Source organism: Gigantopelta aegis, chromosome 10 (genome assembly GCF_016097555.1).
Source record: "Gigantopelta aegis isolate Gae_Host chromosome 10, Gae_host_genome, whole genome shotgun sequence".
NCBI classification, from domain to species: Eukaryota; Metazoa; Mollusca; class Gastropoda; order Neomphalida; family Peltospiridae; genus Gigantopelta; species Gigantopelta aegis.
Window position 1 is genome coordinate 87309424 of NC_054708.1, and position 502094 is coordinate 87811517.

The following is a 502094-nucleotide window of genomic DNA, read 5'->3' on the forward strand; positions in this document are numbered from 1 at the left end:
AACTCACTGAGGCACGTCGGTAAGACCGGATGGGACAGGATCGAGGACGATGCTTCCTGGCGCTTCTTGATGATCTGCACAACCGGGAATTATCATGAGATCAGGTATGACGTCGGCGCGGCTACTCTGAGAAACGAAACAATAGATCTAGTTGGGGTGCAGTGGTTCATTAAGGAGTCTCCGTGTCCCGATCCGGTTTATTCACACGCCGATAACGGAACTGCATTTGGCGGTAATAAAGGGCAACTAATAAATGCCGCGCTAAGCGGACAAACCATTTTCGCAGCGTCAATTGTACAAAAAGCTTTTGAAATACAACACAACTTAATGCTGATGAACAATTTGGACATTTCAGACAGCGGTGAAGTCGGTGGGCAAAATATCTGGACACTTTTTCCAAGGTTTATTCAAGACCATTACGAATTCGTACTTCCTGCCATCTGGTGGTTTACAGCAGTGACTACAACCGGCGTTCAGGACTGGTCACTTTGGACTGTAGGTGAACATGCTGAAGTTGCCCGTGAGCCCGTTCCTCTACCGACCGACTAGTACACTTACCCATGCTGGCGTCACGTGTTCACCAGTGAAATCTGGACACAGAGTGAAGATCGTCATAGGAAACTTCTCCATGGAAACGGACAACGTCAGGGTGGACCGTGGTCAAGTGTCAGCCCAGCTCTTGAATCAATTGTCTAGACAAGACGCGCTCTCTTTCACGTCTGACATTTACTGGGTCTGGCAGATGGTGCACACCACGGAAACCGTCCGAACTCGAACCTACTTTGTTGGAAATGTCACAAACAACGGCGACACACTGGAAAAGAAAACCGTAAACTGGTTTGTCGATACTCGTCGGTGGAAGAAGGTATTGTCAACTAAACACAATGGCCTTGTCAAATCTGGATCGAAAACTGAACTGAGGAACGTAATTCAAAATGGCGCCTCTGTACGCGTTGCGCTACAGTCATTTGGATGCAGTAGGTTCCGTCGTGGACAGGATGAAAGTGACGGCTCTTCGGAAGAACACGGTGGACAAAAACATCGCAACTGTAAGGGATGGTTTGTCATCAGGGCTGACGAACTGGAGTTGGGTTCTTCAGGGGAAGTTGCTGCTCAGTCAGTTATGAGTGTCAGCACTGAAGCTGCTGAGTGGAAGGAATTCCAGATCAAAGATGATCCTTTCTGGCGCTTCATGGTCGTCACTATACAGAGTCGAGTTGACGTCTCTCAGTGGAGAGTTGGTGCCCACATCGACGACGGCCACTTCTCGGAGAAGGCGAAAGTCAACTGGTTCGTCAATTATTAAAACATGAACATCTAAATAAATGGAAACAAAAACAACAATTACAATTACTACTACTACTACTACTACTACTACTACTAGAAATACAACAACAACTACTACTACTACTACTACTACTACTGCAACTGCTTCTACTACTACTACTACTACTACTACTACTACTACTACCACTACAATTACTACTACAACTACTGCTGCTGCTTCTGCTACTACTACTACTACTACTACTACTACTATTATTATTATTACTACTACTACAACAACTACTGCTGCTACTACTACTACTACTACTACTACTACTACTACTACTACTACTACTACTGCTGCTGCTGCTGCTAAAACTGCTGCTACTACTACCACCACTATCACTACTACTGCTGCTACTACTAAGCTACTAAGTAGTACTACTAATACTAATACTATTAGTAGTACTGCTGATGCTACTAGTACTACAACTACTCCTGGCACTGGTACAACCACCACTACTTGTACTGCTGCTTCTTCTGCTCCTCCTGCTGCTACTGCTACAACGTCTGGTATTAATAGTCTTTTGTATACACCAACAAATAGTGATAAAACAAATTCTGTTGTTAAATGTTTCACACGTCCAGTCGACTCTTCAAATGTCACAGATCAGCACATTCATATTTATTTAGTGTAACTTTGAATGTCAGTCGGAGATGGCGATTCAGCATTTCACCACACTGTCGTGATTATCTGGAGCTCAGTTCACAACGCATCTTAACCTTAGAGATTACGGTTATCGGCAGTACATTTACAACTGTGGTATCTACTAGTATTCCACACACAACACACTAAACCTTACGATTACGGTTATCGGCAGTACGTTTACAGCAATATGGTATCTACTAGTATTCCACACATAACACAACTTAACTTTACCATTACGATTATCGGCAGTACGTTTACAACAATGTGGTATTTACTAGTATTCCACACATAACACATCTTAACTTTATGATTACGATTATCGGCAGTACGTTTACAACAATGTGGTATCTACTAGTATTTCACACAAAACACATCTTAACCCTACGAATACGGTTATCGATAGTACGTTTACGACTCTGTGGTATCTACTAGTATTCCACACACGACACATCTTAACCTTACGATTACGATTCTCGGCAGTACGTTTACAACAATGTGGTATTTAGTAGAATTCCACACACAACACATCCTGACCATACGAATACGGTTATCGGCAGTACGTTTACAACAATGTGGTATCTACACTGATATTCTAAACAAGAAAATATATTTAATATAAAATTTAATCGTAGAAATATTTTATTAGTCGGCAACATCTTACAATGCAGCAAACTCAGGAATGTCCCTTTAAAGTGAATCAGAAAAAAATGGGGGTCACCCTGCTCATTTCCGAGATAACGGGTAGCGTCTATGACTATCTTAGTTCCGCACAAAATTCGAGTACTTTTTTTTACAGGCACCCCATAGATGTTTCAAGCACAAGGCTACTTGACAGAGTGGTACTAGGTGAAATAAAATTGCATGCATATTTTGCCCAGATGAAACTTTGATCCAGCCGGAAGTTATTTGGTTTAGTACTACCTTTACTGATAACATTCATTTTTCAAAACGTGTCCAGCTATGTGTTTTTATGACAAACTGGATTTGGTGTATTCTGACATAAACTGACAGCCTCGCTGAAACTGTTGTTTCTACAGTGCAACCTAATATAATGTACATCTCATAAGGTATATATATTGCATACAGTTTTGTACAAATGCAATATGCCATATTAAACAACAAAATGTTTTTGAAATAAAACTCCTGAAGACATTTACTGTTAGTTGGGTGTGTGTACTCAGGTATATATGTAGAGACATGTAGATATGTAGAGTACCAGTACCTCTACCCCTTTAAAGAATTCCATTAAAACACATGCACTTGACTGACCCCTAGATGAAGACCTTAACAAGCACATCAAAGAAATATCAGTATTTCAGTAGTGTGGGTGTCTTCAAGTTACCAGGTGTGGGAATTTCAAATCCATCGGCCATGCTGATTTTCATAATGGACCATCAAAACCATTGGCAGCCACCAATATTCCTGACTATATTTTATTTATAGCCTACTGTAGTTGGAGGTTTTAATATTTGTGATATCTGGAATTATCATCCTGCTTTGACATATTTATTTTCGAAAAAAACCCCACTAGTTTTAAATGACATAATTACCCGAACATATATTTTCTTGCATTATTTTCTAATTCAGATCAATACAATATGTATATTGGATGTATTCCTACAATCTGTAATCCAGCATTTTATTTAGCTAGTAGCATTTGGTAATACAGCTTTAAAGCTGCATTCCCTGGAATATTTTAATTATTTAAGCATTTAGAATAGATGATTCAGTTCTGTTTGATACATGAAAGGTCGACCACATCGCTATAGTTTCGCAATGCTCGCTTATCTACATTATCTAGGTCAACTACAAAAGCAATGGTCAGCTTTGTTTTTCTTCATTTAGCGGGACGCCAGTAGAACTGGGACTTTACTTAATTTGCGCAAGCGCTGAGCTTCTCACGTGATTTTGAACACATTTAACCGTCTTGGTTGAGGGGTCGTCTCATATCTCTAAAACATATTTATATCCATAGAGGTATGGTACAACACCTTTCCAGGGGTCGGTGGGGGATTTGCCTTGAAATTTTGACAGTGACCAGCGGTTGCCATACGCGTTACATGTAATGGGGTGTTAATAATTACGTAACGCTCTAGGGGTAGAGGAAGAGGGTGTTGTCTTCGAATTACGTAACATTGATCAAGACTATATGTTACTTCTATTCATTGCTTAGACCTAAAAAGGTGTTTTTTGAATCAATCCCCATCGGCGGTCTCGTTCCAGCCAGTGCGCCATGACTGGTATATAAAAGCCTATGGTATGTGCTATCATGTCCACTATATATCAGAGATGGGGGGATTACTTGACAAAAGTAATCGATTACGATTACTTTATAATGTCACGATTACGATTCCGATTACGATTACAAGGAAATTGAAAGTAATCGATTACGATTACCTTATAATGTCACGATTCCGATTCCGATTCCGATTACAAGGAAATTGAAAGTAATCGATTACGATTGCGAATACATTGTCCAGTAATCATGATTACATTTCCACAAATATGCACAAATAGTGAAATAAAATTACCACCATGAAATTATTCACTTTATTTCACAGCCATACTCATTTCATTCATTGAAAGTATTTATTAAATGATTTCAAAAATTTATGAACGTATGAATACTGCAGGGAGGGAATCAGTTTCCAAAACCAGATTTATTATTCTTGAATTTGGATTATTGACGAAAAGGTACCCATAACTATAGGTATAATTATTGTATCAATGCACAAAATATATATTGTTTTTGTATGATTGAACTATGCCATAATTAGTCATTGCAAACTGTCTGATCACTATTACTTGTTGCTTTGTATTGTTCGTAGAACGTATACCATTTAATACCATCTACAAATTAAAATAAACGATTTTGTTTTTAATCTATAAATGAAGAAATAATGAAAGAACGAAAGAAAAGAACAAGTAAATAAATAATTAAGCTGACATCTGCATACATGTGCATGTATATGTGCACAAGTTGCTCATAAAATGTAATTGTTGACACTTTAAAATTGACTATTATTAATCAATCGATTTTTAAAACAAGTTTATGCACATTTATATATACATACATATATCATGTAAACAGTGTTGCTAGTTTGCCTTATTATAAGAATCCATTTCTATCGATGAAAATTACAAGTATGTTGGTCTGGGTGTGTTTATTTTGGTATCATTAGAAGCGCCGCGTTTCTTTTGTATAGTCTCCAGCAGATATGCTACTTTACTCATACATTTACCCATTGACTTCTTAATAATGCTTAATACTTAATGATGTCATATCACAAATAAAAGGCAGGATGATAACATATTGACAGGCTCAGATAAATTGTATTGGAGGAAAGCAAATGTCTAAAATAATGCCACTAATTTAAAATATGTCCCAATGTGACATCTAGTATAATATCAGAGAATTTATGTTGAATTTATTCAATAGAACAATTCAATTCTTAATCAAACCACAACTATAGTCAATCCCATCCTCCTACAAGAATGTTTATTGTAAATAATTTTATTTTGGTTTGACGTAAGAAGAAAACTAAAAGTGGTTTGGAAATAACAAAAAACCCACACTATTTTTGTGTGCAGTTTAGAAAACAAGTGGCTCAGAAGTAAATAACTTGTAGTAAATTCTATAGTATGAAAAAGACGTTCTCGGTGGGAATATAGCCTCTATTAGAAATTCGCGAGAAAACATAGGCAGAGTTACGTCCCCTAACCACTAACCACTTCCGGCGCGTTCCGGTTACTGTTGTTTGTGAATCTTCAGCTGAGATTTATGCATGCCAGCCCCTGGCATCATAAATGTTCCCACTTATGCTTTAAAAATAAAGAACGATACAGGTAAAAATTACGTTGACGAAATTGCGGTTTGTTATAATTAACCATGTGTTAAATATAGGAGATGAATCTAGCGAGCTGTCACCCACCCTGATTGTTTTGTTTTTCTTGCATGGAATTTTGTTTTTAAAGCTGCAATCTCGCCTCACATTAATTATCATAATTTCATTTAAACATACAAACACACCTGCAGTTTTAATGAATTGTGTGCGACAGTAACACAGTTGTAATAGATAATTGAAACATATGTTTATAGTGTGTCCTACGGGGAACGCATTTGTCCTATTATGGAATTTACTACAAGTTATTTATTTCTGAGCCGCTTGTTTTCTAAATTACACGCATAAATAGTATATTCTTGTTATTTCTAAAACACTTACATTTTTATTTTTACGTCAAACTAAACTCTTTTTTTTCTTTTTTTTTTTCTTTTTTTTTAATTGTCCCCAGACCATTAGACAGTGCCAGGGTTGGGGAGCCCTGATACACCGTCTTACAATTTATCTTAAAATTAATATTCATACATGTGTAAACATACATACATATATACAAACATACACACATACATATATACAAACATACATACATATATACAAACATACACACATACATACGAGGAAGAAAAACCTAAGGTTGATAGTGAGTAACGAAGCAGAATTAAACTGATGATAATAACAGGAACAGCAGTCGGGCCTGTGTTGGAATGTTATATGAACATGCAATTACAAAAAAGTTTTTCCTTTGAGTAGATCGTTATTTAAGTGTAATGGGTTTTTTTCACTATATAAAAAGGTTGAGCCATTGTGCCCATTCTTTATTAAACTTTTCATAGAACTTTGCAGAGAAATATATTTCTCAATTTCAAATTTGTTTTACAACACCTTAAACTTAAATTATTTACAAAAACAACAACACATATTTGTAGGAAAATGGGACGGACTATATGTATAGCCTATACATTGCATTATAAAGTATAAATTTTGCTGTAATAACAGCTAAATATATAATTTAACCTAAAAACATCTACTTATACTAACAGTACAAGTTTTATTTACATCAAAATATTTGTGGAAATATATTTATGTTAGTCTTTCATGCCGATTATTTAAGTTAGGTAGATGCCCAACATGTTAAAATAAAGAAAGAAAGAAGTGTTTTATTTAACGACGCACTCAACACATTTTATTTACGGTTATATGGCGTCAGACATATGGTTAAGGACCACACATATATATTTTTTTTTTAGAGGAAACCCGCTGTCGCCACATAGGCTACTCTTTTACGACAGGCAGTAAGGGATCTTTTATTTGCGCTTCCCACAGGCACGATAGCACAAACCATGGCCTTTGTTGAACCAGTTATGGATCACTGGTCGGTGCAAGTGGTTTACACCTACCCATTGAGCCTTGCGGAACACTCACTCAGGGTTTGGAGTCGGTATCTGGATTAAAAATTCCATGCCTCGACTGGGATCCGAACCCAGTACCTACCAGCCTGTAGACCGATGGCCTGCCACGACGCCACCGAGGCCGGTGTGTTAAAATAAAGACATTGTTGTATAGGGCCTACATAATTATAAGTGAAAGTGGTAGGCAAAACAAAAAACCTAATATTTTAAAAATAAAACCCCCTCAACAATATTACCCCCCCCCCCAAAAAAACAAAAACAAAAACAACAACACAAAAAACACAAAACAAACCCACAAAAACAACAAACAAAAAACACAACCCTCAGTAACAACAAATATGCCCCCAAATAAACAATAGCCTACAAACCAAGCCCACACACCAGTACACACGCACAACCAAACATAACCCAGACGAATACGCACATTTAAAAACAAGTTTTATCTATGTACATATACCAGTGGCAGGGGGGTGGGGGGAGGGGGCGCACGCACACGCACACGCACATACATATATACATGCATGTGTGTGTGTGTGTGTGTGTGTAAACCATCGTTGCTGCTACACTGATCAAGAAAAGTGATATACAGTGCCGTAACAGTGGCAAACATTAACCACATTTGTATTATTGGGGGGGGGGGGGGGGGGGGAGAGGCTTTCTTTTGACTACGGCGTGCCAAAACCTATTTACGAAACACCATGTGAAAAGACAGACTGGCCGGACGAGCCTTGATGCATATTCCTTGTTCTATAAAAATTGACATTTCTCAAATCAATAGCATGTTCCTACGTCGCAAACTATTTCAAGGATCCATCCTGGCAACTATGTGAGCAAAACGTTGGTTATCATGGTGCTTGTCCACTAGATAGTTATTATTTGCTGGTGATTAGCGCATCGTATATATACGTGTAAAATTGTGTCCATTACACATTACCTGACAATGACACTGGACTGCGTGATGTGTATTTATGTTGATTGCTCTCTATAATACTGATAGTTGGTATATATATATACATGTATGTATATATATATATATATATATATATCTCCTACTATGGAATGTTTAATGGTTGTGGAATATAATAATTGCAGGTAGATAGTCGATCACAGCTATTAAATTACTTATGAAATTGTGTCCGTTACACTATGTCCGTTATACCTTGTCTGACAATGACCCTGGACTCGCGTTTCCGATTTGTTTACGTATTTTCACCAATAATGCATTTATTTGCATCGTCTACTGCATAGGTCGTAGTTAATAATGCAGTTAGCGGTACAGAAAATCGCAGCTAGTCATTTAGTCAAATTAATGTACACTTCCGTTCGTACACAGTGACATATAAACAAACACGTGCACATTGATTGCATTTATCAAAACTTTATTAAGATGCCATTTTAACGAGTCCGTCATCAATGAGCCCCTTTTTCTTGGTCTCCCCAAGAAGTCTTCGTAAGTATTTCTGTTGAGCACAAAACATATTGTACATGTTCGTTTCTGTAACAGAAGGACATTACACAAATAATAATAATAATATATAACTTTATTAACGTCAAAAAATAAAAGAACAAGTCGATGACTACTCCATAATTCATTAGTAACAAAGGGCCTTTCTTGCAAGCGACTGGAGCGTGAACGCGCCAGAAGTCATTTGGTGGCTGATTGGGGCCGCTTAGCGCTATGCAAATCAAGAGCAGATAAGTATGTTTCTAATAGAGGCTATAGGTCATTGTCATCTAGTTATGTGATATTTACAAACATATTTTGGCCGCTGATAAATTTTGCTTTGCAATCACCACATGCATTGGAGTTGAATTAAGTCACAATCCTTTTTCTACAATGACACCATATACACTTCAGATTGGAGCTTATGAGGAGATACTTTGGAGTAGGTTCAGATGTTCCACAATTGAACAGCCATGCTAAGATTTATGGCTTCAAGTCAACCTCCTTTCCCATTCAAATTTGAACCTGACAATACTAATATACATGATACGTGTCTATCTGATGTTAGCGGAAGGTTTGTACTTCCACAAAGTACCTATCAACATTAAGTGGCGCACCTTTCCCAATTACATATCTTGAGATGGTACCACAACCACAGATATATACGGATGAGATGGGAAATGTTTCCCCAAACCAAATACACAGCTGTCAAATATATAAAGGTCAAAATATTCCATTTTCTTTATTTTATTGGCAAATTGGTACAGCAGTAAGTATGGAATTTGGACCTGGCATCCACCCCCCTTGGAACGTATGTGGTGTCTTGCACCTTTCGTTGACGGCCTAGTATATCTACCAAAAACCTTAGTGAGCTACATTTTTTGGCGCTATGCCATCATCTCAAGTAAACTAAAATGATATATTTGATAGAAGAAATGTGGAATCTTTTTTTATTCCATCTTGAATTGTAAAGAGACTGAATTTTATTCTAAATTTTAAATTTACATATGATATTTATATTTTTGCATGGCTACTTATTTTGTTTTAATTTATCTTTCGAATTTGTATATTGATATGTATATTGATATGAATATTGTTCATGTACTTTCCTGTGTTTAACAATCAGTAGCCACCAGTTATTCATTCATCAAAACTTTGGATAACTTGGACAATGCAGAGATTCAAAACGACAATAGCCCCCATACTAAGATAATTGACAAAATGAGAATGTCATGTAATCGCAATCGTAATCGATTACATTGCTAAAGTAATCGTAATTAGCGACTACTTTCATGATTACTCATAATTATTCACTAAACGTAGCATCAACTCCAGTAACAGTGCCTATAGTTAGAAGCAGTACTGGTCAGTCAGTAGAACTGATCTCCCATTGTCTTCTACTCTTATAGTAGAACTATTATTTGCCTGAGAAACAGGGGATCATAATGCCTGAATTATCAAATGAATGTTACCCAGGGGATGAAGACATACATTCACATAATGGTATCTATCGTGTTTACGTTTACTATAAAACCACTTGAATGAATACAGTGTTCTAGCTAGCAATATATAAATGGCGCTGCACCATGCCCCAGTTTTGTGTCCTAATTCATTGCCGTCACAAAAAGGAATAATATATATATATATATATATATATATATATATATATATATATATATATATATATATATATATATATGTTTATAATAAAACACTTGCGTTCCTCTGAATGCATATACAGCGTTATCACGGGTCTGAATTCAACTAAGAAACGCTTGACAATATCTCGTTTTGTTACAGGTGTGAAAGTCCACCAATGGTACCGTGGCAAACTTTCTTTTCCTTTGTTAGTGGTTACGACTGCAGATGGGCAGCCAGCCAGTCGTATCAAGCTTGATTCCATGGGCAGTCATCCTCACCCTGTCGCAGACACAACCACAAATAACGTAACTAATTAAGCAAACACCCAGTTGAAAGTAGTCTATCACGATAAACCTTGGTTTATTTTCCTTTAAAATAGCTTAAAATATTAATACGTCTGATAAAAATTCCCGAAAGCTGATTTTAATAGATGTTCTACGAAACGCGGCGCTTCTAATGATACCAAAATAAACACACCCAGACCAAGATACTTGTAATTTTCACCGATACAATTGGATCCTTATAATATGGCACAAAGCAAGCATGACTGCAAATCGATTCATTAATAATAGTCATTTTTAGAATGTCAACAATTAAATGCAATGAGCAACTTGTGCACATGTATATGTATGCAGATATCAATTTAATTATTTATTTACTTGTTTGTTCTTTTCTTTCGTTCTTTATTTCTTCATTTATAGATTTTTAAAAAAGAATAATTTATTTTAATTTATGGATGGTATTAAATGGTGTACGTTCTACAAACAATAAAACAACAACAAGTAATAGTGATCAGAAAGTTTGCAATTACTAATTATGGCTTATTTGGTATATGTTATGCATTGATACAATAATTATACCTATGGTTACGGATTACTTTTTCGTCAATAATCCAAATTTAAGAATAATAAATCTGGTTTTGGAAACTGATTCCCTCCCTGCAGTATACATACGTTTATAAATGTTTGAAATAATTTAATAAATAATCCAAAATTATCCATTATGTCTTTCAATGAATGAAATCGGTATGGTTGTAAAATAAAGTGCATAACTTCATGGTGGTAACATCATTTCATTATTTGTGTAGATTTGTGGAAATGTAATCATGATTGTAATCATGATTGCTAGACAATGTATTCGCAATCGTAATCGATTACTTTCAATTATCTTGTAATCGTAATCGTAATTGTGACATTCTAAAGTAATCGTAATCGTAATCGATTACTTTTGTGCTCCTGGTTATACAGACTTGATACATCCTGAAATTTAACCTAAGCAGCTTGGGAAAACACTAGTGTCAGTGTTGGGAGGTGGGTGGGTGAGAGTGCTTAAGACAGACCCATTTCATGACGTCAGCCCATATCGAATAAATCTTTCTCTCATCCTTAGATATATCACCAAACTCGGTGGTGTCGTGGAATAAGCCATCGGACATAATGCTGGTAGGTACAGGGTTCGCAGCCCGGTACCGGCTCCCACCCAGAGCGAGTTTTAACGACTCAATGTGTATGTGTAAGATCACAAGACCCTCTTCTCTCTCACTAACCACTAACAACTAAAAACCAACTCACTGTCCTGGACAGTCCAGATAGCCTGAGGTGTGTGTGTGCCAAGGACAGCGTGCTTGATCATTAATTCCATATAAGCACAACAATACGTATGAATGAATGAATGAATGAATAATAATGTAGTTCATGTATATCACATTGCAGTGACTAATAAGTATGAATATGTATGTTTCTAATTATAACCAGTATGTGTCTTTTAAAGGATATTAAACGAGCCTCCATTTCGTATCATGTTTATGTCCGGAGTGAAATAATGTTCACTTGTCAGGAGCTTTAGTGAGTTACAATGAACATTATTTCACGAGGGAAATAGGACAATTGCTCACCTTTAGGCTTTTTTATTAATAAAATTTTATTTATTATTTTATTAATAAAAAATAAAAGAATTTTTAAAAGGCACTGGAGTTAGGTAATCGTGGTCACCTTTGATATTTTTTCTTCTGTTAATAAATGTTAATATAATGTGCTGTTCAAGAACTCTTGTACTGACATTTCTATGCTGAACTGATGTGCTGAACTTGTTTAAAATATAGCTGATTTAAAATTAATTTTGTTATTATATTTATTTATTTATCAGAGATTCCCACTCCCACCCAACCATTTACACACACATACCATAACCTAAAATGATATTGATTAAAAAAAACAGCAATTGTGGTGAGCAATTGTCCTATTTCTCGCTTTATTGGTGAGCAATTGTCCAGTGAGCAATTGTCCGGTGAGCAATTGTCCGTACACCTTCAAGTCCGTACTGCCTGGATACTAAGAGTTTCCCAATATGAATCAGGATCATGTGATGATCTCGCCCCTTTAACGTTAACCAATATTAAGTCAAACACAAGAGTCTGACCACTAAGATGAATGTTAGGCGCTAGGCTTTTCCTAACTATAAGTCCATTGCAACCAATATTCTCTAAAATAAGGATATGTACAGGATGTCAGTACTTCAACATGATACTGATGTTTATAAGCTGAATCCGGCCTTGGTTCTGTATGTCTCATTATATCAGCCATATTTAGAGCTGTGTTGCGTTGGTAACAATACCCGTACCACTAGTATGACAATTCTGATCCTGGCCACCTTCCTCTAGGCACACTTCGTCGGCTGCCACTAAAATAGTTCGTTTCCTGATGCTTCTAACCATCAACTTTCCTTACCATCTTATTGTGTTGCTATCCTTCTACAAGGCCGTACCTATTCTACAGTACGTGGGGTGACAGTACAAAAAGAATCGAGCGACAGGTAGACAAAAAGTGCTTTTTTAATACTACTAATTGTACTTGTTTTCGTACTTTCAGGGTTTGCCCCCTTTACTTATGCTAGATACTGCCAATACAAAGAAATGAATGATGTGAAACGTGTGTGTACTAAGGCGTACATTGTAAGAATTACTGCGACGGCTTCCTTTCCATTCCAGAAAATATAAGGAAATGTTTTATTTAACGACGTACTCAACACATTTTATTTACGGTTATATGTCGACGGTCCAGAAAATATATACTTCCATTAAAAATTATGTGGCCAGATGTATGAAAAATATCCATAGCACATGGTAATATGTATGACAGTTCATGCTACTGTCAACTTTTTAGTCGACAAAACAAAATGTTTGATTTATGAAATAAACTGTAATATTTAATCAAAGGTAGCCTATTTTATCATTCGAACCGACGCTAAAGAATGTTTGCTCATTTAGGTCAGTAAAAATATTGTTAAATGATTTATCGCAATAATTAAATACACATATTTATTTAAATAAAATTTATAAATGTATTAGCAATTTAATCTATCGTCGTAATTCAACATAAGAAACTACAAAAACGGACATCCTTTCAATAACACTTTTGTTCTTAATGTTATTTTTCTGAATTTTAAACGAATCAAAACTTTTATTCTAATTGTGTTTTAAATATTCCATCCCAAATGTATAATTGTATATTATGGGCCCCCAACGGCTGACGACGAAAATAGGTTACTGATGTAATCAGGTTACAGGACGATAATTATACATGTACGTCTGTTACCTGAGAAACCTGATGACTTTTGGGATGCTACTGTAATGATATTCTGCAACTACATGTATACTCAAACATTGAGCTTTGTACTAGTTATTTGCGGATTAACCACTAGTTTTGACCTAATTTGCCTGGACTGTATCCCACATGGATGTCTCACAGAGGCAGGGTCTCTATTGTATAGACAGTGACGAGGACTGTTACTTCTTATATTAGTTTAGGTTCGTAGTAACTGTGTGGTAAGTGGGCGGGGAGGGCAGGAGGTGGGGTGACTCAAATACATTTTGTGGTTTCATATAATCTATTGAACCTCGTTAATCCGGATAGTTTAATTTTCCTAAAAGTGTTCGGATTAATTAATGTCCTTAATACTTAATTGTACCTAAGTGTTATATCCCTTGGACGGCAAGCCAATTAAAAAAGAAACAAACAAATACCGAGGATTTATAAATGTTTATTCTAAATGAGATGTGGATAACCCATTCTAAATTTAGGTAACCCATTCTAAATGTGGATAACCCATTCTAAATGTGGATAACCCATTCTAATGTGGAATTGATAATCCATTATAAAGTGGATAACCCATTCTAATGTGGAATTAATAATCCTTTCTAAATGTGGATAACCTATTGTAACTGTGGATAATCCATTCTAAATTGTTAAATAATAATAAAATACACAAGGTGTATTTATGTATTTTCCATATGATTCATACATGAAAATAAATGGTTGATTGATTTATTGATTGATTGAATGAATGGAATCGATACTGCAGCTTTAAATAATACATCGACCACGGCAATAAATAGGTCACTTGCGCAGCAACGTTTTGATGCTACTTAGCACACCTTGAATGGGTCAGTGATGTGGTTCACAACCGGTGGATGTGTCCATGACATGTGTTGTCATCTTATAAGACGTAAACAGACGTGGAACGAGTGTCTCTTAGAAACTCGCACACTAATTTTATGTTGCGAAAGCAAGTTGTGTACAGGCATATACGGTCAATTTACAATATTTCAATATTATAACGGCAAAGTGCAATTAAATTTCTATAGTATGTTGGTAATAAAGATATGTATTACCCATATGGTTAAAAATATCTTGGTACATATCAAAGTTATACACTGTCTAATAATTGTTTCACATGTGTAGCCCATATTATGTGACTCACAATATTTAAACATTTATAAATAAATTTATTTTTAAAATATAGTAGTAAGGCATTTTATTTTTAGGATTTGGTCCAACATAGATTTGTAACCTAATTTTGGTATGCTGAATCCCAAAAAAATATTTTGGCCATCTGCGAAATTACGTTTTATTGTTCAACATGGCCGAAAACAAAATGGCAAAAATTGCCCAATAAAAAGTATGTAACTGGTATCCCAACGTCCCTTATAGGATTAGTTTTGACATTAACATATATGTGGATACATTTAATTTATAAAAATCTATGTTGAAAATTTGAAAATTTAGTTTTGTGTCATAAAGTTAAAAAACAAGATGGTGGAAAACAAAATGGTGGTAATTTGTCATAACATCGACATCCATGTCTTATGAAGGGGATTATTTGCTGCCATAAATGCAAGAATGTATCGCTGCATACAACACAAATGAGTTCAACATATGTGTGGTATGATTCAAGATGGCCGCCATATCATAAATATTTGCAATGGGTGGAAATATATCGTCCAAAACGTAGTCTATTTAATACATTACTGTATTTTTTATTTATTACATCAACTATTATGCTAAGAGTGTTTTAACATGTATGGGTATTTAGTGAAAGGGTTATTTAGCAACAGCAGCAACCTTTCTAATACTGTATATCTCTAATTTGTGCATTTAGTTTGGTTAACAGAGACTTGTAGCGATCAAACACAACATGTCAGCATATTTCTCAAACATTTTGTTCCCTTTGTGTTTTGGACTTTAGATCAATGCCTGTCCGTCAACAATCAAGACTAACTTCCCGAGTAATTTCTCAGGTACATTTGAATCTTGAGTTTGTTTCAACAATGGGTATTGGTATGGGTAGCAAGTCATTCTTTATGATCAGCAAAGTATTCATTTCCAGACTGGCTTTGTATGCTGTAAATAGTCTGTGTAAAATGTCATATTCAACTCGAGGATTGTACCTGATTGTACTGTATTGCAGTTTGTCGCTTTGGACCTTTTGACCATAAAATTCGAGATGGATTTCATGTAGCAACTGATGAGCATCTGCATGATAGACAGTGCACCATCGATTGTAGTTAATGTGATCATACAAATGTATCTATAAAACCATGGCAACATGTACCAATACGAGTACAGATACTGATCCCAGTGATCGTCCAGCACTGCCCTTGTTAACAATGTGCTAACCTGAGACCTTTTCATCTTGTATTGTAAAAATGCGTAGTGATTAATTTGCAACCCTATATAGCTGTTTGGCAGTAATGGTAATATAAAAAACGTTGTTATCCAGATTCGTGCATGTTTGGCAAAAACCAACCTTCCTCCGTACAGAAATGGGAGCCCGTACGCCTATGCCAATACGCATTCTCTGGGATTCATTGCAAGACTTCAGTCAATTAATTTACAATTGATTTTAAATGGTAAAAGTGTTCTAAGTGAAGAAGACAGCAACGAAACATTTTGTCATGTACATAAATATATAGGTGAAACAAAACATTTTCCTTAATTAGTAAATAATGTATGGACGCAACACAATGGAACTCCTACCGCACCCACCGCATGGCAATGGAACTCCTACCCCCATCCACCGCAACACAATGGAACTCCTACCCCACCCACCGCAACACAATGGAACTCCTACCCCCATCCACCGCAAGACAATGGAACTCCTACCCCTACCCACCGCAAGACAATGGAACTCATACCCCATCCACCGCAAGACAATGGAACTCCTACACCACTCACCACAAGACAATGGAACTCCTACCCCATCCACCGCAAGACAATGGAACTCATACCCCATCCACCGCAAGACAATGGAACTCCTACCCCCACCCGCCACAAGACAATGGAACTCCTACCCCACCACCGCAAGACAATGGAAGTCCTACCCCCACTTACCGCAAGACAATGGAACTCCTACCCCATCCGCCACAAGACAATGGAAGTCCTACCCCACCCACCGCAAGATAATGGAACTCCTATCCCCACCCACCACAAGACAATGGAACTCCTACCCCATCCGCCACAAGACAATGGAAGTCCTACCCCACCCACCGCAAGATAATGGAACTCCTATCCCCAGCCACCACAAGACAATTGAAGTCCTACCCCACCAACCGCAAGACAATGGAAGTCCTACCCCACCCACCGCAAGATAATGGAACTCCTATCCCCACCCACCACAAGACAATGGAACTCCTACCCCACCCGCCACAAGACAATGGAAATCCTACCCCACCAACCGCAAGACAATGGAACTCCTACCCCACCCACCGCAAGACAATGGAACTTATACCCCCAAACACAGCAAGACAATGGAACTCATACCACCACCCACCGCATGACAATGGAACTCATACCCCATCCACCGGAAGACAATGGAACTCATACCCTCACCCGCCACAAGACAATGGAATTCCTACCCCACCCACCGCAAGACAATGGAACTCATACCCCCACCCACCGCAAGACAATGGAACTCATACCCCCACCCACTGCATGACAATGGAACTTATACCCCCACCCACGCAATAATTTCACACCATTACAAAGTTGTTGACATCTTGTCCACGAACAATTTACTGTTTTCTCTGTGAAAGTTCAGTTCCAATGTGAGAGAGAGAGAGAGAGAGAGAGAGAGAGAGAGAGAGAGAGAGAGAGAGAGAGAGAGAGAGAGAGAGAGAGAGAGAGAGAGAGAGGGAGGGAGAGGTACATTTTAAAGATTTAAACAGAAACATATTATATATTACTCGCATAACAATACAGCGTACTGAGAATGAGACACACGACAAAGCTTACTGAGAATGAGACACATGACAAAACGACAAAGCTTACTGAGAATGAGACGCATGACAACACGACAAAACTTACTGAGAATGAAGGAAGGAAATGTTTTATTTAACGACTCACTCAACACATTTTAATTACGGTTATATGGCGTCGGACATATGGTTAAGGACCACACAGATATAGAGCGAGGAAACCCGCTGTCGCCACTTCATGGGCTACTCTTTTCGATTAGCAGCAAGGGATCTTTTATATGCACCATCCCACAGACACGATAACAGATACCACGGCCTTTGATATACCAGTCGTGGTGCACTGGCTGGAGCGAGAAATAGCCCAATGGGCCCACTGACGGGGATCGATCCCAAACCGATCACGCATCAAGCGAACGCTTTACCACTGGGCTACGTCCCGCCCCTACTGAGAACGAGACACATGACAACACGATGAAGCCTAGTAAGGAAAAATGCCAGCACCGCAGGCAAGGAAGAGTAGGTTGGTTCTGTTTTGGTCACAAGTTTGGGTTTGTTTTTGGTTTTACTTGTTTAATGCTCAGAGACTATAAAAACTTGATTTACATTTACTTGAGTGAAATTTGTTTGATATTAAAATCAGTGAGAAAAGACATCCCCAACCCCCGAGTCTCCGAGTCTCCTAATAACCTTCTACAATGATAGTCTATACGCCTTTGATATCTGAACGATAAAGCCTGTATTCGCCATCAAGACCGTATCACTTGTGGGCATTTAGTAAAATACTGGTTGCTTCAATGAATCTCTATCTAAAGTCTGTTTTGTTGGACGACACCACTAGAACACATTCATTTATTTATCATCGGCTATTGCATTTCAAACATGTGGTAATTTTGACATAAAATCTTAAAGAGGAAACCCGCTACATTTTTCAATTGGTAGCAAAGGATTTTTTATATGCACCATCCCACAGTCAGTATAGCACAAACCTCGGTATTGGATATACGAGTCGTGGTGCACTGACTGGAACGAGAAATAGCCTAATTGGCCCACTGACGGGGAACGATCCCAAACCGATGAGCGCTTTACCACTGATCCCGCCCCAGCACACGATCAAATCTAAATACGAAGCAAATACAATATTTTAAAACACAAAGGGACTACGTGAATCAGGCAAGCGCTTGCACGCTGGTCTACGTCCCGCCCCTGAATATCTGTCTAAAGCCTCGTCTGTAGGAGGACAGCCACTCCCGAGATAATCACAAACTAGCACGAACAGAGCCCATTGTCATAAATATAACTGTGATGACAATCACTCATGTTAAAAAAGTACTCATAGCAGATGTTCGCGAAATACTTGTTCACTTTAAATAGTGTTTTCCCTTTTTCAGGGTATTTGTTTTCATTAAAGACAAAACATCAATTGAAATAAAAATAAATGTAATTAATGTTCTTGTCTTAATAAATGAATGGCAAAACACATTATAGACAATATTATTAATAAATAATACATTTTCTGAGTGTTTTGTAAAGGCAATTTTAAAAATAATTATTGAAAAGGGCTTGTTTAATCTCAGGGCAGCATGACGCTGATTAAGGCAAGATGGCGCTAAACAGTTTCGGCATGGTGCCGCACCACGCTAAAACAAGCTTGGGAAAACAGTAACCTTTTGTTTGTTTCTTCAAGACCCTGGTTCATGCTAATGACTTCACAAGTCATTCCCTTGTTTACGTCATATACGACAACAACAGAGCGCTAAGAGATGTAGTATGTTGGAACGTTTCCTGGGAGATATGACAACTCTCTCTGTTTGCACCTGCTCCTGGCGAATTACATCTGTAAGACAAGCCCTTTGCTGTGGTAGTGGCCTACTTTTGTGACGGCCGATATACTCTTTATATATGTGAATCATATGAAAAGTACCTAAATACCATACAATACAATACAATACAGTACAATACAATACAATACAATATATTATAATATATTGTTATACAAGTAATATATAATATGGGTTTTTTTTTTAATCTTAAAAGAGTACCGATACCAAATAACTCTCTCTCTCTCTCTCTCTCTCTCTCTCTCTCTCTCTCTCTCTCTCTCTCTCTCTCTCTCTCTCTCTCTAACGAAGAACAGAATCAAAAGAAGTAGTTGGTAGTTGGAATGGGAATTCAGTGTTCACTTAGCAGTTGGAATGGGAATTGAGTTTTCATTTGTCGCTGGAATTGGAACTGAACTTTCACAGAGTAAGCAGAAAATTTTGCTTACAAGATGTCAACAACTTTGTAATGGTGTGAAATTATTATTATGTACCAACTTTTCCAACACGGTAATGTGATCTTTTTACAATTCACGAATAAAGTTTTAGCATGTTGCATTAATATTTTAATTTTCCAATTAATTTATTTATTCACAGAATACATTTGTGATGTATCGCATTTTGTGCTTAAATAGAGTTTGAAACACAGTGTTGTGGATACACACCGATTATCTGTTGCTTGTTAGTAACCGTAAGCTCCGTGCCATAGTTCACACCTGTTCGCCAAACTGTCAAGTCACAGGCAGTGCACGGGTGGGAACCCCACTTACCAGCTTTTGGATCGACGACAATCATTAATGGTTACATTTTGAAAACTAGCTTTTGTTTTTGTACACTTCTAGTTTATTTGCTTGATGACAAAGTATTGACTTCTAGTTTAATTGCTTGATGACAAAGTATTGGCTTCTAGTTTAATTGCTTGATGACAAAGTATTGGCTTCTAGTTTAATTGCTTGATGACAAAGTATTGACTTCTAGTTTAATTGCTTTATGGCAAAGTATTGACTTCTAGTTTAATTGCTTGATGACAAAGTATTGACTTCTAGTTTAATTGCTTGCTGACAAAATATTGACTTCTAGTTTCATTACACGATGACAAAGTATCGGCTTCTAGTTTAATTGCTTGATGACAAACCAAAAAAAGAAAAAAGAAATGTTTTATTTAACGACGCTCTCAACACATTTTATTTATGGGTATATGTCGTCAAACATATGGCTGAGGACCACTCAGATATTGAGAGAGGAAACCCGCTGTCGCCATTTCATGGGCTACTCTTTTCGATTAGCAGCAAGGGATCTTTTATATGCACCATCCCACAGACAGGGTAGTACATACCACGGCCTTTGATATCCCAGTCGTGGTGCACTGGCAGGAACGAGAAATAGCCCAATGGGCCCACCGACGGGTATCGATCCCACACCGACCGCGCATCGATCGAGCGCCTTACCACTGAGCTATGTCCCGCCCCCTGCATGATGACAAAGCATTGTCACACTTATATTCAGCTTATCGTTATGGACTATCTGCCAAATACAGAGGTTTATGGGCTGTGAGCGGTTGGGACATCAGATTTGTCAAAACCATCCACTGTGTAGAAAAACGGCTTTGTGCTTGAGATTTATCAATCTAATTAAAATTAGCTCCACTATTACATGTGGATCTAACAGCAGCCCGTTGTCTGGCCGGACTTAGTCTCCTAGGAATGCAGGTCCTAGGTCGAATATACCTAGGAATGCAAGTCCTAGGACTTACGTTCTTTAGGAGTACTGGTCTGACTGCCAGGATATTAAGTCCTAGTCGGACTTGCATTCCTGGACAATCAAAATTTAAGTCTGGTGGTACATATAAAAAATAAATTATAAATGTAAACCAAGGTCTTTATTCATTGCGTGTTGTTCCAACTAATAAATGTTTAAACATTTAAAAGTAACTCGAAAAGATTTTCCATAATTCGAACCATGTATTAGTACTCACAGATAAGTATAACTTGCCCATCTGATATACCAACACAATTACATGTTAGACATTATATACTGGTATTTGATACTACTACTACTACTACTACTACTACTACTACTACTACTACTACTACTAATAATAATAATAATAATAATAACAATAATAATAATATAATTAATATAATTGCCCGAATGAAACGAAAATGTCCGAATCTAGAACACAACGTATATTTATATTCGCATTACTACCAAGACGCTATATAAGATTCCAAACAAATCAGTCTGCATTTTTACACGGATTACAACTAATATTGTGAGTAGAATGATGGAAATACATGGTGAAGATTTCAGGCCAGCTCATTTTGCCCGAAAGTGTCCATTGACACACACCCCCCCCCCCCCCCCCCCCCCCCCCGACCCCACCTCCAACAGTCTCGAACGCTCATGATCCCCCCCCCAGTCTCGAACGCTCATGATGTTCCTAACGGCCAGGTATAACAATACAGAGACCCTTTCCCCAACTCGTCTCTTATGCTTATGATGTCAAAACTGCCATAAGACAGTCAGTGATAATTAATTTCAAGTGTTTTGATGCTATTTTTAATTGTTCATCAGTAAAAGGTAATTTTTCATGCTTATTATTCCTGTTATTTTTATATTGTAGTAGGGCCTAACTGGTCATTATAGTACTAGTTATTAGTACTAACTACTAGAACTAAGTACAGTTTTCAAAGTTTTATTTCATGGATTTTCAGGAATCATGTAATAAGCAAAATATCGGAAATAAATTCCAGAAGGACTAGGAGTACTAGGATTGAAAGTCCTGTGGACCAGGAGTACCAGGAATAAAAGTCCCACGGACTTACATTCCTCGGAATCCACGTCCCACAGACTTAAATTCCTAGGAATACAAGTCCCACAGACTTAAATTCCTAGGAATACAAGTCCCACAGATTAGGATTCCGAGGAATGGAAGTCCGATCGGGCAAAGATTAAGAAAATAACAAATAATCAGATTGTGATTTACCGTCAAAATATAAACTTATAAAACATATTATTAAAAATTATGTTGGTATATACAGAAATTGTCTTTTGCTGTTCGCCAAATGTTAAGCTTTTTGGAGTTACCAGTTTTCATATATATATATTTAAAACAATTTCGGGCTACATATTGTTTTTTAGATATATATTTCTACGTATTGAACACATGAGCACATAGCCTACTTTATATCTGTAGTTGCATTATATACTTTTGAAAAAAGCCAGATATTCGTCCTACTTCAATATGCTGACAAAATGTAAGACGATTACAAAAATTCACTCACGTATCTGATCCACAAGTCTATGACGCAAAAAAATAATTAAATTGATACTCAAACTTAAATATAATATTTTGACCTTGAGATTTGAATACACAATTATCTTAAGAGACTTGTACACTTATCCATCACACTACGAGGGAAGGCTGCCAAAACCTCACTTTTTTTCTCGTGTCTTTCTGGCAGCTCGTGCTAATTGCAGAGCATAACAAACGGACATCTAATTTGCCGGATTAGTATTTCTGTCACTGCTGTAAAAGGAATTTAAGTCCGGTAGGAATACAAGTCCTAGGATAAAAACAACTTAAAAATAAATCAGGTATGAAAGTCCGGGTAGGACTATGGTTCCTAAGCTATGGAGGTCCGATAGGACTACTGTTCCCAGGAACCGAGGTCCTACGGACCTGCGTTCCTTTTACACCGGAAACTAATTTCAATATAAAATTTTATATAAAATTCGTTTCAAGACGGAAAAAAAATCCCGTTATGGTATAGCCATAAAATCTGTTTATACTAGAATAACGTTATAAAAGGCGAAGTATAACTGGTCGATATTTAAATTGTTATTTATAGATGAAATGTCACCTGGACATGGGAGTCCACGCAATGCTGTTAGATCTACTGGTAGACCAGTAGAGCTAATTTTAATCAGATTGGAGATTTATCAAACGGCAAACAGTTAAGAACTGGGGAGGATAGTATTCATCCTCCACTGGAAGCCCAAAACTACTACTACTACTATTACTACTACTACTACTACTACTACTACTACTTCTGCTACTACTTCTACTACTACTTCTACTACTATTACTTCTACTACTTTTACTATTACTACTACTACTACTACTACTACTATTACTACTACTACTACTACTACTATTACTACTACTACTACTACTACTACTACTTCTACTTCTACTACTACTACTACTACTACTACTACTACTACTACTCTACTACTACTACTACTACTACTACTACTACTACTTCTACTTCTACTACTACTACTACTACTACTATTACTACTACTTCTTCTACTACTACTACTTCTACTACTACTACTACTACTTCTTCTACTACTACTACTACTACTTCTACTACTTCTACTACTACTACTACTTCTACATCTACTAGTTCTACTACTTCTACTTCTACTACTACTACTACTACTACTACTACTACTTCTACTTCTACTTCTACTTCTACTACTCCTACTACTACTACTACTACTACTACTACTTCTACTACTACTACTACTACTACTACTTCTACTTCTACTACTACTACTACTTCTACTACTACTACTACTACTACTACTTCTACTACTACTACTACTTCTACTACTACTACTACTACTACTACTACTGCTACTACTACTTCTACTACTACTACTACTAAAAATCAAATGAGTTTCAAACATTATCTGGAGAGGGGGGAACATAGCCCGGTGATAAAGCGCTCGCTTGATGCTCGGTCGGTCTGGAATCGATCCCCGTCGGTGGGTTCATTGGGCTATTTTTCGTCACAGCCAGTGCACAACGACTGGTATATCAAAGGCCGTGGTATGTGCTATCATGTCTGTGGGATGGTACATATAAAAGATCCCTTGCTACTAATGGAGAAATGTAGCGGGTCTCCTCTCTAAGACTGTTTGAAAATGACCATATGTTTGACATCCAATAGCCGATGATTAATAAATCAATATGCTCTAGTGGTGTCGTTAAACAAAACAAACTTTATTTTATTTCATCTGAAGAGGTAAGGTTACAACGTTAGTACGCGAGACCGAGGCACGTTGAGTAATACTAAAGGTGAATATGTATCATTGTCTTGCGGTGGTTTGGGTAGGATTTCCATTGTCCTGTGGTGGGTGGGGTAGGAGTTCCATTGCCTTGCGGTGGGTGAGGTAGGAGTTCCATTGTCTTGCGGTGGGTGGGGTAGAAACAAAATTAGATTTGGCATCACTGTCGAGACTCTCGGACGCACGAGATGAAAGAACAAAACTTACAGAGAATGAGACACGTGGTAACACGACGAAACCTTCTACGAATGAGACACATAACAATACAACAAGGGCTGCTAAGAAAACCCCCACAATACAACAAACACACACACACACACACACACACACACACACACACACACTTGACAAATAGACAAAGTCCACTAAAGACATATTGAAACATAAAAAGTATTGCGAATGTCACACGTAATAAACTGCCTGGATGTAAAAGTCGTGTTTATTACTGAATTTCGACATTTGAAAGTAAACTGTCTAGCCTTTTGTTATTGAAACGTATTAGGCCTTCTCCTTAACAAATACACGTCACAACAGTAATATATGTATGCAATTTAAATATGAACAGAAATAAATATCACTAAAAGAGACAGAGGCAAAGAAGGAAGGAAGGAGAGAAAAGAAGCAATACAGTTCTATATCTGTTCGATAATCACACAGCAGGTTTGCTACAAAACCACAAACAAGGCATCTGATTACGTCCATACATTATTTACTAATTAAGGAAAATGTTTTGTTTCACCTATATATTTATGTACATGACAAAATGTTTCGTTGCTGTCTTCTTCACTTAGAACACTTTTACCATTTAAAATCAATTGTAAATTAATTGACTGAAGTCTTGCAATGAATCCCAGAGAATGCGTATTGGCATAGGCGTACGGGCTCCCATTTCTGTACGGAGGAAGGTTGGTTTTTGCCAAACATGCACGAATCTGGATAACAACGTTTTTTATATTACCATTACTGCCAAACAGCTATATAGGGTTGCAAATTAATCATTACGCATTTTTACATGGATTACAACTAATTTTCTAGGTGGAATGATGGAAATACAAGATGAAAAGGTCTCAGGTTAGCGCATTTTGCTCGAATATCTCTATCGTTTTTGCCCAAATTTGAGGATTTGATCCAGTATTAGATGGACTTGTTGAGCAATTATTTGTATTGAAATGGACGTTTCTGATTTGAACAATGCATTCCGTGAAATTGACGTTCTGAAGAAATAGAATGTGCTATTAACACTTGAAGCAGGAGAACGCCCAGACCCCGTTATTTCATTAACTGGTGATTTCATTAAGTTTAAAACTGATCTTGTTGCAATCTTAAACATTTTATTTAACTGATTCATTTGATTTGTCTGATGGCGTTTTGCAAGGAAAGGCTTTATCGCCTCTTTTATTTTCAGTGTATATCAATGACTTTGAAAGGTTTTTCTTTTAGCAAATAATGATTGTAATAGGGTAAAAATTGGTATGTTGAGCCTCTCTCTTTCGTTATATGCATGTCACGGTTATATTTTCTGAAACCGTCCAGGGCCTTCAAAATATGCTTGATAACCTAGCTGATGCTATTCCATATTTTGAACGTTTGCATATTTTTTTATCTTTCTGGTCAAACTTGCACATTTATTATTTTTTCATTGTTTTGGATGACGTGATAGCTGTGGTGACAGTACTCATGACGGGTGCTACCGGTGGGCAGGGTATGTTCACCTTTTGCCAACATCTGGTATCATTACTTCTATGACAGTGATTCATGAGTGCATTTCATCACAACTGTACTTATTTCAATGAGCTCTGTGCGGTGCTAGTTTCGAACTAGTCAGAGAGTAGCAGTCCTCTTTATGGTGGTGACATAAGGATGACACCTCCTCTGGTGTGGCTGTCCTATAGACGAGACACTAGATACATACAGGTTTAATGTAATCAACTATTATTTCGCCAAACGCCCATTCGCCTCTGCATTGTGCTGAGATACGGCTCTGATCACGTATTACGGCTTTGTTGTTCAGATTTTTATTGTAAAGATTGGAGACTCGTAGTGATTACTGGCAAAACTACAATTGTTGTATTTAGGAAACGTGGTGGTATAAAGAAAAACGAACACTGGGCTTATGATGGTGGGGTCATAGAAAATATTGATCCCATTAAGGACATAGAAATGAATGAATGAATGTTTAATGACACCACAGCACAACAAATGCATCGGCTATTGGGTGTCAAACTAAGGTAAATGCAAAAATTAAGTACATAGGACTTATTTGTTATTACAATGGAAAGTTTACTAAAACACACAGACATATAGCATGGCAAGTAAAGCTTTATTTAGTTTAAAGAGGTCGTCCAAAAAATTAAAAGTAAATGTTGAACAGAAATTTACTTGTTTGAAACATATCTTTTATCTTTGCTTAATTACGGCTGTGAGACGTGGGGCTTTGCTAGGTCACACACACACACACACAAACACACACACACACACACACACACACACATGCCTCTGCAACTGACCATGTACAATTACATCTCATACATACAGCTTGTGAGGTGTTCATTGATTTATGTTCCAAATTCTGTTTTATTTTGTAACAGTCTTCTCCAGTTTCTGGCTACAAACCATTATTTTTTCTCACCCCAACTAGCATCTGGTTGCTTCGCACAAAAAAACACACCCTTGTATCTTCTTAAGTATTGCACTTTTCATATTAAAAATAATATTGAGGTTGTACGGCAACTTCCAATTTCCTGTATATAAAATGCAGATGTAAAATGTGCTGACCAAATTAACCCTCAACAAAAGATTTTGTCCCAAACCAGATACGTAGCTGTCATGGTCTTCAATATAAAATTGATAAGCCTGGCCCTGGCTTTGCATGGTAGCAATGAATGTCACCGATGACATGTATAATGTTAGTGATATCAACTCCAGTTTTTATTAGCAGAAAGTTAGTGCCTTGATCTGCATAAACCTTTGTATACCGTTTCCCTGCAACTTTGCATCTAATCAGAATAACAAAACTGTTACCATAATGAAAATGTGTATCTGTGCACAAAGCATAATCAAAGGTATATTTTGACAATGTAATGACTGCTACCACGAAGCACTATAATGTGCTTTGTTTATAGGTTCAGTCAGTGATGCATCGTATCTGGAATTAGTCTCTAAATGACTATCATAAGAATTTTGGAATGCATTAATGAGTCATAACCTTATTTGAAATTGGAAAACAATAAGCATGCCCTAAGGTATTTTAGAAGCAGACACCAAAATCTTAAGAATAATTAATATTGCAAAGATAAAACTGACTATTGGAATGGTGAAGACATCCCTTTTGTCAGTTATCAGATTTGATGAATGAGTGACTGATGGCTACTGAGTGTTAAAGAAAGTACACGAACAATGTTCATATCAAGATACAAATTCCAAGTTAAATTAAAACAAAGTAAGTAGCCATGAAAAAATATAAATATCACAGGTAAATTTGAAATTTAGAATAAAATTCAGTATTATTTTAAAATTCAAGATGAAATCAAAAAGATTACACATTTCTTCTATCAAACATATAATTTTAATTTACTTCAGATGATGGCATTGCGCCAAAACAATGTGGCTCACTAAGGTTTTTGGTAGATATACTAGGCAGTACACCACATACATTCCAAGAGGGATGCCAGGTCCAAATTCCGTACTTACTGCTGTACCAGTTTGCCAATACAATAAAGAAAATGGAATATTGTTACCTTTATATGTTTGACAGCTGGGTATTTGGTTTGGGGAAACATTTCCCGTCTCATCCTTATAGATATGTGGTTGTCGTACTACCTCAAGATTTGTACTTGGGAAAGGTGCGCCACTTAATGTTGATAGGTACTTTGTGGAAGTACAAACCTTCCGCTAACATCAGTTGCAGCCATGTAACACACTTATGTATATCAGGTTCAAATTTGAATGGGAAAGGAGGTTGACTTGAAGCCATAAATCTTGGCATAGATGTTCAATTGGAGAACATCTGAACCTAATCAAAAATATCTCCTCACAAGCTCCATTCTGAAGTGGTGTCATTGTAAAAAAAGGATTGTGACTTTACACAATTCAACTCCAATGCATGTCGTGATTACAAAGCAAAAATGTGTCAGTTGCCAAAATATGTTTGTAGAGACCACATAATTAGATGACATGGACCTATAGTCCTTCCCACAGAGAACGTCTTTTTCATACTGTGGAATTTACTTCCGAGCCGATTGTTTTCTAAATTGAACACAAGAATAGTACGGGGGTTTTGTTATTTCCAAAACATGTTTACTTTTCTTCTTACATCAAACCAAAATAAAATTATTTACAAAACCTTGTAGGAGGATGGGATTGACTATAGTTGTGGTTTGAGTAAGATATGAATTGTTCTATTGAATAAATTCAGCATCAAGTATCTGATATTATACTAGATGTCACATTGGTACATATTTTAAATTAGTGGCATTATATAAACATTCGCTTTCCTCCAATACAATTTGTCTGAACCTGTCAATATGTTATCATCCTGCCTTTCATTTGTGATATAACATCATTAAGTATCAAGCATTATTAGGAAGTTAGTGGGTAAATCTATGAGTATAATAACACATCTGCCGGAGACTATACATTCTTACCTTAAATATGAGCCATGTTGTGTCTTAATGATGCCATATTTGCATCATGACGTCATAAGTGCGTCACATTATATTTTAACAATATATTGTTATTCTTTGGTATCATATTTCATATTTCTGTCTACTCATAACAGATTTATGGGGTCTAAAATCAACCGTTTAGGAGATATAGGGCCTCAAAGAAGATTATATACAACAATAAAAATGTTTAATGCAATTCTTTATAGATGTTATTTTACAGAATATATAGAACTTTGGTTTTTGAAAATTGAGTGAGGATTCAACTGCTACATGTCCATGCATGTTATAAGTGGGGTGTAGTGAGGATTCAACAGCTACATGTCCATGCATGTTATAAGTGGGGTGGAGTGAGGATTCAACAGCTACATGTCCATGCATGTTATTTTATAAGTGGGGTGGAGTGAGGATTCAACAGCTACATGTCCATGCATGTTATTTTATAAGTGGGGTGGAGTGAGGATTCAACAGCTACATGTCCATGCATGTTATAAGTGGGGTGGAGTGAGGATTCAACAGCTACATGTCCATGCATGTTATTTTATAAGTGGGGTGGAGTGAGGATTCAACAGCTACATGTCCATGCATGTTATTTTATAAGTGGGGTGGAGTGAGGATTCAACAGCTACATGTCCATGCATGTTATTTTATAAGTGGGGTGGAGTGAGGATTCAACAGCTACATGTCCATGCATGTTATAAGTGGGGTGGAGTGAGGATTCAGCAGTTACATGTCCATGCATGTTATAAGTGGGGTGGAGTGAGGATTCAACAGCTACATGTCCATGCATGTTATTTTATAAGTGGGGTGGAGTGAGGATTCAGCAGCTACATGTCCATGCATGTTATTTTATAAGTGGGTGGAGTGAGGATTCAGCAGCTACATGTCCATGCATGTTATAAGTGGGGTGGAGTGAGGATTCAACAGCTACATGTCCATGCATGTTATTTTATAAGTGGGGTGGAGTGAGGATTCAGCAGCTACATGTCCATGCATGTTATTTTATAAGTGGGTGGAGTGAGGATTCAACAGCTACATGTCCATGCATGTTATAAGTGGGGTGGAGTGAGGATTCAACAGCTACATGTCCATGCATGTTATTTTATAAGTGGGGTGGAGTGAGGATTCAACAGCTACATGTCCATGCATGTTATTTTATAAGTGGGGTGGAGTGAGGATTCAACAGCTACATGTCCATGCATGTTATAAGTGGGGTGGAGTGAGGATTCAACAGCTACATGTCCATGCATGTTATTTTATAAGTGGGGTGGAGGGAGGATTCAACAGCTACATGTCCATGCATGTTATAAGTGGGGTGGAGTGAGGATTCAACAGCTACATGTCCATGCATGTTATTTTATAAGTGGGGTGGAGTGAGGATTCAACAGCTACATGTCCATGCATGTTATTTTATAAGTGGGGTGGAGTGAGGATTCAACAGCTACATGTCCATGCATGTTATAAGTGGGGTGGAGTGAGGATTCAGCAGCTACATGTCCATGCATGTTATAAGTGGGTGGAGTGAGGATTCAACAGCTACATGTCCATGCATGTTATAAGTGGGGTGGAGTGAGGATTCAACAGCTACATGTCCATGCATGTTATAAGTGGGGTGGAGTGATGATTCAACAGCTACATGTCCATGCATGTTATAAGTGGGGTGGAGTGAGGATTCAACAGCTACATGTCCATGCATGTTATTTTATAAGTGGGGTGGAGTGAGGATTCAACAGCTACATGTCCATGCATGTTATAAGTGGGGTGGAGTGAGGATTCAGCAGCTACATGTCCATGCATGTTATAAGTGGGGTGGAGTGAAGATTCAACAGCTACATGTCCATGCATGTTATTTTATAAGTGGGTGGAGTGAGGATTCAACAGCTACATGTCCATGCATGTTATTTTATAAGTGGGGTGGAGTGAGGATTCAGCAGCTACATGTCCATGCATGTTATAAGTGGGGTGGAGTGAGGATTCAACAGCTACATGTCCATGCATGTTATTTTATAAGTGGGGTGGAGTGAGGATTCAGCAGCTACATGTCCATGCATGTTATAAGTGGGGTGTAGTGAGGATTCAGCAGTTACATGTCCATGCATGTTATTTCTAAACAACATCACAATTATTACCTGCTCACTCCTTCAATGGTGGGACGGGCGACTTTCACAACGTTTGACCACATTTCCATGGATATGTGCCATCCTTTGTCCGTTTTCAATCGTCACTTGTGAAAGACGTCATGTGTGTGACAGGTCGTGATATGTAGTGTTGTGACGGAATATGCTCTTAAATTCTTTTCGCCTGTGGCGATATTAATTGTTTTAGAGGGCCGTGTGCAGTCCCAATATGCACTTAGACTAGGTGGGCACTTAGTTACGTAATACCTCCGCGCGACGGTGGTCGAGCTGTTCCCAATACACACCCAGACCAGATGCGGAGGCCATGTGGCCAGTAGTTACGTAATAACTCCGGTAGAACGGTTTATGACCGGGGGATTTCTGGCAAACTGGCGACAGTACGTCTGGTCATCTAAGAAAATATATCGACTCTGGGAGTGGTAGAAATTCACATGATAAGATTCGGTCGCGCGTACTGTCTCCGGACCAGTCTGGGATTTTATAATAAATAGCTAGGATTTTAGAGATATCGGGGAGAAACATATTGGACGGCACCGGCGAACGTTAGTCCGACTGGACTTGGTAATTATATATTTTCTGCTCTGTTGTATAACCTTGATGTGACTGATGTGACTTTAAATATTTTAATACTGTATTATACCAATATTATTTAGACAGTGTTTCCGGTAAACTGACGAAGTAAATTGTAGGCTTTACTGTTCTAAAATTATTAAAGCTTAGCCAGTCATCCTAGAGGACCTAGGTAAACTGTAGGTTATTGTCTTTATTGTGATAGGTACCAGTATTAAGTCTGCATTACAAGGTTACTGAATGAGTAGTTAAGGGTTAATTAAAAATTAAAAACCAGGAATAGAGTTGTAATTCCTTTATTAATTAAGTTCCCCTGGAAGCGTTTCTCAATTATCACACGTGTGTGTGTTGTATCACGGTGAAGTGATTAGAATATTGTGTAAATAAGACACCTAGTGATTAACTAATTAAGTGATTAGTTCCGGGTTGTTATTATTATTGTTGTTGTAAGTAATTAACTGCGGCAAATATATTTGTCAGCGTAAGGTTAATACAGATTCCAAAGTGTATTGTGTTTTGTTGTGTTTTCTAGTGAACTAAACGTGCTATATTATATATACTTATATAAGATCTTATCTCTGTTCATACCTAGAACCGAGCCACGCGGGTATTGGACTGCCCGTTACAGAGAGATCTAATAGATATACAGTTAAGAGAGATATTTGGATAATCGTGTTTTATTCAGTTACGGGTATTATAGGATCCCCGTGACAAGTGTGTTGCCCGATGTTGACCGGGAGCGGGGATATCTCTGCTGCTCGACATAGTTTCACCTGACCCAGTACCAGTACTGAGGTCGACTCAGTCTATTAATTAGAAGATAGATGAAGATATATTTATTGTATGTAATCATACTACATCAGGAGGGGTTTAGAATAGTGTCTTTTAAAGTTTTAATTTACAAGTTCTTACAAGTGCCCCTTTGTATCGTTCTCATATATATCTGCCCTGCCTAGACAGAGCCGTCACTAGAATAGTGTCCTTTTAAAAAGAAAAGTGATCGAAGTAAAATTACAATGAAATAGATGATAGTCATACTTACATACGAAGCAAAGTTGATTCTATTGCTTTTTCTCGGATTCCCTCACCCATTCTCCCGCGACTGGTCATTTTGACAGTGGTCAACGCTAAAATTAACGATTTAGTTATTGAGATCTAAGAGTAACAGGTTTGAATTCTAAATAGTAATTTTGTGTTATAAAACTCCAAAAGAGGAACTGATCACTGTCTGAAAATGGGTAATTTTGCTATCAATATGCCAAAAAGAAAAAAACATTCTTGGGTTAAAATACTATGCAAAATAATGCTTAAAATAGTTTTTTAATTATTGTTTAAAAATGGCTAATTTTGCGATTCAGATGCCAAGAAAAGGCGTTTAAAGCCATCCTATTTTAAACTTTCCCCGGAGGAAGCATGCCTCCGGACCCCTCTACACATCATGTCATGCTTAACAATGACCTTCATCCCCACCCCACTAAAAAAGCAAATGCTCCGACGGGCCTCCAAAATCATATAATAATCTCTATTAATGCAGCTAGCAGTCCAGAAAACCGCAGCTAGGCATTCAGTGTACACTTCCGTTCGTACAACGTGATATACACAAACGCATTCGCATTAACTGCAAATATTAAAGCTTTTATTAAGATGCCTTTTTAACGAGTCAATGTGCCCCTTTTTTCTTCCCCCCCCCCCCCTAAATATATGTCCTGGATCCGCCCATGTTGAGAATGGTAATTAGTATTTTGTTTAGTAAACAGGAGTCGATTGAGGACCTACAGCCGATTGAAACACGTCGATTGGGAACGGCTTGACGTGGCCTTGCGTTGACGTCGATTCTCAAACAAAACGCGTTGTCAGCTAGCTAACAATAATAAAAACAAGTCCGTGGGTTCACGTTTCGTGATGTGTGTGATGCGGATTATTCAAACCATGGCGTCAGTCTTGTATAGGCACGGCACCAACAAGAGATTAATGTGCGTGTGTGTGTGTGTGGGGGGGGGGAGTGGGGGGGGGGGGGTGAATCGATTTCTAATGGAGAATGCAGAGGAATAGTCCCGGCGACATTTTCAAAAATAGATGTCCTAAAATGCAAGTTCCTGTATTCTACAAGTAAAACTCACCATGGCAGATGTGGGTAAATGCAACAGTTTTTAACTAGTTTTCACGATGCGTAATTCATCCTGACAAATGCGGTTAAATATAACAGTTTTTAAAGGGACAGATCCTAGTTTTTAAACACTAAGGCATATTTTTCACTATTAGAGCCGTTTCTGATCGTTGAAATCAAACATTACTTATATTTCAATGTTTAGATTATCCATTTCAGTACAACTGAAATGATTCTAGCCATCCTGGTGTTTCTAATACCACAAAATGCATTTTTCACATTTTAAAAACCGCACGTGCGTCTGAGAAGTAACGGTTATGAAGTCGCGTTTTAGTCTATTTTTAAGGGTATTTCAACGTCACAGACTCTTGTTTCACTGTTGTATCCGAATTTGTTACAGGTTTGTAAATTAACAAAACTTTGTGTCCATTTTTACAGGTTAAAACATGGGTCTAGATGAAAAATATTCCTTAGTGTTTACAAACTAGGGTATGTCCCTTTAACTATTCTTCACGATGCGGAATTCATCATGACAAATGCGGGTAAATGTAACAGTTTTAACTATATTTCACGATGCGGAATTCATCCTGACAAATGCGGGTAAATGTAACAGTTTTTAACTATATTTCACGATGCGGAATTCATCCTGACAAATGCGGGTAAATGTAACAGTTTTTAACTATATTTCACGATGCGGAATTCATCCTGACAAATGCGGGTAAATGTAACAGTTTTAACTATATTTCACGATGCGGAATTCATCCTGACAAATGCGGGTAAATGTAACAGTTTTTAACTATATTTCACGATGCGGAATTCATCCTGACAAATGCGGGTATATGCAACAGTTTTAACTATATTTCACTATGCGGAATTCATCCTGACAAATGCGGGTAAATGTAACAGTTTTTAACTATATTTCACGATGCGGAATTCATCCTGACAAATGCGGGTAAATGCAACAGTTTTAACTATATTTCACGATGCGGAATTCATTCTGACAAATGCGGGTAAATGCAACAGTTTTAACTATATTTCACGATGCGGAATTCATCCTGACAAATGCGGGTATACGTAACAGTTTTTAACTATATTTCACGATGCGGAATTCATCCTGACAAATGCGGGTAAATGTAACAGTTTTTAACTATATTTCACGATGCGGAATTCATCCTGACAAATGCGGGTATATGCAACAGTTTTAACTATATTTCACGATGCGGAATTCATCATGACAAAATTGCCAAAAATGGCCAAAAATCATGTATTTGTTATATAACTGGTCTGGCGTTACCATTTGATATCTAATAAGCCTCTGAATTTTTTATAGTTATATTTTGTTGTCTAGAGCTCGCCAAAGAATAACAATCTCATCAATGTCACCAATGTTTGGCCACATTTAGCCTATGTGTGGCCCAAAATGGTTATTTACGATAGGAATACTAATTGTATTGTACTCGATATGAATAGTATGTAAATCTGAAGAAAAATCTCATTTAAAAAGTGTTGCTGATTTTTTTTTTTTTAAAGAGCAGTTTTATTTGGGACCAGATTTGGTCAAAATCAGTCTAGTGCTGTATCTAATCAGTCTAGTGCTGTATCTAATCAGTCTAGTGCTGCATCTAATCAGTCTAGTGCTGTATCTAATAAGCTTCTGAATATTTTACAGTACAATTGTGTGGTCAAGGTCTGGCCAAAGAATAACAATCTCATTGCGGCCAGAGAATATAAAATAGCATTTTATGGTTTTCAAAATTACACAGCAAAACGATATGAAATGCATACTCATCACCATGCTTATCATCACTATTCTGTCCCATGATATGAGACAACACAGTTAGCATCTAATATCTGACTGCTGGTAAACCAGTGGTCAAAAAAAAAAAAACAACCTGCATTAGCTAAAACAAATTCTAGCCATGATATGCGTTTGTTTGTCGAATGATATCTACTGGATGAAAAGAAAGATGATTGTTTGTTAAAAGTATGAGGAACATTGCATCACGACGGCCTATATGTTGGCTATCGTCAAGCCAGCTTCTCAGCTGCAGGACACTATACAAGCAAAGTATAAACATGTCTCTGATATATGTTCCACCATCTGTTAGCTGCTGGGTACATCTTAGACAGGGCAGGAACAGCCCCCGTAATGCTTTTCTGTCAGCCAAACACTAAAACCAGGCAAACTGTTGCCGCTATGTGTATGGTGTGCATGGCTTTATGTCGCAATAATTTGTGCACAACAGACGTTTTGTCTGTTCTGAGCACACTATGGACTTTTAGTGAAGTGATGTTTATATTAGCTGGTAAAGAGTTGTACACATTCAGAAATGCATTTCAAGTTATTTTAGTTTAATTACAGCTCAACATTCCATTGATTTTGAGGTGAAATGTTTTCAGGTGAAATGTTTTGAGGTTGGCGTGTTTGTACATGATTTGGGCTTGTTTATTTTGGCATACTTATTTTGGACCCACCCTTCATCGCCTCAGTCACGTGTCGGTGCAATCTAAAGCCCTATATGAGTGTCGGGCATATGGAATCGCTCTTGCTACTAGAAGAGACAAATGATAGCTATGCATATGTGGTTTAACCCCTGGATACTGTCCAAACACGACACTAGAGTGGATGGAATATTTGGAGTATTTAACATCCATGATGACCTATGAAGGTTTCTATAATAAAAGCAGTAATGGAAGGCACAGCTCTGAGGGAAGTAAATTAATATGGGTAGTATCTACGTCTTTTCATTATTAGGCATGTATGAACGAATATGTAGATTTTTTCAGCTTTATATTTGGTGAAATTAATGACATGTTTTTACTTCATATGACAACACCCATGTACGCAATGTGTGCTTGTACTATCTCAGACATTTTAATCTGGATGTCACCCATGTTGATATTGGCCAAAACCAATGTACAGGGAACTTAAATATATCTTGTCTGTTACAGTTATGAGTGACAAAAAGTTTGAGTAATCATTATATGTGAAAGGCTCAGCAACAAATATTACATTTACAAGGATAGACGCATTATGTTCTAAAAACAATTCAAATATGCCCTAAAATAGTTTATTATTATTATTACTTGTTAATATACTCCAAGGCAAAAGTTATTGTGACATGGATTGTTTGGAGTAATAAATTTGTGAATGGATTTATGGATGTAAACCAGAGAAAATGTGCATGAAACAGCTCGAAGAAATGCAATCAAGCCGTTGCTGCATCGATTGCATGCTTTGTGCAAGAAACATGGAATATTCGGGAGAAATGCTGTCCAGTGTTCACCATAAAAGGCCAGACATTTAGTCACAAATCATTGCCACTCTGTGCAGCCTTCAGAAGTCCAGACGTCAGAAAAACACCATTAGTGAACTGTTGTAACACAAAAAAAGTTATATTTTCTTCAAGATCTGCATCTTCTCTATAAAGCAGCTATATTGTGATATGTAGAACTCAATGGGGAACCTGAGTATGTAGTGTCAAATATAGAGGCTGATGCTCACCAGATATTATAATCATCCTTCTGTATTAATACTAATAGCTAAACTTCGGTATGTGGGTGGACTTCTGATATTTGCGATATTACTACAATAGAAAAATATAGGTATTTTGGTCCAATTATTTGCAATGTATTGCCAGATTTTGATGATCTGACAGGATGTGACTACATGACACTTTCTCTTCATTCCTCAGAAAGAAAAAGGTGAAGGACTCGGCAGTCTTGTGTTGGTAGCAGGCTTAAGAGTGCCGTGGAAAAAGATAGTGTTCACGTCTTGTGTTGGTAGCAGGCTTAAGAGTGCCGTGGAAAAAGATAGTGTTCACGTCTTGTGTTGGTAGCAGGCTTAAGAGTGCCGTGGACAAAGATAGTGTTCACGTCTTGTGTTGGTAGCAGGCTTAAGAGTGCCGTGGAGTGCCGTGGAAAGATAGTGTTCACGTCTTGTGTTGGTAGCAGGCTTAAGAGTGCCGTGGACAAAGATAGTGTTCACGTCTTGTGTTGGTAGCAGGCTTAAGAGTGCCGTGGACAAAGATAGTGTTCACGTCTTGCTTTTGTGAATGAGACCAGGTTTAAAAATATTCCTACACAAATATAAACCCATTTATCCAGTCATACAAATTTCCAACATGCAGCATCGTGCAGATGTTAACAAGTGCAATATGTGGCACTTCTAAGTGGTGTACAAGAGGATATTCAACCCACATATCATTTTTGGATAGAGGCTAATGGAGTTTTTCTACAACTCGAATTTACTATTTTTTGATAACATGGAACCTGAAGATGCTGCAGTTAGAAATGATGCTGTCGGTGATGATGATGATGATGATGATGATGATGATAGCAGTACTGGTGTCAATTGAAACACTGAAGATAATACTAATGATGACAGTTCTGATAATACACAACTAAAACCAGTTGTTTCAACACGTTTTACTTTGAAATATAAGATTTGGTTACTGTATATGTACATAATTTTTAATAATCTATGCACAGTATGTTGGTTAAAATGTAACACTGATAGTCGTAAAATATCAGTAATTTTCATTTGTGTTTGGCTTTTACATACTATTCATATCTAGTACAATATAATTAATATTCCTATGGCAAATAACCATTTTGGGTCACATATAGGCTAAATGTAGCCAACAAGTGGCCACATTGATGAGATTGTTATTCTTTGGCGAGCTCTAGACAACAAAATATTACTATAATATATTCAGGGACTTATTAGATATCAAATGGTAACGTCAGACCAGTTATATAACAAATATATGATTTTGGCCATTTTTGTCTTATGTAGGGTAAAGAAGCCTGCTATTTTGGAATCAGCACCCCTTTTTATATAAAGTAGGCTTGCAAGCCGTCCTTACCTAAAAGTCTGATTAAAGCCATTTACCTCTTAGACTAATATATTCTGAAGTGAATTCCTTTGCGCGCGCTATCACAACGTCAACGGGTGTAACGTTATCTTTATCACGACCAGTCAGACAGTGTACCTAGTTCCGTTATTAATGTGTCTGCGTCGGTGTAATTATTGTCAGCAAGGTGCCCCGCATGGTTCTATCTCCGGCACTCCCATGTTTGAACACTCTTATTGGCACGGACTCAATACCTGAGCTCCAACTCGTAGTCAGGTGTGGTTTGAATCGTTAGTATAATAACACCTAAACACTATGTAACTGTAATCTTTAAGAAATGAATCTTCTTGAAGATAAGTTTCGTTTTATTTTGGTTTGTCTTCAATACAATATTCTGACATGCAAATGAATGTTTAACGACACTTCAGCATCAATAAAACATTCTATTTTGGTGTTCAATAAACAACATGGTGCATACATAGATACAAATTAATGGCATATCAATCGATGCAAAAATATATTTAAATTATTAAAACACTGAGTTTATACTATATAAATCTGTGGTAGGCCTAAATACCAGTATAAAATATCAATAAAACGTTCTATTTGGTGTTCAATAAAGATCAACTAATTAATGGTGCATAAATACAAATTAATGACATATCAATAAATGCAAACGGTAGAATTAAATCATTAAAACATTGCGTACATACTATACAGATCTGTGGTAAATACCAATGTAAAATAATCGGATATAAAAATTGGAATTGACGAAAAACAACAGTTTACCCCATGATTTTAAATCAGTACGGAATGGATCTGAGATTCCGGAACCTTGAATATTAAAGGGACATTCCTAAGTTTGTTACACTTTTCAAGATGTTATCAACTAACAGAGACTTTTTAACGATTGCAATTACATATCAAATATATTTTTCTGCATAAAATATTAGTGGCTGTATATTAAACGTGTTTCTGATTGTTCTAATATTTGTAATAGGTTAAATTTCATTTTATTTCATAAAACAACACATTTGTTTTCGTACGTACACAATTATTTGAAGACAAAATCCAGTTTGGGCTTTACAAATATTAAGACGACCAGAAACACACTGAATATACAGACACTGATATTCTAAAAAAGTTAATTTATTTAATACGTAAGTTTAATCGTAGAAATATTGTATTAGTCGGAAACATCTTACAATGCAGCAAACTCAGGAATGTCCCTTTAACCTCCATATCATTTCAGTCGTCCCATAAGTAAATAAGACGGGGATTAGGGGGTCAGCTGCCCTCCCCACCCCACCCCCGTGCTGGAGCAAATCTTCACATTCGGGCCAATACGACGGAGGCGTTTGATGACAATGAGCCGTCCTGAAGCCTGTTCACCGTGTATTCCCATCATTGTACTCTCAATATTGGTTGGAATCCATGTCAAATGGAAATTAATCTTTAATTCACATTCGGACATTTTCGTTTAATTCGGGGGGGGGGGGGGGGAATCAGTCTCCACGAGAGCCCTTATGCCTAGGGTGTCTCTTTCTCGTCCTTCTCAAGGACGTGCCTGGCAGGGGCAGGGGTAGTTGAAAATTATCTCCTTTTTTTCTAGCTGAAGAAGACCATTATGTTATTTTTTTAATTTGGGGTAGGGGGTAGTGGGGCTAAGGGCATGTCGCGGTATTCCTGATACATTTAATTTAATATAATAATTACCCAGGATTGGCGGTTTGGATTGCACAACATCGTTTCATTTGATGTGAGGGTCGAATCTCTATCGATTCCAATATTACTGATATGGAATAGTATTTGTTTAAATCTCAGTTAACATAAAATATGTATTGATATTCAGGTGGGTTTTTTTTTATAATTCCTATAAAGTGTAATAAAGCACTTTCTAAACATACATGTAGCCAATCAAATCGGGCGTTATGAAGTAACCTCCTTAAGATATTGAGTTGATAATAATAATAAAAGGTTTGCTTTGTTTTACGAAACCACTAGAACACGTTGCTTTATTGATGACCGGCTGTTGGGTGTCAAACATTTGCTTATGTTGTATTAGCAAGATCAAAGGAAGGAAATGTTTTATTTAACGACGCACTCAACACATTTTATTTACGGTGATATGTCGTCGGATATATGGTTAAAGATCACTCAGATACTGAGAGAGGAAACCCGCTGTCGCCACTTCATGGGCTACTCTTTTCGATTAGCAGCAAGAGTTCTTGTATATGCACCATCTCACAGACAGGACAGCACATATCACGGCTTTTGTTGTACCAGTCGTGATGCACTGGCTGGAACGAGAAATAGCTCAATGGGCCCACCGACAGGGATCGATCCCAGACCGACCGAACATCAAGCGAGCGCTTTACCACTGGGCTAAGTCCCGCCCTCATAATGATGAGCAAGATGAGGTGAGGAAACTGACGCTGATTGACTTGATTTAAATGAGTGTGCTCAACGCAACAGTGTGTGTGTTATAAGAAGATGAGGTGAGGAAACTGACGCTGATTGACTTGATTTAAATGAGTGTGCTCAACGCAACAGTGTGTGTGTTATAAGAAGATGAGGTGAGGAAACTGACGCTGATTGACTTGATTTAAATGAGTGTGCTCAACGCAACAGTGTGTGTGTTATAAGAAGATGAGGTGAGGAAACTGACGCTGATTGACTTGATTTAAATGAGTGTGCTCAACGCAACAGTGTGTGTGTTATAAGAAGATGAGGTGAGGAAACTGACGCTGATTGACTTGATTTAAATGAGTGTGCTCAACGCAACAGTGTGTGTGTTATAAGAAGATGAGGTGAGGAAACTGACGCTGATTGACTTGATTTAAATGAGTGTGCTCAACGCAACAGTGTGTGTGTTATAAGAAGATGAGGTGAGGAAACTGACGCTGATTGACTTGATTTAAATGAGTGTGCTCAACGCAACAGTGTGTGTGTTATAACAACATGGCTGGATGGTCATTTCAATCAAGTTATGTTTATGTTTATATAGTTACTGCTTTAAAGGTACCTGTTATTAACCAGTATAACAGGTACGTGTGTAAATTTTCTTCTTTGTTTTTTCAATATATTTATGGGGGAGCATGACTCGACACACACACACACACACACACACACACACACACACACACACACACACACACACCCGCACCCGCGCCTAGTAACGTCGCTGGCCACAATATAGATCCTATATGGTAGACTAATTGCTGCATATGCGCATGTGTACAAATGTGTTCACCTATTATATACACGTGGAAGTTAATGATAGATGCATGTAGAAGTCGCCTTGCTACTAATGAAAAGATGTACTGGGTTTCCTTTCTCTAAAACTGTATGTCAAAATTAACAAATGGTTCACATCCAATAACCGATGATTAAAACAACAATGTACTCTAGTGGTGTCGTTAAACAAAATAAACTTTAAAAAAACCCACTAACTTATTACCTACTGCTTTTTGCTTGTTCGGTACAGTTTAGGCAAGTGAGTATAAAAAGTTTAGAGGAACGAAAAAGAGGCTGGTGTTACTGATATGATTCTTTGTATGACGGTCGGAAAGACATGATATGGAGAACAAATGTTTAAATGATAGCCGTAAACGATCCTCAGTGTATATAAGTGTTCGCGTTACCTAGTGCTGGGTTGTCACTGTAATGGTGTACTGTGTGGGTGGGTAGAAACCGAAGCGCGGTGTCTCTTTCTGTATGGAATTCTAGTGGCTCTGTACAAAAGATAGTGCTTTGTGAAAATGAGGTAGGTTTTATTTATATTATTATAGTTGTATATTTTTATTTACACCGAGATCCCAATATAATGGAAATATTCATAAGTATACATATTCAATTTTAGAATTTGGATTATATCTGTTTGTTGTATTTTTTAGTATTCAAATCTTGAAAACCGGCCTCGGTGGCGTCGTGGTTAGGCCATCGGTCAACAGGCTGGTAGGTACTGGGTTCGGATCCCAGTCGAGGCATGGGATTTATAATCCAGATACCGACTCCAAACCCTGAGTGAGTACTCCGCAAGGACCACTTGCACCGACCAGTGATCCATAACTGGTTCAACAAAGGTCATGGTTTGTGCTATCCTGCCTGTGGGAAGCGCAGATAAAAGATCCCTTGCTGCTAATCGGAAAGAGTAGCTCATGAAGTGGCGACAGCAGGTTTCCTCTAAAAATCTGTGTGGTCCTTAACCATATGTCTCACGCCATATAACCGTAAATAAAATGTTTTGAGTGCGTCATTAAATAAAACATTTCTTTCTTTTCTTTCTTTCAAGTCTTGAAGAAATACGCTATTAAAGTAAAACGATGCAAAACACATATATTGATATGACTATATCCAGGTGACATTTAATCTATAAATAACAATTTAAATATCGAGCAATTATACTTCGCCTTTTATAGCGTTATTCGGGAGCATACAAATTCTAAAAATACCGGGCGAGACAATTTATGCAATAGGCGAACTTGTTGGTCTATTTCAACATTAAAAACAGGGGGAAAAGTGCAGTAATAAACTCTGGATTGTATAACAGTATAAACAGATTTTATGGCTATACCATCACGGTTTTTTTTCCGTCTTGAAACGAATTTTATATAAAATTTTATATGGAAATTAGTTTCCAGCATACTTCGTAATTCACCCGAATCATTTCGTATACCCTCGGCATAATCCCGAATGTTTTCAAATTCTTTTCAAATCACTGGCATGATTTTGCAAGTAAGGTTTTGATTGGTCGAATGAACGGTCAACTGGACATGAGCTCCAACTGGGTTCTGTTAGATCCACAGGTAATAGTAATTAACCAGTGGAGCTAATTTTAATTAGATTGTAGATACATGTATATAGAGAGGATTCGTCACGAATATTCTTTTAATATGTAAAATATCAACCGAGTCTACGTTAATCGATATTGGTCCAGGCTCTGCTGAGAAAAATACCGAATAACTAGACAAGGTTAATATTTTACATATTAAAAAACACGAGTAGCGAATTCTGTTTGTCCTATATCACTTCTGAAATAAAATTTTCATTCGATATTTAGTAAATCACAGTACGAAAGTCACCGCCATCGGTAATATGACGTCATTACGATTAGCACAAATTAGTTTGACATATTTTAACTATATCTTACGCTCAGGTATACAGGTCTTGTTGGCTTGTAAACAAATGACCCATTGACAGCAACAAATTATTACCTAGAGACCTTACAAATTTGAATAAACCTTTAAAATTGCATACCATTATTAACTGGGTTAATACACTAAATTATCATATAGGTTTATGACAGGCATATCATGGGTAAGTTATAGGATAAATATAAATATTCACACACACACACGCACGCACGCACGCACGCATGCATACACACACATACACACACACACACACACATTTTCTTGTTTTTATTTTTTTAGATTAAATTTAAGAAGAGAAAAAAAAACCACATCTTTAAATGTAATACTTTTTGAGAGACAATAATATTTTCATAAAATCATTTAAAATCTTCTGCATGTTTTGTTTTTACAGAGGTTTACAGATTGCGTGTATTTTATGCTTGGTCTGGAGGGTCAACGGGGCGAATAAAGGACGTACGTATTAAACCTGGTACCCATAAAATGTGTCACACGCTGCAGACCGTGGCCAACCAATGACATGTTTTATGAGAATACATGTACTCGAGACTGTGCGAGATGGGAAGTACGATTGTATGGCAACATCTTCGTCTTGTTTGTGGCGACTGTGCGGCATGTCACACATTTTGTAGGAACCAATCTTTCTAATTGAAATAACTAGCATATGGGTACTTTGTATACAAATTTTATGTATTTTCTGTAAAAAAAAAACACCAACAGAATATGTAAATGTCCTTATTATTTATTACTAGGGTGGTATGTGTGCGTTTTTGTATTTGTGCGTGACTCCGAGAGCATACGCGTGTGTTTGTGTTTCACTGTGTGTACATATGCGTGCGTGTATTTGAGTGAGTGTGTGTGTGTGTGTGTGTGTGCGCGCGTGTGTGTTTATGTATATGTATGTCGTTTTCTGTGTTTGTGAGAGGGGGAGGTAGAGAGAGAGGATGTGTATGTATGTGAGTGTATGTCTGTATGTATGTGAGTGTATGTCTGTGTGTATATCTGTATGTATGTGAGTGTATGTGTGACGGAACATGCTCTTAATTTTCTTTTCGCCTGTGGCGATATTAATTGTTTTAGAGGGCCGCGTGCAGTCTCAATATGCACTTAAGCCCAGGTGGGCACTTTGTTACGTAATACCTCCGCGCGACCGTGGTCGAGATGTGCCTAATACACACCCAGCCCAGGTGCGGAGGCCATGTGGCCAGTAGTTACGTAATACTTCCGCTAGTTCGGTACGTTCGGGGTATTGCTGGCGAACTAGGCGTCAGCAAGTCTGGCCATCTAAGGAAAATTCCCGTCTTGGTCGCTGTGGAAATATCACTTGTAGGTATTCGGTGCCGCGATGTATCCCCAGGCGATATTCGGTTTTATGATAAATAGCTAGGAATAGAGTTAGGAATAGAGTTGTAATTCCTTTACTAATTAAGTTCCCCTGGAAGCGTTTCTCAATTATCACACGTGTGGGTGTTGTGTCACGGTACAATATTGTGTAAACTAGACACCTAGAGATTAACTAATTAAGTGATCAGTTCTGGGTTGTTATTATTTGTTGTTGTTAATTAACTACTGCGGCAGTACATTTGTCAGCGTAGGTTAATACAGATTCCAAAGTGTATTGTGTTTTTGTTGTGTTTTCTAGTGAACTAAACGTGCTATAATAATATATACTTTATATAAGATCTTATCTCTGATCATACCTAGACGAGCCACGCGGGTTGAACTGCCCGTTACAGAGAGATCTAATAGATATACAGTTAGGAGAGATATTTTGATAATCGTGTTTCATTCAGTTACGGGTATTATAGGATCCCCGTGACAGTATGTCTGTGTGTATATCTGTATGTATGTGAGTGTATGTCTGTGTGTATATCTGTATGTATGTGAGTGTATGTCTGTGTGTATATCTGTATGTATGTGCGTGCTTAATATTAGTTTTGAGAAGTAGATAGACTCTTCAAATTGTACAATTTTGTCATTCTTTTGTAAAGTGTCTATAAAATATGATTGATTTTTGGTGTGAGTAGACAGTGTGGCGTCAGAGCGCTGTAGAGTGTCGTTTTGCAATAAAGTGCCGAATTGCGAGCGCATCCTGTCATTACCTAGACCGTGTCGCAATCTTAAATACGAAATAGCCAAAGTGTAAAATGTGCCGAGATATCGTTAAACTAATAGTCATTTTTATTATCCACATGGTTCAACATAACCGGGTTAATAATAAACATACGTAGCACACGTGTAATTACGTAATTTTGTAAAGCGACGTCATAGCATGACTTTGGTTCCACAGTCCTAGCCCAGGGCCCGTGCTTATAAAACTTAATGCTATTTGAATGACGTTGCCATGACGTTAAAGTCTTGACTTTATTAAAGTCCAGACTTTTAAGTTTATAAGCACGGGGCCAGATTGCATGTAAAATATGACGTCATTTCGTTGTCTCCAAGATGTGGTTGAAACATTTTGAGCTGGCCCTCGTTATTCATAAAAAATTATTACAATAATAATATCGATAATAAAGAAATTATTACACTCGCATGTGAGTTGTTCTGATTTGACGAAACTCGTGTCAGGATTTATGTATTACCCTCGCTCTAGCTCAGGCATTACAAGAATCCTCACACTCATTTCGTAAAATCAGTACAGCACATAAGATCGTACAATAATCTCTATTTATACACCCGTGCAAATATCAGGTACTTAAAAGAGATGATGTAGTTTCCGTAAGGTTTCGTTTTATGGTAATATGTTGTCATACAATTCACATATCAGGCCATACGCAGTCTGCCGAGGTCCATCCGTGGATGTGTAAAAAAAAAAAAATAGTCCGACGATGTGACAAATTTACTTCCCAGAATGCAGGAAAATGTATCTCCTACATTCTAGATTTAAAAACACTTCGATTACGCACCCCCATATACATTTTTGTGTACGGGCCTGCATATAATCATTGTTATTACCCATATTGTTAAAAATATCTTGGTACATATTAAAGTGATACGTCCCACTAAGGTCGACGACAATTACTTTTTGCACCCTTGCTTGAAATCAAGGGTTCGACCTTAGGACGCCAAGTGGGACATAACAATTCGACGTCACACGATGACGTCATCGATTGGCACACTACAACCTTACAAGAATGTCAACCAAACGAGTTGAGTGATATAAATTAAGAACGATTATGGGTAATAAATAGGATATTAAACTCGGTACCATTTCGTATCATGTTTATGTCCCTCGTGAAATAATTTCTATTGTTACTCGCTAAAGATCGTGAGAACTGAAAATTACTCTTCACAAAGGACATAATCATGATACGAAATGAAAGCTCGTTTAATATGCTTTAATTATTAGCTGATTGTGCTTGATAGACAGACGTATACGAGAAACAAACATCAAGATATATATATTAATCCCGTTATGAAATGTAGCAGAACTAACTGATACACATTTTATCACTTGTTGCAGCCACGCCAAAATCAATAGCAATGACACCAGACGTAAAGACTCCGTTTCCAATGACGCCCCCAATAAACCATCAAACTAAAGAAACCACAATGGGGCCACCTATGAGGAAAACAACTGAAGATTTTAATAAAACACCGCCTGCAATGACACAAAATGGTACCACAATGGCACCTTCACAGAATAACACAACTGAAGATTTTAACAAAACATCATCAACAATGAAACACCAAAATGAAAGTATGACAATGGCTCCTCCTCAGAGTAACACTACTAAAGATTTTAATAAAACATCATCAACAATGAAACACCAAAATGGAAGTATGACAATGGCTCCTCCTCAAAGTAACACAACTAAAGATTTTAACAAAACGCCACCAACAGTGAAACACCAAACTGGAAATACTACAATGGCACCTCCACAGAGTAACACTACTGAAGATTTTAATAAAACTCCGCCTACAGTGTCTGTTTTTAATTCAACAATTCCATCCACACATCACCCATCCTCGTCGAATTTCACAACATCGCCGACCGGGCAGCAAGGAGCAAACTCCACAAATATAAACTTTACAAACGAGTCATCATCCACTGCCAAGCCTATGACACCGGAAGTTGCGAACGTCACCTCGACGCTGGGAATTGGGAATGTTACCACTCCGTCGAAGACAGACGTAACAACCAATACACCATCACCTCCGAGTAAGCATATGTCACTTTCGTTTGACGTCTAGACAGTATGGGCCAGATTTACGAACCACATGTTCTCTTAAACCCGTTATTGAGTATTGAACATATGTGGTTACACACGTGTACGACAAAAACCGCACCATTTGTTGGTTTTTGTTTACGTTTTAAATAACAAACGTATGCCACTTTGTTTTGACGTCTATACCACTTTAGACGTCTAAACAGTTTATATCAATTTGTTTTAACGTTGTTTTAACAAACGCACACGCACACGCACACGCACACGCACACACACACACACACACACACATACATATATATATATATATATATATACATATATACATACATACATACATACATACATACACATACACATACACACACACACACACACACACACACACACACACACACACCACACACACACATATATATATATATATATATATATATATATATATATATATATATATATATATATATATATATATAGGTTATTACCAGTGTTTTTCGGTATCGTCAATATCGTCAAAATAATGTACAATTTGTATTCTTAATATATGATATTGACGATACCGAAATACACGAGGGTAATAATCTCTTTATCATATAAGCTCAAGCTTAATACAACGTGTTTTTGTAAACTGTACACGCAACGTTAATTCCAGTCCGCCATTACTAGATGTAAGAATATGTGGCGCGGTGTATTTTTGAATGGAAATGACGTCAAACACGAATGACGTCATTTTGGATGTCCTTACATCAAATAAAGTTATGCCTAACGTTTTTGGGTTTTTTTTCTGAACGCTGGACAGCTTTCAGCGTCAAATTGTCATTGAAATGTTTTTATCTGAAGACTATGAGTATGAACGCATATGTCAATCATCGAGTGCCACCCGAGTACGTTTGCTTAAATGTCAATAAACCTAGTGCCGAGACCTCAACTAATTTACATCTAATTTGCAAAGTTATCAAATTCTCAAAGTATGTGATCTGAAAAATATCACATACTCTGATTGCACTGAAAATGTAAGATATTATATGATATATATATATATATATATATATATATATATATATATATATATATATATATATATATATAACACACACTTTGTGTTTACGTTTAAATATGTCACTCACTGAGACAGAGTTGCTATTTAGATAGTAGGCATAAGTTCCTTTGTTCCGACATTTAAATAGTAAGTATATGTCACTTGGATTTAGCGGGGTTTTTTCTATATATTATTATTATTTTTTAATTTTTATTTTGTTTTATTTATTTATTATTATTTATTTATTATAATTTCAGCGACGTGTGATGACCCTCTCGGACTGTCTGATGGTCTAATAACGGACGATAAGATAATGGCGTCCTCCGCAGCGCCAGGTCAAGACAAGGGAAACGTCAGACTGGACTGTTGTAAAGGTAATTCTCTCTCTCTCTCTCTCTCTCTCTCTCTCTCTCTCTCTCTCTCTCTCTCTCTCTCTCTCTCTCTCTCTCTCTCGCCATTAAACAAATAATATTCCCCTTGTTTCCTTTTCGCTATAGACGACTTTGGTGCCAGCTGGTGTCCGGATGACAGCGACCCCTACCCTTGGATAGAAATTACTTTACCGCAACCCAAGTTTGTGTCGGCCATCTTGTTCCAGCACCCTGCACGTGGCATGATGCCCCACCTTCCAGAGAACTACGTTACAAGTGTTACTGTTAACTACGTGCCCGGAGGCGCCCTCGACAAAAACCACTTCATTAACTTTCACAAGGCCAGTAGATATAAATCATATATCACTCATATATTAGTATCTTATTTTCATACAATCTGCATACAACGCGAAATTCAATTGGCTAGTCAAGTCCATTTGCGTCGTCTGTAAAGGCTGGTTGAGGTCGACCTTGTGATTATACCAATTATGATTAACGCAACAAAAGAACTTGAACTTGAACCAAATGAGATCCAAAAACGATTTACACACAGGTCACAACGGTTGTGCGACGTGTAAAAAATATTTTCACGGAAAATCGCAAGCACGTCGATTGCGATCTGTGCCCGATGGTCGGGAACTCGTTTAATCGCGTCATAGAAGTTCAACATTTTAATTTTTGTGACGTCTGGGTTGTTTTTAAGCCGTTCTCGGTGTGTATGTTCTGTGATACGACACGATACTGTAAGATACAATCAGATATACGATAAGGAATCGCACCATGTGCTGATGCCCATCATGTCCGTGATACGATTATAGACCGTACGATGTCACCATGTCTTGCCTGGTCATAGAGTTTAAAACAAAAAGTCGTATATAAATTGTAGCAGTGTGTGGATTTTCTCTGCGATCCTGTGCGATAAAATCGCATGAGATTTTTCTAGATACGCTAAGATATGACACCGACTTTATACGCGATCGTGCCACAATCGCAGTGTGATGTAGAAAAGTCAGTCGGTGACTGATCTGTGTAATCGCAAGGTCGACCGGAGCTAGCCTTAAAACCTAAAATTATTTGAGACAGTAAAACCAGCATTAACGTTAGCAAATGATCTTCTTCAAATTGCCGAGCAGGACGAAACTCGGTCGTAGGATGCTGTTATGATGTAGACCTGTCAGGGTTGAATTTTACCACGTCTCAACCAGTACCCAACGTCTGGAACATCACAAACCATGTTTGTGGCAAACTGTATGTAAAAGATCAATCGCTTCTCTTCTCTGTGCAAGCATATGGTAGACACCAAACCAGCCGTAATTTAGGATGCGCCGAGGTGTCATTAAACATGAATCAATTCCTTTTGCTCGTGGATATGTGCAGCTCGAGTGTCCTCTTGTCCTCCCCAGTTTATATGTTGTCAGGGGAGGACTAGAGGACACTCGAGCTAGGACGTATCTAACTGGTTGACCGCCCTCTCTACTGCAGGGCATGGTGGCTCTCAACGCTACGGCGGCGTTCAGGATCAAGCTGGACATCTACGCCGAGAAGATCCGGATCCACCCCGACACGTGGCACAGACGGGCCTGCTTCAGGGCGGAGCTGTTCGGCTGTGACCCGCCAGGTGAGGTCAGCTGTCGTACTGGTACTGTCTGATCAGCCAATCGTAGATCCCTCTACATTAGTGCAATAGCTGTGCTGGTTGCATGTAGATTGTTCGACTGATTTCACTGTTAGGCTATGCAGTGTTGAAGCGTATGGGGCAAAAGGCAACTGCTATAATGTTTGTGTAAGCAGCACAGGTTTGACTCCTCTACTGAACGCCATATCATTTAGTGTAGTATCTGTATTCTGACGTTTAATGAGAGTCGCTTCTCTTTTCCAACCCCTAGAAGTAAAGACGTAATATTTCAAACTCCAGGTGGCGAACAGAGGGGTACAAACTCTTCACTTCAAGATAAAAATTTAGTGGGTGTTTTTTTTTTTTGTGTTTTTTTTTTTTGGGGGGGGGGGGTTGTTATTTTTTTTAAATCCTGGACAGAGGAGCCGGCTGAGGCCGGCACCTGTACTCATGACAGGCGTGAGCTAAAACAGCTTGCTCTGAATGTGCATGTTAAAACCTATGACCTGACCTGACATAGTTTTTCTGGGGTCGGGATCTCGTTCAGTGGGTAGAGCGCTCGTTTGAGGTGCTTTAGTCACAGTGTCGATCCTCCTCGATGGACTCATTCTCTGATTATTTTTCCCGTTCCAGTCAGTGCACCACGACTGGTATATGAAAGTTGTTTTATGGACTGTCATGTTTGTCGGAAAATGCTTATAAAATATCCCTTTCTGCTAATGACAAAATGTAGCGGATTTCCTCTGAAGACTATACGAGACTAAATTATATAACATGTGTGACATCCAATAGCCGATGATTAATAATTTTTATTATTATGATTTAACTGCTAAATCGACTAATGATTGTACGTTCGGCTATATAAACAAATAGTGCTAAGATACCCGAACGTATTAAAATGATGTGTTATATAAATGTCAACAGCTAAAATGCCAACGGTTTAAATATCAATGGTGAAAATGTTAATGGTAAAAATATCGTAATAAAAAAAAATGTTAACAGTAAAAATGTCAACTATAAAAGCCGTTCGCAGGTTTAAATGTCAACTCTCAGATTATACACAATATACATCAATGTGTTTGTCACGGGGATTCTATAATACCCGTAACTGAATAAAACACGATTGTCCAAATATCTCTCCTAACTGTATATCTATTAGATCTCTCTGTATCGGGCAGTTATACCCGCTGTGGCTCGTCTCTAGGTATGATCAGAGATAAGATCTTATACAAGTATATATTATTATAGCACGTTTAGTTCACTAGAAAACACAACAAAAACACAATACACTTTGGAATCTGTATTAACCTACGCTGACAAATGTACTGCCGCAGTAGTTAATTAATAACAACAATAATAACAACCCAGAACTGATCACTTAATTAGTTAATCTCTAGGTGTCTAGTTTACACAATATGCTAATCACTTCACCGTGACACAACACCCACACGTGTGATAATTGAAAAACGCTAACACACACACGTGCGATAATGGAGAAACGCTTCCAGGGGAACTTAATTAATAAAGGAATTACAACACTATTCCTAACTGGTTAATTTTTAATTAACCCTAACTACTCATTCAATAACCTTGTAATACAGAATTACTACTGGTACCTATCACAATAAAGACAATAACCTACAGTTTACCTAGGTCCTCTAGGATGACTGGCTAAGCTTTATATATATATATATATATATATATATATATATCAGAACGGTGAGCCTACAGAATACTGCGTCAGATGACCGGCAGCACCGTCTAAATAATATTGGTATAATACAGTATTAACATGTTTAAAGTCACATCAATCACATCAAGGTTATACGCAGAGCAGAAATATATATTTACCAAACTCCCGTCTGAACTAATATAGATCGTTCAGTGGACGACGACCGTTCCCCTCGGATACCTCCAAATGTTTCTCCTCGATATCTCTAAAATCCTAGCTATTTATTCAAAACTCTCAGAGACAGCGAATATCGCCTGGGGGTACAAGGCTGTACCTCACGTATCATGTGGATTTTCCACAACCACCATGCCGGCATATTTTTCTCTGATCGTCAGACTGGCTGTCGCCATACCGCGAGCAATCCCCTGGCCATAAACAGCACTACCGGAGATATTACGTAACTATTAGTCACATGGCCTCCACACCTGCGCTGGGTGTGAATTAGACGACCGTCGCGCAAAGGTATCACGTAACAAGTTGCCCATCTGGGCTTAAGCGCAATTTGGAACTGCACACGGCCCTCTAAAACAATTAATATCGCCACAGGCGAAAAGAAATTAAGAGCATGTACCGTCACACACCCCCACCTCAAAAGGGATATTTCCTCTACTCTAGGAATAGGGAAATATACTACATTAAAACAAAAGGGTGCGTTAACCGACGCATCCGGGCATTTATAACACATGTAATAATAAGGTGACTACCAGTAATCACACTGAGTCTCTGAGTCCCTGGTATACAAATAAAATATATATAAACAAAACAGAAATCAAGAATGTCAACACATTATCATAACGTTCAACTTCGGGACAGGGCATCAGCGATTACATTAGAAGTGCCCTTGATATGTTCAATGGTAATTGGGTATTCTTACAGAAGAAGACTCCATCTCAAAACTCTGTGGTTGGAGGCTTTCATTAGGATGGTCCAGTCCGTCTTCGTCTCCTTGGAACAGCACAGCTCCAGCACCCACGTCACTGGCATCCACAGCTAGCTTGAACGGCATTCGGTAGTCTGGTGCTGCCGTCACGGGAGACGAGTAGCGCATCTGCTTGAGACGGTTGAATGACTTCTCGCATTCACCTGGCCACTGGAACTTCGTTTCTTTCTTTTTCAGTGTCGCACTTTTTCCAGGTTTTCTCCGATAGGCATGCTGTCGAATCGGTGTAGCGTTGGGTTCCAAGCGCACATCCTGGCTTAAGGTATTGGTAACCGTTGGAAGGTCCTGACAAATGGAAACATTGTCTTGTATCAGCGTAGTCAACTTTTCTCGCTGGGGGTTCAAGTCTGCTCAAATCTGGCTGTTGGTTAGTTTTCTCTTTGCAGTCTTGACGTCATCACAGGAAATTGAGTGACTCTCAATTTGGACGAGTAGCACTGGAACTATCGGCAGTCTGTCAAAATAACCTTTTAGCAAATTGATGTGACAATACCTACTTTTCTTAACTCTATCAGGAGTGTTTATCACATACCCTGTCTCATTAACGCGTTTGTGCACAACATAGGGCCCGAAATACCTGTTCCGCAATGAACCCCGTTTAATGGGAAGGTACAGCAGCACCCTGGTTTAAATTCCCGACTCCTAGCCTTCCTATCAAACACTGATTTTATTTTGCTCTGAGCCATGCCTTCCTATCTCTAACTCTCTTATTCATTAATACTCCCTTGTCCATATCATAACCTGACATCTGATCCTCCATCTCACTCTCTGTTAACAATGTAGTGCGAGCTGCCAACAAACTTGGATCAGCCCCCTGCTCTAGAACTAACTCTTGTCTATTACAAGGTAAGGCCCCTCTATCAAACACAACTGGTTCATTTCCCCTCTGCGGGAGATCAACCGGTTCCACCACATTTAATTCCTCACTTGACGTATCTACCATTTTACTGATAACCTCATCCACTCCAATTTCATGGCTCACACACGTATCAGACAAATCACAAATATCCTCTGGGTCTCGTGCTAACCTACTGGCCATAGCCCTAGTCTTTACACACGCAGGATATTTAATCTCATCAACCTCACACTCTTCTATTGGTAAAGTGCTGTCTTTAATTAACAATTGGTCACATTTCGGCTGACAACACTGACTAGTCAAATCATTTCCCAACAAAACTCCTATGTTTTCAACAGGCAAGTCCTTCACAACACCCATAACGACTGGTCCCGTCACAAACTTCGAACACAAGAAAACCTTATGTAACCGGACAACCATTTTTTCTCCAGTAACTGAGGTTAAGGCCAAACTACGTCCTGTATCTGAATTTTCTATACCAGCTAAACACTCTGACGTGATCAGCGACTGCCTACAGCCTGTGTCTCGATAGATTGATATTGCCTTAGGACTCAATTCTTGTTTCACATCACAAACCATACCAGTGGACACATACAGGTTTACTTTCTCTGCCAAGGGATTAACCATTAACTCTCTCGCTAACGGAGCTGACCTCACTAAACCGATCACTTGCGCATTATCGCGTTTCCTTTTAAAACAGTCCCCAACAAGATGGTTATCCTTTTTACAGTAACTGCAATGTAGACGAAAAGTTCGTGCATTGGCTGATAATGCAGGCCTATCCTTACTTTGCCCACCAGGTGCATTCCTTGTCTGACTAGCTGACCAACTAGATGACTCTCCCCGATAGTTACTTTCCCGGGAAAAACCTGGCTGAAATTTCTTCTTATCACCCTGTTGTATAGAGCTACCCTGTACTGCCTGAGCCTTGTGTATTAACACGTAGTCATCTGCCACTATGCCTGCCTCCTCTATTCTTTTGACATCACGATCCTCTAAATGAATATGTAAGCTAACTGGTAATCCATTTTTAATGTCCTGTAAGATCAACAACTCCCGTAACTCGGTATATGACTCTACCTGATGAGACACCACCCATTTATCAAACATCCCTGCCTTCTTAGCCACAAACTCACTATAAGACTGACCCTGCGTTTTTCTCAACTCGCTATACCGTAAACGATAATCCTCAGGTCGTAATTCATACGACCTCAACACTGCCGCCTTAATTAGGTCGTACTGACTTGCTCGCTCATCACTCATTGAATTATAAGCTACACTAGCCTTCCCCTTAAACTTAGACACGGCTAACAATGTCCACTTAGACTGTGGCCAATTTAGCTGCTTAGCGGCCCGTTCAAAAAGTTGAAAGAACATATCTACCTCCTGGTCATCAAATACAGGCACTGATCTATAAGCCTCCGACATGTTAAAACCATTTCCTGCCTCTCGTCTAACTTCTTCAGTATTCAACTTTAACTCATGTTCCACTTTTAATTTTGCTAACTGGAATTCTCTATCTCTATCTCTATCTTCTCTATCCCTCTCTTCTTTCTCTCTCTCTCTCTCTCTCTCTCTCTCTCTCTCTCTCTCTCTCTCTCTCTCTCTCTCTCTCTCTCTCTCTCTCTCTCTCTCTCTCTCTCTCTCTCTCTCTATCTCTATCTCTATCTCTCTCTCTATCTCTATTTTCTTTCTCTCTCTCTCTCTCTCTCTCTCTCTCTCTCTCTCTCTCTCTCTCTCTCTCTCTCTCTCTCTCTCTCTCTCTCTCTCTCTCTCTCTCTCTCTCTCTCTCTCTCTCTCTCTCTCTCTCTCTCTCTCTCTCTCTCTCTCTCTCTCTCTCTCTCTCTCTCTCTCTCTCTCTCTCTCTCTCTCTCTCTCTATCTAATGCACGTTCTTCTCTTTCGTACTCAAGCTTTTTAAAAGCTAACTGTTGTTCCATACTCAAGTCACTTATCTCTATCGATGGAACAATCTCACTTTCTTCCATAACAGGCCTATCACCAAAAACTTCATGGATAATAATTGTCTTTATATCACCTAAGGTTTTAGCTGATGTTAAATCAATTTCCCGCTCACTTGCGATTTCAACTAACTCGGCCTTACGTGCTCGCTTAATCTCCACTACACTGAGCGTAGGCCTATCCAGCAAATTCTTATCCATGTTTAGATATGACGCACTTATTATTAATTAATTTTCTAGTGAACAACGTTGCTACTTCTGGTTATTTGTAAAAATAATTTATAAAGCCCCCATTTACAAACAATACTTTTTTTAAATATGCGTGTCCCGTTTCAGATCCCGGACGAGCCCCCAATTTTCTACTCCTGTCACGGGGATTCTATAATACCCCGTAACTGAATAAAACACGATTGTCCAAATATCTCTCCTAACTGTATATCTATTAGATCTCTCTGTAACAGGCAGTTATACCCGCTGTGGCTCGTCTCTAGGTATGATCAGAGATAAGATCTTATACAAGTATATATTATTATAGCACGTTTAGTTTACTCGAAAACACAATAAAAACACAATACACTTTGGAATCTGTATTAACCTACGCTGACAAATGTACTGCCGCAGTAGATAATTAATAACAACAATAATAACAACCCAGAACTGATCACTTAATTAGTTAATCTCTAGGTGTTTAGTTTACACAATATGCTAATCACTTCACCGTGAAACAACACCCACACGTGTGATAATTGAAAAACGCTAACACACACACGTGCGATAATGGAGAAACGCTTCCAGGGGAACTTAATTAATAAAGGAATTACAACACTATTCCTAACTGGTTAATTTTTAATTAACCCTAACTACTCATTCAATAACCTTGTAATACAGAATTACTACTGGTACCTATCACAATAAAGACAATAACCTACAGTTTACCTAGGTCCTCTAGGATGACTGGCTAAGCTTTATATATATATATATCAGAACGGTGAGCCTACAGAATACTGCATCAGATGACCGGCAGCACCGTCTAAATAATATTGGTATAATACAGTATTAACATGTTTAAAGTCACATCAATCACATCAAGGTTATACACAGAGCAGAAATATATATTTACCAAAGTCCCGTCTGAACTAATATAGATCGTTCAGTGGACGACGACCGTTCCCCTCGGATACCTCCAAATGTTTCTCCTCGATATCTCTAAAATCCTAGCTATTTATTCAAAACTCTCAGAGACAGCGAATATTGCCTGGGGGTACAAGGCGGTACCTCACGTATCATGTGGATTTTCCACAACCACCATGCCGGCATATTTTTCTCTGATCGTCAGACTGGCTGTCGCCATACCGCGAGCAATCCCCTGGCCATAAACAGCACTACCGGAGATATTACGTAACTATTAGCCACATGGCCTCCATACCTGCGCTGGGTGTGAATTAGACGACCGTCGCGCAAAGGTATCACGTAACAAGTTGCCCATCTGGGCTTAAGTGCAATTTGGAACTGCACACGGCCCTCTAAAACAATTAATATCGCCACAGGCGAAAAGAAATTAAGAGGATGTACCGTCACAGTGTTGATTAACCACGAGTCTGGATGCAAAACATTGTTTGTATACATTTGACGCCACTATAGACGTGTGTGCGGTTATCTCAATGAGCGAATAATTTGGAAAACAAATCCAGTAACTCTCGTTTTTTCACCAAAGACAAGCTGACTACAGAGGAGTAAATCTAACAATTGACCATTATTTAATTATTCACAATTTTGGAATAGGCAAGGAACTTAATTTTAGGACTATTGAGATTCGTTAAATCCCAGTAACATTTCCCATCTTAGGAAGCACTTCCCATAATAATCCATTCACTATGACATTTAAATTCAATAAAAAAAAAACTATAGACTTGTATGGTTCATTCAAACTTGTCGAAATCCCCCCCCCCCCCCCCCCTCAACAAAGAAGAAAAAAGAGAGAGAAAAAAAAGGAAAAAATAAGGAATTAAAGATTTTAACTGACATTTTAATAATTAATTTAAATTGATAGGCTGGCTTTAATTGATGTCTCAATGCATACAGTGAGTTCGAATGGGATACTGCTCACTCTTTTCTGTACTGTCGTTGCCTTACATATTTGTTAAACATTGAATACATACCGGTTGATAGAGGTACCACATTAACAGTAGACATTTTGTCCGCTGACATTTTGTCCATTGACATTTTGTCTGATGACATTTTGTCCATTGACATTTTATTTTGTCTACTGACATTTTGTCTGCTGTCATTTTGTCCATTGATATTTTGTTTTCTGATATTTTGTCATGTGATTTTTGTCTGTAATATTTTGTCCAATGATTTTTGTCTGCTGATATTTTGTTCATTGACATTTGTATGTTGATATTTTGTCCATTGGTATTTATTCTGCTGACATTTCGCCCATTGGCATTTTGTCTACTGATTGTTTGTACATTCACATTTTGCCTGCTGACATTTTCCACTGACCTTTTGTCTACATCCCGCAGAAATCACAATCAGATAAGTGGTATCACACGGTGGAATCTAACACCGTCTGAAACTTGAATGGAAAACATGCTTGGAATATGAATATATAACATGTTGCATGTCAATTTAAAGACATCTGAGTGGCTGCTCCATGGTGATGACTTAGATGTCAAAGCTTAACCGTCCACTGTAAAATATGTTGAAATAGAATACTGCACTGCACTTATATTAATGCTAACCTATTTATCTTACACTTTGTTGTTTGAAAACTCGTAATACAGACGGTAGATGCAAGTTTTGTATTCGTTGCAACCATTATCCCACGTCTGATACATCAAATGCCATGGTATGTACAGTCCTTCCTATGAGAAATGGTGTATAAAAGATCATTTGCTGCTTCATCAGCAGGAGTAGCCCATGTGGCGGCTGCGACATTCCTGGGGGGGGGGGGGGGGGTTCTTTCGACAAAATGACAAAATAAGCATATGTTAGACATCAAATAGCTCTTAAAATGTACTGAGGTGTCCTTAAACAAGTATTCAATTGCTTTCCTGCCATCTGTTTCTGAACTAGACTTTGGATTCTCTCTGGTGAACGTCGTGGGCTGCAGTACCACCGGAAGTGAATACTTAGTGGAGTGCCTTCCGGGACACAATGACGTGTTGGTGACGTCAGGCACCGTAACTCACCTTGAGAACCAGTGTCACGAACACCTCCTCTACATCCACGAGAACAGCTGTGCCAAGCTTCCGCTGACCTTGACCTGTTTCAAGGATCCCGACTCGTGTCCCAACGGTTTCACCATCAGCGTCAACGTTAAACTGGACACGGAATCCCCGAGGTAATGACACATTGTCTCTTACACTGAACCACCACCTACATAAGTATAAAACTGCAAATACCGTAACAAGTTCTTCTTCAGGTACATACTATCGACGAGTCGAGAACACCACGACCACACGGGGCTGACAAATACACTAGCAAGTTCTTCTTCAGGTACATCCTATCGACGAGTCGAGAACACCACGACCACACGGGGCTGACAAATACACAAGCAAGTTCTTCTTCAGGTACATCCTATCGACGAGTCGAGAACACCACGACCACACGGGGCTGACAAATACACTAAAAAGTTCTTCTTCAGGTACATCCTATCGACGAGTCGAGAACACCACAACCACACGGGGCTGACAAATACACTAACAAGTTCTACTTCAGGTACATCCTATCGACGAGTCGAGAACACCGCAACCACACGTGGCTGACAAATACACTTAACAAGTTCTTCTTCAGGTACATCCTATCGACGAGTCGACAAAACCACGACCACACGGGGCTGACAAACACACTAACAAGTTCTACTTCAGGTACATCCTATCGACAAGTCGAAAACACCACGACCACACATGGCTGACAAACACATTAACAAGTTCTACAAGTTCTACTTCAGGTACATCCTATCGACGAGTCGAGAACACCACGGCCACACGAGGCTGACAAACACACTAACAAGTTCTACTTCAGGTACATGCTGTCGACGAGTCGAGAACACCACGACCACACGGGGCTGACAAATACACTAGCAAGTTCTTCTTCAGGTACATCCTATCGACGAGTCGAGAACACCACGACCACACGGGGCTGACAAATACACTAGCAAGTTCTTCTTCAGGTACATCCTATCGACGAGTCGAGAACACCACGACCACACGGGGCTGACAAATACACTAAAAAGTTCTTCTTCAGGTACATCCTATCGACGAGTCGAGAACACCAGAACCACACGTGGCTGACAAATACACTTAACAAGTTCTTCTTCAGGTACATCCTATCGACGAGTCGACAAAACCACGACCACACGGGGCTGACAAACACACTAACAAGTTCTACTTCAGGTACATCCTATCGACAAGTCGAAAACACCACGACCACACATGGCTGACAAACACATTAACAAGTTCTACAAGTTCTACTTCAGGTACATCCTATCGACGAGTCGAGAACACCACGGCCACACGAGGCTGACAAACACACTAACAAGTTCTACTTCAGGTACATGCTGTCGACGAGTCGAGAACACCACGACCACACGGGGCTGACAAATACACTAACAAGTTTTTCTTCAGGTACATGCTATCGACGAGTCGAGAACACCACGACCACACGGGGCTGACAAATACACTGACAAGTTCTACTTCAGTGACATCCTATCGACGGGTCGAGAACACCACGGCCACACGGGGCTGACAAATACACTAACAAGTTCTACTTCAGGGACATCCTATCGACGAGTCGAGAACAACGCAACCACACGGGGCTGACAAACAGACTAACAAGTTCTATGTCAGGTACATCCTATCGACGAGTCGAGAACACCACGACCACATGGGGCTGACAAATACACTAACAAGTTCTTCTTCAGGTACATCCTACTGACGAGTCGAGAACACCACGACCACACGGGGCTGACAAATACACTAACAAGTTCTTCTTCAGGTACATACTATCGACGAGCCGAGAACACCACAACCACACGGGGCTGACAAATACACTAACAAGTTCTTCTTCAGGTACATACTATCGACGAGTCGAGAACACCGCAACCACACGGGGCTGACAAATACACTAACAAGTTCTTCTTCAGGTACATGCTATCGACGAGTCGAGAACACCACAACCACACGGGGCTGACAAATACACTAACAAGTTCTTCTTCAGGTACATCCTACTGACGAGTCGAGAACACCACGACCACACGGGGCTGACAAATACACTAACAAGTTCTTCTTCAGGTACATACTATCGACGAGCCGAGAACACCACAACCACACGGGGCTGACAAATACACTAACAAGTTCTTCTTCAGGTACATGCTATCGACGAGTCGAGAACACCACAACCACACGGGGCTGACAAATACACTAACAAGTTCTTCTTCAGGTACATCATACTGACGAGTCGAGAACACCACGACCACACGGGGCTGACAAATACACTAACAAGTTCTTCTTCAGGTACATGCTATCGACGAGCCGAGAACACCACGACCACACGGGGCTGACAAATACACTAACAAGTTCTTCTTCAGGTACATACTATCGACGAGCCGAGAACACCACGACCACACGGGGCTGACAAATACACTAACAAGTTCTTCTTCAGGTACATGCTATCGACGAGTCGAGAACACCACAACCACACGGGGCTGACAAATACACTAACAAGTTCTTCTTCAGGTACATCCTACTGACGAGTCGAGAACACCACGACCACACGGGGCTGACAAATACACTAACAAGTTGTTCTTCAGGTACATGCTATCGACGAGCCGAGAACACCACGACCACACGGGGCTGACAAATACACTAACAAGTTCTTCTTCAGGTACATACTATCGACGAGCCGAGAACACCACGACCACACGGGGCTGACAAATACACTAACAAGTTCTTCTTCAGGTACATCCTACTGACGAGTCGAGAACACCACGACCACACGGGGCTGACAAATACACTAACAAGTTCTTCTTCAGGTACATGCTATCGACGAGTCGAGAACACCACAACCACACGGGGCTGACAAATACACTAACAAGTTCTTCTTCAGGTACATCCTACTGACGAGTCGAGAACACCACGACCACACGGGGCTGACAAATACACTAACAAGTTCTTCTTCAGGTACATACTATCGACGAGCCGAGAACACGACCACACGGGGCTGACAAATACACTAACACGTTCTTCTTCAGGTACATACTATCGACGAGCCGAGAACACCACGACCACACGGGGCTGACAAATACACTAACAAGTTCTTCTTCAGGTACATCCTACTGACGAGTCGAGAACACCACGACCACACATGGCTGACAAACACATTAACAAGTTCTACAAGTTCTACTTCAGGTACATCCTATCGACGAGTCGAGAACACCACCGCCACACGAGGCTGACAAACACACTAACAAGTTCTACTTCAGGTACATGCTGTCGACGAGTCGAGAACACCACGACCACACGGGGCTGACAAATACACTAACAAGTTTTTCTTCAGGTACATGCTATCGACGAGTCGAGAACACCACGACCACACGGGGCTGACAAATACACTGACAAGTTCTACTTCAGTGACATCCTATCGATGGGTCGAGAACACCACGGCCACACGGGGCTGACAAATACACTAACAAGTTCTACTTCAGGGACATCCTATCGACGAGTCGAGAACACCGCAACCACACGGGGCTGACAAACACACTAACAAGTTCTATGTCAGGTACATCCTATCGACGAGTCGAGAACACCACGACCACATGGGGCTGACAAATACACTAACAAGTTCTTCTTCAGGTACATCCTACTGACGAGTCGAGAACACCACGACCACACGGGGCTGACAAATACACTAACAAGTTCTTCTTCAGGTACATACTATCGACGAGCCGAGAACACCACAACCACACGGGGCTGACAAATACACTAACAAGTTCTTCTTCAGGTACATCCTATCGACGAGTCGAGAACACCGCAACCACACGGGGCTGACAAATACACTAACAAGTTCTTCTTCAGGTACATGCTATCGACGAGTCGAGAACACCACAACCACACGGGGCTGACAAATACACTAACAAGTTCTTCTTCAGGTACATGCTATCGACGAGTCGAGAACACCACGACCACACGGGGCTGACAAATACACTAACAAGTTCTTCTTCAGGTACATCCTACTGACGAGTCGAGAACACCACGACCACACGGGGCTGACAAATACACTAACAAGTTCTTCTTCAGGTACATACTATCGACGAGCCGAGAACACCACGACCACACGGGGCTGACAAATACACTAACAAGTTCTTCTTCAGGTACATGCTATCGACGAGCCGAGAACACCACGACCATACGGGGCTGACAAATACACTAACAAGTTCTTCTTCAGGTACATGCTATCGACGAGCCGAGAACACCACGACCACACGGGGCTGACAAATACACTAACAAGTTCTTCTTCAGGTACATGCTATCGACGAGTCGAGAACACCACAACCACACGGGGCTGACAAATACATTAACAAGTTCTTCTTCAGGTACATCCTACTGACGAGTCGAGAACACCACGACCACACGGGGCTGACAAATACACTAACAAGTTGTTCTTCAGGTACATGCTATCGACGAGCCGAGAACACCACGACCACACGGGGCTGACAAATACACTAACAAGTTCTTCTTCAGGTACATACTATCGACGAGCCGAGAACACCACGACCACACGGGGCTGACAAATACACTAACAAGTTCTTCTTCAGGTACATCCTACTGACGAGTCGAGAACACCACGACCACACGGGGCTGACAAATACACTAACAAGTTCTTCTTCAGGTACATGCTATCGACGAGTCGAGAACACCACAACCACACGGGGCTGACAAATACACTAACAAGTTCTTCTTCAGGTACATCCTACTGACGAGTCGAGAACACCACGACCACACGGGGCTGACAAATACACTAACAAGTTCTTCTTCAGGTACATACTATCGACGAGCCGAGAACACGACCACACGGGGCTGACAAATACACTAACACGTTCTTCTTCAGGTACATCCTATCGACGAGTCGAGAACACCACGACCACACGGGGCTGACGCTGTTCTACCAGAACGACATGCTGACGGGCACCGTGCAGCTAGCGAGGACAACGTGGCTGGTGTCCACCCTGCACACGCTCAACACTGGCACCTGGCACTGGCTCGAGATCACGTGGTCGAGCACTCACGGATTGAAGCTGTTTGCAGAGGGACAACTCATCGCCTCGTCCCCGTCCCCGTCTCTTACAGAAACATCACGTAATGTCACATGTCCACGTCACATTCAAACGTCACATAATGCCACTTGTCCACGTCACACGGAGAAACATCACGTAATGTCATATATCCACGTCACACACACACAAACAACACGTGATGTCACATATTCACGTCAAACAAACAAACATCACATAATGTCATGTCAACCCATCACATACAGAAACATCACGTAATGACATATTTCCCCATCACACAAAGAAACATCACGTAATGTCATATCTCGCCATTACACACACAAACATTACGTAATGTCGTATGTCCATGTCGCACATAGAAACATTACATAATGTCACATTCCCACGTCACATACAGAAACATCACGTAATGTCATTTCTCCCAATAACACAAAGAAACATCATGTAATGTCACAGCTCCCCATCACATACAGAACCATCACGTAATGTCACAGCTCCCCATCACATGCACAAACATGTAATATCACATCTCCCTATCACACATACAGACATCACGTAATGTCACATATCCACAACACACACACACATCACGTAATGTCACATCGCCCTGTCACAAACACACACACACACACACACACACACACACACACACACACACATCATGTAATGTCACATATCTCCATCACAAACACAAGTATCACACAGAAACATCACGTAATGCCATATCTTCCTATCACAAACACAAACATCACGTAATGTCCTGTATATATCATCACATTTTTCATGCTTATGTTAAATTCCCCTTCACCACAGGCAAACAGAACACGAAATGTTACTCAAATCATTAATGCACAAATATTTTTGTGTATTTCTATTTATTGTTGGGTTTTGTTTGTGTCTTTTTTGTTTTGTTTCCTTGCGGGTTTTTGTTTGTTTGTTTGTTTGTTTGTTGTTGTTGGGGAGGGGGTTGGAGGGTCCTGTTGTGTTTGTTGTTATTGTTTTTGAGGGTTCCTACTTTTTTCTTTGGAATAGCGCTTACATTGTTTCATTAGCAAAGAAACTAACGTTATTTTATTCGATCAGGAATTCACTCGGATCACATGACAATTGGTTGTTCGGATAACGTCCACACCACCTATGGCGGAATTTGGATAAAGAAGTTAGTGCTGAGTCCTCTGTCCAGAGAACATCTTGTTCAGTCTTCACCATACATTCACGGTAAGGCTTTCTAGTGAAATACTCTAATTAAGGTAAACGTCAGTTCGGTAGTGAACGCTCGTATAATAGCTGCCTACAAGACAAGTAGAGGTGGGATTTACCTCAGTAGGTTGAGCGCTTCCATGAGGTGCTTGCGTCACACGATCGAGCAACCTCGGTTCATCTGATTGGGGGTTTTCTCATTCCAACTATTGAACAACAGCTGGTCAAAGGCCAGGGTATGTGCTTTCCTGTTTGTGAGAAAGTGCATATAAAAGATCCCTTGCTGCTAATGGAAAAATGTAGCGCATTATCTATGATGACTACGAGTCAGAATTACCAAATGTTTGACATCTAATAGCCAATGATTGCTTAATCAATGTGCTTTAGTAGTATCGTTAAACAAACCAAACTTTAACTTTACCAGACAACTACACACGCCCTGCTGACAATAAAGTATTCAGTAGTATAATAAACATAGCCATGAAATAATAAAATTTACAAAAAACATAAAAGTAATATTCGTTAAAAAGTCCTATGTTCACCCTAAAAGTAATATTCGGTAAAAAAGTCCCATGTTCACCCTAAAAGTAATATTCGGTAAAAAGTCCTATGTTCACCCTAAAAGTAATATTCGATAAAAAGTCCTATGTTCACCCTAAAAGTAATATTGTCGTTGTATTTTAGTTACTGTGATATTAGAGAAATCATATTTACATTTTTGCGAACAAGTTCATTGTTCAACTATATCCTTGTAAATTATTACGTCCGATTTAATTATTGCGGTTAGTGTCGCTTCATAGTGTTTTAATGTGATGATTACCAATATACCAATGCATGTGATTGTATTTGAAAAACAAGATGTAATTTAAACAATTGTACCTATAAAAATGGATATGAATTGCAATGACGGCAAACTATCTAAATGTGATTGTGTATATAGCCAAATAATGGTGCCACAATGCCATGTCGTTACCTTTTAGTTAAACTTTGATGTCAACACAATGCCCTGTCGTTACCTTTTAGTTAAACTTTGATGTCAACACAATGCCCTGTCGTTACCTTTTAGTTACACTGTGACGTCAACACAATGCCCTGTCGTTACCTTTTAGTTAAACTGTGACGTCAAGCTCAAGCCATTTCATTTCTCATCCGATTTTTATGAAACGTGACATACAGAAATATGATCATTCACTCACGAGAGAATTTACAGCGTTTCTGATGCCTTGTTTTATTAGCTTAGATTACAGAAAATAATTATTAAAATATTTGGAACCCTTCTGTTCTACTCTAAAAGATGGATGTGTTTGTTGGTGTGTTTGTTTGTTTTTCATTTCATTTGACTATCAATATTTGTTGTTTGTGTCTATGTTATCTTTAGACGTCCAGGGTTTACCAGACAGTTTATGTGGTGAGATGACGGCTACGCCTGGACATGGCAGCACATTATCAACAGCACCGACAACGCCATCAACACTTTCAACAACTGGATCAACAACACCATCGACAACACCAAAACCAATCCCTACTCTGGAGCCCATTCCAGGTAATCTCTCTAGTAACATTAATGGCTACTCAGTCAGTAAATGGTGGACTGTCAGACGGAATTTTGTTTTACGAGATTGGGGTGTAAGTAGAGGGGAGGGGGACACATATATAAGTGATGGTTGGTGTTACTGGATACTAGCCAGGGACATCGTTTGGTTTGTTTGGCTTGGTTTCTTTTGTTGTTGTTTTTTGTTTGTTTGTTTGTTTTAAGTACCTTTCAGAAACACATTCGAATGAATTGTTAGTTTTAAACCAATTGTATTATTTTGTTTGCCATGTATAATGTGTAATTGTCAGTTTTAGCTTAGCTTAGTAACTGGTTTAACGTGTCCATATACCACTAGGGTTTCGAACACGCCTATCCCGAGTCCGGTCTCCGATAGGATCGGGGGTCTGACTCGGGACAGGGATTACCTAACAAATAGGGGAAATTTTGAATATTAACGCCAATTGTATTATTTTGTCTGCCATGTAATTTGTATTATTTTATCTGCCATGTAAAATGTGTAATTGTCAGTTTTAAACCAATTGTATTCTTTCGTCTGCCATGTAAAATGTGTAATTGTCAGTTTTAAACCAATTGTATTATTTCGTCTGCCATGTAAAATGTGTAATTGTCAGTTTTAAACCAATTTTAATATTTCGTCTGCCATGTAAAATGTGTAATTGTCAGTTTTAAACCAATTTTAATATTTCGTCTGCCATGTAAAATGTGTAATTGTCAGTTTTAAACCAATTTTAATATTTCGTCTGCCATGTAAAATGTGTAATTGTCAGTTTTAAACCAATTGTATTATTTTGTCTGCCATGTAAAATGTGTAATTGAAAAATGTAGGGGGAGACCTTAATATAGGCATCACCTGCTGGTCAATCCCCAAGTAAAAGTAAAGTTTGTTTTGTTTAACGACACCATTAGAGCAGATTGATATATTAATCATCGGCTATTTGATATCAAACATTTGGTAATTCTGACTCATAGTCAATAGAGGAAACCCGCTACATTTTCTTAATGGAACAAGGAATCTTTTATATGCATTTTCCCACAGACAGAAATACAAACGTCAATAAATATTGTTTTAAAAAACATTGTCAGTAAGCGACAATTCAAAACACTTCCGTTAGTCATTCATTAGTCATCAGATAAGAGGTTTGTTTTGTTTAACGACACCACTAGAGTATATTGATTTATTAATCATCGGCTATTGGATGTCAAACATTTGGTAATTTTTACATATAGTCTTAGAGAGGAAACATGCTACATTTTTTTTCAATTAGTAGTGTCACAGTGCTAAACTTCAACTTTATAACAATACGGATTATATCTTTATTTTTACATGCGCATTAATTAGAATGAGTTAATTGGTAATCTGACGTCTGCCATGGTATCCACTTAGAGACATGCCAATCAAACCAATTAGTGTCAAGCACTAATTAAATATGTAACGAGCAATATAAGACAATACAATTTAATTGTATTGCAGACGTCTGAACGGGTACACCTTGACAACTGTATATTACATAGATACGTGTTTAGTATGCGTCTTATAAATAAGGATAATTTACCCATGAAAGACAGACTCGGGGAGAACAGATACTGTTCACACGCCTTGAAGTTCTCTCACAAAGCACAAACTCTACTGGAAGATCCGAGAGACAGTTTTGTAACATAAGCAATGTCAACTCTATCGGGAGACCTGTGTGTCATTCACCCAAACGCTCTGACTTGCATATTATCTGTATCACCATGTTGTTAACTTATTAATTACGTTTCATGTACAATACAAGAAACCACATCACCAGCTTGAGATTTATGTTGTTACTTCATTAACATTCGTAAATTACGCTGTGTTAGTAGCAAGGGATCTTTTATATACACCATTCCACAGACAGGATAGCACATACCATGGCCTTTGCTATACCAGTCATGATTTACTGGCTGGAACGAGTCATCAGATAACATTGAACATTTTGGGTTGTGGAAAGCCAGAAGACTGATTCGTTGGCTCGAGGCTAAAGTAACGTATTAAGGAAGTGAGGGCTGCGTACGTTATCGTGTTTACTTTAGTAGACAGGCATTCGTCAGTCTGTACAGTATTAGACGTGTGTCTTTGATATTTCAATTCTTTTTTCAATTATTCATTTACCTAGAACTTTACAACTCATCAGTACAAAAACCACATACCTTACATACAATGCCTGCACAATTTACATGGGGAAAGTGGGGTAGACGCGGTGATTTTTAAAAATATATACAATTCATTACATGGGGAAAGTGGGGTAGACGCGGTGATTTTTAAAAATATATAGAATGTAGTCTAGTGCAGGAGAATACAATATAACAATGCACATATAAATGCGCATACACATATACATATACATATACTTATACTTATACATATACATATACTTATGTATATATACATATACATATACATATACTTATACATATACATATACATATACATATACATATACTTACACATACACATACACATACACATACATACACATACATACACATACTTATACACATACTTATACTTATACTTATACATACATATACATATACTTTTAAATTTATCAACCTGACTAACCATATTATACATACAGTGGCTCGCATTATGTAATATTCAAATATATATTTACTAAGTTGATTTAATTCTTTAATATTTTCAACACTTAATAGCATGATAACCTCATAGGCTGACGGGCTTTTCCAGTAAAAGGTTTTTTGATATACTTACTTTTTACATTGTCCTATCTAAGACATTCTAATAAAAAAAATGGCTTTATTCAGATTATAATAAATACAAGTTCTTTCCGTTCTTTCGATATTTCTATACCTTCTCGTTTCCACAGTTAAAACGTGTGCTGATAATCTTAATTTAGTTAAAGGGACATTCCCGAGTTTGCTGCATTGTAAGATATTTCCGACTAATAAAATATTTCTGCGATTAAACTTACATATTAAATATATTTTCTTGTTTATGATATCAGTTTCTGTATATTTAATGTTTCTAGTTGTCTTAATATTTGTAAGAAGCCCGAACTGGATTTTGTCTTCAAATAATTTCGTACGTACGAAAAAATCATTTTTAGGAAATAAAATAAAATTTAACCTAGTACAAATATTAGAACGATCAGAAATACGTTTAATATACAGCCACTAATATTTTATGCAGAAAAAAATATATTTGATATGTAATTACAGTCGTCAAAATGTCTCTGTTAGTCGATAACTTCTTAAAAATTGCAGCAAACTCAAGAATGTCCCTTTAACAATATGCGCTTTTGTTTATCAATACATCCTTTACTTTTGTTTACAGGCGTCATTGCCAAATTTTGTGGGGGTTTACTGATTGATTGATTGGTTGATTTATTCCAGAGTGTAATATACCGCTGTGGAACAGGAACTTTACGGCTAATGACGTCACGACTTCGTCTGACGGCTACAACACTTCAGCGGCAACCTCCATGATAGACTGTTGCTTGGGTTCGTTACGCTTTACGTTTCTATGTGTGATTTGTTTATACATATCTTTACACGTGCTCATATTTTAGCACACCTCAGCTATGTGGACTGCTGAGTCATTAAACTCTCTCTGGATGGGAGTCGGTACTGAGAATGCATTACATGGGGAAAGTGGGGTAGACGCGGTGATTTTTAAAAATATATACAATTCATTACATGGGGAAAGTGGGGTAGACGCGGTGATTTTTAAAAATATATACAATTCATTACATGGGGAAAGTGGGGTAGACGCGGTGAATTTTAAAAATATATAGAATTTATTACATGGGACTAACCCCCCCCCTCCCCCCTCCCCCCCCCCACACACACACACTAAGAATGAATTTTGAGAAGTGATATTTCACACTGTTGGGTTTTTACAGCCATATATCTCCTCGTTGTAGGCAAACTAAGGGGCGGATGGTGCCCTGACCCTAACACACTCAGCTCCCCCACACGGCCGTTCATTGAAGTGAGGTTCAAACAGCCAATCGCCATCCAGTCTATTGAAATCCAGCCACCGGAAGTGAACAGCCCAACGAGCCGCGTGACGAAGTATCTGACGACGTATTCCGTGCAGTACGAGCCGCTGCACTCACACTATCTCAAAACGCTGTCCAGTCAGAGTGGACCCGTGGTAGGTTTAACACACCATCTCGATACGCTGTCCAGTCAGAGTGGACCTGTGGTAGGTTTAACACACCACCTCGACACGATGTCCAGTCAGATTGGACCTGTGGTAGGTTTAACACACCACCTCGACACGATGTCCAGTCAGATTGGACCCGGTGTAGGTTTAACACACCATCTCGACACGCTGTCCAGTCAGAGTGGACCCGGTGTAGGTTTAACACACCACCTCGACACGCTGTCCAGTCAGATTGGACCTGTGGTAGGTTTAACACACCACCTCGACACGATGTCCAGTCAGAGTGGACCTGGTGTAGGTTTAACACACCATCTCGACACGATGTCCAGTCAGAGTGGACCCGGTGTAGGTTTAACACACCACCTCGACACGCTGTCCAGTCAGATTGGACCTGTGGTAGGTTTAACACACCACCTCGACACGATGTCCAGTCAGAGTGGACCTGGTGTAGGTTTAACACACCATCTCGACACGATGTCCAGTCAGAGTGGACCCGGTGTAGGTTTAACACACCACCTCGACACGATGTCCAGTCAGAGTGGACCTGGTGTAGGTTTAACACACCATCTCGATACGCTGTCCAGTCAGATTGGACCTGTGGTAGGTTTAACACACGACCTCGACACGATGTCCAGTCAGATTGGACCTGTGGTAGGTTTAACACACCACCTCGACACGATGTCCAGTCAGATTGGACCTGTGGTAGGTTTAACACACCACCTCGACACGATGTCCAGTCAGATTGGACCTGTGGTAGGTTTAACACACCACCTCGACACGATGTCCAGTCAGATTGGACCTGTGGTAGGTTTAACACACCACCTCGACACGATGTCCAGTCAGAGTGGATCCGGTGTAGGTTTAACACACCATCTCGACACGCTGTCCAGTCAGAGTGGACCTGTGGTAGGTTTATCACACCACCTCGACACGATGTCCAGTCAGAGTGGACCTGTGGTAGGTTTAACACACCACCTCGACACGATGTCCAGTCAGAGTGGACCTGTGGTAGGTTTAACACACCATCTCGACACGATGTCCAGTCAGATTGGACCTGTGGTAGGTTTATCACACCACCTCGACACGATGTCCAGTCAGATTGGACCTGTGGTAGGTTTAACACACCACCTCGACACGATGTCCAGTCAGATTGGACCTGTGGTAGGTTTAACACACCACCTCGACACGATGTCCAGTCAGATTGGACCTGTGGTAGGTTTAACACACCACCTCGACACGATGTCCAGTCAGAGTGGATCCGGTGTAGGTTTAACACACCATCTCGACACGCTGTCCAGTCAGAGTGGACCTGTGGTAGGTTTATCACACCACCTCGACACGATGTCCAGTCAGATTGGACCTGTGGTAGGTTTAACACACCACCTCGACACGATGTCCAGTCAGATTGGACCTGTGGTAGGTTTATCACACCACCTCGACACGATGTCCAGTCAGATTGGACCTGTGGTAGGTTTAACACACCACCTCGACACGATGTCCAGTCAGATTGGACCTGTGGTAGGTTTATCACACCACCTCGACACGATGTCCAGTCAGATTGGACCTGTGGTAGGTTTATCACACCACCTCGACACGATGTCCAGTCAGATTGGACCTGTGGTAGGTTTATCACACCACCTCGACACGATGTCCAGTCAGATTGGACCTGTGGTAGGTTTATCACACCACCTCGACACGATGTCCAGTCAGATTGGACCTGTGGTAGGTTTATCACACCACCTCGACACGATGTCCAGTCAGAGTGGATCCGGTGTAGGTTTAACACACCATCTCGACACGCTGTCCAGTCAGAGTGGACCTGTGGTAGGTTTAACACACCATCTCGACACGATGTCCAGTCAGAGTGGACCCGGTGTAGGTTTAACACACCACCTCGACACGATGTCCAGTCAGATTGGACCTGTGGTAGGTTTATCACACCACCTCGACACGATGTCCAGTCAGATTGGACCTGTGGTAGGTTTAACACACCATCTCGACACGATGTCCAGTCAGATTGGACCTGTGGTAGGTTTAACACACCACCTCGACACGCTGTCCAGTCAGATTGGACCTGTGGTAGGTTTAACACACCACCTCGACACGATGTCCAGTCAGATTGGACCTGTGGTAGGTTTAACACACCACCTCGACACGATGTCCAGTCAGATTGGACCTGTGGTAGGTTTAACACACCACCTCGACACGATGTCCAGTCAGATTGGACCTGTGGTAGGTTTATCACACCACCTCGACACGATGTCCAGTCAGAGTGGACCTGTGGTAGGTTTAACACACCATCTCGACACGATGTCCAGTCAGAGTGGACCCGGTGTAGGTTTAACACACCATCTCGACACGCTGTCCAGTCAGAGTGGACCTGTGGTAGGTTTAACACACCATCTCGACACGATGTCCAGTCAGATTGGACCCGGTGTAGGTTTAACACACCATCTCGACACGATGTCCAGTCAGAGTGGACCCGGTGTAGGTTTAACACACCACCTCGACACGCTGTCCAGTCAGATTGGACCTGTGGTAGGTTTAACACACCACCTCGACACGATGTCCAGTCAGAGTGGACCTGGTGTAGGTTTAACACACCATCTCGACACGATGTCCAGTCAGAGTGGACCCGGTGTAGGTTTAACACACCACCTCGACACGCTGTCCAGTCAGATTGGACCTGTGGTAGGTTTAACACACCACCTCGACACGATGTCCAGTCAGAGTGGACCTGGTGTAGGTTTAACACACCATCTCGACACGATGTCCAGTCAGAGTGGACCCGGTGTAGGTTTAACACACCACCTCGACACGATGTCCAGTCAGAGTGGACCTGGTGTAGGTTTAACACACCATCTCGACACGATGTCCAGTCAGAGTGGATCCGGTGTAGGTTTAACACACCATCTCGACACGCTGTCCAGTCAGAGTGGACCCGTGGTAGGTTTAACACACCATCTCGATACGCTGTCCAGTCAGATTGGACCTGTGGTAGGTTTAACACACCACCTCGACACGATGTCCAGTCAGATTGGACCTGTGGTAGGTTTAACACACCACCTCGACACGATGTCCAGTCAGATTGGACCTGTGGTAGGTTTAACACACCATCTCGACACGATGTCCAGTCAGATTGGACCTGTGGTAGGTTTAACACACCACCTCGACACGATGTCCAGTCAGATTGGACCTGTGGTAGGTTTAACACACCACCTCGACACGATGTCCAGTCAGAGTGGACCCGGTGTAGGTTTAACACACCATCTCGATACGCTGTCCAGTCAGATTGGACCTGTGGTAGGTTTAACACACCACCTCGACACGATGTCCAGTCAGATTGGACCTGTGGTAGGTTTATCACACCACCTCGACACGATGTCCAGTCAGAGTGGATCCGGTGTAGGTTTAACACACCATCTCGACACGCTGTCCAGTCAGAGTGGACCCGTGGTAGGTTTAACACACCATCTCGATACGCTGTCCAGTCAGATTGGACCTGTGGTAGGTTTAACACACCACCTCGACACGATGTCCAGTCAGATTGGACCTGTGGTAGGTTTAACACACGACCTCGACACGATGTCCAGTCAGATTGGACCTGTAGTAGGTTTAACACACCACCTCGACACGATGTCCAGTCAGATTGGACCTGTGGTAGGTTTAACACACCATCTCGACACGATGTCCAGTCAGATTGGACCTGTGGTAGGTTTAACACACCACCTCGACACGATGTCCAGTCAGATTGGACCTGTGGTAGGTTTAACACACCACCTCGACACGATGTCCAGTCAGATTGGACCTGTGGTAGGTTTAACACACCACCTCGACACGATGTCCAGTCAGAGTGGATCCGGTGTAGGTTTAACACACCATCTCGACACGCTGTCCAGTCAGAGTGGACCTGTGGTAGGTTTATCACACCACCTCGACACGATTTCCAGTCAGAGTGGACCTGTGGTAGGTTTAACACACCACCTCGACACGATGTCCAGTCAGAGTGGACCTGTGGTAGGTTTAACACACCATCTCGACACGATGTCCAGTCAGATTGGACCTGTGGTAGGTTTATCACACCACCTCGACACGATGTCCAGTCAGATTGGACCTGTGGTAGGTTTAACACACCACCTCGACACGATGTCCAGTCAGATTGGACCTGTGGTAGGTTTAACACACCACCTCGACACGATGTCCAGTCAGATTGGACCTGTGGTAGGTTTAACACACCACCTCGACACGATGTCCAGTCAGAGTGGATCCGGTGTAGGTTTAACACACCATCTCGACACGCTGTCCAGTCAGAGTGGACCTGTGGTAGGTTTATCACACCACCTCGACACGATGTCCAGTCAGATTGGACCTGTGGTAGGTTTAATACACCACCTCGACACGATGTCCAGTCAGATTGGACCTGTGGTAGGTTTATCACACCACCTCGACACGATGTCCAGTCAGATTGGACCTGTGGTAGGTTTAACACACCACCTCGACACGATGTCCAGTCAGATTGGACCTGTGGTAGGTTTATCACACCACCTCGACACGATGTCCAGTCAGATTGGACCTGTGGTAGGTTTATCACACCACCTCGACACGATGTCCAGTCAGATTGGACCTGTGGTAGGTTTATCACACCACCTCGACACGATGTCCAGTCAGATTGGACCTGTGGTAGGTTTATCACACCACCTCGACACGATGTCCAGTCAGATTGGACCTGTGGTAGGTTTATCACACCACCTCGACACGATGTCCAGTCAGAGTGGATCCGGTGTAGGTTTAACACACCATCTCGACACGCTGTCCAGTCAGAGTGGACCTGTGGTAGGTTTAACACACCATCTCGACACGATGTCCAGTCAGAGTGGACCCGGTGTAGGTTTAACACACCACCTCGACACGATGTCCAGTCAGATTGGACCTGTGGTAGGTTTATCACACCACCTCGACACGATGTCCAGTCAGATTGGACCTGTGGTAGGTTTAACACACCATCTCGACACGATGTCCAGTCAGATTGGACCTGTGGTAGGTTTAACACACCACCTCGACACGCTGTCCAGTCAGATTGGACCTGTGGTAGGTTTAACACACCACCTCGACACGATGTCCAGTCAGATTGGACCTGTGGTAGGTTTAACACACCACCTCGACACGATGTCCAGTCAGATTGGACCTGTGGTAGGTTTACACACACTTCGACACGATGTCCAGTCAGATTGGACCTGTGGTAGGTTTATCACACCACCTCGACACGATGTCCAGTCAGAGTGGACCTGGTGTAGGTTTAACACACCATCTCGACACGATGTCCAGTCAGAGTGGACCTGTGGTAGGTTTAACACACCATCTCGACACGATGTCCAGTCAGAGTGGACCCGGTGTAGGTTTAACACACCATCTCGACACGCTGTCCAGTCAGAGTGGACCTGTGGTAGGTTTAACACACCATCTCGACACGATGTCCAGTCAGATTGGACCCGGTGTAGGTTTAACACACCATCTCGACACGATGTCCAGTCAGAGTGGACCCGGTGTAGGTTTAACACACCATCTCGACACGATGTCCAGTCAGATTGGACCTGTGGTAGGTTTAACACACCATCTCCACTGTAACTATAATATAATTATACCCACTGTAACTATGACATGTGACTATTTTTTCAGTTGTTTCGAGGAGTCGATGTTAATGGAATAGCTATTGTATCTGCTATAACCAGCATACCTGCAGTTGTCACTAAACGAATCCGCCTTGTCACTGTTGGTTACCATGGAGATCCATGCTTCAGATTCCAGTTGTTTGGTTGTCACAGAGAGGGTAAGATCGCTTATAAATATTTCACGGTTACAACAGGATTATAAACACAGCGGGTAAATACGTGCCTTGTTTTGTTATAAATTACGTGTAGTCTTGTAGAGTTGCAGTCCTCTTACAGTAAAGAGATAATGGCGTGTCGTCTTCTAGAGTGGCAGTCCTCTTACAGTAAAGAATGGTGTGTCATCTTGTAGAGTAGCAGTCCTCTTACAGTAAAGAAAGAATGACGTGTAGTCTTCTAGAGTGGCAGTCCTCTTACAGTAAAGAAAGAAATATTTTATTTAACAACGCACTCAACACATTTTATTTACGGTTATATGGCATCAGACATATGGTTAAGGACCACACAGATTCTAAGAGGAAACCCGCTGTCGCCACTACATGGGCTACTCTTCCGATTAGCAGCAAGGGATCTTTTATTTGCGCTTCCCACAGGCAGGATAGCACAAACCATGGCCTTTGTTGAACCAGTTATGGATCACTAGTCGGTGCAAGTGGTTTACACCTACCCATTGAGCCTTGCGGAGCACTCACTCAGGGTTTGGAGTCGGTATCTGGATTAAAAATCCCATGCCTCGACTGGGATCCGAACCCAGTACCTACCAGCCTGTAGACCGATGGCCTGCCACGACGCCACCGAGGCCGGTCTTACAGTAAAGAGACGTGTCGTCTTGTAGAGTGGCAGTGGTCTTACAGTAAAGAGAGAATGGCGTGTCGTCTTGTAGAGTGGCAGTGGTCTTACAGTAAAGAGAGAATGGCGTGTCGTCTTGTAGAGTGACAGTCCTCTCAGAAAAGAGAGAATGGCGTGTCGTCCTTTGAGAGTGGCAACCCTCTTATAGCCGAAGTTGGAACGGCGTGTCGTCCCTGGAGAGTGACAGTTCTCTGGTAGAAAACAGGGAATAGCGTGTCGTCTCTGGAGAGTGACAGTTCTCTGGTAGAAAACAGGGAATGGCGTGTCGTTCCTGGAAGAGTGACAGTTCTATGGTAGAAAACAGGGAATAGCGTGTCGTCTTGGAGAGTGACAGTTCTCTGGTAGAAAACAGGGCATAGCGTGTCGTCTTGGAGAGTGACAGTTCTCTGGTAGAAAACGGGGAATGGCGTGTCGTCTCTGGAGAGTGACAGTTCTCTGGTAGAAAACGGGAAATGGCGTGTCGTCCCTGGAGAGTGACAGTTCTATGGTAGAAAACAGGGAATGGCGTGTCGTCTCTGGAGAGTGACAGTTCTCTGGTAGAAAACGGGAAATGGCGTGTCGTCCCTGGAGAGTGACAGTTCTCTGGTAGAAAACGGGGAATGACGTGTCGTCTTGGAGAGTAACAGTTCTCTGGTAGAAAACAGGGAATGGCGTGTCTTCCCTGGAGAGTGACAGTTCTCTGGTAGAAAACAGGAAATGGCGTGTCGTCTTGGAGAGTGACAGTTCTCTGGTAGAAAACAGGGAATGGCGTGTCTTCCCTGGAGAGTGACAGTTCTCTGGTAGAAAACAGGAAATGGCGTGTCGTCTTGGAGAGTCCTCTTATAGATGAAGGACTTAACTTGTCCGAACTTACTTTTGACCCTTCCATTGTTCAATATCATAAAGTTCTATTATTGTCGTGTCTAGTTAGTTGTGTTAAAGTTATATATATACATATATATATATAGAATTAATTATTGTAATTACTTTCTTCAGTGTTGTGTCCAGGTGGGTGTGAACATGGTGGAGAGTGCTTCACTAAAGACACTTGTAAATGTCCAGTTCCTTACTTTGGTAACCGCTGTGAAAAAAGCCGTGAGTATTTATTTGTACGTGTGAGTGTGTGTGTATGCGCGCGCGCGCGCGCGCGCGCGTGCGTGCGTGCGTGCGTGTGTGTGTGTGTGTGTGTGTGTGTGTGTGTGTGTGTGTGTGTGTGTGTGAAGTCACATATTGCATGCTCTTACATCTCTATAATAGATTATTAGAACGAGGAACATTGCTTAATTATATTTGTTTTGTGTTTGTAAATTGTTCCCAGGTACAGTGGTAGATCACCCGTCTGAGATGCGATTAGTTATATGATCATATACGTCTATGGATTCACAAGGAGTATTTTACCCTTCTTCAGTCGGATCAGAGTTTGTAACATTAAACAATCTTCGTCCTAATTAAATATTCGGTCAGATTAGTCTGTGTGGATAGTCGCTGGAGACAAAGGATTTGTTCTTTCACCAAGTGACATAATTAGTATGTGATAGACAAGTAAAATACGCAGTTTAAATTATGCTGGCATGTCAGCAAACCGACATTCATTTCCTTTAGTAAAATATGCTAAATATTCTGGGGTGGAGATGAAGGATGTGCCACTTTTGTACGTTGTTGTTTTTTGTTCTCAGAAACACATTATTAAGGATAATCACCCAATTTGATTTACACGGCAACATAGGTGACATGTATTTCCAGATATTACACACTTTTTGTTGGTAAATTACTCCTGACTTACAGGTTGCTGCTTCACGTGTCGAATATCGTATGGTAAATCCAATGTGTTTCTCGTCTCCCGGGAGTGCTAGTAGCTCAGTAATACATTTTATGTGCAACAGTTGCTATAAAGTGATCAAATGATACCTCTGTGTGGATAATGTAGTAAATCAATGATAGCTCTGTGTGGAATATGTAGTAAATCAATGATAGCTCTGTGAGGATAATGTAGTAAATCAATGATAGCTCTGTGTGGATAATGTAGTAAATCAATGATAGCTGCGTGTGGATAATGTAGTAAATCAATGATAGCTCTGTGTGGAATATGTAGTAAATCAATGATACCTCTGTGTGGATAATGTAGTAAATCAATGATAGCTCTGTGTGGATAATGTAGTAAATCAATGATACCTCTGTGTGGATAATGTAGTAAATCAATGATAGCTCTGTGTGGAATATGTAGTAAATCAATGATACCTCTGTGTGGATAATGTAGTAAATCAATGATAGCTGTGTGTGGATAATGTAGTAAAACAATGATACCTCTGTGTGGATAATGTAGTAAATCAATGATACCTCTGTGTGGATAATGTAGTAAATCAATGATAGCTCTGTGTGGAATATGTAGTAAATCAATGATAGCTCTGTGAGGATAATGTAGTAAATCAATGATACCTCTGTGTGGATAATGTAGTAAATCAATGATACCTCTGTGTGGATAATGTAGTAAATCAATGATACCTCTGTGTGGATAATGTAGTAAATCAATGATACCTCTGTGTGGAATATGTAGTAAATCAATGATAGCTCTGTGAGGATAATGTAGTAAATCAATGATAGCTCTGTGTGGATAATGTAGTAAATCAATGATAGCTGCGTGTGGATAATGTAGTAAATCAATGATAGCTCTGTGTGGATAATGTAGTAAATCAATGATAGCTGTGTGTGGATAATGTAGTAAATCAATGATAGCTGTGTGTGGATAATGTAGTAAATCAATGATACCTCTGTGTGGATAATGTAGTAAATCAATGATACCTCTGTGTGGATAATGTAGTAAATCAATGATAGCTGTGTGTGGATAATGTAGTAAAACAATGATACCTCTGTGTGGATAATGTAGTAAATCAATGATACCTCTGTGTGGATAATGTAGTAAATCAATGATACCTCTGTGTGGAATATGTAGTAAATCAATGATAGCTCTGTGAGGATAATGTAGTAAATCAATGATAGCTCTGTGTGGATAATGTAGTAAATCAATGATAGCTGCGTGTGGATAATGTAGTAAATCAATGATAGCTCTGTGTGGAATATGTAGGAAATCAATGATACCTCTGTGTGGATAATGTAGTAAATCAATGATAGCTCTGTGTGGATAATGTAGTAAATCAATGATACCTCTGTGTGGATAATGTAGTAAATCAATGATAGCTCTGTGTGGAATATGTAGTAAATCAATGATACCTCTGTGTGGATAATGTAGTAAATCAATGATAGCTGTGTGTGGATAATGTAGTAAAACAATGATACCTCTGTGTGGATAATGTAGTAAATCAATGATACCTCTGTGTGGATAATGTAGTAAATCAATGATACCTCTGTGTGGAATATGTAGTAAATCAATGATAGCTCTGTGAGGATAATGTACTAAATCAATGATAGCTCTGTGTGGATAATGTAGTAAATCAATGATAGCTGCGTGTGGATAATGTAGTAAATCAATGATAGCTCTGTGTGGATAATGTAGTAAATCAATGATAGCTGTGTGTGGATAATGTAGTAAATCAATGATAGCTGTGTGTGGATAATGTAGTAAATCAATGATACCTCTGTGTGGATAATGTAGTAAATCAATGATACCTCTGTGTGGATAATGTAGTAAATCAATGATAGCTGTGTGTGGATAATGTAGTAAAACAATGATACCTCTGTGTGGATAATGTAGTAAATCAATGATACCTCTGTGTTGATAATGTAGTAAATCAATGATACCTCTGTGTGGATAATGTAGTAAATCAATGATAGCTCTGTGTGGATAATGTAGTAAATCAATGATAGCTCTGTGTGGATAATGTAGTAAATCAATGATAGCTGCGTGTGGATAATGTAGTAAATCAATGATAGCTGTGTGTGGATAATGTAGTAAATCAATGATACCTCTGTGTGGATAAGCTCTGTGTGGTAGTAAATCAATGATACCTCTGTGTGGATAATGTAGTAAATCAATGATAGCTCTGTGTGGAATATGTAGTAAATCAATGATGGCTCTGTGTGGATAATGTAGTAAATCAATGATAGCTCTGTGTGTGTATAATGTAGTAAATCAATGATACCTCTGTGTGGATAATGCAGTAAATCAATGATAGCTGTGTGTGGATAATGAAGTAAATCAATGATACCTCTATGTGGATAATGTAATAAATCAATGAAAGCTGTGTGTGGATAATGTAGTAAATCAATGATAGCTCTGTGTGGAATATGTAGTAAATCAATGGTACCTCTATGTGGATAAAGTAGTAAAGCAATGACACCTCTGTGTGGATAATGTAGTAAATCTCTGTGTGGATAATGTAGTAAATCAATGATACCTCTGTGTGGATAATGTAGTAAATCAATGATAGCTCTGTGTGGATAAATGTAGTAAATCAATGATATCAATGATAGCTGTGTGGATAATGTAGTAAATCAATGATAGCTCTGTGTGTGTGGATAATGTAGTAAATCAATGATACCTCTATGTGGATAATGTAGTAAATCAATGATAGCTGTGTGTGGATAATGTAGTAAATCAATGATAGCTGTGTGTGGATAATGTAGTAAATCAATGATAGCTGTGTGTGGATAATGTTGTAAATCAATGATAGCTGTGTGTGGATAATGTAGTAAATCAATGATACCTCTGTGTGGATAATGTAGTAAAGCAATGATAGCTGTGTGTAGATAATGTAGTAAATCAATGATAGCTGTGTGTGAATAATGCAGTAAATCAATGATAGCTGTGTGTTGATAATGTAGTAAATCAATGATAGCTGTGTGTGGATAATGCAGTAAGTCAATGATAGCTGTGTGTGAATAATGTAGTAAATCAATGATAGCTGTGTGTGAATAATGCAGTAAAGCAATGATACCTCTGTGTGGGTAATGTAGTAAATCAATGATACCTCTGTGTGGATAATGTAGTAAAGCAATGATAGCTCTGTGTGGATAATGTAGTAAAGCAATGATAGCTGTGTGTAGATAATGTAGTAAATCAATGATAGCTGTGTGTGAATAATGCAGTAAATCAATGATAGCTGTGTGTTGATAATGTAGTAAATCAATGATAGCTGTGTGTGAATAATGCAGTAAATCAATGATAGCTGTGTGTGGATAAAGTAGTAAATCAATGATAGCTGTGTGTGAATAATGCAGTAAATCAATGATAGCTGTGTGTGGATAATGCAGTAAATCAATGATAGCTGTGTGTGAATAATGCAGTAAATCAATGATAGCTGTGTGTGAATAATGCAGTAAATCAATGATAGCTGTGTGTGAATAAAGTAGTAAATCAATGATAGCTGTGTGTGGATAATGTTGTAAATCAATGATAGCTGTGTGTGGATAATGTAGTAAATCAATGATACCTCTGTGTGGATAATGTAGTAAAGCAATGATAGCTGTGTGTAGATAATGTAGTAAATCAATGATAGCTGTGTGTGAATAATGCAGTAAATCAATGATAGCTGTGTGTTGATAATGTAGTAAATCAATGATAGCTGTGTGTGAATAATGCAGTAAATCAATGATAGCTGTGTGTGGATAAAGTAGTAAATCAATGATAGCTGTGCGTGGATAATGCAGTAGATCAATGATCGCTGCGTGTGGATAATGTAGTAAATCAATGATAGCTGCGTGTGGATAATGTAGTAGATCAATGATAGCTGCGTGTGGATAATGTAGTAAATCAATGATAGCTGCGTGTGGATAATGCAGTAAATCAATGATAGCTGTGTTTGGATAATGCAGTAAATCAATGATAGCTGTGTGTGGATAATGTAGTAAATCAATGATAGCTGTGTGTGGATAATGTAGTAAATCAATGATAGCTGTGTGTGGATAATGTAGTAAATCAATGATAGCTGTGTGTGGATAATGCAGTAAATCAATGATAGCTGTGTGTGGATAATGTAGTAAATCAATGATAGCTGTGTGTGGATAATGTAGTAAATCAATGCACGTTGACATTGTTATTTTATTTTTCAGACCTTCTACCCGGCAGTAAGTATATTTAGAAAATATAATTATCTTAATGATTTTACGTGTAGGGATAATTCACAATTATAAAATTTTTACGAGAGTACAAAATCAAGGTTGAAGATGGGGTGGGGGTATGGCTAGTGTACTATTTTAAATAAAACAATCAAGAAAACTCTGTAATAAATAACGCTAAACTGATAAAAACAGCCCTCTGAAATTACTAATGCTAAAACTCATGTAAAACTTCTATCGAATAATGCTAAAACTCATGTATAAACATTATGTCTCGAATGTATCACCATTTACACACTCTGTTGTATATTTTGTCTCGAATGTATCACCATTTACACACTCTGTTGTATATTTTGTCTGGAATATATCACCATTTACACATTCTGTTGTATATTATGTCTCGAATGTATCACCAGTTCCACACTCTGTTGTATATTTTGTCTGGAATATATCACCATTTACACACTCTGTTGTATATTTTGTCTGGAGTATATCACCATTTACACACTCTGTTGTATATTTTGTCTCGAATGTATCACCATTTACACACTCTGTTGTATATTTTGTCTGGAATATATCACCAGTTCCACACTCTGTTGTATATTTTGTCTCGAATATATCACCATTTACACACTCTGTTGTATATTTTGTCTGGAGTATATCACCATTTACACACTCTGTTGTATATTTTGTCTCGAATGTATCACCATTTACACACTCTGTTGTATATTTTGTCTGGAGTATATCACCATTTACACACTCTGTTGTATATTTTGTCTGGAGTATATCACCATTTACACACTCTGTTGTATATTTTGTCTGGAGTATATCACCATTTACACACTCTGTTGTACATTTTGTCTGGAATATATCACCATTTACACACTCTGTTGTATATTTTGTCTCGAATGTATCACCATTTACACACTGTTGTATATTTTGTCTGGAGTATATCACCAGTTCCACACTCTGTTGTATATTTTGTCTGGAATATATCACCATTTACACACTCTGTTGTATATTTTGTCTGGAGTATATCACCATTTACACACTCTGTTGTATATTTTGTCTCGAATGTATCACCATTTACACACTCTGTTGTATATTTTGTCTGGAGTATATCACCATTTACACACACTGTTGTTATTTAGCCTGTCGAAGACCTCTTGGAATGGCAGATGGAAGAATCCATAATAACCAGCTGCGGGTTTCTTCTCAAGACGGAGACAAGTCTAAGGAGAAGGCCCGCTATGGTTGCTGTTCTGGTAGGTAATCATTACGTCAGTTTCATTTTAATTTACGGCTTCTGCGTATTACTTTAGCTCGTACTGGCTTCATGTCACGCCCAGATATAGAAGGTGTGTGTATTGGACTGAATAAAACAATCAATCTTAAATGGTTATAGGCACGAATATAAATTTAAATCCAAACTAACTCACTGTATATCCAATTAAAGTTTTCGCATGCTATTCGGGTAGTCCGTCAGTCCACCACAGTTGTTTAAGGTCATGTACGAGAAAGGTATCCAAAACCATTTTTATGGTTAGCAAGAGAATGACGATGAGGTGATGATGAACAATAATGTAAGGTGATATTGATGGTTATGATGGTGGTGGTGATGGTGACGATGGTCGTGGTGTTGATGGTGGTGGTGATGATGATGTTGATGGTTAAGATGTTGGTGATGATGCACGTGGTGATGATGGTGGTGATGGTGGTGATGGTGGTGAAGCGTAGTGGTGGTAATGATGATGTTGTTGATGATGATGATGATGATGATGATGATGATGATGATGGAAATACTGCTAGATTCCCATATATCTCATCATCATATATATATTTGTGATGTTTTAACAATTTGTTTTTGTCTGTATTGTATCGTTGTGATAAATAAAAAGATTATAATAATTAAGCCTAATGCAAATTTTCAGGCGAGCACAATGGTGCGTGGTGCCCTGCTCCAAGCGACACGAATCCGTATTACGAGGTAAAGTTCCACCAGAAAATGGCGATATCAGAGATAATGTTCGACTTCCCAGCCCGGAAACACGACTTTGATGTGCACGACACTTTCATGACGAAATACAGCATCTATTACAGGACACATCGGATTCTTCACCTGTATGCCTCGGTACGTACGTCAGACATGGATTCTGAATATTTATATAATTTTATGTACCCTTGTGTCTTGGTAAGACCAGTATGCCTCGGTACGTACGTCAGACATGGATTCTGAATATTTATATAGTTTTATTTACTCTTGTGTCTTGGTAAGACCAGTATGCCTCGATACGTACGTCAGACGTGGATTCTGAATATTTATATTGTTTTATGTACCCTTGTGTCTTGGTAAGACCAGTATGCCTCGGTACGTACGTCAGACATGGATTCTGAATATTTATATAGTTTTATGTACCCTTGTGTCTTGGTAAGACCAGTATGCCTCGGTACGTACGTCAGACATGGATTCTGAATATTTATATAGTTTTATGTACCCTTGTGTCTTGGTAAGACCAGTATGCCTCGGTACGTACGTCAGACATGGATTCTGAATATTTATTAGTTGTATGTACCCTTGTGTCTTGGTAAGACCAGTATGTTCAAGTGTTATTATCTTAAAAGCAATTGATGAAACGTTATCCAGACGTTAACGGAGATATTTTCATGGTGCTGGGGTGCGCTTATCACTTTGTGTGAACACTTGTACTTAATACAAAAGTTGTCCATTACAGAATCGAAGAGATAAAGGTAATTGGACAAATAAAACATTTACAAAGCATTAACCAGACTTTCATAAAGTAAGTTTAAATAGATGTTTCAAAAACAAGAGAAACAATTATTTGAAAATGAATTACAAAATGTATCAGACTGACGTGTTTATACAAAAAAAGCACAGAATAAGTGAAAATGTTATCAAGTATTAATATAGGCGTACATGCTTCCATTGTTGTAGGGGAAAGCTCATTGTTAACCAAATTAAAGGAAAATGCCCGAATCTGGATAACAGCGTTTATTCATATTTGCATTATTACTAAACATCTGTATAGGATTCAAAACGAATCAGTACGCATTTTTACATGGATCACAACTAATATTGTAAGTAAAATGATGGAAATAATTTTGTTCCCATTTTTATTAACATGATATCCACATACATAATACAAGAGAGACATGAGTATAATACATAGTTACATGAAGATTTAATGTATCCATTTCTTTTCTTCAAAAAGCAATAGTCTTTGTCATATAATAGTAATCAGTCAACTCTTTCTGAATCCAGTTCAAATTGGGAACATATGCATTGTAATGACTTTTGAATAATAAGTGTTTAGTAACCAAAACAATTGCATTAACTGCATCATAATTTCTAGTTAAAAAACCAAGAGTATATTACTACCAGTTTTTATATGAATCCAGTTTTCAATATCAGTCCAGATAGAGTTGACTAATGTGCATTCCCAAACAAATGAGTCATTGTACCAAGTTCTAAATTACAAAAGCTACACATTGGCGAAGAAATTTAACCAATTTTATATAGATATGTATTTACTGGAAGTATATTATGAATTATTTTAAACTAAAACAAAGTAACTCACTGCATTCAGTGCATCGTAGTGGAATTATCTTTATCATTTTCCATTCACCATCAGAAAAAGTACTATTTAATATTTTCCCCATTTTAATGATGGAAATAATGGTTAAACGTTTTCCCATTTTAATGATGGAAATAATGGTTAAACATTTTCTCGTTTTAATGATGGAAATAATGGTTAAACGTTTTCAGGCGAGCACATTTTGCCCGAACGTCTATGTCGCTTTTGCCAGAATGCGAAGATTTGCGGTTGCCCTCCTGTATAAACTAACAAACAATCAAAAGTAACCCAGCGGTCGAACACACATCAGTCGGTCTATTGGACGAAAAACACCTTTCTGTTGACTCATCTTTGCGATTTATGCGAGCAAAAAAAAGAAAGAAATTCCTTACACAGCCGTTAGAAATAATTGTGCATCACACAGCAAGATATCAGTAGTAGGCGATCAGTTTAAAGGCATCTGAAGTCGAACCGCCCAATGAAATGAACAAACCTGAAACTGGGCTGAGTTCAGCCAGACCGAGCAGAAAAACGTCTGTTAGACTGGTTTATGCACTTCACTCTAAATCAAATAATCATGCTGGGAACCAATCAAATAGTTTGTGGACGTTAGCTGTCGTTCATGTAAATTAACTGCATCACCGTAAATATGTCCATTAGATACCAATTATATATCATCAAACTCTTTCGCTCGTAATTATATATTACATTTTGCAAAACTATCTGTTATATGCGTTGTATCTAACGGCTATCCATGTAGTATTATCTATACGCCCCATTCAAGTCATGTTAATATAGTCACTGTTAGCCAGTTGTGTCCTACCTATCAATTGATCTCCATGTCTCTTTTGAACGAAATTGAAGTCCACATAAACAGTGTCAAATAACTAGGTTGAGATGGGGCAGCAACAAACAAGGAACAGGAAGCGAATTGTATTTATATGGTTTTCTCCTGTGGTCAAAAATGAGACTTTTAAATTTCCTCTTTTCCTGGGTGTCATCCCCAACAAATATCAGCAGATTTGAATGTAGTAGTGTTGGTATAAAGTGATTTTTCTGTTACATGAACATTGTTGTTATCTTTATATCTAGAATCTTCAAGCCATCTACAACTCGACTGTCACCTTCACCGATGACTTCTACCCCTATATAAAGGCATTAGCACTGCGCATAGTCCCCACGGCCTGGGAGAAAGCACCTTGTTTCCGGTTTGAAGTCATTGGATGCAACGCTGATGGTTTGTATATATTGTTTGTTTTGAAATCAGTGCTTGCATAGTAATCTTATTGACTCCACGGCATGAGAACTGATGAGAGTATCTGAAACATTGCAGTATGCGTATAGGATGTCACTTTCAGCTGTGTGATTGCAGACGTGGACCACAAATGGGTGGGGGGGGGGGGGCTAAATCCGTGCCTGGGTTGTAATGAATTTGATTCGTCATATTACTGTCGTCTTCAGTATTAAATTAAAGATTTATTGAAGAAATACGTTAACCGGTGGCATTAAACTGGACTGTAAAAGATGGTTTCTTATTTAGTGTAGGAGCCAAGTGAGATTTAATTGTTGCGAGAGTTCCAAAAGGTTTGAGGTGGTTGAGGTGTAGAGGGACCCCAGCTGACCACAGAAACCCAATTCTTAATAGATTCTGCAAAGAAGATTGATGACTGTTGGAGTGAGAGCATGTGTAAAAAGGTCAATATCATTTGTCTGAATGGCTCGCTCTAGGTTGTGATAATCATGTATGTACTCTGTATACATCATCCAGAATTGGGCCGTTGCCCCATGTGCTCCTGCGCGTGATTCCTCTATATAGCCCTGTATTTTTTAATGAATCTGACAAACACATCAGATGACTTGACTTCGGTCCAAATTTCCATCTGTCTTCTTCTGCAGTCTGTTCAGGTCAGGAACAAATTCATTGATCGGAAAGTCTTTCTTAAGTAGCCTTTCCTGCAAAATATTTTTTTCCTAAGTAGTGGATTTGAGCTCAGTGAGATGTCCTCTACCAAATAGCAAAGGAATTTCGGATGGAACTTTCACAACAATTAAATCCGATTTTGTGGATAATTTCAGTAGCGCCCCCTATTTACTCCCTCACTAAATTTACTTAAGAATTGGATTTCCGCGGTCAGTTGGGGTACCTCTACAGCTCAACCACCTCAAACATTTTCGAACTCACGCAACAATTAATCTCACTTGGCTCCCACACTAATTGTTCCTGTTACATGATACATCACTATGACTTTTCATATTTATATTTTTCACATCATTAAAATGTTTTATATCATTTCAGAGGTGGAACATATCATCGTTGGTAAAAGGAAACGAAGAGAACTGAGTCCCAGAGTAAATCTGAAAGGCCACAACTGATTCCGAATACACCTCAAAAACATTTCATTAATAAAATACTTGACTGGTTGACGAGTTAGACGTATTTATGTTCTTCTGGGTGTACTTAGAGCAATGGTCGCCCACATTAGTGGCGTCACACATGAATGGCACACAGGTTATTTAAAGGGGCATATCCCCTATTCAGCACTGTGAACATAGGCGTTGGAAGCAGGGGGAAGACACTGTCCCCGCAACTTTGAAGCTGAAGGGGCCATGTGTTGCCTCTCCTCCCCTAAATATGGATTTGAACGAGTTTTGTTTTTACCTTGACAGTTGACAAGAATGTAGCTCACAATTGTCCATATTACTAGAAACTGTTTTAATGTGACCAGAGTGGATTATAAACAATCGAAATTTTTATATAAAAATATTATCACCTAACGTTTAATAATTGGCCCCTCTAGTTTGCAACCGACCCCCCCCCCCACCCCCACCCCCACCCCCACCCCCAGTTATCGGCATCTTCCGACGCCTATGACACTAGAGTATTGCTTACTAATAGTAACTAATGATGAATTTTTAAATTAGCACTTACGGTTTATTGCCATTTTTATCAAATATTTTGTGTTCAGGAGGGAGAGCTCTCGCGATCGATTCAGTTTAATAATTTATTTAAATTGATTGTGAGCATCTAACTGCTCGGCCTCCTGAACACTTATATTACATAAGGTCGTTATGCACTATGGTGCACTATTTGCATCCCTTGAAGCTTTCAAATAAATATGATCATATCTGAAGGATAATTTTGTTAAATAATATATACGTTTCTAACGTATATTACATGTGAATAATTTTGTCAATATTTACGATTGTAAGTGAAATGTCTAGGGACCATGTTTCTTTAAAAGATACTTGACCATTTCCTGTCTTACTCCAAACGTATATCATTTGTAGAAACACATTTTCTTGTAGAAATCGCCAGTGTCTTCCAACTAGGTCTGCTTATTTGTATTTTGTGAAATACTTGTCGAATATTTCCAATCAAACTCATATCTCTGATGTGTACAAATCTGGGAGGTGCTAGCTGCTTCTGGTATTTAATATATTGTTGTCTTATATTGCCGTATGTTGGTGTTTGATTTTCGCAGTCAATGACTAATGATTATCATTATTTTTTACTAATTCGCATACGCCAATAAAGGTAGTGTAGAGTCTGAGAGTCTGTTGTTATATGATTTCTAAAAGCATGCATGTACCCTACCGAGCTGTAAGTTGAAGGGTCATAACATGGATATATTTCACCTACCGAGCTCCCAGACATGTAAGTTGAAGGGTCATAACATGGATATATTTCACCTACCGAGCTCCCAGACATGTAAGTTGAAGGCTCATAACATGGATATATTTCACCTACCGAGCTCCCAGACATGTAAGTTGAAGGGTCATAACGTGGATATATTTCACCTACCGAGCTCCCAGACATGTAAGTTGAAGGGTCATAACTTGGATATATTTCACCTACCGAGCTCCCAGACATGTAAGTTGAAGGGTCATAACATGGATATATTTCACCTACCGAGCTCCCAGACATGTAAGTTGAAGGGTCATAACATGGATATATTTCACCTACCGAGCTCCCAGACATGTAAGTTGAAGGGTCATAACGTGGATATATTTCACCTACCGAGCTCCCAGACATGTAAGTTGAAGGGTCATAACATGGATATATTTCACCTACCGAGCTCCCAGACATGTAAGTTGAAGGGTCATAACATGGATATATTTCACCTACCGAGCTCCCAGACATGTAAGTTGAAGGGTCATAACATGGATATATTTCACCTACCGAGCTCCCAGACATGTAAGTTGAAGGCTCATAACATGGATATATTTCACCTACCGAGCTCCCAGACATGTAAGTTGAAGGCTCATAACATGGATATATTTCATTCGACAGAGTTATGACCCTCGACGAAATCCACATGAAAGTCTAACTTGTCTGACCATAACTTTCAAAACTGGGTAAATCCCCATGAAAGTCCAACTTGTCTGGCCATAACTTTCAAAACTGGGTAAATCCCCATGAAAGTCCAACTTGTATGGCCATAACTTTCAAAACTGGGTAAATCCACATGAAAGTCCAATTTGTCTGGCCATAACTTTCAAAACTGGGTAAATCCACATGAAAGTCAAATTTGATCTGTAACTCCACATCGTGTAAACATACACCCAATGTCAGCTCAATATGTTGAGGTATTGTGAAAAAAGTTAGGAAAGGTATATGTGGGACAGACGGATAGACCGACGAACAGGACAAAACCGGTTGTATGGGAATTGGGGGGGGGGGGGGGCAAATTATTTGTAAACTCACCACTCACAAAATAAAACTGTAATTAAATCAAGTACATACATGGAAATTTGCAACAGACCAGTGAGGTAATAAATAATAATTACAATGCTGTAGCCCAACCCTCGCCCCTCTCAATTTGATGAAATCTAGAACACTCGTATGGTGAGTTTTCGCCTTAAGTTGACTTTGCTTATGACATTGTGAACACAATAATATGATCCAAACATTTTTAATATTTCTAAGAGAGTATTATTATATTAACCGTAGACGTGTCCCGGTCCTCATACAACGTATGTGCATATGAAACGTCATAGTTTATACATATTAAATAAAAATAAGCTTAGCGACACGAGTAGAGCACATAGATTAATAATAATTTATTCGATGTTAGACATTTGGTAATTCTGACACGTAGTTTTCAAAGGTATCCCACTACGTTATTCCATTGGCAGCAAGAAGGGTTTTTTATAAGTACTTTTGCATAGTCAGGAAACCCATACCTCAGCCTTTGAGGTACAAGGCGTGTTTGGTTTATAACAATGTTGCTTTAAAATGTGGTCGAGAGTATAAGACCAAACAAAATAAGTTTTAAAAAATTAAATAAAATAAAACCAACAACAACACTGTAAGGTTGGAGCCGGTACTACTATATGAACGCATCACCTACCAGTCTTAAAGTGGTTTCTTGTAATAGATGTCGGAAGATATCAGTAACCTTTATTAATAGCCCAATATTTCACTGTAAATAAATTGTTTTATCCTCAGCTGAGGGATTCGTTCGAAGCCCCCGCACTCACCCCTAGCTTACGCCCCTGTGTGTGTTTAGGAACAGAAAACAAGAAGTGATAAAATCCATGAAAACATTTATTTAAAACTAGAAGACCCCGCCACATCCGTCAAATCTCTACACATTTAACCTGATGGACTCACTACATTCTTGTCGACTGGAAGACCCGTCACATCCATCAAATCTACAAGTCCAGTCATCGAACAAAAGAACTGTGTGAAAGATAAAAATCATCAGTTGGATGGATCGATAAATGAATTCATGAATGAATAAATGAATGAAGCTATAGATCGAAAGATTGGTAAATGAATTAATGATGGATGGATAGGTGAATCAATGTATGGATCGATGGAAGGGGGACGGATGGACGGACGGACATGTGAATGGATAAACATAATTTATGAACTAAATAAACAAATCGACGGATGGGCGGACCGACGAATGGTTGATTGATTGACTGACTGATTGGTCGATTGATTTAGCGATTGATTGGTTGCTTGACTGATCTGTGCGTCAATGAATTAGTGACAGCCCTGCCAAAACAAAAATAACCGCGAATACTTGTCCACTAGGCCCCCTACCTGTAGAATAATAAATTAGGTCCTTGATATGAACAGGCACGGCGGAGCAGGGGGGCTGGGTTCAGCTCTAGACCCTCCCTCCCAATAATTATGCACAGAATAATACTATTGGTAGTAAATCGTAATGCAGATAGGGATGTTATTTGTAGAATGTAGGAAATTGCATCTCAGGACATCTAGTTTTAAATTTTTTATGGGGGAGCATACCCACGAATACTCTAGAAATTGCTTTGAGCCATCGATCTGTCACCACCACCCCCCCCCCCCCCCCCATGACTACTTGCTTCCGCCGTGCCTGATGAAATATGTGTACATATAGTTAGCGTGCTATGAATTAAAGTTCTACCGTTAAACGTCTGAAACACGCAGTTTCAAATAAAGGTAGGCCTAATCACAGATACGCCTAATTAGGCCTACGTGTCATTGATATCAGTTTGGCTTCACGAAAACATAATAATAATAAATTTAAAAAATATATTGAACTAACAAACAAAAGGTTCTATGTTTATGTCACAATGTGTACTTTGTAAAACCATTGGTCGGTAGGCTCTATATAAATAAATAATACTCCCCCACAGTAAAAAAAATACTGTCTGTTCATGGAGTTTGAATTTATAGTTTTTGAATAGTTTTCCTAGTCAGAGATCCGTTTTGTGCTGTGTCTAAGGATTCTAAAAAAAAAAGTAAAATAAATAAATTACAAAATATATATATTTAAAACGAAAACATTTAGAAATAAGATTGCAAACTCCATAAGCAGACGACACTAGGGATGGGTAGCGGATTGCTATCCTGACCAGTGTTTTCACAATTTGAACATAAAAAGTAAAACATTTTTAATTATTGATCGACTAAAATATTTTAAAATACTTTTATAATGGTGAACAAAGCCAAATATGTATATTTAAAATGAATTCGGCTTAACCAACTTCTTGAGAAAATGTTAAAAATAAGAAAGTAGGCCTAATAAATTAATTATATTGTGGCAGTTATCTCCCCTTGATCGGAACTCTGCATAAAAAGTAAGAAAAGCAGGAAAGCGAAAAGCTGAACAGAAATATTTTAGAAGTAAATATCAACATTCTTTTGCTAGTGATTGAGAAATATATCTATCTGAACACATATTTAGTCATCGCTGTAGGTTTGTAAAGGACATACCTTCCATTAATTAATTACAGTGAAATCTTTGTGAAAGTCTTGACGGTGTGAGTCACGACAACGTCAACAGGTTACAGGTTTGGCCCACCAGGAGAGGTCATCAGGTGCTTGCCACCTGTCAGAATAATAGGGTTTGAGGATACTCATTGCGTTCTGTCTTTTATTGGGATACTAACGTATGAAAATATTTGATGAAATGCGATGTTATGTACTTTATGATATATTTAGAATTACATTAAACTTTAAAGGCCAAAATCAGATGGCTTTTAACATTAAACAAATTATACTCTCGCCCTGTTGAGTCATTGTGACTGTCTCTATTAAGTCGTGCAATTCAGGAGTTTAGCCTGCCCCTTTTTAAAGTAATGCACCACCTACCGTTTGTTTACGTTCCAAGTCTCACAGTAAGATGTGTAGACAGTCAAATAGCTAAGAAATTTTAAGTACATCCATTTATTTGGTACAGTTTACCTTAAAAATTCCTCTTTGTATGTACACATGAACCAAAATAGGTCAAAATCACATGACCCGTATGACAATTAAAACATAAGTAGTTTTCATAATTTATGACGATCATGCCCAAAATATATATTGAAGTGTCATCTGCATGTGAATGTTTATTTTTACGTATTAGTGAGTGACCTCAGTAAAAATGTGAGGTCACACGTCAATCGTTTTTCCATGCAAGCAAATAAGGGCGCTAAAATGTGAAAACGTAAACTAAGATGTAGATCAATATAGTTTTGCATTAAAAATATGGCTATTACTACAATATGTATAGTGAGTATTATATTTGAATAAATATTTTAAAAATATTTAGATAAAAAAGAATCCATGACGTTTCGCCCCCCAGCCAGTTTGCCCCCAGTCAATTCGCCCCAGGTCTGTTCGCCCCCAAATAGGATGTCAGTTCACCCCCAAATAGGATGTCAGTTCGCCCCCAAATAGGATGTCAGTTCGCCCCCAAGTGCAAAACCAGTTCGCCCCCACAAAGGTACCAGTTCGCCCCCAGTCATTTCGGGTCATGGAAAGTCATGGAATATGTATGTACCTCTTATGCCTGAGTGTAATAAAGTTCTGTTCTGATATATGTGTTTGTTCTGTGTTACACTAAACACTGTTAGAACAAAAGACCAATCAGAAAGCACTTGTTCAAGTCGGTGAGACATTTCCGGTAGAACAATATCAAGAGTTTACTGTTAAAACATTTAATCAGTACTAGCGAAAGTTTTCAAAGTGACGGTAATAAAACATATTTTGTTACAATGCCAGGAAAGTGTAAAGATGGTTGGATTCAACATGAAAATTATGTAAAAAAAAATTACTCCCAAGTACTTCGTTTCGGCCTGAGCCATGTTTTCTATCAACAGACGACATGTGTTGTTTTAGCGGCAATTAATGTTTCTGTCTAAATCCGTTCGTGTAGTATTGTTTTGACATGATAGATTCAAAACAATAAAAGGGTTACTACAAAACACGCCTTCATAAAATATTAATCAACTAGTTTATTACGCTGTAACGTGAGCGTGAGACTGTTATTTTATGTCGCGCATACGCTGATGTGACATGGAGTACCGGTATTTAATTTTTTCGTGTAACAAAAAGTGTTTTTCTTTCTTTTTTCTCACTTCCACCCTGTGTTGAATAGTTAGAAATCATTACCATGGGATGATAATACAAATCAAGTAATTACGTTTTGCTTTTGGAAGGCAGTTTATTCTTTTTTAGTTCGTAACAATTTCCTGCTGGCATAAACCTAAAATAAACACACACACACACACTTTAATATCCCTCTAAAGAAACAGTACATTAATTGTTTAAAAGTAACAAATCATTGGGAACTGACTAAAAGTTGGGGGCGAACTGACAAATATTTGGGGGTGAACAGGCAAACAGTTGGGGGCAAATCGTCTTGGGGGCGAACAGGTCAAACTGGGGGCGAACTGGCTGGGATGGGGGGGGGGGGGGCGCGAAACATCTGGTACCCGATATAAAAAATACAATTAGAAATAAACAAAGCTATTTAAAAAAAACAAAAAAGAAGTTTGTCCCACCTTATCTTACAAGCAATATTTTAAACACCATGCAGCAACCTGCTGACTGCTAAATCATTAATTATTTTCATAAAAACAGTTCCTTTTTTATTGATTTCTTCAAGGCATAAATTCAACCAAAAAACTTGCAATTATATACTTTGTTCTTATGATGTTTTTCACGTCTATACTTGAAATAGTAAATAACACGACTCAATAGAGTTATGTCTTTTTGTTTAGTGCGCAGGGGTAGACCGATTGTAAGCATGAGTGTACTTTTGATTGCATCAGATATGTAGATTTTTCTGCATTGCCATTGTTGGTTCAAGTAACAATTAAAAAAATTCTTCGACTACTAACTATAATAAAATTACAAAGCAGTTTTAAAATATACTAATACAATTATTAAGTACCTCGACTCACCAGGGTCCTATGCTACAGGGTTATCCCTGGGTGAGCAAAAACATTATTTATTAATTATTTTTTTCAATTACAGAAATCCATTTATTTTCTTTAGTGACAGACCCTAGTTTAGAAATACTTAAATTACATTTTATCTTCTTCTTTTCGTTCCTTAGAACTTTACATTTTATTATTTAGAATATTAATTTCCATAGACCTGAAGAAAATGAAGTGGTTCTGATCATCCATGTTTTAGTAATGACCCAAAATGCACTTTTCATCATTCTAAAAACACATGTTTGTCTAACAAATAACAGGCCTTCAGATTTCACAGTAACGATCGTTTCCAGTACTGTGTCGGTAAAATCACAGAACCAAAAGTTTGTTTTCTATGACAGTGTTTCTGCCTGAAAGAAATTTTAAGGTATGGCGCTATGGAAATTAATATTTACAGTGTGTGTGATGAATGCAACTGCAGTCAAAAGGGGGTTTGGAGTCTTAGCCAGAAAGAAAATGGGTTAGGGTTAAGAAAATCATACATTAATGATAAAGAGTCATTAATTTTGTCAAAAAGTTAACTTTAAAAAAAAGTCAGCAAAAAAATTGGGTATGGCTCCATACCCATTTTACCCTCTGGCAGAAACCCTGTATGATTTTATATATATATATATATATATATATATATATATATATATATATATATATATATATATATATATATATATATATATATATATATATATATATATATATATATAAATATATATAACTCTTCAAAAAAAGAAACGCAAAAGGGTACAAATGGGTTATAACTCCGATTTTATGTTTCCTACCGGTTTATGCTTTGTGAATATAAGGTCATTGCATGTCCCAAACACATTCCCACGGTTACATTCGATAAAACGCAGCTACTGTACAATAAAGTTCCAAAATGTGAATATTTGCAAAAACGCAGCCATGTGCAAACCATGTCACCACTGCACGTGCGTTGTCTGCACGTGCAACATGAACACCGACAGTATAAAAGTGCAGGGTGTTCGCTTGCCTGGCCTCTGTATCTGGCCGACAGTTGACAATCCAGGACATGCTACGTCTCAGTGAACTGCAGAGAAACAATGCCATCGGCCGACTAGACGCAGGCGAATCCAGAACGGCCGTTGCCAGGGCATTCCATGTGTCCCCAAGCACCATCTCCAGACTGTGGGACCATTACCAGCAACATGGATCAACACGTGACCTCCCTAGATCCGGTCGACCACGGGTCACCACCCCCGGGCAGGACCGCTACATCCGGGTACGCCACCTTCGGGAACGATTGACTACTGCCACCTCCACAGCCGCAGCAATACCAGGTTTGCGCAGGATATCCGACCAGACCGTACGGAACCGCCTACGTGAGGTAGGAATTCGTGCCAGACGTCCAGTTCGAGGTGTCATCTTAACACCACAACACCGTCGACTCCGACTGCAGTGGTGCCAGATTCATCGACAATGGCCTCAACTGCGATGGAGACAGGTGTGGTTCAGTGACGAGTCCCGATTTCTGCTCCGACGTCATGATGGAAGATGTCGCGTGTATAGGCGTCGTGGTGAACGTTATGCGGCAAACTGCGTGCAGGAAGTGGACAGATTCGGCGGGGGTAGTGTCATGGTGTGGGCAGCCATCTCACACACTGGCAGAACTGACCTGGTCCACGTGCAGGGCAACCTGAATGCACAGGGCTACATTGACCAGATCCTCCGGCCACACATCGTTCCAGTTATGGCCAACGCCAACGCAGTGTTCCAACATGACAACGCCAGGCCTCACACAGCACGTCTCACAACGGCTTTCCTACAGAACAACAACATTAATGTCCTTCCTTGGCCATCGATATCACCGGATTTGAACCCAATTGAGCATCTATGGGACGAGTTGGACCGACGCCTCCGACAGCGACAACCACAGCCCCAGACCCTGCCCGAGCTGGCAGCAGCCTTGCAGGCCGAGTGGGCCACCATCCCCCGGGACGTCATCCGTACTCTGGTTGCTTCAATGGGCAGGCGGTGCCAGGCAGTTGTCAACACACGCGGAGGCCACACCCGGTATTGACTCCAGATGACCTTGACCTTGGTGGTGTGTCCTATCACTTACTCACAATGGACTAGAGTGAATTGTGAACAATCCTGCAACATTTGGTAATTATCGGACTCACCATTCAATAATTAAATCAATTCTCCAAATGTTACGACAATGTGGTTTTGCGTTTCTTCTTTTGAAGAGTATATATATATATATATTATTGTTATTATTCTATATATTATTATTATTATATATATTATTAATATTATTATATTTCTGATATCACACTACTGGAACGTGTTTTGACACAATCACAAGACCCGATTCGGATTGTTGTTACACATTTGAACCAAAATCATTGGAACTAATTATTTGTAGTGTATCTCTTAAAAATAGGGATCAAGAAATAGTATTTTAAAATTCAAATATAATTTTGCAGAAACTATAGCCTCTATTAGAAACATACTTATCTGCCCTTGGTTTTCATCGCGCTAAGCGGCCCCAATTAATCACTAAATTATTTCCGGCACATTACACTCCAGTCGCTTGCAACATAGGCCCTTTGTTACTACTGAATTGTGGAGTAGTTGTCGACTTGTTCTTTTATTTTCTGACATTAATAAAATTTTCTATTACTATTATTGTTTGTCAGATTGTGTGCAATCTCCTTCTTTTACAGAAAAGAAAATGTACAATACGTTTTGTGCTCAACAAAAATACTTACGAACATGTCTTGTGGGGGAGGGGACCAAGAAAAATGGCTCATTGATGATTGACTCGTAAAACGGCACCTTAATAAAGTTTTGATATTTGCAAGTAATATGTATGTGTTTGTGTATATATCACTGTGTATGAATGGAAGTGTACATTAATTTGACTAAATGACTAGCTGCAATTTCCTGTACCGCTAGCTGCATTATTAACTACGACTTATGCAGTAGAACGGACACAATTTCATGTGTAATTTAATAGTTACGATCGACTATCTACCTGCAATTATTAATATTATGCACAACCATTAAGCATATAGGTGTGTATATATGTATTTATCCCATAACTTACCCATGTTATCCATGTCATAAACTCATGTGATAATTTACTTTATTAACCCGGTTAATAATGGTATGCAAATTTGCAAGGTCTCGAGGTAATGTGTTGCTGTGGATGAGTTATTTGCTTACTAGCCATCAAGACGTGTACTTCAGCGTAACATTTTTATCACATCATCAGTGGTAGCGACTTTAGTACTGTGATTTACTAAAAAATTAATTAAATTGTTATTTTAGAAGTGTTACAGGATAAATAGAATTCGCTACTCGTGTTTTTTAATATGTAAAATATCAACCTCGTCTAGTTAATCGGTATTTGTCTCAGCAGAGCCTCGACAAATACCGATTAACATAGACTCGGTTGATATTTTCCATATTAAAAAATACTCTATCCTCTATATATATGTGTATATATGTATATGTTATATATACATACATACATTTAGCACCTTCCTGCGCCACTAATCTCTCTCTCTTTCTCTCTCTGTGTGTGTATGTGTGTGTGCACGCGTACATCCCCCCCCACCTTGCCACCTTCATATGCCACTGGTATATGTACATAGATAAAACTTTTTTCTTCAAATGTGCCTGTTAGTCTGGGTTATGTTTTTGGTTGTGTATTGGTGTGTGTGCTTGTTTTGTAGGCTATTGTTTATTTGAGGGCAGATTTGTTGTTGTTACTGGGGTTTTCTGGGGGGGGGGGGTAAAATGGGGGGGGGGGGTAAAATTGGGGGGGGGTGTATTTTTTAAATATTAGGTTGTTTTTTTAGCCTGCCACTTACGCTTATAATCATGTATAGAACAATGTCTTCATTTTAACATTTAACCTTAAATAATCGGCATGCAAGACTAACAAATATGTTTACACTGATATTTTGATGTAAACAAAACATAGATCTCCTATAGGTAGATGTTTCTAGGTTAAACTATATATTTAGCTGTTATTACAGCAAATTTACACTTTATAATGCAATGTATATAGGCCTAATCAATTTACAGCAAATGAAATATTTAGTCAAACAGGCGCATGTGCAGAAAATTGTGTAGACTGGCTGGTGGTGTTTTTAGGGGAGGGGTCGGGTCATGCGTCCCCAGAAATACACTGAAAACCCCCCCCCAAACAAATATAATATAGCACGTGGGAAAGGGGACTGTTCTGATCGGAATATTACATATAGTCCGTCCCATCCTACAAAAATGTTGTTTGGTTGTTTTTGTAAATAATTTTAAGTTTGGTTTGACGTAAAAATAAAAATAAAAGTTTTTTGGAAATAACTAAAATATACTATTTTTGTGTGTAATTTAGAAAACAAGTGGCTCAGAAATAAATAACTTGTAAATTCCACAGTATGAAAAAATGCGTTCCCTGTGGGATGCACTATGAACATAATGTTTCTATTATCTATTACAACGGTGTTACTGTCACACACACAATTCATTAAAACTGCAGGTGTGTTTGTATGTTTAAATGAAATTATGATAATTAATGTGAGGCGAGATTGCAGCTTTAAAACAAAAACAAAAAAAATTTCAATGCAAGAAAACAAAAACAATCAGGGTGTGTGACAGCTCGCTAGATTCATCTCCTATATTTAACACATGGTCAGTTATAACAAAACGCAATTTCATCAACTTAATTTTTACCTGTATCATTCTACAAGCATAGGTGAGATTATTTTTACTCTTGGAACACTGGATGTATGCACACGCTGGTCTACTTGACAACTTGTTTTGCATTTATGACGGTGTCTAAACTTATGGGGTTTTTTTATATTATTTTTATTATGGCATCCTATGTTTGAAATAAAATCTTTTGTAATGATTGATAGATTTTGTCGGAGTTTGTATATATTTTTTTATCAACAACATTGGGACCGTTCTAGATCAATAACGTTATGCTGACTTGACATAGATGTCAGAGTGATTCGTAACTGGTAGTGGTAGGTCAAATGATGTGTTACACAATTTTGAGGTAGGGAGACTTGTATAATTGTTGAATTACAAATGTCACTTGAATGCCAATGCCCCAACCAACACTACCAATTAAACTAATTGTAGGCCTACATTTAATAAGCTATTTAAAAAAAATTATTAATAATATGAGGGATCTAATTCAGTCAGTAGTACACACCCGAGATGCTTGGGTCGTAGTTCTAATTTATACAACCTCTGCGGAACCAGTAGTTTTTTTCCCATCCCAACTATCCTAATCATGTTCGTTGTACATACTAATGAACTTCAAGACAAGCTAATTCCTCATTTCATATACATGTTTAGCTGCATGTTCATCAAACCATCTTAACACTGAAAAGGTATCTATAATTGTGTGCATCAGATTATTTGAATAGTACATATTGTAATTAAGAAATCAAATTGTATGCATCAGTGTATGTCATAATGAACCAAGCATAAAATTAGAAGAAAACTTTATTGGTTTGTTTTTGCGACATTCTCTACATTTACATGTACTAATTACTTCATAAATTAATAATGCTTGGTTTTTCACTTGCTTTAGCATTTTGGTGAGCTAAATTTTTCACTCGCCTAATCATTTTGAGGTGTTCAGTTTTTCACTCGCAATGGTTTTGCAAAAGCCAAGGACTGATAAAACTTTGTGTCCCATTTTCACGGGCTGAAACTAGGGTCTGCACCTTTAAAAAATAAATCAATGTGCTCTAGTGGCGTCGTTAAATAAAACAAACTTTTTACTTTAAAAAATTATCAGTTTTAACATAAAATTATTTCACCAAATTAAAATAAAAAATGCCAATTGATTTTAGAAGTATAATTCACATTTGGCAAATCTGGCAAGTGCTAGAGCCAGCCATGCAGAAACCAAGTGTTGTAATTGTGGAATCAAATCGGTGACTGTACGTCTGAAATACGGTTTCCTAAATCTAGCTTTGAATTTCATATAGAAGTGTCACTACAGGCTTCTTGGTGTTTGTACTAGTAGCCAACATTTGAGTTTATCTTGTAATTGATAACATGTGGGACTAACAAATGTACGTGTGGGACTAGTATAGCAGTTTTAAAGGAATGCAGTGAAACATGTCACATCTTGTACCTGTTTGTCAGGTTGATGCAGAATGACAATTGATAATGTCCGATCCTGATGTCACTTCTTGTACCTGTTTGTCATGTTGATGCTAAGATGACCATTGATAATGTCCGATCCCGATGTCACATCTTGTATCTTTTGTTTTCAGCTTGATGCTGAGATGACCATTGATAATGTCAGATCCCGAGATTGAGAATACGTCTCCACCTCTCCCTAGTCGCGGCGCCTACTCCTTCAACTTCGACGATGTTGATGAGTTCAGTAACCCGTTCCAGTCAAGTCGTGCTCTGAGTAATTCTCCTCCCAAAGCCAGCACTGGCAACAACCCATTCAAGGGTAAATCCAAGCTGTCAAGGTCACCGCCAGGGTCTTCACTTTCTGTAAATGAGAAAACTGAACATGACATAGTCGTTAATAATAATGAGTCTTCTACACCAACACCACTTGATGCCCCAGACTCTAATTCTAACCAAGACACAACTATCAACAATGAGGAGTCCTCTGTTAATCAAGACACAACTATCAACAATAAGGAGGCCTCTATTAACCAAGACACAACTATCAACAATAAGGAGGCCTCTATTAACCAAGACACAACTATCAACAATAAGGAGGCCTCTATTCCAAAGCCAAGTGTAACCCAAGATTCCAAGTCTTGCCAAGACACAACTATTAACAATAATGAATCGTCTATGCCAACACCGAATGTGACCCCAGACTCCAAGTCTTCAATCTCCGAGTTTGAGTCTTCACCACAGGCATACTTCTCTGCTGTAGATGTCATTGAAGAAGAAACCTCTGGGCTGGGACAATCAGTTGTGTCTGTCGAGTCTGAAGATGTGTGGTGTGATGCCGAGGAGACTGTAGGCTCGTCTGGTGTCGGTGAAGCCAGTCTGGCAGGTGATAACTCAAAAAGCAGCCAGCCTCAGACAGCACATTCTAATCCTATACCCAGTCAGAAAGGAGCTGACAGTAGCAAGACAGGATGTGAAAATCCACCACTTTCAGATGTTGCTAATAAGGATGATGTAAAGAAGAGTCCTAAAAAATCACAAGAAGAAGCCAGGCACAGCAAAAAGAGTCCAGGAAAGAAACCAGCCAAAGATAAGAACAGTGGACAGGCTGTTGAAGCAGGTGCAGAGATAGGTGAAAGAGAAGAAAAGGAGGTAGGTTCTTCAAAATCAGAAGATGTGAAAGAAATTGAGGTGGAAGTTAAGAAGAGCGTCGGCAAAGGTAAGAAGACTCCTTTGAAAGTAAAGGACAAGGCTGTGGTTAAGAGGGATGGGGCTGAAGGGAAGCGGAGTCCCGGGAAAGGTTCTAACATTGGTAAGGAGGACCAGACTGTGGAGGAAAAGGACACGGACACAAAACTACAGGACATGACTGTTGCTGAGAACCAGGAAGCTGTGACACAAGATAAAGTTGTATCGGAGACCGAGACCACTAAGTGAGTTGATGTGTCATAACTTGTCATATCCATAATAAGAGCTTGTTATATCCACCATTTGCAATAATGAGAGTAGTTTACTAAATATATTTAGTATATTTCTCTCTAATTATTTAATATAGTTATATGTAAGAGGGGTAGGATGAGGACATGCATATAATAGGAAAGATAGTTATATTTAAGGTTTTTTTCAGATTTAAAAAGAAAACAAATGTTATTACTTGTTGGGTTTTTTTTTGTTGTATGAAAACAAAATTTTTGGACACGTCACCAGCTCTGGTTGTGAACTCTTGAAATTAACTTTGTTATTACAACATACTTGTTGAATACTGCGCATGCATGCAATACTGAACTGTTGTATATGGAGATGTTGTTTAATATGAATCATGATATATTATTGATGTACCTGTGGGTATAAAGTGTCCATAGACAAATTTTAGATACCTCATCTCAAGACCTTTGATTGCATTTGTTTTGTATAAATTTGTAAACATTGACTACATCACATAAGATCTCGAAATGGTGGACTGCGAAAAGACCTCACCTCAAGACCTTTGACTATTTGTTTTTAATAAATTTGTGAACATTACCTTCATCACATACAGATCTCGAAATGGTGGCCTGCGAAAAGCAATCCATTTATTTTGACCTTAAAATTCACCTGTTAAAACCAAAAAAATCACAGGTCATTTTTCAGTAGAGAGGTGTACATGTATATAACTAAGTATGATTATCTCGTCTGTTATTTATCCTGGGGATCTGTAATGATATACATCTCTGAGGTCCTAATGTTTCACACACTCCCAAATCCTCCTCTCACCCCGTCCCACTTCTTAGCACTAGCAGGACATAGACTTATTTTGGGAGCCTGCTATTTAATTTTAAACAAAGATTGTAGCAGATCATATTTTATTTCCTATATTGAGCGTTGACAAAGTGACAATTGTAGGATAATTTCAGCAGGAATGGGTTTTTGAATTATTATTATTACAGATTTATGTACATGTAGGCATGTCAAAATAGGCTGGCAACTAGATAATATTTTAGGCTCTTGTAACATGTGGTGGCTATATTTACAGTCAAATATTCTTCATTACAGACTAATTAGTTTGCTTACTGTCTACTGAAGCCTGCAGTGAAGGGAATAATCAAATTATAATTTTGTGATTTTCCAGTGAATGTATTTCCCTTTGTGGTGTAGTAATTTACAATAGGCGGTTGAAATATGATGAATATAGTCACTATTTGTATAGTTCTTTTTAATATGCAAGTACATGTTTAATTATTACTCTCTTTTTTTATTAGAAAAAAGACAACACCTGTGGCAGTGAAAAAAAAGCCTAAATCTAAATTAAAGAAACCAGCAAGTTCTAATGAACAGGTAAGAACTAAGGCATAGAGTCGTGCTAGAAAGCTAAAATATATTCTTACTAACAATTGCACACATACACAACACACAAACAACACACTGGAACAAATTTTGGTTTAGCCAATTTTAAAGTATTATATGTAGAGTATTTCCTTAAAAATTATTAAACTATGGTTAATTTACAAACAATTTTATTAGCCAAATACCAAATGTTGTAGCCACTTCGTTTAAAAATTAGCAGGTGGCTAATTTGACAATGGACAGGGTGAACCCTGTGTCGTACTCCCCACCCCCCACCCTCAAAAAAAAGAAGTCTGATTTTAGGATTAAATGTAAATATTTGTAGATCTATGTTATATTTGACCATTTCCCAATACATTTCAAATCATTTGTAAACACTAGAAATTAATGAAATACATTAGAACCTGTGATTTGTGAATGTGCATGGGTGAGTTTGTTATGTTTCAGATATCTCTGCACATGTATGCATCTTCTAAAGATTTCCTTTACATGTTCTTAAATATTGTTTAATCATTTAGAGTTCCTTTACATTTTCATTAAAATTATAAAAATTTCAGGTCGATGGGGATATTCAGATTTTTGCTCCACCGAAACCGATATCAGCTGTTGACACTGTCCAGCAATTGGACCCAGCCCCCGCTCATGCCAATCAAATGACTGCGAGTCTGGGAATGGTGCACGAGTTTGGAACGGGTGATGATGCCGAGATGCCAGAGGAGGCCAATGAGGGATTCGTGCCAGCGTCGGAAGGTGCGTAAATCATCTGTCTCTTTACACTTACTCAACTCTTAAAGCCACTGACCCTAAATTCTGAGGTACATAACTTTTCTGTTTTGCGTAAAATTAATTTTGAGTTATTACAAATACCAGAATGACCGGAAATACGTTGGATTTTCAGCTACTACAAATACCAGAACAATGGAAACACATTCAATAAAAAGTTTAATAATTTTTAAGTAGTAAGTAATAGAAGAAAATATTGTACACCAGTGCCTAATAACATGATCTACACTGTCTTGTAACTTTCAGTAAACATCCACCCATATTATGTGCTTACTTTGTTATATTACACACCTCAATGGGTTCAGTAGATAGAGCCGCCTCCTATCAAAGGTAACTGACGAGCCCGATGTAATGACATTTCAGTGTTCACCGACTCCACTGCGTGGGACGTACTGGAGGGGGGTGACGGCGACCTCAAGACTTTGGGACCAGGCAGAGAGTCGCTCTTTGTTACACACGATCCTCTGGTCCAGGGACTTACTGGAGACACGGGTAATGATCTCTTCTAAACTAGTTAACAGGCCTCAGGATTTCTAACTTTATGGCAAACACTTTTTTAGTTTTGTGCCCTGTAATGTTTGATAACTATTTTTAGTAATGGTGGATTATGTCACCTGATACTGGGCAACAGAATTTCAGTCCCTCAGGCCTAAAAGTACAATATGTGTGTTTCAGGTTGCATCCTTGCAAAAAACTAGGGTAGGTAGGAACATTTTTCTTCTTGTTTAAATCGAATCAAACAGAGAAACCGTGGTCGGCCGAGGATTTCCGAATCTACTTTACTGATTGTCAAAAATCCGGGATCATGATTTTTTTTTTTTTTTTTTTTTGCTCCAAAACATTTCAGGGTCGCGACATAAAATTAGAGTAGGTCGGGAAACTGGAAACACATATTTTTTTTAGGCCTTAATTTTGTTAACACACTATCGACACACTACTGGAAACATTTGTGTGCATGAAACCCGCAGGCCAGCATGAAGTAGAATAACTTCAATAAGTAATAGGAAGGTTGCAATTCCCAACGTGTGTGCTTAGCAATACATAACATCTGCATGTATACAAATTGTACTTACTTGCTCTAAATGGGTGGTTGCTGTTAATGTTGTACACCACTTACCTGAATATATATTTTTTCAGAACTCTTTACACTGTGTTTTACTTTAGTTTTTGAATGCCATTCAGTACTAATTTTTGTCATATAATTACCTTGACACCCAATAGGTGATGTTTTTTTGTCCTGTTGTGTGGTTAAAGCATTAATTCATTCACTCATTCATTTATTCTAAGACACATTTAAAAAAGGCTAATTCCATTGCAAAAAAGATCATTTGTGATCATTTAAACTACATGTGCGGTATGTACAGAGAAAAAAAATGAAGCAGGCTTGTCAGGTATAAATAATATTTGAAGCCCCCCCCCCCCCCCCCCCCCCCTCCTAATGTGATAAATTCTGGAACAATTTCACCAATAACTGCTTAAACCCTGACACTGTACACCAGCTAAAGTACACAGCCTGTATGTGACATTGTATGCATAATATGAATTTCTGGATTCTATACATATACCGGATGTTTCTTATTTTTATAAATAGGAGGCTTTATTTACTGATTATAGAGAGATTTATAACTGTAAGCATGACAAATAGGTTCTGGTAGTGGGAGCAATAGTCTCCTCCCGCAGCCCATTAATGAACACACTGTGTACGTGTAGCGGGACCAATAGTCTCCACCTGCAGCCCATTAATGAACACACTGTGTACGTGTAGCGGGAGCAACAGCCTCCGCTTGTAGCCCGTGTAGCGGGAGCAATAGTCTCCACCTGCAGCCCATTAATGAACACACTGTGTACGTGTAGCAGGAGCAAAGCCTCCGCCTGCAGCCCGTGTAGCGGGAGCAATAGTCTCCACCTGCAGCCCATTAATGAACACACTGTGTACGTGTAGTGGGAGCAATAGCCTCTGCCTGCAGCCCGTGTAGTGGGAGCAATAGTCTCCACCTGCAGCCCATTAATGAACACACTGTGTACGTGTAGCGGGAGCAATAGCCTCTGCCTGCAGCCCATTAATGAACACACTGTGTACGTGTAGCGGGAACAATAGCCTCTGCCTGCAGCCCATGTAGGGGGAGCAATAGTCTCCACCTGCAGCCCATTAATGAACACACTGTATGTGTAGCGGGAGCAATAGTCTACACCTGCAGCCCATTAATGAACACACTGTGTACGTGTAGCGGGAGCAATAGTCTCCACCTGCAGCCCATTAATGAACACACTGTGTACGTGTAGCGGGAGCAATACTCTCCACCTGCAGCCCATTAATGAACACACTGTGTATGTGTAGCGGGAGCAATAGTCTCCGCCTGCAGCCCATTAATGAACACACTGTGTATGTGTAGCGGGAGCAATAGCCTCTGCCTGCAGCCCATTAATGAACACACTGTGTATGTGTAGCGGGAGCAATAGCCTCTGCCTGCAGCCCATTAATGAACACACTGTGTATGTGTAGCGGGAGCAATAGCCTCTGCCTGCAGCCCATTAATGAACACACTGTGTATGTGTAGCGGGAGCAATAGCCTCTGCCTGCAGCCCATTAATGAACACACTGTGTATGTGTAGCGGGAGCAATAGTCTCTGCCTGCAGCCCATTAATGAACACACTGTGTACGTGTAGCGGGAGCAATAGCCTCTGCCTGCAGCCCGTGTAGCAGGAGAAATAGTCTCTACCTGCAGCCCATTAATTGCCTGCAGCCCGTGTAGCAGGAGCAATAGTCTCCACCTGCAGCCCATTAATGAACACACTGTACGTGTAGCGGGAGCAATAGCCTCTGCCTGCAGCCCGTGTAGCAGGAGCAATAGTCTCCACCTGCAACCCATTAATGAACACACTGTGTACATGTAGCGGGAGCAATAGCCTCTGCCTGCAGCCCATTAATGAACCCACTGTGTATGTGTAGCGGGAGCAATAGTCTCCACCTGCAGCCCATTATGAACCCACTGTGTACGTGTAGCAGGAGCAATAGTCTCCACCTGCAGCCCATTAATGAACACACTGTGTACGTGTAGCGGGAGCAATAGTCTCCACCTGCAGCCCATTAATGAACACACTGTGTACATGTAGCGGGAGCAATAGCCTCCACCTGCAGCCCATTAATGAATACACTGTGTACGTGTAGTGGGAGCAATAGCCTCCGCCTGCAGCCCGTTGATGAACACACTGTGTATGTGTAGCGGGAGTAATAGTCTCCACCTGCAGCCCATTAATGAACACACTGTGTACATGTAGCGGGAGCAATAGTCTCCACCTGCAGCCCATTAATGAACACACTGTGTATGTGTAGCGAGAGCAGTAGCGGGAGCAATAGTCTCCGCCTGCAGCCCATTAATGAACACACTGTGTACGTGTAGCGAGAGCAATAGCCTCTGCCTGCAGCCCATTAATGAACACACTTTGTTATTGTAGCGGGAGCAACAGTCTCTGCCTGCAGCCCATTAATGAACACACTGTGTACGTGTAGCGGGAGCAACAGCCTCCGCCTGCAGCCCATTAATGAACACACTGGGTACGTGTAGCGGGAGCAACAGCCTCCGCCTGCAGCCCATTAATGAACACACTGTACATGTAGCGGGAGTAACAGCCTCCACCTGCAGCCCATTAATGAACACACTGTGTACGTGTAGTGGGAGCAATAGTCTCCGCCTGCAGCCCATTAATGAACACACTGTGTACGTGTAGTGGGAGCAACAGCCTCCGCCTGCAGCCCATTAATGAACACACTGTGTACGTGTAGCGGGAGCAATAGTCTCCACCTGCAGCCCATTAATGAACACACTGTGTACGTGTAGTGGGAGCAATAGTCTCCACCTGCAGCCCATTAATGAACACACTGTGTACGTGTAGCGGGAGTAACAGCCTCCGCCTGCAGCCCATTAATGAACACACTGTGTACGTGTAGCGGGAGCAATAGTCTCCGCCTGCAGCCAATTAATGAACACACTGTGTACATGTAGCGGGAGCAATAGTCTCCACCTGCAGCCCATTAATGAACACACTGTGTATGTGTAGCGAGAGCAGTAGCGGGAGCAACAGTCTCCGCCTGCAGCCCATTAATGAACACACTGTGTACGTGTAGTGGGAGCAACAGCCTCCGCCTGCAGCCCATTAATGAACACACTGTGTACGTGTAGCGGGAGCAACAGCCTCCGCCTGCAGCCCATTAATGAACACACTGTGTACGTGTAGCGGGAGCAATAGTCTCCGCCTGCAGCCCATTAATGAACACACTGTGTACGTGTAACGGGAGCAATAGCCTCCACCTGGAGCAATAGTCTCCACCTGCAGTTCATTAATGAACACACTGTGTACATGTAGCGGGAGCAATAGTCTCCACCTGCAGCCCATTAATGAACACACTGTGTACATGTAGCGAGAGCAACAGTCTCCGCCTGCAGCCCATTAATGAACACACTGTGTACGTGTAGCGGGAGCAACAGCCTCCGCCTGCAGCCCATTAATGAACACACTGTGTACGAACACACTGTGTACGTGTAGTGGGTGCAATAGTCTCCGCCTGCAGCCCATTAATGAACACACTGTGTACGTGTAGTGGGAGCAACAGCCTCCGCTGCAGCCCATTAATGAACACACTGTGTACGTGTAGCGGGAGCAACAGCCTCCGTCTGCAGCCCATTAATGAACACACTGTGTACGTGTAGCGGGAGCAACAGTCTCCGCCTGCAGCCCATTAATGAACACACTGTGTACGTGTAGTGGGAGCAATAGCCTCCACCTGCAGCCCATTAATGAACACACTGTGTACGTGTAGCGGGAGCAATAGCCTCCACCTGCAGCCCATTAATGAACACACAGTGTACGTGTAGCGGGAGCAATAGCCTCCACCTGCAGCCCATTAATGAATACACAGTGTACGTGTAGCGGGAGCAATAGCCTCCACCTGCAGCCCATTAATGAACACACTGTGTACGTGTAGCGGGAGCAATAGCCTCCACCTGCAGCCCATTAATGAACACACTGTGTTGCGGGAGCAATAGTCTCCACCTGCAGCCCATTAATGAACACACTGTGTACGTGTAGCGGGAGCAATAGTCTCCACCTGCAGCCCATTAATGAACACACTGTGTACATGTAGTGGGAGCAATAGTCTCCACCTGCAGCCCATTAATGAACACACTGTGTATGTGTAGCGGGAGCAATAGTCTCCACCTGCAGCCCATTAATGAACACACTGTGTATGTGTAGCGAGAGCAGTAGCGGGAGCAATAGTCTCCGCCTGCAGCCCATTAATGAACACACTGTGTACGTGTAGCGAGAGCAATAGCCTCTGCCTGCAGCCCATTAATGAACACACTGTGTACGTGTAGTGAGAGCAATAGCCTCCACCTGCAGCCCATTAATGATCACACTGTGTACGTGTAGTGGGAGCAATAGTCTCCGCCTGCAGCCCGTGTAGTGGGAGCAATAGTCTCCACCTGCAGCCCATTAATGAACACACTGTGTACGTGTAGCGGGAGCAATAGTCTCCGCCTGCAGCCCATCAATGAACACACTGTGTACGTGTAGCGGGAGCAATAGCCTCTGCCTGCAGCCCATTAATGAACACACTGTGTACGTGTTTCCATATTCTCTGGGAATCCCACCCTCCATATTCAGAGACAATTAAATCCACTGACCAGAATCCACCCTTAGAACATGTTTCGTGTGCTTGTGTTGTATGAAAATTTGATTTCTGTATGTTTGCCATAATTTTCCCTTTATAACTGAGAATCGCATGAATGCAGTTGGATTTCTGTAACATCAGTCTTCTAAAGAAAAAATGTGCATCCAGTGTTTAGGTAATAGAGCTATTAAAAATATACTTTCCATGTCAAAGTAAGTTTATGCAGTGACTGACTTGTATCAAGCCCCAAGGTGATGTTGAGTGGCGTGGTTATGAAGTGGGAAGTGGTACTCAATAGCCGATGTGTATTTTTGTTGTGGGTGTTGTTAAACATTCATTCATTCATTAGTGAAAAGTGAGGTTTAAAAAGTGTGCAGTTATACAGGTTTATGGCACACTTTTGTCAATGGGAAAACAACCTGAGCATGGTACAATGATTATTTGTTAGTATTAACTTCTGAGTAACGTTTTACTAAGCACATGATAAAATAAAACATGCAAAGAATGGATGCCTTAGTATTAACTTCTGAGTTCATGTTTTACTAAGCACATGGTAACATAAAACATGCAAAGAATGGATGCCTTAGTATTAAAGTGCTGTGCCAGACCATACACTAAAATTTCAAATTCCACAATTAAATGCTTTCTTAATTCATTGCAATCATATTTTACACCGTAAAATCAATAATTACGAAAATGCCCCATAAAAGTATCAAAACATCACTCCCGTAGAACACTGCCAGAAACGACCAAGTAAAATTCTCGGTAAAAACATTTGCCTGTAAATAGCCGTGACATCACGAAGGGAACGCGCTTCACAGAAACCTACCACGAGATGACTTCCAGCACAAGCGAAAGTGGGACCGACAGCGACTGCCAAGCTTGATCATGCGATTCTTCTTTCGATGATGAATAGTGTAGTAATGACGACTGGACTAATATGTGTGCAACACAATAAATAATGCCTTATCAGTTTGAACCTGGAACATCTTCCGACGAACCACCGGCCTGACAGATGACGATGAAAATGGTCGTGGAGACACCTTACCACTAATTTACAACTTTTATTCTTGTTTTGTTCTTTAGCTTTTCATGCGAATTATTTTGCTACACTGTATGTTCTAATACTTGTGATGTAGTAGAAAAGACGATAAATAACTCTTGAATTCTACGAGTCAAGTGGACCCGATATCGGTAATTTTAAGAAATAAACAAAAACGACTTTTAGTCCGTCCCATCCCTCTATAAAGATGGGGTTTTTTTGTGAATAATTTCAGTTTAGTTTGACGTATAAAAAAAAAAAAAGTAAAAGTGTTTTGGAAATAACAAAACAATACTATTTTTTGTGTGCAGTTGTGAAAACAGTCTGCTCAGAAATAAATAACTTATAGCACATTCCATAGTATAAAAAAAGGTTTTCTCTGTGGGAGGTATAGTAAAATTAATTTAATGTATTCATAGTCTGTTTTACAGGGAACACCTTTTTTCATACTATGGAATTTACAAGTCATTTATTTCTGAGCCGATTGTTTTTTAAGATGCATACAAAATTAACTTTTTTTTTTTTTTCTTTTCTTTTTTTTGACCAAAAAAACCCTACATTTTTGTAGGATGGGACGGACTAGGCTATAGTTACTTGTCTGTACTTTATTGTTTTAATGTTCTCGAACTGTAAGAAAAATCTCACAAATGAACGAGATGCAAACGACAACAAATCGGATCTTGATGATTGCACGAACCGTGCATGAGAAAACAAACTGACCGGAGTTGAAAGCATAACGCAATTTGGGACATTGACGATATGCACCCCAAGGTCGTTTAGGTGTGGATGGCGTCGGCTTGTTGTCATTTGTTTTGTGTCACAGAAAAATTGTTGGTACGGCATCTTTTTTTAAAAGCCATAACACATGGTATTCCCATATCTCGCTTAAGCCGACAAGCCAGTTTGGAAGAATCGAAACTAAAGTGTCTGCTGTCGCAACGGTCTCCAGCATTTTCTTCCTGTCCAGTATTTCCACGTTTTTTAATCAAATTCACACACAGCTTTCTCACAGCAACATTACTAGGAAATGCATGAAGACTAAATTTATCGGGTTTTGTATTGCTACAGCCACCAACAACACGCCGTTTAACCATAATAAACACAAAAGAAGCAATGAACAATGGCGCTGACTATCGAAAGGAGTTCCCTTCGTGACGTCACGGATCAAATCTTACGGAAATTCCCTAAACAAATTCAGCTGGTTCTGTTTTTGAGGGGAATATTTTTAAATGGAAAATATACCGGTATATAATTTGTTTACATTTTTTTATTTTTTTTAATAATCATATTAAATAATATCTTGATTGATATAGCTCAATACATCATACATCTGGCACAGCACTTTAACTTCTGAATTAATGTTTTACTGAGCAGATGATCAAATAAAACATGCAAAGAATGGATGCCTGTGCTTGTCAAGATAACATGTAGATGTTTTTTTCTTATTGGGACTCTTGCTTTTAAAAGTTACAAAAGTCCAGACCCAAAACTTTGTAGCAGTGTAGAGACTTTCTGGACATGCTGTTTGTATGGTTGAGGCTTTGAAAGACTAGAGTGAAGACTTTAAAAGTTGTATTAGCACTGAGACAGACCATTGCTTACAATGGCAGTATACTGACTTCTCTTTTAAGAGCTACCGGGGAGCTGAACAATAAGACAGCATGACATGATGTGTAACAAGAATTAATTGAAAATAATAACTTTAAAATGAAAACAAGGATGTCTCTGTATGGATCTTTCCCACGGCAGGATATCACTTATTAATGCCCTTTATACACCAGGGGCCTAATTCACTATACTCTCGCAACTTTGCGATCTCACAGTGCAATGCTAAAAGAATTGCAAAGAGGATGTTTTGTTGTCTAGCAGAGCCAAAGAGACCTTTGTGAATTAGGCCCCAGATCATATAATAAATGTTTAATCAAACAAACATAACAACAAGCTACACCATCCAAAATCCCCAAAACTTCTAAATAAACAATCAATAAACAGTGGCTATTTGGAGTGAAATAAACTTCTAAATAAACAATCAATAAACAGTGGCTATTTGGAGTGAAATAAACATCTAAATAAACAGTCAATAAACAGTGGCTATTTGGAGTGAAATAAACTTCTAAATAAACAATCAATAAACAGTGGCTATTTGGAGTGAAATAAACTTCTAAATAAACAATCAATAAACAGTGGCTATTTGGAGTGAAATAAACATCTAAATAAACAATCAATAAACAGTGGCTATTTGGAGTGAAATAAACTTCTAAATAAACAATCAATAAACTGGCTATTTGGAGTGAAATAAACATCTAAATACACAATCAATAAACAGTGGCTATTTGGAGTGAAATAAACTTCTAAATAAACAATCAATAAACAGTGGCTATTTGGAGTGAAATAAACATCTAAATAAACAATCAATAAACAGTGGCTATTTGGAGTGAAATAAACATCTAAATAAACAATCAATAAACAGTGGCTATTTGGAGTGAAATAAACTTCTAAATACTAACACACATCAATGTGGGATGGGGTGGGGGGGTGGGGGCGTGACTACCGATGGGCTGGATTCTTTAATGTCATGCCCACACTAATTAATTAATACATTTGAATTGAAATAAACTTCTAAATACTAGCACACATCAATGGGGGGTGGGGGCGTGACTACCGATGGGCTGGATTCTTTAATGTCATGCCCACACTAATTAATTAATACATTTGAATTGAAATAAACTTCTAAATACTAGCACACATCAATGTGGGATGGGGGGTGGGGGCGTGACTACCGATGGGCTGGATTCTTTAATGTCATGCCCACACTAATTAATTAATACATTTGAATTGCTTGAAGGCGTTGACACTAGGTAGTTATGTGTAATAGGCAATAAACAGTATTAGTATTTGGACTAATATGTTCAACAAGATGTAAGTAATGTGAATGGTTTAAAATCCACCTAAATTTTATGTTATGTACACCTTGCCTAAATCATCAAGGTTGGTAAATTCATCCTGTTTGTGATCATTCTGTTATTGGTAGTAGCTCCAGATGTGTTTGATTTGCAACACAAAAGCTGAATACCTTGTAACATAGGCTCAGTATCGGTCTTTATCAGTGGCTTGTTCAGGAGGGTGAACACTCACAAACTGTTTGATTGGTCTCCATCCTATTCTATCCTATCACATTCAGTTAATGCTAGACACAAAAACCAGTTTAGCAAGCAACCACATGAAGTGAGCCTCCTGAACACACTCAGTATTTGAGATGACGGTGCGGTATAGTACAGTTGTTCATTGAGTTGTGGTGTCATACTGATATCATTAAAGTACATCCTCTCTGTCATAGGGGTTTCCTCTGAAACTAGTTTTACTCCGTTCACTTGTAGGTTGTGTCATTTATTTAGTTAAGCAGTGTTTCTGCCAGAAAGAAATTTTGGGGTATGGCACTATGGAATTGAATGCAACCACAGTCAACTGGGGATAGAGACCTTCCCCCAGAAAGAAGATGGGATAGGGTTAAGAAAATCATACAGTAATGATGAGAGTAATAAATTTTGTCAAAAAGTCAACCTAAAAAAATAATATATGCCTCTGGCAGAAAGCCTGTTAAAGAGATCATATCCAGCTTTTCTATACATGTATATTGGTTTAGTCTGTCAGTGATGTTTACAACAAGTGCAGGGTTCTGTTATGTTTTTATTATTAGTGACTTGGGCAGATTTCTGATGGTGGAAAAACCTCTCATATCCCAGGTTAGATGAGGGCCTATCTTAGTGGCACCTGTGTGTTCATGTTCATCGCGATGCATGTAACACAAATTAAAACTGATTTTCATATGGGTGTTATTTTCTCATCATCATTAGTATTTGTTGGCTCTAGGTTTGTTTTTTGCATTTAGCTCACTATAGATTATACACGTTGTACAGATTAGAGAAACCTGAGTCTAGCTGCACATGTGTATGGATATCACAAATGAAGTTTAAAAACCCCCAACTAAAATGTAACTCATTTGTCATCCTGTATTACAGTACTTTGTAACAAACCAGTAGCACAATTGTTAGTGCTAAAGTGAAGAATACTACATTTGATGTTTGTCCCATTTAGACATGTTACCTTAATATGCATCTTGAACTAAGTTTTGTTGGGACATAAATACTACATTTGATGTTTGTCCCATTTAGACATGTTACCTTAAATTGGCTTAATATGCATCTTGAACTAAGTTTTGTCCCATTTAGACATGTTACCTTAATATGCATCTTGAACTAAGTTTTGTCCCATTTAGACATGTTACCTTAATATGCATCTTGAACTAAGTTTTGTCCCATTTAGACATGTTACCTTAATATGCATCTTGAACTAAGTTTTGTCCCACTTAGACATGTTACCTTAATATGCATCTTGAACTAAGTTTTGTCCCATTTAGACATGTTACCTTAATATGCATCTTGAACTAAGTTTTGTCCCATTTAGACATGTTACCTTAATATGCATCTTGAACTAAGTTTTGTTGGGACATAAATACTACATTTGATGTTTGTCCCATTTAGACATGTTACCTTAAATTGGCTTAATATGCATCTTGAACTAAGTTTTGTCCCATTTAGACATGTTACCTTAATATGCATCTTGAACTAAGTTTTGTTGGGACATAAATACTACATTTGATGTTTGTCCCATTTAGACATGTTACCTTAAATTGGCTTAATATGCATCTTGAACTAAGTTTTGTCCCATTTAGACATGTTACCTTAATATGCATCTTGAACTAAGTTTTGTTGGGACATAAATACTGCATTTGATGTTTGTCCCATTTAGACATGTTACCTTAAATGGCTTAATATGGGCATCTTGAACTAAGTTTTGTCCCATTTAGACATGTTACCTTAAACCTTAATATGCATCTTGAACTAAGTTTTGTCCCATTTAGACATGTTACCTTAATATGCATCTTGAACTAAGTTTTTTGTCCCATTTTAGACATGTTACCTTAATATGCATCTTGAACTAAGTTTTGTCCCATTTAGACATGTTACCTTAATATGCATCTTGAACTAAGTTTTGTCCCACTTAGACATGTTACCTTAATATGCATCTTGAACTAAGTTTTGTCCCATTTAGACATGTTACCTTAATATGCATCTTGAACTAAGTTTTGTCCCATTTAGACATGTTACCTTAATATGCATCTTGAACTAAGTTTTGTTGGGACATAAATACTACATTTGATGTTTGTCCCATTTAGACATGTTACCTTAAATTGGCTTAATATGCATCTTGAACTAAGTTTTGTCCCATTTAGACATGTTACCTTAATATGCATCTTGAACTAAGTTTTGTCCCATTTAGACATGTTACCTTAATATGCATCTTGAACTAAGTTTTGTCCCATTTAGACATGTTACCTTAATATGCATCTTGAACTAAGTTTTGTCCCACTTAGACATGTTACCTTAATATGCATCTTGAACTAAGTTTTGTCCCATTTAGACATGTTACCTTAATATGCATCTTGAACTAAGTTTTGTCCCATTTAGACATGTTACCTTAATATGCATCTTGAACTAAGTTTTGTTGGGACATAAATACTACATTTGATGTTTGTCCCATTTAGACATGTTACCTTAAATTGGCTTAATATGCATCTTGAACTAAGTTTTGTCCCATTTAGACATGTTACCTTAATATGCATCTTGAACTAAGTTTTGTTGGGACATAAATACTACATTTGATGTTTGTCCCATTTAGACATGTTACCTTAAATTGGCTTAATATGCATCTTGAACTAAGTTTTGTCCCATTTAGACATGTTACCTTAATATGCATCTTGAACTAAGTTTTGTTGGGACATAAATACTACATTTGATGTTTGTCCCATTTAGACATGTTACCTTAAATTGGCTTAATATGCATCTTGAACTAAGTTTTGTCCCATTTAGACATGTTACCTTAATATGCATCTTGAACTAAGTTTTGTCCCATTTAGACATGTTACCTTAATATGCATCTTGAACTAAGTTTTGTCCCACTTAGACATGTTACCTTAATATGCATCTTGAACTAAGTTTTGTCCCATTTAGACATGTTACCTTAATATGCATCTTGAACTAAGTTTTGTCCCATTTAGACATGTTACCTTAATATGCATCTTGAACTAAGTTTTGTCCCATTTAGACATGTTACCTTAATATGCATCTTGAACTAAGTTTTGTCCCATTTAGACATGTTACCTTAATATGCATCTTGAACTAAGTTTTGTCCCATTTAGACATGTTACCTTAATATGCATCTTGAACTAAGTTTTGTCCCATTTAGACATGTTACCTTAATATGCATCTTGAACTAAGTTTTGTCCCATTTAGACATGTTACCTTAATATGCATCTTGAACTAAGTTTTGTCCCACTTAGACATGTTACCTTAATATGCATCTTGAACTAAGTTTTGTCCCACTTAGACATGTTACCTTAATATGCATCTTGAACTAAGTTTTGTCCCATTTAGACATGTTACCTTAATATGCATCTTGAACTAAGTTTTGTTGGGACATAAATACTACATTTGATGTTTGTCCCATTTAGACATGTTACCTTAAATTGGCTTAATATGCATCTTGAACTAAGTTTTGTCCCATTTAGACATGTTACCTTAATATGCATCTTGAACTAAGTTTTGTCCCATTTAGACATGTTACCTTAATATGCATCTTGAACTAAGTTTTGTCCCACTTAGACATGTTACCTTAATATGCATCTTGAACTAAGTTTTGTCCCATTTAGACATGTTACCTTAATATGCATCTTGAACTAAGTTTTGTCCCATTTAGACATGTTACCTTAATATGCATCTTGAACTAAGTTTTGTCCCATTTAGACATGTTACCTTAATATGCATCTTGAACTAAGTTTTGTCCCATTTAGACATGTTACCTTAATATGCATCTTGAACTAAGTTTTGTCCCATTTAGACATGTTACCTTAATATGCATCTTGAACTAAGTTTTGTTGGGACATAAATACTACATTTGATGTTTGTCCCATTTAGACATGTTACCTTAATATGCATCTTGAACTAAGTTTTGTTGGGACATAAATACTACATTTGATGTTTGTCCCATTTAGACATGTTACCTTAATATGCATCTTGAACTAAGTTTTGTTGGGACATAAATAGTGATTATAAGGCAGGACGTAGCCTGGTGGTAATACACCTGCATTTTGTGTCCTTGGTCTAGGATTGATTCCCGTTGGTGGGCCCATCGGTCTAATTGGGCTATTTCTTAATCAAGCCAGTGCACCACTACTGCTACATCAAAGGCCATGGTATGTGCTATCCTGTGGAATGGTGCATATAAAAGATCTCTTTCTACTAATGGAAAAATGTAGCAGGTTTCCTCTCTTAAGACTAAAATTACCAAATGTTTGACATCCAATAACTGATGATTAATAAACCAGTATGCTCTAGTGGTGTTATTAAAAAAAACACCTTTAACTTTAAATAGTAAGTATAGTCAAAGAATAAAGAAAAATGGCATACTTAATACAAATATACCCGAAACTGCAAATATGTAATTTCTTTAAATATAATTATTTGAAAATTATATTTGTTGTTGTTTTAATATATTAATTATGAATTTTACATGAGAATAAAGAAACATTTTAGAAATGCAACATTTTACAGCAAACCAGTTGATGGTAGGCGAGATATTTAATTGTGTAACATTCTTTTAAAAGCAATTTATCTTGTACTTACAAGAATGCACCTTTTTCATATCAGTAGTGAACAGCCTTGTTTTAGTGTGCTCCTTTTTCAGTTCCAAAACCTTTCTGAACAGAGCCGTTTGCTTTGTTGACAGAGTTTACAGGAGTTTCACTGTACACATAGATCTGTAAACTGTAGGTCATGTGCGATATGTTTACCTCATAATGTAAAACAGCCAGTGCACATTGCCCTGAGGCAAATAAACAAGTACATAATTAAATTATTTCATTATAAATTAATTTAAAGACAGTACATACCATTTTGTTGATCTATCCACATCTTCATATGTTTTATCCGATGTTATCCAGGTCGAGAAAAGCTTGATGAAATATTATCCTCATGTCTGAAAACATTGTAAACAAACCATTCAGAGTAGTGTTACATAAAAACATTAATAAGCAAAAATCTATAAAACTGAGCTATTCTCCACATCTATCTGCAACAGATGTTTCCTGTCCACACACTATAGAAAATAATATAAATCTATAATAAGTTTCTATTGACAACAAGTGTCAGCTTGCAGCACTGTTCTCTGTGTCGTCTTCTGTATGAATAGCATCTGTTATATGGGTATTGGTGGCTGTAGAATGGCGTCTGCTTTAGAGTATTATTTGCTATAGAACAGTGTCTGCTATAGAATGTCGTCTGCTATAGAATGTTATCTGCTTTTGAGAATCATTTGCTTTAGACTGTCATCTGCTATAGAATGTTGTCTGCTTTTGACCATCATTTGCTTTAGACTGTCATCTGCTATAAACTGTTGTCTGCTATAGACTGTTACCTGCTATATAATGTCATCTTGTACAGTGTCAACTTCTATAGAATGTGGTCTATTATAGTGCTGTCTGCTATTCAGTGTCATCTACTACACAGTGTTGTCTGTTAAACATTGTTGTCTTCTATATAAAAATGTCATCTGGTGAAGAGCACATGTCCTATGACTAACATAGAGTTATTGTGACATAACACTGGACAGGATAAACCAAACAGGAAGTACTCATTAGAGAACATCCTTGCGGAGATTTCAAGTTGAGTTTTCAAGTCTTCAAGGCTGAGTGATCACAACAAATTGATTCTCGTGGCACACTAACACGGAGTATGTCTGCATAGAAAGGTTATACGTATGTGTGCAGGTTTTTGGCATCTGGCTCAGCATTTGGCATTTGTGATAGGTTTCTTCAGTGTATTAGTGCTGCTGCTACTCTATGATGTAATCCTAGCACCCATGGGTAACCAGTCCTCTAACGACGGTGATGGTGAGTACGGCACTTGGGGTGGAGTTCAGGGCGGGGCAGCACTTAGCTCGGTGTACAGGGCAGTAATTAGTAATTAAATTTTAAATAACAGGTGGTGGGGGGTGAAGGGAATGGGCAGTAAAAAAAATTAATGGAGAAACAGTATGAGTTTTCTTAAGTTAACAAAAATGTTGCTATTAACATAAAGAAACAATCACAACTTTCTTGTACTTGTGCTACCTCCATCCAGTCTTCATGGTTACGGTCACAGTGTACCAAAACACAGGTACACATGAACTGCTATCTATTTTTGTATGGAATATGGTGTATCTATGTTCATGTATGTGTTGTAAAGTCAAGTCATTTTGGGGGTAAACAAAGAACGGTAAATACTAATTCATATACATGCACATTAGAAACAGCCATTTAATGTGAACTTGTTTGCATTTAAATATAAAAAATAATAAAGAGGTCAGAATTTTATTTAATTATTTAATATATTTATTTGTCGTTTATTTATTTATTTATTTATTTATTACTCTTTTCCTTCTGTATTTTCAATGAGGTAATGCATTGAGGAACAATTCTTGTTATCTTACCTTTCATATTTAGAATTTTAATTTTGTAGCAACAATTAGTTCATTAGAAATATGTTTGTAATCATGATAACTAATGAAGCTTAATTATGTCATAGATCTTGCTTTCATTTTGTTAATAGGTTTACAAAAAGCAGAATTAAATCACAGATCCCTGTGATGTGGGTTTGTACTCACACTATTTAGACCAAGTTTTCAATCATCCTCAATATTATGTTAGCCCATAAAATGTGATGAGGAGTGGTTATAGAATTTATTTTTATTCTGTTATGAATGGTAAAAATGTTACACTGCTCATAGAAGAAAGAAGGAAAAAATACTTTTGAAAAATACATTCTACACATTTTTATGGATCACATAGATAATGAGAAAGGAAACCAGTTGTCACCATGTCATGGGGCCATGGGCTACACTTTTGGATGGATGGATGGATGGAATTGTTTAACGTGCACATTCAGAGCAAGCTGTTGTAGCGCACACCTATCCTGGGCCGGCTCGTCCGTTCAGGACAGAAAGGTGTGGGGTAGGTAGGAGGGGAGACAACCTGCACTAGCAGGTGCAAGGGATCACCAGCAGTCCAACTGTAGCCGGTAACAGGTGGATGGTGTTATGGAATTTGGAATGTCCCGTAGGATTAAGCCAAAGAGAATGGGTGTGCATTTTGATGAAGGAATTTAGTCGCAATTTTGAATGGTCGATCTATATGGAAAGGTAGGGAGCTACGTATGGGTTTAGAATTTAGTAGGCTGAGAGCTCGTTAGATTAGCAGCAAAGTGTTTTATATGCATCATATATAGGGTAGTATATACCATGACCTTTGCTACACGAGTTGTGGAGCACTGACTGGAAAGAGATACATCCCAATGGGGATCGATCCTAGACGACCTCACATCAAATGAGTACTATACCACTAGGTTTTATCTACCACCTCACCCCACTGATAGAAAGTAAACTAGTATTTAAATATGATTCAATAATAACAATAATAAAGTGACCTACATACATGTGCCTGTACCTCTAGTCGTCTGTAAAGCTGGTCTGCCTGTAGTTGGTTGGGCATAGTAGTGATTTCTTTACTAAATATTCTTTATGGAGTTATTAAATTAGTGTCCAAAATACAGACCTTAGGATTTCATGGAAATGATCGTTTGTGTCAGTGTCAGTAAAATCACGAAATCAAAATTTTGTTTCCCATGATTATTATATCGAGTACGACTATTCAACAGAACCTAAAAACAGTTTCCCATGATTATTATATCGAGTACGACTATTCAACAGAACCTAAAAACAGTTTCCCATGATTATTATATGGAGTACGACTATTCAACAGAACCTAAAAACAGTTTCCCATGATTATTATATGGAGTACGACTATTCAACAGAACCTAAAAACAGTTTCCCATGATTATTATATCGAGTACGACTATTCAACAGAACCTAAAAACAGTTTCCCATGATTATTATATCGAGTACGACTATTCAACAGAAACAGTTTCCGATGGGTTCCCATGATCACAAGGCACAGAACCGAAAAAGTGTTGAAATCCTTCAGCACAGTTACATCAAATAGTCTATAGTTGAACAGCTGAACAGAGCAAAAACTCTACACAGTGGTAAAGCTCTCACTCGATGAGCTAGCGGGACGTAGCCCAGTGGTAAAGCTCTCGCTCGATGAGCTAGCGGGACGTAGCCCAGTGGTAAAGCTCTCGCTCGATGAGCTAGCGGGACGTAGCCCAGTGGTAAAGCTCTCGCTCGATGAGCTAGCGGGACGTAGCCCCGTGGTAAAGCTCTCGCTCGATGAGCTAGCGGGACGTAGCCCCGTGGTAAAGCTCTCGCTCGATGAGCTAGCGGGACGTAGCCCCGTGGTAAAGCTCTCGCTCGATGAGCTAGCGGGACGTAGCTCCGTGGTAAAGCTCTCGCTCGATGAGCTAGCGGGACGTAGCCCAGTGGTAAAGCTCTCGCTCGATGAGCTAGCGGGACGTAGCCCAGTGGTAAAGCTCTCGCTCGATGAGCTAGCGGGACGTAGCCCAGTGGTAAAGCTCTCGCTCGATGAGCTAGCGGGACGTAGCCCAGTGGTAAAGCTCTCGCTCGATGAGCTAGCGGGACGTAGCCCAGTGGTAAAGCTCTCGCTCGATGAGCTAGCGGGACGTAGCCCAGTGGTAAAGCTCTCGCTCGATGAGCTAGCGGGACGTAGCCCAGTGGTAAAGCTCTCGCTCGATGAGCTAGCGGGACGTAGCTCCGTGGTAAAGCTCTCACTCGATGAGCTAGCGGGACGTAGCCCCGTGGTAAAGCTCTCACTCGATGAGCTAGCGGGACGTAGCTCCGTGGTAAAGCTCTCACTCGATGAGCTAGCGGGGACGTAGCTCTGTGGTAAAGCTCTCACTCGATGAGCTAGCAGGACGTAGCTCCGTGGTAAAGCTCTCACTTGCGAATAAACTTGGTTTATAGTGCCATCTATGACTGCATTTTCAATCAAATGAAATTTACTAAATTAAATTTTAATTGTTTGAGGTTGTTTTAGGTTTTTTTTGTTGGTTTTCTTTTTTTTTTTTTTTTTTTAAATTTGTTTGAACATGCATTGAGAGAATCACCTATGGATGCTACACAGCTACACAGAATAACGTTCTGGTAGTGAGACATTTCATTCTGTGGAATTCTTATTCATTTATAAAATATGCTCTTTTTTATTGAAGCTGGAAAATACCATCTTTTACTGTGCCCTGATTATTTTTGTAATGCTCCACCCCCACTTATTTACTGTATTAATCCTGTCCACATCTGGTATATCAAAGGCTGTGGTATGTCCCATCCCAGTGTTTCTACCAGAAAGAAAATTTTGGGTATGGTGCTATGGAATTGAATGCAACCACAGTCCCCAAAAAGAAAATGTGTTAAGTTTAGGGTTAGTTTTAATAAAATCATAAAATAATGATAAGAGTAATTAATTTTGTCAAAGATTAACTTTAAAAAAAAAAAAAAATCTGCAAAGGTTTTTGGGTATGGTGCCATACCTATTTTACCCTCTAGCAGAAAGCCTGCCTCCTGTCTGTGGAAAGGTTCATGTAAAAGATCCCTTACTGATAAGGGAAAAATATAGCAGGTTTCCTCTAAGACTTTGTGTCTGAATTATCAAATGTTTGACATCCAATAGCAGATGGTTAATTAATCAATGTACAGCTGTATCATTAAACAAAAAGGCTCTTTTACTGTTAACTAGATCAAAAGAGAATTTTAATGTTTTAAAGCAAACACTGAATTGTGTACATGTAATAGTTTTGATCATAATCCCATAAGCTAGTAATCGTTTTGAAGTGGTATAGTATGTTAGTGATGTTTTACAAGTATTAGATGTCTTAGTAAGTAATGGGTGATTCTGCACACACCTACCTGGTGCCTGGGTGTGACCCCTCTGCCCACATTGTGGGAAAGTGCTGTGAGTTACATTTCATCTCACTGGAACCATGGCACAGGAAGAGCACTGAACTATTCCACAAAATATCTAATAGTGGGCTAACATTTCACAGACCTATCAAGTTAAAAATACCCAGCAAAACAGCTGCTGCTGCATTTGCTCAGTGGGCCAGATGGCAGAGTATATATATGGCTTCTTAAGCCCTGACTTAAAACACCAGTGTAGTGACAATGTACATGTATGTATACATAGACTGATATAGCTGCGGTAAGCTCATTTCGCTATTTTGGCACTAACTCATGTTTTGAGGTTATCTAATGTTTTTAAAAAAAATTGATTGAAGTCTTTAGCTAAATTCTAGCTGTACCTGCTAGCCTGGTTTTTGCTTTTATCTATAGAATATAGTAGATAGGTGTCTTTGTGCTGGGAATGAGTGTGCACATGCTGTAGTGAGTAGCAAAATTTCCTGTTTGGTGTCTAATATATGGTTATTTTGAACACTTGGTTGAGGAAGCTAGTGCATTACTGCCTACCATACACAGGGTTTTTGTCAGAGTGTGCTACGGGTAAAATAATATATGCTAAAATCCTGGCAATTAATGGTGAGACATTGTAATTTGTGGTAGATCAATAGTAAGGTAAAAATAATATACATGTATACTAAAATCCTGGCAATTAATGGTGAGACATTGTAATTTGGGGTAGATCAATAGTAAGGTAAAAATAATATACATGTATACTAAAATCCTGGCAATTAATGGTGTGACATTGTAATTTGGGGTAGATCAATAGTAAGGTAAAAATAATATACATGTATACTAAAATCCTGGCAATTAATGGTGTGACATTGTAATTTGGGGTAGATCAATAGTAAGGTAACTGGAGTTCATTTTGTGTCAAAGTGTATGAAATAGAGGGACAGATCCCAAAACACTTTAAACCCAGATCACATAGTGTGGCCCGCTTTAATTGTATTCAGTTCCATCAAATTATTTTATGGCAGAAAGTCTGACACAGGTTGCTACCAAAACACAACATAGGATCTTTTATATCACATTCTCATAGCCAATGTCTCAAAGAATGTAGTCTTTGGTGTACCAGTAATGAAGGAAATATTACTTTTACATCACATTATTAATGATAGAACGTTAAGATTCCAACTGGTCAGTGTTTACCATGTCACTACAAAAACCTAGTCCTCTTTAATAATAAGTTTGAAGAAATCCAGATAGTCAACATAAAAGCACTATGGATTATACTATTAATGATCAGAAGGTACTAACTTACCTATATTTACTGTTACTGTAATTGAAGTCAATGATGTGGAACGTACAGGTAATACCAGTGGAGAAACAGTGTGTAACCAGGTAGATTATCATTAGGCTATATCAACACCACCCAACTATGCTGATTACATTGAGGTGAATTATAGTGTATTACCTGATATTACCAAAGTTTTGTAACACCTGCAAATCATTTAGATATTTCACAGCTTGCTTCAACATTGAGTACATACCTGTTTGAAAATACCTGTTACCTGTCTGACCTGTAGACGAGCCAATTAAAGAAATTAACCTGAACCTGTAAAGCAATCTGTAAAGAAATTAACCTCGTGCTTTGTTTGAGTTAGGTACATGCCTGAGCCTGTATAATATCCACACACAATCTTCGGTTGCTAGATAGCCTGGCTACATGCAACACAGCCAGCTAATGGATTAGTGTGGTTTGTTGTAACAGTTCGATATGTATTGACTGGCTCTGGAGAGTTGGGTGAGCCACGGTTTCATGCCTAGTGCCTTCTCATAGTGGACTGGTACTCATTTACAATGCACTGGTTCGCTCCTCTTCCATGAGGAAGTGCACAGCATATTTGTTATGACCATGGAAACAGGTATAGTTTTGTGGGTTTCATTCAGGATTTGGTACACATTTATGAATAACATGCACGTATGTATGACTGAATGAGAGAATGTGTGATGACACCATAGCATGGGTAGATACAGAAGTGAGTGTGGGTTAAACATATGTATGACTGAATGAGAGAATGTGTGATGACACCATAGCATGGGTAGATACAGAAGTGAGTGTGGGTTAAACATATGTATGACTGAATGAGAGAATGTGTGATGACACCATAGCATGGGTAGATACAGAAGTGAGTGTGGGTTAAATGTATGTATGACTGAATGAGAGAATGTGTGATGACACCATAGCATGGGTAGATACAGAAGTGAGTGTGGGTTAAACGAAGGTATGGAGATGAAAAATGAATGATCAGTATGGTTGTAATAATACAGTAGTTGTAGTATTATGTGTCAGTATATGCTGTGTGTGTATTGTGTATATATATATAACAGTTTAAAGTTAAGTGGGATGTGGTGTAGTCCAGTGGTAGAATGCACATCTTAGTTATAACGGGTCACATGACTGACTTCTGTCAGTGGTTAGATATAAAAGTTAAACAGGGAGTGGAATAGGCCAGTGGTACAGTGTATACTCGATTGATTTCTCTCAGTAGACCTTCCCAATGAGGTTATTTTCCATTCCAGCTAGTGATCCTTGACTGGTATGTAAAACATTGTGGAATGTGCTGTTTTGTGGGAAGTAGTTTATGTGTTAGAAATGTTCACATCAATTGTTCGACAGCTTTTCCCGTTCCAGTCAACAGGGATTGAAACTCTCCCAAAAATATGGTAGCCCCCCCCCCCCCCCCCCCCAAAAATAAATAAATTGGATGTCGGCAAATTATGGTAAGAGAACCACGAGCATGATTTTAATGTGGAATACAAATATTGATAGTGGTTCATATGTTACAGCTGTAAAGAAGATAGCCCACATAATATTATTTGGGCGACTAACACCATTATTTTTTTAATATTTAAACAGGACAGTGGTCGCATTTGGCTACCTGGCCACAGGCCGTTTCGAGCCCTGATCAATGCTACACAACTGCTATATGAAAGATTGTGGCCTGTGGGCAAGAACATGTAAAAGACATTTTGAAGGGTGGGACGTAGCCCGGTGGTAAAGCACTATCTTGATATACAGTCGATCTAGGATCGATCCCCGTCGGTGTGCCCATTGAAATATTTCTCTTTCTAACCAGTTCACCACAACAGGTTTATCAAAGACTGTGGTATGTTCTAGCTAGGTTGGTGCATATAAAGTATCCCTTGCTACTGATGAAAAAATGTAGTAGGTTTCCTCTCCAAGACTATATATAAAAATTACCAAATCGTTCACACCCAGTAGCTGATGATTAAGAAATCAGTGTGTTCTAGTGGTGTTGTTAGACATTTTGCTACTAACTGAAAGAAGTGACAATAGTGTGCACAATGGCCAGTGTTAGACATAGCTAATTATTACATGTAGGTTACTAAGTAAATAAACAACATGCTATGATGTTGGTACACATTCCTTTCATTTGCAGCACATCAATACATGTATAATGTGCACCCGCATCACATGACAGGATGTAGCCCAATAGTAAAGCACTCATTTGATGCACTATCGGTGTGGGATCAGTCTTTGTCAGTGGGCTATTTCTCGTTTCCAATTAATACCTCAGAACTGGTATGACAAAGGTCATGTTATATATGTCCCTTTGTGCATGTAAAAGATCCTTTGCTGCTAAATAAAAAAAGATTAGCCCATGGAGTAACAGCAGTATGTTTTCTGTGTCATCTGTGTGGTCCATAACCATATGTCCAACCCATATGACCATATATTAAAGTGTGTTCAGTGCATTGTTTAATAAAAAATAAAAAGAAGAATTCTTTCATGTGCATCACATACATACATACATGTGAAAAAAGCGGAATTGATTAAGGCCTTACCAGTACTTGAACAGTATCATTGCATGGGCTCTGTTTACAAGGTATCATTGCATGGGCTCTGTTTACAAGGTATCATTGCATGGGCTCTGTTTACAAGGTGGCAAGGAAAACATAAAGCACTTTACAGATCACTTGACCATCATGTATGTGTGGGACACAAGTCAAACAAGACATGTCTTCCATATGGCCCTGTGTTTATGTTGCTTATTGGGCATTGTTTTCTCAACTGGAATGTCAGAGATATGACCACAGTATATTGAACACATGCTGTATAAACACACACACACACACAGACAGGTTAAATCAAAGTACACCACAAGTTTGTAGTAACACTAACCTTACACTGCAGGGACTCCTACCTTTCTTATCACATGGCATGCAGGGCTGTAACTCTCAACTTGTCTGTCCTTTTGGACTTGGGATTCTTCAATTTTACTTGTCTCACACAAATGTTTTGCATCAGATTTAATGATTTTAGCTTCTTTTTGCATAAAATATGAACACAAAGTAGACTGAATGTTTTCCGAAATGATGAAAAATTACCATTTACCGAAATTGAAGTGTTTTAATATAGTGAAATATTATTATAAATACATATAAATATTTTAATTTTTAATGTTACACATCATCAGATGTTTTGCATAGGAATGTCTACTAAATTTTTAAAAATAGTGCAATCTATTTTTTTTTTAAAGAGCAAATAAAATGTGTGTTGAAATGCAGTAAAACAAAAAGTTAAATAATACCTACATGTATACATGTACAGGAATTAAAAAGTTTCAAAGTCCATCGGTAAGAATTTTGGTTCATCCTTGTATCGAGTAGAAACTGAATGAAACCATGTCAACACGTTGTTACAGATCATTCAACAATGTCTCTCTGTTGTGTTTCCCGCCGACGTCCGTAAACACGACATTGTCAATAATCGACATTCGCTGACTCCAGTGTGATCTCGCTTACCTGTATCTTGGCGCTCGTTCAGGTAGAAAATTAGTCTTCAATGGGATGAAGTTATCATTTCACTGACCTCTCGAGCTGTTTTGTTGTCGTGGAATGTTGAATGCTTCTGATTCCGTCATCTAATGAGCAGACCACAGTGGCTGATTGTGACATTTGCACAAAGTGGAGCAATTCAGTGAGCTGGTGAGTTCTCCATGTGTGTTGTTCGTCCATCAATACCCGGCACTGTGAACAGCTGCAGCTCACTGCTGAATGAATTGACACAAACTGGTGACAAGACGCACAATGCTGGACTTTACCTTGGTGGTTGTGTAGCAGCACATTTGCTGAATGGAAGGTCATATCCCAGCACTATGGTGTCATTCACTTGGTTGTTGACTAGAACTCAACCATACATGTAGCGTAGATGTTAAAAAACTGCAGCACGGTAAGGCTTGTCACTAAATTAGCATATTTAATGACTATTTATAATTCTGTGGTCTTGCTAAGAAATTGGGTGTATAGTTTTTAAAGAAAGAATACTTATATCATTATGGTCTTACTAGAAACCAACCTGACTTTTATATTCAGTAAAGTTACGTTTAAAATTACTGTATGGTTCTACCAGAAAACTGCTTTACATTTACATGTAGACCTACTTATTTTTTATGGTTATTTTTAAAATTATGTTTTGATCTTGTACTAACAAAGTGGTATGTGCTGTCCTGTGGCTGTCTGTTAGAAAGATCATATAAAAATGTTCTTGCTAATGGAAAAATGTTGTAGGTTTCCTCTAAAGACTACTTGTCATAGAAACTAAGTGTTTGACATCCAGTAGCCAATAATTAATGAATCCGTGTGCTCTAGTGGTGTCATTAAAAAAAAAAAACACCCCAAAAAAACCTTTTAAATTTATACAAAGAAAACAGCTTTTGCAGTAAGATTACCTTTAGAATTACTGTATATATGGTCTAGTGAATTACTTAGAGACTGGCTTACTTAGTGGTGAAGGTATTAGAAGGGTCATATTAAAAAGTTTCTTTTGTTTAACAACACCACTAGAGCACATTGATTCATCAGCTATTAGATGTCAAACATAAGTCTTAGCAAACCCACTATATGTTTCCATTAGTAGAAAGGGATCTTTTATATGCACCATGCCACAGACAGGATAGCACATACCACAGAATTTCATATACCAGTCATGGTGCACTGGCTGGAATGAGAAATAAATAGGCTCACCCACGGGGATTGGTCCTAAATTGACTGCGCATCAGGCAAGCACTTTACCACTGGGGTATATCCTGCCCCTTAGACAAACAGTCCAGATAGCTGAGGTATGAGCTTACAATAGTGTGCTTCAGTCTTAGGTGGATATAAGTTTGAAAACAAATCCCAGATACTTCTTACTGTCTCAAAGGTTAGTAAGTGTACTGGTGATCTTGCATTTCTTCTTCAATTATAAATATTGATGTTTTATTTATTTTATTTTTTATTTGTAAACATTTTTTATTTTTTTTAGAAAAGGATTTAATATATTATTGTCAATTTCATCTCAATTTTTTTTTTTTAAACTTTCAAAATAAAAAAATAACCTCAATTCGCAGATAAAATGTCAAATCTGCTTGTTCATTTTGATTATGCAATTACATTATACCTTTAACATTTGACAGTGAGTGCTTTGTCCTAACCAGTGTTCATCAATGTTTTAGTGCTCACCTAGCTTACAACAAGGAAAATAGTGCTGCAACGATAAACCGGTATACCAGTATACTGCGATAATTGATCAGCTCGATACGAACTGCAGTACAGTTTTGCATATCGCGATTTTTATACGCTTTTTTTTTTCTTTCCTTGTATCTTATTTAACTTGAAATAGGCAAACAAACAAACAAACAAAAACCACATCATTTTATTAATTGGTGATGACAGGAAATGTAACAATCATGTCCAGCATAGTCGGCTTACTTGTTGGCATACGAAGTGATAGGTCGGTTATACTTGGTTCTAACTTCTAAACAAAACGTGTTAAAAGTCCAATGAAAATAACCACTTAACGATAAAGAAAGAAAGAAAGAAAGAAGTGTTTTATTTAACGACGCACTCAACACATTTTATTTACGGTTATATGATGTCAGACATATGGTTAAGGACCACATAGATTTTGAGAGGAAACCCGCTGTCGCCACTACATGGGCTACTCTTGGCAGCAAGGGATCTTTTATTTGCACTTCCCACAGGCAGGATAGCACAAACCATGGCCTTTGTTGAACCAGTTATGGATCACTGGTCGGTGCAAGTGGTTTACACCTACCCATTGAGCCTTGCGGAGCACTCACTCAGTTTTTGGAGTCGGTATCTGAATTAAAAATCCCATGCCTCGACTGGGATCCGAACCCAGTACCTACCAGCCTGTAGACCGATGGCCTTCCACGACGCCACCGAGGCCAGTAGTTAACGATAATTACAAATAAATGTTTTGTTACTTACACATTATCATTCATTGTTCATTTACGTTGGAATACGGCTACGGCTATCATCTTCAAAGAAATAAACTAACAAATGAGAATCACACTTCACTGTTTTTCACTAAACTCGGATTACTTCGGATCGTTCAAAATACCTCGGCTAATAACCTCGGAAAAGCCCGATAGTAAGGATTTCTGAATGTGACAATTTATAAATAGTTTGACACCATCACACCGGTGTTCTAGTAGACTAGTATTGTGTTAAGAAATAAAAATATGGCCTAAAACATTTAGCCTGACAGCTGAAACTAATAAAGATCATTAAAAAGTTATGCCTTCTGTTTTCAGTAAAAAAAAACCCCATAAATATTAAATTTAAATAATATCAACTATATTGCAATACAGTTTGTTATATCACAATATATCACAATACGGTTTTGACCGTATTGTTGCACCCCTAGAGGAAAACAAACAATAAACTATGGTTATCACTCAGATTACACTTGTTCTAATCACAACAGCAAAATGTTTTCTGTTTGACCCATTGTGAGAATACTAAAACAGAACAATTTCCACAATAGTATTTAATTATTCTTTCTACCATAGTATTTAATTATTCTTTCTACGATAGTATTTAATTATTCTTTCTACAATAGTATTTAATTATTCTTTCTACAATAGTATTTAAATATTCTTTCCACAATAGTATTTAATTATTCTTTCTACGATAGTATTTAAATATTCTTTCCACAATAGTATTTAATTATTCTTTCTACGATAGTATTTAATTATTCTTTCCACAATAGTATTTAATTATTCTTTCCACGATAGTATTTAATTATTCTTTCCACAATAGTATTTAATTATTCTTTCCACGATAGTATTTAATTATTCTTTCTACAATAGTATTTAATTATTCTTTCCACAATAGTATTTAAATATTCTTTCCACAATAGTATTTAATTATTCTTTCTACAATAGTATTTAATTCTTTCAGGGTTTATTTTAGGCTATTTGATATTGTTCATACATTTGGATGCATGTGCTTTTTTCTTCTTTTTTCTACAGATAAAACAAGTTTAAATTTGTTTACAAAATTATTTTTATTAATTACAAGTTGAAATTATTGCACATTGTTTAGATATATAATTCAATATCTTCCATAGATTTCTTTTTTTCTTCAATAAAAATGACTCACTAGTAATATATTTTGATGTAGATCTCATTTACACAGTCTGATGCTGTATTTCAATAAACAATTTTTTAGAAACAAACCTTCACTCACCTAACTTGACTGATCCCGTGTTTCATCTTAACTGGAACTGGAACACTGACAAAAACATAACTGCGACTTTTACCTATGTACATGTATACCGTGTGTTAGTGGACTCAAGATATTGTCACTGTGGCTGTGTTTGTTTGCACACATCGACAGAAGTATGGGCCAGCTTGGTTTAATACGTCTGTAAGGTAGAACTGTCAATAAGACGTGGCACACATATTTTGTCAATACACTTGAAAAGCTGGTGTCAATAACGAGAGACACACACATACACAGCACACACACAGCACACACACAGTCTTCACATGATAGGCTTCTGCCAGTAGTCCACACCCTAGTGCTTGACAACAGTTTTACAGACTTTACACAGCACTTGGTTTGTATGAATTCATGGAAAGTAGCGAGAACGGAAAACATTATTTTCCTAAAATAATTGTATTCAAGGAATGTTAGTAGCTGTTGGTGTAATTGTGGTGATTTAATGTTTGGCTGTAGCTGAGTTTCTGGTTTTGAGTAGAGAGCTGGCTGAAGTTATTGTTGTATGGAACTTGTTTTTGTTGTTATTTGCTATTCCTGTTTCAAACTTATTTGTCTCTTCCATCCTGAGCTTTACGACTGCATGGCATTTATCACACCTATGTAATGATGCTTTTTTGTGGGTGGGGGGGTTCTGTCTTCACAAACATAACAGTGATTTTCTTTCCATTAACATTAGTAGTAGAGGTAGTTTGATATATACTGATCGAAAGAAATAGGGAACACATCGAATTGTAGACCAAATTTAATTCACTACTAGCGTAATAATGTCTGTATTTCATACCAAGTTGTAATGTGGGATTGAATGTCTGTAGTGTTGAATGTGTTGCCCATATGTTCCCAGTCAACTTCTGACAATATGAATTGATTTTTGATGCAGTCGTTATGTGTGATCCTTTATTTCTTTCCATCAGTATAGATAGCAAACCATGGAGGCCACTTCGCCATTTCTCTTGTCAATTAACTACAGCCCCTCCCTTTTCCCTTTTTTTTTTTTTTTTTTTTTTTTTTTTTACATTTACTGTGTAAGTGGAAGTTTTTCTTGTCTTTAAAAAAAATGGTGTTAATAGTTTTCTGTCCATTAACATTAATAATGAATACAGCCATTTTAAATGAAGTGATTGACTTACGTATGTGCCACTCTTCTCCCCGCGGTTTCTCCATTGACTTGATAGGCCAGGCAGTGGCATTACTAGAAGCTTGTGGAATACATGTTTTAATATGGTGTAATTATCCCAAAGTGTGTGATTGTGTGTTTGTTGGAAGAGGGATGGTCAGCAAGTGGGTAACCAGCTGATAACTACATCAGTTTGTAGCAGATTTCAGCAACAGTGTGGTCAGTCTTAAATGTTCAGTTTCATTTATATATTTCCAAATTTTCTGGTTGTTTTGTAGAATCATCAAAAAGAAAAGGACAGCGATCAGGTTCGGAGCTACCAGATGAAGCATCTACCACCAGGTGAGTTGAGTGGTGTTAAATTAAACATGTTAATGACAGGACAATTATGACAATCATAGAGCCTGGTCACGAACAGTCTGTGACAATAGCCATGAAGACGTTGTGGTTGAGTGAATGGGTTAAATGGAAAAACACTAGCCACACACACACATCACTACATACGTTTTCCTGTCTTCACCGTTACACAGCTGGTGGTGAAGTGTTATACATAATACATGTAGTGTATATCAGTTACAGGGCTGAGTCATTACTAGCATCAGTCTGATCAATGGAGTACAGCCCAGAAGCCGTGCAACATGCTCATGTAGAACGAAATAACTTTATCCTCAGTTTTAAATAGCCTCAGTTTGAGGGGCACGATGTAGCTCAGTGGTAGAGTGATAACAGGAGGCGCTGTGGGTTGCTGGATCAATGGCTCTTGATGGAATCAGGTTATTTCCCAACCTGTTGTATCAAACAGTGTGGAATGTACTGTCCTGTCTAAGGGATAGTGCATTTAAAAGATCCTTTGCTGCTTTTTGGAAGGATAAACCTGTATGGCACCTACATGTTTTGATTTAATCATTCTCTTTTGACCAAGTGTCGAAATATCCATACCTTAGAAACCAAATGGCCATACTTGTTGTTTAAAATGTGCTGAAATGTTGTTAAACATAAATTCAGGTTAATGGTTATATTTGGTTACTTGGCAGTTAGTGACAATAGCGAACAACAGCTGGAACTCTGCTGTATTATTCTGTTACAAATAATTTCACTCCAATGTACAAATATAGTGCATTGATATTATGTCAGTTCAAATATGTGATGATCCAGTACTGATCACCAGGTGGGAAACAATTTCTTTAATAAACTCTCAAAATCATTTCTATGTAAGCTAAGTATGCACAAGACAAAAAGTAATTTGACTAATGAGTCATAAAATAATAATATTAACAGCTGTAAAGCTTGACAATGTGAAATATTACGACTGTCATGAAGAATCTAAATGTCCGTAATGTGAAACAACAACACCACTACAAAAATGTGCAAGTGAGATCTAAAGCTACCTACATTTGTAGTTTGTTTATCGAGAGTTATTGGTTTTCCTGTGACTCTTGGCTTTAGCTGAGTACTGGCACTATACCACAGAGTGTCAACAAATGGAACCCAGTGCTACAGTGGAATGAGAAATCTGTGCTGACCACCAACTATTTAGCACGTGTGAGTGATGCGGAATCAATACACCAATTTCAGCCTTGACTCACGTTTCTTAACACATTCAGTTGATGTGGTTCAATTCATGTGCAAATCTATAAGTGCAGTTTGAGTGGAGAGGAATGTTTATGTAATGATACCCCAGAGCATTGTCAATCACGGGGCCTGTTGAATGTCATTCATGTTGTTCTTTTAATAAGCAGGCCATACACAGACAGGGCAGCTGGAAAGTGCCAAGTTTTTAACAGTATTGTATTTAGCAGCATGTGCCATTTGTAAAACAAAAATTAGTCATACCTCATGATCATAACTAACCTCTGGCATAAGATCAGTTTTGACCAGTCTGTTTCCAATATCATTTGACATAGTGGTACATGTACTTATAATGTGAAATGGTCATGCAAATAATGTGTACTTGTTTTTTACCCGAATGTTGACTGAGACCAACTTTTTAACATGTATGTTTGTCAGTTGGTTTTCTGTGTTCTGATTATTGTCTATTCTAATTCAACATATTTGTAAGAACGAATCTGATTGGATCTCTACTAAAAATTTCAGATGGTAAAATCACCGATATACTGGTCACAAATTTTCTGGCAGAAATACATCATAGGCTAAGCAAAGAACAGGGTTGTTTTGTAATGACGTCATAAAGACAATTTTTCTAGCGTTCATATTACCTACAGAAGTCGTTAAATACTGAGACGTTTTTATGTCAGAAATGAACATATTATTCTTTATTAGTCGTTACCTAATCATGAGAGCAGATTAAATATGTCAAATTACACATCTGTGTTCGAGCCGCTAACTGTCCAACCACCCATCGTCTGTTAGTGAGCTGCCTAATGACGTCACCAGCTGACGACGTTTATATGCTTATTCTTACTGAAAATGTGACAGCAAACAGTTTAATTAGAATAGGGATAACCCTACTGTGTTTTCCGATTTGCGGACGTATATCGGTTATCCCCTAAATGTATGTCATGTCCTCTCCCACTCCCTGATGATGTGTTGAATGCCTTGTTGACCTATCTCTAATAGACAGATGACATGTTGGATGCTTTGTTGACCTATCTCTAAGAGACTGTTTCCCTGTTTCAGTCCTGATGATGTGTTGACTGCCTCCAGTAAGTCATCAGGTGGCGGTCGACAGGCGAAGGTGAGACACCCGGCGGCCCGTGTTCTTGATGAGAAGATAGACGCTGCTGCCGCTGCGGCTGGGGAACCCCACGAGCTGAATGGTGAACAGCTCACACAGGGAAAGGTAAGCATCAACTCGGATGACCATAGTTTAAATAGTTCCATCATGTCAGTGTTCTCCAACCCCAGTAAGCGGCTTGTACACCCGCCAAGCTGAGAATTTGCGCCGCCAAGCTGAAGATTTTCGCAGACGGGTCCGCCAAGCTGGTAAAAAATGCCGCCAAGTCGAAAATCAGTCCGCTATGACGAAAAAAACTTCCGTCAGTTCTATTCACCTATCGCTATATTTAGCCTGTACTTGGACTTGGAACATATAATAATAATATTCTAATTCAACACATTTGTAAGAACGAATCTGATTGGATCCCTGCTAAAAATTCCAGGTGGTAAAATCACCGATATACCAGTTGCAAAATGTCCACGCGTCGAACAAATTTAAAGCCGGGCCTCCCCAATATCCAGCAGTGTTAAAGCGGGAGTCGTTAATACAAGCGGCACAATCTCAGTGGTGCAACGTAGATTGCCTCTCAACAGCTTGGCTACTCTGATCCAATCAGCAAGCGGTAATTTTTGACAGACAGCCGCCCGTCACTTCATCATTGGCAATTTGCATATTATGATTTTTAGTAAATCTTAGTCCTTGCGAGTAATTGACAAGGGTCCGGGCAAATTTCATGCAGGGGAATTGTCTATTGCTGGCTGTTGGCATGTTGAAAACCATAAATCGAGAATAATATTTTATGCAATGAAAGACGGCAAAATACTATCCCCAGATGCCAGGAAATCGCATCTATTCCGGGTGAGATTAGCTCACTGGCCGCACACATTTAGGCCTATGATCATCTAGGCCCTACTACTTCAGCGTGACCGGTACCGGTTCGGCAGATCATGAGATAGATTATGGTTAACTTTATTTAAATCAACTATTAAATGCCAGAAAAAAAGCACCTTTTGTGACTTAAGATTTAAAGAAAATTCCGGTGTGAGAGGGGGCGAAGTCCTCACCCCCCCCCCCCCCCCCCCCCTCTCGTGGACTTCGTTCACTCGTTTGTGAGGCCCATGGCCTCACATGTCCGCCAACCTGGTCGCATAAAAGTTGGAGAACACTGACATCATGTTATCTCAAACAATTACAGGTATGCTTTTCAGCTTTTGAATACAGTTCTTTACATCAAAATTTAAATGTATCAATAATTTTTATCATTTGAACCAATATGTTCTTAACTTAAAATGATTGTTAACATTTGACCCCAGATATTGCCATCTCCATCTTCATTTGAACCCAGATGTTTTTAACATAAGAAATAACATGTATGTTCCTTGGTGTGGTGGAATAACATATTAATATAATAATAATTTTAAAAATGTACTTTTGCATCTGCATCCAGATTTTAATTTACAATGTTTAACACTTGGAGTTAGTGAGTGATAGACAGAGGTCTGTCAGTGAGAGAGGTTGGGGGGGTGGGGGCAGGCAGACAGAGAGATAGAGAGCAGAAAGAGACATACTAGTATTATAGACAGACAAAATGAGAGAAACGGTAAGGGGTAGCTTTAATAAAATTGTGTACATGACTTAAGCTGGTTCAATGTGGTTAGAGGCTTTAAACAGTACCGTAAATATGAGATCTTGGGTCAGTGAGTCCATTGTGAATGCTGTGAAGTGTCATATGGCACCAGATCTTGGGTCAGTGAGTCCATTGTGAATGCTGTGAAGTGTCATATGGCACCAGATCTTGGGTCAGTGAGTCCATTGTGAATGCTGTGAAGTGTCATATGGCACCAGATCTTGGGTCAGTGAGTCCATTGTGAATGCTGTGAAGTGTCATATGGCACCAGATCTTGGGTCATTGAGTCCATTGTGAATGCTGTGAAGTGTCATACGGCACCAGATCTTGGGTTAGTGAGTCCACTGTGACTGCTGTGAAGTGTCATATGGCACCAGATCTTGGCTTAGTGAGTCCACTCTGAATGCTGTGAAGTGTCATACGGCACCTGATCTTTGGTCAGTGAGTCCACTGTGAATGCTGTGAAGTGTCATACGGCACCAGATCTTGGGTCAGTGAGTACATTGTGAATGCTGTGAAGTGTCATACGGCACCAGATCTTGGGTCAGTTAGTCCATTGTCAATGCTGTGAAGTGTCATGGCACCAGATCTTGGGTCATTGAGTCCACTGTGAATGCTGTGAAGTGTCATATGGCACCAGATCTTGGGTCAGTGAGTCCATTGTGAATGCTGTGAAGTGTCATACGGGACCAGATCTTGGGTCAGTTAGTCTATTGTGAATGCTGTGAAGTGTCATACGGCACCAGATCTTGGGTCAGTGAGTACATTGTGAATGCTGTGAAGTGTCATACGGCACCAGATCTTGGGTCAGTTAGTCCATTGTGAATGCTGTGAAGTGTCATATGGCACCATATCTTGGGCCAATGTGAATGCTGTGAAATGTTATATGGCACCAGGATCTCTAACGATACTTCATCAAGACTATTTATTACACAATCAATTTGGGGTGAGGGTGTCCTTTCATTTTTCATTATTTGAAACCCAAATAAAATAATTTTGTCTTGATATTTGAGTGCAAACACCTTAAAGGAAATTAATGCAACAGAATGAAAATGTTTTATGAATATATTTGGAAATAAAAGATTAGCAAGTAATTGAAAGATGAATGTACTGAATATTCAATTACATGCAAGGGAAGTTAACGTATGCATTTTTAATCTGTATTGTACCTAGCCTAAACTAAGTGTAAGTCAATAAAAACAGAACTAGGTCATAGTAATATAGGGTTTTCTCCAGTTGGACAAAAAGGACACTTTAAAAAAAAAAATGGCATTGTTCTCATTTTGGGGGTTTGGTATTGTTCTCTCCTGTGCACACCTTGCTAGGGTCGGCCCTGTTAAAACGTGAAGTTGTTTCTTTTTTAGTTCTTAATTTCTGTGAATGTATTTTAAATTTAGTTTTTCATTTGAGCCGTTTTAATACTCCAGTTTTTTATATTGAGTTTTCTCCTGAAGATGTTAACATATGGTTGATGAAACATTAAAAACTTTACCTTAAGTTTTAGACAGACTTTATTTTTATTGTCTCACCTCAATGAAATAAAAATATGAGATATTGATATTACTTTTTTAATGGCAGTGGTGATGGCGTCAACTTTGGGGTTAACGTTAAAGTTTACATCAGTTTCTCACAAACTATAAGTTCTAGGTCAATAAAACTTGGGTGTTCATCACAGTGCACCAAAAACATTTACGGTAGGCGATACATTTTTTATTCCAAGGAATTCTTGTCATAAAACTGTATTTTGAATGAATTACGGGTGAATGTACTTACTTCTGTATAGGTTTATATCTGCCTTGTTTAAAGCTTGTTTTGAATGAATTACGGGTGAATGTACTTACTTCTGTATAGGTTTATATCTGCCTTGTTTAAAGCTTGTTTTGAATGAATTACGGGTGAATGTACTTACTTCTGTATAGGTTTATATCTGCCTTGTTTAAAGCTTGTTTTGAATGAATTACGGGTGAATGTACTTACTTCTGTATAGGTTTATATCTGCCTTGTTTAAAGCTTGTTTTAAGCTTGTTTTGAATGAATTACGGGTGAATGTACTTACTTCTGTATAGGTTTATATCTGCCTTGTTTAAAGCTTGTTTTGAATGAATTACGGGTGAATGTACTTACTTCTGTATAGGTTTATATCTGCCTTGTTTTAAGCTTGTTTTGAATGAATTACGGGTGAATGTACTTACTTCTATATAGGTTTATATCTGCCTTGTTTAAAGCTTGTTTTAAGCTTGTTTTGAATGAATTACGGGTGAATGTACTTACTTCTGTATAGGTTTATATCTGCCATGTTTAAAGCTTGTTTTGAATGAATTACGGGTGAATGTACTTACTTCTGTATAGGTTTATATCTGCCTTGTTTAAAGCTTGTTTTGAATGAATTACGGGTGAATGTACTTACTTCTGTATAGGTTTATATCTGCCTTGTTTAAAGCTGTATTTTGAATGAATTACGGGTGAATGTACTTACTTCTGTATAGGTTTATATCTGCCTTGTTTAAAGCTTGTTTTAAGCTTGTTTTGAATGAATTACGGGTGAATGTACTTACTTCTGTATAGGTTTATATCTGCCTTGTTTAAAGCTGTATTTTGAATGAATTACGGGTGAATGTACTTACTTCTGTATAGGTTTATATCTGCCTTGTTTAAAGCTGTATTTTGAATGAATTACGGGTGAATGTACTTACTTCTGTATAGGTTTATATCTGCCTTGTTTAAAGCTGTATTTTGAATGAATTACGGGTGAATGTACTTACTTCTGTATAGGTTTATATCTGCCTTGTTTAAAGCTTGTTTTAAGCTTGTTTTGAATGAATTACGGGTGAATGTACTTACTTCTGTATAGGTTTATATCTGCCTTGTTTAAAGCTGTATTTTGAATGAATTACGGGTGAATGTACTTACTTCTGTATAGGTTTATATCTGCCTTGTTTAAAGCTTGTTTTGCTTTGTTCATACCTTCCCAGTGCAGCCCAGGTGTGGGTGAGGCTCTGTATTTTGATGATGGCATGTCTCTGCCCACCTCTGATCAGGCCGAGTCCTGGGTTGAACAGGTTTCCCATTACACGGAGGTCGACAATAATCCAGGCCTGTCACAGGACTCATTTGACGGTTTTCCATGGGCGCATTCCGTCTTAGACAGCGGAGAAGTTGAAATATTTGGTGAAGAGGGAGATATTTCTCATCATCCCGTGCGTGGGACGTTTTCCTCGCATGTCTTCACTTCGTCCGGCATGGGGCATTGTGGGTAGTGACTCCCCAACTGCAGCGTAGTGTTTGATCAGTGGCTCTGGCATGGAGCATTGTGGGTAGTGACTTCCCAGCATAGTGTTTGATCAGTGGCTCTGGCATTGTGGGTAGTGACTCCCCAGCATAGTGTTTGATCAGTGGTTCCAGCATGGAGCATTGTAGGTACTGAGTCCCCAGCATAGTATTTGATCAGTGGCTCCAGCATGGGGCATTGTGGGTAGTGATGCCCCAGCATAGTGTTTGATCAGCGGCTCCGGCATGGAGCATTGTGGGTAGTGAGTCCCCAGCATAGTATTTGATCAGTGGCTCCAGCATGGGGCATTGTGGGTAGTGATGCCCCAGCATAGTGTTTGATCAGTGGCTCCAGCATGGAGCATTGTGGGTAGTGAGTCTCCAGCATAGTATTTGATCAGTGGCTCCAGCATGGAGCATTGTGGGTAGTGAGTCCCCAGCATAGTGTTTGATCAGTGGCTCTGGCATGGGGCATTGTGGGTAGTGACTCCCCAGCATAGTGTTTGATCAGTGGCTCCGGCATGGAGCATTGTGGGTAGTGAGTCCCCAGCATAGTGTTTGATCAGTGGCTCCGGCATGGGGCATTGTGGGTAGTGACTCCCCAGCATAGTATTTGATCAGTGGCTCCGGCATGGAGCATTGTGGGTAGTGAGTCCCCAGCATAGTATTTGATCAGTGGATCTGGCATAGAGCATTGTGAGTAGTGACGTCCCAGCATAGTATTTGATCAGTGGCTCCGGCATGGAGCATTGTGGGTAGTGAGTCCCCAGCATAGTATTTGATCAGTGGCTCCATCATGGAGCATTGTGGGTAGTGAGTCCCCAGCATAGTGTTTGATCAGTGGCTCCGGCATGGGGCATTGTGGGTAGTGACTCCCCAGCATAGTGTTTGATCAGTGGCTCCGGCATGGAGCATTGTGGGTAGTGACTCCCCAGCATAGTGTTTGATCAGTGGCTCCGGCATGGAGCATTGTGGGTAGTGACTCCCCAGCATAGTGTTTGATCAGTGGCTCCGGCATGGGGCATTGTGGGTAGTGAGTCCCCAGCATAGTGTTTGATCAGTGGCTCCGGCATGGGGCATTGTGGGTAGTGACTCCCCAGCATAGTGTTTGATCAGTGGCTGTGTATAATATGGTCCGTGTTCATACAAGGAGTTAGGTTTGCAGAGATGGCAAGAACTCAAAACATGCAAATGGAGAACTCTAAGGGTGTGAGAATGTTAGAGACCTTCACTATACTGAAGCAAATTGTTCAGGACTACTGTTTATTTATTTATTTATTTATTTTATTATTTTAACTTGATCTTGTGCTAATATTTCATTAAAGTTCAAGCATGCTATTCTAGGAACAGTCTTTCAAATTTCATTGAATAAATTATTTTTTTATTAGCAGCAAGAGATCTTTAAAAAATAATAATACCCCAATCTTTGATATATTGGTTGTGAATCACTGGTTGGAATGGGAAATAACTCAATAATACTGATCACACATATCAAAGTTGAGCATACACTGTACCATTGAGCTTAGTCTTGTTCCTGTTTGCATTGATATCACATCCAGTGTGTGTATGTGACCTCACTTCCTGTGTTCAGTACTCTTGCTACTAGTAATTGCAGTGATTTGGATGTGTCATGCTGTGTTAATTTACAACATATTACGACCACCACTTGTAGTTTCATACTCTCTCCTGGATGTCTCGGGCACAGTTTTCAGATACGCTCGTCAAATATTTATGGCAAACGCAGCAACTACATTGATTGGTATAATGGTAATAATTAATATGTGACATTAATTATTTGTGAAAGTATGTTTATCTATTCACGTTAAATTATTTAATTTCATTTTGTGAACACTACTAGTTCAAAATACTATAGGGTACAATTAGAACTGAACAGTACTGCAATTTTCTGCCGAAATGAAGGCTAATAAAAACAATTAGTGTTCTTAAAATCTCTTAAATGTTATTTGACACCTCATTTTCTTTCAGGTAGATTAAATGTGAGGGGTCATACTTTTTATACATGTACTGTTTGGGGAGGTTCATATACTGTGTAAAGGTGTTTCATTACAAAACATTAACACAGTCGGCAGTGAGAATTGATTTGATAGTAGAGAACCTGAAACTGACAAAGTGCTTACCGGGGTACTTTTGTCAACCTGTTGGACGATAGAGCATGACTGTGGGTGCTACTAGAATACCCGATACTACATGATGATGTGTTGGCCCCCTGTAGCTAAAGAACTGAGTTTGGTAGTTTTAGTGAGTCTTTAGTTGTTCAGCTCCAGTGCTTGACCTGTGAGTTTAGTTGGTTTTACGATGGATGTACAACGTATATCATTTATAGTAGGCCACATCTTTGGCACTGGCCAGCATCTGCATGGGTATTCAATAAACGAAAACGATTTGCAAGTACAAGTAGTAGTGTTTTCAGAAAGTGCATTTTGAACTGGACACATGCAGTTATTACACATATATGTGTATCTTTAAAACACATTTTTTGTGGTCGTAGTACAAAGCACAAAATAATTTTATCTAATTCAGTAGTAATTAAGAAAAAAAAGCAAGAATAAAAACTAATGACTCTAAAGATGTATCCTGTTCAGCTCATTAATGATATTAATAATTGCATGTTGTACATTTTGATTTATTTCAAATAGAATCAGAGATGTGTATTCCTTGTAAGTCATTATTACTGTTACGGTCTGTGAAATGTTCAATGTACATCTGTTTTGTTTTTTGCACATGCTTGTCTCACCACATATGAAACTGACTATGTGTAGATATTTTGTTTTTCTTCAATAAACTCTTGTTGTGTGTTTTTTTCAGAGCGCAATGACGGGTGATAGTAAAGATGCTGTGGTTCATTTAGTACAGGTAGGTCGGGTTTTTGGGGTTTGTTTTTTCAAAACTCTTACAAATGTCAGTCAGTAATAGTATCCTTCAGGAAGGTGTTAATTCCCAGAGTAATGTCAGTGTGATTAAGTGGCTTTAAAACATTTCCTATCCCGTCTTGGTGAAGCGATTACAATGGCTACGAGAAATGGCTTTATCCAGGTGTAGAGCTAATCAGAGTGGCCATGGGGTCAAAGCACCTTGGTAGACTGGCTGTCTAGTGGGTATATAGTTTAAATCCATTTTATTAATTAAAATATTATTTTTAGTCTTTGCCATATGCAAATACACGTTGTAAAGCGTAAGCCTCTTATCGCCAATGCTTGACTCAGTCTTCCTATTACAATTGACCAATCTGATGCCCATTACCATTTGATTTTCAAATACAAGCAGGATACACTATCAATAAAGAATATATTAAAAACTATTGTAAGTAACAGTATGCAATGAGAAGAAGTATTTAAAAAATATAAATCGTGTTGCATGTTGGTAAACCTTTGTCATCACTTGTGTAAAAGTCTTTATTTTTAAATTGTTGTTTTTCTGGAAAAAAACTTTAATAAATGTTTATAACTTAAAAAAGCAAAAAACTCATTTTACTTTTGCTATTTGATTTATTTCTGTTATTGAATACTTTTATAAAGTTTAATACATGTATTAAAGACTTCTACAAAGTTAGTTGTTTATTTGTCATGATTATTGTTTATTTCATTACAACAGTCTATGTTTAATATTGTTTCATATTGTTTTTCTTAGTTTGATAGTCTTGTGGCTTGCAGTTGTAAAATCATGCAACATCAGTTATAACAATTACTTATTGAAGAAACAATTTAAACAAAATATATTGATGGCACATAATTGAAGTGTTGAATAAGTCGGGATTTGCAGATTTAAATTCTTTTTTTTAAATAAAATATTAAAACAATGTTGGTGACTATTTTGCAAACATTAATTAATGTTTAAACCTGGTGATAGTTTCTCATCTGACCCATGCAAAGCCTGAAGACTAATATGTTTGAATGTTATGTTGCATTTGCTGTACTTTATTTATATATTGTTTTCTTATGTTATAACATATAATTGCCTTTTATGCATATTTGGTATTGTTTTAGTTTTATAATTTGAGTTGCTCTTATGGTACCGGTAGTTATTTTGTCATATTTTGCAGTATTTATTTTATTTTTTGTAAGCTAGCTGACAAAACGTGAATTAATTTTTAACCCATGCTTATCAAAACTGACCAAAATATTTGAATGTTTTCAATGTTTCTTAAACATTGTATTGATTGAAATTTTTATTTAAAAAAAAACCCCAAACATATCTCTATCAACATACTTTATCTAGAAGTGTATTTTATGTGTCAGTACACATTTTTTACAGTCACTGACTTAACAATGCAGAATACATGTTTTGTTTCTAGTCCATAGTTTGATACCTACATGTATAGTAGACGTCAGCTTAAATTCTCCCATGTGTATTTCTCTGAATAACTCTAAGGTATAAATAACAATAATAATACAGCTTAACAATATGTACATTTGTAGACATGTAAGTGTATTTCAATTTGTCATTAAATATGTTGGTTAAAAAGAGAAATGAACCTAACAGAAAACCAAATACTAATAAGTACTGTATGTGGGTGATACAACATTGAACATGCAATTGTAGGCTATTAAACAAGGTTTCGTTTAGTGTAAGTTCATGTCCTGTGTAAAAATTGTTTTACCATGCACATAAACTGGACATGAGATGGTAGTACATTTATATCGTATTTATTACCCAGTAGCCCTGTTTTAAACAATGTGGTCAAGTTGAAGTATTGTAAGAGATGGACACTGATACATACATGTTCAAATCAGAGGATGGTGTTTGGTGCCATCAACAGAGCTGTGCTGTCACATAGCACTTCGATAGAAACCATGATATTTTAAACAGATGGGTAATGAAATTATATTATAGTTCTTGCATTTAGTTTAACCATAAAACAAACATACAATAGTGACATAGTTAAAAATTTATTATCATAGTCAGAGGATATTCATGAGAATAACTTCATTTGGAGTTTTATGGTTTAATACCATACTTGGCAATCAAGTTGTTTCTTTTTATTAAAAACTTTCTTTTTCAATAATATAAAATGTTAACTTTATTGCTGAAGAAAAATGTTTTAAAAAAATTAATTTGTAAAGTCAATAGTGAAAAAAAGATGCAGAATGGCACATATTTGTTTCTAAATTGAATATTTTGGTCAGTTTTTCCCTCCCAGTTTTTATTTTATTTTAAACATCTTTTCACTGCTTTTTAAGGACAAAAAAGGAGGTGAACAGGTAATTGTTGTTGTTTTGATTTCCTTTCACTGTGTGTGGTTATTGGGCCACCCTTAAAACACCCACTTTGCTGTAAACTAGGTTACCATTTTATCGCCAAATGCAGGTCTGTTAACAGGCATTTTATTTATTTTTAATCATGTCTTTTTTTGTATTTCTATATTTAAAAACAAAATGAGGTGGAAAAAATTAGTAATTAAAAAGGAAAAATATTTGGTGAAAGAAAATTTTGGCTGTTCAAAACAAAACAAAATCTGAAGCCTGAATGATTTGACATCGTGTTACAGCAAATGTTTTTTAAGGCTGGCCTTGGTTTTACTGTTAGCTGTTCATGTATGTCTGTTACACATGTTCGTATTGTCTGTGGTGTTGGCTGAATTCTACCAATCACACTTTGTCATTATCAATACATGTACCTATATATGTATCTCTATGTTAACTAAATGGAAACTACTCAAAATGGAACACAGAATATAGTATTTGTCAGTTAAATTATTATTTTTAAAGAGTATTATATACATTACTACATGAATACCTAACTTGTGGCTGTTAATCACAGTAAAGAGTTCATAAACAATAATGAACAGGTTTCTTTATGTTTAACTTGGCTAAGTACTATACAATACAAGCAGCTACACTCACTATGCCAGTAGAGAAATTAGACAACTGATCATTGTTTTCTTTCAATTTGGTTACGTTAACACTTTGTTTAAAAAGTGCATTCTCAAATTTTCAAGCATTATATTTTGTTATTTTTGCATGTATTATGATAAATAACTATCAATTAATTTAACCCCTGTTTAATGTTACATAATTAAGTCAAGAATATCCAAAATTGTAATGTGCAGTCACTCGGTTAAACAGTCAATTCGCCAAGAATCCTTGATGAAAATATTAAGTACATAGAAAATCTTCATCACATGTCTGTTAATAGCAGCCATGCAGTTCTCTGTCAGTATGGAGATCCAATTCAAATTCAGACTGTGACATCACACATTCACCTGTCGGTCACCATTGTTGAATTTTACAGTACTATAAATTGATAATGAGTAATAAATGAAATTATTTGGATGATATTGTTTTGTTGGTATGGAGTTTTAGATGTAATCTAGGCATTCCACAAGAAACGTTTTTAAAAATACTTTTGGTCAGTGGATAACTTTGAATGTGTTTCACGTTAATCATTGTGTATTTCTGAAAACTGGCTAAAACAGAAAGCTGTGGATTAAGTGCTGTGATATGTACAACTTAATTGTCTTCAGTGACATGCCTGTAGGTATTACATTTCCAGATGTAAACAATCATTGACAATTTGTCTACAGACCAGGACTAATATGATCTGGCTGTTACGCTGACTGTGTTCTAAGCAAAATGAAAGCAAAATACAATTTAGTCAAGGATTATCATTATACAACCTACATGTAGTTAAATTTTAAATGTTTTATAAAAAAGATCTTTTTGTTAAGTCAGTCCTATTTTGGTGTATTTAGTCAGAAAAAAACATTGTTTCTGCTTGTAAAAGTGTAACAGAAGAATACACCTTCAATTTAAGAGTTTTGATTGTCACACCTTTTTAATATTGTCTAGCTGAAGCAACCTCTCATAGAGGGATTCTTAGTATTCATTGTTGTGACATTTTATAAACCTAACTGTACAGAAGGGTATTCATTGTGTTTTTTTATCCTTTAAACATTTCAGTTTTTTAGGACTTTGCATGATGTTTTGTTCAATCAGCATCAGAACATATCTGTTTGGTCATTTTCCACATTGCACTTGCAGGGTGTATGTTTAATAATTTTATATAGTAATAGTGTAGCGATAAATAATAATATTTAATATCTGTTACTAAGAAGGAAAGAGTTGTTTAATTAATTCTTCCTGGGCTGTGATGGATCACTTGGGGTGTGATGGGGAAAGCTCAGTTATGAAGGTTAACCAACAAGAGCCTTATGTGTTGGAAAGATGCATACCTGGACCACCAACACATACTGACACTTTAACAAATGAAAAACGCGTAATTTTAGAATTAATAAAAAACCGTGATTATTCCTGCTAACTGGGGGCAGCCATTTTGTTTCGTTTTTGTGACGACCAGTGGTATAGCTTAGGGCGAAGTGACGTCAGCTCAGGTCCAACTTCTCTATTATGCACAGTGTAAACAAATGCTCTAATTTACGACAAAACGCTTCGCTTTCATCAACCTGACTTGTAAAACAACATAAATGATTTGATAGTATAATAAACTATTTAACTAAGTATATTTCAGTTTGCATCAATATAATGAAATGGAGTTATAGTACTTTTTTCTTTTAAAAAATCCAATCAAAAATGCATATTATTAGGCCTATTGGTAGGATACGTTCGAGCAAAAATGACCACTCACGATACCAAAGTGATAATTTTCTTTTCTCTGGGACTACGTAATTGGTCAGTTTTGTGATTTTAGATGGGAAAGTCTACTTAATCAAGGGTTTTACAGAATTACTTACAGTAATAAAGCTGGTAAAGTCCATTACAATTTGAGGTTATCACACAATACCCTGTGATCTTAATAAAAGAGGCACGTCCTTTTAGTGTGTCTAGTCACAGTGTCTAGGGACCGTCTAAATATACACCTGCCAATCAAGAGCCACAGGTACAGGCCACGGAAAGAAAAGACCAATTAAACAAGAAAACACTCCGACTATTATTTCAGTACGTGGGTTAATTTATATACAAAGTATAATACAGTTATTTCAACACTTTGACAATGCTGGTTTATTTTGTACTGAAATATAAACCACATATACACGTTGCTGTGTTACTGGGATAGATATTATTACAGAACATTGCGATGCATCCGCAAAAATCAGGTATGTTTTGTTTCTTCAGTTCGAAGACTAATTCCTGACATGACACGTTAGGTATTACGTAACCACCAGCTCGCCAGAGGGCGTATTCACTGGGATGGTACAAAATGGCTGCGCCCGTTATATATAATGGCCGTCACATTTGACCGTTTTATTAATTAACTATGTGATTATACTTGTTGATATTAAGCAATAATGTGCATTATGTATCTTTGAATATGCACACCAGTCCAAAAGCCTTGCTTTAGCATTCCTTTAACTAGTTGGGCTAGACTGTATTGGATCACATGGGGTGTGATGGATCACTTGGGCTGTGATGGGGTAAGCTCAGTTATGAAGGTTAACCAGTTGTTTTTTATCTAGCTGGGCTAGACTGTAATAGATCACTTGGGCTGTGATGGGGGAAAGCTCAGTTATGAAGGTTAAATAGGTTTTGTTTATCTAGCTGGGGTGGACTGTAATGAGTCAATTGGGCTGTGATGGGGACAGCTGAGTTAGGTGATCCTAATTGGGTTGTGATGGTTCAAATGGGATGGGATGGCTAACCTGGGAAGTGTTGTGACTGTAAGAATGTTTTAATATCTCATGATGTTGTTTGTTTGTTTATAGATGTGAGACTCTGTTGTTTACATATCACCTCTTTTTGTTTTAAATGTGTTTGCAGACTGCACTTTTTAAAGACATTTTATTTCTAAATACACACAATACATTGTTGTTACACCAGTCAATACCCAAATGGTGTATGTCTGTCAAGCCAGTAATAACACAAACATGTACATGTCTCATCATCCAAATCCTCAGAAATGTTTTGAGTCATATCTTAGTGTTTATTTTATATTGTTATTTACTGTTATCTTCTTTTTACTTGGTAAGATGAGTTGTGTAAATCACTCTTTTTTTCTTCTTCTTTTTTTTTTTGGGGGGGGGGGGGGGGGAGGTGAGGAGGGTAGGTGTTATGTTTTTTGTTGGGTTTGTTTGTTTTTTTAGAGGGTCACATTCCCCCTCCCCCCACCCCCCACCCCCTCATCCCCAAATGGTGCAGTAAACTGGTATTTGTCTTCCCATCACTACATCTGGCTATCTGTATATAGATTTCTTAGTCCAACCGTATCAGCAAATGTTTACTCCAGTTTTATTTTTTATAGAATAATAAATCTGAATTATGTAATACCATGTTAAAATACATTTTATTATGGCTATTTTTGAATGGTGATATCGGTATAACTTATACCTTTGTGGTATTAATTCCATAAATCTAGTTTGTACGTGTGTTACAGTGTATAGGTAAACCTGAACTTTTCATTGAATTGTTTTGACAAATATCATTTAAGCTGTGCAATCAAGTCAGTAAATTACGTTACTTTAACTAGGTTGGGGTGAGGTTGTTTTGTTTTGTTTTTTTAATTATGTTATATATTTTTTAGCTTTTGGGTGAAATATACTTTGTCTTACTGTAATTATTTGACTGTCCATCCCATTCACTTCCATCAATATAATATACAAGAGGACATACATATGTGACCCATGAACTGAACACATTTCTATTACTGTGAATGTGTATGAAAGTCTTATAGTAAGTGCTTTATTACACAGTTAGTGCATGTATGTGACATTGTATGTTCTATTGAAAACAACATATTGGAATTACTGTGTTATAACAGAATATTGCCAAAAACAGCTTAGTAGAATACTGTAATAGGATATTTATTAGTCACGTATAGTGTCAAAATAGGATATTACTAAACCCCAGTTTATTGGAATACTGTCATGTGTTTAGTGGTTACTAAAAGTCAGTTTATTGGAATATTGTCATATGTTTAGTGGTATGTTGTCATATAACAGGAGGTTACTAAAAGTCAGTTTGTTGGAATAGTGTCATATGTTTAGTGGTATGTTGTGTCCTATAACAGGAGGTTAGTAAAAGTCAGTCTGTTGGAATACTGTCATATGTTTAGTGGTATCTTGTGTCCTATAACAGGAGGTTACTAAAAAAGTCAGTCCGTTGGAATACTGTCATATGTTTAGTGGTATCTTGTGTCCTATAACAGGAGGTTACTAAACTCAGTCTGTTGGAATACTGTCATATGTTTAGTGGTATCTTGTGTCCTATAACAGGAGGTTACTAAAAGTCAGTCTGTTGGAATACTGTCATATGTTTAGTGGTATCTTGTGTCCTATAACAGGAGGTTACTAAACACAGTTTGTTGGAATACTGTCATATGTTTAGTGGTATGTTGTGCCCTATAACAGGAGGTTACTAAACTCAGTCTGTTGGAATACTGTCATATGTTTAGTGGTATATTGTGTCCTATAACAGGAGGTTACTAAAAGTAAGTTTGTTGGAATACTGTCTTAATAGCCGGGGCCCATATTTTCAAAGCAATCTTTGCACTATAAAATTGTAAAACCATCGTAAGCTATGATGTCACTATTTTATGTGTTGTAGTAACCTCATAGCCTACGATGGTTTTATGATTTTGTAGCGCCAAGATAGCTTTGAAAATCCCCAGCCAGAATATTACCAAGACTTAAAAGAGGATATAAAACAAACTTCAGTTTGTTTGGTTACTATGTCATGATGGAATGTTATTGAGAATTAGTTTTGAGTATTGTGTATGGTAGTAAATGACCACTGGCCCATCCAGCATGTGAGGTGAGCACGTTAGTCTGTTACCCGTCTGCATGTTGCAGTACGAGGGCATGAACGGGCGTCTGTCACTTGTCTTGTGTTCCATACGTAGTTAGAAATAAATGTCTTGTCTGTCCACTGGTTCTTTAAGGGTGTTATCTTTTTATCCACTGACTTACTGGGTACAGCCATTTTGTTTTCAAAATCTTGATTAGCGATATTTGTAGTCAATTAGAAAATGATTAGCAACTGCTGTTTAATGTTTTAAAATTGTGTAGTGATATCTGAAACTTGCGTAGCGAATCACAACATGATACTGAACAAATATTCCTGCCAGCATACATACATTTACATGTAGATCACAGCTGCTTTCATTCATGCATTCAAAACTAAATTATATTCATACAAATATTCCTGCCAGCATACATACATATACATGTAGATCACAGCTGCTTTCATCCATGCATTCAGAACTAAATTATATTTGTACAAATATTCCTGCCAGCATACATACGTTTACATGTAGATCACAGCTGCTTTCATTCATGCATTCAGAACTAAATTATATTCATACAAATATTCCTGCCAGCATACATACATTTAAATGTAGATCACAGCTGCTTTCATTCATACATTCAGAACTAAATTATATTCATACAAATATTCCTGCCAGCATACATACATATATATGTAGATCACAGCTGCTTTCATTCATGCATTCAAAACTAAATTACATTCATACAAATATTTGTCATATTTGAAGTCAATTGAAGTATATAATAATTTTAAATAGGGTAAGACTAATATAGAGTTGTAATTTAGCAGGACTTTGCTTTTGTAAAGCCCAGATTTTGGGTCAGGAGTGTAAATATGGGATTCCAAAAGATTATATTAATTGTGATTTGGGCATAATCAATTATTTGTTTAAACTTCAGTGCTCTATCATAGCAGTATATAATTTTATACTTTAATAGACATGCTGTTATTGGATGCATCATCTAACCTGATTAATGCATATATTATACAAGTATGATAGTAAAGTCATTCTGTTATATATATTGAATAAAGCATGCATCATTTTGTTGGGAAACCAGTTAACAAATAATGCAGTCATTAATTTGGCTACGAGATTGTAACAGCATTGCAACAATGATGAATTGCATTTTGCATGTTAAGTATATTCTCAGTAATACAGCGATGTTAACCCAAACAGCATGCACATGTTCATTACTCAAAACACAGTCATTTATCAGTAACAATTTCTACATGGTACATGTATATTAAAAAAAATAATAATAAAAATTGTTTTGTATAACATTTAAAAATATTAATGAATTATAATATCCAGTAACAATAATAAAATAAAATACCATGAATTTTCAAACATACTTTTGATTAAATTTTAGTAATAATGTTATATAACATATTTAATATTAACTTTTAATTATAAACACAACTGTGGATTGTAGTTCACCACTGTTTGCTTCATTGGTAAAATGTAATTTGTAGTAAATGTTAATTCAGGACTGGTGGTTATCAACATTTGTAATTTGGGTTGTTAGTTTTCTTTGTGAGCTGCTTACAAATAAACAGCTGTTTTAAACTAAATATTACAACAGATTTAACATCATTTCTCTGGTGCTTATTGAACTTTGTTTGAAGTGATATCAAATGAACTTTAAATTGTTTACAAAACTTAAAACATTTTGCAATTTTGGGGGGGGTTTTCAACCTAGAAAATTTAATGCAGGAAGAGTTGCTTTGCTTTGTTTTCTCCAACCCTGTCAAATCTGGCTTTATGTATAAAATTTTGTTATCAGAAGCAACATATCTGTCACACAGTAGTTCGTCTTCTGATTACATTTTTAGATAATATGTACAAAAGAGAGGCTATGGTTTGTTTTATTTTGTTCAATTCATAATAATATACAGAATTTCTGATGTCATTATATGCATAAAATTTGTATGGCTTAGCCATGATGTTAAAGTCACAGACTGTACTAAATGTAGAGTTTTCAGTTTTGACTCTAAAAGTGTTATGTGTCCTTTTAACCACTAATTGACACCATGTTCTTGAATTTGGCAAATCTGTATTTCTGGTCATCGTGGAACTTTGTGGTGCCTCGAAATGCATTTTGTGTTAAATGAAAAAGATATGTATACCTCAGGACCTGTGACTGGTGACTTTAAAATAATGTCTGTCTGTTGTGATGGTGACAGGTGTTGAAGTACTCGCAGTCAGACTGGAACAAGAAGCAGCAGGACCTGGAGCTCGAGTTCCACGCTCAGCTGCTGAGCAAGGAGAAGGAGTGGAGCAAGAAGCTGGCCGACCGCGACAAGCGGATCTCCAACCTCGATGAGCAGACGCGCCACGCCAGGCAGACCAACGAGGACATGAGGTTAGTTATACAATAGTATTACACTATGAGATCTCCAACCTCGATGAGCAGACGCGCCACGCCAGGCAGACCAACGAGGACATGAGGTTAGTTATACAATAGTATTACACTATGAGATCTCCAACCTCGATGAGCAGACGCGCCACGCCAGGCAGACCAACGAGGACATGAGGTTAGTTATACAATAGTATTACACTATGAGATCTCCAACCTCGATGAGCAGACGCGCCACGCCAGGCAGACCAACGAGGACATGAGGTTAGTTATACAATAGTATTACACTATGAGATCTCCAACCTCGATGAGCAGACATGCCACACCAGGCAGACCAACGAGGACATGAGGTTAGTTATACAATAGTATTACACTATGACGATATGAGGTTAGATATACAATATTATTGTACCTTCTTCCATGAAACACATCAATGAGGACATGATTCTTTCAATTAGGAGATAACCATCTGGAGTATTTAGATTTGCGGGTGTTATTGTTTATTTAATCCAACAAATGTCATTTTTGACTGAAGGTGTTAACCTGAGGTTAACTAAATTGTTTTTTCTTTGGAACTAACTGTATATTTGGTATTTCTTAAAAACAATACCTGGCTACAATCTGACTGTAGACCCTTGAACCGTCAACTTGGCCTGTTCCAATTGCTAATGATGTTGCTTTCTGATGACATCATTAGCTATCCAGGTGTTATTTTCATTTGATCCTGGAAAGAGAATGTAATTAACCAATCATAATACAGAATACACTCGCCATCAGTTTACAATATGGTTTTATGGTCAAAAGTACTCGAACACTTCCCACTAGCATTGGAAAGAATTGGAAAAATTGGGGCACTTGTAATTAGTTGTAAAATCGGTTGGTGTTTTTTCCATTTTTCTCAAACCCTGAAAATGAGTTGGGTAATTATGTTAAGAGGCTGACGATTTCCAACGTATTTATTTCAGAATGGTTATAACAGAGTTTGAAAAGACAATCTCATTGCTTCAAGGTAAGTCTCAAACTTTTGAGTTTCTTATTAATACCAAATAAAAAATACAAACTGACAACTAAATAATTATTTTGTTAAAATTTACAGCACCATTAAGTTCAATTTTAAGAATGTACAGAACTTTATAGATTGATGGCTTCTTACATATGTATTATGCCGAACTAATGTGGCTGTTTGTATTGCTGCTGCATGTACACAAATATAACACAGATTGCACAGGTTAAAACACGTCCCATGGGTTGAAATAAGTCCATTTTATGTTGTGCTTAATTTTAATACTGAGAGCAGGCCTCAGGTTTGGCAAATTAGAGGGCAGTGATATATGGTTTAAATCATTGGTGATTTTTTTATATGGCATTACGGCCAGAAGGCAGGGCAACAAGGAAAACGTCAACAATTGCCATAACATAACAGCACCCATTCAAAATAAAGAAGAGTGAGGGGTTTCATGTTTTCCTAATTAAACAACTTTGAGGAGTTTCGTACAAATATGATGACCCGTTAGTAGAATACAAAATAAGAACCACTTTGACCGTGAGATTGTTTCATTTGTTTAGGACATTGGGCATATGACTAAGTTACTGCTGCAATTTGCCACATGACCCTGCAAGAGTGTAAAATCGTTGATCTGTTTTTGATAATGACTGTGTGTATTTCAGCTGACAAAGAGAAGAATAGCACAGCCTCGCAGCAGTCCTTGCAGGAAGTAATCCGAGAAAGAGATCAGGTTCGTTTGTGTCTTAGTGTATAAATGCCAGTCATCCTTAATTAAATATAGTCATATCAATGCCCAGTCAAAGTTTGATGATTTTAGACTTTATAACATTTTTAACAGTAACTGAATAGACACTGCCTTGATATAACAGGCAAAGAGTGATTTGTTTTCTTATTTTTTCAAGGATAAAATTGTATCATGTGTCTTCCCTGGTTTTGGGGTCAAATAGAGTTGTAAATTGCTTGCCTGAAGGGTGATGTTGTATCATGTGTCTTCCCTGGTTTTGGGGTCAAATAGAGTAGTAAATTGCTTGCCTGAAGGGTGATGTTGTATCATGTGTCTTCCCTGGTTTTGGGGTCAAATAGAGTTGTAAATTGCTTGCCTGAAGGGTGATGTTGCATCATGTGTCTTTCCTGGTTTTGGGGTCAAATAGAGTAGTAAATTGCTTGCCTGAGGTGTGATGTTGTATCATGTGTCTTTCCTGGTTTTGGGGTCAAATAGAGTAGTAAATTGCTTGCCTGAGGTGTGATGTATCATGTGTCTTTCCTGGTTTTGGGGTCAAATAGAGTTGTAAATTGCTTGCCTGAAGGGTGATGTTGTATCATGTGTCTTTCCTGGTTTTGGGGTCAAATAGAGTAGTAAATTGCTTGCCTGAGGTGTGATGTTGTATCATGTGTCTTTCCTGGTTTTGGGGTCAAATAGAGTTGTAAATTGCTTGCCTGAAGTGTGATGTTGTATCATGTGTCTTTCCTGGTTTTGGGGTCAAATAGAGTAGTAAATTGCTTGCCTGAAGGGTGATGTTGTATCATGTGTCTTTCCTGGTTTTGGGGTCAAATACAGTAGTAAATTGCTTGCCTGAGGTGTGATGTTGTATCATGTGTCTTTCCTGGTTTTGGGGTCAAATAGAGTAGTAAATTGCTTGCCTGAGGTGTGATGTTGTATCATGTGTCTTCCCTGGTTTTGGGGTCAAATAGAGTTGTAAATTGCTTGCCTGAGGTGTGATGTTGTATCATGTTTCTTCCCTGGTATTGGGGTCAAATAGAGTTGTAAATTGCTTGCCTGAGGTGTGATGTTGTATCGTGTCTTTCCTGGTTTTGGGGTCAAATATAGTAGTACATTGCTTGCCTGAGGTGTGATGTTGTATCATGTGTCTTTCCTGGTTTTGGACCGGCCTCGGTGGCGTCGTGGCAGGCCATCGGTCTACAGGCTGGTAGGTACTGGGTTCGGATCCCAGTCGAGGCATGGAATTTTTAATTCAGATACCGACTCCAAACCCTGAGTGAGTGCTCCGCAAGGCTCAATGGGTAGGTGTAAACCACTTGCACCGACCAGTGATCCATAACTGGTTCAACAAAGGCCATGGTTTGTGCTATCCTGCCTGTGGGAAGCGCAAATAAAAGATCCCTTGCTGCCTGTCGTAAAAGAGTAGCCTATGTGGCGACAGCGGGTTTCCTCTAAAAAAATCTGTGTGGTCCTTAACCATATGTCTGACGCCATATAACCGTAAATAAAATGTGTTGAGTGCGTCGTTAAATAAAACACTTCTTTCTTTCTTTCCTGGTTTTGGGGTCAAATAGAGTAGTACATTGCTTGCCTGAGGTGTGATGTTGTATCATGTGTCTTTCCTCGTTTTGGGGTCAAATAGAGTAGTAAATTGCTTGCCTGAGGTGTGATGTTGTATCATGTGTCTTCCCTGGTTTTGGGGTCAAATAGAGCAGTAAATTGCTTGCCTGAGGTGTGATGTTGTATCATGTGTCTTTCCTGGTTTTGGGGTCAAATAGAGTAGTAAATTGCTTGCCTGAAGGGTGATGTTGTATCATGTGTCTTTTCTGGTTTTGGGGTCAAATAGAGTAGTAAATTGCTTGCCTGAGGTGTGATGTTGTATCATGTGTCTTCCCTGGTTTTGGGGTCAAATAGAGCAGTAAATTGCTTGCCTGAGGTGTGATGTTGTATCATGTGTCTTCCCTGGTTTTGGGGTCAAATAGAGTAGTAAATTGGTTGCCTGAGGTGTGATGTTGTATCATGTGTCTTTCCTGGTTTTGGGGTCAAATAGAGTAGTAAATTGCTTGCCTGAAGGATGATGTTGTATCATGTGTCTTTCCTGGTTTTGGGGTCAAATAGAGTAGTAAATTGCTTGCCTGAGGTGTGATGTTGTATCATGTGTCTTCCCTGGTTTTGGGGTCAAATAGAGTAGTAAATTGCCTGCCTGAGGTGTGATGGTTGCTAGGATCAGTCACACTCAGTAGACTCACTGTTTCATATCTCAAACAATGCTTCAGAGCTGGTGCACCAAAGACTACAGTATGTGCCATCCTGTCTGGTAAAATGCATTTAACAGATCCCTTTATAGAAGTACAGGTAGCTTATATACAACAGAAGGTTTCTTCTAATCACTGTGTAGACAAATTTTCAAATAATCATGTTTTACACAACATATACAGGGCTAGCTCTGGGTCAGCAGAATTGTTTTCCAAATTATCTATTAAAGTTAAAAAATTGCAAAAAAACTATAATATTGTAACAAAATATCAATTATTACATGAAATTATTTTGCCAAATTAACATAAAGTTTGCCAATTGTTTTTTTAAATTTGCAATTGGCGAATTTGGCTAGTGCCAGGGCTAGCCCTGATATATATTAACTATATTCTACAGTGTCAGTATTCATATATTTCTTCCTTTCTCCCAGTGTTGGAAGATACTAATTATAATACTTCTTTGTACTTCAGGCTTCAGAAGATCTGCATTCCGTGGAAGCTGCTTTTGCTGGTTTACATCAACGATACGAGAAGACAAAAGCAATCATTGATGGGTTCAAACAGGCATGGAATCTCCACAATATTCTCACTGTTATTAGTGAATTTAATCACTTAGAGCACATACTGTATACTAATTTTTTTATGATCTCTGCACAGGCCTCATTTTGTCAGAAACTTGACCATGAAGGTTGGAACAATAACTGACCTGTCCATGTTCTTACTATAAAGTTCACAGTAAACCTACCCACCCACTACTTTTCAAAACGTCCTCAAAATGTTCTAAACAGTTTGTATTTAGTGTTGTTTTTGTTCCTGTAGGGGGTCTGAACTGTGATGAGTGAACACACACACACAGAGACACACACACACACACACACACAAAGACACACACACACAGAGAGACACACACACACAGACACACACACAGAGACACAGACACACACACACACAGAGAGACTCACAGAGACACACACACAGAGACACACACAGACACACACACAGAGACAGACACACACACACAGAGACACACACACAGACACACACTCACATACAGACACACACACACAGACACACACAAACACATACAGACAGACACAGACACACACACATATACATACACACACAGACACACACATACACACAGACACACACACATACACACAGAGACGCACACACAGACACACACACAGAGACGCACACACACACACACACACACACAGAGACACACACAAAGACACACACAAAGACACAGACACACACACACAGACAAACACAGACACACACACAGAGACACACACACAGAGACACACACACACAGACACACACACACACACACACAGACACACACACACACACTGCACATGTGCCTGGATATATGCATATATGAACAGACAGTCATAAATGATTACAAATGCACAAGATGAATTTCAAAAGAAGGAAGACTGGATTGTTAAATAGATTGTTATTTTGTCATCCCTTTTCAGAATGAAAGTGTTCTTAAAAAGTGTCTTGAGGAAGCCCAGGCCAAGTTAAAAAAGTCGGAAGACAAGTTGTTACAGTTGAAAAAACAAGCTGAAGACAAGTTTGAGAAGTGAGTAATACTGTTAGACTTCTATATCATATGATTACAGTGTTTGATTTTGAAAATACATTGTAACAAGTTTCTCTAACAGTTAGCAGATAATAATGGTAGTACTAAACCAAGTAACATCCGGCTGGATGCACATAACTTTTGATAGAGCAGTTAATATCATAAATCTTGCTATTAGTGATAAATGTGACAGTTTGTTGTGATACAATGTTGGTTCATGTGGCCAGTAAATTCCTGTAATTTAATTTGAACTAGTGTCAGTGTAGCTGTTACCATTGTGTTTGAAACATGTATGAGATCCTACTAAAAATAGCATAACAATTTTTGTGTAGTCATAGACTCTGAAATGAGCAGCCTAACCCCCAATTTTTTCTGATTTACTTTAAGGATGAGGGGTGGAAGTATTTATATCCGTCGTGTATATGTCAATTGATACGCTGCAGGTAGGAGTTTTAGCCACATACGTTGCTATTTGTCGTATATGGGATTTGACTGTGTGATTACAGAGTGTTTTGCTGGTCTGTTGGTAATTAACTCTTGCTATTCGTGTGTTTACAGAGTGAGTATGGAGCTGGACAAGGAGAGACGGACACATTCATCGGAGATCGCCAGATTGCAGGCCGCCGTAAAAAAATCAGAAATACAGATACAGGGTCTGGAGATGTCACTACAACAAAAAGTACGTGCACCACACACACGTCAGTTTGATTTTGATTTTTAATAGGTTTTAAGCTTAGTTTTTGAAGACATGTAAGATCTAAGAAGTAGAATACCATACCCATGTCTGATTGATAACGTTTACATCACAAGTCATTTAAAAAGTATGCAACACATCTTTTTGCATGATATGTTATAATATGTAAGACAGTTGAGCTGTTTTTCAACATATTCAACTATATCAGTGACAGTATTTTGTTACAGAATATTTCATATTATATGTTACAGTTTACAAAGTATCAACGTCACTGAGACCATCATGTCGTATTGTTTGTCGTGGGACATTCCATCACAGGTAACTTATTGGCATTTCACATTGCAGATTCAAGAAAACCAGGAGCTAACATCTATATGTGACGAGTTGATAGCAAAAGTCGGGGTAGAATGAATCTGCTTTCTCTGTACAAGATGTTTATTTATTTATCAGGTAAAACATATTTCTCATGGTGTTAACTAATCATAGAATATACAAGTTTGTTCATTGAATTAGATTTTCTTTTTTAAACTACTGGCCCTAGGCACTTCAAAATCAAACCACACACCCAAATATAATAATAAAATGAAATGGCCTCCTGTTGTTGGTTTCATAAAATCTAAAATTACCCCTAGTAGGCCTATATAATTAATTACCCAGAACCTGCTAAGATTGTTTATTCTCAGTTCATCCAATGACTTTAATGTACTTACACTTCACTGTGCTGAATCTGTCCACACAGGCAAACTGTAGAGCAGGCAGGAAAACTAGCCATGCTGCCTGTGTGTATCTGTTTGACTCCAGTCTTGTGCCTGGTAGCTGCAATATTTATTGATGATTATCTTCAAGGTAGTGTACAGTATTACTGCCAAACCGTGACAGGATTTGTAGCGTTTCCTAAGCTTTGTCCGATTTGGTAATAAAATAAATTTATAAAGAGTAAATAAAGTTCTTTTGATGTACGTTTTTGTAGGTATGTAATTCAAGATACAATCATTATATCATAGAAGAAGAATGAAGAATATTTTTAGTCATTAATATACAACATTGAGACCACCCCTTTATCTTTACTTATATTTGCTCTCCAATTGGCTAGTAAATGAAACCAATCACTAGCCAGCTTTGGATTGTTATTTGTCAGAAACGTATCAAGTATTACTATGGATAATCATAGACTTCAATCATTGTGCTTAATAAAGCATGCAGAAGTTCAAAACACCTTGGTTGTCGATTTGGCCAAAACTCAAGCAACTTCAGTTAGCTTGTGCCTTTTCACTAAACGTGTATTTTTGGAAATACATTGTAACAAGTTTCACTAACCGTTAGCAGATAATAAAGATGTTAACAGCTTGGTACATGCTGTCCTAGCGTTACTGTTCACATTGATTTACTGTCACACAACAAAAATACAATAAATAAGAAAATTGTGCCATTACATTACATAAATTGTTGACAGTGGTGTTCTTGGTCTTCTTGTTGCAGGTGATATTTATTCCAGTAAGAGACGAACATTATGCATGATAGCGTTCGTGTTGGGTCTTGAGAAAACAACCTACCTGTGTAACCACTGCTGCTTGGGTGTCAGATCTGTTGCCATGTAGTACTTAATTCATCTATCAGCTTGCAAGGTGTGTATCAGTGATGTTGTCACCTGTACAACCAACCAGCATCCATGTTTGAAAAACCATGTCAATGATTCAGCATCAGTGTTTCCATGACAACATCTTCTCTGATTGCTGACAGGCACTGTCGTCAGTGTCTGGTGGATTGACGTCGTGCCAGGATTCTTGGGCATCTAAGCACGTGTGTTGCCTAGTACATGGATAAAAGTTTCTTAAGATTTATAACAGCGTGGATATTATTATAATTCTCATGTAAAGATTTATGCGGAAAACTGTGTTTATAAGAGTGCGAATATCACTGTAATTGACTTGTGGTGATGTCAACTTAATTATCACATACATTCTCAGATTGATAGTTAACACTACTTTGAATTGATACCTTGTGGATATTACAATATCATTAGGTTGAATACTATCTTGAGTGGTTTAATTCTCAGACATGACAGTGTTAAGACTACCTTATGTTGTGGATACCAGAAATATCAGATGTTTGTCGAAGTTGTGGATATCACAAACATTCTTAGATGTTTTGTCTAAGTTGTGGGTATCACAAACATTCTTAAATTACAAATTATCTTATGTGTAAATATTACAAAGATTTCCTCATGGAGATAAAGTCATTGGAACTAAGAGGAATTATGAATTATATGCAGTTTTCTAAAACAAAAATCCCCCTGATGTATACCGGTAAATTAAGAGCAGTTCAATCAACCATTACATCAGATATCTCTGAATGTATAGTTGCTGCTGTACACCTGTCCACAGATTACAGTTATCTTCCCATTTGGTTGAAATATAGCCACACAAGTCGTCTGCTGTTTGACTGTCATTATTTCATGGCAGACAGCTTTGAAGTGGCAACTATTAGACTGAAGTTCATAGGCGAGAGCACGTACTTTGCAAACATGTGTAACTTATTAACATCAAAGGTTTTTATGTGGTAATTCTGGCCGATGCAAATGTAGGACTTTTTTTGTAAAAATGTGTGTACTGCAGCCAGATTTAATGGGTATGTTTGTTGAAACCAATATCCTGGACGAAAGAGCTGGACAACAAAGGTTGTTCTTTTCAGGGTATGTTGCTCTAAAGCCGGCATAAAAAACATCCATGGGCCTACTGATATGAATAAAAGTGCTATAGCCACTAACGGTATATAGAAACACATAGTGTAAATAATTGTGGTCTGTGGCCAGCTTACATAACATGAGAGTTGCATCTAGGGTGCGGGATTGCAACATTTGCACCTAACTTTGTAAAATCCCGCAAAAATACAAAGAGCGTGTGGGAAGAATCCCGCAAAAACTTGCTGTAGGCCGCACTTTCAGGAGCGATCACTATTTTATTTTTAAATAGGCTTCTCCCACGCAGGGCCCCCTTCCAAATCTTGGCAATTCCAAGTATTAATTGTGTCTGTACCTTCATTGGCCAGACTATTTATATCGGCCAATGAGCAATTTTTTTACATTCTACCGGAAATGGAGTCGTCTGCACGTTTTTGCGATGTTCATGAATGATAGAATCGAAGATGTCGAAGCGGACTGCCAGTGCTACTCTCTTTGAGTTTTCATTCACAAAGTCTAAAAAAGAGAAAACAGTGAAGACTTGCGAACCCAACACCTTTTTTTTGGACAATGACTGTGAGTGAGAGCCACAAGAAAACTCTGAAAAGGAGACTAGTTCTCTTACTAGTTCTAAAAAGCCTTATTTAGTTACTGTGTCTATAATGAGCAAATTTCTGTATGTGGGTTTTTTTTTAATGTAGCCCTCCATTGAGTCTTGGGCCACCCTTTTTTCTGACAAGGTGGGGGAGGGACAGTGCCCCCTTTTTTCTGACAAGGTGGGGGGACAGTGCCCCCTTTTTTCTGACAAGGTGGGGGAGGGACAGTGCCCCCTTTTTTCTGACAAGGTGGGGGAGGGACAGTGCCCCCTTTTTTGAGATCCTAGATGTAACTCTGTAACATATGATGGTGGTGAGACTGGTTCTTGTCATTAAAACAAAGGACCCGTAAATTTTAAGCCCTATAATACAGAATATTGAACCAAATTATTATTAAGCTTCATTCGTGAAAGCTCTGTGGACAGTTTGAACCGTTAGGACCTGTGTTTATGAACTTTAGTCTAGACTCCAGTCTCCAATGATATCGCATGCATGCAGTTTGGCATGAATTAAGTCCCAGACTCTTGTTGAGAGTCAAAAGTATCATCTCTAAATGTTTTCCAAGCATAGGATCTGGTGGCTTTAAAGTGACCTCTATCAGACATTAAATTATAAGAATGATGTAATCTGGATATTTTTTATTTCATCTTATAATCTGCTAAATATAAATATGCTTTCTACCCATAATTTAGGATTTACAGAATCACTAAATTCGCAGCCTGTGTATGTCTTGTGGTTGATAGCTAAACCAAAATGTCTTTTACAGCACATTAAATTCTTCTGGATTCTTCAGCAATTCCAGAATTTAGTTTTCGAAACCCATACACAGTTCCTGTTCTTTGATGAAAAGCTCACAGGAGCCTCCAGTTTTTAAAACCATGCAAATATTTCCCTGATTTTTTCCCCAGTGTCATGATGCCCAATACTGAAACGTTTGTTTACTGTAAGTATTGTGATATAACATTTCTAACCACACGCGACAATCTTAGTGTTAATCCACATACGTGTTCCAGTGTTTGGTTGTGATAGATTGGTTTTAACCATGTGCTGTGGTGTGTCTAATGTCTGTGAACGTGGTAGAAGTAGAGTACCTGTACACGCCCAGATTACATTACTTATGTTATCTTTTTAATCAGTGTCAAACCATAGGCATCAAGCTGTTACAAGCCGTTAGATGGCAGAAAGAGAAACTCATTGGCGGGCACATAAGTGTGGCAGTGGTGGGGATTGATGGTGTCCACAAATTCTTATTCAGCTTTCTTCTTTTTTTAATTGTGCAGCCATAAATCCTGTGAATGTTTTTTTAATTTCAGCCATAAAACTTGTAAGTTTATTAAATAAATGAATCCTTTCAGAAATTTCTGGTAATGGTCATAACTAAATCTCTATGACAAAATATATTATCAGTACCTAATTCATCAAAGATGCACCCTGCCATTGAATAAATATATAGTCAGTTTAATACTTCAGGAAATGTAAATTTCATCATGTGTAAAGAAACTGTTTTCCAGGATCCTAATATATTACAACTTGGCCTTGCTTACTTGGGCAGGCTTTGAGAATGTCTACAAAATGGCACTTGGTTTACATTCATATACAAATTACAATATTTGTTGAACTATTAACAATATCATGATTTTATGGCTTGTATTTAAAATGTTTATGGTAATACATGTAATGATTATATGCATTTCTGTATTTACTTATATTAAAATTATTATATTTCAAAATATAAATATTAAATATAATAATTTTAAAATAATGGGCCTCTTTAAAATTTCCACTTGTTGGAGTCTTAAAAACAGAAAGTCAGCTCTGTATATATTATCCTCCTCTGTTTCCACTGTAGAAGCGTTGTAGTGTTGCAGTGTATAACCTGTGTTGTATATTCATTATGAACTGTTTGAAAGAGATCTTAAAGCCGCTAACCCTGTTACAGCTTCTTTACCTTTAACATACACATTACTTGTGTCATTTTGGTTCAATTACCAGTTTGATAAGCCCAATGAGTTTGTGGTGCAAGTTCAGTCCATCAGTCATTGCTAATGCTTGCTACAATTGCTTTTCATGCTATATATTAAACTGAATGAATGGCTTGGAAACCAGTCAATATAGTTTCAAATGTTTACCCCTAAATACAGTTGGCTAAATGTACAGGTAGGCCAGGTGGTTCAGGTATTTCTAGCATCCGAGTCGTGTAATTAGTTTGATGTGAAACGAACATTCATACCTGTACCTCGGAAATTAGGGTCGGCGGCATTAACATTTGTGTGACTGTGTATTTTGACAAGGCGCAGTGTGATACTTGGTGTAAATAGAAGCATTTATTTATTTATTTGTTATTGCCTACATGTATCTCTGTAGCATATGGAACTGTTTGCATACAATACCTCATGTGTGTCGGATATATACCAATATAAGACAAATCAGTTATTAAAATTATGTATGTTATGGTTAAAATTTATCATCTGTAATTAGAATGTGCAACCATCTCATTGGGAAAGTGTCAGTAAAACGTTTTTATTCAGTTCTAACATTTTCAAAACGATTGAAAAAGTTGTAGGTTGATTTTTCTGTGTAAATTATGATGATATCCAGAGTATGGAATTACTCTTTTTCCTTTTCACCTGTCTGGGCTTTTTGTGTTGGATAATGGCTTACTGGTTAGTTGTAATGTTAGTTGTTAGTAGTCGCTAGGCGAGAAGCGGGTGTAGTTAGAACTGATGGTGAATGGGAGCTAATAGTTGGATCAGCATGTGCCACTCTCCAATTTCACTACATGACCAATCGAGTTCCAGCAGATCAATATTTTATAGCAGATTGACCAGTTTTATTTTTGCACCTTGTTTGGTGAATCCATCACATGGTACTTTGAAGCTACTTTAATTCGATAGCTGTAGCTAAAATAGCACAAATGATTAGAAAGCATGATTTTGTTGGCGTTGTTTGTTGAAGAAACTGTTCATAGCTATTGTAAGTTTTACAGTAGTTGTCTACAGCATTATATTAATACATTCTGTTGAAACATTTCAAATTTTATCCAGTTTTCAGAATTGTTTTATATGCATAGTAAATAAGAATAAATGTGTGTTTCAGTTTTAAGTATGTTAAAATTGTCTCTCCATTTCCTTTTTTATAAGATACATATTTTATCATGGCTTTGTATCCAAGGCTTTTTTGTTTTGTTTTATGTCTGTGTAATGTTTGCATTTTTCAATAGATCTGGGATTTTGGGAACATCTGTTGTACCAGAGAAATCTTTACTATATTTTATACTAATGTTTTTTTGGTTTTATATGAACAATTAACTTCTGTTGTAATCTGAAACTTGATTTACCTCTTAGTTCCTGTATACAAATTTTATCCTATTGAAACTCCTGAAGAAGTTTATTTAGTGGAAGGTTTTAAAGTAAAACATTTTAAAATATTAGAGACCCTAAGTTGTTTTTTGACTCAGTTAAGCATCAAAGATAGGTTGGTAGATGCAACTGCTACATTTCACATTTTAACAATATTAGAGACCCTAAGTTGTTGTTTTTTGACTCTCAGTTAAGCATCAAAGATAGGTTGGTAGATGCAACTGCTACATTTCACATTTTAACAATATTAGAGACCCTAAGTTGTTGTTTTTTGACTCTCAGTTAAGCATCAAAGATAGGTTGGTAGATGCAACTGCTACATTTCACATTTTAACAAATGTAACTTATCCTGCAACCACCATTTCTAGTGACAGAATATGTTGACTTTTGATGCCACATGTATAGCCTACATTACCTCTAGATCATCTACAATGTGGCTGAAATAACAGAAATAATAGCTTTTCCCCTTAATTGTTTTGGTCTGCAGGATAAAGATATTAACTAGTTACTGATGTTGGATATCTGCTTTATCCTGTCCAGGCCGAATGAGAAATTCCCATTCTTACCTTCACAGGATAAAGCAGATGTCCAACGTCATTAACTAGTTAATCTCTAGTTATATTGTTCACACTCGGTAGATGTAACTGTTACATTTTGCACATTATCTAATGATTAATAGGTGTAACTGTTACATTTTGCACATTATCTAATGATTAATAGGTATAACTGTTACATTTTGCACATTATCTAATGATTAATAGGTGTAACAGTTACATTTTGCACATTATCTAATGATTAATAGGTATAACTGTTACATTTTGCACACTTTTGATAGATCATTAAAATTAAACATTTATTTTATGCACACCAAGTTAGGTCAAGAGGTGTAAGTGTTACATTTTGCACATTTGTCTAGATAGAACATCCATCCAGAAGTCCAGATATATTAAGCAATTGAGGCATGCCTTCCATTTGAGGTACAGCAGTCTGTTCTTACAAACTGTGTGACACTGGAATATAATTTAATAGAATTGGCTCTCATTTTTTCACAAACTGCATTACATAGTGTGGTCACATTTGACAAGACATTTACACCAAACATAGTGTATTTGTATATGCAAGTACTGTTAAAGTAATTGGGGCATGTGGTTGGTATATTTATCTGTTTAGCTAGCACTAGAGAGTACAATTATCAGATGTTAATGGTTCATAAGTTTATATCACAAAACAAACATGCTTAATTTTATGTAATATATAAATTATTTTTCATGTATTGTATTAAACATACAAGACTTGAATAAACTATCCAATACAATAAATATTGTGTTGTTTTAACAGCGTTATGTTGAACGCTACCATCAATTACTCCATGCAATCCAATTGTTTCTACGTCAACGGACTTGAGTACCTGTACAAGTGAGACAATGCAGGATATTGACTTCAGCAGTAACTAATCAGCAATATACGTTACACAATAATTATATGATCTGACCATCCATCCGTCACAATACTGAACATAACCGGTTTCTAAATGCAATACAATGGCATGATTTGGCATCCATGTTCAGTGCTGGAATTAAGATGCATAATGCTATTTTACTTTATTCCTTAGTCTTGTTATCACCGGGTACTCGGGTCCAGTCGAGTTTGACTCTCAAGTACCCGAGTCCAATATTTTGAACTTATGGAGGCCCCAGTGAAAAATATATCACTTGGATATAAGCATAAAAATAAATTACATTGAAGAAAGGCCACCAGAGCATGGGGCAGGTACACCATGTGGTTACCCCAGTCTAACTAGACCCAGAGCTGTTCTCGATTCCTGCACATGGGGCAGGTACACCATGTGGTTACCCCAGTCTAACTAGACCCAGAGCTGTTCTCGATTCCTGCACATGGGGCAGGTACACCATGTGGTTACCCCAGTCTAACTAGACCCAGAGCTGTTCTCGATTCCTGCACATGGGGCAGGTACACCATGTGGTTACCCCAGTCTAACTAGACCCAGAGCTGTTCTCGATTCCTGCACATGGGGCAGGTACACCATGTGGTTACCCCAGTCTAACTAGACCCAGAGCTGTTCTCGATTCCTGCACATGGGGCAGGTACACCATGTGGTTACCCCAGTCTAACTAGACCCAGAGCTGTTCTCGATTCCTGCACATGGGGCAGGTACACCATGTGGTTACCCCAGTCTAACTAGACCCAGAGCTGTTCTCGATTCCTGCACATGGGGCAGGTACACCATGTGGTTACCCCAGTCTAACTAGACCCAGAGCTGTTCTCGATTCCTGCACATGGGGCAGGTACACCATGTGGTTACCCCAGTCTAACTAGACCCAGAGCTGTTCTCGATTCCTGCACATGGGGCAGGTACACCATGTGGTTACCCCAGTCTAACTAGACCCAGAGCTGTTCTCGATTCCTGCACATGGGGCAGGTACACCATGTGGTTACCCCAGTCTAACTAGACCCAGAGCTGTTCTCGATTCCTGCACATGGGGCAGGTACACCATGTGGTTACCCCAGTCTAACTAGACCCAGAGCTGTTCTCGATTCCTGCACATGGGGCAGGTACACCATGTGGTTACCCCAGTCTAACTAGACCCAGAGCTGTTCTCGATTCCTGCACATGGGGCAGGTACACCATGTGGTTACCCCAGTCTAACTAGACCCAGAGCTGTTCTCGATTCCTGCACATGGGGCAGGTACACCATGTGGTTACCCCAGTCTAACTAGACCCAGAGCTGTTCTCGATTCCTGCACATGGGGCAGGTACACCATGTGGTTACCCCAGTCTAACTAGACCCAGAGCTGTTCTCGATTCCTGCACATGGGGCAGGTACACCATGTGGTTACCCCAGTCTAACTAGACCCAGAGCTGTTCTCGATTCCTGCACATGGGGCAGGTACACCATGTGGTTACCCCAGTCTAACTAGACCCAGAGCTGTTCTCGATTCCTGCACATGGGGCAGGTACACCATGTGGTTACCCCAGTCTAACTAGACCCAGAGCTGTTCTCGATTCCTGCACATGGGGCAGGTACACCATGTGGTTACCCCAGTCTAACTAGACCCAGAGCTGTTCTCGATTCCTGCACATGGGGCAGGTACACCATGTGGTTACCCCAGTCTAACTAGACCCAGAGCTGTTCTCGATTCCTGCACATGGGGCAGGTACACCATGTGGTTACCCCAGTCTAACTAGACCCAGAGCTGTTCTCGATTCCTGCACATGGGGCAGGTACACCATGTGGTTACCCCAGTCTAACTAGACCCAGAGCTGTTCTCGATTCCTGCACATGGGGCAGGTACACCATGTGGTTACCCCAGTCTAACTAGACCCAGAGCTGTTCTCGATTCCTGCACATGGGGCAGGTACACCATGTGGTTACCCCAGTCTAACTAGACCCAGAGCTGTTCTCGATTCCTGCACATGGGGCAGGTACACCATGTGGTTACCCCAGTCTAACTAGACCCAGAGCTGTTCTCGATTCCTGCACATGGGGCAGGTACACCATGTGGTTTCCCCAGTCTAACTAGACCCAGAGCTGTCTCGATTCCTGCACATGGGGCAGGTACACCATGTGGTTACCCCAGTCTAACTAGACCCAGAGCTGTTCGATTCCTGCACATGGGGCAGGTACACCATGTGGTTACCCCAGTCTAACTAGACCCAGAGCTGTTCTCGATTCCTGCACATGGGGCAGGTACACCATGTGGTTACCCCAGTCTAACTAGACCCAGAGCTGTTCTCGATTCCTGCACATGGGGCAGGTACACCATGTGGTTACCCCAGTCTAACTAGACCCAGAGCTGTTCTCGATTCCTGCACATGGGGCAGGTACACCATGTGGTTTCCCCAGTCTAACTAGACCCAGAGCTGTTCTCGATTCCTGCACATGGGGCAGGTACACCATGTGGTTTCCCCAGTCTAACTAGACCCAGAGCTGTTCTCGATTCCTGCACATGGGGCAGGTACACCATGTGGTTTCCCCAGTCTAACTAGACCCAGAGCTGTTCTCGATTCCTGCACATGGGGCAGGTACACCATGTGGTTTCCCCAGTCTAACTAGACCCAGAGCTGTTCTCGATTCCTGCACATGGGGCAGGTACACCATGTGGTTTCCCCAGTCTAACTAGACCCAGAGCTGTTCTCGATTCCTGCACATGGGGCAGGTACACCATGTGGTTTCCCCAGTCTAACTAGACCCAGAGCTGTTCTCGATTCCTGCACATGGGGCAGGTACACCATGTGGTTTCCCCAGTCTAACTAGACCCAGAGCTGTTCTCGATTCCTGCACATGGGGCAGGTACACCATGTGGTTTCCCCAGTCTAACTAGACCCAGAGCTGTTCTCGATTCCTGCACATGGGGCAGGTACACCATGTGGTTTCCCCAGTCTAACTAGACCCAGAGCTGTTCTCGATTCCTGCACATGGGGCAGGTACACCATGTGGTTTCCCCAGTCTAACTAGACCCAGAGCTGTTCTCGATTCCTGCACATGGGGCAGGTACACCATGTGGTTTCCCCAGTCTAACTAGACCCAGAGCTGTTCTCGATTCCTGCACATGGGGCAGGTACACCATGTGGTTTCCCCAGTCTAACTAGACCCAGAGCTGTTCTCGATTCCTGCACATGGGGCAGGTACACCATGTGGTTTCCCCAGTCTAACTAGACCCAGAGCTGTTCTCGATTCCTGCACATGGGGCAGGTACACCATGTGGTTTCCCCAGTCTAACTAGACCCAGAGCTGTTCTCGATTCCTGCACATGGGGCAGGTACACCATGTGGTTTCCCCAGTCTAACTAGACCCAGAGCTGTTCTCGATTCCTGCACATGGGGCAGGTACACCATGTGGTTTCCCCAGTCTAACTAGACCCAGAGCTGTTCTCGATTCCTGCACATGGGGCAGGTACACCATGTGGTTTCCCCAGTCTAACTAGACCCAGAGCTGTTCTCGATTCCTGCACATGGGGCAGGTACACCATGTGGTTTCCCCAGTCTAACTAGACCCAGAGCTGTTCTCGATTCCTGCACATGGGGCAGGTACACCATGTGGTTTCCCCAGTCTAACTAGACCCAGAGCTGTTCTCGATTCCTGCACATGGGGCAGGTACACCATGTGGTTTCCCCAGTCTAACTAGACCCAGAGCTGTTCTCGATTCCTGCACATGGGGCAGGTACACCATGTGGTTTCCCCAGTCTAACTAGACCCAGAGCTGTTCTCGATTCCTGCACATGGGGCAGGTACACCATGTGGTTTCCCCAGTCTAACTAGACCCAGAGCTGTTCTCGATTCCTGCACATGGGGCAGGTACACCATGTGGTTTCCCCAGTCTAACTAGACCCAGAGCTGTTCTCGATTCCTGCACATGGGGCAGGTACACCATGTGGTTTCCCCAGTCTAACTAGACCCAGAGCTGTTCTCGATTCCTGCACATGGGGCAGGTACACCATGTGGTTTCCCCAGTCTAACTAGACCCAGAGCTGTTCTCGATTCCTGCACATGGGGCAGGTACACCATGTGGTTTCCCCAGTCTAACTAGACCCAGAGCTGTTCTCGATTCCTGCACATGGGGCAGGTACACCATGTGGTTTCCCCAGTCTAACTAGACCCAGAGCTGTTCTCGATTCCTGCACATGGGGCAGGTACACCATGTGGTTTCCCCAGTCTAACTAGACCCAGAGCTGTTCTCGATTCCTGCACATGGGGCAGGTACACCATGTGGTTTCCCCAGTCTAACTAGACCCAGAGCTGTTCTCGATTCCTGCACATGGGGCAGGTACACCATGTGGTTTCCCCAGTCTAACTAGACCCAGAGCTGTTCTCGATTCCTGCACATGGGGCAGGTACACCATGTGGTTTCCCCAGTCTAACTAGACCCAGAGCTGTTCTCGATTCCTGCACATGGGGCAGGTACACCATGTGGTTTCCCCAGTCTAACTAGACCCAGAGCTGTTCTCGATTCCTGCACATGGGGCAGGTACACCATGTGGTTTCCCCAGTCTAACTAGACCCAGAGCTGTTCTCGATTCCTGCACATGGGGCAGGTACACCATGTGGTTTCCCCAGTCTAACTAGACCCAGAGCTGTTCTCGATTCCTGCACATGGGGCAGGTACACCATGTGGTTTCCCCAGTCTAACTAGACCCAGAGCTGTTCTCGATTCCTGCACATGGGGCAGGTACACCATGTGGTTTCCCCAGTCTAACTAGACCCAGAGCTGTTCTCGATTCCTGCACATGGGGCAGGTACACCATGTGGTTTCCCCAGTCTAACTAGACCCAGAGCTGTTCTCGATTCCTGCACATGGGGCAGGTACACCATGTGGTTTCCCCAGTCTAACTAGACCCAGAGCTGTTCTCGATTCCTGCACATGGGGCAGGTACACCATGTGGTTTCCCCAGTCTAACTAGACCCAGAGCTGTTCTCGATTCCTGCACATGGGGCAGGTACACCATGTGGTTTCCCCAGTCTAACTAGACCCAGAGCTGTTCTCGATTCCTGCACATGGGGCAGGTACACCATGTGGTTTCCCCAGTCTAACTAGACCCAGAGCTGTTCTCGATTCCTGCACATGGGGCAGGTACACCATGTGGTTTCCCCAGTCTAACTAGACCCAGAGCTGTTCTCGATTCCTGCACATGGGGCAGGTACACCATGTGGTTTCCCCAGTCTAACTAGACCCAGAGCTGTTCTCGATTCCTGCACATGGGGCAGGTACACCATGTGGTTTCCCCAGTCTAACTAGACCCAGAGCTGTTCTCGATTCCTGCACATGGGGCAGGTACACCATGTGGTTTCCCCAGTCTAACTAGACCCAGAGCTGTTCTCGATTCCTGCACATGGGGCAGGTACACCATGTGGTTTCCCCAGTCTAACTAGACCCAGAGCTGTTCTCGATTCCTGCACATGGGGCAGGTACACCATGTGGTTTCCCCAGTCTAACTAGACCCAGAGCTGTTCTCGATTCCTGCACATGGGGCAGGTACACCATGTGGTTTCCCCAGTCTAACTAGACCCAGAGCTGTTCTCGATTCCTGCACATGGGGCAGGTACACCATGTGGTTTCCCCAGTCTAACTAGACCCAGAGCTGTTCTCGATTCCTGCACATGGGGCAGGTACACCATGTGGTTTCCCCAGTCTAACTAGACCCAGAGCTGTTCTCGATTCCTGCACATGGGGCAGGTACACCATGTGGTTTCCCCAGTCTAACTAGACCCAGAGCTGTTCTCGATTCCTGCACATGGGGCAGGTACACCATGTGGTTTCCCCAGTCTAACTAGACCCAGAGCTGTTCTCGATTCCTGCACATGGGGCAGGTACACCATGTGGTTTCCCCAGTCTAACTAGACCCAGAGCTGTTCTCGATTCCTGCACATGGGGCAGGTACACCATGTGGTTTCCCCAGTCTAACTAGACCCAGAGCTGTTCTCGATTCCTGCACATGGGGCAGGTACACCATGTGGTTTCCCCAGTCTAACTAGACCCAGAGCTGTTCTCGATTCCTGCACATGGGGCAGGTACACCATGTGGTTTCCCCAGTCTAACTAGACCCAGAGCTGTTCTCGATTCCTGCACATGGGGCAGGTACACCATGTGGTTTCCCCAGTCTAACTAGACCCAGAGCTGTTCTCGATTCCTGCACATGGGGCAGGTACACCATGTGGTTCCCCAGTCTAACTAGACCCAGAGCTGTTCTCGATTCCTGCACATGGGGCAGGTACACCATGTGGTTTCCCCAGTCTAACTAGACCCAGAGCTGTTCTCGATTCCTGCACATGGGGCAGGTACACCATGTGGTTTCCCCAGTCTAACTAGACCCAGAGCTGTTCTCGATTCCTGCACATGGGGCAGGTACACCATGTGGTTCCCCAGTCTAACTAGACCCAGAGCTGTTCTCGATTCCTGCACATGGGGCAGGTACACCATGTGGTTTCCCCAGTCTAACTAGACCCAGAGCTGTTCTCGATTCCTGCACATGGGGCAGGTACACCATGTGGTTCCCCAGTCTAACTAGACCCAGAGCTGTTCTCGATTCCTGCACATGGGGCAGGTACACCATGTGGTTACCCCAGTCTAACTAGACCCAGAGCTGTTCTCGATTCCTGCACATGGGGCAGGTACACCATGTGGTTTCCCCAGTCTAACTAGACCCAGAGCTGTTCTCGATTCCTGCACATGGGGCAGGTACACCATGTGGTTACCCCAGTCTAACTAGACCCAGAGCTGTTCTCGATTCCTGCACATGGGGCAGGTACACCATGTGGTTACCCCAGTCTAACTAGACCCAGAGCTGTTCTCGATTCCTGCACATGGGGCAGGTACACCATGTGGTTACCCCAGTCTAACTAGACCCAGAGCTGTTCTCGATTCCTGCACATGGGGCAGGTACACCATGTGGGTTACCCCAGTCTAACTAGACCCAGAGCTGTTCTCGATTCCTGCACATGGGGCAGGTACACCATGTGGTTTCCCCAGTCTAACTAGACCCAGAGCTGTTCTCGATTCCTGCACATGGGGCAGGTACACCATGTGGTTACCCCAGTCTAACTAGACCCAGAGCTGTTCTCGATTCCTGCACATGGGGCAGGTACACCATGTGGTTTCCCCAGTCTAACTAGACCCAGAGCTGTTCTCGATTCCTGCACATGGGGCAGGTACACCATGTGGTTTCCCCAGTCTAACTAGACCCAGAGCTGTTCTCGATTCCTGCACATGGGGCAGGTACACCATGTGGTTTCCCCAGTCTAACTAGACCCAGAGCTGTTCTCGATTCCTGCACATGGGGCAGGTACACCATGTGGTTACCCCAGTCTAACTAGACCCAGAGCTGTTCTCGATTCCTGCACATGGGGCAGGTACACCATGTGGTTTCCCCAGTCTAACTAGACCCAGAGCTGTTCTCGATTCCTGCACATGGGGCAGGTACACCATGTGGTTTCCCCAGTCTAACTAGACCCAGAGCTGTTCTCGATTCCTGCACATGGGGCAGGTACACCATGTGGTTTCCCCAGTCTAACTAGACCCAGAGCTGTTCTCGATTCCTGCACATGGGGCAGGTACACCATGTGGTTTCCCCAGTCTAACTAGACCCAGAGCTGTTCTCGATTCCTGCACATGGGGCAGGTACACCATGTGGTTTCCCCAGTCTAACTAGACCCAGAGCTGTTCTCGATTCCTGCACATGGGGCAGGTACACCATGTGGTTTCCCCAGTCTAACTAGACCCAGAGCTGTTCTCGATTCCTGCACATGGGGCAGGTACACCATGTGGTTTCCCCAGTCTAACTAGACCCAGAGCTGTTCTCGATTCCTGCACATGGGGCAGGTACACCATGTGGTTACCCCAGTCTAACTAGACCCAGAGCTGTTCTCGATTCCTGCACATGGGGCAGGTACACCATGTGGTTTCCCCAGTCTAACTAGACCCAGAGCTGTTCTCGATTCCTGCACATGGGGCAGGTACACCATGTGGTTTCCCCAGTCTAACTAGACCCAGAGCTGTTCTCGATTCCTGCACATGGGGCAGGTACACCATGTGGTTTCCCCAGTCTAACTAGACCCAGAGCTGTTCTCGATTCCTGCACATGGGGCAGGTACACCATGTGGTTTCCCCAGTCTAACTAGACCCAGAGCTGTTCTCGATTCCTGCACATGGGGCAGGTACACCATGTGGTTTCCCCAGTCTAACTAGACCCAGAGCTGTTCTCGATTCCTGCACATGGGGCAGGTACACCATGTGGTTTCCCCAGTCTAACTAGACCCAGAGCTGTTCTCGATTCCTGCACATGGGGCAGGTACACCATGTGGTTTCCCCAGTCTAACTAGACCCAGAGCTGTTCTCGATTCCTGCACATGGGGCAGGTACACCATGTGGTTTCCCCAGTCTAACTAGACCCAGAGCTGTTCTCGATTCCTGCACATGGGGCAGGTACACCATGTGGTTTCCCCAGTCTAACTAGACCCAGAGCTGTTCTCGATTCCTGCACATGGGGCAGGTACACCATGTGGTTTCCCCAGTCTAACTAGACCCAGAGCTGTTCTCGATTCCTGCACATGGGGCAGGTACACCATGTGGTTTCCCCAGTCTAACTAGACCCAGAGCTGTTCTCGATTCCTGCACATGGGGCAGGTACACCATGTGGTTTCCCCAGTCTAACTAGACCCAGAGCTGTTCTCGATTCCTGCACATGGGGCAGGTACACCATGTGGTTTCCCCAGTCTAACTAGACCCAGAGCTGTTCTCGATTCCTGCACATGGGGCAGGTACACCATGTGGTTTCCCCAGTCTAACTAGACCCAGAGCTGTTCTCGATTCCTGCACATGGGGCAGGTACACCATGTGGTTTCCCCAGTCTAACTAGACCCAGAGCTGTTCTCGATTCCTGCACATGGGGCAGGTACACCATGTGGTTTCCCCAGTCTAACTAGACCCAGAGCTGTTCTCGATTCCTGCACATGGGGCAGGTACACCATGTGGTTTCCCCAGTCTAACTAGACCCAGAGCTGTTCTCGATTCCTGCACATGGGGCAGGTACACCATGTGGTTTCCCCAGTCTAACTAGACCCAGAGCTGTTCTCGATTCCTGCACATGGGGCAGGTACACCATGTGGTTTCCCCAGTCTAACTAGACCCAGAGCTGTTCTCGATTCCTGCACATGGGGCAGGTACACCATGTGGTTTCCCCAGTCTAACTAGACCCAGAGCTGTTCTCGATTCCTGCACATGGGGCAGGTACACCATGTGGTTTCCCCAGTCTAACTAGACCCAGAGCTGTTCTCGATTCCTGCACATGGGGCAGGTACACCATGTGGTTTCCCCAGTCTAACTAGACCCAGAGCTGTTCTCGATTCCTGCACATGGGGCAGGTACACCATGTGGTTTCCCCAGTCTAACTAGACCCAGAGCTGTTCTCGATTCCTGCACATGGGGCAGGTACACCATGTGGTTTCCCCAGTCTAACTAGACCCAGAGCTGTTCTCGATTCCTGCACATGGGGCAGGTACACCATGTGGTTTCCCCAGTCTAACTAGACCCAGAGCTGTTCTCGATTCCTGCACATGGGGCAGGTACACCATGTGGTTTCCCCAGTCTAACTAGACCCAGAGCTGTTCTCGATTCCTGCACATGGGGCAGGTACACCATGTGGTTTCCCCAGTCTAACTAGACCCAGAGCTGTTCTCGATTCCTGCACATGGGGCAGGTACACCATGTGGTTTCCCCAGTCTAACTAGACCCAGAGCTGTTCTCGATTCCTGCACATGGGGCAGGTACACCATGTGGTTTCCCCAGTCTAACTAGACCCAGAGCTGTTCTCGATTCCTGCACATGGGGCAGGTACACCATGTGGTTTCCCCAGTCTAACTAGACCCAGAGCTGTTCTCGATTCCTGCACATGGGGCAGGTACACCATGTGGTTTCCCCAGTCTAACTAGACCCAGAGCTGTTCTCGATTCCTGCACATGGGGCAGGTACACCATGTGGTTTCCCCAGTCTAACTAGACCCAGAGCTGTTCTCGATTCCTGCACATGGGGCAGGTACACCATGTGGTTTCCCCAGTCTAACTAGACCCAGAGCTGTTCTCGATTCCTGCACATGGGGCAGGTACACCATGTGGTTTCCCCAGTCTAACTAGACCCAGAGCTGTTCTCGATTCCTGCACATGGGGCAGGTACACCATGTGGTTTCCCCAGTCTAACTAGACCCAGAGCTGTTCTCGATTCCTGCACATGGGGCAGGTACACCATGTGGTTTCCCCAGTCTAACTAGACCCAGAGCTGTTCTCGATTCCTGCACATGGGGCAGGTACACCATGTGGTTTCCCCAGTCTAACTAGACCCAGAGCTGTTCTCGATTCCTGCACATGGGGCAGGTACACCATGTGGTTTCCCCAGTCTAACTAGACCCAGAGCTGTTCTCGATTCCTGCACATGGGGCAGGTACACCATGTGGTTTCCCCAGTCTAACTAGACCCAGAGCTGTTCTCGATTCCTGCACATGGGGCAGGTACACCATGTGGTTTCCCCAGTCTAACTAGACCCAGAGCTGTTCTCGATTCCTGCACATGGGGCAGGTACACCATGTGGTTTCCCCAGTCTAACTAGACCCAGAGCTGTTCTCGATTCCTGCACATGGGGCAGGTACACCATGTGGTTTCCCCAGTCTAACTAGACCCAGAGCTGTTCTCGATTCCTGCACATGGGGCAGGTACACCATGTGGTTTCCCCAGTCTAACTAGACCCAGAGCTGTTCTCGATTCCTGCACATGGGGCAGGTACACCATGTGGTTTCCCCAGTCTAACTAGACCCAGAGCTGTTCTCGATTCCTGCACATGGGGCAGGTACACCATGTGGTTTCCCCAGTCTAACTAGACCCAGAGCTGTTCTCGATTCCTGCACATGGGGCAGGTACACCATGTGGTTTCCCCAGTCTAACTAGACCCAGAGCTGTTCTCGATTCCTGCACATGGGGCAGGTACACCATGTGGTTTCCCCAGTCTAACTAGACCCAGAGCTGTTCTCGATTCCTGCACATGGGGCAGGTACACCATGTGGTTTCCCCAGTCTAACTAGACCCAGAGCTGTTCTCGATTCCTGCACATGGGGCAGGTACACCATGTGGTTTCCCCAGTCTAACTAGACCCAGAGCTGTTCTCGATTCCTGCACATGGGGCAGGTACACCATGTGGTTTCCCCAGTCTAACTAGACCCAGAGCTGTTCTCGATTCCTGCACATGGGGCAGGTACACCATGTGGTTTCCCCAGTCTAACTAGACCCAGAGCTGTTCTCGATTCCTGCACATGGGGCAGGTACACCATGTGGTTTCCCCAGTCTAACTAGACCCAGAGCTGTTCTCGATTCCTGCACATGGGGCAGGTACACCATGTGGTTTCCCCAGTCTAACTAGACCCAGAGCTGTTCTCGATTCCTGCACATGGGGCAGGTACACCATGTGGTTTCCCCAGTCTAACTAGACCCAGAGCTGTTCTCGATTCCTGCACATGGGGCAGGTACACCATGTGGTTTCCCCAGTCTAACTGGACCCAGAGCTGTTCTCGATTCCTGCACATGGGGCAGGTACACCATGTGGTTTCCCCAGTCTAATTAGACCCAGAGCTGTTCTCGATTCCTGCACATGGGGCAGGTACACCATGTGGTTTCCCCAGTCTAATTAGACCCAGAGCTGTTCTCGATTCCTGCACATGGGGCAGGTACACCATGTGGTTTCCCCAGTCTAATTAGACCCAGAGCTGTTCTCGATTCCTGCACATGGGGCAGGTACACCATGTGGTTTCCCCAGTCTAATTAGACCCAGAGCTGTTCTCGATTCCTGCACATGGGGCAGGTACACCATGTGGTTTCCCCAGTCTAATTAGACCCAGAGCTGTTCTCGATTCCTGCACATGGGGCAGGTACACCATGTGGTTTCCCCAGTCTAATTAGACCCAGAGCTGTTCTCGATTCCTGCACATGGGGCAGGTACACCATGTGGTTTCCCCAGTCTAATTAGACCCAGAGCTGTTCTCGATTCCTGCACATGGGGCAGGTACACCATGTGGTTTCCCCAGTCTAATTAGACCCAGAGCTGTTCTCGATTCCTGCACATGGGGCAGGTACACCATGTGGTTTCCCCAGTCTAACTAGACCCAGAGCTGTTCTCGATTCTGCACATGGGGCAGGTACACCATGTGGTTTCCCCATATCTAACTAGACCCAGAGCTGTATCTCGATTCCTGAAACACATGGGGCAGGTACAACATTTGCAAATAACGACAACTATTAATGAATTGATGGATAATGTAATATGACATTAATGACTGGTATTCATGAGATACATTCACATGGAAACATGGCCAGTTATCATCAGTAATCGAGTTGCATTCGTAATCGAAAAGTTCAACCCCCCCCCCACCCCCATATCAAGGTCAGTATCTGGTGTGTCCACCATTAGCCCATGAGCATGCGTGAAGACGACGGGGGAAAGGATTGGCACAAACATTTCAAATAAGCCACAGGAATGTTCCTCCACTCCTGCAACGCCTGTGCAAGCTCAGCGACGTTACGCGATGGTGGCTGGCGGTGACGTACCCGACATCCTAACTGATCCCACGTGTTCAATTGGGTTCAGATCCGGTGAAATGGTGGGCCAGTTCATAATGGTGTCGTCGAATCTGCCGATCTTGGCGTGGGGTCGTAACATTGACGTTGACCAGGTCGAGGTCGATCAGGGGACCTCCTGGTCTTCGGTGATAGCGCAAAAGTGGTTGGTGTCATCGCCACAGTTCTGAACCGGTCGTGGAGGTGGTGTCGTCGAATCTGCCGATCTTGGCGTGGGGTCGTAACGGGACGTTGACCAGGTCGAGGTCGATCACGGACACTCCAGTCTGTTGATGATGTTCAACAAGTCGTCCAATAGTTGATGGATGGACTCTGAAGGTCCTAACAACTTGTCTTTGCGAAGTCTCCCCTTAAACCATGCCCAACACTCGCTCCCTTTGTTCTTCTCCGAGTCGTGGCGTTCTTAATGTGACGAGGAATATGACACCGTTACGTGTCTTTTATGTATCCACATACTGGCATTTCACATGCATTGCATGCAGCATGATTGAGCATGTAGTGAACGCATTTCACACCATTTTGTGTGTTTCTGCTACTGTATGTGTAACGAGAACAAAACCAGGATTAAAACCCAGACAAAAGTACCAATCAATGGCTTCCTCTCATAAATTGTTATTTTAAGTCCAATAAATATATTTTTCATTAATCACAACAAAATATTGAAAAATATCTGTTTTGCGTTTTCATTGTGTGTCAGTATAGTTTAAATAAAATTTTATTGCATGGGTGGTTGCAATATACTGTAACTTCTTTTTTATTGCCATCCACCACTCCCATCTTACTGGTTCTGAAACAAAGCTTACATTTTCATATCAATCACAGTTTTCAGAAAAACGGGTTCTTCTCCCATTTAGTACTTAGAAATGAAGTTATCGGTACCTGATGCTGAATCTCCTCCACCAATGAGATAAGTTCTTCATTTGCACCTTGGCTAATGCCAAATTTTATATCCCAAATATCTATAGTTTAAACAGTTGTTTTTTGTTTAACAACACCACTAGAGCACTGATATATTAATCATCGGCAAATGGATGTTAAACATTTGTTAATTTTGATATATAGTCTTAGAGACAAAACCCACTACATTTTTCCATTAGTAACGAGGGATCTTTTATATGCACCATTCAACAGGCAGTATACCACGGGCTTTGTTATATCAGTCATGGTGCACTGTCTGGAACGAGAAACAGCCCAATAGGCCTACCAGTGGGAATCGATCTCAAATCAACCACACATCAAGTGAGTGCTTTACCACTGGGCTTATGACCCGCTCCTAAATGTCTATAAAGGTTACTTTTGCTTTAATTAAAATGTAAACAAAGATCATTTGGAAATAAATTTTAATTTTTTAAAAATGTAAAACAATCAAAGAATTCATTACAAAAAATGATTTACATTTAAATAAAATGGACATGAAATATATTTGATATACAATACAAAAATGTTGAAAAGCACATGCACAGTAAAAATACATTAAAAAAAAAAATTTGCACTTGATGTAGTCCATGATGAATTGGTGATCATAAAATAAAATAAAAAACATTGGGTATGGAGTCTGTGACTGCAATTCATATTTTATTCTGAGATTGAAAATCACAAGATATTTCTAAAATCTTCTCAAGGAATATTGCTGTTGCAGAAGACTGAATGCTGTTGAATTGTGTTGGTGTTTTCAATATTAGTCGTATAAATGCCCAGATCCCGTGTGATTTATACTGATGTCCTGAGACAATTCTTTGTTAAAAAAAAATTAAAATAATAATTTGTTAATAAATAAAATAAAATTACTTATTACATTTTCTATCAGCAACATCGTCCATGTTTTTCAAAGTAGTTGAAATCGATGAGAAACGTTGCTCCTAAAATAATCATCTTGTTCACTACATCCAGCTGTTCTGTGTCTGAAAAATAACACGTACTGTATATTAATAACACATTTATTATTGTTTTATTGTATTACTATTCAATCATTCAGTGTGAAATATCAACTTTAAAAGAAGGTAACTAAAGTTGTAAACAAGGAATTCCACAAGCATCAGATATATCATCACAAATGTTCTACAGGTGGATCTCTAACCCTTGGTGTCTATTGTTCAACTTTTTAATTTTTTGTTTTAATCAGTTAACGTTTCAATACTCAAACTTTTGTTTTTAAGTTTAAAAAATAGAAAAAGTCATAATGTTACACTAAAAATACATGACTACATTTTTTTTTTTTATTGCTTCATTTAATTGTTTTCATGTTGACAATTGCAACACCGAGTAAAGCTGAGTAATATATTAAGGAAGAAAATCGTGTCTTACACTCTACTGTGTAGTTATTCACAGCCCCAATCAGCTCCTTGCAGCCTCCCCAATGTTTTGTTATTGTTGCAACTTCACTGTCACCAACTTTACTACCGAGTACCTAAACATACATGTAGGAAATAGAATATTATTAAATACAATATCACTATAGCTCCTCAAACCAATCCAATAAAGAAACATTTGTTATTTAGGAACCTATTTTATATTTTCACAACAATTTCAAAACTCACTTATATCTTCTCAATTACATAATACAGTAACTTGTAGGCAGAGCATTTAACTTATTTAAATTTACTGATTAAAATTTTTGTTGCAAAATTACCAAAACAAATTCTATTCATAAACTTACATTAAAGGCTTTTGTAGGAGATATCGCTGGCATTATAATCGTGATTGGTCAAATTTTAATCACAAGACAATGTTTTGTTACGTCACTGTTTGTTTCAGCGCTAAACCTACTATTAGTGACGTCACGCCACAGCCGTTCTGCTAGTTAACAAGTCTACCGCTGACATTCAACCCACATTACTGACATTGTTTACAACTGTCGCAAATGAAAAGAATGATAATGGATGATAAAAAGAATACCCCCTCATGTCTTGTGATATCATAATTTATCAGCCTTGGATTTCATACTTTTATCAACTCGTGCTGATAAATTATGATATCACAGGACACTCAGGGAGTATCTTCTTTAGATATATCCAGATGGGCATTAAGTGAAATATGGTTAGAGTTCACTTTACAATAAAGAATGAATGTTTAACAACATCCAGGCATACAAATACACATCGGCTACTGGGCTATTTGAAAATATTATTTATACAATTACCGGTCTGTAAAACCACAGTGTAAAGAGCTGTGGGGAAAAGTACAATACAATACAAATATCAAGGTAAGTATATTTTAAAATTTTGTATAGAAATCAAAGTGTTTTAAAAACTTTAAAATTAATTTTGAATGGAATTTAAAAGATTCCAAAACATTTCTATGGCCAAATATATCATTTCTCATTGGTTTCAGATGATAACTTTACAATAATAATGTTGGTTGATGTTATTACATTATAATTAAAAACCTTGCGAGATGTACATTTTGTGTCTTACAAAGTCTGGTGTTTTTTAATGTAGGTATTTAAACATTGTAAATATATATGCATTTATATGTGTGTAGATATATATGTATTTATATGTGTGTAGATATATATGTATTTATATGTGTGTAGATATATATGTATTTATATGTGTGTAGATATATATGTATTTATATGTGTGTAGATATATATGTATTTATATCTGCGTAAATAAAAAAATTCCAGGCTTTATAAATTTGGCCCTTTTTATTCCGAGAGCCCTAAAAAAACTGGTCTTCAATTAAACTGACATGCTAAAAGAAAATTAAAATGAGAAATAAATACAAATTAGCATTCATCATTTGAAGACTAATTCCCTGCATAACTCACATGAAAGACAACATTGCAACAGCACCTGCAGTGACAACAGCCACCATGCAGAGAATACATCACAGACCCATCAACACCTAGCACCTCATACAATGGAAGATAACAACTCCAGCTGAAACAAACCGGCCAGAATTAAATAATTACATGTATATGTTCACAAGGCATATTAATCATGTATGGAAAGACAAGATGTTGAATAAAAGGTATATATACTAAAAGGCAAAAGTTATTGTGACATGGATTGTTTGGAGTAATAAATTTGTGAATGGATTTATAGATGTAAACCAGAGAAAATGTGCATGAAACAGCTCGAAGAAATGCAACCAAGCAGTTGTTGCAGCGATTGCATGCTTTGTGCAAGAAACATGGAATATTCGGGAGAAATCCTGTCCAGTGTTCACCAAGGCCAGACATTTAGTCACAAATCATTGCCACTCTGTGCAACCTTCAGAAGTCCAGAAGTCAGAAAAACACCATTAGTGAACTGTTTGATGAAATTTCGTCATGCCATGCCTCAGTGAAAATGACAGATGGCGAGTCATAGTGATGCTTGAATCTGGGACCTCGCAGCGTGACGTCGCACGTCAATTCAATGTCCACAGAAACACCATATGGCACGTATGGCAATGATATCAACAAAACAACCAGGTCAGGGACTGTTCCCATAGCGGCCCACCACCCGTGACAACCCTTGCCAAAACACATGGATCCGAACCACGCATCTGCGAAATGGCATTCCCAGGAACCTTCTCCAGCATTTAGTGGCCTCAATGAGACAATAATGATGCCAGGCCTGTATCAATGCTCAAGGTGGACACACTCGCTACTGACTGTGAACTTCGCTCTGGACCCCCTCTAGTGATGTGGCTCATTTGCATATGGCAGGTGCGCCCTTTTCATGGACTATTGCTCGTTTCCATACCTTCAGACATTTCTCTTTCCATGATATAATGTTTCATGCACGGCAGAAAAAACTTATCATCAATTATCTTTGTCTTTTGTGTGTAACAATAACTTTTGCTTTTTAGTATATATATATATATATATATATATATATATATATATATATATATATGGTCGAAGTAGATTTGCATTCATCATTGGGCAAAAAAACAAACATTAGTCCTGATCATATAAGTTTCAACTAGAAAATCATCACGACCGATACATACATATTCATGTGTCCTGCTATTTCTTTTATCAAGGAAATGTTTTCTTAATCATCCGCTACATTATTTATTAAACATTAAAATTTGAATATAAGAATGAGAGAAGCCTCTCAGTACCTGCTCCCGCCCAGAGAGAGAATCAACAGTAAGAAGGTGTAAGGCAATTGTATCAACTGGTCTTTCACTAGCAACTAACAATTAACTGTTCTGGACAGACAGCTCAGATAGCCGATGTGTGTATCCAGCTATAGGGTACATACTTACACAGGCCATGGTGGAGTGGTTCTTATTAAGGGTACACACAGGCCATGGTGGAGTGGTTCTTAATAAGGGTACACACAGGTCATGGTGGGGTGGTTCTTAATAAGGGTACACACAGGCCATAGTGGAGTGGTTCTTATTAAGGGTACATACTTACACAGGCCATGGTGGAGTGGTTCTTAATAAGGGTACATACTTACACATGCCATGGTGGAATGGTTCTTAATAAGGGTACATACTTACACAGGCCATGGTGGAGTGGTTCTTATTAAGGGTACATACTTACACAGGCCATGGTGGAGTGGTTCTTATTAAGGGTACATACTTACACAGGCCATGGTGGAGTGGTTCTTAATAAGGGTACATACTTACACAGGCCATGGTGGAATGGTTCTTAATAAGGGTACATACTTACACAGGCCATGGTGGAGTGGTTCTTAATAAGGGAACATACTTACACAAGCCATGGTGGAGTGGTTCTTAATAAGGGTACACACAGGCCATGGTGGAGTGGTTCTTATTAAGGGTACATACTTACACAGGCCATGGTGGTGTGGTTCTTAATAAGGGTACACACAGGCCATACACACAGGCCATGGTGGAGTGGTTCTTAATAAGGGTACACACAGGCCATGGTGGAGTGGTTCTTATTAAGGGTACATACTTACACATGGCCAGTGGTGGAGGTGGTTCTTATTAAGGGTACATACTTACACAGGCCATGGTGGAGTGGTTCTTAATAAGGGTACACACAGGCCATGGTGGAGTGGTTCTTATTAAGGGTACATACTTACACAGGCCATGGTGGAGTGGTTCTTATTAAGGGTACATACTTACACAGGCCATGGTGGAGTGGTTCTTATTAAGGGTACATACTTACACAGGCCATGGTGGAGTGGTTCTTAATAAGGGTACATACTTACACAGGCCATGGTGGAGTGGTTCTTATTAAGGGTACATACTTACACAGGCCATGGTGGAGTGGTTCTTAATAAGGGTACATACTTACACAAGCCATGGTGGAGTGGTTCTTATTAAGGGTACATACTTACACAGGCCATGGTGGAGTGGTTCTTATTAAGGGTACATACTTACACAAGCCATGGTGGAGTGGTTCTTAATAAGGGTACATACTTACACAAGCCATGGTGGAGTGGTTCTTAATAAGGGTACATACTTACACAGGCCATGGTGGAGTGGTTCTTATAAGGGTAAGGGTACATACTTACACAGGCCATGGTGGAGTGGTTCTTATTAAGGGTACACACAGGCCATGGTGGAGTGGTTCTTATTAAGGGTACATACTTACACAAGCCATGGTGGAGTGGTTCTTATTAAGGGTACATACTTACACAGGCCATGGTGGAGTGGTTCTTATTAAGGGTACACACAGGCCATGGTGGAGTGGTTCTTATTAAGGGTACATACTTACACAGGCCATGGTGGAGTGGTTCTTATTAAGGGTACATACTTACAAGGGCCATGGTGGAGTGGTTCTTAATACAGGGTACATACTTACACAAGGCCATGGTGGAGTGGTTCTTATTAAGGGTACATACTTACACAGGCCATGGTGGAGTGGTTCTTATTAAGGGTACATACTTACACAAGCCATGGTGGAGTGGTTCTTATTAAGGGTACATACTTACACAGGCCATGGTGGAGTGGTTCTTAATAAGGGTACATACTTACACAGGCCATGGTGGAGTGGTTCTTATTAAGGGTACATACTTACACAGGCCATGGTGGAGTGGTTCTTATTAAGGGTACATACTTACACAGGCCATGGTGGAGTGGTTCTTAAGGGTACATACTTGGCCATGGTGGAGTGGTTCTTATTAAGGGTACATACTTACACAGGCCATGGTGGAGTGGTTCTTATTAAGGGTACATACTTACACAGGCCATGGTGGAGTGGTTCTTAATAAGGGTACATACTTACACAGGCCATGGTGGAGTGGTTCTTATTAAGGGTACATACTTACACAGGCCATGGTGGAGTGGTTCTTATTACTTACACAGGCCATGGTGGAGTGGTTCTTATTAAGGGTACATACTTACACAGGCCATGGTGGAGTGGTTCTTATTAAGGGTACATACTTACACAGGCCATGGTGGAGTGGTTCTTATTAAGGGTACATACTTACACAGGCCATGGTGGAGTGGTTCTTATTAAGGGTACATACTTACACAGGCCATGGTGGAGTGGTTCTTATTAAGGGTACATACTTACACAGGCCATGGTGGAGTGGTTCTTATTAAGGGTACATACTTACACAGGCCATGGTGGAGTGGTTCTTATTAAGGGTACATACTTACACAGGCCATGGTGGAGTGGTTCTTATTAAGGGTACATACTTACACAGGCCATGGTGGAGTGGTTCTTATTAAGGGTACATACTTACACAGGCCATGGTGGAGTGGTTCTTATTAAGGGTACATACTTACACAGGCCATGGTGGAGTGGTTCTTATTAAGGGTACATACTTACACAGGCCATGGTGGAGTGGTTCTTATTAAGGGTACATACTTACACAGGCCATGGTGGAGTGGTTCTTATTAAGGGTACATACTTACACAGGCCATGGTGGAGTGGTTCTTATTAAGGGTACATACAGGCTACGGTGGAGTGGTTCTTATTACGGGTACATACTTACACAGGCCATGGTGGAGTGGTTCTTATTAAGGTACATACAGGCTACGGTGGAGTGGTTCTTAATAAGGGTACATACTTACACAGGCCATGGTGGAGTGGTTCTTATTAAGGTACATACAGGCTACGGTGGAGTGGTTCTTAATAAGGGTGCATACAGGCTACGGTAGAGTGGTTCTTATTACGGGTACATACTTACACAGGCCATGGTGGAGTGGTTCTTATTAAGGGTACATACTTACACAGGCCATGGTAGAGTGGTTCTTAATAAGGGTACATACTTACACAGGCCATGGTGGAGTGGTTCTTAATAAGGGTACATACTTACACAGGCTACGGTGGAGTGGTTCTTATTACGGGTACATACTTACATCTCCCTCACAGAGGCCACCGGTGTGCCGGGAGGTGAATGTATCTCCATTATTTGAAGATTGCAGCACCACCAGAAACAGCGACTGGAGCAACGTAGTGGCCGATGTAGCGTCATGATCTCCTGCTGACTGTTGTCACAAACTTTAATAGTGAAGGCACGCAACGACCCTAGGCACTGTCTCGCTCCACAGTCAGATGCTGCAAGTAGTATCAATACTTAGATAAATATACCCAGGATGTAATTACATAGGCAATTTACCACTTGTGGCTGTTCAAGAAATTAATGCATGAGGGAGGCATCGTAATGAAATTTTTTATGTCTGATGGATATGCTGTAATTCTTTCTCAATACAATTATAATATTTAAATAAATATAAAAAAAATAATAATATCATCAGTGTACATATAATACAAGCCGGGACTGTTCACGAAATGAACACACATTGGAGGCACCATAATGAACACACACTGGAGGCGCCATAATGAACACACACTGGAGGCACCATAATGGGGCACCATAATGAACTCACACTGGAGGCACCATAATGAACACACACTGGAGGCGACATAATGAACACACATTGGAGGCGCCATATTGAACACACACTGGAGGCACAATAATGAACACACACTGGAGGCACCATAATGAACACACATTGGAGGCGCCATATTGAACACACACTGGAGGCACAATAATGAACACACACTGGAGGCACCATAATGAACACACACTGGAGGCACCATCATGAACACACACTGGAGGCACCATCATGAACTCACATTGGAGGCGACATGATGAACTCACACTGGAGGCACCATAATGAACTCATACTGGAGTCACCACAATGAACACACACTGGAGGCACCATAATGAACACACATTGGATGCACCATAATGTACACACACTGGAGGCACCATAATGAACACACATTGGAGGCGCCATAATGAACACACACTGGAGGCGCCATAATGAACTCACATTGGAGGTGCCATAATGAACACACACTGGAGGCGCCATAATGAACTCACATTGGAGGCGACATAATGAACACACATTGGAGGCGCCATAATGAACACACATTGGAGGCGCCATAATGAACACACACTGGAGGCGCCATAATGAACTCACATTGGAGGCACCATAATGAACACACATTGGAGGCGCCATAATGAACACACACTGGAGGCACCATAATGAACTCACATTGGAGGCACCATAATGAACACACACTGGAGGTGCCATAATGAACTCACATTGGAGGCGACATAATGAACACTCACTGGAGGCGCCATAATGAACTCACACTGGAGGCACCATAATGAACACACACTGGAGGCGCCATAATGAACTCACATGGAGGCACCATAATGAACACACACTGGAGGCACCATAATGAACTCACATTGGAGGCACCATAATGAACACACACTGGAGGTGCCATAATGAACTCACATTGGAGGCACCATAATGAACACACACTGGAGGCGCCATAATGAACACACACTGGAGGTACCATAATGAACACACACTGGAGGTACCATAATGAACACACACTGGAGGTACCATAATGAACACACACTGGAGGCGCCATAATGAACACACACTGGAGGCACCATAATGAACACACACTGGAGGCGCCATAATGAACTCACATTGGAGGCGACATAATGAACACACATTGGAGGTGCCATAATGAACACACACTGGGGGCACCATAATGAACTCACACTGGCGGCAACATAATGAACACACACTGGAGGCACCATAATGAACACACACTGGAGGTACCATAATGAACACACACTGGAGGCGCCATAATGAACACACACTGGAGGCGCCATAATGAACTCACATTGGAGGCGACATAATGAACACACATTGGAGGTGCCATAATGAACTCACACTGGGGGCACCATAATGAACTCACACTGGCGGCAACATAATGAACACACACTGGAGGCACCATAATGAACACACACTGGAGGTACCATAATGAACACACACTGGAGGCACCATAATGAACACACACTGGAGGCACCATAATGAACACACACTGGAGGTACCATAATGAACACACACTGGGGGCACCATAATGAACACACACTGGAGGTACCATAATGAACACACACTGGGGGCACCATAATGAACACACACTGGGGGCACCATAATGAACTCACACTGGCGGCAACATAATGAACACACACTGGAGGCACCATAATGAACACACACTGGAGGTACCATAATGAACACACACTGGAGGCACCATAATGAACACACACTGGAGGCACCATAATGAACACACACTGGAGGCACCATAATGAACACACACTGGAGGCACCATAATGAACACACACTGGAGGTACCATAATGAACACACACTGGAGGCACCATAATGAACACACACTGGAGGCACCATAATGAACACACACTGGAGGCACCATAATGAACACACACTGGAGGTACCATAATGAACACACACTGGAGGCGACATGATGAACTCACACTGGAGGTACCATAATGAACACACACTGGAGGCACCATAATGAACACACACTGGAGGTACCATAATGAACACACACTGGAGGCACCATAATGAACACACACTGGAGGCGCCATAATGAACACACACTGGAGGCGACATGATGAACTCACACTGGAGGTACCATAATGAACACACACTGGAGGCACCATGATGAACACACACTGGAGGCACCATAATGAACACACACTGGAGGTACCATCATGAACACACACTGGAGGCACCATAATGAACACACACTGGAGGCGACATGATGAACTCACACTGGAGGTACCATAATGAACACACACTGGAGGCACCATAATGAACTCACACTGGAGGTACCATAATGAACACACACTGGAGGCACCATAATGAACACACACTGGAGGTACCATAATGAACACACACTGGAGGCACCATAATGAACACACACTGGAGGTACCATAATGAACACACACTGGAGGCACCATAATGAACACACATTGGAGGCACCATAATGAACACACACTGGAGGTACCATAATGAACACACACTGGAGGCACCATAATGAACACACACTGGAGGTACCATAATGAACTCACACTGGAGGCACCATAATGAACACACACTGGAGGTACCATAATGAACACACACTGGAGGCACCATCATGAACACACACTGGAGGCACCATCATGAACACACACTGGAGGCACCATAATGAACACACACTGGAGGTACCATAATGAACACACACTGGAGGCGCCATAATGAACACACACTGGAGGCACCATAATGAACACACACTGGAGGCGCCATAATGAACACACACTGGAGGCGCCATAATGAACACACACTGGAGGCACCATAATGAACACACACTGGAGGCGCCATAATGAACACACACTGGAGGTGCCATAATGAACACACACTGGAGGTACCATAATGAACACACACTGGAGGCGCCATAATGAACACACACTGGAGGTACCATAATGAACACACACTGGAGGCGCCATAATGAACACACACTGGAGGTACCATAATGAACACACACTGGAGGTACCATAATGAACACACACTGGAGGCGCCATAATGAACACACACTGGAGGCACCATAATGAACACACACTGGAGGTACCATAATGAACACACACTGGAGGTGCCATAATGAACACACACTGGAGGCGCCATAATGAACACACACTGGAGGTACCATAATGAACACACACTGGAGGCGCCATAATGAACACACACTGGAGGCACCATAATGAACAGTTTAAGCCTGGTCAGTCTCCTGTAATTTTTTATGCATACAAGGTTTAAATAATAGTTTATTTTGTCAGTGATGGCTGTACACAAAGACTGCTTCTCGCTGTTTCCATGTGATCACTTTTGAAGAAGCCTTTACTGTGACATTAAATGTTAATCACAAACATACAGTCCATGTAATAAATAAACAAATAACTTTAAATAACAAAACAAACAAATACATGAAAACATAAAATAGCATGGCTGGCATTTAGTTGTGATTTTAAATCTACAAGCATGCAAGCACTGTAATACATATTTTGTTTCTTCATTTGCAAATGTGTTTTTAAATTACCACCCAAAATATAATATTCGTTTCTAACTTTTATGTAAATTATATATGTTTTAAATATTTAAAATAAAAAGAACAGTTTGGAGTTACCTTCAAATGCATATAAGACCTGCTCATCTTCACTCTTAGTGATTCGGTATCGGTTGTTCCGCTCCCATCCCAGAATTACTGCAAAATAAAACAAAAAATGGTAACCTGTAAATAGTTGAACATTTAGGCTGGAGCCAAGTGGGCCAGGTCCCCTATTTGTGGTCCAATTGGGAATCCCACCAAATGGGAGACATTTCCAATATGATACATTAACTACATGTAGTACATATCATAGAGCTTATGCTTCCAAGTTTTACGGGAAATACTCGTTTGGTTTGGGATACAGCAAAAACGGCACCGTGCCAAAATGGCCCCAAATGAAAAAGGAACCAAATTGGACAAAACGGAACCTAGCATTGGCGAAAATGGCACTAAAATCTATGGACAAAATGGAACCTAGCGTTGACTGACACGGCACCGAATATTTTAAAATGTATGGCTAAAATGGAACAAAAATCATTACAATTTGTGAACGATGATATGCTCAATAAAACAGCAACTATATTAATCATTTATTACTTTGTAATAGTAATAGCAGCTATTTTTATGTCCATGTAAGTGAGAGAGAAGTAATAGCAGCTAGATGTCAGCAATATGCAGACAATCGTCCACATGTGTTTGCAAAAAACAGCAAGGCATATTTTATATGCAAAAACTATATATTATTTCACTTATATCGTCCCTGATGTTTGACATTCAATAACCGATGATTAATAAATCAACATGCTTTACTGGTGTCATTAAACAAAACAAACTTTGTATTGTCACTAGGGTGAGTTTGTAACGTATAAGTTGCTTTTGGGGGCGAGTTTCAAATGATGACAGGAAACACCTTTTTTCATACTTACTATTTACTAGAAGTTATTTATTTTTATAAATTGCACACAAAAATAGTATTATTTTGTTATATAGCCAAATTGGTTCCATTTTAGCCAAAGAAAATGGTGCCGTTTTGGTAGTGGTGCCATTTTACCCTGATCCCTTCAGTTCTATGGTCTGTAATCATCAGAACTCATAAAAAATACAACAGTGTCGGTGGAATAAACAGAAATAAAAAGTAACAACAACAAAAAGAAACCCCATGCACTGAATGATAATAAGCGTATAAGCTGATATGTGCACTGTGTTCAGGCTAAGGTTTAGGGTGAGGGTTAGTAACAGTATTAGCCTTAAAGGCACTCAGTCACAGATTTAGTTGGCCTTATTTCTCTAAATATGGATAATAAATGGAAATTACATTCATTTGGAATACCAAACCTCATTATTGTATCATCCAAAAGATTTTAATTAAACCATGATTGAGGGAATTCCATGACACGCTTCATTTTTAAAATTTAGAACTCTTGTTGTGAAAAGTCATAAAACGTACGGCAAAACAAACTCGTAGTGATATACGACAGCCATGTAATGTATCCCTGAATTTTATATAAATGACCGCTGTGTATAGAGAATTCGCAAATTAGGGCCGGCTATATACAAATAATAAAAAATATATTATTTCATGACAAAATAACGGTGAATACGATGAAATAAAATAATAAAAAGTCGGAACATGAACTAAAAAATTTTTAAATTATTATTATAATTTAAAAAAGAAAAGAATTTGTTCTTTTGGGGTTTTTTTTTTTATGGAGCTACCATACATAGTACCACTTCAGCCACGTGTGCATGAAATTTAGCAGGGGCGGAAGTCTAGACGGTTATAACTCTATAGTGCTTAGTTTGAAAATGGGTAACATGTTTTCCATCGTCACCAATGTGGCCTACAACCAGCCAGTCGTTTTTCACTAAACAATTATTTTGACTGATTCGCAAAGTGGTCATTCAGTTTAATGTATAGCATAAAAAACAGTGTACTGTCGCATGTCTTGCCGTTCACAAGTTGGCTTAATTATAACTTAACCCAGTTGAATCCAGTTCTATGTGCAGGGGCAAATTCAGCCTGCCGTTTGTGTGTGTGCACGCACATTATTCTTGCATTTTTATAGCAAAAAAAACCCCGATAAAACACCACCCCCTCCACCCCCAAAAGATAGTAGTAGGCTAATAATAATAATAATAATAATATAATTTTGTATTATTATTATTATTATAATGTCGATAAAATCACGACACGGCAGGGTGAGGTTGGTTGTTACAGAAGCAGTACATAAATTTTGAGGGGGACCCGGGAGTAATCTCAGGATTACTGGTATAAAATTTTTTTTAAAAAAATTGAGTTTTATTGCCCCTTGAAATTTTGCGCATTTGAAATATGACTACATAGTACATACAGCAAAATAACAAAATAACGTTTTAGTCATATTTATTTGCGGTAAATTTCACTTTTTACCAAATTTATGTAATCACCCTCAAAATTGCAATCGGTGAAAAATTACAATCTAATTAAAATTAGCTCCACTATTACAAGTGGATCTAACAGCAACCCGTTGGAGCGCATGTCCAGTTGACCTTTCATTCGACCAATCAAACCCTTACCGTACTTGCAAAATCATGCCAGTGATTTGAAAAGAATTTGAAAACATTCGGGATTATGCTGAGGGTATACGAAATGATTCGGGTGAATTACGAAGTATGCCGGAAACTAATTTCAATATAAAATTTGATATAAAATTAGTTTCAAGACGAAAAAAAACCTGTGATGGTATAGCCATGAAATCTGTTTATACCAGTGTACAATCCACAGTTTATTGCTGCACTTTTCCTCCAGTTTTTTCAATGTTGAAATAGACCAACAAGTTCGCCTATTGCATAAATAGTCTCGCCCAATATTTTTAGAATTTGTATGCTTCCGAATGATGCTATAAAAGGCAAAGTGTAATTGGTCAATATTTAAATTGTTATTTATAGACGAATATCACATGGACGTGGGAGTCCATGCAATGCTGTTAGATCTACTGGCATATACCAGTAGAGCTAATTTTAATCAGATTGTGAAAAATTATTAAGTTCAAGCCCTGTTGTTAGTTTGTGTACTGACCGTAGTTATTTTCTCTTTCAAATAATTTACCTCAGCAGCTGATAATTTGTAATTTTTATTTATTTACTTATTTATTTATTTATAATTTTTGTCTGTGAAAAACGTACACAAAAGGGTCCGCTAGATTCATACTAGTATACAATGCCTCCCCTGTTCAGACCACACACTGTTCGTACAGTACTTTGTATCATCTTGGAATGGTTTGGTAATATTGGATCATTCAAATACTTATTTACCGCCTATACATTTTTGCTGTGAATATAGCCAACCCTTGTTAGCAGAGGCTATATGCACGGTCATCATATATATAGCCACATCGTATATAAACACCATCTAGTTTACTGTATTCTTTAAAAATGTAACAATTCCTATTCTTAGCCAGCTGTTATGGTATATTTTGCATAATAATGAATTCGACAAGGTGGAAAGTAAAGGTGTTTGTGATCCAAATGTTTAAATTTTTCGTGTACGACTAACGATAAATTTATCTATAGATACAAATGCCTAAATAGTCGGGATTGTCGATGTTTGAAATGCTTCTGTTACTAAAATAAATTAATGTATATGCTTATTATCATTCAGTATATGTTTTTATTAATTTTAATAACTTATTTTCATTGTTCTTGTTTTTTCTATTTACCCTACATCACAGAGAACGGTCAAGCATTCTAGTTACATGTGCTTGGTAAATCGTTTTGACGCTGCGGTTATTCGGGGGATGCTCATCACATGACTCAAAAATAAAACATCACACCTCTGCTCTCCAAATAGCCATTATTTTCTCTGAATTATGGACCCTCGACATAATTCAATTATTTCTATAAATGGTGGTTATGTAGATGGTTCAATAAAGTATACTCCTTGCTCACGATATCGCGGCATTTACATTTTTGCGGTTTAGCACGCGCAACTCCCCCTGGTGGCACGTTTATTGTTAGAAATGTGATGACAGACAACACATTGTTTTGCCCATTAACAAATTTGAAGAAATGTCAAAATTTTGGGTAAGTATTCATAGTTTTACTATTTGGGCATAAAATAACAGTGTGTGATTTTACTGACACCCCCATACTTATAAATAGCCCTAGTACCTAACATACACACATACAATTCTGCTCCGACATCTATCAGATTGTCGTCTGGTTGTTGACAATCAAAACGAGGCTATACACGGTCACAGTGTTACTATATTTAGAATGTGCAACCTCTAGAAAAGTATGGAAACATTTAAGGGCCATGCCTATATTTATTGGCAATTTAAACAAAACACATAACTTTTAATATGTTCTATTCTTGGTTACACTCGATAAATATTGATTATATAACTGTTGAATCTTAATAATATGATGAACAATTTTAAAAAATGCCCACACTTTCTTGCAGAAAAATAATTATTATTATTACTGAATTTTCCATTGAAAAATGTAAATATGTTACTACAATTGAAAAACAAAGCGTTTTAAGTTGACTTTTCTTCGTTCTTGTGTTGAAGTTTGTTTCCTAGACATTACTTCAAATGTGTTTACAAAAAGAGCCATTTTTGACCCGTGCGGTCCACCGTTTGTAATGTTTGCGATTTACCACGATATCGTGGTAACCTCCCTTGAACGGAAGCCAGTGCTATGGTGTACTTCCATCAACTGTTTTAATGTTAGAACTGCATTTATTTGTCAACACAATGATATGGACATGATGCAGATACAGCAAAAATTGCAACCCAAGTATATTTGTTAGTGCATTTCTTATTTCTTCCAAATACTTGAAATAGTTACTAAGTTAAGTACCGCGATATCCTGGTACCCCAGTATACTTTTAGGTACAAATCAAAGGTATATATTTTCAGATAATTAGTTAGATCATTAATTAGATCAACCATCCGTGACTGAGCGTCTTTAAATAATTATTAGCATGCTGGAACGTTCGGTAGTCTTTCCTTCATACCTTCAACAACATCAAGGCGCTGCTGCACATGCAAAGTGTTCAGGTTGGCTAACTCTGTCAGACCTTCTGGTAAATTATCGGCACCAAGCTGAACACTTACTGGCTGCTTACTGATGACATTCTCTCTGTGTTCGTCCATCGTTAATTTGTTTTAATGTCACATCTCAGTATTGATCACCTGTTGCATTTAAACATTAAATTTTGAACAAATATTAAAAAAACGGAAGTAAACATATCAACAAGGGATGACAACTCTAGCTAACTTAAACAAGAGGATCTCATTCAACGGTTTACGTTACATGGATGCTAATATTAACTTTATTGCATACAGTGCAATGAATGTAGCAGTGGGGGTGGGGTGGGGGGGGGGCGTCAAACCTAAGACTGTGGTGGACAAATGTAGGAGTGGTAATCCAGTTCCCTAGCTACTACCCTCCCCCGCATCCGCCTCTGGTTCTGTTCATAATAATAAATAATGGATGGCCAGAGTTTCATGTAATAATAATAATAATAATAATAATCCGTCTGTATGTATATCTGCCAGAAAAGAGGTCACCATTTAGATTATCATCTGTTTTGGGACAAAAATCTGGTTCCAGTTGTGGAGGAGGCCGAATTTCGGGGGGGGGGGGGTATTTTCTACAGGAAGCTATCTTTGTTCCTCATTTACAGTATGTCAAAAAGAAGGGCTTAAAGGCCCTCAATATCTTAAAGGTTATTGGCAAGACTGAATGAGGAGCAGATCGAAATGTTATGCTCCGACTTTATAGATCTTTAGTCCGGTCTAAACTTAATACTGTTTGCATTAATTGTGTAGCCTATGGGTCAGCACGTAAATGCTAGATCCTTTACACAACCAGCGACTTAAGTTTTGTCTTGGGGAGAGTTTGTACATCTATGCATTCCAGCCTAGTTTGGGTGCTAAACGTGTAACGCTTTTCTCTGCAGCATGCTACAAAGATTATTTCAATGCCAAAACATCCTGCACATGAAATAATGCGGTGTTTGATAACAAATATATGAAATTGTTTGATGTGAAGCCGAATGCCATTTGAACATTAGCTCTTCATATTAAGTAGTTTTTATCAATTTCCAACATTGATTTAACTGACATTTTGGAAACGCCTTCATATTTTGTTTTGCCACCTTGGTGTATCAAGCCACCGAACACTGTATTCGATCTTGTACATTTAAAAAAAGATCGCATAGATGCAGTTATTTATAAACAACATTTCATGGAAATCCAAGAGAGGTACTGTGATTACATTCTTGTTTACAGACGGATCACGGGATGGGAATTATGTGGCTTCTGCTCATAAGCATACGAGAAAAATAATCAAATTCGGGCAAAAACAACAGGAAAATTCAACCCCCCCCCCCCTAAAAAAAAAAAAAAAAAAAAAAAAACAGTGAGCCCGTACGCCTATACTTCTGCTACAGTTGGTTTTTTCTCCATCAGACACAATAATTTCCACGAGATTACTCGATTCAGCATCAATCTATACTGTTAAAACCTGGGCAATCATTAAAGCCCTGAAACAGATTAAGGATTCATGTGTATCCAAATACATTATTTTTTTACAAACTCACTTTCGTGTCTCCAAGCTTTACAGCACATGGAATTGATGCATCCCTTATAGTTGGGATGGTGATACGAAAGTGCGTCTTTTTATCAATAATAATATAATTACCAATAAAGATGTTATACGTTGTTGGGTACCCAGCCATGTTGGCATTAAGGACAATGAAAGGGCAGATTTTGCTGCAAGTCTGCTTTGAGTTTTCCCAATGTCGGTGTTGGTGTCCCCTGCAGTGATTTTAAATATCATATTGACAAATATATATTTTCGACTTGGCAAGATGATTGGGACGGTGCGGTTCTCCTACAGGCGGTGCAGGAAGAATGAAGAAGTCTTGTGCCGTGCCCGTATCGGCCATACGTATTTGACGCATTCATTTATTTTAAAGGACCCTCCTCTTCAGTGTGAACATTGTCAATGTACACTGACTGTGCGCCACATTTTGGTGGAGTGTCATCATCTGAAGCCGACGAGAAATTATATATTTTGCAACAGAAATGTTTTGGAATCTTTTAATAAATTCCACTCAGAATTAATTTAAAAGTTTTTAAAACACTGATTTCTACACAAAATTTTACAATATAATTTACCTTGAGTTAGGCCTATGTATTGTATTATACTTTTCCCCACAGCTCCTTACCCTGTGGTTTTATATAATTATATAAATAACATTTGCATCGGTTATTGGGTGTCTCCTTTTGTGACACCCAATATCCGATGTGTATTTTTGTGCTGGTGTGTCTTTAAACATTAATTAATTAATTAACTCTCTCTCTCTCTCTCTCTCTCTCTCTCTCTCTCTCTCTCTCTCTCTCTCTCTCTCTCTCTCTCTCTCTCTCTCTCTGTGTATGTCTCTTACTTTCTCTGTATGTGTGTCTGTGTGTGTGTGTGTGTGTCTGTCTCACTCTCTCTCTCTCCCTCCCTCACTCACTCCCCCTATCTCCCTGTCTCTCTCTCTCTCTCTCTCTCTCTCTCTCTCTCTCTCTCTCTCAGTAGAGGTCAGATATGAAAAGTGTGTGGGGTCACCAGAGGTCACCAAAGGTCAAAGGCTACAAATTCGAAGTAAAAGCACTTGTTTATTTTCTTCATAAATATTATCTCCATAGTCCTACCTTTTATGTAGGATTACTTATAAACACAAATAACACATTGAATTAGTCAAACTGTTGCTTTAAAATTTAGATTTGCATAGTATTCAATTAAAAATCTAACTTTTCTCAGTTTTACTGATTGTTTTTTTAATTTAAAAAAGGGATTTCATCTAGGATATCGTTACCAGAGAGGGAGTCAAAGCGACCACCATGGTTAGGCTATTCTATGTAGGATGATGTAGGCCTACGAGCTGCATCATATTCCAGAGGAGGGACCTCAGCTTTGAAAAGTTGGGGGTCACCAGAGGTCATGAAAGGTCAAGGGGTACAAATTTGAAGAAAACAGTAAATTTTAATTTATAAACTTAAACCAGGACCTGAACACCCGTGGTGGGAACTAGCATTTAAATAAAGATAAAAAAAAAAAAAAAAATTAATACGGCTTGTACCCTCCCCCACTAGAGGCTGCATGTGACACCCCCTGTTAGATATTGTAACTCCCACATAAGATGTCGTTCCTACGGGCCTGCATATTTTATTTGCAGAACGTTACATATATAACATTATCTTGCACCGCCAGCAGGAACACTGCCAGTCGAAAGACTGCTTTAGTAAATCAAAACTTGCACAGGACAGAACATGCATATATGGAATAAATCTCGCCCCCTCCTGGAAAATACACGTGCCATTAGGCTATCATTTATGCTCCTATCTTCCACTCCTAACTTTAACTATATATTTTATTTTATTTTATTTTATTTTATTCATTCATTCATTCATTCATTCATTCATTCATTCATTCATTCATTCATTCATTTATTCATTTACTTATTTATTTATAAATTTATTTATTTATAAATTTATGGTGAGAGAGTTTGTTGTTATTTTTGGAGTTTATTTTAACATTATGTCAGTTTATATCAATATTACAAACAAATTCTGTTGCTCCAGACATTTTTTGGCAAAAAAGAATACTAGTATTATGTAGTTTATTATGATTTGTTATATATTTTGTTGTCTTGTCGTCTGGAAGGCTTATTCTAGTTATAAACGTGTACTCATCTAATTTCACCAAAATGTTAAATGACGACCTTGATTACATATTCTGTTCACAAGTAGGGTCTCCACATGATTTGGTATCCATGTCCAGCGCTGGAATTAAGATACAGAATACTATTTTACTTTATTCCTTAGTCTCATTATCATCTAATGCACGTGTCGGGTACTCGGGTCCGGGTCGAGTTTGACCATTAAGTACTCAAGTCCAATATTTTGCACTCGTGGGGGGCCTATTTAGAAGTCATGGAAGTGTTCTGGTTTGCCTTTGGACAGAACCAGAATGTTGTTGGTGCTCCATTTGGAAAGATGTGTTTTACACCCAAAAAACTGAAAACGTGGAACAGCGGGAAAACTTCAACTACGTCATTTCCTTCATATGTTCAAGATGTGTCTGCATAAAAGTTCAAAAGTTCAAAGACAGACAACAAAAACAAATGTACATGTTTAATAAGGTAGTTTAATTACTGACCGTGAACTTGATCTAATTATGCTAACAAATATTTGTATCCTGTGACAAACTTCACAAAGTAGCATTCTTGAAGTAAATAATAAATTTGAAAAACCGAAGTCCCATCAATGCATCATGTCCATCAGTCCGTGACATTGTCAACAACCGGGCCGTAGCTGTAGCTGTGTAGGCACTAAGAGTCAGCAAGACTTCCCAACGTTACAGCATTCAGTTCATTCAGGCTTTGGTTTATTGTTAGGATTAATGATTTATAGTATTAGCATGCATGCTGAGTGTCTTTGTGGCTTGACTCAAATATTCTAGTATTCAGTTCATTCAGGCTTTGTTTTATTGTTAGGATTAATGATAGTATTAGCATGCATGCTGAGTGTCTTGTGACTTGACCCAAATATATAGCTAGATTTGAGGTAGAACTTTCCTTTGGCACAAACGATTTTGTTTGTTGGTTATGCGAAATCAATATCAACATAAACGACCGATCATTTGTGCAATAGCTGTAATCGTTCGTCAGAAAATGTAAAAAGACGTGTTGGCTATATTTTTTTTTAACTGTTTTTGGAAGAAAATAATAAGATAATGGGCCTACATTGCCGATTGCTGGTTATTTGGCCGATATAGGATTCGCATAATTTCGGTACTTTCCGTTCAGATCAGGAAGCATTAAACTCCATGCTTCCGGGAAATCTTAAACGCGGATTGCCAAAATTGCTTTGCAATTGCACAAGTGTGTACAAACATCGGTGCAATTTTGTACGAGAAAACAAAACGCGGACATAAATTCATCTAGTGGACGCTGCTTAAACGTGGAGTGACTTGCGTGCGAACATCGATGCAATTCCTGACGAGATAATGAAACGCAGAAATCGTGAATGCATTGCCTGGTTTACGTTCGGAAATGAAACTACCGTTAAAACGTTGAAATTTGTGTCGAGAACGAAACACTGTTCTCGACTTTTCTAACATGTGGTAACCTCCCGGTAACCTGAACGACCGTTCTCGACTTATTTCGATGCCTGTTCTAGCATACATTTAAAAAAAAAAAATGTATTTATGATAGGACATTTGATGGAGAAAAGCTACGAAATTCGTTCATATTGCATTCACGTTTAATTACCGTGATCCATTAAAATTTGCATTTGTATCAGAATTACTGAAGAAAATCGTTCGTGTAAACACTAAAACCACACGAACGACATATCGGTTGTCTCAAAAATTCAAATTGTGTGCCCTGGATAAATATTGCAAATTTTTGTAATGAATTCTGAATTAAAAGCTAAATAATCTTTCTTATCTTTTCATTAGAATATAATCCGCAAAACAGACATAATTATAGATGTTAAACACAATACTGGTTACAGAAGAAACATTTTTCTGACATCTGTGAGGAAGTTACGTCATATGTTTTTGAACACGTGATAGTTTCAATAAATAAATAAATAAACCTTGTTCCGTAGCAGCACAAGAATGTGTATGTATGGTATGCAGATTTTAACACAGTCAACAGGCAAACGATAACTTTCCAAAATCTCCAAACTTGAAAAAATTAGATAAAAAGGTTTGAGGTCCAGATTTGCTACATGACATGTCAATCCTCCCTCTACAGCGGTCATACAGTGTTGTATCTGGGACTGAAAACCATTTGACAGTCGTATGGATGTCTATGTGATCATTTATTACAGAAGAATATGCCTTAGAAAGATTTTCTTGGGTGTATTGACGGTATCTGGATCTCTCAGTACGAGAAGTAGTCTAAAAAAGAAAAAGGAATACTTATCTTCAGAAAAGGAATATTGTAAAGTCTTGCAGATGTTAATAAGAAATGGTCTAAACAGGCTTCAATATTTTTCTAAAAGAATCTGATTTATTTCGCTTTACAGTAAATGACATATTCAATATGGATATTTATAAACAAAGCAGACGGAATATTGAGTGCAGATAGAGACGATGCAGTAAAGTGCTATGTTTGTATTTACATGATGGTATGTACCCAAAACTGGACAGTGATTCGTTAACATTATTTTCAATAAATTAATTGTCATGTACTTACACAAGGAAGTTTTATACGCAACATTTTTGTAATGAACGATGCATAACCTCTGCTTGTCAATCTGCGTTGTTTGTTGACGTCACACCTTTAGTATGCACATGGAAAATTGCGTATAAATGAGCTGTTCGAAAACATATGATGTTCGAATTTATATGACGGTACGATATATGATATACGACTGGTATTTAAATGAATCTTACTTCGCTTTACTTGGCTAACAAAACAAATAACAAACTCATTCAGATTTACTTACAATCCAGAGTTGCAAACATGTTGAAGGTAAGACTGCCGTGGACATTATTTTCCCACTGTATTTGTTTTTGCTGTGGTAATTTTCTTAAAGTGCTGTTCCAGACCATACACTAAAATTTCAAATTCCACAATTAAATGCCTTCTTAATTCATTGCAATAATATTTTACACCGATGTGTAAATCAATAATTATGAAAATGGCCCATAAAAGTATTTTAAAATCATTCCCTTAGAACACTGCCGGAAACGATTAAGTAAAATTATACTCTATAAAAACATTTGCCTGTAAATAAGGGAACTCACTTCACAGAAACCTACCACAAGATGACCGACAGCGACTGCCAGGCTCAATTATCATGCGGTTCTTCTCCGTTCTAGGATGAATATTGTAGTGATGATGACTGGACTAATAATAGTGAAAAATATGCCTTAGGCCCCCCAAAAAATAGGTGTGTTTCCGGTCGACCGACCGTCCCTAGTTTTACCCCCCCCCCCCCCCCCCCCCCCCCCCCCCCCCCCCCCCCCACCCCCCCCCCCCCCCCCCCCCCCCCCCCCCCCCCCCAACCCTAATTTTTTTTTCTCTTAAACTGAAAAAAAAAGAAGAAAACAAAAAGAAGTAAAAATAAAAGAGGACATCACCACCAAACAAGAGTATTTCCTTCCTTGCACATTGTTTAGGTACTATTATACGATACATTTTGCACATGTAATTCCCTTCCGAAAAACATCGAGAAATTATGGAAAAGCTTTTGTAATAGAGTTTCTTCCCCTGATTAGCTACCACCGAACAGCTTGGTCAGTCACGGAAGTAACCGAATGTACGAACATAGCCTTGGTACAGGTTATTTCGATTAAATATAATCGTATCAATTCCGCTTAATTCTCGTCTTCACTTAAATCAACAGGTCTTATTATTAATGCATCTCAAATGTTTGCATAAAGTATTTAAATTAAGAACAACGAAATTAATACAAATGTCCCATTAATTTAAGGAAATACACAAACAGTGCATACCAATACTACTACTACTACTACAACAACAATAACAATAATGATGATAAATAATAATAATAATAATTATTATTATTATTATTATTATTATTATTATGATGATGACAGTATTCAATTTAAAAAAAAACAAAAAAAAACAACAACACCTACCTACCTACCCTAATTTTTGGGGGGATGCAATCGGAAACACACCTATTTTTTTTTTTTGGCCTTAGTGTTTAAAAACTAGGCTCTGTCCATTTGGTGTCAGGGACGTTTCGGCCCCTAATGCAATATACGGCAATCTAGTGTTTGTGTATACAGATATATGCTGTAATTGGTATAGTAACACTTTAGATGGTCACATACACCAGTAAAAATATAAATAAAATACAAATTTGTAACATTAATTTGTCGAATAACATTCATATCTTAATGATGCTACTTTCAATTTACCTACCAGCCTCGGTGGTGCAGTGGTTAAGCCATCGGTCTCCCGACTGGTAGGTACAGAGTTCGGATCCCAGTCGAGGCATGGGATTTTTAATCCAGATACCGACTCCAAATCCTGAGTGAGTGCTCCGCAGGGAAAAAATTATTTGTGATCGTACCAAATTTTGTACACATGTAACCCCTACTGACGTCAAACATCAGTGGTTCCAATTCTAGCCACATGTAAAGTGCCCCTATTATGGGAAGGGTCTATATGGAAATATAAGTAGAACAAACGCAAACAGTTTATTGCAATTTATTAAATTGCATTTACACAAACAAGATATATCTTGGCTCTTATTTATTCTTTAACACTCAGATATTATTTTCAATTAAAAAAAAAAAAAAAGAGAGAAAGAAAGAAAGAAAGAGAACGAGAGAAAGAAATTACAATACTTACGATAAAATTTAATAACAAAACACAAGTGACTGAATAATTTGATTTAATAAAACAACAATAACCAGGGCCGAAATGACTAGGGTTATGGGGCTGAAACGGACAGGGGCTGAAACATCTAAGGCCGAATGTGTAGCGGGGCTGAAACATCTCGAAAGCGTCCATTTAACACTTAGCCATACCAACTCAAATAGCATTTTTTTAAAAAGAAATCCAGTATAAATAAAAAAGTTTCTTTGCATCTCGCCCAACAGTCTATCAATGACAGTCGCCTTTAGGCTGCTACATTTGAACCCTGCATGTACACCGCCACTAGTCCACTGCAGTCTTTCTTTGGTTGAATACCACATGGTAGCCGTCGATATTTAAAACATTTATCTAAATAACTTTATTCAAAAGACAACTCATTTAATTGCTAATTTATATGCTAAGTCAAAATTATGTAGACTGCCATTAATTACTGAACAATTAGTGGTTTTGTCATGCCAAGTGTCTATTTTTGTGGTAAAAGTTCTAAATGCATTGCTGATTACCTACTACACAAAATTTAGATGTTTAGAGTTTTGATAGCACATTAAAACAAATCCTATTATTTTTGTCTAATGTGTGTATTTTGTATAATACCTTTCAGATGTTTTGCTGCCTTCAGAGAGGATCTGATAGATGATCCAGACAAGTTGTAGAATTTCCCTTTGAACAGATGTCATAAACACTGAAAGAAATCCATTATCAAGAGATGCCACAGTTTCTAACACTGGACCAATACACTAAATATTAATAAGTACACTAAGATGTGAATCTGCAGACAAAAACATGAGTTGGTTTGTTCATCTTCTGGGATTATGTGAAAGACATGAAAAAATAACACAAATACATGTGTATTGGATACATTAGCATGTCATTAAATTCACAACTTTTACAAAGCTTACAATCTCCTCAAAGAAAGAGATCTATTATCATCATCAGATGTTGAGTTGGGAACCAGGGAATTAGTGATTAGCAATGGTGTAAAATATGAAATTTCGAAAACAAAAAAGAAATTTGATAATATCCTGCACTTGACTACTTCGAGGTGTTCTTTGGAGCAACACTGGGAGTATATCATTAGAGCGAATAGCGGATCTGATGAACACAAGAGCTTTCACAAAACTCTAGTGAGTGTCCTCAACAGACAGGCTGTCACTGCAATAGATAATGAATATAACAGATCTCAAACTAAATTTCTGCAGGACGTGAATGGTATCTGTGATGTATCTTTGTGGGTTTCTTCACATCCTGCTGACAGTCCAAATACACCAAGGCTATCGGCTGTAACTTGTGGCAATGAGGTTATTGATCAATTAGTGCGATCTGCAGCATGAGCTTCCACCACAGATCAGTTCCTATGGGTGTTGATAAGTGGAAGAGAGGATCCTCATGCTCAAAGATTAATAAAAACAAATGGACATCAAAATATACACGTGTACGGCAGAGCTCACAGGAATGGGGATTGCAGGGTTCGGTGTGTGTCATAGAGACAGTAACGACTGGATTACGAGGCCGCAAGTCAGTTCAGTTGAAACGTGACAGCTCAGAAGGACTAGGTGGCAGAGCAGACGATTGTGTTAATTCCAATGTATGTAGTCCACATCCGTCTGTCTCTCCGAAAACCAGTGCAATTTCTTGTGTCTCAGTCAACCCTTATTCAAAAAGACATTTTCCAAACAATCAGTTAAAAACCATGTGTCTTCCAAAAGATATTTCTAGTCGCAACACAGTAACTGTCTGTGACCATGACGCAGGTCTGAATAGAGATTCTTCTGTGTTGAACAAACTTGTAATCTCTACGATTGAGAAGAACAAAACAAATGAGGAACCATTACTGATGGATGATAATCATGTGTCCATTACATCTACTGTTGATGAAGCCACATGTAACTTCCCTGTTAGTTTTGATGAAGGTTATGCTGAAGCCAAACATTGTGCAAAAAGTGGAGTAATTGATCAAAAATCTTCCAAGAAGCTGCCAAAAAGAGTCAAAAGACAGAAAACGATGTACAAAACTGATTGTAGAAAGAGTGAAAACCACAATGTTCAATTTCTTTCGCGTAAGAAATGGTGTATGAATGAGAAAATGCAACAAGAATTACAATCCGAATCTAAGGTGGTTAGAAAGACAAACAAGAATAAGAACCCATCTTTCGCTGTACTAGCAGCAGCAGCTGTTCAGCAGACCAAAAAAGGAAAGCACACGACCACCGACAATATTATTTCTTTAAACTGTGCAAAGAATTCTCCCAGAAGAAAAAACATTGAAAATAAACAATCTTCTATTGACAGTGTTGAGTCCAGTGAACAGAGCGTGATTGTTTCCAGTGCATTCAGTGATTGCATAACTCAGGTTCTTCCTTCTTTCAATGACCAGTCTGGACAGCTGATTGATCAGTCTCGTTTTTCAACAAATTCAAGGAAAGCCCAACCCTGCAAGTCTAGCTTACAAAAGCAGACTTCCAAGACTGCACTACTGTCCTCTGATTACCCATCCTCCTCACCGGAAAACATCATTAAGAGGAGGAGGTACCAAAGATGTCTTTGTAAACCACGTCAAGAACTTCCTGAATCGGACACAGAACCAGTACCGTTGTCTGATTCAACACCCAAGTCATCCAGAGTTTCAGTAGGCCAAGATAAATGTGGTGTGATAAAACCTACAGTGCCCTTGGATAACAGTTTGACATGTGCGGTTTCACCCATGTCAGAAAGTGAAGTCTTACATACTTCAGACATTAACATTGATCATCAAGCAGATGCTGCGTCTGATTTGGGAAAATCCTCAGAATCCAAACTTGATGTTCCAAATCTAGATCTTGTGAAGGATGGACTCTTTTGGAAAGAAGAGTATTCGAATGGATTGAATCGGGACAGATTTCTCCTAGTGGCACTGCCTCGGTTGGAAGATGAAACACTTTTGACTCTTGCTGAAGGTGACAGTGACTGCTGTGACATTTACAGCATTTCATCAGATTCATCTTTTGTTGGTGTTAATTTTAGTTTTGTCGACCAAGATGCTGTGAAGGATGCCGATTCAAACGACTACAGTACATTCAGTGAAGGTGAAAGTGAAATGGTTGGTCACTCTCCAACTGATAAAGGAAGTAATATCAATATGTCAGTTGGAAAACATGCCATGAGCATTGAGCAGTTGAGCCATAATGAGGAGGATGTTATAGCTGCTCCAGATGTTGATGCAGGCCTTGGAAGTGTGAAAGACACATTATCCACCTTTGATCAGTGTATTGCTATAAATAATAAAGACAAGTATTTATATTCCAAAAATTGTGAAATGGGTACAAATAATTTCAGTTCTCTTGTGGTTGAGAGGTTTCGAGAAGAAACAACTGACAATTTTACCAGTTCAGAGGTTGAGAGCAGAGATAAAGCTATTGGACAAGTTACTGATAATGACTTTAGTTCACTGGCCAAAAAATGTTGTGTTCATCATCTCATTTCTGATGAGAAAAATTTTACCACAGTGAACTATGTCTCACCAACTTACAGTGACTCACATTATAGGGAGTCTGTTAACAAAGTCCATTCTCAAGTTGTTGGTGCTGATTGTGTCTGTGCAGTGAATGATGGTAATAATATCAAAATGACACTATTGTGTGAACAGGTAAATGGTGATATTTTTAACGCTGATCAATTGGATGCTGATAATGACTTCAGTTTGGCTGTGCGAGAATTTTGTGAGAATGACTTAAGTAAAAAGCATGTATCTTGTGATTCTTTACAAGACAATCCTTCAAACAAAGAAAGAGAACCCCAAAATGTCATGGATATAGAAAATACAGTTTCGTCCACAAAGGAAAGTACTACAACCATAAGACGTCCTTTTAGTGAGTGCCCCCATATTAGAACAAGCGTGCCAGAATCTTCTTCTAGTGATGTCATGAATTCAAGCTCTAATATCAATGCTGATGTTATCCTTGGAGATAGTCATTCATCAGTCCAAGAATATGAGAAGACTGTTACTTCGGACCATAAAGCCACATCATCTTTTCCTAACACCGACTTTTCTGTTGGCAGAGACGAAAATGGTGGAGAAACCAGCATGTTTTACAAATGTTCTTCAGACCAAGACGCAGATGAGAGTTTGAATTCAGGATCTGGTGACAATGGTCTTCCTGGAGCTGCTGAAGATGTAGATTGCCATGTTGATGAGCTGATCTGTTCGCCAAGCATGTTCCTTCAGCAGAAATACCAGTTGTCACTGAATGCAGAATTGGAATTTTCTGTTGAAAACATTTCAAAACATATTCTGTCATCATGCCAGTATGATGGTGTTGAGTATGCACAGACTGAGGCAGGTGACAGTGATACATCGAAGAAATGCAGAAAAAATTTGGAAGACATGCTCAATAGCTTGAGAGAAGTGGATGCATGGACATCATCAAGTGACGTCAGTTTGACCGACTCGTTAGCCCATAAGAGTGTGGACAGTTTGTCAGACATCGTGGTGGATGATATGGTAATATCTGATAGTGGGATAGATTGTAATGTAAGTGTCTCAGCTGATGATGTGAAGGGAGATTGCTTTACTCAAGAAGATGACCTTTACCTTCTACAAGAGGCTCTCAATTGTTTGGGTACTGGAATGTTTAAAAATGATAAAACCTCAGGAGATAATACTCTTGGTAATAGCGATAAAAACTCTGGACATAATACTCTTGGTACTAACGATAATATCTCTGGAGAAAATCTTCTTGATACTGATGAAACACAGACAAATTCAGCCATAGAGTGTCCCAAAAGGAAATGGTGTCAAGAGATTTCTGTAAACTCTCAGAAAGAACTGAACAGTGACTCATTTGTTGTTGAACATTCATTATATTCTATGAAAATGGCTGCAGTCCCCAATCCTGAAATTAAAGTTGTATTGGAAAGACTTGACTTGGAGAATATTGGTAAAATAGGAGATATGCACTTGGATAGAATAGGCTCTTCTTGGAAGGTGAGATATGATAACAAACCACCTATTGACAAAATGGGTAGAAAATTACCTGAAGAAAAAATAAGTGTAGGTAGCACTTTGTCTCGGGACAAAATAGGTAACAATTCACCTCTGGACAAAGTAGGTAGCAATTCACCTCTGGACAATGTAGGTAGCAATTCACCTATGGACAAAGTAGGTAGCAATTCACCTCTGGACAATGTAGGTAGCAATTCACCTATAGACAAAGTAGGTAGCAATTCACCTCTGGACAAAGTAGATAGCAATTCACCTATGGACAAAGTAGGTGGCAATTCACCTGATGACAAAATGGGCTGTGAGTCACCTGAGGACAAAATGAGTATCGAATTGGCTGTTGACGAAATAGGTATCAGGTCATTTGTGCACAAAATAGGTAGCATATCATCAAAGAATAAAATAGGTGGCAAATTACATTACAAAATAAGTAACAAGTCACCTTTGAATAGTATGGGTAGCAAGTCACCAGATAAAATGGGTAGTTTTTCACCTGAAAGCAAAACGTGTAATAAGTTGCTAAAGGGCAAAATGTGCAGGAAGTCGCCTGAGGGAAAAATAGGTAGGATTAGAAAACCTGTGAAGATGAAGTCGGACAAACGTGGTAGGCCACCAAAAGCAAAACAGATTGGGGATAAAAAGCTTTTAAAAGAATCGGCATTTCAAAAATACTTGAATATTGAGATGGAACTTGAGAAAGGTAAACCGTATTGTAAACGCTCCACTGATGAAGTCCTTCCGTGTGACAAAAGCAGATTGTATGCAAATATTGATTCAGAGTCAGAACGTTCTTTGACAAGTCCACACAAAATGGAGAAGGATGTGTTTGATTCCAGTGAGTTTGGAAAGGCTATAACTGCTTCAGAATCAAAAACAAAGAAATCGAAAAAACCTAAGGTGTGTCGTCAGAGTTCTACTGAAAATCAAAATGAAATTGACAAATCACAAGACTATAGAAAATCTGAACCTAAAGTAGCCTTTCCTTTGGATATATTAGGTAAACCGAAATCCAAATTGGCCCAGAAAATACTTCGACAAAGAGATAAGGAAAAACTAGCAAATAAGAAATCATCTTCATTTCCATCTTTAGAAATTGCACCATTTAAGGATATCATTTCTTCAAGCAGTTTAAATTTGTCTGATTCTAGTGCATTTGGGTTCCCACCAAAAGTCACATTTGGTAGAAGCTTTAGGAAAAGTGACCAGAGTAAATTGAATGATAGTGACTCGGATAGGCACAGATCACCATTAGACCTGTGTGTGGATGTTAATGACAACACTAGGTTCAAAACCATCGATGAATCTCAAGTGTCGGTGTTCAAATCTCCAAAGTCCCCCAAAGATCGGCAAAACTTTGTGTTTGGTGACACCAGTTTAACAAATGAGGCTTTGCAAGGTAAGAACAGTTCGCTGGATGTGCCTGAAGATACTGATTCCCTGGTTGATTCTCCATATAAGGACTCCACTGTAAAGTCAGAGCTTCTGTCACGTTTAGAGTCCGTTTTGAACTCGTCCTCAAGTTCAGTAATCTCGTCACCAACCAGTCCTAGATCCTCCACTCCACTGACAAAACGACGAAAGCAGCAGATAGTGATGTTTTCACCCATTGTTCGCTCCACATCTGCTAACATAACGAAAGAAGCTGAGGTCATCAATGTGTCTTCTGGGCTTGCTACAAAGAGTATTTTGAAGAATAGTACGTCAAATATACTGGCTGAACTTAAAAGTGGATATTCGGCTCTTACTGGTGTGAAACAAATTGAAGAGAAATCTCTCAAAATTCAAGACCCATCCTGCTCAGATTCACTGTTAAGCATGGATTCTTTAGGAGATGATTGTGTCCTAGGGGGAGACTGCCTGCAGGGAGTTGGTATCGAGAAGGATTTTGCTAGTGTAGCACATCTTGATGACAGTACAGCTGATCTTGTTTCATGCACACTGTCAACAGAATTTTATCAAAGTTCTGCTGAGGAAGACAAATCTTTTCAGCAATGTTTTGCTGAATCTCCATTATTCCCAGGTGATAATATACTGATGGCACCTCAATCTGAAGCAGAATCTGGTGGCAGTCAGGATATTTCACATCAAGAAATCAAGGACCAACAGTCTGATTCAGGTGGCAGCAGGACTAAGAATGACAAGGATCCCTATGTTTTCAATAACACAGAGAACCTTTCACTGGACACTGCTGGTCTAAGAAATACAACTAGCTATGTAGATGTTAGCTGTGGAGATATTGCTGAACGACGGAATGGGCTAGTACAGGTCAATTGTGAAAACATCACTAATCCGGAAAAGGGTTCAAGCCTTATGAATGATAATCTCATATTAAGCTCTGAAGACAACACTAGTCTTGGAAAAGGTCTAGATCAAATGGATGACAATCATATTAACAGAGAGACTGATATGCTGGAGTCTTTAACAGACAATGTCAGTGGCACTTGTGTTGGCATTCTGGATTCTACTAAATTGGAATATAGTCCAAGTATTAAAGATGGAAACCATAACATTATCAGCATTGGACACACTACTAAGCTACAAGATGATGAAAAGTTTAAAGATAACTGTATGATCACTGCAAGCACGGCCAAACCTGATGAGAAAGTGAGTAGTACGGATGACATCGACATCACTAACTGCAGCAATGAGAGTGCACTACAACTTACCAACATCTCAAGCATCAGTGTCTCTGATGACCATTCCCAAGAGTCTCACAACCTGCCCGATGACATTGCAGACCTGGTCAGTGGGGAGGAGGTTTTGGAAGGATATGCCAGCCAGGTTGAGGGATCGTTGTTGGGTCTCTCCCTTGAATCAGAGAATCTGTCTAGTCTTGGCAACAGTGAAGCCGACGTGGGTGGTGTGGAATTGGACTTTGTAAGATGTTTTAAGCACAGTGATGAAGTACCAGAGGTTGGTAACAAGGCAAAGTTGAGCAGTGTGGTCAAGGCTGTTGATGAGGTGCTGAAGGATGGGGCCGAATCAGACTCCAATGAGGACAGTAGTGGGGATCACACTGATGTTCAGTCTTCAGCTAGTAGTGCTCGAGATTCATCTGGCACAGCAACACAGGACCACACTGCTGATGATGATAAAACAGATGATGAGGACGATGCCATTTCTCTCCTTGCTCCATCAGAAGCATCCTTCCTCTCTGACTGTGTGGAGGATGCAGAGGAAAGTAAAAAGAGGTAGGACTGTTAATCAATGTTTTATACTGGCTTGTAGGGACTTTCCTCGGTTTGCTGTCATTGTAGTGGTTTTTAAAAACATAGCTCCCTTTAATGAGTAAAATAACTTGTTTTAATACTTTCTCTTGTTCATGATATTGGGGTCTGTATATATATAAATATATATATATATCCATAATGTTTCTGGCCATCGTAATGTTTGTGGTAGGTTAGATTTTATATTACTTCCTTATATATACTGAACAAAATAAGAAACTTCCGCTAACTTTGCTTGAACATAACTTGATGAAAACAAACCAGGGGAATAATTGTTATATATGCGTTTAAAGAGTGTTCCATGATGCATCGTTTGGTGCAAAAATCATGGCCATAGGTTAACAGAAACTGGGAGAAATTTTGACCAAGTGTGGTAGGGGTTAAAAAAAACAACAACTTAATAACGGGTATGACCACCTCTTGAATTGACCACTGCAGTGCATTGCAGGCGCATAGAATTGACTAAAGTGTTTATTTCTGCCTGTGGAATATTGTTCCATTCCTGAATGAGCGCTTGACGAAGTTCGTTGACGTTAGCAGGTGGATTGGGACGATGCCTCAATCGTCTGTCCAGACTATCCCAGACATACTCGATGGGGTTGAGATCAGGACTTTTAGCGGGCCAGTCATCAATGAAATCAATGTTATTTGTCCTAAGAAAATTTACAGTGTCTCTAGCTGTATGAGAGGTGACATTATCATGCTGAAAAATCGAAATGTTGGTGTTGTTATGGAATAGAGGAATGACGTGATGAGCGAGAATGTCATTGCGGTAACGTTGAGCATTTAAATTGCCATCAATGACGACTAGTGGTGAACGATAACCATGGGCAATGGCTGCCCAGACCATGACACAACCCCCACTCCTGAAACAATCTCGTTCAAGAACACAGCAGTCAGCATAGCGTTCATTTCTCCTACGGTAGACGTGCACCCTGCCATCACCACGTTGTAAAGAAAATCTGGATTCATCCGAAAAAAAGAACGGTATTCCAGCGTCGCCATATCCAACGAGTGTGTACATGTGCCCAATTAAGATGATGATGTTGCATTAAAATGCATCCGACGTAAGGATGTCGTGCATGTAAACCGTTCTCCCGCAGACAATTACGAACAGTTTGCCCACTGATTCATTTATTATGAAGCCCAGGTGTGTTAGCAGCAGTAGCAGTGGCAATTTGGAATCGATTGCGCAAATGCGTGTTCATGATATAGCGGTCGAACCATGCATACACGTGCAAATTGAATTTCACGTTGTCGACGATTAACAGTGCAAAAATAATCGATAAAATTCATGAATCCTGATAATACAGCTCAAGGCTAATACTACCTATTTAATTTCGTTACACAATGAATTCTATATAATTTCATTACACAATGAATTCTTTAACACAACAAATACTATATATACTGAACAAAAAAAGAAACTTCCGATTTGTACATATAGTATTTGTTGTGACAATGAATTCTTTAACACAACAAATACTATATATACTGGACAAAAAAAGAAACTTCCGATTTGTACATATAGTATTTGTTGTGTTAAAGAATTCATTGTGTAACGAAATTATATAGGTAGTATTAGCCTTGAGCTGTATTATCAGGATTCATGAATTTTATCGATTATTTTTGCACTGTTAATCGTCGACAACGTGAAATTCAATTTGCACGTGCATGCATGGCTCGACATGTCCCGTGTAGTATTCGGTCAATTTGTTTTACTTGTCTTACTGACATTGTTGTCAAGTGAACGAAAACGCTTCAAAATTAAAAAAAAAAAAATCATGTTTTTTACATTGTAGCATTTTTAGTATGCCAAGAATACCCAATAATTTACGTGAACGGGCGATTGGCATGCTTGATGCTGGCATGTCGACAGAAGACGCTGCAAGGCAGGTTGGGAGTTCCAGTCGAGCGATACTAAATCTTCGCGTAAGATTTCGAACGACAGGAAGCACCAACGACTTGCCACATCATGGACGTCCGCGTGTTACAACGCGTGGTCAAGACCGCTATATCATGAACACGCATTTGCGCAATCGATTCCAAACTGCCACTGCTACTTCTGCTAACACACCTGGGCTTCATAATAACCGAATCAGTGGGCAAACTGTTCGTAATCGTCTGCGGGAGAACGGTTTACATGCACGACGTTCTTACGTCGGATGCGTTTTAACACAACGTCATCGTCTAAATCGTCTTAATTGGGCACGTGTACACTCTCGTTGGATACGGTGACGCTGGAATACCGTTCTTTTTTCAGATGAATCCAGATTTTCTTTACAACGTGGTGATGGCAGGGTGCGCGTCTACCGTAGGAGAAATGAACACTATGCTGACTGTTGTGTCGGGGGTGGGGGTTGTGTCATGGTCTGGGCAGCCATTGCCCATGGTTATCGTTCACCACTAGTCGTCATTGATGGCAATTTAAATGCTCAACGTTACCGCAATGACATTCTCGCTCATCACATCATTCCTCTGTTCCATAACAATGCCAACATCTCGATTTTTCAGCATGATAATGCCACCTCTCATACAGCTAGAGACTGTGAATTTTCTTAGGACAAATAACATTGATTTCATTGACTGGCCCGCTAAAAGTCCTGATCTCAACCCCATCGAGCATGTCTGGGATAGTCTGGACAGACGATTGAGGCGTCGTCCCAACCCACCCGCTAACGTCAACGAACTTCGTCAAGCGCTCATTCAGGAATGGAACAATATTCCACAGGCAGAAATCAACACTTTAGTCAATTCTATGCGCCTGCGATGCACTGCAGTAGTCAATTCAAGAGGTTGTCATACCCGTTATTAAGTGGGTTGTTTTTTTTTTAACCCCTACCACACTTGGTCAAAATTTCTCCCAGTTTCTGTTAACCTATGGCCATGATTTTTGCACCAAACGATGCATCATGGAACACTCTTTAAACGCATATATAACAATTATTCCCCCGGTTTGTTTTCATCAAGTTATGTTCAAGCAAAGTTAGCGGAAGTTTCTTATTTTGTTCAGTATATATATAATTGTTTTGTATAGAAAACATAATTATGAGGTAAAATGGAGTTTTGGTTATTGCAAACATTAGGACCATAAGGATCACATACACAGACACCGATGTGCTCTATTAGCCTCAAACTTGTTAAGTAACAGCAAAGTCGGGATATTGTCTTTCAATGTGGACTATAACATATGTACCGGGATTCAGTGTGGACTATAAGACATGTACCGGGATGTAATTTGTAGAGTGAAGTGTGCACTGTGTGCTGCCATTAACAATTTATCAAATCAAACTGGCACTCTTGGTTTTGTCATTCAATGTTTTTGTTTTTTGTAAATGTTGGTCAGTTGCTTGATGTTTGTCACTACACGTGGACTAAGAAAAAGCAAAATATATGAATGTTAAGTTTATTATTCCATTGACCAACATATTTGTCCATAACCTGGGTGTGTTTAAACATGTATTGGTTACATCTGGAGTTTGCTTTCTCAACTAATGCTTTATATGATGCTCTAAAAATATTTTCCAATATTGTTTTTATTAATTTTATTTCACAGCATTAAAACTCCTGTTAAAATGGTCGCAGCCAATCAGGTGCCTAATTTGAAGTCTGGCATAGCTAAATCTGAATGCATTTCAAGTGAAGGTGAGATGAAGGCTGAACAAAGTGGAAAAATTAAAAAGACTGTGAACAAGGAGAAGCCTGCGCCGACTGATGAGAAATCTAATGATAAAGCTTTGATAAACAAGGATGTTCAGATTCAGCAGGTAGGACATTCATACACGTAGTACTCAAATTAGCAGGACTCTGTACTGCTGTGAATGACAGATTTTGGCTTGGAACTTTTATGAGCTGCAATCCCAAGATAACTATATTGCATAATTTTATGATTCTGATGGCATCAAAAAACAATATTGAAAAATGCATAAACTCTGTGCCTGACTAATTAAAGGAACTATCCTGAGTTTTTAGCCAAAGCAAGACTTCCATATGTCCCCCCCCCCCCCCCCCCCCCCCCCCCCAAAGAAACACACATCTTGCTTTTTCCTGTTTTTAATTTATAACACTATCATACTGTAACTATTTGAATTATAGAGCATTATAAAGATAAATATGTTTGGAGTGACCTTTAATAGAATTATTTCAAATTTCATTTGTCCATGGGAAGAAATAATAAATTTGTAGATATAAAATTATTTTTAACAAATGTTGATATTGAGATTCTGTGTCTAGAAATATATTGGTTTAAAGAGATATTTATATTTTAAGCTCGGAAATGTAAGTAAATTTTAAATTTAATAATGTAAAAATATTTTATTTCCTAAAGACCTTTTAAAACCTTTAGCATTACTCTTAGAATGCTTGTTTTTTTTGTACCAAATACATGTACATGTAACATTATTGTGACAGTCATGTATCTTGTTTTTCAGACTATAAATAATTACGTGGAAACTTTGCGTGGATTGGTGGAGCAGAAAAATCTCTTCAGGTATTACATATTACCTCACCTCAGTATAAACAGAACACGAAATAGAGCTTTAGATTGCGTCAAAGTCATGGTCAAGGCAAGGAATGTTGTGCCCAAAATATGTATACCCGATTATAATCGTGTCAGAATTAAGTACAAACATATTGATGTACAACTTGACCTCAAAACCACTGGAATGTTAAAGGAGAGGACAATTAAGGCATTTTCAACGATATATAATGCACATTATTGCTTAATATCAACACGTATAATCGTATAGTTAATTAATAAAATGGTTAAATATGACGGCTATTATATATAACGAGCGCAGCCATTTTGTACCATCTCAGTGAGTACACCCTCTGGCGAGCTGGTGGTTACGTAATATGTAACACGTAATGTCAGGAATGAGCCTTAGAACTAGAGAAACACAATCTACCTGGTTTTTGCAGGATGATAAATTGCAATGTTCTGTAATAATACACATCCCAGTAAGCCAGCAATAAGTATATCCAGCACTATATATATTATTTTTCAGTACAAAATAAAATACCATTGTCAAAGTGGCTACACAACAAGTCAAAACAATTAACAATGTTTTGCCCATGCATTAACCTATGTACTGAAATGATACACGGAGTGTTTCTTAGTTAATTGGTCTATGCTGTTAGTTGCTCCTACCTGAGATTCCTGATTGGCAGGTGTGTATTTGACGTCACTTTGCCCCAAGCTATCCCACCGGACGTCACAAAAACGAAACAAAATGGCTGCCCCCAGTTAGCAGGAATAATCATGTTTTTTTATTAACTCTAAAATTACGCGTTTTTCATTTGCTAAAGTGTCAGTATGTGTTGGTGGTCCAGGTATGCATCTTTCCAACACATAAGGCTCTTTTTTGAGTTGACCCTACCTTTAAGCCTTTCTTAAGATTAAAATAACTTGAAATGTTTTTCTGAATATTCACAACTCTTTAGTAGCTTTTAGCGACAGTACTGCATTAGAAAGACCTCAGTGTGCTCAGAACAGACAAAAAAACCCACCCATTGTGCCCAAGTTAGTGAAATCTAAATCCCAGATAGTATTTTTGGTAAAAACGCCAACTTTAGCTCTTACATTGTATGTGAAACTTTTGATCTTCCCAACATTTGTCACAAATATAAGCCTAATATTAATGAAGCATGGGTCATCTTTTTTTTCTTTTTTTTAAAATTAGAAATGATTTATATTTTCTCTTTTATTTCGGTAATGTTTCAGCTGGTTTCAATTTTATTTAGATGTCTTGATGTTCTGAAGAGAGTGGAAAACACTGCCCACCTAACTGGCCGTCCCGTAGACTTACCGGTCGACATTCAGATGGGTGTCCTGGAAATTAGTATCGACTATGGCTACACAGTGGGAGCGTTCCACATCATGAACAGACTTTATTCCAAGCCACATTTACTAACCACCGAGTAAGTTCATGTTCAGGAGTTTGAAATACGTCTTCTTTCACTTGTAACTATGGCTACACAGTGGGAGTGTTCCACATCATGAACAGGCTGTATTCCAAGCCACATTTACTAACCACCGAGTAAGTTCATGTTCAGGAGTTTGAAATACGTCTTCTTTCACTTGTAACTATGGCTGCACAGTGGGAGTGTTCCACATCATGAACAGGCTGTATTCCAAGCCACATTTACTAACCACCGAGTAAGTTCATGTTCAGGAGTTTGAAATACGTCTTCTTTCACTTGTAACTATGGCTACACAGTGGGAGCGTTCCACATCATGAACAGGCTCTATTCCAGGCCACATTTACTAACCACCGATTAAGTTCATGTTCACTAGTTTGAAATATGTCTTCTTCCATTTGTGACGGGGTCAATGCATTTTGAGTGTGTGCCATATTTTGGTGTTGTGAATTATCCAATGTTTGACGTCTGTTAGCCACAGATGGATCAATCATTGGGGTGTTACGGCAGGATGTAGCCCAGTGCTAAAATGCATGCTTGACATGCAATCAATCGGTTAAATTTCTAAAAAAAAAAATTAAGTACTTTTTCTATTAAATTTTATTACTTGTCATATCTAGTTTTTATGGGGGTTTTATTATATTTTCTAAAACTTATGTCCTTGTTTCTAGGAGGCGGGACATAGCCCAGTGGTAAGACACTCGCTCGATGCGCGGTCGGCATGGGATCGATCCCAGTCGGTGGGCCCATTGGGCTATTTCTCGTTCCAGCCAGTGCACCACAACTGGTATATCAAAGGCCGTGGTATGTACTACCCTATCTGTGGGATGGTGCATATAAAAGATCACTTGCTGCTGATCGAAAAGAGTAGCCCATGAAGTGGCGACAGCAGGTTTTCTCTCTCAATATCTGTGTGGTTCTTAACCATATGTCTGACGCCATATAACCGTAAATAAAATGTGTTGAATGCGTTGTTAAATTAAACATTTCTTCCTCTTTTCTTTTTTTCTTGTTTCTATATTAATTTTTTTTAGTACATTTTCCGTTAAATTTATTTGTTAAAATTACATTTTCTGTTCCTGTTATCTTGTAATTTGTAGGATCTGTAACCGAGTGTTGCGAATGTGTCATCCCTTCCGACGTGATCGTATCGCCGACCTGTACAAAATGTTTGACACAATGAGAGATCTGAACATCATGCCCAACATTGACTGTTTGGTTTCTCTCATCAGGTGAGCTGTAGTCATGGTTACACTGTTTTTACCCCAATACTAATGATACTTATAATCATACCTCATGGATGTGAGGTGTTTGTTTCTAAAATACTCAGTAATGAGTTAATACTGAATTGTTTTTAATATTCACTGTTTAAGGGAGATAATTTGACAAATATTTAAAAAAATAAAAATCAATCAAATTGTACTTTAATTAATAAAATAACAAAAAGAATAACTGTAAAGTAGTAAAATTAGATATATTATTTAACTATGTAGAATTTAAAAGCATTTATTTACAGTTTGTGTCGGGACGTAGCCTAGTGGTAAAGCACTCGCTTGATGCGGGGTCGGCCAGAGATCGATTGGGCCCATTGGACTATTTCTCACTCCATCTAGTGCACCACGACTGGTACATCAAAGGCCGTGACATGTACTATCCTGTCTGTGGGATGATTCATATAAAAGATCCCTTGCTACTAATGGAATAATTGTAGTGGGTTTCCTCTCTAAGACACTGTCAAAATTATCAAATGTTTGACATCCAATAGGCGATGATTAATAAATCGATGTGTTCTAGTTGTGTCGTTAAACAAAACAAACTTTATGTACAGTTTAAAACAGATGCTTTGTGAATAAAAATAGCCATCAAATCACATGCAAATTTCATGGGGGCCATTAATTTTGTTTGTCATTGCCAAGTAACATTAACTCAGTGTCGTAAAGTAAACAAATTATTGCAGTAAAAGTAAGAGTGACCTTTCTTATTGATAGAATTATATTTCCTGTTAAAGTAATGACTGAAAAAAACGCACTCTTGTGCAATGCATAGTTTAAAAAACATATTTAATTCACAGCAATGCCAAAACAACACAAGATTTTGTTTTCTCCATCAAGCGGTAAGCGAAGTAAATGTCGTTCTCCACGTCAGAGGGTTAAGAAAAATGAGGTCATTCATTTTTCTCACTATTTATTATTATTTGCAAATGGTATTTATGTCAGTCCAGTGTAACGTTCATAAAAAGCCGTTTAGTAGATTTAATTATTTACAGTAAATGCATGCGTTTAAACCATGCATGTGTTTAAACCATGCACACACATCATGTACTGAACCTAAAAGAAATGTAAATCATGCTATTGTTAATTCTAATTAGAATAGCTTTACTGATTACATATGCTCAATGTGTTAAATGATGTATCGGCCTGTAATTCTCATAAATTTCAATATGTGTTAATCCTAAATCTTTAAAAACTAAATTTAATGTTTATTATTTTAAATAATATTGGTGTTTCTTTTGGCATTCAGTATACTTTGCCCATATTTAAGACTTAAACACATCTAAAATAAACATGCGATTACCACATTTCATAGCTATTTTTGGTAATCTTTGAGAAATAAACTTCTGATTTATTTGTAATCTAACACATTTTATCCTGCAATCACTATGTACATTGGCAAGCTAGGATGACTAGAACATTTGTATATTTTCTGTCACTCACCCAAGGTATAGGTTACCTAATATTGGCTTGGCTTGACTTGACTTGACTATTTCAGACGAGATTTTCAATAAAGATACTCTTTAACTCATTTGTTTCAAGACAGTATATACAAACAGATACAAAACGTGTATATTTATTTATGAAATACGAGTTAAGAAATGCTTTTGAATGTGACAAAATGTAGGTAGAGTCTTACAAAGAATGACATCATGTATATTGTATGATGTCATACTACAAAGGTTGTGAGAGATTAATGGTACTCAATTTGTATAACTACAATATATATTGTAATGGCCCCACCTAAGGTGTGGATTACAGTTAAATTACAACTTATTATGGTAGTAATATTTATGGACACTGTTCTGTTGTTTAGTGCATCCAACAAAAATACGTTAACAGTGTTACATGTATTTGGACATCGTTCGTAGTAATTATTAATGGTTTATTTTACTAATTGACAAGGTACCTATATAGTATAAATGATTCTTACTTACAGATTGATTTCGCTAAGTTTCTACCGCATAGTTCTTTATTACTTCGGCATAAACGCCGGCATTCATTTAAGATTTACTTCCTTGTTTTGACAGCGACCGCCATGCTTACTAGCTGCGACAGGTCAAGGCAGCGCTAAGCAAAATAGTTATAAATAGAATTTATGAACTTTGACTAGCAGTAGACTTAATTGAACGATATAATGACATGAAATAACATTTAGATTTAATTTTTGTGATGAATTAGAAAAAATTAGTAATTTATCAGACGTACTTTTATCGTTGAGATTGTATTGTCATCAACTGTAGAAATATAAATATTTCCGTTACTGTTCGTTCAGTTGCTTTGAATAATCACTTGTGCTTAATACAAACTATTAGGCAACACGGATAGCAAAATGTATTATAGTTGGAATGTTAACTCCTTTTCAGCTGTACTTGCAGTTGTTAATTTAAAAATAAATTATTTTAAAATATTGATGTTTTGACATGGGACAGACCAGAATCAAATGGTTAACATTGTGTGTCGGAGTTGTAAATGATACATTTTTCAAATGTTAAAAAAACTTGGTAAACAGGAAGGCAGCCAATGAGCTAAAAATATTTTAAGATTCCTTGTATAAAAATACAACTATTTTAGCTCGACTGCCTCCTGGAATATTGCATTTACTATTTATAATTTATTATTTTCATTCATTTTGTACTTACCGTTAATGTATTATCGACTGGTGGCAGTGCTGATTGCGGCATCAGATCTTATTAAAGTGGGTGGTAGTTGGTGAGATAAAAAATACTGTTAGATTCCTGATATATAACTACCATTTTTCCTGTTCAACCGCCTTCTGAGATATTGCATTTTGCTATTGTAATTCCTGATTTGTAAAAGTAGATCCCATTTTTAGCTTGATCGCCATCTGCATTTTTCTTAAATTATCATTGGTCAGATGATGTCACGTGGTATACAGACCTGTCAACCTTTAGTCAAGAAAAAGCAGGTGGTGTGTGTTGAAAAAGCAGGAGATTTTGTGAAAAAGCAGATTTTTTAAATTAACACAATTTAACCCAAAATCGCAAGAATAAAAAAAATATATATATATTACAATAAGTTATATGAACACTACATAATGTCATATATACTTGTTAACCTTAGATCTTGGCATTTAAAAAAACCAAAAAACAAAAACACAATAAATTAATTAAAAATATATATTATTATTAATTTTTTTTGAAGTTTAAATATTATTATGATTTAATACATTTTTTTTTTTTTTAAATAACTCTTTTATCCAACAAGAAATTAAAAAATTAATTAGTACATTTACGGTATTACACTTAAAGGTTACATCATCATTTGTGGTTAGTGTAGCTAAGTACCTAAGACAAATTTATATAAATCTTGTACATTAATATTCAGTTTTTACTATTATGAGGAAGAGTGGCGTGGTACTTATTTAAAATCATTATAATGATGCAATAAAAAAGAAAGAAAGAAATGTTTTATTTAACGACGCACTCAACACATTTTATTTACGGTTATATGGCGTCAGACATATGGTTAAAGACCACACAGATTTTGGAGGAAACCTGCTGTAGCCACTTCATGGGCTACTCTTTCCGATTAGCAGCAAGGGATCTTTTATTTGCGCTTCCCACAGACAGGATAGCACAAACCATGGCCTTTGTTGAACCAGTTATGGATCACTGGTCGGTGCAAGTGGTTTACACCTACCCATTGAGTCTTGCGAAGCACTCACTCAGGGTTTGGAGTCGGTATCTGGATTAAAAATCCCATGCCTCGACTGGGATCCGAACCTAGTACCTACCAGCCTGTTGACCGATGGCCTAACCATGACGCCACCGAGGCCGGTCTAATGATGCAATAAATATTGTATTTCCATTAATCATAAGTAAAACCTCATTACGGACATCGTGTGAAATTTACCGGAATTATACCCATTTCCGTGATAACTTTACTTCAAACACAACATTTATTAATTGTACAAAAATAATCTCTTGAAGTGTACCCTTGTTACCAACATTTTACTGCACAAACATACAAACTTAACTGACACAAGTATGTTTATATAGCTAATTGGTCTTTTCGTTGTCTTGCTGTGACGTGATTTTAATGTGCATCGTGTGTATCGCTGTCAACTCTGGGCCAGTCTGGTACTTCAGATTCGTTACAGTTGCATTATATCATTATGTAATCTAGTGGGAAGACATTTTACAATTCAGAGCCGTTGTTAGAACTAAATTGGATAGTTATATATATATAGCACCACTGAATGGCAATACACAGCCTGTTAAATTAGTGGCAACACGCTTTGTAGCCATTATGATGATGACAAACATTATAATTTATAATAACACGTCATTTTATAAACTCCATGCGCTTTTTTAACAATATAAATATCCCACAGGTCTTACTTCGGCAAAGGTTAAACAGTCGGGATAATTCGGCCTGTTACATTCTTGGAAACCGAAAGTAGTCGACATTTTCCGAATGAGAATGAGTTACTTCCCTTGTGTTATTTTGGCAAAACGAGTGATTTTTTTTTTAATGCTTACAAAAATGTCATTTAACAGGAGAAAGTGTCTCCCGTGCAGGTGCTCGGAGATTTGATCAAATACAGGGAGACTCCTGTGGAATCCGGGAGGGTTGACAGGTCTGGTGGTATAGTAAATTTAGTATAAAAGCAAGTGACGTCAGATTGATGACTCTTTGGTTTCAGCCGTGACAGAGTCAGTTGGCTAAATTTAGACAACAAGAAGAACAAAGATAAAGATAAAATAAATATTTCCCAATTTCTTCAATATTTAAAGGTACATAATAGAAACAAATATAATTTATTCTTTTTAAAGATAAGAGTAATTACAAATTATTGTTATTATTCTTTACAAAAGAAAAACCCATTTATTTAAATGATCCAAAATAAATTAATCTTGATATTAAATTAAATTAATTTAATCTGCTGTGGCTCACTTATCTACTTCAATAGACTGAGAACAGTATTTTTTTTATCATGACAACACAGACAATATTTGAATAAAATATGTTTTTTTATTATTTACAAATACTGCATTGTTGATTTATTGAATCACTTTATATAATGAGAAGAAGAATCCGCTATGGCCGTTACAATATATTTATTTATATATTTGCAAAACTGGAATAAATAATGATTTTCGACTATTCCTCTTGGATTGCTAAGTTTTGCTGCATTAGCCATTCTAACCTTCGCAGGATTATCCTAAGGCAGTAAGCAATCATTCTCTTTTATATTCCAGAGCGTTAAGGGGCGAGGCATATGACAATGGTAAATCCTTGCTTGATGCATAGTCGGTTTGGGATTGATCTCCATTGGTGGCCCCCCTGCGTGTGCTGTAACCTCACCGTGGTGCAGGAGTGTAACATTCTCTTTGAGAATGGCCAGTACAGCACAAAATTGAAGTTTTGTGTAAAATTCAGTATCCGTAAAATTCTGTGATATTTGTGTTTTTGCACAGTTCTTTACACTGTTTTTGTTTAAGTCTTGAATTTTTATATTGATGTTGATCATCACTTTATTTATTTGCATTACCATAGTTTGACACCCAATAGCCGATGTATTTTTCGTGTTGGGGTGTCGTTAAACATTCATTCATTCATTCCATTGGTGGCCCATTGGGCTATTTCTAGTTCCATGACTGATATATCAAAGGCTGTGGTATGTGCTATCCTGTCTGTGGGATGGTACGTATACAAGATCCCTTGCTACTAATGGAAAAATGTAGTGAGTTTCCTCTTTAATGAGTATTTGTCAAAATTACCAAATGTTTGACATCCAATAGCCGATGATTAATACATCAGTGTGCTCGAGTGATGTCGTTAAATAAAACAAATTTGAACTTTGCAGAGCGTTTATTGAGAGCGAGAGCTGGGAAAAGGTGTGGGAGGTGTTGAAGTATGCAGCCGAGTGTTCGGAATTGATGATCCCGACCCGTGTCCAGGAGATGGCGCTGCAGGTGTGTCTCAACAAGCCCGAGCAGTATGCCACATTCGGCATCCAGTGGCTGCGCGGCATGCTGGGAGAACGCTTTGTCGAATATCTGCCCGACGTCAACCACAATGTGAGATCCTTTAGCTTTATTTCTGCTTGTGAGAATTTCATTTCGTTGCGTGAGGAAATCGGGGCTAATAGGGTTGAGGGTTTTTAGTTTTTTTAACTACTCAAATTTACTATTGTCCTAGATCATCTTAACTGATTACAGTTTATAAACTGTATGTAACAGAAAAATCAACGACCAGTGAGAGGATTCAAACCACAGACAAGCACTCTACCAACTGAACTAATAGGGAAATTCCCGCTAGCTACTGCCAGTAGGAGCACTTCATACTAACACAACTACATGTATTGAACAACTAACCAAGGTGACATAACACGATGTTGGCTGTTATATTAATTATTTTTTAAAGTATGGCACTGTTGGAGAAAAGCAAACAGCTCTATCTCCTGAACACAGTGAGGTGTATAATTGTAAGCCCAAGAAGTAGATTGTGGCCATAGCAGCAGTTGCCAGCTGCCTTCTATGAAAAACCCTGCTACAGTAAAACAAGTAAAACTACAGTCTTGGTAAACTGCTTTGCTTTCAGCTACTTCGATGGAGATAAAAAAAACACTGGTTGAATTAAAGAAGTGAATGAGCATCGTGCAAACAAAGCAATTGCTCTCAGAGTTTTGCAGTTGCTGACTTCTGTTGTTTGATTTTCAGATTTTAGTCGACCTGGCTGAGATGTGTATCGGCCATCATGAACGTGACGCAGCCGTTCAACTGAAGTCAGCCGTTTCCCCAACATTGACGGTAAGATCATGGCAGGTTTATTATGTTACTGTTTCTTTGGTAAATGGTATGTAATAATGCCCATATCTGAAGTCTGAAATTGTATTAATTCACCACAACAGTCAAACAGTCGGTCTGACCTGACAATGATGATGAGGCCTACATTTATAAAACACTACAGTTTCATACCCCACCTGCCCTGAGGATAAAAGCTCACCCCTTTTTCTTTTATTAGTTCTCCACTGGTCCAGCCTGGGGGGACTATAATTTTCATCTCCGTCCTTCTGTCTGTCCGTCCATCTGTTCCACATATAGTTTTCCGGGTGGGTTTTTTTCACAATGTCTTGAGATATTGAGCTAAAATTTTGTGTAGAGCTTTATCATGTACAGTTACAGATCAAGTTTGACTGTCGATTCACCCAGTTTTCACTTGAGTTATGGCTGTTAGGAGATAAGAAGATTTGTTTGACTCGATAGAGGATATGTATTGTTTTTAGCAGTACTCTCTGAAAGAAAGAAATGTTTTATTTAACGACGCACTCAACACATTTTATTTACGGTTATATGGCGTCAGACATATGGTTACGGACCGCACAGATTTTGAGAGGAAACCCGCTGTCGCCACTTAATGGGCTACTCTTTCCGATTAGCAGCAAGGGATCTTTTAGGCACAGGCAGGATAGCACAAACCATGGCCTTTGTTGAACCAGTTATGGATCACTGGTCAGTGCAAGTGGTTTATACCTACCCATTGAGCCTTGCGGAGCACTCACTCAGGGTTTGGAGTTGGTATCTGGATTAAAAATCCCATGCCTCGACTGGGATCAGAAACCAGCCTGTTGACCGATGGCGTAACCATGACGCCACCGAGGCTGGTCAGTACTCTCTGAATGCTTCTTTCATATGTGGTTTAAAGGAAGGGACAATCAAGGCATTTGACCTGGTATGCATATTCAACGATATATAATGCACATTATTGCTTAATATCAACAAGTATAATCGTATAGTTAATTAATAAAACGGTTAAATGTGACGGCTATTATATATAATGGGCGCAGCCATTTTGTATCATCCCAGTGAATACGCCCCCTGGCGAGCTGGTGGTTACGTAATACCTAACGTGTCACGTCAGGAATTAGTCTTCGAACTGAAGAAACAAAACATACCTGATTTATGTAGATGCATCGCAATATTCTGTAATAATAGTCATCCCAGTAAACCAGCAACAATTATATATTATTTTTAATACAAAATAAACCACCATTGTCAAAGTGTTGAAATAACTGTATTATGGTTTGTACATAAATTAACCCACGTACTGAAATAATAATCGGAGTATTTTCTTAGTTCTTTCCGTGGCCTGTACCTGTAGTTCCTGATTGGCAGGTGTATATTTAGACGGTCCCCAGACACTGTGTCTAGACACTAAAAAGACGTGCCTCTTTTATTAAGATCACAGGGTATTGTGTGTTAACCGCACGGACACCCCTCTAATCGTAATCGATCAGCCTTTTGCTTTATTACTGTAAGTAATTCTGTAAAACCCTTGATTAAGTAGACTTTCCCATCTAAAATCACAAAACTGACCAATTATGTAGTCCCAAAGAAAAGAAAATTATCACTTGGGTATCGTGAGTGGTCGTTTTTGCTCGAACATAACATACCAATAGGCCTAGTAATATGCATTTTTTTCTTTGGATTTTTAAAAAAAGAAAAATACTATAACTCCATTTTGTTCTATTGATGCAAATTGAAATATATTTAGTTAAATAGTTTATTATACTATCAAGTCATTTATGTTATTTTACAAGTCAGGTTGATGAAAGCGAAGCGCCTTGTTGTAAATTAGAGCATTTGTTTACACTGTGCATAGAGCAGATGGACGGAGCTGACGTCACTTCACCCTAAGCTATACCACCGGACGTCATGAAACAAAATGGCTGCCCCCAGTTAGCAGGAATAATCATGTTTTTTTATTAACTCTAAAATTACGCATTTTTCATTTGTTAAAGTGTCAGTATGTGTTGGTGGTCTGGGTATGCATCTTTCCAACACATAAATATCTTTTTTGAGTTTACTCTGCCTTTAAGAAACATTATAAACTGTCCATCTTATTTATTCTTTAGATCTGTATTGGCTTTGAAGATGAGGAAGACATTTGTCCAGTGTATAGTGATGAGTTGAAAGCATTTGCTGTCAGAATAAAGGTAATTTAGCATTAGGTATTCTATTTGCTGTCAGAATAAAGGTAATCTAACATTAGCTATTCTATTTGCTGTCAGAATAAAGATAATTTAAGGTTGACGACAGTCACTTTTCGCACCCTTGTTTTGGCTTGGTACACAATAAATAAAACATATCCAATGGTAATTTTTTGATGTAGATATATTTGACAAAAAGTATGTTTTATTTCTTTCTTTCTTTTAAAACTTAAATTTAATATTTTGTCCAGAATTATGAAAAATAAAAACATACCGACCTGTAAACAGCATTGTCTGCTTGTTATAGAATTTTGACTGCTGTCCAGGTTAGTAGACCAGTTTTTATTTTAATCTGGCTAAACATTGTAATAATATAGCTAATTTTGAATTTGAATGACGTTAGTATTCCAATGATGTCACTTTGCATCTCCTTACAATAACTATAAACTGAATACACAAAGTTTCCATTTTAAGAATGCTGAAAAAATTCCAATTCAAAATTGCTATTGAAATTGTTTTTGTTTTTAACATTACTAATGCACCTGAATGTGTTTGAAGAAAATCTTGTGAATAAAAAATGGTACCTTTTACAAAATATGGATTTCAAGGGAAATTATGGTAAGATATGTTATATGTACGAAGCCAAAACAAGGTACGAAGAGTGACCATCGTCAACCTTAGCATTAGCTTTTCTATTTGCTGTCAGAGTAAATGTATTCTAGCATCAGCTTTTCTAGACTGGGAAGTAAGTAAGCTGTATTTATCTTAAATTTTATAGTTTTAGTGATCAATAAAAAGGTCCAGATGTGCACTTTACAAAATGTGATTTCTGTTTGCATTACACTGGTTAATTTGTGTTTAATTTCCAGGGTGGGATTAAGTTCACTTGGTAGTTGTCCAAGGTGCTTGGGTCAGAGGATTGAACTGCCTCGACAGATTCATTGAGTTTTAGCTATTTTACCGTCAGTGGAGCTTTTTTAATACCGATTTGTCTGGCATCTGTCCATCGACAGTTTTGTTTGCATTGTTTTGGTACAATGTTCCTCTGGGGCACCCTTCACAAACTAATAGAAAGATATTTAGAAATTTTTATTAAATGTTTTATTAAATTTAAATTGAAAATTTAAAAGTCATCCTAGTTTTGATCCGATAGTTCTGAAACATGGTATTATGATTCTCCAGGACAGTCTTCACAATCCAATAGAGAAATGTTTAGGAAATGTTTAATTTGTGAATTTGTTCTTAAATTTAAACGTTTTAAATAGACATTAAATTTAACATTGAAAATTTAAAGGTCTACCTTCTAGACTTTTGATCGAATAGTTCTGAAACGTGGTACTATGATTCTCTGGGGCAGTCTTCGCCAACTCAGATTTATATTGGAATTTATAAAAAATTATTTAGTTTTATTAATTTAAATAAAAATGTAACATTAAAATTGTTCACGTTCTGTTTTGTCCTAGAGTTTTAAATAGAACATTTACATCTACTATGACATTCAGTAGTGGAGCTTTTCTAATACCGATTTGTCTGGTGTCTGTCTGAAATTTGTCCGTCAACTTTTCCTTTGAAGTCTTTCTTCTTATAGAGTTTGGATTGTATTGTTCTAAAACTTGGTACAATGATTTTCTGGGGCAATCTCCACAAACTAATAGAGAGATATGTTGTAAATTTAGAACGTGTGTTTCAGGGTTGTGGTCTGACTGAGAACTGGAGATACCTGGCTCAGACGTTTATTGATGTGTGCGCCAGCTTCACTGTGAACAACAGACAGCTCTTACAGATATACTGTGATGTGCTGCTCCACTCAAAAAGTACCCAGCAAATAGTTTATTCTTTCACAGAATTTCTTCGGGATGTGGTAAAGGAGTTTGAAAGAGGTTAGATATTTGTTACTTGTTGGGTTAAGTATTGTTAATTTCTTTTCAACTTCACCTATCCTAAAACAAATGCATATTCTCCTATCAATTTGGTTTTATGTTAGTCTGTTAATTAAATTACTGTCTCGCCTTTATAAGTGAAAACGAGAGATATAGGTATTCATTTTCTGGTGACGAAGGCGTTTAGGTAAGTTTTTCAGAAACTATCAGTTCTAGGTCATTGAAACTTGGTATATAGTTGCACTTATGTCATTGAAACTAGGTTTATGGTTACACTTATGGATGTTCCATCTCGGTTCATCTCGGTGCACCATAAACATATGGTAGGCAAGACATTTTATTCTGCGTAATTGTTATAGGTAAATATTTCTGAACATTAATGGTAGCTGAGGTTGGCAACACTGATGATTCCCAATGTGTAATTTTCAGATCGTCACGACAACCCTCATGTTACACTGGACTATTCCACTATTGGTCAGATTGGTCGGAGTCTGCTGTTTCATTGTTACCATGGTAACAATCTGAGTCACTGCTACACGCTTCTCTCAAAGTTACTCGAATTCAAGTTGCCTTGTCGCAGTCGAAATCCAGCCGTAGACCAGCAGTTTCTCACAGTCGCCATGGAAACCTGTATTCACATGGATGAATGTCGCCTCTGTGTCCAGATATTTGAAGGTTTTTCTTTTGGTTTTTGTTTGTTGTGTTTTTATGTTTATCGGCTCCATATATTATCTCGGTGGATTGGTTATAGTGGGTCTATTTTTACTTTTTGAAGAAAAATTAATTTTGGTACTGTTATTTTTAGTTGGTATGCATCATTGGGTTTTTATTGATATAATTTCACAGCTTTTACACCATGATTTAATATTTAAAATATCTGTATTGATGTTATAATTCACTTTTCAGATAGGCCAATAGCCGATATATTTTTCGTGCTTACATATCACTAAACAATGAATAATTGATAATGAAAACTGGGGCCAGGATCTAGCTCCATCAGTAGAGTAGTTGGAGGTGCCAGTTGTAGGATTGAACTCCCTCCACACACACACACACTGGTATACCACAACTGGTATACCAAATGTCATGTTACGTGCTGTTCTGTGTGTGGGAAAGTTCATATAAATTAACCCTTGCTGTCAATGGACAAATGTAGCATTGGGATGGGGTTTGAAATTTTATTCAGATAAAGTGTTCTTGAAAAGAGAAACCGTCCTCTGTAGTATAACAATTGAGCTATCAGACCTATGGCTGGTAGGTACTGAGCTCTCATCCCAGTACCAGCTCCGACTAAAAGTGAGTTTTAACTTGTCATTGAGGTGGTTTATGACCACTACACCAACTTCTCTCTCACTAACAACTAAGCAGTAACCCACTGCACTAGAAGAGCCCAGACAGTTGAGGTGTGTGTTAAAGGCAGCAGGCTTGAACCGTAATGGAATATGAGCATGGAAATGAAGGTAAACAAAGAGAAACTGTTCTTCAATTGCAGGCTTCAACTGGCAAGCCGAGAACATGGCGAGCGTTGATGATCTCAGCAGATTCCTCTTCCTTGTTATGAAGCTGCTCAACCAGTTCCTCGTCAGAGGTGATTGTAAGAGTGCCGCCAGGATCCTGTCTCTCATCCTCTGTCAGAAGGAAGTCTGTACGTATAGTGTCTGTCATTTGTCTGTATATATTAGTCTCTGTAAGAGTGCCACCAGGATCCTGTCTCACATCCTCTGTCAGAAGGAAGTCTATGTATAGTGTCTGTCATTTGTCTGTATATATTAGTCTCTGTAAGAGTGCCGCCAGGATCCTGTCTCTCATCCTCTGTCAGAAGGAAGTCTGTATGTATAGTGTCTGTCATTTGTCTGTATATATTAGTCTCTGTAAGAGTGCCTTCAGGATCCTGTCTCTCATCCTCTGTCGGAAGTCTGTATGTATAGTGTCTGTCATTTGTCTGTATATATTAGTCTCTGTAAGAGTTCCGCCAGGATCCTGTCTCTCATCCTCTGTCAGAAGGAAGTCTGTATGTATAGTGTCTGTCATTTGTCTGTATATATTAGTCTCTGTAAGAGTTCCGCCAGGATCCTGTCTCTCATCCTCTGTCGGAAGTCTGTATGTATAGTGTCTGTCATTTGTCTGTATATATTAGTCTCTGTAAGAGTGCCGCCAGGATCCTGTCTCTCATTCTCTGTCAGAAGGAAGTCTGTATGTATAGTGTGTGTCTTTTGTATACATTAGTCTCTGTAAGAGTGCCGCCAGGATCCTGTCTCTCATCCTCTGTCAGAAGGAAGTCTGTACTTATAGTGTCTCTCATTTGTATATATTGGTCTCTGTAAGAGTTCTGCCAGGATCCTGTCTCACATCCTCTGTCAGAAGGAAGTTTGTACGTATAGTGTCTGTCATTTGTCTGTATATATTAGTCTCTGTAAGAGTTCCGCCAGGATCCTGTCTTACATCCTGTCAGAAGGAAGTCTGTACGTATAGTGTCTCTCATTTGTCTGTACGTATTGGAGTCTGTACATAATACTGTCATCTGTCTGTACATACTTCTGTATCTTATACCTCCACAACCACTCCAGTCGTACATTAAATTTGGTCTCAAGTACAATGTGTTTCCTTATTTCACTTTTCACATCAGTGTATATATGTGGTAGCTTATTTTATATCAGTTGTCTGAGTTTCCATTTTTCAATTTGCAGGTGAGACAAGTATCATGTCAGAACCAGGTAAATAGTTTGCTTTGTTCTTCAACATCTTTTACATGTAACCTCTGCAGGCTAATGATTGTTCGAACACTATAGTTGATTTATGTTTATTTGACTAAGTCCTATTTCGCAATAGCCCACAAACACAAGGTATTGCACTTCGTGCTGAATGGTACAAAGATGAAATATAGGTGTTACCTTTCTGATGGTGGTTGCATCAGTCCTTGTGTTTAGCTTGACGTTAATTTGTTGTTTAGCTCCATTTCTCACAATCTATAAATCCTTGATCATTTGAACAAGTTGAAAGTTTGTTCAACATGTATGAATTGAATATACACAGGTGCAACTATGACCAACACCATATCTGTAGGAAAAACAGTTAATTGTGCAGAATCCTTTTGATTGGCCTAGATTGCCATTCATTTGTTATAATAATCACTTTGTCAGACATTTATTGCAGGCTTTTTTGGTCCACATTTTCCCTAATTTTGCACTAATGTTTTCAACAATGTTAATCATTATTTGATATTTCCATATGTTTAATTCTATTGTTTGTTGGTTTTACAGTAAGACATAACAGTGGTATTTCTACTGTTTTTCATTGTTGATTCCTATTTCTTTGTTTGACACACAGTGGTTAGATTTTATTTGTTAATTTATTCATCATCCACACTTTCATTTGTTCATTTACTTGTTCTTTCAGAATTCACCAGTCTTCAGAATAACCTGATCTGCAAGGCGGTGAACATGGGAGACATGGTGTCGGCCGTCAAGATGTTCAACCTCCACGTGTCTGCATTCTGCATGCAGTCACTGGAGACCCAGACACTGCGCCTGCTCGTCGTATCGTGCGCCGAGACCGGCCTGGTCGCAGAGGCGCGCCACATCTTCAACCAGTGCAAGAAGCTGAGCATCTACAGCCGGCCGAGCGTGGTGGAGGTGCCGCGCGAACTGCGTCTGTCCAGCCGGCTGACCCCGGCCGAGGTGCTGCTGGTGATCGAGGACTTCCTCCAGGAAATCTACGGCTACCTGTGCTCACAGACGCTTGACGGCCGTACGCTCACCTGGCAGGAGCTGGAGCTGTCGCTGAAGATGGTCATGTACGGGACGGAGATCGTGGACGACCCATACCTGTCGGTGTTCCCGCGGTCTGTGCCCGCCGCTCAGAACATGGTGCTGTCGATCGTCAGACAGGACCTTGAGCCTCCTCTCGCTGCCACAGTCGTCACGCTCGGTCTCATCGAGATCAACTGCAACACGCTGCAGATTTACCTGCAGGCTCTCGATCACAAAGGTAGGTTAGGTGTCCTCCTGATTAGATATGTGGACGGTTATTGGCCTCGATCACAAAGGTAGGTTAGGTGTCCTCCTGATTAGATATGTGGACGGTTATTGGCCTCGATCACAAAGGTAGGTTAGGTGTCCTCCTGATTAGATATGTGGACGGTTATTGGCCTCGATCACAAAGGTAGGTTAGGTGTACTGGTTAGGTATGTGGACAGTTGTTGGCCTCGATCACAAAGGTCCTCGTGGTTAAGTATGTGGACGGTTATTGGCCTCGATCACAAACGTAGGTTAGGTGTCCTCCTGGTTAAGTATGTGGACGGTTGTTGGCCTCGATCACAAAGGTAGGTTAGGTGTCCTCCTGGTTAGGTATGTGGATGGTTGTTGGCCTCGATCACAAAGGTAGGTTAGGTGTCCTCCTGGTTAGGTATGTGGACGGTTGTTGGCCTAAGGTTGGTTAGGTGTTCTCGTGGTTAGGTATGTAGATGGTTGTTGGCATTTTTGTAACTGATCATATTGTACACTGGGTGGGAGAGAGTAAATTGCAATTAATGTTTTTAAAACTTAAAGAAATGTTAATAAAAATATTGACATATCAGGCCAAATTTACAAAGCCTGTCTATGTCTTACACACGTGTGTAAGTGCAGACATTTACAATGCTTAAACACCTGTCTATGTCTTACACACATGTGTAACTGCTAAAACACCTGTCTATGTCTTACACATGTGTGTAACTGCAGACATTTACAATGCTTAAACACCTGTCTGTCTTACACACGTGTGTAACTACAGACATTTACAATGCTAAAACACCTGTCTATGTCTTACACACGTGTGTAACCACAGACATTTACAATGCTAAAACACCTGTCTATGTCTTACACACATGTGTAACCACAGACATTTACAATGCTAAAACACCTGTCTATGTCTTACACACACGTGTAACCACAGACATTTACAATGCCAAAACACCTGTCTATGTCTTACACATGCGTGCAACTACAGACATTTACAATGCTAAAACACCTGTGTTTAAGAAAAACAGGCATCGTAAATTCGGCCCATTACTTTTAGGAGAGTGTTTTACTTTGTGGACACTGCTTAAAGTTGACATTTATGAACTGCTGCTTATAGTCATGCCACAGTATAGTTCAGGGAGAGGATTGCATTAGGTTTTTGTACCTTCAGCAGCATTTTTCTTTATGTAGCCTAAAGCAAGTAATCGTGAAGGTACAACAGATAATTAATATAAGCAAAACCAAAACCTTTTAGTCATATTTTGTTTAATGTCAATGCAGCAAAAGTGATGACAGCTGATAATAACTGGGCTTTACAAGTGACCAAGAGGGGCACACCAAGTTGTTTGTCTGTTCTCAGCACAGTGAAGTATTTTAGTGGTGTTTACAATGACATTACTGCACTTAAAAGACTGTATTCGAAAGTAACAACCCTGCTTTCTTATTTGCTCCAAGTTTTGTCATTATTGTGTTATAACAACTACTGTTTAAAAATATGTGTCACCTGAACGATGTTTGCAACAAGCTGTGAGGCAGTACTGTTTAAGTTAGAGAATATGCAACAAGCTGTGAGGCAGTACTGTTTAAGTTAGAGAATATGCAACAAGCTCTGAGGCAGTACTGTTTAACTGATTTTATTCTTTGCAAGCCTTTGGCTCTATTCATATGAGCATCGCAAGCCTTTGGCAAGTGAAGGACAATATTACCTCAAGAATGCAAAACAGTATTGCTAAGTAGCAAATTGGGTATTTTGTTTATTACTCATCGTTAATCTGATATCATTTCCTTGAAGATTTTCAAACAATATTGAAATGTACAGGTTAGTCAAGCTGAGAACAAGAGATGATGAAACATCATCGCAGTGACGCATCACACAAACATCCCCCACATACACCAGAATTCAACAAATGAATGAATGAATGTTTAACGACACCCCAGCACAAAAATAGAGATCGGTTATTGGGTGTCAGTACACAGGAAGTTTATTTCAGTGCATATGTTGGTGGGGTTTTTTAAATAATGAAATGTATTATAATTTTAAATTAATTTATTTTTACTTTTTCTTTACTTTACTTTACATTCAGGTAATCGACAAGGTTTGCATTTCACAAGATTGTCTTACCTTGGGGCACCCCCCATAGCACCGATGGACCAGGACATTTCAAAGTTTCGGTACGACCAGAGAATCGTGGGTGCCAGACCAGTCACACGAGGTGCAATTCTACCCCATCAGCGATTTGGAATAACCAGACCACCAAACCCCAGTGCAGTGTTGAGAGGACGAGGAACTGGTACCAGTCTGTCACACTCGCACACATACCCACCACCCTTTGAGACCATGACCTTTCCTAACCCACCCCCGTCAAACCCGCCGCCCTTTGAGGCGATGACCTTTCCAAACCCACCACTGTCAAAACCGTTACTACATCTACCTGACTTGATGCAGGAAATGGTTTTACCTCCCAACAGGTTTGATGTTGTCAGTTCTTCTGGCGCCTGTCCTCCTCGGATGGCAGGCGGTCCTCGGCCTCAGATGGCGGGGCGTGACGCGCGACTAGAGAGACCGGTGATACAGTCGCAGCAGAGACCACCGAGAGGCAGGGGGATGTGGGGAAAGAAAAATACACCAAGAAACACACAGTAAACTCCTAACACAGCTTGTCAAGAGATTAGAAATAGGTATAAAAACAAATAGTAGAAATATGTTACATAAATACCCATTTTAGCTTTTTTGAGAAGTGTAAAAAATAACATCAGCAATTATGTGTAACATAAATACCCCAACTCAGCTGGTTGAACAAAAGTACATCAAAAAAAGAATGACAGAAATGATACGATGTAAATGCAGCTGATGGAGATTAAAAATGTATCATGAAATGAAGTAGAAAAATGAGATGCTGAATTGAATACCAAGTAAAGTAGCTAAAACAAAGAGATTCTTTGAGTGTTTAGGACAAAAACTATTTTAATTGGCTAGCTAAATTCAAGTATTTCAGAGTCAAACAAAATGCAACTTTGAAGAAGCTTCTTGGCTAATTTACTACCAAATGTATTCTAACATGCATTCATATCTGTTGGAACAAAGCTTAAACAATCAAAATGGACCAGTATTAAGTATTTTTAGTATTCAAGCATTTAAAATAAACCAACCGTATTCAGTTTTAATACCAGTGCATGCCATTCTTCATTATTAATTGGCCATAACTGCTAGTTTTAGGTCACATACAAATGTGGGGGCGAGACGTAGCCCAGTGGTAAAGCGCTCGCTCAACACGCGGTCGGTGTAGGATCGATCCCCATCAGTGGGCCCATTGGGCTATTTCTCGTTCCAGCCAGTGCACCACAACTGGTATATCAAAAGCCATGGTATGTACTACCCTGTCTGTGGGATGGTGCATATAAAAGAACCCTTGCTGCTAATCGAAAAGAGTAGCCAATGAAGTGGCGACAGCAGGTTTTCTCTCAATATCTGTGTGGTCCTTAACCATATGTCTGATGCCATATAACCGTAAATAAAATGTGTTGACAGTTGTTAAATAAAAAAATTCTTTCTTTCTTTCATGCAAATGTGTTATTTACACATTTAACTTTCCACTCTGTGTTGTGTTACAAAGTTTTACAGATTCACGATGGGCTTGTATGTTGCATTATGATAGTTGATGGGTTAAAATGCTGATCAAAATCATACCCAGTGGTTAGTTTCTTTATTTACCTATTATACATATGATTAATCAAAAGCACTGAAATGAAAACAATATTAGGATTTTGATGACGTATTATCACATACAAACAGCATGCATGATATCCATCAATAAGTTCCAAAAATTGTCATGTGTAGATAAAACATTTTCATTTTGACATAAAAAATCCATACTTTAAAGCAGAATATATTCATTTCAACTTATTTTCATGCTTATATCAAGAACACTGTCAGCGGCATACACCTCAGCTATCTGGGCTGTCTGTCCAGGACAGTGAGTTAGTTGTTAGTGGTTAGTCAAAGAGAAGAGGGTGTAGTGGTCTTACACTTACCATTGAGTCATTAAAAACTCGCTCTTGGTGGGAGCCAGTACTGGCCTTCGAACCCAGTACCTACCAGCCTTTTGCCCGATGGCTTAACCACGACACCACCAAGGACGATGCAGAATATATACTACACACTCATGCTGTCGTGACCCCCGGCAGGTGTGATCTCTACTGTCAGGTGTGTTAATGCTGTGATGAACCCTGACAGATGTGATCTCTACTGTCAAGTGTGTTAATCATGTCATGATCCCCGATGTGTGATCTCTACTGCCAGGTGTGTTAATGATGTCATCATCCCCGATGTGTGATCTCTACTGCCAGGTGTGTTAATGATGTCATGATCCCCGATGTGTGATCTCTACTGCCAGGTGTGTTAATGATGTCATGATCCCCGATGTGTGATCTCTACTGTCAAGTGTGTTAATGATGTCATGATCCCCGATGTGTGATCTCTACTGCCAGGTGTGTTAATGCCGCCATGACCCCTGACGGGTGTGATCTCTAGTGTCAGGTGTGTTAATGCCGTCATGACCCCCGACGGGTGTGATCTGTACCGTCAGGTGTGTTAATGCCGTCATGACCCCCGACGGGTGTGGTCTCTACTGCCAGGTGTGTTAATGCTGTCATGACCTCCCACGGGTGTGGTCTCTACTGCCAGGTGTGTTAATGCCGTCATGACCCCCGACGGGTGTGGTCTCTACTGCCAGGTGTGTTAATGCCGTCATGACCCCCATGACCCCCGACGATCTCTACTGCCGGGTGTGATCTCTACTGCCAGGTGTGTTAATGTCGTCATGACCCCCGACGGGTGTGATCTCTACTGCCAGGTGGTGTGTTAATGTCGTCATGATGCCGTCATGACCCCCGACGGGTGTGATCTCTACTGCCAGGTGTGTTAATGTCGTCACGATCCCCGACGGGTGTGATCTCTACTGCCAGGTGTGTTAATGCCGTCACGACTCCCGACGAGTGTGATCTCTACTGCCAGGTGTGTTAATGCCGTCACGACCCCCGACGGGTGTGATCTGTACTGTCAGGTGTGTTAATGCTGTCACGACCCCTGACGGGTGTGATCTCTACTGCCAGGTGTGTTAATGCCGTCATGACCCCCGACGGGTTTGATCTCTACTGCCAGGTGTGTTAATGCCGTCATGACCCCCGACAGTTTGATCTCTACTGTCAGGTGTGTTAATGCTATCATGACCCCCGACGGGTGTGATCTCTACTGCCAGGTGTGTTAATGTCGTCATGACCCCCGACGGGTGTGATCTCTACTGCCAGGTGTGTTAATGTCGTCACGATCCCCGACGGGTGAGATCTCTACTGTCAGGTGTGTTAATGCCGTCACGACTCCCGACGAGTGTGATCTCTACTGCCAGGTGTGTTAATGCCGTCACGACCCCCGACGGGTGTGATCTGTACTGTCAGGTGTGTTAATGCTGTCACGACCCCTGACGGGTGTGATCTCTACTGCCAGGTGTGTTAATGCCGTCATGACCCCCGACGGGTTTGATCTCTACTGCCAGGTGTGTTAATGCCGTCATGACCCCCGACAGTTTGATCTCTACTGTCAGGTGTGTTAATGCTATCATGACTCCCGACGGGTGTGATCTGTACTGTCAGGTGTGTTAATGCCGTCATGACCCTCGACGGGTGTGATCTCTACTGCCAGGTGTGTTAATGCCGTGATGACCCCCGACGGGTGTGATCTCTACTGCCAGGTGTGTTAATGCCGTCATGACCCCCGACGGGTGTGATCTCTACTGCCAGGTGTGTTAATGCCATCATGACCCCCGACGGGTGTGATCTCTACTGCCGTCATGACCCCCGACGGGTTTGATCTGTACTGTCAGGTGTGTTAATGCTGCCATGACTCCCGACGGGTGTGATCTCTACTGTCAGGTGTGTTAATGATGTCACGACCCCCGACAGGTGTGATCTCTACTGCCATGGGCATTAATGCCGTCATTGGCAATCAACTACAGTGTTCAAATACATGCAGTTGGTATCAGAATAATAATTGTCCATCTATCAAAGACAGCTGTTTGATGTTTATCATATCTGTTATTTGTTGTTGTATTGGGTCATCGTAATGCTAATACACATTTTACGTTTTCACGCAAGTTATTTTATGTGATATGCAAAAACATGGTTGGGTACGGTAATGATTTTTTATATTACCGGTAAAAACCATCCCAATATTTGCCCCATGGTGTATCAAAGTAGCCATAATATGTACTAGTCTGCATATGGGAATGTACATATAAAAGATACTGAGCTGGTGTTTAGGTAGAAGTAGTCAGTATTGTGGAATCATGTTTCCATACTGGCAATCAAGTGTCGAAATGACGAATGTTAGATAGCAAATCTGTCTAGCAAAGACACCCCCCCCCCCCACCTCACCCCCCCCCCCCACCCCCCCCCCCCCCCCCCCCCCCCCTCCCCCTCACCCCCTCACCCCCCAAAATAATAATAAAATGGTACAAACTGAGCTAAAGTATGAATTGGAAATTTTCAAACAAGTGTCAAAATACGAGGGAAATCTGCCGGAAATGCTAACCTGAGAAACAAAATCATTTACTTGCTTTAAAAAGCCTTAATGAAAAGGAATAATGTGACTTGCTGAAAAAAAAAAAAAAATTGTTACTTGTCAGTTGGCTGAATGTTAGTCTTAGCTGGGTATAACTCTAGTTAAAAGACGTTGTAAGGTGTGGAAAATGTTCATTTGCCTTAGTAAATGATCGTGTAATATGGTGAGGTAAAATATCGTCTTTAGAAAGCTGTTACAGTTTAATCATTTAATTATTATGGAGAAAATATTACACTATTCCTTTAAGTTTTGTATTATATGTTACAATTTATAGCGTTTTAAATTGACTGCCAAGCACCAATACTCAACTGGAGAGTTGTAAGAAAACATTCCTGCAAATGTAGAAAAAAAAAAAAAAAATTATTTCATTACGGTAATGTCCTCATTTTCATATACACTCTCCGTAAAAAGAATTAAGCAATTTATGAAAGACATGATATACCGCTATTTTTTAATTGCAACTGCAATGAGATGGATGTCCATACTTGTTCAATTTATACTGTCATTTTGGGATGTTTTGGCATGGGCATGTGTGTGTGATGTTTTATGGATATTGTTAAAATAAATACACATACAGTTAGAAAGATCAATTTAAAAATAATAAGTTGCTCAATTTTTTTGTTGGGAGTATATAATTTTGTTTAACCTATTGTTGACAGTTTGTGTGGGGATTTTGCACAAAAACATCATCATTTACTTTGATCCCCCCCCCCCCCCCCCCCACACACACACACACACACAAACATCCTGTTACGCAAAGTATTGATGGACATGGTTAGGATTAACAGAATGTGGGATAAGCATGTGCATGTTTATAGCTCTAAAATTTGAATGTCTGTGTGTTTGCTACAGCTGATTTTAGTTCTTATTTCTTGTTGCCATGGACACTGAGAACAGAGTGACCAATAAAGCTGTTTTTTAATTTGCATTTAATTGTTCAAGTTGTTGAAATCATCAACATTTTCGCAAGCCTACAAAGTTTGGTATTTTAGTATCCACCACCACCACCCAAAAAGTGCACTTCAATATTTATTTGTAAGGAATTTTTTGGCAACACATTTTGTGTTGTAAAAGCATGTTTTGTCATTAATTCTTTCCCTTAGCATACGGTTTGTATTCTCAGGAAAATGTTGATCATTGTGACCAGCCTTTTATATTTTATCGCACCACTATTAGTTTATAGCACTCGTACTAATATAATTTATTGTTTTTATTGCAAAATTAGTATTTTATCATTATCTGGTATTTATTTTATTATTATTTGTACTAAATTACCATCACAATATGACTTGAATTTAAGGGCTGGAGAAATAAAATAATTTGATAAATCTGATAGTGTATATAAAAAAATATATATAAAACCCCCACTGATTTCGATAAAAATGTCAGTAAAATGCACCGTAGAGAAATATCACTATTTTCAAAATGTATCCCTAAAAGTGCATGCAACTTATTAGTAATATATACATTAGTGGTAAAGAAACGGTCTTTATAGCTGGACAATGTCTTTAAACTAGATGTAGATAGTGCAACCCCCAGTTTAATATTTCAGCACTGTATGGGTTTGGCTTTCGTACAAGGTAGTAAAGACATTATGAACAAAGAGTCACTTGTAATTATAGTTGTTAACTAATTTTTTTGTTCTTAATAAAGTACAAGACACTGTGAGAAGATAAAATTTTGTTATTGTTGTAAAAAGAGTTCCCAATTTTGTGTTACTTAGTTTGTTTCTTCTACATATTTATTTAAATTTTCTTAAGATATTTTAATGTCATTTTGTAATGGATTCTCTTTGGGAAAAGGTTGTCCTGCAATGGGAAGACCCCTGGTAAATTTCTTCTTTTTTTTTTTACATATCTCATTTTTATAGCCATTTTGTAGTACAAAAGGTAGCTTAAAACTGGTTTAAAGTTTAATTTTTTGTGTGTGAAGAACATAAGAGGATAATATCAAATTTATGTCCTGAATGAAATAATTTTCAGTTATAAGCTTTAGCAAGTGACAAATAAAAATTATTTTATGAGGGACATAAATTTGATAGTTACTGGTACCGAGTTTGTTATTCTATTTATTACCTCAGCTATTTTTTTCTCTAAAAGCCTTTATTTCTACACATTCACGTACTCGATAGAAATGATGTAAACCACTTTACGCACTGTTCTGAGTATTTCTATAACTTTGTAATTTAATCACCTTCATAGATAATTTTCAAAAACAAAAGTTTCTCTTTATTGTGGTACAAAATTTATAATGAATTGCATTAAAATGACATTTTGTTATAAATTTAACACCAAAAACGGAGAGCTGTAAACGCAAACTCTTTAAACTGCATGACGTCATTTTGTGTTTGCCAAATCGTGATGTCATATTTAGTACCAATAAGGTCATTGGTTTGTAAGCGTCAAGTCATCCAATAGTATTGTTCATTAGACCAATGCAGAATATTTTCCCTGTTATGAGTGACCACTGGGGTAATAAACAAACATACATTGATTTTTAATAGATTCAGAAATCTTGTTAAGCAAATGAATAAGTACAAATTATGCGTCACTTGTAAAATTTAAATTCTGATTATGTGCAAGCTTAATTAATGTTAAAGGAAAAGATTAAAAAAAATTATGTACAAGCCTTGAAATTTAAAAGGATACCTTATTTAAAACTAGAGAATGTTACAGAATAAATAAGTGTTAATTTTTAATAATTACCATATAAATAGTTTTTATTCACACAATTTAATCAGTCAAACCTTTTTGTAATATTATACATGTACTACAATAGAGTATATTGGGGGCCAATCTGTACAAAGAAAAAATAGTTTTATATCTCAATAGTAAGTTGAAATTTTGAGATAAGTCGAGATCTCAAAATAATACTTTGCGATCTCAAGATAATACATTGAGATCTAGACATAATAAGTTGAAATCTTGAGACAATAAGTTGAAATTTCAACGTATTATCAAGATCTTGAATTATTATTTCGAGATCCCTACTTATTATCTCAAGATATAAAACTAATGTTCATAGTTCAGATTGGCCCTAATGCTCTTGTGTAGTATACTGATGGAAAGCACTAAGGGAACACACACGAACGTGCTATGAGGAAGTTAGCCGTGTTACTCAAAGCCATGTCCCACTGCAGCTCAGTGTTTTACATGGGCGTAATTACACTGAAACATGGGCGTAACTACACTGAAATATCGTAACTACACTGAAACATGGGCGTAACTACACTGAAATATCGTAACTACACTGAAACATCGTAACTACACTGAAACATGGGCGTAACTACACTGAAATATCGTAACTACACTGAAACATGGGCGTAACTACACTGAAATATCGTAACTACACTGAAACATCGTAACTACACTGAAACATGGGCGTAACTACACTGAAATATCGTAACTACACTGAAACATCGTAACTACACTGAAACATGGGCGTGACACTGAAACATCGTAACTACACTTAAACATCGTAACTACACTAAATATCGTCTCCCTTACTTCTTTCCGTCAGTTAGTAAACGGTTCACAAAGGTATAATAAACTGAAAACAGCTATGATTACTAGGAGAGCACAGTTTGTGAAGACTTGGACATTCATTTTGTGTGCAATACTGCCACTGGCGTGTTCGAGTTTTAGACGTGTTTGTTTCAGACAGTGATAAAAAACCTGAAATGGAAGTACATAGGCACTTACTTGTGTAGTTGTATGTACTTTAATAAACCCAAAGTGCCAATGTAAGATGAAGATGTCAAAAATATTTTTTAATATGTACATGTATTATACTTGCTGAATGTTTCTTATTACAATATTGAAGAGAAATGCATAATTTTCAGTTAATAAATGTTTCAAGAAAATGGTTTGTTTTAATTTTTAAGAGGAACATAATTAGTTTACGCTATGCGAGTTTGCAACATCTGTGCATTAGTGGTTTAAATAAAAATGTACTGGTTTGTTATGGTGATGGGTGTATACAAAGAATAACAGGTTAAGTATGTAGGATATCAGCTTCTTCGTCTTTGCGTTCGCTGACTACACTTCTAAAGTTGATCATACGATGGGTTTTTTCTCTTGGAATTCAATGTTGTTGCACTGCTGTTCTTTGCTTGCTCCTTTTTTTTGCCACTGTGTCAGCTTTCTCATTTCCTAGGATACCACAATGGGCTGGTATCCACTGAAGGACCACCTGTCTGTTTTTGGTGACTTGTTGGAGCTCTGTGGATAGGTTTGGAAGTTTGTCAGTTTCGATGGCTTCCAAGACATGGTGTGTCGGTGAGGAATGCAACATGCTGGCAGTCATCTGTGCAATGCTGAATGATGGAGGCAGCTTGGATGAGCGCTTCAGTCTCTGCTCGATAGTTGGTGCAGTGCAATCCAGTGGCTAAACTTGTGTCGAGGTTATCGCCGCATGGAAATTCTATGCGGATTCCAGCACCTCCATTGGCCACTGCATTGGTTGCTGATCCATCTGTGTACACATGTATCCATGCTTCTGATGGGTATTTCTCAGCTATTGTTGCAAGGGCAAGAGATTTTATACAAAAGAATAACAGGTCAAGTGTGTAGGATATCAGTTAACCAAGTGGAGTTTGCCAAAACTTGTGCAATATAGGGTAACACCATGCAATTACATACCTTATTAACCTGTAATGATATCTCTCCCTCCGCCACCTTGATGTATACGGGTTTGGTGTTTTGTTCTACTTTATATAAAGATAAATATCTGGTTTGTGCTTCCCACTTTTTGAAGTATGACATGACACAACTTCATTATTGTAATATATTCACAACTTCAAAAACAGTTTTCAGCTCACAACTCCAAAATAAATATGTACAGTATATTGTTTATGGGGTGGGACGTAGCCCAGTGGTAAAGTGTTTGCTTGATGCACGGTCAGTCTTGGATCGATCCCTGTCGGTGGGCTCATTGGGCTATTTCTTGCTCCAGCCAGTGCACCACGACTGGTATATCAAAGGCCGGAGTATGTGCTATCATGTCTCTGGGATGGTGCACATAAAAGATACTTTGCTGCCAATCGAAAAGAGTAGTTCATAAAGTGGCGACAGCGGGTTTCCTCTATATCTGTGTGGTCCTTGACCATATGCCCGACTCCATATAACCGTAAATAAAATGTGTGGAGTGCGTCGTTAAATAAAACATTTCCTTCCTTCGTATATTTTTTATATTTACCACAGCACAAAACTTGATTTAAATTGAAATTAATGATTTATTTATTTGAGCATTCAATTGAATATCCAGTTAAAGCAGACAAGTTGCGACACAACAGGCAATATCCTACTAGAAACAGTTTGATTACTTTTACCTCCTTACAAAAAGTGGTTGCAGTATTTTAAAAACGGCCAGTGCCAGTGTTGCATACAATTCCTTCTTGTATGGTGGCAGTGTTTTTATATCACTAATAATAGGACTATTATTATTACATCTGCATGAACACCATTTTGTAACGGGTCAAAATTAACCAGCGCCATATCGGACCAGGTCAAAAATAAGTTATTTTATCCCAGGTCAAATTAACCAGCCCCATATCAAGCTGGGTTAAATAATTATATCTATATGGACAATGTCGAGATTGTCATATAAATCTGGGTTAAATATCTAGTATTTACATAATCAATACTTTATCTCTGGTCGGTCGACACTGTATTGAGCCGGGTTGAATATCAAGTATATACATAGTACATATTTTATCACAGTTCTAAATTGGTGTCATGCTAAGTTACATATCTAATTTAACGCACATTGTATACACTTATATACAATAACCATAATTACTGTAAACCAAGAATAAAATCTCTGCGTATATGTTTTGCATCATTTGTGCCCAACCTCATGAAATTTATACACATTTCTTCTTTGCAGACAATGGCGGGATGTAGTCCAGTGGTAAAGCGTTCACTTGATGTGCGGTCGGTCCGGGATCGATCCCAGTCGGTGGGCCCATTGGGCTATTTGATAATTTCTCGTTCCATCCAGTGCACCATGAGTGGTATATCAAAGGCCATCGTATGTTCGATGGTGCATATAAAAAGATTCCTTGCTACTAATGAAAATGTTTAGTGAATTTCTTTTCTAAGACTAAAAATTATCAAACAAACAATTTTTGCAAACAGTTCTCAAAATTTATATTTTGTGAACATGAGGTAAGGTGCATATTCACAAAAAGAATTCAGTACTTGGATGTTTAAATTTTAATATATGTCCTGTGTGACGAAAATTTCAATTAAAGTTACTAATCAGTTCTCTTTTATCACCGGATTATAAATGGGATGAAAGAATAAATGACAAATATTACCAATATAATAATAAAGTGATGAAAACAATTCATTTTATTATAAAATACATGATACAAATGTAAGACAAAATCCATATTTTACCAAGCCGGTGCATAAATACATTTAAAATTCTGAATAAACTATATTGGTATCAATGTAAAAGTATAAAGGACAAGGTTGAATGTCGTCAGCCATGCAGCCATTGCACAGACACATACACAAACGCACACATCACATATACATATAAAAGTGTCTAAGATGTTGACATTTTTGGAATTGTAATAATCAAATAATCGGTGTTCAGTGCAGTTACAAAATCATCTTCCACAATATTTCACCTTTGTTCTGTTCACGTTTTGGTTAACCAACTTTCAATTAATTTGAATCACATATAGGTTATTTGGTGAACTGTTGCATGTTCTGAAAGTCATTAGGGCCGTTCAAATATTAAGTAATATTATTTTTATCAAAACTAGACACCCTCCCTTCCCCCTGTAACTTTAGACCATACACCCCAAAAAATGTTATGTAACATTTGGAGACACACACACATCCCATTCACAAACAAGTTATGCGATGGGTGTAATATAGTTTTAAAGTACTTGTTTTACTATTTGGGAAAGTGCAGATATACATTTCAACTCCATTTATAATCCTTATAAATTGCATGTATACGCCTAGTTTATAACTACCTACGTTAAACATTGTCGCCATGACAGAGTTTATGAAAAACAAAACAAAATAAAATATTTTAGTAATAGATTATTTTCCGTGATTTAGTAATGCTGTTAAATACACCCACCCCCTATAAAGCTACATAACGTTTGGACCTACAAACCCACCCCCTCGAGTGTTACATAATATTTGAATGGTCCCTTCATGATTTGCAATATTAAAAAAAAGATATTCTAATTTGTCATTAAAACGTAAGGCCAATGATAAGGTAACTGATTGGGCGACACAAATATAATTCATAGAACCAAACAACAGGTTACTTGGGTAAAAATAACGTGAACTGACTTGAGGTTAGCTGAAATATTGAAACAAGGTCCCCTGTATCTAGAACATGCACTCCTAGTTAGTGCTAGACATCGACAGTTGAAGCCGTTAAACCTGCTCCAGTCCGATGTACTGCTTCATCACACACCAATCTGAGATAGAACACTGGCAGATTATCATATCACATGGTGAGATGCCACATATTGAAGATTAAAAACACATGATTGACTACTTCACTATGACCATGATGTCAAAGCTAAATGATCCACTGAAATGAACACTACCAATGTTGATTGCTACATAAGGCATATTACATATGGCATATAAGTTGACTGTGCAAGCAACATAAATAAGTTTTAGTTGACAAACACTTTTAAACTTCTTTAATTTAAGCTCATTTTTATAAGATGTAAGAAATAGAATACTACATTCATGTCTCCAGGTCAGCAACCAATGAAGCAACCAATCAATGTCTTTAAATCGATTCCACACATACGTAATATCACTGTGGGATAGAAAAAATCTCACACAATGTTATTTGCAGTGTGTGTGTGTGTGTAAGGTGAAGCAGCTAATCGTCCACGGTGATGGACAAAGCCTTGATGTCCGAGAGAGTCTGTAAGATGCGTGATTCGTATTGATCGTTTGTCAAGTCATCGAATCCATTTAAATCGGACTCCAGTTCTGTATACACTCTGAACGCCTCTGTGTTGTGAGTGACCTGCAACAAGACAATAAACATATTTAAAGTGGATGTCAATTATGTATATGCTCTGTACTGTGTCAAAACAATAATTATTACTCATATAGCTAAAGATATCTTGGTACATAACAAAGTGTTAAATCCCACTAGAATGGCAAGTGGGACGTAACACCTCAACATCATATGACTGGCACACTTTGACCTTACTGAAACATTCAAAATGAGTTAGTGTTATAAATTGAAATTGATTAAAGTCGCACGCCCTAGTTTCAGCCCGCAAAAATTAATTCTAATTTTGGTTAATTTACAAAACTGAAACACACTTAGATCATGTTTTTATAAAATAGAGTGAAAAAGCAGGTTTTATATCGATAAATACCATGGGAATCCCCGTGACCCAATTACTTGAAATCATTTTGAAAGTTAGTATTCTGATGTCACGGGTAGATGTCGCTCGAAGCACAGAAATGCCTATGTCACGACAAATTTCCCAGACAGCACACAGACTTGGGGTGCATTCCTTTCACCTCTCCTGGGCATGTTCCAACTGTTCTGTCCTGGACAGCGAAAGGAACGAGTTTGGGTGCTTCTGTTAAGAAAGTGGCTGCTGCAGCAATCATAATACTTGAATCGGAATAAGACAATGATAACCGTCACTGACCATGTTGACTGTACTAGTGTTTGAAATAATAAATTTTATATATAAACCACAATTAGCCTACATTTGCTATTTGGCACTGGGTACTATTGGTTTTAAGGGTTTGTAACGTTTTGTATTGAGATACTTACTTGTCTGAACTAAATTGTTAATGAAAATGTTCACGAACAGTGAAGAAAAACCTCACAAATGAACGACAAGCAAACAACAACAAATCGGATGTTGATTGCGAGAACCGTGCACGAGAAAACAAACCAAACCAAAATGATAACGGTCATGTGGTATACCAATGTCTGTGCCGCTGAAACAGGAAGATCCCTTCTAAAAATAGATTAGACCTTGTCTGCTCAAAAAAAATTTCTCAAACGCGCGTGCATTTTTAAGAAATACGAAAACACCAGGATTACCAAAACACACTTCAGTAAGTAAAATGCAATTTTATTTGTGAAAAAATGGGTTTAATAGCGAAAAACAATGGTGTAATAGTTAACAACTAGGGCGTGTCCCTTTAATGGGTAATAAATAGGATATTAAACTCGCTATCATTTAATATGTTTATGTCCCTCATGAACTAAAGCTCGGGGACACAATATGAAATGGAAGCTTGTTTAATATCCAATAGTACATTTAAAGTGGATGCATATATATGCTCTGAAGGCAGCAATGTGACAAAACAAACACATTTATCGTGGATGCCAGTTCTGTATACATCCTGAATGACCTGTGACAATACAACAACCATAATACTGCACTCTTGGGTATATTTTTAAAATGATTCCAATATAACAACCATAACAATGCACTCTTGGGTATATTTAAAAAATGATTCAACCATTTAGAACAGACATCACATTAATGATTCTACTGCCAATGTGATTCTACATTATCATTTGGCTAAACATGTCTAACTCAGTATTTGAACACATTCAGATGAGCTGTTACTCTACCATCTGGGGGAGGGGAGGGGGAGGGGGAATGAATGAATGAATGAATGTTTAACGACACCCCAGCACGAAAAATACATCGGCTATTGGGTGTCAAACTATGGTAATGCAAATAAATAAAGTGATGATCAACATCAATATAAAAACACAAATATCACAGAATTTTACGGATACTGAATATTACTCAAAACTTCAATTTTGTGCTGTATTGGCCATTCTCAAAGAGAATGTTACACCGGGAGGGGGAGGGGGAGGGGAACAACAATTCTAGACATGGAGTCTGCGTAAGGCTGTTGGGTGCTCCATTCACCTGTGCCCCAGTGGTCACTCATTTAAATAAAAGAGTACCTAATGTCTTATACCCACCTAACGACTGGGCCGTAACACAATCACCTGTGACACCTGTGACATAATTAAATATGATAAAATGCAGTGATCTTTATAATAATTATACTAAAAATATAAGAGACTGAAGTAGAAAATATTTCTGGCACTTGTCCTTTTGTAGATGCTTTTTCAGACACAAGTCTCAAGAAAATCCATCGTTGGAGCAAGCTTTAGTGATCTCCAAGGAATGATTTTCTTGAATAGAGTGTCAGAACAACTATAAAGGACGAGTTTATTTTGGTATTGTGATGTCATTCTTCTCTCAGCTAATATATATATTATGCATGATCCATCCAGTGTTACAAATTATGTGATATCACATACTACCTTTGCTAACAGAATCATGAATGACATAATCAACAGCTTCTATATTCTAAACAACTAAACCAATTAAAGTCCCAGACCCTAGTTTCAAACCATAAAAATGGACACTAAGATTACTTAATCTACAAACCTGTAACACATTTGGATAAAGTTACAACAGTGATACGAGAGTTTAAAAATAGACTAAAACTTGACTCCATAACCGTTACTTCTCAGACGCACATAAAATAAAAAGACGAGGATGACCAGACACACTTCAAATGTAGGGAAATGAATAATCTAAACAATAAACTCTAAATAAAGTCTGACTTCAGCTCCAATAGTAAAACATATGCCACAGTGTTTTATCACTTTAACGTTTCTTCAAGCACTGCTTTCTGGCACCTTTCTACCAGTTTACTGAATTACAATATCTGGTCTTACACTCACCTGCGCCTTGATTAAAGCTTCAAGACATGGCTGGAAGTAATCAATACGACTGTCGTACAGTTTTGGAAGATCTTCAGACAACTGCGAATTCTGGGTTTCAAAATCCTCTTTTGCCAAAGCCAACATTTTCTTGCTCTGGAAAAATAAATGAAAGATCCTGGACAATTTTTTCTGATACAGTGATGGCTCATTGTTGAGTTTTGTACACTTTTAAAAAAAAACATACATCACTGGATCTACTCTCTAATCTCTTCTTCTAACGTAGAAAGTTGAACATTGTTTTTCCCTTTAATTGCTCCTCCCCGTCAAAACTACAGATAAGTCCGATCACCTGGACAATACCTTGGCTTATATCAGATCAATATGTCCAAGGCAGGAGTCAGTAAGATTTGATTTCGACCGGTGTCATACTCACAGTTAAAGTCTTGTTTTGTTTAACGACACCACTAGAGCACATTGATTTATTAATCATCGGCTACTAGATGTCAAACATTAGTTAATTCTGACACATATGACATACAGGAAACCTGCTCCATTTTCCCCTTAGCTGCATTGCATCTTTTTTTATTCACTTTCCCACAGAAAGGACAGCACATACCATCATGGTGTTTGATATACGAGTCATGTAGCACTGGCTGAGATAGCCCCACCCACAATACTCAGTGTCCATCCCACCCACCATACTCACAGTGTCCAGCCCCACCCACCATACTCATAATGTCCTGTCTCACGCACAATACTTAGTGTCCAGCCCTATCCACCATACTCAGTGTTCATCCCCACCCATCATAATCACAGTGTCCAGCCCCACCCACCATACTCACAGTGTCCACCATGCTCACAGTGTCCAGCCCCACCCACCATACTCACAGTGCCCAGCCCCATCCACCATACTCACAGTGTCCACCATACTCACAGTGTCCAGCCCCACCCACCATACTCACAGTGTCCACCATACTCACAGTGCCCAGCCCCATCCACCATACTCACAGTGCCCAGCCCCACCCACCATACTCAGTGTCCAGCCCCACCCACCATACTCAGAGTGCCCAGCCCCATCCACCATACTCACAGTGTCCAGCCCCACCCACCATACTCACAGTGTCCACCATACTCACAGTGCCCAGCCCCATCCACCATACTCACAGTGCCCAGCCCCACCCACCATACTTATAGTGTCCTGTCTCACTCACCATACTCAGTGTCCAGCCCCACCCACCATACTCAGTGTCCCGCCCCACCCACCATACTCAGTGCCCAGCCCCACCCACCATACTCAGTGCCCAGCCCACCCACCATACTCACAGTGTCCAGCCCCACCCACCATACTCACAGTGCCAAGCCCCACCCACCATACACACAGTGCTCAGCCCACCCACCATACTCAGTGCCCAGCCCACCCACCATACTCACAGTGTCCAGCCCCACATACCATACTCACAGTGTCCAGCCCCACACACCATACTCAGTGTCCAGCCCCACACACCATATTCAGTGTTCAGCCTCACCCACCATGCTCACAGTGTCCAGCCCCACCCACCATACTCAGTGTCCAGCCCCACACACCATAATCACAGTGTCCAGCCCCACACACCATACTCACAGTGTCCAGCCCCACCCACCATACTCACAGTGTCCAGCCCCACCCACCATACTCACAGAGTCGAGCTTGACGATGTTCTGCCCTGTTCGGTCTCGGTCACTGTATTTGTCAACTTTAGCCTTGCACTTCTGAAACTCCTAAAATATAAATAACACAGTGTTCGGAACTCCTAAAATATAAATAACAGTGTTCAGAACTCCTAAAATATAAATAACAGTGTTCAGAACTCGTAAAATATAAATAACACAGTGTTCAGAACTCCTAAAATATAAATAACACAGTGTGTTCAGAAATGTTCAAACAACTGCTTCAACATAACTCATAACACGATTTAAGATTTCATTTCCACAATTTAAATATAAACTTACTTCCTCTATACTTCCTTCAGAATAACTTTTTTTAATTATTATTTAAAATAAATTAGTATTAAACTTTTTTTTAAATTATTATTATTTATTTTTCCATATAATCTACAGCATACAAAGCATAATAAATGCATATTGATATAGGAAACATAAAAATAAATTAATGATATGATAATTGGGGAATACTTACTAAACATAACAATTCTTCAGTTAGGTGTTTTACTAGGAAACTGTTTTACAAAATTAAAACGTATGTGTAAATAACAAGTAGAGTTTTGTGTTATTTCGAGTGTTTTCCTGTTCAAAGTGCCTCACACCTGTAATGTGCGTATGTGTAAATAACGAGTTGAGTTTTGTGTTATTTGAGTGTTTCCCTGTTCAAAGTGCCTCACACCTGTAATATGCGTATGTGTAAATAACGAGTAGAGTTTTGTGTTATTTGAGTGTTTCCTTGTTCAAAGTGCCTCACACCTGTAATGTGTAAATAACGAGTAGAGTTTTGTGTTATTTGAGTTTCCCTGTTCAAAGTGCCTCACACCTGTAATGTGTAAATAACGAGTAGAGTTTTCTGTTATTTTGAGTGTTTCCCTGTTCAAAGTGCCTCACACCTGTAATGTGTAAATAACGAGTAGAGTTTTGTGTTATTTGAGTTTCCCTGTTCAAAGTGCCTCACACCTGTAATGTGTAAATAATGAGTAGAGTTTTCTGTTATTTTGAGTGTTTCCCTGTTCAAAGTGCCTCACACCTGTAATGTGTAAATAATGAGTAGAGTTTTGTGTTATTTTGAGTGTTTCCGTGTTCAAAGTGCCTCACACCTGTAATGTGCTTATGTGTAAATAACAAGTAGAGTTTTGTGTTATTTGAGTGTTTCCCTGTTCAAAGTGCCTGACACCTGTAATGTGCGTATGTGTAAATAACAAGTAGAGTTTTGTGTTATTTGAGTATTTCCCTGTTCAAAGTGCCTGACACCTGTAATGTGCTTATGTGTAAATAACGAGTAGAGTTTTGTGTTATTTTGAGTGTTTCCCTGTTCAAAGTGCCTCACACCTGTAATGTGTAAATAACAAGTAGAGTTTTCTGTTATTTTGAGTGTTTCCGTGTTCAAAGTGCCTCACACCTGTAATGTGTAAATAACGAGTAGAGTTTTGTGTTATTTGAGTGTTTCCCTGTTCAAAGTGCCTCACACCTGTAATGTGTAAATAACGAGTAGAGTTTTGTGTTATTTTGAGTGTTTCCGTGTTCAAAGTGCCTCACACCTGTAATGTGCTTATGTGTAAATAACGAGTAGAGTTTTGTGTTATTTTGAGTGTTTCCCTGTTCAAAGTGCCTCACACCTGTAATGTGTAAATAACGAGTAGAGTTTTCTGTTATTTTGAGTGTTTCCTTGTTCAAAGTGCCTCACACCTGTAATGTGTAAATAACGAGTAGAGTTTTGTGTTATTTGAGTGTTTCCCTGTTCAAAGTGCCTCACACCTGTAATGTGTAAATAACGAGTAGAGTTTTCTGTTATTTTGAGTGTTTCCTTGTTCAAAGTGCCTCACACCTGTAATGTGTAAATAACGAGTAGAGTTTTGTGTTATTTGAGTTTCCCTGTTCAAAGTGCCTCACACCTGTAATGTGTAAATAACGAGTAGAGTTTTCTGTTATTTTGAGTGTTTCCTTGTTCAAAGTGCCTCACACCTGTAATGTGTAAATAACGAGTAGAGTTTTGTGTTATTTTGAGTGTTTCCGTGTTCAAAGTGCCTCACACCTGTAATGTGCTTATGTGTAAATAACGAGTAGAGTTTTGTGTTATTTTGAGTGTTTCCCTGTTCAAAGTGCCTCACACCTGTAATGTGTAAATAACGAGTAGAGTTTTCTGTTATTTTGAGTGTTTCCTTGTTCAAAGTGCCTCACACCTGTAATGTGTAAATAACGAGTAGAGTTTTGTGTTATTTTGAATGTTTCCCTGTTCAAAGTGCCTCACACCTGTAATGTGTAAATAACGAGTAGAGTTTTCTGTTATTTTGAGTGTTTCCTTGTTCAAAGTGCCTCACACCTGTAATGTGTAAATAACGAGTAGAGTTTTGTGTTATTTGAGTGTTTCCCTGTTCAAAGTGCCTCACACCTGTAATGTGTAAATAACGAGTAGAGTTTTGTGTTATTTTGAGTGTTTCCGTGTTCAAAGTGCCTCACACCTGTAATGTGCTTATGTGTAAATAACGAGTAGAGTTTTGTGTTATTTTGAGTGTTTCCCTGTTCAAAGTGCCTCACACCTGTAATGTGTAAATAACAAGTAGAGTTTTCTGTTATTTTGAGTGTTTCCTTGTTCAAAGTGCCTCACACCTGTAATGTGTAAATAACGAGTAGAGTTTTGTGTTATTTGAGTGTTTCCCTGTTCAAAGTGCCTCACACCTGTAATGTGTAAATAACGAGTAGAGTTTTGTGTTATTTTGAGTGTTTCCGTGTTCAAAGTGCCTCACACCTGTAATGTGCTTATGTGTAAATAACGAGTAGAGTTTTGTGTTATTTTGAGTGTTTCCCTGTTCAAAGTGCCTCACACCTGTAATGTGTAAATAACGAGTAGAGTTTTGTGTTATTTGAGTGTTTCCCTGTTCAAAGTGCCTCACACCTGTAATGTGTAAATAACGAGTATGGAGAAAACTTGAGTGTTTTCTCTTTTATAGATACATTACCTGTCCTCAAACAAGTGCACCTCCCCCCCACGCAAGTGGTCTGGTCCGAACATCCCAACAGCCAATGGGATGGCCTAAATTCTTCTACTGCATACTGCTCTCTAGTTCCGGTCACATGACTGTAACTTCCTTCTTTTTCCCTGAGCACATCGCACGGAGAACAGGAAGCGGGGAGGCCCGGGCGGGAAGAATCTTGAGGACAGGTAATGTATCTATAAAAGAGAAAACACTCAAGTTTTCTCCATTTCTATAGACATTACCTGTCCTCAAACAAGTGCAGCATTCAACAGATGGTGGTGGGTGCCGAGATCCGTAGATGCTTGTGAAAACTCCCCAACCGGAAACAGGCTGACTAGTGGAAGAATAAGGCCAACCTTGGTAAGCCCTCATCCTAGGGATGCCCGTCACAGACCAATGCAGGTGATGTTAGTAACAACAACCAGAATGGTGGCATCCGTCAGCAGTGGCAGGTACGGCTCCTAGAACACATGGACCAGGAGGCGGAAGCCACATCTCATGCTGGTTCTGACAGGGTGGGAAGACGTAGCCACCAGGGATGCAGGTGTTAGGTAACCCTCACGTATTGAAGTGTTATAGTTTTTCAATAACAAGCGACAACCTAATGAGGTGCATCCGTCAGAACATTGAACAAAACAAGACCCCCGAGTGTTTTCTGTCTAGTACACCAAAGATCTGTTAGTCCAATAACGACAACCAATAACCACATGCAGTGCAGGGTAAAGGTTATCGAGACAAAAGTTCCGGCACCAGTACGTGAACTGTGCAAAAGAACAAAAGTCTAAGCAATCCTCATCTGTCGATTCGATGGACATCTCGGTATGCAGCCCAGAATCAGACAGACATCAACGGCGACGAGGACGGCTTGTATTCAACAGAGTCTGTGCAGCAACAACTGGACCCAGATGATGGAACCCCTCAACGTCTTCTGTGGAGACATCCCTCAGATAATAGTTGGCGAAGATGGAGTCCGTAGCCCAGAACCAACCAGTGATAATGTGCTGAATGGGTGTGTTGCAGTGCAGGGACATCGTGGCAGCCAAGGCACGGAGTTCATGCGGATTAGAAGCAGACGGAGCAGGTAAACCCTCCTTCTGATAGGCGGTCAGGATAGAAGACCGGATCCAGGTGGCCACCGTGTTCTTGGTAAGATCCCTCAACCGACTCTGGTTACAGGAAAGGAAAAGTCTTTTGCGATGTTGTCGAAAAGATCTGGTCCTCTCGATGTACTGGTGCAGGGCTCTGACAGGGCACAACGCCAAGTCCTCAATGTCCGCCGGACCAACGATAGAGGAGAGGGCCTGCACAACATACGAACGAGGCGCTTGGTCTGGTAACTGATTCTTTGCAACAAAGTTCATGAGTAACCCCAAGTTGACTGCACGCCGATCTCGGTGAAAAACGTACCAAGTCTACATCAAGAGCATGGAGTTCTGAGACACGGACAGCCGTGGCAAAACCGAGTAAAAACACCATCTTCCGCGTCAAGTCTTGCAGGGAAGAGGATTCGATCGGCTTATAAGGTGCGGTCGATAACGCTCGTAACACCAGATTCAGGTCCCATCTTGGTGGCCGAAACCGGTGTACTTGATCTTCAAGGCGAAACCCTTTGATCATCTTATGGATCTCAGGAATACCCGATAACTTCGTTCCAGTAGTGACATCACGAACAGTAGCGATGACCGAAACGTACCCAGCGATGGTAGACCCCTTCAATCGTAAAGTGGTCCGCAGATACAGCAAAAAACCCAGCAAGACGAGGTATTTGAATCGTCTGAGGGTTGAGTTTTTTTGCCGGACACACCATCGGTGAAGACAAAGCCATCTGACGTTGTAAGCCGCAGTAGTAGATGATCTGTGCGCTTTCAAAATGGCCGCCGTAGACTGTGAAGAAAAACCTTTCTTCCTCAAACTCTTGGAGATACAGTCCACGCGTGCAATTGGACAACTGCGGATGTGGATGGTATAGTCTTGACGTGGGATGCAGCAACAGATGATCCCAGTCTGGCAGCGATAAAGGATGTGGATCGGCAAGACGTATTAGATCTGGATACCACATCCTGGATGGCCACATCGGAGCAATGAGTAACAGGCGACAATGGTACAGCTGAAACCTCTGAAGCACCCTTGGAAGGAGGATTGGTGGAGGAAAAGCATATGCGTCCATCTGTTCCCAGCTTATGGCCAATGCGTCGAGATCCAGAGCTTCGGGATCTGGCACCGGAGACACGTAAACCCTCAGCTGATGGTTGAATCGTGTGGCGAAAGGATCTATGTTTGATGTGCAAAATCTGTCGCACATCCATCGAAACGCTTCGGGATGGAGCATCCATTCCGTCGGATGTGGAGACAACGGCCGAGACAGTGTGTCGACTAGTAGATTGGAAACCCCTGGAATATGGCGAGCCCGAAGTTACAACGGAATCTCGTCAACCAGCTTGTAGAGACGATAAGTCAACTGCAGCAGACTGCTGGAGTGGGTTCCGCCCCGACGGTTGATATAAGCCACTGCGGTGGTACTGTCTGTGGCTACCATGAGAGAGGCGCCTGATGGCATCTCTCGCCAATGAAGGATGACATAACTGCCAACATCTCCAACAGGCTGATGTGTAGATCGGCTTCATCTGTAAACCACAGCCACCAACAGGGACTGGACTGCAAGGCGACTGGTAACCGGATCAGCAAATCTGCGTTATTATACTGAATGCATGGATTCAGAAACAGACTGGATACCGCGACCTCTAAGCGTCAAATGTTGCGCCAACGTCAAAATTACTCTTGCAATGATACATCATGAAACAGTAATAGAGTGATTCAGGAATCAAGACATCGGAAACAGCGACCCCGTGATACAGGCAAGAGCCAAGACAGCGTAGCAACTCGCTACGCTACATGCCCGATATACCTGGAAGTGAAGCAACGCAAAACAACAACCGGCTAAAATCCACGGTCGTCACACCACCCGGTGCGAAACAGCAGCAGAGACCATCTAGACAGCATCGGTCACGAACTCTGGCGGTAACAACAGTGAACGTCAGTGAGTTGATAAGCCACAATGATCCCTGTACCACGCGATGGCAACTGGATAACTTCCGGAACCAGCGGAAGTAGCGACTGTCTTGCATCGCCACCGGATATAGAGAACGATCTGCCGAATGTCGCTGAACCTTCCTCGAACATCGGTGCACGGGATCTCAACACAAGTGACCGGACCAGTAGACTGTCTTCGTCACCAACCCGGAACGCTTGTAACGTCGAACCCCTTCACGGCAAAGAGACATATGTAGACCACAGGTCTGCCAAGATTACCGGCTTGTGCTGAAAGTCGAGAATGGATCGCTTCAGGCAAGTCGGTTGACGATAGTGTGCAATCGTAGTGCACATTGACGTCACGGAAGATATAAGGTAGACCAACATCAAAGTCGACGGCTGGAACAAGGCATATCCTCTGGCAACCTGCACATGAGGAGTTATGGTCGCCATGTACATGTACGCTGAACTGAAGCCATTGACAGGACGTGCCAATCTGTAAGTTCCAGGAAGACGTCTGGTCCCGCCGGAAACAGCGTCATCCAAAGCCGGCGCCACACCGTTGAAGAATAGATCGAAGACGGGAGACAATCAGTCACAGCCATGTGGGTCACTGCGTCCGGATCTTCTATAAAGGAAGGTGCCGACGCATCATCTGGAAAATCAGTCAGTACCCTGGCACAGGCACTTCGATCCAATGTACTGGCTGCAATCGGAAACACGGACCGTGGACGGTCCCGTCAGGAGCCGGTGTAAACCCTGAACGCCGAATCAGCTGCCGACTGGTGTGGACTCTTCTTTTGTCTGGTCCCGCCGGAAACAGCGTCATCCAAAGCCGGCGCCACACCGTTGAAGGATAGGTTGAAGCCGGGAGACAATCAGTCACAGCCATGTGGGCCACTGCGTCAGGATCTTCTATAACGGAAGGTGCCGACGCATCATCTGGAAATCAGTCAGTAACCTGGCACAGGCACTTCGATCCAATGTACTGGCTGCAATCAGAAACACGGACCGTGGTTGGTCCCGTCAGGAGCCGGTGTAACCCTGGACGCTGCACCACTTCGATCGATCACGGGACCACTTCGATCGATCACGGGACGAGGGTACCGAACGGTGAGCCGATGACGCAGCAATCTTCCAGTTCGTTACAGGGCTCCGTCTGCTTGCTGGAACAACGATCCGCAAGGGCCGGTTACTGGTAGCCGTGTAAACCGACGGGGGCCTGTGGCAGCCAACGATCAAATGCCGACATCTGCCGGTGGAACCTCTGTGGCGATCATCGAAACCGGACCCTTCTTGGCTGAAACAGGTGGATGGGCCAGCGGTGGTAGCATATCAGATATGACTACCAGACAATCCCTCAGTGACAGGTGGTCCGCCGCATCCAGATCTTCCAGCACCGCAAGAACCGATACATCATCAGAAAGTCACGTAGCACCCGTGAACAAGCCAGTCGCTCTGGTCATGGCCCGATGGAGATACCGGAGAACCGGACCGTGGGCGGTCCCGCGGATGACCACATCGTCGTTGGATGTGGCAAGGACGGCAACATGTCGTAGACAGCCGCCAAGCAATCCCTCATAGGCATATGGTCCGCCGAGTCGGGTTCTTCAATGACAGATGCCGCAGGCGCTTCATCACCAAGTCTCGTAGAACTCGAGCACAGGTCAATCGATGTACCGTAATGGAAGCCGCCGGTTAACCGGACCGTAGATGGTCCCGTCTAGCCCTCGGAGGCCTTGGAAGCCACATCAATTGAAGGTTGGCGCTGACGATCTGTGGAACCCGTAGGGAGCCATACAGGTCATGTGGAACGGCTACGGTCCCGGCTCCGATGCGCCGAAGAGGACTTCCCCGCCGAAGATCGGTGAGCCTTGGAATCCGTGGAGCGTCTATCTGAATGAACCGGCTTCTTAGAGGGCTGCGTAGAGACCGCAGGCCTGTCATCCGAAGTCTTAGGTATCGGTGGAGCTGAAGAAGCCGCACCCCCTGAAGAGGGGACTGGAACCGGACCTGACCCCGAACCCGCCGGTTTGGGTAAGGTCGCCATTGACGCCATTGTTTCTTCCAGCATGGTCGGTAGAATTGAACGTAACAAATCCGCCACGGAGTCAGCAATCGAAGGCGAAGATTCCACCTTCTTGGTCCTCGAAGATTCCACCTTCTTGGTCCTCGCTGACACCACCTTCAGGTAAGCCGCGAACTCGACATCAGACAAGCCCGCACAAAGGTCGCATCTAGAAGTGAGGCCACACGAACACGACAACCTGGACATAAGTCGTGTGGGTCGCCGCCGGCACTAACTTCTTGCAGCGTAACACGCTCGAACTAGTCGCCTGAACATTATCAGATATGATAATAGTAATTTTTCAATCTGTGAAAAGAAAGAAAAACCAACCATAACACAAATACAAAGTCGGTAAATAAAGACGCCATTTTGCAAATGGCGTCCGACACGACAACGGGCGATATAACAACATTTCATGTAATTAACACTTGGCAAGTCAAGCGAAATACGCGAAAGACATACGAAAGCTAACGAAAATTAAGGTGAAAAACATTTCACCCAAACACAAAGCCAGTCAACACATACGCCATTTTGCAAATGGCGTCCGACACGACAACCGGCAATATAAACAACATTTCATGTAATTAAACGCTTGGAAAGTCAAGCGAAATACGCGAAAAGAACATACGAAAGCTAATGAAAACGAAGGTGAAAAACATTTCACCCAAACACGAATACAAAACCAAAGGTCTTATAAAAAAAGTTGACTCCAACAGAGCCAAGCAAAAGGACGTCCAGACCTTTAGCGAAGAGAAAAAGAAGGAAGTTACAGTCATGTGACCGGAACTAGAGAGCAGTATGCAGTAGAAGAATTTAGGCCATCCCATTGGCTGTTGGGATGTTCGGACCAGACCACTTGCGTGGGGGGGGAGGTGCACTTGTTTGAGGACAGGTAATGTCTATAGAAAGAGTTTTGTGTTATTTTGAGTGTTTCCGTGTTCAAAGTGCCTCACACCTGTAATGTGCTTATGTGTAAATAACGAGTAGAGTTTTGTGTTATTTTGAGTGTTTCCCTGTTCAAAGTGCCTCACACCTGTAATGTGTAAATAACAAGTAGAGTTTTGTGTTTTTTTAGTTTCCCTGTTCAAAGTGCCTGACACTTGTAATGTGTAAATAACAAGTAGAGTTTTGTGTTATTCGAGTGTTTCCCTGTTCAAAGTGCCTGACACCTGTAATGTGCGTGAGTAGAGTTTTGTGTTATTTTGTGTGTTTCCCTGTTCAAAATGCCTCACACCTGTAATGTGTGTGAGTAGAGTTTTGTGTTATTTTGAGTGTTTCCCTGTTCAAAGTGCCTCACACCTGTAATGTGCGTGAGTAGAGTTTTGTGTTATTTTGAATGTTTCCCTGTTCAAAGTGCCTCACACCTGTAATGTGTAAATAACAAGTAGAGTTTTGTGTTTTTTGAGTTTCCCTGTTCAAAGTGCCTGACACTTGTAATGTGTAAATAACAAGTAGAGTTTTGTGTTATTTTGAGTGTTTCCCTGTTCAAAGTGCCTCACACCTGTAATGTGCGTGAGTAGAATTTTGTGTTATTTTGAATGTTTCCCTGTTCAAAGTGCCTCACACCTGTAATGTGTAAATAACAAGTAGAGTTTTGTGTTATTTTGAATGTTTCCCTGTTCAAAGTGCCTCACACCTGTAATGTGTAAATAACAAGTAGAGTTTTGTGTTTTTTGAGTTTCCCTGTTCAAAGTGCCTGACACTTGTAATGTGTAAATAACAAGTAGAGTTTTGTGTTATTCGAGTGTTTCCCTGTTCAAAGTGCCTGACACCTGTAATGTGCGTGAGTAGAGTTTTGTGTTATTTTGAGTATTTCCATGTTCAAAGTGCCTCACACCTGTAATGTGCTTATGTGTAAATAACAAGTAGAGTTTTGTGTTATTTGAGTGTTTCCCTGTTCAAAGTGCCCGACACCTGTAATGTGCTTAAGTGTAAATAACAAGTAGAGTTTTGTGTTATTTTGAGTGTTTCCCTGTTCAAAGTGCCTGACACTTGTAATGTGCTTATGTGTAAATAACAAGTAGAGTTTTGTGTTATTTTGAGTGTTTCCCTGTTCAAAGTGCCTCACACCTGTAATGTGTAAATAACGAGTAGAGTTTTGTGTTATTTTGAGTGTTTCCCTGTTCAAAGTGCCTCACACCTGTAATGTGTAAATAACAAGTAGAGTTTTGTGTTATTTGAGTGTTTCCCTGTTCAAAGTGCCTGACACCTGTAATGTGCGTGAGTAGAGTTTTGTGTTATTTTGTGTGTTTCCCTGTTCAAAGTGCCTCACACCTGTAATGTGCGTGAGTAGAGTTTTGTGTTATTTTGAGTGTTTCCCTGTTCAAAGTGCCTCACACCTGTAATGTGCGTGAGTAGAGTTTTGTGTTATTTTGAGTGTTTCCCTGTTCAAAGTGCCTCACACCTGTAATGTGCGTGAGTAGAGTTTTGTGTTATTTTGAGTGTTTCCCTGTTCAAAGTGCCTGACACCTGTAATGTGCTTAAGTGTAAATAACAAGTAGAGTTTTGTGTTATTTGAGTGTTTCCCTGTTCAAAGTGCCTCACACCTGTAATGTGCTTAAGTGTAAATAACAAGTAGAGTTTTGTGTGATTTGAGAGTTTCCCTGTTCAAAGTGCCTGACACCTGTAATGTGCTTAAGTGTAAATAACAAGTAGAGTTTTGTGTTATTTGAGTGTTTCCCTGTTCAAAGTGCCTGACACCTGTAATGTGCTTAAGTGTAAATAACAAGTAGAGTTTTGTGTGATTTGAGAGTTTCCCTGTTCAAAGTGCCTCACACCTGTAAGCTCTGTTCTCTCTTCTTGATGGCTGCCTGAACACTGGCAAATATACTGTTGAATCTGAAAGAACAACACAAACCAATGTATATGTATCATCACTCCACCGTTAGAAACTGTTATTAAACTTCAGCATTCCATAGACATGTGATACCCATTTAAAATAAAAGCTGTAATGATCTTTACAAAAACAAACATTATATACCACACTTCAATAAAGCTCATTTTCAACATTGCAGATCAAATCTATTTACTTTGTCAAAAGTTATTTAATGTTTAAAAATAAAAAATCAGCTATTGTTCTAAGTGGTGGCAAGTGTGATGTGTCATGAAACAGTGTTACTTGGCAAAGTGCAATTTCCATGTGCAGACGAAATAAACATCACTTAAATTAACAACTGTTAATTGTCAACCGATTTCAGCTACAGTGTACTAATGTTACAGTATATTTTGTTACAGATGCTATTGTGCATTGAACAAAATATAAGTTCCTAACTTAGAAGCAAAGTGTTTATTTTACTTAATTCATTTAATGAATTAGAAAATGAATAAATATTTAATAATAAATACAATGATTAACACGAGGTGAGGTAGGCCTGTGATCCCACCCCTGACAAATGTATGTGGGTTTTTCTCCCTATTCCATATACATGTAAATACAGATAACAATCTGGGTTATCTGCACCCCCACTAGACTGTGCCTTCCCCACTCCAGATGTCATTCCTTAGGGCTCCAAACTCGCCAAAAAATAATAAAGGATGTTGGCAAATTATGGTAAGAGAACCACGAGCATGATTTTAATGTGGAATACAAATATTAATAGTGGTTCATATGTTACAGCTCTAAAGAAGATTGCCCACATAATATTATTTGGGTGACTAACGCCATTAATTTTTTAATATTTAAGTGGCCCAAAATGAGACATTGCTCACATCTGGCCACAGGCCGTTTTGAGCCCTGATTCCTATGGGCCTATAAGCATGTTATTCTAGAAATGAAAGCCCAATATGAACGTTGTAAAAATAAATAATTTATTTGGCTTTAAGTTAAAAATCTGCTATTCTGCAAGTCTGCTATAGTTCACAAAGGGTCAAAACCTCTTAAATACAAACAATTCAACTGAAATGTAAGCCTAGTAACATGAAATCAATTCCCACTGAATGTAGTGTAACAGATTAAATCATTTTAACACTGTCCATTTGAGTCTAGCTGGCTATGTTTTTTTGATGTAGCCTACCCAAGTGAACGTTTTTTCTCACAGACTGGAAGTGTCTCTTGTTAAAAACAATGCCAGTGATGTGGTTAATTGCAGTTTTTGTAAGTTTTCAAATTATTTTTTGAACATAAATAAATAGCAGTGATAAATAATGTTAACTTAAAATACGGTGGTTCAAATGTGACATATAAAATACAGTAAAAACTAATCATATTAGTATCATAAGTCTATCTTTCAGTTTTATCACAGGCTAAGCTAATGCATGCACACATATAAAAATAATAATGGAATATTCCACTACTGCATGGAATTTTTGTAGATGTTTGGTCAAGTAATTAATTTCTGTTGTCAGTATTGTTTTAAGTGATTTTGTAATCCTGACATCAAGGCTTAAATGATGCAATAATGGTCACAGGATTACTGCAATAAACATCAACCAGCCTTGGTGGTGTTGTGGTTAAGCCATTGCAAGGCCGGTAGGTACAGGGTTCACAGCCCGGTACCGGCTCCCTCTCAGAGTGAGTTTTAATCACTCAATGGGCAGGTGTAAAACCACTGCATCCTGACAATCCAGATAATCAAGGTGTGTGTCCAGGACAGTGTGCTTCAACCTTAATTGGATATAAGCACGAAAAATAAGTTCACATAAATAAATAAACATCAACTTAAACACATTGCTATAAGTACTACGACATGTCTTCTTGTGTGAGTATTCGTAGTTTGTCAACAATGTACAACTCTTGCTTTATTAACCTTCTGACTACTGCACGCGTCGGCATACAGTACACTGTATACAGTGCATTCCACAATTCATATTCCCGCCATTTTGCACACGACACTCACCGGAAATACCAAACAGGAAACACTTACTGACACTATGGCTGCTTTAGGTTTCCGTTTTTCAATGGGAAATACCTTGGAATTTTGAGTTCAAAAAGTGGTTTTCAGCAAGTATTTTCGCATGACAACAATGGCAGCATGTCGCAGTAATTTTCAGGGATCGATAGTTGATTGTAATAGCAAATATTGTTTTACCGACAATGAAAATCACCAAATATTGGGATATGAATCATAGTTCGTTTTAAAACAAACATTCTGGTCAGAAAACCACTATTATCAGGAATAATGGTCATAAATATTGGACAGCTGGCAACAATTGCCCGTAAGTAAACATGACTTTTTAGATTTTTTGCCTAATTTTAATCAACATTAACTATATCATAAATATTAGAAAAATTAGAAAAACCCACGAAAAAAATACTTACCGATTCACATATGAACTTTATTTTATGTATTTATAAAACATTAAATGAATATATGTGAGTAAAAATTATAAACTTGTACCCACTCAATGTGTTTTTTATAAAAAAAATTAATCCAGTAGTCTAAAGGTTAACATCACTTTTATACGATTTTTCAATATTGCTTTCAATATTGTGTGCCCATTAATTTTTAACTAACATAGAACATTCGGCAACTGTTTCTGGTAAATAGTAAAGATTTGTGGAACATTTATGATAAAATTTCTAGATGTTTTTGGTTTTCGTATATGCAATTAACATATATTTTTCTTTATAAAACTATTTAATTATGCTCAATTAAAGCTATTATGGTTCTGGGCAGCAGAATAATATGCAAACAACTGATTTCTGCTATAAACTGAGATGCAATAAAGTGAATTCGACAGTAGGCCTATAACCTTTTGTATGTATCTTTACAATGAATTATCCTAAATAAACACACTTTAAACTGATTAAAGCACAATATGCAACAAAAATAAAAATTGTAGAATTTAATATACTAACTTTTTCATTGGATCTATCACAGTCTTTTGTGCTACTGTATTCTGAAAGTGAAAGAGAAATAACACAAATCAACAAAATCAAAACATTAATTGTAACCTGACGATGAATATGTTACGTAATGTGACTGGTTAATGACACTGATTTCAGGGCATCAAATCGACAATAACACCAGCAAAGCTAACAACATTATTAGAAAGTGGGACAGGCCAAGTCAACTGTTCTAGGGGCTATGGTTAGATTGTAGCGAGGTCAATCTTTAAACAAACGGAGACGTTACGTGGAAAAACATTTCAGTTTACAATGGAATTTTTAGATCTGTGGGTGTTGTCTAATAGGTGTATATTATGGTTTATCACTTTTATATAATCATGTTTATATTGTGCTGTGTAAAGGTCAAATAAAGATGGGTCATCACTCTTATTACAGCTCATGTTTATATTGTGCCGTGTAAAGGTCAAATAAAGATGGGTTATCACTTATTACAGCTCATGTTCAGATTGTGCCGTGTAAAGGTCAAATAAAGATGGGTTATCACTCTTATTACAGCTCATGTTCAGATTGTGCCGTGTAAAGGTCAAATAAAGATGGGTTATCACTCTTATTACAGCTCATGTTCAGATTGTGCCGTGTAAAGGTCAAATAAAGATGGGTTATCACTCTTATTACAGCTCATGTTCAGATTGTGCCGTGTAAAGGTCAAATAAAGATGGGTTATCACTTATTACAGCTCATGTTCAGATTGTGTCGTGTAAAGGTCAAATAAAGATGGGTTATCACTCTTATTACAGCTCATGTTCAGATTGTGCCGTGTAAGGTCAAATAAAGATGGGTTATCACTCTTATTACAGCTCATGTTCAGATTGTGCCGTGTAAAGGTCAAATAAAGATGGGTTATCACTCTTATTACAGCTCATGTTCAGATTGTGCCGTGTAAAGGTCAAATAAAGATGGGTTATCACTCTTATTACAGCTCATGCATGTAGTGCCAGACTTGTACCGTGTAAAGGTCAACCTGAGGCAATGGGGGTTATCACTCTTATTACAGCTCCAACAGAGTCAGCATTGTAGCCTCAATGGTGTATAAGGTCATACACTGAATCATGGGTGCGATTATGGGGGTCTCCCGAGTGTATCACCCTCTGGGGGATAGCTCATGTTCACGGATGGTGCCGTGTACCCTAAGGTCAAATACCGAGATAGGTGACAGCAAGCTGTGCTGTGTAATGGTCAAACAAAGATGGGCTCATGTTCAGTTCATGTTCATACTGTGCTGCGTAAAGGTCAAACAAAGATATGGGTCATCCGTCTTATTACAGCTCATGTTCCTACTGTGCTGTGTAAAGGTCAAACAAAGATGGGTCATACGTCTTATTACAGCTCATGTTCCTACTGTGCTGTGTAAAAGTCAAATAAAGATGGGTCATCTGTCTTATTACAGCTCATGTTCCTACTATGCTGTGTAAAAGTCAAACAAAAATGGGTCATACGTCTTATTACAGCTCATGTTCCTACTGTGCTGTGTAAAAGTCAAATAAAGATGGGTCATCTGTATTATTACAGCTCATGTTCCTATTGTCCCGTGTAAAGGTCAAATAAAGATGGGTCATCCGTCTTATTACAGCTCATGTTCCTATTGTGCCATGTAAAGGTCAAATAAAGATGGGTCATCCGTCTTATTACAGCTCATGTTCGCCGATGCCCACTCCTCACCATTTCCTGCATGTGCATGTCGAGCTTGGTGACGGCGTGGTCCCACTCAGTGACCTGGTGCTGCAGACCATCCTCATTCTGACACAGCGCAGACAGCAGCAGGTCCTGGGTAATCTTCCGCTCGCTCTTCACCAGCGCTGCAAGCAGACACAAACAAATCAAACAGACACAAACAAATCAAACAGACGCAAACAAATCACACAGATGCAAACAAAACAAACATACGCAAACAAACAGACACAAACAAATCACAGACGCAAACAAATCAAACAGACGCAAACAAATCACACAGATGGCAACCAAATCACACAGATGGCAACCAAATCTCATAGGTGGCAAACAAATCTCACAGATGGCAAACAAATCTCACAGATGGCAAACCAATCAAACAGATGGCAAACAAATCAAACAGACAGCAAACCAATCAAACAGACGCAAACAAATCAAACAGATGGCAAACAAGTCAAGCAGATGGCAAACCAATCAAACAGACGGCAAACCAATCAACCAGATGGCAAACAAGTCAAACAGATGGCAAACAAGTCAAACAGATGGCAAACAAGTCAAACAGACTGCAAACCAATCAAACAGACGGCAAACATGTCAAACAGACGGCAAACAAATCAAACAGACGGCAAACAAGTCAGATGGCAAACCAATCAAACAGACACAAACAAGTCAAACAGACGGCAAACAAATCAAACAGACGCAAACAAATCAAACAGATGGCAAACAAATCAAACAGACACAAACAAATCAAACAGATGGCAAACAAGTCAAGCCAATCAGACAGCAAACAAGTCAAACAGACGGCAAACCAATCGGACACAAACAAATCAAACAGATGGCAAACAAGTCAAACAGACGGCAAAAAACCCAAACAGATGGCAAACAAGTCAAACAGATGGCAAACAAATCAAACTGACAGCAAACAAGTCAAACAAATGGCAAACCAATCAAACAGACGGCAAACCAATCAAACAGACACAAACAAGTCAACCAGACGGCAAACAAGTCAAACAGATGGCAAACCAATCAAACAGACACAGACAAGTCAAACAGACAGCAAACAAATCCAACAGACGGCAAACAAATCAAACAGACACAAACAAATCAAACAGATGACAAACAAGTCAAACAGACGGCAAACAAGTCAAACAAGTCAAACAGACAGCAAACAAGTCAAACAGACGGCAAACCAATCAGACACAAACAAATCAAACAGACAGCAAAAAAGTAAAACAGACGGCAAACAAATCAAACAGACGGTAATAAGTCAAACAGACACAAACAAATCAGAGGGCAAACAAATCAAACAGATGGTAAACAAATCAAACAGATGGCAAACAAATCACAGATGGCAAACAAATCAAACAGACAGCAAACAAATCAAACAGATGGTCAACAAATCAAACAAATGGCAAACAAATCACAGATGGCAAACAACTCAAAAAGACAGCAAACAAATCAAACAGATGGTAAACAAATCACACTGACACAAACAAATCATACAGATGGTAAACAAATTAAACAGACGGCTAACAAATCAAAACAGAAGGTAAACAAATCAAACAGATGGTAAACAAATCACACAGACACAAACAAATCAAACAGATGGTAAACAAATCATACAGACACAAACAAATCAAACAGATGGTAAACAAATCAAACAGACACCAAACAAGTCAAACAGACGGAAATAAGTCAAACAGACGGAAATAAGTCAAACAGATGGCAAACAAATCAAACAGATGGCAAACAAATCAAACAGATGGCAAACAAATCAGAGGACAAACAAATCACACAGACACAAACAAATCAAACAGATGGTAAACAAATCAAACAGACACAAACTAATTAAACAGACACAAACAAATCAAACAGACGCAAACTAATCAAACAGATGGTAAACAAATCAAAACAGATGGTAAACAAATCAAACAGATGGTAAAAAAAATCACACAGACACAAACAAATCTCACTCACAACCCACTGTAGTAACACTGTTGAAAGGTTACAGAAGTCCATTAAGAAATTAGTTTACCAATGGGCTACATCCCACTCCATAGTGTAGCCATAGTTTACTGGCCATGTTGTGTTCAGGTTGTTACTAATACTAACTACTCATCTGATGAAAACTCTACTTACCATTGTTTGCCTCCATCCATCTTTTAGCTCCTTTGTACAATTTTTTTGAAACCTCTTCTAATCTGCAAATGATAAACGTGTTTGGTCATAAAAGCATGCTACAATCTAATTAAGAAATTTTATTTACCAATAATTGAAATATTTTCTTATCTACTGTAAATCAGGAAAAAATTGTGTGTACACATTTAATGTCTTTCACGTCAACCCCAAAGAGAAAAATTTATATGCACTGCAGATACCAATGGTTGCTTAAGCTCTCGCACAGCATGCATGCAGGCTGCCAAGTGCCAGCCCAGCTCTGCTGTTATATCGCTAACTGTAGACCGTGGACCGAGCTGGAGCAGGGACCCACAGGGACTCCCCCTCCCCCCAAAAAAAACACAGGACCGGCCAGCACAGCAGTGTTGTGACCAATACAAATTGCAAGCATACACCAAGGTGTGTATTGTGAAGAAAAAAAAAAAAAAAGTTATATTAGTGGATGCAGGTAGTCCAGTGTCCAAGAGCTGAAACCAACCCTCTGATATCCGATCCAGGACAGTGGCTTAATGGTTAATTGTTATTGAGAAAGACATCAGTATAGTGGCTGTTAATAATCTCTGGCTCCACCAACCTTTCACTGATGGCTTAACTACTACATTAATCAAGGCCAGACCTACCTTTTATATTTCTGGCTTAAAGAAAACACTTACTCGTCACATTTTTTAACTTTATTTTCAAACTCTCGCTCAGCCTGAAAAAACCCAAAAACAACACATTATCAGCTGAATGATAATTCTGAATCTCTATTTTTAAAGCCAATATATTTTACTCCTCTAGAAGTTTTTATGCTCAGTATGTTGAAAACTACATCTGATATTCTGAAAAACTTTAATCAATTCATTTTTAACAAAACCTTTGGCACAAATTATATTACATATTCACTTTGTTACAGCTGTTTAAAATACTAAATATCTACGTCAAATTGTCTTCATGTACTCACAGTTCTTGAAGTAACTGGCTTCTTGGGAGCAGTGTGGCGGCTGAAAGGATTCCTGAAGAAAAAAAAACCCAAGTCAACTTGTATTCACACATCTAGCAGTTCAGCCCAAGTACTCGACAGTAAGAGAGCTGGACGGATATTTGGACAGTTAGCAACGCTAACTAATCCATCATAAATCCAATCTATATATATTCTGTGCAATCTCTGCACCCCCGTTCCATAATGCTCCGGTTAAATAAGTATTTGCTGATGGGTTTCTTCCTGTAGTGTGTGTATTAGTAGTGCTACAACAATAAACCGGTATACCGCGATAATTGATCATAATCAGCTCGATACAAACCGCGGTAGTTTTATGTATCGCGATTTTTACACGCTATTTTTTCCTTGTATTTTATTTGACTTGAAATAGGCAAACAAACAAACAAACAAAACCCCCATCATTTTATTAATTGGTGATGACAGGAAATGTAACAATCACGTCAAACGTAGTCGGCTTACTTGTTGGAATACAAAGTGATAGGTCGGTTATACTTAGTTCTATCTTATAAACAAAACGTCTTATAAAAGTCCAATAAAAATAACCAGTTAACGATAATTACAAATAAATGTTTTGTTACTTACACATTATTATTCATTGTTTATTTATGTTGGAATACGGCTACGGCTATCATCTTCAAAGAAATAACCAACAAGTGAGAATCGTACTTCGCTGTTTTTCCCTGAACTCGGAATACTTTGGCTGATTGTTCAAAACACCTCGGCCAATAACCTCTGGTTCGGCCAATAACCTCTGGTTCGGTCGATCTGCTGAAACATTGCGACTCAATACGTACATTTCTGTGGTATGCAAGCAGCAATGGAAAAGCCCAACAGTAATGAATTCCGAATTTATAAATAGTTTGACACCGTCACACCGGTGTTATAGTTAACTAGTATTGTGTTAAAAAATAAAAATAACAAAGAAGAACATTATGCTACTAATAAATGTCTTGATTTATATAATCATTAAAAAAAACCCCATAAATATTAAATTTAAATAATATCAACTATATTGCAATAAATGCAGAATTTATATAGATTGGTTTCCGATGGTTAGAGCGTTGATAACTGTCCAAATGTCTGTCTATATTTCTTACCGTCAGAGTACTCGAGTTACGACAAGTTTTTAATTGAACATTTTGTTTTTAAAATCTTCATTAGCGATATTTCTAGTCAGCTGAAAATTGATTAGCAACTACTGTTTAATGTTTAAAATTGTGTAGCAATCTCTGAAACTTGCAAAGCAAATTGTGACATAATACTGAACAAAATGTTCCCGGTCTTTCACCAAATTCCCACAATTTTTATTTAACAGAAAATATATATCGTCCATTGAGCTGTTTCGGTAGTTGCTTCGTTTGTGCGCAACAGTATGTACATTTCAATATTTCTTATGTTGTTGACTTTTGCCAAAGAAAAATAACAAATATCTGTCACCATCATAGAAATGTTGGTCAAAATAAAGTTAAAACAAGCAAAGAAAGCAAGATTGAACTTGACCCACTCATAATAACAGCACATTTCTTAATACAATTTTTTTTCTATGATTTTTAAAGACCGTCATTTGAAAGAAAACTTAATTTTAAACACAATTTTTGCCTGTTCTCATCTGTATTGCTATATAGCTAGTTATTGAAGTCACAAAATTGTCACAGCGTCTACTGGTAAAACTTTCCAGATACTTGCCAAATATATATATGGTCCTTCTGTTTTAACATAAATATCTTTCTGGATATTTGTTTATATATTTATTAAAACTCAGAAATGTTTTGTTGGAAAGTTTTTGCTGTAAGCTACGGTATACCACTAAACGTATCACTCACCAAAACAGGTTACATAGTTAACAATATTGACTGCTGATGCATGCTACAGTTTTTGACACACGTGTGATAAATAAAGAATAATACATGAGTGGCCGTTAGATACCATTTATCTCACAATGAGTTGTTTTAAATCTTATCTAAAGAGTGAAAGCGAGTTTGATACATTTTTAAACAATGAGTTGTGAGATAAATGGTATCTAACTGACATAAATGCATTATTCTATTTCTTACATATTCTCAAAAACCGGGTTTTAAGCAAATTTTAACATCTTTTTTAACTAAAGGTTATTTACAGCTGTTGCACATGTATTGTAGCTAACTTACGCGTCACAGACCCATGATTGTCAGGTTAACTATATATATCACAATGTAATCAATTTCCATTGTGTAGGTTTCCATTGAATGTATGGCAGTGGTGACCTGGTCATCACCTAGGAGCAGCCAGTCATATGTCTTAAAATTGTTCACACACATACATGTGTAAACAACCATGTGTTATCAAAAATCAGGGCACAATATTTCAAGCGAACCGCCGTTCTGTTTGTGTGTCGGTTGTGCAAAATTAAATTTACGCAAACCGCAAGTCAGTTACATTGCAACCTGTAGACGTTCAACTTGTAAACTTCACGATTAAAGCAAGTTTATTATACAGCTGAATATTGTAATTTCAAGACATTAAAGTCTGACTAGTATTCCGACAAATGTTTTAGACTGATTTCAGATACTTGATGCACAGCAAACCAGTATACGCTATAATTGCAACAGATGCAACTTGTGACCGGTCTAAACTAAATTATTTACTGCTATTTTAACTCTAAAGGAATATACAATGTATATTAGACATAATATTTTACAAATGTTGAAAACAGGAATCCAAAAGTATCACAAAAGTTAAAAAAAATACTAACATCGCATAATGAGCTTTAAAAAACAAACATTTGGAACGTCACTGTAGTACAGAAGTATCATCGATAAAGTGAAAGTAAATTGGGCACTGCAAAATGAGAAAAGTAATCTGGAAGTTTATCTATTTTGTTACAGTACTGGGGCTGAAATTTAGTCCTTTTGTGGTAGATGGTTTTATTATAGGGGAGGGTTATGTATGTACATAGTTTTATTATGTTTAATGTTTTAAAGTATAACGTAAATTTATAAAATATGATTTGTTGATTGCACTATTGGGTACAAAATCGACAAACAGCATAGATAACACTAACTGCACAAACACGTAGCACTGCAGCTTATTGTCGATTTGTAGTTACATAAATAGACGGGTGTGTTGGGGGAATGTTGTTGTTTATCACTGGGTGTTGGCGGATTGGGTTGTCGTCCAGGTTAGTGTGTTTTGGTTGAATTAATAGTATTTATATTTCATGGTAGTTCTTGTAAAATATTAGATTTAGTATTGGTATGAACGTATTAACGTTTACTGTAGATTATCTTTAACGATCAACTAAAACATGGTTATAATTATTTAATATCTATGGTATGTGCTATTTTCATTGTTTACCTGCATGTATTTTAATAACCATTTTGGGGGTTTTGGATTGTTAGGAAATGTGTTTTCATTCTGACGACATTTATGGTGGTTTGAATTACCATGGTTTTGTAGCCAATGTACTTGTGGGTTTTTTTCACTGTATTGTAGTATGGTTTTGATATTTGCTTTTAAGATGAGTATTTTTAATATGCAGGTGAAAGAATGAATATTGCTAACGGAATTGACTGTCTTGACTTATTGGAAGCCCAGGTCCATATACCTGGTAGGTGAAAAACAAATGTTAACACATGTTAATGTTCTTCAAAACATTATTATGGATATATTGCATGTATGTTCTTTTATGTATGTTATAATATATGTATGCCATATTATATATATGAAAGTTAATCACAATGGACATAATTTCATTTTATGTACCATGATATGTTGAACCTCTGTTACAAACTACAATATTGGTTGTTACGAACTAAAACATTGTTTATTATTCTGCAATGTAAATATATTATTTATGAAAGTAAAGTAGAGTTTTCACGACCCAGCTTAATATTGTGTACTATTTTATTTTTTATAGGGCTTTTATGTTGAACTCTGGAAAATAAACCATCAATATCGACTAAAGTGTTTTGTTGATACTGTTACACTTTTACAATATAGTTAAAGGGACATTCCTGAGTTCGCTGCAATTTTTAAGATGTTATCGACTAACAGAGACTTTTTAACGATTGTAATTACATATCAAATATATTTTTCTGCATAACATTTTAGTGGCTGTATATTAAACATGTTTCTGATCGTTCTAATATTTGTACTAGGTTAAATTTCCTTTTATTTCCTAAAATATTATGGTTTTTTGTACATACGAAATTATTTGTAAACAAAATCCAGTTTGGGCTTCTTAGAAATATTAAGATGACCAGAAACGCATTGAATATACAGACACTGATATTCTAAACAAGAAAATATATATAATATGTAAGCTTAATTGTAGAACTATTTTATTAGTCGGAAACAACTTACAATGGAGCAAACTCAGGAATGTCCCTTTAACTTTAGCAAGCATTAAAGAATCTGTTTTATAAAATGGTTTCTTCTGTATTTTGTTTTAAATTTATGTTTGAGCTAAAAATTATGTAGGCCTACCATATTTAAAATATAATTTCAACGTAACTTTGAGGTAACCGATCAGTTAAGTTTAACCTACATTTTATGCAAATATAATTCACGTAACCGAACAATTGGTTACCTACGTAAAAACCACGTAAACCGACTTCCGGTTACCTCAGATTTTGAAATATTGTCCACTGAAAAATAACGCATGGTGTTCTCCCCAATGAGTATGTAAAAAAAACTTTGCTACATAGCGGCCAGTTTAGTGCTCATTTAAAATGTAGAAATACTAACAAAAAGGTTGCTATTTGGATAACAACTGTCTGTTTTAGTTCATCAAGCTAAACCTTGCGTGCAAGCACAACGGCGAGGTTTATCCTGTCTATCCATTCCGCCATTCGCAGTTTCTGGACAACGGTTCCGAGGAATTTTGCTCGGAACGAAATTGCGGTCAAAATAACGATTACCATCACATTTCCCCACCCTAATCGTATATTGTCTTGATGAACTACTGTCTGTTTATGAATATTGATATGCTTTAGAACAGAATGCTTATGCTCACCGAAACTGGTTCACCCATGACATACCACAAAAAAAAAAACCCCAACATAATAACATAACAAAAATATATAAATAATGAGACTGTATCCCCCTCAACTAAAAATTGTGCCCCCTGCCCCCTTTAGCCCTACCCCCAATGAGATACAATTCTTACAAGACAAATTTCCCAAATTAGTATATTTTATAACCCAACTCAAACAAGCTACTAGTAAAACTTTACCACATTTAGCGATAGTGGTCCACTATCATCTATACATCAATGTGTTAAACAATTCGCCAATTAAATTTAAATATTAAATTGAAGATAGATATCATAGCGTCACGACGGCAGAAACCACCCTCTTCCTGAACCGGTGTCGACGTTGAATCATACCCATGTTAAAACATTACTAGCGCTTGCGTAATAAATAACATGGGAAAAAACAACCTGGTATGTGGTTCTGTATTTATTACATTCAACGTTTGTATATTATGATTAACAAAACTTTAATTAATTAACACAACTTATTTAAAAAGTTATTGAATTTTGTGGAATTGACAGAACGCTGGGCGTCCTGATAGGGACATGAAGGAATGGTTTTATTTAACGACGCACTCAACACATTTTATTTACGATTATATGGCGTCGGACTGTAGCCTACTTATTCTAACGAGTTCTGGCCCGTGCTAGTTTTGATTTAGTAAATTAGTCTGGGAGTGGCAGTCCTCTTTGTGGCAGTAAGGGATCTCCTCGGGAGTGGAGCCCTATTCTCCATTACCCATTCCACTCTGCATTGTACATATATACTGCCTTACGGTTTTGTCGTCCAGTTTTACTACAGTAAGACTAAATGGGTATGTAATAAAAATGTGTTATGTGTCGTTAATTAAAACATTCCGTTTGTCTTCTCTCATTCTGAAGACTAAATGTTAAGACAAAATTCAGTAAAATTTGTCAATTGATGATTAATGAGAAAGAAAAAAAAATTGTGACTTTGAGAAATTATTTTGTAGTTCATTTAAAAGCGTATGAGACTGGGGTGGGGTTTGGAAATCCCCCACTCCCGTGCACTGGAGAAAATCCTCAAATTCCGGCAAAAACAATAAAGATTTTCGGGTAAAATGAACTGGCCTAAAACATTTTTACCGTGTCCATCATTTTACCCTTGCAATATTAACTGTAATCAATGTAAAAAAAAATGTAGCGATTCATTTGCAACCGTGTTTAGCTGTTAGGCAGTATAGCTAATATGAATAAATGTTGTCATTCAGATTCGCGTATTTTCGTTTACTTCGGGGGAAATCTAGCTTGTCCTACTACAAAAACTGGAGCCCGTACGCCCATGTTGTTTATCACGTAGCCTACTTTCAAAATAAAGTTTGTACCCATATTGTCACCAAAGGCGATGCCACACAAAACGAGTGCCTCGTACGTTATTAGCCACAAAAATTGCCGATTGTGACAAAACAAACATTACGATTCATCGATTGCTACGCAATTAGCTGTTCTCGTACGAGGCACTCGTATCGTGCAATGTCGCCTTTACTGCTACTAACAGTCGCAAAGTAATTACTCAATTTCCGATGAGAATTCTGTTACAGGGAGCATTTTTATATGCACATGTCAACGAACAAAATGGCGGCGCCCATACAGAAGATTGCCCGGTTAGCTTTTCACGTTTTTTCACGAAAGCAATTCGATGGCACGTTTCACGAAGGACTAAAATCTCTCAAGTCAATGCTTAATAACATTACCTCGAAAGAGCTGAACTTTGACGTGAATAGTTTGAAAAGAAATCCAACTCAATTTGAAGAGGCACCAGTCGGTTATGTCTCTATATGGGAAGACGATGTCATTTCCATTGGCGTGTTTGTGGTGAAACCAAACGGACGACTTCCTCTTCACGACCACCCCGGCATGCATGGTTTAATTCGTGTCATCCACGGTGCACTTAATTTGAAAAGTTTTACAGAAACGTCGGGTGTCGGTGTTCCCAGTGACTTAAATCGCAAACTGACGACCCCACAGGAGAAATCTTTGTTAAAACCAGCAGTACTGGTGGGCGAGAGTGTGGTATCGACACAAGATGAATGCTGTGTGCTGACACCAACTGACGGAAACATACACGAGATAAGACCAGTTGGTGAAACCGTGGCATTTCTTGATGTCCTTTCTCCGCCATATGGGGATTCTAAAGACTGTAACTATTACAGCGAAATGTCCGTTACAGAAAGTGAGAACCAAGGTGATGGTATAACATGGCTGTTAAAGATACCTTCTCCTGCTGATTATTGGTGCGAAACATTTGACTACACAGGACCAGTTATTGATGAAGCTCAGTTTGATAACTAAGATTATGCAGCATAATAAAATAATATTTACAAAAAACTGCATGTTTTAATGTAATAAACTATTTGAAAAGTCATCTGGCATTGACTGAAACAAAAACAAAATCCAACAAATGGTTTACCTCATGCATAATTACTTGCACCATAATGTGGAAACATTATAAAGGTACCAGTCTAATAAGATGAATCATATTGAGTTTAAATCAGTGATAGAAATAAGCAGAATGTTTCACTGGACAAATACATCTACAAATCGACTAGCTTGTTTTCAGTAAGTACAAGGACAATGTTTTTCATCGCTCAAAAGGAAAATTCATTGAACATTTTCACTTGTCCATTGGACAACCACCAAGGTACATTTTGTTTGTCCGAGCACATTTTCACTTGTCAGGACAAATGGATAAGTGTTTATTTTAACCACTGTTAATACACTTAATATATTATTTATTTTATTCAATGGAAGTTGGTTTTAATGGTCCGTGTACACACGGTTAAATCTATTACATGTATATAAATATTCATATAAAATTTAGGAAACAGTCAGTAAATGTGAAGTACAAGCAATTTCTATAAAATATGAAGCAGCTTATCAAATTGGTTTTGTTGTTTATTCCGATTGTTCAAAGTGATAAAGGTAAACTTCAGTTTGGCAAATACAAAGGCCACATTTCTGGCTATACCTGTATGGGGTATATCCATGTACATACCTGTATATCCATGATATACTTGTATCATGTGTATGGGGTATATCCATGTACATACCTGTATGTGGTATATCATGAACATTGTAGCAACTACAGATGTGCACATTTATATATAGATGCATCTTCATTTCACCCCTCTATGCCTATACCCTTGTTTGCATTTATTTGTGCTGGGAGTCGTTACACATTCATTAATCAGTTCATTTAACTTTTAGGCATTTCAGACATCACGTGCACCTTTGTAATGGATGGGGGAAGGTGAGAGAACATTAATGTAATGTAATTCAGTGGCCTTGACAACACACGTTTGAAATGTGACCATATATACACGGGCAATTACTTGGCCAATATTTAATAGGGGAGAAGGGAGGCTCCTTGGTGGCTCCACCTAAATCAAGGTCTGAACATGAAGCCACTGGTTTCTCAACAGGTTATATCCCACAACAAGCATACTTGATCCATTTGGATAAAAGTATGTTTGGCAATATAGGTACATGTATAGTATGTGGTAGACATGGCTGGTTTTAAAGGGAGGTAAATCTGTGCAGCTTCTTGCTGAAATATAGAAAAAATGACCGGCCTCAGTAGTGTCATGGTTAAGTCGTTGGACATACGTCTGGTAGGTACAGGGTTCGTAGCTCAATACCGGTTCCCACTCAGAGGGAGTTTTGATGACTTAATGGGTATGTGTAAGACCACTACACCCTCTTCTCACCAACCACTAACCCACTATCCTGGACAGATAGCAGAGGTGTGTGCCCTTATTTGGATATAAGCACGGAAATAAGTTCAAATGAAATGAAAAATGCAAGTTTGTGTCTGGTGTATGTTGCTGAATTTAAAAATTGCTTTATGATATATTGGTACTGAATTTTGGAAATAGAACACTGTATCGAAGAATTTAGGATTTGTTTACCTTCACATATACATGTAGTCTAGTTTTATTAATCTCCAGGACACGAGTACCCGTGTGAGTACCTGTGTGAGGAAGAGCCCTCATTTAATTATATATTTTTTTAAATGTAATTTTATCATTGTGCTTGCCGCCCGTTATATTATAGGGCTATGAGACATGAAGGGAGACAAAAGTTGAATGTGTCGAATACAGTATTATCAATGGCATGATTTGGCATCCATGTTCAGTGCTGGCATTAAGATGCATAATGCGCTTTTACTTTATTCCTTACAAGTATCATTATCATCTAGTGATGGGTACTCGGGCGTGGGTCAAGTTTGACCCTCGAGTACTCTAGTCCAATATTTTGGACTCATAAAGACCCTACACTGCAAACTCTATGGACTTGAGGTTTGCAGTTGTTTTTACTCCTACCTGACCTTTGCCATCCAATATCAGATGACCAATTAATCAATGTGCTCCAATGGTATGGTTACACGAAACCTTCATACTTGTACCTGTATATAAATCATAGCCAGTGTAACCCAGACTGTATTGACCAAACCTTGTTTTATCTCCCAGTCTTTACCTCACAACACAGTAAATCAATGAGATACAGGTGAATTTTATTCCATTACAAACTACAAGTCTGCTTAACCTGTTTTGACTACATTTACGTTGTTTTTGAAAAACACCATTTTAAAATGAAAGGTTTGAATAGCAACTAATTAAATATGCTATTTACAAGTGTTATATTTCACCATTTTTACCTTAAATAAATAACTTCAAATTAATTGATCCCACACCTTTCCATTAACAACTTAGGAATATGAAATCTGTGAAATGCTCAGTGTGAACAGTCACATTCAGTAGACCAGATTCCAGTCTTATCTAATATGAAATTTGTGAAATGCTCAGTGTGAACAGTCACATTCAGTAGACCAGATTCCAGTCTTATCTAATATGAAATCTGTGAAATGCTCATTGTGTGAACAGTCACATTCAGTAGACCAGATTCCAGTCTTATCACAAATGTTATGAAACTGACAAATGCACAAAATGTGGCAAGTTGATTGAATATGGCCGTTTGGGACTACCCTATTGCCTATATCCCATGCCCTCATTTCTTTCTGTCCTCAAAGGCCCAAAACACACTGGGACTGGGTCTGGGTCTGGCGAGTATGGTGCCAGTTCAATATGAAACACACTGAATAAGTGTGTTTTGGGCCCAAGTCTTGGTAAAACCCTGTATTGTGTTGTCCATGCTATGTGGTATACAGGAAGAGGTTTTAGACAGAATTTCAGTAAAAATCATTAACTAAATAAAACTTTAAAAACTCCCACATTTTCTTTCAAAACAACTCTTTATAGAACAAGCAAAATTACAACTCTTGTGAGCCAATTAATTCTTTTTTTGTCTCTTTCTTCCTCTGCCTAAGTACTTCCACTGTCCTTTCTGGCCACTTCCACCCTCTTTAGCTTTGAACTGGTTCTTGAAGTCCATACATGTTTCTTCCAGCTGAGAAATACGTTTAAATGATTTGATTGGTGAATCAAGATCTGCAGTCAACCAGGTGGGTTCTTTCTTGGCGTCTCCATCGCCAGATGATGCATGGACCCCCTCAGACTGCCTGGACTTCGATGATAATGCTGAACTGCAATGAAATACGAATGTTTCTTTAGTAACACCCTGGCATGTTGAGGTTTTTTTTTTTAGCAATTATTAAGTATCTATTGTAGGCTTAAGTTTAGACAATGAGAGATTGAAAGAAAAGAATATTTGCTTAACATCGCCTCACAATATTTTACCCTATGGGTATCTGGTGTTTAATATAGTTTATTTCAACACTTGGTTGAGAGGAAATGACCACTGCTACCACACAGGCTACTCCGGGCTCGTGCTGTCGGTAGCCAAATTAGCCATTGGCTAATTTTTACAAAAAATGGCTAATAAATTTTGCAAGTGGCTAAAATTTTGGCTAAGCCATTTTCTGTCTTCTGATGTGAACAAACTGTTACATAATCTATCTGACACCTCAAACATAATAATAATACCAAATATTCAATTAGCGTAATAGCGATCTCGCGACCGGTAAAAAGAAATGGTGTCATGCAGATTTCAGCGTAGGCATTATAATGTTTTCTTATTTTAATAATCACGGTTATTAATTTTAACAGCATGCATTCAACATGTATAACAGCAATGTCTGGAAGATCTGTAACTTGTTATTTTTACTTTGTAAAGTCTTTGAACCAAAGTAATAAAAACAGCCCGACAATGCGTGTCATTTTTAATACACATGCCAGTTCAGGGCCGAAAGACATGTAGGCCAACTCATGGGCTGAGTTCAGCCAAACTGAGCGAAAACAAAATGTTCGCCTAGACTGGTTTGTGCGCTTCACGTTAAACCAAATGGACACGACGAACACCAATCAAATGGTTCGCGAACGTTAGGAAGTACGTTCGTTGGCTGAACTGAGGGCAGCTCTCGGCGCGAATATATATGTCACGCTTCAGTCAGCTGACACCCGTGTGTCAAGAGACATCGTTGCAGACATTAAACAATATGATTACGCAAAAGTAAATCTTGATATAAATTTGTAGAAAAACAATAGTTGTTCGCATCAATGAATACCTAACTGCAGTTTTTGTTTATTCCTTTGTCTTTGTTAATTTCGTACCCATAGTCGAGAGCACGCATGCAGATCGCGGGAAATGAACATGCAGTATTTATACAAATTGCAGTTAAATGTACACTGAATAAAATGAGTTTACAATAATCATATTTGTTAAATAATTTTAGCTATAAATTTGTAAGACTGTGAGGTGACATTTAATAAGTTAGCTGGATTTTAAAAAGACCGTAAATTTTAATTTTATTAACGTTTTTTTTTTTTTTAATAAATGGAGTATACTGTGAAGTCGGCATCAATGCTGAAATCAACAGCAACAACATGACACAAATTATGAAATTTGTTTGGGGTGGGGAATTGATGCGTCACTTATAAAAACTAAAAAACAAACAAATAAAAAAAACCCAAACAATTCAAACTAACATAAAGATTGCTATTTAAAGAAATAATGAGCTCTATATATATATAAAAAAAGCTCTCAAATTTTTATTTGGAAAAACAGGAAGAAAAAAAAACAAAAACACTCCATAAACATCCACTCACCCCCATATTTCTCTATGTTTGTTAATTTAATGTCATAGGCCTTAGAAGTGGGGGTTTGTGTATGGGGTACTGGCTTCAAACTCTGAAGATAATGCATAACCCCATCCCCACCCCACCCCACTCCACTCCCGCTAAAAAATCGAAGTAATATATTAACTGCCCCTACCTCCATTGAGGTTTTGTTATTCCTATTTATTCCAGTTTATACACAATTAGCTGAAAAAGATCCATATTCATATATAAATACTCTATACAGTAGGCCCCTACTGCGTAAAACAACTTTGGCTAAAGCATTTTCAATATGGCTAAAAAACAATCCATTTGGCTAATATTTTGGCTACAGGTATTTTTGATCCAGGGTGATCCCTGCTACTGCTACCAATAATGCAGCAAGGGATCTTTTATATGTACCTTCCCATAGACAGGACAGTATATACCACAGACTTTGATAATCAGTTGTCTGGCACTAGTTGGGATGGGGTGGGGGACCAAACCCAAGTCCATTGAGGGTGATGGATTATGAAAGCCAGTGCACCTCAGGTGATCACTGTTAACAATATTCCACCCCTCGGAAGCATTTCCCACACACAGCATAACTTACTGTAAAACTATTTTTTTAGAGACTCTTAAATCTTTTCCCTACATTTAAATATTTTAAGCATTCAATGGTACAAGATCTTACTTTTCTTTTCCATCTTGCATTCTATTGGCATCTGAAAAAAAAAAGGTGGGATAAATTGATATAAATAGTTGTCAGTATTTAACCCTTATCCTGCTGCATTCTTTTTGCTAAATTTAAAGAATTTTCACCTGTTCTACATTTCTGGTAATATTATTAAAATCAGTTGACATTTCAGCATGAAATTATACACATATATACTAAGAATATCCACCTATGTAACGCTAACATTTTATAGTCAGTTATATTATTTCTGTTACCATGGCAATACCTGCAAATTTCAATATGCCATATTTTCATTAATAATTATGAAAACTTTAATTAAAAACTAATTTTTTTTAATTTTAATTTAAGTCTGTGCTGTGATTTATTAACCATACTGCTTGATGTAAAGAAAAAATTAAGTCAACAACCGTGGTTTGTCTGAAAAATAGGCTCAGATGCGCATTCGGCTATCAAAGTATTTTTTGTAAATTATGAACATAATTTCCAACATTAACTATTATACATTTCTGGTAATATTATTAAAATCAGTTGACATTTCAGCATGAAATTATACACATATATACTAAGAATATCCACCTACATAACGCTAACATTTTATAGTCAGTTATATTATTTATATTACCATGGCAACAGCTGCAACTTTCAATATACCATTTTTTATTAATAATTATGAAAACTTTAATTTAAAATTAATATTTTGCTTTTAATTTAAGTCTATGGTGTGATCTATTAACCATACTACTCGATTTAGAAAAAGAATTAAGTAGACAGCCAATTTTGTTTTTGAATAATAGGGTCAAATGCACATACTACCATCAACACATTTTTGTAACTTGTGGACATTGTGTCCAACATTACATACACTAAAAATATGTATACTATCTCTATTACTTTATATAGCTTTGTCAAATGACACAAGATTTAAAAAAAGGTATATGCCTTTTCACTTCCTGTCATTTTCAAATGAACATTATTAATTCTGTTACCATGGTAACCAATGCAAAAAGAGGAACCGTTTCCCATATCAAATGTTTTAAATGAATTTATTTGAATACAAATCACTGTATAATGATGTAATAATAAGCTCCCAGCTGTTTACAAGAGAAGTGTGAAAATTGTGAATTATGTTACCAAGGTAACCAATGCATAACAGAAAACAAATTTCTAAAAAAATATCATTTTCAAGGACTGAGAAAAAACAACAATGTATAGTGACATAGTTATACTATGCCTGTAGAAAAGATATATGAAGCTTATTAATTCTGTTACCATGGTAACCAGTTCAAAATTATATGTTACTATGGTACCCAGATCGAAACTGTTACCATGGTAACCAATGCAAACTATTGTTACCATGGTAAGGTATGATAAACTGGAAACTATTTGCTGTGTGCATACAACTTTTGGGTCATACGGTCAAAAGTAAAGGACACCAGTAATCAATAATTTGAGGGTACTTGAAAACTCCAGATCATAACTGCCGCTACTAGGTGGCTATGGGGTTTGGAATCTTTTGAAATTGGACACTGCATTTCATGTACAAACTTTAAGCAGCAGCTATCTTACTATAATCATTCTAAAAATTATTAAAATGTATCCATTAATTCCCAAGATTTTAGGGTACATAATTTTACCCTTCATACCCTCTGGCAGAAACCCTGAACACTGATATTAGAATAATAGAAATAGTAAAAAGTATTTTATGCATTTCAGTAATTTATTGTGATACAAGATACTTGCAATAGTGCTTCACACGGTCACAATTGTCAAAAAAAGAAGTAAAATGTCCATTCACCTAAAAATGTTTTAAACCCAAAGAAACAAACATCAACTTGTGAGTCCTAATTAAATATGTACCGTATACATAATGTGTATCAAGTGTTGAACACTTATGCATGATACAAAATATTAAATGGTCACCTGAGTAAATTGTTGACCACAACTACCAAACACATGGAGTGTGGGGCACCCATTTTCCTTGGGGGATTAAAATGACAAAATTTATTCTTTTGGGTTTTCCAAATAAATTTGGTTAGAAATGGTCTAGTATTTCTAAAGACGTAATAGTTTAAATGCATTTGTCTATATGATAGATGGTTTAATGAATTTGTCTCCTACATGAAAGGAGGGGTGGGGGGACAGGGAACACAGCATTAACGAAATTCGCAAAAGTTATATTTTTATGGTATTCCTGGACACGACAATTGGCTTAATTTTCCCCTATCTGTGCCCCACCCTTAGGAGAGGGGTAGAATGACCAAATTCACAAGGAAATGGGTCACAGATATGCAATTTCTATATGACTATTGTGAACTCCAACCCCACCTAGGGGACATTCACAAGTTATATACACTGGTCATCTATTTGCCTTTATATATTATTTGAATACTATCCAGGTATAGCATTTCGGGCAAATGAGCTGACCTAAAACCTTTTCATGATGTATTTTCATAATTTTACTCTGACACAATATTAGTTGTAATCCATGTAAAAATATGCAGTGATTCATTTGCAACCCTATATAGCTGTTCAGGGCTGTAACTAGGATTTAAACAACGAACCAATGAGCATGGAAGGTGCAAGACACCATTTTGCGGTCATTTCTGGGAGGTTACATACTTAAAACATCAGTATCAATAAACTATTTTTCTATTATTTACAATATACAATAGCCGATGATTAATAAATCAGTATGCTCTAGTGGTGTCGTTAAATAAAAAATAAAACACATACACCATTGCCTCTACCCGTTAGCTGAGGCCCTGCTGTTTGGCAGTAAAGCTAATATGAATAATTGTTGTTATCCAGATTCAGGGATTTTCGTTCAACTCTGGCAGAAATCTGCCTGCAACCCCAACAAAAATGAGAGCCCATACGCTTAGGCCTATGCCCAGGGCCGTAGCTAGGAATTTTTTTGGGGGGGTGGGGGGTGGGGGGAACTGAGTAGTTAATAGTCTAAAACTCCTTAAACGGTTAAGAGAATTTTCTTTAAGTTTCTATAACGCTTTCCGGATTTTTTTGCCCCCCCCCCCAGCCAGCTACGACAATGATGCCGCTTCATTTTTTTTCACTTTGGGCCCTGTCACTTAGGCCCTTGGAGAGGGAGGTTAGAATGTGTTTATGTGTGGCATAAAATGAAATGTAGTTAAGAACTTTTTGAGAAGTCAAAAACATGAATGTTTATGCGTGACGCACAGTAGTCGGAGCGGATGAAGAAAATGTGCTCTCTACCGCAATAGGTCACTTGAGATGTCACACAAGTAAATCTTGAAAACATTATTATCGGAATCATGAATTTATATTTGTGCAACTTCTTCTGACATGTTTATTGATGGAGTGAAAGAAGAAGAAATTCACTGGCAGTTGGTCCCGCGAAGTATTGTATCTGGGTCAAGCGTCGATGATATAGGTCAACTAAACTTTAATGTTTTTGCGATTTTTCTTTGATATTTTTATCAACAATATAGGATCGTTTTATGATTTGTGATTATTACATCCTGAATACATTTTATTTGCATTAAATAATTTGTTTAACGATTTTTGAGACAAAAACAGTGTTTCGGGTCGTTGCCTACACAACAGTGTCCGCCCTGCTAAAGTATGTTGATTTTTTTTTTTTTTTTAATTGTTATTCACCATATTTTAATATCGATGTTCTAAAAAACGGTCGATAACTGTTGCATGAAAAAAAAACCTGGACCTCGCGGTGAGGGTGTGTATACCACCGACACATCCACACCAATTGGTACCGTACAGGCCTGATGTACTAATCATAAGCGTACGGGATCCCGTTTTGTTTTGTAGGGGTGGGAGAGGGAGAAGAGCAGGCTAATTTGTGCCCGAATTAAACGAAAATACCACCAACTAAAAAACATTTATTAGTTTTAGCGTTACTGCCAACCAGCTATATATAATATAGGGTTTAAAAACGAAGCACTACACACTAGTATTGTGAGAGAAATGTTGGAACTACTAGTACATGATGAAAAGGTTTCAGGCCAGCTCAATTTGCCCAAATGTCTTTGTCGTATTCGCCCGAAATTTAGATTTTGGTACTACTATAATTTTATCAAAATACAATATATCCAACATAACTACAGTTTACCTCGAGATGATTAATTTATCTTTATAACATTTGCAGATTGTGTGCAGGGAATGGGTCACCTGCCCCCTCCCCCCCACCCCCCCCCCCCCCCCCCCCCCCCCCCCCCCCCCCCCCCACCCCCCCCCGGTCCCTGCTCGAGCAGATTAAAAAACCAAAACCAAATTCAATACATATCCCCTATAAACTTCGCTCTCCAGACACCCCTACCTAAAATCCCAGCACACATGCCTGATTTTTTGAAAATTTTCATCCACCATACAAACATAATTACAAAACATTTACTGCTTATATACGCTAACTTATTCATAAAAAGCCATGCACGGTGCCTCTCTCTCTCTCCCCCCACCCCACCCCCACAATCCTTGGATCCACGACTGGTACAGTATAGTACATGCTTTAATCTATTTCAGTAATAAAACAAAAAACCGGTGGCGCCACATAATTATGTGTGACACGCAACGAGAATGTTTTGTGATTGGTTATTGAAAATAATGTAAGTCAAGGTAGTCCCCAGACTAGTTCAGAAGATATTCTTAACCTATCGTTTGTAATTCATTTTTAAAAAATGAAAACAAATATATATCCACTCTGTAGTGATTAATACCATTGTTGTATGTCATGTTGAAAAGACAAAAAGGAAAAACTGGCAGAAAAACAACACACAACAAAACAACAATGAACACCGAGCACATGTACGTATTCGATTATATAGTCGACGTAACTGTTCAAGCAAACATACATGTAGCTAGTTAGAATATCGTCTGCTGTAGTATAAGTAACCACGTTGTAATTATTAATGAAAACAGTTAGCAGCACATACAAGCAATGTATACTACTGCTGTCAAATTGTATGGCGGGAAATGTGCTGTCACATGACCTGTTGTTAATAAATAGAAATAGGGACTGTTTATGCCGTCGGATTATAACTATTTGATTGTGTTTGTACCTTTTTTAGGCATTAAAAGTGATACTTGTTCTATTTTAATGCAACTGTCATAATGTAGTTCATATATAATGGTATATTATGACAACTTTGTAGAGATAAAAGAAACCGCTACCAAAAAACAAGAAACCATAACAAACAATAGCACGCACCATTTGACGGGTATTTTTTGTTTAAAAAACCCCCATAAGATGTACAACAATTTAGCAAATATTTGGATATGTCATTCTAAGATTATTCATTGACATTTTCTTACTTTGTTTTTGACCAAAATGTCAACAATTAATTTAGAATACAATTTTAAAATAAAAACAATGCAAAGTGACGTCATTGTGATGACACTTGACGTGTATACACGTCAACGGCAGGAAACGGGTTAAGTAAACTAAGGAAAGTGAAATTTGAATCAGCATTTTGACAGTGTACTATTTAAAAGGCATCCAATGTGCATACTTTTAACACAAATAGGTAATAATCATATAACATCTGGTTCAGAATATTATCCTGGTGTAAATATTTTTCAAGTTACTAATCGGTAAAGAGTGGTATAGGCCTTCTGATATAAAATGAAACATGGAATGCATGAATAAATTCCTATTTTAGGTCTTGCAGAAATGAGATTTGTTCACTAAACATTCGCGTAAATTTAGTTTTGAAGCACAAATTTAGTTTTGCATTTGTTTTTGCATTTTCCGTTCTTGCATTAAATGTGTTGCGTTTATACTGTAACATGTTATGCAAACTGAAATTGTTTGCAAGTAATTTATTTGATGTAGCCCATAGTTCACACATGTTTAAAAGTTCACCCCATAGTTTACAATGGCATTGTTATTAAGAGTTCACCCCATAGTTTACACATGTTTAAAACCTCAGAGGCCTGGCATTGTTATTAGAGTTCACCCCATAGTTTACACACGTTTAAAAGTTCACCCATAGTTTACACGTTTAAAAGTTCACCCCATAGTTTACACACGTTTAAAATCCCAGAGGCCTGGCATTGTTATTAGAGTTCACCCCATAGTTTACACACGTTTAAAATCTCAGAAGCCTGGCATTGTTATTAGAGTTCACCCCATAGTTTACACACGTTTAAAATCTCAGAGGCCTGGCATTGTTATTAGAGTTAACCCCATAGTGTACACACGTTTAAAATCTCAGAGCCCTGGCATTGTTATTAGAGTTCACCCCATAGTTTACACACGTTTAAAATCTCAGAGGCCTGGCATTGTTATTAGAGTTCACCCCATAGTTTACACACGTTTAAAAGTTCACCCATAGTTTACACGTTTAAAAGTTCACCCCATAGTTTACACACGTTTAAAATCCCAGAGGCCTGGCATTGTTATTAGAGTTCACCCCATAGTTTACACACGTTTAAAATCTCAGAAGCCTGGCATTGTTATTAGAGTTCACCCCATAGTTTACACACGTTTAAAATCTCAGAGGCCTGGCATTGTTATTAGAGTTCACCCCATAGTTTACACACGTTTAAAATCTCAGAGGCCTGGCATTGTTATTAGAGTTCACCCCATAGTTTACACACGTTTAAAAGTTCACCCATAGTTTACACGTTTAAAAGTTCACCCCATAGTTTACACACGTTTAAAATCCCAGAGGCCTGGCATTGTTATTAGAGTTCACCCCATAGTTTACACACGTTTAAAATCTCAGAAGCCTGGCATTGTTATTAGAGTTCACCCCATAGTTTACACACGTTTAAAATCTCAGAGGCCTGGCATTGTTATTAGAGTTCACCCCATAGTTTACACACGTTTAAAATCTCAGAGGCCTGGCATTGTTATTAGAGTTAACCCCATAGTTTACACACGTTTAAAATCTCAGAGCCCTGGCATTGTTATTAGAGTTCACCCCATAGTTTACACACGTTTAAAATCTCAGAGGCCTGGCATTGTTATTAGAGTTCACCCCATAGTTTACACACGTTTAAAAGTTCACCCATAGTTTACACGTTTAAAAGTTCACCCCATAGTTTACACACGTTTAAAATCCCAGAGGCCTGGCATTGTTATTAGAGTTCACCCCATAGTTTACACACGTTTAAAATCTCAGAGGCCTGGCATTGTTATTAGAGTTCACCCCATAGTTTACACACGTTTAAAATCTCAGAGGCCTGGCATTGTTATTAGAGTTCACCCCATAGTTTACACACGTTTAAAATCTCAGAGGTCTGGCATTGTTATTAGAGTTCACCCCATAGTTTACACACGTTTAAAATCTCAGAGCCCTGGCATTGTTATTAGAGTTCACCCCATAGTTTACACACGTTTAAAATCTCAGAGGCCTGGCATTGTTATTAGAGTTCACCCCATAGTTTACACACGTTTAAAATCTCAGAGCCCTGGCATTGTTATTAGAGTTCACCCCATAGTTTACACACGTTTAAAATCTCAGAGGCCTGGCATTGTTATTAGAGTTCACCCCATAGTTTACGCACGTTTAAAAGTTCACCCATAGTTTACACGTTTAAAAGTTCACCCCATAGTTTACACACGTTTAAAATCCCAGAGGCCTGGCATTGTTATTAGAGTTCACCCCATAGTTTACACACGTTTAAAATCTCAGAGGCCTGGCATTGTTATTAGAGTTCACCCCATAGTTTACACACGTTTAAAATCTCAGAGCCCTGGCACTGTTATTAGAGTTCACCCCATAGTTTACACACGTTTAAAATCTCAGAGCCCTGGCATTGTTATTAGAGTTCACCCCATAGTTTACACACGTTTAAAAGTTCACCCATAGTTTACACGTTTAAAAGTTCACCCCATAGTTTACACACGTTTAAAATCCCAGAGGCCTGGCATTGTTATTAGAGTTCACCCCATAGTTTACACACGTTTAAAATCTCAGAAGCCTGGCATTGTTATTAGAGTTCACCCCATAGTTTACACACGTTTAAAATCTCAGAGGCCTGGCATTGTTATTAGAGTTCACCCCATAGTTTACACACGTTTAAAATCTCAGAGGCCTGGCATTGTTATTAGAGTTCACCCCATAGTTTACACACGTTTAAAATCTCAGAGCCCTGGCATTGTTATTAGAGTTCACCCCATAGTTTACACACGTTTAAAATCTCAGAGGCCTGGCATTGTTATTAGAGTTCACCCCATAGTTTACACACGTTTAAAATCTCAGAGGCCTGGCATTGTTATTAGAGTTCACCCCATAGTTTACACACGTTTAAAATCTCAGAGCCCTGGCATTGTTATTAGAGTTCACCCCATAGTTTACACACGTTTAAAATCTCAGAGGCCTGGCATTGTTATTAGAGTTCACCCCATAGTTTACACACGTTTAAAAGTTCACCCATAGTTTACACGTTTAAAAGTTCACCCCATAGTTTACACACGTTTAAAATCCCAGAGGCCTGGCATTGTTATTAGAGTTCACCCCATAGTTTACACACGTTTAAAATCTCAGAAGCCTGGCATTGTTATTAGAGTTCACCCCATAGTTTACACACGTTTAAAATCTCGGAGGCCTGGCATTGTTATTAGAGTTCACCCCATAGTTTACACACGTTTAAAATCTCAGAGGCCTGGCATTGTTATTAGAGTTCACCCCATAGTTTACACACGTTTAAAATCTCAGAGCCCTGGCATAGTTATTAGAGTTCACCCCATAGTTTACACACGTTTAAAATCTCAGAGGCCTGGCATTGTTATTAGAGTTCACCCCATAGTTTACACACGTTTAAAAGTTCACCCATAGTTTACACGTTTAAAAGTTCACCCCATAGTTTACACACGTTTAAAATCCCAGAGGCCTGGCATTGTTATTAGAGTTCACCCCATAGTTTACACACGTTTAAAATCTCAGAAGCCTGGCATTGTTATTAGAGTTCACCCCATAGTTTACACACGTTTAAAATCTCAGAGGCCTGGCATTGTTATTAGAGTTCACCCCATAGTTTACACACGTTTAAAAGTTCACCCATAGTTTACACGTTTAAAAGTTCACCCCATAGTTTACACACGTTTAAAATCCCAGAGGCCTGGCATTGTTATTAGAGTTCACCCCATAGTTTACACACGTTTAAAATCTCAGAGCCCTGGCATTGTTATTAGAGTTCACCCCATAGTTTACACACGTTTAAAATCTCAGAGGCCTGGCATTGTTATTAAAATTCACCCCATAGTTTACACACGTTTAAAATCTCAGAGGCCTGGCATTGTTATTAGAGTTCACCCCATAGTTTACACACGTTTAAAATCTCAGAGGCCTGGCATTGTTATTAGAGTTCACCCCATAGTTTACACACGTTTAAAATCTCAGAGGCCTGGCATTGTTATTAGAGTTCACCCCATAGTTTACACACGTTTAAAATCTCAGAGGCCTGGCATTGTTATTAGAGTTCACCCCATAGTTTACACACATTTAAAAGTTCACCCATAGTTTACACGTTTAAAAGTTCACCCCATAGTTTACACACGTTTAAAATCCCAGAGGCCTGGCATTGTTATTAGAGTTCACCCCATAGTTTACACACGTTTAAAATCTCAGAAGCCTGGCATTGTTATTAGAGTTCACCCCATAGTTTACACACGTTTAAAATCTCGGAGGCCTGGCATTGTTATTAGAGTTCACCCCATAGTTTACACACGTTTAAAATCTCAGAGGCCTGGCATTGTTATTAGAGTTCACCCCATAGTTTACACACGTTTAAAATCTCAGAGCCCTGGCATAGTTATTAGAGTTCACCCCATAGTTTACACACGTTTAAAATCTCAGAGGCCTGGCATTGTTATTAGAGTTCACCCCATAGTTTACACACGTTTAAAAGTTCACCCATAGTTTACACGTTTAAAAGTTCACCCCATAGTTTACACACGTTTAAAATCCCAGAGGCCTGGCATTGTTATTAGAGTTCACCCCATAGTTTACACACGTTTAAAATCTCAGAAGCCTGGCATTGTTATTAGAGTTCACCCCATAGTTTACACACGTTTAAAATCTCAGAGGCCTGGCATTGTTATTAGAGTTCACCCCATAGTTTACACACGTTTAAAAGTTCACCCATAGTTTACACGTTTAAAAGTTCACCCCATAGTTTACACACGTTTAAAATCCCAGAGGCCTGGCATTGTTATTAGAGTTCACCCCATAGTTTACACACGTTTAAAATCTCAGAGCCCTGGCATTGTTATTAGAGTTCACCCCATAGTTTACACACGTTTAAAATCTCAGAGGCCTGGCATTGTTATTAAAATTCACCCCATAGTTTACACACGTTTAAAATCTCAGAGGCCTGGCATTGTTATTAAGAGTTCACCCCATAGTTTACATGCGTTTAAAATCTCAGAGGCCTGGCATTGTTATTAGAGTTCACCCCATAGTTTACACACGTTTAAAATCTCAGAGGCCTGGCATTGTTATTAGAGTTCACCCCATAGTTTACACATGTTTAAAAGTTCACCCCATAGTTTACACACGTTTAAAATCTCAGAGACCTGGCATTGTTATTAGAGTTCACCCCATAGTTTACACACGTTTAAAATCTCAGAAGCCTGGCATTGTTATTAGAGTTCACCCCATAGTTTACACACGTTTAAAATCTCAGAGGCCTGGCATTGTTATTAGAGTTCACCCCATAGTTTACACACGTTTAAAATCTCAGAGGCCTGGCATTGTTATTAGAGTTCACCCCATAGTTCACACATGTTTAAAAGTTCACCCCATAGTTTACACACGTTTAAAATCTCAGAGGCCTGGCATTGTTATTAGAGTTCACCCCATAGTTTACACACGTTTAAAATCTCAGAGGCCTGGCATTGTTATTAGAGTTCATCCCATAGTTTACACACGTTTAAATCTCAGAAGCCTGGCATTGTTATTAGAGTTCACCCCATAGTTTACACACGTTTAAAATCTCAGAGGCAGCCTGGCATTGTTATTAGAGTTCACCCCATAGTTTACACACGTTTAAAATCTCAGAGGCCTGGCATTGTTATTAAGAGTTCACCCCATAGTTTACACACGTTTAAAATCTCAGAAGCCTGGCATTGTTATTAAGAGTTCACCCCATAGTTTACACACGTTTAAAATCTCAGAGGCCTGGCATTGTTATTAAGAGTTCACCCCATAGTTTACACACGTTTAAAATCTCAGAGGCCTGGTATTATTATTTGAGTTCACGATGTGTGAAGTGATCACCATTGACCTGTCCGATCTCCCTGGTCCCATGTCGACTCCAGCTCACTGACCAGGCCTCCCTTGGTCCTCGCCCGCCTGGGTCTCCGGTCCTCGTCGTCGCCGGCCCCGCCCTTGTTCTTCTCGATGGCTGCCTGAATACACCGGTCCACGTGCTGCTCATACTCCAGTCCCGAAGGGATGTCTTCGGAGCAGATCATACACACCTCCATCGGCCTGCTACAAGATAGAAACACATAAACAGTATTCGGAGCAGATCATACACACCTCCATCGGCTTGCTAGAAGATAGAAACACATAAACAGACTCCCGAGCTGCTCCCATTGTAATATGTTTTCAGCAGAGCCATTTTAACAACTAAAATTACATATTAAATGCTTGTTCTTGTTTCGAACATCAGTGTGTATATTTAATCATTAATGGGTTTCCAGTCGTACTAATATTTCTACATCAATAATTTTGTAGATATGAAAACATCTACATTACAAAATAAAAAGAAGTTTGAGTTATTGGTTTTAATTTGTTTTGTTTAACGACACCAATAGAGCAGGCATCGAATTTTACCACGGCAACGACGGCAAGTGCCTTCGTTGCCCTCCTTACTTGCCGTTGTGCCCCGAAAATCGAACGTTATCGACGGCAAGGAAAATGCCTTTGTGCCCTTCCTGGTTTGCAACCGTGCCCTTCCCAGATCTACATATGATCATTTATTGTTTCACTGACAATTTCGAATAAAAAGTGTTAAAACACCCTTATTTCATTATGTTTTAAAATTTATTTACGTTACAACTCGCGTTATCAACAATCAAGGAGGCTACGTTGCAAGAGACTGCATCATGGACGCAGCTATATTGTGATCACGTGAACACTTCGTGGGACAAGGTCGGTATATCTTTATGTTAATTACGCACTGCCTTTATACTATAGTTTTCTTGTATTAATTTGATTGGTAACTGTTCGACATACTACCCAAAGAAACTAACTCAAATGGATGTGTAATTACCATTTGAAAATTTAGCGTATTATATCAAAATGAAAAAGGAAATTATACCCCAATATAGGTCACACAACCACCGATTCACACAGACACACTCGCACGCACGTGCTCATGTCATGATTTCCCTAGTATTAGTTAACAGAAATGCCACGGAAAGGAAGACTAAAAAAAAGGAAAGAACAGGAGCTTAGCTCGGCAGCAGCAAAGTGCGTCAAGCTGTCCAAATTCTTCGGGTATGAGTATTTCTACTAAACTTAGTTATATTAGCTATTGAACTGCAGTTTTCTTTTCCAACATCAATAACTTGGCACCAGTCCAGTTGTCTCAACTGTCTTCTTGTCCTGAGAATTTCTAACAAATTGATCGTCAAGTAGGCCTGCTATATATCTATATGTAACGATAACATACATACAAACATACATACATACATGTACATTTTATTAAAATTTGACGGCACAGGTACCATTTGTTTGATAATTTTCGTGTTCACTCATGACATTATTAAAGGCAGTCAGTACAACCGTTACAAGACGAAAACAGAGATGAACTCCCGAAATTTTTCTCCTTGTAGCACCTGCACCAATCATCAATTTGTCCGTTCAATGCCATTGCCAAGAATGAAATCGAAAATGATCAAACTAAAGGTCTAGAGTCAGATTTAAGAAACGTTATATATTTTACATGTAATACTGACGACCATTCGGCGATTTTAGTCAAAGTACTTAACAATCCATAATGAGCCTTTGATCGTCGGACATTTCCAAACTGACTAAGCGCCATGACCGAACATAAATTATATAGAATCGCGCTTTGAAGGTCACACAGTTTAATATTAACGGTAATTTTGTGCGACACAAATGTTTTGACGAAAATGCAGTTTTTGTTTTGAAGCGGTTCGATATTGGGTAGGAAAAATGCTATTTTTTAAGTGTTCAAACAGTCATTGATTCGACATGCGCGTTTTAACGGTACCTGCACAGAACACAGATACAGTCGCTAAAATGTCATCGCGTTTGCTATTAATAGACACAAGCGAGAAGCCGTAAGCGCCCGACTTATTCCGAATGGGTCTGGCTAACCGCCAGATTGGACGGTTGCCAACATGTTCTACAATTATTTATTTTCACAGCTGCTCCTTAGTACAATTTTGTGCAGTAAACGTATATGTAATTAAACAATAAATTAATTAAATATTTAACAATATGAAAATCAAAATTATTAAAGTGTTAAATTAATAGAATTTTTGTAGTTTTCACCATATAATGTAAATGTTATTTGAATCAGTAGCGTAACCGAGTCTTTATTTGGGGGGGGGGGGGGGGGGGCAGACCTTTGTCCGGGGGGCCAATGTTGTATTTATTGTGTACAATCAAATGTGAAATGGGGGGGGGGGGGGGGGCGATGTTTTGAAGGGGGGCACCGCCCCCCCCCCCCAGGTCCCCCGTAGTTACGCCACTGATTTGAATTAAATCTTTGTCTAAACTCTTTACTCACATGCTATCAAACTATATTACGCCCACTCGTCATCTTAAATATATAGAACTTTATCACTTAGATAAGAAAAAAAGAAACAACAAACTTTGTATCTAATTTTGCTTCATTAAGATAGCTTGCTGCTTTTTTTTTCATTTAACATTAACAAATTAAAAGAAATTAATTTATTTGGCAATACCGTACTTACAAGTGTTTTTGTTATTCATCCCATTCCTGGTCACGAGTACATTGTTATTTATTAAAGCCACACATTGATTAATATATTATAGGGCATTTTGACAGGCAGTCAAATGTTTGCAGGCTTGTTAAAAAATATATGTTCCTGGATGGGAAGGTGTGATTGATTTCATTATAGTTTTACCATCCAATACTTAACAAGCAAGTTGTCATGCATTTGCCATTCTACTCTTCCTTCAGTTGCATGAATCTTGTAACAACTGACATGGATATATTATAATTGTCTAATTTAATTGAATTTTTAATTTTATTCAGCTCCAAGCCCGAGTCATCAGGAAATGATGCTGATGCTGATTCAGTACCTTCCTTGGAACCTCTGCCTGAGTCTACTACTGTTGTGTCTTCCAATGTGGACCAGGGTCCAAGTACTAGTAAAGCTGGAAATCCCGAAGAAAGTGTAGTTAACATCACTAAAGCACCGAAGTACAAGTGTAAGGTGACAACAATACTTTCCTGGAAAACGGACTGGGATTGGATAGGATTCCAGGAAAAAGACGGGTATGTTACACTGGTATGGTGCGAAGTTTGTAAGGCCTACTATAGTGAAGATGGAAAAAGCAGTTTACACCAAGGACAGTCACAATTATGCGAATTGGAAGCATATATAAAGGGGACTGCGAATGTGAAAAAAGATACTGCCCGGACCCACAATGCTAGCAAGCTGCATCGAGATGCGATTAAGGCGACCAAGGCCACCAAAGAGATGCCTGTTATTTACAGGCACCTTAAAAAAATGGACAAAGAGACATTTACAAGAATGTGTCACCTTTTTGATTGGGCATACACAGTCGCACACTCAGAACTTTGTTTTACAAACTTTCCAGTCTTAATTAGTGTAGAAAAAAAACATGGAGTCAACCTTGGTAACACTTATGCCAATGACAAGGCATGCCGAACCTTTGTTGATGAAATTGGTGAAACGATGGCAGACGACTTGAAGCATCTGTTTTCCACGGAACCCTTCTACTGTTCAATCCTGTTTGATGGCAGCACTGACAAGAGCCTCTCGGAAAAAGAAGTAATTAGTGTTAAGTTGCTTGAGGACGGACTGCCTAGGTTCAAACTTCTTGGGTAAGTAAGTGTTTACTTCTTGTGATAACGTGACTTTTTATGACATATATGGCTTAGACTAGTCACCCTAGCTACATAAATAATTGCACCATTAATAAATAAAGTTCTCCTTTATTCTTCTAGAATTACAGAACCTGGTCAATGTACTGCTGAGGGCATATACAATGCAATTACTGCAAAGACTCGAGAAATGCAGCTTGACATCAAGACATGCTGTGTTGCAACAGCAGCTGATGGAGCTTCAGTTAATTTTGGGAAAGAATCTGGTGTACTGGTTCGACTGAAGAAAACAATGCCATGGCTTATAATGATACACTGCATTGCACATCGTCTTGAGTTGGCCCTGAAAGATTCATTCAAGGGTTCATTTTATGAACTTGAGGTGAATTATATTCTTGACTTTTTAAGATCATGGTATGTGCTGTCATGTCTGGAAAATGCACACAATACATGTAATTTCAAGTAATAGGGAAGCATTGTTTAGTAAGACGTCACCTGTAAAAACAATATGGTTAGATTAATGTAAGGTTCAAATAACTATTAAAGGCAAGCTTACAAATGTACATTAAACTGACTAAATATCGTATTGTCATACAAAGCTAAACGCAATTCACTGCACCATGTTGAAATGCTGCATCCTATTTACATTGAGTGGTTTCTGGTAGAATATAATATTGTACCACGCTTTGGTGTCAGTCCCATTGATTTTACCCGTGGTGTATCCCATAGTTAGGCCCGGGCCCCCCTAAATTTTGCGACAGTTATAATTATATTATATTTTTTAAACGTCCTACCTATGTGGCAGCAGCGGGTTTCCTCTAAAAATTTGTCAAAATGACGTCCAATAGCCGCTGATAAGATAACAATCAATGTGCTCTAGTAGCGTCGTTAAATAAAACAAACTTTACTTTTTATATCATTGGCCCCCCCCCCCCCCCCCCCCCCCCCCCCCCCCCCCCCCCCCCCTAAATGGATTTTCTGGATCCGCCACTGAAATCTCTCGGAAAAGGATGATGTAACTACAACTTAACTATACCAAGTGTACCAAAACATAATTATGTACTAAATATACCTGGTTTAACTAAATCAATTATTGTTGACATATGCTAGTTGGCCAAACATAAGAAATGGATTATGCACAATGTTATTTTTGTCAATGAGATGACTTGAAATATATAAAAAAATTCCTTGGTATATATCTTCTTTTCATCTTCATTATATTTTATTTGAGTATTGCTAATAATCTGAAAATAGGATCATCATGTTAGTTTCTGAAAAATTTTACTGTTTGTAAAAAATGGTTTCATTTGTTTTTTGAGAAATACTTATTATGTTTCTTTTTGCCTTCTATTTTTCAGATAGATAATCTGATGATGCATCTATATTATATGTACCGGCGATCTGTCAAGAAATGGCACGAGCTTCAGAGAACAGCTGAGACATTTGGTGAACATGTAGTGAAACCATCACGATCTCAGGGCACCAGATGGATAGATCATCGCAGAAAGGCATTAACAGCCCTGATCCAGGATTACCGCTGCATTGTAACACAACTCCAAGAGCAAGGATCCGAATTGCGAAAAGACATCCCAGCAGGAGACCGTGCAAAAATGAGAGGATATTCCAAACTCATGACCTCACACCGCTTCGTACTATACTTAGCTTCCTACCAGGATCTTGTGGAAGACCTGGCAGAATTGTCGCTCTCACTCCAAGATGACAATCTTCCAATTTCTGGTGTACGAGCAAACATTGATCTTGCGCAGGCTAACCTCATTTCAATGGTCAATAATCCAGGGAGAAATCTACGTAGAGTCCTACTTGAGACCACAGCTGCTGAAAATGATGGCGTTGTAAGATTTAAAGGTATCGAGTTGGTGACATCTCCTTCTGAAGTGGACACGTTCAACAGAAAGTCGAAAGAGATAATAGAAAGGATCACCATTTGCATCTCTAGCAGATTCCGAAATTTTGTTGATGACCCAGTGCTTTCAGCAGCTGATATTTTAGACCCAACAAACTACCCAACAGATCATCAAGCTCTTGCTGTTTATGGACAAAAGGAAATTACAACCCTCACAGATCATTTCAATGCACTTCTAGTGAAAAAGGGCTGCCAGGTAGATGAGATAGAACGGGAGTGGGCCAAGCTGAAATATGATATATCTCGAAATCACAGACAGGAGGCATTCTATCCGTTATGGCAAAAGATGCTTACCCAGAAGGAGGACCGGTACAGCAACGTACTCCACCTTGTACGAATTCTACTGGTCTGCCCTATTGCCACTGCGCATGTCGAGCGTCAGTTCTCATACATAAAGAGAATTCTGGGAGACTGGCGTCTCAACCTGGGCCTGAGTACCATCCAGCATTTACTCCGAATATGTTCTGAGGGACCCGAGCCTGAAAAATTTCCAGCCAGCGCCTGCAGTCAATCGATGGAGGTCTTCCTGTGTTAAATCCAGGAGGCCTGAAATCATGCCTTATGGCCCGAGAAAGAAGGCAAAATCCATTGCTGCTACTCCTACAGATTATGAGCAAGTGGACAGTGATACTGACACAGACTAGAGTAGACAAACATCAGAGTGAGAAACTCTTTGCACATATCCGAGTTAGGATATTTTTGTTTTATTATGGTTCATGAATATGTACCGTATACTGAACTTATTTTCATTGTCATACATAAATGTAGTCTAGTCACCTTGTAACACATGGTTTCTCGGCTAGGGGAATAGCCAAACCATCTATGCATAGCCTAGTTTCAGTCAATGAAGAGAAACTATCTTCTAGTCAGCTTGACAAAAACGGCAAAAGTACACTAAGTTCAGTTCAGCATTGGATAGTGACCACATTATCAGTCTATTCGCAACTTACTTGTACAATACACAATTCATTATATGACTATGGTACTCTTCGGAGTGTGATTCAGATGGAAAATGAGGATTATTCACTGAAGTTAATGTGCAGTTATCCAGTGAAGTGATTGGTGCTATTTAATGTTCATTATCTTCAAAAGTAGTAACATTGAGGTATCCAACGTGACATTTTCATAGTATTGATCTTTCTTTCTCGTTCTTGATCATAATGGCATAGACTGTCATTCTCAGGTCATTTCTTTGTGAGAATTATTTGGTATGATAGAATTGACAAGTTGTATAGTATTTTTTTAACAATATTATTTCAAATGTGTGTTATTGTTTGCTATACAGGTTGGTATAAAGTTTAAACACAGGACCACTGTCTATTACATTTAGAAGATTAAAAGTTTCTATTTTACAATAATTATTTGAATTATTATCCAAGTAGTAGTTAGTATGCGGATATGCTTATGAATGTATCAGTCATAGAGTAATAATCAAGTGACTCACCCATTCCCTTATGGAATAGTCCTAGGCCTTCAGTAGTAACATTACAGTTTGTAATAATATGGGATAATTTTATAGAAAATAAGTTGCCTTCGTGCCTCTTTTATGAAGGAAAACTTTGCCTTGGTGCCCCTCCAACTTGCCTTGGTGCCCCAATTTTTGTTCTTGACACGAAGGCAACATTTGCCGTGCCCTCAAAAAGTTAAAATTCGATGCCTGATAGAGCACATGTCGAACATTTGGTAATTCTGGCTCGTGATCAGAGGAAACCCGCTATATTTTTTTAATGTAGAAAAGGATCTTTTGTGCACTTTTCCACAGACAGGAAAGCACATATCACGGCCTTTGACCAGTTGTGGTGCACTGGTTGGAACGAGAAAAGCCCCAATAAGTTGAATGGATCCACCAGTGGTTTGATCGTACAATGCAAGCACCTCAAGCAAGCACTCGACATCCTGCTCTATTGGTTTTAAAGCACATCATACACTGTAACACTTCTGTTTGTCTGTTAGAACATTTAAAACCACTTTTTACATCCACACCCACGTGACATACCTCTGTTTCATCTGTGCTGCTTTCTTCCTCACTGCAGACATGTCTATGTCATCTCGTGTCCCTGTCAAAGTGAACATTCCACACACATTATTATCAAAGTATGAATACCAAGCAGGAAACCACCGTAACATGAACAAAACCCCATAGAAATGGAATTTTTACCTAATTAACAGTTTGTATTTGGATTTAACACTTGCTGACCCCGTCCCCTATTCACCCCTCATTGGGAGAGTGGGTCAGCTAGTGCCATGAATAATTACATCACTTGGAAACCTCACCACCTGATCCCTACAAATAACATCAATAAGCACAACGTTTTCTTTCAAACTGTGGTAAAGAATGTTAATTTTGGAAGGGCTATTTCTATTGACATTTTTGCAAATAAAATATCCAGGGTTCATACACTTAAAGGAAGTCAAAATTCAAGGGTTTTTCAAGCACTTTCCAAGTCAACTTTACCAAAATTCCAGGACCTTACCGAGTTAATGGTGGACAACTTATGACTAAACATTTGCATTTGCGCTCCCCACAACCACATTTTGAGGCAATGTCGCTGTCAGAAAATATATCCACAGGTCCTTAAACACGCAAGTGCCAACCATCTTTGTGGGTTTACAATAGATTCATTAACTTGACACACTCCCTGAATTTGCTAAATACCCAGCGGCAAAAAGTGACAAACTTTCTTTTCCAATATGGCGACGCTGTCGCTTAGATCTCGTGGCCGCGTGATTCTAGCATTGCGAGATGAAAAAAAATTCAAACATCAACTGAGCCGGTAAACATCGATTGGCCGGACGATTGGCATTTGATTGTGCCGCGGAAATGAAACGAATAATTTAATTACATGTTAAATAAAGTAAATAAAGCCTCCGTTTTAGGCGTTTATGTTTTATTTGACATCAAATTATAATTTTCAAGGGTTTTCCAGACCGCAAGATGATTTTCAAGGGTATTCAAGCACTGGAATACATTAGTTTATTTTCAAGGGTTTTCAAGGGTTTGCCAGGCGCGTACGAACCCTGAATATCTCCATTCCCCAAGATATTGAAATGTCTGTAACTGTTAACAGTCCGTAAACAATGAAAGTCCCTGTCAGGAATATAACAACAGATGAAATGGAGTGGTAATGAGTAAAATGTGAACTTACAATCATCCCGACGTCTTCTTTCCTCCGCACTTGTGTGTGCATCCGTTCTTTTGTCTTCACTGTGCGACCTTTCACCTGGGTTTCTATGCACATCTACTGCCGCATGGATGTCCCTAAATGAGTTACACAGGTGTAATCTAGTAAGTATTACAACAGACTCTGGTTGCACTTCCTAAGTTGTGTACTGTAGTTAACTTGCATTTAATACAAGTTGAAACATGCTAATGGATGCGATTCTACGTACCCATAACCATAGCTGGATAACATAAATATCTGCAGGTTTTCGGTCCACAAGATTTTTGAAATATTCAAGAACTGAGAAATTACATCATAATACACAATGCATACATTTTACATGTATGGAGCAACTTGTAACCGTTACATATAGCTCTGAAATGTAGGAAAAAGAAAGAAGTGTTTTATTTAACGACGCACTCAACACATTTTATTTACGGTTATATGGCGTCAGACATATCGTTAAGGACCACACAGATTTTGAGAGGAAACCCGCTGTCGCCACTACATGGATTTTGTGAAAAAGCAGATTTTTTAAATTAACACAATTTAACCCAAAATCGCAAGAATAAAAAAAAAAAGATATATTACAATAAGTTATATGAACACTACATAATGTCATATATACTTGTTAACCTTAGATCTTGGCATTTAAAAAAAAAAAAAAAAAAAAAAAACCACAATAAATTAATTAAAAATATATATTATTATTAAATTTTTTTAAAGTTTAAATATTATTATGATTTAATACATTTTTTTTTTTTTTAAATAACTCTTTTATCCAACAAGAAATTAAAAAATTAATTAGTACATTTACGGTATTACACTTACAGGTTACATCATCATTTGTGGTTAGTGTAGCTAAGTACCTAAGACAAATTTATATAAATCTTATACATTAATATTCAGTTTTTACTATTATGAGGAAGAGTGGCATGGTACTTATTTAAAATCATTATAATGATGCAATAAAAAAGAAAGAAAGAAATGTTTTATTTAATGACGCACTCAACACATTTTATTTACGGTTATATGGCGTCAGACATATGGTTAAGGACCACACAGATTTTGAGAGGAAACCCGCTGTAGCCACTTCATGGGCTACTCTTTCCGATTAGCAGCAAGGGATCTTTTATTTGCGCTTCCCACAGACAGGATAGCACAAACCATGGCCTTTGCTGAACCAGTTATGGATCACTGGTCGGTGCAAGTGGTTTACACCTACCCATTGAGCCTTGCGGAGCACTCACTCAGGGTTTGGAGTCGGTATCTGGATTAAAAATCCCATGCCTCGACTGGGATCCGAACCCAGTACCTACCAGCCTGTAGACCGATGGCCTGTGTCCATTACTGCTCATTGTCTTTGTTTTTAAAATATATTTTGTTTTGATTCATGTGCACAGTAGAACCAGTGATTTTCCACGATCGCGGAAACGGACTGAAATCCCATTGTGAAACGGAAATTTACATTTGGAAACGGAATTACGATTTTCCGCAAAGTTAAAAAAATTAATACTATTTTACTATTGCCACACACTGTAAAACTGACGACTGACCCGTGCGCAGTGCTACTGGCAAACGCTAGACTGGATTATGCGCTTCACGGTAAACCAAATGGTCACATTGGGAACCAATCAAATACTTCGCGAACGTTAGCGAAATGTTTGCTGGCTGAACTTGGGGCTGGTTTACTGCTTAGTCTATTGCGCCTGCGCAGATGGGACAGGTTTTTTTCCCAGGAGTAAATTTAGCCAGAAGTTTGTCGCTAACGCTTGTCTTGGAAGACAGATTTTAACGCTACACATTAAACTGAATGACTATTTCAAGAACAACCAGTCAAAATATGTTTGCAAACGTTTAGCAAAAGAAAAAAACCCCGGCTGGCTGAACATTGCAATGTAACTTTTTTTCCGCGCACACTTCAATTTGCTGACAACATTAGACTGTCAAAGAGATGATAAAATAAATGTTTACGTTTTGTGAACCCTAAGCCTCGTTGAATAAAACAGTGCACTTAATTGTTGGACAATCATGCTTTAGGCCTATGTAGTTATTATCATTGTAGCCTTTGCTCCTGATGTGATTTTCGCTACTAATATGTAGCCTTACTTTGATTTAATGAGGAATAGCGACGCATGTCGACACCAGTCGATTTTCGGATCCTTTAATTTGTCACAACTTATGTTAGTTCAATTGTTAATTACATATTGTAGTCTGAAATGGAAATGAAACGGAATTTACAAAAACATGAAACGGAAAATAGCTTCTTTTTTTTTCTTTTTTAAACGGAAAACCACTGAATCATACTTGTTCTATTCTTGGGCCAACAATTTCACCAACTATATACATTACAAGTGGACCACATTGCACACTTCTGTGTAACAGACTCCGGCCCATAGAGCCCCCCCCCCCCATTACTGAGTGTCTGTAGCTCTCGATAAACCCCCAACTCCTACTCTGTCAGTTTCAACGCCTACTAGTACTTCGTGTTGCAACCGCTGCATGTTTGATGTTTAAATGACAAGCAGGTCATATTTTGGTGTTCCTGCCATGTTTGATGTTTAAATAACAAGCAGGTCATATTTTGGTGTTCCTGCCATGTTTTGATGTTTAAATGACAAGCAGGTCATATTTTGGTGTTCCTGCCATGTTTTGATGTTTAAATGACAAGCAGGTCATATTTTGGTGTTCCTGCCATGTTTTGATGTTTAAATGACAAGCAGGTCATATTTTGGTGTCCCTGCCATGTTTTGATGTTTAAATGACAAACAGGTCATATTTTGGTGTTCCTGCCATGTTTGATGTTTAAATGACAAGCAGGTCATATTTTGGTGTTCCTGCCATGTGTTGTATGATCTGAAAAACATTGTCATACCTGAATTCACCATCTTCATCGAGATCTGAAAAAAATAAAAAATAAAATCCAAGGAATTATCATATATAGAACATGTTCTAACATGCAAATCACACATACCATGTAAATATCAGATCGTATTTAATTTTAATCTGAATGGAAAATACAAAGAGAATCTTGGCAAATACTGACTTAAAATCTGTAACACAATTTAGTTTTTTGTAGTCAAATACGATTCAATGAAAATATGGTCTTGTTAAAAAGGTTAATTCTCAAATCATTTGATAAAACCCACAAATATATCTATTCTGACAAGAATTGTGTGGAATTAAATGTCTCGCCTCTCTTAAATGTATTTGGTGTCGCTGATAGTTTGATATATATATATTCATTTCAATAAAATATTTAATACAAGAAATTCAATTAAAATTTTAATTTAATAATAAAAATAACATGCATTAAGAAGAACATTCATTGATATAATTATGAACAAAGTTTCACTGATGTAGGACTTATAGTCTGTGAGAAATGGAGCTAAACACGAAAATAGTAATAAATATATGTTGATCAAATGAAATATATTTGATAGGTGTATTTTGAAATATATTTACCAAATTTAAAGTTAAAGCAGCTGACCTGGGTTTTTTAAAGTTGTTTTTTTTTTATTAAAAACACCACAAACATTTAAAACACAGACAAAGACATTTTTAGTTTTTGGACATTACAAACATGGATGATGATGAGATGAATGGTGAAGCCGCAATATTTCCATTTCGGTATGGGACTACTTGACAGGGCCGTGCTCCACGCTTGTTGTTAGTTGAGCTATCTCGGTATCACCCAAGCCCGTGGTACACGGAACCTGCTGTGCATGCCAGGTAATCATCCCCCATGTGGGGTCATACACTCGGGAGACACACCCATAATCACACCCGTGAGGTGGGTGAAACTCAGTGTATATGGCCATATACCTACCCATTGAGACTAGTGGGGCACTCACTCTGGGTTGGAGTCAGTACTGTCATGAAAAATCCCCCATTGCCTCAGGTGGGATACGAACCGAGTACCTACCAGCATAAACATCTGATGGCATAACCGTTACCTGACCAAGACCGATCATTAGAATTTAGTGTAAAACATTTCCAGATGTTTATTATTAACGTACAAATTATTTATAACGTGTTGCTAATTATTAATTTTGACAAATCCAACGAATGTTTGGTCATCCTGGTGTATGTACAAGTTCAAAATGCATTTTATACGAAACAGAAAAAATACATACTTTGAAACTACATGTAAGGTCAGCCAACTTTAAAATAGGCTCAATAGTGGGCCATCAAAAAGACACTGAAAATTACCGTTCATCTGCCCACTATGCTGGTGTTTTCGTTTGCGTGTTTGATGGATGACTGGGCCATCACACTCAGACGCATGCAGCTCAATTTGACTGCTGTTGAAAAACTCATTACACAATGGACAAGCAACATGACTCACTGCCTATAATGAAATAAATCCACTTTGAAAGATAATAAGTCAACATATTTTAGTAGCATCAACAGATTAACTTAAAGCAAAATTTTAAGGTAAAACTTGATTAATAATGTGAAGAAATCATTTCATTTGTACATCTACTATAAGAAAGTCGAAATCGTAGCATTTTAAGTTACACACTACAGAAATTACTGACATGAAACAATAAAAATGTCTTCTACCTGCAGCTTAAATAAACTTCAAATTACATATTACTAAATATATTATAATAAATATATTTATCATATAATAGCTATAATATCCAGTGTAATCAAGGTATGTGATATTTTTCAGATCACATACTTTCAAAATTTGATAACTTTGTAATTAGATGTAAATTAATCGAGGTCACGGCACTATGTTTATAGACATTTAAACAAATGTACTACGGTGACATTCCATAACTGATGTATGCATTCAGCCATCAAACAAAAACATTTCAATAGCAACTTTACACTAAAAGCAGTCCAGCGTTTAGAAAACAAAAAAAACATTAAGCACTAGTTTATTTTCATGTAAGGATATATAAAAGAAGACATCATTTCCACTAAAAAAAGGACATGTCACATATTCTTATGTCATTTGAATGTAGAGTAATGGCTGACTGGAATTAAAAGTTGTGTATACAGTTTACAAAAACATGTTGTATTAAGCTTGAGATTACACATGATAAAGAAATTATTACCCTTGTGTTTTTCGGTATCGTTAATATATATTAGGAATCAAAATAATGCATTATGCTCGCCAGAGGTTCGCGTAATACAATTTCTATTCCTAATATATGATATTGGTGATACTGAAAAACACAGGTAATAACCTCTATTTACCAATAAGATAAATGAAATAAAATAGAAAAAAATATCTATGATGACAAATGAAGCACAAACGAACCTCTTCTGGTGTATTCTTTGTTTCGTGGTCATCATCCTCTATGTGGACCACAGCAGGGGGACTCACAGACGAAGTCAAGGTATTAGGGGCAGTATTTCCAGCAGTATTGAAAGGGGCGGTGGATTGCGGTAAAGGTTCAGTCTGAAGCAGATGAATGCTGTTGTCTGAATTATCCACCATGAAAGACTTTCTCGACAGTTTCTTCCAGCTTCGTTTTGTCACCGGATATTCTGATTCCGAGGATGAAGAATCGCGATTCCCTGAATCAGCCACTCTCTGAGGTGATTCATCAGGACGATTGCTTCTTCTTGTAGCCTGTGCAGACGGCCGTTTTGTACTACCTTTCCCAGACACATCGTCATCTGAAGAATCGTGATCTGCACCAATATCAACATGGTCACCAATGGTCTTCGTGGGATCGTCACCACTTCGCTGTGATGATGTTTGATTGCTGTTTGTTTTAAACAGCACCTTCTTCATCTGCTGTGACAGACTATCAAACTTCCACTCTATCTCCACCTCACTGTTTCTGTCACGAGGTGTGGTCCCAGACTTCTTCTCATTCATAACCAAATCTCTTGATGGAACCCTCCCCAACGTTGTCCATTTCTTCACAGACATAGAACTTGAAGATTCGCTGCTCTCCGAATCACTGACGACATCCACCACATCATCTACTTCAGCCAAATCTGCCTCCTGTGAAGGTTGTTTCTGATACGGCTTGATTTCCCCTTGTGAATTGAGAAGAGAATTAGAGCTTTGACTGGCATTCATTACAAGATTGTTATCAACATTAGCAGTAGTGACAGTCGCAGTAGCCGTAGCTGCATTTCTCAAGGATCTGAATCCACCATCAACACTATTACAGGCCTCCTCAGTGTCAGCATTGTAGAAATCATCATCTTCGTCACACAATGTCTGCGACACTCTCTCCTCACTCTGAAGAGTAGCTTCCAAGGGAACGTACTCTGTTGGTTCTCTATTCAGGTAAGAATCGCCTGGCCCAGGCTCAATGGACGGAATATCAGGAAGCGACTCAACCAAGTCATCATTTTCTATGTCGGCTTGTTTCTGAGAAAATTGTTTCCGGGACTCTACATCGTCCTGTGGCTGACTCTCTGAATCGTCACTCCAAGAAAACGAGGGTTGTCCGCGTCGTTTGATGTCGAGAGTGCGAGACATGTGACGGCCGACAGGAACGGGAGTGCCCCAATCCACGTGACCCACGATCACAGACTGAGCTGATCGGACTTTGCGGATATACAGGTCAAACAGTTGAAGAATCACTTTAGCATACATGACAGGATCCTGTGGGGATGGACTGAACAATGGAGCAGATAGTCGCATCTGAAAATGAAGTAAAACTTCATAAGGCCCATTCCAGAACTGATCATGTAGGGAGAGGTAATGTTTTGGCATATCCACCACCCACAAACATTTACAGAAAGGGAAAAAAACCCTGCAGCACACCCACACGCCAAACTATTATTAGGGTGCCTCCCACCTCCCTCCCCCACTATCTCATCAATTGTACAACCCTAACTGGAAATAACTCTTTGACTGGTACAGATTTTCAATAATTTTTAAAAGAAAGGAATATTGAACGACACCCCTGCACATTGCTTAAAGATTGTGACACTTGGCCTGCAAGACACCTGTTAAGCCACGTTTTATTAATTTGCATAAACACTTTTCAACAAATATTTATTACAACTGCAAGACATTAATACATGCTTGTTCTCCAATGCCGTTCATAATATTGAAAATAAATATTCTTCAAAAAAATAATACTAATAATATGATGGAGAAAAAAGTGAGCTGTTGTGATTGTTATGAATTTGTCTGATTACATCAATTTAAAAATAAAAATAAATAATTAACAGCAATATCTTTACCACCAATAATTAATAAAATGCTAAAGTCATACCTTTTCTTTGTATTTTCTGTGGGATGACAAGGTAAGCAACCAATGAAAAAGAAGAAAACATACAAATGAAATATAAAGCATATCAACAAAATGTCAACGTAAAGATGTGATAAATCAATGTAACTCAAAACAACATTATACAGTACTAGTTGAAGAAACCTCAAAAGCAACTCATCAGTTCAGACTAAGTGCTTCTCTTTTAGAGATGTCATATATTTCATTAACAGCTTTTTGACAAGCAAATGACCAGAAATGTTTCCTTTTATCACAATTTATTAAAATTGTCCATCTTCACAGCATAACAATCGTTATTACTGATATTTACACCACTTCTTCTCTTGTTACCATTCTTTCTGAACTCTACCTGTATTTACGTAATAACTTCTTATCTGGAACTTCTTGTATCTTCTCCATACCCAGTAGCTTTTTCTTGAACTAAGGAGGAAAATACAAACAAAGAATATTATTATTATTATATTATATTATTACACAGATACAACCAGTCAAAATAATTAATGATACTCATTTTGTTGCTGATGTTGTACTTGTATTTTTGATTGAAGGTTTCATTATCAAAATTCTGTTTTGTTCTACTTCAGAATTTTAAAAACTGATTATTTGTATTTCTCTCAAATGGAAAGGAAGGAAATGTTTTATTTAACAACACACTCAACACATTATTTACAGTTATATGGCGTCAGACATATGGTTAAGGACCACACAGATATTGAGAGAGGAAACCCAATGTCGCCACTTCATGGGCTATTCTTTTCGATTAGCAGCAAGGGATCTTTTATATGCACCATCCCAGAGAAGGTAGTACATACCACGGCCTTTGATATATATATCGTGGTGCATTGGCTGGAACGAGAAATAGCCCAATGGGCCCACCGACAGGGATCAATCCCAGACCCGACTATGCATCGAGTGAGCACTTTACAATTGGGCTACGCCTCGCCCCGTTCTGTCAAATGGGATTCAAACAGATGAAAAGATAAAGCAACATGAAACATAGTTATTTATTAGGCTCATTCTTAAGCCTCGCCCCGTTCTGTCAAATGGGATTCAAACAGATGAAAAGATAAAGCAACATGAAACATAGTTATTTATTAGGCTCATTCTTAAGCCTCGCCCCGTTCTGTCAAATGGGATTCAAACAGATGAAAAGATAAAGCAACATGAAACATAGTTATTTATTAGGCTCATTCTTACGCCTCGCCCCGTTCTGTCAAATGGGATTCAAACAGATGAAAAGATAAAGCAACATGATACATAGTTATTTATTAGGCTCATTCTTAAGCCTCGGAACATTTTTCATTCACACATTAAATTAAATTTAGGGCATCATTTTGTGGTAAATATGGTTATACAAAATTGAAATGGAAAAGATAAAATGTTCTTTAGTTACCCATAATTAATTCACGCAAAATTTCAAAAGTCTGTTAATGGAATTGTTGATCTTGAGATTAACTGTAATCACTGTGTGTGACAAAGAAACGACATCTTACTGTAGGTGACTGTGATTCCTCCTCATTCTCTTTGTCTTCACCTTGTGACGTATCAAAGCCCTGGCTGGCCTGGTCTGTGACGCTGGGCTCCTGGCTATATAACATACAGAGCAAACTTCAAATTTACAAACTAGGCAAACAATTCTCATTTATGATAATTTATTTTAAAACTTGAAGACTTTCTTATAAAATTATTAAAAAGTGTCAAATTTATGACAATACTTTGTTAGATATCTATCTATATTACCCCCCCCCCCCCCCCCCGCTAACTACATTACAGAAAAGAAGAATCTTGATCAATTGTTAAACATTATATTATATTAATGTAGTGTGTGTATGTGTGTGCATGCGTCTGTCTGTGTGTGTATCTGTGTCTCTGACACTGTGTGCGTGTGTCTGTGTGTGTGTCTACGTGTGTGTGTGTGTCTGTGTGTGTGTGTGTCAGTAGTAGAGCCCCATGCCTGAAGTGCAATGCATTATGGGTCACAGAATCGATTACCATCAACCGACTCCAGTTTCTTCCTTTCCTAACCAATGCCCCACAACTGGTACATCCATGGCTGTGATATGTACTATCCAGTTCATGGGAAATGCATAAAAAAGATCCCTTGCTACATTCTTAAAACATGTTTCTTCTTACACAGGTTTTATCACTTATTCGAAGAGAACACTCGATAAAGCTAATCTTATAATTAAGGAATATTCAATTGCGCTTCATTAGATATAAAACTATGGCTATTTGCTGCTTGACACATATGGTTATTCTGACACAGTCTAGATAGAGAAGAAACCTGCTAGTGCCATTTACCCTACTGTCAACAAATCACACCTAATGATGTTTTCTATACCAACAGGTTGGCGAAGATCCATTGCCATCGATCCTAACACTCCTCCCACCCTAAGGTAGTAGTCTATCATTGAGCTATTCGATATGGGGTGAGACGAAGCTCTTCAGTGTGGATGAGACAGCGACGTGCAATGCAAGGATCAAGGCAACAAGGCACAAGGCAACTATTATTCACAATACACAATACGCTTTCTGATAATCAATTTCACAAGAAGCTTTTGCTTTACAACAAAAATCATCATGCAAATAGATTAAGAAATTAATGCCAACTCATTAGGACAACTGTTAACAAATTATATAATGTGAAACGTAAAAATGTTTTTAAAAATGACAAAATTATTGGCTTGAATTTACATAAAATTAGAGTAAAATTATCTCAGTACAAGCAGTCTAGAACTGTTTTCAATTTCTAACATTTCCAGATAAAAGTGTGACAAAGGCATATGAATGAATAAAAGTTGAAACAAATATTTTGAGGTCAAAATTAAAAAACAGTGTAGCACATCCTAGATACCAAAGAGCTACAGTTTAACCTTTAGACTACTGGATTAATTTTTAACAAAAACCACGTTGAGTGGGTACAAGTTTATACCTTTTACTCACATATATTCACTTAAATATTTTATAAATACATGAAATAAAGTTCATATATGAATCGGTAAGTATTATTTTTGTGGGTTTTTGTAATTTTTATGATTTTCAGATCAGTTAATGATGATTAAAATTAGGCAAAGAAAAATCGAAAAAGTCACATTTACATACGGGCATTTGTGGCCAGCTGTCCAGTATTTATGTCCATTATTCAATATAACAGTGGTTTTCCGACCAGAATTAAAAAAAAAACCCAAACCTACAATTCGTATTGCAATATTTGGTGATTTTCGTTGTTGGTAAAACAATCAAATTAGCTGTCACAATCATCTATTGATCCATTAAAAAGACCGTGACATACAGCCATTGTTGTCAAGCGAAAATACTTGCCAAAAACCACTTTTTGAAGAAAAAAAATTCAAGGTATTTTCAATTGAAAAAATAAAAATAAAAGCCACCATTTTGAAAAGAAATCTTTTTTCTTTTATTATATTTCTGTTTCCGGTGAGTGCTGTGTGCAAAATGGTGAGAAATATGAATTGAGGAATGCACTGTATGCAGTATACAGTATGTTGACTGGCGTGACATCGGGTAAGATATCTCGCTTGCAGTAGTCAGAAGGTTAAAAAACCCAAAAATGTACTGATGTGTCATTAAACAAACATGTTTCACGTGTACCTTGTTGTGTTCTTTTCTGGATGTTCTCTTGTGGATGTCATGTGGACAGCAAGTTGTGCAGAGTCACTTCTAGTATACGGTACACATTCATCGGTCTCCATCCTTCCCAAGCATTCATCTTGAACAGATGCCACAGAGACTTCATCTTTACGACTCAAGCTTCCATCCTGATCCAACTTCACCGAGACTTCATCTTTACAACCCAAACTTTCAACTGTACCAGACTTTACACAGATTTCACTTTTGCGACCTGAGCGACCATCTTGACCAGACTTCAGTGAGACTTCATCTTTAAGACTCGAGTGACCATCATGATTAGAGTTCCCCAAGGTTTCATCTTTATGACTCGAGCGACCATCTTGATCAGACTTCGCCAAGACTTCATCTTTACGACTCGTCACTGTGACAGCAGCTTCATCGTCGGTACTCTCCATCTCAAATGGATCTTCATCTTGTTCACATGATGTGCTTGATGGGACACACACAATGGGAACCTGTAATGTCAAACAAGAAGTTGGCTAAAATTAAACATCTTGCCTACTATAAACATATTCAGTATTAGTTATATTTGCATCTATAGATGTTCATCTCAATGCAGTTTGAAAAATATAAAATAAAATAAAATAAATAAATTAAACAAATATATATATTTTTTTAGTGCTTTACATTATAGTCACAGTCCGAGAGAATCAAGTAATTATCCGAGAGAATCAAGTCATTACCCGAGACAATCAAATCATTACCTGAGAAGGCTAGTCTTTAAAAAGATTGGGAGAATCAAGTCATTACCTGAGCAGGCTGGTCTCTGAACAGATCGGGAAAATCTAGGGGCTGCGTTCATAGTGCTTTACATTATAGTCACAGAAAATTAATACATACAGCAGTTAACACAATAACTACTCACGAGTACCAAATAAATGTACACCTACGTTTATTAAATTTGTGAAAAAAAATTGGTGTCTACGCTTATTCAGCACCCTATGTTTAATTAAATCTAAAAAAAATGTAACCCCCTACGCTAATTCGGCACCCAACGCTTATTACAATTCTTAATTTATAAAATGCTTACATATAGCCTCTATTAGGGGTACCGATTTTCCGCAATCACGGAATCGCAAATCTTAAAAGGAATTTACAATTTTCTGAGTTGTCAAATAAAATGCCAACTTTTGTGGTCAGATAATACATTTATTTATTTATTAATATATATACATTGTTTTTCTGCTTAATTGATCATTTGAACCATTAAGGCACAACAAAGTATGTTGCTCTACGACAAAATGTAAACACACGTTTCCGAACATTGTTGGCCGCCATTTTGTTTTTATCGCTCGGCTCGGTTCGGTTTTATTCGGTTGGGTAAATTCCTAGGATGTGTTCGATTGAGTGCTCACCTGTAAATCGATGCAACAGTTCATGCAAGCACTTTATATAAATTAATCAATTACACTTCAACACTTCATTTTTTCACCAAACATTGAAGACGGGGGTACCGAATTTTTAAAGGTAAATATGACTTTTTGTTAAGCTATGTATACTAGAGTAGATAAAGTACAGTTCCTTTAGGATAAGTTGAACTGGCTCAAACTTTATCTACATTCTTTCCTCTTTTTATATATATTTTTTTACATTACAAATTCCACTCATTTTAATTACAAATTCAACTCAACCTTTTTATTTTCACTTGCAAATAGTTTATTAGAAATTAGCGAGAAAAATTAGGCAGAGTTACATCCCCTAACAGCTGGCATGGCCGATGACCACAGTTGTTTGTGAATCTTCAGCTGAGATTTATGCATGCCAGCCCCTGGCATCATAAGTGTCCCCACCTATGCTTTAAAAATAAAGAATGATACAGGTAAAAATTAAGTTGATGAAATTATGTTTTGTTATAATTGACCATGTGTTAAATATAGGAGATGAATCTAGCGAGCTGTCATCCACCCTGATTGTTTTGGTTTTCTTGCATGGAACTTTTGAAATTTTTTTCAAAGCTGCAATCTCGCCTCACATTAATTATCATAATTTCATTTAAATGTACAAACACACTTAGTTTTAATTAATTGTGTGTGACAGTGACACAGTTGTAACAGTTAGATAATAGAAACATATGTTTATAGTGAACACATTTTTTCATACTATGGAATTTATTACAAGTTATTTATTTCTCAGCCGCTTGTTTCTAAATTACATGTATACATGTACACACAACAATAGTATATTTTTGTTATTTCCAAAACACTTGTTTTTATTTTTACGTCAAAAAGAATTGTTTTCATTACTAGTACATTTTTACAGTTTAGCTAAATTTCCAGACCCTATGCTAATTCTGCACTCTACTCTCACACCCTATGCTAATTCCGCACCCTACTTTTAATTGATTTTAGAACATTTTCCAGACCCTATGCTTATTCAGCCCCTATGTTTATTACGCACTCGAGAGTAAAAGGAGAATATTAGTATATTAGTAAAGGGCTCCAAAATAATGGGAATCGTAAATTGATGTAATTTTCTAAGTTACCAGGTCCAAATTTTGTGGTAACCAGACTTAGACAATGATTGAAAGAATCAAGTTATTACCGGAGAAGGCTAGTCTTTAAAAAGATCGGGAGAATCAAGTCATTACCCGAGAGAATCAAGTCATTACCCGAGATAATAAAGTAATTACCCGAGAGAATAAAGTCATTACTCGAGAGAATCAAGTCATTACCTGAGAGAATCAAGTCATTACCGAGAGCAAATCATTACCCGAGAGCATCAAGTTGATTACCCAAAAGAATCAAGTCATTATTCTAGAAAATCAAGTCATTACTCGAGAGAATCAAGTCATTACCAGAGATATTAAAGTCATTACCCAAGAGAATCAAAACATTACCTGAGAGAATCAAGTCATCACCCGAGAAAAACAAGTCATTAGTAGAGAAGGCTAGTCTTTAAAAAGATCGGGAGAATCAAGTCATCACCGAGAGAATCAAGTCATTACCTGAGAGAATCAAGTCATTACCCAAGAGAATCAAGTCATTACCCGAGATAATCAAGTCATTACCCGAGATAATCAAGTCATTATCGAGAGCATCAAATCATTACCCGAGAGCATCAAGTCATTACCCGAGAGAATCAAGTCATTACCCGAGACAATCAAATCATTACCGAGACAATCAAATCATTACCCAAGAAGGCTAGTCTTTAAAAAGATCAGGAGAATCAAGTCATTACCCGAGAGAATCAAGTCATTACCCAAGAGAATCAAGTCATTACCCGAGACAATCAAATCATTAACCAAGAGAATCAAGTCATTACCCGAAACAATCAAATCATTACCCGAGAAGGCTAGTCTTTAAAAAGATCAGAAGAATCAAGTCATTACCCGAGAGAATAAAGTCATTACCCCAGAGAATCAGGTCATTACAGAGAGCATCACATCATTACCCGAGAGAATCAAATCGATTACCAGAGAGAATCAAGTCATTACCGAGAGCATCAAATCATTACCCGAGAGAATCAAGTTATTACCCGAGACAATCAAGTCATTACTGGAGAAGGCTAGTCTTTAAAAAGATCGGAAGAAACAAGTCATTACTGAGAGAATCAAGTCATTACCGGAGAAAGCTAGTTTTTAAAAAGATTGGAAGAATCAAGTCATTACCCTAGAGAATCAAGTCATTACCCTAGAACATCAAGTCATTACCTGAGCAGACTTGTCTCTGAACAGATCGGGAGAATCTGGGGGCTGTGTCTCGTCATCATCCAGGTCAATGTAACTGAACACAGCAGACCCTTTCTTGTCGACCTCCACACCACGCTGTTCAAAAGTATCGCTGTGCCCAGTTGCCGATGATGTAGCATCACCAGTTGATGGGTCCACGGATGACCGGTCTCCCAAGTTGTCTGTTCTGATAGATGAGGTTTGGGCGTCGGAGTGCAAGTCAGAGTGTGGCTCCTGCAGAATGGCTGTAGACGTTGCTTGTTCACTGTCAGCTGGTTCACCAGAAGACCTCTCCATGATGATGTCATCCACTGTCTGTGAACAAAACAGCAGATGTAGTAGAGCTGCAATTATCAAACATGACACAGTGATCCCGTGTACACTACAAGGGACATGATGGTCTGTAACAAGCACAAGTGTCAACATATGTTACACTTTGACAGGCCATAGGATTTCAAATTTCATGGGAAACACTTTCTCGGTTCCGTGACTTGTGATCATGGGAACCCATCAGAAACTGTTTTTAGATTCTGTTCAATAGTCATATTCTGATATAATAATCATGGGAAACTAAATTTCGGTTCCGTGATTTTACCGACACGATACCGGAAACGATAGTTTCCATGAAATTCGATGGGCTCTTTTGAACACTTAAAAAAGAAAGGGAAGGTTTTTCTCAGAAACACCTCAGCATATTTTTAAGTACCGCCAACATAGAAGTTATTAACACTCGTTTTAGAAACACCTCTGCATATTTTTAAGTACAGCCAACATAGAAGTTATTAACACTCGTTTGAGAAACACCTCAGCATATTTTTAAGTACAGCCAACATAGAAGTTATTAACACTCATTTTAGAAACATAAAGAGAACCTGCAAAGCATGCAGCAATGACTGAATGAATCTGTTATATGCACTTTCTCATACAGGGCAGTACATACCACAGCCTTTGATGTACCATTCATGGGGCTGTTTGCTTGTGACAGAAATAGCCCCACCTCCTACTGAACTCAAAGAGGGTAATTAACTGTACAGTCAATGCAGTGAACCACATCCCAGCCATTCCTCTGTGATATGCACAGGTGTCAACGTATGTTACAATGTTCAGTACATGTGTAACTTTTATCATAAAAACAACTGCTACATCATTTATAGACAACTAAAATCCAGTTGTGTGTACACTGAAGGTTCATAATTAGAACTCACAATACTATCTTTCCTCTGTGGTTCTGTAGTAACAAGTTTTTGGAAGCACTTATTTCATTGTTTAATGTGATCACAAAAAGCCTTCAAAATACTATGTATGCAAAGGTAATAAGTGCTGAAGTGCCATCCTAAGAACTGTTCCAAAACTGATTTGCTATAGCATTTGTATCACTATCAGGTATTTACTTTATTATTTTATATATAATATTAAACAAGCATTATACATAATATAAGATGAATTTCAAGGGCTGCAAAAATAATCAATTATCTTTTTAAAAATCATATAGTAACATAATATTGGCGACAGAAACATGCAAAAACCCACAAAAATAAGTTCAATTCAAAAGCCCAATAAAATATACCTTTATCATTTAAGATGTTTTTGAAGGATTTAATGAGATTTCCAACAAATATTATCTGGTTTTGCTTTTTAAATTTTACCTTTTATATTGCTCAGTGTAGAGTTACAGAAATAAATGTTGCACTTGGTACGTGTGTTGTAGAGTACACCTACGAATCAGATCACTTGGTACATGTGTTGTAGAATACACCTACGAATCAGATCACTTGGTACGTGTGTTGTAGAGTACAGCTACAAATCAGATCACTTGGTACATGTGTTGTAGAATACACCTACGAATCAGATCACTTGGTACGTGTGTTGTAGAGTACACCTACGAATCAGATCACTTGGTACGTGTGTTGTAGAGTACACCTACGAATCAGATCACTCGGTACATGTGTTGTAGAGTACACCTACGAATCAGATCACTTAGTACATGTGTTGTAGAATACACCTACGAATCAGATCACTTGGTACATGTGTTGTAGAGTATAGCTACGAATCAGATCACTCGGTACATGTTGTAGAGTACACCTACGAATCAAATCACTCGGTACGTGTGTTGTAGAGTACAGCTACGAATCAGATCACTTGGTACATGTGTTGTAGAGTATAGCTACGAATCAGATCACTCGGTACATGTGTTGTAGAGTACACCTACGAATCAAATCACTCGGTACGTGTGTTGTAGAGTATAGCTACGAATCAGATCACTCGGTACATGTGTTGTAGAGTACAGCTACGAATCAAATCACTCGGTACGCATGTTGTAGAGTACAGCTACGAATCAGATCACTTGGTACGTGTGCTGTAGAGTACACCTACAAATCAGATCACTTGGTACACGTGTTGTAGAGTATAGCTACGAATCAGATCACTTGGTACTTGTGTTGTAGAGTACAGCAACAAATCAGATCACTTGGTACGTGTGTTGTAGAGTACAGCTATGAATCAGATCACTTGGTACGTGTGTTGTAGAGTAAAACTACGAATCAGATCACTTAGTACTTGTGTTGTAGAGTACAGCTACGAATCAGATCACTTGGTATGTGTGTTGTAGAGTACAGCTACGAATCAGATCACTTGCTACGTGTGTTGTAGAGTACAGCTACGAATCAGATCACTTGGTACATGTGTTGTAGAATATACATGCGACTCAGATCACTTGGTACATGTGTTGTAGAGTACACCTGAGAATCAGACCACTCGGTACATGTATTGTAGAGTACACTTGCGAATCAGATCACTCGGTGCGTATGTTGTAGAGTACACCTGCGAATCAGATCACTCGGTACGTGTGTTGTAGAGTACAGCTACGAATCAGATCACTCGGTACGTGTGTTGTAGAGTACAGCTACGAATCAGATCACTCGGTACGTGTGTTGTAGAGTACACCTACGAATCAGATCACTCGGTACGTGTGTTGTAGAGTACACCTACGAATCAGATCACTCGGTACGTGTGTTGTAGAATACACCTACGAATCAGATCACTTGGTACGTGTGTTGTAGAGTACAGCTACGAATCAGATCACTCGGTACGTGTGTTGTAGAGTACAGCTACGAATCAGATCACTCGGTACGTGTGTTGTAGAGTACACCTACGAATCAGATCACTTGGTACGTGTGTTGTAGAGTACACCTACGAATCAGATCACTTGGTACACGTGTTGTAGAGTACAGCTACGAATCAGATCACTTGGTACGTGTGTTGTAGAGTACAGCTACGAATCAGATCACTTGGTACGTGTGTTGTAGAGTACAGCTACGAATCAGATCACTCGGTACGTGTGTTGTAGAGTACAGCTACGAATCAGATCACTTGGTACGTGTGTTGTAGAGTACAGCTACGAATCAGATCACTTGGTACATGTGCACAGACAGGGTAGTACATACCACAGCCTTTGATATACCAGTCATGATGCACTGGCTGGAACAAGAAATAGCCCAATGGGCCCACCTATGATCCCAAGTACATCTACGAATCAGATCAGTTTACTTACACAACTACGTGTATAGCACACCATAATGTTTTAACCCTCAACACATATGTAGTGATACTTCTTCTTTGATCACAAAACCAGCTGTTGCGACAGTTACGCTGGATGATCACAATTAGCATCTATATTAAAAATTGTTCCAGGCTTTGTAGTATATGCTAATATATATGAAAATAATATTTAAAAAAATACACATATGCATAAACTTGTAATTTGTGCATGTACATGTATGTATATGAATAGTGGTTTCCCTAGCTTGTTTTAGCATGGTGCAGCACCATGCCTCAATAGTCTAGTGCCATCTTGCCTTAATCAGTACCATGCTGCCCTGAGATTAAACAAGCCTTTTTCAATAATTAATTCTAAAATTGCCTTTATAAAACACCCAAAAAGGTATTATTAATTAATAAAATATGCTTATTTCAATTAATTTTTGTGTATTTTTAATGAAAAACAAGTGCCCCGAAAATGGTGAGAATGCCCCAAAAGTGGTTGGTCCACCATGCCGTGCCTAATTTCTAGGGAAATCACTAATGAACCATATCTTTAGATGATCTACAACCCAGCGACTATATAAAAGATGATAATACTACAATTTCATATAATACAAATATTAAATCCAGAAAAATAACTATGTACATAAGTTAGAAACAATAAAAATCCAACTAAACCATTAAAGTGACCTATTGTGATTCGTTTTCATCCATCGTGCATAAACCTTTCACATTTTGGACTGCTTCTACAAAACTTCTTGATCATTCCCAAACACATTTTGTGGGAAACTTCCTTGGCATGTGGAGAAACAAATTTGTGAATCTGGTCACTCTGACACCCCAGGAGCCCAGGACTGTGCAGGAAAATTATGACAATTTTAAAAAATCATCTTCTCTACTTCTCCACACCCCGCAAGTGTCATAACAGAACAATCTATTCAGAACACACCACATTTTCAAAGGGCACCAAGGCTAACCTGAAAGGCAGAGAGGCTACTTTCATACATTTTCAAAGGGCACCAAGGCTAACCTGAAAGGCAGAGAGGCTACTTTCATACATTTTCAAAGGGCACCAAGGCTAACCTGAAAGGCAGAGAGGCTACTTTCATACATTTTCAAAGGGCACCAAGGCTAACCTGAAAGGCAGAGAGGCTACTTTCACACATTTTCAAAGGGCACCAAGGCTAACCTGAAAGGCAGAGAGGCTACTTTCATACATTTTCAAAGGGCACCAAGGCTAACCTGAAAGGCAGAGAGGCTACTTTCACACATTTTCAAAGGGCACTAAGGCTAACCTGAATGGCAGAGAGGCTACTTTCATACATTTTCAAAGGGCACCAAGGCTAACCTGAATGGCAGAGAGGCTACTTTCACACATTTTCAAAGGGCACCAAGGCTAACCTGAAAGGCAGAGAGGCTACTTTCATACATTTTCAAAGGGCACCAAGGCTAACCTGAAAGGCAGAGAGGCTACTTTCACACATTTTCAAAGGGCACTAAGGCTAACCTGAATGGCAGAGAGGCTACTTTCATACATTTTCAAAGGGCACCAAGGCTAACCTGAATGGCAGAGAGGCTACTTTCACACATTTTCAAAGGGCACCAAGGCTAACCTGAAAGGCAGAGAGGCTACTTTCATACATTTTCAAAGGGCACTAAGGCTAACCTGAATGGCAGAGAGGCTACTTTCATACATTTTCAAAGGGCACTAAGGCTAACCTGAAAGGCAGAGAGGCTACTTTCATACATTTTCAAAGGGCACTAAGGCTAACCTGAAAGGCAGAGAGGCTACTTTCACACATTTTCAAAAGGCACTAAGGCTAACCTGAATGGCAGAGAGGCTACTTTCATACATTTTCAAAGGGCACCAAGGCTAACCTGAATGGCAGAGAGGCTACTTTCATACATTTTCAAAGGGCACTAAGGCTAACCTGAAAGGCAGAGAGGCTACTTTCATACATTTTCAAAGGGCACTAAGGCTAACCTGAAAGGCAGAGAGGCTACTTTCATACATTTTCAAAGGGCACCAAGGCTAACCTGAAAGGCAGAGAGGCTACTTTCACACATTTTCAAAGGGCACCAAGGCTAACCTGAAAGGCAGAGAGGCTACTTTCATACATTTTTAAAGGGCACCAAGGCTAACCTGAAAGGCAGAGAGGCTACTTTCACACATTTTCAAAGGGCACCAAGGCTAACCTGAAAGGCAGAGAGGCTACTTTCATACATTTTCAAAGGGCACTAAGGCTAACCTGAAAGGCAGAGAGGCTACTTTCACACATTTTCAAAGGCAGTTTTATTCAGGAAGTTGATTTAACCAGAAAGGAACTTTTAATTGTAATTCTGTTAAAGCAGTCATTCATCAATAAATCTATGTGTTCTAGTGGTGTCATTAAACAAAACAAACTAACTTTTTAGTGGTGTCATTAAACTCAACTTTGGGGGGGGGGGGGGGGGGGGGGGAGAGATTGAAACATATCTGGTCAACTTGAAGAAACACTGCTGCTGTTCCATCTCATCACAGCAGGTCAAAGTCCACTGGTTTCGGTCCATCTGAGCAGATTCTCAGAAGGTGCTCCATAGTGCTTAATTTCAAATAGTCGCCAGTATTATCTTTATGCAGGAGAATTGCCTTTCAACTTGAGATGTAGAGTCGGGCAAGACCAGAATGATTTGTACTAGTTGGAGGATGTTTGAATACAGATCTTTTTTTTCAGTGAATATTTCCCCCCGATTACTGTGTATGTCATGGTCTTGTGATGTTTCAAGAGATCCAACTTCATCATCATCCATTCCCCATGTACCACACTGACATCATAAACTTAATTATATTACCCAAATGACCCATTTAATTATAGAATTAAAAACATGTGGAGGGAAATCCAATTCTGTCATGTGACCATATCCACAAAAATGTAAACATTGTCTGAGGATAAGTATGTTTTTATCATTTAAATGTAGTATTCCGACGCCATATAACCGTAAATAAAATGTGTTGAGTGCGTCATTAAATAAACATTTCCTTTAAATTGAATATTTAAAACAATAAACAAAATACATTAGTTAGGGGTGGGGTACACAAATAAGCAATTTGCATCATTATTTTGGGTGCTTTGATTTTTCAAATGATCATTTGCCATAGCCTCTGTTAGAAACATAACTATCTGCCCTTGATTTGCATAGCGCCAAGTGGCCCAAACATGCAATGAATTATTTCCGGCGTGTTCACGCTCCAGTTGCTTGCTACAAAGGCCCTTTGTTACTACTGAATCGTGAAGTAGTCGTCAACTTGTTCTTTGATTTTTTGACATTAATAAAGTTTCCTATTTCTATTATTGTTTGTCAGATTGTGTGCAATCGCCTTCTTTTACAGAAAAGAAAATGTACAATATTTTTTGGTGCTCAACAGAAATACTTACGATCACGTCTTGGGGAGATCAAGGAAAAGGGGCTTGTTGATCAATGATCGACTCATTAAATCGGCATCTTAATAAAGTTTGGATATTTGCAATTAATAAGCATGTGTTTGTGTATATATCAATGTGTACGAACGGATGTGTACATTAATTTGACTAAATGACTAGCTGTGATTTTAAATCAGGGGTTTCCCCAGGGCCGTTAGGCGTAGCGGCCCGACACCCCTGGGTCTGTAAAGTAAGCGCTTTGACGGCGTGGAAGTGCCTTAAATCAATTTCCGCTACGCCTTGATTTGAAGTGCTTTAGAAAAACAATTTTCACAAAATCGAGTGTGGCAGTCGACTATCTCTTGCAAACAACTTGTGTACCAGTATATCAAGCACACCTAATTACTATGACAGGTAAAACACTTCCTAAATACCTAACAATGGACCAGTCGTCTGCTCACAACTGGTGTTTAGTAATTTTACCACATCTACTGGGACCGCTAATCCGTCAGGAAGGCGCTTATGCGTAACAGGATTTCCGTGCCGAGCAATCAAGCTTCAAGGCCGATCAAAGAAGATGCCCGTTGACAGAATCAACTGTACCATTTAACTGAATAAACGATAGGTGAAGCACTTTTTAAAAGTACAGTTAAGTTGGCAATCAATCATTTCTATCCTAACACCCCCTTCCCAAAACTCCCACATACTGGAAACATCCAAGGCTCGTGCTGTTGGTAGCCAAATTAGCCATTGGCTAATTAAAAATTATTTTTAAAAAAATGGCAAATAAAATGTGCAATTGGCTAAAATTTTGGCTAAACCATTTTCTATCTTCTGATGTGAACAAACGGTTACATAATCTATCCGACAGCTCAAACATAATAATAATACCAAATATTCAATTAGCGTAATAGCGATTTCGCGACCGGTAACGAGAAAATCCAGAATACAGCGTAGGCGTTATGTTTGTTTATTTTAATAATCACTGTTATTAATTTTAACCGCATGCATTCAAGATGTAGGCCTATGACAGCAATGTGATGGTAATTCAATGTCTGGAAGATCTGTAACTTGTTATTTTAACTTTGTAAAGTCTTTGAACCAAAGTAATAAAAAACAGACCGACAATGCGTGTCAATTTGAATACACATGCCAGTTCTGTGACGAAAGACATTTAGGCTATCCCAAGAGCCGAGTTCAGCCAGATCGAGCGAAAACCAAACGTTCGCTACACTGGTTTGTGCGCTTCACGTTAAACCAAATGGACACGACGGACATCAATGAAATAGTTCGCGAACGTTAGGAAGAATGTTCGTTGGCTGAACCGAGGAAAGCTCTCGACGCGAATATACGTCACGCTTTGGAGTCAGCTGACACCCACGTGTCAAGAGGCTTCGTTGCGGACATTGAACAATACGATTACACAGAAGTAAATCTTGATGTAAATTTGTAGAAAAACAATAGTTGTTTGCATCAATGAATAACTAACGGCAGTTTCATTTATTTCCTTTGTCTTTGTTAATTTTGTACCTATGGTCGAGAGATCGCGATCGCGGGAAATGAACATGCAGTATTTATACAAATTGCAGTTAAAAGTACACTGAATTAGCTTACAATAATCATATTTGTTAGATAATGTTAGATATATATTTGAAAAGACTGTGATTACAATAATCATATTTGTTAGATAATGTTAGATATATATTTGAAAAGACTGTGAGGTGACATTTAATGATTTAGCTGGACATGCTAATGATTTGAGAAATGTCAATTTTTATAGAACGATGAATATGCATCAAGGCTTGTGATTAATGTTTGCCATTGTTACGGCACTGTACATCACTTTTTTTTTTATCCAGTAGCAGCACATGTGTTAAATATTGGAGATTAATCTAGCGAGCTGTCACCCACCCTAATTTTTTGGGTTTTCTTGCATGGAAATTTTGGATTTTTTTTTAAAGCTGCAATCTCGCCTCACATTAATTATCATAATTTCATTTAAAATTAAACATACAAACACACCCACAGTTTTATTGAATTGTGTGTGACAGTAACACAGTTGTAATAGATAATAGAAACATAATTTGTTTATAGTGTGTCCCACGGGGAACGCATCTTTTTAATACTATGGAATTTACTACAAGTTATTTATTTCTTAGCCGATTGTTTTCTAAATTACACACAAAAATAGTATATTTTTATTTCCAAAACACTTTTATTGTTATTTTTACGTCATACCAAACTGAAATTATTTATAAAAAACCCAAACATTTTTGTAAGAGGATGGGACGGACTATATGTAATATTCCGATCAGAAGAGTCCCCTTCCCCACGTGCTATATTACGGGGGGGTTTTGGGGTTTTTTTTTTTTTTTCTGGGGACGCATGACCCGACCCCTCATCCTACACAATTTCCTGCACATGCGCCTGTTTGACTAAATATTTTGTTTGCTGCAAATTAATTAGGCCAATATACATTGCATTATAAAGTATAAATTTTGCTGTAATAACAACTAAATATATAATTTAACCTAAAAACATCTACCTAGTAACAGTACTTGTTTTATTTACATTAAAATATTTTTATAAAGATTTATGTTACTCTTGCATGCCGATTATTTAAGGTAGGTAGATTATAAGCGTAAGTGGCAGGCAAAGCAAAAAACCTAATATTTAAAAAATAAAACCCATGCAAGAATTTAACCCCCCCACCCAAAGAAACCCCCAGTAACAACAAATCTGCCCCCCCCCCCCCCCCCACCTCCCCAAATAAACAATAGCCTACAAAACAAGACCCCACACACCACATGCACAACCAAAAACATAACCCAGACGAACACACTGGTCAATTACAACAAAACACAATTTCTGCTACTTAATTTTTACCTGTATCATTCTTTATTTTTAAAGCATAGGTGGGGACATTTATGATGCCAGGGGCTGGCATGCATAAATCTCAGCTGAAGATTCACCAATAACTGTGGTCATCGGCCATGCTTGCTGTTACCGGAACACACTGGAACTGGAAAACGGTTAAGGGGCGTAACTCGGCCTAATTTTTCTTGCAAATTTCTAATAGAAGCTACTGTTGGTCGTTTTCTTTTTGTACCACCACTTGATAACACTTCAAGGCTTGTCGCCTTAAGCCCTGATCTCAATCACTGGTGTTGTCAGAGACTGGACCCAGCCTGAACGTTGAATGTATATTAGCATGACAAATCTGTTTGAAATTGGAATCATCAACCCGTGCACTCATTGGGTACCACGGTAATTGGTGACCCACGAAATCGCATAACAATATGGTAACATGTTTGTTGTGATTACAGTTTTCATTACAAGCTGCCAAGTACTGTAGGCCTAGAGGAAAATATATTGTACAATCATAACTCCAGTTATCTCATACATTGTAGTTTTTTTCTGCATGCAAAGGTGAAGGTCATTGGAAGGGTTGCTAGTCACTTCATACCATGGTCTTTTCATACCATAGTCATTTCATACCTAATTTGGTCGTTTTGTACCCTGGTCATTTCATACCCTGGTCATTTTGTACTATTGTAAAACGTTATTTCATACCCTAGTCATTTTGTACCTTGGTCACTTCGTACCATAACTGAAAGTCATATTATACCATGTATTAATAAAAAAATTATATCACCTCGGTAGTGTCTTTTACAAAATAACATTAAATTACATCTATAAGATGCAAACACCATCTGCAACTGACTAAATTGTTTTGACTTCATAAATCAATAACTATTTAATTTTGTCCCCGAAAAAAACCATCAAGTCATTTCGTACCATACACTGAAACAAATTTGTGGTTAATTTAAGGGATATTTTATCAGCAAGAGACTAAAAATTATTGCCACTTTGTATAAACATTAGCAATTGGCTAATTTGGTGGCAATCAATAGGGTAGTTAGTGTTTTTAATGGTAGTTATTGTTTATTTCTTAAACAAAGAAGATGCAAATAAGTAATATACGGCCATTTCAGCTGGTAACTGACAAAAACTGTCCATATTTATTTATTATCAGTAGTATATTTATTAATTGTGAATATAAAAAGCGTACTTTGGTCAATTGGAGCCAATTTCATAAAACATCGAAGTTGGCAGTTAGTAGTAAATACCACTTGCCAGATAAAATGAAAATAACAGTTAACAGGTATTATGGTTATCAATAACGGTATGCTGCACAATAACATGTGCTGAATTTCAAACTGTCAAAATAAAGTTTTAAAAAAGCAAAAAAAACACTGCTTTTATACTATGGTCAATTTGTTTTCTCTATACTGGTATAAAATGACTAGGGTACAAAAAGACTTTTCAATAATGGTATGAAATGACTTTTTGCAATGGTAAGAAATGACATGGGTACGAAATGACCAGGCAGCATGGTATGATCATGCTTTGAATGTTAACAGTCAGAGCGTTGACAACAGTGTGAAACACCCGTTTTACATGAACATGATAAATTGCTGAGTTTAAAGTATGGCGTGTTACCTCTCCCTGGCAGATGTCACCACTTCTAGTGCGGGCCACTTCAGCTTTAATCCTCTTCTTCCTCGCGGGCAGAACTCGCTCCTTAACATTCTCCTTCTGCCTTCTCGACTGCCTCAACCTGCGCTCCTTCTTGATGGGTTCCTCTTGCCAGTCTCCGCCCGCATGTACATCCACACACACAGTGATCTTATCGCCACCTGCAGTCTGTACGAACGGGCGTTTCCGCACCTTTCTCATGGCCGTTATTGTAGCAGTTCTTTGATCTGGGTGATCGTCCAAGATAACACTGCTCTTATCAGAGGCTAGTGTATCCGACTTGATCAGTGCCGGTCCACACTTCCGACCTCCCACATCTTCTGTAGGATCTTCACCGTGTTCTACAGCTCGGCCAGTGGCATGGGGCTCATCTTTAGACAGCAGAAGCACCTCCTGAAACAGATATAGGATATTTAATGGGTTTTTGTCCAGTATGATTTATGTCAATATGTCGTTCATCTGGTTTTAGTGTTTACACAAACGATGTTTTTCTCAATAGTGATTTTCGTAGCTTTTCTCCTATCATAAATACCAAAATATACTGTTTCTGTGCTAGGACTAACTTAAAAACTACCAGGCGAAAATAATAATTAGGTTTGTTTGGCCAAACCCAACTGACCCACGAAAATAAACACGTGTCAAAATCTTTTTTGACCTCTGTTAGAGAAGATTTTTTTAAAATAAATATTTAATCAATTTTAATTTAGGCTTAAACAAGTATAATATTTATCTGTAGATGACATTTGTCAAACATTTTAAATCCTTGATATAATTTAACCAAAATTTATTAATGTCAGTTTCGATTCATTAGAAATTCTGTATTTAAAATGCTATTCATAGTACAGAGAACACCATTATCCCCAAGACGGTGGAACGAGATCTCACGCACCGCCGTGCATGTGTGTAATACATGGTACATACTCTTGCAAAATGGGTTTTAAACTAAATCAATCTAACGGTAGCTGCACAGGTACCTTTGCGTGAGCCAGATGATGCTATGTATGCTTTGACAGTCACAAAGTTGTGACAGTCACAAAGTTAATATTAGCAGTCATTTTGTCCAACACGAGACCAACATCACATTTGCTATTAATAGACCCAATTCAGTACGAAAGAACCTATACAAGTGTCGAACTTCGCGGAGAATCCATAATTGGACAACTTATTCCGATTGGCTTGGAATAGTGGTGAGAGATATTTTCATGACACCCGTCTATCAGTGTTTTTAAATTGCATCAGTATATAATCTAACATTCTAAGAAACTACCCATAAAGCAGGGGTGGGAAAAAATAAAATTGTCAATCAATCCCACGTGATGTCATCACTACCAGGGGGAGTGGGGTAGAGGGAGAAAAAAAAGAAAAGAATAAATATTTTTATAAAACCATTTAGAAGGCAATATTTGCACAATAGTATTTTTTTAAAAATCATAGTGGCGTTTGTATATTTTTATCTTGAATCATGAACACAAAACATCAAAACATGAAAGAAAACAATTCTTGATCACATTGACCAGTGAAAAACCCCCAAGAAATTGTATATATTTTATAAATTGGAATAAATAATATTAAAAAAAGGAATAAAAGTTATGAATTTTAACTTCCATATATGTATAAAACGTATGAGCATTCAGTACTGTGTCCTGAAAATTAATAAAAGATGACACTGATGAAGCGTTTGACAGCTTGAGCTAGCACATGTTAAGACAAAACGATTGATAACAGTCGCTGATTGGATGACATTTGACCTCTAGCCTGTGTAGCCTCCCACTTGTAATTAAAAAAAAGTGGAAACCTTTTTTAATTTTAAAGTCCTTTATAATTATTGGATACACTACATTGAACAGTCAACAATAAATACATTTATAGATTATTTCAGCATATTTTATGCTATTTCAAGCAGTTTGTATTTCACAAAAGTCCCTTGCCTCGGACTCGACACTCGACACGACAGAGCTCTGTACAGGTGTTGACTGTAACCAGTTGCAAACTCTGGGTCCTTTGTTTTAATTGGAGTATAATACCTCGATAGCTTTCTCACCAAGAATGGTGTTAGCCTATTGTTAACATCTGTTTAATCTTGTGACCAGCTCATGCAGCGGCTTTGACAAATGTCTAGCCTAGTGGCAGTGGATTGATACTACTGTAGGTCCGATTTATGGTAGACTTAAAAATCACAGATGTCTGAAACACCAGTCATATTGACCACTATTTATTTATTTATTATTATTTTAAATCATGCACAAGATACCATGTGACACCCAATAGCCGATATGTATTTTTGTGCTGGGGTGTCGTTAAACAGTTATTCATTCATTGCACAAGATACCGATCTCTGGACAGACTGGTCCAGATAGGAATTTGTTCCAATAATAGAAACGGACAGGTGCTTCAGACCGACAAGAAAGACAAAAGTGGGACCGGCAAACAAACATTTAAAAAAAAAAAATTTGGTCTCAGATATCAAGAATCGGTCCCAGACCGGGAAAAAAGGGATTTTCCCATCCCCTGCCATAAAGGTTCTGTGACATGCTTCAAGCATCAAATATCGTGACATCAGGACTTTGAGAATTTCAGCAAACTACCGGTACCTTAAATTGTAAATATGTCAGTAGCGTGCTAATGCAGGTAGCATTTTATAATGAAAGTACATGGATATATTGTATCTTTCGCATACTGGCAATGTAGGCTCATTTTCTTCCAAAAAACTGTGAATTTTTTTTTTTAAAGGTTTTCTGACAAACGATTACAGCTTTTGCACGAACGAACTGTCGTTTATGTTTATATTTATTTTATATAACTGACAGATGAAGAACAAAATCGTTCATGCCAACTTTTATGCCCTGCAACTGCACAAGGTGACATATCATATATATTTGATTAAATAGAAATTCTATTTATTATCTTTATTCTCACAAAAATATACCACAAATACACTGGATACCATGTACATGTAACTGACCAAGAATGTCATTTTGCTAAGTGATCGAAGTCAATACCCTAAAACAGCAGTTTCTAGACCTAAGCAAAAATGTTTCCTTGTTTAACAACACCACTGGCCACAATGATTTATCAATTACCGGCTATTGGATGTCCAATTTCTTATAATTCTGACATAAATATACATCCATATAGACTTAGAAAAATCTGATACATTTCGTATAATTCTGACATAAATATACATCCATACAGACTTAGAAAAATCTGATACATTTTTCCATCAGCAGCAAGGGATCTTTATATGTATTTTCCTAGACTAGCCATGGGATCAATGATTTAAAAAATGTACTAGCCAAGATTAAAAATTAACTAGCCCTACTATAAGTAAATACAATTTTACTCATAGCAATAATCGGATATGTTACCTAGAGAGGGTCAGGCATCGAAATAAGCCGAGAACGGTTGTTCAGGTTACTGGGAGGTTACCACATGTAAGAAAAGTCGACAAACATTTCAACAAATGGTAGTTTCTAAAAGTAAACCAGGCTTCCACTTTTAATTTTCTCGTAAAGAATTGCATCGATGTTTGCATGCACACATGCAATTGCAAGCAATTATAGTCATTTTGTATTTAAGCAGTGCCCACTAAATAAATTTACTTCCGCATTTCGTTTTTGCGCACAAAATTGCACCTATTTTCATGCACACTTGTGCAATTGCAAAGCAATTCCGTCAATCCGCGTTTAAGCAGCACCTACTAAATAAATTTACTTCCGGATTTCATTTTTCATACCGATGTTCGCGTGCACCAATACAATTTGAGAACGTCCACATTTTAGCAGGGTCAACTTATAGTTGTGGCATAGGTTACTAGGCTATATTTTGTGGTAACCTGTAAATGGCTTACCAGACACAATGCTTATTTCGATGCCTGGAGGGAAATATAGCTTAAAAACAGGGTTGGGTGTGGCAGGATATTCATATTTACAAAATAGAATTAATGCAGCATTTGACAACTTTTTTCACTAGCAGTTGGGCATGGTGAATAGTAGTTATTTACTAGCCCAATATTGAATATCACTAGTCATGGGAGTGGGGCTACCATAATCTACAAGCTCTGCAGGTACTATTTTGGCAAATTACCATTTCTCGACTAGCACCTGAAATCGACAATTATGTTTGAAATAAATATTCATCAGTATCAGATACATGTGGTTGCTCCCCCACCCTAATATAAAATCCAGGCAACCCCTCTACGAAAACTTGTCCTCCTATTTAAACTGATTTATAAATGTCTCAAATAGTCATGACAGTGTTTGAGGATTCAGTGGAGAACTCTCACACTCACCAAACACAGAAAGTGGTCTTTCAGCATTCAACCGTACTCTGTGTTGTTATCACATTCAACCGTACTCTGTGTTGTTATCACATTCAACCGTACTGTGTTGTTATCACATTCATCCGTACTCTGTGTTATCACATTCATCCGTACTCTGTGTTATTACATTCAACCGTACTCTGTGTTGTTATCACATTCAACCATACTGTGTGTTGTTATCACATTCAACCTTACTGTGTGTTGTTATCACATTCAACCTTACTCTGTGTTGTTATCACATTCAACCTTACTCTGTGTTGTTATCACATTTCAACCGTACTCTGTGCTGTTATCATGCTTATTTGTCATACGTATGCAACTAGTCTCCTTATCCGGGGATTGATCCCGGATTTTTGGCAGGGTCCCATGTCTGATAGGATTAGGGAAATCAGCATCACTGGAACATTGGTTTTCTGGTTACTGAATGATGCACTGCACCATTGTTCAATTAACTTATCACAACACACATGCTTACCAAATAGTTCCACATCAAATTGGCAACTGTCAGTGTCACTTATTTTTAGGATAAATCTCGGGTATTTTTTAATTTCTCGCCTGGAATTATTATCTCCAAAGGGAAAGTGCTGCTGTACATACATTAAGTAGGACGGAGGATGGAGGAAAGGGTTGACAACAAAATAAACCAACAGAGTTCTTACCGCCAGCTCTTTTTTCTCTTCCCACTCCATACCAGCTATGTCTATGCCAGATTCTGAAGAAAGAAAAAGATTTACTTTACTCAAATATTTTTTGTAAAATCATTATCAAAAATAAACAATGTATATATTTTTGTCACACACAATGTCAGTGCTATCTACTCTTCATGCTTACGACGACACTGATTTCATCAGAAATAGATGCCCAGATTTATGAGCCAGCTACATGACCTCTCTCCAGGCATATGTATCAAAACAGAAAAATGTTATATGATTTTGCATACCTTGTAAAGTTTTGTTGTACAATTCTTCCTGTTTGGTGTCACAAACATCTCCCAGTTTATCCTTCAGCTTGGATCTCCTTTTTGTAACCATGCCTTCAGTAGCAATGGCCTGCAATAAACAACCACTGATAATGATCACTAGTCAACACCAGTGAGTTAACCTAAGATTTAATTCAAATAGTTCAAGTTTCAAATTCTAATATGATACTGAATCACATCGCGATAGGAATTGCACGATGCAATGCATCCATTTAGATTATCTTTATCAAACTGGAAATTGGGGTAACTAATTAATTAATGGTTTACTTAAAATTATCTTTGTGTAACCCATTTTTAAAATCATATCATTACACCCTAGTGTTTCACAAACACTTGTCACATCCCATTATAGTAGCAGTGGATATAACCACATAAATTGCATGTCCAATATACTGTGTAAGGTGATAATCTCAAATGCACTGTATTAGTTATCCCAAAATTAAGTGGTTAATAACATAAACTAGTAGTATATTCATGAAATTATAACTGTTTCAAACAAAACTAAAAGATTGTTCTTGTCAGACATCTAGAGTTTGTCCACAAAAAAACCTTCAAATGCTTTCATTTTGATAGCAAACCACATCATTCTGTCCATGTGTCAGCTACCAAACTTTAAATATTTGTGAACAACCAATGTCGTTTTTTATTCCCAATTTTGTAGTAAACAATTCCCAATCAATGTAAATAATTTATCATTTTTTATTATTATATAAAGGCATATTTTGAAAACAATACATAACACTAAATATTAATTTAAATAAATTTATACAAGTATATGAATAGTATTAGTCTTTTTTATTCTAACCAGGCTTACTAAGATGTTTTTAAATGAAACTGAAAATTCCCCCCAAAATTTAAAACAATGCTAAAATTCACAAAGTCAAAGTCATGGGTATTAAGTCAAATTATAGAAATAAAACTGTTAAAAGTTCAAGCAAGGATTACTGGAATTTCATTGATTTATTCTTTAAAAAATCAAATTAAAAAATACTATCTCATGGCAAAATCAGTTTGTTTGAAATATATATTCAGTGTTCGTGCTTAAGAAAACATTTGACTATTGACAACACTTTCACTTGCCCTTGGGGTTTTTCACTTGCCAGTTTCAAATTGTAAGTTAAAGTAAATGCATTTATCAATATCCAAACAAAATATACTATGAGAAAACATTTATTTTGGACATAGAACAATATTTTAGTGTCAGTCAATAAAATAAAATACCATTCACTTACAACATAGTTAGCCATGGTAGGGGTACCGATTTTCCATGATCGCGGAATTGCAAATCTTAAACAGAATTTGTATTTTTCCCCAAGTTGTCCAACAAAATGAAAACTTACTTAACTGATTATTTTAACCATTTTGGCACAACAAAAGATGTTACTCTATGACAAAATGTAAACATATATGTTTCCGAACATTGCTGGCTTCCATTTTATTTATATCGCTCGGTTCAGTTCGGTTTTATATATAATAGCTATCATATTTGTATCAGTATATTAAATAAATATATCAATGTACTTCTTTATATTAAGGAAGAATGTTTATTACATACCTATTCAATCTTACTATAGTGATAAAGACATTTTCAAACTGTGTAATAAATTTACTTTGTATTACACATATGTGCAATCTGGACTGGAACTTTTAAATGGGGAATTCCCTTTTTATTTTTACTGCAGTTAGCTCCTTTTATTTACTGACGTCATATGTGATTTACAAATTACGTCACATCGTATTTGAAATATTACACAAGTCTGCCACAGAGTATGATTCTTAACATTAAGCAAATCCATAAAAGGAGTTTTGATCATAGATTTAACAAGGTGTTGTTATGACGTTAAATTAAAAACTGTTTTTGTAAAACATAAAATAAGGTATGTAATAAATACAGAACTTCACATACATTGTTTTCGCCTCCTATTTATTGCAAAAGAACATCGTGGTATATATTCTTGCGCAAAATAAACTTGTGCAATAAATAGGAAGCGAAAACAATGTATGTGAAGTTCTGTATATTTATTAAATACCGCTGAAAAGGCATAGCAGTCCAAAAGCCTTATTTGACTATTTCTGAAGATATAAATAGAATTTTTGTTCAGAAAACGAAAGACACATTTTATAAGCAGAATTTGCAATTTTCATAAACGGAATTTGCAATTTTTATAAGCAGAAAATCAACACCCCTACCATGGATACAGATTACAATCCTTCTTTTTATCCAGACTGTCCATATAACATTATTTTCATATACATTGTATCTTGACATCTAGTCTTTCCACTGTGACTGCCAATGAAATTCATCATGTTTAAGGCTTCTAGGTCTATTTAAAAAAATTCAAAAATACTAGTCAGCCGGGTTAGTAAACATAAAAATACTTTAGCCTACAGATGTTATCACTAGCCTGAGATTCTTTCCCTCAAATTTTGTGAACATTTATTTTCCATATATAAAATAAACTATAATCACAGCATGGTTTTATTTTGTAACCAGGGCTAGCTCTGCCACTCGCCAAATTCACCAAATGCAAATTTTAGAAATAATTGGCGAATTTTATTTTAATTTAGCGAAAATATTTCAAGTAATAATTGATGTTTTGTTTGAAAATAACTGGGTTTTGCCTCTTTTTTTAGATAATTTTAGTTCTGCTCACCCAGACATTGGTCAAATGTTGTAGTTAAGTCTATTTTGTAAATATGAATATCCTGCCCCCAACCCAACCCGTCAGTGTTTTCAAGCTCCATCTCCCTCTTTAGGTGACATATCTGGTTATTACTGTTATTTAGTAAAACTGTATTAACTTAAAGTACAGTAGGGATAGTGAATTTTTAACTGTGGCTAGTAAATGGTTTAAATCACTGATCCCATGGCTAGTGGATAAAACCAGCTGGAAATACCTTACGGGTACAAATAATAAAGTACAGGTACAAATGAAGGGTTCAAACAAATAATAAACATAGATGACTTTTGCAGAAAACATACACACATAAGAAAATATCATATGGATACAGTATAATAGGCATTATGTTCACGGTTTTCGAAACTCGTTTTCACCAAGTTAAAATGATGACGAGTTTGCATCAAAACTATGAGTTGTTCGGCATGTTATTGCCAGAAGTGGATTTTGGTATTAATTCGCCTAACATTTTATTTTTTATTTCGGATGAGCTGGGCTAAAAATGGCAAATTTGGAAAACCGAAAGTAAGGGCTTTTTCTATCTCCACGGTTACAGTTTTTGTTTTTTTCTTCTATAACCAAAACCGAAGTGATTCCACAGTTAACCGCATTCCACTGTGACTGTCAATAAATATTTTTGTCACCAGGCGCGTAACCTGGGACAGACATTTGACTTGCCCGTAGGTATTATCAGTTGCCAGGGGCAATTGGGCGACCGATCGAACCCTGTATATTAATTGTCATTCAGAACCATAGTACATGTGCATTAGGATTAGGCAAGTCACTAAAAAAATCAGTTAGTTACCGAGGTAAAGATCACATGCTCAGGGCTTCTAGATTATGGTAGCCCTACTCCCATGGCTAGTAATATTCAATGTTGGGCTAGTAAATAACTACTATTGCCATGCTAGTGACTTTTGTTGGTCAAATGTTGCAGTAAATAGGAATATCCTGCCCCCACTCCAACCCTTCAGTGTTTTCAAGCTCTATCTCCCTCTTTAGTTAATATCTGGTTAGTACTATTATTCAGTAAAATTGTATTAACTTAAAGTACAGTAGGGCTAGTAAATTTTTAATTGCGGCTAGTATATGTTTTAAATCACTGATCCCATGGCTAGTGGATTTTATAAAAATTCTAGAATCCCTGCATGTTGTGACTTCCAACTGACTAACATTTTGAAGTATTGTCTCCTATAGATAGCAAATTAGGCATTTTAAAAATGGCTGGAGAAGGACCATAGGTAAATGACGTCCTACATATGTGTAAATGAAAAATGAGTTGTGCTGAACCTAACATGCACGAGCATTGCACAAACAAATCTAGGATTCTTTCACTTTTCACCAGCCTGATCAGTGTGTTCTAGCACTGTTTAAACAAAATGTACATTGTCACTGTACCTCATTTCCTTTCATCGGCTCCGTACAACCGCGTGCATCTCCTGCTTGGCTCACGTTGCCATGGGGCTGAAACACGTCCATTATGCTGTACCTGTAAATAAACCATGTTGGTGTAAGAAAAAATAGTTTGTAATGCAACGTTCTCAATGCAATTTGTTTTCATCAGCTGAATCATCTCACCATGATACAACAATGGTTAGCCCGAGTAATCAGCCGTTTGAGAGCTAGATGGACATTTGAATGGTTATGATCGCTCTCTCAGCCAGAGAGATCTCTATAGCGAAAACATGGAATACCTGCCTACCACACAGTAGGCAAAGATTACTTTCTCTAATAAAATAATAATCCTAGGTTTGACACCAAATACCTTTACATTGATCAGTTTTGAGTTTGCCGATAACAATTATTTCACTATTACACACACTACAGAAAGAAACCTGTCGGCACCTACGCATTTAACCGGAACAGTCTTTGCTATAGATCTCTGGCTGAGAGAGCAATCATAACTGTCCTCAGGCTAGACAATGGGAAACAGGTCATTGAAAACCCTGGAAGTCTCCCTAGCACTTATAAAACAGGGAACAATATCTCAAAATCTTAGGTAACTGGAAATCAAATCACCAGATTTTTAATTACAAGTATGTAACTAATTGTTCGGTTACATTATTAATTATATTTGTGTACAACCTAATTGGTGACCTACATGTAAAATTTTAACTAACACTTCAATTACATTTTTTCCCTGCTGATACTCAAATGAAGTGAAAGTAACTGTTTAAAAGCAAAATAAAACCGGGTTCTTACCCTTAAAAACCCCTAAAATTCAAAGACATTCCCCCCACTGTGTGTCTTTACTTGTCTGTTTCAAACTCAAACGTTAATTATTTTAAATGTTAACTTATATATGCGTTACGCTGCGCTCCAATCGTGTCGTGCTTATCGTGATAACGAGTCCCTCCACGATAACGACGTCTCCAGTTGTGAATGTTATATTTTAATCACGTCGGAAGTCATGTTCACCAGTGGAGGATAAAAACATGTTTATATTTTCATGACTCGCCAGGGAAGAGTAAATGTGAACTTGCTTTGTAGAGCACTGGATTGCTCGGCACGGGAATCCTGTTACGCGTAAGCACCTTCCTGACGGATTAGCGGTCCCAGTAGATGTTGTAAAATTACTAAACACCAGTTGTGAATGGACGACTGGTCCATTGTTAGGTATTTAGGAAGTGTTTTACCTGTCATAGTAATTAGGTGTGCTTGATATACTGGTACACAAGTTGTTTGCAAGAGGTAGTCGACTGCCACGCTCGTTCTTGTGAAAATTGTTTTTCTAAAGCACTTCAAATCAAGGCGTAGCGGCAATTGATTTAAAGGGACATTTCTGAGTTTGCTGCAATTTTTAAGATGTTATCGACTAACAGAGACTTTTTAACGACTTTAATTACATATGAAATATATTTTTATACATAAAATATTAGTGGCTGTGTATTATACGTGTTTCTGATCGTTCTAATATTTGTACTAGGATAAATTTCATTTTATTTCCTAAAATAAAAAAATTCGTACATACAAAATTATTTGAAGACAAAATCCAGTTTGGGCTTCTTACAAATATTAAGACAACCAGAAACACATTGAATATACAGACACTGATATTCTAAACAAGAAAATATATTTAATATGAAAATTTAATCGTAGAAATATTTTATTAGTCGGAAACATCTTACAATGTAGCAAACTCGGGAATATCCCTTTAAGGCGCTTCCACACCGCCAAAGCACTTACTTTATGGACTAAGGCGTGTTGGGCCGCTACGCCTAATGGCCCTGGGGAAACCCCTGATAAACGGGTTATAGCGAAAACAGAACCGTGCCAAAACGGCCCCAGGCGAAAACGGAACCAAATTGGACAAAACGGAACCTGTGTTGGCTAAAACGGTACCAAAATCTGTGGACAAAACGGAACCTGCGTTGGCTAAAACGGCACCAAAATCGATGGCTAAAACAGCACCGAAATCAAAACCTATTATCTCGCATTCCCAATGTGAAAACAATATATGCTATTATAACATGATTGCTCATAGTTCATTTTTATGTGAATTAAATAAATGAAATTGTTTATATACATGAGTGTTGTTATTTTTGGGCTACATAGTAAGGGCCTCATTTAGTGACGTCAAGCATCATCTTAGCACGTGCTCAAGCTAAAAATAACAGTTGTACTGAAGGCACTAATTTACTCTATTACAGAGTATGACAAATATTTTGAAAAGTCACTAGCCACAGGGCTAGTGGGTTTGTGAAAACCACTAGCCCACCTTGGAAGATAAAGCACTAGCCCAAATTCCTGATCAATTATAACTGGATTTTTATATAATTTTTGTAACATTACACATTTACGAGTATAACAGTAAAATAAAACAAACACTTAAAAGTTAAATCATGTTGTAACTTTCAGTTTTTTGTCGTGTCGTACGTTTTGTCTTTTGTCAAGTGTGATCTATTGTCATTGTCCCGTTTTCGTTTTTGCCCTCCCCCCGGGGGAAAATAATTGAGCAAACTCTTGGTTGGTATCTAAACACACTATCAAAATAATTAAATTTAAATGAGGGTACGACAGTGTGACACACAGTAATAGATGGTTCAGTGTATTTGGTAGTTGGTTATATATTTAGGGCCTACTATTTATGTCGCCAGGAACGGTGATGCCAAATACAGGGCATTATCCTGTGTCAGACCGATATCAAAAGACCTAGCTCAAGTGGATTATTATTATATACTAATTGCGTTGTTGATATTATTCGATGACAAACGTCACAATCAAATTTATTAAACAAAATTTCAGCCGAGAGAAAAAGAAAGAAAGAAAAAAAACCATGATCGAGCGATGACGAGAGGAGGGGGGAAACCACTAGCCCGGCAAGGCTGTGCAGTGAACATCGTGAGCTTTGATGTTTTGTCTGCGACACTCCGGCTAGACGGAATCGGTGATGGGGATTAACAATTAGCAATACAGGTGTAATTCTAGTAACTTAAATGCTTGATAATCAACAGTCTACAGTAATAACAACTCAAAAGATTTGGTAAGTGTTAATTCCTATCGTAGCACAATCCACGGTTTCACATGTTGAATAATACGATTTTGACTGGCTTTATTCGGCAATAAACCTAAGTCGTGATTTTTCATTTTTCTCTCTCTCTATTATGTGTGGTTCCGTTTTAGCCAATAAAGTGAGATGCCGTTATAGCCACAATCGGTTCCGTTTTCGCCAACGAAAATGGTTCCGTTTTGGTAGTGGTTCCGTTTTAGCCTGATCCCTGATAAACACACAATATAGATCGCAATGTCTGACATGTAAAAATCAATGGATATCAATGAATAAATGTACTTTACTAACAAAATAAAAATTAGGGTGAACTGAAACATGCGGCGAAACAACTCGGTTGGAGGTATGAATCGACCCTCCTCAAAATTACACTAGGGCGAAACGAGCTGTTAACATAAACTGATAAAGAACATTATAAATACTTATAAATAGTTAATAGGGTTAGTCAACTTAGTGACAGTGCCAAAGGAAAGTCCTTCCTACAGGGGTGCGGATCGAACTCTTTCCCTTTGCCTCTTAAAGTCAGAGTACTCGGGCTACATCAAAAAGATTCATGACGATGTAACAATTTTTTAACTGCCCCTTATAGTTATAGGCTTGTGGTGCCATACAAATTAATTTGTAAATGTCGAAAAAAATAGTATTGGTTAAAAATATGTCATACCCCTAATCCTATAAGTAACGAAGTTAGATGAGATTAATTGATGAAAACAAATTTATATAGGTTCCACATCCTGAAATTGCAAAATTGCGGGAAATTTATAACTGGTCCCAATCACGATTTACGGTACTTCTGTCATGTTTAACTTGAAGCGTAATATTGCAGGTCCTACTAAAAACCGATTATAAGGCAATCTGGTCCCGTGCTTATAAACCTTAAAGTCTAGACTTTAATAAAGTCCAGACTTTAACGTCATGGCAATGCCATTCAAATAGCATTACGTTAAAGTCTGGACTTTATTAAAGTCTAGACTTTAAGTTTTATAAGCAGGGGCCCTGGAGTCAAACCGCGCTAGGGACCGTCCATAAAGCACACGTGCAAGCACTCTAGGATGTACATCGGATACAATCAGGAACTTGGATTGCATACAATTGCATGTACTCTGTCAGCGAACCATATAACCCTTGTAGGCTACACTCTTTGTTCGTAATGCCTCATCCCCACTCCCCCACTCTAAACGTACAATCTGCATAATATTAGCTGCTCCCACCCGCTCCCCCCCCCCCCTAAAATTGAAAAACAAAAAATAATAACTTGCTTTTAAATTGGAATTAAGTATACATTATATCTTAAAGTATATAGATGCTCATAAAAATTACAACCAAATAATTTATTTTAAATACTAGTAAAAAAAAAATGTGCTGACGCGTTCACATTTTATGATTCGGGTATGCGGTTAAAACAGCCTCAAGATGAAACGGCCCTGAACATGTAAGTCAAAACGGCCAAAGAAAATTGTTATCAATCTATCAAATCCGGATGTATGACACTAAATTAATAAATGTATAGTAATTACAGTTTGGCACTAGGGCCGTTATGACTACGATTCTGCCAATAAATTTGAGAATGAGGCTGATGTATTTAGCGTAAGCAAATAACGCACCCGTACCCAGGGATGTATATGTCATGTTCCCATTAAGCTAAAAGCTGATCGTCCATTCCTATGATTTTCTTCCACAGATCAACTGTAAAATCTATATTAAAATACCATAATTACAATCTAATTAAAATTAGCTCCACAATTACATGTGGATCTAACACCAGCCAGTTGGAGCTCATGTCCACCAATCAAAACCTTACTCGCCCGATATTTTTAGAATTTGTATGCTCCCAAATAACGTTATAAAAGGCGAAGTGCGATTGGTCAATATTTAAATTATTATTACCGGCCTCGGTGGCGCAGTGGTTAAGCCATCGGATTACAGACTGGTAGGTACAGGGTTCGCAGCCCGGTACCGGCTCCAACCCAGAGTGAGTTCTTAAGGGCTCAATGGGTAGATGTAAGGCCACTACACCCTCTTCTCTCACACTAACCACTAACAACTAATAACTAACCCACTGTCCTAGACAGACAACCGGGATAGCTGAGGTGTGTGCCCATGACAGCGTGTTTGAACTTTAATTGGATATAAGCACGAAAATAAGTTGAAATGAAATAAATTATTATTTACAGACGAAATGTTTCCTGGACATTGGGAACTACGCAGTGTTGTTAGTTTTAAATCACTGGCAGGATTCTGCAGGTAAGGTTTTGATTGATGGACATGAGCTCCAACTGGCTGGTGTTAGATCCACATGTAATTGTGGAGCTAATTTTAATTAGATTTCCATAATTAACACAATTTACGGGATTGCGACCATAAAATATATTCATTTTAACAAACAACAAACAGGGCTACATCACATCTAAACTTATACATTTTGAGCTCATTATAGTCACAATTTCCTTCTTTTTTTTTTTTTTTTTTTTTTTTTTACAACGGTTCCTGACACATTATATCGTCTTCATGTTGTCAGTCTGTTGTTGTGTTTAATTTTGTCTTTGTTTTGTATGTTAGTGTTATTTTTTAAAAGAATGGTTTATATTGATAATATATATAATTCTGCTTTACCCCCCCCCCCCCCCGTAAATTGTTTTATTGTGATGATGATTCATGAATATAGATCTAGCCATGTTTGTGTGCGTGTGTGCACATGTGTGTGTGTGTGTGTGTGTGTGTGTGACATTGGTCTTTGTAGTCTTTTACGTGATTCAACATAACCCTACTATATCAACTTGTTAATTCATAATATTACGACTCACTATATAATCCTTAAACAACCCAATATATTTGCATAAATTATTTAAAAATATATATTAGCAAGAAAATGGTAATTGTTTTTGTTGATTTGGATTTGACAGCATAATATTGTGGTCTGAGGCTATTATTCCACCCCCTAATTAGCATAAACAGTAATGGCTTCTGTAGGAAAAATGAGAGCTGTTGAAAAATGTTCAATCTGTGGTTTTGAACTGTATCAACGCCCCGTTGGGACATATTTGTTACAGATGATGTAGATACGGTAACTTGTTATTTTTCTGGCTAATGATTGTTGTCGGAAGACAAAATGAACTCCCAGTCTGCAGAATTATTTCAGATTGGTTTGCACCTTGGATGCGATGCACGACATTTGTGTCTTGAGGAATGTCAACAATGGGAAAGTCCACCGTGCGCTTGTCGGAAAGAATGACATTAGGAGTTATGTGTGAAGATCTCGATGATACGGCGCTTTCCGAGATGCGTGAAACAAAGTGTGAAAATGAAAACGACATCAGAACAATAAATTTGTTTGAACATTTTGAAGATGTTGATGCTTTGAAGTCTCGGGTGCAAAATGCGATGACAGGCACGGCGTCACGCGAGCAAGTAACAGATACCGAAACCATCAACATAGGTGATGGTGATCAGGAAAACACTTTGAAGAGCACCTCAAATTGTAATGGCGATGAAGTAAACCATTTGCAATGTTCTCAGACTCACTGTGATAGAACAGACTGTAATGAAGATCCCGACAGAGCTGGGACATGGGTTCAAACCCCTCTGTCTGATAGAATAGTCAGTGATAGTGGTGAAACTTTGGATACTCAAACAATGGTAAAATATAAAAATGGCAATTACTCTAGCTGTTCAAAAATACCAAGTGGCATAAAGTCAGGATTAGTGATGTCGCCAATAACTTTAACACAAGATATGCCAGTTTCTGTTGCTAATAGCAACCGGTTTTCTAGAGTTTTGGAGAATATGCCACTGCCGTTAATATATATTCCAACAACTAAACAGTTAGTTTCTGGTCAGAACAATGCAGATAACTGCAATCAGAACTGTGTTGGTTTAGACAGTGGTGTATGTATAGATGAAGCAAATGGTACTGCTGATTGTGTGATGGGGTTAGTTTGTAATGGATCTGATATCGATGATTTGACACAGAATATCTCTAATATTAACTTTAATTCAACATTTGGCAACGGAAAATGTGAATCGACTAAAGGTGAAACTACCTGTAAATCACTGGATGTTGATACCCGGACATGTAAAGACCCAGATCAGCTCACTTTACACAGTGTTGACTGTCTTATTCCGCAGCCTGGGGAACGTCTTTACACAGATGTTTCCAGCCTGTCAAGTGTCAGCACCAATACAGACTTTTCTGTGTCAGCAGCGTCTTTGGGAGAGGAGTATTCAGAGGCAAAAAGCATGTCGTATGAAACAGAAGAAGCTGGTTTTAGTGACATAAATTTATACTCGAGAAACTCGTACGAACGCACTGAAAACATGTCTCAAGAGAATAGTGCAGATGATAAGGGTGCCAAGCCAAAGAAAGGAGGAATTTCCAGCTTTCTTTCCAGGTACAGTTAAATTTTGCAATCCACATTCATAGTTCTACAGATCTATGTATAGTGTAACAAATAAACATACATAAGGTGTTTATTAGTAGGAGGTAGTAGGGGTGTAACAAATAAACATACATACAGTGTTTATTAGTAGGAGGTAGTGGGGGTGTACCAAATAAACATACATAAGGTGTTTATTATAATTAGTAGGAGGTAGTATGGGTGTAACAAATAAACATACATACAGTGTTTATTAGTAGGAGGTAGTAGGGGTGTAACAAATAAACATACATACAGTGTTTATTAGTAGGAGGTAGTATGGGTGTAACAAATAAACATACATACAGTGTTTATTAGTAGGAGGTAGTAGGGGTGTAACAAATAAACATACATACGTTGTTTATTAGTAGGTGGTAGTAGGGGTGTAACAAATAAACATACATAAGGTGTTTATTAGTAGGAGGTAGTATGGGTGTAACAAATAAACATACATACAGTGTTTATTAGTAGCAGGTAATAGGGGTGTAACAAATAAACATACATACAGTGTTTATTAGTAGGAGGTAGTAGGGGTGTAACAAATAAACATACATACGTTGTTTATTAGTAGGTGGTAGTAGGGGTGTAACAAATAAACATACATAAGGTGTTTATTAGTAGGAGGTAGTAGGGGTGTAACAAATAAACATACATACAGTGTTTATTAGTAGCAGGTAATAGGGGTGTAACAAATAAACATACATACAGTGTTTATTAGTATTAGTAGGAGGTAGTGGGGGTGTACCAAATAAACATACATACAGTGTTTATTATAATTAGTAGGAGGTAGTATGGGTGTAACAAATAAACATACATACGGTGTTTATTAGTAGGAGGTAGTAGGGGTATAACAAATAAACATACATACAGTGTTTATTAGTAGCAGGTAATAGGGGTGTAACAAATAAACATACATACAGTGTTTATTAGTAGGTGGTAGTAGGGGTGTAACAAATAAAATACATACAGTGTTTATTAGTAGGAGGTAGTAGGGGTGTAACAAATAAACATACATACAGTGTTTATTAGTAGCAGGTAGTAGGGGTGTAACAAATAAACATACATAAGGTGTTTATTAGTAGGAGGTAGTAGGGGTGTAACAAATAAACATACATACAGTGTTTATTAGTAGCAGGTAATAGGGGTGTAACAAATAAACATACATACAGTGTTTATTAGTAGCAGGTAGTAGGGGTGTAACAAATAAACATACATAAGGTGTTTATTAGTAGAAGGTAGTAGGGGTGTAACAAATAAACATACATACAGTGTTTATTAGTAGCAGGTAGTAGGGGTGTAACAAATAAACATACATAAGGTGTTTATTAGTAGCAGGTAGTAGGGGTGTAACAAATAAACATACATACAGTGTTTATTAGTAGGAGGTAGTAGGGGTGTAACAAATAAACATACATACAGTGTTTATTAGTAGGTGGTAGTAGGGGTGTAACAAATAAACATACATGATACAGTGTTTATTAGTAGGAGGTAGTAGGGGTGTAACAAATAAACATACATACAGTGTTTATTAGTAGGTGGTAGTAGGGGTGTAACAAATAAACATACATACGGTGTTTATTAGTAGGAGGTAGTAGGGGTGTAACAAATAAACATACATACAGTGTTTATTAGTAGGTGGTAGTAGGGGTGTAACAAATAAACATACATAAGGTGTTTATTAGTAGCAGGTAGTAGGGGTGTAACAAATAAACATACATACAGTGTTTATTAGTAGGTGGTAGTAGGGGTGTAACAAATAAACATACATACAGTGTTTATTAGTAGGTGGTAGTAGGGGTGTAACAAATAAACATACATGATACAGTGTTTATTAGTAGGAGGTAGTAGGGGTGTAACAAATAAACATACATACAGTGTTTATTAGTAGGTGGTAGTAGGGGTGTAACAAATAAACATACATACGGTGTTTATTAGTAGGAGGTAGTAGGGGTGTAACAAATAAACATACATACAGTGTTTATTAGTAGGTGGTAGTAGGGGTGTAACAAATAAACATACATACAGTGTTTATTAGTAGGTGGTAGTAGGGGTGTAACAAATAAACATACATACAGTGTTTATTAGTAGCAGGTAGTAGGGGTGTACCAAATACACATACATACAATGTTTATTAGTAGCAGGTAGTGGGGTATAACAAATAAACATACATACAATGTTTATTAGAAGCAGGTAGTAGGGGTGTAACAAATAAAATATACATACAATGTTTATTAGTAGGAGGTAGTAGGGGTGTACCAAATACACATGGTGAATACGATACACATCACAAATAGGAGGTGATAAATACAAATATATATTCATGTCCTTCAATACAAAAGTGAAAAGGTTTATAAAGTAAAAACTGATTGATTATGGGTGTGTCTATTGTCTAGTCCAGTTAAGGAGCACTAACATTTCCATTTTGCTTTTTGACATGTATTAATTAATTTAAAACCATATTTGTATTGCCAGACTTCTCCTCATAAGAATTATACAAAAATATTTGGCTTTAATCAGTTATTTAAACACTTGCATATTACAGTTACACTGCTTGTATGTATGTATGTATGTATATATATATATATATACTAACATGGGTTCAAAATATTTCAAAAAAATTACTTTCCACAGGGCAAGTGCCAATCGGATATTCATTTGCCCCATATTTTCCCCACTTGCTCATACTTCTTAAGCTAACCAATTCTGTTACTGTACTGAATTTAATAGAGTTCTCAATAATGTAATAATCTAGAAAGTAATTGGTTTAATTGCACAAATGAAGAATTTTGTCAGTAGGTTAAAACACTTGCAGGGCTAGCTCTGCCACTTGCCATATTCGCCAGTTGCGAATTTTAGGAACAATTGGCGAATTTTATTTAAATTTAAAGAAAACTTTTCATGAAATATTTGTTATTTTATTGAAAAATATCAGTGGATTTTGCATATTTGAAGTTAATTTAGCGAATTGTTTTGCTCACCCAGAGCTAGCTCTGATTGCCCATGAAGTATTAAATTTATATGTCTGTTCAGTAGTATCCACTGTTTATTGTACTTTTGTCTGTCTTCTCTACTTGTTGATTTAAACAGTTGAATACAATTCATATTATATGCTTTGTTCGAATTAACTCAGAAATTATACATTATAAAATTGTTACTAGCATTTGCTTTATGTCCTCTTTCATTTGCAAGGAGCAAATTCCGGAACCGCATTAACATTAATTTTAATATGACAATTTTAAACTGTAGCCCACCTCATATGCCATGTTTGCAGTAATTAAACATTTTTATTGCACACACAAGGCATGTATTCTTTATTTTTATATAAGCTGTAAAAAGTAAAGTTTGTTTTATTTAACGACGCCACTAAAGCACATTGATTTTTTATCGTATCATCGGCTATTGGACGTCAAACATATGGTCATTCTAACACTGTTTTTAGAGGAAACACGCTGTCGCCACATTGGCTACTCTTTTTTTTTTACGACAGGCAGCAAGGGATCTTTTATTTGCGCTTCCCACAGGCAGGATAGCACAGACCATGGCCTTTGTTGAACCAGTTATGGATCACTGGTCGGTGCAAGTGGTTTACACCTACCCATTGAGCCTTGCGGAGCACTCACTCAGGGTTTGGAGTCGGTATCTGGATTACAAATCCCATGCCTCGACTGGGATCCAAACCCAGTACCTACCAGCCTGTAGACCAATGGCCTAACCACGACGCCACCGAAGCCGGTATATATATATATATATATATATATATATATATATATAAGCTGTAAAGCCTAGTGGATGCTATTTCTAAGTTTGATTATCATTAAAATGATTACTAGTATGAATTCAATCGAATGTTAAGTGAAATTACCAATATCAGTCGATAGTAATTCTTAAGTTGTTATCAAACTTTTCGATTTCTGTTTTGGTGTGTTAAAGCATTGGCAAGAGTTCCGATAGTTCCAGCATTTAGAGTTAGGATTAGTTCTCCTTGGAGGTGTGTAAATGATTGAATGATCAATCAGAACTCGTTCCAGAGGATTTACCAAGATTTGTAACAAAATGATAATATGTTTTAGGTGTTACATTAGTCACTTGATGTTGGGCATATGCAGTTGATGTAATTACTTGACCGACATGAAAATTCCACTTGGGTCAGGCGATGGGATTTTTGATCCTCTGACTAACAAAATATGCTTGCCCATGACTCACGTTAGGAACTCTGGACATTATTAAAACAATCAAACCGTGTTGTGTTTCGGTTCGTGTGAATTAGAAACCTAAATTGTACAGTTAGCATTACATACATGTATTTGTGTATTTGGTTCAGCTAGTGATGAATTAGAATACATCTACGATACAGATCACTGTTCAGTGCACTGAATATTCAAGTATATCATTACACCCCTAATACAGATCACTGTTCGATGCACTGAATATTCGAGTATATCGTTACACCCCTAATATAGATCACTGTTCGGTGCACTGAATATTCAAAGTATATCATTACACCCCTAATACAGATGTCTGTTCGATGCATTGAATATTCAAGTATATCGTTACACCCCTAATGCAGATCACTGTTCGGTGCACTGAATATGCAAGTATATCGTTAAACCCTTAATACAGATATCTGTTCGATGCACTGAATATTTGAGTATAACGTTACACCCCTAATACAGATAGCTGTTCGATGCACTGAATATTCAAGTATATCGTTACACCCCTAATACAGATCACTGTTCAGTGGCCTGAATATTCAAGTATATTGTTAAACCCTTAATACAGATCACTGTTTGGTGCACTAAATATTCAAGTATATCATTACACCCCAAATACAAATCACTGTTCAGTGCACTGAATATTCGAGTAATCGGTACACCCCTAATAGTAATACAAATCTTTGTTCAGTGCACTGAATATTCAAGTATATCGTTACACCCCTAATACAGATAGCTATTCGGTGCACTGAATATTCAAGTATATCGTTACACCCTTAATACAGATCACTGTTCAGTGCACTGAATACTAAAGTATATCGTTACACCCCTAATACAGATCACTGTTCAGTGGACTGAATATTCGAGTATATCGTTACACCCATAATACAGATAGCTGTTCGGTGCACTGAATATTCAAGTATATCGTTACACCCCTAATACAGATAGCTGTTCAATGGAGTGAATATTCAAGTACATCGTTACACCCCTAATATAGATCACTGTTCAGTGGACTGAATATTCAAGTATATCATTATACCCCTAATATAGATCACTGTTGGGTGCACTGAATATTCAAGTATATCATTATACCCCTAATACAGATCACTGTTCAGTGGACTGAATATTCAAGTATATCGTTACACCCCTAATACAGATCACTGTTCAGTGGACTGAATATTCAAGTATATCGTTACACCCCTAATACAGATGTCTGTTCGATGCACTGAATATTCAAGTATATCGTTACACCCCTAATGCAGATCACTGTTCGGTGCACTGAATATGCAAGTATATCGTTAAACCCTTAATACAGATCTCTGTTCGATGCACTGAATATTTGAGTATAACGTTACACCCCTAATACAGATCTCTGTTCGATGCACTGAATATTCAAGTATATCGTTACACCCCTAATACAGATCACTGTTCAGTGGCCTGAATATTCAAGTATATTGTTAAACCCTTAATACAGATCACTGTTTGGTGCACTGAATATTCAAGTATATCGTTACACCCCAAATACAAATCACTGTTCAGTGCACTGAATATTCGAGTAATCGGTACACCCCTAATAGTAATACAAATCTTTGTTCAGTGCACTGAATATTCGAGTATATCGTTACACCCCTAATACAGATAGCTATTCGGTGCACTGAATATTCAAGTATATCGTTACACCCTTAATACAGATCACTGTTCAGTGCACTGAATACTAAAGTATATCGTTACACCCCTAATACAGATCACTGTTCAGTGGACTGAATATTCGAGTATATCGTTACACCCATAATACAGATAGCTGTTCGGTGCACTGAATATTCAAGTATATCGTTACACCCCTAATACAGATAGCTGTTCAATGGAGTGAATATTCAAGTACATCGTTACACCCCTAATATAGATCACTGTTCAGTGCACTGAATATTCAAGTATATCATTATACCCCTAATACAGATCACTGTTCAGTGGACTGAATATTCAAGTATATCATTATACCCCTAATATAGATCACTGTTGGGTGCACTGAATATTCAAGTATATCATTATACCCCTAATACAGATCACTGTTCAGTGGACTGAATATTCAAGTATATCGTTACACCCCTAATACAGATCACTGTTCAGTGGACTGAATAGTCAAGTATATCGTTACACCCCTAATACAGATGTCTGTTCGATGCACTGAATATTCAAGTATATCGTTACACCCCTAATGCAGATCACTGTTCGGTGCACTGAATATGCAAGTATATCGTTAAACCCTTAATACAGATCTCTGTTCGATGCACTGAATATTTGAGTATAACGTTACACCCCTAATACAGATAGCTGTTCGATGCACTGAATATTCAAGTATATCGTTACACCCCTAATACAGATCACTGTTCAGTGGCCTGAATATTCAAGTATATTGTTAAACCCTTAATACAGATCACTTTTTGGTGCACTGAATATTCAAGTATATTGTTAAACCCTTAATACAGATCACTTTTTGGTGCACTGAATATTCAAGTATATCGTTATACCCCAAATACAAATCACTGTTCAGTGCACTAAATATTCGAGTAATCGGTACACCCCTAATAGTAATACAAATCTCTGTTCAGTGCACTGAATATTCGAGTATATCGTTACACCCCTAATACAGATGTCTGTTCGATGCACTGAATATTTGAGTATAACGTTACACCCCTAATACAGATAGCTGTTCGATGCACTGAATATTCAAGTATATCGTTACACCCCTAATACAGATCACTGTTCAGTGGACTGAATATTCGAGTATATCGTTATACCCCAAATACAAATCACTGTTCAGTGCACTGAATATTCGAGTAATCGGTACACCCCTAATAGTAATACAAATCACTGTTCAGTGCACTGAATATTCGAGTATATCGTTACACCCATAATACAGATAGCTGTTCGGTGCACTGAATATTCAAGTATATCGTTACACCCCTAATACAGATAGCTGTTCAATGGAGTGAATATTCAAGTACATCGTTACACCCCTAATATAGATCACTGTTCAGTGCACTGAATATTCAAGTATATCATTATACCCCTAATACAGATCACTGTTCAGTGGACTGAATATTCAAGTATATCGTTACACCCCTAATACAGATCACTGTTCAGTGGACTGAATATTCAAGTATATCGTTACACCCCTAATACAGATGTCTGTTCGATGCACTGAATATTCAAGTATATCGTTACACCCCTAATGCAGATCACTGTTCAGTGCACTGAATATGCAAGTATATCGTTAAACCCTTAATACAGATCTCTGTTCGATGCACTGAATATTCAAGTATATCGTTACACCCGTAATACAGATCACTGTTCAGTGGCCTGAATATTCAAGTATATTGTTAAACCCTTAATACAGATCACTTTTTGGTGCACTGAATATTCAAGTATATTGTTAAACCCTTAATACAGATCACTTTTTGGTGCACTGAATATTCAAGTATATCGTTATACCCCAAATACAAATCACTGTTCAGTGCACTAAATATTCGAGTAATCGGTACACCCCTAATAGTAATACAAATCTCTGTTCAGTGCACTGAATATTCGAGTATATCGTTACACCCCTAATACAGATGTCTGTTCGATGCACTGAATATTTGAGTATAACGTTACACCCCTAATACAGATAGCTGTTCGATGCACTGAATATTCAAGTATATCGTTACACCCCTAATACAGATCACTGTTCAGTGGACTGAATATTCGAGTATATCGTTATACCCCAAATACAAATCACTGTTCAGTGCACTGAATATTCGAGTAATCGGTACACCCCTAATAGTAATACAAATCACTGTTCAGTGCACTGAATATTCGAGTATATCGTTACACCCATAATACAGATAGCTGTTCGGTGCACTGAATATTCAAGTATATCGTTACACCCCTAATACAGATAGCTGTTCAATGGAGTGAATATTCAAGTACATCGTTACACCCCTAATATAGATCACTGTTCAGTGCACTGAATATTCAAGTATATCATTATACCCCTAATACAGATCACTGTTCAGTGGACTGAATATTCAAGTATATCGTTACACCCCTAATACAGATCACTGTTCAGTGGACTGAATATTCAAGTATATCGTTACACCCCTAATACAGATGTCTGTTCGATGCACTGAATATTCAAGTATATCGTTACACCCCTAATGCAGATCACTGTTCAGTGCACTGAATATGCAAGTATATCGTTAAACCCTTAATACAGATCTCTGTTCGATGCACTGAATATTCAAGTATATCGTTACACCCGTAATACAGATCACTGTTCAGTGCACTGAATATTCAAGTATATTGTTACACCCCTAATACAGATGTCTGTTCGATGCACTGAATATTCAAGTATATCGTTACACCCCTAATGCAGATCACTGTTCAGTGCACTGAATATGCAAGTATATCGTTAAACCCTTAATACAGATCTCTGTTCGATGCACTGAATATTCAAGTATATCGTTACACCCGTAATACAGATCACTGTTCAGTGCACTGAATATTCAAGTATATTGTTAAACCCTTAATACAGATCACTTTTTGGTGCACTGAATATTCAAGTATATCGTTATACCCCAAATACAAATCACTGTTCAGTGCACTGAATATTCGAGTAATCGGTACACCCCTAATAGTAATACAAATCTCTGTTTAGTGCACTGAATATTCGAGTATATCGTTAACCCCTAATACAGATAGCTGTTCGGTGCACTGAATATTCAAGTATATCGATACACCCCTAATACAGATCACTGTTCAGTGGACTGAATATTCGAGTATATCGTTACACCCCTAATACAGATCACTGTTCAGTGCACTGAATATTCAAGTATATCGTTACACCCCTAATACAGATCACTGTTCAGTGCACTGAATATTCAAGTACAAACGTGTCCGGTGTATCGGCGCGTCCGGTGATTCGGCGCACTTGGTATTTTGCTTGAGTATGCTTAGGAAGTTGTCATGTTGTCAGAGTTTTTAACGAATTAAAGTTCATTAATTATTATTTTTTGAATTATCAATAATAATATAATGATTTCAAAATAAATCATTCACCTGTTTTCGTGTTTATAAACGCAAAGTAAGTCATCCTTATTGATATTACGAATGTTAAAACCAGTCTAAAAACAAACACCTTTCCCGCATTTTAAAAATTATAGTAAACAGTATAAATGTAATTATTTGAAGTATGAAGCGTGTTGCCGCTGATTCAACAGGCTGTGTATTGACATTCAGTGTTGCCATATATATAAAACTATTCAATTTAGTCCTAATAATGCCTGTGATTTTTAAAACATCTTCCCACTAGATTACATAATGCAACTATGATGAGTCTGAAGTGCCAGACTTTAGCTCAGAGTTGACAGCGATACACTCATGTTAAAATCACATATCACAGCAAGAGGATGAAAATACCCATTGGCTATATAAACAATACTTGTATCAGTTAGTTTGGTATGTTTGTGCAGTAAAATGTTGGTAACAAGAGTACACTTGAAGGTAATCCAAGGCGGATCCATTAATAACACATTGCTACGTTTGATTCGGACTAACTTCAAGGGACTATTTTTGTACAGTAATATTAAATGTTGTGTTTGACATAAAGTTACTCACGGAAATAGTTATAATTCTGGTATATTTCACATGATGTCACTGTCAGTAATGAGATTTTACTTACAAGTAGTGGAAATACAGTGTTCATTGCACATCGTTATAATGATTTTAAATAAGTACCACACCACTGTTCCTCATTATAGTAAAAACTAAATATTATTTTATAAGATTGATTTAATTTGTCTTAGGTACACAACCCACAAATGAAGATGTAAATAACAGTTATGTGTAATACTGTAAATGTACTAATTAATGTTTAAATTTCTTGATTGTGTGCTTAACATTTTTGGATGAAAGAGTTATTTTTAAAAATATATATATTAAATCATGATAATATTTAAACTTTAATATATATCTATAAAATTAATGCTAAGATCTAAGGTTGACAAGTCTATATGACATTATGTAGTGTTCATATAAGTTACTTATAATACTTTTTGAAAACTTGCATTTAAAAAATCTTCTGCTTTTTGACAAAATCTCCTGCTTTTTCAACACACACCTCTTGCTTTCTCTTGACTAAAGGTTGACAGGTCTGTTATAATGCATGTAGCTACCTACTTGTACTTCAGTGTTCATAGTTATAGTCACTAAAAATCTTGTACAGGAGCCAGGTCAATTTATCTGTCGGAGAGTCAGGAAGGTTTGAACATTTATTCTTATGTTAAAATATACATGTAAAATTCACAAAGGTCTCTTAGGCTCTGCTAGACAACAAAGCATCCTCTTTGCAAATCTTTTAGCATTGCATTGCTAGATCTCAAAGTTGTGAGAGTTTAATGAATTAGGCCCCAGGCTCCGTATCATAAACGTACTTAAGTCAATGTATGATACCTAAATACATACTTAAAGTACATAAATAAGTATCATACATTGACTTAAGTACATTTATGAATACGGAGCCAGATCTGCAACTCTTACTTGCCTAAACCTGGACGTTAATTGGGAATTTGCATTCTTTTAATGGTATGTCAAAGTCAATTTGTCTTCGATCTGCTGCTACCCAAAAACAACAGTTCATTAAAGTTATGAAAAATAAACCTGTGCTCACTAAAATGACTGTTTCTCAACCTGAATAAAGTCAAATTATATGTATAAGTTAATTAATTGTTCAAAACATGTTTATGAATAAAATGTCTTCCCATTAGATTACATAATGCAACTATGCCTAGTCTGAAGTACCAGAGTTGACAGCGTTAAACACGATGTTAAAATCACATGTCACAGCAAGACAAGAAAATACAAATCAGCTATATAAATAATACTTGTATCAGTTGGTTTGGTATGTTTGTGCAGTAAAATGTTGGTAACAAGAGTACACTTCAAAAGATTATTTTTGTACAATTAATAAATGGTGTGTTTGACATAGAGTTAATCGTGGAAATGGGTATAATTCCGGTATATTTCACATGATGTCATTGATGAGGTTTTACTATTGATTAGTGGAAATAGAATGTTTATTGCATCGTTATAATGATTTTTTAAATAAGTACCACACCACTGTTCCTCGTTATAGTAAAAACTAAATATTAATTTATAAGATTGATATTAATTTGTCTTAGGTAATAGGTACTTAGGTACACAAACCACAAATTTATAATGATGTAAACCTGTAAGTGTAATACCGTAAATGTACTAATTAATTTTTTTATTTCTTGTTCATGTTCTTAACATTTTCAGATAAAAAAGTTATTTTTTAAAATCAAGTGTTGAAATAAAAATTGGTGTACCTGACACAATGTCCTGCACCAATCAATTTGTGCCTGACATAAAAGAAATTGTACCTTTCACAAAACATTGTAAATAAAAATGAAATAAATTATGTTTTATGTTGTTTAATAATTGATATATTTAATTACTAAATAACCAATGCAGCAATTAGAAAGAAAGAAAGAAATGTTTTATTTAACGACGCACTCAACACATTTTATTTATGGTTATATGGTGTCAGACATATGGTTAAGGACCACACAGATTTTGAGAGGAAACCCGCTGTCGCCACTTCATGGGCTATTCTTTCCGATTAGCAGCAAGGGATCTTTTATTTGCGCTTCCCACAGGCAGGATAGCACAAAACATGGCCTTTGTTGAACCAGTTATGGATCACTGTTCGGTGCAAGTGGTTTACACCTACCCATTGAGCCTTGCGGAGCACTCAGGGTTTGGAGTCGGTATCTAGATTAAAAATCCCATGCCTCGACTGGGATCCGAACCCAGTACCTACCAGCCTGTAGACCAATGGCCTAACCACGACGCCACTGAGACCGGTCAATGCAGCAATTAAGGCAATAGTCACCAAATGATGACATTTATTATTGTTATGTACTTACTAGTCTATGATGCATTAATATATGTCCTCTGGTAAAGCTGTATTTCTAACCAGCCGCGAGCTACATGAGCGATTATTTTAGAAATCATGGATTTCAATTGTCGTATCCTAACCGCACGCATGCGACGCGACATATAAATCAGTCGCGTGCGTGCAGTTGGGATGCGGCAATGGAAATCTATGATTTCTAAAATAATCGCCCCCGGCCGGTTAGAATAGGGCTTAAGATACCCATGAAACTGTCATCACTATCACTTTGTATTGAACTTTCAGATTCATGATGATCTGACTCCGACGCACCCATTTTTTTCAATGTCATCAGTGTCTTGTTTGTGGTAATATTCTATATTTTTGGTCGCCAAGTGATCTTTAGCATTTGCCACACGCAGATTTGTGATTATACTGCATTTCTTTTGGAAAAAATTTGCAGAGCGAGTACGTCATAAGTGTAACCTCGTCTTTGGCGTTTTCTTCAAACTGTAGCCACAAAGAGGCATTTGTTTTAACTAAATCCTCCTTTTGCCATTTTAGTTCAGTGCTAGATTTTAAGATCCTACTCTGTGGGATATTCGTTTGGGAATTTTTAGGGCATGATTTAATCGGCGGCTGCCCGCCGCGGATACTGGGAACAGGGACAGTTGATTTGTCATTATCGGTACCTGTCTGTTCTTTTACAGCAAAGACTGAAGTTATTTTGTTCAACATCCTTTAATTGTTAACCACGAGGCAATTTGAATTGCAAACTTTAAACGAAAACCCCACAGGAAGTATACGCTAAGTACGAAAGGTCAATTACTAATATGCGTGACATCACTTTTTACAATGTGAGTTCCCGCAAAATCAAGACCATGAAAAATCCTATTAAACGGGTACGTGGACTGTAGATGAACTTCGTGTTGGACTGTCAAGTGTCCTGCGAACCGGTTCGAATCCCACTGGTACACATTTGTGCTTTTTCATTGGTAATCAATTTTTTTTTTAATTGGTGCATTAAGTCTTAGTGTATTCGGCTCCAAAACAGCCAGCTTTTACTACAACGCGAGCTTCGGACATGGTGACCGGCGCAATCGACATTGTTACTATCAAATCATGACAAGTTACAAATTTGTACCGGACAATGACCGTGACCGGCCGCTTATTTCATGGCTTGAAAATATGTATTAAATCATAATTATAGCATAATTTCAAAATAAATCATTCACCTGCTTCCGTGTATATAAATGCGAAGTAGGTCAGGCTTATTGATATTAAGAATGTTAAAACCAGTCTTAAAAACACCTTTCGCGCATTTTAAAAATATAGTAATTATGTTTTTCAGTTATTTTTATTTAAACTGAAAAGGAAAACACAGACAAATGGAAACAAAACAAAAGTTTTACACCTTAATTGACAGTCATTCCAGTTCACAATTGTCACATTGTTACAAAAAAAATAAAACTAATAATAATAATAAAAGCGAAATAAGATCCACGTGTGTGCACAGTCTACCCAAGAAAAAAAATCCATGTAGGCATCTTAGCCATGCATGATCAGCGAATAAAGCCTATGCATCTGTAGTACTGTGCCACTCAAGAAAACAATTCTGAAACTGATCACGAGATGGGTCATGTGTGATCGTTCATTTTCATAGTAATATTTTTTAACAAGACAAAACAAAAAAGTACTAAAACAATTCTGGGACAATTATAGTGTAGCATTTATGGGCTGCAAAGTAAGGTCATTGGCGGTTTATAAATAGCAGGGTCACCGATCCACATCTACTGTGCCGAATCACTGGACATGCAAATCATTTTGGATACAAGGGGGTGTCTACATTTATGGACAATTTTAAAATGTTTATTTACTATGTTTATTTATGCACTGTTTCATTGGTGAGAGACACATTTTTATTAAGTATTTCACAGTGTTCACATAAAAAACAGTCTTCGAGTCAGGGCTTCTAGATTATGGTAGCCCCACTCCCATGGCTAGTTATATTCAGTGTTGGGCTAGTAAATAACTACTATTACCATGCCTGATGGCTAGTAAAATAAAAATTGTCAAATGTTGCAGTTAAGTCTATTTTGTAAATATGAATATCCTGACCCCACCCCAACCCCCAATGTTAGTGTTTTTAAGCTCTATCTCCATCTTTAGGTGACATATAGTTTAAACAATATTTATTTCACAAAAGAAATGGATTGGCAAACAGGCCATTGGCCTATATTAATGCCTCTCCACACATACATTGTTACATACAATTTATAATATACACATACATCAGCTGACATGTTCTTCAGAGAATTAGAAACAATTACATAATTTGCACTCAAATATAAAAACAAGTCTAAAAGACCAGTAAATTAATATACTATTACTTGTCCATGCGTACACGTACCCACCTACGTAAATATACCTGATTTCCTAAGATTAACTTACATCAGTGATTTTCGCCCACCGCCCACAGTACAACAACCAAACTTGCAAGTGACAATGTGATGTAGGATAAATGGCTTTAAGAAATTAAAACGTGAAGTGTTTTGACAATTCGAAAAAGTTATGAATAGATTCTGCTATATGCAAATTAAGGTCCAGAGGGTAATCATTATTACCATATAGCACTGTATGGAGATCAAAACCACCATTATAAAAATACATTGTTGTATGAATGTTATCATATAGAGGACAGACAAATAGGAAATGTAACGTATCTTCATATGGGTGCCCACAACTACAAATGGAATTATCATAAATATGTCTTGTATATCTATGAGACTATGAGCGTTGAGGTCACTGCATTCTAAACGAAGTCTACAATGAATTATTTGATTTAAGCATGATCCGAATTCTAAAAATGTCTTATTTAACCAATTTATCTGTGGGGATATACAATTTTTTAATTTTCTAAAGATTCTGTTTGTTTTATATTTTCATCAATACTATTCCACTCACGAACTACTGAGGGTAAAAACTATTTTCTGTATAATTCTGTTCTAGCATGAATATATTGCAATTGGTCAGCATGACGGAGTGAGTGATTTCCAGAAACTGTCTCGGGTACCAGCGATGATAAATACTGTGGAGTTATGCCTTTAACCATTTTATAAAAGGTACATATACTCTTCAAAAAAAGAAACGCAAAAGGGTACAAATGGGTTATAACTCCGATTTTATGTTTCCTACCGGTTCATGCTTTGTGAATATAAGGTCATTGCATGTCCCAAACACATTCCCACGGTTACATTCGATAAAACGCAGCTACTGTACAATAAAGTTCCAAAATGTGAATATTCGCAAAAACGCAGCCACGTGCAAACCATGTCACCACTGCACGTGCGTTGTCTGCACGTGCAACATGAACACCGACAGTATAAAAGTGCAGGGTGTTCGCTTGCCTGGCCTCTGTATCTGGCCGACAGTTGACAATCCAGGACATGCCACGTCTCAGTGAACCGCAGAGAAACAATGCCATCGGCCGACTAGACGTAGGCGAATCCAGAACGGCCGTTGCCAGGGCATTCCATGTGTCCCCAAGCACCATCTCCAGGCTGTGGGACCGTTACCAGCAACATGGATCAACACGTGACCTCCCTAGATCCGGTCGACCACGGGTCACTACCCCCGGGCAGGACCGCTACATCCGGGTACGCCACCTTCGGGAACGATTGACTACTGCCACCTCCACAGCCGCAGCAATACCAGGTTTGCGCAGGATATCCGACCAGACCGTACGGAACCGCCTACGTGAGGTAGGAATTCGTGCCAGACGTCCAGTTCGAGGTGTCATCTTAACACCACAACACCGTCGACTCCGACTGCAGTGGTGCCAGATTCATCGACAATGGCCTCAACTGCGATGGAGACAGGTGTGGTTCAGTGACGAGTCCCGATTTCTGCTCCGACGTCATGATGGAAGATGTCGCGTGTATAGGCGTCGTGGTGAACGTTATGCGGCAAACTGGGTGCAGGAAGTGGACAGATTCGGCGGGGGTAGTGTCATGGTGTGGGCAGCCATCTCACACACTGGCAGAACTGACCTGGTCCACGTGCAGGGCAACCTGAATGCACAGGGCTACATTGACCAGATCCTCCGGCCACACATCGTTCCAGTTATGGCCAACGCCAACGCAGTGTTCCAACATGACAACGCCAGGCCTCACACAGCACGTCTCACAACGGCTTTTCTACAGAACAACAACATTAATGTCCTTCCTTGGCCATCGATATCACCGGATTTGAACCCAATTGAGAATCTATGGGACGAGTTGGACCGACGCCTCCGACAGCGACAACCACAGCCCCAGACCCTGCCCGAGCTGGCAGCAGCCTTGCAGGCCGAGTGGGCCACCATCCCCCGGGACGTCATCCGTACTCTGGTTGCTTCAATGGGCAGGCGGTGCCAGGCAGTTGTCAACACACGCGGAGGCCACACCCGGTATTGACTCCAGATGACCTTGACCTTGGTGGTGTGTCCTATCACTTACTCACAATGGACTAGAGTGAATTGTGAACAATCCTGCAACATTTGGTAATTATCGGACTCACCATTCAATAATTAAATCAATTCTTCAAATGTTACGACAATGTGGTTTTGCGTTTCTTCTTTTGAAGAGTATATTTTGTGCATTACACGACGTTGGTTTAAAGGACTGAATCCAGTTTCGCTATAAATGTTCTCATGGCTTGTTCCCCTAACAGCACCACATATTGTATGGTGACATATCTGATTATTACTATTATTTAGTCACGTGGCTAGTGGATTAAAAAAACAATTCTGCCCTGTTTGAACAACGTGTTTATTACCTCAAAGCACAATGTGCTTTTTTAATTGATTTTAAATTGATTGGTTTTTGCTGTCTGATGATTGATCACAAAACGTGGTCTGATTTCCAATGCCGATTCATAAACATTAACAAATGTGTCATTTGTATGCCCAGAGTTTTCGGTAATCCTCTGTATGCTGAAGGAGAACACCAGCTGTTAATGATGTTTTAGTGCTGTTAATCACTTAATGCTATTGTGAGCATTATTCAATTCTTATGTTGGCAAAGACGTTCATCTGACACTAGATATATTGTGTGGTGGCCAGCCCATGTGTGTGTGTGTGTGTGTGTGTGTGTGTGTGTGTTTGTCAATATAACACTATCTGCCAACTAGGTATATATATATAATATATATATATATATATAATTATATAACTGTACCTGTGGTCAGTTGTGTACCTGGTTGGCAGATAGTGTTTGCAGACTGTGTTTGATTCACATGACCTAATCATCATGTGTGTAGACGGGATATAGAGCACTCACATGAAGAGCAATGCATCATAGGATTGATTGCCCTCAAACAGTAGACATGGTGGGTTTTCCTTAATCCCAACCATGACTTGCTCAACAAAGGTTATTGTATGTACATGTATGTGTCTTGTCTATGGGAATATTCATCAATAAGATCCCTTGCTGCTCTTTTGGTAGGAGTATCCTGTGTGGTGGGAGTAGATTTCTTTTCACTTCCTCTTTACCAACTATCAAAATAACTGACACACCAAATAGCCATAGTTTAACAAAAGTGCCTTTTTGTCTACCTTCTTCCGTTTTGTCTTTTTTTCTTCTCTTTCTGTTTAACCTTTTCACACTATCTTTTTTTCTTTTTGTCTTTTCCTTTTTTCTTTGTTTCTAACTCTTGTCTCACACAATGTCTAGTTAATTTTCCTCTCCCTCTCTCTGTCTCTGTCTCTGTCTCTCTCTCTCTCTCTCTCTCTCTCTCTCTCTCTCTCTCTCTCTCCCTCCCTCTCTCTCTCTCCCTCCCCCTTCCTCTCTCTCTCTCTGTCTCTCTCTCTCTCTCTCTCTCTCTCTCTCTCTCTCTCTCTCTCTCTCTCTCTCTCTCTCTCTCTCTCTCTCTCTCTCTCTCTCTCTCTCTCTCCCTCCCTCCCTCCCTACCTCCCCTCCCTCCGTCCTTCCCTCCCTCCCCCTCTCTCTCTCTCTCTCAATAGCCATACTAAAAATACCAAATAGCCACCACAGTTTCAACTTTGAAATGTGCTCAGGTGTTGTTTATTTCTTTTCTTATTCTTCACATTACTGTGATAATCTTTTGTCTAATGGTTTCCCTGGTCTAACTTTAGCCATTAGTTCCTCCACCACTTGTCTTGTTTGCTTGTGCGCCACTGCTTTCTCTCTGTGTAGAGAGCTCTAAAAACTGATTACGTTGCCACTGTTTTCATTAATACTTCTATTACCACATTACAGGGGTCTTTTATGTTTCCCAGCCTCTCAGGCCATCTCATTTTCTTTGTCACGCTTTGGTTTTTTCAGACCTGAGTGTTTTGCTAAGTGCGTTATCAGCATGATGGCCATTTTGCTTGTAGTTTGTTCAAAAATGTGTGAAAGTTCTTCATTGAAATTTCATGGATCAGATTACTTTTCAGCTTCCATAATGTGCTGTAATTTATGTTTAAACATAGGATTAATTAAAGTTAAAACTACACGAAGACTCGTATATATATATACATTGATTTAGCTAAATTATTTTTAAAATTATTTAACAAAATAGCTACATGTACAAATGACTTTGTTTTTTAATTAGCTTTTTTGAAATATATATATATTTGCTACCATTAACTAACCTTTAGACTACTGGATTAATTTTTGACAAAAACCATGTTGAATAGGTACATGTTTATAATTTTTACTCACATATATTTACTTAAATGTTTTATAAATACATAAAATAAAGTTGATATTATTTTCGTGGATTTTCGCTGTTGGTAAAATTATCAAATTTATTATCAAATTAGTTGTCACTATCAGCTATTGATCCCTGAAAATGACCACAACATGCTGCCATTGTTGTCAAGTAAAAATACTTGTCAAAAAACAAAATTCGAAGGCATTTTACATTGAAAAATCTAAATTTAAAGACACAGGAAGCTGAGTTGTCTTCTGTTTTCTGTTAATAAATCGATTCCAATGAGTGTCTTGTGCAAAACGGCAGGAAATATGAATTGGGGAATGCACTGTATACAGTGTACAGTATGTTGACTGGCATGACTGCAGTAGTCAGAAGGTTAAATTGCATTTGGGCCACTTAAACCCTACCAAATGCAACTAAAGTGAGGACCACGTCTACCTGTGTACATGTCCTTAGCCTGAAATAACTATTGAACTACGGAGGGGCAGTTAACAAGAATCTGAACACAGTAATATTAACATTGTCAGCAGTGGCAATTGATTTGGTTCAACAGAACCTATATATAACACGTAAGAGTGAAGTTCACTTTCACCTATTACAACAGTATTATTGTTATGACAGGTCTCAATCCTCACACAATAGGACAGTTATTATTGGACCATTGTACTGAGGTGTCTGAATAACTTACAATCATGTACACCTGTTTGTGCATAGTCTGACATTGTAGTGTACAAGTTCGTACAATCACACAACATTGTACCTTTGTGTATATATCAGGCATCATTTGCATATTCAGTATTCCTGTTCACACAGTTAATGTAACTTGTTTACGTGTGTTTGTACTAGTAGTCATTACTAGTTACTAAAATAGGTGAACCTTAAAATACATTGCTTGACAAACCGACTCTTTAACAGGCTTTTTTTTTTCAAAGTCTATTTTAAATATGTGGTAAAAACCTATTTATATAGTGTACGGCGATTCTGTTTATAACACTTCGTATATCTTACATTTTCTAACTAATAATGTATATAGACAGAATTCGCTAAGATGACTTATGATTCTATATCTTTGACATTGCACAATTCACTTTCATAAGTGTGCAGGTAGTTGCATTCAAAATGTTCTTACAGTGGCTGACAGGTAAGATGCACACCTGTATTACTGCAGGTGCCTGTTCCCACTGACAGGTAAGATGCACACCTGTATTACTGCATGTGCCTGTTCCCACTGACAGGTAAGATGCACACCTGTATTACTGCAGGTGCCTGTTCCCAGTGATAGGTAAGATGCACACCTGTATTACTGCATGTGCCTGTTGCCAGTGACAGGTAAGATGCACACCTGTATTACTTCATGTGCCTGTTCCCAGTGACAGGTAAGATGCACACCTGTATTACTGCATGTGCAATATTCCTGTTCAAGACCGGCCTCAGTGGCATCATGGTTAGGTCATCGGTCTACTGGGTTCGGATCCCAGTCGAGGCATGGGATTTTTAATCCAGATACCGACTCCAAACCTGGAGTGAGTGCTCCGCAAGGCTCAATGGATAGGTGTAAACCACTTGCACCGACCAGTGATCCATAACTGGTTCAACAAAGACCATGGTTTGTGCTATCCTGCCTGTGGGACGTGCAAATAAAAGATCCCTTGCTGCCTGTCGTAAAAGAGTAGCGTATGTGGCGACAGTGGGTTTCCTCCAAAATACAGTGTCAGAATGACCATATGTTTGACGTCCAATAGCCAATGATAAGATAAAAAATCAATGTGCTCTAGTGGCGTCGTTAAATAAAACAAACTTTACTCTCTTTTTTTAATTCCTGTTCAAATTCATCGATCTCAAAATATAAGTTCTCATGTTGAAACACTGTGCACTCGCTCAGCTTCTGATAGCGAACAGCAGTTACGCTTGGTGGGAAGGTGTTGTAAAGTACGACCATCACTGTGTTGTTGATTTCCCATGTAACCTCTTCATTGTCCACCAACATTGCAGTTTATGTTGGCATTTTATGATACCATGGCTAGCGATGTCATAAGCGGCGTTATAACCGCTCCATTAAACCTGGCCCAGGACAGTAGGTCAGTGGTTAGTTGTTGGTGATTAGTGACAGAGAAATGTAGTGGCCTTACAGTTACCCACTGAGTTGTTAAACTTGCTTTGGGTGTGAACTGGTACGGAGGGTGAACCCAGTACTTACCAGCCTAAAGTCTGATGACTTAACCACGACACCACCAAGGCCGGTATTCAGCTATATGTCGTACACTCTTTAATGAACAGCTGTAGAATCTGGTCTGTGACCAGCCTAAAGTTTGATGGCTTAACCACGACACCACCAAGGCCGGTATTCAGCTATATGTCGTACACTCTTTAATGAATAGCTGTAGAATCTGGTCTGTGACCAGTCTAAAGTCTTAACCACGACACCACCAAGGCCGGTATTCAGCTATATGTCGTACACTCTTTAATGAACAGCTGTAGAATCTGGTCTGTGATAGTCTAAAGTCTGATGGCTTAACCACGACACCACCAAGGCCGGTATTCAGCTATATGTCGTACACTCTTTAATGAACAGCTCTGGTCTGTGACCAGCCTAAAGTTTGATGGCTTAACCACGACACCACCAAGGCCGGTATTCAGCTATATGTCGTACACTCTTTAATGAATAGCTGTAGAATCTGGTCTGTGACCAGTCTAAAGTCTTAACCACGACACCACCAAGGCCGGTATTCAGCTATATGTCGTACACTCTTTAATGAACAGCTGTAGAATCTGGTCTGTGATAGTCTAAAGTCTGATGGCTTAACCACGACACCACCAAGGCCGGTATTCAGCTATATGTCGTACACTCTTTAATGAATAGCTGTAGAATCTGGTCTGTGACCAGCCTAAAGTCTTAACCACGACACCACCAAGGCCGGTATTCAGCTATATGTCGTACACTCTTTAATGAACAGCTGTAGAATGTGGTCTGTGACCAGCCTAAAGTCTTAACCACGACACCACCAAGGCCGGTATTCAGCTATATGTCGTACACTCTTTAATGAACAGCTGTAGAATGTGGTCTGTGACCAGCCTAAAGTCTTAACCACGACACCACCAAGGCCGGTATTCAGCTATATGTCGTACACTCTTTAATGAACAGCTGTAGAATCTGGTCTGTGACCAGCCTAAAGTCTGATGGCTTAACCACGACACCACCAAGGCCGGTATTCAGCTATATGTCGTACACTCTTTAATGAACAGCTGTAGAATCTGGTCTGTGACAGTCTAAAGTCTGATGGCTTAACCACGACACCACCAAGGCCGGTATTCAGCTATATGTCGTACACTCTTTAATGAATAGCTGTAGAATCTGGTCTGTGACCAGCCTAAAGTCTGATGGCTTAACCACGACACCACCAAGGCCGGTATTCAGCTATATGTCATACACTCTTTAATGAACAGCTGTAGAATCTGGTCTGTGACACAGTCTAGTGATGTGACAGGTGTAGTTGGCTGATTGCTAAATTACCATGTGTACATTCAGGGCTTGTAAAATTAATTACCAAAAAATCTTGGAATTGATGGATACATTTTTATAATTTTTAGATGCCAGTAAGAAAACTGATGTTTAAAATTTGTCAAATTACTGTAAATCAGAAAATGTTAACCAACATAAAATGTTAGTGAATTTAGAGAGGTCGTACAAGATGGTAATAATTTTATTTCATGATACTAAATTTAAAGAGACGTACATTAACAGACTCATCAAAACAGCTTCTGTACAATTGTTTTGTCTTTGATTAACTGAAGGCAAAACAATGGTTACATGCTTTTGATTAAACCAAAAGGATAGCAAACAACAACGCTATTATTTTATGATTTACAGTATATGAAATACAGTAATAGGGGACAGTACTTAAATGTTCTGTTTTGTACCCTCAAATTTATTTCTGGCAGAAACTTAGAAAGCCTGACATTGTTAATATGTCTGTCTCAAGGCTGTGAGGAAGGAAGGAAATGTTTTATTTAATGACACACTCAGCACATTTTATTTACGGTTATATATGGTGTCGGACATATGGTTAAGGACCACACAGATATTGATAGAGAAAACCAGCTGTCACCACTTCATGGGCTACTCTTTTCTATTAGCAGCAAGGGATCTTTTATATGCACCATCCCACAGACATAGCACAGCCTTTGATATACCAGTCATGGTGCACTGGCTGGAACGAGAAATGTCTGAAGGCTGGAATGTACTGGGTTCACTACTGACTTGAACGCATAGTAAATTAAGAACCATGAGACAAAGTATGCAAGATTTAAGTTGTTGGTAAACCAAGTTGCCAAATGCCAGTTAAGCTTGAATTTGATGAATATATTTCATGTATAAACTAATTGACCAATTCAAATTGCATGCCCTTTGTACATGTAAATCGTTGGCCACTTTTTGTCTGTTTAGTTAATTAAAACATGAATTTGGCTGCAGATTTCCTGACTAAATTTGCTACAATAGTAAATTTGGGTGTCCAGCTTAAAGCCTTGGTGCATTAAAAAATGACACTTTTCTCTCATTAACCAAGGATGGCTAACCATTGATTGAGATAAGCCAGGATTAGCTGAAGAAGACCTGCTTAGGACAGCATGCTGGATCTGAAGGGCAAAATCAACATGAAAATAATATAAACAGTAAAATCATGTCTGTTAGAAAGTACATATAAAAGATAGGTTGTTTTTTGGAAGGAGTAACCTATGTGGTTTACCCCTCCCTTTAGACCTGGAAGAGTCCAAATAAGCTGTTAACCACCAACTATAATAGCCATGTATCTATACTCTTCAATAAAAGTAGGGGAACTCTAATAAGAATTTACAATTGCCAAAATTGTAAGGTATATTAGCTGTGGGGAATGGTTATGTGATAATAGTGAATTAATTGGGCAAACATTACAACCAGTAGTTCAGTATTAGTAGGTTTTATAGCCATCAAAGATCTTGAAGGACGATTGGGGTCAGAAGTGAAATTTGAAAATTGACGTTTTTTAATTAGTAGTGGGTGATGTGTCAGACATTCATTCAGTCGACGAGGCATACTGCATATGAGTCTCCCAGTGGCCATTTGAGAGAGAGTGTTCCACTCCTCTTGCAACGCCTGACCAAGTTCTGCTAACGTGGTTGACAGTCTGACGTTGACGCACATATCTTCCTATCATGTCCCAGACATGTTCAATGGGGGAAAGGTCTGGGCTCATTGCTGGCCATGGCATTCGATAGATGTTGTGCTACTGGAGGTGAGCATTGACGATTCGTGCACGGTGAGCACAGGCATTGTCGTCCTGAAAAACAAAACGATGACCAACACACCTAGTAAACGGGATGACAAAGGATGTCAGCATGTTGTCCCGGTAGTACTGCCCAGTGACCCTTCCTTGTACAATATGGAGGGGGGTCATAGTGATAGCACCCCACACCATAAACGATCCACTGCCAAATCTGTCATGAAATTGCATTGTGACGTTGGCGTGCCGTTCATTTCGTCATCGCTAGACCCGACCACACCTGTCAAGGAAGTCCAAAGTGAATAGGGACTCATCTGAAAACATGACATGTGACCAGCGACGAATACCCCAGTTCTGACACTCCCTACACCATTCACGTCTGTGAGCAATGTGACGATTTGTCAAGGTAGGCACAACCCGGAGTCGTCGAGCATGAAGATGGGCTGCATGAAGACGATTTCTAATTGTCTGACCCATAACTCGGACACCAGTAGCCTGATGAAGGTTTGCAACAATTTTATTTGCCGTTTGAGCTTGATTTCTTAGAGCTTGGTTACAGATGAATCAATTCTGTACTCCTGTCGTTGCCCTGGGATGACCTGAACGGGGTTGATCGTTAACATTTTGGGTTTGTTGGTACCTATTCCATAATCTGCTAATCACTGACTTCGAAACATTGAAGGTGTTGGCCACTTCATGCTGACTTCTGCTAGTTTGCAGCATGCCAATAGCCTGTAGACACTCATCGCGTTGCATACGCCGCTTTACAAATTCAAACAATAAAAATGACTAAAAACAAAACAATAACAACTGTATGATCAACAGAATTAAAATATTGACAGAAATAATGTTTCACAGTGATTAATCGACCTTCCTGGAAGTTGTCAAAATCGAGAATGACACCCCACGCACGTGTATGGGGCAACTGCGTGATGCACATGCAAACTATGGAATGTGTTTCAGTGTGTTGATAAACAGATCTGAACGTTCTTTACTAGGATGTCTGTGGTCAAAACATATGTTCGGTCTAACAGTTGATATTAACATTAATATTTCAGGTTCCCCTACTTTTTTTTGAAGAGTATACATGTAGTTTGAATGTGCGGTGGTGTTATGCAGATTTTCCCTTTCATATATCTACTTGTATATTCTACTTGTATATTCTACATAGTTCAGGCAGGGTTTATTGCAATAACTCAAGTGATTACTGTAATAAAAGTTTTATAAGCACATGCTGGGCCAGTACAGCAAACACACGGGTATCTGATATCAATAAAACAATGTTTAAAGACACCCATGGGCCTAGCACATTTCAGATACATGCATATTGTAACAGTCATTTATATTCCCAATGGGCACTCAAACCAGGAAAATTAAGTTTACAATTTCTCACAGAAATTATTATGATATTGTATTGGTGTAACATACATTATTACTGGACAATTTGGCACTTACAAACCATTGATGTTGTAAAATGACTTATTTGGGTATATTATAGAGATTTCAGATTTTTAAATATCATTTCAGTTTTTATTTTAAATGGAGATCACATCCCTGTAACATGTATGTAGTGAACTTTCAGTTGTGCTGTTGTATCTTGTTTACTGTTACAACACTTACAGTAATCTAGCAGTAATTTCGATTAAACACCGTCCCACCCCTCCTCCAGTATGCAGAGATGTAAGAAAACTAGCAGAATAACTTCAGGATAATCCGTACACACACATCCCAAATATCTTTGTTAAATAACTTGCAGTAGTTAATTTGAATGTGTATTGCACAGCCTTGTTCACCCAACCATGGCTATCAATGTGTTCTGCATCACTGGCATTCAGGTAATATACAAACAGCAGGTACGCAAATGTAGATTGAGAGAGATAAACGTTCCTGAGATTATAGATTGTGGCAGTTGATTGTTCATCACAAATACAGAAACATGTAGTCCTTTTGTAACAAACAGTGCAGGGCAACTGTATGCCTGTTAATAAACATCAGTTCGTGAGCTGACAAATTATTATGTTATTGTACCTCGAACGAGAAATAGCCCAATGGGCCCATCAATGGAAGTTGATCCTAGACCGACCGCACATCAAGCGAGTGCTTTACCACTGGGCTACCTCCCACCCCCATCTATTGTAATGTTTACATATTAACAATATACTTTACGTTGTGTCTTTAAACTAAATACATGCATGGAAGTCAGGCTGCTAGCTTAGCAGGATTGTGTTGTTTTGTAAATCCCAGATTTTTAGTGGGAAGCATAAGATTATGAGATGGAATCCCAGAATATCAATTATATAATTTTATGACACCCAGTGAATCCTTTAAAAAAAGAAATTCGCCAAATTCAATGGCTGCAAGAATGTCCCATATGGCCTCAGATTACAGTTATCTTCCCATTTGGTTGTCCAAAATCCGGAAGTTTCACCGCGCAAGTAGTCTGCTGTTTGACTGTGATTATTTCATGGCAGACAGCTATGAAGTGGCAACTGTTTGACTGAAGTGACAGGGGATAGCATGTAGTTTGTAAACATGTGTAACTTGTTGACATTGAAGACTTGTTTGTGGTAATTCCGGCCCATGCAAAAGTAGTGCTTTTTGTGTAAAATGGGTGTACTCCGGCCTGGTTTAGAGGGTGTGTCTGTTTAAACCAATATGCTGGGAGAAAGAGCTGGACAACAGGGGTTGTCCTTTTCAGGGTATGTGTCCCCCATGCAGGCAAAGGTACATACAAAACTTCACGGGCCTGCTGATATTAATAAAAATGTTATAGCCACTAAGGCTATATAGAAACATATAGCGAAATTAATTGTGGTCTGAGGCCATATGGTCTTCTCTGTTGCATGTACATGTATATTACTGCATGTACGTAGCTGCACAAAGTAAGTGTACTGTACACAATAGGTAATCTATTTCAGCACATTTTCCCCATGTGCTATGAATATAGAATTTCAGTAATCCAATATGATGTCTTCATTTACAATCACGTTTCATCTGCAGTTGCTATGGCATTAATATGATACTTGATACTCCACCGCAGATGGTTACTGTCAGCTAATTCATTTTATTGGTAGGAGACTATTTTAACTGATAGCTTCAAGTCCTCTCACGAAGTGTGAATAATCGGTGTGACATATAGAGGACTCTATCCGAACTGGCACCTGTGTAATCCAGATTCTGTGTAAACCTGCGTGATCACGGGATCTGTTACACCAACATACATGTAGTCACAATAGCTTGGAGGAAATCTAATTCGGCACTCTGTGTATACTGGGAGGTTGGGGGGGGGGGGGGGGGGGGGGGGGGGGGGGGAAACGTAGCCCAGTGGTAAAGCGCTTGCTTGATGCACGGTCGGTTTGATTTTGTCAGTCCCCCTTGTGCATGGAATTTAGCTCAGGTGGTAGAGCACTCGCCTGAGGTGCTTTGGTTGTAGGACCCATTTCCTAATTGGGTTTTCCCCTATCGCAACCAGTGCCACATGATAAATGTTGTGGTATGTGCTGTCTTGTCTGGGAAAGTGTATATGAAAGATCCCTTCCTGCTAATAAAAAGAAATGTAGCATGTTTCCTCATGTAGCATGTTTTAGCATGTGTCCAATGTTCGACATCCAGTAGGTGATTATTACTAAATCAGTGTGTTCAATCTTCCTTGAATCTGGTTTAGAGTTGACAACGTTGCAGATAAAAATACCATTGATGGTTGAAAGAGAACCAAGTACAGTGTAATGTGGGTATGGAATTACATGTAAGAATCACGTGGGGAAATTCCTTCTTTTGTTACCTTAATTTATTTGAAAGCATAACAGAAGATCTTTTCATACTAAGGCAGTCAACCATGTACATTACACTGATAGCAAACACACTTGAGTTTACTTAAAGAGCAGGTTTTTGTTTAGTTTTAGTGTATTTTATATTGGAAAATGAAGATGGGGAGGTAAGGCTACAGACATGGGAGGTAAGGCTACGAACATGGGAAGGTAAGGCTATGAACATGGGGAGGTAAGGCTACAAACATGGGGAGGTAAGGCTACGAACATGGGGTAAGGCTATAAACATGGGGAGGTAAGGCTATGAACATGGGAAGGTAAGGCTGCAGGTTTAACGAATGTTTTGTGCACTGGCTTGTACTGTTTTGTGTAGTGGAGGGAGTAATCTTTGTGTGCGTGTATGGGACATGATTTGGCTCAGATGGATCAACCGTTGTGGATTTGAGTTTTTCCCATCCAAACCAGTATCTAACGCTTTTCTCCTCTGTGGGAAATTCAATACACTGGTGACACTTATGTCTGCACACCTAAGCATTTGTGTTATATTTTAAAGTTAAAATCTTTCTTTAAAAATATTTGTTTCACCACCAAAGTACAATGGACCAATAAATGTGTTACTACTAATAATAATAATAATACTGAAAGAGAAAGTTAACTTTTTTTCTCTTTTTTAAACGAGCGCTTTTTTACCACCACCTGTATTTACTGGTCTGCATGACAACATATAAGTATGTGCAGCAAACTTTAAAACAACCACTTCTACTGTTACAGAAACAACAAACAGGTAATGGACAGACGCATGTTGACAGGTCATACAAAAACATGTTGATCGAGGCTGGCAAAAGTATACTTTTAGTGCATTAATTAACTTTTTTTAATCATATTGTTATCTATTAGTTTTATACATATATTCACAATCAAGATGTGTTGTTTTAACAATTGTTTTATGAATTAAATTAATGTTGTTTGTTTGTTTGTTTACAAACAGATCCCAACACTTTTTTCAAGACGTAATGTAAGGTAATTAACATGTGCAGACTTTTGTGCCACACAGACTAATGTGACATGAGTGTATATCAAAGATCACTTGATGTTTACAAACATACCCCAACACTTTTTTCAAGACGTAATGTAACATGATTAACATGTGCAGACTTTTGTGCCATGCCGATTAATGTGACATGAGTGTATATCAATTCAGTTCAATTCAATTCAATTTTTTCATTGTATATAAGGCCGTAAGCCCATATAGACAAGAACTTGTATATTGATATATTTTGGGGCCAGTTGTTCAAACGATTAGCCAGCTGTTTTAGAAACACAAAATAGAAACATTTATTTTTATACATATGTTTAAAAAAAAAAAAACCCAACCCAACCCCCCCCCCCCCCCCCCCCCCCCCCATATCTTACTACATATCATCGATTATCTTACTACAACCATCCATGAATGCCAACCAAACAAGTTGACCGATACATATCGAGATCAATTATGAGTAATGAATATGATATTAAACTTGCCACCACCCCCCACCATGTCTGTGTCCCTCGTGAAACAATTCTCATTTGTCACTCCCTAAAGCTCGAAACTACTGAGGACTATTTCACTCGGGACACAAACACCATATAAAATGGAAACTCGTCCAATATCCCATAAATATTACATTTCAGTGGATTATAGATACATGATACATGTCATTATACATCAAGTATAGTAGCATACAGTGGATTATACATACATGATACACGTTATACATCAAGTATAGTAGCATACAGTGGATTATACATACATGATACACGTCGTTATGCATCAAGTATAGTAGCATACAGTGGATTATACATACATGATACACGTCGTTATGCATCAAGTATAGTAGCATACAGTGGATTATACATACATGATACATGTTATACATCAAGTATAGTAGCATACTGTGGATTATACATACATGGAACACGTCGTTATGCATCAAGTATAGTAGCATACAGTGGATTATACATACGTGGTACATGTCGTTATACATCAAGTATAGTAGCATACAGTGGATTATACATACATGATACACGTCGTTATACATCAAGTATAGTAGCATACAGTGGATTATACATACATGGTACACGTCATTATACATCAAGTATACACGTCGTTATACATCAAGTATAGTAACATACAGTGGATTATACATACGTGGTACATGTCGTTATACATCAAGTATAGTAGCATACAGTGGATTATACATACGTGGTACACGTCATGTTACATCAAATATAGTAGCATACAGTGGATTATACATACGTGGTACACGTCGTTATACATCAAGTATAGTAGCATACAGTGGATTATACATACCTGATACACGTAGTTATACATCAAGTATAGTAGCATACAGTGGATTATACATACGTGGTACACGTCGTTATACATCAAGTATAGTAGCATACAGTGGATTATACATACATGGTACACGTCGTTATACATCAAGTATACACGTCGTTATACATCAAGTATAGTAGCATACAGTGGATTATACATACGTGGTATACGTCGTTATACATCAAGTATAGTAGCATACAGTGGATTATACATACGTGGTACATGTCGTTATACATCAAGTATAGTAGCATACAGTGGATTATACATACGTGATACACGTCGTTATACATCAAGTATAGTAGCATACAGTGGATTATACATACATGGTACACGTCGTTATACCTCAAGTATACACGTTGTTATACATCAAGTATAGTAGCATACAGTGGATTATACATACGTGGTACACGCCGTTATACATCAAGTATAGTAGCATACAGTGGATTATACATACGTGATACACGTTGTTATACATCAAGTATAGTAGCATACAGTGGATTATACATACGTGATACACGTCGTTATACATCAAGTATAGTAGCATACAGTGGATTATACATACCTGATACACGTCGTTATACATCAAGTATAGTAGCATACAGTGGATTATACATACATGGTACACGTCGTTATACATCAAGTATACACATCGTTATACATCAAGTATAGTAGCATACAGTGGATTATACATACGTGGTACACGTCGTTATACACCAAGTATAGTAGCATACAGTGGATTATACATATGTGATACACGTCGTTATGCGACGACCCAGGAAAACTGAGTGTCTGGTAAATGGTCAATCTACTAATGAAGGCAAAAGATCACCAACAAATATTCAATTTCAGTTTTAACAGGTTAACATCTCGTTGAATGTATATGTATATGTCTCCTTTAGTAATTAAATAATCAATAACAGCTATATACTAACACTAAATTATTCCAGGGCTAAATAACTAACAATATATTCTACTCAATGTATTTAACAAGTCAGGTGACGACCTTAACCTTTAGACTACTGGATTAATTTTTAACAAAAACCTCGTTGAGTGGGTACAAGAGTTTATAATTTTTACTCACATATATTCACTTAAATGTTTCATAAATACATGAAATAAAGTTCATATATGAATCGGTAAGTATTATTTTCGTGTCTTTTTTTGTAATTTTTATTATTTTAGATCGGCTAATGGTGATTAAAATTAGGCAAAAAATCGAAAAAGTTGCGTTTACTTACGGGCATTTGTGGCCAGCTGTCCAGTATTTATGTCCATTATTCCCGATAACAGTGGTTTTTTGACCAGAATTTTTTTTAAAACCCGAACTACGATTCATATTGCAATATTTGGTAATTTTCGTTGTTGGTAAAACGATCAAATTTATTATCAAATTAGCTGTTACAATCAGCTATCGATCCCTGAAAATTACCGCGACGTGCCGCCATTGTTGTCAAGCGAAAATACTTGCCGAAAACCACTTTTTGAACTCAAAATTTCAAGGTATTTTCAATTGAAAAAATCAAAACAAAAACCACCATTTTGAAAAATATTCTTTTTTCTTTAATTATATTTCCGTTTCCGGTGAGTGTCGTGTGCAAAACGGCGGGAAATATGAATTGGGGAATGCACTGTATACAGTGTACAGTATATCGACTGACGTGACGTCGGGCGAGATATCTCGCCTGCAGTAGTCAGAAGGTTAAAAGACTGAGTTCAATCGTCTACTAATACTTTGACCAATTAATTACGAACTCAACAGATTGAGTCTAAAAAATACAGATAATGGATTTTGTGCTAAAAAATCCTCCAACGCTTCACTAGAAAAATACTATAGTTTACAAACAATATCTCAAATTGTTTATGTCAAAATACTAGTGCACTCGCACTTACTTCACTGGTACAAAACAATACAAACAATATCCAATTGTTTGCCTAATCAGTGTACATGCACAGACCTCACGTGTGCACACTCTATTCTTGTAATTGAACTTGTCACATAAATATCCACAATACCCGGGACCTACACCTTTATGTGCTGGGTATTGCTTACTCTATTCCCTAACTTAATTAATGCATAGTCAAAACCTATTTCTGTATCTTAACAAGTTTCGTTTCAAGGCCTAAAAATTAGTCTGGTCCTTATTTATTACACTAAAACATCTGCTAAATCTGTACTGCCAATTAATACACCACCCACAAAATGGGATGAAATACTGACAACAACCCAACTGATTATACTATGACCACACTATATGACGCGATTGACCAGACTAACAAACATTGGCAGGATTGCTATTTATACCCCCGCCACATTCTACGTTTGGCATAATTCTGCTATTGCTGGATTTCCAGCCGCTTGCGGAATTTACACCGTACAATTCCACCGATCCCGTCAATGGTTGGAACAGCAGAATTATTCTGCCCTTTATTGGATAAATTGCCAATAACGCTAAAATTAACTCTTTAAAATAATAAATATATTATTTTAGCTAACTATACTTAATTTTACATATTTTATAACTTTTATAAGACATTTCTTGTTCTTTTAAAAACACATAAATACATAATCAGCTAAAAATAGCACTTTACCTTTGCCAGGTGAATGTCTTCTGCAAAAACAGCTGTTTATGACGAGAAGTATTTCAGAACGAGGCTCTGGCGCCATTTTCGTATAACATACATGTTACGAGCTACTATTGCGAATCTTTGATCTTATTTCCACTTGGAAACCAATACCATCTGTCATACGGTAATAAATACCTCCATTAATGCTAAACAAATCTAATGATAAGTCGTATGAATTGTGAATAATTCAACTTACCATTAAAATAAGTGTAAACAAGAATGTAAACAAACGTTCTCGCTTGATTCTATTAACTCTTTCACCACTAAGTTTTTACAGACCTTCCCTGCACACTGAGTTTAAATAGCAGATTTATGATCATGTTTGTTAAAGGATAAAACTACTTGTTTTATCATTAATTTTAGTTATAGGCTATACATTTCCAGAAAGGTGAATGGACGGCTGTCTAGATAAAAAAATAATACTTTAAAAATGTTAGATTCAGCAGGTATAAATCTGGTAATTACAGGTAAACTATGCATATTACTCGCCTATTTGAGTAGGTAGGACTGGTAATTTAAAAACAACAACAGTACAAGTGTTTTTCTTGTTGGATAATTAATTAATTAACATTCCAGTTATAATTTTAAAATATATATTTACAATGCTTTTGCAAAATTAAGCTTTCATTTCATCAACAGAAATATCATACCACACACCTTTGTTGTTAGCAGGATCTGTATCACGCTTTTTTTTGGCATTCATGTTGGTAAATTATTACACAATTTTTCCATACACTGTATTGGAATAAAATAGCGAAAAGTACTCTATGGCGTTTGTGTTGACGTCAAACACTTTTACGGGCCCCGGATTTTTAGTAAACGTTGATCTGCAGGTAACCGAATATGGCTCATGTGTCCAGGTAAACTCAGGCGCGTGGTAAAACAGTGGCAAGTCATCTTGTAACTCGTCATCGGTATCATTTTCTTCTAAATTGCCATGTTTAATGACATTTCCTTCACGATCGCCAATCTCGATTAAATCAAATGCACCAAAGTCCATAATATCCCACATTTCATCATCGGAAAACCCGTCATCTGAATCGCAACCATTGTTTTCAACAGACGAAATTTCGTCACCTCGGTTCATGTTTAATTACAGTCAGAATATCAGTATAAACTTGGAAAAACTCATTCAAAATTCGCTAGAACATGGGCGCAGCCATTACAGTGTGTCACATGGCAGCTATGGTCGCGCGAGATTTTGTCTAATTATAATATTGACGCGTCACTCGGCGCCAAATATGAACAGGTGTTACAAGCCGCTAAACCGGCCTGTCGTGGTGAGAGGCACTGGTATCGCAAGCCGGTATACCGGCCTGTCGTGGTGAAAGAGTTAAAGGTGCATTATCTTCCAATACGAACGTCAACAATGATGCAGATATTATTTATAAGATATACTACTGGTAATGTCACACATTACCAAATCCTTACAGTTATACATCAAGTATAGTAGCATACAGTGGATTATACATATGTGGTACATGTCGTTATACATCAAGTGTAGTAGCATACAGTGGATTATACATACATGATACACGTCGTTATACATCAAGTATCTACGTAAACACATGATAGTTCAGTTTAAAGTACTGCAATTTTCTCTTCTCTACACTTTAATGCTGTTACAATATAGATTCCTAATTTTTTTTAAACATATTCATTCCTTGTTGCCATTAAGTTAGTAGACATATAAAATTCATTTTCTACTTCTTTTCTATTGCATAATGTACAAATTATTTCTATTTTATTTAAACCAATATATCTCCCCTCATCGACTGCTAAACCAGCCCCACCCATTCTGATATGTGTTATATCTTTCTTATACAAATCAAGTGCAGGACATGTAAGATATAATTCTGGTTCTAAAGTTACTTTGTATTTACAATATATTTCATATCTGCTACTAGAGTTAATTTTTGTGATCCACTGTTGATTTTCTATATCCTTAATTCTTTGTTTCAGATCTCCCACACCCTGAGCAATCCACACACATCCAAATCCTAGAGAAAATTAAGTTTTCTTAATAGCAGTAGCCCATGTATATCTTCCTGCACTATCTAAAGAATATAGCATATTGTATGCTTTATGTGGATATCTAAAGTTGGGCATTTGTATCAATTTTATCTAATTAAAGAATTGCGATATATCAAATATCTTCCACATTTTCCTAATACCATGGCATTAGGAGCATATTTACTTACATTTAAGAAACGTTTACAAGCCATGTATTGTATTCTTTCTATACATTCAAACTGTTGAAAACCCCATAGTTCAGACCCATACAACAAAATAGGCAACATCTGTGTATCAAATATTTTAAAGAAAATATGAAATGGAAATATTCTGTAATATAACATTGTTTTCAATACCTCTATTAATGCCCTTTTACCTTTGATTGCTAAGTGTCTAGTTATTTGTGCTAAACTGGCTTGACTGTTGAAACATATACAGTAACATCAGGGATATTTCCTGAGCAATGGAAACATGCAAAAATAACTCCATTATTTAAAACTGGGGATAGACAAAAGTGTGAAAACTTTAGACCAATTTCTATATTGCCAATAATGTCTAAAATAATGGAAAAACATGTGCATAAAGCATTATCTGAATTCTTTGAAGAATACAAACTTCTTTATGAATACCAATCTGGATTTAGAACCAAACATTCCTGTGAAACAGCTCTACTTAGAATTGTTAATAATTGGCAAAAGTCAGTAGATGATGGTAAATTTGTCTCAGCTACATTCATTGATTTTAAAAAAGCATTTGACATGATAGATCATGATATACTCATGAAGAAACTAAGCATCTATCACTTTGATTCTAAATCTCTAAAATGGTTTGAATCATATCTCTCGGGTAGAAAACAAACTGTTGTTCTTGGCAAAGCCCGATCCAATCCTCTTAATCTCTCATATGGCGTCCCACAGGGATCAGTACTTGGCCCCACTTTGTTTGCATTATATATCAATGATCTGCCACTCTATGCAAAGCATTGTGTCATGGATCTGTTTGCTGATGATGTAAGCTCCACATCTGTAGCTGATGACATATCTCTGTTAGAAAAACATGTCCAGTTAGATTTGAATGAGGTGAGTCTTTGGTGCAACCATAACAAGATGTCTCTTAACTTAAATAAAACTAAAATCATGCTTATTGGTTCTTCTAAAAAACTGACCTCGATTGCAGAAACCTCAACTGCATTGACTGTATATGTACCAGTGCAATGTTCCACTTCTGAAAAACTTCTTGGTGTACACATTGACCCAACACTGACATGGGCTAACCACATAAATGCCATTATTAAAAAATCTTCTTATTTATTATACATTTTTCGACAAAACAGAAAATATCTTGACCAAAAGACCAGATTAATATTCTACAGCTCTTACATATTACCTCACTTAGACTATTGCTCCACAATTTGGGGAACCTGTTCAAAACATTCTATAGGAAAACTTCAAAAAATCCTAAATCAAGCTGCAAGACTTGTTACTGAAAAAAGCAAAGAAATGTCCACTGCAGAAATAATTAGCTCTCTCAAATGGCTTAAAATCAAAGAGAGAATTGACTTTAGAACCTGCCAGTTTGTCTACAAAGTCAGAGTATGACAAATATTTTGAAAAGTCACTAGCCACAGGGCTAGTGGGTTTGTGAAAACCACTAGCCCACCAAGATAAAGCACTAGCCCAAATTCCTGATCAATTATAACTGGATTTTTATATAATTATAACATTACACATTTACGAGTATAACAGTAAAATAAAACAAACACTTAAATCATGTTGTAACTTTCAGTTTTTTGTCGTGTTGTACGTTTTGTCTTTTGTCAAGTGTGATCCATCGTCATTGTCATTGTCCCGTTTTTGTTTTTGAAAGAAAGAAAACAAAAACCCCATGATCGAGCGATGACGAGAGGAGGGGGGAAACCACTAGCCCGCAGGGGCTAGTGGTTTTGCGTTTCTCACTAGCCCGAACTTAAAAACCACTAGCCACGGGCGTCGGGCTAGCGGATTTGTCGAACTCTGACAAAGTCCTCAACAAACTATCTCCATCATATCTAGAAACAATGTTTCAAACAACTTCAGAAATTCACTCCTTAAATCTGAGGTCAACTCAACATAATCATCTTTATGAATTAAAACCAAGAACAGAATTTTATCGACATAGTTTTTCATAAATTGTGGAACACACTACCTTCAAAGATAAAATATTCTCAATCCCTCGCCTCATTCAAATCCAGTTATTTTAAGCTCTATTCAAATAATAATCAATTTTAAGATATACCTTTGTTGTTGATTTTGTGTTTGTTAAAATAATTATGATGTATTGAGTTACCACTGACTCAAGTTTCTTAACAAATTGATTTAAATATTATTTATATATTCATAATATGTGCTATTGTTCCTCATGCTATACATATTACATGTATGTTCATGTTTGTTTTTTTGAATGTATGTATGTATAATATCATGTATAGATTAGAGAGGGCCTCATGGGAGACCAGTCACCTTGTACTGAATGTGTTTACCCTCTGAAAATACAGAATTTTATTATTATTATTATTATACCGAGATAAATATACTGTGGACCTACATTTAATTGTTACTTACCATAAAACCATTTTTCATTAGAACCTAATTTTCCACCTCTTCTAAATACTACCACCTTAGGTTTTTTCCAGGTTTACAATAAGCTTCCATTTTTGACAATAATTATAAAATATTCATTTGCTTTTGCAGGTCCATTCTTGTGTCTGAAAGCAAAACAATATCTGTGTATATCAAAGATCACTTGCTGCTTCAGCAGTACTTGTAGCCTAAGTGGTGGAAGCATGTAGCAATACATTATGGCAGACACTAATTATCTATAGTTTAAAATGTGCTGAGGTGACGTTAAACAAACATTCCTTTCCTTTGTGTACATGCATGTATATCGTGATGTGGACAATTTAGTATTGATGCCAGGAGCGAAGTGTCAAAATACATGTAATATAGACTGAGTTGTCTCATTATCATCCACTATCTAGACTTGGATGGTGAAGCAAGTCTGGGTTGTCACTGTGTGCAGTTTTATCTTCCATCATTAAGAGCTGCTGGTGCAGGACTCCGCATTAACACTCAGTATGTGTTCTCCAGTTTTACTTGTCTTGTCCAGATTTTTCTATGCATCAAGCAATATAAGTGGTCTCTTGCCAGACAGCACAACATCCAATTGATTAAACTAATACATTTTAACATATCACAGCACTAAATTCATAAATAAATGATTGTTTTGTCAGTATTTATTATTTTCAGTTGTTATCTGGTCTGTCTAGTTGCCGGGGTGGGATTTAACTCGGTCGGTTGAGTGTTTGCCTGAAGTGCTTATGTCACAGGATCGAACCACCTCGTGGATCCATTCAACTGATTGAGTTTTTTCTCATTCCAACCAGTGCATCACAACTGGTCAAAGGCCGTGGTATGTGCTTTCCTGTCTGGGGGCAAGTGCATATAAAAGATCCCTTGCTGCATTAGGAAAATGTAGCAGGTTTCCTGTTTGACATCCATTAGGTGATGATTAATTAATCAATGTGCTCTAGTGGTGGTGTTAAACAAAACAAACTTGAACTTTAGTTGTTGCAATAATTTACTTGTCGCATACTTAAAAGTACTGGTTCCAGACGATCAGACAAACCTTATCTTTAAGCCTTGAGGTGTGACATAGCAAGGTAAATCTCAGTGTACAAGGTGTTACTTACATTCCACAATACAAGACTTCTTTAACCTTTAGACTACTGGATTAATTTTGAACAAAAACCACGTTGAGTGGGTACAAGTTTATAATTTTTACTCACATATATTCACTTAAATGTTTCATAAATACATGAAATAAAGTTCATATATGAATCGGTAAGTATTATTTTCGTGTCTTTTTTTGTAATTTTTATTATTTTAAATCGGCTAATGGTGATTAAAATTAGGCAAAAAATCGGAAAAGTTGCGTTTACTTACGGGCATTTGTGGCCAGCTGTCCAGTATTTATGTCCATTATTCCCGATAACAGTGGTTTTCTGACCAGAATTTTTTTTTAAACCCGAATTACGATTCATATTGCAATATTTGGTAATTTTCGTTGTTGGTAAAACGATCAAATTTATTATCAAATTAGCTGTTATAATCAGCTATCGATCCCTGAAAATTACCGCGACGTGCCGCCATTGTTGTCAAGCGAAAATACTTGCCGAAAACCACTTTTTGAACTCAAAATTTCAAGGTATTTTCAATTGAAAAAATCAAAACAAAAACCACCATTTTGAAAAAAAATCTTTTTTCTTTAATTATATTTCCGTTTCCGGTGAGTGTCGTGTGCAAAATGGCGGGAAATATGAATTGGGGAATGCACTGTATACAGTGTACAGTATATCGACTGACGTGACGTCGGGCGAGATATCTCGCCTGCAGTAGTCAGAAGGTTAAGCACAAGTAAAGTTAAAGTTAAAGTTAATGCATAACCTCACTGTTTTAGTTATGAATTGTATACCTTGCACCAGAAAAACGTTTCAAAAATTGTTTTGTTTTTTGTCAGTAATTTCAGTTCGACTTGATGTAAAAAGAAAAGGAAAACTGTTTTGGAACTATTATGTATGTGCAATTTGTAAGAACATTGGTTAAGATGTACTTAAAACAGAAATATTCACCCATTGCGAAGAATGTCATCTGCTCATGGAGCTTGAAACTTATATATTTTTGTATTGTTTCTGTAAAAATTGTCATGTTACTTTGTCAAATCTGACATGCATGTAATTTACATTGTATAAAATATTTCAGAAACATATTTTCACGGAAACCCAAAGAAGTGGTGGTATCAGAGAGTGCCCCGGGCTGGAAACTGTTCGGACGGATTCCCCCGAAGTCGGTTCCGACAAAGGACGCTCAGCAGATCTCAGAGGAGTACCAGGCGAGGAGACGTGCCACGCAGCAGGCGAGCGCCCACGCCAAGAAACAAGACATCGAGGTCCTGTCCACCACCGGACTCATCCCCGAAAACAGACCCATGTAAGTAAACAAGACATCGAGGTCCTGTCCTCCACCGGGCTCATCCCCGAAAACAGACCCATGTAAGTAAACAAGACATCGAGGTCCTGTCCACCACCGGACTGATCCCCGAAAACCGACCCATGTAAGTAAACAAGACATCGAGGTCCTGTCCACCACCGGGCTCATCCCCGAAAACAGACCCATGTAAGTAGAACAAGACATCGAGGTCCTGTCCACCACCGGGCTCATCCCCGAAAACAGACCCATGTAAGTAGAACAAGACATCGAGGTCCTGTCCACCACCGGGCTCATCCCCGAAAACAGACCCATGTAAGTAGAACAAGACATCGAGGTCCTGTCCACCACCGGGCTCATCCCCGAAAACAGACCCATGTAAGTAAACAAGACATCGAGGTCCTGTCCACTACCGGGCTCATCCCCGAAAACAGACCCATGTAAGTAGAACAAGACATCGAGGTCCTGTCCACCACCGGGCTCATCCCCAAAAACAGACCCATGTAAGTAGAACAAGGTGCGATGGGTCATAAGATCGAGAGCCATCTATGGACTCAGGTTTTTTCCCATCCCAACCAGTGACCTACAACTGGTAAATTAAAGGTCAATGTATGTACAGTTCTGTCTATGAAAGAAAAAACCTTATAAAAGTAGGCAACAATATGTTTTAAATCTTGTATAACTGAAAATCTATTCACATGAATTTTGGCGAAGTAACTGATTGTTCTATTTCATGAATTATCATGTGAACTGTGCTTCTGTACTACACTGTCGTTCAAAATTATTTTAAGCAGAATTATTTCAATATGGCAAAATGTTTCATTCGACTATTGATATTGATACACTGCACATTGAATGTCCCCAAATCTGACTAGAACATTTCTTGGTATACATGGATTTTTATGATAAAGTTTTCTTGATAATCATGATTTCAGTTTTAATTTCTAGAATCTAATGGTTCATTGCATAACTGATATCTTGAATTTAAAGTTATTTAATCATCACACAAACAGTCTGATGGTTTACACGAAATATTGTGCCCTATAAAAGATCTCTTGCTGTTTTATCGATAGCAGTAGCCTATGTGGTGTTGGTGGGTTTCTCCCCCCCCCCCCACCCCTTTCTCTCATTCTCCATTCATGCTATGTTGAACATGCTTGTCTGTAGATATTTCAGTGTGTGAGTAACAAGGTAATAAAATACATTGTTTTGCAGGAACCTCCCATCGAAAGCACCAGAAGAGGCAGCAAAACATCGGCTGGAGTATGAGGCCATTGTCGAAAGTGTCAAGAGAAAAGGTTAATGACGTAACATATTAATGTTAAATCATCTTCTCCACAGTATTTCTCACTCCAGCCAGTGCACCACGACTGGTACATCAAAGGCTGTGGTATGTTCTAGCCTCTCTATGGGATGGTGCATATAAAAGATCCCTTGCTGCTAATCGAAAAGAGTAGCCCATGAAGTGACGACAGCAGGTTTTCTCTCTCAATATCTGTGTGGTTCTTAACCACATGTCTGACGCCATATAACCGTACATATGTGTTTAATGTGTCATTAAATAAACCATTTCCTTCTTCTCTACGGTGGTAAAAATAGCAAGTCTCATCTGCTTGTCATACACTAGCAATATGAATTATTGTTTACACCTCCATGCAAGATAGCACTGAAGCTTCATGTCATTGGAATCCACAAGAAATAATTTTTGTGATTGATTAATTCAGATTTTGAAAGCAATAAATAACATAATTATTACCTGGAAGTTATATTTTCTAATCGATATTGCCTGAGCATTGGATGTCAGAGTAGATTCTTTTTTAAATTATTCTTTTTTTAAATTAAAGATTAATAAATATATTACAAGAATCTAATTGAATTTCTGTATGTTCATTTACAGGAATATCATAGAAATCATTTTATTGGATTTCAGTTTTTTTTAAAAACTAACTCGATTTAGATCTGTTAGACTTTATTTTAGAATCTATAAGATTTCAACTAAACCGAGTAACATTTTATTTGCTACAGGTTGAGTATGTTCCACTGACTGTCAACACTGTTGAATGTACGATGTTTGGTTTAAACAATATTTATTTGCCAAAACAGCATACTGGGATTGGTCAACAGGCTTAGCCTATATTAAGACCTCTCCCTACAATTTACATGTGGATACATGTTTAGATACCACAGACTATAGTAGATTTAGAGGAGGAAGAAAAGACTAAACCAATCAATGAAAAAAGGAAAGATGAGACAGGTGATAGAAATGAAATTGTATAATACAAGACAACACCAATTTAAATTGACTGACATTGAGAGAAAAAAAGAATTGCAGGCATGGCACATTGGTTACGCCAATTATGTCTATAGCAAGATCAAAACAAGAGAAAAACACCCACATCAACTACTACAAATGTTCACAACCACACTATTGAAAGTGTCTTTTTATGGTAGTTGTATTGAGAGTTCAGTCAAAAATAGATCGTTTATATAAATATTCATTTACAGCTCAATCCGTAGAAGCACCACATATCAATCTGTTAGCACGTGGCTGTTTTAAAAATAGAGCTCACATGTACGTGAAGCTTAATATGCGCATGTGCACATCTTGCAGTCTACAAAAACGTAGACAAACTACTACACATGTTTACAGACACATTATTCAACATATCTTTTATGGTAGTTGTGTTCAAGAGAACAGACAATAACGGTAAGTCACTGACTATAACAGTCGGTAGGAAGGGTGCTGCAACATAGATGTAATACATAATATACATATTCAAATACGTTTTCAGCCTATCTGTAGAAGCACACGTGTTCTGACCCATGTTCATCAGAGAATGTCAGTAATCTAATCAACCGAACGAGTCACAAAACATTAATTTTGTTAAAAAACAAGTGAGTAAGACTGGGCAACAGTTAGTAAACTATTTCTGACTAGTTTTCCATAACAGTTATTATGAAGATAACAAGTCTGTTCATAGGATTATCACTTAATAATTCGTTATTATAAGGCGTACCTGTTCTCGACATATTCGCTTCACACATGAGAACAAGACTAAGTTCTGCTCATGCACACTTACAGCTGACTGTATATAAACAAGCTATGGCACACGCAGCTGACAGAATATAAACAAAAAATTATACAGCGTCAACTATTCCGGATCTTGCATGTAAAAGAATGTTGGAATACAACTTAAGCAAATTTTTAGGACTATAGAACACAAAATCGGTCAAACAATAGACCTCAAATCACTATCCTTTTGATACGAAAACAAATTACTCTGACTGGGTAACAGCCAACTTGACTTTGAGAAATTTTGTCAGATCTCCCAATACACTGATCAATTCTGGTTTACTGGACTCTTATTGATTGTACAAAAAGTTTTCCATCACTGGTCCAACATCAGAAAATCTTGGAATCCCGTTGGAGTCTCACTGCTTCCATATACAGTTTATGTTTCTTCATTGTCATGTCTTCGTTGACAAAAACTCAACCGCCTTCAGGGGTGCGAAAATCTTTTAATTTCATGCAAGCCATGTAGAAACGTCTTCTGGCCTGATAATTCGTGAATCGAACTATTAGTGATCGTTGTTTACCAGAACCTGCAGGCCCAAGGCGATGCGACCTGTCAATCTCCCAACTTTGGAGTTTTACCAGGTTTTTTGTCGCTCCCCGATACACGATACTATAACGTTTAGTATACTGTTCAAGATCGTCAATCTTTGGTTCCAGAGTTTCATTTTTAGAATGGAGGGACACTATTTCCAGTTTTAGAGGTTTGCTTATTTCTTCAACTTTGAATGTGTTCCAGTGTCTGTGAACATAAAGATCTCCTCTCTGTTTCAGAACAACGAGAAATGCGTCAGAAGAAGAAACAGCGTCAGAAGCAGCTAAAACAGGAGGACTTGATGGTTGCGGCGGCGTCCACCTGGAACAATGACATCCTACCCAACTGGGAGGCCTTGTAAGATTTCGGTCTTCTCCTTACGTTGTAGTTTTAGTCTCGGGACTGTAAGGTCACCTAGTACAATGACATCCTACCCAACTGGGAGGCCTTGTAAAATCTCAGTCTTCTCCTTATGTTGTAGTCTTAGTTTCAGGACTGTAAGGTCACCTGGAACAATGACATCCTACCCAACTGGGAGTCCTTGTAAGATCTCAGTCCTCTCCTTATGTTGTAGTCTTTGTCTCAGGGACTATAAGGTCACCTATAACAATGACATCCTACCCATCTGGGAGTCCTAGTAAGATCTCAGTCTTCTCCATACATTATAGTCAGTCTCAGGGAGTGTAAAATTCCCTTTTGTATAATACTGGGTCCATATTTCCAAAGCCATCTTAGCGCTACGAAATCGTAAAACCATCATAGGTTGTGGCGATACTACAGCACACATCATAGCTTACGATAGTTTTACAATTTCGTAGGCTAAGATGGCTTCGAATATGGGCCCTGGGTTATAAATGAGAATTACATTCAGTTAGATGCTAAACGTCTTTGTTTAACTGTCTAACATGTTTTGTTTTTTTTCTAAGGCAGAGGAATATCGTTTGAAATTCTAGCCAACTTGAAGTATATACTGGGTGTATGTTACACCTTAACTAAAGCTAGCTGCCATGAGTTGTGAAGAAATCATTTAAAACAGCATTAACCAAAATAAATTTATCTCTCTTCCCCCCCCCCCCCCCCCCCCAAATTTATGGCTACTGACAAATAATTCAATTAAATGCAAAAATATCAACATGGTGCATAATATTTCACACAAACTGTCGTTCTTTTCTTAAGTTTAAATTGATGCTATATTCTAAAATACAAATTACAAAGTTCAGTATCGCTGTTACTTTATTTTTGTATTTCAAAAATGTTATCGGACTGATTTGGGGAAACATTTAGAATGTCAGTATAATGTTAGGACAGAACTGAAGAACAGATGTTTTAGGGTTAGGTAACTTGCTAGTAGTGAAAATCATGTGAACTGATTAATTCGGTTACCTAATATTTTGAAATATCTCCATGAGAACAAGCATGACATTATATAAAAAACTATGTAGCGGGTTGAATGAGTTATTTTACAGGCAAATAAAATCTATATTTTCACATAATATTTGGTTGGGTCGGTTTTAATTTGTTTATCCATGCAACTGTGTGTTTAACCTTTAGACTACTGGATTAATTTTGGACAAAAAACACATTGAGTGGGTACTAGTTTATAATTTTTACTCACATATATTCACTTGAATGTTTTATAAATACATAAAATAAAGTTCATATTTGAATCGGTAAGTATTATTTTCATGTAGTTTTCTAATTTTAATGATATTTTAGATCAGTTATGTTGATTGAAATTAGTCATGTTAACTAATGGGTATTTGTGGCCAGCTGTCCAGTATTTATGTCCATTATTCCCAATAACAGTGGCTTTTTGACAAGAATATTAAAAAAACACCTAACTACGATTTATATCCTAATATTTGGTGATTTTTGTTGTTGTCGATCCCTGAAAATGACCGTGATGTGCCGCCATTGTTATCAAGTGAAAATACTTGCCGAAAACCACTTTTTCAACTCAAAATTCCAACGTATTTTCCACTGAAAATTAATAATCTAAAGACACAGGAAGCGGAGTTATCTTCCGTTTCCTGTTAATAAATGGTTTCCAGTGAGTGTCATGTGCAAAACAGCGTGAAATATGAATTGGGGAATGCACTATATACAGTGTACAGTATGTTACAGTATGACGTTGGGCGAGATATTTCACCTGCAGTAGGTGATTAATCCCAGAATAAAGGAATGCATTTGTCTTGTCATAAGTTCCATACAGCACACCTGCTAATGCATTAACATCCATATGTGTTAAATTTGTCTGTATGTTTCAGGCATAATACGAAGAAAACTCGTGATCTATGGTGGCTTGGTCTGCCGCCCAATGTCCGTGGCAAAGTGTGGAAGCTAGCCATTGGTAACGAACTGAACATTACTCCAGGTAAAAGACCTTTCTTCTCTATCACTCTTGGGATCTCATTTTATTTTAAAGTTTTGTTCAGTGTATTTGTAGTGATGTAAGTTGTTGATAAATAACTACAATATTCACCCAGTAATATCATAGTTTAAAAGTTGATTATATTATGGAACAGTAATTTATAGTATCTGTACATGTATGATGAATGGTGTCGTCATGGTTGTTTTGTTGGTTTCAGAACTGTATGAGATTTGTCACAGTCGAGCAATTGATCGGATTAGACTGACTCAATCAGAGGATTCATCATCAGCGGCTGAAGGTAACCTTACACATTTTGACAATCACTTCACTTCCTGGATGTTTACAATCACTGTGTTAGACCAGTGAAGTAGGATCTGTGATCGTCGGGGATATTGGTGGGGTCACAACATTAGACATTTGACAATCACTTCACTTCCTGGATGTTTACAATCACTGTGTTAGACCAGTGAAGTAGGATCTGTGATCGTCGGGGATATTGGTGGGGTCACAACATTAGACATTTGACAATCACTTCACTTCCTGGATGTTTACAATCACTGTGTTAGACCAGTGAAGTAGGATCTGTGATGGTCAGGGATATTGGTGGGGTCACAACATTAGACATTTGACAATTACTTCACTTCCTGGGCGTTTACAATCACTGTGTTAGACCAGTGAAGTAGGATCTGTGATCATCAGGGATATTGGTGGGGTCACAACATTAGACATTTGACAATCACTTCACTTCCTGGACGTTTACAATCACTGTGTTAGACCAGTGAAGTAGGATCTGTGATCGTCGGGGATTTTGGTGGGGTCACAACATTAGACATTTGACAATCACTTCACTTCCTGGACGTTTACAATCACTGTGTTAGACCAGTGAAGTAGGATCTGTGATCGTCGGGGATTTTGGTGGGGTCACAACATTAGACATTTGACAATCACTTCACTTCCTGGATGTTTACAATCACTGTGTTAGACCAGTGAAGTAGGATCTGTGATGGTCAGGGATATTGGTGGGGTCACAACATTAGACATTTGACAATCACTTCACTTCCTGGACGTTTACAATCACTGTGTTAGACCAGTGAAGTAGGATCTGTGATTGTCGGGGATATTGGTGGGGTCACAACATTAGACATTTGACAATCACTTCACTTCCTGGACGTTTACAATCACTGTGTTAGACCAGTGAAGTAGGATCTGTGATCGTCGGGGATATTGGTGGGGTCACAACATTAGACATTTGACAATCACTTCACTTCCTGGATGTTTACAATCACTGTGTTAGACCAGTGAAGTAGGATCTGTGATTGTCGGGGATATTGGTGGGGTCACAACATTAGACATTTGACAATCACTTCACTTCCTGGACGTTTACAATCACTGTGTTAGACCAGTGAAGTAGGATCTGTGATTGTCGGGGATATTGGTGGGGTCACAACATTAGACATTTGTTTTTTTTGTTTTTTTGTTGTTGTTTTTTTATCCCAGTGCCCCCTTTCCTTTCTCTCCTTTGAATTCCATCTGATTTCTTCCCGATCTGGCAACTCCTATCTTTCAACTTCTTTCGCTGTCCACCTCCACATCCCAGTCCTTGTCTCTCCAACTGTGACAGGTGCTTGTCTCTTCTGGCTATCTGTGCCACACACCTGTTCCCCATCAGCTTTTAACATTCACTTCACTTCCTGGATGTTTACAATCACTGTTTTAGATCAGTGAAGTAGGACCTGTGATCGTCAGGGATATTGGTGTGGTCACAACATTATACATTACATGTAGTTCAAGTTTTACATTAATTTTATATTCTAATTCAAACTGTTTCACTGCTACAACCCATATTGCCTGCAAAACATTCTTCATCTGATACAGTTGAATGTTTAATTGTATATGCTCAAAGACTATTTTACTAAACTCTACCAAAAACATTCTCTTACGCCCTAACTACTTGAATATATGTGTGACAAATATGAACATATCATTTCATTAAGTACAAAGTAAACAATTCCATACCTTGCAATGGAATCCACTACCAAACGTTGATGTTGGAACCAAAATACAAAATTCATTCCCAACTTTACATGAAACTTGGCAAACCATACATTGCACATGGCACGTGCAGCCACATGGTATCACAATTTGCACGCTGTGACATCATTACATAGGGTATAAAGATCAGCACTGGCGATTGCCGTTGACTTCGCAGGGCCACTGTAAGCAGACTTTGGAGGTGTTTCAATAATACAGGAAGCATTTGTGACATACGACAGTCGGGCCGACTGAGAGTGACCACCCCATCCCAAGATCTTGCACTAAACACGGCAAACACTACAAGAACTGTATTTGGTGTTACGTGATGAATGGCAGCACATTTTGACACCCCATGATTGATTCATATCATGTGTGACACTACAGTGTTGACACTTCATACTCAGAATGGGGTGGATTAATATAATGTCACTTGATAATAAAAAAATATCATTGAACTCAAATAAATGATGTACAAGTCAGGGGTAACAGAACCTTCTTTTTTTAGAGTATATATGCCTCAAAATTACAACTTGTACATAATAGGTTTTGTTTGAACAGATTGTACTGTATATATACATGTACTCTGTCAAACATGCATCTGTGTAACCTTGATATTTGTAGAAACCAGCACAATCACAGACTTCTATTCAGTGACAATAGTTTGATTAAAATCTAAATAATCCAGCACTGGTGCATTTCGTGAGTGGTCACTGAATCTGGTTTCGACAAACTGTTACATATATTATGTTTTCTTTCAGTATCGTCCGAACCTCCGTCCTGCAAAGAGAACAGTGTCCAGTTGATAAAACTTGATGTAGCCAGAACATTCCCACAACTCTGTATATTTCAAAAGGTTTGTACACGGCGGTGCTCCTGTTTATTTATTACAATCTTACTATAGTGATAAAACTTGATGTAGCCAGAACATTCCCACAACTCTGTATATTTCAAAAGGTTTGTACACGGCGGTGCTCCTGTTTATTTATTACAATCTTACTATAGTGATAAAACTTGATGTAGGTAGAACATTCCCACAACTCTGTATATTTCAAAAGGTTTGTACACGGCGGTGCTCCTGTTTATTTATTACAATCTTACTATAGTGATAAAACTTGATGTAGCCAGAACATTCCCACAACTCTGTATATTTCAAAAGGTTTGTACACGGCGGTGCTCCTGTTTATTTAGATACTGTTGTATACACACAAGGGAACATGGGAAATCAGTTGTTATTTAATTATTTAAGTGAACCATTCTCCTGTCACTTGTATTTTGAAACTACTACAGATCAATCTTGACATTTTGTTCAGTTACTCTCAGGTTCAGGTTCCTCTTAAAGCTAAACTGTATAATAAAATTGTCAACTATGAGTTGTTTGAATCTATTTTACTGTAGACTTTGTATTCCCAGTAATGAGTGAAAAGTGTTATTTCTAATTTTGTTTTCTCAGAAGCACTGCAAACTGTTTTACAAAATACCTACGCTAAACATTACAAACTTGATCCGAATATAAGGATGCCTTATACATGACATGATTTTAATCGTTTCAATATGTACACCATACACAAGTCAAACAAATTACATGTTAAGTATTCAAGAGAAAATCATACTAACTACATCACTTTAAAGAGAGTTAACTCTGGTCCTTTTTTACTTACAGCCAAAAATCAATTTTAATGCTGTATTTTCAGTATTTAATTTAAGTTTTTTTTAACTGGAAATGAAAACAAGTCACCTGATATTTGCCTACAACTTAGCGAAACATTTTAGTCTTGTTTTAGCTTTACTTTATTATAAAGGTAACCTTTAAAGACTTTGTTGTCCCTCTGTAACCATGGGTGGGATATACCACAGCTGTAGATAGTTCACCTTGAGTGCAATGGGACATCAAAGGACATAGTCTGTAGGAAACTGCATATAAGATCCCTTGCTACAAATGGAAAACTGTTTTGTTTGTGAGAAAGTGGATATAAAGATCTCTTGCTGCCATCTGGTGGAAATAACCTGTGTGGTGACAGTAGATTCCTTCTCTCACTCTAGATCAAGTGTCGAAATAGCCTGTGTGGTGACAGTAGATTCCTTCTCTCACTCTAGATCAAGTGTCGAAATAGCCTGTGTGGTGACAGTAGATTCCTTCTCTCACTCTAGATCAAGTGTCGAAATAGCCTGTGTGGTGACAGTAGATTCCTTCTCTCACTCTGGGCCAAGTGTCGAAATAGCCTGTGTGGTGACAGTAGATTCCTTCTCTCACTCCGGGCCAAGTGTCGAAATACCTGTGTGGTGACAGTAAATTCCTTCTCTCACTCTAGATCAAGTGTCGAAATAGCCTGTGTGGTGACAGTAGATTCCTTCTCTCACTCTGGGCCAAGTGTCGAAATAGCCTGTGTGGTGACAGTAGATTCCTTCTCTCACTCTGGGCCAAGTGTCGAAATAGCCTGTGTGGTGACAGTAGATTCCTTCTCTCACTCTGGGCCAAGTGTCGAAATAGCCTGTGTGGTGACAGTAGATTCCTTCTCTCACTCTGGGCCAAGTGTCGAAATAGCCTGTGTGGTGACAGTAGATTCCTTCTCTCACTCTGGGCCAAGTGTCGAAATAGCCTGTGTGGTGTACAGTAGATTCCTTCTCTCACTCTGGGCCAAGTGTCGAAATAGCCTGTGTGGTGTACAGTAGATTCCTTCTCTCACTCTGGGCCAAGTGTCGAAATAGCCTGTGTGGTGACAGTAGATTTCTTCTCTCACTCTGGGCCAAGTGTCGAAATAGCCTGTGTGGTGACAGTAGATTCCTTCTCTCACTCTGGGCCAAGTGTCGAAATAGCCTGTGTGGTGACAGTAGATTCCATCTCTCACTCTGGGCCAAGTGTCGAAATAGCCTGTGTGGTGACAGTAGATTCCTTCTCTCACTCCAGGCCAAGTGTCGAAATAGCCTGTGTGGTGACAGTAGATTTCTTCTCTCACTCTGGACCAAGTGTCGAAATAGCCTGTGTGGTGTACAGTAGATTCCTTCTCTCACTCTGGGCCAAGTGTCGAAATAGCCTGTGTGGTGACAGTAGATTCCATCTCTCACTCTGGGCCAAGTGTCGAAATAGCCTGTGTGGTGACAGTAGATTTCTTCTCTCACTCTGGGCCAAGTGTCGAAATAGCCTGTGTGGTGACAGTAGATTCCTTCTCTCACTCCAGGCCAAGTGTCGAAATAGTCATAGTTATAGACATGCTGAGGTTTTATTAAACAGATATTCTTTTAATTTAATTTCTTCCCATCTTGCAACTCTCCCTCCCCATTATTCTACTTTGTTTTTCTTCTTGTTTTTCAGGGTGGTCCCTACTATGATTTACTACACAGTTTGTTAGGAGCTTATGCTTGTTACAGGCCTGATGTCGGATACGTAAGTTGAAACTTTCTTCTTCTTTTTTCACTAGAAGTGGCAATCCTAATAAGTCTTTTTCTGCCTAAACGCATGCTAGAACATAGAACATTTTAATTTTTCTCAAACAAATTTGTAATGTAAACAATAATTAAAAATGTATTATGTGGTTCAATTTTTGGACCACCTTTGCTTTGGTTGATATCATATGTGGTGCTTATGACTTTAAATCTGGAAGTGTAATTTTTATGTGTGGTTACAGTTCTCCTGTCTGTTTCAAATGTCTTGATCCATTAAACTTTAACCTCAGATAGGCTATATTGTATATACTAGGTGTGTATCATTGTTTCAGGTCCAGGGTATGTCTTTTATCTCCGCCATATTACTGCTCAACATGGATGTTGCGGATGCGTTTGTGTGTTTTGCCAACCTGCTCAACCGGCCATGCCAAGTGACGTTTTTCCGCATGGATGAAGATACGGTGAGATTTAGAATGAGTTTGCTCAGTGGGCCATCTTATGTGCTAGTTGACTTGGGATCTAGCTCAGTCTGTAAAGCACTCGCTTCCCCTCAGTGGACCTTTCTCTGATTGGGTTTTTCCCGTCCCAACCAGTGCCCCACGACTGCTATATCCATAGTCATGGTCATGCTGTGTGGAAGTGTATATAAAATATTTCTTGCTGCTGATAATAAAAGGTAACGGGTGTTCTCTAAAGACTGTGTCTCATACCTATGAAATGTCTGACCTCATATAGCCAATAGTAATAACTCAGTGTGCTCTAGTAGTGTCATTAAACAGAACAAACTAACTTTTAACTCATTCTAGTTAAGAGCCTGTTTCTGCCAATAGTCTGTTTACTGGTAGGTACTCAAATCGTTGAGTAACTTAAAAAAAAGCTGGAATGAAAATTATAAAAAGTAATTTACTAGCAACTAAATTAGTGGAAATAATATAAACCAACCAATACAAATACATAAACATGTTAGTTGTTACACAAAGATAGATGCATTTTAAAGCAACTTTATTATTTTAAAACTAGAAGTTGTCATTGTGTTGAATGTTTTAATGTTTGATTTCAGATGAAGGCATATTACGACACGTTTGAGGAGTTCCTCAAGGAGAACCTGGTCCACCTGTGGGATCACTTCGTGGAGCAAAACCTCACTCCCAACCTGTACCTCGTCGACTGGTGAGTGACGTGTGTTGTGTGTTGTCAGATCTGACAGGTGAGTGATGTGTGTTGTGTGTTATCAGATCTGACTGGTGAGTGATGTGTGTTGTGTTATCAGTTATGACTAGTGAGTGATGTGTGTTATTAGATGTGACTGGTGAGTGACGTGTGTTATCAGATGTGACTGGTGAGTGATGTGTGTTATCTGATCTGACTGGTGAGTGATGTGTGTTATCAGATCTTACTGGTCAGTGAGTAGCGATGTGTAATATCAGATGTTACTGAACAGTGAGCAGTGATGTGTAATATCAGATCTTACTGAACAGTGAGTAGTGATGTGTAATATCAGATCTTACTGGTCAGTGAGTAGTGATGTGTGTTATCAGATCTTACTGGTCAGTGAGTAGTGATGTGTAATATCAGATGTTACTGAACAGTGAGCAGTGATGTGTAATATCAGATCTTACTGAACAGTAAGTAGTGATGTGTAATATCAGATCTTACTGAACATTGAGCAGTGATGTGTGTTATCAGATCTTACTGGTCAGTGAGTAGTGATGTGTAATATCAGATCTTACTGGTCAGTGAGTAGTGATGTGTAATATCAGATCTTACTGGTCAGTGAGTAGTGATGTGTAATATCAGATCTTACTGGTCAGTGAGTAGTGATGTGTAATATCAGATCTTACTGAACAGTGTGTAGTCATGTGTGATATCAGATCTTACTGGTCAGTGAGTAGTGATGTGTAATATCAGATCTTACTGGTCAGTGAGTAGTGATGTGTAATATCAGATCTTACTGAACAGTGTGTAGTCATGTGTGATATCAGATCTTACTGGTCAGTGAGCAGTGATGTGTGTTATCAGATCTTACTGGTCAGTGAGTAGTGATGTGTGTTGTGTGTTATCAGATCTTACTGGTCAGTGAGCAGTGATGTGTGTTATCAGATCTTACTGGTCAGTGAGTAGTGATATGTGATATCAGATTTTACTGGTGAGTGAGACATGATGTGTGTTGTGTGTTATCAAATCTTACTGGTCAGTGAGCAGTGATGTGTGATGAGTGTTATCAGATCTTACTAGTCAGTGAACAGTGATGTGTTATCAGATCTTACTGGTGAGTGAGTAGCGATGTGTGTTGTGTGTTATCAAATCTTATTGGTCAGTGAGCAGTGATGTGTGTTATCAATCTTACTGGTCAGTGAGCAGTGATGTGTGTTATCAATCTTACTGGTCAGTGAGCAGTGATGTGTGTTATCAATCTTACTGGTCAGTGAGCAGTGATGTGTGTTATCAATCTTACTGGTCAGTGAGCAGTGATGTGTGTTATCAATCTTACTGGTCAGTGAGCAGTGATGTGTGTTATCAATCTTACTGGTCAGTGAGCAGTGATGTGTATTGTCATATCTTACTGTCTTTCGGTTACTAAATCTGTCGCAAGCTAATATTATTTCTCATGTTCAGATGACCTTAAACAGCGCCATGTTATTTCAAGTGTATAACAGCTTGTGTAGAGCTGTCTGGTTTATGCTGGCACTGTTGTGATGGGATACCGAAAGTCACTGTCCAGTTAGGTCTCATTTCAGTTGTCCAGATTTTCAAACTTCCATGCCAAGAAAGGTTAATTACACCAAGCTCTAAAGTGTTTGTGTGGAGTGGGAGGCAATCTCTGACATGTTAATGTGTTTGTGTGGAGTGGGAGGCAATCTCTGACATGTTAATGTGTTTGTGTGGAGTGGGAGGCAATCTCTGACATGTTAAAGTGTTTGTGTGGAGTGCGAGGCAATCTCTGACATGTTAAAGTGTTTGTGTGGAGTGCGAGGCAATCTCTGACATGTTAATGTGTTTGTGTGGAGTGCGAGGCAATCTCTGACATGTTAATGTGTTTGTGTGGAGTGCGAGGCAATCTCTGACATGTTAAAGTGTTTGTGTGGAGTGCGAGGCAATCTCTGACATGTTAATGTGTTTGTGTGGAGTGCGAGGCAATCTCTGACATGTTAAAGTGTTTGTGTGGAGTGCGAGGCAATCTCTGACATGTTAAAGTGTTTGTGTGGAGTGCGAGGCAATCTCTGACATGTTAATGTGTTTGTGTGGAGTGCGAGGCAATCTCTGACATGTTAAAGTGTTTGTGTGGAGTGCGAGGCAATCTCTGACATGTTAATGTGTTTGTGTGGAGTGCGAGGCAATCTCTGACATGTTAAAGTGTTTGTGTGGAGTGGGAGGCAATCTCTGACATGTTAAAGTGTTTGTGTGGAGTGCGAGGCAATCTCTGACATGTTAATGTGTTTGTGTGGAGTGCGAGGCAATCTCTGACATGTTAATGTGGAAGCCAATGCTAGAAATTGAGACGCAGTTCTAGACCACTTGCAGTGATATTAAACTTCACTCTCATTTTATATAAATTTAAACTGATAATTTTTTGTTTTCTCTTTATTGTAATTAACCATATTCTTTGAATGTTAATGTTATTGTGTTCTGCTGTTTCAGGATATTTTTGTTGTACAGCAAGTCATTACCATTAGACATTGCGTGTCGGGTTTGGGACATTTTCTGTCGAGACGGAGAAGAATTTCTATTCAGGACAGCTATAGGTAGGTTATCTACCGGCACAATATGACTTGTGAAGTCAGTTACATGTGCACGTTATATCTACAGATATTTCTATAGACATTACCTGTCCTCAAACAAGTGCACCTCCCCCCCCATGCAAGTGGTCTGGTCCGAACATCCCAACAGCCAATGGGATGGCCTAAATTCTTCTACTGCATACTGCTCTCTAGTTCCGGTCACATGACTGTAACTTCCTTCTTTTTCTCTTCGCTAAAGGGTCTGGACGTCCTTTTGCTTGGCTCTGTTTGGAGTCAACTTTTATAAGACCTTTGGTTTTGTATTAGTGTTTGGGTGAAATGTTTTTCACCTTCATTTTCGTTAGCTTTCGTATGTTTTTTTTCGCGTATTTCGCTTGACTTTCCAAGCGTTTAATTACATGAAATGTTGTTTATATTGCCGGTTGTCGTGTCGGACGCCATTTGCAAAATGGCGTCTGTGTTGACTGGCTTTGTGTTTGGGTGAAATGTTTTTCACCTTAATTTGCGTTAGCTTTCGTTAGCTTTCGTATGTCTTTCGCGTATTTCGCTTGACTTGCCAAGTGTTGATTACATGAAATGTTGTTATATCGCCGGTTGTCGTGTCGGACGCCATTTGCAAAATGGCGTCTTTATTTACCGGCTTTGTATTTGTGTTATGGTTGGTTTTTCTTTCTTTTCACAGATTGAAAAATTACTATTATCATATCTGATAATGTTCAGGCGACTAGTTCGAGCGTGTTACGCTGCAAGAAGTTAGTGCCGGCGGCGACCCACACGACTTATGTCCAGGTTGTCGTGTTCGTGTGGCCTCACTTCTAGATGCGACCTTTGTGCGGGCTTGTCTGATGTCGAGTTCGCGGCTTACCTGAAGGTGGTGTCAGCGAGGACCAAGAAGGTGGAATCTTCGAGGACCAAGAAGGTGGAATCTTCGCCTTCGATTGCTGACTCCGTGGCGGAAGTGTTACGTTCAATTCTACCGACCATGCTGGAAGAATCAATGGCGACCTTACCCAAACCGGCGGGTTCGGGGTCAGGTCCGGTTCCAGTCCCCTCTTCAGGGGGTGCGACTTCTTCAGCTCCACCGATACCTAAGATTTCGGATGACAGGCCTGCGGTCTCTACGCAGCCCTCTAAGAAGCCGGCTCATTCAGATAGACGCTCCACGGATTCCAAGGTTCACCGATCTTCGGCGGGAAAGTCCTCTTCGGCGCATCGGATCCGGGACCGTAGCCGTTCCACATGACCTGTATGGCCTCCGAGGGCTAGACGGGACCATCCACGGTCCGGTTAACCGGCGGCTTCCATTACAATACATCGATTGGCCTGTGCTCGAGTTCTACGAGACTTTGGTGATGAAGCGCCTGCGGCATCTGTCATTGAAGAGCCCGACTCTACGGACCATATGACTATGAGGGATTGCTTGGCGGCCATTTACGACATGTTGCCGTCCTTGCCACATCCAACGACGATGTGGTCATCCGTTCCTTGGTATCCACACGGGACCGCCCACTCTCCGGTATCTCCATCGGGCCATGACCAGAGCGACTGGCCTGTTCACGGGGGCTACGTGACTTTCTGATGATGTATCGGTTCTTGCGGTGCTGGAAGATCTGGATGCGGCGGACCACCTGTCACTGAGGGATTGTCTGGCTGTCATATCTGATATGCTACCGCCGCTGGCCCATCCACCTGTTTCAGTCAAGAAGGGTCCGGTTTCGATGATCGCCACGGAGGTTCCACCGGCAGATGTCGCCATTCGATCGTTGGCTGCCACAGGCCCCCGTCGGTTACACGGCTACCAGTAACCGGCCCGTGCGGATCGTTGTTCCAGCAAGCAGACGGAGCCCTGTAACGAACTGGAAGATTGCTGCGTCATCGGCTCACCGTTCGGTACCGTTGTCCCGTGATCGATGTGGTGCAGCGTCCAGGGTTCCACCGGCTCCTGCCGGTCCGTGTACATCGTACCGTCCACACCAGTCGATAGCTGATTCGGCGTTCAGGGTTTACACCGGCTCCTGACGGGACCGTCCACGGTCCGTGTTCCGATTGCAGCCAGTACATTGGATCGAAGTGCCTGTGCCAGGTTACTGACTGATTTTCCAGATGATGCGTCGACACCTTCCGTTATAGAAGATCCGGACGCAGTGACCCACATGGCTGTGACTGATTGTCTTCCGTCTTCAACCTATCCTTCAACGGTGTGGCGCCGGCTTTGGATGACGCTGTTTCCGGCGGGACCAGACGTCTTCCTAGAACTTACAGATTGGCACGTCCTGTCGATGGCTTCAGTTCAGCGTACATGTACATGGCGACCATAACTCCTCATGTGCAGGATGCCAGAGGATATGCCTTGTTCTAGCCGTCGACTTTGATGTTGGTCTACCTTATATCTTCCGTGACGTCGATGTGCACTACGATTGCACACTATCATCAACCGACTTGCCTGAAGCGATCCATTCTCGACTTTCAGCACAAGCCGGTAATCTTGGCAGACCTGTGGTCTACATACGGCTCTTTGCCGTGAAGGTTCGACGTTACAAGCGTTCCGGGTTGGTGACGAAGACAGTCTACGGGTCCGGTCACTTGTGTTGAGATCCCGTGCACCGATGTTCGAGAAAGGTTCAGCGACATTCGGCAGATCGTTCTCTATATCCGGTGGCGGTGCAAGACAGTCACTACTTCCGCTGGTTCCGGAAGTTATCCAGTTGCCATCACGTGGTACGGGGATCATTGCGGCTTATCAACTCACTGACGTTCACTGTTGTTACCACCAGAGTTCGTGACCGATGCTGTCTAGATGGTCTCTGCTGCTGTTTCGCGCCGGATGGTGTGACGACCGTGGATTTTAGCCGGTTGCTGTTTTGCGTTGCTTCACTTCCAGGTATATCGGGCATGTAGCGTAGCGAGTTGCTACGCTGTCTTGGCTCTTGCCTGTATCACGGGGTCGCTGTTTTTGATGTCTTGATTCCTGAATCACTCTATTACTGTTTCATGAAGTATCATTGCAAGAGTAATTTTGACGTCGGCGCAACATTTGACGCTTAGAGGTCGCGGTATCCAGTTTGTTTCTGAATCCATGCATTCAGTACAATAACGCAGATTTGCTGATCCGGTTACCAGTCGCCTTGCAGTCCAGTCCCTGTTGGTGGCTGTGGTTTCCAGATGAAGCCGATCTACACATCAGCCTGTTGGAGATGTTGGCAGTTACGTCATCCTTCATTGGCGAGAGATGCTGTCAGGCGCCTCTCTCATGGTAGCCACAGACAGTACCACCGCAGTGGCTTATATCAACCGTCGGAGCGGAACCCACTCCAGCAGTCTGCTGCAGTTGACTTATCGTCTCTACAAGCTGGTTGACGAGATTCCGTTGCAACTTCGGGCTCGCCATATTCCAGGGGTTTCCAATGTACTAGTCGACACACTGTCTCGGCCGTTGTCTCCACATCCGACGGAATGGATGCTCCATCCCGAAGCGTTTCGATGGGTGTGCGACAGACTTTGCACACCAAACATCGATCTCTTCGCTACACGATTCAACCGTCAGTTGAGGGTTTACGTGTCTCCGGTGCCGGATCCCGAAGCTCTGGATCTCGACGCATTGGCCATCATCTGGGAACAGATGGACGCATACGCTTTTCCTCCACCAATCCTCCTTCCAAGGGTGCTTCAGAGGTTTCAGCTGTACCATTGTCGCCTGTTACTCATTGCTCCGATGTGGTATCCAGATCTAATACGTCTTGCCGATCCACATCCTTTATCGCTGCCAGACTGGGATCATCTGTTGCTGCATCCCACGTCAAGACTATACCATCCACATCCGCAGTTGTTCCCATGCACGCGTGGACTGTATCTCCAAGAGTTTGAGGAAGAAAGGTTTTTTTTTCTTCACAGTCTATGGCGGCCATTTTGAAAGAGCACAGTTTATCTACTACTGCGGCTTACAACGTCAGATGGCTTTGTCTTCACCGATGGTATGTCCGGCAAAAACTCAACCCTCAGACGATTCAAATACCTCGTCTTGCTGATTTTTTTGCTGTATCTGCGGACCACTTTAAGATTGAAGGGGTCTACCATCGCTGAGTACGTTTCGGTCATCGCTACTGTTCGTGATGTCACTACTGGAACGAAGTTATCGGGTATTCCTGAGATCCATAAGATGATCAAAGGGTTTCGCCTTGAAGATCAAGTACACCGGTTTCGGCCACCAAGATGGGACCTGAATCTGATGTTACGAGCGTTATCGACCGCACCTTATGAGCCGATCGAATCCTCTTCCCTGCAAGACTTGACGCGGAAGACGGTGTTTTTACTTGGTTTCGGCACGGCTGCCCGTGTCTCAGAACTCCATGCTCTTGATGTAGACTTGGTACGTTTTCACTGAGATCGGCGTGCAGTCAACTTGGGGTTACTCATGAACTTTGTTGCAAAGAATCAGTTACCAGACCAAGCGCCTCGTTCGTATGCTGTGCAGGCCCTCTCCTCTATCGTTGGTCCAGCGGACGTTGAGGACTTGGTGTTGTGCCCTGTCAGAGCCCTGCACCAGTACATCGAGAGGACCAGATCTTTTCGACAACATCGCAAAAGACTTTTCCTCTCCTGTAACCAGAGTCGGTTGAGGGATCTTACCAAGAACACGGTGGCCACCTGGATCCAGTCTTTTATCCTGACCGCCTATCAGGAGGAGGGTTTTCCTGCTCCGTCTGCTTCTAATCCGCATGAACTCCGTGCCTTGGCTGCCACGATGTCCCTGCACTGCAACACACCCATTCAACACATTATCACTGGTTGGTTCTGGGCTACGGACTCCATCTTCGCCAACTATTATCTGAGGGATGTCTCCACAGAAGACGTTGAGGGGTTCCATCATCTGGGTCCGGTTGTTGCTGCACAGACTCTGTTGAATACAAGCCGTCCTCGTCGCCGTTGATGTCTGTCTGATTCTGGGCTGCATACCGAGATGTCCATCGAATCGACAGATGAGGATTGCTTAGACTTTTGTTCTTTTGCACAGTTCACGTACTGGTGCCGGAACTTTTGTCTCGATAACCTTTACCCTGCACTGCATGTGGTTATTGGTTGTCGTTATTGAACTAACAGATCTTTGGTGTACTAGACAGAAAACACTCGGGGGTCTTGTTTTGTTCAATGTTCTGACGGATGCACCTCATTAGGTTGTCGCTTGTTATTGAAAAACTATAACACTTCAATACGTGAGGGTTACCTAACACCTGCATCCCTGGTGGCTACGTCTTCCCACCCTGTCAGAACCAGCATGAGATGTGGCTTCCGCCTCCTGGTCCATGTGTTCTAGGAGCCGTACCTGCCACTGCTGACGGATGCCACCATTCTGGTTGTTGTTACTAACATCACCTGCATTGGTCTGTGACGGGCATCCCTAGGAGGAGAGCTTACCAAGGTTGGCCTTATTCTTCCACTAGTCAGCCTCTTTCCGGTTGGGGAGTTATCACAAGCATCTACGGATCTCGGCACCCACCACCATCTGTTGAATGCTGCACTTGTTTGAGGACAGGTAATGTCTATAGAAATGGAGAAAACTTGAGTGTTTTCTCTTTTATTACATTACCTGTCCTCAAGATTCATCCCGCCCGGGCCTCCCCGCTTCCTGTTCTCCGTGCGATGCGCTCAGGGAAAAAGAAGGAAGTTACAGTCATGTGACCGGAACTAGAGAGCAGTATGCAGTAGAAGAATTTAGGCCATCCCATTGGCTGTTGGGATGTTCGGACCAGACCACTTGCGTGGGGGGGAGGTGCACTTGTTTGAGGACAGGTAATGTATCTATAAAAGAGAAAACACTCAAGTTTTCTCCACGTCACAAAACTGTTCACCAGTTAATGATGCATTACTTTATTTACTTTTGTATTTTAAACATATAATGTGTACATTTGTAACATTTCTAAATTTCAGTCTGATTCCACCTCATGTTTATTATGTGTTGTACTTTAATAATCAGCTAGTGTGCACTTTGAAAAGACAACGTCTGTAGAAGTACACTTGGTGCTATAGTCTGAGGTCAAATTACTTAATACCTGGACAAAGATAACAATATTTAATTTGTTCTTCCGATTTTTTCAGTAGACCTATGTGACATTATATCTGTTAGCTGTATACCAATAACAAGATTTGCCTGCTTTTCATTTCAGGTATTTTGAAAACGTATGAGTCTGTTTTAATGACTCTGGACTTCATTCACATGGCCAAGTTCCTGACGAAGCTGCCAGAAAACATCTGCTCGAACTCTCTGTTCACGAACATTCAGACCATACGAATGGTGATTGACAAGAAACGCTTTGTCCAGGTGCTCTCAACGCACAAGGACAACGTGAGCCGGGACAAGGACAGCTTGTCATGAAACGTGTTGCCAGATTACAAACAAATACTCTGTCCACCATCGCTCAGCACTTCAGGGTAGCTTGGTGTCAGATCGGGACCGATCTGTGATACTCAGAAATACTTTGTCAGTTTCTCTCAACACACGTAGATTGATTGTCATCAGACTGACGTTACTGTGTGCAAAGGTTTTCACAGAAATGTTTTATTACATTTTCCTCAGTACACAAACAAACAGTGTCGAGAAGTTGATGCTAATGTGTGCTGAATTATTCAGAAAGAAGTGTTTCATCAAGTTGATGCCATTATGTGCCGAAAACTTTCAGAAGAAATAGGTTATCAAGTTCAGATTTTCTCCCGAACTATTCTGAAAGAATGCTTTGTCCTGGTTGTGTTGCTGTGGAGTCCACTGTGTGTAGAGCAGTCTGTGAAGTTTATATCATTGTTTTCATGAGGACAGAACAAAAAAATACTGTCATCAGGTTTTTCTCGTGAACAAACGCTTTCATTTGGTGAGCTTTCCTCAGTCACAAAGCCAGTACTGTAACATGGTTGACTGCATTCTGTGAAGTCGGACATTTGAGTATCTGGCAACAATACCTGGCAGTGAGGCATTATGGGTAAATTAGTGTCGCCACTGCCACCATACAGCTCATAACGATGTACATTCCAGAGTGCACACTTTCTTCAAGTTTGTCACAGTGTCTGGTCTAAGCCCTCTGCTATAATACTGACTCTAGGGCAGTTTGAGATCATGTATACTTTTCTGTTTATGTCTGAGGGTAGATAAGAGTGCTGATACATATTGTGTTACCTGTGGCTTGTATTATTGTTTTGTCTTGCACTCTTTGTTTGATGTGAGTTAAATGTTTTTCTGTCTTCATTTAACTGACACATGCACTATCCAAAACATTGTAGTCAGGTTTAAAACATGGCAGTTGTCATGGAATATATTATGCATGTACATGTCAAACAAGAAACAAATATTTAATAGCTAGTGCTTTTCCTTGAACTTGTCTACTTAAAAGTAAATTAAAAAACCCCAAAAACTATCAGTTTGATAAAATTCCTCTAACTAGGTTTAATCGGAATAAAATATGGTGAAACTAAAAGAAATGCAAATATAATTATCAGTTATACCATTAGATGTAGTTTTTTAAGAAGGGATTAACACTCAGAAGATTTACGGGTTGATGTAACGTGTATCATTTCACAGAATGGGGTGTTTGTAATCCAGCAAACATATTCTAATTATAAACTGGTGATAAGTCTGATTTGTGATTCTCTTCATTATTGTTAGCAGTGTGGCCAATTCTCTGAGACACAGTGTGTCATTGTGTATCATTGTTAAGTGGCAGGGGTGGTAGTAATAGGATTGATCATAGGAACATGACAGACCCCAAACTTTACACTGTACCAACTATCAGTACAACTTTTAAAATCATCTAAAACAATTGCTTTCCTTTATGGTCACAAGAATGACATGTTTGTTCATTAACTTGGAGGATGAGGGTTCACTGAAGACGTTGGTAAGCCAGATAATCAGGAAAGTTTCTTTTGAACAAACAGAAGTCGAGCTAACACTGAACAAAAGTGCCTTTTATAGTTTTTTCACAAGATCCAACATTTTTCATCTGATGTGAAGCATAATTTAAAAATATATAATTTTCACATTGCATGAAATATAATGTGAATGTTTGTTGTTCTTGAGAGACTTACAAAACAGGACTATGTTAGTTATTACAGTATAAGACTCGACAATAAAGTCAACTAACCTCCAGTAGTGGGTTTCTAAAAGTCTGGAATTAGGTCAGCTGAAGGGACGGGATGTATAGTGTAGAACAGTTGTAAATAATTGGCCTGATGTGCAAATAAAGTAGGATCGATCCCTGTCGGTGGACACATTTGGCTATTTCCCCATACCGTAACAAAGGCCATGGTATGTGCAATCCCATCTGTGGGATGGTGCATATTAAACATGTTGCTGCTAACCAACACAAGTAGCCCTTGGAGTGGCACTGGGATCCTGTCTCTCTATTTGTGTGGTCTAACAACAGTTCAGCGTTATGTCACCATTAATAGTGTTTAGAGTATCATTAAATTAAACATTTCACTCTCTATCTCTTCAAACTCACTATGAGTTGGAGCCGGTACTCTGATACGAACTGAGTACCTGCCAGACAACAAGTCATGGCATAACCACCAGACTAACAAGGCTGGTAGTTCTGTATGAGATCATCATTTAGTATGTGTTGTACAAATCTACAGTGTGAGACATATTGATTTCTATTACTGTGGCAGCAGGGCGCCAACAATCAAAGTTGCTACAGCTTGATACCAGTGGTTTACTTATAGATTCAGCTCAAACATTCAGATCGCTTAAAGTGATAGTTCACTAATACCTGCTTGTAGATACAGCTCAAACATACAGGTCGTTTAAAGTGATAGTTCATAACATTCATACAACACTAATACCTACTTGTAGATTCAGCTCAAACGTACAGGTCGTTTAAAGTGATAGTTCATAACATTCATACAACACTAATGCCTACTTGTAGATACTGCTCAAACATACAGGTCGTTTTAAGTGATAGTTCATGACATTCATACAACACTAATGCCTGCTTGTAGATTCGGCTGAAACATACAGGTCGTTTAAAGTGATAGTTCATAACATTCATACAACACTAATGCCTACTTGTAGATACTGCTCAAACATACAGGTCGTTTTAAGTGATAGTTCATGACATTCATACAACACTAATGCCTGCTTGTAGATTCGGCTGAAACATACAGGTCGTTTAAAGTGATAGTTCATAACATTCATACAACACTAATGCCTACTTGTAGATACTGCTCAAACATACAGGTCGTTTAAAGTGATAGTTCATAACATTCATACAACACTAATGCCTGCTTGTAGATTCGACTGAAACATACAGGTCGTTTAAAGTGATAGTTCATAACATTCATACAACACTAATGCCTACTTGTAGATACTGCTCAAACATACAGGTCGTTTTAAGTGATAGTTCATGACATTCATACAACACTAATGCCTGCTTGTAGATTCGGCTCAAGTTGTTACTGCTGTTCATATAAATATATGTACAATAGGAACATCTTTTCGAATCGGCTCAAACTTAAAATGGTTGTCATTCATGTACCAGCATCTAACACACACGTTTTGTAGCTCTAGTTCACAATGAATTGTTTGGTTTTAATTTTACATATATTCATTATGGAATACAGGCAGGGTGTACACATGGTAATTATACAGGCTACTAATTAAACCTATTCTGAGAGCTCTAACGTCAAACGAGGGATTTCCAAAGAAATATACATCATAACATGTTTGTCATTCATCCAAAACCAGTGTTATGTTAATTAATGAGAGATCTGCAAGACCTCACAAAATGTTTGCTAGTCTGGCTTTTACACTGATCATTACTTTAGTGTAATAGGGCATGACACTAGTGAAATTGCTCACAAGCACTTGCTGATAGACCTAAAACAGGAACGAGTCAGCACTCTCAGTAAAACCTAAAAAGCTTTGGTAATAAATGTGATAGGGCAGGAACAAGTCAAATTGTTCACAGGCACTTGCAATAAAGGCTAAAGAGTTCTGTTAGTAATATATAGAGGTCTTTTGTGCACAGAGCCTGGTTTTGATTTCATGTTTTATTAGCATTCATTAGTATGCAGTTCTGTCGTGTGCGCACCTCAGCTGTGTGGGCTTTCTGACCAGGACAAAGGTTATCATTAGTTGTTGGTGATCGGTGTTGTACTAGTAGTCTTACACCTCACTCACCTCATGGTACCTTGCTTTTAATTTGAGCCCGTACTAGGATGAGAACCCTGTACCTACTGGGTGCAGGATCTTGCACAAATCATCATTCTGTTCACACGTCGGGTATGCAAAGTAAAATCCACATGAACCGGCAATCGGTTACATGATAAACCATTACATGGTCAGAAAGTCACTGTCAAAGAAACCGTCTAATGATTTGTCATGAAATATCTTATATTGTTTAAACTTACAATAAATATCAACTGCATATACTTCCATTAAAATGTACATTCAATTAAATTTTGAGGTAATTGATTAGGTTACACCAATTCAACTGGTGTATCCGACTAACCAGTTACCTGAGTAAAAATCATGTGAACCAACTATTGGATAGCTAAGATTTCAAATATGGTCCTCCCCTTAAGTCTGATGGCGCTAACCACAATGCTAACGGGGCTGATGGACCTAGATGGCACTGGTTGTCATTTATGGATGATTATATTGTATTCACTTGTTATTTGTGATTTTTATATTTGATAAAGTTCAATTAATAAATTACACTGCTCATATCAATAACACCTCAGCCTGCTCAAGTTAGTCTACAGATTGAGATTTACACAACTGCACGAAACACGATTTATGGTGAAAGCGTTTTGATAAAACACCACTGACTGTGCCTGAGGATGTGTATCTTTGTATGTTTATTGATGCACAATTTATACCACTAAAACAAGATTAACGCTTATTGTGAATAAACAAAACCAAAATAATCGGAGAAAAACCCCTTATAAAACACAAATTTAAAATAACCAAATAACCTTATTGTCATACAAATTGTTTATGTCCATAACACCATTCACTCTTTCCGTGTATTCAAAACTTTGTTCTGGTGCAGAGAACCTTGTTCCTAAAGATTTCGAAGAGGTGAAAACGAGTTTGTGAACCGGTTCTCATTCTGAAATCCCACACCACCAGGTAGTGTGATGTGAACCGGTTCTCATTCTGAAATCCCACGCCACCAGTTGGTGTGATGCGAACCGGTTCTCATTCTGAAATCCCACGCCACCAGGTGGTGTGATGCGAACAGGTTCTCGGCCATTTACAAAGGCAGTTTCAAATACACAGCTTGAGTGTTACATAATGATTAAAAAGCCCTTGAAGAGTTTTGAACATTAAAGGCACATTCACACTTTGTAACTCAGTACTGATTAGTAGAGCATTCTATTGCTGCATGCCCCACAGTAGTTGTAGAGAATAAAACATGTTGACTAATATTACCTGGCAAGAAATCGTCATCAGTTGTGGCCAACAAAACTGGTCAGTCTGTAACAGCTGCTGCCCTACAAACTTTGAGGTGTAATTTTGTCTTAAAGGGACATACCCTAGTTTTTAAACACTAAGGCACACTTTTTTTTTTACTGTTATTGCCGTTTTTTGTAACTGAAATCATACTTTACTTAGATTTTATGGTTTAGTGGATCAATTTCCATACATTCGAAGTGTTTTTGGTCATCCTGGTGTTTGTAATATCACAAAATACATTTCTCATATTTTTTAAAAACGCATGTGCGTCTGAGAAGTAACAGTTATGGAGTTGAGTTTTAGTCTAATTTTAGATGGTATTTCACCATTTCAAAGTCACAGACTCATGTTTCACTTAATTGTAACTTTATCCAAATGTATTACATGTTTGTAGATTAATTAAACTTAGTGTTAATTTTCATGGGTTAAAACTAGTGTCTGTCCCATTAATCCTGCATTATACCAACCAGCAGTTGTCTTTAATCACTCTCAGTTGTGTCAATTAATAGCAACCTGCAGTTGTCTTTAATCACTCTCAGTTGTGTCAATAAAAAGGAAATCCTTAAACGAAATCCTTCACAAATGTAAGCAGTATATTCCAAGCATAAACAATATTCCATTTGCAAGGTAATTTCATTGAATCTTAAATACATGTACTGGGTTCCAGTTATTTGTAGTTTGGATGTGAGGGTTTGGATTTAAACATTGAGGAGTACTTTATTTTCTTGAACGTAAGTGGCAGAACAAGTTCGCACGAAGAATCAGTCTGCTTTATTACAAACACCAATATTGCAGCTTCTAAATAATGGTATGGTTTAGCAGTTAAATGAGTTTTATTTTTTCAAGTGGTCCTTCAGTCTGTTCCAGGTCCAATCTCTGGCCTGGCCTGTGAGTTGACTTGGGACGGACGTGGTCCATCTTTTATCTAAAGTTGTATACTTCTGTACAGATCAAAGATAACTTAGTCGCAGTCACACTGTAGCAGTCGACTGTCTGTCAATGTGTATGTAACACTTCAGTTTGTGTATTGGAATTACTAGTCACAACATTGTGGTATGTAACATTTCTACAGGGGCATTGCTGGCTTTTTAACCAGTGTAACAGGCATTTTGAAACAAGTCGTAAGATAACTAGTATATTTAACACTGTTCAATATACTACATATGTTGTGACTTGTTAAATTAATATTTAAAATTACATATTAATTACACACACTAAAATCGAATGAGTTTCTCATCGACCTGTGTTTTGTAGTAGCTCTAACGGGATTTTACTTGATAACATTTACTCAGTTATTTCCGACCGTAAAATACAGTAAGAGGTACTAAAAACATTCAATTCAGATCACCAGAACGATATTGAATAGACAAAGAAGTATCATCAGTCTGCAATTTTAATTGTTACAAAAGCTATCTTTAGTGAAAGACTTGTTACCGTGGTTATAGAGAGGAATGTCTCCAGTATCAATCAGTGATGCAGATATTGTGGTAAGTTAAACTAGAATCTTGGTTGATGAAAGTGGTGAGATATTTATCCAGTGAAATCCTGTGATACATTTCATGTTTTGTTATACATGCCAATGTTTTTCTTTATGCCAATCTTGTATTTTTAACATTTTAACACTAAATATGATTGTAGTATTTTATTTTATTTTATTTTTATTTTTTGTCAGTGGTAGTTTGTTTTGAGATTTGCTTATTGAGTATTAATTATATCTGACTTAATAAGAGAACAAGACATCAATTCACCAGATTTATAAATTAGCACACAATATGAATTTCATTTAGGTTTTTTTAAGTCTTTGAGAAGAGCTCCTATTTTTAGAATATCGATACAGTTTCAAACATCTCATATGATAAATGGCGTCTTAACATCATTCATGTAGTATTTCATTTAGACAAAAAGAAAACATAACCAATGGTGGAAGCATAATTATTATTTGTTGTAACAGAGACTATCCTAAATTTATATGAAATATGGGGATTCAAAGATGGTGAGGGGTCAGGGGTTTTTTTTTGGGGGGGGGGGGGGGGGGGGGGGGGGTTTAAGAAAGTGTGTGTGTGTGTGTCACTTGTTTGCACAATTTCCTTGAATAGAAATGTAACTTAAATAAAATAAGAGTCCTAGGTAATCTAAACTAGGGTCAAAGTTTTATTTGAAAATGTTCACTTCAAGGTATGCACATAATTTGACCTATATTTCATTGACCTTTGACCGTATTAATTCTTGGTTGAGCCATAGAAAATCATAATAATTTTTCTTTTGTGTTCATCCCGAATTTGCAGAAGAATTGTAGTTCACAACATGTAGGTTTATACTGCTGACAGATACTTGACATGAAAGTGTGCCATGGTCGTTATTCACGTTTTTACTGTTATTTTGTAATCATTCAAGAGCAGATCCAGGTAATATTTTGGGGTGGGGACAAAAAGGAAAAGAGCACATGTATGGATCAACGTCAAAATGGCATCCCAGTGGAAACAGGAGGTTCTAGAATATTTTTAGGGTCTCTGGTTTCCCCCCCCCCCCCCACATACCCCACCCCCTTCTATATCTGCCTCTGGTATCCATGCATGTGAGAATTTATATGAAGACGAGAGTTAGGTTATATCTTAGGTGGGTGGGTGGTAGTTAAGTTATATCTTAGGTGGGTGGGTGGTCATTTCACTGTGAACTATCTTTATCTTGATGCGATACCTGTAGTTAAAGGTATTGCTGATGAGCGCGTTCGGAGAATGGTGGATGGGTGAGGCTCTACAGATTTCACACCGAAAGTTAACTTGTTTGTGATTGGGAGCTGATGTTACTCCATCGGAAATTATTTATTTATTTAAATTAACAAAGTGTTTGTAGTGTTAAGCTCAAAATCCTACACAGTTAATTTAGATTATTTATTATGTAAATCAGCCGTTGTTTAGTGTATATTAAAATGTATATAATATAGATAATTTCTGTCCTTTGTGTAATGTATTGACAGCTGTGTGCATGGATATCAGTTTGTCTGTTAATATTTATAAGCCAACCTAACACATATAGGGCCAAGTTTATGAAAGGTGATAGTTACATGTTTATTTGGGATGTACAGTAATTAAATGGTGTCCTCAGTTTCCACTATTGTAAAGATATTTGACAATTGTCTGTTTCATTTATGTTCATCAGGGTGTGAACAAAAAAAAGCATTACAAACTGTGAATTGGCAAAGATGTCAATAACAAAGGTTGCCATGGTTTGTTTTTCTTCATACCCCAATGAATCTAAATTCAATAACAGACACTCTTTTAAAATAATTTTTTGATACATATTAATAAAAACACAATTATAATGCTCAACAATAGCATTAGTACAGTTAAACACCTGGAAACTTGTGAGACCAAATATAAAGTGGCTTTAAGGGATAGAGAGGTTTGGATCTGTACTGATATTCACAATTAGCACCTTGAGAAACGTCTGGTTTTGAAGGAATTCCGGTTTACAGAGGGTCCCGTTTTGAGAGGTTTCACTGTACACGTGTACAAAATATCAATGTAAAATGATGTCATCCGATATGATGTCCCACGTCATTTTCATCTTCATTGAGAAATTAACAAAATATCAATGTAAAATGATGTCATCAGATATGATGATTATCTTCATTGAGAAATTAACAAAATATCAATGTAAAATGATGTCATCAGATATGATGATGTCCCACGTCATTTTCATCTTCATTGAGAAATTAACAAAATACCAATGTAAAATTATGTCATCCGATATGATGTCCCACGTCATTTTCATCTTCATTGAGAAATTAACAAAATATCAATGTAAAATGATGTCATCAAATATGATGATGTCCCACGTCATTTTCATCTTCATTGAGAAATTAACAAAATATCAATGTAAAATGATGTCATCAGATATGATGATGTCCCACGTCATTTTCATCTTCATTGAGAAATTAACAAAATATCATTGTAAATGATGTCATCCGATATGACGTCCCACGTCATTTTCATCTTCATTGAGAAATTAACAAAATATCAATGTAAAATGATGTCATCAGATATGATGTCCCACGTCATTTTCATCTTCATTGAGAAATTAACAAAATATCAATGTAAAATGATGTCATCCGATGTGATGTCCCACGTCATTTCATCTTCATTGAGAAATTAACAAAATATCAATGTAAAATGATGTCATCCGATATGATGTCCCACGTCATTTTCATCTTCATTGAGAAATTAACAAAGTTCACTTGCTAGTGTTGGATCAATAAAATGTCTTTAAACTGTAATGATTGCATTAGAAATGTTCAGCTAGCAGAGTCTTTGTAATGGCTAAAATTGCATATTAAATACATTATTTAAAATGTCAGTCTGTATGTTCAGCTAGCAGAGTCTTTGTAATGGCTAAAATTGCATATTAAATACATTATTTAAAATGTCAGTCTGTATGTTCAGCTAGCAGACTTTGTAATGACTAAAATTGCATATTAAATACAGTTTCTTATTTCAAATGTCAGTCTGTATGTTCAGCTAGCAGAGCCTTTGTAATGACTAAAATTGCATGTTAAATACAGTTTCTTATTTAAAATGTCAGTCTGTATGTTCAGTATTTTTATAGTGTCCTAATCTTTGTACTAGTTTGAGCTTCATTTTACTTCCTGATATATCTATATTTTTATATATGTATGAAAACATTAGGAGATAAAAATGAAGATTGGACCACTACAAACACTAGGACAATGTATACATGCAGAGACCGATGCTGTAATGTACTCGATATGTAATTTTATTCTTTTAAAAGGCTATAGTGTTAAATGTGGACCAAATACGATGTGTGGACTTACTTATTACATTGTGCATGTCGGTTCAGGAAAGTTACAAAAAGTCTAAAAGATTTAAAAAATACCATTTCTAAATTTGGCCTATAAACTTTTTTATGGCACCACAAACTCATTAAAGAATTTCTTCTTCCTTTTTTCAATATATTTTACATAAAACATCAAATAAGAAATTACTAATTTATAGCAACTGATTTTGTAAAACTTTTGTTTTTGTTACTGTGAGCCTAGTGTTAAATTGTTGCAGGATTTGTGAGCTGTGCAAACTGTTTGACCTGTACAGATGGATTGTGTTGTTGAAATTACTCATTGTATGTGTTATCTTTGTATTATGTACATTTCACGCATATTTCACTGGGCATTAAGGATGGATTGTGACACGGCTATGATTTGTTCCAAGGAGTTGAAATCTGTCTTAACAAACTGTGCCACATTTGTATGAAGGAGGTAATTAGAAGTGTTGGATACAGTCACTAGTCACACACACACACACACACACACACACACACACACACACACACACACACACACACACCCACACCACACCACACCACACCACACTCCACCTCCTCCCCGAAGCCATTGGGTATTCCCATTGTGGCCAAAGCCTGAAGGCTGATACTGTGTTTCAAAAGCTGTCATGTTTTCTGACCGGTGGAGAGTATATATGAAAGCTGCCTTGTGTATAGCTATCAAGAGTAACCTATGTGGAAGGAGCTGGTTTGTACTTGTGATGTACCTTGGTGGTTGGGCACTCACTGAAGTGTGTCTACCTATCAAGAGTAGCCTATGTGGTGGATTTGTCAGTGTTTCCAGACAGCGGGATCTTGCTCGGTCAGTAGAGCACTCACCTGATGTGCTGAGGTCGAAACCTCTCAGTGGACCCACTCTCTGGTTGTTTTTTCCCGGCCCAACCAGTGCCTCGTGACCGCTATATCAAAGGCTGTGTTCTCTGATGTAATGTGTGCTTTCTACTGTAATCAGTGGGGGAAAGTGCATAGGCTTATTCAAGACGCCCTAATAAAACAAAATGTACCATAGCAGGTTATTTCTAAGACTGTATATCAGAATTTCCAAATGTTTGACAGCAAATAACCAATGGTAAATATATGTGTCTTAGTAGTGTTGTTAAACAAAATAAACTTTAAATTGATGGTTTTCCCACCCCAGCCAGTGTGACTAGTATATCATATCTTGTCCTTTTTATGGAAAAGTGCATATAAAAGACCAAGTGTCCCAATAATTGTGTGTTAGACACCAAATGGCTATATGGGTGGGTTTAACATGTGTCGACGGGTTTAACATGTGTCGACGTATCACTAAACCAACTTTAAGTACTCCCATCAAGACCAACATGTTCACTGTATGTGTAAAATTGCCTCCTTTGTATGACTGAATGGTTTTGTCATGATCTTTCACACTTCAGGTCACAATTGTACGTCTCAAATTTGATAATAATGAAATAATATCTGTGTACATAGTTTGTATATATAATATTTTTTGTACATATATTTTTTTATATTTTATCAATTTTTGGAACTAAATTATGCATACTAAACAAGTATATACATGTACATGTGTGTGGTTTATGGAAATTATTTATGTAATTCAATAATAAAAAGACAAGGGCATACACAATAGCTTATAGGGATGGTCGTATAGCTAGCATTGCAAAAGGTATGCCAAAGGTTTTTAAATATGTACCATAATATCAAGTGTACAATAACATTTCACTGATCTTTAGGAATTTGTTAAAATGTTAATGTTCAAAAGTGCAGTAACATTTTGCTTTCAATTTTTCATATATTTTAAATATTTAGTAATGTTATTTTATGAGTTATTTTTAAATATTTTATTTAAATAGTTAAATGATTCATAAATATTGCTTGGGCATTCCATCCATAGATACAGTTTCCACACGCCATGAAATTCGTGAAATTAAATACTTTTGAGGTACAAATTGAACATTTATTTATGCATGAACGCCAGTTCCCTGCAATGATGAAATGTCTGATTTTTTAAATCCTGTATTCACACTTAGAAGTGGTTCACAAATTCACAACAGCAATATAGTATGCTAACACTAAATGTGCAATCTCAAATACCAGTATATTTTTACATTTTACAATTGATTCATGCGCAGTAATGTTCTGACTATAGTTAACATCCCTTGCCTTCAGTCACTAATCTCGGTCACATACAATGTCTTATTCTCCATTTCATCACACACAAGTTGGGCACTATTTCACTGGTTTGGCTTAGGCCTGCTTATCATAAACGTGTGTTTTCCTGTTTGCAAATGTACTTTTGCACATATGCCTTTACTATACAAAAATTGAGTCGTTGAAGGTGTACTTTAAGCTGAATTTAAATACTTAGCATTATAATGTCACCATGCTGTATATGGAAGAGGTACACTGTACATGCACTGTAGTGATACCCTGGCACACGGAATGACGTCAGTGAAAAGCAGACCTTACAGGGTATAATGAAGATGACAACACACTAGTATGTTGTATGATGTCGGTGGACAATGACTCGACAGCAATAACACACGTTTATTACATAGTAGTTGTGTTTGTATTGTGCATTGCAAATGGAAGACTTATAATAGGACGAGGTGACATTGTGAGTTTATTAAAACTCTAGTTTGAATTTGCATTTAATAAATGATGTTATGTAGCAGATGTTATGTAGCAAGGCGAGACTGCGGCTATGAAGTGGATGATACAATCATTTCAACAGATCTCCAGTGATTCAATAGTAATTTGGAATGGTATGTACTACTCAAAACAAGTTACGGATCAAATGATTTTTTTTTAAAAAGAAAAAATGTTTTCATGCACCGAGTGAGATAGCTTTCAAAACTGATTCTAAAGGAAGGAAATGTTTTATTTAATGACACACTCAACACATTTTATTTACGGTTATATGGCGTCGGACATATGGTAAAGGACCACACAGATATTGAGGGAGGAAACCCGCTGTCGCCTCTTCATGGGCTATTTTCGATTAGCAGCAAGGGATCTTTTATATGCACCATCCCATAGACAGGATAGCACATACCATGGCCTTTGATGTACCAGACGTGGTGCACTGGCTGGAGCAAGAAATAGCCCAATGGGCTCACCGACGGGGATCGATCCTGCACCGACCGCACATCAAGCAAGCGCTTTACCACTGGGCTACATCTCGCCCCATGATTCTGAAGGAAGCCAAAGTTCCATAGAAATATTTTAGATCACTAATTGTTAGGTCACTTTTGTATTCTATAGCATGGTTCTGTCTTGCATTAAGCAACTTGACTATAATTTTGGTTATGGTCACGTTTGGAAATCATAACACTTGAATGCTGGAGTCATTTCAACAAAACATTTGACCCGTAACATGTTTTCAGTAGAATACTTGAGGATGAGTCGATGTAAACAAATATGGTATTGAAGTATGGCATTAACAATATTTACAACAGCCATGTGATAAAATATAATATGAATATTTGTTGCAGTATAAAATTTGGACACATCATTTTTACCCAAGGTGTTGTAATAAAATTTGAAATTAGTCACGGTTTGGTCCTTTCTGTGAAATGTGATACATGTCATAATATTCACTATTTTTACTCCAGATGGTAGCCAATTGGGTCAGTACTACAGTGTAGATAAATAATACCATATATAATTATATAGCACATGTTCTCATTATATAATTGTGTATATATTTGGCTTTCTTTTGCAAGTCGTGTTATAAATTAGCTGTAAAAACGTTGTAGATATGAGTAGAAGTGTACAATTATGTTTATATTTATACAAATAATGTATATGTTGCCAGTGCAATGGACTGGGCTTCGTGCTTCACCTGGTACCGAGTGCAATAGCCCCCGTGCCAGCTTGTCGCAATGTGTACTTGTCTAGGGTATATAAGACTACTGTTCTTCAATAACCATGCAAGAGAATAAAGTGGTTTGATTGTCATGTAGACTTTATTTTGTTTGAAACTTGTGTTAAAATTCTTAAGAGATACCGCATTTTATTCTTAATTTTAATATCTGTGAAATTTGTATTTTTTGCACAGCGTTTTAGTGTTTTAATTCTTGAATATTTATATTGATGCTGATCAAACTTCCATGTTCACATTTAATTTAGTTTGACACCAAATAGCCCATGTATTTTTGGTGCTTGGTGTCATAAAATGTCCTTCCTTCATTCATGCTTTTGTACCGGCCTCGGTGGTGTCGTGGCAGGCCATCGGTCTACAGGCTGGTAGGTACTGGGTTCAGATCCCAGTCGAGGCATGGGATTTTTAATCCAGATACCGACTCCAAACCCTGAGTGCTCCGCAAGGCTCAATGGGTAGGTGTAAACCACTTGCACCGACCAGTGATCCATAACTGGTTCAACAAAGGCCATGGTTTGTGCTATCCTGCCTGTGGGAAGCACAAATAAAAGATCCCTTGCTGCCTGTCGAAAAAAGAATAGCCTATGTGGCGACAGCGGGTTTCCTCTTCAAAACAGTGTCAAAATTACCATATGTTTGACGTCCAATAGCCGATGATAAGATAAAAAATCAATGTGCTCTAGTGGCGTCGTTAAATAAAACAAACTTTACTTCATGCTTTTGTTTATGCCACTGAAGCCTTCAGTTACCGTACTTGTTTTGGGATCAACCAAAATGGATGCTTATCCTTTGATTATTGTCCTGTTTGTTCACAAGTAACAAAAAACTTATTACAAAACTTTATACACAACAAATTTGTGTATCTCTGTAAAATACCAGTTATCTTAGTCCATAATTTTCAACATTTTCACAAGCGTACAAACCAACCGTACACTTTTGACCACCCCCCTCCCTCCCCCCAAAAGTGTACATCCCCAAATGAAAAATGTTCATTCAAAAAAAGTGTACGCTGGCCCCTTAAGGTAGTACTAAACCAAATAACTTCCGGCTGGGTCAAAGTTCGAGGTGCACCGAACTTTTGATAGAGAAGTGAACACCACAAGTCCTGTGATTGGTTATAAATGTGAGTGTGTTGGTTGTAAAAAATAATAGTTTCATCTGGGTAAAAAAAATGTGCAATTTTATTTCATCTAGTACCAATGTGTCAGGTAGCCTTGTGCTTGAAACATGTATGGGGTACCTGTAAAAAAAAAGTACTCGAATTTTGTGCGAAACTAGGGTAGTCATAGACGCTACCCGTTATCTCAGAAACAAGCAGCTTGACCCCCATTTTTTTCTGATTCACTTTAAGTGTAAGGGGTGGTAGTATTTATATCCGTGGCGTTTATGTCGGTTGATACGTTGCAGGTAGGAGTTTTAGCCACATATGTTACTATTGTCGTCTATGGGATTTGATTTGGTAGTATACACCCTATAGCACATATTCAGTGCATAATAAAAAATATTATGATTTTGTCATTTTATTTAATTAAACTATACTGGTTGATTAATTAGCCATCACTCGATCATGCAAGTTCACAATGACCTTGACCTTGACAATAATCTCTGTACATGGCTCAGAATGGAGTTTGAATCAAAGTTATCACTGAAGAAAAGTTGGTTTTGGCCTATAATTCGTACTGTAAAGATTTCAATAATTTCTTTTTACATGGTATTTGACTTGCCATATACAACTGCTCTTAAATATGGTATTATATATAGGCAACCTGAACTAAGATTTTAATAGCAATTTATTTTTATATTAAAAATAGCATGTGCCAATAGTGGATTAATGTCTTTAGTTTCCATTAACATTGTTAATTTTTTATGTATGAAATTCTGAAAACTCAAATTTGTAAAGAAGTTGATTTTTATTGTCATTTTGACATATTTATAGGGTGCTAAGTTATATTTTAGACAAATTTGTAGTTTTATGCAAAATTTAAAGTAAATTTGAAGAAAAGCTTGACCAAAAACATAATTAAATTTGTTGTCACTATTGTGCCTTCTGTTCTTATTTGTACATAACAATAAGGTTGTTAAACATATACTTAGATCTCCAGATCATTTTTTTTCTCTTAATAATCACTTAGTTAACTCTCATGAAAAGCATTTTGAGTTTATACTAGATTCAGAACCAATTTTTTTCAGATTTGATTATCTGCCTTGGATTAAGTTGATAATTTATTTTATTGTTAAAGCTGTATTACCTAATGTTACTAGCTAAATAAAATGCTGAATTACAGATTGTAGGAATACATCTAATGTACATATTGTATTCATCCGGATAAGAAAATAATGCAAGAAAATAGATGTTCGGGTAATTTTGTCATTTAAAAATAGTTTTTTTCAGTAATTAATCAAAAATAAATGTGTTAAAGCTGCATGATTATTCCAGATATCACAACTATTAAAACCTCCAACTACAGTAGGCTATAAATAAAATATAGTCAGGAATATTGGTGGCTGCCAATAGTTTTGATGGTTCATTATGAAAATCAGCATGGCCGATGGATTTGAAATTCCCACGCCTGGTAACTTGAAGACACCCACACCCAGCATACAGGATTTCCGCCCAACACTAATGTACAGGACATTAAGTCATTACTTCATACAGGTACAGTCATGTTTGTGTTTCCTTCTTCAGACAGTGTAGTTTTTAATACTGATATTTCTTTGATGTGCCTGTTAAGGTCTTCAAAATGTAGGGGCCAATCAAGTGCATGTGTTTTAATGGCATGCTTTAAAGCGGTAGAGGTACTCTTGACTATCTTTGTTGTCGCTACATATATACCTGAGTACACACACCCAACTGAAAGTAAATATCTTCAGGAGTTTTATTTTAAAACATTTTGTTGTTTAATATGACATATTGCATTTGTACAAAACTCTGTGCAATATATAAGCCTTATGAGGTGTACATTATATTAGGTTGCACTGTAGAAACAACAGTTTCAGTGAGGTTGTCAGTTTATGTCAGAATACAACAGACCCTGGTTGTCATAAAGACACATAGCTGGACACTTTTTGAAAAATGTATGTTATCAGTATAGGTAGTACTAAACCAAATAACTTCCGGCTGGGTCAAAGTTCGAGGTGCACCAAACTTTTGATAGAGAAGTGAACACCACAAGTCCTGTGATTGGTTATAAATGTGAGTGTGTTGGTTGTAAAAAATAATAGTTTCATCTGGGTAAAAAAAATGTGCAATTTTATTTCATCTAGTACCAATGTGTCAAGTAGCCTTGTGCTTGAAACATGTATGGGGTACCTGTAAAAAAAAGTACTCGAATTTTGTGCGAAACTAGGGTAGTCATAGACGCTACCCGTTATCTCAGAAACGAGCAGCTTGACCCCCATTTTTTTCTGATTCACTTTAAGTGTAAGGGGTGGTAGTATTTATATCCGTGGCATTTATGTCGGTTGATACGTTGCAGGTAGGAGTTTTAGCCACATATGTTACTATTGTCGTCTATGGGATTTGATTTGGTAGTATACACCCTTAAAGGAAGGGACAATCAAGGCATTTGAGCTGGTATGCATATTCAACGATATATAATGCACATTATTGCTTAATATCAACAAGTATAATCTTATAGTTAATTAATAAAACGGTTAAATGTGACTGCTATTATATATAACGGGCGCAGCCATTTTGTACCATCCTTGTGAACACACCTTCAGGCGAGTTGGTGGTTACATAATACCTAACATGTCACGTCAGGAATTAGTCTTCGAACTGAAGAAACAAAACATACCTGATTTTTGCGGATGCATCGCAATGTTTTAAAATGATAGCCATCCCAGTAAGCCAATAACAATTATATATTATTTTTCTATACAAAATAAACCACCATTGTCAGTGTTGAAATAACTGTGTTATGTTTTGTACATAAATTAACCCATGTACTGAAATAATAAGCGGAGTGTTTTCTTGGTTAATTGGTCTTTTCTTTCCGTGGCCTGTACTTGTGGTTCCTGATTGGCAGGTATATATTTAGACGGTCCCCAGACACTGTGTCTAGACACACTAAAAAGATGTGCCTCTTTTATTAAGATCACAGGATATTGTGTTATAACCGCACGGATAGCCCTCTATTCGTAATGGATATTACCAGCCCCCATGCGTTGTTACTGTAAGTAATTCTGTAAAACCCTTGCTTAAGTAGACTCCCATCTAAAATCACAAAACTGACCAATTACGTAGTCCCAAAGAAAAGAAAATTATCACTTGGGTATCATGAGTGGTCGTTTTTGCTCACACATAGCATACCAATAGGCCTAATAATATGCTCTTTTTTTCTTTGGTTTTTCAAAAAAGATAAATACTGTAACTCCATTTCATTCTATTGATGCAAATTGAAATATATTTAGTTAAACAGTTTATTATACTTTCAAGTCATTTATGTGATTTTACAAGTCAGGTTGATGAAAGCGAAGCGCTTTGTCGTAAATTAGAGCATTTGTTTACACTGTGCATAGAGCAGATGGACGGAGCTGACGTCACTTCGCCCTAAGTTATACCACTGGACGTCACAAAAACGAAACAAAATGGCTGCCCCCAGTTAGCAGGAATAATCATGGTTTTATATCAACTCTAAAATTACGCGTTTTTCATTTGTTAAAGTGTCAGTATGTGTTGGGGGTCCGGGTATGCATCTTTCCAACACATAAATCTCGTTTGAGTTTATTCTACCGTTAACCCCTCTCTCCCCCCTCACCCCACCCCCCTTGTATATGGTTTGTACGCTTGTGAAAATTATGGACGGCCCCTTAGAATTGTTTTGAAATGCATCTATCATTTGAAGCGAGTTGGTTATGCTTTTAGAAAATGTCAGATAAAATGATATCTATTCAAACGTGCAGTATTCTATTAGCAGTCAGTTTCAGTAGCTTGGTGTAGCTTTGTCATCTGGGTCATCTCCGTGGAGCAGCCAATCCGATGTCATTAAAACTAATGTGTGGTATTACTTCAAACACCACAGCATCCTGACATCTGGGTCATCTCCGTGGAGCAGCCAATCCGATGTCATTAAAACTAATGTGTGGTATTACTTCAAACACCACAGCATCCTGACATCTGGGTAAGAAATATCATTAACTGAAGTATTTAAGAAGAGGAATAAATTTCCATTCCTCAACAATAACAACACATGACCCTTGCAGGTGTCATTATCTTGTGGAATGGACTAGAAAACTGGGATCATTTTCTCTTTTCAGGAATACATAACCTAATGTGAAACTAATGGCATTTTCGTCTATTACAACAGACTGGTCTGAACATCCCAAAAGCCTATGAGATGTCTTAAAATCCTTCAGTAAGTCATCCGTTACCCGTTACGTGATAGCACCTTCCTTCTTTCTCCATCGCTCTTACAATCCACACATCTTTTCGTTTGCATTTAAAATCTAAGCCATCACAATTTTTGTTTTGGTTTATTCAAGTGTCTAATGTGGATTGAAAAGAAAAGAATATGTGTACATTTCCTTGTATATAAAATAATGTAACATTTTGTCCTTGGGATCTGTTCCAGGAATAGAGTTACATCATTACACACCTACATAAGACTGAGTCTCATGGACTGTCGCTAAGTTATCTTTCAAGTTTGGAGAGAGAACTGAAAAGTGAAAACAGACTTAATTTGTGTCACTTTATACATGTTTATTATTTAAATACACGTAGAAAAACAAGCAATATTTCCACAGTTGCTCGCAATACTTGAACTGCATTAAGAGAAATCTCCCATGGGAGAGATTCAAAAGGTCTGTACAAATACAACTCATCATCAAACATTCTTTTACACATTTCTCAAATATACTGTACATGTCTGTAGCCATTTTGTTTTCCAATAAACGGAAAGTTTTCATGATGATTAGTGCAGGTCACAAAAGTAAATTTCTTTTGTTAATTTGCCACACACCGTCTTCAAATATAATTCATTTCAGCAAGTTTTAACCAAAATGTCATTTTCAGTAGTCATGAAGTTTGCTGTTTTATGACCGTCTCACAAAGTGGTAGTAACACCACTACAGTTATAAAATTGTCCATACTTTTATTTGCCCAATCTTTCTGTGGAATGTTTTCACGTTTCTTCGAGAGAGGTGAGAATATCGCCTGGGCCGGACTGCGCGGGGTGTGGAAGAAGTGTCTGAGGTTCATTCTGCAGGTCGGACCCCGCGATGAGGATTCGGTTCGACCGGTGGTTCACATTGTTAGAAGCGCTGTTCTCCGTCTCCTCCTCACCATTCCCGCCACTCACAAACACACCGCCAGTGCCGCGGTGTCGGTTCAGTGCATGCTTGTGGCGAGATTCGTACAAATATTTCTGAAATGTTCAAAATAGTCATGGTTATACAGTGTTCGATAAATGTTTGAGTAAGTCACTAGCCCTCACAGAAGCTTTGGCTAAGGCCTTATATTAATAGACTCCATCATATGCAGTCATGTAGGATAGAAAAAGTACACCTGAGGTGGTGGAAATTTCCACCTGGAATGAGGCTTGCCGAGTCCCAGGCTAAACACTTTCACCACCAAGGGTGTACTTTTTCTATCCCACATGACCGCATATGATGGAGTCTTTTTTCTCCCATTCATTTGATAAATAAACCATTATTTTACATGACAAACAAAGGTGGCTGAAAACATAACTTCTATACAAGATAGCTTTTATAATGAAAGTTTTAATAACAAAATATCGATCAAAAACTAACTCTTATTAATATGATGTCATATATTACCAACGCCGTAATAGTCCCCATGTTAAATTCAATGATATCAATGATGATTTTAAATATCTATAAATATATATTTTTTAAATATTTATAAATATATTTAAAACAAATTTCTGTTATAAATTGTAACATATTATTAAAATAGTCATCTTATTAAATATATTCTTGAAATGTATAAAAAATATATTATGCCATTCCTAGCTAGGCAAGACAGACCTATTCCATGACGTCACCCCATACAGAATAAATCTGCCTTAAATGACCACATGATCCTTTTCGCCTAAGTAGGTTTGGCACAGGATGTTATTTATTTATTTCAACAAAACAAAGAAAATATGTCATGGGTAAAGTATAGTCTTATTATCTGTTTATACTTTAAGAATAAAGCATTTTGAGGTATGATGAGAAGTGTATTTTGGTGAGAGAGACATCACTACGAACAAACCCGTCCCATCTCTTTGGGTAGAGACCTCACTAAGAACAAACCTGTCTCTCTTTGGGTAGAGACCTCACTAAGAACAAACCCGTCTCTCTTTGGGTATTTTGCCCAGAGAGACGTCACTAAGAATAAACACGTCTCTTTGGGTAGAGACCTCACTACGAACAAACCCGTCTCTCTTTGGGTATTTTGCCGAGAGAGACATCACTACGAACAAACCTGTCTCTCTTTGGGTAGAGACATCTCTAAGAACAAACCTGTCTCTCTTTGGGTATTTTGCCCATGAAGACGTCACTAAGAACAAACCTGTCTCTCTTTTGGTATTTTGCCGAGAGCCTCCAGCTTGGCCCGAGCCTGCCGTCGTTTGAGAATTCTGTGGTACTGCTTGGCGTTCACATACAGTGGTTCATCGCCCGTGTCCGATCCCGGCTGGAAGAGGAAACACTAAACTGTAAGCAGGCTTGTCAACATAACACAGATCGGCCACTAACTGGCTGTTGGGGTGTTACTACCAATTAGTTGAAAAATAGATGAAATGTAATTAGTAAGAGGCATCCTGCAAAATATTTAAGTGTTTTGTTGTTGGTTTTTTGGTCAACAATTCCATTTTGGCTTGATTAGAAATAAGAAAGAATTTTTTTGGGAAACAACAAAAATTTCTTTTTTTTAAGTGCAATTTGTTGAAACATTGGTCAAGATATAAATAAAAGAGCAAAATGTATACATAGTGAAGATATTGTTAGCTAACAGAGTTTGAAATTAAAGTGCATAAATTTCTCCTTTGTTTACTGGACGTGTATACATGTATACAACACAGGCCTCCAACTAATAGAGATATAATCAAAAGAACAATCAAATATAGAGTTTAGTAGGATAAACTAATGAACGTGTATACATGTATACAACACAGGCCTCCAACTAATAGAGATATAATCAAAAGAACAATCAAATATAGAGTTTAGTAGGATAAACTAATGAACGTGTATACATGTATACAACACAGGCCTCCAACTAATAGAGATATAATCAAAAGAACAATCAAATATTGAGTTTGGTAGGATAAACTAATGAAGAAAATGCCATTTCCAACACCACATTCTTACTGTGCACGAGTATTGCTGTTTTACTTATATACTGACAAATCATTTTACAAATTGCACATAAAAACAGAACTCTTTTCTTGTTTCCTAAACAGTTTTTCTTTATTTATTTGTATGTCAAGTCAAACTGGAATTACTGACAAAAAAAACAACCTATAGTGTTTTGCTGGGACAAGATATAATTGATCATGTATACTATACTAGTTTGGTGAGGATATACAATCAGTATTTAATTATCCCAATACAAGGTAATAATCTTACCATTGGTAGTTGCTGTCCCATCTGCTGTGAAGGTAAATTAATCACTTGGATACCTGTAATGAAAGCAAAAACTCAAGTAATATACATTACAAGTAACATACATGTGCAGATGAACAACTAGACACAGTAGAGTCAAGTGTAATTGAAATGCGTGAAATTAAAGGATCTACAATTAAATCAGGTTTTTAAAGAATGTATGTTTGCCAGGCTTTAACCTAGACTCAAAACATTAATAGCAATTTGGTGAATCTGGTCCAAACATCTTTGTCCAAATTCACGTTTATATCAGGCAAATAAATAAAACAAAATTAAGGCTCTTTAAGGAATTACGGTATATTTATTTTGGAATTCACGTTTTCATGTTTTATTATGTAAATATTATGTAAATTCAACTTCAGTTTATATTTGTCAACTTGGTGAACCCTGGTAGCAAAAATTAAAAGTTAAAGTCTGTCTTCCTTTAAAATACCACTAGAACACATTGATTAATTAATCATCAGTTAATGCATGTCAAACATTTAATATTCGGATATATTTCAGCAGCAGCAATGAATTGTTCATATGTACTTTTCTACAGACAGGACAGCACATACCATGACCTTTAGTAGAGCAGTCATCAGACACTGGCTGGGATGGAAAAACCTAATCAGAAAATAGACCCAATGATTCGGTTCTGACCCAAGCAGCTCAGTCAATTGCCCCACAAATTAAGCTAGATCACACCCTGAGAGGGAAGTAGCCCTGTGGTAAAATGCTCGCTTGATGCACAGTCAGTTTGGGATCAATTCCCATCGGTGGGCCCAATGGGCTATTTCTTGTCTCAGCCAGTACACCAAGGCTGGTATATCAAAGACCATGGTATGTGCTATCCTGTTTGTGGGATAGTGCATATAAAAGATCCTGTGCTACTAACGGAACAATTTAGCAGGTTTCCTCTCTATGACTATATGTCAAAATTACCAAATGTTTGACATCTAATAGCCAATGATTAATAATCGATATGCTCTAGTGGTGTCGTTAAACAAAACAAACATTAGATCCCATCCTGGGCAAAGAGAATGCTCAGTGATTCACAAATCAGCATGTCGTGAAGAGTTGGTGTTAGTTTTATCAGTGTAAATGTCACTGATAAAATCTAACAGTGTAACTGGGACACCATCAATTGACATGGTTGCAAACTGGCCTCTTGTTAAATGGTAGTCAAACAAGCTTTTCTTTGACACTATCAATGGCTGTGTTCACACACACAATTTTAACTGGTTTAACTAAAACACTTTTTTTTGGAAATGACAAGCATTCACCCGTGTAATAGCTATACTGGTATAGCACGGAAGTGTAGTTATTCACACCTGCGCAAGACATCAAAACAATGATCGGCTACGAGTCTGCAGTGACGTTGCTAATGCACTTACTGATTTCTTCTGGCTGTGGCGTCACTGTCACTCCACCGTATACTAGTTTAACTAAAACAGTTTGTGTTCACATTACATTTCAACTGCTTTAGTTACACACAGATTTATCCAGGATTTTTCACCAGGATCACATGTCCGATGGGACTGGGAAAATAAGTGTAAGTAAATCATACTGTGATATTTGTTTCAGTCCACTGAATGATGCAGTACACCACTGTTAAATTAATTTTTTACAACAGACATAATTAAATATACATATTGGGAATTTTTAGTACAGAAATTGGAAATATCCAGTGCCACTTTCTTTTGGGAAGGGGTCTATGTTCTGATCCACAGAGTGCCTGGATAAATACCTGTTATACGAGTTTAACTAAACCACATACCAAAGTGTTTTAGCTATACCGGTATAGTGAAATAGGTGCACCAGCATGTTAGGTTAAACACACAATCCTATAACAAACCTTACAACAGTGCACCAGCATGTTAGGTTAAACACACAATCCTATAACAAACCTTACAATAGGTACGCCAGCATGTTAGGTTAAACACACAATCCTATAACAAACCTTACAATAGGTACACCAGCATGTTAGGTTAAACACACAATCCTATAACAAACCTTACAATAGGTACACCAGCATGTTAGGTTAAACACACAATCCTATAACAAACCTTACAATAGGTACACCAGCATGTTAGGTTAAACACTTATCCTATAACAAACCTTACAATAGGTACACCAGCATGTTAGGTTAAACACACAATCCTATAACAAACCTTACAATAGGTGCACCAGCATGTTAGGTTAAACACACAATCCTATAACAAACCTTACAATAGGTGCACCAGCATGTTAGGTTAAACACACAATCCTATAACAAACCTTACAATAGGTGCACCAGCATGTTAGGTTAAACACACAATCCTATAACAAACCTTACAATAGGTGCACCAGCATGTTAGGTTAAACACTTATCCTATAACAAACCTTACAATAGGTACACCAGCATGTTAGGTTAAACACTTATCCTATAACAAACCTTACAATAGGTGCACCAGCATGTTAGGTTAAACACTTATCCTATAACAAACCTTACAATAGGTGCACCAGCATGTTAGGTTAAACACTTATCCTATAACAAACCTTACAATAGGTGCACCAGCATGTTAGGTTAAACACTTATCCTATAACAAACCTTACAATAGGTGCACCAGCATGTTAGGTTAAACACTTATCCTATAACAAACCTTACAATAGGTGTACCAGCATGTTAGGTTAAACACACAATCCTATAACAAACCTTGTGGCAACTGCACTGGTTTGTTGTTTGCATCAACCAGCACAAACGATGTCTGTCCGTTAATGGTAACTTGGTTTAAAAACAACATCTGTGGAATGCCTGCCGCATTAACTGCTGACGTGACGGATGCTGCCTGCTGCTGCTGTTGTACGACTGGCTGTGTCTGTATGACGTTGCTACCCTGCACCATGGTTGTTGCCTGACCCAGAGCCTGGCCGGTGGAAATCATCTGCACGTTTGCTGTGTTTGAGATAACTTGTGAACCGGCCTGAGTGGTAGTGTTGGACTGTGTTGAGTAGATGGCCTGACCATCAGATACCTGTCAGTAACATCACAACTTGTACTTGGAGAACACAAATGTTTGCTTAATCACACTTCAGCACTTTTTTAAACTGTGTCTATATTGGGTTTAACAGAAAGTTATTTTGGAAATTTGTTGAGAGACAAAATGAGAAAAGAAAGGAATAAAAATAAAAATAAACATTTAAAAGACGATATTTGCCAAATAGTTTTAAAAAAAATCATAGTGACATTTGTATAGTTTTATCTTGAATCATGAACGTGAAATGATAAACATGAAAACATGAAACTTTTTTTTATCCCATCAGTGAAAAATTCCCACAAATTGTATATAATTTACAAAATGGAATAAATAATATAAAAAAGGAATAAAAATAAAAGATGGCACTGTTGACGCATTTGACAGCCTGAGCTAGCACATGTTTAGACAAAGAGTAATAACGTCATCACTGATTGGATGAAATTTGACCTCTACTGGCTCTTAGAGATAACAGTACATGTAGCTGTTCTGCTTACTCCCACTTGTTAATTTTAAAATCCTTTATAATTATTGGATACACTACATTGAACAGTCAACAATAAATACATTTATAGATTATTTCAGAGTATTTTATGCTATTTTAAACAGTTTGTATTGCACAAAAACCACTTGCCTCGGACTAGGACAAAGCTCCGTTCATAGGTGTTGACAGGTGTTGATTGTAACCAGTTGCAAATTCTGGGTCCTTTGTTTTAATTGGAGTGTAATACATTGATGACTCTCTCACCAAGAATGGTGCTATCGTAAACGTCTGTTTAATCTCTTGACCGGCTCAGCGACTTTGACAAATGTGTAGCCTAGTGGCAGTGGATTGACACTACTGTTGGTCAGACTTCAGTGACTGGCGATATACTTAGGCAGACTTTAAAATCACAAACGTCTGAAACACCACCCATATTGACCAGTATTTATTTATTATTTAAAAAACATGCACGAGATAGCGATGTCTGGGCAGACCGGTCCACTTGACGATAGGAATTTGTTCCAATAATAGAAATGGACAGGTGCTTCGGACCGACAAGAATGACAAAAGGGGGACCGGCAATCACACGTTTTCAGAAAATAATTTCGGTCTCAGAGATCGAGAATCGGTCCCAGACCGGGAGAAAAGGGCTTTTCCCCACCCCTGCACCAGAGTGTTGTAATGTTTCTGGCCTACTAGAAAACGAGCAATTGCATTGTAACAAGTACTTCAGTTCCTTGTTTAATTAACATAAAGTTGTTTGGTATGCCATATTATTGTTTATAAGAATAATAATTTTAAAAAAAAAGAGTGCAGTTCAAAAACATAGTAGCATATAGGCCCAAAAATATGATACTTATTTTTTTATTTTCAGTTGACAGTTTTGATTTGTAAAAATCATTCAGAAGACGATTTTTATTTAAAAATAAAATTGAAATTGCTGTTATTTAATATTTTGTCTTAGTGTATAGATAGAGACAACACATTACTCTGGAAAACGGTAGTCATACCTCCTCCCCCCCTCCCCCCTCTTACATTATGGGTACAAACTGCCCACTCCCCCTCTCCCCCCCCCCCCCCCCCCCCCCCCCCCCCCCCCCGTTACTTCACATATGATTCCTCCGGTTTATTACCTGGACGACCTGCCCATCCTGCGTGATGTAGTGAATTCCGTGTACGGCCTGATTGTCATCTCCCTGGTTGATCACGATCTGTTGCGTGTCCGCATCATACACTGTAAATTGTTCATCAGCCATTGTGATCTTTTCCTCTCTGAAACAAATTGTAAATTATTAGAGTATTCACGTTTGAAAGTACAAATGTAGGTAGAAAACTTTTGTAAAAAAAAAAGAGAAGAAAAAGAGAGTAATATATACTAAGCATTTGTGAGGTGCATAAATCTAATTTGTTGTTATTTATGACGTTTTTCTTTAGAATTCAGAAGTATTTTCATTAACAATAAAGTTCAAACAAGTAAGGTAATTTTTGAGTTGTTTTAAGTGTTTAAGTGTCTTGTTGATTGTGGAGTAGCTGCATGTGCAAACAAAAATCTAGTAGCCCGTCAGATTAATGGGTTTAGACATCTGGTAGCCCGAGCAAGAAATCAGTCGCCAAAACATAATGGGCTACCACTAATGTCGAGTCTAGTTATATTTGTTTTCCAAAAATGTTCTCTGTTAACATTGATTCTCTAGGACTCAATTTGTAATTTGCCTTAAAATAAGTAAAATTTTCATAAATTATTATGAATACATTTTTTTAAAGAGCATAATGTTTTGATAAAACACTGAAACAGGTGACATATTGTCTGTGGACCTGTTTCGGTGAGGGACCTGTTTCAGTGGTTTCGTCGTTTGTGCGCAATAGTAAGTACAATTGAAGATTTCTGACGCTGTTGACTTTTGCATGGGCAAAGTAACAAATATCTGTCACATTCACAGAAATGTTTGCAAAAATAAATGAATTTGACTGACTCAAAAACATAGCACATTTCTTAATTAAAAAAAATTATATAATTTTCAAAGACTAATTTGAAAGAAAACTTAACTGCTATCCAGTTATTGAAGTCACATGATTGTCACAGCATCAGCTGGCAAAACTCTGAACACATACTTGCCAAAAATATACAATATATGGACCTTATAGATTTTAACATTAATATCTTTCTGGATATCTGTTTATATATTTATTAAAACTCAGAATGCAGCTTATATTTTTTAGCCAAATAATTTTACCATTATAACCATTAATTTGCTCAACTTATAACATGATTGCAAGACATCAAAATTGTTATATTTGTTTTCCTAAAATATTGTATGCTAACATTGGTCCTCAAGGACTCCATTTAAACATTTTGCAATTTCCCTTAAAATAATTTTCATAAATTATTATAAATTTATATTAAAAGAATTAACAGCATACATGTTTTGATAAAACATTTAAAAGTTTTGCTTTAAAAAGCTCTGGCTGCAAGCTATACCACTAAACGTTTCCCTGACCAAAACAGGTGACATGCATGTAGTTAACAATATTATGGCTGATGCATGCTACAGTTTTTGTAGCTCGAGTCACCTCTAGCCAAACCTTATTGATATGTTGTAGGGGAAGGCTAGAGGGGACTCCATGTAATACTTCGGCAATCGTCGACAACCAAATTGTAGCTAGCTACTGTGTCCAAAATACAATTCTTTCCCTAAATCTGATACCACAGTTAAAAGATTGTTTTGTTTAATGACACCACTGGTGCACATTGATTAATTAATCATCGGCTATTGGATGTCAAACATTTGTTAATTCTGACTCGTAGTCATCAGAGGAAATCAACTACATGTTTTCTAATGCAGTAAGAGATCTTTTATATGTACTTTCTCCCATAGACAGGAAAACACATACCGTGGCCTTTGTCCAGTTGTGACACACTGGTTAGAATGAGACAAAAACCCAATCAGCTGAATGGATCACCGCAGTGGTTTGATCCTGCGATGCAAGCACCTCAAGCAAGCACTCAACCGACTGAGCTAAATGCCACCACCACCCTCCCCAATGCCACAGAGTTTTAGTTTGATTATTCTCGAGTCCAGTCATGACATTAAACTTACATGTTGATAACCTGTACCAAGAAACCTGACGCCCTTGATACTGTCTTGTGGTGGTGTATAGGGCCATCAGGTTTCTTTGTGTAGCAAGAAACCTGACGCCCTTGATACTGTCTTGTGGTGGTGTATAGGGCCATCAGGTTTCTTTGTGTAGCCAGGACTTCTAGACTTTTTATAAAATCCACTAGCCATGTGATCAGTGGATTTTAAAATTTACTAGACACAATTAAAAATTCACTAGCCCTACTTTACTTCAAGTTAATACAATTTTACTGAATAATAGTAATAATTGGATATGTCACCTAAAGAGGTAGATAGAGCTTAAAAACACTAACATTGGGGGTAGGGGTGAGGGCAGGATATTCATATTTACAAAATAGACTTAACTGCAACATTTGACAAAATATTTTCACTAGCCATTGAGCATGGCAATAGTGGTTATTTACTAGCCCAACATTGAATATCACTAGCCATGGGAGTAGGGCTACCTTAATCTAGAAGCCCTGATGTAGCATTGGTACTGGTTAACAACATGTTAGTTTAATGTCATGACTGGAATCAAGAATAATTACACTAAAGCTCTGTGGCATCAGATTTAGGAAAAAATGTGTGTTTTAGACATAGTAGCTGGCTACCATTTGGTTGGTGACAATTGCTAAAGTATTACATAGCTAGTCGTCTCTAGCCTTCCCCTACAACATACCAATAAGGGATGGCCTACAGGTGGCCTACAGGTGACAGTATTTGATGTATGTGCACACAAGTTTGCAGCTGGTTTAGTACTCATTTGAAATACTAATATAAAGGTAGCTATTTGGATAACAACTGTCTATAAATATTGCTATGCTTTAGAACCGAATGCCTATGCTCACAAAACTGGTCTTCCTACGTTACAAATCATCTACCCTAACTCTAAATATCGTACCGTCATACAATTTTAACCAACATATGTTTTCGATACTTTATTTGTAACTGCATGTATCACAAGATTATGCGAGATATTACGTCACTATTAACCTGAACAACGAAGTGTCTTTTTTCTCTCAGTACTGAAATGCTTCAAGTCAAGCTGCCAACTTTATGTTTTAATTAAAATACCATAAATATTGTTAGGCCTATTGGTAGGGTACGTTGGAGTAAAACAACCACTCATGATACCCCTTTTCTTTGGGACTATGTAATTGGTCAGTTTTGTAATTTTAGATGGGAAAGTCTACCTAATCAAGGGTTTCAAATAATTATTTACAGTAATAAAGCAGGACAGCTGATAATGTCCTTTATCATTTTAGGGGTTGCTGCGCGGCTACCCCACAATACTCTGTGATCTTTATAAAACGTGCACTTATTTTTTTTGCATGTCTAGACACCTCGACTTTGTGACCGTCCAAAATATACACCTGCCAATCAGGAACCACAGGTACAGGTCACGGAGAGGAAATACCAATTAGCTAAGAAAACACTCTGATTATCCTTTCAGTACGTGGGTTAACATAGGGACAAAACATTATATAGTTATTTCGACACTTTGACAATGATGGTTTATTTTGTATTGAAAAATAATATATACTTATTGCTGGCTTACTGGGATGGATATTATTACAGAACATTGCAATGCATCCGCAAAAATCATGTATGTTTTGGTTTTTCAGTGCTAAGACTAATTCCAGACGTGACACGTTCGCCAGAGGGCGTATTCACTGGAATGGTAAAAAATGGCTGTGCCAGTTATATATAATAGCCGTCACATTTAACCGTTTTATTAATTAACTATACGATTATACTTGTTGATATTACGCAACAATGTGCATTACATATCACTGAATATGCATACCAGGCCAAATGCTTTAATCGTCCCCTCCTTTAATGTAAATTATTGCATGGGGTATATTGAAAAAATATGATGTTTGTCAAAATATAGCAGAAACACCTACAGGTACGACTTAGCAGCTTGGTTTTTTTAAGAGGAAAAACTTGGCATTCATGGGGGATTATCAATATTTTCCACAATAAACTAATGTAACTTGAGATAGGTAAAGTATTATTATATTTACGCAGTCTTGTTTTATTATATCATATTTTAATTTTTTGCTTATCATATCGAAAACATATGATGCCAGGATATATAGGGCAGTGACCCCAGTATTCGACCAGTGTATTTAACTAATTACCTTACTTGTTTAAACTGAATAGTATATTGATTTTCACAAAGTATTTTCAACATACGCGACAGTGTGAACATTCGTTCTTCTGAAAACTAATAGCACGCGATAATCATGTGCAGGGTTGGAAAAATATTTCAATTTAGTGGTAGCGCATAAATAGTGGTAGCCCAGCATCATATTCTGGTAGCCCCAAAATATTCTTATACGGTATTATCTGTAGATGCTTTATATTTCAAATTCTGATAATTATTTTTAATAATAATAAAACTGCAAATAAACGTTATCATTTGTCTCATTTATTAATAGAGAATATATATAATACAAGCATACATGTCATTTGTACACGTAGGATATTTTCATTCTGTCTGTGCCGCCTGTGCTTTCCGACTACATTGTGAATGAACGTAAGTATATAATTCATCGGCTATAGTGATAATATGAATGTCAGCAATTTTTTATTGCATGTTATTACACCATCCAACATCACGTGAACATTTGCAATACATCAAATCCATTTGAAATCTTTGAAAATAGCTTTAAAGCCGCACACCCTAGTTCCATCCATCGAAAATAAATTATAATTTGGTTAATCTACAAACCTGTAATACACTTAGATCACGTTTTTATCAAATGGAGTGAAAAAGCAGGTTTTATATCGATAAATACCATGGGAATCCCCATGTCCCAATTGCTTGAAATAATTTTGAAAGTTAGTATTCTGATGTCACCGGTAGATATCGCTCGAAGCACAACAATGCCTACGTCACGACAAATTTCACAGAGTGCACACAGACTTGGGGTGCGTTCTTTTCACCTCTCCTGGACATGTTCCAACTGTTCTGTCCTGGTTGTATCCCCTCTCCAGATATCGTAAGATTTAGCAAAATTATTGGTTTTAAGGGTTTGTAACGTTTTGTATTGAGACACTTACTTGTCTGAACTTTATTGTTACTGAAAATGTTCAAGAACTGTGAAGAAAAATCTCACAAATGAACAACAACAAATCGGATGTTGATTGCGCGAACAGTGCATGAGAAAACAAACCGAACCAAAATGATAACGGTCACATGGTATACCAACATCTGTGACGTTTACACAGGAAGATTCCCTCTAAAAATAGATTGGACCTCGCTTGCTTAACGGTTTTTTCTCGACAGCACGTCTTGTGAAAAAATGCAAAAAATGCATTTCGTGGTTTTACAAACATCAGGATTACCAAAAAGCACTTCAGGTGAATAGAAATGTGTATTCTAAATAATAAAATGTAAGTAAAGTGCAATTTTAATTGTGAAAAATGGGGTTTAATAGCGAAAAACAATGCCGTAATGGTTAACAAATAGCCGTAACTAGGGTGTGTCCCTTTAATACCATCCAACATCCTGTGAACATTTGCAATACTTCAAATCCATTTGAAATCTTTTAATGTTTTTATTTATAATCAAATAGAGCTGGCAATGCAATGTGACCTCAGTCATTATAATTTTGATCAAGTGACCATGTGATCAAATAATGACATTGATAGAGAAGGTTGCCCCGATAGTCGACCAATAGAAAAGCTTGAGGATACATTCTCAAAATAAACTCCCAAGAAACACTACTTTTATGTATTTTGGTGGTTTGTCAGGACTTACACAATTATATTTTATTTTATTTTAAGTCTATCATCATCATTTGTAAATTGAGATAGGACCAATGAGACTGTTCATGATCAGAAAGTATGTGTATCGGTGAATGTATATACAAGCATGTGCGAAAATGCATGAATATTTGTTACAGTTGTTATAATCAACAGTTTTTGGATTTAGTTGTTTGATATATGCTGCATTTACTATAAAATAAAGTTCAAAGTTTAGTTTTATTAGTTAATTAGAAAGTGGTTGAATTCTGGGTCATCAGATCGAATATTGCATGATACTGTTCCTTGCGGCACTCAAACCCACTCTACTAGTTGGGGAACAGGCCTACCGCATGAACAAAACTTGGGGCTATTTAACGAATAGTATTGCCAGTAAGTACATATGAAGAAAAACAAATATTCGCAAATGCCAATAAAACAAGCATGTTATAATCCTTTCTTTCTTAAGTGGTCAAATACTGGGGCCGTTGCCCTATATTATATATTATTATTATATTAGTAGTATATAAAAAAATATAAAAAAAATTGTTAGGGAAGAAAATAAGGAAGTCTTGCCTTGTTCAGTTATTGGTCTTAGATTGTTGTTTTTAAAAAGAAGCAACCACCCTTCCGGCTTCCGCATCATAAAACATTTGTTTTCCTAATTAGAATATTAGTATTACTGCATAAGGCTTAGGCTAAGACTCGAATTTCGAATAAAGTTTTGGAACGAGTTTCGATCCAGTGCATAATTATCAGTTTCACAATATAGTGCAATTTACTAAAATAAAAAGGACAATAAATAATATTTACTTAAATATGGACATAGTTTTGTTCAAAACATATCACAAACAACTAGGAATATCCCAATAATTTTCACTTCGACATCATGGATTTCCCCCACTGGAGAAAATGGCGCTGGATTGGGTGTAAAAATTATGACGTATTTCCTGTAACTGGCTACTCGGTCCTTGATCATTCAAAACATGGCGGTTCACCGATATCGATTTACGAGGTTTGATTCGTATGATCTGCCGGGGTATTCCGAGTGGATCAGGTTGATCATGAATGGGACTCCTTTTACATATATATCAAGTGAACATTCCTTCCAATTATGATATTTTCTTTCCTTCCTTCCCATTAGGCCACATAATTTTTTTTTACTTGATTAGCGTCCCCGCCCGATCTAAGAAATGCCCCCGACCTCCAAATATATATATATATTTTTAGTATTTTTCAAAAAAATAAAAACTAGTGTAAAAAGTCCCAACACTGTCACTTCGACATGTGTATGATGAATTGTGACAAACTTGTGCTATTGGGCATCTCAAAACTAAATTTCACTCACTGAGTCACTGTACACAGGGTATTACAACAAAAACAAGTTCTGTTCTGTTTACACTCCTTTAATACATTGATGCTTTAAATACGTGTAGGCCTAGTTCAACTTTCATTTGAACAAAGATTTTACAACAATTTTAATGTTTTGTTGTGCAATTTCTAGCTTGAAAGTTTTTATGATCTTCTGTACCTTCCTATCATGCCTTCTGACCACGAATACCACGTATGGCGTACGGGCTCCCTTTTTTTTCTTTTCTTTTTCTTTTTTTGCGGGGCAGGCTGATTTTTGCCTGAATTAAAAGAAAATGCCCGAATCGGGAAAACATTTATTCACATTAATATTACTGCTAAACACATATATAGGGTTGCAAACAAATCATTACACATTTTTACATGGATTACAACTAATTTTGCGGGTATAATGATAGAAATACATGGCAAAAAGGTCTCGTGTCAGCAATTTTTCCCAGAATATCTCTATCATTTTGGCCTGAAATAGAGGATATTTGTGCCCCCCCCCCCACCTACCCCCACCCCCCGCTCCTGTCTCGTACAGTTATAAGCTGACATACGAAAGGAGTTCGGGAGGGCATAAAACAATTTTCAAACTTGTTCAAAACGTTTCATCTGGTAGGGCCTACTTCTACAAGTATAATCTAAGGGCGGGACGTAGCCCAGTGGTAAAATGGCTCGCCTGATGCGCGGTCAGTTTAGGATCGACTCTCATCGGTGGTCCCGTCAGGCTATTTCTCGCTGTAGCCAGTACACCACGACTGGTATAACAAAGGCCGTGATATGTGCGATCCTGTTTGTGGCATGGTGCATATAAAAGAGCTCTTGCTACTAATGGAAAAATGTAGCGGGTTTCCTCTCTAAGACTATATGTCCAAAATTACCAAATGTTTGACATCCAATAGCCGATGAAAAATAAATCAATGTGCTCTAGTGGTGTCGTTAAACAAAACAAACTTTTAAAAATTAAATAGTTTATTTTTGCATACTTGTCCAGCTCCGTAATTCCCCAACATAACCTAATTAAAACTGACCTGTATAAAGCAGTCACTTGTTAAACAACTATCTTCATAATGTGCCATATAACAATTTATTCTTTTTAAAAAAAAAAACCAACCCAAAACCAACAAACTTTAAACTTTGTCTTACGCAACGCTCACGAAGTCCACATTGTTTACGATAACGACTTCTATTTTACTGCTATTATAACACCTATTATTAGACATTCCATTGTTTTGATACTACTACCACCACTACAATTGCATTTGGATAATGAAAGTAAATTATGATAATTGTATGTATTCGCATCACTCGGAACGTCTCGGCTGTTTCCGATATTTGAGAATTCCCTAGTGGCCGAAATATTCCGAGAGTGATTTCAAAGGAACCAGTCTATTATTTTTGTTATTTCCTGTTGTCTACTTCCGATCAAAGACCGCTTTGATTATTATTTTCGTTTAGACGTACGTCAATCGTAATTGTATCACAATGAGCAAAGCGCATCCACCCGAGTTAAAAAAGTATATTTTAAAATTATATATTTGTGTATTATATGTACATGTTTCGTGTTGTTTGGTGTGCTGTGTGTGTATATGATAAATGCTAATTTTCATTTTTCATTTTTACAATTGTTTAGTTTTTGTTTAACGACACCACTAGAGGCTGAACACATTGATTAAGGCGTATCGTAAAATAGTGTTTGTTTCCGGTTACCCGACCGACCCTAATTTGAACCTGCCGACCCTAAAACTTTTTTTGTATATCCAATTTTTTTTTTAATATAACAACGATTTCCACGAAAACATTCCAAAACTATCACAAGCACTAATTTGGTGTCATTTAGGGGATAACCTAGTTCATCAACATTAACTTTGGCTACAAGTGCAAGCACTACCAAAGGTTAATCCTGGGGACGAACAACGCCATTAGCGCCCTTCCGAGCAATTTTGCTCGGAACGGAATTCAATCCGAATTGCGGTCAAACTAAAAGAAAAACGACTGTCATCACGTTTTTCCACCCAAATCGTGTACTGTGATCTATTTGGAGCATATGGACACTAAGAAATACTTACTTTGAAACGATCTTCACTTTGAATTAAAGGAAAAACGACCGACTGTATGACTTGTTTTTAAAACGCGCGGTGCATTATGGGAGGAAAATGAAACTGAACAATCTTGTATGTGGAAAAGTTTGCTTCAGGTAAAAATGTAATTAGGAGAGGTGTTCTACATCGTGGTTTGGTAAGGCGTAGTAAAAAAAATTGTTTGGTTCCGGTTACCCGACCGTCCCTAAATTTTTGGTGCCGACCCTAAACTTTTTTTTAACCTTTTCTCCACCCTTTTTTTTCCCCACCTGTTTTATTTAATAATCCATTAATATCAATCCAAATTTTCATCGACTCTAAAAACGAACAACTGCAGAGAGATGCCACGAGATCTGTCAGTCCAAGATCTCGTTACCAGAAGACCCGGAACACTTCGCGCAATTTTACTTCCGAAGAGTTCCAAATGAAAAGCTTCCGAGAGCCATTCGGAACTCCTTGTACATTTCCACGAAATATAAGCGTAGCGAAATGTGACGAGGTGTTCCGATTCCTTGAATGTCGTTTCATTTGAAATTGATTTAAATACATGTGTAATATTATTTGATTTGAATGAGCACATTTTTGACATTCTTCTCTGTAAATGGAAGACGCCATTGACACCACATGTTCTCGGACGTGTTCTCGTACTCATTCAGAACTACTCGGAACTTGTGAATCCAATCTTCAAAATGTTACGCTAGTTTACTGTTAAAAAGCAGAATGATACAAATTTCTAGTCTATTTTGGTAGGGGAATTCCCTAAAACGTAATCGAACTTCTAGAAATACCGAGTTACGATTCAATGTTAAACATAAAGAGTAAACATGAAAATAGCCGATTATGCTGAAAAGATTACTTAAATTAAATATTTAGACATCAACTCTATCAATATTTTGCATTTGTTTGACAAATAACCCCTGTATTTATTATTAAATATGATGATATCCATGGCATTTGAAATGAACTGGTAGTACCCAAAACCTTAAGAAATGACAACTCTTTTCACATTTAATAGCGTCTTCAGTGCTGTAGTTGTGAGGGGGTGTAAACAGACCTTTAAAAGCAAAAATACAAACCTGTTTTACCTCTTTGTCAACAGTGCAAAGATAATGTGCAGTGTCCTTATGGACGACCAAAAGGGAAACTGTTTTCCTGAAAAAAGTTGTTTTCTTTTGATATCTCTGCTATGAGGATAGTTAGTATGGAGATCTTTTTGTTAACTTATTTTGTTAATTTTTATTGACATCTTCATTGTGTTCATGATGTACATTTTGTTACTGCAATACTGGCAATGAAATAGGCCGGGGAGATCAGTGTTGTTGCTGTAGTTGTGAGGGGGTGTAACCATGTTGTGGATCAGACCTTTGATATTAAAACTGTTTTCCAATGAACAAATTATAGTGTTATTGTAGTTTATAACCGTACCGTGTAGTATTAGACTTGGGTGGTGTTTACATTAATACCGATTGTGGTTTGACTAGGTTACGACATGGTTTTTTTTTTATAGAAAATAATTAATGATTCTCATTAGAGTATGTATTGTCAGTTGCACTGTAACACAAAGAAAGAGCTTTTAATATATTAATCTGCTATACTATTCAGGAAATATTAGCTCGAAAATGGGGGGGGGGGGGGGGGTTCCCTACCTACCTACCCTATTTGTTTTTGGCATGTAACAGGAACCAAACAATTTTTTTTACTTGGCCTAATATGAAAAACCATGATTCATCCATACCTTTATTAGTGTAAATCAGAAAATGGGCGTAAAATTGTTGATTTTGGAAGTTTAACAACCCAATGGTGACCATTTCCGAGCGCTCACGGAAATCAACGGAAATTTCCGATCGAAATCCAAGATGGTGGCGCCCATCTCCGATCAGTATTTACAAACTTTTAAACATGTATTCCTTGACAACGCAATCAATTCTACATGGATTATTACAAGTAATTTGGGGACATATATCATATAATCAATACTTCGTATATATATAGACCTCAATTATTGAGTAGAAAAAGTTGCAAATGTTGAAACATTTATTTTGTAACTTCCTCCTCATACCACTTCGCACCCTTTTCATACTATTTAAAAAAATATATTATTGAGACGTTATAATCAAGGTACAAACATCGTGTCAACTTTCCCAACCCATTCAGAATATTGTAATGCATGTTTTCCATGTCCATGTTGACAATGATACATCCACTCCGGCTCTACTCAGTCGGCACCCGGACTCGTCCAACAAACTTTACAAAGATTATTCCAAATCATAGTCCTACCAAGTCAGTTCAGTATTTTATTTGGTGATTCCTGATGGTGTATTTTGTGAGATCTCTGACTGAAGCCCTCTCTGTCTGAAGGAAATATTTGATAGATTTTGATTGGTCTATCTATTTATTACTGGCTTCAGAGGTCCCACAAAAGACACCGTGTCACCAGCAAAAGTATTTCATGAAAACTAAAAACAAAAAATAATTTTCAGACATTGGTGGGTGAATATGAACATGACTATTCTCATTACTGACCCTAGTTGTGGACACGTTACTGTGCCAAAACTCCCGTAATATCCATAGCAGACACAGTACAGGAGTTTTTGTGGAGTTGCATGCCCACAACTATACATACCAGTTAATTTTTTACTTGCATTCTATACTCGTAATGCACTAACATCAACATGGAGGAACCAAAGATATAGACGTAAGTACTCTGTTTCGCTGAAAATGGTGACTTTTTGCTTGCATATATCGTTGTATAACGATGCTTAAAACCATTTTGGGCAATTCCACGATAACGGAATTACGAGTTGGAGAGATATTTCAGGCATTAAACTCAGCTAGTCCACATAAGAAAAATTAGCATAATGATGTAACTATGTAATACACTAGTACTGCACTAGTGCTTGTTTATGGACAGAACTGAGACTCTCTACTGCAAGGTGTAGTGCATGAGTACTTAATTAAAGTTTGGTAACGAAATTAAGTAAAAACGGACACCATTTTTACGGGCACCGCAAAACATCAACAAACTCTGTGAAGTATGATGAAATAATTATTTATCTTCATGATGGAATGATGACCTAATGACTTGTGATTAACAAAATAGAAATTATATTACATATTATTTTTTCATAATTTTGTTGTACAACATTGAATGCCGGTAACGGAATTACACAGTTCGGTAATGGAATTACCGCTCTGAATTTACTTTTGAAAAACAATATTTATTTACTTTAAATTTGATTTGTAAATATGTTGCATAATTTTATGAGTTAAATAATAATTCAGTATACTTGTTTTAAGCATTCATATTAATATTTCAAATGATAACTAGTTTCAATATCAGTAACATGTACACGTACATGTATATGAGTGGAGATTTAAACTAGCACTAAACTGTGTACATACTAGTATTACATAGTAAATGTTTAAAATGTTTGACAACAATTGAAAAAAATTCTTGAACATTGACATTGTTAATAACAAAGAGAATGACACCAGGTCAGAGGAACACAGGCCAAATAAAATTATATAAACTGACCGTCAAACATCTAGATTGTATTATGGTAAGTGAAAGATATTATGCCTAATAATAAAATTCCTCATCTATCTGAGGTTATGGTAACATACATGACAACATTCAAAACACCAGTATTTTCTTTTTTGGCCAACCAAACGTGCCATTTTTCCATTTTAAGAATTTTACTCGGATTAGATTTCCATGTGAAACGGCATTAATACTATAAAACGGTTGCTTTCTTTTTGTTCATTTTATACATTTAAAAGCATAATGTTGGTAATTAGAATGATACTTTCCATTTTCTGGATATCCTGTCATTTAAATATAAATTATTAAATACAGTCAATAATTGCCTTTGGATAAAGTAAAATTAAAGTTTGCTTCAAGTAAATATGTTATGTTACATTTCCACTTTCTGGACCCTATATATGTTTAAAGATATGTATAGAGCTTGAAATAGTGGCCTGTAAAAAGTGAAAAGAAGTCTATGTTTAAATCTTGCAAGTGAAATAAACATTCACCTGCTAAAATTAACAAAAAATTGCATCATTTTTCAAAAAACAGTTGTACATATGATCATCTCATCTTCTATATTTAGCTGAGGTCGAGCTCATAATTCTGTTACATTTTAATTTTATAATGCTCTAAGTAGTTTAAGAGGTCTTAATTTTCCACACATTGTCCCAAACCCTACATTCATGTTGTGTTGTCTTATTTCCAGCAGGCCATTTTTGTTTCACAGCAGGCCATATTTCTTTTAGCCTGCTATTTAAAATAATAATAATGGCAGGCCATATTTTACTTCATGTTTCGAGCCCCGATATAATTCTAGTAGGTTTCGATTATAACTTGAATTTTGTCATGGATTTGCAAGTTTAGTCGTCATAATGAAGCTTTTAAGTAGTACTGTTTGGTTAAAGTGTATCAGATTTCCTTAATTTCTATATTGTTAATGGATGACATTTATATTTGCTATGGGTGTTCCACAAATGCATTTGGAGCCACTACTAGTACTATTACCATATGGATTTTTAAAAAAGATTTTGTACATCTTCCTATTGTTACATCACTTGATGTACTGGTATATATGGATAAGAGTGTAGCATTTTAGTACTGTGTAGGTTATATTAAAGTGTTTCTTAACAATATATACCAAAGACGGTAACGGAATTACAAACCTATGGTAACGGAATTACATATGTTTAGAGCTATATAATTTTACTAATAATGTATGAATTTGAAAGTAAATGTGTCTGATTATGTTAGTTAACATATACTCAGAGAATATGAGTTGATTCCTTGATTACATATAAATAAATAATACAATCTAACTTTTTGTTTGTTTTCGGTAACGGAATTATAAACTGATTCTATGTTTTCTAATTTCTCCTAAATGTAAAAAATAAATATTTTTTATTAAAGTGGATTATGAAGTGTAGTACTTTGTTAGTGGTAAAACAAAAACACTAATAAAAAGAATATTACCTTCAATTACATGGCTGCTGTACATAAATTCATAGTGTGTATTATGGAAGTGTCATATTTTTAGTGTGACGGTATCCTCATAAAATAGCTAAAGTCAAACACATTCATTTATTTTACAATATTTTACTTATCAGATTTGGATTCTCCAGACTTTTTTACATTAAAAACAATCTTAATATATAAGGAATAACATGATTTGATTTTTTCATCTATGTCCACTTTAGCGTGGAATTGCCCTTTTAATTCTGCTTTATATTATTTGTTTCCATTTAAAATCAGATTAGAGGTCATATTACATGTAAAAAAACAAAATAATCACCAGTTGTATGGATGTTTGCCCTGTTACATTCATTATACAGGTTTTTGGACAGAAAATGAAAAACAATATTTAAAGGTCCGTCAACAGGCCGTATACAAAAATTAGTTAAGAATTAATTTTTCACTCTTTTTCATTAAAACAAAAAGCATTCATCTTCTAAAACCCATACTATTATGTATGCAAACAATGAGTTTCCTATTTGAATTTTAAAAAAATCATTGGTTCATGCTACTGTGTTTTCCGAGTTGCGGACGTATATCGGTGGTTTTACTGTTGCAAATTTAGTTTTATTGGCGACCCGTTAGCCACGAAATTTTTTCTTCTAACAGTTGATTGATGAAGTGAGTTACTTCCCTTAAAATTGAAGTTCGGTAACTTTAGTGAGATATCGGACGAAAAGTCGGAAAATAGTTTTGACGAATATATGCAATCTTTACCGATTTACTCTACTTTTACTCTACATCTAGCGTAGCGAGGTGTTCCGATTAATAATAATAACTATATTTAATGATTTACTCCAGCGACAAACTGGCCTTGTAGAAATTTAGTGACCTGATAAACTAGAGCAGGGAATGTTTACTGATATTGATGGAGTTTACTGCCAAATCAAATGATTAAATATGTCGGTAAGATCTCGATGTGTTTCGTTATTTTTTGTACGTGGTCCCTGGGAACTTCGTGGGTTTCCTCTAAAAACAGTGTCAGAATGACCATGTGTTTGACGTCCAATAGCTGATGATATTAAAGATAAAAATCAATGTGCTCTAGTGGCGTTGTTAAATGAAACAAACTTTACTTTTCAACATTCGTTTGAGCATTTGTACTGCATTTCTATTTATTGGACCAATTGATTGCTTCAAACCAAGTGTGTACTTTAATACTGGATGCATACAGAATAAAACTAACATTGCAAATTATAAAATTGGCAAGTCTATCATTTCTTAGATACACTAGGAAAGATAATATTCATAACATTTTTTTTAAATGTTATTGTTGGACAGATAAATATAGAACCCTTCTTTTCAGTTTTAATTAAAAGAAATTGTTATAACTTATTTACTGGTTTCTATCCAATTAAGGTTCAACCAAGTCTGTCCTGGACCAGTACAGAAGTTACGTGTTAGTATGAGAATAAACCTTCTGCCTATTATTAAACAGCAAGGGGTCTTTTGTATGTACTCCCCCACAGATAGGTTAGCACCATGTTGCCCTCAAAATCAAAATGCCTTGCCTTTTATAAATGTATAAGTTGCCAATGTAAAAAGAAGCCTTTAAACACACCTATGTGGATAGTACTACATATTTCCTTTTTTTAATTAAGCTATGAAATGGATATAGAAAATAAAATGGCCATATGGTTTTTGTCCTTCAGAAAATTGTATAATGGAAAAAAAAAATCCTTATATTTAAAACTGAACATAAAATATGCCCCCAAAACGTCACTTTACCATGCCTTACTTCATTTCTAAGGAAAACACTGTGATGAATGGTATTGGTGGTTTGCATAATACATTTCTATACATGCAGAGGTTATTTTGGATACCGGTAGTCAACACCTTTATTTAATATCCATAAATAAAATTATTTTCCAAAATAAAATGTTTTTCCTACCTACCTACCCTATATTTTTCCAGCATGTAATAGGAAACAAGTAAAAATAATTTTTCGGCCTAATTAATCATCGGCTATTGGATGTCAAACATTTTTTAATTCAACACGTAGTCATTAGAAGAAACCGCTACATTTTTCCTAATGAAGCAAGGGGTCTTTATAATCTAAATTATATGCACTGTTTTGGGTGTACTGGTTGGTTACTTGGTATGAGAAAAAAACAAATCGGTTGAATTTATCCACTAAGGTGCATTAACTCCTGTGATGCATGCACCTCAACTCAAGCCAGCACTCGAACCAACAACTAAATCTCACACCTGACAATTATAATTTATTTCTACTTTAGCTCAATCTAATTAAGGTCATTGTAAAGTGATCCACCATGACACCCAAGGCTTGCAGTGAACTCGTATGGTAAACTTACTCGTATGGGGGAAAATGCAGTGAACTCGTATGGAAATCCACAAGTGAACTCATATGGAAGACTTACTCGTATGGGGGGGGAAAAGTGAACTCTTATGGAAATTACAAACTGATATATCCAATACTGGGCATGAGTTCCTTATTTTCCCCATAACTATTTTAAAGAAATATTTGTTAGAATTAGTTTAAGGTTAGGGTTAGCGATAGTTATATACAATATCCAGGCCTAGCACTACGTTGTTTGTAGTGTTTAATGCAATACCCAGTTGATTCAATACCCCAATAGTGGGGAAAATAAGGAACTCTTTCCGAAGTTCTTTGTAAATCTAGCATCTATATGGTCACTGTATGTTTAGTAATGTTTAAAGTACATATTTATATTTTTATTAGCACCTTTAATTGGGTTATTGGAATTAATCAGTAAATGATGTCCATTTACAACAGTTATATAAGTGGAGTAAGAATACAACTATACAGTGAAGGTCACATCGATGAACATTGAAGTAAACAAACTTTTTAGCCTACTCAGGGCTCACCCTATTAATAACAAGTTACAGATCTTCCAGGCATTGCTGTCATACATGTTGAATGCATGCCGTTAAAATTAATAACTGATTATTAAAGGGACACACCCTAGTTACCGATCTTCCAGGCATTGCTGTCGTACATGTTGAATGCATGCCGTTAAAATTAACTGATTATTAAAGGGACAGGCCCTAGTTACCGATCTTCCAGGCATTGCTGTCATACGTGTTGAATGCATGCCGTTAAAATTAATAACTGATTATTAAAGGGACACGCCCTAGTTACCGATCTTCCAGGCATTGCTGTCATACGTGTTGAATGCATGCCGTTAAAATTAATAACTGATTATTAAAGGGACACGCCCTAGTTACGGCTAGTTAACCATTGCAGCGTTGTTTTTCGCTTATTAAACCCATTTTTTCACAAATAAAATTGCACTTTACTTGCGTTTATTATTTAGAATACACATTTCCATTCACCTGAAGTGCTTTTTGGTAATCCTGGTAATCCTGATGTTTGTAAAACCACGAAATGCATTTTTTGTATTTCTTAAAATGCCGCGCGCACTCGAGAAAAAAACGTTAAGCAAGCGCAGTCCAATCTATTTTTAGAGAGAATCTTCCTGTGTAAACGTCAGACGTCGGTATACCACGTGACCGTTATCATTTTGGTTCGGTTTGTTTTCTCGTGCACTGTTCGTGCAATCAACATCCGATTTGTTGTCGTCTGCTTGTTGTTCATTTGTGAGATATTTCTTCAGTTCGTGAACATTTTCAGTAACAAAGTTCAGACAAGTAAGTGTCTCAATACAAAACGTTACAAACCTTTAAAACCAATAATTTTGCTAAGTCTTACGATATCTGGAGAAGGGATACAACCAAGACAGAACAGTTGGAACATGTCCAGGAGAGGTGAAAGGAACGCACCCCAAGTCTGTGAAATTTGTTGTGACGTAGGCATTGTTGTGCTTCGAGCGACATCTACCGGTGACATCAGAATACTAACTTTCAAAATTATTTCAAGCAATTGGGACATGGGGATTCCCATGGTATTTATCGATATAAAACCTGCTTTTTCACTCCATTTGATAAAAACGTGATCTAAGTGTGTTACAGGTTTGTAGATTAACCAAATTATAATTTATTTTCACTGGATGGAACTAGGGTGTGCGGCTTTAAAATAAACAAACATTATAAGGCCTACGCCGTATTCAGCATGACACCGTTTCTTGTTACCTGTCGCTAATTGAATATTTGGTAGTATTATGTTTGAGGTGTCGGATAGATTATGTAACCGTTTGTTCATCAGAAGACAGAAAATGGCTTAGCCAAAATTTTAGCCACTTGCATTTTGTAAAAATTAGCCAATGGCTAATTTGGCTACCGACAGCGCGAGCCCTGCCTACTTTATCAATGAATTATTTGTAATCGTACAGTTAGTTCTTTCATCGCAGTTGTGGTATTTACCAATACAATCATGACATGCATTTCAATGCAGAATGTAGTCTAGCAATTGCCGATAGTGTGTTGTTGGCTTTTTTATTTATTTACCCAGTAACCCACAAATCCATGGCAAGATGGCGGCCATATATAGCAGCATGGTGATTTATATTTATAGCACATTGTGACTAAATGTGTAGCTTTATGTAGGAAATAGGCTACAGTTGATGAGTTACCAATACGCAAATTTATTTTCATAGGTAGATTTATTTGTCCTATTATAGGCATATCTGTGTTCTGTATGAGAGCATATCTACACTAATTTAGTTTTAATTTTTCATGTTTATGAAGTCATTTAATTATATATTTTTTCCTATGCCTTTTATATGGCATCTCTGTGTATAGGTTGTATCTAGGATACCCCGTATCTAGGGTAACCATTCTTGCAAATGTACTTTTATATGGTGTCTCTGTTTATAGGTTGTATCTAGGATACCCTGTATCTTGGGTAACCATTCTTGAAAATGTACTTTTATTTTCAACCCCTCAACTCAAAATCACTATATGTTGGTTGCTTTACAATGACCTTAAAATTAGCTCCACTATTACATGTGGATCTAACAGCAGCCCATTTTTTCATTCAACCAATCAAAAACTTGCTTGCAAAATCATGCCAATGATTTGAAAATGATTTGAAAACATTTGGGATTATGCTGAGGATATACGAAATGATTCAGGTGAATTGTGAAGTATGCCGGAAACTAATTTCAGTATAAAATTCATTTCAAGACGGAAAAAACCCCCGTGATGGCAGGGTATGCACTTGGGATTTTTTTTGACTGGCCAATCAGGCCACTCACAGCAACACTTTGACTCGCCCGTACAACTTTTGAATTCTTGGGTAACCATTCTTGAAAATGTACTTTTATTTTCAACCCCTCAACTCAAAATCACAATATGTTGGTTGCTTTACAATGACCTTAAAATTAGCTCCACTATTACATGTGGATCTAACATCAGCCCATTTTTTCATTCAACCAATCAAAAACTTGCTTGCAAAATCATGCCAATGATTTGAAAATGATTTGAAAACATTTGGGATTATGCTGAGGATATACGAAATGATTCAGGTGAATTATGAAGTATGCCGGAAACTAATTTCAGTATAAAATTCATTTCAAGACGGAAAAAAAACCCGTGATGGCAGGGTATGCACTTGGGATTTTTTTTGACTGGCCAATCAGGCCACTCACAGCAACACTTTGAGACTCGCCCGTACAACTTTTGAATAGCCCGTAACCACATTTAATTACAAAATACAAATTTACTTAAAGAAGGAAACAGAACTTGTTTTAGTTATATTACAAACTGTAGTAATTAAATTATAATTATTATGTTGTCACGGGACCCACACAATCAAACATTTGGAATGTTTTACCAAGGCTCGGTCTTGGAATGAATAAGGTGCGTTTATGGCCGTATGACGAGGAATTAAAAAAACCCTCAACTAAGCTGACAGCAATCCATACAAACAATAATCACATCCATTAGAGAAATAAACACACACAGTAAAGGCATAATCACCATTTAATTATGAAATGGATAATAATAACAATATTTCTAAACCATACAAAGTAAATCACTATAATAACGTAGTAGAATATTGTCAATATCATACAATAATGTGAGCTAGTTTCATTCGTTAATTTAAGCCAATATCAAACAGGGAACTAATTACAAAACCCGACTGTTTTTAAATCTACACAGACTCAGAGGGCAGATTAAATGTTTAACAAATTAATACTTTTTCAAGTTACATTTTTTTGTGGACAGTTCAGTATTTGGTATAGTAGACTTGGTATATTCCGTAAGAAACGAAAACATTCCAACACGATATAATATTGGAAAACCTTAGGCTCGTAAACAAAATCTTTCTGTGAAACCTAGCTTAGCGGAATGTGATGAGTTGTTCTGATTGTAACTAAATGGAAAGTAAAGACTGACATGGCCAAGATGTTCCAATTGAACCTATGAATACATTTACGTGGCAAGAGTTTTTCGAATACATAATCAAAACCTGCTGAGGCATTCCAAATGGTTTTAGACTGTTCGATAGACTGGAGAAGTGGTTGCTATTATGTCCTATATGGGTTTGGTTGCGTAGATACCAATAGGAAACCAGTTCAAAACAATAAATAAAAAATAACTTTCCGATCTCTTACAAACATTTTGATACATAATACAATATGCAGAAATTTTCGGTCAGCAGGTGCTAGGATTGAACCACCGCAGTGGACCCACTCTAGTTTTTCCCTACCAGCGCTTTACGACTGGTATATTATTAGTTCTCGAAAACACTACGGTTTTGGAGTGAGGTTGGAAAACTGACTCCAATGGAATGTTTGTTGCAAACAAATGCTTATACATGGAAAACTGACTCCAGTGGAATGTTTGTTGCAAACAAATGCTTATACATGGAAAACTGACTCCAGTGGAATGTTTGTTGCAAACAAATGCTTATACATGGAAAACTGACTCCAGTGGAATGTTTGTTGCAAACAAATGCTTATACATGGAAAACGTTTTATACATTTTATTACTGAAGTGAAATGGTAAACATTACTGTTGCAACAATCAAAATAAGCACTTGTCCGTTTGTCCTGACAAGTGTAAATTTACTCTGATAAACATAATGCACCTTGTTGGTTATCCATTAGACAAGTGAAAAATTACATTGCATTATCATAATTTTGAGCAATTATTGTACTTCAATTAAACAAAATCATAAATCATTATCAAATACATTTAATTAAAATACTGTTTTGACCATATCATGAAGTATGCATGTTCTTGTACAAGATCTGTTACCAGAACATCTTCGCCTTCTTGGCTCTGGAAATATTCCTGTCAACATACATGTATTAGTAGACTCCAGCAAGTCCAATCCGTTGCAAATGACTCCACTTTGACAGGTGGTAATCTGCCTGTAACCTAACTATTGTTCTTGACTTCTTTTGATGCTTATTAAAGTTTGTTTTATTTAACGATGCCATTAGAGCACATTGATTTTTTATCTTATCATCGGCTATTGGACGTCAAACATGTGGTCATTCTAACACTGTTTTTTTTAGAGGAAAACCGCTGTTGCCACATAGGCTACTCTTTTACGACAAGCAACAAGGGATCTTTTATTTGCGCTTCCCACAGGCAGGATAGCACAAACCATGTCCTTTGTTGAACCAGTTGTGGATCACTGGTCGGTGCAAGTGGTTTACACCTACCCATTGAGCCTTGCGGAGCACTCACTTGGGTTTTGGAGTCTGTATCTGGATTAAAAATCCCATGCCTCAACTGGGATCCGAACCCAGTACCTACCAGCCTGTAGACCGATGGCCTAACCACGACGCCACCGAGGCCGGTTTGATGCATATTAATGCTTTGGATAGTGCCTGATCATAATAGAATATAGTTACAACATAATCAGTGATAATTGTATTCATTGATTGATAATACTGTTGTCCAAGTAGATTTGGAAGATGGATTTTTTGTATGTTCTGACGTAATTATATATATAAAAATAATACATTGATCACTATCATATCTAATGTGATATAATTATACATTGATTTTTTCTTTTCTTTTTCAGATACATGGAAAAACGACTTCAGCGTAAGTATTTTGTTAAACCCTGATGTCATAGGATTGATTGGTTTTAAACTATTTTATAAGCCATATCAGTATTAGTTTGCAGTTAGTGATGTCAGCATGTTCGTATTGTGGGATACTTGTGTACATGTTGTGGTACAGGAGCCTGTATTGCGATGTGTACCATGCACATGTTCGTATTGTGGGATACTTGTGTAAATGTGGTGGTTCAGGAGCCTGTATTGCGATGTGTACCATGCACATGTTCGTACTGTGGGATACTTGTGTAAATGTGGTGGTTCAGGAGCCTGTATTGCGATGTGTACCATGCACATGTTCGTACTGTGGGATACTTGTGTACATGTGGTGGTTCAGGAGCCCGTATTGCGATGTGTACCATGCACATGTTCGTATTGTGGGATACTTGTGTACATGTTGTGGTACAGGAGCCCGTATTGCGATGTGTACCATGCACATGTTCGTATTGTGGGATACTTGTGTACATGTGGTGGTTCAGGAGCCCGTATTGCGATGTGTACCATGCACATGTTCGTATTGTGGTGTACATGTTGTGGTACAGGAGCATGTATTGCGATGTGTACCATGCACATGTTCGTATTGTGGGATACTTGTGTACATGTGGTGGTTCAGGAGCCTGTATTGCGATGTGTACCATGCACATGTTCGTATTGTGGGATACTTGTGTACATGTTGTGGTACAGGAGCCCGTATTGCGATGTGTACCATGCACATGTTCGTATTGTGGGATACTTGTGTACATGTGGTGGTTCAGGAGCCTGTATTGCGATGTGTACCATGCACATGTTCGTATTGTGGTGTACATGTGGTGGTTCAGGAACCTGTATTGCGATGTGTACCATGCACACGTTCGTATTGTGGTGTACATGTGGTGGTACAGGAGACTGTATTGCGATGTGTAGCATGCACATGTTCGTATTGTGGGATACTTGTGTACATGTGGTGGTTCAGGAACCTGTATTGCGATGTGTACCATGCACATGTTCGTATTGTGGTGTACATGTGGTGGTACAGGAGACTGTATTGCGATGTGTACCATGCACATGTTCGTATTGTGGGATACTTGTGTACATGTGGTGGTTCAGGAGCCCGTATTGCGATGTGTACCATGCACATGTTCGTATTGTGGTGTACATGTTGTGGTACAGGAGCCTGTATTGCGATGTGTACCATGCACATGTTCGTATTGTGGTGGTACAGGAGCATGTATTGCGATGTGTACCATGCAGATGTTCGTATTGTGGGATACTTGTGTACATGTTGTGGTACAGGAGCATGTATTGCGATGTGTACCATGCACATGTTCGTATTGTGGGATACTTGTGTACATGTGGTACAGGAACCTGTATTGCGATGTGTACCATGCACATGTTCGTATTGTGGGATACTTGTGTACATGTGGTGGTTCAGGAGCCTGTATTGCGATGTGTACCATGTGTTGCACACCCAGAAAATGGGCGTAGCTGAAATATATAAAAACAAGTTAAGTTGGTGGTCATCGGATTTATTCCGCTGTAATGACAATCTGGCGTCGAGACAAGCGACGCATGTGCTATGACGTCATTATAAACAACTTCTAAGGCATATGTCATAACAACTACCCATGCATACTAAACAGCTTCAATGTAGAAACTAAGGTGATTTGTGGAGTTATTCCCCTTCAGAGTACAAAGTGATGACACATGGAGTTATCTCCGTTTCTATATAATGCACAAACGTTTCAAAGTACAAGCTGATATAACATGTAGGGTTATTTCCCCTTGCAATAGTTTACACACTGTTTACATATTGTATTGAAAACACCATCTCTTCGCCATTATTAATGTGTATCAAAACAACATTTTAACAAACAACCAAATATTAAACAGATAACTAGTAACTCATGAACTTGGTAACTCCTACTAAAACTAACTTGAATAACTATTGAAGTTGGCAATATCAATTCCCAAATAATAATTTAGCAACTTTAATCACAAGGAAGTAGTAGGTTCCGGTGGAGAGTACGAGATGGTCCTACACTACTTTCTGGTTTCACGATGTACACCAAACTTTCATAATTTTTTCGTTCCAGTATCACATGAGAACGGATTTTTCCAGGTCCACCTCTTTCCTTAAAATTCCGAACCAAAACTCGGTCTCCTGGCTTCAATACTGTGAAATGGGCTTTGAGGTTATAACGATCTTTCGACTTGTCAGTGGAGTGTTTCATCTCTTCCACAATATCATAGGCTTCTTGCATCCCTCTCCACCAGTCTTCAACATATTGCTGGTAATTTTTGCCATCTTGTACATCACCAAGGCCAAACACTAGGTCTATAGGCAATCGGGGTGATCTCCCAACAAGAGATAGAAAGGTGAGAACCCAGTGACCTCATGCCGCATGCAGTTATAGGCATGAACCACCTTGTTTACATAATCTTTCCAATGAACCTTCTGATCATTCGGAGCGATTTCAGCATACTCGACAGTGTACGGTTGAACCGTTCAAGCTGACCATTCCCTTGAGGGTGATAGGGTGTTGTTCTCGATCTTGCTACTGAGCTGTACTGTGCTAAACGCTGAAATAGGTGATTTTCAAATTCACGGCCTTGGTCATGGTGAATCCTGCCAGGAAATCCAAAACGAACAACTTATCCGCTGCAGTGTGCCCAGACTTGTTTGTTGTTGGATATGCTTGAGCAAATCGACTGAAATGGTCCATTATCACCAGGATATACTTGAACCCTCCTTTACTCTTTTCTAAATGTACAAAGTCCATAGATATGAGTTCAAATGGAGCTGACGTGGTGATACTTTGTGCTGGTGCCCTGGTTGGTTTTGCTGGTGCTTTCCGCTTCAGACATGAACACTTGCTTGTGACATACTGCACAATGTCATTCTTCATATGGGGCCAATAAAACCTATCCCTTGCAAGGTCTATCACCCGATCAACACCCAAATGTCCCATTTCGTCGTGTAGTTCGTGATAAACAAGTTGACGGTGTTCAATAGGCACGATTAACTGTCTCCTCTTTCTAGTTGGCGACAACACAGTTTCACGCCACAGAACTCCCTGTTCATCCAGTTTCAGTTTACTCCATTCCCGCATCAGTGCATAGGTACCTTCACGGTCATCTCTACGTTCTCGTTCTGATGGCTGTCGGTTCCATCCAAGATACTCAATCACCCTATTAATATCTGGATCTCTCAGTTGTGAATCCGCCACCTCCATTTCAGACAATATCTTCTTTCCCTTGTATACAAATGGATCTGTTGGCAAGGCATCAGTGTTTGCACCAATAGATGATATCCACGAAATGTCACTAGTCTTGCTAAGTTCTGTACCCTGAATGAGAGCACCTATGACCGCACTAGATACTTCTTCTGAATACTCATCCGTTGCTTTATGAATCTCGAAGGGTAACCGTGATAGTGTATCAGCGTCTATATTCGATTTACCTGGCCTGTACCGTACGGTGAATCTGAAGTCAGCTACCCACCGATGTCTTGTAGCATCTAGTTTTGCAGAGGTCATCACATATGTCAAGGGATTGTTATCACTGAAGACCACGAATGATGGAGCATAATATAGGTAGTCTCTAAAACGCTCAGTTACAGCCCACTTTAGAGCAAGGAATTCTAATTTTCCTGAATGTTCTTGATCCAAAAGCTACCACCCTTAATCGATGATCATGTTCTTGGTAAAGGACTGCGCCTAATCCATCCTGCGAAGCATCAATATGCACAACAAATGGTTGATCATAAACTGGGTACGACATTACTCTATCATATTCAGTCAGCATGTCAATCAGGTCATTCAGGATACTCTGATGATCTGCAGTCCAAGGTATCAATGTACTTGATGGTATCTGTCCTATATGCTTCTTTTGGGAATTCCTAGCTGGTTTTGACTTTTTCCGATCCGGTGGGTACTTCAACAAATCATATAATGATTTTGCTTTGCGAGAAAAATCTGGTATCTACCTTTGGTAGTATCCCAGAAAACCCAACAACTTTCGTAGTTCACCAATCGTAGAAGGTTCTTTACTTTTTAAAGCGTGAACAGCCTCAGTATCTGCTGGATCTATCCGATAACCTTCTTCTGACAAGTGTACCTAGGTACCGCACTTGACGTCTGAATAGTTCACATTTGATTCCCATTGAACTCAAACGCTGAAGAACTTTTCTCACATCTTCAACATGCCTATCGAAGGTTGGGCTGTAACAGACATCATCATCAAGATATGGAATACATATTTCATCTCTCAGGCCAACAAGATCTCTGAAAGGTTGCTGGAGCATTGGTTAGTCCGAATGGAATTCGTACCCACTCAAATAATCCCCATGGTGTGATGAAAGCGGTCATATGACGACACTCTTCTTTGACAAAACCTTGGTGATATGCCTTTCCTTGGTCCAAGACGGAGAACCACGAATTACCACCAAGACTTTCCAGGGTGTCCTGTATCCTTGGCAGAGGCATCCGATCTTGAATAGTTTTCAGGTTTAGTTGTCTGTAATCAATGCAGAGGCGCAAGGAGGAATCTCGTTTGCGGACACACACTACAGGCGATTTGGTGATCCACTGTCCGTCTATTAAACCTTGCAAGTACTCCTTGACTAATTTATATAATGGTTTGGGAATAGATGTGTAGGTCTTCTGTACTGGATGCTCATCTTTCAACTTAATGTCCATTTCCAACTCGGGAACACAACCATAGTCATTAGCATCCCTAGAAAAAGCAGCAGATTCTTCCTGGAGCATATTTCTGACAACCTTTTCCTGACCAGCCGTTAGTCCTGACAATGACAAGTCAAGATTGGGATCAAACTTTTCACTAGATTCAGCAAGGTTATCAACTTGCAAAGATTCTACACTGACACTTTGGAGTTTGATAGGGATCACTGATCTAACCTGCTCAAGTGTACCAATCACTGTTCGTGGTTGCAAGTATATATCACGGTTGGTTAGATTCTCAACATACACAACTGCTTTAGAATTTGCCTTATCAGTAAACTTTACCAATGACTCGCTGAACTGTAATCCATCAGGCCATGACATGTCAACATTTGGTACAAATAATGCATGAATATCACTTTGAATACACCCACTTCTCACAGAACACTTGACAGCAGTAATCTGTCCCCTTGGGCACCGAAGCTTCTGACGACCAGTCTTTAGTGAACACAAAGTCTAGTTATGATCATCGCTGGACTTTACCACCTCCACCAATGAACGCAGCTGCTTGCTTCCAACTTCTGTGAGAGCCACCTGCAGTGCTGACACAACTGACGACTTCTGTCCCTTATTAGGCCTGTCAAGAGGAATCTGGGTCTGTTGGGCGCCTAGCATTCTAACATATTGTTCTATCACATTATATCCTAAAATAGGTAGGTCAGGGTTAGTTGACTTAGACTAACATCGGAACAAGAAGGTAATTATTGTTACCACTAGAGTCATGAAACCTAACTTCCACTTCCAACCAACCATTAAATGGTATAGCAGAACCATTGGCAGCGTGAACATGTAAACCATTCTCAAAGAGATCATCAATATCTCTGATGATAGCATCAGGTAGATTGTTCTGCACCCACTCTAATGGGAGAATACTAATCTGAGCTCCTGTATCCCATAGAGCTGTACTATCAATACCCCCTATCATACAGATTACACTACATGTTCGTATTGTGGTATACTTGTGTACATGTCGTGGTTCAGGAGCCTGGAGCCTGTATTGCAATGTGTACCATGCACATGTTCGTATTGTGGTATACTTATGTACGTATGGTGGTTCAGGAGCCTGGAGCCTGTATTGCGATGTGTACCATGCACATGTTCGTATTGTGGTATACGTGTGTACATGTGGTGGTACAGGAGCCTGTATTGCGATGTGTACCATGCACATGTTCGTATTGTGGTGTACATGTGGTGGTTCAGGAGCCTGTATTGCGATGTGTACCATGCACATGTTCGTATTGTGGTGTACATGTGGTGGTACAGGAGCCTGTATTGTGATGTGTACCATGCACATGTTCGTATTGTGGTGTACATGTGGTGGTACAGGAGCCTGTATTGTGATGTGTACCATGCACATGTTCGTATTGTGGTGTACATGTGATGGTTCAGGAGCCTGTATTGCGATGTGTACCATGCACATGTTCGTATTGTGGGATACTTGTGTACATGTGGTGGTTCAGGAGCCCGTATTGCGATGTGTACCATGCACATGTTCGTATTGTGGGATACTTGTGTACATGTGGTGGTTCAGGAGCTCTTATTGCGATGTGTACCATGCACATGTTCGTATTGTGGGATACTTGTGTACATGTGGTGGTACAGGAGCCCGTATTGCGATGTGTACCATGCACATGTTCGTATTGTGGGATACTTGTGTACATGTGGTGGTTCAGGAGCCCGTATTGCGATGTGTACCATGCACATGTTCGTATTGTGGGATACTTGTGTACATGTGGTGGTTCAGGAGCCTGTATTGCGATGTGTACCATGCACATGTTCGTATTGTGGGATACTTGTGTACATGTGGTGGTTCAGGAGCCCGTATTGCGATGTGCACTAGGCACATGTAAGACTATTTATTTCCTGCTCATGCAAATTCTTTAGGTGTCCGTGCAGAGAATCAGAGATTCCTATTCCAAATTAAAATCTAAAGTGTTAACTATAGTCTGTTTACATGAAAATGGAAAAGGACACTACAACAGTACAAGCTGAAGTCTTGTTCACCAAGTTTTTGATTTAGCACAATCTACAAATCGCTGTTGCCGATCATGCTGGCCCACTCTTCCGTGCTATGTTTCCCGTTTATTTGAAAATGCACCCCATGGTTAATAAATAATTATAGTAGGGTTTATACGACAGGTCGCAATTCACGCGAAAATGATTACTCTTTCCTGTTTTTAAATGTTGGCAGCTATGAGATTATCATAAAACTGCATAGGCTAAATCTTATTTTACAATGCAGGTATGAAGAGAATGCACAAATCTACCTTCAGTCTACATGTACTGCATTATTGATTACTAGCTAAAATTGTTCTTTCATTTTGTTTTCACCCATGTATTAAAATTGAGATTAATCTATATTTAGTTTGATGGCAATTTGTTCAACATTTTTATTTACTCAAAATGTTTTTTGAGTTGGTATGGGTTTAAAACTCAGTTATATGTTTTAAGATAAAGATTTAACATTATTCATTATATTCATTATATGCCAGTTTCATGCAAACGGACTATAGTAGTTGGTAATCGATTTTCAAATTAATGATGTTTGCTAATCTTAATTTTGAAAACAACGTGTGGCGGTCTAGGAAAACCCATCACATGGCCACAATTTTACATCTTCCATTTGTGGTATTAATGGAAACTACATATCATACCCAGTTAAAAACAGTTTGAATTTTTTAGATATTCCATTTAGAACAGAAGATATGGCATTTTGAAGATGACACTTCGAAAAACACAAACTGAGAAAATCACATTTTAAAGTTTCATGAAATAAAAAAGTAATTATTTCATCATTTATTGATCATTGTATCTCTGTTAAGTACATTCAAACCAAATAAATTCAAGAAATATACAGCTGTTAATTAAGCTAAATGAAGTGAGAACCCTAAAAGAAATATTTGTGTTTGTTAAGATATTTAAAGGATCGGTCAATAATGACCGATTTAAAAAAATCAAGACCATAATACCTTGAATCCATAATCTTACAGAATAAAGATGTACCACTGCACTTTCTTGTACTGTACTGCATATGAATGTACCATCTTCAAGTTTTTATAACACCATTATCATCACTTTATATACATGTCCACTGAATGTCTTTATATTAAATTATAACACTGTCATCATCACTTTATATACATGTCCACTGAATGTCTTTATATTCAATTATAACACTGTTATCATCACTTTTAACACCATTTTATAACATCTGTTGACGGTTATACCCAAATATTTTAGAATACTGTCATCACTTTATGTCCACTGAATGTCTTTATATTAAATTATAACACTCATCATCACTTTTAACACCATTTTATAACATCTGTTGATGGTTATACCCAAATATTTTAGAATACTGTCATCATCACTTTATGTCCACTGAATGTCTTTATATTAAATTATAACACTGTTATCATCACTTTTAACACCATTTTATAACATCTGTTGATGGTTATACCCAAATATTTTAGAATACTGTCATCACTTTATGTCCACTGAATGTCTTTATATTAAATTATAACACTGTTATCATCACTTTTAACACCATTTTATAACATCTGTTGATGGTTATACCCAAATATTTTAGAATACTGTCATCATCACTTTATGTCCACTGAATGTTGAATGTTTTGTTGTTTTTGTACTAGCGACCTCGTCTTCCCCATCCTCTACCACGTAATACTTTCTGAACCTTTTGTGGTGGTGGCGGCTGAATATCACCATTCTCCGATTGTCTGTCCTCTTCATTTTGTACTAGCGACCTCGTCTTACCCGTCCTCCACCACGTAATAGTTTCTGAACCTTTTGTGGTGGTGGCGGCTGAATATCACAATTCTCCGATTGGCTGTCCTCTTCATTTTGTACTAGCGACCTCGTCTTCCCCGTCCTCTACCACGTAATACTTTCTGAACCTTTTGTGGTGGTGGCGGCTGAATATCACCATTCTCCGATTGGCTGTCCTCTTCATTTTGTACTAGCGACCTCGTCTTCCCCGTCCTCTACCACGTAATACTTTCTGAACCTTTTGTGGTGGTGGCGGCTGAATATCACAATTCTCCGATTGGCTGTCCTCTTCATTTTGTACTAGTGACCTAGTCTTCCCCGTCCTCCACCACGTAATACTTTCTGAACCTTTTGTGGTGGTGGCGGCTGAATATCACCATTCTCAGATTGGCTGTCCTCTTCATTTTGTACTAACGACCTCGTCTTCCCCGTCCTCCACCACGTAATACTTTCTGAACCTTTTGTGGTGGTGGCGGCTGAATATCACCATTCTCCTATTGGCTGTCCTCTTCATTTTGTACTAGCGACCTCGTCTTCCCCGTCTTCTACCACATAATACTTTCTGAACCTTTTGTGGTGGTGGCGGCTGAATATCACCATTCTCCGATTGGCTGTCCTCTTCATTTTGTACTAGCGACCTCGTCTTCCCCGTCCTCCACCACGTAATAGTTTCTGAACCTTTTGTGGTGGTGGCGGCTGAATATCACCATTCTCCGATTGGCTGTCCTCTTCATTTTGTACTAGCGACCTCGTCTTCCCCGTCCTCCACCACGTAATACTTTCTGAACCTTTTGTGGTGGTGGCGGCTGAATATCACAATTCTCCGATTGGCTGTCCTCTTCATTTTGTACTAGTGACCTCGTCTTCCCCGTCCTCCACCACGTAATACTTTCTGAACCTTTTGTGGTGGTGGCGGCTGAATATCACCATTCTCAGATTGGCTGTCCTCTTCATTTTGTACTAGCGACCTCGTCTTCCCCGTCCTCCACCACGTAATACTTTCTGAACCTTTTGTGGTGGTGGCGGCTGAATATCACCATTCTCCGATTGGCTGTCCTCTTCATTTTGTACTAGCGACCTCGTCTTCCCCGTCTTCTACCACGTAATACTTTCTGAACCTTTTGTGGTGGTGGCGGCTGAATATCACCATTCTCCGATTGGCTGTCCTCTTCATTTTGTACTAGCGACCTCGTCTTCCCCGTCCTCCACCACGTAATACTTTCTGAACCTTTTGTGGTGGTGGCGGCTGAATATCACCATTCTCCGATTGGCTGTCCTCTTCATTTTGTACTAGCGACCTCGTCTTCCCCGTCCTCCACCACGTAATACTTTCTGAACCTTTTGTGGTGGTGGCGGCTGAATATCACCATTCTCCGATTGGCTGTCCTCTTCATTTTGTACTAGCGACCTCGTCTTCCCCGTCCTCCACCACGTAATACTTTCTGAACCTTTTGTGGTGGTGGCGGCTGAATATCACCATTCTCCGATTGGCTGTCCTCTTCATTTTGTACTAGCGACCTCGTCTTCCCCGTCTTCTACCACGTAATACTTTCTGAACCTTTTGTGGTGGTGGCGGCTGAATATCACCATTCTCCGATTGGCTGTCCTCTTCATTTTGTGCAGTTCTGCCTGGCTTAGGAACACTGGGAAGTGGCGTTGTAATGTCTCTACAGTTCTCGGCAGTAGATACCACTGTCATTTTGCATCAAGACCTTTTGGATGAATCACTTGAGGCATTTTGTCTGCAGCTGGCAAATGTTTCTTTGAAATGTTTACCTCAACATCTTCAGAATTTATGAATTCCTGCATTCGAATGCTTGTTGACAGATGGGAAAAATTAAAATGGTGGTATTTCTTAATACCAACAATTTTTCGGAAGAATGTTCCTAAAAAGATGGTCCAGTCAAATGTTGGTACCATTACATCACCATGTTCATTGCCACACAACTGAGCGATGTTCACATTGGACGAATCATGCACAACATTTGCAATATCTTGAATACAATCCACTTTTGTTTTGCGAAATAGACGTTTCATAAGCCCAAAGCACCAATCACAACTGAATTTGGTATGACCAGTCAGCAGAAAAGAAATGGTGATTTTCTTATGTCGCCCAGTCAGTACTCTCCACATTAAGTACCACATCATATATGAGTTTTTGTTCTGACCACAACAATTGTCAGCATGTAAATGTAGATCTGATTCACCTAACCCATAATGACCGAAGAGGTAATATAGCATTGACACAACACAGTTCGCACCTTTTCCCGTCATACAGCTTTCTTCCAAAAGAAAGTTGACTTGTTTGGGTAATGCCTCACATGCCACACCATAAAGTCCACATTTTCTGTGGCACAAAGTAAAAGGTTCTGGCTGTAGAGGATTTGAAGGAAAATGCACTTGCTGTGCAAAATCGAAACTGTAGTGCATCTTCCCATCATAACTACAATGTGTATGTGGACCGAGTTGTACATCTAGTGGCATCTGATCTTTAACAGTCCTGCATACTTCCTGATATGCTGATCGTTCCATTGTTGCCTTGTTCAAATGGTCTTCCATATCACGTACAGCAGCACTTTTCTCACAGTCAGGAAGATTCACACTGCGGGCGAGTTTTGAAACACCTGCCTGGCAGTACCAACATAGATCTGTTGCTGGACGCATTGTCACGACAAATGGCACCAACTGCTGCCATAATCTGCGAAATGTTCGATATGCAACTTTCCGTGCACCGGCAACATCCACTGCAAGACAATACTGTGTATAGACTTTCTTCTTACTGCAGTTGGTTGGCAGCAGTTTTACGTCTGTTTTCCAGTGGCCTGGTGTACGGCCAGGTAGAATTACGGCATTTGCTTCAGCATAATTAAGGATGAAGTCAACAACTGCCCTTGTATCAACAATCTTCAGTGCATTAGGGGGCCGTTTGTTCTTGTTCTTATGAACTCTTGCTTCAACACCAGCAATTTGATAATGTTTAATTAGTGCATTTAACTTGTCCTGCCCTATTCCATGAAGATACTTGAATACATCTCTGCATATCATAAATCCATGATAATAAAAGTCTGTACGCTGTACCTTTCTCTCTGTCTGGTTCTTCTTTCTCACTTTGTTGTTGTGGATGAAAGATGCATACCACATGATAACTTTGACAAAATGGCAATATCAAGTTCCTCACGTGACATTCCTAAAAATTGCAATCGCACATCTTGAAGTTCCTCATGTGAAAACCTAGTGTGACAATGTTCACCATTGTTCAGCTGACAGGTACAGTTAACTTGTAAATCAGGTTTGTCGTCAACTCTTCCACGACCTGGAGGAATAATCTGATCTGCCAGATTTTCAAAACATGTATCAAAAACTGAGTTACTACCGCAAATGTCAGTGTCACTGTCATTGTTTACATCTATTTCCGAAACATCGTATTAATTTTCACCATGTGTATCACTAGCACTGCTAAGTTCATCATCATTTAGGGGGCGTGATACAAAATAGTCACTCACTAATTCTTCTAAAATCTTTTCTCTTGCTATATTCGACATGTTGATCTTTGCCAACTGGTTCAAACAGTGAGCGAACTTCACTTCCTTGTTGCCGGCAGTGGGCGCCGCCATTTTGGAATTTTTTCCGGTAATCAGACAGACTTATTAGAACACGAAAAACAGTCAATATCGTCTAATGCAAAGCAAAGCAATGATGCATATTCACTTAGCTGGTTTTCCCATATCTTGGTAGCATGACAGTATCGATACTTTTTGATAATATAACAGATACTGGTAAATTTTGTGGAAAATATGCACTGAAGTCGATCGAGAAATTGGCTTCCTTTTCAAGATGCGCAACAGTATGGTAAACAATGTATTCATGCACAGAGGCAATCAGGATAAAGGTCGTTTCACGACCATTACAGTGATATGCGACATGTATGGATGCGCAGTGAGAAAAAGGTACTTAACCTTTAGACTACTGGATTAATTTTTAACAAAAAACAGGTTGAGTGGGTACAAGTTTATAATTTTTACTCACATATATTCACTTAAATGTTTCATAAATAAATGAAATAAAGTTCATATATGAATCGGTAAGTATTATTTTCGTGTCTTTTTTTGTAATTTTTATTATTTTAGATCGGCTAATGGTGATTAAAATTAGGCAAAAAATCGAAAAAGTTGCGTTTACTTACGGGCATTTGTGGCCAGCTGTCCAGTATTTATGTCCATTATTCCCGATAACAGTGGTTTTCTGACCAGATTTTTTTTTTTAAACACGAACTACGATTCGTATTGCAATATTTGGTAATTTTCGTGGTTGGTAAAACGATCAAATTTATTATCAAATTAGCTGTTACAATCAGCTATCGATCCCTGAAAATTACCGCGACGTGCCGCCATTGTTGTCAAGTGAAAATACTTGCCGAAAACCACTTTTTGAACTCAAAATTTCAAGGTATTTTCAGTTGAAAAAATCAAAACAAAAACCACCATTTTGAAAAAAAATCTTTTTTCTTTAATTATATTTACGTTTCCGGTGAGTGTCGTGTGCAAAACGGCGGGAAATATGAATTGGGGGAATGCACTGTATACAGTGTACAGTATATCGACTGACGTGACGTCGGGCGAGATATCTCGCCTGCAGTAGTCAGAAGGTTAAAATTGAGGGAAAGTTGACTGTTTAGAAACGCTAATTAGCAAATTCTATATAATTGCACGAAATTAAAATTACCCCAAAAACATATTTTATAGTGCACAGATTTACATTTCCTTATAGGACAACATACGTTATTGTTTTCATTATAATTTAAGGGTAAAAAGTAAAAATAGACCACATGTGACTTTATAACTAATTTTGGCCTGTATCTCGGTAATGAACCCAGTGACTTCCGACGGGTTTTCCTAGACCACCACACATATTCCTGTAGCACTGGGTTTTTTAATTATCTTTTCAACTCCGTTTTTTTCTGTCAACCTCAAAATTAAAAAACCCTGAAATAGCTACTTAAGATAGATGACCATTTCTGCAGACTTTACTGTAACTATTATAGTAATAGGTGAGCACCAGTACAACTATATCTCAGTCCTTAGCTTTTGCAAAACCATGGCGAGTGAGAAATTGCACTCATAAAACAGACATGATTGTTTTCCTTTATAAAACAGATTACGGCTTTTTAAATATTCTGTTTTGGATTTTTATTTTCTGCTTGTTATAATTTTTAATGAGTGGTAATTTGCCTTAATTTATAGGACCAGAGAAAACAAAATTTGCCAGGATATACCGAAAATAGCCGAATATTACAATCTAAACTTCTTGACTGTCCCATATTGTGATTGGCCTACTGTTTCCAATAGACCAATGCAGACAGTTTCTGTTTAAAAAAAAAAATGGTGTCCACTGTATTAAATGCGTGCCCCCAACTGGAAAGCCTTCTCATTAACATTGCTATGTTTGAGTAAAATCAGGGTTTCTTTTGGTAGGGTACACAATCGTGTCTGATCGAAATGATAAGGCGAGTGAAAATCAAGCGTTATTAATTATGAAGTAATCGGTACATGTAAATAATTAAATATAGAGAAATAAGGTGCAAAAATTAACCAATAAACCAATAATGTTTTCTTCTAATTTTATATTGTTTGGTTCATCAGTGTTGTCTGACTTCTTTTCCATTTCAGGAATGGAGTTATTAAAAAATTTCAGGAACAGTGCCATAGAAATGTAGTTATGGAACTTGCCCACTTTATGACATATTTGATTTTTTAATTACAGTATGTACCATTCAGATAATTTAATGCACACAATTATAGATGCCTTTTCACTGTTTAAAGTCTGTTTAATGAACATGCAGATAAATGTGTAGGAATCAATTTTATTATGTAGAACCAACATGATTGGGATAGTTGGAATGGGAAAAACCAACATTTTGCAGAGGTGGTTTTATTAAAACTACGACCCAAGCATCTCAGGTGTGCACTACCGACTGAATTAGATCTCTCATATTATTATTTTATTTTTTAAATAACTCATTAAACATAAGCCTACAATTAGTTCAATTGATAGTGTTGGCTGGGGCACTGACATTCATGTGTCATTTTTAATTCAACAATTACACAATCAGTCTACCTCCCTCAAAATTGTGTAACACGTCATTTGACCTACCACTACCAGTTATGAACAGCTGCGACATCTATGTCAAGTCAGCATTACGTTATTGATCTAGAATGGTCCCAGTGTTGTTGATAAAAAAAAATATACAAACTCCTGACAAAATCTGTCATTACAAATGATTTTATTCCAAACGTGGAATGCCGTAATAAAGATAATTTTAAAAACCTTAATTTTAGACACCATCATAAATGTGTAACAATCTGACCCCGATGTAGCTCTGATTGGTCAATATGCCACAGAGTACTGCACATCAAATCATGTTCCAGTCACATGGTCTGTGACTTTTAAAAAAATTTCTAACAAATGTTATTGAAACATAAATTTTTTAAATAGTCGGCTATGATTACTGTTACTATATTTTGTACATTTAATAATCAATTATCATTTCTTTTTCTTCTTTTTTATTATTCAGTCTACTTTTGAATTGTCTTTGTCTAAATTTCATTTCTGTTTTTTTTAAAAGTAGAACGTTACATGCTTGTAATTTTTGGGACCTCACGTTAGCTTTGTAAGCTAACAGTTACGCATTAATCGAGACAGTTTAACTGACACCGCTGATTTCCATAATGAATTCATTTGCGTAGGCTACAGCAGACATTATTTAATTAATACTGGCCTCGGTGGCGTCGTGGTAGGCCATCGGTCTACAGGCTGGTAGGTATTGGGTTCGGATCCCAGTCGAGGCATGGGATTTTTAATCCAGATACCGACTCCAAACCCTGAGTGAGTGCTCCACAAGGCTCAATGGGTAGGTGTAAACCACTTGCACCGACCAGTGATCAATAAATGGTTCATCAAAGGCCATGGTTTGTGCTATCCTGCCTGTGGGAAGCACAAATAAAAGATCCCTTGCTGCTAATTGGAAGAGTAGCCCATGTAGTGGCGACAGCGGGTTTCCTCTCTAAATCTGTGTGGTCCTTAGAGGGACATACCCTAGTTTTTGAACACTTAACACATATTTTGACTATTATAACTGTTTTTGATAACTTAAATGATACTTTACTTAGATTTTATTGTTTAGATTATTAATTTCCGTACATTTGAAGTGTTTTTGGTCATCCTGGTGTTTTTAATATCACAAAATGTATTTCTCATATTTTTAAAAACGCACGTGCGTCTAAGAAGTAACAGTTATGGAGTTGAGTTTTAGTCTATTTTTAGAGGGTATTTCACCATTTCAAAGTCACAGACTCATGTTTCACTCAGTGGTAACTGTATCCAAATGTGTTACAGGTTTGTAGATTAACTAAACTTAGTGTTAATTGTCACAGGTTGAAACTAGGGTATGTCCCTTTAACCATATGTCTGACGCCATATAACCGTAAATAAAATGTGTTGAGTGCGTCGTTAAATAAAACATTTATTTCTTTATTTAATTAAATTACTTTCTCTTTTTTTATATAACTACAGTGCTCAAAGTTCTCGACCAACTGGTCGCATATGCGACTGGATTTTTCAGGAGTGCGACCAAAAATTACTACCAAGTCACACTAGTGTGACCAAACAAAATAACTAGTTTTGCTGGTTGGAAAGTGGCCACTGCATTAACGCATACTATGAAATTCGTAGTCTTAAGTTATAGCCAAGTGACCCAACGTTTTGTTAATCTGCACATGATTCACAACAGAATCATAATGTTTGGTCTGGTGACGTGATAAATTCTGAGAAAAATACCACCCTTTGGCCTACTGCGCTATGGCTTTCGCTGAACATATTTTTTAAGCAGCAAGTTTAAAATTTGAGATGTACCTTAAATAGGATATCAACTCAGTTTGAACAAAATTATAATTATGTATACCGATTTAATCGGTTTTATTAGGATTCTCGTCTGATGACGGTTAATAATAACTGGAAACGAAATAACGCCAAACGACTACAAAATCACGGTAACGCAGTTCAAGGCGTTTCTTACAAATAGGCCATATTTTCTACGTGGCTCCATTTGCAAGTCGACTTTTAAACACGTTCACGATTTTAAAGACCTTTAGTTTAAAAGCAAGTGTAACACAATGCAAGTGGCATTGTTACATTTACTTTAATTTTAACACAAAACCTGAATTGTAATGTCTACATACGATCTGATCATCACGTCAATGTCTGGAAAGTTCTGACCCAGATACGTGTACTTTTCATCGATTGGCCAATATTTATAATTCGGCATCATGTGACCGTCGTAGAAGGTGAAGGAGAGAACTGTTACAGTTACCGTCATTCTGATCATCGTGGAAGCTTTGTTGTTAATAAACTTGTATTTACTCTATTGTTTCAAATTGTGATGTTTTATATCATTAATATCAAAGACTAAATTAGCTATTAAGAAGTACTGGAAGAACTATAATTATTACATTCTTCTGTAGCTTACAATTAACTACTATAGTATTCATTGATGATTTGGGGAGTTGGGAGCCTGTGGGGGTGGTGGGGACATGTTTTGGTCCCCCTATAATTTGTTTACAAATTGGTTGGTTTTTTTCATCTTTATTACGGATTAATATGTTTAATTTTTACTCAAAATTGCTCTTTACCAGTTTCAAAAAATCTCTCACTCGGAAACACTCCTCCCTCAGTGGCGTAGGTAGATGCCAAAAAGTGTGTGTGTGTGTGTGTGGGGGGGGCACACTTTTATATTTACACACTTTTACACTATTATAAAGCAAAATATCTGAAAAGTGAGGGGCACATGCCCCCCCTGCTTTCTACACCAGTGCCCCTGTCTGCATTTTGTACATGATGACCACTATCTCCCTTCCAGGAACGTAATAATTATGTACTTTATGGATGACCCTATGAATATTCATCAGTGCTCCAAACTTATTCCCCAGTGCTCCTAAAATATGTAACTGTGCGCCTAACATTAGAATATTAGGAGCACAGTGCTCCTAAAACATTTTTTAAACTTTGAGCCCTGAACTATATGAACAGTATAAATGAGTAATTGGCCTTATCAGACATTGTGATCTATTACCGCACAAAAGTGAGACTGTCTAATAATAATAATAAATTAAATAGGCAAAGGAGTTTTGATCGGTATGTCTTCGAATATATTTACTAAACCAGTGTTTTCCTATTTGTATAGCAAAGATAAGTACCAGTCATATATTAAAAGGTTGCATGGACACTACAGTTCTCGTCACATTATTAATATTTCTTACAAGTATTATTAAACTGGTCTTTCTATCAGCTACATACGGTAAATAGTGGCAATCATTATAAAAAAAATATATTTTGCGTGCAGTTTGTTAAGTAATGTGCGTTGTTTTTTGCGCACAGCTTGAAATTATGTGTGCTGTACAAGTTTGCGCATCTTAAAAACAAGGTCTGATATTTTATTTAAAGTTTTAAATAGGAAAGCACCAGTACATGCATATATACAACTATATGTTTATTTAAAGTTTTAAAGAGGCCAGCACTAGTACGTGCGTACATACGTACATACAACTATATGTTTGTTTAAAGTTTTAAAGCGTCTTGACTTGTCTTTTCAATTTTAGTGAAGATCAATGGAGGACGTCAAATAACGGGTGTGTTGCGAGGATTTGATCCGTTCATGAACTTGGTTGTTGATGAGGGAACAGAGAAAACCAAGACGGGCGAACAGAAGCCCATTGGCATGGTGGTAAGTTGTGATAACAGTTACGCTGAAAGTGGGTGTGGTCAGATGAATAAAATCAAGTGGTTTTTAGCTCATTTCTAGGGGTGCTTGGTTGACAGACCTTGGTTAGTCAGGGCTTCTAGATTATTGTAGCCTCACTCCCATGGCTAGTGATATTCAGTGTTGGGCTAGTAAATAACTACTAACTCCATGCCCGATAGTTAGTGGGGGAAAAAGTTGACTAATTCTGCATTTGTCTTTTTTTGTAAAAATGGATATCCTGTACCCCCTCTTGCAATCTAATGGTTTTTAAGCTCTATCCCGGTCTTTAGCTGATTATCCCTATTAGTAAAATTGTATTTACTGAAAATAGGGCTGGTGAATTTTTAATCCTGGCTAGTACATTTTTTAAATCACTGATCCCATGGCTAGTGAATTTTTATAAAAATTTAGAAGCCCTTGGTTAGTGGTGATGATGATGTATAATAATGCCCAAGAGGTAATGCATGTGTATTAGTTAATACAATTAGATTTGACCCATATATACACTGGGTTGTGCTTGAATAAATGTTAAACATTTCATATTTTCAGCCAATTTTTAAGCCATCCTCATTTTGTTTGCTGTAACAAATCATTTTCAATTGATGTCACAAAAGTGGTTATTCAACAATTTTAGTTTTTACTAATAATGATGTTCAGATGTAAGTATTGATGGTAAAATTACCCAAAATCTGTTGAATCTGCTTCAGTGACAACACGGAGAAGATTTTGGGCTGAATTTACGAAGCCCATTTTTCTTAAACACAGGTGTTTAAGCTTAATAAATGTAGGGCAACAACCCCAGTATTTGACCACTTAAGAAAGAAAGGATTATAACATGTTCATTTTATTGGCATTTGCTAATATTTGTTTTTCTTCGTAAATACTTACTGGCAATGCTATTTATTGAATAGACATAAGTTTTGTTCATGCAGTATACGCCGACTAGAGTACTAGAGTGCGGCAAGGAACAGTCTGCAGTATTTGACCAGTTGACCCAGTATTCGACCACATTCTAATTAACTAATAAAACTAAACTTTGAAGTTTATTTCATAGTAAATGCAGCATATATCAAACAACTAAATCCAAAAAGTGTTGATTTTAAAAACTGTAAAACATATTCATGCATTTACGCATGCATGCACATGCATATATACACATTCACACACGCACATTACATTTTGAAGTCTCTTTAAAAGGTCCTATCTTAATTTACAAAAAATGATATTAGACTGAAAATAAAAGAAAATTTAATTGTGTACGTCCTGACAAACAGCACCAAAAGACAAAAGTAGTAAATTTGTGGTTCTTGGGAGTTTATTTTGGGAATGTATTCTCAAGCTTTTCTATTGGTCAAATACTGGGGCAACCCTCTCTATCATATGTCATTATTCGATCACGTGGTCTCGTGATTGAAATTATAATGACTGAGGTCACATTGCATTGCCAGCTCCATTTGATTATAAATAAAAACATTAAAAGACATTTTCAAAGATTTCAAATGGATTAAAAGTACTACAAATGTTCACGGGATGTTGGATGGTGTAATAGCATGCTATAAAAATGGCCGACGTTCATGTTATCACTATAGCCGATGAATATATACTTATTTCATTCACATGGTTATCGTCTGCTATTGCGTTTCCGGAAGAAAGAATGTTCACCCTGTCGCGTATGTTCAAAATATGTTGGGGAAATCTATATACTATTCAGTTTAAAGGGACATTCCTGAGTTTGCTGCAATGTGTAAGATGTTATCGACTAACAGATACTTTTTAACGATTGTAATTACATATCAAATATATTTTTTCTCCATAAAGTATTACTGGCTATTAAAATATTAAAGGTGTTTTTGATCGTTGTAATATTTGTACCAGGTTAAATTTCCTTTTATATTCTAAAATATTGTTTTTACGTACTTACGAAATTATTTGAAGACAAAATCCAGTTTGGGCTTCTTAGAAATATTAAGACGACCAGAAACACATTGAATATACAGACACTGATATTGTAAAAAATAAAATATATTTAATATGTAAGTTTAATCGTAGAAATATTTTATTAGTTGGAAACATTTTACAATGCAGCAAACTCGGGAATGTCCCTTTAAACGAGTATGGTAATTAGTGAAATGCACTGGTTGAATACTGGGTACTGGTCGAATACTGGGGTCACTGCCCTAATACTGGGGTCACTGTCCTAATACTGCCCTATGTAGTTCCACACATGTAAGTCTAAGACGGGCTTTGTAAATTCAGCCCTTTGTTTTCAGAATCTTGATTAGTAATATTGCTAGTTATTTGAAATTTAATTAGCAACTACTGTTTAATATTTTAAAATTGTGTAGCAAAATCTGAAACCTGCGTAGCAAATAGTAACATGATACTGAACCATTTGTAATGGTGAAACAAATTGTCAATAACTGCTTATGAAATACCAGTCGATTTCCAATACTACTTGCACATTTTCTCTGTGTATTTGGGTATCGTTTACTTGATGTAGAACTGTACATTGTCTTGCAGGTTGTTCGTGGCAACAGCATTGTCTTACTGGAGGCTCTGGATCGGATATGATTCTCAAACACAGGAAGCACTGGGATGTCGTCATAGAAACATTGTATCATGACTCATTTTGATTTGATTGGACTGACCTGACCACGGACTCATGTTTAACTGACTAATGATCCTCACATCATGTGTCATCTTGTACTTCATTGTAAATAAACATTTTAACTATACAGGCTGTTCATTATTATCAGTAGTAGCCGGCTGCTAACTTGCATGACATAGTAAGTGGTATTGATAGTGTTATTTTCAATGAACATCTATATTCCTTACCACAGGGAACACATGTTTTCTTACTATGGAATTTACTACATGTTATTTATTTCTGAGCCGATTGATTTCTAAATTGCACACAAAAATTGTATGATTTTTTTTGTATTTCCAAAACACTGTCATATGTCAAACCAAACTGAAATTATTTACAAAAAACATTTTTGTAGGAGGATGGGACACACTAAATTAATCATCGTGGAACAGTCAGTCAGAAATTTGATATGTTTCGAATATGCTTTCAAGAGTTTGATATTGCTGTGATAGAATTCAGCATTTAGAATTGTTCTCGGATGTGTTTAAGAAAGGCCTTTCATACCTATGTTGATCAATATGGTCTCCAACATTACTTCTCAGACTTGTGATTAGCTATTCTGCTGTCATGTGTCGCGAAGAACCGTGAAGGGATCAGTGATATTTAAGTGGATCATTTGTCGGACGTCGTTAACTTGTACACTTTTAGTGGGTCATTTGTCCGACGTCGTTAACTTGTACACTTTTAGTGGGTCATTTGTCTGACGTTGTTAACTTGTACACTTTTAGTGGGTTATTTGTCTGATGTCGTTAACTTGTACACTTTTAGTTGGTCATTTGTCTGACGACGTTAACCTGTTCACTTTTAGTGGGTCATTTGTCTGACGTCGTTAACTTGTACACTTTTAGTTGGTCATTTGTCTGACGTCGTTAACTTGTACACTTTTAGTGGGTCATTTGTCTGACGTCGTTAACCTGTTCACTTTTAGTGGGTAATTTGTCTGACGTCGTTAACTTGTACACTTTTAGTGGGTCATTTGTCTGACGTTAGTAACTTGTACACTATTAGTGGGTCATTTGTCCGACGTCGTTAACTTGTACACTTTTAGTTGGTCATTTGTCCGACGTCGTTAACTTGTACACTTTTAGTTGGTCATTTGTTTGACGTCGTTAACTTGTATACTTTTGGTGGGTCATTTGTCTGACGACGTTGACCTGTTCACTTTTAGTTGGTCATTTGTCTGACGTCGTTAACCTGTTCACTTTTAGTGGGTAATTTGTCTGACGTCGTTAACTTGTACACTTTTAGTGGGTAATTTGTCTGACGTCGTTAACTTGTACACTTTTAGTGGGTCATTTGTCTGACGTCGTTAACTTGTACACTTTTAGTTGGTCATTTGTCTGACGTCGTTAACTTGTACACTTTTAGTGGGTCATATGTCTGACGTCGTTAACTTGTACACTTTTAGTTGGTCATTTGTCTGACGTCGTTAACGTGTACACTTTTAGTTGGTCATTTGTCTGACGTCGTTAACTTGTACACTTTTAGTGGGTCATTTGTCTGACGTCGTTAACGTGTACACTTTTAGTTGGTCATTTGTCAGACGTTAACTATAATAACGTGTTGAGTGCGTCATTAAATAAAAGATTTCCTTCCTTCCATATTGGAAGATCCTTTGCTGTAGATTAATAAATCAATGTGCTCTAGCGGTGTTAAAAACAAAAAACACTTAAGATAAATCTTTAACGGATACTCGTGTATTCTTTACTATTTTACCACAGCAGGACAGCACACACCAGTTTGATATGCTATTTGTGAAGTACTGGTTGAACTGAAAATAATTCAATAGAGAATCGGTCTCGTGACTAGTCATTAAAAACTAATGGGAAGTAACTCGTTAGACTTAATAGGCAATTTGTCTTGCATTTGGCAAAGTTTGTTTTGTTTAACGACACCGCTAGAGCATATTGATTAATTAATCATCGGTTATTGGATGTCAAGCATTTGATCACTCTGAAAAAAACCCGCTACGTTTTTCCAAATGAAAGTAGGGATTTTTTAAAAATGTTTCCCACAGACCGGTAAACACATTTGACGAGTTGTGGTGCAACTGGTATGTTAATGATTTTGAATTCCACATTGTTTAGGTTTAATGTGTTTCACGTTCGTCATTAAACAAATAAAAATTTGCAGTGTGTGTGTAATGGATGAGAAACTACAAGAAACCATTAGTTTAGAAGCAGAATCGGCACGCCCTTAAAAACTATTTTCAGCGATCATACCTCAAAAAAACAACCAAAAAAAAAACAAAACAAGACGAGCAACAAATATCTTAAGAAAAACTGTGTGTGTGTGTGTGTGTGTGTGATAATTCCACGGCTTTACATCACAATGAAATTACGTCACAATGACATCGTTTGGCTTCCACAATGTCTAAAACGAAACAGCTCGCCAAATACAAAGATAATTTAAAAGTCATAGAAACTACGTATGAAGCTACCAGGGCAGTATATATACTACTCAAAAGAATTTAAGGGTCAAAAATTTATAACCAAATAAGTTTCAGAGTGTATTAGATTGATGATGTAAACTACACCAAATTTTTTATTTATTCCATATTTACAAAAAACCACAAATAAACGTCACTGTATACAAGAAAGTCACATGACATGCTGTCAAAGTTGAAGGTTGTCAAACATGGATTTTACACATTAGAACATTCGTTTAATAGTGTGTGAATCCACCCCTGGCGCGAATACACTCGACACATCGTTGCCTCATGCTGATGATCAGACGTCTGAAGAACTCTTGAGGAATGGCCTGCCACTCTGCCATAAGAAGTTGACCCAGATCATGAAGTTTGGCCGGAGGGGCATGGTTATCCCGAACTCTCCTGCCTAATTCGTCCCAGGCGTACTCTATTGGGGCCAAGTCAGGCGAATATGCTGGCCAATCCATCCTGGCGATACCTTGTTGTCTGAGAAAGTCCGTTACCACCCTGGCGCGGTGGGGTCTGGCATTGTCATCCTGCAGAACTGCCCCGCCGCCAATCTGCTGAAGGCCTGGGAGAACCAACGGCCGGATAATCTCATTCAGATAGCGGATTCCATTCAGATTGCCATCCACCACATAGAGGGGGGTCCTGTGGTAGATAGAGATGCCGCCCCACACCATGACGCTGCCACCACCGAACCGGTGACGTTGTCTAACGTTAACGTCAGATAAGCGCTCCCCAGGACGTCTGTAGACACGAACCCGACCGTCGTTGAACTGGAGACTAAACCTGGACTCGTCAGTGAACATCACTCGACCCCACTGAACACGTTGCCACCGCAGATGAAGCGTGCACCAGTGACGTCTGGCCGTTCTGTGACGTGGTAGGAGTGGTGGTCGAACAGCCTGGCGACGGCAGCGTAGATTATTGGCTCTCAGACGATTGCGTATGGTTTGATCAGACACTCGAGTTCCAGTCGCAGTCCGCAGATTGTCACGTAATCGGCGTGCCGTGGTTGTGCGTTGACGTAGAGCCATATTGGTGATGTAGCGTCCTCTCTATTTGTAGTGCTTCGGGGTCTTCGCGAACGTGGACGATTTCGAACAGAATTCGTTGCTTGGTACCGTTGCCACAGTCGCCCAACGACACTCTGACTGACACCAAGTCTCAGAGCAACATTTCGTTGCGTATTGCCATCCTGAAGCCAAGCAATAGCCCTTCCTCGATCTTCGATAGTCAGTTGAAGTCGTACCATTGTCGAATTTGGAGTGTGCACCGTACACGAACGCAAACTCCAATTATACGGAAATTCAGCATTGGGAACATGGAATACACGTGCAAAGCGTGCAAATGAAGCGCTTTGTGAAAAAGCAAGTTATGGGCACTTAGCAGACCTTTCGCTTTCGCCCTAATTTACGTGCAAATGTAAGCATGTTTTCGCCATTAGAACTAGTCGACAGTGTCAATGACAGTGGATTTTAATTCATTTATGGGTTGCTTAGACCAACTTTCGTCAAAATGGAACAATACCATGCGTGACATTATGGTCTAGCTAATATAATTGACATTCATAAAATAATGTCGAAAATATCGTCTGACCCTTAAATTCTTTTGAGTAGTATACATAGAATGTGATATCTGCATTCAGTACTCTTCGAAACTATAGGACCCCTTCTAGAGGCGTAGCCAGAGAGGAAAAACAGCCGAGGCAAACCCAGACCTGTAAAATAAATACCAGTGTAATGGGAAATAATGTGGGGAAATTCCAGACGAGGCAAGCGCCTCGTCTGCCTCATGCTGGCTACGCCATTGCCTTCATTATAATGCTATTACGTCACGCTGTTGTTCGCCAAACTACAGGACCTCTTCATTACAATCGAGGCATGGGATTTGCAAAAATCAAACAAACAAAAAATCTGGGGTTTTTTTTTTCTTCTTTTTTTTTGTTGCGGGGGAAGGGGGTGCATGTTGCATGGAATTCTACTTTCCCATAAAGTAGAAGAATCTACTCATTATGCCAGATCCATCCGTCCCACCACCACCCGCAGATGTTCATCCGCATAACTTGCGCTCTAGTGGTGTCGTTAAATAAAACAAACTTTAAACTTTAAATTATAACACTATTCCATATGACCGGTCTCAGTGATGTCGTGGTAGGCCATCGGTCTACAGGCTGGTAGGTACTGGGTTCGGATCCCAGTCGAGGTATGGGATTTTTAATCCAGATACCGACTCCAAACCCTGAGTGAGTGCTCCGCAAGGCTCAATGGGTAGGTGTAAACCACTTGCACCGACCACTGATCCATAACTGGTTCAACAAAGGCCATGGTCTGTGCTATCCTGCCTGTGGGAAGCGCAAATAAAAGATCCCTTGCTGCTAATCGGAAGAGTAGCCCATGTAGTGGCGACAGCGGGTTTCCTCTCAAAATCTGTGTGGTCCTTAACCATATATCTGACGCCATATAACCGTAAATAAAATGTGTTGAGTGCGTCGTTAAATAAAACATTTCTTTCTTTTTTTCTTCTTCATTACAATGCTGTTAAGTCACGCTATTGTTCGTCTCTTGGAAACGAAGTTGTTGGTTTTTGGGTGTTTTTTTAATATATTTATTGCCCCAGATATTTATATATTGATAATGTCAGGGTTGGGGCCCTGAAATCATTATCTTACAATAGATGCATAAATATAAAGTGCATTCAATAAAATTAATAGTTAATTGAAACAGTCAAATTTGGAGCACAAAATTAATGACAGACTAAATATATAATAAAAGAGAAATTAAACAGATAGACGGAGAGAAAAGAAGAAAAGAAAAATCCATATTTCCAAATATAGAAAACAAACATTGGCTTTTTCGGTTACAAAACCCCCCACAAAAAACCCTCCACCAACAGTATGTGACTTATATTGGAGTTATTTTTAACTATTAAGGCTAAGTTTAATTTTCTAGACATCTTTGCCAAGGTGCCCAGTTTTTATAGAGTATGTATTTCTCTATTTGTAATTTATCTGTAATTACATTTTTAATTCCAGTTATATGAAGTATATTCTTTTGAAGTTTTGTTCTATATATATATAATGCTTTACATTGACAATAAGCCAATTCACAAATTTATGATTTGTATGTATGTTGCCGAATAGAACCATACTTCGTCTTTTTGCTGTAACCATTGTTCTATAGTTTTTCAAAGTTCACTGACTAGGGCAATCATAAAACAAGTGGTGCAATGTTTCTGGTTACGATGATAGCGTTTGGCTTCCACAAAGGCTGCAACGTTCCAACACGCCAAAGAGAAAAGTATTTGTTTTTGTTTTGTTTCGGTCTGCTTTCCTAGTGGTCACCATGCAAGTAAAAACCAGGCCTGACTTTGTTTATCTTCGATGGTCCGATGAGAAACGATACTTTCAGATGTCATTAGACTAAATAAACTCGTACTGACGGTAATGTTAAGATTTCTTAATAAAACTCCTAGAAGCCAGGTATGAAACTACTAGAGCAGTATATACATAGTGTGTAATAACTCGATCTGTGCCTAGAGATTCAAAGTGACATTGGTCTCAAAACTAAGCTGTATGGCAAAAGGGATGATTTCAAGTTTCCAATAGTAAACTTTATGTTGAGCAATATATTTATTATTTTTCATCGTTTTAGATGAAATGACTGATTTGACAGCTGTGGCGGTGGTAGTAATTATAACGAGTTCCACCAGTGGGTCAGGATATGCTCACCTTTCGAGAACACCTGATTTCATCAGTGTTATCACAGTAATACACGTGTGCATGCCATCACAGCTGTACTTATTCTAATGATCTCTGTCATATGCTAGTTTTGATTTAGTAAATTGGTCTGTGAGTGGCAGTCCACATTGTGTCGGTGCAAGAGAGAAGGAAGGACATGTTTTATTTAACGACGCACTCGACACATTTTTATTTTACGGTTATATGGCGTCAGACATATGGTTAAGGACCACAACTGTATTGAGAGAAGAAATTCGCTGTCGCCACTTCATGAACTATTCTTTTCGATTAACTGCAAGGGATTTTTATATGCACCATCCCACAGACAGGATACCACGGCCTTTGTGACACCAGTTGTGGAGCACTGACTGGAACGAGAAATAGCCCAATGGGTCCATCGCGCATCAGGCGAGCACTGTACCACTGAGCTGTGTCCCGCCACCCGGTGCAAAAGGGATGACATCTCCAGTAAATATACAGAACTTCACACACGTTGTTTTCGCTTCCTATTTCTACCACTATTTTACCAAATACCCATTCGTCTCTGCATTGTGCGGAGATACGACCCTCATCACGTATTACGGGTTTATCGTTCAGATTCAATACTCTTAAAAAAAAATTACGGGACCTCTTTATTACAATGCTGTTACGTCATCCTATTTTTCTATGATTGGAAAACGTTTTTTCTTCCAGAACCAACCACAATGTACAACAAAAATTGCATATGTGTGTGTGTATACATGTGTGGCTTTACATCATAATAATCAAGTTGCATCACGATGGCATCGTTTCGCTTCCACAATGACTACAATGATGACACGCCAAATATATATAGTCCGGAATCCTCACCTTACGGACGTTTTTTTTGCAAAACGAAACGACCACTCAGTAAAGTTATTCATTAATCCAGATATTCAGCTTCCGGAACGGTCATAATTCTGAACCAAATGTAAAAAGTAAAGGCAAATTGCTTCGTTTGACCGGTCGCCGCTGATTGAACATAAAAGTAATCCGCCAATTAACGCTCAAGGAATCGACAGAGATAAACTGGCTGCACGGGGTTTCACACCGCAGTTTATTTAACCATTAACCTGTGTTTATTTAGTGTTAGTCGGATAGAGCACAAGTGTTCACAAGTGGGTTTTTAAATATAATTTCTTTTATCTATGACCACGTGACTGTTTTATTTTATGAAAAAAAAGTATTTTATTTTTAAAAGTGGGTAACTCTTCATCGTACCCTACGGTACCCCATAACCTCGTTTTGTAACTACCCTCCTAACTTACCTGTATGATTTATTACTGAATACTGTTCATAATTATTTTGGTGTCCAATTGGTGTATTGCCAGTCACCCAAAATAAAGAAAAGGAAACGTCTTTATATGTTATTGCTATCAAAACACTGGCTTGCGACTCTTTCACAAGTGGAACAATGCTCATTCAGTTTTAAGCCGGTTTTGAGAGTTGTATTTCTGTGTTGGGGGCGGAGGGATGTATCATGTTGGCGTTTATATTATATCAGTAGATATAGCAGAAATGAATTAATAATCTGTAAACGTAGACACTTTAAACTAATAATGATTGTATATAAGTGAGAAACAATATGCATTCCTCAACAACGTACCCACTTCGTGGAAATTAACTCAACCACGTGGCCTAGATTTACAACATTAACCGGTACGACAAAACACGACTAATAAAATTTAAAACTTGTTGTCGCTAGTAGGCCTAATCAAACATTTAGTATCAACAATGCAACATGTCTTAAACAGTATTTCATTTTATTTAATCGCATTTTCTAACTTTAAGACAAGCACCTGACAGTACACTACTGAATAGTAGACTGGCCTCACGGACATGCAAATAGCGCTTATTCACACCACGAGGCGGATCAACAGAACAAAACTGGTTGAAGAAATGTTTGGTTCTAAAAATCAAATGTGTCGTTTTTATTTTGTTTGTGAATCATGGGAGGTTACTCATCACGTACATTTCAGTAATCCGGAAATTCGTTAATCCGGACGTTTTTTTTAATAACCATACTGTCCGGACTAACGAGGTTCCACTGTATATATATATATATATATATATATATATATATATATATATATATATATATATATATATATATATATATATATATATATATATTTGAATTTGGTTCTTTTTTTCTGTCTGCGTGCCAGATGGTCACCCATCCAACTAATAACCGAGCCCGACTTTGCTTATTGTCACAGGGATCCTATAATACCCGTAACTGAATGAAACACGATTATCCAAATATCTCTCCTAACTGTATATCTATTAGATCTCTCTGTAACAGGCAGTTATACCCGCTGGCTCGTCTAGGTATGATCAGAGATAAGATCTTATATAAAGTATATATTATTATAGGTAGTACTATACCAAATAACTTCCGGCTGGGTCAAAGTTGGAGGTGCACCGAACTTTTGATAGAGAAGTGAACACCACAAGTCCTGTGATTGGTTATAAATGTGAGTGTGTTGGTTGTAAAAAATAATAGTTTCATCTGGGTAAAATAAATGTGCAATTTTATTTCATCTAGTACCAATGTGTCAGGTAGCCTTGTGCTTGAAACATGTATGGGGTACCTGTAAAAAAAAGTACTCAAATTTTGTGCGAAACTAGGGTAGTCATAGACGCTACCCGTTATCTCAGAAACGAGCAGCTTGACCCCCATTTTTTTCCGATTCACTTTAAGTGTAAGGGGTGGTAGTATTTATATCCGTGGCGTCTATGTCGGTTGATACGTTGCAGGTAGGAGTTTTAGCCGTATATGTTACTATTGTCGTCTATGGGATTTGATTTGGTAGTATACACCCTATAGCACGTTTAGTTCACTAGAAAACAACAAAAACACAATACACTTTGGAATCTGTATTAACCTACGCTGACAAATGTACTGCCGCAGTAGTTAATTAACAACAACAAATAATAACAACCCAGAACTGATCACTTAATTAGTTAATCTCTAGGTGTCTAGTTTACACAATATGCTAATCTCTTCACCGTGACACAACACCCACACGTGTGATAATTGAGAAACGCTTCCAGGAGAACTTAATTAATAAAGGAATAACAACTATATTCCTAACTGGTTAATTTTTAGTTCACTAGAAAACAACAAAAACACAATACACTTTGGAATCTGTATTAACCTACGCTGACAAATGTACTGCCGCAGTAGTTAATTAACAACAACAAATAATAACAACCCAGAACTGATCACTTAATTAGTTAATCTCTAGGTGTCTAGTTTACACAATATGCTAATCACTTCACCGTGACACAACACCCACACGTGTGATAATTGAGAAACGCTTCCAGGAGAACTTAATTAATAAAGGAATAACAACTCTATTCCTAACTGGTTAATTTTTAATTAACCCTTACTACTCGTTCAATAACGTGTGATAATTGAGAAACGCTACCAGGAGAACTTAATCAATAAAGGAATTACAACTCTATTCCTAACTGGTTAATTTTTAATTAACCCTAACTACTCATTCAGTAACCTTGCAACACAGAATTAATACTGGTACCTATCACAATAAAGACAATAACCTACAGTTTACCTAGGTCCTCTAGGATGACTGGCTAAGCTTTATATATATATATATATATATATATATATATATATATATATATATATATATATATATATATCAGAACGGTGAGCCTACAGTATACTGCGTCAGATGACCGGCAGCACCGTCTAAATAATATTGGTATACTACAGTATTAAAATATTTAAAGTCACATCAATCACATCAATGTTATACAACAGAGCAGAAATAAAATTATTTACCAGTCCGGACGGACAGCGGTCCCCTGGAGCCTTCCTTATGTTTCTCCCCGATTTCTCTAAAACCTAGCTATTTATTAAAAAAACCGAATATCGCCTGAGGGTACAAGGCGGTACTGAATCTTATCATGTGAATTTCCACAGCGACCAAGCGACCAAGCGGCCCTCTAAAACAATTAATATCGCCACAGGCGAAAACAAATTAAGAGCATGTTCCGTCACACACCCCCACCTCAAAAAGGATATTTCCTCTACTCTAGGAATAGGGAAATATACTACATTAAAACAAAAGGTGCGTTAACCGACGCATCCGGGCATTTATAACACATGTAATAATAAGGTGACTACCAGTAATCACACTGAGTCTCTGAGTTCCTGGTATACAAATATAATATATATAAAAACAAAACAGAAATCAAGAATGTCAACACATTATCATAACGTTCAACTTCGGGACAGGGCATCAGCGATTACATTGGATGTGCCCTTGATATGTTCAATGGTAATTGGGAATTACTGCAGAAGAAGACTCCATCTCAAAACTCTCTGGTTGGTGGCTTTCATTCTGTGAATGAAGGTAAGCGGATTATGATCAGTAAAGACCACCACTTGATGCACTGCCGATTTCACGTAGATCTGAAAATGCTTCAGAGCTTGTACCATGGCCAAAGCTTCCTTCTCTATAGTGGAATAGTTCACCTGGTGTTTGTCAAACCTTTTGGAGAAGAAACTTACAGGATGGTCCAGTCCATTTTCGTCTTCCTGGAACAGCACAGCTCCAGCTCCCACGTCACTGGCATCCACAGCCAGCTTGAACGGCATTCGGTAGTCTGGTGCTGCCATCACGGGAGACGAGTAGCGCATCTGCTTGAGACGGTTGAATGACTTCTCGCATTCACCTGACCACTGGAACTTCGTTTCCTTCTTTTTCAGCGTCGCACGTTTTCCAGGTTTTCTCCGATAGGCATGCTGTCGAATCGGTGTAGCGTTCGGTTCCAAGCGCACATCTTGGCTTAAGGTGTTGGTAACCGTTGGAAGGTCCTGACAATTGAAAACATTGTCTTGTTTCAACGTAGTCAACTTTGCTCGCTGGGGGTTCAAGTCTGCTAGAATCTGGCTGTTGGTTAATTTGATCTCTGCAGTCTTGATTTCATTACAGGAAATTGAGTGTCTCTCAATTTGGACAGGTAGTACTGGAACTATCGGCAGTCTGTCAAAATAACCTTTTAGCAAATTGATGTGACAATACCTACTTTTCCTAACCCTATCAGGAGTGTTTATCACATACCCTGTCTCATTAACGCGTTTGTGCACAACATAGGGCCCGAAATACCTGTTCTGCAATGAACCCCGTTTAATGGGAAGGTACAGCAGCACCTTATCCCCTGGTTTAAATTCCCGACTCCTAGCCTTCCTATCAAACACTGATTTTATTTTGCTCTGAGCATGGCTCAGTTGCTTCCTATCCTTTCTATCTCTAACGCCCTTATTCATTAATACTCCCTTGTCCACAGTTAACAAGGTAGTGCGAGCTGCCAACAAATTTGCATCAGCCCCCTGCTCTAGAACTAACACTTGTCTATTACAAGGTAAGGCCCCTCTATCAAACACAATTGGTTCATTTACCCTCTGCGGGAGGTCAACAGGTTCCACCACATTTAGTTCGTCAGTTGACTTATCTACCATTTTACTGATAACCTCATCCACTTCAATTTCATGGCTCACACACGTATCAGACAAATCACAAGTATCCTCTGGGTCTCGTGTTACCCCAATGGCCATAGCCCTAGTCTTTTTACACGCAGAATATTTAATCTCATCCACCTCACACTCTTCTATTGGTAAAGTGCTGTCTTTAATTAACAATTGGTCACATTTTGGCTGACAACACTGACTAGTCAAATCATTTCCCAACAAAACTCCTATGTTTTCAACAGGCAAGTCCTTTACAACACCCATAATGACTGGTCCCGTCACAAACTTCGAACACAAGAAAACGTTATGTAACCGGACAACCATATTTACTCCAGTAACTTCTTCAGTATTCAACTTTAACTCATGTTCCACTTTTAATTTTGCTAACTGGAATTCTCTATCCCTATCTCTCTCTTTTTTTTTCTCTCTCTCTCTCTCTCTCTCTCTCTCTCTCTCTCTCTCTCTCTCTCTCTCTCTCTCTCTCTCTCTCTCTCTATCTCTCTCTCTTCTCTATCTCTATCTCTATTTTTTCTATTCCTTTCTTCTCTTTCTCTCTCTCTCTCTATCTTCTCTCTCTCTCTCTCTCTCTCTCTCTCTCTCTCTCTCTCTCTCTCTCTCTCTCTCTCTCTCTCTCTCTCTCTCTCTCTCTCTCTCTCTCTCTCTCTCCCTCTCTCTATCTCTCTCTTCTCTCTCTCTATCTAATGCACTCATTTATCTCTATCTCTGGAACAATCTCACTGTCTTCCATAACAGGCCTATCACCAAAAACTTTCTGGATAATAATTGTCTTTATATCACCTAAGGTTTTATCTGATGTTAAATCAATTTCTCGCTCACCCGCGATTTCAACTAATTCGGCCTTACGTGCTCGCTTAATCTCCACTACACTGAGCGTAGGCCTATCCAGCAAATTCTTATCCATGTTTAGATATGACGCACTTATTATTAATTAATTTTCAAGTGAACAACGTTGCTACTTCTAGTTAATTTGTAAAAATAATTTATAAAGCCCCCATTTACAAACAATACTTTTTAAAATATGCATGTCCCGTTTCAGATCCGGGACGAGCGCCCCAATTTTCAGTCCTGTCACGGAGATCCTATAATACCCGTAACTGAATGAAACACGATTATCCAAATATCTCTCCTAACTGTATATCTATTAGATCTCTCTGTAACAGGCAGTTATACCCGCTGGCTCGTCTAGGTATGATCAGAGATAAGATCTTATATAAAGTATATATTATTATAGAACGTTTAGTTCACTAGAAAACACAACAAAAACACAATACACTTTGGAATCTGTATTAACCTACGCTGACAAATGTACTGCCGCAGTAGTTAATTAACAACAACAAATAATAACAACCCAGAACTGATCACTTAATTAGTTAATCTCTAGGTGTCTAGTTTACACAATATGCTAATCACTTCACCGTGACACAACACCCACACGTGTAATAATTGAGAAACGCTTCCAGGAGAACTTAATTAATAAAGGAATTACAACTCTATTCCTAACTGGTTAATTTTTAATTAACCCTTACTACTCGTTCAATAACGTGTGATAATTGAGAAACGCTTCCAGGAGAACTTAATTAATAAAGGAATTACAACTCTATTTCTAACTGGTTAATTTTTAATTAACCCTAACTAATCATTCAGTAACCTTGTAACACAGAATTAATACTGGTACCTATCACAATAAAGAAAATAACCTACAGTTTACCTAGGTCCTCTAGGATGACTGGCTAAGCTTTATATATATATATATATATATATATATATATATATATATCAGAACGGTGAGCCTACAGTATACTGCGTCAGATGACCGGCAGCACCGTCTAAATAATATTGGTATACTACAGTATTAAAATATTTAAAGTCACATCAATCACATCAAGGTTATACAACAGAGCAGAAATAAAATTATTTAACAGTCCGGACGGACAGCGATCCCCTGGAGCCTTCCTTATGTTTCTCCCCGATATCTCTAAAACCCTAGCTATTTATTAAAAAAACCAAGCCCCTCTATCGACCTATATTCTAATTGCGTCGAAGCCCCTCTATCACCTATTCTGTAAACTGCGTCGAAGCCCCTCTATCGACCTATATTCTAATTGCGTTGAAGCCCCTCTATCGACCTATATTCTAATTGCGTCGAAGCCCCTCTATCAACCTATTCTGTAATTGCGTCGAAGCCCCTCTATCGACCTATATTCTAATTGCGACGAAGCCCCTCTATTGACCTATTCTCTAATTGCGTCGAAGCCCCTCTATCGACCTATATTCTAATTGTGTCGAATCCCCTCTATCCACCTATTCTCTAATTGCATCGAAGCCCATCTATCGACATATATTGTAATTGCGTTGAAGCCCATCTATCGACCTATATTCTAATTGCGTCGAAGCCCCTCTATCGACCTATATTCTAATTGCGTCGAAGCCCCTCTATCGACCTATTCTCTAATTGCGTCGAAGCCCATCTATCGACCTATTCTCTAATTGTGTTGAATCCCCTCTATCGGCCTATATTCTAATTGCATCGAAACCCCTCTATCAACCTATTCTGTAATTGCGTCGAAGCCCCTCTATCGACCTATATTCTAATTGCGTCGAAGCCACTCTTTCGACCTAGTCTGTAATTGTGCCGAAGCCCCTCTATCGACCTATATTCTAATTGCGTCGAAGCCCCTCTATCGACCTATATTCTAATTGCGTCGAAGCCCCTCTATCGACCTATATTCTAATTGCGTCGAAGCCCCTCTATCGACCTATTACCTAATTGCGTCGAAGCCCCTCTATAGACCTATATTCTAATTGCGTTGAATCCCCTCTATCAGCCTGTATTCTAATTGCATCGAAACCCCTCTATCAACCTATTCTGTAATTGCGTCGAAGCCCCTCTATCGATTGTACGGAAGTATGGTATCTGTGTCTTGAGTTGATTTGTATGGAAGTATGGTATCTGCGTCTTGAGTTGATTTGTACGGAAGTATGGTATCTGTGTCTTGAGTTGATTAGTATGGAAGTATGGTATCTGTGTCTTGAGTTGATTTGTATGGAAGCATGGTATCTGCGTCTTCAGTTGATTTGTACGGAAGCATGGTATCTGTGTCTTGAGTTGATTAGTATGGAAGCATGGTATCTGTGTCTTGAGTTGATTAGCATGGAAGCATGGTATTTGTGTCTTGACTTGATTAGTATGGAAGCATGGTATCTGTGTCTTGAGTTGATTTGTATGGAAGCATGGTATCTGTGTCTTGAGTTGATTAGTATGGAAGTATGGTATCGGTGTCTTGAGTTGATTTGTACGGAAGCATGGTATCTGTGTCTTGAGTTGATTCATATGGAAGCATGGTATCTGTGTCTTGAGTTGATTAGTATGGAAGCATGGTATCTGTGTCTTGAGTTGATTTGTATGGAAGCATAGTATCTGCGTCTTCAATTGATTTGTACGGAAGCATGGTATCTGTGTCTTGACTTGATTAGTACGGAAGTATGGTATCTGTATCTTGAGTTGAGTTGACTAGTATGGAAGCATGGTATCTGTGTCTTGAGTTGATTAGTATGGAAGCATGGTATCTGTGTCTTGAGTTGATTAGTATGGAAGCATAGTATTTGTGTCTTGAGTTGATTAGTATGGAAGCATGGTATCTGTGTCTTGAGTTGATTAATATGGAAGTATGGTATCTGTGTCTTGAGTTGATTAGTATGGAAGCATGGTATCTGTCTTGAGTTGATTAGTATGGAAGCATGGTATCTGTGTCTTGAGTTGATTTGTATGGCAGCAAGGTATCTGTGTCTTGAGTTGATTAGTATGGAAGTATGGTATCTTTGTCTTGAGTTGAGTTCACTAGTATGGAAGTATGGTATCTGTGTCTTGAATTGATTAGTATGGAAGCATGGTATCTGTGTCTTGAGTTGATTAGTATGGAAGTATGGTATCGGTGTCTTAAGTTGATTTGTATGGAAGCATGGTATCTGTGTCTTGAGTTGACTTGTATGGAAGCATGGTATCTGTGTCTTGAGTTGATTAGTATGGAAGTATGGTATCTGTCTTGAGTTGATTAGTATGGAAGCATGGTATCTGTGTCTTGAGTTGATTAGTATGGAAGTGTGGTATCTGCGTCTTGAGTTGATTTGTACGGAAGTATGGTATCTGTGTCTTGAGTTGATTTGTATGGAAGTATGGTATCTGCGTCTTGAGTTGATTTGTACGGAAGTATGGTATCTGTGTCTTGAGTTGATTTGTATGGAAGCATGGTATCTGTGTCTTGAGTTGATTAGTATGGAAGTATGGTATCTGTGTCTTGAGTTGATTTGTATGGAAGCATGGTATCTGTGTCTTGAGTTGATTAGTATGGAAGTATGGTATCTGTGTCTTGAGTTGATTTGTATGAAAGCATGGTATCTGTGTCTTGAGTTAATTAGTATGGAAGCATGGTATCTGTGTCTTGAGTTGATTAGTATGGAAGCATGGTATCTGTGTCTTGACTTAATTAGTACGGATGTATGGTATCTGTATCTTGAGTTGAGTTGACTAGCATGGAAGCATGGTATCTGTGTC

General features: G+C 38.2%; 12 protein-coding genes and 1 long non-coding RNA gene across 20 annotated transcripts in view; 9 read left to right on the top strand and 4 right to left on the bottom strand.

Moving 5' to 3' along the window:
* LOC121383885 overlaps positions 1–1306 on the top strand; it is a 7849-nt gene extending 6543 nt beyond the window's left edge. The window contains exon 2 of the mRNA XM_041513982.1: positions 1–1306. This exon is cut by the window's left edge and continues 197 nt beyond it. Coding sequence (XP_041369916.1) covers positions 506–1306 — 801 coding nt within the window. The 5' untranslated portion in view covers positions 1–505.
* A 46359-nt stretch (positions 1307–47665) lies between these two features.
* Positions 47666–51269, top strand: LOC121383886 (mucin-2-like). Its single transcript, XM_041513983.1, has 4 exons — positions 47666–48388; positions 49692–49808; positions 49932–50146; positions 51183–51269. Exons 1-4 carry the CDS (start codon positions 47710–47712, stop codon positions 51267–51269), a joined length of 1098 nt encoding a protein of 365 aa, XP_041369917.1. The 5' UTR covers positions 47666–47709.
* LOC121382784 lies at positions 51253–91759 on the top strand. 2 transcript variants are annotated; one of them, XM_041512385.1, is made up of 14 exons: positions 51253–51423; positions 59987–60254; positions 65021–65268; positions 66288–66422; positions 67783–67947; positions 71335–71442; positions 71865–72097; positions 77786–77936; positions 79600–79698; positions 84610–84624; positions 85767–85880; positions 86547–86746; positions 89301–89445; positions 90505–91759. In XM_041512385.1, exons 1-14 carry the CDS (start codon positions 51291–51293, stop codon positions 90579–90581), a joined length of 2091 nt encoding a protein of 696 aa, XP_041368319.1. In that variant the 5' UTR covers positions 51253–51290; the 3' UTR covers positions 90582–91759. The 2 variants fall into 2 exon arrangements, with proteins under 2 accessions (XP_041368319.1, XP_041368320.1); XM_041512386.1 differs by lacking the exon at positions 85767–85880.
* Positions 91760–104198: 12439 nt separating this feature from the next.
* LOC121383887 (transforming acidic coiled-coil-containing protein 3-like) lies at positions 104199–171913 on the top strand. The gene is made up of 16 exons (XM_041513984.1): positions 104199–105472; positions 106778–106853; positions 107420–107612; positions 108009–108137; positions 137310–137373; positions 139669–139831; positions 147429–147476; positions 149801–149821; positions 157520–157698; positions 158658–158701; positions 159361–159428; positions 162146–162238; positions 163159–163265; positions 163824–163944; positions 164305–164409; positions 165439–171913. Exons 1-15 carry the CDS (start codon positions 104199–104201, stop codon positions 164368–164370), a joined length of 2646 nt encoding a protein of 881 aa, XP_041369918.1. The 3' UTR covers positions 164371–164409; positions 165439–171913.
* A 14140-nt stretch (positions 171914–186053) lies between these two features.
* On the bottom strand, positions 186054–202310 carry LOC121383385 (phospholipid scramblase 1-like). The gene is made up of 6 exons (XM_041513387.1): positions 202061–202310; positions 197140–197217; positions 192947–193145; positions 188493–188604; positions 187028–187130; positions 186054–186624 (listed from the first exon to the last, which is right to left on the bottom strand). The coding sequence occupies exons 1-6, from the start codon at positions 202197–202199 to the stop codon at positions 186527–186529; spliced, it is 729 nt and encodes a 242-aa protein (XP_041369321.1). The 5' UTR covers positions 202200–202310; the 3' UTR covers positions 186054–186526.
* A 3846-nt stretch (positions 202311–206156) lies between these two features.
* Positions 206157–244049, top strand: LOC121384232. The gene is made up of 15 exons (XM_041514519.1): positions 206157–206242; positions 211068–218632; positions 222225–222435; positions 223099–223157; positions 224411–224587; positions 225688–225819; positions 231692–231905; positions 232548–232637; positions 234743–234823; positions 236508–236697; positions 237127–237372; positions 238190–238342; positions 239385–239411; positions 240094–240684; positions 242780–244049. Exons 2-15 carry the CDS (start codon positions 211794–211796, stop codon positions 243337–243339), a joined length of 9570 nt encoding a protein of 3189 aa, XP_041370453.1. The 5' UTR covers positions 206157–206242; positions 211068–211793; the 3' UTR covers positions 243340–244049.
* A 1527-nt stretch (positions 244050–245576) lies between these two features.
* Positions 245577–248237, top strand: LOC121383299. Its single transcript, XR_005959278.1, has 2 exons — positions 245577–246574; positions 246624–248237. It is a non-coding gene; the product is annotated as an uncharacterized LOC121383299 (long non-coding RNA).
* Positions 248238–253635: 5398 nt separating this feature from the next.
* LOC121383190 (bridging integrator 3-like) lies at positions 253636–283839 on the bottom strand. Its single transcript, XM_041513045.1, has 10 exons — positions 283702–283839; positions 278451–278502; positions 278161–278201; positions 277469–277530; positions 275321–275457; positions 273611–273651; positions 270591–270651; positions 259714–259794; positions 258055–258189; positions 253636–255330 (listed from the first exon to the last, which is right to left on the bottom strand). Exons 1-10 carry the CDS (start codon positions 283704–283706, stop codon positions 255181–255183), a joined length of 765 nt encoding a protein of 254 aa, XP_041368979.1. The 5' UTR covers positions 283707–283839; the 3' UTR covers positions 253636–255180.
* Positions 283840–285096: 1257 nt separating this feature from the next.
* Positions 285097–286398, top strand: LOC121383353 (2-aminoethanethiol dioxygenase-like). The gene has a single exon (XM_041513331.1). It carries the CDS (start codon positions 285097–285099, stop codon positions 285811–285813), a length of 717 nt encoding a protein of 238 aa, XP_041369265.1. The 3' UTR covers positions 285814–286398.
* Positions 286399–288753: 2355 nt separating this feature from the next.
* Positions 288754–350657, bottom strand: LOC121384066. Of its 6 annotated transcripts, none has more exons than XM_041514284.1 (18): positions 350529–350657; positions 346756–346846; positions 342641–342749; positions 342360–342412; positions 337347–337775; positions 325885–326217; positions 322197–322690; positions 320081–320174; positions 318937–319007; positions 318573–318588; positions 316646–317992; positions 315583–315721; positions 314246–314270; positions 311356–311468; positions 310206–310266; positions 302497–302705; positions 291268–291298; positions 288754–289063 (listed from the first exon to the last, which is right to left on the bottom strand). In XM_041514284.1, exons 2-18 carry the CDS (start codon positions 346834–346836, stop codon positions 288811–288813), a joined length of 3858 nt encoding a protein of 1285 aa, XP_041370218.1. In that variant the 5' UTR covers positions 346837–346846; positions 350529–350657; the 3' UTR covers positions 288754–288810. The 6 variants fall into 6 exon arrangements, 4 of the variants coding, with proteins under 4 accessions (XP_041370218.1, XP_041370221.1, XP_041370220.1 ...); XM_041514285.1 differs by having other exon boundaries at positions 288957–289063; positions 302490–302705; XR_005959335.1 differs by having other exon boundaries at positions 288969–289063; positions 302431–302705.
* Positions 350658–352839: 2182 nt separating this feature from the next.
* On the top strand, positions 352840–420944 carry LOC121383029 (TBC1 domain family member 12-like). The gene is made up of 12 exons (XM_041512771.1): positions 352840–354252; positions 393971–394198; positions 395411–395493; positions 398043–398160; positions 400071–400177; positions 400392–400472; positions 402967–403061; positions 405519–405590; positions 405922–406050; positions 406650–406759; positions 409229–409332; positions 415491–420944. Exons 1-12 carry the CDS (start codon positions 353051–353053, stop codon positions 415697–415699), a joined length of 2538 nt encoding a protein of 845 aa, XP_041368705.1. The 5' UTR covers positions 352840–353050; the 3' UTR covers positions 415700–420944.
* A 14228-nt stretch (positions 420945–435172) lies between these two features.
* On the bottom strand, positions 435173–449385 carry LOC121384320 (nuclear transcription factor Y subunit alpha-like). 2 transcript variants are annotated; one of them, XM_041514657.1, is made up of 6 exons: positions 449261–449385; positions 442709–442847; positions 440773–441091; positions 438060–438112; positions 437005–437127; positions 435173–435853 (listed from the first exon to the last, which is right to left on the bottom strand). In XM_041514657.1, exons 1-6 carry the CDS (start codon positions 449272–449274, stop codon positions 435611–435613), a joined length of 891 nt encoding a protein of 296 aa, XP_041370591.1. In that variant the 5' UTR covers positions 449275–449385; the 3' UTR covers positions 435173–435610. The 2 variants fall into 2 exon arrangements, with proteins under 2 accessions (XP_041370591.1, XP_041370592.1); XM_041514658.1 differs by lacking the exon at positions 449261–449385 and adding an exon at positions 449024–449208.
* Positions 449386–451185: 1800 nt separating this feature from the next.
* On the top strand, positions 451186–485915 carry LOC121383284 (small nuclear ribonucleoprotein G-like). The gene is made up of 4 exons (XM_041513202.1): positions 451186–451320; positions 464847–464869; positions 483038–483162; positions 485701–485915. Exons 1-4 carry the CDS (start codon positions 451289–451291, stop codon positions 485749–485751), a joined length of 231 nt encoding a protein of 76 aa, XP_041369136.1. The 5' UTR covers positions 451186–451288; the 3' UTR covers positions 485752–485915.
* The last annotated feature ends 16179 nt before the right edge of the window (positions 485916–502094 follow it).

Coding starts and splice junctions, on each gene's coding strand:
- LOC121383886 (XM_041513983.1), top strand. CDS start 47,710: ATGACACCAGACGTAAAGACTCCGTTTCCAATGACGCCCCCAATAAAC. Junction 48,389..49,691: donor CAATACACCATCACCTCCGA/GTAAGCATATGT, acceptor TTATAATTTCAG/CGACGTGTGATGACCCTCTC. Junction 50,147..51,182: donor ACTTCATTAACTTTCACAAG/GCCAGTAGATAT, acceptor GGATATGTGCAG/CTCGAGTGTCCTCTTGTCCT.
- LOC121382784 (XM_041512385.1), top strand. CDS start 51,291: ATGGTGGCTCTCAACGCTACGGCGGCGTTCAGGATCAAGCTGGACATC. Junction 66,423..67,782: donor GTCTTCACCATACATTCACG/GTAAGGCTTTCT, acceptor TGTTATCTTTAG/ACGTCCAGGGTTTACCAGAC. Junction 89,446..90,504: donor CATTGGATGCAACGCTGATG/GTTTGTATATAT, acceptor ATATCATTTCAG/AGGTGGAACATATCATCGTT.
- LOC121383887 (XM_041513984.1), top strand. CDS start 104,199: ATGTCAGATCCCGAGATTGAGAATACGTCTCCACCTCTCCCTAGTCGC. Junction 105,473..106,777: donor TCGGAGACCGAGACCACTAA/GTGAGTTGATGT, acceptor TTTTTTTATTAG/AAAAAAGACAACACCTGTGG. Junction 147,477..149,800: donor CTGTGGTTCATTTAGTACAG/GTAGGTCGGGTT, acceptor CTGCTTTTTAAG/GACAAAAAAGGAGGTGAACA.
- LOC121383385 (XM_041513387.1), bottom strand. CDS start 202,199: ATGGACGAACACAGAGAGAATGTCATCAGTAAGCAGCCAGTAAGTGTT. Junction 188,605..192,946: donor GTGGCCTCTGTGAGGGAGAT/GTAAGTATGTAC, acceptor GGTTTGTTTCAG/CTGGAGTTGTTATCTTCCAT. Junction 186,625..187,027: donor GAATAACTACACAGTAGAGT/GTAAGACACGAT, acceptor GTTATTTTTCAG/ACACAGAACAGCTGGATGTA.
- LOC121384232 (XM_041514519.1), top strand. CDS start 211,794: ATGAGCTTCCACCACAGATCAGTTCCTATGGGTGTTGATAAGTGGAAG. Junction 231,906..232,547: donor TGCCCGACGTCAACCACAAT/GTGAGATCCTTT, acceptor TTTGATTTTCAG/ATTTTAGTCGACCTGGCTGA. Junction 234,824..236,507: donor CATTTGCTGTCAGAATAAAG/GTAATTTAGCAT, acceptor CGTGTGTTTCAG/GGTTGTGGTCTGACTGAGAA.
- LOC121383190 (XM_041513045.1), bottom strand. Junction 277,531..278,160: donor AAAGTTAAAAAATGTGACGA/GTAAGTGTTTTC, acceptor TATCATTTGCAG/ATTAGAAGAGGTTTCAAAAA. Junction 258,190..259,713: donor ACATCGTCAAGCTCGACTCT/GTGAGTATGGTG, acceptor TTATTTTTCCAG/AGCAAGAAAATGTTGGCTTT.
- LOC121383353 (XM_041513331.1), top strand. CDS start 285,097: ATGGCGGCGCCCATACAGAAGATTGCCCGGTTAGCTTTTCACGTTTTT.
- LOC121384066 (XM_041514284.1), bottom strand. CDS start 346,836: ATGGACGTGTTTCAGCCCCATGGCAACGTGAGCCAAGCAGGAGATGCA. Junction 342,750..346,755: donor AGCCGATGAAAGGAAATGAG/GTACAGTGACAA, acceptor TGTTTATTGCAG/GCCATTGCTACTGAAGGCAT. Junction 315,722..316,645: donor CAAAGAATACACCAGAAGAG/GTTCGTTTGTGC, acceptor ATTTCATTATAG/GCAGTGAGTCATGTTGCTTG.
- LOC121383029 (XM_041512771.1), top strand. CDS start 353,051: ATGTCAACAATGGGAAAGTCCACCGTGCGCTTGTCGGAAAGAATGACA. Junction 395,494..398,042: donor CGAAAGTGTCAAGAGAAAAG/GTTAATGACGTA, acceptor TCTCTGTTTCAG/AACAACGAGAAATGCGTCAG. Junction 406,760..409,228: donor AACCTGTACCTCGTCGACTG/GTGAGTGACGTG, acceptor CTGCTGTTTCAG/GATATTTTTGTTGTACAGCA.
- LOC121384320 (XM_041514657.1), bottom strand. Junction 437,128..438,059: donor TGGGACAGCAACTACCAATG/GTAAGATTATTA, acceptor TTCCTCTTCCAG/CCGGGATCGGACACGGGCGA. Junction 435,854..437,004: donor AAATACCAAAAGAGAGACAG/GTTTGTTCTTAG, acceptor TGAACATTTCAG/AAATATTTGTACGAATCTCG.
- LOC121383284 (XM_041513202.1), top strand. CDS start 451,289: ATGAGCAAAGCGCATCCACCCGAGTTAAAAAA. Junction 451,321..464,846: donor CATCCACCCGAGTTAAAAAA/GTATATTTTAAA, acceptor TTTCTTTTTCAG/ATACATGGAAAAACGACTTC. Junction 464,870..483,037: donor CATGGAAAAACGACTTCAGC/GTAAGTATTTTG, acceptor TTTCAATTTTAG/TGAAGATCAATGGAGGACGT.